This window comes from Saimiri boliviensis, chromosome 11, assembly GCF_048565385.1.
Source record: "Saimiri boliviensis isolate mSaiBol1 chromosome 11, mSaiBol1.pri, whole genome shotgun sequence".
In the NCBI taxonomy this organism is placed as follows: Eukaryota; Metazoa; Chordata; class Mammalia; order Primates; family Cebidae; genus Saimiri; species Saimiri boliviensis.
The window spans coordinates 86141334-86678245 of record NC_133459.1 but is presented as its reverse complement, the minus strand read 5'-3'; the positions used below and the strand labels follow the sequence as shown (position 1 = coordinate 86678245).

Below are 536912 nucleotides of genomic sequence, written 5' to 3'. Positions count from 1 at the left end.
TTATTCCACCTGTTGGGGGTGGGCGTGAAGGAATGAAAGCAAATTTATTAATATATCTCAAAAAGCCTTTAATAAGAACACCATCTCTGACCTTCATTCTCCACTCCCAGTTTCATTCTTTCAAGCAAAATACATATGGAAGGCTTCATCCTTAGTTTGGTGCTAGATACTCTCCAGTGTATGAGACATGTCCTTTACTTCACTTGCTGCATCTCTGAGTGACTAACCTGTTCCAATGCGAGTGTGTTAAATATTTGAGGAAGTTAGACTTTAAAACAATATGATGCCTCCTCAACCTTGGCTTTTCAAAATGCCACCCAAACCTGAAATAAGTGAGATGATATTTCACATGATATGATGGGCTTTTAAAAACAACAGGAAATGGTATCTAAGATTTCTTCCAAAAATAAAATTTGAAGATATTAATGCAACCACTAGCACAGCTCCCAGAAAATTCTTTACAGTTTTAATCCACTGCTTTGCACTCAGGACTTTGAGGTTCAGTGTGTCTAGTCTGTTACAGAGGTTGCTTTTTTTCTTTCTAATTATCTGTTCTCAGAAGGTAACTTGGAAAGCTCCAGGACATTGTAGGGGTGAAAAAAAAACCACAAAGATTAAGCAACTTCAGCAGAATCTCAGGATACAAAATCAATGTGCAAAAATCACAAGCATTCCTATACACCAAAAACAGACTTAAAGAGAGCCACATCGAGAACGAACTGCCATTCACAATTGCTACAAAGAGGATAAAATACCTGGGAATACAACTAAGAAAGGATATAAAGGATCTCTTCAAGGAGAACTACAAACCACTGCTCAACAAATAATTTACAAGTATAATAATAGAAGTAATAATAATAATGTTTTTGAAAGTGAGCAAAGGGTATAAACAGACATTTTTCAAAAGAAGACATTTATGCAGCCAACAAACATATGAAAAAAGAGCTCATCGTCACAGGTCATTACAAAATGCAAATTAAAACCACATTGAGATACCACCTTACATCAGTTAGAATGGCCATCATTAAAAAATCAGGAGATAACAGATGCTGGAGAGGATGTGGAGAAATAGGAAGGCTTTTACACTGTTGGTGGGAGTGTAAATTAATTTAACCACTTTGAAAGACAGTGTGGAGGTTCCTCAAGAATCTAGAACCAGAGATACCACTTGACCCAGCTGTATCCATTACTGGGTATATATCCAGTAATGGGTATATGCCCAAAGGATTATAAATCATTCTACAATAAAGACACATGCACACATATGTTTATGGCATCACTGTTTACAATAGCAAAGACTTGGAACCAACCCAAATGCCCAACAATGATAGACTGGATAAAGAAAATGTGGCACTTATACACCATGGAATGCTATACAGCCATAAAAAAGGATGACTTCATGTCCTTTGCAGTGATATGGATGAAACCGGAAACCATCATTCTCAGCTAACTGACACAGGAACAAAAAACCAAACACCGTGTGTTCTCACTCGTAAGTGGGTGTTAAACAATGAGAACACATGGACACAAAGAGGGGAACATTACACACAGTGCCTGGAGGCTGGAGGGCTGGGAACATCACACACCGGGGCCTGGGGGTTGGAGGGCTGGGAACATCACACACAGGGGTCTGGCGGTAGGGGAGGAATAGCAGAGGGTGGGGAGATTGGGGCTGGATAGCATTAGAAGAAATAACTAATGTAGATGACAGGGCGATGGATGCAGCAAACCACCACATGGCACACATATACCTATGTAACAAACCTGCATGATCTGCACATGGACCCAGAACTTAAAGTATAATAAATAAATTTTTTAAAAAAAGAAAGAAAAAGAAAAAAATCAGTTTACATGATAAAAATGTGTTTTCTTTCTTGCTGATTTGTCTAATATTGACAGTGGGTTGTTAAAGTCTCCCAATATTATTGTGTGGGAGTCTAAGTCTCTTGGTAGGTCTCTAAGAACTTCTTTTATGAATCTGGGTGCTCCTGTATTGGGTGCATATATATTCGGGATAGTTAGCTCTTCTCATTGCATTGATCCCTTTACTATTATATAATGCCCTTCTTTGTCTTTTCTGATCTTTGTTGGTTTTATGTCTGTTTTATCAGAGACTAGGATTGCAATCTCTGCTTCTTTGGCTTTCCATTTGCTTGGTAAATATTCCTGCATCCCTTTATTTTGAGCCTATGTGTGTCTTTGCATGTCAGATGGGTCTCCTGAATACAGCACACCAATGGGTCTTAACTCCTAACCAGTTTGCCAGTCTCTATCTTTTAATTGGGGCATTTACCCCTTTTACTTTTACGGTTAATATTGTTATGTGTGAATTTGATCCTGTCATTATGATGCTAGCTGGTTATTTTGCACATTTTATGCTTTGAATGCAAATCAGTTTTACCCACTAAAGTCAGTCCAGTTTAGGGCAGTGGCAGTGTCTGATTAATCTTCAGACACTTGTCAGCACCTAGTACAGTGCGGTGTGTACAGTACATTTGCTCTCTATACACACACGTGCATACGGTTGATTGTTTTTCTAACTTGCAGGTCTTGCTTCCATTTGGTATGAGACTCAGTGACCCCAACTGAACCACTGAATCCTTCTTGTTATGCAGACTCTACAGCAGGCCCCATAAAGCTCTTTATGTGAAAATAAATCAAAACATTCCACACCTGAAATTCAATCTGTTCATTGGATGCTAACATTAAGACAATCTTTGAAACCACTAGTTATATATACATTGATTACTGTATCATGTAATAATACTAAATTGTGAATTAATTTGATCTGTGACTACTGGAAGGATTCCACAGACTGCAAACCAAGTGAACTGAAAATGTGGAAATGATGCTTCCTCACCCCCCATCCAAATGAAAAATCTTCTAGAAAATTTTTCCAGCAGTCTGACATAAAAACAAAAGGCACAAAAACTGTTCCCAACACATTGCACTAAACAGAAAGCAACTGACTTTTTAGTATCTAGTCTATTTCCCAGAAATGAAGAGCTTGTCCTTGCTTTCACTTTCAATTTGATTGTGTCCAAAATAAAAATAGGTTCAAGTTGTCCTGAATTGACCTCGGAAATCCTACACTCAAAACAAAAAATGGAGGGCCTGGGACTTTTCATTTATGAGAGGACTGATTAGACTTCAAAGTTAGGGAAAGTAGCAGGAGAGACATACAGCACCAGAATGTTTCTATCTGCTTTGGCAGAATAAAGAGCCATAGACAAACTCAATCTGATATTCTTTCAACATGATGCTTCATCATTTGAGGAAACCTCAAATCAACCAACTGTCAGGATCCTGTGGCCTGATAAGCTGTTACTAAAAAGCAATTAAACATCTTTAAACTATATGTACTGCTCTGTGAAATGAATAAAATAATGCTTGCAGCATGATATATGCTGAAGAATAAATTCGATAACATCTGTAAGGAATCCAGCACTATGCCTGCCAGCCTGTCATATAGAAGACACCAAAAACATTTTACTTCTTTAAAGATGCTTTTCTTTTTCTAAGAGACAGCATCTCACTCTGGTGCCTAGCTGAAGTGCAGTGGCATGATCACAGCTCACTGCAGCCTTGAACTCCTGAGCTCAAGCAATCTGTTCACCTAGCCTCCCAAGTAAGTAGGACTTTTTATAGAGATGAAGTCTTGCTGTGGTGCCCAGGTTACATTTTACTTCTTATAACAACATTAACTCAGGCTTCATCACTTCAAAGAAGCCCATATAGTACGAGATGAAAATATGGTGAAAACAGTTATATAAATATATGTTCCTTTTAAATAGAAATAAAAAATTCATGTTTTATTTTGTTTTATTTTATTTTAGACAGAGTCTCACTCTGTATCCCAGGCTGGAGAGCAGTGGTGCGATCTCAGCTCACTGTGACCTCTGCCTCCCTGGTTCAAGTGATTCTCCTGCCTCAGCCCCATGAGTAGCTGGGACTACAGGCAGGTGCCACTACACCTGACTAATTTTTATATTTTTAGTAGAGACAGGGTTTCGCCATGTTAACCAGGCTGGTCTGAAACTCCTGACCTCAGGCAATCTGCCTGCCTCAACCTCCCAAGGTACTAGGTTACAGGCGTGAGCCTCTGCACCTCGTCAAAAATTGCCTATTTTAAAAAATGTCTTTTTCCACCTGTCAATTGACCAATGATTAAAACGTCTGATTCCACCTGTTGGGGATGATGTGAAAGGCAGAATAAGCACTTGAAGTATGGAAGGAACAGCAAATACTTCCAAGGACAAATTTTAAAACATGCCTCAAAGGTCTTGAAAAAGAGCATAACCTTTAACCAACATGTTTACTTCCAGTTTTATTCACTAACTCAACAAATACTTACTGAAAGCTTATTATGTGTCAGGTACTGATTTGAGGTTCTAGAGATTGGGCAATTAGGGAGAGACAAAAATATCTGTATTTAGGGGCATTACACTTTAGCAAGAAATAACAAAAATACAAAACACACAGAGTGTCCAATGACCACAACTTTTATGCAGAAAAGGGAATCAGGAATAAGGGAGGGAAAGAACAAGCTGGCAATTTCGAGTATAGTGATTTGCTGCATGGGATCAGTATTAGCATCAATGAAGTGATGTTTCAGGGAACACCTAAGGCGGTAAGGGGGAAGTCACCTGGATATCTGGGGAAACATAGCTGCAAAAGGCATGCAGCACTACATCTGACTAATTTTTGTATTTTTAGTAGACACTAAAACACAATTATATACATTTGAGTTATTACTCAAATCAGTCTCCCTGAAAATTTGGGTGTGAGGGTTTTTGAAGATAATTTGGTGGGAAGGGGTTTGGGAAGTGGGGAGCGCTGATTGAGTCAGTTCTTGCATGAGTCAGTTCCTGGTTAAGAGCCACAAGACCAGTTTTATATAACTGTCTTTTAAAAATTAGTTTAAAGATCTGCTTTAGTTCTTTGTAAATTCTGGATATCAGCCCCTTGTCAGATGGGTAGACTGCAAAAATTTTTTCCCATTCTGTTGGTTGCCGATTCACTCTACTGACTGTTTCTTTTGCCGTGCAGAAGCTGTGGAGTTTGATTAGGTCCCATTTGTCTATTTTGGCTTTTGTTGCCATTGCTTTTGGTGTTTTGGTCATGAAGTCCTTGCCTACACCTATGTCCTGAATGGTTTTGCCTAGATTTTCTTGTAAGGTTTTTATGGTATTAGGTCTGATGTTTAAGTCTTTAATCCATCTGGAGTTAATTTTGGTGTAAGGTGTCAGGAAGGGGTCCTGTTTCTGCTTTCTGCACATGGCTAGCCAGTTTTCCCAACACCATTTATTAAACAGGGAGTCCTTTCCCCATTGCTTGTTTTTGTCAGGTTTGTCGAAGATCAGATGGTTGTGGGTATGTTGTATTTCCTGTGAGGCCTCTGTTCTGTTCCATTGGTCTATATCTCTGTTTTGGTACCAGTACCATGCTGTTTTGATTACTGTAGCCTTGTAGTATAGTTTGAAGTCCGGTAGTGTGATGCCTCCCACTTTGTTCTTTTTGCTTAGAATTGACTTGGCTATGCGGGCTCTCTTTTGGTTCCATATGAAGTTTAAGGTGTTTTTTTCCAGTTCTGTGAAGAAGGTCATTGGTAGCTTGATGGGAATAGCGTTGAATCTGTAAATTACTTTGGGCAGTATGGCCATTTTCACAAAGAACTAAAGCAGATCTACAAGAAAAAAACAAACAAGCCCATTCAAAAATGGGCAAAGGATATGAACAGATACTTTACAAAAGAAGACATACAGGAGGCCAACAAACATATGAAAAAATGCTCATCATCACTGGTCATCAGAGAAATGCAAATCAAAACCACATTGAGATACCATCTCACACCAGTTAGAATGGCGATCATTAAAAAATCGGGAAACAACAGATGCTGGAGAGGATGTGGAGAAATAGGAACACTTTTACACTGTTGGTGGGAATGTAAATTAATTCAACCATTGTGGAAGACAGTGTGGCGATTTCTCAAGGACCTAAAAATAGAAATCCCATTTGACCCAGCAATCCCATTACTGGGTATATATCCAAAGGATTAGAAATCATTCTACTACAAGGACACGTGCACACGAATGTTCATTGCAGCACTGTTTACAATAGCAAAGACCTGGAACCAACCCAAATGCCCAACGATGATAGACTGGATAGGGAAAATGTGGTACATATACACCATGGAATATTATGCAGCCATCAAAAACGATGAGTTCACGTCCTTTATAGGGACATGGATGAACCTGGAAACCATCATTCTCAGCAAACTGACACAAGAGCAGAAAATCAAACACCGTATATTCTCGCTCATAGGCGGGTGTTGAACAATGAGAACACATGGACACAGGGAGGGGAGCACTACACACTGGGGTCCGTTGGGGGGAAATGGGGGAGGGGCGGGGGGTGGGGAGGTGGGAAGAGATAGCATGGGGAGAAATGACAGATACAGGTGAGGGGACGGAAGGCAGCAAAGCACACTGCCATGTGTGTACCTATGCAACAATCTTGCATGTTCATCACATGTACCCCAAAACCTAAAATGCAATAAAAAAAAAAAGAAAAAAAAAAATTGGCAAAGGACTTGAATAGACATATCTCAAAAGAAGAAATATAAATAGCCAACAGGTATATGAAAAAATGCTTGACAACTGTAATCATCAGGGAAATATAAATCAAAAGGAAAATGAGTTATCACCTCACACCTGTTAGAATGGCCATTATCAAAAAGATCAAAGATAACAGTGTTGGCCAGGATTTGGAGAAACAGGAATACTTGCACACTGTTGGTAGTAGTGTAAGTTGGTACAGCCATTATGGAAAATAAATAGAGCTACCATATGATCCTCCAATTGCCGTACTGGCTTTATATTCCCCCCAAATAAAATTATTATGTTAAAGAGAAAAAAATAATAATAATAAAATAAAATAAAAATTAGTTTAAAGATAAATAAGAAGAAATATGCATTTATATTGTCTTTTGCAACTATATAATTATCTTATGGTTCTCTTTGTCTATATGGATGTGTATTACTATCAGGAGCCACCTGCTTTCTGCTTGAAAGCCTTCTTTTATTTATTTATTTATTTATTTATTTATTATTTTTTTTATTTTTTGAGACGGAGTTTCACTCTTGTTACCCAAGCTGGAGTGCAATGGTGCGATCTAGGCTCACCGCAACCTCCGCCTCCTGGGTTCAGGCAATTCTCCTGCCTCAGCCTCCTGAGTAGCTGGGATTATAGGCACACGCCACCATGCCCAGCTAATTTTTTGTATTTTTTAGTTGAGACGGGGTTTCACCATGTTGACCAGGTTGGTCTCGATCTCTTGACCTCGTGATCCACCCGCCTCGGCCTCCCAAAGTGCTGGGATTACAGGCTTGAACCACCGCGCCCGGCCTGAAAGCCTTCTTTTATTAATAGTATTTCTGGTAAAGTCAAGCATCTAGCAGTAAATTTTGTTTAGGTTTTTAGGCTTTAAATTCCCCTCCCCTGGTCCCCCCACCCCCATCACCCACACTCTGTTTCAAATAAAGTCAGTTTCTGTGGGAAAAGCTTTGGAGCTCTGATTTTATGGACTGTCTCTCTCTGGAAAGTATCTCTGAGCCATGACTCCTTCAACTGAGCAGAGTTGATAGCTTCTGCTCCTTTCCATTTGCTCCTCCCAACATGGAAAAACTACACTACAAGTGAACCAGGGTGAGGGTGACAGGCCAGGTTTTCTCATTCTGCCATTCCTGAACTAGAGCTGAAATCTTGAAAAATTATAACTAAGAATAGTATTATGTGAAAGAGATCTGACCTAACTGACTCTTTCATACTTCTAACCTCCAAGCTGTCCTTGTTCATCCCTGAGCATAGGCCAAACTGACATTGGAAGGAATTTAGTCAGCCCTGTCCCAGAATAAACCCCTTCTTCCCTGAGGACTAGACTGCCTTTGCAAGACTAACAAATTAGCCATGAGATTAGAAATTATGGTCTGGGAGTCATGCAGCTAGAGGCCACAAGATTCCAGACCTCTCCAATTGCCACTCAGGTCAATAAACTAGTTCATCTGGTCTTGTGGCCCTTATCCAGGAACTGACTCACGCAAGAGGACAGCTTCCACGCCCTGTGATTTCATACAACCCAGCCAATCAGCGCTCCCCACTGCCAAACCCCCTTCCCACCAAATTATTCTCACAAATCACCATACCCAAATTTTCAGGGAGACAGATTTGAATAATAACAAAACTCCAGACTCCCATACAACCAGCTCTGCATGAATTAACCCCTTTCTCTACCGAAATTCCCCTGTCATGATAAATCAGCTCTCTCTAGGCAACAGGTGAGGAGAATCTGTTGGGCAATTACAGAGCCTCTGCTCTACGAGTGGAGCTGGGAGAGGTTGGGAACCCTTGACTTCCCATCACACTCACCAGAAATTTAGTCTTTACGATGCAGCATTGGGGTGGATGAAAAATTCTGGTGGACTGGCACTTCTGATGGGATATGTTATCCCTTCTTAGAATGTGAGAGAAGAGGCAGCCCCATCCTCTTTCCATAGCCCCCAGTAGGGGACCTTTGTCAACCTGAACTGAAAATGAGGATGAAGAGGGTGCCGGAGCTCTCCTTGAGTAGAAGTTTCATTGTGATGTATGCTTTCAGGACACTTTGCAGAGATTTTTAAATGGTTCTAATAATTTCGACAGATGTAAAGATGTTACGCTCGAAAAAGTAAAAGACTAGTTTTAGCAATAAAGGAGCTACAATGTTAAGGAAGGATAGAGTTTAGATTAAATTACTTTATAAAATATAAATGAGAAAATACACTATACATTTTTATATACAGCTAATATATAATTTTAATGTATAAGTAAGAAATGCTCACACAAGTTTGGGGCTGATGGCTCACACCTATAATCCCAGCAGTTTGGGAGGCCGAGGCAGTAGGATCATTTGAAGCAAGGAGTTCAAGACCAACCTGAGCAACAAGGTGACACCATGTCACTATAAATATATATATATATTTTTAAATGAAATGTTCACTCAGACTTTTTACTATTTGATTTGTTTTTGCTGTAAAATAGAAATACCACTTATTCTGTATGTTGGAAGTTGTTACAAAACACAACAGCTCTTAGAAAACAATCTATAAAAATAAAATCACACTATAATAAATTTAAAAATAAAAAACCTATAAATAAAATATTTCCACAATTTTGCACTTAGCAAAGAAGCTGCATAGTGAAGTGGTTCCGGAAGCGGGTATGGGATAGAGAATGCCTGGGTTCAGATTGGTTCGTGCCAAGATTTTAGACAACAGATAAAGTCTTTCTGTGCTCGGTTTCTATAAAACCATGAGGAAATATTTGTTAGGAATTTTCATTTGCGTGATTCATGTAAAGCTTTCAGTACTGAGCCTGGAACATGAGTACAACACATGGAGCCCCCTACTGACTGTGTGCTGGGCATTAAGTGCCAGGGGCTAAGTGTTTATGAGTGTGTAAAACATGCCCTGTCCTTATTTGCTTCACCTGTTAAAAAAATATAGGCAGCTCCCCTGTGAGCATGTCTATTATTTTAGGAAATTGTATCTGAAAATTAACATGATGCCTCTTCATTCTAGGATTCTCAAACTGACTCAATCCATGAGACACGTTCCATTGTATTCAAAACCTAATGGACATTTTGTTAAGCAACACATGGTCTCTAAGATTTCTAACCAAAAAAAATAAAAAAAATTTGAAGCTTCTGATTGAGCAATCATTAAACCCTCCCACTGGGACTTTCCGGTAATTTCATTATGGTCGTGGAGTGGTGACTTGAACAAAGTACTTTCAGTTTCATATTATTCAAAATCCATTATAAAGCTGCTTAACTTCTAAATCTTTCATCCCTGAAGAAATCCCCACCTTACAACACTGGAACAGTGAAATACTAGTCCAAGGATCCAGTGAGAGACACAGAAGTGCTAGAAACTACTCCTCGTGAACTAAGAAGAAAAAGAACAGGTAAAAACTTTTACTATTTTTCATCAAGCAGCTTCTCTCTAGCTCCAAAGGATCTCAGCTCAGGGATATGGAGACTATAAGGTTGTGGCAGGGATGAGAAGAAATTTGTAAATGTCAGTTTGTTTTCTTTTTTTTAATTGTATTTTTTTCCTTTTTATTTAATTTTTTTTATTATACTTTAAGTTCTGGGGTACATGTGCAGTTTGTTTTCTTCAACATCACCAGGACAAATCAGGCTGCAGATGAGCCTGATGTGGGACACAGCTCAGACGAAATCCTGGTGTTATCAGGAGCAGCATGGCTCTGAGTGCCACTACAGTGCTTGTGTTTAATTAGGCACCAGTAGACAGCGGCTAAACTGAGAGTTTGAAATGCACTAGAATAATCTTTCTCTTTGTTAACATTGTCTGTGTTGACTAGGGACAGGATTACATTTCCATTGTCAGTGATGGAGCTTGCTAAATCCTGCTCCTATGCAGCTAAGAAATGGAAAGAGCTACAAATGGGTTCTTTCCATGAGAAGGGAAGAACCGTAAGTGAGAAGCATGGTAAGCAGCCGCTGCCACTGTTAAAGACAAAGAAAAAACTGAAACCCAGCATGAAAGAGAAAGATTCATGAGAACAGTATACTTTTTATTACACTTTCGAACTTTGTTTCAGAATGGATTACTTTCTTTAGAAATATTCGAGACTCACTAATTTCCTAGTGCTCACTGATACCCTGTCCCTTAGAAGTGAAATTCAATCCCACTACTTCACTAAAGCGCTTCCAATTTTGTTTTCTTTTAGTGGAGAGTGGGGCCTAAAGTGTCTCCTCTTTCATTCTCCTGTAATGCATCTCCAGAGAAAATATCTTTGCTTACTATAACCTCTCCATGCACTCAGACTACTTTGGTCCTGCCTTATGGAAAGTCTTCCCCTGAATTCCTTATTAAGACGCTAGCCTCATTCATCACCTTCTGGTCTGACAGCTCTCTCTGTAACCTTCCTAGCCGGTAATCCTCCACTTCTCCACTCCTTCTATTCCTCCTTTTATTTTATTTTTTTTATTTTTATTTTTTATTGTACTTTAGATTCTGGGGTATATGTGCAGATCTTGCAGGGTTGTTGCACAGATACATATATGGCAAGGTGGCTTGCTGCCTCCATTCCTCCATTATCTATATTTGGCATTTCTCCCCACGTTATCCCTCCCCACACTCCCCACCCGCTGCTGTCCCTCCCCTAGCCCCCCCAACTGACCCCAGTGTGTGATGGCCCCCACTCTGTGTTCACATGTTCTCATTGTTCAACAGCCGACAATCCACGGCACCTCTGGGGTTATTATTCATTTCTGTGCACTCTGTGCTTGTACTTTCCAGTGCTTGACCTGCAAAGTCCCCCTGTTCTATGGACCGTTGAGGCTTCAGGGAAAGCATCATATCTGGACCGGGGTGCCAATGGAGAGTCCCCAGTTCTCCAGTCAGATGCATTTTCTGGGTGAAGCGGCACCCCTCCCCATCTTGGTCTGCTCTGCCTGGGCTTTGCTCACTATACAACCAGACCCATTGAAATAAACCTGGTACCTTGGTTGGAGCTAGGAGATCTCTCATTTTCTGTGTCTCTCTTGCTGGGTGTTACGCACCAGAGCTGTCTCTATTTGGCCATCTTGAATCCTTTCACCTATTCCTCACCTTTCTATTGCCCTTTCTCCTACTCTTTCTACCAAATGGAAAACAGAACAAAACAAATCCTAAAGCTGTATCACTGGAAATATATTCTATTTGAACAACTTTCTAGGTAGATCTCTTTATCTTCCTCTTGATCTTTTAATCCTTATTTCATAAATTGGGGGGAATCTTTCAGTGTTTGCGATTTTGCATTCATACCCTCACTGAGTTAGAGGCTACCTTATTGTGACTCCTGTAAGATTTATTGCCGAGGTACAATGAGGAAACTGAGACAAGTATAAGAAAATGAGAAGCTAATTTATTCAGCTCCTGGGCGAGGTTCTGTGGTCCAGAGAGGGGCTAAAGAAGTTGCGCCCGGCTGTTTAGGTCATGGGGTTTTATGGCGAGTGAAGGCGATTGATTGGCTATTGGGGAAATAAAGCAAAGGCAATTTTTTTGGCTGTCAGGAAGCAGGAAGTACCTGTAACTAGTTGCCATTGGTAGGCGGGCAGGACTTTGGTTAAGTGGGCCTTGATTGGCTGTTGGGGAAACAAAGTGAAGGCAATGTTATTGGCTATTAAGAAGCAGGAAATGCCTGGAGCTGGTGGTTATGGGTAGGCAGGTGGGACCTTGGGCCTTGATTGACTGTTGGGGAAACAAAGTGAAGACAATCTTATTGGCTATTAAGAAGCAGGAAATACCTGGAGCTAGTGGTTATGGGTAGGCGGGCCTTCCAGGGGCATACAGAGCAGACTGCTACCAGGCAGGGTCTGATGGGGCTTCTTAAAAAAAATTTTCCTGCAGGGTTTATCAACAGTGGGCTGGGGGTTGAATGTATAATTTAGTGCTGAATGTGGGCTTGGGTCTGGTATGTGGAGGTGGGTGTGGGGAAGCCATGCGGCAAGGCCAGATAATGAGCTTGGGTGATGACACAGTTATCAGGCGCTGAGAGAGATGGATGTGTCCATTTAACCCTCTGCAAGGCAGCCGGCCTTACAACTCCCTAGCCATATGGTTCACATGGTTTTACAGTTTTATAAAATTTGAAAAAGTATGTTACATTGTTTCCACTTTCAGAAGGGCACTGTGAGAAGTTTTGTGGATACTCATTGCAGTGAAATAAGTATAACCAGTTGAAGATGGAGGAAGACCATATTTTAAAAATCTTTGAAAATTGTTCTAAGGGTAAACATCAAACTATGAACACTGATTCACTGTGTTGGATATATATTCACTGTAAGAATTAATAAGTAAATCATATTGAATTTCTTACATATAGCCAGGATGAAAAATAAATCCTCTAAATCCTATTCTATCTTCCATTAACTAGTGTAAATATTTAATAAGGATCCAAAAAGAAAGTTTCCCACAATAAATTAAATAAAATATTTGGTTTGTGAGAGTAGTTGAGTGTTGATAAGTCAATGTCCTGCCAACATTTTTTATAATGAGCTACTTTGATAATACTTCCATAACTTCCTTAAATGATACAGATTTTGCCTCATCTCTCTTGCTGTCACACACAAAACTTTTGGCCATACTGGGGAATTTTATGTTTCTCCCTTATAATTGCAAAACACTAAAAATTCTCATTTATTTCACTTCTTTTCTTGCAGACAAGGGAATACCCCGGCCATGGAGTCAGAGATTCATATGACAGGCCCAATGTGCCTCATTGAGAACACTAATGGGCGACTGATGACGAATCCAGAAGCTCTGAAGATCCTGTCTGCAATTACGCAGCCTGTGGTGGTGGTGGCGATTGTGGGCCTCTACCGCACAGGCAAATCCTACCTGATGAACAAGCTGGCTGGGAAGAAAAAGGGTGAGTGACACCAGCAAAGCTCTGCCAAGTCCCTTCTGTCCCCTGCACAGTCAGCATCCATTAGAAGGATGTGAGGAAAGTTAGAGATGAGGATGAATACTGAAAGCTAACTTTCCATTCAGAGTCAGGCTCCTTATCTTCATGCTGTCCTAGGGGATAAGATTCAAGTCATTAATTATTCCCATGATACCTTAGTTTCCCTTTCAAAAGCACAAATTATGCCTTTCCTAAAAAGAGTAAGACAATAATAAAAATAATTTATGTACATAATAACTATAATAAACTATACAATGTTTATTATAATTTTTATGCAATAACAGCAAGTTTACACTGAACTTTATAAGGCTTAAAAAATGTTTCGGTCTGTATTGGATATTCTTTTTTAATTGTTGTAAAAAAAAAAAAACCATGAAATTTACCCTAATAACCATTTTAAGTATACAGCTCTGTGGCATTAATTAAATTCACATTAATTCACATTGTTATGCAACTGACCTCTCTCCATATCCAGAACTTTTTCATCTTGCCTAACAGAAACTCTGTACTAATTAAACAAAAGCTCCACATCAACTCGTCGCCTGCCATCATTCTACATTCTATCTCTATGAATTTGACTACTACAAAAGCCCCACATAAGTGGAATCATTCAGTATTTGTTCTTTATGAATGGATTATTTCAATTCATATGTCTTCAAGGTTCATCAGTGTGGTAGCATGTGTCAAAACTTCCTTTTTAAGGCTGAGTAATTTTATGTGTATAATAATTTGTTTATCTGCTCATCTGTCAATGGACACTTGGATTGCTTCCAACTTTTATCTATTATAAATAATACTAATAGGAACATGAGTGTCTGAATATCTGTTCAAGTCCCTGCTTTCCCTTCTTTTGGGAAGATACCCAGAAGGGGAATTGCTGACTCATGCAGTCATTCCATGATCACTTTTTTTGAGGTATCACTATACCATTTTCCACGGTGACTGCACCATTTTACATTCCCAACAGAAATGCACAAGAGTTCTAATTTCTCTACATCCTCATCAACATTTTTTTTATTTTCAGTTTTGGTTTTTTGATAGTAGACATACGAATGGATGTTAAATAGTATCTCATTGTGGTTTTGGTTTTCACTTCCCTAATGACTAGTGATACTGAGCATCTTTTCATGTGCTTATTGAGCACTTGTATATCTTCTTTGGGAAAATATCTATTCAAGTCCTTTTTCATTTATTAATCTGACTGTTTATTTGTGTTGCTTTGTAAATTTTTTCTATATTTTCTAGCTATCACTCCCTTATCATATACATGTTTAGCAAATATTTTCTTACATTCTATGTGTCGCCTTTTTTAACTCTGTTGCTGGTGTCTGTTAATACACAACAGTGTTTAATTTTTATGAAGCCCAACTAATCTATTTTTTCTTTTGTTGTCTATACTTTTGGATTCTTATTTTAAAAAAATCATTGCCAAATCCAATATTATTAAACTTTTACCCTTGTTTTTCTTCTACAACTTTTATAGTTTTCACTCTAATATTCGTTCTTTGATCCATTTTGAGTTCGTATTTGTAAGTTATAAGGTAACAGCCCAACTTTTTTTAAGGAGATAATGTCATTTGTTAAAGAGATTCTCCTTTCTTCATTAAATGATCTTGACACCTGTATTGGAAATCATTTGACCATATATGTCAGAGTTTATTTATGGGCTCTCTATTCTATTCCATTGGTTTATATGTCAGTCTTTATACCAGTACCACACATAGTATTGTAATAGGTTTCAGAACTCAGAAACTGTTAGACTCCAACTTTACTCTTCCTTTTTCACGTTGTTTCCATAATTAGGGGATCTCTGGAAATCTCATATGAAAGTTTGGTGGATTTTTCTATTTACACAAAGTAATTGGAAAATGGTAAGAATTACATCAAACTTGTACATCAATTTGGGTAGTAGTGACATCTTAAGAATATTAAGTTTTCCAAGCCATAAACATAGGATGTCTTTCTAATAATTTATGTCAGCTATAATTTCTTTAAAGGGTGTTTGAAGTTTTCACTCTACAAGTTTTTCACCTGCTTGGTTAAGTTTATTCTTAGGTAGTTTATTCTTTCAGTGCTGTTAAATGGGATTGTTTTTGAAATTTCCTTTTGTTTTGTTTCAGAAAGGAAATTAGAATTTCTGTTCTAATTCTATTTTTATACATTAGCAACTGATTTCTCAATATTGACTTTGCATGCTGCAACTTTAAGGAATTCTTTTAGTAGTTCTAATAGTTTTTTGTGGAATATTTAATATTTTCTACAAATTAGATTTAGATAGTATCATCAGCAGAGATAATTTTACTTTTTCGTTACCAATTAGTATGCCTCCTTTATGTTTTTCCTGTCTAATTACTCTGTATAGGACTTGTAGTATTCTCTGGAACACAATTGGCAAAAGTAGGTATCCTTTTCTTGTTCCTGATATCATAGGAAAAGCCATGATGTTTTCATCACTAATTGGAAATGAGCTGTGGGTTTTTTATATATGGCCTTTATTATGTCAAGGTACTGTCTTTCTATTTCTATTTTGCTGATTGTTTTTTATCATGAAAGCCTTCTGATTTTTTCCTTGCATTCGATATTCAAATTTCCTATTTCTTTGATTATAAGTAAGGTGAATACTGATTCTTCTTTCGGTTCTCTCTTGACCTTGAATACACTACTTTTTCCTTCAATTGCCAGTACTGCCTGTTACTAAATCTCTATCTCTGATCTCTCTCCTTTGCAGGCTTCTCTCTGGGCTCCACGGTACAGTCTCACACTAAAGGAATCTGGATGTGGTGTGTGTCCCATCCCAAGAAGCCTGACCACATCCTAGTTCTGCTGGACACTGAGGGCCTGGGAGATGTAGAGAAGGTAAGATGATTCACTTGTGGAGTGAGCTCCTCTTCTCTGATTATTTTATGCACTGTTTAATTGTTTATTAACTGTTAACTACAAGCTGTAATATGTGTGGGTTAACACAGATGCATTAGGGAGCACAAATAATCCCAGTGTCGTGAGTCTTATCTTGAGAGAACTTTAGTTAAGAATGTGGCGACTAAGCCGGGCACGGTGGCTCAAGCCTGTAATCCCAGCACTTTGGGAGGTCGAGGCAGGTGGATCACAAGGTCAAGAGATCGAGACCATCCTGGTCAACATGGTGAAACCCCGTCACTACTAAAAATACAAAACATTAGCTGTGCATGGTGGTGCGTGCCTGTAATCCCAGCTACTCAGGAGGTTGAGGCAGAAGAATTACCTAAACCCAGGAGACAGAGGTTGTGGTGAGCCGAGATCATGCCATTGCACTCCGGCCTGGGTAACAAGAGCGAAACTCCGTCTCAAAAAAAAAAAAAAAAAAAAGAATGTGGTGACTAAAGCCCCATATCTTTGTGTTTAAATTTAAATTCCGTCACTAGTTCAATAGCCTGAGAAAATTGACATACTTAGCATCAGCATTCTAATCTTTAAACTGTATGAAAAAACTATGTTAGCCACATAGTATTATTTTGAATATTTAATAAGATAAATTATATGGTTCAGGTATATATTAATTATTCAATAAAATAGCAACTAATAGTATCAATCTTATATGTGAATATTGTTATTGAAAAAAGAAGAGAAATTTTTACATTTAAATTGTATTTAAGGCCTTAAAATGCCCACCAAATGTTGAAGTTTATTTTTACAATTATCTGTTGATGATTATTAGAAGACCTAGTAAGAGTCATTGTAACCCAAAAGCACTCATAGAAAAACTACCCAAAAGCCACATCCTACTGAGAATAATTTTTGTAATTGGCTTCTTTTAATAGGTCATTAGTGTTAAAAAACAAACAAACAAACAAACAAACAAAAAAACCTCTAACATATGAACATAGTTTTGCTACTGCTAATCTGGAAAGTACTATGGCAATGAAACTTGCTCCTGACTCCAATGTGACTTGATTTCCAGGGTGACAACCAGAATGACTCCTGGATCTTTGCCCTGGCCATCCTCCTGAGCAGCACCTTCGTGTACAATAGCATGGGAACCATCAACCAGCAGGCCATGGACCAACTGTAGTATCCTTTTGTGAACCAGAACAGCACCAGGGTCAGAAGGGACACTTGTATTCACAAACCAGCTGCCTAGCTGTAAATCCCAATGAATCAAGCACAAAAGGAGAAAACATAAAAAATAATGCAAGTACGGGGAAGAGATCACATGTATCCACTTTAGACTTGACACTTCAGTTAAGAACAAGGGAAAATGGAAGGTCTGGGAATATGTTGAGCTAATAGGGAATGAGGTCCCTGTTCATTTTGCAACATTTCCTTAGTTAGCTACTCAGCTATGTGACAGAGCTCACAGATCGAATCCGATCAAAATCCTCACCTGATGAGAATGACTATGAGGTTGAGGATTCAGCTGACTTCGTGAGCTTCTTCCCAGACTTTGTGTGGACACTGAGAGATTTCTCCCTGGACTTGGAAGCAAATGGAGTACCTATCACAGCAGATGAGTACCTGGAGTACTCCCTGAAGCTGAAGCAAGGTAACAGAGAGCTTCAATTGATAAATGAGGATGAGCAAACACAAGAAATTCTCGTTTTTGAGTTTACTATTGCTAGTTTTCTCACATTTGCAGTTTTCTATGTCTCCACCTGGCTATTTCTAGAAAATAATGCTTGTTGAATATCTGAATTAATAGATTTTATTTTAAATTACATTTGTCCTTGTTCCAGACAAGTTTCTTGTTCTTTCTAATGACCATCAACAGATGATTGTAAAGTGATGACGCTATGATTAGGTTAATTTTATCTCCCTGCCTAGGGTTTCAGATCTTATATTTAGCCACAGAATATGGAGTAAAATTGATATTTATTTAAAGAACATAGACTAAAACATGAACCGTTTGCTAGTCCAAGCACTGGCAAACTACAGCCCAAGAAAAATCATGGCCAATCCTGCCTGCCAGCTGTCTTTGTAAACAAGGTTTTCTTGAAATGATGCTATGCCCATTCATTTACATATTGTCTAAAGCTGTTGTCATAGGTTGTAATAACAGAATTGAGTACTTGGAAGGGACCACCCAGCCTGAAGAGCCTAAAATATTCACCATTTGGCCCTTTACAGAATTACTTACACTAGACAATCCTATGATTTTTTTACGTTTTTCTAGGTACCAGTCAAAAAGATAAAAATTTTAATCTGCCCCGACTCTGTATCCGGAAGTTCTTCCCAAAGAAGAAATGCTTTGTCTTTGATCGGCCTGTTCACCGCAAAAAGCTTACACAGCTCGAGAAACTGCATGATGAACAGCTGGACCCCGAATTTGTGCTACAAGTAGCAGACTTCTGTTCCTACATCTTTACCAATTCCAAAACTAAAACTCTTTCAGGAGGCATCAAGGTCAACGGCCCTCGTAAGTCCCCTTCCTAGTACTTCCTCTCATTGTTTAAGACTGGAGGAGCACAGAATAACTTCCACCTAGGTTCAACTTTGAAAAATCCTAATCTACTGCTGTATTTGCATTAAATTCTAGACAGTGCCAACATTTCTAATATATATCATTAGTCAAATTTCCAGTCTAGAAAAAGGCCAAAGGAAAAAAAGTCCTACTGCTTAAAATTGCCCTAGTGAACTGGAACTGCACTATGCAATACAGAAGCCCCTAGACAAGTGTGTCTATGTAAACATAAATGTAAACAATTTAAATATGGAAATTTTAAAAGTCAATTCACGTGGCTGTATTTCAAGGACTCATATCTTCATGTACTTAGTGGCTAGGGTACTACACAGCACAAATAGAACATTTCCAGCATTACAGAAAGCTTTTTTGGACAATATTGTGATAAAATAAATGAAGGGGAGGACTCCTTTTTATTGGAATAGTATCATTTGTTTCATACATATTGATCAAAGGCTTACTATGAATAGACTAAAGATACCGACATAAATGAAATAGATATGGTTCCTGTCCTAATGGTGCTTGGGGTTAAAATGGATGCAAACATTCAATTAACACAAGCCTATGTAATCTAGTACAAGACCTCTCAAATGTTGATATTTATATATATATATATATATATATATATATATATATATATATATATATATATGTTTTGAGGAACTTACCAAAGAGAAAAGCCTAATTCAATAGATCTTGGTCAGGGTCTCAGAGTCATTTCTAGGAAGCTTCGAGGTAATGCTGAGGACATTGATGCTGTAAGGAAAATGGTGGTATTTGACATGCTCAGAATTACATGGAATACAGATTTTCCTTACTACAAGAAACATTATCATTTGTTCTCCATATGCAGGTCTAGAGAGCCTGGTGCTGACCTATGTCAGTGCCATCAGCAGCGGGGATCTGCCCTGCATGGAGAACGCAGTCCTGGCCTTGGCCCAGATAGAGAACTCAGCTGCAGTGCAAAAGGCCATTGCCCACTATGACCAGCAGATGGGCCAGAAGGTGCAGCTGCCCACAGAAACCCTCCAGGAGCTGCTGGACTTGCACAGGGACAGTGAGAGAGAGGCCATCGAAGTCTTCATCAGGAGTTCCTTCAAAGATGTGGACCATCTATTTCAAAAGGAATTAGCGGTAATTTTTGTGTCAAATTTATATGGTTTAGGGTCATGGAAGCCAAAGTACTGCAAGGAAAGAAAATGAGTATTTATTTGGATAGAAATAATTCTTCCTAGCTTTCATAATGTTAAAAACAACAGATTAGTAATCACTTCAATCAGAAGGACCAATTGTATTACTACAGACTCGAAGTTTAAAAACTTTTTTTTCCTGAATAATCTCCATTTAATTAAATTCATATAACTGACAACCAGAGTTTCTAATCAAATTACCTGCCCACTCTTCTCAGAATGATTTGATATTCTAGCCAAATGCAAAGAAAATTTTCATCCTAGTTATCTTGAGCAGGCTTCTGTTCAGCCACATTTATTCCATATAACATCATTACTCCAATATGAAAAAGAGTTTTCCTCTAACAGTTGACATAAAGCTATCAATCTCCGCCATGAAACCCACCCCTAAGGAGAAAGCAACTTCAGTAGAAAGTGGGGTCAGGAGGAAGAGTGTGGTCCTGCTGGGGAGCCTGTCAGTTTCTCCAGAGTCACTGACTTTTTATTTTCAGAAGCCTTTCCTGAAATTCTGAGGTCAAGCCAGCATCCTTTTCCTGCTCTTTTTACTTCCTGTTTTTACATTAAAGGCACAGCTAGACAAAAAGCGGGATGACTTTTGTGAACAGAATCGGAAAGCATCATCAGATCGTTGCTCAGCTTTACTTCAGGACATTTTCAGTCCTCTAGAAGAAGAAGTGAAAGTGGGAATTTATTCTAAACCAGGGGGCTATCGTCTCTTTATTCAGCAGCTACAAGACCTGAAGAAAAAGTTCTACAAGGAACCAAACAAGGGAGTACAGGTAACCAAGACTTACCAGTCAATTATGGAAGGCTGATGACCTGCCTCCTGCAAACACCAAGGTGACCAAGATGCATTGCACACAGATGCGCTTTTTTCTTTTTTCTTTTTTGAGATGAAGTTTCGTTCTTATTACCCAGGCTGGAGTGCAATGGCACAATCTCAGCTCACCGCAACCTCCGCCTCCTGGGTTCAGGCAATTCTCCTGCCTCAGCCTCCTGAGTAGCTGGGATTACAGGCACGCACCACCATGCCCAGCTAATGTTTTGTATTTTTAGTAGAGACGGTGTTTCACCATGTTGACCAGGATGGTCTCGATCTCTTGACCTCGTGATCCGGCCGCCTCAGCCTCCCAAAGTGCTGGGATTACAAGCTTGAGCCACCGCGCCCGACTGCTTTTTTCTTTGCATAGCATTCATGCTTTTATTCAATAACATATGCAAAGAGGCTATTATACAAGATATGTCCTAGGTGTCTGTCAAAGAGTTCAGTCAATTAACTATTGAGTTATAAATACAATTGTCAGATGAAGCACCAAGCTGTTATTATCATTACAGCTGGGCTTTTTCTGTTGCAAGAGACAGAAATCTAATGATGATTGCTTAAACAAAAATAGTAATTCATTGATTTAGGCTGCAAAGTGGCTTTACAGGACAGGTGGATCTAAGGTTTCAAATAACATCATGAACTGTCTCTTTCTCTAGTGTTCCCCCGTCTCCACAGTTTTCTCTCTCCTACCCTCCCTCATTCTGAGTCACTCCGATATTTGCTTTCTTAATGATGGCTTCATTCCTGAGCAGACTCAGCCCATATGAGACCACAGCATTAACAGTTCCAAACTTAGAGCCCTTAATCTAAACAGCACAGAGAATCTCTTTTTCCCAGTATCTATATTAGCCTACTAAAAATGACTGCTAAGTAGGATGCTCTGATCAGCTTGCCAGGAACATGTGCCTGTCACTGTGACAGGGAATTTGACCACCAAGCACACCAGGGCCAAGAGAAAGAATTCCCAGAGGAAAGATGGCAGGAAGACAAACAGGAACACTGCTTAAAGCCATTTCCCACTGCTCACTTTGTGTTCTCTGGGTCCTAAGGCTGAAGAGATGCTGCAGATGTACTTGAAATCCAAGGAGTCTATGACTGATGCGATTCTGCAGACAGACCAGACTCTCACAGCAAAGGAAAAGGAGATTGAAGGTGAGGAGGGAGTTAAGAGATTTGATGGCCTCCAAAGCTCTAAAAATTTAAATAACTTGACTGAATAAACATGGAACCCTTTAACTAGAGCAAGATCCACAAAGATGTGTCTTACTTGTGGAGGTCATCTCTAAGTAGGGCATATGCAGTCAACAACAATGACAGGTAAGTGTATAAGGAAGAATGAGGCAACGAAATAACCCCACACAAATTTTTCTTCTTCCTTTTCCTCCACAGTGGAACGTGTGAAAGCTGAGTCTGCACAGGCTTCAGCAAAAATGTTGGAGGAAATGCAAAGAAAGAATGAGCAAATGATGGAACAGAAGGAGAGGAGTTATCAGGAACACGTGACGCAACTGACTGAGAAGATGGAGAGGGACAGGGCCCAGTTGCTGCAAGAGCAAGAGAGGACCCTTGCCCTTAAACTTCAGGTATCTAATTGCATCACCTTGAGATTTCTGTCTTCTCTCCATTCTCCCTGATCCCAACCTTAGTGTGGCAGGGAGAACATGAAGCCCAGAGGAAGGACCCTGCTTGCTCACTTGCACTTTTCAATTCCTGTCTGTCCAGCCTGAATTGGCTATTGTCAACTCTGGTCACTAAAAGTTTTTATTTGCAGTTCTGTCACATTCAGTCCTTTATCAGTATATCCTTCATTTAAAGGCAGCTATTATCTGCTAGGCATTAATAAAATATCTTATCTATATCTCTTTCTTAATACCATGTGAAGCAAGAACTATATCCTTATTCCTTAGGAGAAGAAACAAAGGTTCCAAAAAGAGCAAATAAATAAATAAATAGGGTCACACAGCCGGTAAATATATCTGAGCTGTCTTCATCACTTAGTGGAATCCATAATGATTATTTTTTTCTGTGACACCTGGTATGAAATTAGATTCGAGAAAACTTTTATGAGCAGAAAGGCTCCTAACCCTCACACCTGTGTGATACTCCACAAATTCTGACCATTTTTTATGTCCTGCTCCCAGTGTGTTTTGAGTTGTGAGTTATGTGCAGAAACTCAGTATGGTCAGTCTGGCACGCGTATTTTTTCCTTATCTTCTACTACCCCTGATACCAAGGTGTGGCAGCTTAGATCAAATTTCCTAATCCATGATTCATATACCTTATGGGATTTTGAGGATACTTTATTTCTGTGTATGTTATATACATAATAGTGTAAGAAACATGGCTGTGTTTTGGTCAAAGATAGGCTGAGGTAGGATGTTTACATCTTAAGTGACTCAGCGAGTATAACTCCACTTGATATCAGAGCCATGCAGACATAACACAGAGAAGCTCAACACCATAACCATAACATAGGGAAGGCCATCATTTGGCCACTATTGTCTATAAAAGGTATAATTTCCCTGTTCATACTGTGCAAGTGCTGGCGCCCAAAGAGAAAGCCAAAACTGTCCGTCTTTGCAGACAGAGGAGAACCAGGACACGGCTCAGGTCACTTGTGCCTAGAGAGAGAGAAGAGTTAAGTTGCTGACCCTGAAGGCAAGGGAGAGCCAGCTGCACAGCTGTGTGGGTGTGGGGGGAAGGGTGGCAGCACTGCCGGGCTAAGCAGCTGAGACAGGGCAGACAGTGTAGACAGCCAGTGTGAGAAAGCCGTTGATAAGAGCTGCCGCTGAATAAAACCATATTCACCTGCCTACGTCCCTCCCAACCAAGTGTTCTTTCTGCTTATCCACCCTTTCCCTCCCGATCTCAACATGACCTATGGCATAGTCGTGAACCTGACAAATGGTACACGTGTAGGTAGGTATATAAAAAAATGTATAATGCATAGATAAGAGTTGAAACTAAACATATGATCAAGATTACCCTCCAAGGCTGTATACAATGATTGGGGTGGGAAATCAAGACTGGTAATTTAGGTTCATCACACAGAGCAAAATGTATAAGCTGAAACTCTTTCTTAACTAAAGGATTCCCAGGATAAGAAATTACTGAGCCTGGATGCCCAAGCAAAATATGATGATAATTAAAGCTAGAGAAAATTAAATAAATTATTAAATGTGGAAACCAGTTAGAATATTTCCATTTGCCTAATGCTACACTTTATGCAGCCTCTGTTTGTCCCTTTTTAGGAACAAGAGCGACTACTAAAAGAGGGATTTGAAAATGAAAGCAGAAGAATGCAGAATGAGATACGGAATCTCCAGAATGCAATGAGACCAAGAAAGAGATGTACCATAAGCTAAACACCAGAGCCTTCCTGACACCCCTACCCAAGGCATAATTGAAACAATTTTTGAATTCGGAACAAGTATCACTATATTTTACGATAATTAGATCTTGCACCATAACACCAAAAGTTTTCAAAAACAATATATAATTTGCAAATGATCAAAATCATGTTTTTTTCCCAAAAAAAGACTGTAAATTGTGCAATAAAGATGCATTTACCTCTGTACCAACTCAGGAAGTTTCATGAGCTGGTACCATTCAGGAGAATTTTATTCTTCCAGTTGACCAGCAGTAGACAAATGGATACTAAGCAGAGTCTTAGGTAAAAGTCTTGGGAAATATTTGGGCATTGGTCTGGCCAAGTCTACAATGTCTCAGTATCAAGGACAACCACCCTAGCTTCTTAGTAAAGACAATGTACAGTTATCCATTATATCAAGGCTACATGGTCTATGAGCAATAATGTGATTTCTGGATATTGCCCATGTATAGCCCTCACTGATGAGTTCAAGCTAAAGCAAACCACCTTATACAGAGATCTAGACTTTCTCTATGTTCTCCAGAGGAAGGTGGAAGAAACCATGAGCAGGAGTAGGAATTGAGTGATAAACAAATGGTCTAAAGAGGAAAACTTTCTTCCTGTTGAGTTCATCCAGATTATAACTTTAATGGGACACTTTAGACCATTAAACAATTGACACTGGATTAAACAAAGTCACATAATGCCAATTACACACTCTGTATTTATAGCAATGCATAATTTGCAAAGATGGACTTTAAAAGATGATATGTAACAAAACTGAACTAATACAATTAATTATTATTTAGAATGCTAAAGCTTATGCTACTCTTTTCTAGTTCTTTATAGTCATACTTGAAATTTTGCTGAGTTTCCCCACAAGAAAATATGGAATGCTTTTTGACATTTTTGAACCATTTGATAATGCTGTTGTGTTTACTTAGTATATGTAGACTTTATCTCATGTGTCCAAAGTCCTAAGAAAGTGGTTGATGTTTCTTATAGCAATTAAAAATTATTTTTGAACTGAAAATACAATGTATTTCACTAGGCTTCTTATTTCTGATTAAGTTTTCCTTTTTTGCAGTTCTTTTTTCAGAAAATAAGGTTTTAGTCTTTATAGCAATGGTTGGTAATCTTTGTGGTAAAATACCAGATAGTAACAATTTATGACTTTGCAGGTCATACAATCGCTATCTCAAGTACTCAGCTCTGCATGTAGTGCAAACAAAGACATAGAAAATACATAAACCAATAGGTATGGCTATATTCCAAACAATCTTTATTTTCAATAACAAGGTGGCACCCATAAGCCATAGTTTGCAGAACTCTGCTTTACAAAAACATTGGTCAAAGTTTTATGTACCTTTTGTGTTACTCACACTTAAAAAATCATATGGATTAGATTATATATATTAGAATCTTGAAAAAACTGTGGTTATTCAAAATAACACAATAAGGAAAAGGCAGGGAAGCAGCTAATGCCATGAAATCCACATTAATAACCCTGTCTTTCCTAATTGCTTAGAGGCCTCTTATTACCTTGAACTACCTCTGATCCAATCAGATGGCAAATGCCTCCTTTCACAATACAGCATGGTGCTGCTGAGCACTGCTGCTTCACTTGACCTGAAACTTCATAGAAGACCAGGTTAGACTACAGAATACTAGATGAAATGTTCATATAGATATGCTTTATATTTTTGTCCAAGATCTATTCCTACAAAGGTATAAATAAAATAAATTTTTATGAGTTGAAGTAACTTGACAGTAAAAAAGAATAACTCTGCCTTATTATTTTTGAACTGAAAATACAATGTGTTTTACTAGGCTTCTTATTTCCGATCAAGTTTTATTTTTTGCAGTTCTTTTCATCAGAAAATAAGGTTTTAGTCTTTATAGCAATGCTTGGCAATCTTTTCTGTAATATATCAGTTAGTAATGATGTATAACTTTGCAGGTTTTACAGTCTCTGTCTCAAGTACTCAGCTCTGTGTGTAGTGCAAACACAGACATAGAAAATACATAAACCAATAGGTGTGGCTATGTTCCCATCAATATTTATTTTCAATAACAGGGTAGCACCCATAAGCCATAGTTTGCAAAACTCTGCTTTATAGAAACATTACAGAAGCAAATAATGGTTTCTTTGATAACCAATAAAGTATAAGAAAATGAAAAATCAGCAAAATTAAGTTACTTCCTCCCCAGTTTGGTAGCATTAATATTTAGACCACATTCCAAACCATCTGACTTGGTTTAGTACTTTTCTCCAATATATGCCAGAGTATCATAAAGCTCTCTCTCTAGGGAGGCATGTTGTTTTCCTGTCCTTAGGCCCTCCAATGGTGTGCAAGGGTGCAGGCTATGGTGAGTAAGGCAGGGCAATCACCAGGACCCTGGATGACATGCTTGGGTGCCAGTGGGAGGTGACCTGGGCCTGTTGTCAGACTTCCTGAGGCTGTGTGCATACGGCTGCAGCAACAGTTGAGGCAGCATGATCCCCAGGGCCCGGGAGGCATGCTTGGGTGGTGAGTGGTGTGACAGCCAGTCCTCAGGACATAGAACAGTGTCCGGGCAGGCCAGCCCCAGGACCACTGGAGGGAGGCACATGTAGATGCTTGGTGGCCCTGCTTCGTGTGGAAGGTTGAGAAGGTTGCTGTCAGTGGCAGTGGCCCCAGGCGAGTGGCTTTCAGAAACTGAAGAATGTGCATTTTGGCTCCCTTTGTCCTGGGGGCAGCCTCCCTGGTGTGGTACACTGCCTGTTCCTTACTGCACCACTGAATTAGCACATAGGACAAAGTTGTAGCCCTCTGGGTGGAAATGAGGACATGTCAGCAGGCCTCCTGGGATGTGGAGATGCGAGGCCTTTGGGCCCCAGAACAGAATACGGTCTGGTGGGGGCTGGGCTCTGAAAACAGTGATGCGCTGTAGCTCTTTGAGTCTTGGGAGTGTTCGCTACCTAACCCAACAGAGGCCGTTTGCACGATTGCAGTGGAAAGTCAAACAAGGAAACACAGGGTTTTCTAGAGGGAAAGGTTTATTTTTAGTAAACCATCAAAGAAATGGGAAAAACGTTCAAATTTGTCTCTCAGTTCTGGGGTTTGGGGCAGGTTTTATAAACAGAGGGTAATGAGGTGTGATCTGACTGCTTCATGCCATGAGGTGATGTCAGGGCTGGATCTGATCAGATCACAGATTAAGCCCTAAAATGTCTGCTTCTTAATTCAGTCTTGCTCCTTGGTCCAAGCATTTAGGTTCCACCGTGGTTGCATGCTGAGTGAATCTGGGCATGCTCGGGCAATATAACTTGAAACCAGGAGTCCACGACAACAGTAAAATAATGCATTATTTTATTTCACAAACTTGAAACACGTTGGGCTGGTTCTGCAGTTTCAAATCCCATTTTTTTGGTGGTTGTTCATTTTCTCAATCTTGAGGGAGATTGGGCAATAAGCACTCTAGCACTTCCTGCTGATTAGGCCACAGACCTTGGTTAAAGGAATAAAATTGTTTAGCACTGTGCTTTAAGACTTCACTGATACCAGGGTTAGGTTTCAGAAGGAGTTTTTGGTTCAGTTTTAGGAAAATACACAAAGTGTTAGCAACTTAAACATTATCCGTTCCATAGAACAGAAAGAATGCTCAGGTTTTCTAGCCAAAGTTCCCACGTAGCTTCCCAGTCGGGTCTGTTCATTCAATTGAGAATTGAAACTTGAAACTCACTTAGCTATAATTGGTCAACTCAGCTGAATTCTACTTGGTCAATACAGCTAAGCCCTGACTGGGAGATGCAGGTGAGCTGAAAAAAACCCAAATAATAAGGTATGTGTTTTGGGTGAACTCAGAACATGTATGTGACCCCTCATTAGCAAATGGCCCTTTGGCTCAACTTTAAATGTAGGCCGGCTTAGCCACTCAGAAGGCATCTTGAAAGATTGGCTCAAACTTGTTGGCAGACAACATTGCATCCATCAAGGTATGGAAGTGGTTAGCTATGTGCTTCTGGCTCATCTGGTGTTGGGACAAGTCCTAACGTGTGTGATGGATTACATAGTTTACTGAGAATGACAGCAAGGAAAACTGAGCCGGCCCTCAAGAGGAAAACTGCTCAGGGCATTCTAAATAGTGAACAGTGTATGCATATCACACACTAGTTAAACCGATTCTTTAAACACGGGACATGTGATCCTGCCCCCATTGCTCCCTTGTGGAGAATACTTTCTAGTTTGTTTTTGATCAATGATAAGCAGGCACCAGCTGCCTGCCTAGTTTATCTTTGTTCTATGAGAAAACACAGAACACTTGTTCGTTAATAGTAATCACCTGTTCAGAGAGAATAAATATGTGGGTCAGCATCTGCTCAAGAATCTCAGCTCAGAAGGCTGTTAACCCACTGATTCCACTTTGCACTGTATCTTTGTGTTGTTTCTTAATTCCTTCAGCACTGCTAAGTTGGGGTTTCCACAACCAAGCCAGTCTCAGCACTCTGGTCTCTTCTAGGGACCAGATGATGGCTAGGCATGGTGGCTCAAGCCTGTAATCCCAGCACTTTGGGAGGCCACAGGAGATGGATTACTAGAGCCCAGAAGTGCAAGACCATCTTTGGCAACATGCAAAACCCCCATCTCTACAAAAGATACAAAAATTAGCCATGTGTCTATGGTCCCAGTAACCTGGGAGGCTGAGATAGGAGGATGATTGAGCCCAGGAGGCAGAGGTTGCAGTGAGCCAAAGTCATGCCATGCCACTGTACTCAACCTAGGCAACAGAGCAAGACCGTGTCTCCAAAAAAGAAAGAAAAAAACATACTTAGGCTGTTTTTAACGTTTCCATTTTTCTAAGACCATCCCTATTTCTTACCATCACCTCATCTCTAGCTCATCTTCCAGTGCTTATCTCAAAGCTAAACCAGGAGCGAGTCTCCAGGACATTCTGACTTCCACATGAGACATAATAACAAACTTAGAAGAGTACAAGAATCCTAGCATGTGTTTCCATTCCCTTCCTAAGAATTCACTTTTGGAGCTTTTTTTGCTAATGCATGATGGACTCATTTGCTCTGCTAAAATCAACTATTGGAACAAAAACAAAATGCTCAAATAGCTAAACTGCATGTCCTCTCAAAAGAAAAATAGGTTAAGCAGAGATTTCCACTACATTTCTATGACATTTGGGTAGTTTTCCAGGGAGAGCTGAGAACATGCTGTGTCACTGACTGATCCCTTCTGATACGCTTTTTCCAATCATGGTGAAGAAGGCCTCTCAGTTTGGGGTTGGCAGTTTAATCTGAAATAGAACTGGACATAGTGCCTCATTTAACCCTCACTCCCAAATGTAAGACAACTGAAAAAGCACATTTGAGCATAGGAGATTTTTTTAAAGATGTGGGTATAGAAAGTTTATTCCCTAAGATTTCTTTGATCTCGTAACTTGGAGGGGAACCGCAAGCCCTTCACTCCACAATAGTGCAGCCCAGCCCACTTCTACCTTGCTGGTTCCCATCTGTCCTCTCCCATGTTCTATCCTCTTCCCTCTACTCACTACCTGGTTTTTCAAAACAAACACAATCTCTTTAACAAAGATAGTTAACAATCATTTTTTCTTGCTTAGGTTTTTGCTGACACTTAAATTCTTGAAGTCACAGCTCTGTTTCAACAGGCATTTTAAATCTGTTTACAAACACACACATTTCCCCATCAGAAATTTTGGAATCAAATATTAATACATTTAACTTTTTTTTTCCTTTTTATAATATGCCACCCCAATAGCCATTCTGCTACAAGTAAAAAAGAAACTGGGTGGGGCACGGAGGCTCACACCGGTTCCCAGCAATTTAGATGGCTGAGGTGAGCAGATCACAAGGTCAGGAGATCAAGACTATCTGGCTAACATGGTGAAACCGGGTCTCTACTAAAAATACAAAAAAAAAAAAAAAAAAAAAAAGATAGCCAGGCGTGGTGGCATGCACTTGTAATCCCCGCTACTCAGGAGGCTGAGGCAGGAGAATCACTTGAACCCGGGTGGAAGTTGCAGTGAGCCAAGATTTCACCATTGCACTCCAGTCTGGGTGCCAGAGTGAGACTGTCTCAAAAAAAAAAAAGGAAACTGTATATAAAACCTGTGAGAGTTCCAAATAGTGCACAGACACTATTGGTTTGGAAACTCTGCAGCAAAATCACACACACACACACACACACACACACACACACACACATACACACATACAACAGAGGCATGCAGCTTAAATTATGTATTTTGAGGAATCTGAGATTTAGGTACTACGGGTTTATATTTTTTAAAATTAGGCTCTTCATTAGGAAAAATAGCTAATCCATGCTGGGCTTAATACCTAGGTGATGGGTGATAGGTGCAACAAACCACTGTGGCACACATTTACTTGTGTAACAAACCTGCATATCCTACACTTGTACCCTGGAAATTTAAATTTAAAAAATCAGGCTCAACTGGGCACAGTGGCCCATGCCTGTAATCCCAGCACTTTGGGAGGCTGAGGCGGGCAGATCACCTGAGGTCAGGAGTTCAAGACCAGCCTGAACAACATGGAGAAACCCTGTCTCTACTAAAAATACAAAATTAGCTAGGCATGGAAGCACATGCCTGTAATCCCAGCTACTCAGGAGGCTGAGGCAGGAGACTTGCTTGAACCCAGGAGGCAGAGGTTGTAGTGAGCCGAGATTGCACAATTGCACTCCAGCCAGGGCAACAAGAGCGAAACTCCGTCTCAAAAAAAAAAAAAAAAAAAAAGAAAGAAATCAGGCTCTAGCTCTCCTAGAACAAAAAAGAAGTAGATCTTAGAAACAAGTTTATGATGGGGCCAAGCATGGTGGCTCACATCTGCAATCCCAACACTTTGGGAGGCCAAGGCAGGAGAATCACTTAAGTATCAAAGTTCCATTTGTCTATTTTTGCTTTTGTTGGGTGCACTGTTGAAGTCTTACCCACAGAGTATTTGTCTAAACCAATGTCCTGTAGTGTTCCTCCATGTTTTTCTCTAATATTAATAGTTTTATAGTTGCCTGGCACAATTTATGAAGAGGATTTCCTTTCTTCAATGTATGTTATTGGTCTCCTTGCCAAAACTAATTTGGTTATAGTATTTGGATTTATTTCTGATTTCTCTGTTCCATTCTACTGTTCTATGTACCTGTTTTTATTGTTAGGTCATTTTTCAGAAAACTAAAATTTAATCCATTTCACATAAGTGACATCAGGGTAAATTCCTCATGGGTAAAAGTTTTAAATGTTCCAGTTTGTACATATTTTGGTGTTCAGTGCTCTTCTTTTCCTAGCTGTAATCCTCTGATTTTGTAATTTGGGTGCAAGTCACTCTTACCCACTGGAGTTAACTGAGGGCATTGGCTGTGTCTAGTAGCATCCAGCCCAGTGCTGTGCACACAGAACGTTGCTGTCTTTACACACACATGCATATGGTTGTTTTCCTAACTTGCAGGTCATGCCACCATTCAGTATGAGACTAAGTAACCCAAGCTGCATCAATGCATCTCTGCTGCTGTGTACCCTAGAGCATGCTGCTAGAGTTCTTTATATAAAAAGCAGCTTATCATAAAAACATACCACAACTGAAATTCAGCATCTGTCCATGGGACGCCAATATGTGGGACAATCTTTGAAACACTAAGCATACATAAATATATTATTGTATTGTATGATGATACTAAATTACAAACTAATTTGATCTGTGACCATCTATTAAAAGGTTGTAAGGATTCCATAGACTGCAAAGCAAGTAAACTGGAAAGTGAGGAAATGTTGCTTCCTCTTACCCACCGCTTAAAAGAAAAAGCCCCTAGGAAATTTTTCAAGCAGTCTCATGTAAAAGCAAAGTGCACAAAAACTGTTCCCTACTCATTGTCATAAACAGAAAAGAGCAGTTTTCTTCACATCTATGCTATTTCCCAAAAATGAAGAGCTTGTCTCTGCTTTTGCTTTCAATATGACATGTGTTCAAAATAAAAAGTTTCAAGTTGTTCTAAATTGGTATCAGAAATCTTTCACTCACTTCAAAAAGTGGAAGAGGGCCTGAGACTTTTCATTTATGAGTACTAATCAGACTTACAGTTAGAAAGAGTAAAGGGAAAGACCTATAGCACCAGAATGTTTCAGTCCACGTTGGCAGAATATAGAACCACCTACAAACCTAATTTGATCCTAACACACTGGTTCATCACTTGAAGAAACCTCAAATCAATCAACTGTCAGAGCTTTGTATCCTAATAAACTGGTATTAAAAATCCATTAAGCAGCCAGGCATGGTGGCTCATGCCTGTAATCCCCATCACTTTGGGAGGCCGAGGCAGGCAGATCACAAGGTCAGGAGTTCGAGACCAGCCTGGCCAATGTGGTAAAAAACAGTCTTTACTAAAAATACAAAAATTAGCCAGGCATGGTGGCATATGCCTGTAATCTCAGCTACTTGTAGGGAGGCTGAGGCAGGAGAATTGCTGGAATCTGGGAGGTGGAGGTTGCAGTGAACCAGGATCATGCCACTGCACTCCAGCCTGGGCGACAGAGCTAGACTCTGTATAAAAAAAAAAAAAAAGCCACTCAACATATTTAAACTGTATTTCCTGGTCTTTAAAATGAAAATAGTACTACCTACATCATAAGTATGTACTGAAAATTGGAGTTAACTGATAACAGCTGTAAAGACTGTAGCACAATGACTATCATATAGTAGACACCAAATCCATTTGACTTCTTGTTGTAACACTAATTCAGGCTTCATCAGCTCAAGGAAGCCTACATACTACAAGATAAAATGTGGTGAAAATAATTATCTAAATATATATTCTTTTTCAGTTGAAATGTTAAAACTGCTTATTTAGAAAAGATGTCATTTTATACCTGTAGTGGAGTTAAGATTAAAAATCCTGATTCCACCTGGTTGGAAGGAGGTGAAAGGCATGATAAACACTTGAAGGAGTGGGAGGAACTGCAAATACTTCCAGAAGAAAATTCTATAATGTATGTCAAAAATCTTGAAAATGAGCATAATGTTTAACCAACATGTTCACTTCCACAGTTTTGACTTATTCAATTGACGAATACTTGTTAAAGGCTCATTATGTGTCAGACACTGATTTGAGGTGCTAGAGAAGACAGAGCAGTTAGACAAAAATATCTGCTTTCAAGAGATATAACATTCTAGCAAGTAATAAGCAAAACTGTAAACCATATAGACCATCAAATAACCACAACTTTCATGCAGAAGTGAAGCAGAGATAAGGGAGCGACAGAGCTGGCAATTTAGAGTATAGCAATTTGACACAGCGGATCAGAAATAGCATTGATTAGGTGGCAATTCAGGAAAGACCTCAAGTAGTAAGGGGAGGTTGCCTGGGAATCTGGAGAAACAGCATAAGTAACAAAAGGAACAGCAGGTATATAGGCTTAAGACATGAACATGCCCAGCATGTTTGAGAGGCCCATGGGGACAGGTTACAGAGTGAGTATACCAGTCCCACAAACCCTGTACTCTCTTATGCAGATACCAGTTTTATATTACCCAATGTAACATACTGTAAGACTGAGATGAGTCCAGGCCTCTTTTGAACTGCCCAGCACTGCCACAACTGGGATGAGAAGAGAGTGTGAGAGGATGGGTCGGTGCATCAGATGCAGCTGATATAGTTCACCCCTTCACCACTCTGATCACCGTGCCCTACATTAAACTCAATCCATTGTCAATTCTTCATGTTAGTGAGCAGCTGCAATTCTCTAAAGGACTTAACACATAGGAGTTAACAGCCCCAGATTTCACTTCTGCGACTTGTCGCAAGGTCATAATTGATGTTTATCATCTCCCTCCTCTACCATCCATTCCAGATTTTCGTCTCCTGGTCATTGCCACAAGCAGTCATCCCATTTAGAGTATTTTTTTTTAAGTTGAGCTGTGTGGTTAAAGCATTCCTTCTATAAGATTAACACAAAAAGGAAACATAACTTGAAAGAAACTGAATTATCCAGCAACTTCAAGAAACTCAGCTTATTCTCCAGTGAAAAACTGAATGATTTCCATAATACAAGATACAATCTGAAATTTAAAAAAGAAAAATGAGAGAGCTAAATGGAATGAGTACCACACAACACAGTCTACTTCCTTATAAACGACATAAAAAATGCATGCAACCCTTTGTCTTTACTTTTCATGATAGCTGTATTGTCATATGATATAGTTATAGTGCTGTCCACAAATACTGGTCAATGGAATGTTGCAAACATCCAGAACATATATATTCCACTTTCTCATGGAAAGATTATTTTCAGATGGCAAAAAAATGAAAACATTCATGAAATTTCAGGGTTTTCTATAATACCTTCAACTCATAATAATCATTAATTGATTAGTATTGATCTGAGCTCACTAAAAACTTACAATACTAATCAGTATTTGAGGATCTGGCTTTTCTTATAAATATTTTTCTATTTTTTTGTTTTGATTGATTCATCTTACTCTATTTTGGATACAGATGACACATTGGTCTTTTTTTGATTTTGACATTTTTTCCAAGTAGTCATGTAAAAGTGAATCAAATTTAGTAAATAGCTTCATGATTCTTATGAAATATCCATTATTCCAGGAATCTCACTTTCAATCATGACCTCAGGTAGAGCAAGCCTCAATTAAAATACAATAATTGCCACTATTTATTCAAAATGATAATAAATGTTCTTCATGACTTTGGTGAGTGCTTTTATTTTATTTACGTTGACTTAAAAACAAACTCAAGACTTCATAAGCTCCGTGGAGTCTTTAACATATTTTACGAGTTCCTTCTATATTCATTCAGTTGGAAAACGATGGCTTGTAAAAAAATATCTGTCCTTGTTAGCATTATTTCCTAACTAAACACCATATGCAGACTTTTAGTTCTGGGATATACTAATCATGATCTCATAATGGTGTGAACATTTTAAAATTTGTGAATAATGTTTATTACCTCAGGGACAACGCACAAGTAAGTAGTCCCAACACAGAGTGCTCCAATTCCTCACCTTAAAGAGCTTCAAGAATGACATCAAAGCGTTCCATCAGTCCTGAATCAACCTTCTATCATTTCCCAATAAAGTAGATAGGCAGAGAAAATCAGATATTAACCATTAATATTTGCTTCTTAAAGACACATATCCATGTTACTCTTGCAAGGAAAGGTCTAAAGAGTGTTACATACTGTTTTCCCTCCAAGAAGGAGATACAGTATTCCAGCTGTTAACTATGCAGCCATAAAAAGGAAAGAGATCATGTCCTTTGCAGGGCTATAATTTGTTTTTACTGTAAAACAGAGCTAATATCACCTGTTCTGTATGTAAGTAGTCATGAATGAAATAGACACATAACATTTGAAGCTCTTAGAAAATAATTCATGAAAAATCAAGTTATAGTATACTAAATTAAAAAAGAGAGACATCTACAAATTAAATATTTTTACAATTATTCACTCACCAAACAAGCAGCATAGTAAGGTGGTTCAAGAAGAGGGTTTGTTATAGTGCTATGAGTTTAAGACAACTGATAAAGTCTTCCTATGCCTTCGTTTCTATAAAATCATAGGGAAATATTTGTTATGAGATTTAAGTAGTTATTTCATGTAAAGCACTCAGCACTGAGCCTGGAACATGAGTACAATGCATGGAGCCCCCTCCTGACTGTGTGCTGGCCATTAAGAGCCAGGGGCTAGGTATTCACAAGTGGGTAAAACAAGCCCTTTCCTCACTTGCTGCACCGCTAAAGGAATAGACAGCTCCATTGTGAATTATCTCTTGTTATAGAAACTTATACCTAAAAATAAATGTGATGCCTCCTCATTCTACAATTCTCAAACAGATCTCCAGTCTTGAGATACATTTCATTTTTTTTCAATATCTAAGGGACATGTTTTTAAAACAACAAATGGTCTCTAAGATCTCTCCCAATAAAAAACTTTGAAACTTCATATTTAAAAAAAAAAAAAAAAGACATTGATTCAGCATCACATTCAGACTATCACATTTAGCAATCAACAGCACGGGTACAAAAAAATTACATTAAAACCCTCTGTTGGAATGCTTTACACTTTTCACAGAACAGAAATTAAAACAATCTGTTATACAATTAGTCACAAATACAGTCCTCAAGTTTTTTGCCCATACACATGAGTATTTGCCTAAAACATCTTCTTTGTAGGAGCTAGGCCCTACCACCACTGTGCCTGGCTGAGTTCACAAATCTGTTATAACTTGTAGCTTCCCTATCACTTCTCTGGCTCTCCTCTCCTGCTAAGCTTTGTTTCCTAATTAAAATCTTCTGTCACTGCCATAACTACTGCTGCTACTGGAATTCCCATAGCCACCTCGGTTTCCTAGTTTGGCAAAGTATTGGCCTTCACCACCATAGGGGCCACAGCTTCAGCCTCCAAAGTTTCTTCCCTTCATGCGTCCAAAATTTGAAGACTGACGGTTATAATTGCCAAAATCGTTGTAACTTCCACCACCTCCAAAATTGCTTCCTTCATAACCAAATCTATTATATCCATCCCCACTGCCACCATATCCACCATCACTATGACTGCCACCAAAGCCACCACAACCACTGAAATTTCCTCCACAACAAGTTGTCATTCCCACCTAAACTACCTCCACAATCATCATCAAATTTTCCAGAACCACTTCAACCTCTTTGGCTGGATGAAGAACTAGCCATCTTCTGCTTTGACAGGGCTTTCCTAACTTCACAGTTGTGGCCATTCACAGTATGGTATTTCTGAATGACGATCTTATCCAAAGATTCATGATCATCAAAGGTTACAAAGGCAAAGCCCCTTTTCTAGCCACTGCCTCGGTAAATCATGATTTCAATCACTTCAGTTTTTCCATTGTGTTCAAAATAATCTCTTAGGTGATGTTCTTCAATGTCTTCTTTAATGCCGCCAATAAATATCTTTTTCACAGTTACATGGGCACCTGGTATTTGAGAATCTTCTCTTGAGACAGCTCTCTTTGGTTCCACAAATCTTCCGTCCACCTTGCGTGGCCTTGCATTCATGGCTGTATCCACCTCCTCCACAGTGGCATATGTGACAAACCCAAAGCCCCTGGAGTGCTTGGTGTTTGGATCTCTCATTGCCACACAGTCCGTGAGTGTTCCCCATTGCTCAAAATGGCTCCTCAGGCTTTCATCCATTGTTCCAAAGCTCAACCCTCCAATGAAGAGCTTTCTCCCCTGTTCGGGCCGTTAAGTAGACTCTGACTTAGATATGACCACAGGGAGAAGAGAGACTTCAATGATGCTTCTTTGGTGGTATCCACGGGCAGAAAAGAGCAAGCTGACTAACATATCTCCAAACTTCATAATTACCCCTCCTACTAGCAGAGACCAGAAATTGTATTTGTGGTTAATGAATCAGTGCCGTGAAAGAAGTACTTTCAGTTTCATTAGGCTCTGACGCCATTACAAAGGTGGCTTACCTTCTAATTATTTGATCACTGAGGAAAATCCAGAAAACTACACAACACTGGAGGAGTGAAATAAAAGTCCAGGCATCCAGTGACAGAAACAACTTTACCTGGACTGAAGAGAAAAGAACAGGTAAAAACTCCAATTGCTTCCTCTCCAGCCCTGAAGTACCTCAGCTCAGAGACATTGAGCCTGTAAGGTTGTGGCGGGGATGGGAAGGAATTTATAAAGGTCGGTTAGTTTCCTTAAAAATGACCAGGACCAAATTAGGCTCCAGTTGAGCCTGACATGGGACACAGGTCAGATGAAATTCTGGTGCTATCAGGAGCGGCATGGCTCTAAGTGCCACAGTGATTGTGTTGAATTAGGCACCAGCAGACAGGAACTAAGAGTTTGAAATGCACTAGGATGGTCTTTCTCTTTGTTGACATTGTTTGTGTTGACTAGGGACACGATTACAATTCTATTGTCAGTAATGGAGCTTGCTAAATCCTGCTCCTACAGCAGCCGGGAAATGGAAAGCTATTAATGGATTCTTTTCAAGAGAAAAAAAGAACAGTAAATGAGAAGCAGAGTAAGCGGCTGGCTGACACTGTTAAAGACAAAGAAAGAAACTGAAACCAAACATGAAAGAGGAAGATTCATGAAAACAGCATACTTTTTATTACACATTTGAACTTTGTTTCAGGTTATTTCTCTAGAAACAATCCAGACTAAAGAGCTTCCTCCTTTTTTTATTTTTTTTTTTTATTTTTTTTTTTTAAGAGAAGGCAGTAGACTAATTTTCCTATGTAATTCTCTTGTAGTGCACCACTATTAAAGCCAGTATCTTTGCTAACCTTAACCTCTTCCATGCACTCAGACTTAACTTGGATCCCGCCTTCTGGAAACTCCTCCCCTGAATTTCTTGACAAACCACTAGCCTCATTCATCACCTTGTCTGACAGTTCACTTGCTGGCGCTTACTGGAGTGCACTCACGCGTGCTCTCTCTCTCTCACCTTTCCAGTCCCTTCTCCTTCTTCTCCCCCTCCCCACTTCTATTTCTCCTCTTCCTATTTCTCTTTCTCCTACTCTACAAAATGGAAAAAAAAAACCAGAAAACCTAAAGCTGTATTGCTGGAAATATATTTTCTTTTAACAACTTCCCATGTAGTTCTCTTTATGGGCCTCCCGGTCTTTTAATTCTTATTTCATGAGATTTTTTTGTTTGTTTTTTGTTTTGCTCTGTGTGTGTGTGTGTGTGTGTGTGTGTGTGTGTGTGTGTGTGTGTTTCTTGACAACATTCAGTATTGGCAGTTTTGCATTCATACCCCCACTGAGTTAGAGGCTACCTTATCGTGACACTAATGAAGCTTAAGTTTCAGGGCCCTTCTCTTGCACATGCCCCTTCAAAGCCCTTGGAAAGGTCCCTAGCCATGTGTTTCACATGATTATGTAGTTCTATAAAATTTGCAGAAGCATATTACATTGGTTCCACTTCCAGAATGGCACTGTGAGAAGCTTTGTGGATCCTCATTGCAGTGAAATAAGCATAACCAGTTGGAGATGGAGAAAGGAACACATTTAAAAATCCCTGGAAATTGTCCTAAGAGTGTATGTCAATGAAACATTTATTCATGGGGGTCTTTATTCACCATAGAATTCATGAATAAACATCAATATTGAATTTCTTACATATAGCCAGGATATAAAAAAAATTATCTAAGTCCTATTTGATCTTTCATTTATTGTCTACTATAAAATTTTTAATAAGAATCCAAGGGAAGGTTTTCCGCAATGAATTAAATGAAAGTACTAGACCACAAGAATAGTTGACTGTTGATAAGTTACTGTCATACTAATATTTACTTTGATGACAATACTTCCATAATTTTTAAAAATGATACACATTTTTCCTCATCTCTCTTACTGACACAAAACTTTTGGCCATCCTGGGGAATTTTGTGACTCTATTCCTTAAATGCAAAAGACTGGAAATTCTAATTCATTCCATCTCTTCCTTTGCAGACAAGAGAACAACGCCCTGGACATGGCGTCAGAGATCCACCAGACAGGTCCAATATGCCTTATTGAGAACACTAACAGGCGACCGGTGACGAATCCAGAAGCTCTGAAGATCCTGTCTGCCATTACGCAGCCTGTGGTGGTGGTGGCGATCGTGGGCCTCTACCGCACAGGCAAATCCTACTTGATGAACAGGCTGGCTGGGAATAACAAGGGTGAGTGACACCAGCAAAGCTCTGCCAAGCCCTTCTGTCCCTTCACAAAGTCAGCATCCATTATGAGGATGTGAGGAAAGAAAGCTGGTGCTGGGAATGATAAGCTAATTTTCAATTCACAGTTGGGCTCCTTATCTTCACTCTTCTAGGGGTTAGGAGTCAGCTCATGGCTGCTCTGAAGGTAGTGAGTTATCGCAATTGATTGTTCACCATCAGTTACAGTTGAACTCCTTGTTCTACACTTTCCTCTCACCCTTCTCACTACTGACTGCACTTGACTAGTCTTTTCTTTTTTTTCTTGAGACAAGGTCTTGCTCTAAGCCCCAGACTGGCGTGCAATGGCAAGATATCAGCTCACCACAGCCTTGACTTCCTGGGCTCAAGCAATCCTCTCACCTCAGCCTCCTGAGTAGGCAGGACTGCAGGTGCAGGCCAGCACACCTGCCTAATTTTTGTATTTTTTGTAGAGACGCGGTTTCGCCATGTTGCCCATGCTGCTCTCAAACTCCTGGGCTCAAGAGATTGCCTGCCTATGTTCATATAGTAAAAACAAATGTACACTGATCTTTAAGATTAAAAAAACATTTCAGTATGTATTGGATATTCTCTTTTATTGTTTTAATATATATATAAAAATATAAATTTTACCCTTGTAACCATTATTAAGTATGTAGTTCTGTGGTATTAATTAAATTCAAATTGTTGTGCAACTATCACCACCATCTATTTCCAGAACTTCTTAATCTTCCCTAACAGAAACTCTGTGCCAATTAAACAAAAGCCCTACCTATACCCATCTCCTACCACAATTCTACATTCCATCTCTATTAATTTGACTACTCTAGGAATGTTATACAAGTGGAGTAATTCAATATTTGTCCTTTGGTGACTGGCTTATTTTAATTCATATAATGTCTCCAAGGTTCATCAGTGTGGTAGCATGTGTCCAAATTCTTCCTTTTTAAGACTGAGTCATTGTATGTGTATACTAATTTATCTGTTCGCCTGTCAATCGGCACTTGGCTCGCTTCCACCCCTTGGGTATTATAAATAATGCTGATAGGATCATGGGTGCCTGCATATCTGTTCAAGACCTTGCTTTCACTTCTTTTAGGTTTATACCCAGAAGTGGAATTGCTGGCTCATACAGTCATTCCATTAAATTTTTTAAGGAATTGCTATATCGTTTTCCACAGTGACTGTACCACTTTACATTCCCAACAGAAATGCACAAGGGTTCTAATTTCTCTTCAGACTCACCAACATTTGTTATTTTCAATTTTTTCTTTTTTTGAGAGAGAGTCTCACTCTTTCACCCAGGTTTGGCCAAGCACAGTGGTTCACATCTGTAATCTCAGTACTTTGGGAGGCTGAGGCAAGCAGATCACTTGAGCTCAAGAATTTGAGACAAAACTGGACAACATGAGGAAATCCCATCTCTACAAAAGATACAAAAATTAGCTGAGCCTGGTGGCAGATACCTTTAGTCTCAACTAATTGGGAGGCTGAAGTGGGAGGATTGCTCGAGCCTGGGAGGTTAAGGCTATAGTGAGCAGTGATTGCAGTCCAGCCTGGCTAACAGAGTAAGACTCTGTCTCAAAAAAAGAAAAAGTTTTGTAATTTTCATTATAAAAGCCATTCCCCTCTATGGTTAAGTTTATTCTTAAGTAGTTTGCCCTTTTGGTGCTATGTTAAGTGGGATTGTTTTCAAAATTTCCTTTTCAGATTGCTCATTGCTACTGTATAGAGATGCAACTGAGTTTTGCATGTTGATTTTGCATGCTGCAACTTTGCTGAATTCTTTTTATTAGTTCTAACAGTTCTGTGTAATATTTAAGGTTTTCTGGATAGAACATGTCATCCATGAATAGAGATTAACTTACATCTTCCTTTCCAATTTAGATGCTTTCTGTTTCCTTTTCTCACCTGATTACTCTGGATAGGACCTCTAGTACTTTGTGGAAAAGAAACAGCAAAAGTGGGCATCTTTTGCTTGTTCCTAGCATTAGAGGAAAATTTTCAGTCTTCACTATTGAGTGCGAAGTGGGCTGTGGATTTTTCATATGTGTCTTTTATTTTGTTGAGGTAGTTTTGTTTTGTTTTGTTTTGTTTCTATTTCCTTTTATTTTTTTTTTGAGATGGAGTCTCACTTTGTTGCCCAGGCTGGAGGGTGTGATCTTGGCTCACTGCAACCTCTACCTCCTAGGTTCAAGTGATTCTCCTGCCTCAGTTTTTTCTATTTCTAATTTGTTGGTTGTTTTTATTATGCAAGGTCCTGAATCCATTTACATATTGGATATTCAAATTTTCCTATTTTTCTGATTATAAGTAAGGTAAGTACTGATTGTGGTTTCGGTTATCTCTCTTAACATTAATTATGATGCTACATTTGCCTCAAATTTCAGAAGCACGTATTATTAAATCTCCAGCTCTTCTTACCCCATCTCTCCTTTGCAGGCTTCTCTCTGGGCTCCACAGTGAAATCTCACACCAAAGGAATCTGGATGTAGTGTGTGCCTCACCCCAAGAAGCCAGGACACACCCTAGTCCTGCTTGACACTGAGGGCCTGGGAGATATAAAGAAGGTAAGGGTCAAAGATTCAATTCTGGAATAATGCCTCATCACTGAATATTTTATGCACTGATATATTATCTCTTTATCTCTTTATTTCTTAAATATTTAGTATTTTATTAAATATTTTATCTCTGAATATTTTGTTTTTTCTTAAAGAGTTTGCTTTTGACTCTAATTTATCTTTTCATTTCTGTGTACATGTCATAAGGCCAAACTTAGCAACCAGAAGTGAGAAAATATTCATAAGACAGAATTCTAGCAGAGTATGGTGGTCAACAGACAGTATTCTACTAATTACAGGTTGTAAGCTACATGAGTTAACACAAATGTATAAGGGAGCACAAATAAATCCAATGTCATGAGTCTTATCCTGCAGAGAACTTATAATGCGGTAGCCTGAGCAAATTTAAATTGTATTTCAAGCCTTAGAATGCCTACCAATCTTGAATGTTTGTTTTGCAATTATCTGCCAATGATCGTAAGAGGACCTAGTGAGAATCAGTGTATACCAAAAAATGCTAATCAAAAAACCTTTACAGATTCCATATCCAAATAACAATCATTTCGCCTGGATTTGGGTTCTTTTCATAGGTCATTAGTCATCAAAGAAAATTCTAACTTATGATACACTTTTACTACTATTACTCTGAAAAGTGCTCTGACAATGAAGCTTGCTCCTGACCTAAATGTGTCTTGACTTCTAGGGTGACAACCAGAATGACTCCTGGATCTTCACCCTGGCCATCCTCCTGAGCAGCACCTTTGTGTACAATAGCATGGGAACCATCAACCAGCAGGCCATAGACCAACTGCAGTATCCTTTTGTGACTCAGAACAACACCAAGGTCAGAGGGACACCAGTATTCATAAACAAGCTGCCTGTGGATCCTCATCAATCAAGCTCAAAAGGAGAAAACATAAAAAATAATGCAAGTACAGGGAAGAGATTCCATGTATCCACTTTAGACTTGACAGGTTAAGAGCAAAGGAAAATGGAAGGTTTGGGAGTATGTTGAAATAATATGGGATAAGGTCCCTGCTCATTTTGCCACATTTCCTTAGTTAGCTGCTCAGCTATGTGACAGAGCTCACAGATCAAACCCAATCAAAATCCTCACCTGGTGAGAATAACTATGAGGTTGAGGATTCAGCTGATTTTGTGAGCTTCTTCCCAGATTTTGTGTGGACATTGAGAGATTTCTCCCTGGACTTGGAAGTACATGGACAATCCCTCACAGCAGATGAGTACCTGGAGTACTCCCTGAAACTGAAGCAAGGTAACAGGAATATACCATTGATAAATGAGGATGACAAAACACTGGAAATTATCATTTTTTAGTTTACTATTGATAGTTTTCTTACATTTACACTTTTCTATATCTCTAACTTGCTATTCTTAAGAATGAATGCTTGCTATTAGCAATAGCACAGACTTTTTTTAAAAAAAGGAAAAAAGGAATTAATGCTTGCTGCATATCTGAATTAATAGATTAGATTTTTAATTATATTCTCCCTTGTTCTAAAATAAATTTCTCTTTCTTTCATTTTTCCCTACTTTATAATTTAGGTAAATTTTATCTCTATATGTAGGGTTTGTCATTCTGTATTTAGCCTAAAATATGAAGGACAATAGATATTTATTTAAAGAACATGGATTAAATATGAACAGTGTACTAGTCCAACTGTTGGCAAACCGCAGCCTAAGACAAATAATGGCCAATTGTGCCGACCAGCTGTATTTGTAAATGAGATTTTTTGGGAGGAATGCTATGACTATTCATTTACGTATTGTCTAAAGTTGTTGTCATGCACTCCAATAACAGAGTTGAGTACTTGGAAAAGAGACCACTTAGCCTGCAGAGCCTAAAATATTTACTACTTGACCCTTTACAGAAAAATTTATATTAGGCAAATTTCTTTATTATGTTTCTCTAGGTACCAGTGAAAAAGATAAAAATTTTAATCTGCCCCGACTCTGTATCCAGAAGGTCTTCCCAAAGAAGAAATGCTTTGTCTTTGATCGACCTGTTAATCGCAAGAAGCTTGCCCAGCTCGAGAAACTACGTGATGAAGAGCTGGACTCCGAATTTGTGCGACAAGTAGCAGACTTCTGTTCCTACATCTTTACCAATTCCAAAACTAAAACTCTTTCAGGAGGCATCAAGGTCAACGGCCCATGTAAGTCCCCTCTCTAGTACTTCCACTCATTGTTAAAACTAAAGGATGGCCAGGCATGGTGGCTCACACCTCTAATCTCAGCACTTTGGGAGGCCAAGGCGGGAGGAACACTTGGGGCCAGGAGTTCAAGACCAGCCTCGCCAGCATGGCAAAACTGTGTCTCCACTAAAAATAAAAAAAATAAAAAAATTAAAAAATTAAAAAAATTAGCCAGACATGGTGGCACTTGCTTGTAATCCCAGCTACTTGGGGGGCTGAGGCAGGAGAATTGCTTGAACGCAGGAGGTAGAGGTTGCAGTGAAACGAGATGGTGCCACAGCACTCCAGCCTGGGTGACAGAGGGAAAAAAAAAAAAAAAAAAAAAAAGGAGCATGAAATAACTCCACCTAGTTTCAGTATTGAAAAATCCGAATCTATTGTTACCTCTATGTTAAATTCTAGATGGCACCAACATTTCTAATAGATTTTGTTAGTCAGTTTCTTGGTGGGAAAAGATAGAAAAAGCAAAGGAAAAGTGTTTAATTACTTAAATTTGCCACAGTAAACTGGGCCTGCACTGTACAATACAGTGGCCGCTAGACAAGTGGGGCTATCTAAATGTAAATGTAAATTAATTAAAATAAGGAAAATTTTAAAGTCAATTCACTTGGCTATATTTCAAAGGCTTATATCTACATGTACTTAGTGCCTAGCATACTGAACAGTACATACAGAAAACTTCCATGATTACAGAAAGTTTTCTTGGACGATGCTGTGATAAAATAAACCAAATGGAGGACTTCTTTTGATTAGGAGAGTATCACTTGTTCCATAAGTATTGATTAAATGCTACTATGAGGCTGAAGATACAGTCATAAATGAAATAGCTATAGTTTCCTTTCCTGATGGTGCTTGGGGTTAAAATGAATGCAAACATTCAACTACAACAGGCCTATGTCATCTAGAACAAGGATTCTCAAATGTTGATAGGCATACATATCATCTGAGGATCTTACCCAAATAAAAAACTCTAATTCAGTAGATCTGGGGCAGAGGCTGACAATCTGCATTTCCAGCAAGCTCCCAGGTGATGCTGAGGACATTGATGCTGTAAGAAAAAACAGGTGGCGATTGACACGTTCAGAATAACACAGAATAGGGAGTTTTCTTTAGTACAAGAAACATTTATCATTTGTTCTCCATATGTAGGTCTAGAGAGCCTGGTGCTGACCTATGTCAGTGCAATCAGCAGCGGGGATCTGCCCTGCATGGAGAACGCAGTCCTGGCCTTGGCCCAGATAGAGAACTCAGCTGCAGTGCAAAAAGCCGTTGCCCACTACGAACAGCAGATGGGCCAGAAGGTGCAGCTACCCACGGAAACCCTCCAGGAGCTGCTGGACTTGCACAGGGACAGTGAGAGAGAGGCCATTGAAGTCTTCATCAGGAGTTCCTTCAAAGATGTGGACCATCTATTTCAAAAGGAATTAGCGGTAATTTTTGTGTCAAATTTATATGGTTTAGGGTCATGGAAGCCAAAGTACTACTAAGAAATGAAATTGGCATTTATTTTGAGAGAAATAGTTAATCCAGATTTTAAAATGGTGACAGCCAGCTCTTGGTAATCATGATAATCAGAAAAAAAAACAAAAAACAAAAAACAAAAAAACAAAAAAACAAAAAAAAAAACCCACAATTTTATTACTTCAGATTCAAAGTTTAAAAACATTGCTTATCCATAAATGCTCTTTTCTTTATTAAATGCATGTAACTGACATTCAAAGCTTCTAATCAAACTACCTGCCCACTCTTCTCAGAATGATTTGATATTCTAGCCAAATGCAAAGAAAATTTTCATCCTAGTTATCTTGAGCAAGCTTCTGTTCAGCCACATTTATTCCATATAACATCATTACTCCAATATGAAAAAGAGTTTTCCTCTAACAGTTGACATAAAGCTATCAATCTCCGCCATGAAACCCACCTCCAAGGAGAAAGCAACTTCAGTAGAAAGTGGGGTCAGGAGGAAGAGTGTGGTCCTGCTGGGGAGCCTGTCAGTTTCTCCAGAGTCACTGACTTTTTATTTTCAGAAGTCTTTCCTGAAATTCTGAGGTCAAGCCAGCATCCTTTTCCTGTTACTCTTTTTACTTCCTGTTTTTACATTAAAGGCACAGCTAGACAAAAAGCGGGATGACTTTTGTGAACAGAATCGGAAAGCATCATCGGATCGTTGCTCAGCTTTACTTCAGGACATTTTCAGTCCTCTAGAAGAAGAAATGAAGGCGGGAATTTATTCTAAACCAGGGGGCTATCGTCTCTTTACTCAGAAGCTACAAGACCTGAAGAAAAAGTACCATGAGGAACCGAGGAAGGGGATACAGGTAACCAAAATTCATCTGCCATTTATGGAAAGCTGCTGACCTGCCTCCTGCAAACTCCAAGGTGACCAAGCTTCATTGCACACAGATGTGCTTTTCTGTCTGCATAATATTCACACTTTCATTCAATAACATATGCAAAGAGGCTGTTATACCAGATATGTCCCAAGTGCTCATCAAAAAGAATGCAGTCAGCAGGCATGGTGGCTCAAAGCCTGTAATCCTAACACTTTGGGAGGTGGAGGTGGGCTGATTACTTGAGCTCAGGAGTTTAAGACCAGTCTGGGCAACATGGTAAAACCTTTCTCTACTAAGAATATAAAATTTAGCCAGGCACTGTGGCACATGCCTGTAGTCCCAGCTACTCAGAAGGCAGAGAATTACTTGAGCCCAGTAGGTAGAGGTTCAGTGAGCAAAGACTGCACAGCACTCTAGCCTGGGCAACAGAGCCACACTCTGTCTTTTAAAAATTCATTAATTGCCGGGCACGGTGGCTCAAGCCTGTAATCCCAGCACTTTGGGAGGCCGAGGCGGGTGGATCACGAGGTCGAGAGATCGAGACCATCCCGGTCAACATGGTGAAACCCCGTCTCTACTAAAAATACAAAAAATTAGCTGGGCATGGTGGCACGTGCCTGTAATCCCAGCTGCTCAGGAGGCTGAGGCAGGAGAATTGCCTGAACCCAGGAGGCGGAGGTTGCGGTGAGCCGAGATCGTGCCATTGCACACCAGCCTGGGTAGCAAGAGCGAAACTCCGTCTCAAAAAAAAAAATTTTTAATTAATTAATTAATTAGAGAGTGCAGTTAATTAACTATTGAGTTATAAACTCAATTATCAGATTAACCGCCAAGTTGTTTTCATGATCGTTAAAGCTGGATTTTTTCTGTTCCAAGACACAGAAACCCAATGATGGTTACTTAAAAAAAAAAAAAAAAAAAAGATAATTTATCATTTTACACTTCAAACTGGATTTAAAGGACATCTGGATACAAGATTTCAAATAATGTGGTGATTTGTCTCTCTGCCTGATGTCCTCCCCGAATCCCCACAGTTCTCTCCCTCTTTTCCTCTCTCTATCTGAATCACTCTGATTTGCTCTGCTAAGGAGGACTTCATTCTCCAGCAAGCTCAGCCATATGGAACCACATTTAGAGCCCTCAATTTGAAAAGGACAGGGAGCCCTATTTCCCAGTATCTATACCATCCTCTTAAATAAGACTCTGCTAAGTAGGGTAATCTGATTGGCCAGCTTGGAGCATGTATCTGCACCTGCGATAGGGAATCTTGACCACTGTATACACCAGGGCAAAGAGGACGAATTCCAGAAGAAAAGATGGTGAGCAGACAAACAGTAACACCTGCTTACAGCCATTTCCCATTTCTCACTCTGTGTTCTCTGGGTCTAAGGCTGAAGAGATTCTGCAGACATACTTGAAATCCAAGGAGTCTATGACTGATGCAATTCTACAGACAGACCAGACTCTCACAGAAAAGGAAAAGGAGATTGAAGGTGAGGAGCAAGTCAAAGGATCAGATTATCCTAAAGCTCTTCAAATTTTAAATAATTTGACTGGATAAACCTAAGTTCCATAAACTAAAGCAAGATGTGTCTTACCTGCTGAGGTCATCTCTGAGAAGGGCATATGTGGTCAGCAGCAACAATGACAGATAAGTGTGTAAGGAAGAATGAGGCAACAAGATAGCCTCACACAAATTTTTCTTCTTTTTCCTTCACAGCAGAACGTGTGAAAGCTGAATCTGCACAGGTTTCAGCAAATATGGTAGAGGAAATGCAAATAAAGTATCAGCAGATGATGGAAGAGAAAGAGAAGGATTACCAAGAACATGTGAAGCAATTGACTGAAAAGATGGAGAGGGAGAGGGCCGAGTTGCTGGAAGAGCAAGAGAGGACTCTTACTAGTAAACTTCAGGTATCTAATTGTATCACCTTGTAGTTTCTGTTTTTCTGTTTTCTCTCGATTCTTCTTGATCACAAACTTACTATGGCAGAGAGAACATAAAGCCCAGGGGAAGGATTCTACTTGCTTACCTGTACTTTCTTATTTCTGTCTGTCTGAATGGAACTGGCCACTACCTACATGTGGTCACTAAAAATTTATTTGCAGGGTGTCACATTCAGTCCTTTTTTAGTACACCCTTCCACTTATCATGACTGTCATATGCTAGGCATCATAACAATACCTTATCTATATCTCTCGCTTAATACCATATGAAGAAAGAACTTTATCCCTATTACTTAGGAGAGGAAACAGAGATTCAGAAAATATTAAATAACTTTTATAGGGTCACACAGCTAGTAAATATCTGACCCAGCTTCATCACTTAGTGGAATCCACAGTAATATTTTTTTCTATCCCATCTAGTACGAGTTTGGCTCTAAAAGAACTTTTATGAGTAGAAGGACTCCCTAACCCTCACACTTGTAGGACAGTCTAACACTCTTGCATGTTTTCTGTGCCCTACTCACAGTTTGTGTTGAGTTGGGAGCTATATGCATAAATTCTATATGGTAAGTCTGGCACTGGGATTTCCTTATCTATCTTCTGCTACCCCTGCCACCAGAGAGTAGAGACTTAGATCAAATTTCCTGATCTAAGATTCATATACATCATATTTTGAGAATACCTTATTTCTGTATTATGTGTATATATAATAATATGTGTGTAGGCAGGTGTATTAAAAAGTCTATAATGCATAAGGAAGATCTGAAATCAAATATATTATTAAGATTGCCCACAAAGGTTTTGTATAATTAACAGAAGAAAAAAACCAAGACCTTCATCAATAGAGCAGAAGACATAAGCTGCAACTCCTTTGGCTATAGAAACCCCAGGAGAAATAATCACGGAGCTCAACTGCCCAAGGAATACTATAATGAAAATCAAGGGTAGAGAAAATTTCAAGAAAAAATTAAGTACTAAATAAATCAATGCATGTGGAAACTAGATAGCTCACAGAGATTTACTTAATGGTACACGTATTTAGCCTCCATTTGTTTCTTTTTAGGAACAGACTCAACTACTGAAAGAGAGATGCCAAGGTGAAAGCACCCGACTTCAAAATGAGATACAAAAGCTACAGAAGACCCTGAGGAAAAAAAATAAGAGATATGTGTTCCATAAGCTAAAGATCTAAACAATAGAGCTTTTCTGTCACCCTGACCCAAGGCATAACTGAAACCATTTTAGTTTCTGGAACAAGTATCACTACATTGATAATTAGATCTTGCATCGTAACACTAAAAGTTTACAAGAACATGCTGTTCAATGATCAAAATCATGTTTTTTCGTTAAAAAGATTGTAAATTGTTCCACAAAGATGCATTTACCTCTGTACTAACAGAGGAGAGGTCATAACTTGTTGTCTCTCAGGAGTTTATTCTTCTGGATGACCAGTGGATACTGAGGAAAGTCTTAGGTAAAAGTCTTAGGGCATATTTGAGCACAGGTGCACAATGGGTCCCAATATTCAGAAACCATCCCAGCTTCCTATGGAAGACAGTGTAAAGCTCTCCATTATATCAAGGCTACAAGGTTGATGAGAAATAATGTGATTTCTGGACATTGCCCATGGATAATTCTCACTGATGGATCTTAAGCTAAAGCAAATCATCTTATACAGAGATCTAGAATTTTTTTTTGTTTAGGTTTCATCCTGAGTATTATATTTTCATTATGATTGTAAATGGTATCTTTACGTTTTACTGCATTACAAGTACATTATAATACTGGTTTTTGTTAATTGAAATTATTTAGCAAACATGCTATACAATTTTACTAATTATGATAGGTTTTTACAGATTAATTTTCTATGTAGACAGTTGTATCATTTGGCAAATAATAAGAATTTTGTTCCTTTCTATTCAATTCTTCTCTCTCTCTGTCTCTCTCTGTCTCTCTCTCTCTCTCTCTCTCTCTCTCTCTCTCTCTCTTCCCCCGTCTCTTTCTCTCTCTCTCTTTGAACTTTTCTCATGTTAGGGCTCAGCTTTCCAAACAACCTTAAAGAGAAAGGGTGATAGTGGATATTCATGTTGTATTTCTGTTCTTTATTATTATTATTATACTTTAAGTTCTGTGGTACATGTGCAGAATGTGCAGGTTTGTTACATAGGTATACACGTGCCATGGTGGTTTGCTGGATCCATCACCCCATCAGCTACATTGGGTATTTCTCCTAATGTTATCCCACTCCAAGCCCCTCACCCCCCTGCTATCCCTCCCCTAGACCCCCAGCCCCTGAAAGGCCCCAGTGTGTGATGCTCCCCTCCCTGTGTCCATGTGTTCTCGTTGTTCAACACCCACTTTGAGTAAGAACATGAGGTGGTTGGTATTTTGTTCTTGTGTCAGTTTGCTGAGAATGATGGTTTCCAGCTTCATCCATGTCCCTGCAAATGACATGAACTCATCCTTTTTTATGGCTGCGTAGTATTCCATGGTGTATATGTGCCACATTTTTTTTTATCCAGTCTAACATTGATGGGCACTTGAATTGGTTCCAAGTCTTTGTTATTATAAACAGTGCTGCAATAAACATATGTATGCCTTCCTTGTAATAGAATGATTTATTATCCTGGGTATATACATAACCAGTAATGGGATTGCTGGGTCAAATGGTATTTAAACTTCTAGATCCTTGAGGAATTGCCACACTGTCTTCCACAATGGTTGAACTAATTTACACTCCTACCAACAGTGTAAAAGCGTTCCTATTACTCCACATCCTCTCCAGCATCTGTTGTCTCCTGATTTTTTTTTTTTTTTTTTTTTTTTTTTTTTTTTTTTTTTTTGAGATGTAGTCTTGTTCTGTTGCTCAGGCTGAAGTGCAGTGGCACAATCTCAGCTGACTGCAACCTTTGCCTCCTGGGTTCAAGTGATTCTCCTACCTCAACCCCCCCCCACCACCAACCACCCATCGAGTAGCTAGGATTAAAGGCACACATCACCATGCCTGGCTAATTTTTGTATTTTTAGTAGAGATGGGGTTTCACCATGCTGCCAGACTGGTCTCAAACTTCTCCTTGTGATCTGCCCGCCTTGGCCTCCCAAAGTGCTGGATTACAGGCGTGAGACACCATACCTGGCAATGTCTCCTGATTTTTTAATGATTGCCATTCTAACTGGCATGTGGTATCTCAATGTGGTTTTGATTTGCATTTCTCTAATGACCAGTGATGATGAGATTTTTTTCATATGTTTGTTGGCTGTGTAAATGTCTTCTTTTGAGAAGTGTCTGTTCATATCCTTTGCCCACTTTTTGATGGGGCTGTTTGGTTTTTTCTTGCAATTTTGTTTAAGTTGTTTGTGGATTCTAAATAATAGCCCTTTGTCAGATGGGTAGATTGCCAAAATTTTTTCCATTCTCTTGGTTGCTGGTTCACTTTAATGAGAGTTTCTTTTGCTGTGCAAAAGCTCTCTAGTTTAATTAGATGCCATCTGTCTATTTTGGCTTTTGTTGCCATTGCTTTTGGTATTTTAGTCATGCAATCCTTGCCTATGCCTATGTCCTGAATGCTATTGCCTAAGTATACTTCCAGCGTTTTTATGGTGTTAGGTCTTATGTTTAAATCTTTAATCCATCTGGAGTTAATGTTTGTATAAGGTATAAGGAAGGGATCCAGTTCCAGCTTTCTGCATATGGCTAGCCAGCTTTCCCAATACCATTTATTAAATAGGGGATCCTTTCCCCATTGCTTATTTTTGTCAGGTTTGTCAAAGATCAGATTGTTGTAGATGTGTGGTGTTATTTCTCAGGCCTCCGTCTTGTTCCATTGTTCTATATCTCTGTTTCAGAACCTGTACCATGCTGTTTTGATTACTGTAGACTTGCAGAATAGTTTGAAGTCAGGTAGTATGATGCCTCTAGCTTTGTTTTTTGTTTGTTTGTTTGTTTTTACTTAGAATTGTCGTGGCTGTGTGGGCTCTTTTTTTGGTTCCATATATAATTTAAGGTGTTTTTTGTTTTTTTTTTTTTCCATTTCTGTGAAGAAAGTAAATGGTAGCTTGATGGGGATATAATCAAATCTATAAATTACTTTGGACAGTATGGCCATTTTCACAATATTAAATCTTCCTAATTATGAGCATGGAATGTTTTTCCATCTGTTTGTGTCCTCTCTTATTTCCTTGAGCAGTGGTTTATAGTTCTCCTTTAAGAGGTCCTTCACGTCCCTTGTTAGTTGTATTCCCAGATATTTTATTCTCCTTGTAGCAATTATGAATGGGAGTTCACTCATGATTTGGCTCTCTGTTTGTCTGTTAGTGGTGTATAGGAATGCTTGTGATTTTTGCACATTGATTTTATATCCTGAGACTTTGCTGAAGTTGCTTATCATCTTAAGAAAATTTTGGGCTGTGACGATGGGGTCTTCTAAATACACAATCATGTCATCTCAAATACAGACAATTTGACTTCCTCTTTTCCTAATTCAATATCCTTTATTTCTTTTTCTTGCTTGATTGCCAGAACATCCAATACTATGCTGAATAGGAGTGATGAGAGAGGGTATCCTTGTCTTGTGCTGGTTTTCAAAGGGAATGCTTCCAGTTTTCACCCATACAGTGTGATATTAGCTGTGGGTTTGTCATAAATAAGACATTATTTTGAGATACTTTCCATCAATACTTAGTTTATTGAGAGTTTTTAGCATAAAGTGCTGCTAAATTTTGTCAAAGGCCTTCTCTGCATCTACTGAGATAATCATGTGGTTTTTGTCTTTGGTTCTGTTTATGTGATGGATTACATTTATAGATTTGCCTATATTGTACCAGCCTTGTATCCCAGGGATAAAGCCAACTTGATCATGATGGGTAAGATTTTGATGTGCTGTTGCATTCGGTTTGCCAGTATTTTATTGCAGATTTTCACATCAATGTTCATCATAGACATTGGCCTGAAATTTTCTTTTTTAGTTGTGTCTCTGCCAGGTTTTGGTATCAGGATGATGTTAGTCTCATAAAATGAGTTAGAGAGGATTTCCTCTTTTTGTATTGTTTGGAATAGTTTCAGAAGGAATGGTACCAGCTCCTCTTTGTACCTCTGGTAGAATTTGACTGTGAACCCATCTGGTCCTGTATTTTTTTTTTTTTTTTTTGGTTGGTAGGCTATTAATTGCTACCTCAATTTCAGACCTTGTTATTGCTCTATTCAGTGAATAAACTTCTTCCTTGTTTAGTCATGGGAGGGTGTAAGTGTCCAGGAATTTATCCATTCTTATAGATTTTTTGGTTTATTTGTATAGAGGTGTTTACAGTATTCTCTAATGGTAGCTTGTATTTCTGTGGGATCAGTGGTGATATCCTCTTTATCATTTTTTATTGCAACTATTTGATTCTTCTCTCTTTTCTTTTTTATTAGTCTGGCTAATATTTTGTTGATCTTTTCAAAAAACCAACTCCTGGATTCATTGATTTTTTTGAAGGGTTTTTCCTGTCTCTGCCTCCCTCAGTTCTGCTCTGAGCTTAGTTATTTCTTGACTTCTGCTAGCTTTTAAATTTGTTGATTCTTGCGCCTCTAGTTCTTTTACTCATGACATTAGGGTATTGATTTTGGATCTTTCCTTGCTTCTCATGTGGGCACTTACTGCTATAAATTTCCCTCTGCTCACTGCTTTAAATGTGTCCCAGAGATTCTGGTATATTGTGCCTTAATTCTCATTGGTTTTAAAGAACATCTTTATTTCTCCCTTTATTTCATTATTTATCCAGTAGTCATTCAGGAGCAGGTTGTTCAGTTCCCATGTGGTTGTGCAGTTTTGAGTGAGTTTCTTAATCCTGAATTCTCATTTGATTGCGCTGTGGACTGTTTGTTATGATTTCTGTTATTTTGCATTTGCTGAGGAGTGTTTTACTTCCAATTATGTGGTCAGTTTTAGAATAACTGTGATGTGATGCCAAGAAGAATGTATATTCTGTTGATTTGAGGTGGAGAGTTTTGTAGATGTCTATTAGGTTCACTTGCTCCAGATCTGAGTTCGAGTCTTGACTATCTTTTTTTAATTTTCTGTCTCATTGATCTGTCTAATATCGACAGTGGCATATTAAAGTCTCCCACTATTATTGTAAGGGAGTCTAAGTCTCTTTGTAAGTCTCTAAGAACTTGCTTTATGAATCTGGGTGCTTCTGTATTGGGTGCATATATATTCAGAATAGTTAGATCTTCTTGTTGCATTGATCCCTTTACCATTACGTAATGCCCTTCTTTGTCTCTTTTGATCTTTGTTGGCTTAAAGTTTGTCTTACGAGAGACTAGGAATGCAATGCTTGCTGTTTTTTGTTTGTTTGTTTGTTTGTTTGTTTTTCGCTTTCAATTTGTTGGTAAATCTTCCTCCGTTCCTTTTGAGCCTATGTGTGTCTTTGCATGTGAGATGGGTCTCCTGAATACAGCACACTGATGGGTCTTGACACTTCTTCGAATTTGCCAGTCTGTGTCTTTTAATTGGGACATTTAGCCCATTATTTAAGGTAAATATTATGTGTGATATTTAAAAAATAATAGAAGTGAATTTGGTCTTGCCATTATGATGCTAGCTGGTTGTTTTGCCCATTAGTTGATGCAATTTCTTCATAGTGTCAATGGTCTTTACAATTTGGTATGTTTTTGCAGTAGCTGGTACTGGTTGTTCCTTTCCATGTTTAGTCCTTCCTTCAGGAGCTCTTGTAAGGCAAGCCTGGTGGTGACAAACTCTCTCAGCAGTTGCTTGTCTGTAAAGGATTTTCTTTCTCCTTCCCTTATGAAGCTTAGTTTGACTGGATATGAAATTCTGGGTTGAAAATTCTTTCTTTAAGAATGTTGAATATTGGCCCCAACTCTCTTCTGGCTTGTAGGGTTTCTGCCAAGAGATCTGCTGTGAGTCTGATGGGCTTCTCTTTGTGGGTAGCCCGACCTTTCTCTCTGCCTGCCCTTAGCATTTTTTTCTTCATTTCAACACTTGTGAATCTGACAATTATATGTCTTGGGGTTGCTCCTCTCAAGGAGTATCTCTGTGATTTTCTCTGTATTTCATGAATTTCAGTGTTTGTCTGCCTATCTAGGTTGGGGAAGTTCTCCTGGATAATGTGCTGAAGAGTGTTTTCTAACTTGGTTTCATTCTTCCCATCACTTTCAGGTATACAGATCAAATGTAGATATAGTCTTTTCACATAATCCCATATTTCTTGGAGGCTTTGTTAATTTCTTTTCACTCTTTTTTTCTCTAATCTTGTCTTCTTCCTGTATTTCATTGAATTGATCGTCAATCTCTGATATCCTTTCTTTTGCTTGATCCAGCTATTGAAATTGTGTGTGGTTCACAAAGTTCTTGTTCTGTGTTTTTCAGCTCCATCAGGTCATTTATGTTCTTCTCTACACTGGTTATTCTAGTTATCATTTTGTCTAACCTTTTTTCAAAGTCCTTAGCTTCCTTGCATTGGGTTAGAACATGCTCCTTTAGCTCAGAGAAGTTCGTTATTACCCACCTTCTGAAGCCTGCTTCTGTCAATTCATCAAACTCACTCTCGGTTCAGTTTTGTTCTCTTGCTGGTGAGGAGTTGTGATCCCTTGGATCAGAAGAGGCATTCTGGTTTTTTGAATTTTCAGTCTTTTTGCTCTGGTTTCTTCTATGGATTTATCTACCTTTGGTCTTTGAAGTTGGTGACCTTTGGATGGGGTCGCTGAGTAGATGTCCTTTCTATTGATGTCAAAACTATTTCTTTCTGTTTGTTAGTTTTCCTTCTAATAGTTAGGCCCCTCTGCTGCAGGTCTGCTGGAGTTTGCTGGAGATCCACTTCAGACTCCACTTGCCTAGGAATCACCAGCTGGGGCTGCATAACAGCAAAGGTTTCTCCTATTCCTTCCTCTGGTAGCTTCATCCCAGAAGGGTACCAGCCAGATGCCAGCCAAAGCTCTCCTATAGAGGTGTCTGTCAGCCCTTGCCAGTCAGGATACACAGAGGTCAGGGAGCCACTTGAGGAGGCAGTCTGACCTTTATCAGAGCTCAAATGCTGTGCTGGGAAATCTGCTGCTCTCTTCAGAGCTACCGGGCAGGGACATTTTGGTCTGCTGAAGTTTAACCCACAACTGCCCCTTTTCCCAGGTGCTCTGTCCCAGGAAGGTGAGGGCCTTATTTATAAGTCCCTGATGGGCTGCTGCCTTTTTTCAGAGTTGCCCTGCCCAGTGAAAAGGGAGTCTAGTGACATAGTCTGCCTACAGAGGCCTTGCTGTGCTGTCGTTGGCTCCACTCTGTTCGAATTTCCTGGTGACTTTCTTTACACAGGCAAGGTTAAAACTGCCTACTCCAGCCTCAGCAATGGTGGATGCTACTCCCCACATTGAGCTCAAAACGTCCCAGGTTGAGCTCAGACTGCCATGGTGGCTGCAAGAATTTCAAGCAAGTGGAACTTAGCTGGCTGGTTTTCATGGGCATGGTACCTGCCAAGCCAGATCACTTGGCTCCCTGGCTTCAGCACCCTTTTTCAGAGGAGTGAACAGTTCTGTCTCTCTGGCATTCCAGGCACCACTGGGGTACCAAAAAAAAAAAAAAAAAAAACTGCTGCAGCTATCTCAATGTCTTCCCAAATGGCCACTCAGTTTTGTGCTGGAAACCCAGAGCCCTGGTGTTGTAGGCACAAGAGGGAATATCCTGGTCTGCACATTGTGAAGATCATGGGAAAAGTATAGTATCTGGGCCAGAGTGCCAGGAACAGTCCCTAATGGCCTCCCTTGGCTAGGAGAGGGAGTTCTCCCACCCCTTGTGCTTCCTGGGTAAAGCGATGCCCTACCCTGCTTTGGCTCGCCCTCCTTGGACTGCACCCACTGCCCAACCAGTCCCAGTGAGATGAACCAGGTACCTCAGTTGGAAATTTGGAGATCACCTGCCTTCTCTGTCACTCTTGCTGGGAGCTGCACCACCAGAGCTCTTCCTATTCGTCCATTTTGCCAGCAATCCCTAGAATCTCATGTTTTCCATAGGAAGGTAGAAGAAATCATTAGCATGAATAGGAATTAAATCATCAACAAATGGGCTAACAAAGAAATCTTTTCTTTCTTGTTCAATTCATCTAGATTATAACTTCAATGTAACACTTTGGACCTTTAAGCAATTGATGCCGAATTAAATAATCACATAACAATTATGCACTATGTAATTTTACTAATGTATAATTTGCAATGATTCACTTTAAATGATGATAGATAATATGCTAGAAAATGAAGCTGGTTTAATTATTTGATTGTTTTAATCCTAAAGCATAGGCTAGTCTTTTCCTAATTCTTAAAGGCCCTGTGAACTCACTGGGTCCTTGGCAGCACAGGGATCTATTGCGAGGTCAACCAGAGGAGAAATGGGTAAAACTCCATAGAAAGAAGAAATTCTCTTGAAATTCTTGAAATCCTGCCAAGGGAATATGGAATTTTTTTTTGACATTTTTGACCAATAAAATAATTCTCTCTTGAAATTACTTAGCATACGTAGACCTCATCCCAATTGTCAAAAGTCCTAGGTAAGTGGTTGACATTTCTTTTTGTTTTTTCTTTTTTTTTTTTTTATTAAATATTTTAAAAATTAATTCATTGCATTTCCTTATGCAAAAGCAATCTGTTCATTATAGGACATTCAAAAAATAAATATAAGCAATAGAAGAAAGTATTCAAAATCACTTATAATCCTTACATGGAGAGGTAAGCACTGTTAGTATATTACAAATGCATAGTTTTAGTTTTAAATACTGATATTTTACAAAATGAATTCATATTGTATATACTAATTTTTTTATCCTTTTAAAATTAATATTTTGTGATCATTTTATGGGTTGTTAAATATTTTTCCCAAACAATGTAATTTTGGACATTTATATTGTTTCTGTTTTTACCCATAATGAGCAACAGCATACTGAATGTCTGTGTATCTAATGCCCAATCATTTTAAATAATTACCTTGAGTTAAGTAAGAAAATGCACAGTACTAGAGGTATAATTAATATATCTTTTTTTTAATTGCATTTTAGGTTTTGGGGTACATTTGAAGAACACACAAGATAGTTGCATAGGTACACACATGGCAGTGAAATTTGCTGCCTTCCTCCCCTTCACCTGTATCTGGTATTTCTCCCCATGCTCTCTCTCCCCAACTCCCCACCCCTGAAAGTGGTTGACATTTCTTACAGCAATTAAAGATTGGTTTTGAACTAGAAAATAAAATGTTTCACTAGGCTTTTCATTTCTTTCTTTTTTTTTTTTTTTTAGTTTTTCACCAAAAAATAAGATTTGAGTCTTTATACAAATGGTTGGCTAACTTTTCTGTAAATACCAGACACTGATTATTTATGGCTTTGCAGGTCGTGGTCTCTGTCTCAACTACTAAACTGTGCATATAGTCCAAATGCAGCCATAGACAATACATAAGTAAATGGGTGGGGCTATATTCTAATAACACTTTATTTCCAAAAACAGGTGACCACACAAACTATAGTTGGCAGACCTTTGCTTTATAGAAACATTGGTCAAAGTTCTATTATATACCTGCTTTGTTTTACTTACATTTACAAGAATCATAAGGATTAGACTGTATATGTTAGAATCTTGAAATAATTATGTAGTATTTCAAAATATTACATGATTAATCCTGAGAGAATCCATAGACCCTCTGAAGGAAGTGGACTGCTCCTGCAGTACCCAGTAGACCCCCCAAATACTGTAAGTGCCCCAACTGCAAAAGTGGAAAAGGGAGACCCTCCTCTCCCAGACACATGCCCCTACTGGAGGTCTGTGTGCTGGGGAAGTTTCCAACTTTACCTGAAGCTGAGTCAAGTTAGAGAGCTGAGTAAAATACAGGGGTAGAGGAAGAGTAGGAAGGCCCTGTGAACTCATTGGGTCCTCGACAGCCCATTCCTGCCTGGCACCACAGGGATCTATTGGGAGGTCAGCCAGAGGAGAAATGGGTAAAACTCCACAGAAAGAAGACATTCTCTAGCCAAACTTTGCAACAATTTGAATAGGGCGAGAACCCTCCTGGCCAGAATTTGGGGAGGGCACATAACCAGCATGCAGACTTCACAGGTGGGTGAAGAACTAAAGCCCTTTTCTTTCTCAGCTGGGAGTCAGAAAGCCTCAGGCAAATTTTCAAGCCCCTCTTGCCCTCTGCCTGGAAATAGACTCAGGGTTGTTGGTGGGGGGAAGGGGAGGCACAGTTTGCGGGGGAGCTGGGTGAGGCCTGTGACTGTCAGCTTTCCCAACACCCCTAACAACCTGCATGACTCAGCAAAGAAAGCCATAATCTTCCTAGGTACACAACTCCAGTGACTTGGAAATCTCACCCCAATGGCCCACAGCAGCCACAAAAAGAACGATTCAAAGAGAGTCCGCTCAGACACGCTTAGCCTTGCCCCAACCTGATAGTCCTTCCCTATCCACGCTGGTAGCAGAAGACAAAGGACATTTAATCTTGCAAGTTCTAGGGCCCTGCACATCACCAGTTCCTCTCCACATTACTACAGCTGATATTACACGATTAATCCTGAGAGAACCCATAGACCCTCTGAAGGAGGCAGACTGGAAAGTGTCACCACCTGGCAGGAGGCCAACGAACACAAAAATCGAATATTGAACCACCAAGGCCAAGGACCCTCAAAGAGTCCATTGCACCCTCCACCACCTCCACTGGAACAGGTGCTAGTATCCACAGCTGAGATGGTCCACATCACAGGACTCTGTGCAGACAACCCCTAGTACCAGCCCGGAGCTGGGTAGCACTGGCTGGCTAGACTCAGAAGAGAGACAACAATCACTGCAGTTTGGCTCACAGGAAGCCACATCCATAGGAAAAAGGGGAGAGTACTACATCAAGAGAACACCTTGTGGGACAAAAGAATTCTGAACAACAGCCTTCAGCCCTAGACCTTCCCTCTCACAGAGTTTATCCAAATGAGAAGAAATCAGAAAAGCCACTCTGGTAATATGACAAAATAAGGACCTTCAATACCTCCAGAAAATCACCCTAGTTCACCAGCAATGGATCCAAACCAAGAAGAAATCCCTAATTTACCTGAAAAAGGATCCGGGAGGTTAGTTACTAAGCTAATTGGGGAGGGATCAGAGAAAGGCAAAGCCTAATGCAAGGAAATCCAAAAAATGATACAATAAGTGAAAGGACAAATATTCAATAAAATAGGTGGCTTAAAGAAAATCAAAAATTCAAGAAACTTTGGACACACTTTTAGAAATGCAAAATGCTTTGAAAAGTCTCAGCAATAAAACTGAACAAGCAGAAGAAAGAAATTCAGAGCTCAAAGACAAGGTGTTTGAATTAACCCAATCCAACAGAAACAAAGAATAAAGAAAAAGAAAATATGAACAAAGTCTCCAAGAAGTCTGGAATTATATTAAATGACTAAACCTAAGAATAATTGGTGTTCCACGGAAAGAAGAGAATTCTAAAAGCTAAGAAAGCATATTTGAGGGAATAATCAAGGAAAACATCTCCAACCTAGCTAGAGATCTAGACATGCAAATAAAAAACCACAAAGAACACCTGGGAAATTTATCACAAAAAGATCTTCATCTCAGCACATTGTCATCAGGTTATCCAAAGTTAAGATGAAGGAAAAAATCTTAAGAGCTATGACACAGAAGCACCAGGTAACCTATAAAGGAAAACCTATCAGATTAACAGCAGATTTCTCAGCAGAAACCCTACAAGCTAAAAGGGATTGGAGCCCTATCTTTGGCCTCCTCAAGTAAAATAATTATCAGCCAAAAATTTTGTAGCCAGCAAAACTAAGCATCATATGTGAAGGAAAGATAGTCATTTTCAGACAAAAAAATGCTGAGAGAATTTGCCATCACCAAGCCACTACTACAAGAACTGCTAAAAAGAAGCTCTAAATCTTTTTTTTTTTTTTTTTTTTTTTTTTGAGGTGGAGTTTCGCCCTTGTTACCCAGGCTGGAGTGCAGTGACACAATCTCGGCTCACCGCAACCTCTGCCTCCTGGGTTCAATCAATTCTCCCGCCTCAGTCTCCTGAGTAGCTGGGACTACAGGAGTGCGCCACCATGCCCAGCTAATTTAAAGCTTGAAATGAATCCTGGAAACATCAAAACAAAACCTCTTTAAAGCATAAATCACATAGAGTCTGCAAAACAAAAATACAAGCTAAATAAAAAAAAAAAGTACACAGGCAACAAAGAGCACTATGAACGCAACAATACCTCACATTTCAATACTAACATTGAATGTAAATCACCTAAATACTCCACTTAAAAGATACAGAACTGCAGAATGGATAAGAACTCACCAACCATCCACTGTCTTCAGGATACTTACCTAACACATAAGGACTCACATAAACTTAAAGTAAAGGGATGAAAAAAGGCATTTCATGCAAATGGACACCAAAAATGAGCAGAGGTAGCTATTCTTATATCAGATAAAACAAACTTTAAAGCAACAGTAGTTAAAAGAGACAAAGAGGGACATTATACAATGGTAAAAGGCCTTGACCAAGAGGAAAACATCACAATCCTAAACATATATGCACCTAATACCGGAGCTCCCAAATTTATAAAAGAATACTAGGTATAAGAATGATATAATGGACCTTGGGGATTTTGGGGGAAGAGTGTGAGGGGGACAAGAGATAAAAGACTGCAAATATGGCACAGTGTATACTGCTCTGGTGATGGGTGTACCAAAATCTCACAAATCACCACTAAAAAACTTACTCATGTAACCAAATACCACCTGTACCCCATTAACTTATGGAAAAATAAATAAATAAATATTACATGATGAGAAAAAACAGAAAAGCAGTTATGACATTCAATCCACATTAATAACTGTCTTTCCTGATTGCTTTGGGGACTTCTTTTAAGTCGTGAACACCCTCCTCTCCCATCAGATAGGAATGCCTCTTTTCATAGTTGCGCATGGTGCTGCCAAGCAGTATTTCTTCATCTGAACAGAAACTTCATAGGGGACCAGTAAAGACTACAACATATAGATGGTATGTTTTTGTGGATATGCTTTGATATGGTTTGGCTGTGTCCCTACCCAAATTTCATCTTTAATTATACTCCCATAATTCCCATGTGTTGTTGGAGGCACCCAGTGGGAGACCATTTGAATCATGAGGGCAATTTCCCCCATACTGTTCTCGTGATAGTGAATACATCTCACGAGATCTGACAATTGTATCAGGGGTTTTTGCTTTTGCATTGTCTTTATTTTTTCTTGCTGCCGCCATGTAAGAAGTGCCTTTTACTTCCTGCCATGATTCTGAGCCTTCCCCAGCCATGTGGAACTGTAAGTCCAATTAAACCTCTTTTTCTTTCCAGTCTCAGATATATCTTTATCAGCAGCATGAAAATGGACTAACACATACTTTATATTTTCTTTTTCAAGCTGCATTGCTACAAAGGATTAAATAAATACATTTTTTTTGTTGAAGAGACTTCACAGTAGAAAAACTTCACTCTGTCTTCAAAATCAAATAATGGTTTCTTTATTAAACATTTAAACATTTGTTTAAAAATTGAAACTCAGGAAAATTAAGTTACTTCCTCCTTAGTTTGGTCGCATCAACATCAAGGCCCAATTTTATATCATCAGACTTTTGATTTAGTGCTTTTTTAAAATATCTCCAGGAATCAAATAAAGTTCTCTCTCCAAGCAGGCATGTTGCTTTCACCACTGCTCGTCAATCCTGCTATGCATTAAAATCACCTTATTAAGTATAAAGATTCCTGGCCCCTACCCTTCCTCTGACTTTCTGCCATAGTAGGTCTGAGAGTGTCATTGGGTGCAACAATGAAAGAAAATGGCAATGCAATGTTATGCTTTTCTTGCATTGTGCCTGGATCTACAACCAAGAGTACTGGCCATTGGGAGCCTGATTAAGTTGGCTCTGGTATCCTTTTGGAATGACCCGGTAGCCTTCTCACAATCTATATGACAAAGTGCTTCGTTTTCCTTGTTCATTTCCTGCTTGTTTTCTGAAGCTACCACAGCTTAAGGCCTACAATTGCTGGTTTGTGTGGTATGTGTCTCTGCGCCAAAAATATTTTCAGTTTATAGAGGTATATATTCTCATGTTTAAGTAATAAGTTGCCTGTTTGCCTTCTCTGAGTTTAGTGAAAGGAAACATAAGCTCCTCTGATCTACAGGGAAGGAGCACGTCAAACACTGAGATCTAGACAAAAAACAAGAAATCCCTCAGTGAAACCTGTCCGATCAGTCTTACAAATGTCCAGGCTCAAGAATCAACTAAGCCAAAGAAAGCGATTTTACCAAAAAAAATTTTTTAAACATAAATTTAAGAAATCCTTTTAATCTTTGATGCATTAAATATAAAACTAAACATCAACATTTCAACATTCTGACAACTCTATGTACGTAACTTCTACAACTCAGACAAATGGACTAATTTCTGAAAAAAGCACAAACAACTAATACCCAAGATAAAATAGATAACCTGAACTGTCATACAATTTCTAAAGAAACTGAAATGCAGTAAAAAAGTTAAAAATCTGAAAAACAAATCACCACATCCAGATGGCCCCTCTTGACTGGCAAATCTTACTAAGCATTGTTTTTAAATAATATCAATTCTTCATAATTTCTTTCAGAAAATATAAAAGGGAATGTTTCCCAATTCATACTATGAGCACAGATTTATCCTGATACTAAAATTAAACAAAGACAGTACAAAAGAAAACTAAAGACCTTTATCACTCATAAATTTAGGTGCAAAAATCCTCAATAAAATACTAGCAAATCAAACCAGCAATATTAAAAAAAATGCACCCCAATCAAATGGGATTCATCCTGGGGATGTAAAGCAGTTCAAAAATCACCTAGTGTAATTCACCACACTAAAAGTCTAAAGAAGGGGGGGAAAAAAATCACATGATTATATAAACAAAGAGAAAGCTTGATAAAATATGACAGTCATTCATAAGAAAACTCAGCAAATATGAATGGAAATGAATTTCTTCAAACTAATAAAGGGCATCTGCAAAAACTCTATAGCTAACATCATACTTGATGAAAGACTGAATCTTCTGCCCCTCAGATCCAGGAACAATGCAACAATGTTCACTTTCACCACTCCTATTCAACATTACACTGGAAGCATTAGTACAATTTGGCAAGAAAAGGATACAAAAGGCATGTAGATCAGAAGGGGTAAAATAAAACTGTTGTGGCTGGGCACAGTGGCTCACACCTGTAATTTTGGGAGGCCAAGGTGGGCGGATCACCTGAGGTCAGCAGTTCAAGATCAGCCTGACCAATACGAGGAAACCCCATCTCTATTAATAATACAAAAATTAGTTGGGCATGGCGGCATGCATCTGAAATCCAAGCTACTTGGGAGGCTGAAACAGGAGAATTGCTTGAACCCAGGAGGCAGAGGTTGCAATGAGCTGAGATCGTACCATTGCACTCCAGCTTGGGCAACAAGAGCGAAAGTCCATCTCAAAAAAATAAAAAAATAAAAAATAAAACTGTCCTTATTTTGTAGGCAACATGGTTGCCTATGTAGAAAATCCCAAGTAATCTGCAATAAAACTCTTAGAACTAATAAATGAATTTAATACAGTCAAAGGATACAAGGTCAAAACAAAAAACAACCTTCAACAGTTTCTGTATATAAGCAAAGAACAACTTGAAACCAAATTTTTTTTAATGATACTATTTACAATAGATACCAAAAAAAGGAAATAAATAGATATAAGTCTTACGTGAACAGGATCTATATACTAAAAACTACTCTAAGACCAACAGACTGTCAGGATGGATCGCAATTCTGGTACCTCCTTAGATTCCATCATGTAGTTCTTATAATGTTCCTTCTTCCCACAGTAGAACAGAAGGCTCAAGACCCTCTTTCTAGAAATATCATTAACAAAGCCTAACTTTAACACTCTCCCAGGTCTTATTATGTAGATTTCTCCCCCAATCTAACTCTAAAACAGATCTCTTAGGAAGTTAGGTAAGACTACATAGAAAACAATTGCTTAGGCTAGAGGAATTACTTCATTCGAGATACTTGCTATCTACAAGGTACTCTGCCAAGGACTAGGAAACATGGTTGTGGTTTCTCTCTTAAGGAGCTAAAAGTCTATGCTGAACACATATATTAAACAAATGAAAGAAAATTAAATACCCAGGAAATTGAGGGGAGAGCATATCTATGATTTAGGAAGGAGGTAATCTAATCCCCCTATACCAAGATAGTTCACACAGCTCTTTAGTATGCCTTAGCCCTATTTAACCTTAACAGTCAATTAGAGAAAGGAAGGAAGGAAGGAAGGGGGAAGGAGGGAGGGAAGGAAGGAAAAGAAAGGGAAAGAGAAATCTAGTTGGACATGGTAATGTGTGCTTACAGTCCCAGCTACTCAAGAAGCTAAGGAGGAACGACTGCATGAGGCCAGGAAGTCTAAACCAGCCTGGGCAACATAGCAAGACCTGCCTCTTAAAAAAAAAAAAAAAAAAAAAATTGTCCTTGAAAATCTCTAAGGAAGCTGGCACGGTGTAATCTCGGCACTTTGGAAGGCTGAGGCAGGAGGACTGCTTGAACCCAGGAGTTTGAGGCTGCTGTGAGCTATGCTCCCACCACTGCACTCCAGCATGGGCGACACAGCAATTAGATCCTGTCTCTACAAAATAAAAAACAAATTTAAAAAAAAAATCAAAATTAGGATAAGGGAGCTAGGAAGAGAGAACCTATCGCTTTGACCCAAACATGACTCTAAAACATAATAATAATAATAATAATAATAATAATAATAATAATAGATACGAGCCCCGGCTATGTTGCCCAGGCTGATCTTGAACTCCTGGGCACAAGATCCTCCCACTTTGGCTTCCTGGAATGCTGGGATTACAGTCAAGAGCCACTGCACCAGACTCCAATTTAGTAGAGCATCATGCAGTCAGCATCCCTACCCAGTTGATTGGACTGAGTAAGTGAAAGAAATTAAGAAAGCAATGCGCACCATCTAGTGGCCAAAATTTTTATTTTCCCTCACAATATTTTATCATGACCTTATGTTACCAATGAGTTTGTTTAAACTTACTGCCTGTCTCCCCTCCTTAGTAGAATAATAAGGTCCAGAGGGCAGGGTCTTTGTCTTTTTTGTTCATTACAGCATCAGTAGAGTCTAGAAAGATTGCCAGGCACATATATATACAATAAATAATTTTTTAAATGAATGAACATCTTGTATACACTTCATTATCCCAACTCCATTCCGAACGCTTCTCCCTGAAAGTTTACCATTTAATTATTCACCATCATATTATTTCATGCGTTTTATAATTATTTATATTCTTGTACTATTTATAATAGAATCTTCTCCCTCTACTCCCCACAAAGGATTTCATTAGTATCCCTTCCTTAAAGACTTAGAGAAGCTGGTATTGATTTATATTCCTAGCATTGCTCTAGAGAACTAACTGGCATGAAGCATGTGGCATTAATTTTGGACCAGCATTCTGAACAGTGCTGAAATAAATACGGGGGTGAACACATCCCCTTGATATACTGATTTCCTTTCTTTTAGGTATATACGCACTAGAGGAATTCCTGGATGATATCGTGGTTGTTTTTAGGTTTTGGTTGTTGTTGTTTTTTTCAGGAACCTCCAAACTATTCTCCATAGCAGTTGTACTAATTTACATTCCTACCAACAATGTACGAGGCTTTTCTTTTCTCCACATTCTTGCCAGCATTTGTTATTGCCTGCCTTTTGGATGTAAGCCATTTTAACTGGGGTGAGATAATATCTCATTGTAATTTTGATGTGCAATTTGCATGTTTTGAACCCACCTTGCATCCCAGAAAGAAAGCCTGTTGATTATGTTGGGTTAGCTTTTTGTTGTGCTGCTGGATTTGATTTGTTAGAATTTTGCTGAGGATTTTTGTGTCTATATTCATCAGGGATGTTGACCTGATGTTTTCTTCTTTTGCTGTGTCTCTGCCAGGTTTTGATATCAGATTGATGCTGACCTCATGAGTTAGTAAGGAGTCCCTCCTCCTTGATTTTTCTGGAATAATTTCAGTAGGATTATTGATAGCTCTTCTTTATACAGCTGGTAGAATTCAGCTGTGAATCCATCTGGTCCACAGGTTTTTCTGGTTGGTAGGCTTTTTATTACTGATTCAATTTGGAGCCCATTATTGGTCTGTTCAGTATTTCAGCTTCTTCCTGGTTCATTCTGGAGAGGTTATGTTTCTGGGAATTTACCCATTTCTCCTAGGTTTTCTAGTTTGTGCGCATAGAGGAGTTCATACTAGTGTCCGCTTTTTTTTTCTGTAAGATTAATAGTAATGCCACATTTGACATTTCTGATTGTGTTTATTTGGATCTTCTTTTTCCTTATTAATCTAACTAATAGTCTTTCCATCTTATTTATTCTTCCAAAGAAACAAGTTTTGGTTTTATTGATCTTTTGTACAGATTTTGCATCTCAATTTTATTCAGTTCAGCTCAATTTTGGTCATTTATCTTTTGTTAGCTTTGGAGTTGGTTTGCTCATATTTTTCTGGTTCCTCTAAGTATGATGGTAGGTTGTTCATTTGAGATCTTTCTAACTTCTTGATGTATGTGTTTAGCACTGTAAACTTTCTTCTTACCCCTACCTTAACTGTGTTCCCAGACATTCTGATATGTTGTATCTTTGTTTTCATTAGTTTGAAAGACTTTTTTGATTTTCACCTTAATTTCATTGTTTACTGAAATGTCATCCAGGAGCAGATTGTTTAATTTCCATGTAATTATATGGTTTTTAGAGATCTTCTCAGTATTTCTATTTTTATTGTACTGTAGTCCTAGAGTGTGGCTGGTATTATTTCAGTTTTTTTTCTATTTGTTGAGAATTGCACTATGGTTGAGCATGTGGTTGACCTTAGAGTATGTGCTGTGTACAGACGACAGGAGTGTATATTCTGTTGCCAAACTTATTTGTAAAGTCAAAATTCATTTTCCCTTTTAAAAACTTCTTGGAAGACTGTAAAGACTATGTGATTCAAATCACAAATTCTAACAGTTAAGTTTGCTATCAATCCAGCCAAACATGTATGTGGATAGACAGACAACAGATAAATAGATATATATATTTACCCTGATAAGCCTTTCTATAGGTTAAATATACAACTTCTGTTATGGTTTTTGAAATATTTGAACTAATGTTTGTGTAGCTATTATCTGGCTAGGAAGCTTTAGTTTACTATAATACTCTAATACACACACATAAATACTGCATTTAAAATAGATACATGAGACTGAAAACTGAGCACAATTCTTTACAGCAGGATTATAAGGTGGAAAATGCTTTAGGAACTTACACACCCACAAGTTAGTTGTCCTAGAGCAGGTCCTTCTTAGTACCATTGTAGGGTGATAAGATAAGGAAAATGTAGTCTTGCCTCATTGTCTCTTAATACCTAGAAGTCACAGACACCTCTTCAGCAGCATTTTCAGATAATGAGGCATTGCTGATATTTTCCACCTTGTTTTCCTCCCTCACTCCTCTATTGTTACCTGAAGACCCTTGTAAAAGTAAAGTGGAATGCCTTTGGGAATCAAACTAGAATAGTCAGTAAACAATTACAGGCAAACTGTGACTACATTTCAGGAAACAAATGTAAAAGAGTTGAACAAAATTGAAGTTGATTTCTTTATCCACAAATATAGATGGTTGGTCCAAAGCTGGGGTGGTGGCTCCATGATGTCAGGGCTCAGGATCCTCCTCTCTCATTCTATTGCACTAGATCATCTTGAACTTGTAGATCCTATATGGTGGTCCAAGAGGGCTGCAGCCATCTTAGACATGCACCCTGCACCCAAACTGGCAGGGAAAATGCAAACCCAGGGAACAATAAGGGTCTATCATTCCTTTAAGACAGTTCATGGCAGCTGCATACACCTTCTGCTTATATGCCATTGGCCTCGATTTGGTCATACAGCCAACCCAGCCATAACAGAGGGTGGAAATGATGCAGTCTTTATACCATGCACCCATGTACTTTGCCGAAACTTGGGGACTCTATTACTACAGATTTTAAAAGAGATTTTGACTGAAAAAAAGTTAAAAAAATAAAAGAGAATATCAAATACTGAGGGATAAATAGCAACCCACCCTAAAGTTCCTCTTTTCCTTTTTTGTAAGGACCAGTGTTATAGTACTAAGGACTGAGCACTGTCCCAAGTATTGTTTGTTTTGGTTTGGTCGTTTGATTGATTCATTAAATAGTTTAATCATGACAATAACACTCTGAGTAAGGTTCTGTTATTCACATTTTACAACTGAGGAAACTGAAGCACAGAAAAATGAAATAACTTGCTCAAGGTAACACAGCTAGAAAATTGCAGAAATGGAATTTGAACCAGGCAATTTGGCTTATCCATTATACTATACCACCTTCTCTCTGCTATATTTCAATATATTTTTAGTTCTTTAGATGAGGCAAGGGAAAAGGCCTAATCTACATATATGTATTTTTTTTAATTCAGAAAACAAGCAGAAGATATAAGTGTAATATACCTATTAGCTAGTAATTTCAAGGACTCACTTACAGGGCCTTTTTCTACATTCTGGGCCTTTTCAACGCCGATTTCCCTTTCCAGAAACATTTTTGCAGGCTGCTTCCTCATCATTCAATTCTGAGTTCTAATGTCACCTCCAAAAAAAAAGCCTTCCTGACCCTCCTATTTAAATCTGCAGCTATCTCCACCTATTACTGCTTCTTTCATAGCATTTATCATTCTCTAAAATCATTTTTTATACTTACTTGTCTATTGCTTGTCTCTCCCTACCAGAATGTAAGGTTTAAGACACATGTTTTCTCTACCTCATTCTTTCCAGTTGCCTCAGCAATTAATATTTGGTAAATATGAGAAAAAGAAAAATAGCCCTTGGTGTCAGGAAAGGAACTGACACTTAACTTTAGCGTTGTTAGGAATTGACTGTGGCGTTGCCCTGTGAAAACATAATCTCACAACACACTAACATCATACCAGATCATTCTGTGATCATAATGAAGTGAGATTACAAACAAGATCACAGTATTTTTGCCTAACCACAGATAAAAACAAGGTCACTGTGCAAACTACAAAAATATTAAACTATCCTCCTCCCCTAGTATGATTGTTGCTTCTTTACCAATTACAGCTTTAGCCTAGCACTTTTCCTCCCTTTTTTTAGGTAAGATGTAGTATGATTCCCAATCGTGGTGGACTCACAGCCAGTGGGCGCCCTGAGTCACACTCCATAGCCAATCCGTGGCCACATCCAGGCTTGCCCCCACCTGTACACAGTAATTTCTCCCTGCACCCAATCGTCTTCTGAACTTCCCTGTACCTAGTTGAAGAGTATATGCTTTTAATCAAAGATTACTTTTGTTCCTTTTTTTAGAACCGAGTAACAATGCTAACGGCTCTCCCACTCCCTCTAGTCTCTCGTCCTCTTAAAATAGAAAAGGAAGACAATCCAAACATAAAACTCAATTTTTAACAAAAACTCTCCTTTCGCTGACACTGCTCTCCCCAAAGAAGTCACAGGTAGTTTCCTTCCTTGTTTTCCGAGAAATTTTCCTTTTCCGCTTTTTAAAGCGCCATTGTTCTTCCCCCTTCAGTCTCACATCTCCTTTTCATTCTCAGTCTGCTGATCAAACTCATATCCAGGAAAGTAAGTTCCTTTCCGCTTTCTAACCCCTCACCCCATCTCAAATGAGAAATACATCCAGGAACCCCTTTTCACACTCTCTCTAGCCTTGCCCTCTCTTAGGCGCCTTGCAAAGTTATTCTAACCTGACCCCTCCACTTGTACAAGCCCAGCGGCCCCAGAGCTTGCCCATTCCTGCACATCAGTCCACGTCCTATAACCCGCCCCAACCCAATCAGCCGCGTGCATCCGATTTGAGCCCTGGGCCTCAATTCCATACTCATTTGCAGGTCCCGCCCGCCTAACTGCAGTCCCGCACCGCCGCCGGCCAGAACCCGCGCGTGATCCCGGCGGGCTCCGCAGCCAATGCACACCCTGAGTCCGCACCCGCAGCCAATCCCCGGCCACGTCCGGGCCCGCCTCCATCCCGTCCCCTTCCCCCCGAAGGCCCCACCCGCGGCCCGCCCCTCTCCCTGCTCAATTTCCATCCCGTCCGCGATCGCGGCGGGCCCCACAGCCTAGGCGTGCCCTGAGTCACACTCCACAGCCAATCCCGTGCCACGTCAGGCTCGCCCCCTCCCCGCCCCCTTGTTCCCACCAGCCCAGGACCCCCGAAATCCCGCCCCTCCCCTCCCAAAGAAAAACACCCCTCATCCAGTCTCATCCAGTCCAGCGATCCCAGCCGACCCCTTCGCCGAAGCACGAGCTGAGCGCAAACCTGAGAGTCAATCCCTGCCCCGGCTCCGCCCCCCGCGTCCGAACCCCGCCCAGCCGGGCCCTCAAGCCCAGGCGGGACTCGAGCCTCGAGTGGCGAGTTTCTCGCGCCTGGTAGAGGTGAGTAGCACGGGCGCTTCCGCGCGGACTGACGAGGGCCGACCCGGCGTGCGGAGCTCGGGTACGGAGGCCGGACTGGTCTTCCGGAGCCCGGCCCGGGCCGCCAGCGGGGGCGACTGCGGAGAGTCGGCCCTGGATTAACAAGTTGAGGGAAAGGCGCCGAGGTGGCTGGCCTCCAAGAGGGAGCCCCGAGACCCCGGCCACCGGCTTGCCGCTTTTACTCTTGAGTTCGCTGTTTGGGCTTTTAGAAGGCAATCTGTGAGGGTGACTTCCAGACTCTTAATTTAAAAAATCCAAAAGGAAACCAAGGCTCACACATTGTCTCATAAATGAAGCTTAGCAGAATCCAGCATTTGTAGGTAAAAGAGAAAAGTAGTCAAGTCTGTTGCTTTTGGAGTCGAGTGGCGCAGAAATCCTCCGCTCCTCCCACGCGCGTGGCTCCTCGGCGACCACCTGGACTGGGGCTGCAGGTCAGCCCTTAGCGGGTCTGACCTCGGGTGCTAAAACCGAATTCCTACTGTGCACCCAGGCAGCTGCAATGCTTCCCTCTGGAGAAGTTTATAGTTACACAAATCCCATTTTCACAGAACAGCTTTCCAGCAGTTTCAGGCTTGTGTCTCCTTAAATCGTGTGCTGAACAACTTTGGCTAATTCTTTTTTTTTTTTTTTTTTAAGACGGGGTTTCACCATGTTGGTCAGGCTGGTCTTGAACTCCCGACCTCAGGTGATCCGCCCGCCTTGGCCTCCAAAGTGCTTGGATTACAGGCGTGAGCCACGACGCCCGGCCAGGCCAGCTTTGGCTAATTCTTTCCGCTCTTGTTCGAAAGCCGTGGCTTTGAAGCCCATTCACTGTACTCCCCCATCCAGTACTTTGTTCACCGCCTAGATGCCCTATGTTCTATCAGTGAAACTTAAAAACATTCAGGAAGCAACCTAACAAGGTAGAATTATGAAAGGAAAATCTCCTTTCCCATGGTTGGACTCATAACAGTGTGGGCGGTGCATTTTTAGCTGTAGCTCTTTCTGCCTCGTGTTAATCTTGCTTGAACTTGCAGTTAACCCAGATGTTCTGGGCTTTCTCAAATTAAACCTCTTCCTTTCCTCCCCATGTGTAAAGTAAAATTGGATAATTTGGATTTAAGTCTAGAGCTTTAAGCTTCTTAAGATTTGTTTTGACTGCTTTGTCTGCCTTTTAGCTTTGTATTCGGCCCCCAAAAATTCACCAGCTTTCTCAGCTTCAGGCCACCCCAAATCTGCCAAGCATACCTTCTGAATCTTCATTTAAACACTCATTGATAATAAATGGACAAAGTAATTTCTATTGATCGAATGTTTTTGAATATGGACTTTATGCATAATATGCCATGATTAGATTACATAGATCATCCTGATTCATAAGCTGCCTGGTTTTCTTCACAGAAATTGTTTTTAGGGAGAAACTAGAAAAATACAATGAAAATATTGTTTAGAATTAAGAGCCATATACCTTTTTATTTTCTCCAACTTTTCTATGACATGTAAATTTAATATATTTATCTCACTTATTTGGTGAAAATATATATGTATGTATATATATATATATATATATATATGCAGTGTTGATTGCATTAGAAAATGCTGCTCAAAATATGCTTACTTAAAATGCAGATAAAAAAATAGCTTGATTTAAAGGTTCTGAATCTGCACTTGTCAGCCTGCTTAAATTTCTTGGGAGCCATTTTTTCACCTATGTTTCACCTGTGTTCCCACAATAAGATTACCTAGTGAGAGAGTCATAGGTGAGATGGAAAGAGAGCCTAAGTCTAGGTCTTGGAATTCCATCATTCAGTGTGGATTGTGGGAGAGGTAGGAGGGAAATGAGGGAGATGTGGTGTTTCTCAGGGGAGAGAGGGCTTGCCCACCAGTATCTAAAGCAGCAGAGAGCTCTAGGAAAGTGAGAATTGCAAAATGTCCACTGGATTTAACAATATGAAGGTCAAAGCAAGAGTTTCCACTATGGAGTAATGGATGCAAAAGTCAGATTGCACTGGGTTGAGGAGCATAGATTTAGGAATAGGAGACAGCTAGTAAAATGAGCAACAGGGAGATGGTAGAGTCAAGAGTTTTATTTTTTGTGTTTTTTGTTTGCTTGTTTGTTTTTAATGTTTTTTTAACTGGGAGAGACCTAAACAAGGCAAGTTTAATATGCAGGAGAAAAGAGGTAATAATCAGTGGAGCAAGGTCTCTGTAGAGGGAATGAGATCTAAGTCGTGGAGAAGAGACTACGCTTTTGAAGGTGGGTAATTTCCTTTTATAATGGGAAAGAAGAAACAAGGATTTTTTAGCTTTGAGAAAGTCGAGAGTGCAATCTGTTTGGACTGAGGAGGAAAGTAGAGGGATTTAGTTTAAAGGAGTGTGGGAAAAATTTAAAGAATAATTTTGGATTATGGGAGACAAGTATTGCCACAAAATAAATTAAAAGTATGGCAGAGTTTTGGGGGTCGATTTGAGATTGATAACCACAAATCTGTGGTGAAACCAATATCCCATGGGACTTTCTCCAGGAGTCCACAACTGCAGGGGCCATAGGAAAAGCAGGCACCGTAGTCGGGCTCATCCAGGAATAGGGTTTTGCAGACAAGTGAAAAGACAGGCAAGAATGGGTAAGGCATCATCAAGAGCATTATTGAAGTGGTGGAACTGTCTACACTGGGAAATAAAGGAAGACAGGGGCTGATTGGAAAAAGTAGGGGCAGCCTCCTGTAGATGTTGTTGATAATTAAGAATACTGATAGTTGGAATAATTAAGCAAATTGAAAGGATAGCGCTGTTCGCAGTGGCTCACACCTATAATCCCAGCACTTTTGGAGGTGGAGGCGGGCAGATTACTTGAGGCCAGAAGTTTGAGACCAGCCTGGCCTACATGGTGAAACTTTGTCTCTACTAAAAATACACAAACTTTCAACTGTGTCTTTTGGGACAGCTCCGCCATAATCAGCAAATGCCATTGTATCTTTATGTCTTGAGAGGGTCCCCTCTACCTGCTTGCTTTAACTCAAACCGTGTTTATTCATCTATTATGAAAAAGAGAAACTAAGGTCCAGCAAAAGTTTGTAACTTGACCTCAGAGAGAAACTTTTTTTTAAGATTGAATTCTGCTTTAATCTCTAATGTAGTGAATCACATTAATAGGTTTCTTATATAAATCCAACATCCCTTGGTCATGATGTATTATCCTCCTTGTATACTACTGGTTTTGATTTGTTAGCATTTTATGTAGAAATTCTATTGAATTTCTTACTAACCACATGCTCTAATTTTTCTTTACTATTTTTCTTACAGGGTTGGGGTTTATTTTATTTTATTTTCATGCAGTCAAAGAAACCTGAATTTAAATCTGGGCCCCATTTATTAAATGTATGATACTAGATTTATTACTTTTCTGGGACTGCTATAACCACGTTCTACAAACTGAGTGGCTTAAAACAACAGAATTCTATTTTCTCACAGTTCTGGTGGCTTAAAGTTTACAATCAAGGTGTCAGCAAGGCCACACTCTTTCTGAAATCTATTGGGGAATCCTTCCTTGCCTCTTCTTAGCTTCTGGTGGTTTGCTGGCCATCTTAAGCTTGCAGCTGCATAACTCCAGTCTCTTCCTTCATCATCACACATTGTTCTTCCTTTGTGTCTCTGTCTGTATGTGGCTCCTTTTTTTTTTTTTTTTGGAGGCAGGGTCTCACTCTGTCGCCCAGGCTGGGCACCATCTCAGCTCATTGCAACCTTTACCTCCTGGGTTCAAGTGATTCTCCTGCCTCAGCCTCCCAAGCAGCGGGGACTACAGGTACATGCCACCATGCCTGGCTAATTTGTATATTTTCAGTAGAGATGGTGTTTCACCATATTGGCCAGGCTGGTCTTGAACTCCTGACCTCATGATCCACTGGCCTCAGCCTCCCAAGGTGCTGGGATTACAGGCGTGAGCCACTGCACCCTACCATGGCTCTCCTCTTATAAGGACCCCAATCATTGGATCAGCAGCCCACCCCACCCAAGTATAACAGTATGATCTCACCCTAATTTTATCTGCAACAACCCTACTTTGAAATAAAGTCACATTTTGAGATAGTGGGGGTTAGCACTTACTCTTTGGCCCTTTGGGGTGGGGAAAATACAATTTAACCCATAACACTAGTAAACTCATTTCTACACACCCTGCTGCCTCTGAGGTTTTGTCTGTTACAATGTTATCACAGTGTTGTCATCTATGACTGCACTCTCAGGGGAACTAGAAAGAGGGCAATTGATGGAATTAGGGATATCAGATGAAAAGGGAAAAAATTTATTGAAAGTAGAAAAAATGTAGAAGAAAAACATATTTTAAATTAAGTACCACCTAAGGCATCACCCCACTGCATGGCTCAGCATCACCTCAGGCATCATTCTGAACAGGTGTGCTCTAGTTTGCTTTCAACACATAACTTTGACATGGAGTTTCATGCTTTCTTCTCACCTCTTCTTTGACCTGTAAATAATCCTAAATTTCTAAAGTCCTCAATTCCAGTGTAACAAACAACTCTAGCTCTGTGCACATTTTTTAAAAATATCAAGACGAGGACTAGAATCCAGGTATCCTGATTTTTAGTAATTTCTCCTCCTCTCCATCCTGCCTCCCCTACTTGTGATAAACCCCCGTTTATCACAAGAAGTTAAAAGAGTTTTCTTCTCTCATCTGTCCATTTATAAGAAAGCATTTTGTTTACACTTTGCTCGAATACCTGAAGAATCACGCTGAACTTAAATAAATGGACATCTATTTGATGGGGAAAAAAATATGGTCCTAAGTCAAAAAACTTTGTGATAATGAAGATTCTTCAATATAGTTCCTGTTGTTTGGTAATACTTTTCCTGAAAATTAGCCCATCTGTCTAATTGAGTTAGTATTTTATTCCAGAACACAGGAATTAGTACCACAAGAGTAAGCATGTCTTGATGTAAGAAAACTTAAAATTGAAAGACATAAAATACAATGGGTAACTACTTACTTTCCTGAACACAGGAGTTAGTACCATGAGAGTTAGCCTGTCTTTCAGCAAGGACTTCATGACTAAAACACCAAAAGCAATGGCAACAAACACCAAAATAAACAGATGGGATCTAATTAAACTAAAGACCTTCCACACAGCAAAAGAAACTATCATTAGAGTGAACCAGCAATCAGCAGAATGGAAAAAAGTTTGGCAATCTACCAATCTGACAAAGGGCTAATATCCAGAATCTACAAAGACCTTAAACAAATTTGCAAGAAAAAAAAAAAAAAAAAAACCATAAAAAAGTGGGCAAAGGATATGAACAGACACTTCTTGAAAGAAAACATTTACACAGCCAACAAACATATGAAAAAAGTTCAACATGACTGGTCATTACAGAAATGCAAATCAAAACCACGTTGAGATACCATCTCATGCCAGCTATAATGGCAATCATTAAAAAATAAAGAGACAACAGATACTGGAGAGGATGTGGAGAAATAGGAACACTTTTACACTGTTGGAGGGAGTGTAAATTAGTTCAACCATTGTGGAAAACAGTGTGGCGATTCCTCAAGGATCTAGAACTAGAAATACCATTTGACCCAGCAATCCCATTACTGGGTATATACACAAAGAATTATAAATCATTCTGTTACAAAGGCACACATATGTTTATTGCAGGACTGTTCACAATAGCAAAGACTTGGAACCAACCCAAATGCCCGTCAATGATAGACTAAAGAAAATGTAGCACATATACACCATGGAATACTTCGGCCATAAAAAAGGATGAGTTCATTACCTTTGCAGGGGTATGGATAAAGCTGGAAACCATCTTTCTCAGCAAACTAGCACAAGAACAGAAAATCTTAACACTGCATGTTCTTATAAGTGGGTGTTGAACAATGAGAACACATGGACACAGGGAGGGGAACATCACACACCAGGGCCTGTGAGGGAGTTGGGGGTTAGAAGAGGGATAGCAGGGGATGGTAGGCTAGGGATGGAATAGCATTAGGAGAAATACCTAATGTAGATGATGGGGTGATGGATGCAGCAAACCACCATGGAACGTGTATACCTATGTAACAAACGTACCCCAGAACTTTAATAATTATTTTTAAAAGTTAGCATGTCTTGGTTTAAGAAAACTTGAAAGACAAAATACAAAGGGTAACTACTTACTTTACAAAAGGAATCAATATTTCATAAAAGGGTTCTTCTCATAAATAGCCCACTTAAATCATTAGTTTATAATGTGATTTTATGTTCTATCTTGTTACTCATCAGTTATTATCAAGTGCCTCCTGTAATGCCAGGGGATACAGTGGTGAACGTACCAGGTCCCTGCTCATGAGCTTTAATTTACTTTAATCAGTAAGTAAATGACCAGCCAAACAGACAAATCAGAAAACGCTTTGTAGAGAATTAATAATAAAGTAATAGGCTGGTGTGATGTAGAATGGCTAAGCGGCTGTTATAGATTACATGGCAAGGAAAGGTCTTTTTAGTTGCAGTCATCTAAACTGAGATTTTATACACAAGAACAGGATTTTCTTTTCTGAGAATAACTCTGCCACCCAGGCTGGAGTGCAGTGGTGCAATCTTGGCTAACTGTAACCTCTGCCTTCTGAGTTCAAGCGATTCTCTTGTCTCAGCCTCCTGAGTAGCTGGTATTTTAGGTGCCCACCACCATACCTGGCTAACTTTTTATGTTTTTGTAGAGACGGGGTTTGGCCATGTTGGCCAGGCTGGTCTCAAACTCCTAGGCTCAAGTGATCTGCCTGCCTTGGCCTCCCAAATTGCTGGAATTAATAGGCCTGAGCCACCGTGACTGGCCGGGATTCTGTGTTCTACATTTTTTCTTTCTTTTTTTTTTTTTTTTTTTTTTTTTGAGACAGTCTCTGTCACCCAAGATGGAGTACAGTGGCACCATCTTGGCTCACTGCAACCTCCACCCTCCAGTTCAAGCAATTCTGCCTTAGCCCCCAGAGTAGCTAGGTTCGCAGGTGTGCACCACAACATCCTGCTAATGTTTTTGGGTTTTTTCATGTTTTTTTTGTATTTTTAGTAGAGACAGGTTTTTGCCATGTTGGCCAAGCTGGTCTCAAACACCTGGCCTAAGTGACCCGCCCACCTTAGCCTCCCAAAATGCTGGGATTACAGATATAAGCCACCATGCCCAGCCTATATTCTACTTTTTAATAAACATCTACTATATGGTTTTTCACAGCTAAAGTGTCCTTTAACCTTAACATTTTGGTAACCTGAAGAGATTTATAGCTAGCTTCAGTGGCCCTTTTAAATCCACAGATTAAGTCTCTTTTTCTCTAAGATTTGATAACTTAGCTGAAATGCTATCCACTGATACAACAGCCTTATACTGTAGACTTGAGAGAAATTTCTATTTGCCTAAATGTTTTTAGAAAGCTGGGTTTTCTTTCCACTTCTAAGTGGCAATATCATAATAGAGTTTCATTGCCTTGATCTTTCATTTACCCATGACGGATATCAATTTCCTTACAGGTAGAGAAGCAATTCAGAATGCATGCCTATCATGCCTCTGGAATCTACTAAAATGGCTTGCTGGAATTTTTGGAGGAAGTAGCCCCTCAGCGTAACCTAAGAGTCACTCATAGGTTCCTTATATTTATCAAGGACCTACTATCATTCATCTTTTCAAACAACTTTTTAAATAACCTGTTTCTAACAACTTCAATTTACTGTTACAAACTGTGCTTTTACTAGTGACTGTTATCCAGAGGATTCTGAAATTTGAGTAGTTCCTAGATTAAAATACTCTGGATTTTATAGCTCTTAGAAATCGAACTTTCACTTACTGAAATTTAATGCTCTTGACTAAAAGCCTTATTCTTTGAATTAAGAATATTCTTACAGCTCTCCGTTTAAAATGATGTGAATATAAATTTATATAAGGAAAAATACATTTATTAGAATGCTTCCAGTAATGAGAGATTGTATTATAGGAAGAACAATTGAAAGAAAGCAAGCTCACTTATCAAAAATGTTTACTTGGATTTTACATAAGCTTATGATATATCAGCTAGCTATAAGCGTCTGATAGTGTTGTACCTATCATATGTTTATTCCTCTTCTCAATTTTTCTTATATTTTGTAGGATGTTTTTGGCCCAGAGGAGCCTCTGCTTTCTTAGCGGGAGAGCAGAATTCTTGAAGACAATTTCTTCTTCCAAAATCCTCGGATTCTCTACTTCTGCTGTAGGTATTGCTTACTTACAGATAAGTTATTGTACATATTCATAACTGTCTTGAATTCTCTTTCTCTCTATTTTAATGCCAACATGACCACCTTTCTTCGGGCCCTCTCCCAACATAGAAATCGGCTGAAGCCGAGGGAGTGGGTGTGCTTACCCAAGGTAACCATATGAAGCCATGGCACTAAATGGGTGTTTGTGTGCAGAATCATCCTTTGTGGAACTTTTATTAGACTATGTATGCCAGGGCCCATCATGAGCTGTTCTGATTCTGTATATCTGGAATGTATTTTCAAAAAATCTTTCCAGGTGATTCTGCTGTATGTACCAGACAAGAACCACTGGCAATGCATTATTCAAACTTGTGGACTATTTGGGATAGCACTAAATCCTCTCCTTACCTAGCAGTGGAATGGTTGGATTGCATAGCAGCTTTATGTTTAATTTTTCAGTAACTGCAAAAGTGTTTGTACCATTTTAACTACATTGGAAAAGTGTCTACACATCATCAGAGACTTTGCATTTAAAATAGTCACACAGGGATAAAGAGATAAATATTCTTCTTATTGATGGGCAAATGAAAAAGACTGGCCGGTGTTGCAAAAGTGATGTTTAAATCAAGAAAGACTTGTCAGAACCAGCCATATAATGTCCTGTAAACCTACTTAGAATGTTCATTTCATCTACATCATCCTTAATGTCATTGAAAACCTACTGGGAAGGTTACCTCCAAGGAAGGGAATAGAATGGAGGATGTACTGTACTTTCCTGTATTACTTGCTTTTTTACAAAAATATTTTACTTATTCTTCTCTAATTTTAAAGAATGTTTTGAATGCTAAAAGAAAAATGTAGGTGGGCATGGTGGCTCACACTTTGGGAGGCTGCTGCCAGTGGATTGCTTCAGAACAGGAGTTCAAGAGCAGCCTGGGCAACATAGCAAACCCCCTTCTCTATTAAATATACAAAAAATTAGCTGGGTACACACCTGTAGTCTCAGCTACTTGTGAGGCTGTGATGGGGGAATCACCTGAGCCCAGGAAGTCAAGGCTGTAGTGAGCCATGTTTGAACCACTGCTCTCCAGTCTCCTGGGAGGGAGAGAGGAAGGGAGGGAGGGAGCGGGGTGGGTGTGGGGAAGTGTACTGCTATATAATAAGAGGAAGGCAAGGGAGGGGGGGGAAGGGAAAGGAGGGGAAGGGAGGGAAGGGGAGGGGAGAGGAGGGGAAGTGAGAGGAAGGGAAGGGAGGGGAGGGGAAAGGAGGTAAGGAAAGAAGGAAGGAAGGGAAGGAGAAGAAGGAAAGGGGAAGGGGGAGGGGAGGAGATACGAATTGCAATCTCAGCCGGGTGTGGTAGCTCACGCCTATAATCCTGTAATCCCAGCAGTTTGCAAGGCCTTGCAAGGCCGAGGCAGGCAGCTCACCTGAGGTCAGGAGTTTAAGACAGCCCAGCCAGCATGGTGATACCCCATCTCCACTAAAAATACAAAAATTAGCCAGGTGTAGCGGGCACCTGTAATCCCAGCTACTAGGGAGGCTGTGGCAGGAGTATCACTTGAGCACAGGAAGCAGAAGTTGCAGTGAGTTGAGATCGCCCTACTGCACTCCAGCCTGAGTGACAGAGTGAGACTCTGTCTCAAAAAAAAAAAAAAAAAAAAAAAATTCAGTCTGAAGACTAAACCTGAAATGAAGATTAGTCTAACAAAGTGTGGCATGTGATAGAGGGGTTGTCAAGGGAGTATGTGGGAACTCCCTGTACTTTCTGTTCAACTTTGCCTTGAACCTAAAACTGCTGTAAAAAATAGTCTATTAATTTTTTTTTAAAGAGCTTATAAAATTTAAATGTCCACCAGAGAAGCACAAAAGCAACACTGGACAAAACCTTTTCTTTAGGTCTGTCCTTCCTTAAAGAAATCAACTTTCTCCCCCCGCTCCCGGCAGAGTCTCCCTCTTGCTGCCCAGGCTGGAGTGGCATGATCTCGGCTCACTACAGCCTCTGCCTCCCGGGTTCAAGCAATTCTCCTGCCTCAGCCTCCTGAATAGCTGGGACTGCAGATGCCCACCACCACTCCCAGCTAGTTTTTGTATTTTTGTAAAGATGAGGTTTCACCATGTTGGCCAGGCTAGTCTCAAACCCCTGGGCTCAAGCAATCTACCTTCATTAGCCTCCCAAAGTGCTGAGAGTACAGGCATGAGTCACCACATCTGGCCCAACCCTCTCTTTTGATGTGAAAGTATTACCTTTTGTACATTTAGTCCATACCCTACATCTTTGCCTCCTTTAGTGCAAAGTTGCTCATCCTACTTGTATCTGAGAGAATCTTTTCTATTTTCTGAGTGGGCACTAGTTTTGGAGTGTATATATATTATGTGCCATGAACTGTGTTTTTCCACTTATGGCTTTGCCTCATTTAATTGCCATAGCACTTACATGGGGCAGGTATTCATTTTCCTGCTTAACAAATGAGGAAACTGAATTTCAGAGTCGTTGGGTAACCTGCCTACTTCACACAGTAGGAATTTTGATGTTTAATTTTGAACTAAGACCTGGCTTGAAAACTCTTTGCATTAAACAACCTTGAACAATATCAATATACTTAGGATGTAGGTGTATTTTTGGCACAGAACATGGCATGTGTGTGAGGGACTGAGCACAGACATGTCCAGATTCAAACTTACCATTCTTCCTGGTGCAAGTGCCCAGCAAAAACCTGTTTCTCAGTCTCAAACCCAAACTTCCAGTTGTCCTGATTGGTTCAGCCTGATTCTGTCCAACTCTGATTTAATTATAACTGTGAGGCTAGGGGGCTGGGATTACACAGTGTAGGCAGGCAGAAGGGGCCCAGGCCTACTGATATGTGTGAGGACAATACTCACACCCGCCCTTCATTTACTCACTTTTCCAAGGTCTTGGCTTGAACTCAATTTTTTTTTAAGAGAGCAAATCAGGCTTTTTGTCCTTGGCTTGACCTGACTCCATTTCCTGGCATTCCAGCCATGTATTTACATATATTATCAGCTCTTGGGTTTAGAGAAATCCTTGTTTGCAGTAAGCTTGTTTCTTTAAAGTAACTGTTAAAAAAGATAATTTTCAGAAAAAGGTTAAATCATGACTCGTACAAATATAAAAAGAGCATGTGCTAAATAAAGATTTTTATTTTACTCATGTGATATGAGGGAAACAGACAGAAGTGATAACCAGTACAGAGGGAAAGTCAATAAGCACAAATTTATATGTAGTAAAGGAACTGGATTGCAAATGAAGGCAAAACTGATTTTTCCACAGGGTAGAGGGAAGATAATCAAAACTAGAACTGGAGTTTGCAAGCCTATCACTTAGCTTCAGTTTATAAAAGCACAGGATAACTGAGGGACATATTCTAGCCTTGTAATTATCAGCTGTAAGGCTGTGCTGTGACCAGTACATAGTTCTTTTTGGTTTTTTGGTTTTTTAAAATTTTTATTTATTATACTTTAAGTTCTGGGATACATGTGTAGAACGTGCAGGTTTGTTACATAGGTATGCATGTGCTATGATGGTTTGCTGCACCTATCAGTCCATCATCTACATTAGGCATTTTTCCTAATTCTGTCCCTCCCCTTGCCTCCCACTCCCTGACAGACTGGTGTGTGATGTTCCCCTCCCTGTGGCCATGTGTTCTCATTGTTCAACTCTCACCTATGACTGAGAACATGTGGTGTTTGCTTTTCTGTCCTTGAGTTAGTTTGCTGAGAATGATGGTTTTCAGCTTCATCCATGTCCCTGCAAAGGGCATGAACTCATCCTCTTTTATGGCTGCATAGTATTCCATGGCATATATGTGCCACATTTTCTTTATTCAGACTATCATTGATGGGCAATTGAGTTGGTTCCAAGTCTTTGCTATTGTGAACAATAGCAAACAAACATACAAGTGCATGAGTCTTTATAGTAGAGTGATTTATAATCCTTTGGGTATATACCCAGTAATGGAATTGCTGGATCAAATAGTATTTCTGGTTCTAGATCCTTGAGGAATTGCCATACTGTCTTCCACAATGGCTTTCACCAACAGTATAAATGTTCCTTTTTCTTCACATCCTCTCCAGCATTCCTGACTTTTTAATGATTGCCATTCTAACTGGCGTAAGAGGGTATCTCCATGTGGTTTTGATTTGCATTTCTCTAATGACCAGTCATGATGAGCTTTTTTTCATGTTTGTTGGCCACATAAATGTCTTCTCTTGAGGAGTTATCTGTTCATATCCTTCGCCCACTTTTTGATGGAGTTGTTTTTCTTTTGTAAATTTGTTTAAGTTCTTTGTAGATCCTGGATATTAGCCCTCTGTCAGATGGCTAGATTGCAAAAATTTACTCCCATTCTGTAAGTTGCCTATTCACTCTGTTGACAGTTTCTTTTGCTTTGCAGAAGCTCTTTAGTTTAATTAGACCCCATTTGTCAATTTTGGCTTTTGTTGGCATCGCTTTTGGTGCTTTAGTCATGAAGTCTTTGCCCATCCCTATGTCCTGAATGGTATTGCCTAGGTTTTCTTCTAGGGTTTTTATAGCTTTAGGTCTTACGTTTAAGTCTTTAATCTATCTTGGGTTAATTTTTGCATAAAGTGTAAGAAAGGGGTCCAGTTTCAGTTTTCTGCATATGGCTAACCACTTTTCCCAACATTATTTATTAAATAGGGAATCCTTTCTCCATTACTTGTTTTTGTCCAGTTTGTCAAAGATCTGATGATTATAGATGTGTGCTGTAATTTCTGAGGCATCTGTTCTGTTCCATTGGTCTATATATCTGTTTTGATACCAGTGCCATGCTGTTTTGGTTACTATAGCCTTGTAGTATAGTTTGAAATCAGGCAGCATGATGCCTCCAGCTTTATTCTTTTTGCTTAGGATTGCCTTGGCTATACGGACTCCTTTTTGGTTCCATATGAATTTAAAGTGGTTTTTTTCTAATTCTGTGAAGGATATCAATGGTAGCTTGATGGGGATAGTATTGAATCTATAAATTACCTTGGTCAGTATGGCCATTTTCACGATATTGATTCTTCCTATCCATGAGCATGGAATGTTTTTCCATTTGTGTTCTCTCTTATTTCCTTGAGCAGTGCTTTGTAGTTCTCCCTAAAGAGGTTCTTCACATCCCTTGTAAGTTGTATTCCTAGGTATTTTGTTCTCTTTGTAGCAATTGTGAATGGGAGTTCACTCATGATTTGGCTCCTTGTTTGTCTATTATTGGTATATAGGCATGCTTATGATTTTGGCACATTGATTTTATATCCTGAGATTTTGCTGAAGTTGCTTATCAGCTTAAGGAGATTTTGGGCTGAGATGATGAGGTTTTCTAAATATACATTCATGTCGTCTGCAAACAGAGACAATTTGACTTCTTCTTTTTCTATCTGAATACCCTTTCTTTCTTTCTCTTGCCTGATTGTCCTGGCCAGAACTTCCAATACTATGTTGAATAGGAGTTGTGAGAGAGGGCATTCTTGTCTTGCGCTGGTTTTCAAAGGGAGTACTTCCAGCTTTTGCCCATTCAGTATGATATTAGCTGTGGGTTTGTCACAAATAGCTCTTACTATTTTGGGATAGGTTCCATCAATACGTAATCGCCTGAGAGTTTTTAGCATGAAGCATTGATGAATTTTATTGAAGGCCTTTTCTGCATCTATTGAGATAAGCATGGTTTTTGTAATTGGTTCTGTTTATGTGACAGATTATGTTTATTGATTTGCATATGTTGAACCAGCTGTGCATCCCACAGATGAAGCCAACTTGATCGTGGTAGATAACCTTTTTGATGTGCTGCTAGATTCAATTTGCCAGTATTGTATTGAAGATTTTCACTTTGATGTTCATCAGGGATATTGACCTGAAATTTTCTTTTTTTGTTGTGTCTCTGCCACATTTTGGTATCAGGATGATTCTGGCCCCATGAAATGAGTTAGGAAGGTGTCTCTCTTTTTCTATTGTTTGCAATAGATTCAGAAGGAATGGTACCAGCTCCTTTGTACCTCTGGTAGAATTCAGCTGTGAATCTATCTGGTCCTGGGCTTTTTTTGGTTGGTAGGCTATTAATTACTGCCTTAATTTCAGAACTTGTTATTGGTCTATTCAGGGATTCAACTTCTTCCTGGTTTAGACTTGGGAGGGTGTATGTATGTAGGAATGTATCCATTTCTTCTAGATTTTGTATTTTATTTGCGTACAGGTATTTATAAAATTCCCTGATGATAGTTTGTATTTCTGTGGGATTGATGGTGATATCCCCTTTATCATTTTTTCTTTTTTTTTCTTTTGCAGACCGGCACTTTATATATACACATACACATGGCAGAAGGTACAAGGACTCAATAAGAAAATACACTCTGTGTTTAGGTGAACCCCCATCACCACCCACACAGAACACTCCGGGCTGAGGAGAAGCAAGGGCACAACCATAAATAAAGACTAGAAGGGAAGGTCACTGTTCGAAGGGCAAACACAGGCGGGGCACGCACTGCCGAGAGGAAACAGGACCTGTTCTTTCCGGGGAGGGAGCGATACAGTGGCACAGGAAAATAGTGGCGCTGTACTTCGATAGAAAACTATGCACTGGAGACCTTAGTCTCCAGTGCATAGTTTTCTATCGAAGTACAGACTTTTTTCCCAGCTATATTATCTCTCAGAAGGAGTCTAAATTGCTTCCCTTTCACTCAACAGATCTGTTCAGTCAATGGATGTTGAATAGATATAGCATATTCAGGCACAAATAATTCTTTATAAAATAAAGATCTAGGCCAGGCACGGTGGCTCATGCTTATAATTCCAGCACTTTGGGAGGCTGAGGCAGAGCGAGACTCCATCTCAAAATAAATAAATAAATAATAAAATAAAGAACAAAATATATGTTGCTTCACAGTTCCAGTTAAGGCCAGCCTTGGTGGCTCACCCTTATGATCCCAACTCTGGAAGGCCAAGGCAGGCAGATCATTTGAGGCTAAGAGTTTGAGACCAGCATAGCCAACATGCTAAAATCCCATCTCTACTAAAAATACAAAAATTAACCAGGTGTGATGGCGCATGCCTTAATCCAAGCTGTTCAGGTAGCTGAGGGACAAGAATTGCTTGAGCCTGGGAGGCAGAGGTTATAGTGAGCCAAGATTGCGCCACTGCACTCCAGCCTGGGTGACTATGGGACTCTGTCTACAAAAGAAAAGAAAAAGCTACAAAAAAGGGTTCCTGTTAAATATACACACTTTTAAGTCTAATATAATTGCATTTTTTCTTTATATATCTTTAAGTCACTTTCTCTGCTTTACATTTCCACTTTTGAGTTTTGCTTTCATTTCTTCCACCACTATAGGAACATTTTTGTTTTCCTCTGCCATCTGGTGGCAAAAGAAAGTAATTTTCCTGGTTTTTTGAATGGAGAGTCATACCTTAAAAGGCATCTAAAATCTATGAGATAATTTTGTTAAAGTCAGCTTGCTTAGGGGGTCCTTGGTCCAGAGGCAGAAAGAGGGCATGATTTCAGAATACTCTGGCAGCTTTTTAAATATGGCTTTACCAAGTTACAGCAAACTGTATCCATTTAGAATTACAACTCAATGATTATTTTGACAGATGTATATGCCGTGAAGCCACTGTCACCATCCACATGCAGAACACTTCCATCACCCCAAAAAGATTCCTCAAGTTCCTTTGCAGTCCATCCCTCATGCTGCTGATTTGTCTTTGTCGCCATATATTAGTTTTCTTTGTGTTGTTGTTTAGTATTTTATATAAATGGGATTGTGTAGCATGTACTTTTTTTTTTATGGTTTCTTTCACACACATAATGAATGTGAAATTCATCAGCTCATGGTGTATCAGTAGCTCATTACTCTTATTGCTGAGTAGTATCCCATTATGTGAATATGCCATTATTTGTTTTTCTGCTCACCTGTTGATGGACCTTGGGATTGTTTCCAGTTTGGGACGACTGTGAATAAAACTGTTAGGAACATTTGTATACAAGCCACTGTGTAGACATAGGTTTTCACTTATCTTGGGTAAATACCTAAGAGTAGAATGGTTGGCTTGCATGGCAGATTTATGTTTAATATTTAAGTAACTGCTAAACTGTTTTCCAAAGGGTTTATACCCTTTTCTGTTCCCACCAGGGCTATATAGAGTTCCAGCTGCCCAACATTCCTGCCAACACTCAGTTTTTGGCCATTCGGATGGGAATCTAGTGGTATCTCATTGTGATTTTATGCTCATTTCCCAGGTGACTAATGCTGGTAAGCATCTTTTAAGGTACCTTTTGGCCAGTTTCATATCTTCTGTGAAGTGGCTGTCAAATCTTTTCCCACTTTTAGTTGGATTGAGTTGTAAAAATTATTTATATATTCCTTATTAAAGTCCTTTGTAAGATACATGTTTATAAATACTTTTCTTTCATTCTATGGCTCAGAATCTGCAACTTTTTAAGAGATATTTGAGCCCACTGAATAATATATAGATTTTACAGTTGTTTTTTTTTTAAGTCAAGCAATAATAATCATTAACATTTTTGGAGTGTTTATCTCTCAGTCCCTCTGTGGTCATGCAGGTGGGAGATGTGACTCTGTTTAGTCTCAAGTAAAGAAATGGAAACTGAGCGAGTGGGTACAAATGGAGATGAAGCAAAGCCCTGTGATAGTCAAGGTTTCTGTTGCCATTCAGCCTGGCTACACCTCTGCCTTTCCCTTGGTAACATGAGCTTTCTAATGAATTATTCCTTTTCGCCTAAACCGTTTAAGATTTAGTTTGCCTCCTGCAACTAAGAGATCTGATTACTATTAGCTTTGGAGCCTCAAAGGCATCTTATGCACTGGTCCCTTCCCCACCATCCAACCTGAAGCATGTACTCTGCCCTTTAGCAAAAATCTCAACTCCACCAGATGTGGTGGCTGATGTCTATAATCCCAGCACTTTGAGAGGCCAAGCCAAGAAGATGGTGTGAAGCCAGGAGTTCAAATCCAGCCTGGGCAAAGCAAGACCCTCTCTACAAATGAATGTTTTAAAAAAAAAAAAAATTTAAGGTCAGGTCTGGAGGCTCACACTAGTAATCCCAACACTTTGAAAGGCCAAGGCAGGAGGATCACTTGAACCCAGGAGTTTGAGACCAGGCTAGGCAACACAGCAAGATTCTATCTCTGTCAAAAAATAAAAAATAATAATAAGAAGAAAATTATCCAGGTGTGGTGTCACACACCTGTAGTCTCAACTACTCAGGAGGCTGAGGTGGGAGGATAATTTGAACTTGGGCAGCGGAGGCTGCAGTGAGCCATGACTGCACTGCTGCACTCCAGCCTGAGCAACAGAGCAAGACTGTCTCCAAAAAAAAGGCATACTGGCACACGCCTGTCATCCCAGCTACTTGGGAGGCTGAGGTGGAGATCGCTTTAGCCAGGAGGTTGAGGCTGCAGTGAGCTATGGTGGTGGCACTGCACTTCAGCCTGGGTGACAGAGCAAGACTGTCTCAAAAAAAAAAAAAAAAAAAACGACAACTCCACCCAGAGAAGTAACAAAATCTCATGGCAGCATGAGCAGTCAACACAATTCTATAGCAGGTAAAAAAAAGGCAAAAAAGCTAGGAAGGAACATAATGAAGTTTCTTTTTAAGATAGATCTGTATTTAAACAAAGAAAATGCTTAGGAAGTAGGAAAAGTGCTAAGGAATGAGTGAATACTAAATGTCATCATTGTGATGGTTGGAACATCAAAATATATGTAATATATGATACATACATGTATATATTGTATACATAAGTATAAATATACATAATGTTTTTACCTTATAGACTTTTTAAATGTTTCATTTTTGACTCTTTTATAATAACACTTAGCTTAACACACAAACTATGCAAACTATTTTAAGATATTTAATGTCCTTATTCTATAAGCTTTTTTCTATTTTTTGAAATTTTATTTCATTTTTTCACTCTTTTTGTGTTAAAAACCAAGACACATACATTAGCCTAGGCCTACCCATGAACAGGATCATCAATAACACTGTGTTCTACACCCATATCTTGTCCCACTGGAAGGTCTTCAGGGGCAATAATATGCATGGAGCTGTCATCTGCTATGACAACAATGTCCTCTTCTATAATATCCTGAAGGACCTGCCTGAGGCTGTTTTATAGTCAACTTGTTTTTGGATAAGGGTACACTCTAAAATAACAATAAAAGGTATGGTATAGTAAATACATAAACCAGTAACATAGTTGCTTGTTATCAATATCAAGTACTGTGTACCGTACATAATTATATGTTCTAGACTTTTATATGACTGGCACTGCAGTAGGTTTGTTTATACCAGCATCACCACAGACACATGACTAATGCATTGTGCCACAATGCTACAATGGTTAGACACCACTAGGCAAGTAGGAATTTTTAGCTTCATATAGTCTTTTTTTTTTTTTTCTTTTTTTGAGACTTGAGTCTCTCTCTGTCACCCAGGCTGGAGTACAGTGGCATGGTCCTGGCTCACTGCAACCTCTGCCTCCTGGGTTCAAGTGATTGTCCTGCCTCAGCCTTCTGAGTATCTGAGACTATAGGCGCTTGCCACCATACCTGGCTAATTTTTGTATTTTTAGTAGAGATGGAGTTTCACCATGTTGGCCGGTCTGGTCTCGAACTCCTGACCTCAGGTGATCTGCCCTACTTGGCCTCCAAAAGTGCTGGGATTACAGGTGTGAGCCACCGTGCTTGGCCTGCTTCCTATGGTCTTATGAGACCACCAACATATATGCAGTCTGTCACTGGCCAAAACATGTTTATGCAGCAGATAACTCTGTGCTGTATAGATAATGTAAATCAAAAGTTCATACGTTTAGTTTGATAGAACCAGATAACTACAATATTGAGGATATTGTCTTTCTTGTGATAATTAGTTTTTTTACAATAGAGCATTCACCTACATCAAACTTTAAAATGAAGGGAAAAATAGCAGAGACCATATAATTAAAATACACAATAGAAACACCAAAATGCATTGCAAAACACTGGAAATAACAAATGCCCAGCAATAGGGGAATGAATGAGTAAAATGTGATACAAAAACAACCAAAAATACACATTATAATTAAGTAAAATTTTTATGACTCAGGAAATTCATAAAATACTTAAGATATAGTACTCTGTTAAGAGACAATGAAAATATTTTTTAAATGACACAGGATTGCAACTACAAAACCCTACTTCATACATCTAAAAGACAGTAACATTTTGGGCCCCCAGCATCCAGGACCCTCATGAAAGGGGTACTCACTTCTGCTCTTTTCCTGGTCCTTAAGTGTGGTGTCCATCTGCTTCCCAAGCTTGATTCTCTGTTTTCACCTCTCCAGCCATTAGCTTTGTGTTTTATATTTCTGGCCTTTTCTTGTACTTATTATTATTGTTACTAATATTAAACTTTTTGGCTGTGACCTTGGCATCTCTGGATGAAGACCTGATTCACAGCCCATACTACACAGATATCCACAGCCTTGATGCACCCACCTTCAGCCCATCATTTAGGAAAACGTTTTCTGTACCTGTTCCATCCAACCTGCCTCACATCTTATGAAAAGAATCCTAAAAATATATCCAATTGAAACTTTGTTGTACTAGGGTCTTAAGATCACGGGTTCAACTTATAGTGCTAGTTCTTTTCATCTGTTCAAACTTTTAAAGACTTAATCTTTTCCTTATTTTTGTCTAGATTGCCACCTGGTGGTGAATTTTTATAACTTCGTTGTTTTAGCCTCAAGTTAACAAAAGTTAGGTTAAAGATGCTACTTACGATTTTCCTAGTTGTTTTGCCTTAGTAACATAGAAGTACAGGCCTTTAATCACCGTGGTAGCCAAAGTCATGTCACAGGGTTAGCTGATCCAGGAATTATACAAGCCTTATAGACATTCCCTTACTTGCCTGGGACTCATGCCCTAATTCCCCATAGGATTCCAGATTTATTTTATTTATTTTATTTTTTATTTTTTATTTTTATTTTTTGAGTCAAAGTCTCTGTTGCCCAGGCTGGATTGCGATGGTGTGATCTTGGCTCACTGCAACCTCCGCCTCCCAGATTCAAGCAATTCTTCTGACTCAGCCTCCTGAGTAGCTGGTATTACAGGCGCCCACCATCACACTCGGCTAATTTTTGTCGTTTTGGTAGAGACAGGGTTTTGCCATGTTGGCCAGGCTGGTCTTGAACTCCTGACCTCAGGCGATCCGCCTGCCTCAGCCTCCTAAAGTGCTGGGATTACAGGCGTGAGGCACAGAGCCCGGCCCCAGGTTTCTTTTAATTACCTGATACTGGATCTTCTCTGGGAAGTAGTTCTTACTTAGAGACAGTGAGCACTTGGATCTACTGCTGAATTTTAGTGACTTTGAACATCGTATAGTGTCTTGTAAACTTTCACCAGCGTGTTAGTTCCTTCTGGTTGCCTTAACAAAGTACTACAAACTAGGCAGCTTAGATAACAACAGTTTATTCCCATGCCGTTTGGGAGGCTAAAAGTCTGAAATAAGTGTCAGGAGGGCCAGTTCCTTCTGGGGGTTGTGAAGAAGATTATTCTATACCTCCCCACTATCTTCTGGTGACTACCTGGAAATCTCTGCTTTCCTTGGCTGGTAGGAACGTCACCTTAGTCCAGGCGTCCCCAAACTACGGCTCGTGGGCCACATGTGGCCCCCTGAGGCCATTTATCCAGCCCCCCACTGCACTTCGGGAAGGGGCACCTCTTTCATTGGTGGTCAGTGAGAGGAGCACAGTATGTGGCAGCCCTCCAACGGTCTGAGGGACAGTGAACTGGCCCCCTGTGTAAAAAGTTTGGGGATGCCTGCCTTAGTCTGTGCCTTCATCTTCACACAGGGTTCTCCCTGTATCTGTGTCTATTTCCAGATCTCCCTTTTTATAAGAACACCAGCCATATTGGACTAGGGTTCACTCTAATGACCTCATCTTAACTAATTATATCTGCAGTAACCCTACATCCACATAAGGTTACATCCTGAGGAACTGGGAGTCAGGACTCCAACATATGAAACTAAGGGGGACACAGTGCAACCCGTAACAACCACGTATCTCATTATAACTCCAGACTTCATTTCCACCACATTTTCACAATTATTTGCTGCTTTTCCTTGCTAGACATTTACATTTCCTTGCCCCACTGACATGAGGCTTAGCCATGAAATTGCTCTGCCCAATAAAATATGAAAAGAAGTGATGTGTGCACATCCAAACAGAACCTTTTAAGAGCTTTTCCTTCTGCCTTCAAACAGGCAGTGCTCCAGATGGAGGCTGTTTCATCAGCCTATGTCTCAGAATGACAGTGACACAGACCAGGGCAGCAGCTGAACCTTAGTGGATATGCAGTATCAACAAGGAAACCTTTATGATTCTAGGTGACCAAGACTTTGGGGTCATTTATCACTGAAGTATAAATTAACTTTAGCTGACTGACACAGCTAACTGATACCATAACTTCACCCCTGTAAAGTGAGTGAGGTGTTTTATTTTTAATTGATTCATCAGATAGTTATTGAAAACTTGCTATGTGCTAGGCATAGAACTATACGTTGGACACTGTGATGGTGTCACCTTGGCTATGCCATTGTACCCAGATATTTGCCAAACACCAGTCCAGATATTTCTGTGAAGGTATATTTTAGATGAGATTAACATTTAAATCAGTAGACTTTCAGTAAAGCCAAGTACCGTCCGTAATATGGGTGGGCTTCATTCAGTCGAAGACCTTAAGAGGAAAAGACTGAGGTCCTCGAGGAAGAGGGAGTTACTTCTGACTCCTGCAGCATCAGTTCTTCCCTGAGTCTCCAGCCTGCTCTGCGGATTTCAGATTTGCCAACCCCCACAAACACATAAGCCAGTTCCTTAAAATAAATCTCTCACCCGTTCTATTGGTGCCATTTCTCTGGAGAACCCTGACTAACGTAGACAGACATCAGTGAACAAGCTATGCTTCAGTCTAAGGGAAGATACAGACAGTAGATTCTTGGATATGTTTCATTCCACATAATTTCATTATAATGTTGGTAAGGAAAAAAATTGATTTCAGGCCAGGACCACTGTCAATGTGGAGTTTGCACATTTCTTCCCATATCTGCATGGGTGTTCTCTGGGCACTCCAGTTTCCTCCCACATCCCAAAGCTGTGTCCATGAGGTGAATTGGCATGTCTAAATGGTCCCAGTCTGAGTGTGTGTGGATGGGTGCAAGTGCACCCCGCAATAGGATGGCATCCTGTCCAGGGTTGGTTCTCAGGGTAGGTTCCAGCCACTGCAATCCTGAACTGGTATAATTGGGCAAATAATTATCTTACTTTTTGTTAGTCTTTCTTAAATGTATATATAGCCCACATTTATTTCAAAGTTTCATATTAGAAGTGTTTCAGGCCGGGCACGGTGGCTCACGCCTGTAATCCCAGCACTTTGGGAGGCCGAGGCGGGTGGATCACTGAAGGTGAGGTCAAGAGATCAAGACCGGGCCGGGCGCGGTGGCTCAAGCCTGTAATCCCAGCACTTTGGGAGGCCGAGGCGGGTGGATCACGAGGTCGAGAGATCGAGACCATCCTGGTCAACATGGTGAAACCCCGTCTCTACTAAAAATACAAAAAAACTAGCTGGGCGTGGTGGCGCGTGCCTGTAATCCCAGCTACTTAGGAGGCTGAGGCAGGAGAATTGCCTGAGCCCAGGAGGCGGAGGTTGCGGTGAGCCGAGATCGCGCCATTGCACTCCAGCCTGGGTAACAAGAGCGAAACTCCGTCTCAAAAAAAAAAAAAAAAAAAAAAAAAGAGATCAAGACCATCCTGGCTAACATAGTGAAACCCCGTCTCTACTAAAATATAAAAAATTAGCTGGGTGTGGTGGCGCGCGTCTGTAGTCCCAGCTACTTGGAAGGCTGAGGCAGGAGAATTGCTTGAACCCGGAAGGCGGAGGTTGCAGCGAGTGGAGATCGTAGCACTGCACTCCAGCCTGGCGCCTGGTGACAAAACAAGACTCTGAAAAAAAAAGAAGTGTTTCAGTCTTTATTTAGAAGTGTAGTAATGTGTTTGTGGCCAGAAATATGCCGAAGGAACTGAACTCTTATTTATCTCAATTAGCCTATGGTAAAATTGGTCATGCTGTATATCATTTTGGTTAAGGCTACAGTTTCCAAGAACCTATATGACACTTTTAAGTGATGATTTGCTATACTGCATTTAATGGAAACACATAGGAGAAGCACCTGACCCTGACTAGTGGAACCAAAGAAGGCTTTCGGGAGGGAATGAAGTTGAATTTGAGAAGTGCACATGCCAGGTGGAGTAGGAATTAGCCAAGTGCAAGGATGGGGTGGTGGGGACCAGTGATTGGACTGAGTAGAGAACATACCTTCTCAACAAAGATATGAGCTCCCCCAGGAGAAGAAAATGGGTGCTTGGCAGACAAGATAAATCTTAACTATATCACACTTTTGTCACCAACGAAGCTCAATTCTATCTGACAGAATCGTATTCCCCTTTATATTTGATTGAGGGGAAGGGAGATGACTAGGAAAAATGCCTAAGAAGCCTTCTTAGGTGGACAATGATAAAAAAGACGTTGAGAAACATTGGTATAAAAAGAGTGTTTGGGCAGAGGAAAGATCACACATAAAACTACTGAAATGAGAGAGAACACGGACTATTTGAAACATTAGAATAGGTGTGGCATAGAATTGGTAGGGAAGAGGAAACAGGAAGAACAATGAGAGAAGAGGCCAGTCTAGAAACAAATTTTAAAGAAAGTTAAACCTGAAAGTACATTCCAACCTCAATTATCTAATTAATTTTAAGTAAAGTTGGACTTGGTGTCTAAATTGTCTACAACACATCATACTCTTTTATGTACGAATCATCTTTTGTGTTTGTGGTCACTACTGAATGAATTAAGCTTTAGACATTGTTTCAGAGATAGAAAAGAGCATTTGTTAAGATATATGTTTCCCCAGGCGCGGTGGCTCAAGCCTGTAATCCCAGCACTTTGGGAGGCCGAGGCGTGTGGATCACGAGGTCAAGAGATCGAGACCATCCTAGTCAACATGGTGAAACCCCGTCTCTACTAAAAATACAAAAAATTAGCTGGGCATGGTGGCGAATACCTGTAATCCCAGCTACTCAGGAGGCTGAGGCAGGAGAATTGCCTGAACCTAGCAGGCGGAGGTTGTAGTGAGCCAAGATCACACCATTGCACTCCAGCCTGGGTAACAAGAGTGAAACTCCGTCTCAAAAAAAAAAAAAGATATATGTTTCTGCCTATCATGCTGGAACTTGGTAGTTCTACAGTTCTTGTCTCTAGAATGGCATCATGTTGAGATGGGTAATTATAATGCTATTCCAGCAAGCGTTTTAACCTCTGGGGAATTTTCATGTGATTTACTTCATTGGAGTTTCAAAGATTAAAAATATGAGACTAAAAAGGGTATTTTTCTTGGTCCCATTATTTAGAATAGAATGAGAACAATGGTCTATTTAATAACCATTATCATTATCTTCTTCCCAGATTGAATTAAAATTACATTAATATCCTATTAGAAAATTCTTTGCAAAAATGCTGTCAGTCATTTTTTTATTTCTACCAGCAATGAACTCAAAGCTAATTCAATACTTTTGAGAGATAGTATAAAACTTAATTTTAGAATCTGAAGAACTAAAAAATTGTATGCTATGTGATAATTATTAACTCCTAGTTTTCTACCATAGCCTTAGCTTAGACGTTCTTATTACATAGAAGACGATGTAAAATTATATAATAGTTCTAAGTATGGATTCTGGAGTCAGACTGTCTGGGTTCAGATCCTGAGTTGAACCTGTTTGGGTTTAAATGTTAATAGCTTTTATAAACTTGAGCAGACGTAAAAGTTGTGGGATCTTAACCTCTCTGTTCCTCTGTACCTCATAGTTCTAACTATGTAACAGAATTGCTACATAGGGTTTTTGTAAATATATGTTAATAATGAGTTAATTATGTAAAGCACTTAGAACAGTACCTAGCACATACTCAGTACTCAATAATGCTAGCGGTAATTATGGAACTCCCTTACGGAGTAGCTTTAAAACCATTAGTTGAGTCTTTCCTATATGCCATACAAGGAACTTAATTGTGAAACTCAGTACATCTTACCTGAAATGATCTTCAGAGTGTGGCTTAAGATTTTTTTTAACTGACTTTTTTTTTTTGCATTATTATTGTTTTCTTTACTACCACAAGCCTTCAGACTGATTAGCTTTCTAGGCTGGGATGATACTTTTTGTCCTTAGGTGAGATGAACATCTAAAGTTCATTTTAAAAAGCACTTACAGCCAAGCATGGTAGCTTACACCTGTAATCCCAATGAGAGACCAAGGTAGGAAGATCACATGAAGCCAAGAGTTTGAGACCAGCCTGGGCAACACCACAAGACCCTGTCTCTATAAAAAATACTAACAAACAACAACCACAACAACAAAATAGCTGGGTACAGTGGAATATGCCTGTATCCCAGCTACTCAGGAGACTGAGGCAGGAGGATTGCTTATGCCTGGGCGGTTGAGGCTGCGGTAACCCAGGATTGCACCACTGCATTCCAGCCTGGGCAAGGCAGCCGTATCTCAAAAAAAAAAAAAAAAAAAAAAAGGGGCATTCCTTCAGTAGTGGGTAGGAGATGAATTTCTCTTCAGAATTTTGTGTTGGAGTCTAAGATTTATCTTTTAGGACTACCATTTACAATGTAACAGTAGGGAAAAGGAAGAGTGACCCATGATTTAGCAGCATTTTAAAATTTTGACTAAAGCAATTAAATTCCTTTCAATATTTATGTATTTCAGAAAATGTCACTGAAATTCACAAATGCAAAACGAATTGAAGGACTTGACAAAAATATGTGGTGAGTATCGTAGAACAAACAATAATAATTTAGTGAGGTTTTCCTACATATTTTTATATCTTTAGATGAGAGGTTTTTTTTTTTTTTGCCTCATCCACGATCTATAAATAAATGTGCTTATTTAATTCATCCATTAAATGAAAATGGAGGGAAGTTAGCAATCCGTACACTGAGCGTTCATTTAGCGCACATGGTGGACACTGGACATACGGCAGAGAAAAGGACAAATGTTGATGCCCTCATGGAACTTACCTTCCAGTCCAGGAACTTTTCTTATTAGTTCTGTTCTCTAATAGTTGATAAGAGAACTTAGCAGCAGCTGGAATTGTTGAGAAAAAATATATATATGGTTAAAATGTGGCTAGCAGGAAATTGAGTTTGTAAGGGTTCATAAATTCAGCTGTCATTCTGTTTGGTAAACTCATTTTTGTGGGTGGTAAATATTTGTTGGAAACTCACTTTTTTTAAACCTATAGGACTAAACTAGGTCTTATTTTTCAGTTTTGTGATAAGCCTATAAGATGTAAAAAGCAAACTTTATAATTGTAGTACTTACTAATTTTTTTTTCAATTTTAGGATTGAATTTACCAAATTGGCTGCAGACCCTTCTGTTGTGAATCTTGGCCAAGGCTTTCCAGATATATCCCCTCCTATATATGTAAAAGAAGGATTATCAAAGATTGCAGCAATTGATAGCCTGAATCAGTATACACGAGGCTTTGTAAGTATATCAGGACCATATAGGGCATGAGCTTTTATTTTGGGGTGTGTGTGTGTGTGTGCTTTTTTTACATTTACATGTAAGTGACTTTCTGGGACCAGCAGTCCCATCCCAGCAATGACAGGAACTCCTGCCCTTGCCCTATGTCCTGAGATGAGCCTTCCCCTACTTTCAGCTCCTCTACACTTTTCTTTTGGCCCCTAACTTTCTGTTGCTCCAAGATGGGATCCTGTGGCAACAACAAGGTAAGGAACAATATTCTCTTGAGACATATCTTTTCTATCTCATCCACATTCATGCAGCCTTAGCACTGACCTCTTATTTAATATACTCTATATCCAGCTAGTTACCTTTTTCCTCCCTGTCCCAGCTTACTCCCATCCTTCTGTAATGAAATGCCTATGACAGCCAAAGATTTTCCAGATCAGATGTACCTTTGAACTGTAGACTTGTATCTGTTGTGTCAAAAGCTATATGATTGTCATATGCCTGACCACTTGTCTTTTCCTTTTATGATATTGTGGGAAATAGAGAGGGGAATAGTATAGGAGGAAGCCTGTTTTTTGTCTTTTATAGTGATGTAACTACAAAAATCCATACAAGGGCTTGGCTTTGGGAATCCCACAGGGAAAAAGCAACCTGTGTCACAGGGTTTGACACTGGTGAGAATCCCTGCTCTTCTAGACTCTCACTTCCTGGCCCACCCTACAGACCCCTATTTCATACCTACTCAACATAACCCACTCCCTGGCCTATACAAATCCATAATGAAAGGCTAGAAATAAATCAACAATAGAGAAAATTAATGATACCAAAAGCTGGTTCTTTGAAAAGATCAGTAAGTAAAAGTTTTAGCTAGATTGATCAAAAAAAAAGAGAAAACTCAAAATGCCATATGAGAAATCAAAGAAGGAATATCATTACTGATCATACAGACATGAAAGCAATAATAAGATAAAGTTATGAATAATTTTATGTCAGTTAATTGACAACTTGGATAAAATGAATAGATTATTTAAAAGATACAAATTACCAAAACTGACACAAGGAGAAATGAGAAATGCAGCTAGCCCTATGTTAGTGAAAGAAAATGAATTTGTAGTTAAAGTCTTCTTATAAGCAAACCTCGATGAATTACTGGTGAGGTCTATCATGCATTTAAGGAAGAACTATTAGGTTGGTGCAAAAGTAATTGCAGTTCGCCACTACTTTTTTTTTTTTTTTCCTACAGAGTCTCTATGTGTTGCCCAGGCTGGAGTTCAGTGGCACGGTCTCCGCTCACTGTAACCTCCAACTCCCTGGTTCAAGCGATTCTCCTGCCTCAGACTCTCAAGTAGCTGGGACTACAGGCACCCACCACCACACCTGGCTAATTTTTGTATTTTCAGTAGAGACAGGGTTTCACTATGTTGGCCAGACTAGTCTTGAACTCCTGACTTCATGATCCACCTGCCTTGGCCTCCCCAAGTGCTGGGATTACAGGCTTGAGCCACCGCACCTGGCCTGCCATTACTTTTAATGAAAAAAAAAAAAAAAAAACACTATTACTTTTGCACCAGCCTAATAATACCAGTTCTGCACACACTCATCCAGAAAATGGAGCAAGATAAAAAACTTTTACTTATTGATCAACAATTTTTTTAACTTGAAATGTAAAGAAATGCCTAATGGTTTTGTCTGACCTTTTAATCAGGGGTTTTCTATCAGGGTAATGATGGTCTCATAAAATTAATTTCAGCACTATCACCAGACTATGACATTAGTCACCTCAGGGGGGATGGGAATGAAATAATATTGAGAAACAATTCTAACTTTTTTACACATCTTTGCCTAGTTTTACGTATTACATGAAGCATAAATTATTTTTGTATTTAAAATTTTTATTTTAAAAGCACAATCATTCTAAGAAATGTGTATAGCGTTTATAGTTGCTTTTCAGATCTCCTTTTGGTAGAATTTGTTAGACCTGCTATTAAAGTAAAATTCAAAGGGACTCAGTTTATTGCTCCAGAGCCCAAGATGCTTTCAAACAAAAGCACATGACCTGCACTTGCACTCTTACTCTCAAGGGATACAAAATCAGGGTAGTACCTCAAAAGCAAAAGGGGGAGGTAGATGCAGGACAGAAAAGAACAAAAAATGTTGACTTAAATACCAAATAAAACAAGGGGAAAAGGGAAAGGAAGAAAGAAAAGGAGGGAAGGGGAGAGAACCTGGAAGAACTGAGGGAGAGGTAATCCAGGAGCCGTCAGACCCCCTACTTGCCTCAGACTGTACCTTCATAAACCCTTCACTTCTCTTATGAAAGTAGTACCTTGGATAACCACCACTCTCTTGACCATTAATGTGAGTAGTGTCTCACTTCTGCCTAACATTTGCAATCACATCAACACTGGTGTTCATGTCTTTGGTGAATTTGTTTTTGTTCTCTCTCTTTAGTCCATTGGTTGGCATAACCTTCTTTCCAGCAATCGGGAAGAACCAAGGAGAGGGTATACAGTTAGTATGGGTTTTTTTTTACTTATTTTAACTGGGAAACAAATCCAACTGTTTTGAATACGATTTAATTGCTGTCAAAAAATACTAAGAGTTCATCTTTATTCAGAGCAAATACTTTGAAATTATATAGTCCCAAACCCTTTATTTAGTAAGAAGGTTTAATCATTAGCAAGCCTCCATGACCATTAGTGTGGGAATCCTCTAAATGTAGGAAATTTTTAAAAATGTATTGCCATTAAAAAATGTAAATTTTCCTTGGGTAATTATAAACATCAAATCCAAATTTTAAAAATTATTATATTTTAGAGTCATATTACCTCAAACAGTAGGTCCCATATTTAAATTCAAGGTTTTGTTCTTACTTTTAATCCAACAGGGCCATCCATCACTTGTGAAAGCCCTGTCCTACCTGTATGAAAAGCTTTATCAAAAGCAAATTGATTCAAATAAAGAAGTCCTTGTGACAGTAGGAGCATATGGATCTCTTTTTAACGCCATTCAAGCATTAATTGATGAGGGAGATGAAGTAAGTATATTAACATTAGCATAATACCTATATTAATCAACTATCATTTTTCCCACCTTTGAATCTTTTACTTATATTATGCTCTTTTCTTTTTTATTTTTAATTCTGTTTTAAGTATAATGCATGTACCATAAAGTTCACAAATCTTAAATGTACAGCTGGATAAATTTCTGTGTAACTACAACCAGATGAAGATATAATACATTTTCAGTACCCAGAAAGCTCCTTTGTTCTTCTTCCTAGTCTATATTCTCCCAGAGGTAACTACTCTTCTGTCTTCTATTACCATAGGTTTGTTTTGACTGTTCTTTTACTTGATATGAATAGAATTATGCAGTGTATACTCTTGGGTCTGGATCCATTTATTTTTGTGTCTGTGATATTCATCAATTTTGTTGCATATAATTTATTCTTATTTTTATAGCCTTTTTAAATAAGGGCAGATGGAAGGGACTACCACTGCTGGGGAAAAAGAATCTTTTGTTTTCATTGCTAAAATAACCTTTAATTGGAACTTGGTCTGCAAGTTTTTGATCAACGTGTTTTTGTGCCCAGAAATTGCATAAGCTCTCCCATGTGAGGATGGTGGGGTTTTTTGTTGTTGTTGTTTTGTTTTTTGTTTGTTTGTTTGTTTGTTTTGTTTTGTTTTTGAGATGAAGTCCCCCTCTGTTGCCCAGGCTGGAGTGCAGTGGGGTCATCTTGGCTCACTATAACCTCTGCCTCATGGGTTCAAGTGATTCTCCTGTCTCAGCCTACTACTGAGTAGCTGGGATTATAGGCACCCACCACCATTCACAGCTAATTTTTGTATTTTTAGTAGAGAAGGGATTTCGCGATGTTGGCCAGGCTGGTCTCGAACTCCTGACCTAAGGTGATCCACCTGCCTCAGCTTCCCAAAGTGCTGGGATCACAGGCATGAGTCACTGCGACAGGCTAAGGATGTGTTAATGTAACAGGAAGGTTAAATGATTTCTGCTATTTAGTACTGTGATTTATGACCAACTTTTGCAACTACCTCACTCATCTCTACCCCTATTTTCCATTATAATTCCAGTGCCCTTGCTTTAATACTTTTTGACTCTTTCATTTGTTCAGAAAATACTGAGGATCCAGTATAGGCTAAGCACTGTGAGACAGAAGATTTCTTAAAGATAGGTCTTATGCAGTAAGAGTTCCCTGTCTAGTAGAAAACAGAGTTGCAAATGGATTAAAAGGAACATCGTGTGTTAGCCAATAGCAGAGAATGTGTAATTTATGGTAATAACCAACGGAAGAGGCAGTCACCTCTGCTAAGTCTGGAAAACTCCAGAGAGACATTGCTTAAGCTGGGTCTGAAGAATGAATATTTATCCTGATCTATATTGTTAACTCTCTTTGAACTGTCATAGCCCTTTACCATACCACTTTTATGAAAGATGCTGCTATCTGCTTTGTATTATGTTATTCTTTTACACCTTTGATTTCCCTCCACTGTGCCAGGACAAGGTATTTAAGGAAACATATCAAGGAAGTTCACAGTTTCATATACATAATCTCCTTTAATCCTATAACATAGTTTTGCCTCATACTTTGATGTTGTTAATCCTTTGTTGCTTCTTTCTCTCCACTCTTTTTTTTTTTTTGAGACAGAGTTTCGCTCTTATTACCCAGGCTGGAGTGCAATGGCGCGATCTCGGCTCACCGCAACCTCTGCCTCCTGGGTTCAGGCAATTCTCCTGCCTCAGCCTCCTGAGTAGCTGGGATTACAGGCACGAGCCACCATGCCCAGCTGATTTTTTGTATTTTTAGTAGAGACGGGGTTTCACCATGTTGACCAGGATGGTCTCGATCTCTCGACCTCGTGATCCACCCGCCTCGGCCTCCCAAAGTGCTGGGATTACAGGCTTGAGCCACTGCGCCCGGCCTTTCTCTCCACTCTTTTGGAGTATCCCGAGGCTTAGCCCTTAGCCTTCTTTCCTCTATTCTTTATTCCTTAGTCAACTTATCTAATATTTTGAAATCACATACATGTCACTTGCTATCATACTGACCTATTTATTGTTTCTTTATAGCATTTATTACTGTCTGAAATTATCTAATATCCTTATTTGTTTCTCCATTCATTATAAGCCTTTCTCAGTAGAATGTAAGTTCCAGGAGAACTTTATAACTTTACTGCCAGCACCTAAAATAGTGAGGAATCAATAAGTACTCTCAAAAAAAGAGAGAGAGGAATTGTTCACATCATAAAAGTAGAAAAATCAAGATGAAGAGTAGGAGGTGTATTCCTCCCACCCTACTGCCCTGCCTCTCCAATTTATTTTCCTTTGTTGAGCTCTCACTTTGTATCGAGCATTATATTTCCCACTAGAGTTACAAAGATAGGTCATCTTAGTCCCTGAGAACTTCACAGATGAGGCTGGGTACAGTGGCTCAGGCCTGTAATCCCAGAACTTTGGGAGGCCAAGGCAGGCAGATCACTTGAGATCAGGAGTTGGAGACCAGCCTGGCCAACATGGCAAGACTGTCTCTACTGAAAATACAAAATCTAACAGAGCTTTTGAGAAGAGAGAAACATCTTTACTCTCAGGATAGTGCTTTTAAATTATCACTTTATACCAGGGAAGATTACAGTGTTCTCTTTCCACATAGGCTGCTGTCTGTCACTGCCTATATATCACTCATATTCTAGATGTTATTTTCTAATTTGAAATATGAAGAAATGCTTAATAGTTTTGGCTGGAATATCCCTTTGAGAATGTGATAGCCCCACACTCCCAGTAAATCTACCTGTGTGCTAAGAAATGTTATATGTAATTTCAAATGCTCCCACTGCATGCTTATTTATAGATCTCCCTAAGATACCAAGGACTGTAGTCAAGACTACCTGGAAAAGTTTATCTCCGAGGTCTCTTCCCCTCAGATGTTGGCTCCACAAGGGCAAAGCCTGGCTTTTTTACTGCTGGATCTCAACACATAATATAGTGCCTAGCCCACACACTATTAATAACATGAATAAATAATTGATAGGTTATGATCTTATCTGCTTTCATTGCAGGTCATAATAATAGTGCCTTTCTATGACTGCTATGAGCCCATGGTGAGAATGGCTGGAGCAACACCTGTTTTTATTCCTTTGAGATCTGTAAGTTTGCCAGTATGGGTCATATGGCAAAGTTTCAAGACTTAAGACGTCTGGAAAATACCAATTACTTTGTCACTGATAAAGTTACTATTTTGATTGCATTCAGAGATTTACTGAATATCTTTGTCTAGTTGTCTTTTTAAATATTTTCAAAATAAGTAATACACTAAGGAGAACCACAAAATCTTCAGCTAGCCTTACAGTATCAGACATGTTAACCATAGTTACAGCTGGCTCCTGTGAAGGAATAATTACAGCAGTTAATGTTGACAGGGCTTGTTTTTCCATTTAACAGGTGTGAGCATAAGACTTAGGTCTTTTTGGGCTCTTGAGGCAGAACCACAGCCTAGTTATTTCTGTTTATTTTCTTTGTTAGTTTTTTCTACTTTTTTTTTTTTGTTCCTACTCTAAGGAAGCATTTGTTGGTAATTTATCCAGTTACCTTTGCCATGACTTTCTTTGATTTTTTTTTCCTTATTAGTTTATTCATTTGTAAGACAGTAAACATGACAGTTAAATCATATCTTCATTCTTCATGCTTAGAAACCTGTTGATGGAAAAAAATGGTGTAGTTCTGACTGGACATTAGATCCTCAAGAATTGGAAAGTAAATTTAATTCCAAAACAAAAGCTATTATACTAAATACTCCACATAACCCACTGGGCAAGGTAAGCAAGTCTCTTATCTCCTTATACAGTCTTCTGACCTATCATTTTCTCACATGTTGAATAATTAGCTGTGTTCTTTCCTTTATTATGTGTAGGTATATAACAAAGAGGAACTCCAAGTAATTGCTGACCTTTGCATCAAATATGACACACTCTGCATCAGCGATGAGGTTTATGAATGGCTTGTATATTCTGGAAATAAGCACTTAAAAATAGGTACTGACTATAATATAGAGTCACAAATCTCAATGTGTTTGGGCACATATGGAAGAACTGATTGGAAAGGATCCCAGACCAACTCTAAAATGACACTTAAAAATAGTATTTGAATGAGCAGTACTTTTCGTGAATTGATGAATAACTCAAAGGACAAAGAGTCAGAGATTTTGGATCATACTCTAAAGCTATGATACCAAAGAAGTCATTCTTTTGCCCAAATCTCTGACTTCTTAGCAGAAATCCAACAATTACTTGTACATAAGACACAGGGAGTTTACTTGTACCTGAAGAGGTTCTAGATGGTCTGTGCTGAACAAGTTACCAAAATGCCAAGTCAACAGAAAGAAATACAGAGGTAGTAAGGTATGCTGCTTGGCCCTTGCTTGAGATTCGGCCGTTACTACTGGACTATCTCACAAATGCCATAGTGTCTGCTGAGGTAGTACAAACCATGTCAATTAGAGGATTACAAACTGTGCTGCAACCTTTGGGTCTTTGCACCTCCCTTTCCTTTGCCTGGAAACACTTTTCCAAATAATCCATCTGACTCAGTCCTTCGGCTCCTTCAGGCCTTTGTCCTAATGTCAGTTTCCATGACCATCACACTGAAGATAGTTACACCTCTCCCTCCAGCTTTTGCTTTGTCCTTTTTCTGTTTTGTTTTTTTTCCTCTATAGTAAATATCAGAATCTATATATTTTACTTCTACACTGCAGTAATGTAGGGATTTTGTTTGTTAGTCTCTTCTGTATCCCCAGTTTCCATAGAATCTTGTACGTGATAGAGAATTAGAAAGAAATTGTTGAATAAATGAAGAGGAAAGATGAAAAAATTAAGGGAAGAATGACTTAAAAATGTGGCAGGAATAGGTAAATTTTAAAATTTAGGCTAGGTGCAGTGGCTCATGCCTGTAATCCCAGCACTTTGAAAGGCTAAAGCAGGTGGATTGCTTGAGTCCAGAAGTTCTAAACCAGCCTGGGCAACAGAGAAACCCCATCTTTACAAAAAATTTTTTAAAATTTGCCAGATGCATGGTCACAGCTACTTGGGAGACTGAGGTGGGAGGATCACTTGAGCCCAGGCACCACTGGCTCACTACAGCCTCCATCTCCTGAACTCAAGTGATCCTTCCACCTCAGCCTCCCAAGTAGCTGGGACTACAGGCACAGACCACCAAACCTGGCTAAATTTTTTTAAGAAAAATTAAAATAAGAAATGTAGTATGCTTATAATATATTAAATTGTTGCATTGTTGCATGTGTCATAATTTTTCCTATAGTATATTACAAATTGCTATAGAGATGGGAAGAGAAAGCAGCTGTTTGAGGGAAATTTAAAAAGGAGTGGCTAAAAGATGGAGAATTAGCTAAACAGAGAAACAGAAATTAAATTCCTAAAAGCTAAACTAGCATGTACTTAGGCAAGGGGGTATGAAACATCAAGATACACTTAAAGAAGGTAAATGATTATTGAAATTTTTTTAAAAAAGAAGAAAGCTCAGTTATTTAAATTTTTTTTTAAGAGACAGAGTCTTGCTGTGTCACCCAGGTTGGAGTGCAATGGCACATAGCTCACTGTAACCTCAAACTTTTGGGCTCAAGCAATCCTTCTGCCTCAGCCTCCCAAGTAGCTATGACTGCAAGTGTGCACCACCTCATCTGGCTAACTTATTTATTTATTTATTTATTTTATTTTTTTAAATTTAGGTTCTGGGGTACATGTGCAGATCATGCAGGATTGTTGCATAGGTACATACATGGCAAGGTGGTTTGCTGCCTTCATCCCCCCATCACCTATATCTGGTATTTCTCCCCTCATTATCCCTCCTCACCCAGCTGTTTCTTACCAACACCCACCCCTACTAAACACAGTATATGATGCTCCCCTCCCTGTGTCCACATGTTTTAATGTTCAACACTCGCCTGTGAGTGATAACATACGGTGTTTGGTTTTCTGTTCTTTTCTCAGTTTGCTGACAATGATGGTTTCCAGATTCATCCATGTCCCTATGAAGAACACAAACTCATCATTTCTTATGGCTGTGTAGTATTCCATGGTGTATATGTGCCACATTTTCTTTATCCAGTCTATTGATGATGGACATTTGGGTTGGTTCCAGGTCTTTGCTATTGTAAACAGTGCCACAATGAGCATACGTGTGCATGTGTCTTTATAATAGAACAATTTATAGTTCTTTGGGTATATACTCAGTAATGGGATTGCTGGGTCAAATGGTATTTCTATTTTTAGGTCCTTGAGGAATCGCCACACTGTCTTCCACAATGGCTGAACTAATTTACATTCCCACCAACAGTGTAAAAGTGTTCCTATTTCTCCACATCCTCTCCAGCATCTGCTGTCTCCAAATTTCTTAATGATCACCATTCTAACTAGTGTGAGATGGTATCTCAATATGGTTTTGATTTGCATTTCTCTAATGAACAGTGATGATGAGCATTTTTTCATATGTTTGTTGGCCTCACAGATGTCTTATTTTGTAAAATGTCTGTTCATATCCTTCACCCACTTTTGAATGGGTTTATTTTTTTCTTGTAAATCTGTTCTAGTTCTTTGTAGATTCTGGATATTAGCCCTGTGTTGATTCTGGATATTAGCCCTTTGTCACATGGGTAGATTGCAAAAATGTTTTCCCACTCTGTTGGTTGCTGGTTCACTCTAATGATTGTTTCCTTTGCTGTACAGAAGTTCTGGAGTTTAATTAGATCCCATTTGTCCATTTTGGCTTTTGTTGCCATTGCTTTTGGTGTTGTAGCAATGAAGTCCTTTCCTATGCCCGTGTCCTGAATGGTTTTGCCTAGGTTTCCTTCTAGGGTTTTTATGGTGTTAGGTCTTAATGTTTAGATCTTTACTCCATCTGGAGTTAATTTTAGCGTAAGGTGTCAGGAAGGGGTCCAGTTTCTGCTTTTTGCAAATGGCTAGCCAGTTTTCCCAACATCATTTATTAAACAGAGAATCCTTTCCCCATTGCTTGTTTTTCTCAGCTTTGTCAAAGATCAGATGATTGTAGCTGTGTGGTGTTGCTTCTGAGGCCTCTGTTCTGTTCCATTGATCTATGTCTCTGTTTTGGTACCAGTACCATGCTGTTTTGATTACTGTAGCCTTGTAGCATAGTTTGAAGTGAGGCAGTGTGATGCCTCCAGCTTTGTTCTTTTTGCTTAGGATTATTTTGGCTATGTGCGCTCTCTTTTGGTTCTATATGAAGTTTGAAGTCGTTGTTTCCAGTTCTGTGAAGAAGGTCATTGGTAGCTTGATGGGGATAGCATTGAATCTATAAATTACTTTGGACATTTTCACAATGTCGATTCTTCCCAACCATGAGCATGGGATTTTTTTTCCCTCTGTTTGTGTCCTCTCTTATTTCATTGAGCAGTGGTTTATAATTCTTAATTTATTTTTAATTTTTGTAGAGATAGCATCTCACTATGTTGCTAGGACTGTCCTCAAACTCCTGGACTCAAGCAATCCTCCTACCCTGGCCTCCCAAAGGGCTCTGATTACAGGAATAAGCCATCACATCAAGCCTCAGTTTGATTTATGAGGGTGTATTGTAGTAACTGGCATAGATCAGAGTGTAAAAGTAGGGTGATTCTAAAGGACTTTGAATATGAGATAAAGAGTATAAACTTTGTTGAGGAGGTCAGTGGTTCTGAAACTTACTTTAGTGAGAGATCACCACGAGATCACAGCATTCCATATCATGAAATAGCGATATGGTGAATTCCATCCTGAACATAGTAGCAATTTTCCTAATAGAAATTCAACAATTAGAAGCCAATATAAAAAAATCACAGTTCTGTCCATACTTGTCCATAACAAAAAGCTGTTGAAATAAACACATTTGAGGTTTTCTGATTTTGCCATTAACATGCGTTTACTAAATGCTCATTTGTTTCACTGTCGGAGTGTCCACTATCAGATAAGTGGTAGCATTTGCTAAAGGCTTAAGAAAATTGTCTGGAAGAAAAACTTAAAATTGATTTTTAAAAATTCTGCATATTAATTTGATCACCAGAATGCCAGTGAACTTACTTTGAGAACTATTGCAAAAGCTGCAACAAAACAGGAGAATTGGTTCCATTACTAAATTTTTTTTTTTAACAAAGATAAGAGCCAGCCGCAGATGAGAGTCTTAAATCAGACGACCGAGCACTTGAGATGGAATGTGGGGGCTATTTAGAAACTATAGAGTATAGCATTTGAAGGTGGGAAGCAAGCAAGCAAACAAACATGATGCTAAGATCTCTAGCCTGAACTACTCAGCAGTGATGAGGACTTTAACCAAAGTAAATGTGGAGAGGAGGAGCAGATTTGCAGGGAAAGGCTGAGCAAAGGGACTTGCTGCTTCTCATGCTTTAAACTTCCTGCATTTGGGTATCTACGGGACATAGAGGAATAAAATATATCTGGGGACAAGTACAATTATAGGCCCAATGATCAGAATCAGATTATAATGGGATATATTTTTGGCAGTCATCAAAATGTTGGTGGTAGCTGAACACATGGAAAAGAATGAATTTTCTCAAGGAGAATATATATAAACAGAGAAAGCAGCCAGAGATTTGCAGAATGTGGCACCTTAATACAGCAAAATGTTTTCATGTGTTAAATTGCACCAGAGTCCACCACTGCCCATCTTGTTAGTGACCAGAGTCCACCGTTGCCCATTTTGTTAGTGACTTCTGTCTCAAGTCATTTGTACTATTTCCCACTGGAAAATCAGATTAACATGAACAATTACTTTCTTATTGTAATTATAACTCAGTGTAGCAGTATGTATCCCAAAAGATAACTTCAGATGATCTTGAAATTTATTGTTTTTTGTTTGTTTTTTTTTTATTTATTTTTTTGAAATTTATTGTTTAGATCTACTCACTGTAAGCCCTTCAGGGTAAAGTGTAACTGATAACATTATTTACTAAAGATATGCAAGAAGTATATTTTAAACTTAGATTTTTTTTTTTTTTAGTTGTAACAGCCCATAAAGTTTAAATAAGACCAAAAAAATGAAAGTGCAATTTGTTTGCATTAAAACTTGGATATTCTGTCAAATACAATGGTCTTTGTTACCTTAAAGATGCAAAATGGCTATTAAATCAATTTGCAAAGTTCAACAGTAGTCCTTTAATATACGAAGTATTCCTTTACTTTAAAGGAAGTGATAATCTGCATTATATATAGTTTAGATTTTCTCTGGTCAAATAGAAAAGTAGGGCATGTGTCATAGTGTTCTTTTGGAGTACTTTGGAAGACCAGAAATGTCTCAAAACTTGTAACTATTTATATCAAATATTAAAATATTCCTTCTTCAAGTGGACATTCTAAATATTTTCCTCATTTATCTTTTTGGGTTTTGTTATATTCCACAGTGAATAAAATTATAACTTTTCTGATTATATACTTTTCCTACTGTTATAAATTTAGTATTTCAGGGTAGACTGAAATTACTTATACATTGTTTTGGAAATTTCTGTAGCTGCCTTACATTTTAGTAGGTACTTTACTTGCTTATGAACAGATTACTTCAAGAAAGCACAAGCTTAGATTCCCAGAGATGAGCATTTATTTTCCCTTTGTGTGTACCAACACTCGTTAAGAACAGTACAAAAGCCCTCACTTGTACTTTTGAAAAACAAGTGGAAAAACTTGTGGGTTGCATGGAAAGAACTTCACAACTAAATTACCTGAGGAATCCAAAATGTGGGTGGCACTCTCAAAGGTTGATGAAATGGTAATTTACCAGTTATAACCAATGCCTAGCAAAATTTCCAAACTTGCATTTTAGGCCTCCAGGACTTTGTTACATGTCTTAGCCCAAAATATCTTCCTTACCCTTCTCTGCCTGGCTATGGCCCATATGGTCTTCTAAGTTTCAGCTCAAGAATTACTAGCTGCAGAAAGCCACCCTCAACACCCTCTTCTATTCTTGCATCCCCCTCCATGTCTCCTGCTATTACAGCATTTTTATCACACTGAATTATAATTGTCATTTTATGTGTCTCATGTCCCCCCTAGACATTAAATTTTTTCAAGAATTGCATCTTACTCATCTTTGTTTCCTCTAGACCTAGCTTAGTCCCTAGCACCTGGTGGTTGCTAATGAATATTTGATGTATGAATGAATGAATATCTTTATTAAAGATGTTAATCAACTTGAAAACCATTATATAGCTAATTCACATTATTCTTGAGTTCTGCATTTGCAAATTTGCCTGCTCCCTAAAATATATGTGTAACCCCAAATCAGTACTCACAGCACTTCATTTAAAGATTGGAGTCACCCTACACACATTCCCAGTTGAGATCAAACATTTTGCTTCTGTTTCAGTTCACACTGTAAGCAATTGTTCTATGTAAAGTGATTTTGCTGTTTAAAATGGCCCCCAAGCCTAGTGCTAAAGTACTGTCTAGTATTCCTAAGTGTAAGAAGGCTGTGATATTCCTTATGGAGAAAATATGTGTGTTTGATAAGCTTCATTCAGGCACAATGGCCATGCAGATATTAAAGAGTGATAGCTAAAAAGTACAGGGCTTCTTTTAGGGTGAAAAAATGTTCTGAAATTGGTTATGGTGATAGTTGCACAGGTCTATAGATATACTAAAAATCACTGAATGGTATACTTTAAATTGGCGAATTACGTGATGTGGGATTTATAACCCAATAAAGTTGTTAGCAAAACACACACACACACACACACACACACACACACACAGGTGCGCACACAATTACTGGGTTCTACCCCCAAAGTTTCTGCTGTGGGTCTGGGATAAGCCCCAATGATTTGCCTTTCTTACAGGTTGCCCAGTGATGCTGATATTGCTGGTGCGAGATCACATTTTAAGAGCCATTGCTCTAGGAAGCCTGGAGAAATACACTTAGAAAATAGGCAAGATAAAGAGGCCTAAACAGTAATCAGGATCACAACCTAAGCCCTGCCACAGGATTATTATGTTGAACATGCAGTCACTGCTAACATTGAACACTGAATGCTACAGCCCCTGTGACAGCTGCCGCTTGAAGCAGTCTGGAACACTGCCTGCTGGCACCCCTGACACTCCAGCACCAGAACTAATTTTAAAATTATTTAATCTATTTACATATTATTTTGGTACAGCATTACAGTGTTGTAAACTTTTCATCTGTGTTTTGCATTAAAGTTACATTGTCTAAAAATAAAAAACTAGAAATAACTAGACTGGCTAAACCATAAGACATTTATTTTCATTGAATTTATGTGTCTTTGTTATGTTTTTAGATTATACTAAATGTAGATTAATTGGAAAGCAATTAGTTAACCTTTTTTCTTCCACTGTTTAGCTACTCTTCCAGGTATGTGGGAGAGAACAGTAACGATAGGAAGTGCTGGAAAGACTTTCAGTGTAACTGGCTGGAAGGTAAGATGAGTAAGAATTTCATTGCTTAAAAATAGGCCTGTATGGCTGGGCACGGTGGCTCACGCCCATAATCCCAGCACTTTGGGAGACCAAGGTGGGCAGATCACAATGTTAGGAGTTCGAGCCCAGCCTAAACAATGTGATGAAACCCCGTCTCTACTAAAAATACAAAAAAAATTAGCCAAGCATGGTGGTGCATGCCTGTAATCCCAGCTACTCAGGAGGCTGAGGCAGGAAAATTGCTTGAACCTGAGAGGTGGAGGTTGCACTGAGCTGAGATGGCACCACTGCACTCTAGCTTCAGCAACAGAGCAAGACTCTTATCTCAAATATATGTGTGTGTGTATATATATATATATATATATATATATATATATATATATAGGCCTGTATATTATTTTTTGTAGTGTTTTGTGTTTTAAATGCATGCCTATAATCCCAGCGTTTTAGGATGCTAAGGCAGGAGGATCACCTAAGACTAGGAGTTCAAGACCAACCTTGGCTACATAATGAGATCCTGTCTCTACAAATACATTTTTAAAAAATTAGCCAGGGATGGTGGTGCATGCCTGCAGTCCCAGGTACTTGGGAGGCTGATGTGAAAGGATCACTTGAGCCCAGGAAGTTGAGGCTGCAGTGAGCTACACTCCAGCCACTGGGAAACGGAGCAAGATTGTCTTTAACAAAATAATGAAATAAATAAGTAAACATATAAATGAATAATTGTATACATATTCAGTTTATAGATTTTTGTACCTGGTGATCTTTGCTTATCTTTTGACTTATTTGGCTTTCATGTTGAGTTTTATCCTTTTTGAGACCTAATTGAAAAATTAGGTCTTTTTTTCTATTATAAGTAATCAACTAATGACACCTTTTTCTTTGCAAACAAGTGTTTAAATTGCATATTAATATAAAAGGAGAAAAAATAATAGTAGCTAATATTTTGGCACTTGCTATATACCAGGTTCTAAATGTTTTACATATACTAATTTCTTTCATTCTCATAACCATACTATAAGGTGGGTATGATTAGTGTTCTTATTTTACAGATGACAAAGCTAAAGCACAGAGAAGTTAAGTGACTTGCCTGAGACTACCCCACTAATAAATTCAAGCCAGAATAAAAAGTTTGGCTCTAGGATTCATGCACTTAACCTCTGTATTATTTGCTACAATATTTATCCAGTTAAAAAACCCAATTCTCTTCCAGCCTCACCTCTCCTGAACATGGGTAACCAGCCAGGCACAGTGGTGCATGCCTGTAATCCCAGTACTTTGGGAGGCCGAGGAAGGTGGATCACCTGAGGTCAGGAGTTCTCGACCAGCCTAACATGGTGAAACCCCGTCTCTACTAAATACAAAAAAATTAGCCAGGTGTGGTAGCACATGCTTGTAATCTGAGCTATTTGGGAGGCTGAGACAGGAGAATCATTTGTACCTGGGAGGCAGAGGTTGCAGTGAGCCGAGATCAGGCCATTGCACTCCACCTAGGCAACAAGGGCAAAATTCCATCTCCAAAAAAAAAAAAAGCAGGGCATCAAAAATTAGGCCTGCAGAAGTCTATATATATAGTTTTAATTATGCATCCCTTAGGCTCTCATTCAGTATTACTTTAATCTGTAATTCAAACAAGCTTTATTACCAGTTTTTAATCTTCCAGAATATCAGAATTAGCAAACTAGAAGAGTTGAAAAGGCTAACAATGATTGCAGGCTGCTTACCTTCTGAAAAGCAGAGCTTAGTGATGAAGGCAGAGCTTAGTGATGAAGGCAGAGCTTAGTGACTCCAGTTGGAAGCCATTTCATGAAGAGAACAGCATTGTAATGATTCTAAGTACTAATACTGTACTACTTTCATAGTGTAAACTTTTTTGGGGGTGGGGGATGGATCTTACTCTGTCGCCCAGGCTAGAGTGCAGTGGTACATCTTGGCTAACTACAACCTCCGCCTCCTGGGGTGAAGTGATTCTCCTGCCTCAGCTTCCCAAGTAGCTGGGATTATAGGCTCCCACCACCACTGGATTCAGTTAATTTTTTTTTGTATTTTTAATAGAGACAGTGTTTTACCATGTTGACCATGCTGGTCTTAAACTCCTAATCTCAAGTGATCCACCCACCTCAGCCTCCCAAAGTGCTGGGATTACAGGTGTGAGTCACCACACCCAGCCAACATTTTAGGATTGTATGTATTTAACAATTGCATTAATTTTAAACTGTTGTCTCAGATTTGGTATATACAATCCAATTTTTTGAAATCTTTTATCTTTTCCTTTCCCAGCTTGGCTGGTCCATTGGTCCGACTCATTTGATAAAACATTTACAGACAGTTCAACAAAACACGATTTATACTTGTGCAACTCCTTTACAAGTAAGTATTACAGTAAGACAGGGTAGAAGCATGGTCTTTTGGTGAAGATATTACTTTTATATTGCGTATTCGAATTGACTTTGTTCTTCTCTTTCTATCCTTCTGTTGAAGGGCCTTCTAATATAATGTGGAATTGGGGGAGCAGATACATATTCAGGATGGTTTGGGTTTTTTTTTTTTTTCTTAATACAAGTTTAGCTGTTTAAACATTGCTCACGGGAGTCTAAAGTGCTACAGATTCTGTGGAGGACAATGAGAAAACTAAGCAAAATTACAGATGTGCTTGCCCTATGAAAGCAATTCATCTTCTAAGAATTCACTCTAAAGCTTTTAGTCCATTCTTGCACTCAGGTAAAGAAATGCACGAGACTTAGTAATTTATAAAGAAAAGGGGTTTCCTTGGTTCATGGTTCTACAGGCTGTACAGAAAGCATAGTGGCTTCTGCTTCTGGAGAGGCCTCAGAAAACAAAATAATGGCAGAAGGCAAAGAGGAAGTAGGCATGTCTTACATGCTAAAGCAGGAGGCAGAGAAGTGGGGAAGTGCAACACACTTTTAAACAACCAGATCTCACAATAATTCACTATCACAAGAACAGCACCAAGGGGATGGTGCTAAACCATTCATGAGAAACCACCCCCATGATCCAATCACCTCCTACCAGGCCCCACCTCCAACATTGAAGATTACAATTGGACAAGAGATTTGGATGAAGACACAGATACAAACCATATCAAGCTATTATCTGCACCTGTAAGAAGTGATGTACTTAACCTGGCTATTCATTGCAGATGATTGAGGATAATCCGTTATCATCTACAGACAATTGGTTACATAAACCATGATCTATCCAGATATTGAAATGTTATATAACCATATTGGTTTCCTACTGGTGCTGTAACAAATTACCACAAACTTAGTGACTTAAAACAACACGAATTTATTAAGCCTACAGTTCTTCAGCTCAGAAATCTGAAATGGGTCTTAAAGGGCTAAAATGAAGGTGCTGGCATTGCTGTGTTCCTTCTGAAGGCTCTAGGAGAGACCCTGTTCCATTCCGTTTCCAGCTTCTAGAGGTTGCCTACATTCCTTGGCTCACAGTCACATTAATCCATCCTCTGCTTCCATCAACACATCTGCTCCTGTGACTTCAACCCTCCTACCTCCTTTTTTCCTTTATAAGCATCTTTGAGATAATATTAGGCCCACTGGATAATCTCCCCATCTGAAGATCCTAAATTCAAATCACATCTGCAAAGTTCCTTTCACCATGCAAGGTAACATATTTACAAGTTCTGGGTTTTAAGATCTAGATGTCATAGGGACCCATTATTCTGTCTACCAACTACTGAAGAGAAAAGAAACAATAAATAAAATGGAGAAATACTATAATTACTGTACTGAGATAAAAAAGATTTCCAAAATGTAAAGTAAAAAAAGAAAACAATGTAAATATTATTTAACATTTTATGTATTTATTATGGAAATAGGGATTTTTTTGCTATCATTCTGTGGATAATCAAAATGCTGAAAAAATGTTATTTTTCTAGAAGGCAGTTAAAGGGCAAAAAAGCCAGGCATGGTAACTCACGCCTGTAATCCAGCACTTTGGGAGGCTGAGGCGGGCCGATCACCTGAGGTCAGGAGTTTGAGACCAGTCTGCCCGACATGGTGAAACCCTGTCTCTACTAAAAATATAAAAATCAGCTGGGTGTGGTAGCAGGTGCCTGTAATCCCAGCTACTCAGGAGACTAAGGCAGGGGAATCGCTTGAACTCAGGAGGTGGAAGTTTCAGTGAGCCAAGATCATGCCACTGCACTCTAGCCTGGGCAACAGAATTAGACTCTGTCTCAAAGAAAAAGGGGACAAAAGAGCAAAATGTATTGGCTATAGTAAACATGATTTTTTGCTTTCTGTAAAAAATACCTTCTGAATCAGAAAAAAATCTTATTTAAAAGTTCTTTCTTTAGTGATTCTCTAACTCACAATAAAGCAAAGTTCTAACATTTGGTTTTATTATATGTTAAATTAATTTCATCCTCTCAAAATAAATCCATTCATTTTCAACAAATATTTACTGAGTACTGGAGATACAGCAGAAAAAAATTTCTGCCATCATGAAGCTTACAACCTAATTGGTGGGATACAAATAATAAATAAATATTTTAAAAATATATGAGCTATATGAAGAAGAAAGATAAAATAGGGAAGAGGAAGGATATAAAGCACCAGTGGGAGAATATACAGTGTTAAATAGGGTAATCTTTAAAAGCTTCCCTGGGAAGATAACATTTGAACAACTAACTGAAGGAGTTTAAGCAGCCACATGGTTACCTAGAGAGAACAGCAAGTGGAAAGGCCCAGTAGTAGATGGCCTTGCCAGCATGTTTATATCAGAGAACAGCACAGAGACTGTGTAGGGGTTCAGTCAGGGTGGTGGGAGAAATTATAAGAGAAAAATTTTAGAGAAATAGATGCAAATCTTCTTGGAAAGCCAGGAGGTTTTTTCAAAAGCCTTGGGAAGGAATGAGCCTAAGGCGGTGGTTCTTACCCAGAGGCAATTAGGCAGAAGTTGGTACAAAGAAATGTTAGGGAGTTCATCTAAAGAGCTTGTTTACTCATGTGGTCCTAAGACGAACCTTTGAACACCCATGGGTGCATGACTGCTCTCTTCTACTCAGGGGGTCAACAATGTTATTATCCACAAATGGTGTTTGCTTTAGGCCTCAGAACCTGGCCTTTAATCATTCCACAAATGTGTCGAACTCAAAGCCTCTGTCATTAAATCTATATGGAATAAATGCCTGCAGTGCCAGCTGGTAAGGGCCACAGCTGCTGACTCTTTACAGCACCCTCCTTGGTGTCTGAGTGGCCTGGACCCCCAAGCCCACACTTTTGCTGGATATCCATGTCTGACTGCATTTGTTCATCTGTTGCTGGGCCAGGGTCTGCAAGTCAGACCCGACAAGACAGGAATGGAATGATCAAGGGAGAAGAGTAGGAAAGCTAAGATCAGACAGGTAGCTGGGAGTCAAATGGAGCTGGGCCATGCACATCACTGTAAGGACAGAATGAGATAGGAAGTCACCAGAGAGTTTTGAGCTCAGGAGTGACTTGGTCTAGCTTGTTTTACAGACTCTTGACTGCTTCATTGAGGGAGAAAGCCGTTGCAGTGATCCAAGAGAGAAGGGCCACTGGATTGAACCAAGATGGGGATGGTGGAAGTGGTAAAAAGTGATTGGACTCTGAATATATAAGTAGAGCCAACATTATTTGTCAATAGGTTACATATGGGGTATTAGAAAAAGGAAGGATTCCAGGATGCTGTAGTTAGGATGGATGTTTCTGTCTCCTTTCACTTGGAATTTTCTAAGGCAGTCTCTCCTATAGTGAATGAACAAGTTGCCAAGAGAGAAAAAAAGATACAGCCAAGAATACATCTTTTTCTGAACCATCTTTCTCCCTTTCAACTAGGTGTTCTGTTTTGTTCTAGGATAACCATGTTTAGTTCCAGAAAACCACAGATTTCCAGACTAAGGCAATCCTTATTTTCCAAGATTTTTGTAGTACTGGAAAATTACTACTAATTCTGTTTTACTGCATTCTTTTGGCATAAAGTCTTCTCTGTGATCTTTCCCCTCTCTGTCTCCAGTCGTCTCTTGCCACACTGTCTCTCTTACCTGCCAGATCCTTAATGTCTTAGTTGGTCTGGGCTGCAGTAACAAATGGACTGGGTGGCTTATAAACAACAGAAATTTATTTCTCACCATTTGGCAGGTGGGCAAAGTCCAAGATCAAGGCACCAGTAGATTTGGTGTCTGGTGAGGACCTTCTTCTTCATGAATAGTACCTTTTGCTGTGTCCTCACATGGTAGAAGGAGCAAGCTAGCCCTCCTTTGTAAGGGCACTAATCCTGTTGCTGAGGGCTCTACCCATCTGCACTGATCACCTCCTAAAGGCCCCATTTCCTAATACCATCACCTTGGGGTTTAGGATTTTAATATACGAATATGGGAACAAACACGAACATTCAGTCCACTGCACTTAAAACATTGGCTTTTTCCTTGGCCCAGTTTGCTTTCCTGGCTCTTGAAGAAAGGTAGAGGAATTACTGTAGATGTTCCAGAAACTCACTTCTATCCCCTGTTACACTTTGACCACCTTCCTGGCAAATGAATGATTCCAGCAAAGATTTGCACACCTACGGGGAATAAGAAAGGCACATTTCTCCTTTACACAGTGGGTTAGCTTTCATTTCCACTCTGTCCCCAAAGGTAATGGTGAGAGGCTGACTACTCTGGTTGTTTTTCTGACTTAGATTTAGCAAGTCATTCTGCGACTCAACTTATTAAGAAAATGTTTTAACGTCTTTTTGTTTTCAAGCAAGCCATCTTTATGTAACAGCTCTTTTTCAATTTGAATTTTCATGACTCATTCTCAGTTCTTCACATGAGATTTAATCATTCAGGTATAACTGATTCCTCCATTAATTTATAGAGTTTAATATAGGTTCATAGGAATTCAACTATTATTTCCTGAGTGACTTCTTCTTTGCCAATAATTTTACTCAGGTCATCTTTATTTATTATACCAATAAACTAAGCAATAAATAACATTCCCATATTCCTTTTCATATTTTTTAATTCTAACAGGAAGCCTTGGCTCAAGCTTTCTGGATTGACATGAAGCGCATGGATGACCCAGAATGCTACTTCAATTCTTTGCCAAAAGAGTTAGAAGTAAAAAGAGATCGGATGGTACATTTACTTGAAAGTGTTGGCCTAAAACCCATAGTTCCTGATGGAGGATACTTCATCATCGCTGATGTGTCTTCACTAGGTTTGTAAAGGCTTTTATTATTTCAACTATGCAGAAATTTACAGACTATGTGAAATTATAGCAGAATTATGGAGCAAAGATTAGTATCAAAGCTACGGCAGCATCTTATCTGTGGAGAAGGATGGATTTTTGCAATGTCAGCATTTTCTATGATTATCTTTGCTTTTAGGTCTTTCACCTTAAATGTGACCATTGTTAAATGGTTATGGAGTCAGTGTTGTTCTAGTTAATCTATTAAACATAAGATTTGCTGTCACTCTGTTCTGGTGTGTAATTTAAAAACACAAGTGTGTGAAATAATATATACTCAGTGTTCATTTGAGTAAAATTGTAGTTTGCTTTTTACTTAACCAGAAAGTACTATTTCATTAGAAAAATAAGATACATAGAAATTTTGAAGCTATCAGGGAATATTTGCAATTTTAGAATGTATTGAAATAAAATAGAGGGAGAATAATATTTATTAAGGGTTCACTTTGTGCCATGTACTTAGAACACCCTTCAAAACATGTTTTTGAAGAAAACATTAGCTCCATTTTTGCAAGTAAGAAGATTTAGAAGTTTTAAATAACTTGCCTGAAGTCCCACAGCTAGATTCTAAATGGTTCTGTTTCCAAAAAGCAATGGTTTTTATATTACCTAAAGTTGTTACATGTAATTCCAACATGCCATACAAATTTAAAGTTAGAAGCATGATAATGTGTCATATATAACTTAACATTTCTTTGGAAAAAAAAAATTAATAAAAGTAAACTAAGTAATGGCAGTCTGCCATTACGGAGGCAGTCTGCCATAGCAGAGGCAGTCCACCATTACTGAGGCAGTTCTAACTATACCCCTATAAACAAAACCACAAGGAAGTTCACAGAACAGCTGGGCAGAGCCCACGGCAGCTAAGCAACGCTTCTGCTGGCAGACTGTGACTAGGCTACCTCTGTGCTGGTAAGGGCAGCTCTGAAAAAAGGCAGCAGCATGTCAGGAACTTATAAATAAAGCCTACCTTCCCAGGACAGAGCACCTGGGAAAAAAGAGAGTTATGAGTTCTGCTGCAGTAGACTTAAATGTACCTGCCCAGAAGCTCTTAACAGAACAAAACTCACAGCTCAGCACTTGAGCTCCTATAAGGGACAGACTGTCACCTGAAGCAGCTCCCTGGCCCCCATATATCCAAAGAGTCACCTCATAAAGGAGAGCTCAGGCTGACATATGGCGGGTATCCTTCTGGGACAAAGATAACAGAAGAAACTGGCGGCAACCCTTACTGTTCTTCAGCCACCACAGGTGATCCCTAGGCAAGCAGCATCTGTAGTGAACCTCCAGCAATCCTACAGAGAGGCCTGACTATTAGAAGGAAAACTAAAAAACAGAAAGAAAGAAATTCATTATCAACAAAAAAGACGTCCACTCAAAGTCACCAACTACAAAGACCATAGGTAGGTAAATCCACAAAAATAGGAAGAAACCAGTGCAAAAAGGATGAAAACACCCAAAACCAGAATGCCTCTCCTCCTCCAAGGGATCACAACTGATCACCAGCAAAGGAACAAAGCTGGATGGAGAATGAGTCTGATGAATTCACAGAATCAGGCTTCAGAAGGTGGGTAATAACAAATTTCTCTGAGCTAAAAGAATATGTTCTAACCCAATGCAGAGAAACTAAGAACCTTGAAAAAAGGTTTGACTAAATGCTAACAAGAATAAACAGTTTAGAGAAGAATATAAATGACTTAATGGAACTGAAAAACACAACACAAGAACTTCACAAAGCATACACAAGTTTCCATAGCTGAATCGACCAAGCAGAAGAAAGGATATCAGAGATTGAAGATGAACTTAATAAAGTAAAATGAGAAGGCAAGATTAGAAGAAAAAGAATGAAAAGAAATGAACAAAGCCTCCAAGAAATACGGGATTATGTGAAAAGACCTAATCTACATTTGATAAGTGTATCTGAATGTGATAGAGAGAATGAATCCAGGCTGCAAAACACTTCAGGATATTATCCAGGAGAACTTCCCCAACCTAGCAAGGCAGGCCAATATTCAAGTCCAGGAAATACAGAGAACACCACAAAGATATTCCTCAAGAAGAGCAACCCCAAGGCACATAATCATCAGATTCACCAGGGTTGAAATGAAGAAAAAATGCTAAAGACATCCAGAGAAAAAGGTCGGGTTACCCACAAAGGGAAGCCCATCAGACTCACAGCACATCTCTTAGCAGAAACCCTACAAGCTGGAAGAGAGTGGGGGCCAATATTCAACATCCTTAAAGAAAAGAACTTTCAACCTAGAATTCCATATCCAGCCAAACTAAGCTTTATATGTGAAGAAGAAATAAAAGACTTTATGAACAAGAAATTGCTGGGAGATTTCATCACCACCAGGCCTTCCTTACAAGAGCTCCTGAAAGGAACACTAAACACAGAAAGGAACAACCAGTACCAGCAACTCCAAAAACATACCAAATAATAAAAAGCATCAACAAATGAATAAACTGAGTCAACTAATGGGCAAAACAACCAGCTAGCATCAAAATGGCAGGATCAAATTCATATATAACAATATTAACCTTAAATGTAAATGGGCTAAATGCCCCAACAAAAAGACACAGACTGGCAAACTGGATAAAGAACCAAGACCCATCGATGTACTGTACCCAGGAAACTCATCTCACATGCACAAAGAACTAAAACAGATTTACAAGAAAAACAACAACAACCCATTCAAAAGTGGGCCAAGGACATGAACAGACACTTTTCAAAAGAAGACATATATGAGTCCAACAAACAGAGGAAAAAATGCTCGTCATCACTGGTCATTAGAGGAATGTAAATCAAAACCATATTGAGATACCATCTCATGCCAGTTAGAATGACGATACTTTAAATATCTGGAGACAACAGATGCTGGAGAGGATGTGGAGAAATAGGAACACTTTTACGCTGTTGGTGGGAGTGTAAATTAGTTCAGCCATTGTGGAAGACAGTGGTGATTCTTCTAGGACCTAGAAATAGAAATTCCATTTGACCTAGCAATCCCATTACTGGGTATATATCCAAAGGATTATAAATCATTCTATTATAAAGACACATGCACATGTAAGTTCATTGCAGCACTGTTTACAATAGTAAAGACCTAGGACCAACCCAAACACCCATCAATGATAGACTGGACAAGGAAAATGTGGCACATATACGCCATGAAATACTATGCAGCCATCAAAAATGATGAGTTTGTGGCCTTTGTAGGGACATGGATGAATCTGGAAACCATCATTCTCAGCAAACTGACACAGGAACAGAAAAACACACCACATGTTCTCACTCATAGGCGGGTGTTGAACGATGAGAACACATGGACACAGGGAGGGAAGCATCACACACTGGGGTCTGTTGGTGGGGAATAGGGGAGGAACAGCAGGGGTAGGGAGGTAGGGAAGGGATAATGGGGATAAATGTCAGATATAGGTGATGGGAGGATGGAGGTGGCAAGCCACCTTGCCATGTATGTACCTATGCATCAATCCTACATGTTTTGCACATGTATACCATAATCTGAATTATGATAAAATGCATATAAAAATAATAATTTAACTTCCTTATCTGTAAACAGAGGATTATAATTACCTCTCAGAATTGTGGTGACAACTAAATAAGATGATCATGTAACATGGTTAAACAATAGTAAGTGTTCAATAAGTTGCAGTATATTGTTAGCATTATTACTGGAAATTGTATGTTCTCCTTAAAACAGGAGGGAATGGAGGTTAAAATATCAGTTAAAAGGATATTAGGACTTTGTTTTAAAAATATAGGTGAAACTTTCTTCAGTGTCAAAGCTTTTACATGATTAATTTGAAAAGAACCACTAGTATTTAATGAATAAAAGAAAGAAGATATATGTCCCAATTTGTTTTGAACAATAAATTATAAAATTTCATTGATTACAGTAACCATCAACATTAGTTGCTTTAGGACATTCAAAAAGATTGAAGAGTACAAGTCAGTAGTTTTGAAACAATATGAAATGTAGATTGCAAAAACTGAATGCCAGAGATATATCTTGCCAAGACCTTAAAGCAAGATTGAGGCAAGAGAGAACAGGAGTATATATTTGACTTTTTCACAAATTTAAAAACAGTATAATATATGGAAGCAAAAATGAAAAATAAGGGTAGCATTTGGAAAATCTAAAGAGATATCCTGTATTTACAAATAAATAATAATATGATGAATTTATTCATTCAACAAATATGCATTTTGTTACTTATGTGCTAGACACTGACCTCGGGGTTGGGGATAAAATAGGTTACAAAACAGACACTTTACTTTTGTGGAACTTGTAGTCTAATGATTAGTTATGTGGAAATATAATCATTACTGATGAACATTCTATAAATTTAGTGGTTATTTCCTTAGTAATGATCATAGAATCTTATTTCTAAATGGAAAGACAGCACTCCTCTGCCCTTCACTTTTTCTACTCTTCCTGTGCTGAAAGCTGCATGTATAAGCACCCTGATGTATGTGTGAGCACTGCCTTATACCATCAGTAAAGCTCTGTGAATTCACTTCCCACCACACTGTATAGTGTGAGACTCCAGCGTATTCTGTGACTATGTTCTGAGAAAATTCTAAGCCAAGCTAATTTAAATAGGAGAAAATATTGAATCTTGATAGACTTAAGTGAAATACATGTTGCATCAGATGAAATTCATAGGCCACCTAATTGTGTGGTTTCAGATCCAGACCTCTCTGATATGAAGAATAATGAGCCTTATGACTATAAATTCGTGAAATGGATGACTAAACATAAGGTAATGCTTATTGTCCTTTGCAAGATTGTATTGTATTTTATAGTTAATTTATGAAGGAAACCTGCCTGTATGCTTTGAAATCAATCAAATGTAATGTTATATGATACTCTACCTGTGACTTTTAAAAGCATTTTTCTTTTTGGAAATTATTGTGACTATTTAAAAGTATCTAGTTGCCTCTAATATCTATAGTCCTAAAATTAATATTTGAAGTGTACATAGTTTTCTTATTATATTTTTCTATTTATTTTTCAGAAACTATCAGCCATCCCTGTTTCAGCATTCTGTAACTCAGAGACTAAATCACAGTTTGAGAAGTTTGTGCGATTTTGCTTCATTAAAGTAAGTCCCCTGCTCTATTGAAAACACATTTATAGTATCCTCATTTCAATTTTTAAAGCACTATTTTCTTCTGTTTCTAAAAATGATATGCTCATAACGCAGTTTTTAAATTCTGGCTTACAGCTGTAAAATTAACTGCTTACCAAAACAAATTCAACCCTTTTTGAAGGAAGACAACATAATACAGACCCCTTACCATGTCATATGACAATTTCCAGAATACAGTAAAAAATTACTAGACATAGAAAAACACAAGAAAATATGACCTGTAGTAAAGAAAAAAAGAAGTTAATAGAAATGGGCTTAAAGGTAACTCAGATCTAGAAATTAGCAGACAAGGACTTTAAAGCAAACATTTTAAGCATGTTTAAAAAATTAGAGGAAAACATGTTTATAATAAGTGAACAGAGAGATTTGAACTATTTTTTAAAAAAGGAACAAAATGGAAATTCAGAAACTTAAATGTATAATATCTGCTATAAGATACCTATGGGACTTAACAGAGTATTGAAGATGTCAGAAAAAAAAAAAAGAGGTTAACTTGAATACAGATCTATAGAAATTATTCAATCTGAAAAAAAGAGAAATATTTTTAAAAAGTGAGCAGAGCCTTAGCTTTATGAGACAATACCAAGTGATAATATATGTGTCATTGGAGAACCAAGAAAGAGACACTATGAGAGAAAACATATTTTAAGTAGTAACAGTCAAAATGTTCCCAAATTTGGTGAAAAGTAACTTATGTCTAAAAAGGTCAGTGAAATACAACAGGATAAATATTTTAAAAGCACAACTAGGCACATCATAAAATACTAAAAACAAAAGGTAAAGATAAGATATCAAAAGCAGCCAGAGGTCAGGTATAGTGGCTCATGTCTATAATCCAAACACATTGAGAAACTAAGGCAGAAGGACTGCTTGAGTCCAGGCGTTCAAGACCATCCTGTGAAACATAATGAGATCCTATCTCTATAAAAAAATTTTAATTAGCCAGGCTTGCTGGCACATGCCTGTGGTGCTCACTTCTCGGGAATTTATGGTACAAGTGAGACCAGGTTCCGGGGTGCAGGGGAGGCTCAGCTTGCTCCCCAATAGGATTGTGTTCTTCCAGGCTCTTTGTCCCTCATTCACCCAAGAATGGGAGAGAGGACTCCACCAAGCGCGGTGGCTCGTTTAAGGAAATATCAGACCCCAAAGAGTTTTGCAGAAAGTGACTTATTTAGGCAGAGAGCTGGAGAAAAAGGAGAAATAAAAGCAGCTTCCACAATGTCGTGGAAGGGGATCCAGATTTGGATCCAGATGAGGGAGAAGGGGACTTTTAATGTGGGAGAAATTCCTGCCTCATTCAAATTTTCTGTCCTATAAAAGGAATTCCTTTAAACTTCCGCTGGAGTGATTGACCTTTGATTTTTTTTACCACGTGTGTGAAAGTTAAAGACCTCTAAAATCCCGGGTGGAGATGTGGGTGTGGGTATGGCGCTGGGAAGTTCTTGCCTTTGAAACTGTGCCCCCTTGGGGAGCCGGAAAGAGTATAAATTCCCTCAGTCTCCCCTCTGAACAGGAAAGCCCAACTCCTATTGGGACACAGGGGGTTGATCACTCTTTAGCTACTTACTGCTGAAATGGGGCATAGAAGGGGCCCTGCAGTTGAGGTTTCCTCGAGAAGGGAGCCTTTCAGGGGTGCAGATTGATCCTGAGGTCCACAATAGAGCTCATAAGCCAAGGACATCCAGGGTTCCAGTTGCAGGATTATTTATGACCTGATGGTTCTAGAAGAAACGAATGTGGTAAGAAGGTTAAAGATTAAAAAAACCCAGAGGCCAACAAATATAGAATGGTTATAAACAGGACTAGGAAAGGATGGCCAAGACGGCCATCCACTATACTATTTCTTGAAGGTCTTTAGCCCTGTGTTCCATTGATTCCTGAGTTCTTTAACTTTGTTCAAAACAACACTGAATTGGTTTACAGAGTAGCAGCATTTCTTCCTAGAAAGAGAGGCTCCCTCTCTCTCTGCTGTTAGCAAATTTAGGGCCCTTTTACTTTGAAGAGCTATGGCAGCCAAAGAGTTAAGCTGTTTTGCACAGTGAGCTGCCTTTGCAGAGAGAATTAGCAACCGTTTTATGTTATTAATTAACTCTTGAGATACCTTATAGTAACTGAATAGAGGTAGTAACTTTTCTAATGCCAGCACCAAGTTTTCCACTATGGAAGGAACAATTGCAGTTTGAGAGAGAGCAAAGTTGAGAGTTATAGTCTTGTTAATGCCAGGATATAAATTAGACTCATGAGTCATTACTTTCCTGGGGATTTTTTGTAAGAGCAGATGTAGAGCCTCTAATGGTTCGCAGGTGTACCAAGGGTTGTCTCCTGGAACTTCAGGCTGTGGAGTGGAGGGCCTATGACTTTCTTCAGGAGGTGTCCAAGGCTTCAGCCCAGTGTAATGAATACATGAGTCAATTCCCACCACCTTAACTGCCGTTGGGGTAGACAGAATAACTGAAAATGGTCCTTCCCAAGATGGGCCTAGAGAGGAAGAGTCTGAGGGGAGAGATTTAACAAGCACCAAGTCTCCAGGGCAGAACAACTCTTTTCCTTTTTCCCTAGGGTGTCCTTCAGGTAAAGTTTTAAGAGCCTGATGGGACTTAGCCAAGAAGGTTATATCGTTTATTAGATCTGCTGTTTCCTTGTCTAATACAAGATTATTAGTAAGAAAGGGCTGTCTGTAAAACATCTCTTAGGGGCTGAGAGAAATGTTGGGAGACTGTTCGTCCTAGGACTTCCTAGACAGTTACAGATTTGGAGGAAAGCTGTTCAGGACAGAGGATTAATACTGAGAAGGCTATGCCAGTGTCCAAGAGGAGATTAACTTTCTGGCCTTCTATGGTCAGCTTTGCCTGGGGCTCTGTGAGGGTCATGGCTTGTGCTGGCACTTGCCCCAGGCACCCTCACTCCTGCAGTTGGGTCATCTGGTTAGACACCTCTGGCCCCAAGAACCTTCGTCCCCAGGGACAGTGTGCTCTCCAGTGATCCCCTTGGCACAGCAGACAAGGCCAAGGTGGTCCATTCCTCTGGGGACAATTTCTTATAAAATGTCCCTCCAGACCACACTGGTAGCAAGCTCTGCCAGACTGGTGGCTAACCTGAGCCTTTCCCTCATTTGAGCCCCTTGGGTCTGCCTGCCTGAAGGCCATGACTAAGGCTGCAGCTTTTCTCTGGTCTCTCCTGTTCCTTTCAGCCTGTTCCTCCTGGTCACTTGTAAAACACCGAGGTTCCCAGGTTTGGTTATGATTCTAGACTCTGTTCTGGCCCCAAGTTCAGCTTCTGGAGCTTCATCCTAATATCTGCTGCTGACTGCGTAATAAACTTGTCCTTTAATATTAACTGACCTTCATTGGAGTCTGGTGACAGGGGAGAATACTTTCTTTTTTTTTTTTTTTTTTTTTTCAGTCTTTTTTTTTTTTTTTTCTTTTTTTTTTTTTTTATTGCATTTTAGGTTTTGGGGTACATGTGATGAACATGCAAGATTGTTGCATAGGTACACACATGGCAGTGTGCTTTGCTGCCTTCCGTCCCCTCACCTGTATCTGTCATTTCTCCCCATGCTATCTCTTCCCACCTCCCCACCCCCCGCCCCTCCCCCATTTCCCCCCAACAGACCCCAGTGTGTAGTGCTCCCCTCCCTGTGTCCATGTGTTCTCATTGTTCAACACCCGCCTATGAGCGAGAATATACGGTGTTTGATTTTCTGCTCTTGTGTCAGTTTGCTGAGAATGATGGTTTCCAGGTTCATCCATGTCCCTATAAAGGACGTGAACTCATCGTTTTTGATGGCTGCATAATATTCCATGGTGTATATGTACCACATTTTCCCTATCCAGTCTATCATCATTGGGCATTTGGGTTGGTTCCAGGTCTTTGCTATTGTAAACAGTGCTGCAATGAACATTCGTGTGCACGTGTCCTTGTAGTAGAATGATTTATAATCCTTTGGATATATACCCAGTAATGGGATTGCTGGGTCAAATGGGATTTCTATTTTTAAGTCCTTGAGGAATCGCCACACTGTCTTCCACAATGGTTGAATTAATTTACATTCCCACCAACAGTGTAAAAGTGTTCCTATTTCTCCACATCCTCTCCAGCATCTGTTGTTTCCCGATTTTTTAATGATCGCCATTCTAACTGGTGTGAGATGGTATCTCAATGTGGTTTTGATTTGCATTTCTCTGATGACCAGTGATGATGAGCATTTTTTCATATGTTTGTTGGCCTCCTGTATGTCTTCTTTTGTAAAGTATCTGTTCATATCCTTTGCCCATTTTTGAATGGGCTTGTTTGTTTTTTTCTTGTAGATCTGCTTTAGTTCTTTGTAAATTCTGGATATCAGCCCCTTGTCAGATGGGTAGACTGCAAAAATTTTTTCCCATTCTGTTGGTTGCCGATTCACTCTACTGACTGTTTCTTTTGCCGTGCAGAAGCTGTGGAGTTTGATTAGGTCCCATTTGTCTATTTTGGCTTTTGTTGCCATTGCTTTTGGCGTTTTGGTCATGAAGTCCTTGCCTACACCTATGTCCTGAATGGTTTTGCCTAGATTTTCTTCTAAGGTTTTTATGGTATTAGGTCTGATGTTTAAGTCTTTAATCCATCTGGAGTTAATTTTGGTGTAAGGTGTCAGGAAGGGGTCCTGTTTCTGCTTTCTGCACATGGCTAGCCAGTTTTCCCAACACCATTTATTAAACAGGGAGTCCTTTCCCCATTGCTTGTTTTTGTCAGGTTTGTCGAAGATCAGATGGTTGTGGGTATGTTGTATTTCCTGTGAGGCCTCTGTTCTGTTCCATTGGTCTATATCTCTGTTTTGGTACCAGTACCATGCTGTTTTGATTACTGTAGCCTTGTAGTATAGTTTGAAGTCCGGTAGTGTGATGCCTCCCGCTTTGTTCTTTTTGCTTAGAATTGACTTGGCTATGCGGGCTCTCTTTTGGTTCCATATGAAGTTTAAGGTGTTTTTTTCCAGTTCTGTGAAGAAGGTCATTGGTAGCTTGATGGGAATAGCATTGAATCTGTAAATTACTTTGGGCAGTATGGCCATTTTCACGATGTTGATTCTTCCTAACCATGAACATGGAATGTTTCTCCATCTGTTTGTATCCTCTCTTATTTCGTTGAGCAATGGCTTGTAGTTCTCCTTGAAGAGGTCCTTTACGTTCCTTGTTAGTTGTATTCCTAGGTACTTTATTCTCTTTGTAGCAATTGTGAATGGCAGTTCGTTCTTGATTTGGCTCTCTTGAAGTCTATTACTGGTGTATAGGAATGCTTGTGATTTTTGCACGTTGATTTTGTATCCTGAGACTTTGCTGAAGTTGTTTATCAGTTTCAGGAGATTTTGGGCTGAGATGATGGGGTCTTCCAGATATACAATCATGTCATCTGCAAATAGAGACAATTTGATTTCCTCCTTTCCAATTTGGATACCCTTTATTTCTTTTTCTTGCCTGATTGCTCTGGCTAGAACTTCCAGTACTATATTGAATAGGAGTGGTGAGAGAGGGCATCCTTGTCTAGTGCCAGATTTCAAAGGGAATGCTTCCAGTTTTTGCCCATTCAGTATGATATTGGCTGTTGGTTTGTCGTAAATAGCTTTTATTGTTTTGAGATACGTTCCGTCAATACCTAGTTTATTGAGGGTTTTTAGCATAAAGGGTTGTTGAATTTTGTCAAAAGCCTTCTCTGCATCAATCGAGATAATCATGTGGTTTTTGTCTTTGGTTCTGTTTATGTGGTGAATTACGTTTATGGACTTGCGTATGTTGAACCAGCCTTGCATCCCCGGGATGAATCCTACTTGATCATGGTGGATGAGCTTTTTGATATGCTGTTGCAATTGGTTTGCCAGTATTTTATTGAAGATTTTTGCATCTATGTTCATCATGGATATTGGCCTGAAATTTTCTTTTCTTGTTGAGTCTCTGCCGGGTTTTGGTATCAGGATGATGTTTGTCTCGTAAAATGATTTGGGAAGGATTCCCTCTTTTTGGATTGTCTGGAATAGTTTCAGAAGGAATGGTATCAGCTCCTCCTTGTATGTCTGGTAGAATTCAGCTGTGAACCCATCTGGACCTGGGCTTTTTTTGGGTGGTAGGCTCTTTATTGCTGCCTCGACTTCAGACCATGTTATTGGTCTATTCAGGGTTTCGGCTTCTTCCAGGTTTAGGCTTGGGAGGTTGCAGGTGTCCAGGAATTTATCCATTTCTTCCAGGTTTACTAGTTTATGTGCATAGAGTTGTTTGTAATAATCTCTGATGATGGTTTGGATTTCTGTGGAATCTGTGGTGATATCCCCTTTATCGTTTTTTATTGCATCAATTTGGTTATTCTCTCTTTTCTTTTTTATTAATCTGGCTAGTGGTCTGTCTATTTTGTTGATCTTTTCAAAAAACCAGCTCCTGGATTTATTGAAGAGTTTTTTGTGTCTCTATTTCCTTCAGTTCTGCTCTGATCTTAGTTATTTCCTGTCTTCTGCTAGGTTTTGAGTTTTTTTGATCTTGCTCCTCTAGCTCTTTCAATTTTGATGATAGGGTGTCAATTTTCGATCTCTCCTTTCTTCTCATGTGGGCACTCATTGCTATATATTTTCCTCTAGAGACTGCTTTAAATGTGTCCCAGAGATTCTGGTATGTTGTGTCTTCGTTCTCATTGGTTTCGAAGAACATCTTTATTTCTGCCTTCATTTCATTGTTTATCCAGTCAACATTCAAGAGCAAGTTGTTCAGTTTCCATGAAGCTGTGCGGTTCTGAGTTAGTTTCTGCATTCTGAGTTCTAACTCGATTGCACTGTGGTCTGAGAGACTGTTTGTTATGATTTCTGTTCTTTTGCATTTGCTGAGGAGTGATTTATTGCCAATTATGTGGTCAATTTTAGAGTAGGTGTGATGTGGTGCTGAGAAGAATGTATATTCTGTGGATTTGGGGTGGAGAGTTCTGTAAATGTCTATTAGGTTTGCTCGTTCCAGGTCTGTGTTCAGGTCCTGGATATCCTTGTTGATTTTCTGTCTGGTTGATCTGTCTAATATTGACAATGGGGTGTTAAAGTCTCCCACTATTATTGTGTGGGAGTCTAAGTCTCTTTGTAAGTCATTAAGAACTTGCCTTATGTATCTGGGTGCTCCTGTATTGGGTGCATATATATTTAGGATCGTTAGCTCTTCTTGTTGCAGTGATCCTTTTACCATTATGTAATGTCCTTCTTTGTCTCTTTTGATCTTTGTTGCTTTAAAGTCTATTTTATCAGAGATGAGAATTGCAACTCCTGCCTTTTTTTGCTCTCCATTTGCTTGGTAGATCTTCCTCCATCCCTTTATTTTGAGCCTTTGTGTATCCTTGCATGTAAGATGGGTTTCCTGGATACAGCACACTGATGGGTTTTGGCTTTTTATCCAATTTGCCAGTCTGTGTCTTTTGATTGGGGCATTTAGTCCATTGACATTTAGGGATAGTATTGTTATGTGTGAATTTGATGCTGTCATTTTGATGCTACCTGGCTGTTTTGTTGGTTAGTTGATGCAGATTCTTGATTGTGTTGCTGCTTTTTTACCATTTGGTGTGTTTTTGGAGTGGCTGGTACTGGTTGTTCCTTTATATGTGTAGAGCCTCTTTCAGGAGTTCTTGTAGAGCAGGTTTGGTGGTGATGAAATCTCTGAGTGCTTGCTTGTTCACAAAGGATTTTATTTTTCCTTCACTTATGAAGCTGAGTTTGGCTGGATAGGAGATTCTGGGTTGAAAGTTCTTTTCTTTAAGGATGTTGAATATTGGCCCCCAGTCTCTTCTGGCTTGTAGGGTTTCTGCTGAGAGATCTGCTGTGAGTCTAATGGGCTTCCCTTTGTGGGTAACCCGACCTTTCTCTCTGGCTGCCCTTAGCATTTTCTCTTTCATTTCAACCCTGGTGAATCTGACGATTATGTGCCTTGGGGTTGCTCTTCTTGAGGAATATCTCTGTGGTGTTCTCTGTATTTCCTGGATTTGAATATTGGTCTGCCTTGCTAGGTTGGGGAAGTTTTCCTGGATAATATCCTGAAGAGTATTTTCCAGCTTGGATTCATTCTCTTCATCACATTCAGGTACACCTATCAGACGTAGATTAGGTCTTTTCACATAGTCCCACATTTCTTGAAGATTTTGTTCATTCCTTTTTGCGCTTTTTTCTCTGTTCTTGCCTTCTCTTTTTATTTCATTGAGTTGGTCTTCGACCTCTGATATCCTTTCTTCTGCTTGGTCAATTCGGCTGTTGAAGCTTGTGCATGCTTCACGAAGTTCTCGTGTTGCGTTTTTCAGCTCCATCAATTCACTTATTCTTCTCTCTATGCTGTCCATTCTCGTCAGCAGTTCGTCCAATCTTTTTTCAAGGTTCCTATTTTCTTTGCGATGGGTTAGAACATGTTCTTTTAGCTCATTGTAGTTTCTTACTACCCATCTTCTGAAGTCTGATTCTGTCATTTCATCACCCTCCTTCTCCATCCGGTCTGGTTCCCTTGCTGGTGAGGAGTTGTGATCACTTTTAGGAGGAGAGGTGTTCTGGTTTCGGGAGTTTTCATCCTTTTTACGCTGGTTTCTACCCATTTTTGTGGGTTTATCCACCTGTTGTCTGTCTCTGTCCCAGGGAGTTGGAGCTTTATGAGTTTCCGTTGCACTACTGCCTTTTTTGATTTTTTTTTTTTCAGGTCGGACCCGCCCAGCTAGCAGCACGCCTAGCCTCTGCCTGCCCGCAGGGGCTTTGCTGAGCTGCTGTGGGCTCCGCCCAGCTGCCCTGAGCTCTTCCCTGTAGTCCTTTTTATATGGGCGTAGTTAGAACTGTCTGGGCAATGGTGGCCCCGCCTCTGTTATGGTGGACTCTCTCTGTTGTGGCAGGTTGCCTCGGCAACGGCGGGTTGCCTCGGCAACGGGGGCCTGCCTCCGTAGCGGTGGAGAGTCTCAGTAATGTCGGAAGCCCCTCCCCCACGGAGCCAGACCGTCCCGGTTCAGCTGTGCTTGGTTTGAAGGGCTCAACCCAGAGGGTTTCCAATTACTGTTTTTGTTTTAGTTGTTGTTGGGGGTGGAGGGGTGGGACCAACCGAGCCTGATCACCTGGCTCCCTGACTCAGAGTCTTTTCTTTTAAGTTGAACGACCCCGCGTTCCGGTCGCTTGTTGAAAAGGCGCCGGGATCTCCCGTGCTGCGACTCACGGAGTCGGCTCGAACCGCGGCGCCGGCTCCTGGCGGATTTTTTGCCTAGGAATCTCCTGGCCTGGCTCGCTATTTCAGATGAATGGGCTATTCTGCCGTCTCAAGGCTCTGCTCGCCAGCTAAGAGGGCTCCCAGACCAGTGGCTTTTGTATGGAGAACCGCAGCAACAGGGAGTGGTCACAGCAGCCGTGCGGGCGGAATCAGCCCCACGGGGGCCAAAACAGCCGCACCGGCTGGGACTGCGACGCTGGCGACCCCTCTGCCTGGGTATCTCCTGGTCTGTGGGCAATAAGAGTTCGTCTGGAAATGCGGCGTCCACTCACCCTCTGCACTTTCACTGGGAGCTGAAGTCCTGAGCTGTTCTTAGGCGGCCATCTTGAAAGTCGGAAGAGAATACTTTCTTAAGGCCTCCCACAATCACTTACGGAAAGCTGTTGGGTTTTCTTCCTTTCCCTGAGTTACGGGGGATAACATTGCATAGTTCATGGGCTTCTTCCTAGTTTGCCTTAATCCCTCAAGTATGAAGGTTAAGAAATGCCTCCAGCTCCGGTCCCCCTGTTCTGAATCAGAATCCCAACAAGGGTCCGTGCTAGAGACTGCCTGTCTACCTATAGGAAATCTATCTGTTTCCTCTGGTATCATTAGGTCATGTACTTGACTGAGGTACCAGGTATCCCCAAACTCTTGAGCTGCTGCTAGAGCAGCCCCTCTCTCATTGCTGGTTAGAGCTTGATTAAGCAATAGCATATGTTTCCAGTCAAATTCGAAGGACTGACTCAGGCCCTGCAGAATATCTATGTATTTGTCCAGGTCATCTGAAAACTTTCCTAAGTCTACCTTAATTTGCTTTAAGTCAGAAGGGGGTGTCCACCTTGGTCAGGCCAAATTCTCTTCCTACTGCCTGTAGTGGGCAGAGTCTGGGCATCCTAGTAGCCTAAGATACCTTGGTCATCTTGGCCCTCCTTGGCTCCTGTTGGGGTACAGGGGCTGAAGAGCTCTGGTTGACATTGGTGGAGGCAGAAGCCACAGGGAGTCCCAGATGTGGAGGCAGTCCTGAGGAGGAATGAGTAGGGTATGGGAACAGGCCTGTCAGAGCTGAGGCTTATTCCTTACAGAAAAGAAAAGTTGCACAGAGGGGACCTCAAACCATTTACCCTTGCTCTTACAAAACAGGTCTAATTGTAGAATAGTGTCATAATCTATACTTCCCTTAGGAGGCCAGGTTTTTCCACTCTGCTGGGGGCATTTCAACCACACTGTTCAGCAGAGAAAAATGAGCCACTTCTTTAAAGATTGTATGTCAAATTGATCTTAATTCTCCAGGATACATTTTAATGGTGACTTTATTTTGGGAATAGTAGCTCCCATCTGAAATCGAACACAAGGGATGCCCGCATCCCCGATTAGATTATTAATTGCAGTTGCACAATCTGAGGCATCCCTCAGACAGGGCGCTGGATCTGGGGCGTCCCCCAGTCAGTACCTCATAATTTCCATATGCCCAAGATGTGTGATCTTCTTTGGGCCTCCTATGTGCTGGGCTTAATCATGATACCAGCACCATGGGTACTCACACTCACTGTCTGCATGCCGTAGTGACCACAATAAAGACATGTGGGCTGCTGGGATGGGTGGTTCATGCCAGCACGTCCCTGAACCAGGCCAGTGAGGCTAGGGAGATGGGTACTAATATTCCCTGGCAAAAGTCCAGTTTACATAGCCCACATGATAAAACTGCCCTAGGGGGGTAAACTTCTAGAGAGGGCCTCAAAGCACACAATTTAAAGAAGGTGGGACCATGTGGCTGAGGCTGGAGCAATGCCCTCAAGACCCCAACCTCCTCCCCCACCCCATTTTCCATTATGGGAAAATGCTAGGACCGGGTTTGACTATGATCTTCTAGATGGAGAAGTTCTGCCATACAGAGAGCCAGTCCTAAGCAAGACAAATTATACACAAAACACAAAGTCCCATAGCCCTCAGCTTCTCGATTCCCCAAAAGCTTCCCCCATTCAAGACTGTTTCCACCAGGGATTTGAATCAGCAACCCTGCAGCTGCCAGCCCTACACCTTAACCCACTGTGCTAACGGACCATTCCTTCCAAAAGCAGACCAGAGAGCTTCCTTAAGCCTCCTTCGAATGAAAATGTTGTACCCTGCACCGGTGCAGGGAGGGGAGGGGGAAGCCCGGCTGCACCTGGACGCCAGAGAGAAGTTTGCCTTCCTGAAATATGAATCCAGGTGTGGGCCTGAAAACCTGGGCAGGCCTACAGCCAGCGGCTGTTTTTCCTGTTTTTCGCTTCAGCCACTGGCTCCTTACAATGCTCTGAAAGAAAAAAAACTGCTTGCCTCTATGAGTTTGAAAGCCAGATGCATCCCTGTTTGGGCACCTCTTTGCACTGCTGCCTCTGAACTGTTGGACGCCAGAGAAGCTTGCCCACCTGTGCACCAGGTCACTGCGCTCCCTGGTCCCATGCTCCCTGGCCATACCTCTCCCCCTCCACGCTGATTTGCTCCCACCCGCAGTGCTGGTGACTGTGGCTTTTAACAGCCCAGGCCCACCCCCACGGCAAACTGCAGTTCCTGTGGTCCCAGTTTATGGCCAGGGCATGAGGCCAGTGAGCAAATGGCCCTGGGAGAGTGCTCATGTGCTCACCTGCTCCACCCCTGCCGGCTCAGTTTACAACCGGGACACACGGCTGGAAACTTTGCCCAGAGATGCAGCCTGGAAACTTTGCCCAGAGATGCAGCCAGGAGAGAAAGAGGGAGGGTGGAGGAGAAAGCCTGTTTAGAGAAAAAAAAAAGCTGTGCCTTTAAGTCTGGCTGGCCCGCACCACCTAAAGACAGGCTGGTTCCTGGATCACCCACCAGGCCCTGCTGGACCCTGCTCCCAAGGCCCAGCATGCGGCTCCTAGTGTCACTTTAAAGCGACAGGACAGATTGCAAGTGAGAGGGGTCCAACTCACTTACTACTCTGACATGCTTTCTTGCCTCCTGGCTGGCTCACCAGTGAGACCGGTTCTGGGGTTGCGGAGAGGCTCAGCTTGCTTCCCGATGGGATGGTGTTCTTCCAAGCTCTTGGTCCCTCACCCAAGAATGGGAGGGAGGACCCCACTGGGCGCAGTGGCTCATTTAAGTAAATATCAGACCCCAAAGAGTTTTGCAGAAAGTGATTTAGGCAGAGAGAGATAAAAAGGAGAACGAAAAGCAGCTTCCACAATATCATGGAAGGGGGTCCAGATATGGAGTTCCCCCAGATGAGGGAGAAGGGGACTTTTAACCTGGGAGAAATTCCCACCCCATTCAAATTTTCTGTCCTATGAAAGGAGTTCCTTTAAACTTCCGTTGGAGTGATTGACTTTTGATATTTTTTCCCATGCATGCGAAAGTTAAACAAAGACATCTAAGATCCCGGATGGAGATGTGGGTGGTGGTATGACACTGAAAAGTTCTTGCCTTTGAAACCACACCCCCTTGGGGACCCCAGAAGAGAATGCATTCCCTCACAAGGATCTCAAAAGAGTCCAGCACATCCAGGTAGAAATGTTAACTACTTATCAGAAGCAATGGAGACCAGAATACAGTGAAATAACATCTTCTGAGCACGGACATGAAAAAAAAATTCCAACCTAGAATGCTATATCTAGGAAAATATCCTTTAAAAATGAAAATGAATTAGACATCCCTGACAAATGAAAGCTGAGAGATTTATCACCATCAAACTTTTATTTTTTTAAAAAAGGTTCTGAGTGTGTTACTGGTGTTTTTTAAATTTTGTTGCTACTGAAAATAGTCTTACTAAGATCAAGACACTCTATCAACTCACTCATCTTTAAACCTAGTGAGAATAACATAAACAGTTTTTAGTTCTTAGAGACAACCAATAGACCATTCCAGAACTGTTCAGAATAGAATATAAATATTAATAACCTAACAATGTAAACACTCGACTGAAATTTTAAAGAAGGGTAATGCTGTTATTTTTAATCTTATACTGGATTGAGAAATAGTGGTATATTATTTTAAATTGTAAACAAAACAGAAGAAACAAACAACATAGGACTTCCAGTTTTAAAATGGTAAACACAGCCCCTTCCCTAATCTTTTTTTTTTTTTTTTGAGATGGAGTTTTGCTCTGTTGCCCAGGCTGGAGTGCAGTAGTAGTATGATCTCAGCTCACTACAGCCTCTGCCTCCCAGGTTCAAGCGATTCCCCTGCCTCAACCTCCCAAGTAGCTGGGACTACAGGCATTGCCACCACACTGGCTAATTTTTGTATTTTTAGTAGAGACAGAGTTTCACCATGTTGGCCAAGCTGGTCTGGAACTCCTGACCTCAGGTGATCCGCCTGCCTCGACCTCTCAAAATGCTGGGATTACAGGCATAAGCCATTGCGCCCAGCCCCCAACCTCTTTTTTAAAATTACTTAAAAACAACTAACAGAATAGAAAACAAATTCCCCAGTGTATGAGGAAAGATTGCCAAATAGGGAAGGTAATGGCAGAGGGAAGATACCTAAAAAGGATCCTACTTTTGCATCTTCAAATTACAGAAAAAGCCAGCAGGCAGCATACTCGTTATTGAGAACCCAGGAACAGTCGATGCACTGGCAGCAGGAACTTCTCTAGACCATTTGGCATCATGGAGGAAACAGGGCAAAGACATACAGTCACGTCATCCAGAAACTATGTGAGGCACAGTGGAAAGGAGACGCTGGTTGGGCTATAGAGTTCCTCATTGACTCCTGTCATTGTGCTAAAAGCTGTGTTGAAGCAGTGCGGAAGAGATGTATTAAATTGGGAATAGCCAATTTAATTATTTGATCAAAAGTGAAGTCTAAAAGAGCTCCCACTCACTGAACCTTACATGAACTGTATTAACTTTTACTATGAGACAAGCAGAATTTCTACTCTTTTCTGGTGCTGCCACAGCTTCTCCCTTATACAATAAATCAGCAAATCTATCTTCAATCAGACAAAGCCAGCTTATTACCCAGAACAATAGGAATAGTACATGCTTTGACAGTGGGAGCTTACAAAGAAAATTCAATCAAAAATGATAAATAATCAAAGAGAAGGGGCCAGGTACAGTGGCTCACACCTGTAATCCCAACAGTTTGGGAGGCTGAGGCGGGAGGATCACTTGAGTTCAGCAGTTCAAGACCAGCCTGGCCGACATGGTGAAACCCCATCTCTACTAAAAATAAAAAAAAATTGAGCTGGGTTTGGTGGCACATGCCTATAATCTCAGCTACTCAGGAGGCTGAGGCACGAGAATCACTTGAACCTGGGAGGCAGAGGTTGCAGTGAGCTGAGATCACTCCACTGCACTCCAACCTGGGTGATAGAGTGAGACTCTGTCTCAAAAAGTAGTAACAGTAATAGTAACAATAATCAAAGAAAAGCCAACTATGAATCTATACAAAGATACTATAAGGAAAAGAGAAATGTACAAGGAAAAACAAGTGTTAGAGAATATTCACCAAAAAAAAAAAAATGTAGCCATAGAGCACATAAAATTAGTGCTATTTCAAATTTAAAACCTTTAAAATAAGAAATTAAAGCAGAGATTTTAAGAGTTCAGGGAAGATAGGGTAAGATATCATAAGATCAAATGGGAGCTATCAGAGTTCAGGTAGGAAATTGAAAACAAAAAATAAGGCTATTGGAAATTATGGTGACAATATTAATAGAAACACCACAAAGAACACTGAATACTTCTGTAAGGACATCAAGGATGGAGGTAAGTGAGCAAAAGGAAGTGAAAAGGAACATATAATGTTTAAAATGTTAGAAAAATTATAGATGCAGAGGAAAAATATGTAGAGTTGCTGGAAAAAAATAAGAACAGAACAAATGGAACCTGGAAATAATTTTATAGCTTCATTTTGAGAATGCTTTCGTTAAGAGAGAGAGAGAGAAAGACATAGCTGGAGATGGAAAGGGAATGCCTTGTCTCAGGAAAAACTGTCACACAATTACTAACACCGAGATATACCTCATTTAATACACTGGGCTTCAATGATAATTCCTTTGGGCAGCTAGACAATAAGATCAAGGCCTCCAGTGTGGCAGGAGAAAAGGATCAGTGTGGTCCCAGACTCTCTTACGTCAACATTTAATATTGGCAGATAGTGTGGCAGTAGCTGGTAGTTACTAGGGCAAGTGGACACACCTAACTCCACCTCTTAGAAAGGCTAAAAATAAAAGAATGACAAAAACATAACAAGAAAATAGAAATCGAAACAAAGCAGATTGAATTCAGAATAAAATTCAAATAAAAATGATAATTCAAAATAAATTCAAATAAAAATAATTCAAAATAAATTCAAATAAAAATGATAATTCAAAATAAAAATGATAAAAGTAAATACATTTAATGTAAAAAATACTACTTTATCATATTATGGGTAAGATGATCAGTAAACTTATAAAAGTTGCCAAACTTACTATTTCATAATAAGAGAAATGAAAATTAGAACTGCAAAGAAATTTTATCACTTAGATTTGAAACAACCAAAACAACTAAAATGTTTCATAAAACACTCTTACAAATTGAGAGTGGAAGGATAATTTGTAAAATCTCTGTGGGTTAGTTGGAAAATTTCTATCCAGCTGTGAATTTCCATGCCTTTTGACCCAACAATTCTGCAAGTGTTGTCCTGTGGATTTACTTGCACATTTTGAATGACTTGTGTTCAAGGATTTTCATTGAGGCATCATTTCTAATAGCAAAATGCTATAAACAACAAAATTATTCACCAGTGGGGGCTGCTTGAATAAATGATGCTATATTCTCATCAATCTAAAAGACTATCAATGACAGATTAGATAAAGAAAATGTGGTATATATACACCATGTAATACCATGCAGCCGTAAAAAGAGAATGAAGTCATGTCTTTTGCAGGAACATGGCTGGAGTTGGAGCCTATTATCCTTAGCAAACTAACACAGGAACAGAAAACCAAATATCACATGTTCTGTCTTATAAGTGAGCCAAAAATAATGAGAACTCGTGGATACAAAGAAGGGAACAGCAGACAGGGGGGCTTCCCTGAGGGTGGAGGGTGGGAGGAGGGAAAGGACCAGAAAAGATAACTATTGGGTGCTGTGCTGAATACCTGGGTGGTGAAATAATCTGTACAACAAACCCCTGTGACATGAGTCTACCTATGTAACAAACCTTCACATGTATCCCTGAACCTAAAATAAAAGTTAAAAATAAATAATAATAATAATAAAATATATATATATATATAATTTAAAAAACAAAGATAGATAAATATCTTTGGAAAAATATATAATGAAATCCCAGCATTGCCTCTGGGGAGAAAAACTGGGTGGCTGAGGTAGATAGGTGAGAAGCTGACTTACTTTGAAACAAATAGTTTGAAATGCTCTCAATAAAAAGTTTCAAGAATTTCTTTTTTCTGAACTATTTCAGAGTAAGTCATCAATTTAATTACCAATGTTACTCCTATCACCCCCATAGACTTCTTGTGTGTTCTTCACAAACAAGACATTCTCCTACAAAACCACAATATTGCCCTCAAAATCGTGAAGTTAACCTTGATGTTCCTTCTAATCCTCAGATCCAGTTTAAATGTCATTGTCCCAGTAATGTCCTTTTTTATAACAATTCATTAATAAAATGATTCAGGCTAGATTCATGCATCACATTTAGTTGTCATGTCTCCTTCAAGCTAGAATGGTTTCTCAGTTGCCTTTGACTTTCATGATGATACTTTTGAAAATTATCGACCAATTATTTTTAAGAAAGTACCTCCATTTAAGTTTCTTGTTTCCTCGTGCTTAGATTCAGGTTATACACTCTGGCTGGAAACCACAGAAGTGACGATACTCTTCATTGTATCAGGTGGCACATGATTTCAGTTATGCCTATTACCGGTGATGTTAACTTTAACCACTTGATTAAGGTGGCGTTTGCCAGTCATTTCTACTATAAAGTTATACTTTTTCTTGTTAAATCATAAATATTTTGTAGTAAAGTACTATGAAAATATTCCATATCTCATTAAGCAATATATTTATTAACTTATTTATATGTATCAATGTGGACTTCTGGATTTTTATTTTATAGTACAGTAGGCTATGATTTATTATTATTATTACTTATTTTGATACTTAGGTTTTCCCCGATTTGGCCAATAGTCATGTCATTACTAATTTAATCAATACTTCTATGTGAGATCAATCTCCTGTCAAAGCCACTGTGCACACCTACCTTCTCAGCCCCTGAGAAGATACCCTTTTCCCCATTCAGGCTTTGACATTTTGTGCCAAGTGCTGCACTACATCTTCACCCCACCTGAGCTTCATCACCCATGCCAACCTGTCCTGTCATCCTCCTAGAGAGGTGTCCCCATCTGGGTCTCTAATACCCCATACCATGCCACCATTGTCGCCTACTATACAGAAGCCCTCCTTACCCCTTTTGGGCACTGACACCGTGCCACATGCCTACCTCAACTCATCCAGGCTCCAGGACCACCCGACCATACAGGTGCCTCACTTACCCCACTCATACCCTAACACCCTGTTCCAGCCATCATCACTACCTCATGACACCCATGCTGGCCACCCTGCTCACTCCACTTGGGCTGCAGCATCCTGCACTAGGGTTGCCAAGGCCCTCCCAACCCTATACATGGAGAGCCACTTTGCTCAGCCTCACCTATTGGCTTTCAGACTGAATAATTCTGGTAGGGACAGACAAGAAAGAAAAAGTAGAGAAACAGAAGACCAAGAACAAAAGGCTGCATTTTCTCTCTGCTTACCCTTCTGTTTAATTGTATGCTATGTGTGAATCATCTATTCAAGAAATAAAAACTATTTTTCAATAATTATAACTGTGAAACCTTAAAAACAAGGGACAGAGCAGTATGAATGAACTTTTTTTTGTTCCGAGCAAAGTACAGATGTAGGAGATAATATGTGCAGTTCACAAATAAGGAAATAGAAGCATAAGCATATTATTAGATTTTGGTGGTAGAAATTAGAACTAAAACCAGAAATTGCCATAAAAGGAGGGTTATCATGGAAGGTGGAGGGAATCATAGGAAGGGGTGGAGCAGACAGCTATTATTTTTCGGTGTAAACTCTTCTGAACTTTTTGACCTATTTCTGTAATTATAGTTCATTTGGTTAACTGTTTTCCTCTTTCTGGTTCTGCTTTTGCTTTTTCATTTTGAAGATTTTTCTTCACTTGAGATCAGATATTCACTTAAATCTTCATTATGTTGTTTATTTAAATCTTTGCTTCATCTTGAATTTATGTTGATATGTAATAATGATGATTATTGTATTAATTTACAGAAAGACAGCACACTGAATGCTGCTGAAGAAATCATCAAGGCATGGAGTGTCCAGAAGTCTTGATATGTGCAGAATGGATTGTTTCTATTAGAGGACCTGAGATGGAACTGTTACTTAGTGCTGCCACCTGCTGGATGTTATAAGGTATTTCAGTACAACTGGAATTGAACTATTTCCATTGTTTTTCCAAAGCAGTTAACCCAACTCCTAACAATATTCAGGAGATCTGACCTTTTTTTTTTTTCCAGTTGAAATGTATTAACACATCTTCCACTATCATTTTATAAGAGTCAGCATAACATAGTGGGTAAGAACTATGAGATGTTTAACCTCTCTGTATCTCAGTCCAATCAGTACAAAATAGGAATAAAAACAGCACCTGATTCATATGAAGGTCGTTTGTGAGGATTAAATGGACTAATGTATGCAAAGCCTGGCAAACAATAAACACTTATCTGACTTTAGCCAGTTTCATGCTTCCGCCACTGTGTAAGAACTCCTAACCAGTTCCGCGCCTCTACCACATGTATTTGTTTTGTGTACCCACCTTCCCCTTCATTCGCCAATGGCCTTGAACTCTGTTCACCGTTTTGCCTCATACCCCAAGTACTGCTGTTATTTGCAGTGGCTTCAAGGTCCACAAGGACTAGCCAGGCTTTCTATACTCTGACCTCCTCACCTCTGGTGATGTTCACCTCCACTAGACTTCATCCACCCACTGCCTTGGTCACTCCCTGATGCTTTTATCATTCAAGTCTGCTTCACCTTTTGAGATCACAAATTCATCATCTCTCTTCTTCTAGTTTATGCTTGCTGTCTTGTGCACATGTTCTCCCTTTTTCTCTCTCTCTCTCTGTCCCTCTGTCTCCTCCCTCTCCTCAGCTCTTTTCAAATATCACTTCTTGGCCAGGCGCAGTGCCTCATGCCTGTAATCTCAGCACTTCGGGAGGCCAAGGCTGGTGGATCACTTTGTGAAGTCAGGAGTTTGAGACCAGGCTGGCCAACATGGTGAAACCCCATATCTACTAAAAATTAAAAAAAAAATAGCTGGCCATGGTGGTACATGCGGGTAATCCCAGCTATTTGGGAGGCTAAGGCAGGAGAATCGCTCAAACCTGGGAGACAGAGGTTGCAGTGAGCCAACATTAGGCCACTGTACTCCAGCCTGGGCAACAGAGTAAAACTCTTAAAAAAAAAAAATCACTTCTTTAAACTTATTACCATTTCAATCTGCTATTTCACAAAAAAATTGGTCTGTGACCTTCTTACTTTAGAATCTACTAGGATCCTTGTCAAAGACAGATTCTGGTCATCACCCCAGACCTAATGAATAATTTCAGGATCTAGCCCTCCAGGTGATAGTTATACACATGAAAGTCTAATCATTACTGTTGTAGTTTGTAGAATCCTCCATCTTATTTTTATTGGTTCCCTTAAATCTTCACTCCCTCATCTAGTCTTGACTTCATTGTCTATCACTTCAGCCAAGATGCTTTTGTTGCCTTGAATTATTTCCACCATTGTTCTATCTCAGCTTGTCAAAAAAAAAAAGAACTCAACCCTGGGGTTGGAGCTCCATGCCTGCGCCTGGGCTGTACAGTTGGGCAGGCTCTAGCAACCAGAATTCACATCACTGACATAAACTAGACATAACTCGATGTTCCCCTACCTTTTACAACAGCAGCAAGTACTATCATTCTCCTATATATTTATTTTGTTTTGTTTTGAGATGGAGTCTCACTCTTGCCAAGGCTGGGGTACAGTGGTGCAATCTCAGCTCACTGCAAAATCCACTTCCCAGGTTCAAGCAACTCTCGTGCCTCAGCCATCCAAGTAGCTGGAATTACAAGTGTGTGCCACCACACCTGGCTGATTTTTGTATTTTTAGTAGAAACAGTTTTTACCATGTTGACCAGCCTGGTCTCAAACTCCTGACCTCAAGTGATCTGCCCGCCTTGGCCTCCCAAAGTGCTGGAATTACAGGCGTGAACCACCTCACCCAGCCAATTCTCCTATTTTTAATAACAAAAATACGTTACCTCTATTCTCACCTCAAAGCCCACCACCAGCAGCATGATTAAATCATACCAAATGCCTTCAACCCCACTTCTGTCAAAAATAAAATGAAAAAACAAGCTACCAAACCAGCACTTCCAACGAGGGTTGTACCACTAATGGTGTGACTTGTCTGCATCATCATCCTCCTTCTCTCCTGTTATAATGGTCATTCATCTTTGACCTGTCCAAGGCTGACAGGTGAGTGGTGGCAGTAGAATAAAGAGAACGGTTGGTTTAAAAATGACCAGGCCCAGCCATCTAGAAGGAAGCTCAGGGCCCAAAGAGCCAACAATAATGGTAGCAATAGAAACCCCATGGAACCTGTTTAGCCTGCCCACCCTTGCTAGGAACTTGACAAAATTACACCAGGGTTTAAAGCAGGTTTTTGCCTCCCTGAGCTTGTCTAAGGCTAATTCTACCACCTAGGCTCTGGATCTTGTTTCCTCGCACACTCAGAATTGGCTCAGTCTACGCTCTTGGACCTTCCGTCTCTGCTGGCTCCCTTCAGAAGTGGGACATGTTCAAATCTCTCCCATCTTAGAAATTATTTCACTGCTTGAGTCTATGTACTAACCTTCTATCTCTTCCCATTCAGGGCAAAATTCCTTCTATCTTGCCTTTCTCTCCTTCTCCTCCCTCCATTCCTTTTCTTCATTCCTATCTTTATTTCTTCCCTCTCTGCCTCCCTCCTTCCCCTGCTTTTTCCCTCCCTCCTCTCTTTTCCCCTCTTTTCCTCCTTCCTTTCACAAGTATCACTCAAACACCTACTATGTGCCAGGCACACTTGTAGGCACTTAGTATATGTCAGTGAACAAAAAATTAAAAATTCCTGTCCTCTAGGGCTTTTCATCTAGCCAGGGGAGGGAGATTAAGTCATAGTCATCATAAAATATATTGTATATAAATGTGTGCATAATTGTATGAAGAAAAGAAGTAGAGCAGGATAAAAGAGGATGACTGTTACAGAAGCAAATTGAAATTTAAAATAGTGTGGTCAGAAAAGGCCTCATGGAGGGGACATGGAAGCAGATTTAAAGAAGGGGAGGGAGACAGCCTTGTGCAGATCTTGGGGAGAACATCCCCGGCAGGAGGAATAGACAGTGCAGTGATTCTAAGACAGGAGGGTGCCTGGCATGTTTGATGAGTACTAAAAGTCTGGTATGACTGGATAGAATAACCCAACAGAGAAGTAGCATAGGACCTCAAGGACTATTATAAGGATGATGGCTTAATCCAAAGAATCAGGGCATTGTTCAATTTTTTTTTAATATGTAAAATGCCAGCTGGTGCCATGGCTCACACCTGTAATCCCAGCACTTTAGGATGCTGAGGCAGGAGGCCCATCTGAGGCCAGGAGTTCAGGACCAGCCTGGGCAACATAGTGAGACCTCATTTCCACACACACAAAAATTAAATTATCTAGTTACGTTGGTGTGCTCCTGTAGTCCCAAGTACTTGGGAGACTGAGGTGGTAGGATTGCTTGTACCCAGGAGGTGGTGGCTGCAGTGAGCTGTGATTACAGCACTGCACTCTAGCCTGGAAAACAAAGCAAGACCCTGTCTCAAAACAGTAATAGTAATAATGTCTGTTTCGGCTTGTATATAAATACTCAAAATGGGAAACAACAAAAATATCCATCAACAGTGTAATAATTAATTTAGGGAGTATATTCATACAGTGGAATATCATATAGCAATGAAAATTAAGGAAGCACAGCTACACACAATAACCTGAGTGAACTTCATCAACACTGTTGTCATAGAGTTTCTTCACAGCACCTTCAAATAATCAGCTAGAGCTCTCAGTAGACAGTATTCTGCAATACTAGAATTTAGTGCTGTGATCATTGAAGTTGTACATGTCAACCCCAACCTCAGGGCTTCTGGAATTTCTGTGTGCACCCTGGGGTAAGGGTTTCCACAGTTTGGTCCAACAGGCCTAAGACTAGCCCATGGGAAACTCCATGTCTGGGTGATTCAAGAGACAGAATCATTATCTTTTTCACTGAGCTGTGATGAGGAGACCTGAATTGGGGAGGAGGAAGGAATGGATTGTAAATATGAGGTCTGTGGGTTCATAGTGCAATACTGAATAAAGGAATTTTTTTCAGACATAAGAATTTTATTAAGGAAAGGCTCACAGACACACCCATAAATGAATGGGAGGTGGATGGGGAAAGCCATGAAGCTCAGCAAGGTTGTGATATCATGTGAAGTCCTGGCGTTGGCCTGACTGCCAGGGGAGGGACCTATGGAGCATAAATTATGCCTCAGAGTGTGTGCCTACTTGTGAAGGGAGCTGGGCTTTTGACTCCTAACCCTGTCAGTCAGTGGCCTCAGCCAAGGGGAGTGGGAGGTGGAGTGGCCACAGGCACATAAAACTCCCAGAGCCTGCTGGCTTTCTATATGGGCAGACTGGCTCCAACATCAGGTCACAGGTAACAGCTTTAACCACAAATCACTTAGTTAAGATTGAGCACAGAGTGATGGCAAGAGATCTAGGGGATCTGAATGGCTGCCAACAGTACTGCTCACAACCTGTACTTCCAGTACTGCCTGCTCACCACCAGGCACCAGCTGTGGGTCTTTCATTGCATGCTGCCATAAGAGAAAATTAATAATACCTTTTGAAAGTTCTGGGTTGGCTTTTCATCATCTACAGACATACTTCTTTCCTCCAGTGAGTAGAAGTGAGTGTCCCTCTGCAAGACTGAGCAGCCATCAAAGTTAAAGGTGACCTGGGACATTTGAAAACTATGGAGGGCAGGCCAGGCATGGTGGCTCACACCTGTAATCCCAGAACTTTGAGAGGCCAAGACAGGCAGATCACCTGAGGTCAGGAGTTCGAGACCAGCCTGGCCAACGTGGAGAAACCCCATCTCAACTAAAAACACACAAAAAATTAGCCCGGCATGTGGCATGCACCAGTAGTCCAGCTACTTGGGAGACTGAGGCAGGAGAGTCACTTGAACCTGGGAGGGGGAGGTTGCACTGAACCAAGATCACACCATTATGCTCCAGCCTGGACAAGAGCAAAACTTCGTCTCAAAAAAAAAAAAAAAAAAAAAATTGTCCAGGAGAGCCTTTTCTTTTCTTTTTTTTTTTTGTTTTTGTTTTTTTTTTTTTTGTTTGTTTGTTTTAGACAAAGTTTTGCTCTTGTTTTCCAGGCTGGAGCGTAATGGTGTGATCTTGGCTCAGTGCAACCTCCCCCTCCCGGGTTCAAGTGACTCTCCTGCCTCAGCCTCCCGGCACATGCCACCTTGCCCAGCTAATTTGTGTATTTTTAGTAGAGACGGGGTTTCACCATGTTGACCAGGATGATCTTGAACTCTTGACCTCAATGATCCACCCGCCTCAACCTCCCAAAATGCTGGGATTACAGGAGTGAGCCACGGGGCCTGGCCACTCCTGTATACTTCGTTGAGGGATTTTCTGAGACAGGCACTGGCAGACAGATGCAGAGAGTGGATTCCCAGAGGCTGGCTTTGGATGGCCAAACACTTCAAAGAATTTATCCAGAGATTTCTGAAGTCCATTACCCTCTTCTTTGGTCTCTGATTGGCCTTTCACAGAAAGGTGAAATCAGAAGTTCTCAGTGGTCCCAGAGTCAGTATTTTGTTCAGTATTTAGGCTACTGGTGTCTGGATTCACATCAGAAAAGCAAGGAAAAGAATGGAATTTCACAGAACTAAAAGCCTCACTGTTGGCCTCTTGGCTGGGTCTCTGTAGGACATAATCCCTTACATACAGGCTTTTGGCAGGTCCAAAATACTGTTCTGGGACAAGCTGCCTGGGGTGGCTTCCTGGCAGCCATAGTCCACCCTGCAGCAGCAAGAGCCCAGAACTTAGAAGTGGAGGTGTGCCATCTTTGTAAACCAAGGAAATTTTTTGTGTGACCTAATATTCCTGGGACTTGTCTCCCTGCCTCATGCCTTGTATTCTATTATCCCTATAGACCAAAATGAGCTTTCTAAAATGAAAATGTGATTATATTAAAATAATTAAATTAAAATAATATGACATATATGAATTAAGAATATTCATGTTGCAAGGCACAGAAAGCCTAAGTTATATGGGTTTAAATCTAGTAAAAGGTAATTTTCTGTCTCAACTGGAGATTTAGGAGTAGAAGAGTTTCAGTTACAGCTTGATACAGGACTCAGCTTAGACTCTGTCGCCAAGCTCCATCTCACAGTTCTGTCTTCTCCGTGTGTCAGTGTTAACCTTCAGATTACCCCTCCAGTGATAGCAGCATGGCTGCCGCAGTTTCTAAGCATCACATAGTCACTCTAGAAGCACAGCAAGAGTACACTTCCTCAGAAGCTCCAGCAAATGGCATACTGCGTCTTATCGGCCCCTCCCTGAACTATTCACTGTGGCCAATGAGATTAGGTTTGCTAAATATCTTAAGTCAATTTGAAGTCAATTCCATACAAACTATATTGGTTGGAAGAAGGGTCAGAATAAAGATGGGGGGAAATGGCTGAGCAAACATCTTAAGTCAGCAGTCCCCAGCCTTTGTGGCACCAGGGACTGGTTTTATGGAAAACAATTTTTCCGTGGATGGAGGGGATGGTTTTGGGATGAACCTGTTCTACCTCAGATCATCAGGCATTAGTTAGAGTCTCATAAGGAGCATGTAACCCAGATCCCTCCCATGCACAGTTCACAGTAGGGTTCATGAGAATCGAACACCACCCCTGCTCTGAAAGGAGGCAGAGCTCAGGTAGTAGTTAATGCTCACTCGCCTGTTGCTAACCTCCTTCTGTGCAGCCCAGTTCCTAACAGGTCACCAAGTGGTACCAGTCTGCCACCTGGAGGTTGGGGACCCCTGTCTGCAGTGATTTAAAACCCTTTATTAATCTCTATTGCTCTTCATATAAGAGCTGCTCTCTCCTCATCAGGACCTATCCTACCCTGCATGATATTGGTACCCCTCTGGGCTCATCTTTCCCAGACATTCTTTCCTGGTGTTCATGCATGCTTTTTTTTTTTTTTTTTTTTTTTTTTTTTTGAGAGAGGGCCTTATTCTGTCACTCGGGCTAAAGTACAGTGGTGCAATTATAGCTCACCGCAGTCTTGACCTCCTGAGCTCAAGTAATCTTCCCACTTCAGCCTCCCAAAGTGTCAGGATTATAGGCATTAGCCACCATGCCTGGTCTTTAAGCACGCTTAATTTAGGTGCTGTGATGGTTAATTTTTTGTGTCAACTTGGCTGGGCCACAGTGTGTAGCTGTATGATAAAACGTTATTCTGGATGTTTCTAGGGGGATGTTTTTAGATGAAATTAATATTTAAATCAGTAGATTTTGAGTAAGGCAGTTTGCCCTTCATAATTCAGATGGGCCTCACCCAGTGAGCTGAAGGTCTAAATAGAACAAAAGGCTGACTTCCCCTGAGGTAAAGAGAATCTATCAGCAGATGGCCTTCAGGCTTGAACTGCAATGCTGGCTCTTCAGTCTCCAGCTGCCCCACTCTGCAGATTTTAGACTTGCATGTCTCCATACAGGCCAGCCAGTTCCTTAAAATAAGCCTTTTTCTATACATCTACATATCCTATTGGTTCTATTTCTCTGGATAACCCTGACTAATATAGGTGCATTAGCAAAAATGAAATTAAGTTGTCCATAAATTCTTGAGGTTAGGTATGACGTCATTCTACAACAACATCATTCTACTCAATAATAAGAGATACGGTCTTCACACTGTAAGCAATGATGAACTTTTGAAGATTTTTTTTTTTTTGAGATGGAGTCTTGCTGCTCTGTCACCGGGCTGGATTGCAGTGGCACCGTCTCAGCTCACTGCAACCTCCACCTCCCGGGTTCAAGCAATTCTCCTGCCTCAGCCTCCCAAGTAGCTGGGATTACAGGCACCTGCTACCACGCCCAGCTAATTTTTATATTTTTAGCAGAGACAGGATTTTACCACGTTAGCCAGGATGGTCTCGATCTTCTGACCTCGTGATCCACCTGCCTCAGACTCCCAAAGTGCTTTTATAGATAGTTTATGGAAGAGAGGGTATATGATAAAAAAAACTATGGTTTGGCTATGGAAAAACCAATATTATGTACCTTCTTCTTTGACAACTTCTACTATTAAGGCTAAAAAAAAAACAAAGTACCTAATTTCTCCACTTCATTTGCAAACTATTCAAAAGTGCTCAAGGAAGGCTTCCCTTTATGGAAAAAGGCAAAGCCTTCTTGAGACTTTTTAATCCTTTTTGTCCTTTTCACCCTTTACGCTCTTCCTGCCTGAAATGTAGAAGTGAAGGCTGAAGGCAAAGCAGCCGTCTTGCATTAATGCCACAACTAGCATGATGGTGAAGGTCTATAGGGTAAGGATGGCAGAGCAGAAAGACGAAAAGAGGCTGGAACCCTGGGAGCAATTTGAAGCCACTGTACCTACCCCCACACTTGTAATGAATGAGACAAATAAACCCCTATTTGTTTAAGCCACTATAATACAGTTTTCTGTTATCTATAGATGAATGCATTACTCATATAGATTATACAGTTACAAAGATCACATTTCTCTTCTAGCAGGTAAGTTGACCTGAAGGAAAAGTCCTGCAACACAAAGATAAGGGCCAATCAGAAGGTTGCTGTAGGAGCCCAGGAAAAAGACAGCGAGGCCTTGAAGGATTTAGTATAAGAAAAAGATACATTATCACAACTTTTTGTCAAGTTTGTAAATTTTTTCCATAATTCTTATGATGAAAATAATTCCATAACCACACACTTATAAAATATATTAAATTAAAAATTATTCCCAGATTAACCAGTCTACTTGATCTCAGTTGGATAAACTCAAGAGTAAAACAATAAAACAAAAACCTCAACCATGTTACTCAGACATAAGAATTTTATTTTATTGCTGCTCTGAGAATACATCTAATTATTCAATCATGCCAATTAAATAGGAAGTTCCCCTGCTGACAAACAGCTCTCTTGGGATATATCAGAACAAACCATAGAAACTGGATTTTCTAATCAATATTAACTTAATCACATTACACACTTGCTACTTTCCTTTATATTTAGATACAAAATTTGTTTCTTACATTTAGTCTTTCATTTATGACAACATTCTCATGGTTAAGAAGATAAAGGCTGGGAGCAGTGGCTGATGCCTATAATCCCAGCATTTTGGGAGGCTGAGGCAGGTAGATCACCTGAGTCCATGAGTTCAAGTCCAGCCTAGGCCACAGGGCGAAACTCTGTCTCTACAAAAATACAAAATTTAGCCAGGCATGGTGTTGCACACCTATAGTCCCAGCTACTTAAGAGACTGAAGTGGTAGGATTACCTGAGCCCAGAGAGGTCGAGGCTGTAGTGAACCATGATCATGCCACTGCACTCCAGCCTGAGTGACAGAGTGACACCCTGTCTCAAAACCAAAAGAAGATAAAATATTTTTTTCCTTTTGACCATGAAAACACTCATCCCATCTGAAGCATTTTTTTTTTTTTTTACAAACTCTAATTATCTATTAATAGCATAAACATCCAGAGGGAGATCAAGATGGCTGACTACATGCTGGTAGTATCTACTTCCTCCACAGAGAGGAACAGCAAGTAGATGCATTACAAATGGATCATCTAGGAGAGAATGCTAGGGTTCACCAGAGAGGAGACTGGAAACACCAGAAGTAAGGAGAGGCTTTGAGGCAGCTTGCCTAGCTTGGGGACTGACTGAGAGTCGGAAGAGGCTTCTGGACATGGGAAAACAGTAAGAAAGAAACTCCCAGGGCCCTGAAATGGGTTTTTACAATCTTGGCTATGGGAGAAACCCTTGACCCACTAGGGCCTTGGGCCTGATATATGAAGCTGCTTAAAAATTGCACAGATACATTGTTCCAGAAAGGAAACCCACACGGAATCCCACAGGTGTCCAAGCCTAGAGCAGGCTCAGCTAGGTGCCCTTTTGAGAGCCTAGATACTGGGGATCTACAGACGCTGTTGCTGCCACTGCACTGCTCCAGGGAAAGAGAGCGGGGACTAGGCACTCCTACACACTGCTACGAGGGTCCTTACCTCCCTGATGCAGGCTGCTAATACTGAAACAAGAGTAAGCCACACTCCCCATAGCTTCTTGCCTATGCTGCTTGACTGAGAGGTGCCCCATCCTCTCTGGTCCCAGGCCCAAGGTGCCATTTTCAGAGTCTAAAACCAGGCTGTGCCCTCCACTTAGGCTGAGTTCAGGCCGACGGGACTGTAGCCAACATCCAGCCAAGAATAATCAGGGAAACCAGGCTCACCTACACATATCCAGGACAATACCCACTGCCCTGCAATGGGCTGCGTGAGGCAAGTAGACCTCAATCCCCATGTTTTTTTGCCCACATTGCCTGCCTGGAAGGGACCTCACCATTCCTGGTCACAAGCCCAATGCACCATTTTGAGAGTTTAATGCAAAGCCACACCTTGCTCTTAGACTGAGTTTGAGTTGACATGGTAGAAACCGTCATCCAGCCTGGGAAGGCCAGAGAAACCAGGCTCTCCTATGCACACCTAGGACAATACCTACCTCCCTGCTATGGGCTGCTGTGAGGCTGAGACTCAAGCAGACCACACTCCCCACAGCTTCTTGCCATGCTGCTCACCTGAGAGGGGCCCAGGTGACACAGCCCACAGCTGGTCACAGCCCACAGCTGGCACTATTTTGAGAGTTTAACACCAGGCTGTACTCTACCCGTGGGATGAATTCAAGGTGATGCAGCTGCAGCTGCCACTGAGCCATGGACGAGACAGGGGAGAGCAAGCTCTCCTAAGCACACTTAGGATAACACCCACAACCCTGCTACAGGCAGATGAGGGTTGGGGACTTGCCTGCCCAACCCATCACAGCTTTCTGCAACACCAGTGTGGACTGCTTGGCTCCCAGGGGATTGTTCCACCATTGCAACCATCATTACCCACATCAAACTAGCAGATCAGGCACCTAAGAGCCCATCTACACACCTGGCCCACTGCTCCCACTACTAGCTGCTAAGCAAGCCACCAGTCCAAGAATCAGGACCCACTAACACCAAAATCCAGTATAAGCTCCTCTGGGGACTAAAAATAGGCACACTTACCCCATAGCTGCCACCATTAAGGCCTAAAGCCTAGTTCAGTTGGTGTCCAAGTCCCTACTTAAACTTCACTATAACCTAAACTAATAACTGTACCCTATGTCACTGAGGAAATCACAGATACCACTGACCCTGTATACTGCCTAAAAAGTCACACAAATATCACATTACTGCAGGTACCCAAAATCAAAGCCAGAGCATTTTACTCAATCAACAATATATATATTCTTTCAGGAAATAATTATCTCCTGCAAAACAAATTCAAAAAAAAAAAAAATCACATAAGCAACTGCTACACTACATGCACAGATAGCAATGGAAGGACACAGGAAACATAAAAAAGCAAAGAACTATGACATCACCAAAGGATAACAACAATTGTCCAGCAACAGATCCTAATCAAAAAGAATTCCTTGAAATGCCAGATAAAGAATTCAAAATACTAATTTTAAAGAACTTCAATGAGATGCAAGAGAAACCTGAAAAACTACACAAATAAATGTGAAAAACGATTCAGAATATGAATGAGAAATTTACGAAGGAGATAGATATCCTCTAAATAAAAACAGCAGAGTACCAGGCACAGTGGCTCATGCCTGTAATCCTAGCACTTCAAAAGATAGAGATGGATGTACCATTTGAGCCCAGGAGTTCAAGACCAGCCTAGGCAACCTGATAAAACCCTGCCCATACAAAAAATACAAAAATTAGCTGGGAGTGGTAGTGTGTGCCTGTAGCCCAGCTACTCTGGACACTGAGGTGAGAGAATCACTTGAGTCTTGGGAATCAAGATCATACCAGTGCACTTCAGCCTGGGCATTTGAGTGAGACCCATCTCAAAGAAAAAAAAGCCGGGTGCAGTGGCTCAAACCTGTAATCCCAGCACTTTGGGAGGCTGAGGCAGGTGGATCATGAGGTCAAGAGATGGAGATCATCCTGGCGAACATGGTGAAACCCTGTCTCTACTAAAAGTCCAAAAATTAGCCAGGCGTTTGGTGCGTGCCTGTAGTCCCAACTACTGGGGAGGCTGAGACGGAAGAATCACTTGAACCCGGGAGGCGGAGGTTGCAGGGAGCTGAGACTCCACCACTGTGCTCCAGCCTGGCGACAGAGCAAGACTCAGGAAAAAAAAAAAAAAAAAAAGGCATAAATACTGGAACTAAAAAATTCATTGAAGGAAATAGAAAATACATTCAAAAGCTTCAATGATAGACTAGACTAGACCAAGCAAAAGGAAGGATTTCAGAACTTGGCTACAGTGAGCTAGGATCACACCATTGTACTCCAGCCTGGGCAACAAGGCAAGACCCTGTCTCAAAAAAAGAAAAGAAAGACAAAAGTAAGGGGAAAAATATATAAGAAATAATGAATAAAGTCTTCAAGACATATGGGACTACATAAGGAGACTGAACTTGTGAATTGTCAGTATTCTCAAAGAGAAGAGAGAACTAAAAGTTTAGAGAATCTATTTAAGGAAATAATTGATGAAAACTTCCCAAGTCTATTAAGAGAATTAGACATCCAGATATGCAAGGCCCAGTGAATGCCAGGTAAATACATTGTAATATGAACTTCAACACAGCATATTATGTTCAAAATGTCTAAAATCAAAGTGAAAGAAATAATTTTAAAATTAGCATGAGAAAAGTGCCTAGTCACCTGTAAATAGGAAATCCCATCAGCCTAACAGTGGACTTTTCAGCAGAAATTACAAGCCTGAAGAGGATAGAATAGCATTTTCAAAGTGCTGAAAGAAAAAGACTATCAGTGAAGAATTTTTTATCCTGAAAGAATATGCTTCATAAATGAAGGAGAAATAAAGTCTCAGAAGAAGAAGCAGGCCAAGAAAAGAAGAAATAAAGAAATAAAATATTTCTCAGATAAGCAAATTCTGGGGGATTTTGTTCCCACTACACCAACCCTACAGAAAATGCTCAAAGCAGTCTTAAACATGGAAACAAAAGGTTGATATTTACCAATTTGAAAATACATTAAAAGATCAGACTCACAGTTTTCATAAAACAATCACATAAAGGAGGAAGAAAAAGGAAATAAATGGCAATACAAAAAAATTTCATCAAACTACAAAGACAAAAAGAGAAAAAGAAAAAACCACAAAGCATTTATGAAAGAACTTGAAAACAGTTAACAATATGACAGGAACAAAGCTTCACATATCAATATTAACCTTGGATGTAAATGAATTAAATGTTACACTTAAAAGATATAGGTTGACAGAAAGGATTTTGAAAACATGATCCAACTATATGCTCCCTACAAGCAACTCACTTACCCATAAAGATACGCGTAGACTGAAAGTAAAGGAGTGGAAAAACATATTCTACATGAATGGAAACCAGAAGCAAATGGGAGTAGCTGTACTTATATCAGATAAAACAAGCATTTAATAAAACCCAGGAAAAAATGCAAAGAACATCATTATAAAATGCAAAGAACATCATTATATAACAATCCTTTGTATATTTGCAACCAATATCGGAGCACCCAAATTCACAAAACAAATATTACTAGACCTAAAGAAAGAGACAGACAGTAATGCAGTAACAGTGAAATACTCTTAATACCACACTCACAGCACCAAACAGATCATTGAGACAGAAAATTAGCAAAGAAACATTGGGTTAAATTGGACTGAAGACCCAATGGACTTAATAGACATTTGCAGAACATTCTACCCAACAACTATAGAATACACAATATTTTGTCAGCACACTAAACATTCTCAAAATAAATCTTAACAATTTTTTTAAAGTCCAAAGTATATCAAATATCTTCTCAGACCACAAGGAATAAAGCTAGAAATCAATATCAAGAAGAACTTCAGAAACAATACAAATACATGAAAATTAAATAGCATATTCCTGAAGGATCACTAGGTCAACAAAGAATTGAAGATAAAAATTAATTTTTTATGAGTAAAAATAAAAAACTTCCCAAAAGCTGTGTAATACAGCAAAAGCAGTGCTAAGAATGAAGTTTATAACATTAAATGCCTACACCAAAAAAGTAGAAAGACCATAAATTAACAACCTAATGTCACACTTCAAGGACTAAAAAAAACAAGAACAAACCAAACCCAAAGTTAGCAGAAGAAAAGAAATAACAAAGATCAGAGCAGAAGTAAATGAAAGAGAGACCAAAAAAAAAACAAAAGTTGTTTCTTTGAAAAGATAAACAATTTCATAAATTATTACTAGACTATCCAATAAAAGAATAGAGAAGATCAAAATAAACACAATCAGAAATTAGAAGGGAGACATTAAAACTTAAACCAAAGAAATAGGAAAGATCACCAGAGACTATTCTGGACAACCATATGCTCACAAACTAGAAAACCTACAGGATATGGATAAATTCCTGAAAACACATAACAACCTAAGACTGAACCAATAAGAAATATAACTCTTGAACCAGTCAGTAATGAGTAGTGAGACTGAGTAATTTAAAATCTTCCAATTTTTAAAAAAAAAGGTCCAGGTCCAGATGGATTTCCAGCCAAATTCCACTGAACATACAAGGAACTAACACCAATCCTCCTGAAACTATTCCCAAAAAATTTAAGGACAAGGGAATTCTCCCTAGTTCCTTCTACAAGGCCAGTATTACCCTGATACCAAAACCAGACAAGGACATAAAGAAAGAAAACAACAGATCAATATTCCTGATGACACAAAAAGCCTCAGCAAATCCTCAACAAAATACTAGAAAACCAAATCAAACAGCACATTAAAAAGATAGTATTCCATAATCAGGTGGGATTTTTCCCAGGGATGCAAGGATGGCTCAACATATGCAAATCAATAAACATATAACATAAACAGAATTAAGGACAAAAACCATATAATTATCTCAAAGATGCAGAAAAATCATTCAATGAAATTCAACACTCCTTCATAATAAACTAGGCATAGAAGGGACATAGTTTCACAAAATTAAGGCCATATACAACAAACCCACAGCCAACACCATACTTAATCTGGAAAAGTTGAAAGCATTCCCTCTCAGAACTGCAACAAGACAAGGATGCCCACTTTCAGCAATTTTATTCAACATAGTGCTGGAATTCCTTGCGACAGCAATCAGGCAAAAGGAAAAAGAAAAGTAAAAGGCATCCAAAATGGGACTGAGGAAATCAAATTATCCCTGTTTGCTGATATTACCCTACATTTAGAAAACCCTAAAGAATTCACCAAAAAACTCTTAACTTGATAAACAAATTCAGTAAAGTTTCAGGCTACAAAATCTACATGCAGAAGTCAGTAGCATTTCTATACACCAATAACAATCTAGCCGAGGACTAAATAAAGAAGGTAATCCTATTTATAATAGCTACAAAAATAAATAAATAAAATATCTAGAGATACAGTTTACCAAGGAGGGGAAGATCTCTATAGGGAGAACTATAAAACATGGATGAAAGAAATATAGATAGTACGGCTGGACACAGTGGCTCATGCCTATAATCCCAGCACTTTAGGAGGGATGACAGGGTGACAAGGAGAGACTCCATCTCTCTCTCTCTCTCTCTCTCTCTCTCTCTCACATACACACACACACACACACACACACACACACACACACACACACTACAAATAGAAAAGCATCCCATGCTCATAGAATGAAAGAACTAAGGGCCGGGTGTGGTGGTTCACGCCTGTAATCCAAGCACTTTGGAGGCCAAGCCGGGCGGATCACCTGAGGTCAGGAGTTCAAGACCAGCCTGACCAACATGGTGAAACTCTGTCTTAAAAAAAAAAAAGAATGAAAGAACTGAGATCAAAATGGCCATATTACCCAAAGCAATCTATAGATTAATAAAATCTGTATGAAATTACTAACATCATTTTTCACAAAACTAGAAAAAAAATTCTAAAATTCATATGGAACCAAAAAATATTTGCCAAAATAGCCATAGCAATTCTAAGCAATGAGAGCAAAGCTGCAGGCATCACATTATCTAACTTCAAATTATACTACAAGGCTATATTAACCAAAAAAGCATTTTGTTGGTATAAAAATAGACACAAAGATGAATGGAACAGATTAGAGAACCTGGAAATAAAGCTACAAACCTACAACCAACTGATCTTTACAAAGTCAAAAAATACATACACTGGGGAAATGACACTCTATTCAGTAAATGGTGCTGGGGAAAATTGGATAGCCATACACATAAGAATGAAACTGTACTCCTGCCTCTCAGCATACACAAAAATTCACTCAATTTGGATTAAAGACCTAAACATAAGACCTGAAAATAAAAATCCTATAAAAAAGAACTCAGGCTGGGCACGGTGGCTTACGCCTGTAATCCCAGCACTTTGGGAGGCCAAGGTGGGCAGATTACCTGAGGTCAGGAGTTTGAGACCAGCCTGACCAACATGGTGAAACCCCATCTCTATTAAAAATACAAAAATTAGTCAGGCATGGCAGCAGGTGCCTGTAATCCCAGCTACTTGGGAGGCTGAGGCAGGAAAGTCGCTTCAACTCAGGAGGCAGAGGTTGCAGTGAGCCGAGATTGCCTCACTGCACTCCAGCCTGGGTAACAAAACAAGGCACTATCTGGAAAAAAAAAAAAAAAGGAAAAACTCTTCTGAACATGACCTATGCAAAGAATGTATGACCAAGTCCTCAAAAGCAAACACAACAATAACAAAGATAGAGAAATGAAACTTAATTAAACTTAAGTGCTTCTGGGCCAGATGCAGTAGCTCACTCCAGTAATCCCAGCACTTTGGGAGGCTGTACTAACCAAAATATCTGAGGCAGGCAGATCACCTAAGGTCAGGAGTTCGAGACCAGCCTGGCCAATATGGTGAAACCCTGTCTCTACTAAAAATGCAAAATTAGCCAGGTGTGATGGCATGTGCCTGTAATCCCAGCTACTTAGGAGGCTGAGGCAGGAGTATCGCTTGAACCTAGGAGGCAGAGTTTACAGTGAGCCAAGATCATGCAGTTGCACTCCAGCCTAGGCAACAAGAGTAAAACTCCATCTCAAGGAAAAAAAAAGTGGGCAATGAATATGATCAGACATTTTTCAAAAGAAGATGTACAAATGGCCAACAGGCGTGTAAAAAAATGCTTAATGTCACTAATCATTAGAGAAACGTAAATTAAAACCGTAATGAGATACTACCTTACACCAGTGGGAAAGGCTATTATTTAAAATGTCTGAAAACAACAGATGTTGATGAGGATGCAGGAAAAGGGGAATGCTTATATCAAAGAGGAAAAAGAAAATTAATAAAAACAACATAATGTGAAATTAAAGCAGACAAAGAATTGTCTGTAAGAAGGCCCCCCGGGGGCCCAAGTTTAGGAGCAATATTAACCTCCTCTCCCTCCTTTCTGCTGAAGATTAACCTTATCTGTTCTCAACATTCCTGGTAAGTTAAGTTCCTGTTTTCCTGGCAGAGCAGCTGCAAGGACACCACACAGATAAGCTAAGCTACAAACATGTTTTTCAAGATGTAAGACATGTCAGGAGACGTGTCAAGAATGATTAACTGCCTTTGTGCCCACTTCTGTAAACCTACTTCCTGCTTCGAATTTTCACGCCCTTAAGAACATAAAAGAAGCTGGTTCTCCTTTGTCTGTCGCTCAGCCATTTCGAACGTGATCCGAGCTCGGGCAGTGTGCACCTTAAATAAATCTTTCTGCAAACTCACTGGTCTCTCCAGGCTCTGAATCCCACTACATTTCTGAGGGCTCATCTGAGATTGGAGACGACCGACTTGCAGTTTCATTTGCCTGTGGGGCCGGGACCCGGGACCAAGGGAAACTGGAGACCCTGGGTGCCCATGGGAGACTTCTCCCAAGAAGGAGATCGGCTCTTCCAAGTTCCGGGCCCTCCCCGGCAGCGCCATGGAACCCGGAAGGGGCTGCAGAACGACTTTGGAACAGCGCGCTTCAGGAACCACAGTAAGACATCTGGGGCTCAAGAGAAAAGGAAGGGAAAGAGAGAAAAGGAGGTCCAGAGCTTCAGCCACCTTCCGGGGAGGTGATCAGTAGTCCTACACAGTGGGACTGGGGGAAGCGAGAGAAGCTCTGGACCCAGATGAAACACACTTCCCCCGAACCTGTACAGCTCCTGGGGAGTGATGAATAGTCCAGCCCAGTAGGGCTGGGGGAAGCAAGAGTGGCTCCTGGAAACTCACATACCCACCAACATATGGAGGAAGAGGCAGAGGAAGTGAAAGTGTGTGAAAGAGAGGGGTCCGGGAGAAGCCAACACAGGGAGTGATGTGTGGGAGCTGCACGTTCGAGCAAAGTGTGGGGCCAGCCATAGCCAGGGGTGATCCTGCATATGGCTGACAGGAGGTGCCCTACCACTGCAGCAGTTGTAATGGATTAAGGTACTCTCCTAGCTAGAGCAGAGCCTCAAATACCCCCTCCTACTCGGATCTGAGAGACGGTTAGAGAAAGGCTGAGTGATTGTCCATTGCTAGGGAGGAGGTGGGAGGAAAGATGTCAAAACCAACTCCACTGGAGAGTATGCTGAATAACTTTAAGAAAGGTTTTGGAGCAGATTATGGTGTCAAACTAACTCCTCAAAAATTAAGAACTCTTTGCGATCTAGAGTGGCCTTCTTTCAATGTTGGGTGGCCGGCCAAAGGGACAATAGATCACAGGTGGTTGGCCATGTGTATAGTGTAGTAACCCGGGCCAGAGGACCACCTGGGCATCCTGATCAATACCCATACATTAATTCCTGATCAAATGTGGTTAAAACATGCCCAAAGTGGCTACAGCCCTGTCAGGCAACATACTATAAGACTAGTGGCTCGAGCAGAACCAAAGGCAAAGAAGGAGACCACAGTGCCTACTATGCAGAAAAGGAGAAAGGAGAGCAAGAAAGTCAGGAAAAAACTGGTCCTGCAAGCCCCTCCGAAATAGAGAATCTCCACCCGCTTATATACCAATATATCCATCTTTGGCTAACCTTAGGCAAGGTGAAGGGCAAGCAGCCGGATAATCAGGGTCAGAGAGAAGTGACACACCCTTGATGAGGAACAAAAGGGCATACCCATGCGGCCCAAGGAAAAGAAGAGGGACAATTACCCTAGCCAGCTCCAATATGGTTGTACCCAAGCCTTACAGATGCCCCTGCAAGAGACTAGGTCGCAAATGTACCAGGACACTGAGGGCCAAGTTGGAGACAGAGAAAGGCTCTTTACCCATCAGCCCTTCTCCACCACTGACCTAAATTGGAAGCAGCACACTCCCTTCTATACAGAGAAACCCCAAGCCATCATTGATTTGATGCAGTCTATTTTCCTAACTCACAACCCACCATGGGCAGACTGCCAGGAACTTCTATTGACACTGCTGAACACAGAGGAGCAGCAGAGAGTAACCCAGGCAAACCTCCAGTATCTAGAGAGAAATACCCCAGCAGGCACAGTTGATGCCTGATGATGCGCAGAGGACCATTACCCGGTGACAGATCCCCAACGGGACCCCAGTGAGGCAGAAGGGTTGCAGCATCTACTGGCATTTTGGGAGGCACTCCTAAACGGAATAAAGGCAGGAGGGAAAAAGGCCCTGAATATGGGGAAAATTCAGAGGTTCACCAAAAGGCAGATGAGAGTCCAAGTGAGTTCTGAGAGGCTCTGTGAGGCATACCAACTCTACACCCCATTTGACTCGAAGGCAGCAGGAAATCAATGCAAAGTAAATGCAGCATTTGTTAGTCAAGCACAGAATGATATTAGAAGGAAGCTTCAAAAATTAGAAGGGTTTGAAGGCATGACTGCCACTCAGCTCATACAAGTGGCCCACAAAGTATTCATTAACTGAGAGAAGGAGTCGAAAAGGGAAGCTAGGAGGGAAGCCGATTGGAAGCTTAAAATGAAGGTCAATCTGCTAGCAGCAGCCCTTACAGACAGGGGCAAATGCAACGAGAGGGCGCGAATGTGGTTGTGGGCGAGGGAGCAGTTCAACTTGGGAAGATTTTGACAATCGGCCTAAGCCAGAGAAAGATCAGTGTGTATGGTGCAAAAAGAGGAGACACTAGAAAAATGAGTGTCCAGAAAGGGAAGCAGGTGACAGTCATGAGAACCAGAAAAAGGCACAGAATCAAAAGGGAAGCCACCATGCCCCAGAGGATCAGGATGCCGACCTAATCAGTCTGGCGGAAGCCGACTGTTATGAAGACTGAGACAGACCAGGTTCTAACTCTTTAGACACCCAGAAGCCTATGGTCAGGATAGAGGTAGGGGGCCAAGAAATAGATTTCACAGTAGATACAGGTGCTGAGCACTCAGCAGTAACTTAACCAATTGGACCATTAACTAAAATACGTGCCACTATAATTGGAGCCACCAGAATGGTAGAAAAGAAGCCCTTTTGCCAGACAAGGAGGTGTGTTATTGGAGGACGGGAAGTCCAGCATGAATTCTTATACCTTCCTAATTGCCCAGTCCCCTTGCTCCAAAAACTGCAGGCACAAATCTCCTTTAGACCAGAAGGGAATGTGACTAGATTTTACCCAGCCCAAAGCGATGGTGTACCCTAACTGTACCACAGGCAGAAGAGTGGAGGCTGTACACGAAGATAAGGCAGGGGCCAGACCATCCCTTAACCCCGGAGGAAGAAGCCACATTAGTCAGACTAACAGATGAATTTCCGGAAGTCTGAGCTGAAAATAACCCACCTGGGCTGGCTGTAAACCATACCCTGGTTGTAGTAGAACTAAAACCAGTTGCCACCTGTCTGGCTTCACCAATACCCCTTGTTTCGATAAGCCATTAGAGGTATACAGGAACACAGAGAGTGACTCCAAAAGTACGGTATCCTAGTGGCGTGTCAATCACCCAGGAACACTCTGCTCCTACTGGTGCAGAAGCCGACACCTACTGGACAAGTATATGATTACAGACCAGTGCAAGATTTGTGAGCCATGAATGGGGCTACAGTTAGTATTCATCCAGTAGTGCCAAATCCCTATACACTAATAACCCTTATTCCAGCAAGCGCAGCCTGGTTCACTATCTTAGATTTAAAAGATGCCTTTTTCTACCTCCACCTGGCACCAATTAGCTAATCATTATTTTCCTTCCAGTGGGGAAATTTTCAACTAACTTGGACCAGACTTCCACAAGGGTTTAAGAACTCCCTCACAATCTTTGGAGAGGCATTAGCAACAGAACTTAAGGCTTACAACCCACCTCCCAACAAAGAATGTGTCCCATTACAGTATGTGGATGATCTTCTTTTAGAAGCCCCAACCCTAGAGGACTGTCACCAAAGGACACAGAGTATACTCCACCTACTATGGAAGGCAAGATATAAAGTATCAAGGAGAAAAGCTCAAGTCTGCCTAAGGAGAGTCAGCTACCTGGGATTTCACCTAAGTCAAGGGAAATGAAGATGAGGGTTGCCCCAGATAAAGGCTGTCTGCAGCCTTACAACCCCAACATGTAGGCGTCATGTAAGAGAGTTTTTAGGAGCAGCAGGGTTCTGACACAACTGGATTCCAAACTTCTCACTTAGAGCAAAATCCTTATATGAAGCCACAAAAGGTGAGGAATAGGAAACTTTCCTATGACGAACTAAACAGGGAAAAGCATTTAAACAAGTTAAGCAAGTCTCAACTGAGGTCCCAGCTCTAGGACTGCCAGATATGTCCAAACCTTTCTTCTTGTACATTCATGAGAGCAACGGAAAGGCCATCAGAGTCTTAACCCAATTCCTAGGATCCTGGCACCGCCCAATGTCCTATCTATCCAAACAGCTAGATGTAGTGGCAAGAGGATGGCCCCCCATCTTAAAGCATTGGTTGCCACCACCCTGCTGGTAAAGGAAGCAGATAAATTAACTTTCGGGCAACATGTAACTGTGTGAGTGCCGCACTCAGTCCTAACATTGGCTGCCAAACCCAAGAGTGACTCAATACCTAGGGCTCTTATTTGAGAACTCTCGCATAACTTTAGAAACTATAAAGACCCTCAACCCAGCCAACCTGCTTCCCATAGAACCAGGAGCCCCAATCCATGACTGCATAGAAACAATAGATGAAGTGTTCTTAAGTTGAAAGGATCTCACAAATCACCCCCTCCAGGACCCAGATGTAGAATACTTCACCAATGGGAGCAGTTTCATAGCGGGAGGGAACCGATGAGCTGGGTATGCAGTAGTAACCTTAAACTCAGTAGCAGAAGCCCAATGTTTGTCAACAGAAACATCAGCCCCGAGGGCAGAACTAAAAGCCTTAACTAGAGCATTATTACTGTCAAAAGACCATAAGAGCCAACATAAACACTGACTCCAAATATGCATTTGCAACCTTATATGTGCATGGGTATATCTATAAAGAAGGAGAGCTCCTAACAGCAGACAGCTGAGATTGTGAAGGGATAATAGTTACTGGTACGCCAGTATGATGATAGGAGTGAAAGGGCAAGGTAAGGTAAATCACAAGTTAAAAGAATTTGACCAGGTGCAGTAGCTCATATCTGTAATCCTAGCACTTTGGGAGGCTGAGGCGGGCAGATTACCTGAGTTCAGGAGTTCAAGACCAGCCTGGACAACATGGTGAAACCTCTCCCTACTAAAATACAAAACATTAGCTGGGCATGGCAGCAGGCGCCTGTAGGCCCAGCTACTCAGGATCCTGAGGCAGGAGAATTGCTTGAACCCAGGAGGCAGAGGTTGCAGTGAACCAAGATTGCGCCACTACACTCCGGCCTGGGCGACAGAGTGAGACTTAGTCTCCAAATAAATAAATAAATAAGTATAAACAAACGTCCTACTTTAGCTGAAGCCTCAGTACTATGCCTTCTAAACATCGTAAGTCCATTTCTGTAAATTCCAGAAATGACTTATTATGAAACTAGTTTTACAATTACTTTTTTTTTTTTTTTTTTTTTTTGAGACAGAGTCTCACTCTGTCGCCAGGTGCTAGGCTGGAGTGCAGTGGCACAATCTCGGCTAACTGCAACCTCCCTCTCCTGGGCTCAAGCAATTCTCCTGCCTCAGCCTCCCGAGTAGCTGGGACTACAGGCGCACGCCACCACACCCAGCTAATTTTTGTATTTTTAGTAGAGATGGGGTTTCACCGTGTTGGCCAGGATGGTCTCAATCTCTTGACCTCGTGATCCGCCCGCATCGGCCTCCCAAAGTGCTGGGATTACAGGCTTGAGACACCGCGCCTGGCCACAATTATTCTTAAGTATTCTGCACACCTGTACATACAAGAAAGAATACAAAACTCATGAAAACTGTTCAATTTTTAAAAATTCTTCACTCTGGAATGTCTTTATCCCATTAAAACAGTAGTGTCATGCTCCATGCTGGGAAGAGGTCATTTCAAAGGGTCATGTTTATTGGTCAATAACCAATCCCTGAATACCAGGCATGCTCCAGCTTGAGTCCTTTGCCCTTGCAGTTCCCTCTGCCTGGAATGCTTTCCCACCAGCATGCAGCTAACTCCCTCAGATCCTGACTCAATTATCACTTCAGGAGAATTCATCTGTAAATCCTGGCTCTCTCCATTTCCTTTTCCTGCTTTATTTTTCTTCTTAGCACTTATCACTGTCTAACACACAACATGCTTTTCTCATTTAATTTATTGTCCATGTCCCTTCCTAATATACATTCGATGAGGATAGGGATTTTTACGTTCTTTTCACTGCTGTATCTCCAGGACCCAGGGCAGAGTCTGACATGTAGTACACCACTCAATAAATGTTTCTTCAATGAATGAATTCCTGCCCATTGAGGCTGGCCCTTAAAATACCATCATTGCTATTGTTTCTTAGTTTTGTTTATAACCTTGGGTCTCTTTTTGGCCAATGTCTTTCACTTATTAATACTTTCCTGAAACGCCAAATATTGCTCCTAAAACTGCAAATACAATTAGCATATCTCAGAGTCACTTAAGCCAGGTTACTAACACATCTTTGCTTAGGGCTTCAGAAAATCTATAAAATGGGACTCTGTGTGACCTCTTGAAGCCCAGTGCTGTGATACAGGACTCAACACTGCATTTAGTTCATGGGGCTCCAAAACAACTAGATTCAATAGAGGCATATTTAAGCCATGTTGGGCCTACATACATATCCGTATGTGCACACACGTACACCAAAAAAAACTTGGAATTTGCTATCTTAAAAGTCGGGAATGGCCAAAGACAATCCTAAATGTATATTAATATGAGAAGGGGTAATTATATGAAGGTACATCTAAAATATGTCAGGCGAAGTAGAAGTTAAAATGAATGAGGAAGAACTTTCTGTACAGCCAAGAAACTACCTCAAAGAAAGATTAAGAGGAAGAAAAACTTATAAAATAACATCTTAAGCATATGACCTTAATAATGTAAAAATAAATGCAAAATATTATTCTATATTCCTGTATTCTATATTTCTATTAGCAAATAAGTTAAAGATACAGCAGTTACTAAGTGCAAAGGAGAAAAATCAAATAGAGAAGGAACCTATAAAATGACAGGAGAGGACTGAAATACACTTTAGCAATGTTCTCACAGTGTTTTATATAAATAAATGAAGTGTTCAGAATTTTTAATTGAATAAATAAAAAGTCAAAAAGGCAGGAATGGTACATCCCACTTCCTTTTGTTTGGTAAGCAGATATTTCTAATCAGGATTTGGTTCTAGGTCTAAAATGATATTGAGTGGATGTCTCAGTCAGCCCCTGCTGCCCAAATATGGGAAAATGGGCACTTTTTAAGGACTGATGTTGGCCACAGTATAAATTAGTGCATCTCTGGCAGGCAATTTCACAATACTGAACAAAATGTTATCTGCATATGCCCTTTGATTCCCTGGTATTTACCCTTTGAACATATAAATGTTCACAAGAATGTTCACAACAGCATTGTTTATAATACCAAAACACTGGGCCTGGCTCAGTGGCTCATGCCTGAAATCTCAGCACTTTAGGAGGCCGAGCTGGGTGGATCCCCCGAGGTCAGGAGTTTGAGAGCAGCCAGACCAACATGGTGAAACCCCGTCTCTACTAAAAATACAAAAATTAGCTGGGCATGGTGGCATGTGCCTGTAATCTCAGCTAGTCAGGAGGCTGAGACAGGAGAATCACTTGAACCCGGGACGTAGCAGTTGTAGTGAGCAGAGATCACGCCGCTGCACTCCAGCCTGGGCAACAAGAGTGAAACTCCATCTCAAAAATAAATAAATACCAAAACACTGGAAACAACCAATTCCTCCGTTATTGGGATGTAACAAAATAGATTACGGCATGTAGTCAAAGAATTTGGTCCAACTCTGCTCCCTGGGAAAAAAAAAATGACTGTTGTATGTGATGTTTTTATAAATAAGACAAAATGCATAAACAGATTAATATGCATGGGTACAATATGAATGCATTTAACATGAATTTGAATAATGCAAATTAGATATTAGGCCATATGAAAATATTAATGCAATTTTTTATGTGCTTGGAAGTTTCAATAATTTAAATATCCCCAAATAAAATATTTGTTTAAGAAATATTTGCTTTAAAAAATACTAGCAGTCCCTGCCAGGCACAGTGGCTCACACCTATAGTCCCAGCACTTTGGGAGGCTGAGGCAGATGGCTCACGAAGTCAAGAGATTGAGACCATCCTGGCCAACATGATGAAACTCCATCTCTACTAAAAATACAAAAATTAGCTGGGCATGATGGCACAGGTACTTAGGAGGCTGAGGCAGAAGAATTGCTTGAACCCAGGAGGCGGAGGTTGCAGTGAGCCAAGATGGCACCACTGTACCCCAACCTGGCAACAGAGCGATACTCCATCTCAAAAAAAAATACTGGTAGGCCCTGTGCTTGCTTATAGAATTGCAACAAGATAGTGTCACCTGAGCTGCAAACATCACTTTCTTCTGGCCAAGGCGTTGATGTGGGAAGGAGCATGGGAAGGTCGGGGAACTGAATGACTAGCTGTATGGGTACAGCACTGATGCCCAGTCCTGTTTTCTGGCATACTCTTTTGTTCAGGAAATGGGAATAGCTGTCTACAATGCTCAATGAAAGATATTAAGAAGATACATAATCAATCTCTTTCCTTATTTCATAATAAATTAAATGAACCAACATATTTCCATGTTATTAAGTCCAAGTACTTTTGAGTTGCAAATAAAAGTACTCAAAGTTATGAGCTATCATGACCTAATTTAGTTATTTGAAAAGAAGACAAAACTAAATTCTCATTAACCTGAAGTGTGGCTCATATCACATTACTCTGAAACAAATTTTATGAAAATTTGAAAGAACCAAATATATCTAGTTATTTTAGATATTTAGATGTGGAACCATTTACCTTCATGGGGAATTTTCAGGATGTCTATTTTAAAATCAAACTGCTATTGACCTTGGGTTTGAGGAAAATGTTTTTTTTTAGCATTAGTTTCTACATAACAGCAAAGAGAGCAGAAAAATATAACCCCTCATTTGCAAAACAGACAACAATGTAGAATACAACTACAATTTAACATAACTGAAAGTGTAAACATAGTAACCCATAGACATGTTTAAGTGAACAGTTGATTAGAGTGGTTTGAAAGTAGTTTGGTTAGTCAAAATGCAGCCAGGTGCAATGGGTCACACTTGTAATACCAGCACTTTGGGAGGCCAAGGCAGGTGGATCACCTAGAGGTCAGGTATTTTGAGACCAGCCTGACCAACGTGGTAAAACCCTGACTCTACTAAAAATACAAAAATTAAACAGGCATGGTGGCACACATGTGTAGTTCCATGTACTCAGGAGGCTGAGGAAGAAGCATCACTTGAACCCAGGAGACGGAGGCTGCAGTGAGCCAAAATCACACACCACTGTACTCCAGCCTGGGCAACAGAGTCAATAAGACTCCACCTCAAAAACAAAACAAAACAAAACAGATGTATGCAAAAAGTAGTGTGAACTTTCATGCAGCTTTTATACTGCATTTGATGCAAATACCATAGAATAAAGTCATTTAATTCAGTGGAAGATGGCTAACCATTGTGTTTTAGTAGCAAATGTACATTCAAGTCAGCCTTTTTTTAACTTGAAAAAAAATCACTAAAAGTCCCCTGTGTATTTTATGGTGAACCAAATACCACCTCTAAAACTCTGTGTGTGTGTGTGTGTCTGGGTGCAGTGGCTCATGCCCTGTAATCTCAGCACTTTAGGAGGCCTAGGTAGGCAGATCACAAGATCAGGAGACCAACTTGGCTAATATGGTGAAACCCCATCTCTACTAAAAATACAAAAATTAGCCAGGTGTGGTGGTGCATGCCTGTATTCCCAGCTACTCGGGAGGCCGAGGCAGGAGAATTGCTTGAACCTGAGAAGTGGAGGTTACAGTGAGTAGAGATTGTGCCACTGCACTCCAGCCTGAGTGACAGAGTAACACTCCATCTCAAAGAAAAAAAAAAGAAAAAAAAAATGTCCTTGGTACATGAATAGGTTTTAACATCTAAATTGAACTGAGATGTTAGGAACCCTCTGTATATCATTCCCCTATTTCAAATATAAAGGTTGCTTCCTATTTTATAACTAAAGTTTTAAGTTTTCTATTTTTAGCATTAACCTTCCTTTTTTTTTCTTGCTTCCAATTTTATATTATCATAAATAACATTGCAATGGACATTTTCATGAACATAGCATTCCATATTTTAGATTATTTCCTTATTTCAGTACTCAGAAGTGAAATTACTGGTTCATGAAGCTTTAACAACTGAATCATTTTTGGAGTATTGCCAACTTGCTTTCTTAAAAGGATTGTATCAATTTATAATGTTGTCAGCAATGCAAGACAGTAATAAGAGAAGCAATTTCTCATCACATGACCACACTTTATAATACTTTCAGAGTTTTAAAATTCAAATAATATGAGATAATCTGCAAAGAGGTACTCATTTTACACAATAAGGCTTTTAGTATGCAATTTCCATGGAAGCAAGAAAAACGTAATGCTAAAATTCAGTCTTTAAGAAAGTAACAAGTCTGCCTTCTCATTTTCCCCCAGTAGCTCATCAGGGCACTTGACTAATAGGACTTTAAAGGCAAACCTTAATCTATACTAAAATAAGTGTACTTGAGGCCAGGCGCGGTGGCTCACGCCTATAATCCCAGCACTTTGGGAGACCAAGGCAGCTAAATTACTTGAAGTCAGGAGTTCCAGACCAGCCTGGCCAACATTGTGAAACCCTGTCTCTACTACAAAAACAAAAATTAGCTGGGCTAATGGTGGGTGCCTGTAATTCCAGCTACTGGGGAGGATAAGGCAGGAGAATCGCTTGAACCTAATAGGTAGGGGTTGCAGTGGGCTGACCATTGCACTCCAGGCTGTGCAACAGCAAGACTGTCTAAAAAAAACAAAATAAAAATTAAAAAGTAAAAAATATGTGGAGAAATAGGAACACTCTTACACTGTTGGTGGGAGTGTAAATTGGTTCAACCATTGTGGAAGACAGTGTAGCGATTCCTTAAGGACCTAGAAATAGAAATCCCATTTGACCCAGCAATCCCATTACTGGGTATATGTCCAAAGGATTATAAATCGTTCTACTATAAGGACACATGCACATGAATGTTCATTGCAGCACTGTTTGCAATATCAAAGACCTGGAACCAGCCCAAATGCCCATCGATGATAGACCGGGCAGGGAAAATGTGGCATGGAATTTTATGCGGCCATCAAAAATGATGAGTTTGTGTCCTTTGTAGGGACACGGATGAACCTGGAAACCATCATTCTCAGCAAACTGACACAAGAGCAGAAAATCAAATACCGCATGTTCTCACTCATAGGCGGGTGTTGAACACTGAGAATACATGGACACAGGGATGGGAGCATCACACACTAGGGTCTGTTGGGGGGGAAATGGGGAGGGATAGTGGGGAGTGGGGAGTTGGGGAGAGATAGCATGGGGAGAAATGCCAGATATAGGTGAAGGGGAGGAAGGCAGCAAATCACACTGCCATGTGTGTACCTATGCAACAATCTTGCATGTTCTTCACATGTACCCCAAAACCTAAAATGCAATAATAATAAAAGTACAAAATAAGTGTACTTGAAAACATTTTCAGAAAATTATATTTTCATCTATCACTCAATTTTTTCATGTTTTATTATAAAATGAGAGCATTGTTATTTTGTGGAAAATATTAACTTCAGGACGTATGATAACACTAAACAATGTGGCAAAACTTTTGAAGTCACATATTTAATGCAAAATGATATCTTTTTGGGAAAAGATATTAATTTTAAAAGTCATAAGCTAGGCCAGGCGTGGTGGCTCACGCCTGTAATCCCAGCACTTTGGGAGGCCAAGCTGGGTGGATCACGAGGTCAAGAGATCGAGACCATCCTGGTCCACATGGTGAAACCCTGTCTCTACTAAATACACAAAAAATTAGCTGGGCATGGTGGTACGTGCCTGTAATCCCAGCTACTCAGGAGGCTGAGGCAGGAGAATTGCCTGAACCCAGGAGGCGGAGGTTGTGGTGAGCCAAGATCGCGCCATTGCACTCCAGCCTGGGTGACAAGAGCAAAACTCCGTCTAAAAAAAAAAAGTCACAAGCTATTAATGTGAACCCTTTAGGGTTTCTTTGGTTTTGTTTTTTCTTTGTTTTTTGTCATCCCCACCTTCTGGCCTCCCTCACTGCTTATGAGTTTTGCTGTTTTTATCAGAGTACTGTAGTTTAGGTCTAAAAGAAAACCACTGCTCGATGAAAATTGAATTAAGAGGTGAATTAATTTCTAGCAATGTATTTCCCCAAATCTGTAAAGAGACAACTAACAGTTAATATTTTCTATTTATGGGTTATTAATGTTTTAAGAGTATATTCTACCTCCCAGCACTTGAAGAAACTGCTGGATTTTCCCAATGAAAAGCTGGATTTATTCTCATCTGGAAGACAATGCACTAACATTGGGAAACCAGATGTATTAGTCAGGGTTCCCTGGAGGGACAGAACTAATAGGAGATATGAGAGGGAAATACACGCACGTGTGCACACACACACACACGAAGGGGAGCTTATTAAGTATTAACTTACACAATCACAAGGCCCCACAATAGGCTATCTGCAAGCTTGAGGAGCAAGGAGAGCCAGTCCAAGTCTCAAAACTGAAGAACTCTGAGTCCCATGTTTAGGGCAGTGTCGTGGACCGTCCGGGACGGGTAGGCATGTCTGCCCGGGGTTCTCTCGACCTGCAAGAGGGTCCCAATACCTGGAAGAGGGAGTGCACCTGGGAAAATAATAAAGACAGAGAGAGAGAAAGCGAGGAGTCTGGAGGGCTGATAGGCTGTGCCTAAACAGCCAATTTTATTTTTCAAATGCCAGGAATAAATACACTTTCTTGGCTTTGGTCTACGTCATATAAGAGGAATGTAAATGTATGCCTCACATGGCCCATACAATAGAGAAGTCAGATATGCGATCAATGGTTGTAAAAAGTAACAAAATTTTCTACAATCACAAAGTTTGTTTGCATCCAAACATCATTCACGAGACTTGTTTATATCCAAACATTATTCAGGAGACTTGTTTATATCCAAACATTGTTCAGGAATCTCTGAGTCAGGAATCCAAGCCATCCCTTATGGTGGCATTTTTCTTTGCAAATATCAACAGTTAGACCATTATCTAGGGTACAAGGCAGTTAGGTAAGTAAAGGTTAAAACTTATTCTTAAAGTCATAAAAAGGTCATAGCAGGAACCGGTTGCTGGTAGGGGGTTACTCGGTCTAGCAGCAACGCATAGTTTTAGGCCCAAACGATATTGTGGTTGATATTAGAAACTGATCATTCATCTTTCAGTTCCTATATTTCCGGATAGCTCGACTGCCTCCAGTAGGAAACTGTGTTTGGGATCAAACTCACCGTATAGTGAGACTCACGCCTTTTAGGGGTCTCACACGGGAGTGTTCCCCACAGGGCAGGAAGCATCCAGCACAGGAGAAAGATGTAGGCTGGGAGGCTAGGCCAGTCTCACCTTTTCAGGTTTTTCTGCCTGCTTTATATTCGAAGGCAGCTGATTAGATTGTGCCCACCAGATTAAGGGTGGGTCTACCTTCCCCTGCCCACTGACTCAAATGTTAATCTCCTTTGGCAACACTCTCACAGACACACCCAGGCCAGTACTTTGTATCTTTCAATCCAATCAAGTTGACGTTCAGTATTAACCATCACAAGTCCACCCCTTATCAACCTGAACCCATACCCATCTCCTGAGATCACACATAATCTTCAAATGCAGGCAATATTAAGGTCATAATTACCCCTAACATAATCCAGCTAACCTTTGTACAACCAGAAATGCACCAATCCCCAAACCAAATACTATTACATAAAGTTAACAATACTTAAATACTTATCTGAAGTCAACAAATTTTATGTCACATGATAAAGGAAAAGGAAATAAAATGAGGATATTTTGTTAGTACAAGAGTATACATGTACAAATTTGTTTAACAAAAGAAGGAGGAGATACTCAGGACAGTTATAGTCCTCATTGCTGCATGCGGTGGTAGCTGGTCTTGATGACTACCTTCTGCTACTACCCATTCAGTATTTCCTTTGCCTTCAGCAAGCACCTCAGCAGGTTATGGTTTCTTTCCTGGTGGAGTGAGACCCAAACCTTCATTCCTGAGGGTTCTATACCATTTGTAGTCCTGCCTAGACTGGGCTGTTTTAGTTTCCCATTGACCTTAATCACAGGGCATATTAATACTAAGAGACGCCCTAATGGATGTCCTATATTCCATGCATACTCTTCCTTATATTCATTTTGGAGTAGTAGATTGATTTAATCTTGATAGTCCAGGTCAATCACCACAGCCAACACTGTAACTTTCTTTTTAGCCTGTTGACTTAAAGGTAGGAGGAACCCAGAGTGTCCAGGTGGCAATCTTAACTTCCAGTTTAATGAAATTGTTGCGTCTCCTGGTGGCAGCATTCCTCCCTCTGGAACTAAGACCTCTAGGCAGGCAGAACGCAATGTTGGGGGAACAGGAAGCAAGAATTTTGCTAGTGGATCACTAGGGGTGATGGTGAGTGATGCCACTTCCACTTCCACCTCTTGATTCATGGATGCATGAATAGTGGCTGTGGGAGAAATAGTACCATATATTGGACACTGATTCAGAGTATACAAGGCCTTCTTGAGAACTTTGCTCCAGTCCTGTAAAGTTTTGTCAACTAGTTGGCACTGTAATTGTGACTTCAAAAGGCCATTCCACCATTCTATCAATCCAGCTGCTTCAGGATGATGGGGAAAAAGGTAAGGCCAGTGAATTCCATGAATATAAGCTCACTGCCACACTTCTTTAGCCATAAAGTGAGTGCCTTAGTCAGTGGCAATGCTGTCACGAATATCACAATGGTGGATATTCTGTGAGTCCAGGAATGGTAGTCTTGGCACAGCATTGCATGCAGGATAGGCAAACCCACATCAGGAGTATCTGTTCCAGTGAGGACAAACCTTGCCCTTTCCATGATGGAAGAGGTCTAATATAATCAACCTGCCACCAAGTAGCTGGCTGATCACCCCAAGGAATGGTGCCATATTAAGGGCTCAGTGTTGGTCTCTGCTGATGGCAAATTGGGCACTCAGCAGTGTCCACAGCCAGGTCAGCCTTGGTAAGTGGAAGTCCATGTTGCTGAGTCCATGAGTAATCTCCATCCCTGCCACCATGGCCACTTTGTTAATGGGCCCATTGGGCAATGACAGGAGTGGCTGGTGAAAGAGGCTGAGTGGTATCCACAGAATGGGTCATCCTATCCACTTGATTATTAAAATCCTTCTCTGCTGAGGTCACCCAATGGTGAGCACTCACATGGGATACAAATATTTTCATGGTTTTTGACCTCTTAGAGAAGTCCATCTGCATACCTCTTCCCCAAATTTATTTGTCACCAATTTTCCAATCATGCTTTTCCAAGTCCCTGACATCCAGCCAAACCATTGGCTGTAGCCCATGAATCAATATATAATCGCACAGCTGGCCATTTCTCCTTCCATGCAAAGTGCACAACCAGGTGCACTGCTCGAAGTTCTGCCCACTGGGAAGATTCCCCTTCACTGATGTCCTTCAGGGATGTCCTAGAAAGGGGCTGCAGTGCTACAGCTGTCCACTTTCAGGTGGTACCTGTATATCATGCAGAACCATCTGTGAACCAGGCCATAGTCTCCTCTTCCTCTGACAACTGATCATAGGGAACTGCCTATGAGACCATTGGTTAAGGCTGGGGAAGAGAAGGCCGGGTGGCAAGAGTGGAGACCATGGGCATTTGGGCCACTTCCTCATGTAACTTACTTTTGCTTTCAGGACGTGCTCAAGCCCAATAGCATATATATCACTTCCATTTGATGATGGAATGTTGCTATGCATGATCCACTTTATAACTGGATGGATCAGAAAGCACCCAATTCATGATGGGCAGTTCAGGACACATGTCACTTGATGACCCATAGTCAAACATTCAGTTTCCACTAACAGGCCAAGAGCTGTCTCTCAAAAGGAGAGTAGTCATCTGCAGAAGAGGGCAGGACCTTGCTCCAAAATCCTAGAGGTCTCCACTGTAATTCACCTATGGGGGCCTGCCAAAGGCTCCAAACAGCATCCCTATCTGCCACTGACACCTCAAGCACCACTGAATCTTCTGGGTCATATGGCCCAAGTGGCGGAGGAGCCTGCACAGCAGCCTGGACCTATTGCAGAGCCTTCTCCTGTTCTGGACCCCACTCAAAACTGGCAGCCTTCTGGGTCACTCAATAAATGGGCTGGAGTAACACACCCAAATAAGGAATGTGTTGCCTCCAAAATCCAAATAGGCTCCCTAAGCATTGTGCCTCTTTCTTGGTTGCAGGAGGGGCCAAATACAGCAACTTATCCCTCAACTTAGAAGAAATATTTCAACAGGTCCCACACCACTGGACTCCCAGAAATTTTACTGAGGTAAAAGACCCCTGAATTGTAGTCAGATTTATTTCCCATCTTGTGGCATGAAATCTCTCACCAATAAGTCCAGTGTGTTTGCTACTTCTTGTTCATTGGATCCAATCAGCATAATGTTACCAATGTAATAGACTAGTGTGATATATCACAGAGGCAAAAAGTGATAAAGTTCTCTCCGAATAAGATTATGACACAAAGCCTGAGAGCTGATATACCCCTGAGGTAGAACAGTAAAGGTATATTCCTGTCCTTGCCAGCTGAAGGCAAATTGCTTCTGGTGAACCTTCTGGACAGGAATGGAGAAAAAGGCATTTGCCAAGTCAATGGCTGCATACCAGATACCAGGAGAATGTTAATTTGCTCAAGCAATGAAACCACATTTGGTACAGCAGCTGCAATTGGAGTCATCACTTGGTTAAGCTTAAGATAATCCACTAACATTCTCCAAGATCCATCTGTCTTCTGCACAGGCCAAATGGAAGAGCTGAACGGGGATGTGGTGGGAATCACCACCCCTGCATCTTTTAAGTTCAGTTCTTGATGGTGACACTAATCTTCGCAATCCCTCCAGGGATGCAGTATTGTTCTTGATTTATTATTTTTCTATGTAGAGGCAACTCTAATGGCTTCCATTTGGCCTTTTCCACCATAATAACCCTCACCCTACCAGTCAGGGAGCCAACGCAAAGGTTCTGCAAGCTGCTAAGTATGACTATGACAGTTACGCATTCTGGCACTGGGGAAATGACCATGGGATGAGTCTGGCAACCCACTGTAAGTCGGACATGCACTAAAACTCCATAATTAACTGACCTCTTAAGCCCCTACTTTAACCAGAGGACCACATATGACATTTTGGGCCCTCTGGAATCAATGTTAGCTCAGAGCCAGTGTCCGGTAGTCCTTGAAATGTTTGATTATTTCCCTTTTTCCAGTACACAATTACACTGGTAAAAGGCTGGAGGTCTCCTTGTGGAAGGGTGAGAAAAAGATTCACTGTAGGAATTGTCAGTAATGTAGTGAAGTCCTTCCTCAAGAGGACCCGGACTCCCCTTCATTCAGGGGGTTCTGGGTTTGTAAACTGCTTCAAGTCCAGAAATTGATTGAGGGGCTATGATTCTCTGTTTTTACAATTCAAATTAGTCTTCAGTCCATTCGACCTGGAAGTTTTCTGCTTATATAAATTAAGTAGGAATGCAGTAGGCTTCCTAACAATTTCACTTCTAAGAACACTGTGATTAATTAGCCAATGCCAGAGCTCTACACAAGTCAGACTATTCTGATTGCTGCTTTGCCTCTGCTATCATTATGGTAACTACGCCCAACCTTGCCTTTGACAGTTGAGTGCCACCACTTGGTCCCTGCCACCATGGGATCCAATTATTCCATTGTATTTAAATTTTGTAGTTGTGTAACTGTGGTTCCCAAGGTTGGATCTGACATACAGAGAAGAGCAATTACAGGGCTCTTCAAAGATGCAGGTGCTGCCCTCACAAATCTATTTTGCAAAGCACTGGTCAAGGGTCTATCTTCTGGACCCTCCCAGTGGGATGAGTAGGTCTGAAGTGACTATTCCACTCCACCATCCCAATCTCCCTAAGCCTTGGGATCCCTTCCTCTACACTAAACCAAGGGAGATCAGGCATTTCCAGCTCACTCACAGTGAGCCATCTTTTAATTCATATTTCAGCTAACCAAGCAAATAAACTATTAGAATCTTTTTAAACTCCCTGAGCTGCAACATTAAATGTAGAGTCCCTACTTAGTGGGCCAAAATCAATAAATTCAGCCTGATCCAACTCTGTTCCTTCCACCATTATCTTATACACTTAATGTCCATTTCCATGCCTGTTCTTCAGATTTCTGTTTATATAAATTAGAAAACTCAAGCAGTCACACTCCTCGGGGGTCACACTCTGAACCTCACCTCTAGGTGCCTGCCAGGACTTTAGTCTAGTTATAGTTCTAGAAGCAAACAGGGGTGTTGGGGGCGGCTCTTGAGGAGGATCAACATAATTTTGCCTGGCAACTTCCTCAGGGGAGGCCATCACTGTGGCCTCAGGCAGCACAGGGTTTATCTCCTCAGACAAAGGTAGAAAGGCTGATGGCAGCATGGGTTGGGGAGGGGATGTTGTCACTACTGGGGATGGAAAAGCTGTTTCCTCTGGCTAACAAGGTTCATTAGTGTTTACAAACTCAGCGTCCCCAGCTTTATCAGGGTCCTCCCACATGTCCCCATTCCAACTTTCAGGGTCCCATTCTTTTCCAATCAATGCCCTCACTTTAACAGTAGACACCTGGCGAGGCTGACCTTTCATTGCAGGTCAGCCACTCACATGTTAAGAGCTTGTGTCTGCTTTTCCACAATTTCAGCTCTTTCTCTACGGAACAAAAGACTCTCACTCAGGACAATCTTAGCAGAGTTGAGGCTCAGTATCTGCTTCTGAAGCCAGGAGACAGAATTCCCAAATTCATCATTTTCTTTTCATGTTGTCCACTGAACTTAGAAACAACCAATCAGTTTCATAATATTCCTTGGTTCTCCACATATGGTCAAAGGTATTATGTATAGAGTCACTAAACTCCTTGCCTCTCACAAGCAGTGAATCAAGAGTGTCAAATGCATTTATTTTGTGTAACTCTCTAAACAGTTCACACCAAGGACTATCAGTGTTCTCCACACTATTAGAAGTAGAGTCCTTAGCATTTTTCAGTGTAATCATATTAAGCATCCAACTCCAGAAACCCCAAACCAACAAAAGAACTCCATCCTAAATATTCTGTCCCTCTAGAATCACTGCTGTACCAAAATCTGTATTAGTCAAGGTTGCCTAAAAACAGAACGAAATATATATACACACACACACATATACACATATATGTGATTATATATGTATACATATGTGTATGTATATATATATATATATATGTGTGTTTATTAAGTATTAACTTACATGATCAGAAGTTCCCACAATAGGCTGTCTGCAAGCTTAAGGAGCAAGGAGAAACAATCCAAGTCTCAAAACTCTACTTTAATACAAAAAATATCCTTATAAGTTTATAGCAGATAAGAGATCTTCAGGTGAGGCAGGAGTTACTTTACCTAGTAGCGCTGCCTCCCTTTTCTAAGGTTTCAGTCTCTCCCTTCAACAAACATCACTGAATACCCACCATGAATCCACTAGGTGCAGGTTCCATAGTTTGGGTCATCAAGAGATGCGCAGTTGTTTTATTCCTCCTCTTCTCTCAGGCTAAGATGCTTTAGCATGAAACCAATACTGGATTGAGGTGCAGCACTCCCAAGCCCTTTGCTGGTTGCAATTTGACACAGCTGAAAGGGGTTGGCATTTTTCAAACTTTCCCAAATATTGAGGGAGGGAAAAAAAACCCCAAAAGAATATAGTCAAGTTTTTAAATTACAGAATTACAAAATAGAAGACGGGGTTGGGGAAAGAAAAAAAGAAATCATACTCCCTGGTTCCCACCTACATTTCAGTTCCTAAAATCCTGCCTCTAGCACCCCTTTTTCTTTCTAAGGAAGCTAGTATCTCCTACCTTCTCAAGAAAACGATGAGTGCCCGATGACATTTAAATCTTATCCCCAAATGAAGGAAGCAGTCACTGTCTTCTAAGTGCTCATCCCCATGAAAACCACCAAGCACTCTCTACCAATCCTCACATTTTCAAGAATAGTTTTCAGCAAAGTGTTGAGGCAGAATAGGGTCTAGAGGCAGGGAGACTAAGGCTGATTCACACTGATTTCCTAGAACTAAATCAAAAGGAAAACCCTAACTTTCGACACCTGAGTAACAAAATAACCAGTGGCTACTTCCTTTACAACTCCCCCACCACACGCACACTTTTTCTGTGTGGCAGGTGGAAAATTGAAAGAGACTCTTCAGGTGGAACAGGAGTTAATTTAACCAGTAGTGCTGCCTCCGTTTTCCAGGGTTTCAATTTCTCCCTTCTGCAACCAATCAGAGATACTTCCTTCCTTCCTGCAACCAATCAGAGATACTTTCAATTTTCTGTCTGCTAAAACTCCTGGGCTCAAGCAGTTTGCATAGAAGTGTAACTTTTTAATTTCACTTTAGCCTCTCATTGGTTGCTTTCCACAACCAATCAGACTGATTGTGTCACCACTACTTTATTTAAACTATACCAGTAACTTAATGGGAAACCTCTAGAGGGTATTTAAACCCCAGAAACATTCTAAAGGGACTTTTGAGCTCGTATACTCTGTTCGCTCCCAACCTGTGGAGTGTATTTTCGTTTTCAATAAATTTCTGCCTTTATTGCTTCATTCTTTCCCTGCTTTGTGCATTTTGTCTAGTTCTTTGTTCAAAACGCCAAGAACCTGGACACCCTCCACCAGTAACAGTGTTGTTGTTAGTAGCAGTATTATTAGTTTTGACATTAGTTTGGCTAATTAATCTAGGGATATTTTACAGTATCTGGATGTTCTGCCAAGTTTACTATACGTAGCTATCAGCCAAATTTGCAAAGGCCATGAAAAAACAAAATGATCAGAGCATGGCCCATAGCTTCATGCCTCTCGTGCACACATTGCTCTCACATAATTTTGTTTCATCTTCCAATTCTAAAAGGGTATGCAAGGCAAGATACTATAACCTATATAAACCTAAGTAATCTATGTAAAGGACGCGCCTAAGAAGATAACATGCTAGCTGATGACAGAGCCTGAACAGACACCTGTTCTAGATGACCTAAGTGAATTTCTTTTTTTATTCGAAATTCCTTAGAAAGGATCACCCTTGGGATACTAAGAACTGACTCAAGAGCTCCAATCGCCAGCTAAAACGGCGCCCGGGAAAAAAACAAACAAACAAACAAACAAAAAACTGGCTCAAATAGGAGCGCTGGACGCGGGGTGGGTGGCTGAGGGGGTGGGTGGTAGCGGTGAGAAGGTGGGAGAGAAAGAGGTGGTTAGACTTTCAGGGATGCAGGCTTTGGCATCACTATGAAGCCAGGGTTTTCTTCCTATTTTAACTCTGTCAGAGTGAGAGTAGCTCTGTTGTAGCCCCTTTGCAGGGTTCCCATGAGACTTTTCTTACCTTGACTCTCTCAGCCACATAGCAAACTACGGAAACGGAATAAGAACGTAAGGCACCGTGAAGCACGTGATGCATAGGACTCTCACTGTTCTTGGCCCTTCTCCCGACCCGTAGCCCCGCCCTGTTACGACTGCGTGGGTTGTCTATAAAGATTCGTCGCTGCGCGTCTTTCCGCCACACTGGCTTCCTGTTTTCGGCGGTTCTGTTTTGGCTTGTTCCGGGCACCGCAGTGGCCGTGAAGATGGCGTCTACCAGCCGGTTAGTGTGTCTGTCCAAGCCCGGCGAACTAAGGGGCGGCGCCTTGGGCTTTTAGGTGGTTTCGTGGCAGCCTCATCGGGCTGAGAGCCCAAGGATATGGGAGAGAAGCGGCGGGACTGGCCGACCGGCCGGGACAAAGGCACTTCCAGACAGCAGGACTGTCGGGGTGTCGCAGGGGTTACCCAGCTATCGACGTTATTGCCCCGGCGTCCTGTGTCTTTTCCTGTAGGCACCACCCTTTTTGGGTTCTGATGGGCTTCGTGTCTTTTCCGAATATTTCGATCTCCTTTTCTCGTTTTCCCCCTCTACGCTTGTTTTTCCTCTACGACACAAACAATCCAAGGGTCCACAATTTCTCCTTTTCAAAGGGACGGTAAACAGTTCTAGTTCCCTATCGATCTGACAGCTAGGAGGTTGGGAACGTCAGCATTGGTAAGCCGGGTGGAACCAGGTTACCGTCGCAGCAGGCCTCGGAAGTGGAAGCTAGAGCCATCGAAAGAGTTGCTTAGTTCCTTGCTAAAGGGTTTGTTTACAAATATCGTTGCCTGTGTACTTCTGAAGAAAATCTTGTCCAAGAAAATTAGTCCTATGTGCAGGGAGGTCGCTCTGTAGTATGTATTTAAGAATGCAATGTACTCTTATCTACAGGAAATGCATGTAGTATCCTCAGAAACAGCCTTTAATCTTGTGACCTGAAAAATGCTTGCAGACCCTAATTATATCTCTTATTACCACTATGAGGTAGATATTAATATTTTTGCCTAAGTGTAAACTGAGTCATGCCAGTGTTGGCTTTTCCAAGGGTAGTGTTAGAGGGTAGAGTCTAAGATATCTGTTTCCTGTTATCCACACTTGGCCTCTGATTAATGCTGTATTGAAAGTATCAAATTAATTTTACAGCTTCCGGAACTCTGGCATTATTTTTCTGACCCTGCCGTCGTCTGTGGAATTGGTTAATTTCACAGTGAAAGCCATTTTTACAGAATAATTAAACCTTTTCTGGTAACTGCCAAGACTTTTTTTTGTGGTTAGAAAAAGAGTTTGGGGTGGGAGGCAGCTTAAGCTAATGTACTGTTCGGATAGAACCCTTAAAGCCAGTGGCACACTTGTTTGCTGATTTTGATTCTTTGATTGGATACTCATTCTATCTGGGTGGTGTTCTGTCAGGTAAGGCATCCTTGTAGGTAAATGGAAAACTAGCTTTCCCAAGTCACTCAAACACGAGTTAAATTCTATCATGGCTTTTTTTTTTTTTTTTTTTTTAAGTCTGAAATTTTTACTAGGTATCTGCAATGTATGTGTTATTGCATTTCCAGTTTTTCTACCAGTGACAACAAAGAAAGTTAAGTGTATTTTTCTTTTTTATTTTTTGGAGGAGTCTTTTGCTCTGTCGCCTGGACTGAAGTGCAAGTGGCACAATCATGGCTCACTGGAGCCGTGACCGCCCCAGTTCAAGTGATCTTCCCACCTCAACCTCCTGAGTAGCTGGGACTAGAGGCGCACACCACTGTGCCTGGCTCATTTTTTTATTTTAAAATTTTATTAATTTTTATTTTTGTAGAGACAAGGCCTCATTACGTTGCCCAGGCTGGTCTCAAACTCCTGGGCTCAAGCAGGAGCCCAACTTGGCCTACCAAAGTGCTGCAGTAACAGGCATGAGACACTGTGCCTAGCCTAAATGTAGTATTTCTGCCTTTCGCATGTTTTCTCTCGGGAAGATCTACTGACTAGGCTATGAAACTGGCTGGTGTCCTCACCAAAGGGTACAAATGTGCATTCAAATATAAGCTCCACCACTTATTATGACTTCGGCAAATCATTCTCTGAGCATAATCTTTAAAATGGAAAATAGTGCCTTTCTTGCAGGATTGTCATGGAGATTGACAATAATGTTTAACACCAGTCATATAGTGCATCCCCAATAAATGATAGCTACAAATGGGGTTGGGGATTAACTGGTACTTTAGTAGTCTCATTTTATTTTTATTTATTTATTTATTTATTTATTTATTTATTTTGAGACGGAGTTTTGCTCTTGTTACCCAGGCTGGAGTGCAATGGCGCGATCTCGGCTTACCGCAACCTCCGCCTCCTGGGTTCAGGCAATTCTCCTGTCTCAGCCTCCTGAGTAGCTGGGATTACAGGCATGCACCACCATGCCCAGCTAACTTTTTGTATATTTAGTAGAGACGGGGTTTCACCTTGTTGACCAGGATGGTCTTGATCTCTTGACCTCGTGATCCACCCGCCTCGGCCTCCCAAAGTGCTGGGATTACAGGCTTGAGCCACCGCGCCCGGCCAGTAGTCTCATTTTAATGTCAGTGGTGGTTTTTTTTCTATTCCTTCCCTATTGTTTTTCTCTGTTACTGTGTCCACCACCTGATTTGTATGGTTCCTCTTTTGTATTGTGGGTAATTGGATTAAAAGTTTACTAATTTAGCATACTTTTATTTTGATAGGTAACACATACAAATGGTCCAAAAGCAAAAGCACAAAAGACTAAAACCGTGAAAAGCAGTCTCATTTCTTGGCTCCCAGCCATCTAAGTTTCCCCTGATCATAGTTACTAGTTTCTTGGTGTTTTCCTAGTACTTATGCTCTTAAAAACATACACAAATAGTTCTAACTGCTCTTCTCCCCAAAAGTGTCCTAATTTAAACTCTCTTCACTACCTTGCTTTTACCTTTTTTCTTTTTTATGACATTAGCGCACAGATTTTGAAAGTGGACAGCTCAGTTACAAAGTGAGCACATATATATAGCTAGTACTCAGGTAAGTGAAATCAGATACTGCTAACACTAGCTAAGACACTAGCAAAGTCTCACTCCTCAGTCATTCGTCCTCCTTAAAGAAAACCACATCCTGATTTCTGACACCATAAATTTGTTTTGGCTGCTTTAAAGTTGGCATAAATGGCATTTTATTCTGCTTTCTAGTTTGTCAGCCTTTTGAAGTTCATCCATGTTATTGTGTATAGCTAATTCATACTTTTTCAGTTTTGTGTAAGTTTTCTACTTTATTCTTGTCTTGAGATGTTCCTATATCATTAACACAAACTACAGAGGTTTTAATCTACTTTTTAATAGTGCAGAGATATTATATCAGTTCTTAGGTCCATGGCTTCCTCTTTTACTAATTTGTAATTACTGTTGACTCTGCTAACATTTTCCTTATTTCAACATAGTTTTTCATAATTTATATCAACTTTAATTTTATTTGCCATAATTTATTAAAATACCTTCCTAACAGGAATTTATGGACTAAGCACAAACACAAAGTAATACTCATCTCATTTTCCCATGAGAAGATTCAAGACGTATTCTGGTTAAGCTGACTAGATAAGTTTGGGGGAAGAATATGGATCATTTTCAGTTTTCCCATAGATATCACTTTCTAAGTTGAGAGTTAACATTCTGAATTGTTTTTGCTAGCATGAGAAACCTTACCCGAAACCACAAATACTATTTACATACTGTAAGAACAGTTGATTTTGCCTTTTAATCTGATGTCCATAACTTAACCATTTATTGTATTATTTCAAATGATTTTTTTTTTCTTTTCTTTTTTTTTTTTTTTTTTTGAGGCAGAGTTTCGCTCTTGTTGCCCTGGCTGGAGTGCAATGGTGCGACCTTGGCTCGCCACAATCTCTGCCTCCTGGGTTTAAGCAGTTCTCCTGCCTCAGCCTCCTGAGTAGCTGGGACTACAGGCGCGCACCACCATGCCCAGCTAATTTTTGTATTTTTAGTAGAGACAGGGTTTCACCATGTTGACCAGGATGATCTGATCTCTTGACCTCGTGATCTGCCCACCTCAGCCTCCCAAAGTGCTGGGATTACAGGCGTGAGCCACCATGACCTTCAAATGATTTTTAAAGGACCCTATTTGCAGTGATACCAAGCATTTATAATTGTGAGGTCATACCCTCTGAAATAATGATTAAATGTTGCTTTTACAGCTGATTCTGTCAGATCATTTAATATGAATGTGTCTTCTGCAAACTGCTTTGTTCAAAATAAGATAAATTGAGCTAATTATTAATATCACAGATAACAAGTACCTTTTGAAACAGTTTATTGAATGATAAAATACTCAATTCTGGACTAAAGGAAATCATCAAGTCTTAAGTTCACCAGAGCAACATCTACCATCCTTCATTTATATACTTACTGGGTTCAGTGTACTATTTAAATCTGTTACTAAGGTAGTTAACAAGTAGAAAAATACAGAGAGAAATTGTTCTCTGACTAGAGAAATAAGTGGCAAAGAGCACGAACTGGATGGTAATATAAATTCTGCAGGTTATTATTGTAGCTAGTAATTACTACACTAATCAACATTTAAAAATCTTAGTGGCCTTTTTATTAAGAGACGAAACAGTTATTTTCTATTTATGTTTTGAAAGCCTCCCCCTGTAAAATAAAATGGAATCTACTTGCCAATTACTAGCTAGAATTTAAAGTAACCTAACTGGGATGTTTACTTTGAAAATATAGCTTACATGTGTTACAATCATATGTTTGGAAAAGTACTCAAAATTTTTGTCTCCCCCATACTCTGTCCCAGGAGATTAATTTTGGAAAGATGTGAAAATACAACTTTTTTCTTTCAGTTTGGATGCTCTTCCAAGAGTCACATGTCCAAACCATCCAGATGCAATTTTAGTGGAGGACTACAGAGCTGGTGATATGATCTGTCCTGAATGCGGCTTGGTTGTAGGTGAGTAGTTGTTTTGGTTTTAATTTAAATTACTGTTTAGGAGGCTGGGCGTGGTGGCTCACGCCTGTAATCCCAGCATTTTGGGAGGCCGAGCTGGGCAAATCACCTGAGGTCAGGAGTTCGAGACCAGCCTGACCAACATGGTGAAACCCCATCTCTACTAAAAATACAAAAATTAGCCGGGCATGGTGGTGGATGCCTGTAATCCCAATGACTCGGGAGGCTGAGGCAGGAGAATCACTTGAACCCGGGAGGTGGAGGTTGCAGTTAGCCAAGATCATGCCACTGCACTCCAGCGTGGGTGACAGAGCAAGACGCCACCTCAAAAAAAAAAAAAAAAAAACCAAAAACTGTTTAGGGTACTTTGATTTTGCATAGTTTCCAAACTCATCTGATGAACGCATTTTGACTTTCTTCTCTGACAAATAATTTGTTTATTAAAAAAAATTAGGAAACATAAACAAGTAAAATTATTTGGAGATGTATTTTATTGTATATCCAAATGTATAATGTGGGATGGGAGCTAATCCTGAAGAAATGAAAAGGCCCCAGTAATTTCCTAAGTCCTATCTGAAATATTTGGTGGAAGACTGGGGAGATGGGCTGACACTCATGCGTATTAAATAATGAATAAATGTAATCAAACTTTTGTGGCTTTTTTATACTTTGGGAAGTAGATAAACATGATTTTTGAGTCTCACACAGAGGCTTTTAGTCAACAACAAAACAGATTTATTATAACTTTTATATGAAATCATCTTGATGAATGTCTAATATAAAATTGTTTCCAAAAATACCACTTAAAATTTCACCTTTGTTTCCGCTTGCTCACTAATCTAGATATGGAGCAGAACTTTAGAAAAGAGATGATCTGTTCAAAAACTGTTCTTGTGGTGAGTTGCAGCATCTGAGAATAGGGGTAATATTTAGTGGTTTGAATTAAGAATGAAAATTCTAGAAGGATTGTGGGCAGTAGAACAGAATCATAAGTAGTGGCATACTGTCTTACTTGGAGGCTGTCTGTAATGTTCATCCAAGAAGGCTGCTTGCCTCAGACCTACAGTGTGATTTTTAAAGTATAGAGTTGCTAATAGGAGTGCAGAATCACTTGCAACTGTATCCGGCTGAGTAAGGAATATTAATAGCTAATACATTTACTGTGTACCTAGGCATTATTCTAAATGATTTACATATTCACTCAGTTTATCCTTGCAACAAACCTGTGAGTTGAGTACTAACATCATCTTCATTTACAGATCAGGAAACTGACGTTTAAGTAGTCTAGAAGTCTGGCTCCGTTGTCTGCATGGGAGGCAGATTTCTATCTTCTATTGCCTTTCGTAAAAATAAAATTTTAATCTGAGGTCATCAAAGTACAACCCACCATCTGTCTTTAGATGGCCTATGTGCTAATTATGACTTTCACACTTTTAAATGGTTGGAAAAAAAAAAGAATAATATTTTGGGAAACGTGAAAATACAAATTTCAGTATGTATAGAGTTGTTTTTGTTTTGTTTTGTTTTGTATTTTTTGATTCAGAGTTTCACTCTTGTTGCCTAGGCTGGAGTGCAGTGGCACAGTCTTGGCTCACTGCAACCTCTCTGCCTTCCAGGTTCAAGTGATTATCCTGCCTCAGCCTCCCAAGTAGCTGGGATTACAGGTGCCCACCATCACACCTGGCTAACTTTTTGTATCTTTAGTAGAAACAGGGTTTCAGCATGTTGGGCAGGCTGGTCTTGAACTCCTGACCTCAGGTGATCCACGGGCCTTGGCCTCCCAAAATGCTGGGATTACAGGTGTGAGCCACCACGCCTGGCCTGGTATCTATAAAGTTTTATTGGAATATAGCAACACTCACTTGTTTACATAGTGTATATGGCTCTTTTCACATTATAACAGAGTGTAGTAGTTGCAACAGAAACCACCGGTGTTGCTCTCATCATTTTGTTCTGCTGCTCAGCATATGAATTGCAGTGATGCAGTTGTAACTCAGCAGCATGTTAATCAGTTAATCACCACATGTTGCCATACTGCACTATTTATTTGTTTTTGTTACCATTACATATCCATCACATCAAAACAAGAAAAATTAACTTTGAATGTCAGCTTTTAAGGCATGGTGGAGTGTGGATTATTTTGTTATGAATTAAATGGCAAAACATTGTGTTTATTACACAATGATGCTATAGCTATGTTAAAAGAGTACACAGTAAGCATGGACATTACCGTACTGAGCACTCATCACAATATTTCTAACTCAGGAAAACAACGGTCAGAAAAAAATGTAAAACAATATCTTAACAGAATTTTTTCACAAAAATAATGAAAATTAGGCTGCAACTAAAGTTAAGTTTCTAAGTGGCTTATTTCTTGGTCAAGCAAGGAAAGCCATTTACCAAGATTAATTCATATTTGATTGCAACAGTTGAAGAAATGTGTCCAGAGAAAAATAATTTATTTAAGACTCTTAGCATCTCAGCAAGAAGAGTTGCTCGAAGAGTTGAGGACAGTGGAGCAACTTCAGTAGTCAGTTCAAAATGATCTTAGGTATTTTTCTTTGGCTCTTGATGATTAGACTGATGTTATTGGTATTTTTCAGTTGTTTATTCGAGAAGTCAGTGCTGAGTTTGACAGAAGAACTAGCTTCAATGAGTTGTCTACATGGAACAGCTATAGGAGAAAATAGTTTCAAAGCAGTTGCAAAAGTGCAAATTCAGTATAAACTAAAGTAGAATCTGCTAAGATATGTTATAACTGATAAGGATTAAAATGTATGTGGAGCAGAAGACTTAGTAGGACAGATTTGCCTAGATTGTGAAAATGGAAGGTGCTTAAAAATCCTATTTGTTACATTATTCATCAGGAGTACTTTGTTAGAGAAGACTTTAATTTTACATTGTGTTAAGGAACCAGTCATTGTGGACAATTAACTTCATTCAGTCTTGGAGCCGTAACTATCAATATCAGTTCTGTGACTTTTTTTTTTTTGAGACAGAGTCTCATTCTGTTTCTCATGCTGGAGTACAGTGGTGTCATCATGGCTCATTGCAGCTTCAACTCCTGTGCTCAAGCAGGACCCTGGCTGATGATTTTTTTTTTTTTTTTTTTTTTCTTTTTTGGTAGAGATAGGTTCTCACAGTGTTTCACAGGCTCGTCTGGCCTCAGGTGATCCTCTTGCCTTGGACTTCAAAAATGCTGGGATTATAGGTATGAGCTATCATGCTCGGCCAGTTTTGTGACATTTTTTCTTAGAAATAGAAGCTGAGGCCAGGTGCAGTGGCTTACATCTGTAATCTCAGCACTTTGAGGGGCCGAGGCATCACCTAAGGTCAGGAGTTCAAGACCAGACTGACCAACATGACAAAACCCTGTCTCTACAAAAAATACAAAAATTAACTGGGCATGGTGATGAGCACCTGTAATCCCAACTATGTGGGAGGCTGAAGCAGGAGAATTGCTTGAACCTGGGAGGCGGAGTGAGCTGAGATCACACCATTGCATTCCAGCCTGGGTGACAGAGCAAGACTCCATCTCAAAAATAATAAGAGATAGAAGCTGAATATATCTTTTTTTTTTTTTTTTTTTTTTTTGAGACGGAGTTTCGCTCTTGTTACCCAGGCTGGAGTGCAATGGCGCGATCTCGGCTCACCGCAACCTCCGCCTCCTGGGTTCAAGCAATTCTCCTGCCTCAGCCTCCTGAGTAGCTGGGATTACAGACACACGCCACCATGCCCAGCTAATTTTTTGTATTTTTAGTAGAGACGGGGTTTCACCATGTTGACCAGGATGGTCTCGATCTCTCGACCTCGTGATCCACCCGCCTCGGCCTCCCAAAGTGCTGGGATTACAGGCTTGAGCCACCGCGCCCGGCCAAACTTTTTTTTTTTTTTTTTTTTTTTTTTTTTTTTTTTTAGACAGAATTTCGCTCTCGTTACCCAGGCTGGAGTGCAATGGCGCGATCTCGGCTCACCGCAACCTCCACCTCTTGGGTTCAGGCAGTTCTGCTGCCTCAGCCTCCTGAGTAGCTGGGATTACAGGCACGCGCCACCATACCCAGCTAATTTTTGTATTTTTAGTAGAGACGGGGTTTCACCATGTTGACCAGGATGGTCTCGATCTCTTGACCTCGTGATCCACCCGCCTCGGCCTCCCAAAGTGCTGGGATTACAGGCTTGAGCCACCGCGCCCAGCCGAAGCTGAATATATCTAACAAAATATTGTTAGGGTGACTTGCCTTATGAAACACTAATTTGGTGACTTAGCAGGAGCAAAGTTTTGTTGTGATATTTTCTGAATTTAGGGGCCAAGAGTAAGATTTTTCTGAATCAGTACTGCCTTCAGCTACTACAGTTGAATACTGGATGGTTTTGAAAATTAGCTTTTGCTGCAAACTTGCTGATATTTCTTAATGAATTCATCTTAGAGTTACAAGGCAAAATACTGCTTTTCTGTGAAACATAAACTGCAGTAAAGTCAATTTAACAAGTTAATGTTTGAATCATAAGTAATGTCAAATTGCTTTTATATACTTCTAGTGCTGTCAGAAGTTAAGATAGGATATTCATTACCACATAGATTTGAAGCAGATGTATTTTTCATGCTCAAGCTATATTTTCAGCAGTGTTTTCAGACCTGATGCAAATGCAAAGAAAATTTTCATATTTCAAAATTTGTTTTCACCGTACAGTTAAGGGGCTTGCATCTAACCTTCAATTGGTAGTGAATAATCTGCAGTGTAACAATATTATGGTAAAAGGCAATTATCAGGAAAAGAATCTAATACAGTTCTGTAAATGCCTTCCAAGCAATAAATATGCTTAATTAAAATCATATGCTCATGGACTAATATCAGTATTTGGCAGTACTTATTTATGAGAAAAGAAAGTGGAATACATAAAATCTTGTTAACACATTGACATGTGAACATTTGTCATTCATTTTGATGATAGGGAACATTAACTTTGAACTCCAGTTAAGTGAAATGTTATCCCCAAAAAAGAGAATTTTATCCTTCTCATTAGAAGACATGTATTACAGTAAATAACCTAATTATTATATTTTACATTTCAACAATAAACAGTGGATTTTTTTCTTCTTTTATGTAAGTACCTATTTAATATCCTTAATTTTACTTCTTGACTCAACAAAGCCTAAAATATTTGCTATGTCACTCTTTACAGAAAATGTTTGCTAACCCTTTAGTTAAATGAGAGCCTTCTAATTCTTCCACAATGTTAAGATCAAACTGATAACTGATAATGTGTACGAGTGATACAGACATAAGATTGAAGATAATTTCAGCTTCTTAGCTCTCCTACCAGTAATAGCCACTGAACTGATTTCTGTTCTCAGATTATTTTGCCTCTTCTTTAGCCTCATATGAATGAAATCATGCAGTATGAACTTTTTTGTGACTGACATTTTTGGCTTGAAATAATTTCAAAAAAATTTCAAAAAGTTTTGAAATGTATTTATGTTATTGCATGTAGTTTTTTTACTGAAGAATATTCCATTGCACACATTTTTCTGTTGATGGGTTGTTTCTAATGCGTAAATATACACTCACTCCATCCCTCAGTGTCCATGGGGGACTGGTCCCCGGACCTCCCTTAAATACCAAAATTTGCTGATGCTCTCTAGTCTCTGATATAAAATTAAGTCATATTTGCCTATAACCTGTGGACATCCTCCCATATTCTTTAAATAATCTCTGGATTACTTACATAGTGTAAATGCTATGTAAATAGTTGTTACCTTTTGGTTAGGGAATAATAGCAAGAAAAAATGTCTGTACATGTTCAGTTCAGGGGCATTTTTCCTCTAAATGTTTTCAATCTGCAGTTGGTTGAATCCGTGTATGCAGAATACGCAGATACAGAAGGCCAACTCAGTTTAAGAATGGAATTGCCAGATTATAAGATAGGTGCCAAAGTGACTGAACCACTTTAAACTGGTGCATGATTTTTGACAATTACTCTCCATTTCTTCTTGAAAAATAAAGAGATAGAATTTGTATTCTCTTCAGAATATGGTAAAATGTTTTAGTTAATAATCTTTAGACATCACTCTAATATATGGATTGAGAGCTATACATGTGTGAAATACATAAATACACATATTGGGTGCATTTACTTTTTTGGATGGGTAACTTGATTAAAAATGTTAAAGATCACACTTTATAGATGGAGAAAGGAATAGTGCGTATATATGCACTATTATTAAGTTTTCTTTGATACTATAAATCTTCACATAGACTATCTGGTGTTATCTATACAAAAATCAGTGTGTGGTAAAGAAGGGAACTAGTGGAAGTTCATATGTTTCTCTGTTTCTAGAACATTAAAGTGTATGTTAAGTCTTGTGTGTTTGCTAATTGGCTGGCTTCTTTCTTTTCAAAGGTTGATTATACCCAGGCATGGCTATCTTGTACCACCTAGCTCTTGAAAAAATTTTGTCTCGCAGCTTTCTTCTAGAGCAACTTGTAAAAATACTACTCCATTTAGATTTTCCTCAGATGAAAATCCTTTATGTATTCTGTTTTTTTTTCTGAACGGCCTTGCCCTATTTCTTGTTACTCATGCACTTAATCTGCTGGACTAGTTGTAGTTTCATGGTATGCTAATTGAGTTATTTTGGAAACTTTATTCCTTATGAATGCTCTTTTGAGTAAATATAAAAAAAGGAAACAGTTCTTAGCACAAACCACAGATTCTTGAATGAGTCATTTAGATCATTCTTACGTATGTGGAATAGTTACATCACCACCCAGTGCTGCGTTTTCTATTTATACTATACTACCTTAAAAAAAATCCGTCTTGTCTTTTTAAAAATAATATAAAGCAGACAGTAAATGTAACTCATGGTAAGGTATTTCAGAAAATGCTATGAAATGAAGCATCTTCGCTAACTAATGGTTTATCTTTAGATTTCTAGATAGACTTAAAAGATCTGGGCATACCTTCCTGCCTTTTTATTTATGCCATTCTCATAATACATTCATCCATGTTAATAAAAATATTACAAGTTAATGATGACATTTGATGATTTTTTTTAGCTGGGTTTGAAGGCCACAGTGATTTTTGGTGGTGGTTGTCTCTGTGCATATTTGTGTTTTTATTTTGTCAAATAGGAAAGTTAGATTCTTTTTTCTCTCCTTGAAAACGTAAGTGCACGGGAACACCATTGTATCACTTTAATTGTTGGATGCTATTAAAGGGACTAAATTTTGTCTAAAAATACTATGTTGGTGTTTATGATGAATTTAGTGAAAAGAGCTTGTCATGAAACAGACATAATATCTAATTTAAATTTTAGGAAAACATACAAAATAGGTGTATACACATGAATGAAAAACACAGACCATATATGAAACTATAGTGGTGGTCACTGGGTATTGGGAATGCAGGTAATTTTTTTCTAATGTACGTTTTTTTAGTGAGCAAGTATTCTCTTCTAAAAAGGAAGAAAAATTGATCTCTTTAGTGTGATCTCTTTGAGACATGGGCTTGTTGTTGAATAATCTTCACTGCACAATGGTAAGGTTTCAGTGCACAATGACAATTTATACTAATCTTTTAAAATTTATTTTATTGCATTTTAGATTTTGGGGTACATGTGAAGAACATGCAAGATTGTTGCATAGGTACACACGTGGCAGTGTGATTTGCTGCCTTCCTCCCCATCACCTATACTTTTAAGTATCTTTTTAAAATCTGTATAATTAGAATTGCTTTCTAAGTTTAGTGATGTTTATTATGAGGAGGAGGAAACAGAAATCCATGTAATGTCGTCCACCTAACACTTTTCTCCTTATTTCAGGCTACCTGCTCAATGAGATACATTAAAATTGTCTTCTGACTTACCACCCTGCTTCTGCCTTCCTTGGCTGTTCTCACTGCATACAGGAATGGCAGATGGGAACTCTGTTTCTAATCTCTATCCCTTTGTAATGTGAACACATGGTAGTCCAAGTGATAATCTGCTTTTCCCCTGGTGATTCAGGTGCTTAAAGAAAAAACATTTTTCTGTTGGGTGTGGTGGCTCACTTCTGTAATCCCAGCACTTGGGGAGGCCAAGGTGAATGGATTGCTTGAGCCTAGGGGTTCAAGACTAGCCTGGGCAACATAGCAAAACCCCATCTCTACAAAAAGTACAAAAATTAGCCAAGTGGCAGTGGTGCACATCTGTAGCTGCTTGCTTGAGCCTAGGAGGCAGAGGCTGTAGTGAGCTGAAACTGCACCACTGTACTCAAGCCTGGGTGACAGCGCAAGACCCTGTCTCAAGAAAAGTAAATAAAAAAAAATTTGTCAGAGCCTTCAGGAATGAATCATTCTGTTGAGCCTTTGTTTACTTTAGAAAGGGTCTCACTCACCCATGCTAGAGTGCAGTGGTGCAGTCACGGCTCCTTGCAACCTCAACCTCCTGGGCTCAGGTAATCCTCCTACCTCAGCCTCCCTACAGGCACATGACACTACACCCAGCTAATTTGTTTTTGTATTTTTTGTAGAGACAGGGTTTCACCATGTTGCCCAGGCTGGTCTCGAACTCCTGGGCTCAAGTGATCTTCTCAGCCTCCAAAAGTGCTAGGATTACAGGTGTTAACCACCATGCCTGGCCTTTTCTTAAATCTTTCACTAAGATTAGATTATATGATCACTATACTCTAATTGTTGATGAGCATTTAAGTTAATTTCCATGTAGAAAATTAAAAGTTAGCGTGGTCTATGTGGAATTCCTTCCGTTTTCTCTGTTCTTTGCTGTCCTCCTGATCAAATACTTGCAAGAGAGCATTTAGAAACTTTTGAAGTCTTCTATGGAGAGTAATGTTTTAAACTGATGCCTCTCCCTTATCACTGCCACCAAAAATGGAGTAACTCAGAATATTTGCTATGTTTCTAATTTTCGTAGCCGTAAGTAGCAAATATTGAGCACTTAGTACTACCTTTGAAGCACTTTACATGTACTATATATGGGCATTATAATAACTTATTTAAACTTTGTAATCTTTAAAATATGAGGTTAGGAGAATTTTAAAGCTGAGGTAATAAAGACATAGAAATGAAGTAATATTCTAAGGCTAAGCAGCAAATGGCAGAGTTTATACTCTTGACTATTGTATTAATTGACTGTTAATCCTGTAACTTCTAATTGCTGCAGTAACTGGTTTCTGCAGTTTCTTTCTGCTTGCTGTGTATACACAAAGATGAAATGGTCTGGTTCTTATGTCCCGCTTCATCACACTTAACTAAAAAAGCTCATGTTTTACAATTGCAGTGTAGAGCAGACTATGATGTGCATTTCTGTTCTGTGTGATCTTAGACTAGGTAATCTTACTTGTAAAGTGGCAATAAAAGTGGTACCTACCTTTCTAAGGCTGTGAAGATTAAATGAGAACATTTACAGAAGGGCACAATGAATAGCATAAGTAAGTATTCAGTGTTAACTTTTGTCTACTCTGAAGGTATTGCCAGACATTGAGCTTTCCCACCAAAACAGTAATTAATAAGGTTTACTTGTTTGCTTTTTCTGACATGATATATTTAGATGCTGCCTCTTTGCTTAAAGAGAAGAGTTTGCCTACCAGGCTTTTTTTTCACTGATTCTAGGCTTGAAGTTTATTCTTTATATTTTTCATCGAATTGTTACTTTGGAACAGAAGCTTAGGCTTGTTTTCTGTGAAGCATTTCTCATGAAAATGTAGTGACTTTTTAATATTAAATTATGTGCATTAATACCATTCTGAAAAATGTTTTATCCCATGCCTGTTGCAAATTTTGTGCAAAATTTGGTTCTTAATCATTATTACTACCTTTACATCACATATGAACAGCTATACTTTACTACTTTTGACTAATTCTTTTTCTTCCAAGAATTAGAATATCATAGCATAATGTTTCAAGAGGATTGTTACTGGACTGGCACAATAGTTAAAGGAATTCTTTAGGACAAATGTCTGAAATGTGATACTTAAGCTGAGGCCTAGATGTCCATGTTGAGATTTCCTGGGAATAAAATGGCTTAGTTGGGCATTGGACAGTGTAGTTAAGTAAACCTTATCTTGACAAAATGATTCACATGTGTGCATATATTCTTAGGTGACCGGGTTATCGATGTGGGATCTGAATGGAGAACTTTCAGCAATGACAAAGCAACAAAAGATCCATCTCGAGTTGGAGATTCTCAGAATCCTCTTCTGAGTGATGGAGATTTGTCTACCATGATTGGCAAGGTAATAAGTCCATTTGGCAGGCATTACCAATTGCAGAGTGACCTGAGAGTTGCAGAGTGACCTGAGAGTTTGGAGACTTTGCAAAAGTATCAGTCATTGCACCAATGGAGAATCTGGACTTACCTAATAAGATTTGGTAGTAATATCATTGTGAATGATGGCTAACTTGTGTATTTCTTCGATTTTAAAGTGGGGAAGATCATTAAATCAAAATTAGAGAGCCTTTGTATCAGGCTCTTTTTTTCATTAATTGCATTCTGTATACACACAAAACATGAGTATAGTGTGATCTTCATGAGTTAATATTGATATATTCTTTATCAAGAATGTCTTCTCTTTTCCCTCTGTACCACATAAGATATATGGAAGGTCAGTGTAGCCTCTTTTCGAATATTAGGAAGTTTATGACTTATCTAAACTTTTACATTTCTCATCTGTAAAATGAGTGTAAGAGTACTTATAGAGATTTTGAGGGTTTCATGAGAATGTATGTAAAGCATTTCTATAATATGTACTGTGCACTCAGTAACTGGTAGCTGTTATTATTATGTAAGGCAGTAGCATAATTTCCTTGGCAGCCTGACTCTTGCTCTGTTATCCGAGTTGGAAGTAATAGTGACAGTATTACTAAGAACTAATCAAAGATGTATATACTATTTTATAACTTCATATGTATTATTGCATAGTCTCCTTTTTTTTTCTTTTTCAAACAAGTCTTGTTTAAAACTTGTCTGGCCAGGCACAGTGGCTCATTCCTGTAATCCCAGCATGTTGGGAGGCTGAGTCAGGTAGATCACGAGGTTGGGAGTTAAAGACCAGCCTGGCCAAGATGGTGAAACCCTGTCTTTACTAAAAATACAAAAATTAGCTGGATGTGGTCGTGGGTGCCAGTAATCCTGGCTATTCAGGAGGGTGAGGCAGAGAATTGTTTGAACCCCAGAGGTGGAGGTTGCAATGAGCTGCGATTGCACCACTGCACTCCAGCCTGGGTGACAGAGCGAGACTCCGTCTAAGAAAAAGAAAAAGAAAACTTGTCTGGGTAACAGGCTGGAGTAAGTACAATGGCATAATCAAGGCTCACTGCAGGCACAAACAACTGGGCTCCAGTGATCCTCCTGCCCTGGCCTCCCATGTAGCTTAGCACTACACGCACATACCACCACACTTGGTTAGTTTTGATTTTTTAAAATTTTTATGGCTGAGCGTGGTGGCTCATGATTGTAATCTCAGTGCTTTGGGAGGCCAAGGCTGGCAGATCACTTAGGTCAGGAGTTCAAGACCAGCCTGGCCAACATGGTGAAACCCCATCTCTACTAAAAATACAAAAAAAAAAAAAAAATAACCAGGCTTGGTAGTGGGTGCCTGTAATTCCAGCTACTCTGGTGGCTAAGACAGGAGAATTGCTTGAACCCTGGAGGCAGAGGTTGCAGTGAACCGAAATAATACCACTATACTCCAGCCTGGGTGACAAAGCAAGACTCCGTCTCAAAAATTTTTTTGTAAAGACAGAATCTTTCTCTGTCGTCCAGGTTGGTCTTAAACTCCTGGTCTTAAGCAATACTCCCGCCTCAGGCTCCCAAAGCACTGGGATTACAGGCATGAATTACCATGCCGAACCCTGCATATTTTGTTTTTGAGACAGGTTCTAATACTGTCGCCCAGGTGGGAGTGCAGCAGCATATTCTGAACTCACTGCAACCTCTACCTCCCGGGCTTAGGTAATCCTTCCACCTCAGCCTCCCGAGTAGCTGGGATCACAGGTGTGGGCCATGACATCTGGCTAAGTTCTTGTATTTTTTAGAGACAGAGTTTTGCCGTGTTGCCCAGACTGGTCCCAAATTCTTGGGCTCAAGTGATCTGCCCACCGTGGCCTCCCAAGGTAATGGGATTATAGGCATGAGCCATCGTGCCTGGCCAAGATAAAAATATTTTTAAGCTGCTGCATTTTTCATATAATAAATTTCCATGCGTACTTGGAAATATTTCTGGATTTCTGTCTTGTCTTGTCCTGGTCTAGTTAGTCGAATGCCATACCACACTGTTCTAATATTTATTAACTCTGGTTTTCCCTCATTGCTCTCCTTTTTAAGGATTTTCTTCACTAGTCTTTTCCATTTAAAAGTTAAGTTTGTTTTATTTTTTAAAACAAAAAGTTTAGGTTTGTTCAGTTGCATTATATTTATCTTTGGAGTTTATCTTGATTTTCCTTAGCTCTATTAATACGATGTTTTATGTTATGAGGTTCTCTAATAGTATATTTCTGAAATAGTTTCCACTTGGTTGATATATACTACCTTTCAGTGCATTGCTGGATTCTGTTTTCTGTGTGGGGTTTTCTGTTTGTTTGTTTTTTGAGATGTAGTCTTGCTCTGTCACCCAGACTGGAGTGCAGTGGCGTGATCTCAGTTCACTGCAGCATCCACCCCTGGGTTCAAGTGATTCTCCTGCCTCAGTCTCCTGAGTAGCTGGGATTACAGGAGCCTGCCCCCATGCCCAGCTAATTTTTGTATTTTTAGTAGAGATGAGATTTTGCCATGATGATAAGGCTGGTCTCGAACTCCCGACCACAGGTGATCTACTCAACTCAGCCTCCCAAAGTGTTGGGATTACAGGCGTGAGCCACTGTACCTGGCCCATTTGTTTTGTTCTTTTGAGACAGGGTTTCTTTCTGTCACCCCATCTAGAGTGCAGTGGTACAGCTAACTGCAGCCTCAAACTCCCAGGCTTAAGTGACCCTCCTGCCTCAGTCTCCAGAGTAGCTGAGACCACAGGTGTGCACCACCACACTCGGCCTGTTTTTTTAATATTTAATATTTTCACTGGGCTTTTGGTCAGATTAATTTGCAAATTGACATAGGGAAAATTGACTTCTTCGTGAGAAATCTTGTGTCCAAAAACTCGTATCGTAATGCCTTTTCATTTCCTTACTTATCTTATGTAGCCTTCAGGAGATGTTTGAAAGTTTTCTTGATGAACATCTCACGTGTTTCTCAAGTTTATTCCTAGATTTTGGTTGTTGTTGTAATTGAAATACTTGTCTTTTAACTGGTTGATTATACATATGAAGGGTATTGATTTCTATTTATCTTGATCTTGCTGTTTTAATGAATTATTTATAGCATCAGCTGTTTTTTAGTGATTTTCTTGCATATTCCAGATATATAAAGATAGTATCTGCAAATAGTTTATCACCTCCTTTCCAGTTTTGTACTTCTGATTTTTCTCTTGCTTAATAATATTGGCTAGTTTTTCCAATCAGTGTTACAAAATGGTAGGAGTAGGGGGTGCCTTTGTCTTGTGATTTTGGTGATGATGCTGGTAATGTTTCTCCATTAATTATATTACTGGCTTTGGGCAGAGGAGAGGGGTTTTCTAATCTAAATAATTACTCATTTGTAGTGTACTATGAGTTATCAAAGATGAACTTGAATTTTGTTCACTTACATTTTTAGCACCTTTGGAGACAATGATTTTTCTCCTTAGCTCTATTAATGTTTTACGTTGATTTTCTAATAATAGCTTGTGCAACAGTCTCCACTTGATCATGATATACTACCTTTTAATATACTATTGGATTCTGTTTTCTAATATTTAATATTTTTTATCATATTTTTAAATGAAATTGGACTGTTTTTCCATTGTTTTGCCAAGTTTTCATATCATATTTTTATTTATATGCTTTAAGCTTCTCATATGCTGTGTTCTTTAACAGTTGTTTAGAATTACATGTTCCTTAAGTATTTGATAGAAACCCTCTTTCAAACACCTTAACCTGATACATTTTTCGCTTGAGGGGTGGGCGGGATGCACAGTGCAGATTTCTAATCTATATAGAATCAGATCGTGTAAGTTTTATTTTCATAGAAATTGTCCATTATTCATGCTCTGCAAAATTTTTTTTCATAGTTATAAAACTGTTTTATAGGGTACAGGAGCTGCAAGTTTTGATGAATTTGGGAATTCTAAGTACCAGAATCGGAGAACAATGAGCAGTTCTGATCGGGCAATGATGAATGCATTCAAGGAAATCACTACCATGGCAGACAGAATCAATCTACCTCGAAATATAGTTGTAAGTTCTTGTCTACCTCCTTTAAGCCATTCTGGCATTTACTTAGCATAATTTAACAAACACGTGAAATTTTGATATTGCAACTAATTAAATAGCATAGAGTTAAACTTAGTTTCTCTGCTTTGAAGGATCGAACGAATAATTTATTCAAGCAAGTGTATGAACAGAAGAGCCTGAAGGGAAGAGCTAACGATGCTATAGCTTCCGCTTGTCTCTATATTGCCTGTAGACAGGAAGGGGTTCCTAGGACATTTAAAGGTAAGTTTTTAGCTTTTTTTCTTTTTTTTGAGATGGAATCTTGCTCTGTCACCCAGGCTGGAGTGCAGTAGCACAATCTTGGCTCACTGCAACCTCCGCCTTCCAGGTTCAGGCAATTGTCCTGCCTCAGCCTCCTGAGTAGGTGGGATTACAGGCACGTGCCATCACGCCCAGCTAATTTTTGTAGAGACAGGGTTTTGCCATGTTGGCCATACTGGTCTCAAACTCCTGACACTGGGTGACCTGCCCGCCTTGGCCTCCCAGAGTGCTGGTATTAACAGGCGTGGTGGTGTATACCTTTACTCTCAGCTACTTAGGAGGCTGAGGCAGAAGACTTGCTTGAACCTGGGAGGCGGAGGTTACAGTGAGCTGAGATCATGCCACTGCACTGCAGCCTGGGTGACAGAGCAACAGTTCGTCTCAGGAAAAAAAAAAAACAAATGTCAGTGAAGTTTTTTCTCTTGAGATATACTGTTTGCACTTTTACACTTCAGTTGGAGGCTTAGAAAGAACTGGTATTTTTCATCTAGTTTGCAGTTACACGTGAACGAACACGTGACCAGTTGTTCACGGTGTTGCACACTGACTTTCACTACCAAAGCTCAGTTTAGCTGAAGACTGTACTTACCTTTCATTCATCCAGTCAGTATTTATGTTTTCTTATGTAAAAGTGAAGAGGTGATGGCCTTGATTATCTTTTTTGTTGTTATAAGTACAATAGGGCTTTTGTTAAATTTCTTCAGAAAGTGTATGGTGGTTGCATCTGGGAATAACATGGTCAGATATTTTTTCTCATCGTGCCATAGCTCATAATCTCAGGGATTTCATGTACACATGGCATTGTGTTGCCTAAGAGACACTCTTTAGCTTCTTTCATCTTGATAACACACTGCTTACAACAGATTAATATGTAAATATCAAAGACTTTTTCCTTAAAGAAATTTACTTGCATGAATTAATCTTTAGAGAAGTTAATGTTTTGAAAGATTAAGACCTAAATTTAAAGAGTGAAGAACATTAGGCTGGGTGCAGTGGCTCACACCTGTAATCCCTGTACTTTGGGAGATCCTCAGGTGGATCACCTGAGGTCAGGAGTTCAAGGCAAGTCTAGCCAAAATGGTGAAACCTCATCTCTACTAAAAATATAAAAATCAGCCAGGTGTGGTGGTGCACGCCTGTAGTGCCAGCTACTCAGGAGGCTGAGGCAGAAGAATCACTTGAGCCCAGGAGGTGGAGGTTGTAGTGAGCCGAGATCATGCCATTGCCTTCCAGCCTCGGTGACAGACTGTCTCAAAAACAAAGTGTGATGAACATTAAAGTCAACTGAGAAATTTGCAATTGCCTCTGTGGGAAGTATCACTGAGAGAATTAGGGTTTCATCTTTAAGGCATGATTGAATGTTTTACAATTAGAATGTACATTATAATAAGAAATGGTAGATTTTAAAATGAACTACATGGCTTAAATAATTGACATATTTAAACTCTTTTTCTTTCAGAAATATGTGCTGTATCACGAATTTCTAAGAAGGAAATTGGTCGGTGTTTTAAACTTATTTTGAAAGCGCTAGAAACCAGTGTGGATTTGATTACAACTGGGGACTTTATGTCCAGGTTCTGTTCCAACCTTTGCCTTCCTAAACAAGTGCAGATGGCAGCTACACATATAGCCCGTAAAGCTGTGGAACTGGACTTGGTTCCCGGGAGGAGCCCCATCTCTGTGGCAGCAGCAGCTATTTACATGGCCTCACAGGCATCAGCTGAAAAGAGGACCCAAAAAGGTAGGGTTTGCCATCAGAAGTGTGGCAGTAAACTGTGAATTTTGCAGCATGTGATTGTTTTTCCATTTTAAGTGTGAAGCAGGTAAATATCAATAACGCATGTATGGCCGGGCGTGGTAGCTCATACCCATAATCCCAGCACTTTGTGAGGCCACAGTGGGTGGATCACTTGAGGTCAGTAGTTCGAGACCAGCCTGACCAACATGGTGAAACCCCATCTCTACTAAACTTACAAAATGAGCCTATAGGCTCAGCTACTCGGGAGGCTGAGGCAGGAGAATTGCTTGAACTTGGGAGGCAGAGGTTTCAGTGAGCCGAGATGGTGCTGTTGCACTCCAGCCTGGGTGACAGCAAGACTCTGTATCAAAAAACCGAACAAACAAAGCAAATAAAAACAAACCACATTTAAGACATCATTCCTCAGCCTCAAAACGTGAAGAAAATATGTTTTGCTTTTAAGTAGCTCATAAATAAAATGTTCAGAGAGAGAAACCTGTTAAAAAAAAACAAAAAACTTTAGTTTGTGTATCTTTTATTTTTAAAAGTTCTTTTTTGTCTCCTAAATGTATTACTCCAGATCATTTTGAATACTCATTTCCTCCCCAAACTTACCTTTTTAAATCTTAGGGGTCAGGGAGGCATGCTTTGTTTCTCACTGCTTGGCATGGGATCCTACAGACAGACACACTGGAAAATATATGTTGGCCATCAACCTTTAACATTCTGTGAAGCCTGGGGTTTTGTTTTTTTTTTCCCATCTTGTACAGTATTTTACAGTTTCCTAATAAAAATTCTTAAATAAGTAGATGTAAGTAGTTCAGCCTTCTAAAACCATGTTTGAATTTAGTGTTGTAGGAAAACTTTCACCAGAAGTATTAAGTGGATTTCTTTTCGTTTTCCTTTTTTTTTTTCTTTTTAAACAATCTTGCTCTGTTGCCCAGGCTGGAGTACAGTAGTAGAATCTCAGCTGACTGCAACCTTCACCTCTTGGGTTTAAGTACTATTCTCGTGCCTCAATTTTCCGGTTCTCGTGCCTCAACTTCCTGAGTAACTGGGACTGCAGGCACGTGTCACCATGCTCAGCTAATTTTTGGATTTTTAATAGAGATGGGGTTTCACCATGTTGGCCAGGCTGGTTTCAAACTCCTGGCCTCGTGATTTGCCTGCCCGCCTCCGCCTCCCAATGTGCTGGGATTTTAGACACAAGCCACCACGCCTGGCCCAATGACTCCCTTTTTTTTTTTTTTTTTTTTTTTTTTTTTTTTTTTTAGACAGAGTTTTACTCTTGTTACCCAGGCTGGAGTGCAATGGTGCGATCTTGGCTCACCGCAACCTCTGCCTCCTGGGTTCAGGCAATTCTCCTGCCTCAGCCTCCTGAGTAGCTGGGATTACAGGCACACACCACCATGCCCAGCTAATTTTTTGTAGTTTTAGTAGAGACAGGGTTTTACCACATTGACCAGGATGGTCTCGATCTGTTGACCTCGTGATCCACCCGCCTCGGCCTCCCAAAGTGCTGGGATTACAGGCGTGAGCCACCGTGCCCGGCCATGACTCCCTTTTAAATTTAGAAGTGACTACTCCTTTCTAAATCTTTGAGGATTATAGAAATTATTCATGAGCAAATGCATATAAAGAAATTCACAAGCTAGGTGCAGTGACCAGCCTGGCCAACATGGCAAAATCTCGTCTTCCTAAAAATACAAAAATCAACTAAGCATAGTGGTGCACACCTGTAGGAGGCTGAGACACAAGAATCTCTTGAACCTGGGAGGCAGAGGTTGCAGTGAGTCTAGATCCCACCACTGTACTTCAGCCTGGGAGACAGAGAGACTCTTGTCTCAAACAAAAAAGTGAGTTAGTGAATTGCTGGCCTCCATAACTTTGTAATACCCTCTTCACAGCAGCCTTCAGCTTAGGCTGTATGTTGAGAAAAGTCATATATGATACAGAGGAATAATTAGAGGAAGGAAGCCAGTCATTAGTTATTTAAATGAGCCATTATCCATTCCCTTTGGCCTTCACTCATGTTTAAAGGAAATTTTGAATCTTTAGTAAAATTGAGAAGTTGGAGCTAGGCAGCTTGTTCTTGAGGCACATTCCTAGTTGTAAAGTTTATTCTAATGAGTAACACAAAAACATTAATCTTGGTGCTTTCTGCTTTTTAGCTTTATATGAAATGTCTGCAAATTTAAGGTCCTTTTCTTCCCTGCACAGCAGGCAATTGACAGTTAAATTGTTGGCATTGGTATTTAGATCTAGAATAATGCGATCTAGAATTTAGATCTAGAATAGTGAGATAAATTTAAAATTAGCTAATTGCACAGTGATGGAAAGCATTCACAGTGTAAATCACTAGAATCTCACTGATTTGAGTCAACTGAAAAGGTGGTAAAATGAGTTTGTATTAAAATATGTTTAGGTTGGGCATGGTGGCTCACGCCTGTAATCCCAGCACTTTGGGAGGCCAAGGCGGGTGGATCACCTAAGGTCAGGGGTTTGAAACCAGCCTGGGCAACATGGTGAAACCTCATCTCTACTAAATATATAAAACTTTGCTGGGTGTAGTGGCAGGTGCCTATAATCCCAGCTACTCAGGAGGCTGAGGCAGGAGAATTTCTTGAACTTGGGAGGCAGAGGCTGTAGTGAGCCAAGATCTTGCCATCACACTCCAGCCTGGGTGACAGAGTGAGACTCCATCTCTAAATAAATAAATGATGTTTAAAAATCCATTTTAATAAAACATTCATAATACCTAACCAAACATTGTAGTGGTAGTCCTTTGTTATTTCTTTTAATGACTTTGAAAGGAAAAAAGGGATAGTGACTTTAAAGGGTAAAAGTGGATCTGTTAAGATTCTGTAACAGACTAGAAATGTTCACATGAGCTCAAAATACTTGCTTAAGTATGTGCCTGTATCAGTGAAAAAATCTAAAAATCTACATATGCTTTAATAAATAGCTGTTGATCTCTGATGTATTACATAGAAAAAAGATTGTAGAACAGTGTTTATAGTGTCACATTTTTTTTTTTTTTTGAGACGGAGTGTTTCACTCTTGTTACCCAGGCTGGAGTGCAATGGCGCGATCTCGGCTCACCGCAACCTCCGCCTCCTGGGTTCAGGCAGTTCTCCTGCCTCAGCCTCCTGAGTAGCTGGGATTACAGGCACGCGCCACCATGCCCAGCTAATTTTTTGTATTTTTAGTAGAGACGGGGTTTCACCACGTTGACCAGGATGGTCTCGATCTGTTGACCTCGTGATCCACCCGCCTCGGCCTCCCAAAGTGCTGGGATTACAGGCTTGAGCCACCGCGCCCGGCCCACATTTTGTTTTTAATAAGGACCTCTTAACAGAAGTTAGCTGGGGGAGATTTTACGTGGGAGCTTTCAAACACAGAAATATAAAGTGAATTTCTTTACAAGCATGTATTTGTGGAGTACTTTTGTAATCCTCAAAGATTTATAAAGAAAAAGGAGTTCTAAACATGATATATCCAATATAACACTCCTAGTGCTAAGATCTGAAGACTATTCATGTTTTATATTAGTTAAACCCTTTAAAACATTGACAGCCCTGTAAAGTAGTAACTACTAGTACCATTTTTATTGTTACTAACTTTAGCTCCCACTTTGTACCTTTAGTTTGTATTTCCATTATTAGTTTTTAGAAATTAGCACTTCTGGTTTTGTCTTTAAGTTTGGCACTTTATACTGTTATACCTCACAAATTACAATGCAGGTAGTAAAAAGGAGGTAGGATGGAAGTGACAGTTAATGTTTTGATTTTTGTCTTTTAGAAATTGGAGATATTGCTGGTGTTGCTGATGTTACAATCAGACAGTCCTACAGACTCATCTACCCTCGAGCCCCAGATCTGTTTCCTACAGACTTCAAATTTGACACCCCAGTGGACAAACTACCACAGCTATAAACTGAGGCAGCTAAGTCAAATTCATGAATACAGAACTTTGCCAGTTGTACATAGCCTATACAAAATGCTTCGTCGAGCCTTTCGTGAGGAAGAACAAGACATGGTACGCATTCCAGGGCTGACTACTATTGCTTGGCATTCTGTATGTATATAGTAGTGAAACATATTTAATGATTTAAATTTCTTATCAGATTTCTTTTGTAGCAATCTAGGAAACTGTATTTTGGAAGATATTTGAAATTATGTAATTCTTGAATAAAACATTTTTCAGACTAAAGTTTTTGTTATAATTACATGTTACATGTAACTTATACATAATTACAAATAATGCAAATCATTGCAGCTAATAAAGCTGATAGAGGTTCTCAATTTCCATTATTTTTCTTATATATACAGTTTTGTTGTTGTTGTTGTTGTTGTTGTTGTTTTTTGAGACGGAGTTTCGCTCTTGTTACCTAGGCTGGAGTGCAATGGCGCGATCTCGGCTCACCGCAACCTCCGCCTCCTGTGCTCAGGCAATTCTCCTGCCTCGGCCTCCTATTACAGGCATGGGCCACCACGCCCAGCTAGTTTTTTGTATTTTTAGTAGAGACGGGGTTTCACCATGTTGACCAGGATGGTCTCGATCTGTTGACCTCGTGATCCACCCGCCTCGGCCTCCCAAAGTGCTGGGATTACAGGCTTGAGCCACCGCGCCCGGCCATATATACAGTTTTTTAAATAAATCCATGGAAAGAGCAAAAGCTTTTCAGAGCCATTGTTAACATCAACATCATATTTAGTTTCCAGTTTGAAAGGATGTGTATGTGAGATTTATTAATATGTATGTTATTAAACAAAAAGTGATGAGCTTGGACCTTGAAAGGTACCAGATTGAGAGAGATTAAAATGTTCTAAATATGTGATTTTCTCAGCTTATTGAGCAGAGAAGATGATGCTGGTAAGTTAATAGTAGCAGCAGATCAACAAATTTTAATTTCTGGATGTTAAAATCTAATGTTTTAGAATCTGCGTATCTCTGGTTCTTTTTTATTCTTTGTTATGCTTACTGGTATTAGTTTTTGAGACATAGTCTTGCTCTTTTGCCCAGCCTGGAGTGCAGTAGCGCGATCTCAGCTCACTTCAACCTCTGCCTCCTGGGTTCAAGGGATTCTCCTGCCTCAGCCTCTTGAGTAGCTGGGATTACAGGCACGCGCCACCATGCCCAGCTAATTTTTTGTATTTTTAGTAGAGACAGGGTTTCACCACGTTGACCAGGATGGTCTCGATCTGTTGACCTCGTGATCCACCTGCCTCGGCCTCCCAAAGCGCTGGGATTACAGGCTTGCGCCACCGCGCCCGGCCTTTGTGTATCACTCTTTGAGGAAAAATGATTTAGGGTCATTTGACTTCTACTCATTGTAAGAGAATACCAACAACATTTTGCTCTTTGATCAGGTAGTTTTTACAAGGGACTTGAATCCATCTAGACATCGCCACTGTTCACTGCTCTGGAAACATGTCATGGTTCTGAAACATCTGAAAGGAGGTTAGAACCAGATTAGAAAAACAGTCTCCTGTTGTGGCCTGGTGAGCAAGGTCAGACTCTGGCTCATAGAGGGACTTTCCTTTAGAAGAGCAGACCTCCACTGCCATTCTGCTGACCATGGAACGGGAATGGGTGTTGGTACCATGAAGAAAAGTGGTATTTCTCCCTTGAAAAAAACAGAGCACTCACCCAGTATTGCTCAGAGCTAGGGGAGAACATAAGAAAAGATACCATCATCCAGTCAGGTAGAACCTGTCCCACCCAGCGTGAGACCTAGGAAGAAGGAAGTTTCAGTCTGTATGTCCCTCTGGACACCGTCTTTGAGCCCTAGCACCACACATCTCCACGTATGGACTAAGAGGAACAGTGGTGCCCTCTAGTGCTCCCCAGGTTCTAGTGACTAGCCAGAGAGGTCCCTGTTCAGTGACCACAGTGACCACTCTGCAGTTATCAAAGGTTATTTTTGTACTTATCAAAGGTCAGTACCTACACATTATAGATAATTAGGAAAATACATAATGAAGATACCCATAAGTTGCCCAGAAATAACCATTATTTTGGTGGGTTTTTTTGTTATGTTTTTGAGACTGGGTCTCACTCTGTTGTCCAGTCAGGAGTGCAGTGGCACCATCTCTGCTCACTGCAACCTCTGCCTCCTGGCTTTGAGTGATTCTCCTGCATCAGCGTCTCTCTTTTTTTTTTTTTTTCCCCAATTTCAGCTCCTTGCTGTGCTTACAAGAGAAAGTATCTCACTTTGTCACCCAGGCTGGAGTGCAGTGGCACGATCATAGTTCACTGGAACCTCAAACAGGCTGAACTTATTTTCCCTCCTCAGCTTCCCAAGTAGCTAAAACTACAGGGTCACAACACCACACCCAGCTACTTTTCTTTTTTGTTGAGACATGTCTCGCTGTGTTGCTCAGGCTGGTCTGAAACTCCTATCTCAAGTAATCCTCCCAACTTAAGCCATCTGAAGCACTAGGATTACAGGCATGAGCTACCATGCCTGGCCCACAGTTTTTTCAACATAAGTGATCAAGATGTAGTAATAATGACTTTTTTAGTCTGTTCTTTTTTCTGGTTTAAAAGATGTCTTTATTAAGTAGAAAATTCAGATAAAGGGAAAATAAAGGTTAATCTGGGGTCAGAGGGTATGTTTGGGGTTTTTTTTAGTAGAGATGGGGTTTCTCCATGTTTGTCAGGCTGGTCTCGAACTCCTGACCTCAAGTGATCTGCCGGCCTCCCAAAGTGCTGAGATACAGGCGTGAGCCACTGTGCCTGGCCATTTCTTTTTCTTTTTGATATGGAGTCTAGCTTTGTTGCTTAGGCTGGAGTGCAGTGGCGCAATCTTGGCTCACCACAACCTCCACCTCCCGGGTTCAAGTTATTCTCCTGCCTCAGCTTCCTGAGTAGCTGGAACTACAGGCGCCTGCCACCATGCTCAGCTAATTTTTGTATTTTTAGTAGAGATGGGGTTTCACCATACTGGCCAGGCTGGTCTCGAACTCTGACATTGTGATCCACCTGCCTTGGCCTCCCAAAGTGTTGGGATTACAGGTGTGAGACACCGTGCCTGGCAGATTTGTTATTTTTTGTTTGCCTTTTTTTGAGAATGAGGCTTACATTGTTATAGGTATTTCTTGAAACTAAATTAAAATGCTAGTTTTTCTAAATTCTCTGTAAGTCACCCATATGGTTAAATCAGCTTAATTCCAGATACTGAAATAAGGAAAAATGCCTATTCAAAAGGTAACTAGTAGCAAGGTGACCTGTTTTTTCCTTCTATCCCTGGCTTCACATGCTTGAGTGTTCTTGAGCACAATAGAGGTGGTTGGAATTGGATCTGTTTTTAATAACCCTTTTGGGGAGTCACTAAATCTGACTTACTGGAACCTTTTCACTTTCAGCAAAGCAGCCCAGGGCTCCACAGCAATTCTGTTTGAGGCTTGGGTCCCTTAAGCATTCTTCACCTGAGCAGGCCCTAGTCCTTATTTGTCCATTTCTTCGAAGACTGTTCCATCTTTTAAATCTAGAGGTTTATAGTTGGATGATTTTCTATTAAAATTCACTCAAGATACAGAGTATTCATTCACAACTGAATCTTATTTATTGTGGCAAAATCACTAATACTTAGATATTTTAAAAATTATGGCCAGGCCCTAAAGTGAAAAGAATTTGACATACTTTGAAAACAATACATTGTAAATTAGTGAGTCAACATGACTTGTCTCGAGTTGTGAAAAATTCTCTATGTAAGTAGACACCCACTTCATTGAGAGAGGAGCATACTTAGATCTTTTCTTTTTTTTTTGAGACGGAATTTCGCTCTTGTTACCCAGGCTGGAGTGCAATGGCGTAATCTCGGCTCACCGCAACCTCCGCCTCCTGGGTTCAGGCAATTCTCCTGCCTCAGCCTCCCGAGTAGCTTGGATTACAGGCATGTGCCACCATGCCCAGCTACTTTTTTGTATTTTTAGTAGAGACGGGGTTTCACCATGTTGACCAGGATGGTCTCGATCTCTTGACCTTGTGATCCACCAGCCTCGGCCTCCCAAAGTGCTGGGATTACAGGCTTGAGCCACCGCGCCCGGCCGCATACTTAGATCTTGAAGCCAGATCTTGGGACCTACATTTTAGCAAGTAAAGATTACTGAGCTATGCAAGATAGTTTCTATGAAGATAACGTGGATCCACTTTGTACGTTAGCATTTTTAAACAGCTGCAGTCTTCATGAATATGCCTCCTTCCATATGGGTATTTAAAACAAATTCACTGGAAGCCAATTTGGTTTTTTTTTTTTTTTTTTTTTGAGACGGTTTCTCACTCTGTCGCCCAAGCTGGAGTGCAGTGGCGCGATCTCCACTCGCGCAACTTCTGCTTCCCAGATTCAAGCGATTCTTGTGCCTCAGCCTCCCGGGTAGCTGGGATTATAGGCGCGCGCCACTGTCCGCTAATTTGTAACTTTTAACAGAAACAGGGTTTCAGCATATTGGGCAGGCTGGTCTTGAACTCCATCCATGTGCCTCGGCCTCCCAAAGTGCTGGGATTACAGGTGTGAGCCACCATGCCCGGCCGGAAGCCACTCTTTGATAATCGCTGCTATTACTCTGTGAGTTCAAGGATTTGATTATACGTTTCATGGAATCTGAGCTTCAGTGCTCTGGTCCAGTCTCCCCATTTTGTACATCAGAGCAGTGTAAAGAAATGAGAAGATCTGCACAAGTTCTCTCAGTAGCAGCAGAGATGGGATGGACTGAGGTCTCAGTCGCTCAATCCAGTGTTCTTTCCACAGAGCCATACCATTGAAGGTCACCTCACAGGAAGTTGCCTGAGGACCCACTTTAGTTGTACCCTTCAAGTAGAATTTCATTCAGTTACTAAAGCAAATACTTAAAGGGAAAACTTGCATCTAGCTTATTGAGGAAAACTTTTGAGAGTTTTTGAATTATTTTTAAATCAGCTCCGGTGACAAAGAGTTAATAGCCAGAAATTGTTTAGCCTTTCCTCCAAACTCAAATGCTGCTTAAACTAGATGCCTCTTGATAGTAAGCGTTTGTGTTCAAAGCAACAAATGTACTTTACCAATGGTTGTGTTTGGTTCCTGAACTAATTTTGTTTCACAGGTGCAAGGTTTACTTTAATTATCAAGATGAACAGCTGTGGGGGTCAGCCTATTACCCATATGGTCCTAATCCAGCCAAGAGGCCTCTGTGCCTTATGCCAATATTTCCAATTGTCAGTGGCCCTGACTTTTCCTGTTGCTGGAGTTTTAATCTCATCTGCCAATTGTGGAGCTACTGTTAAGATCTTCTGATCCCCTGAACACCTCCTCATTCTCCCCATTCCAGATACACACGCACCCTTCATAAGGACCTCAATATTGTAAAGCATTGCTACAAGAGCACCATTCAGCTGATCTCTAGGCCACAGAGGCCCCAGCGTGTTTCATAAGCATAAACTTCTATTCGTAATCCTCACTGGCATTTCTTGGGAAGTATTTAAACTGGCATTTCAGGAGACTCAAGCTTGCACTTGGTGAAAGAGGAGGGAAAAGGTGACTGAGAGGAAAAAACTTCTCTTTCCCTTTACCCACACACTACTAAACTTTTCTGACACTAATGTGGGGGTATTTCACCACACAAACTTAGTAATTCTTGCAGAGACACCAGCTTGGTGTCCTATAATTCAATTCTGGCACTGTTTACCTGGACATATATGCATCAGATCCCACAGGTTAAGGGTGCATTCCCACAAGAACTGCCCCCACTTCAGATACCAATCACAAATAGTAGGTTGTCACCAAATCTTCAGCAAAAAGTTGGGGCTTTCGTTGGCCTCCTTTAGGTTCCATTATTGTGCTAGAGCATCTCGCATGACTCAGAAACACATTTAACAGCTTATTATCAAGGATATTAGAAAAGATACAGTTGAACAGACAGATGAAGAGATGCATAGAGCAAATATGTGGGAAGGGCACTGATGGCCTCTCTGGGCACACATCCCTCCTGGAATCTTCACATGTTCAGCTGCCTGGAAGCTCTCTGAATCCTCTCCTTTTGGATTTTATGGCGGCTTCATTTTGTAGGCAGGATGGATTACATCACTGGTCATTGGTATCAACTTTCAGCACCTCTGGATCTTGGGGAGGGAGAGTGGGACTAACCCCTGTAATTACATGGTTGGTTCCCTAGGCAACCTGCCCTCATTTGAGGCTATTCAGCAGCCTGCCAAGAATCATCTCATTAGAACAAAAGATGCTCCCATCAGCCAGAAAATTCCAAGGGATTTAGGAGCTTTCAGACTCCCTGATCATTGAGGAAATTACAAAGGTCCTATCCAAGTGCCAGTCTAAATCCCCAGACCTCCAAGAAGTCTTCATTGAATTCATAAAATTCCAGGTTTATTTGCTTGGAACTGTATAAAGTGAGTTTGGCACATCTTGTAGTTTAAGAAAGCAAGGAGGTACTCAAAGACCAATGGGTCAGTTTGAGGCAATCTGAACATCCAAGAAAAAAGTAATGGTTTATAATACAGTAAACTTAAAAATCCAAGCAGCCACAGTAATACACAATATCAACAGCAAAAGCAAAGAAAAGCTGAGGGGAGAAAACGCAAAAACTTAAGAAAGAACAAGCTAAGAATGGCTACTAATCAATACAGAAGGAATACTAGAGATAGAAATTATTTTGCAACTACCAATGTAATAATTTATTCACATGAAGATAATAGGAAGGATAAAACCACTGAAAGGAAGGTTTTTGGAAAATAGAATATCAAATATTATTAGCTACAAAGGAAAAATACATCTTTATAAAGAGTTCTGGGGATCCACCTTAACCATGTGATTGAACTTGGCTCAGTAATACATATTTGACATTGCATATCGACTTATGAAGTATGCCATAGCACTGATGTCGTATTACTGGGAAAAAAAAATTGGAATTTTTATCTATTTTCATCTTATGTTTTTGAAAGTTGACTGTTGACTGGTCTAATTTAAAATCAGTCTTTCCTGCATTTTCATGCTTTTTTTTTTTTTTTTGAGACGGAGTTTCGCTGTTGTTACCCAGGCTGGAAGTGCAATGGCACAATCTCGGCTCACCGCAACCTCCGTCTCCTGGGTTCAAGCAATTCTCCTGCCTCAGCCTCCCGAGTAGCTGGGACTACAGGCATGCACCACCATGCCCGGCTAATTTTTGTATTTTTAGTAGAGACGGGGTTTCACCTTGCTGACCAAGATGGTCTCGATCTCTTGACCTCGTGATCCACCCGCCTTGGCCTCCCAAAGTGCTGGGATTATAGGCTTGAGCCACTGCGCCCGACCTCATGCTTTCTTATAACATATTCTCAATGATTATGTTCTGCTTTTGACACTTCCTGTTGAATCTATTTGAAATGTTTATGTATGATGTGACAGGAATTCAATTTTTTACATTTCCACATGGATTAATTTTTCCTAACTCTATTTATGTAACACTTACTTCTTCTTCCACTGAGTTGTCTCTTCGACGTTAAAATTCCAGATACGTGTGGGCCTGTTCCTTGACTCTCTACTGTCCTATTTCTAATATGCACCAACCCTACACCTTTTAAGTCTTACGTATGTTTTTAAGTACATAATTTATATCTAATTACTTAGCATATAGTTATATAATAGAATTACTACATAATTGCCATATCTTTATGTCTTGGTATCTAGTAGGGCAAATTCTCCTTTCTTTAAAAATTTCCTATTTTTAATCCTTTGCTCTTCTACATGAACTTTAGAGTAAGCTTGTAAAGTTCCACAAAAAAATCATTGGGATTCTGATTGGGGTTGTACAGAATCTACAGACTAATTTGAGGAAAACTGACATCCCATCATAAAGAAGACCTATATTTACTTAGGTCTTCTTTAATGTTTCCCAGGAAGGTTTTTCTTACAGGTCTTGTATGTCTTTTGTCCTATTTATTTTTAGGTAACTTAGTTGTTACCGTTGTAAAAGTTGTTTTTCGAATATCGTGCACTCTAATGGTTTGATGCGATAGAAACATAACCATCAACTTTTGTGTCTTCATCTTAAATCCAGTATCTTGGGTAAACTATTATTGCTAGCAAATTGCAGTCTTTTGAATTTTCTAGGTCGACAATCATAACATTTATCTGCAAATAGTAGCTGATCTATTTCCCCCTTTGAATCCTTATGCCACTTAGAGTAGCAAATCACAATGTTGAAAAGTAGTAGTAATGACAGGTATCCTAGTCCTATTCCCAATGTTAAAGGGAATGATTCCAATGTTTCCTCATATGAAATGTCATTAGTTTCAGTTTTTTGGTGGTTTTAAAAAATATAAAAAAAATTTATCAGGTTAAAGAAATTCCTTTTTAAGAAAAAAAAAATCAAGAATGAGATTAGCTTTTCCTTTATCACTTTTTCTCCTTCAATCTGTTAGTATGGCAACTACAGACTTTCTAATTTTAAGCCATCCTTGCATTCCTGGCATAAATCCAATTTGATGTGTCTTTTCCAAACATGACTGAACCTGGTAATACTTTATTATTTTGCATGAATACAAATGAAATTTGCTAGTAATGTACTTTCCTTGTCTATTTTATCTAGATTATACTGATTTCATAAAATGAGTTGGGAAATAAAATCAGTTATAAAATCAAAGAGAGTTCTAAGACAACCACTGTTAATGAGACAGATGCCTCTAGAAAAACCATTTGAAAAGCCATCCAGCAGAATGCTTCCTCATTCCTAGGGAACTCACTTCCTGGTCTCTACACTGCTTTTGATGTTTCTTTTCATCTAAAAAAAATATACAGTGTGCAGTAACCTTTTTTTTGAGACAGTCTTGCTTTGTCGCCCAGGACACAGTGCAGTGGCACAATCTTGGCTCTTTCCAACCTCTGCCTACCAAGCGCAAGCGATTCTCCTGCCTCAGCCTCCCCAGTAACTGGGATTACAGGCATATGCCACCGCAGCCAGCTAATTTTTGTATTTTTAGTAGAGATGAGGTTTCCGCATGTTGGTCAGGCTGGTCTTGAACTCCTGACCTCAAGCCACCCACCCACCTTGGCCTCCCAAAGTGTTGGGATTACAGGTGTGAGCCACCACACCCAGCTGCAGTACCTTTTAATGAAAATACGGGGCTCGGCATAGTGGCTCATACCTGCAATCTCAGCACTTTGGAAGGCTGAGACAGGAGGATCACTTGAGCCCAGGAGTTCGAGACCAGTTTGGGCAATGTGGCACATGTCTGTAGTCTCAGCTACTTAGGAGGCTGAGATGGGGGGATCGCTTGAGCCTGGGAAGTAAAGGCCGCAAAGAGCTGTAGTTGCACCACTGCCCTCCAGCCTGGGTGACCCTGTCTCAATAAAACACAACAGAACAAAACCAAAAAAACCACCATCGAAAAAAAGCCTGCCACTGTTTGTTGTGGCTATTGTTTAACAGATGATCCAGGTATTCTGGTGATGCTACCTTGTGGCATAGTTATCCTGAACACATTTTTTTTCAGTGTATTAATGGTATGTTTTTTACTGTTAAGTATTTATGTGTAAATAAACATAAAACAATGATTCCTTATCGGCAGCACATAAATTCAAAGTTAGAAATGACAATGATGGTAAACCACCACAGGCTGTCTACATGAGTGGCTGTGATAATGACACCTTTGCCTTCTTATGGGTCAGTGTACACAAACTTTGTTTCATACAGAAATTTAGAATATTTTATAGTTACCTTCAGGTTTATGAGTATATGTGGATATGAAATGGAAACCCTCTCTACTCTTGACATTTACTTTGTCGGTGTGTCTAAAATCTACTTAGATATTAGGTGACGCTCCCATAGCTTTAGCTGGAGTGGATTTTGCATTACATAGTTTTCCTCATACTTCTACTTTTGGCTTCTCCATATACTTCTATTTCAGATGTATCTTTTTGCAAATATTATACAGCCAGATTTCTCTTTTTAAAATCTAATCTTAAAAATCCTGCTTTTAACTAGTGAATTTGCTCCATTTACATTAACTGTGCTTTGGATTCATTTCTACTATCTTGTCTTTGGTTTAGAATTTATACTAACTATACAGTGAATAGCCTTGGCATTTTACAGTGAACCTAAAATCTAAAGTTAATCAATAACTTAACATTCCAACAATAAAAAGACTACAGAATACTGTAGCTCCAGTCTTCACTATCCTGATTTTCCTGGCACTGCTATCTAGAATGTGTGCTTAGGAAAAAAACAAGAAAACTCAAAATTCAGTAATCTCTTCTTTTCTCTTTGATTTAGATTTATTTACCCAGGTGTTTGCCATTTTGCTTGTTCAAAAACCTTTTTTGTATCTGTGTCACCCTTCTGGCATCATTTTCCTTCTTCTTGAAGCACATTCTTTAGAACACCCTTTAGAACAGCAAGCACTCCCCTTTTTAAAAATATCCTCTGCCCTAATTCTTATAAAAATAATTTTATTTTTATGTAATTCTAGGTTAACCTTTTTTTTCCCCAACACTCTTCAGATAACATTTTATCTTGTTGCCATTGAGAAGTCAGCTGTTAGTCTTGCCTTTATAGACATTTAGTCCCTTCTCTCTGGAGAGTTTCAATGTTTTCTTTGGTGATCTTCCATTTCACAATGGTTCTACACATACATTTATATTTATGCTGTTTGGGAAATATCGTACTGCTTGGTGATTTTTCATCTCTGAGAAACTCGCAGCCATTATGTCTTTATTGCATCTCATTCTTTCCTCGAGTCTCCATTCCATCTTCCATATCTCTTAATCTCCCTTTTATATTTTCCATCTTCCTTTATTTGGGAATCATTTTTCAGTTTCCAATCTCCAGTTTTCTTCAACTGTCTAACTGCTGTTTAATCTTTCCACTGAATTTCCTATTTGAACAATTTTCCACTTTTGGATTTTACAAATGTTTAATTTAGTTAACATTTTCATTTCACATATTTATACTGATAATTTTAGATATATAAATACTTTATATATAGCTAATCTGTATCTTTTTTTTTTTTTTTTCAAGATGGGGTCTTGCTCTGTCACCCAGACTAACTACAAGGCAGTAGTATGATAACAGCTCACTGTAGCCTTGACCTCTGGGCTCAAGCAATCTTCTGACTTCAGCCTCCAAAGTAGCTGAGACTACAGGTGCATGCCACCATGTCTGGCTAATTTTTGGCTTTTTTTTTTTTTTGGGTAGAGATGGGGTCTCACTGTGTTACCCAGGTTAGCCTCAAACTCCTAACCTCAAGCAATCCTCCTGCCTTGGCTTCCCAAAATGTTGGAATTATAGGTATGAGCCATTGTGCCTGGCTGATAATTCTAATGTATGAAATCTCTAACAGGGATATCTAAATTTAATATTTTTTGTTAGTGCTTATTCAAGGTAACTTGCTGTCTCTCTCATATGTTTAGGGATTTCTGACAGTGTATTACTTGATCTTAATCTGTGGAAATCTGATGGTCCCATCCTGGAGAAGCTTCCATCCAGAGAATATTTCCTTTTAGTGTCAGGAAAAGAGTGACATGCAAACTAAAATTTGAACTCTTCTAGAGGATTTAAGCACAGAACGTTAAGTCCTGATGTCAAGGTTTCTTATTCTCACAATTATGTTGCTAGAGAAATCTATCCTTGGTAACTCCACTTCTCCTGGATGCCTGCATTTTCAAACCAGCTCTTTGCCATGTGATGCCTATCTTCTCCAACTTCTGCTGCTCTGCCATACTCTGTAGACTCAGCTTCCGGTTCTCTCAGCATTCCTACTTTTGTGCTTGAGCACTCCCACTCTAACTCTTAGGTTCTGAAGCGCTAACTTGTCCAGATTTTGCTCAAGTTTGTTTGCTTGTTTTGGAGTAAAGGGTTGCCAGAGACCACCCTTACCTTTAATGAAATCAGCAATACATCAAATTACATACCTTATTGATGGTCTTCCACTAATTTTATGTGTGTATACATATTATTTTTAATAACTTTTACATCTCTACCCATCATACTAACATATAGAGCCAGTATCTCAGAGAAATCCTAGACCTCAAAAGACGGCTAGAAGGTAAATAAGAATTCTAAATTTAAATTAGGATTATGATCTGGGGATTAGTATTGCTTCTTTGGATTTTTTGTATTTACTCCTTTAGTTGCTTTGGGAATACTGGTAGTATCTGCAAAAATCTCGTTAGATTTGAATCTATATGGCAGATTTACCAAGTCAATAAATGATAGCAATTTCCATTATGTCCTCAATTTGTGTTACAGGGGAGCATGGATCATTTTACATTTCTAAAATATTCCATTTGTAATTTCTAAATAAGATTGCTATAAAATGACTAGTATTCTGTTTCATTCATTTACCTTTTGGAGAAGTCAGGTCCTAAATTAAAATAAGTTAACCTCAAACAAGATAAAAGTACATACAATACTGGTGCTTTCATCTTAATATTAAAGCAGGCTGTTCTCCATTCATCAACATTTTGTTGCTTAAAAAAAACTTCCTATTCTCAGTATCTATACACAGTAAGCAGTCCATAAATACGCTTCAAATAAAAGATGCTACTGACCTTATAGGAGCAGAATACAAACTTTTCCCATTATTCCCAGCGAAGTGGACAATTTGCTCTGAATGTTCATGGTTTTTGCCTTCCCTAGGGCAAAAAGTACTTACAAGAAGGCTTACTAAAGTTAATTATTAGTCTTTGAGATTTTGAACACAGAAAAGTTAAAGAATATTTTAGTCATTAGGAAATTTCTAAAAAGAAAGAATACTTGAAACCAAAGTTACAAATTTCAATCTATTTAGACTTTAATTTGTGCATTTGTGATAATTTATGACTGCAAAACACTTGTTTTCCTAGAATGACATAGTGAAAGGCACATTTCATTTGAATGCATAGTGTACCATTCTAAAATATCCTAATTTCTTTACAAAGTGCTTGAGCAGTCATACACATACAGTAATAGCAAAATATATTTACACTCTATAAAGCTTAAAATTTTAAATCTGACTAAAATATATATAAACTACAGAAAAAAATTAGTGCTTTCTTCAGCTTAATTGTGTAAATAGACCCTGCCCTCTAATTTTTTTAGTGATTGACTTCAATTAAAAAAAAATTCTGTACACTGTGTAGTTATAAAATGCTATGTCAGTTTTTAACGCTAAAAGCCTATTTTAGACATTACTTTCTTTGCATATTTGAGAACCAAAAAAGGTGAGCAGACTGTACCTCAAAAGTATTTAGTGTTTTATTTTAATGTTGTATTAACACTGTTTAAATTAAAGCCAGACAATTAAGCTAAGTTCCTCTATTGTCCTTTGCCAAGAAAGTTAACTGGCATTTTAAAATAACTTTAAACCACATATTCTTCCCTCTTTCTATAATATTTTCTCCCAAAGGATCTTGAGTAATAAACAACTTGGAAGGTAATGTAAATGATCTCTGGACAATTTTAATTGTTCTCAGAGTACAATGAAAAGATGCTAAAACATCCCAGCAAGGCTGAAATATTTATAAATGTTTTTAGCTCAACTCTCCATAAATCAGTGTGCTTTTTCATGTTCCTCATAAGATTTACACCTAAACAATTTTTAAGAGATGAGCTCACTGTGATTAAATAGTTAATTCAGTAAGGTTACTCAATAGTTTGCTATTCCTGAGGTATAATGACCCTAACATGCTAAGCACAGGATCAAAGATGCTATTACTAACCTAAGAAAAAACAATAAAGTCATAGTCTAGGAGGAAAAAATGTAAAATCAAACCAAACCCAAACAAAAAAGTACAGGCAAGTGGAAAGTCATGGTTTACAAAAAGACAACCCTATAAGAGTATAAAAAGCCACAGACGGATCCTCTGAAGAGTTGTATAAAATATTTGATCAAATTATTTTTGAGACTTTTGAGGTACAGCTTTAGTGTTATAATTTTTTTTTATAAAATATAGACTGTTTTATCAAAAATATTTATACATTCTGTTACAACATATTGCTTTTGCCCTCAGTAACTGCCAATATAAAATCTGGATCCAGTGGCCTAAAATATACAAATGCACTTAATGTAAATGCTGGAGTTTGAGGTGTCTGCTTGGCCACTGTACAAAAGTGATGAAGTGGTGAAATTAAATAGCAAGCCTACAACACAGAATACATTACAACTTGCACATATACATGTTCACAGCATGTATACAATGATAATCCCTATGGTTTAACCAACTTATAGTTCCCTTCTAGAGCAGACAGACATAAAAACAAGGTGAAATAGGTTGGTAGATTCGAGTGACTATCAAAAAAGGAGTAAGCAGTTCACTGATTCTGGAAGAAAATATGACTGAACATACTGAGTGTCTAGACCTTGGGAATGCATACAGGTAACAATATCTTGGTTCAGCTGATTAAAAGTTCTCATTCTTAACATCTTAAGTAAATGCTGATCTTGTTTGTTTCAGCACTCTTTAATAAACAAAATAAATTGTTTGGCAAGCAGCTCTGTTGGAAAGCTATAAGCCTCTGTTACATGGTTGATAAAATAAGGCAATATAAAGTTTTCTCCTAATAAATACAGAACATTTATAAAATAAGACATCAATTAAAAAAAAAATCAAACCCCAAATTGTGTACAAACTATGTTTTTTGATATTACAGTAATTTCTTTTTTTTTTTTTTTAAAAGAGCATTTGCCTTATTCAAACAATCACTTTGTGTGAACAGTAATAGCATTCCGAGCCCTTTTTTTCTTTTTGTAAAACATAGTTAAGTGATTAATTTTCCTCCCACTTAAGGCAGGCATATGGCAAAGGTAGGGATTATAAAAGAGTGGTTTTTTTTTTTCTTTCTTTTTTAAAATAGAGTATTGATCCAAAAGTATTTGTGATGGATTTTCATGGCCGATGTTTACTCAACTTAAACTCCATGAAACTGTTTCCAGTGCTCATATTTACGCTGAAGTACATTGAGAAGCCACTTTTCAAGAAGTATTAGAATGGTTCTTTTTAAACAAATCTTCACGTTTCAATTAAAAAAAAAAAAAAAAAAAAACAAACTCAGAAGCTATTGGTGGCACAGAGAGCAAATGAAGGGTTGCTATTTTTAAGAGGTCTTCTTGTGAGTCAGTCTGCTTGGTTTCGCAGTATCTAGTAACTTAACACCAATCAGCAATGTAGTCAAAATCTCTGAACATTTCCTGTTCCTCATCCGAAAGTATCCTTGGTTCTCGAGGTGGAGTGAGAATAGGTGCTTCTGAGGTAAATTCATCATCAAAATTACTAACATCTTCTCTTCCTCTTATGGTAGGTACAAATGGTGGCTTTACTTTTTTGTCCATCAGAGCACTCCAGTCAATTAGCTGGATCATAAAATAGAAAATCACTAGTTTAGTTTTCTACATCTAATCACATTAGTTTCATAAAAAATTTAAAATAGTCACACTTACCCGGAAAAATGGGTGCTTTTTTACATCTTCTGCATCTTTCTCACCAGCCCCAAGGCGCCGTTCAGGATTTCTTCTTAACAACTAGCACAATGTAAGATTAAAAAGTTAAAATAAAACCAATAGACTGAAATTGACTGATAAGAATTATTACTTTAAAATCTCAGATGTATTTTGTCTGTTTTTGTCTAAGCCATGCAACACTTATGAACTGAAAAACAACTTCTGAAGTTCTACTGGGAAATTTTCTTTAGTATAAAAAATTGAAGTAATCAAAAAAAAAAAACTTATCCTTATTTTAATTCTTACCCTTCTCATTATAGAAATGGCTTCTGTAGATAAGAACCTTGGATACCTTACTTCATCATTTACAATACTGTCAAAAACTTCCTCTTCATCATCACCAGGAAAGGGAGACTAGAAGAAATACCTTTGAGTAAGTTAAAGCAAGTTTTAAGACGGTAAAATCTTATTACCTATTCAAAGTACAACCAAGATCCAGGCAGTGAAAAAAAAAAAAAATCCATACCTACCAAAACAAGAATGACAACAAAAGAACTGTAAGAAGTGACAATAGATATGCATCTATTACAGAGGGAATATACCATATACTCTTTCTGAAATCTTTAAATTTTATAGAAATTTATAAGTTTGTCTATCTCATGTATGTCCATCATTATCATTAAAATTTTGTCTATCTTACATATGATATGACCTTTCAATTAATTTCATTCTATTCCATTTCATTCCACTCCATTCCATTTTATTTCATTCACTCAATCACCTACTTGGCCAGATAGTCAATTTTTAGAGTGTCTAACAGACAGTGGGGAATATTTAGTTAATAGATACAATCCTGAAGAACCTTAATCTTGTGGAAAGACAGAAGAAAATGGATAAGGTTAATATGGTAATAAGTGTTATGTAATAAAGGAAAGCAGTCTTTGGAAATACATCAGCTATGAATGTGCTTTGGATTTTAAAGTCAGTAGTAAATTAATGGTGGTAAAACACAATTAGAAATTAATAGGCATAATGACTATACTAAGCAGCAGCTACTAACAAAATTGGACTGAAAAGAACCCAAAAAGCACACACTGCCAGGCATTTTTTTAATGCTCTAAATACAAAAAGTCTTAGGGCATTTCAGTAAGCAGAGTATTAAAATCATTTTTCATAATGACCCTGAGTCATAAAAAAAGTAGTTACATTATATTCAGTATGACAATTTGATTCACAAAGAGATAACCTTTCACCCAGGCTGAAAATGTGTCTATCAAATGTGACTGCCTGTCACAGAATTTCAGATGGCTTAAAAATCACTTAATTATTTTTAAAATCAGAAAGCAAATGTGTAAGTATCATTTAATTCCTTAAAATCACTGAAAGGAATCAGTATCTTGAACCTTATTTTCTCATTGGCTATTGAAGAAATACAGGTTTACTTATTCTCATTAGATTTGATTTGGCTGCTTGCTTCCAATTAAGTTTTAAAGAATAATAAGCAGAAAGCAATATCCAGGGAATGGGAGCAATCTTTAAGGAATCTGTGAAAATAAATTCAGAATCCAACTTCTTAAGGCTGAGCCTTCTAATTTTCTAATCTGACTGCTCATAGCTAAAAAAATTTCAAAGCTTTCAATTACCAAAACCTTAGTTTGTTAATTTACTCATTCAAAATACATAAATCAAATATACTACCTGAGACATGTACTATACTCAAAATACTTAAATTGAATGTAGTACATGGGACAGTCTAATTTCTCTTGGGGACTGAAACAGCAAGTCAGGGGAAATTTTTGTTTTACTAGAATTATCAATGGGAATTTCAATGAATAATACAAAGAGAGCACTTGTATCTTCTGCTTGAACAATTTTGTGCCTGAAAACTGTCACTCTACAAGTATCTGAATAGCAAAGAAATATCTAAACATTTGTTAAAATGTGTAGTAAGCACATTTAAAATAAACCAATAGTCTGTTCAGATGTCAACACTGACAGCATCTAAAACCATGTCCGGCATTACGTTCAAGCTCTCTGGCATCTTCACTCTCGTCTGAGACAGGAAAAAAGGGACTTGGGATGTTTGTTTATTCCTGGAGTCTTTCCAGTCCTCAAAACTAGCAGAAGTATACAAATTTGAAGATGTATAACATATCCAGTGAGTTTATAATTATTTGTAATAATTGAGAAATCTGACATAAACTTAAGCCAAACCTTACTTTCATCATAGTTAAAAAGAAGTTATCACTAGCGTTTCACTAATGCTATAAAACTATGAAGTAGACTGATGAGTTTTAAGTTTAGTTCTTTTACCAGCTACCTGCTTGTGGAGATACTAAGAAGAAACTGCAAGTAATAACTGTGAAGAAATAGCCAGATTCATTGTCTTTTATCTTCTAGGTAATTAAGAGCTCAATCAGCCGGGCGCTGTGGCTCAAGCCTGTAATCCCAGCACTTTGGGAGGCCGAGGCGGGTGGATGACAAGGTCGAGAGATCGAGACCATTCTGGTCATCATGGTGAAACCCCGTCTCTACTAAAAATACAAAAAATTAGCTGGGCATGGTGGCGCGTGCCTGTAGTCCCAGCTACTCAGGAGGCTGAGGCAGGAGAATTGCTTGAACCCAGGAGGCGGAGGTTGCGGTGAGCCGAGATCGTGCCATTGCACTCCAGCCTGGGTAACAAGAGCAAAACTCCGTCTCAAAAAAAAAAAAAAAGAGCTCAATCAACTAGCTCTTTTAAAAAATATGAAGCTTCCTTGTTTTCTGCCAAATCCTCCAGTGGCTTTATAATAGGAGGGAGTAGAATCAACTGGCTATTAATTCTACAGTATTTTATAATAAACTCATATTATTTTACATGTCATCTATAACATGGAGAACAAGTTTTAAGCAAGCACATAATTGAATCTCATAATATCATACTTACTTGAATATTAAACAAAACAAAACAAAAAACCCCATAATGTTACTTTTAAAATAAAGAAAGGGGGTGGGGAGGAGTTCAAGTATGCCAGAGCTTACAGAGGATTATTTTGAGAACTTTTGGCATTCTCAGAAAGTAAAAGCCACTGTGGACAGGGACTAAAAGAAATCTTTCCAACCTAAACACTGCACAAGAGCTTTTTTTTTTTTTTTTTTTGAGACGGAGTTTTGCTCTTGTTACCCAGGCTGGAGTGCAATGGCGCGATCTCGGCTCACCGCAACCGCGGCCTCCTGGGTTCAGGCAATTCTCCTGTCTCAGCCTCCTGACTAGCTGGGATCATAGGCACGCACAACCACGCCCAGCTAATTTTTTGTATTTTTAGTAGAGACGGGGTTTCACCTTGTTGATCAGGACGGTCTCAATCTGCTGACCTTGTGATCCACCCGCCTCAGCCTCCCAAAGTGCTGGGATTACAGGCTTGAGCCACCGCGCCCGGCCACAACAGCTTTTCTAAATAGAGGTGAAAATTCAGATCTGGACTACTGGTCTTAAGAACAGAAACAAGGCTGGATGAACTGAATATCCTATCCTGGAGCAGCAAAGCCCAAATGCTTTAGAGATATATTCTGGAGCCAGAGTGACAAGGCTAAAATTCTAGCTCTACCACATGAGAGCTGTGTGACATTAAGCAAGTTATTAATCTCTTTGTGTCTCTATTTACACCTCGGAAAATGGGCATAAGATCACTATTGAGCATATTAAAGGCTGTTACAAAATTAAACAAATATTTAAAGCACATAGAACAGTGCTTAGCACATGACAAATTTTATTTTAATTAGCCATAATTCTCCTTTTCCAAAGAATCGACTTCAATTTGACATACCAAAAGGGGCTATCCATCTGGATAAACTAAAACGATTTATTTGTTTGGGGTAAGTGCCAATAAATGAAACACAGAACAAAACTTTAGAAATTTCTGATATTCAATTTGATGATTTGTTCATTCAGCTTCTAACTTCTTTAAAGTGTGCAACAAAGATTGTTGGCATGGGGAAACTGCAAAATAATGAACCAGTCCCTTAAAATAATTTTTCTTGCATCTCCAGTTCATGTCCATTCAAGTAGTCTTCAATTACTTATTAAAAGATTTACTCTTTCCAAATTTCACCACAATTCAACATTCCTAACAATTTATAAATAACACATTATTAGCCTCTTATTATTGCTTTATTTAACATAACTATTTCCTAATGGTAATAATTTCTATGTACAACTCAATTATCCTCAGAAATTTAAGTTAATCTACAGAAAACAGTAGGAAAAAAATGTTAATCTTTTTAACTCTACCGTTTTTGAAGGCAACATTTCTTTCTTTTTCTAAATTATAATTTATTTTATTTAACAATCTAGGAAGTTTGCAGCCATAAGCAGTTCTAGTACTATTTCAGGTGCAATTGGATATTCAGGAATCTTGGTGGAGTTGTTAGTGTAAAATACATGCATACTTTTGATAGCACATGTGAAGGTATCTCTCTAAAACTGACCTAATTGGTTTCATTCTCAGCAAACTGACCTAGGCCCCTCAACATGGCTTTCATTGTGCCTGATGTTAATGCACACTCTGTTTTTACAATAAATTCATGGCCATTGGACAATATCAATTTGACATATATGGCATCATCAGGGCCTTCACAGCCACCATAGGTTTTCTCCTCTCCATTCATTTTGTTCTTATGAAATTCTACTTTGCTTCCTCAGGAACTTTAGTAGTTTCCTGGTGAGGTAAGGACGCACAGTGTGTCACTCACTTCCATCTAGAGGAAGTCAAAGGTAACATTTATTTCTGACCAATCTATAGTGGGCTTTTCTTTACAGGTACAGAGTACACTCTTTTTATTAGTCTTCCTATTATTCTATTCCCTATAAAGACTATGTCTTACAATCAGAAAACATAACCAAAGCACAATACTGAAATGCAAGGAAAAATTTTCAAAGCACTGGCAATGCATTCCACAAACTACATAAAAACTTTATTAAAGAAAGATAGTTGACTACTAGTATATTATAAATATTTATAAAATGTAAATTCCATTCCACTCATACTGAAGACAGTATTAGGTGGTTTTATAAATCACATTGCTTTATTATTTCAATCATCCTTCCTCTGTTCTCTTACCTATTTCACACTGCTTACCTCGCCAACAAGCATTTCATATATAAGCACACCAAGGCCCCACCAATCTACAGCCCTTGTGTAAGAAGTTTCTGTTAATACTTCTGGGGCAAGAAATTCAGGAGTGCCACAAAATGTGCTTGTTCTGTCTCCATATCCCATTCCTGGAAAAGATACAATTTAAACATTTGTTAGCAAATGAAACAAGTCTAGCATAAAAATAATCAAAGATATCTTTGGGAGGTAAAATTAAAGTTGCACATTTGTGTATGGTGAACAAATTCAGACATATCAAATACATTTAAAGAAAACAGTAAAATCTAGTATAGCAAAAACTGCAATAGCAATGCTACTAATTAATGGGTAAAAATAAGCAAAATATCCATGTTTCTTTTCAGTTACTATTTTTTCTTGAAAAAAGGGAGCTAAGAAATCACAACAAAATGAACTGATTGTGAAGTTCTATCATCTTTCTAATTCAATCTTAAATACACTTATTTACTTCATTATAAAAACATTATAAAAAAATAACAGTTTCAAAAATACCAAAAAGCAAACCCTTGGATAATCAGAAGCTGACCAAATGTATCTTATAATATAGAGAGATAGGGCCGTGAACCGTGGCTCACACCTGTAATCCCAGCACTTTGGGAGACCAAGGCGGGTGGATCACCTGAGGTCAAGAATTCAAAACCACCCTGGCCAACATGGTGAAACCCGTGTCTACAAAAAAAAAAAAAAAAAAAGATACAAAAGTACAAAAAATTAGCTGAATGTGATGGTGCCTGCCATTACACCTGTAATCCCAGCCACTCAGGAGGCTGAGGCAGGAGAGTTGCAGTGAGCTGAGATCCTGCCATTGCACTCCAGCCTGGGTGACAAGAGCAAAATTCTGTCTCAAAAAAAATAAAGTAATTAAAAAAATAAAAAATACGTGTGTGTGTGTGTGTGTATAGAGAGGTGGGGGCCGGGGGGCAGAAAGGGGGAGAGGGAGAGGGAGAGAGGGGGTGAGGGAGAGAGGGAGAGGGAGAGAGGGAGAGAGGGAGAGAGGGAGGGAGGGAGGAAGGGAGAGAGAGAGAGAGAGAGAGAGAGAGAGAGAGAGAGAGAGAGAGCGCACACATGAGCGCAAAATAGTACGGGTTGAACATCCTTAACTCAAAAAATCCCAAATCTAAAATTTTAGCTCCAAAATCTGAAACATTTTGGGTACCAACATAATGCCATAGAGAATTTCCTAAGTATTTAACAGATGCTCAGTTTTATAACAAAGTTATTTAAAACATTATAAATACTTCTCATTCTAAGCATTTTGGATAAGTGATACTCAGCCTGTATTAATATTTAGCTAACTAGATTTTAGGTATATGTTCCTCATGTTTATTAATATGTTAATCGAATATAGTCTACATACTGAAGATACTGTCTCTATTCCAAAGTGTTAAAAACTTGTCATAAGTGTCATCTTATTAGGAATTTTTAAAAAAATCTCTCAATTCTAAATTAAGAACAATTAGGTATGCATATATAGTAACTGTAAAACAGAAATGAATTTGTATGTCTATGAACCAAGACTTGAAGGGCAAAATTAGATACAGTAGCATATAGGGGTGAAGAAATTTTTTTGGCAAAATTTTAACACTATCATAATGTTTTTTATTTTCTTCAATAAAATGTTATTTTAAAAAAACAGTGACATAGTATTAATATCTATATAAGTTCTGCACCAGCCTTTTAGTGACTTGGCCAAAATTAGGAAAAAGTTAATTAACAAAGAAATAGAAATTATGTTTCTTATAGACTGGTAAACATCCATGGAAGTGGTTAATATTAGGCTCTAGACTAATAACCTGGTTTAAGTTCCAGTTCTGTCACTTGTTAACTGTGAGAGCTTGGGAAAGTTGTCTAACAACAAAGCCTAGGTTTCCTCATCTGTATTATGAGGGCTAATAATATCATCTACCAGCATGGAATGATAAGACAAGGAAGACCCAGATGGGTGAGAAGGTGGGAGAGGGATGGATGGTGAGAAATTACTTAATGGGTACAATGTATGTTATCTGTATACAATGTATATCTTAAAAGCCCTAATTTCATCACTACACAATTTATGCATGTAAATTATCAACTAGCAACCAGACAATAAATGATTTTTGTTTGGGTAGTGTTTGAGGTGTCTATTGACTATTCAGGTAGAGCTGTCTAGTAGATAGTTGAATATATATCCATAGGAAAGGAAATAATAGATTTGGGAGTCATTAGGATATAGCTGCTAGTCAAAAAATGGCAGTGAAGAACAGCCAGCTAAGGAGAGATGCTGAGGAACAAAAGCATTTAGATCAACCGTGTCCAATAAAAAGAAGCCCAGTTAGAGAGAAGACTTACTTGACTCAGCAATTAGATCAGTGGGTATGTGATGGACATATTTCTACAGAGTTCATTTATTTATTCATCTAACTACTTATTAATCAAACACTTACTGAATACTTAAGATGTACCAAGGACTGTGTTATGTACTATGGAAACAAAGCTAAATAAGAAACAAGAAGCCATCAGTGTAGAGGGAGACGATGTTAGTACTAGTAAACAGAAAGAACTATGTCCTTTTTTAATAGTTGAGGAAATAGACTCAAAGAGGTTGAAACTAAGTTTTCCAACAAAAAACAGCAAATACTGGCAAAGCCACAATTCAAACCTAGGACTGTTTGGTGCCTAAGCCCATGATCTTTATCCTTTCTTATGTTACCTCTGATTCAAATTTCCCCCATTTATTTTTGAATATACAAAAAACATACTTGATATATCTATCTCTATTTATTTTCTATTTTTAAACACTTCTAGTTTTAAGAAGCTGAAGTATATTATCAGGCCTATGAAATTCACTGTGTATAGTCTCACCAGAATAAATGAATTTGGTGCTTAATCAATAATTTCTTAGAGTAGTGACAGAATTATTAATAGTGCAGAGAAGCTTATTATGATTTCTACACATCTAACCTTATTTGTACTCACAGAATAAATTCTTAATGTGATAAATAGGTTATATGAACAATTTCTTTATTATATCTGTAATGTCCAAATGAAGAATAAATTAAAAACGGTTTTCCATAGACAAACTTGAAAATTACTGATGTACAAAGAAACAGTATTTTATCAGAAAACAAACTTTAAAACATTCAATTACCTTCTTTGCAAAGACCAAAATCAGCAATTTTCACAAAGCCCTCTGTATCTAGCAATAAGTTATCCAATTTCAAATCTCTGTTCAGGATAAAAAGATACAGCATGGAAAAAAAAATTAAAGAAATCAGTAGGTTATAGAGTTAAAAAAATATTTTCAACTGGAACTGTATTTTTTCTTTACTAAAAATGGGTTTTCCAAGTTATGATTTGAGATTTAAATACTATTATCCCAAGCATTCAGTTTTCTTCCTTTTGGTAAGTTTACTTATCAAAAGTAAGTAAACTTACTTTTATATCAGACAGCTTATGAGAAATTATTCTCCTGTTACATAAAAAAGGAAAAATGTATTTAATTTGTTATTTGTGTTTATCTAATTTAATTCAATTTTTTTTTTTTAAGAGAGTCTTGTTCTGTCACTCAGGCTGGAATGCAGTGGTGTGATCTTGGCTCACTGCAACCTTCACTTTCCAGGTTAAAGCAATTCTCATGCCTCAGCCTCCCAAGTAGCTGAGACTACAAGTGCCCACCACCAAGTCCAGCTAATTTTTCTGTATTTGTAGTAGAGATGGGTTTCACCATGTTGGCAGGCTGGTCTCGAACTCTTGACCTCAAGTGATCCATCTGCCTTGACCTCAAAAGTGCTGGGACTACAGGCATGAGCCACTGTGGCTGGCCAACTTAATCCAATTTTAAAGTCTGCTTATATACCATCCATAAGAAAGAAATGTAAGGTTGACAGTATTAATAAAACATCAGAGGGCAGGTTTAATCATCTAAAAGAATGAGAGAAAGCTGTCCATCCATACTAATAGATTACAAATTAGGCAAATTGACAATATTTTATCCATTTCTTTTTTTTTTTTTTTTTTTGAGACGGAGTTTCGCTCTTGTTACCCAGGCTGGAGTGCAATGGCACGATCTCGGCTTACCACAACCTCCGCCTCCTGGGTTCAGGCAATTCTCCTGCCTCAGCCTCCTGAGTAGCTGGGATTACAGGCACGTGCCACCACGCCCAGCTAATTTTTTGTATTTTTAGGAGAGACGAGGTTTCACCATGTTGACCACGATGGTCTCGATCTCTTGACCTCGTGATCCACCTGCCTTGGCCTCCCAAAGTGCTGGAATTACAGGCGTGAGCCACCGCGCCTGGCTTATCCATTTTTATAAATTTATTTTTTATTTTTGTGAGACAAAATAAAAGACAAGGTCTCACTCTGTTGTCCAAGTGGAGTGCAGTGGTATCGTAACGCCTCCCTGCAGCCTCAACCTCCCAGGCTCAAGCAATTCTCCCACCTCAGCTGCCTGAATAGCCAAGAGTATAGGCAGATGCCGCCACTCCTGGATGATTTACAAATTTTTTGTAGAAACAGGATATCACTATGTTGCCCAGGCTAGTCTCAAACTCCTGGGCTGAAGCAATCCTCCCACCTTGGCCTCCCCAAATGCTGGGGTTACAGGCATGAGCCACTGTGCCCAGGAAATAGTTTATCCTTTGGGCTAAATAGGACCTTATCATGAAAACATCATTAGAAGCTTAAATAAACCAACTAGGCTTGGTGGCTCATACCTATAATCCCAGCACTTTGGGAGGCCGAGGTGGGTAGATCACCTGAGGTCAGGAGTTCAAGACCAGCCTGGCCAACATGCTGAAAACCCGTCTATACTAAAAATGCAAAATTAGCTGGGCATGGTGGCAGACACCTGTAATTCCAGGTACTCAGGAGGCTGAGGCAGGAGAATTGCTTGAACCCAGGAGGCGGAGATTACTGAGAGTCAAGATCGCACACTGTACTCCAGCCTGGGTGAACAAAAGCAAAACTCCACCTCAAAAATAAAAAGAACCTTAAATAATCCAATGTTTATAGTCTTCTACTTCTGACTAGCCTTCTCATAATCTGCCTGGTCTTGGGCAGTAAGCGCTAGTAAAGTGTGGTTCACAGACTAGCTGCTGGGTCACAAATTACTTGTTACTAGTCTGCAATTTGATAAGGAGCCAATACAGAGATCAGCTACATCACCAATATACTATTTTCTTTTTTTTTAAGATGGGGTTTCACCATGTTGGTCAGGCTGGTCTTGAACTCCCGACCTTAGGTGATCTGCCTGCCTTGGCCTCCAAAGTGCTTGGGTTACAGGCATGAGCCACCAGGCCCGGCCACCAACATACTATTTAGTTTAGTTGACAGCAAGGCTTCTTAATGACGGAAGCAGTGTAATGTTTTACACTCTCACAAGCTACTTGTCTTATCATGGACACATTTTTAGTAGTATTGGTCTATAGAATTTTTTTGCAATGGGTCGTTTGAATGCAAAATATTCATTAGGATGAATATTGTTGAGAAATGCACTATCATAGACCAACTCATAATTTGACGATTTTAATTAGAAAATGTGCTGTGGATTAGGAAACAAAGTTCATGATATAATCATTGTGCTGACCACATACATGTCTTTCAAAATTGGTGTTTGATGTATCAGATGAAGGAGAAAATTAAGAAGCTGGTTAAACGTAAAATGTCCTGTTTAAGAAAAAACAAAACACTATCTTGAATTCTAAATCACACCAAGCAAGGCATTAGAAAAAAATTAAAAATTTACTTACCTATAAACAATTTTGTGTTCATGTAAATACTGCAACCCAAGAACTACACAAGCAGCATAAAATCTGTTTGAAGAATTAAATCAACAGGAGTTTAATAAATTTCACTACTCTTGAATACCAGCTTACATGTTTGTACTTCAACGCAGACCTGTCATTAATGTATTTCACAAATATTTGTTTAGTCCCTACTATGAGTCACACATTGTACTAGACATTAGGGGTAAAATTTAAAAATTGGAAAAGTACAGTCTTGACAATGCAAGCCATCAACTTTGCCTAGTGGAGTCACTGAGAACCTCAGAGGGGACATTTGATCTGGTTTTGTAGGAGGAATTACAATGTACCATAAGGACAAAGGACAGTGTGACAGGCAGAAGTTTGTGGGTGAAATACAGGCTACTTACCTGGGAGAAAAAAGAAACAGAGGTGCAAAAAGCATAACATGTTTGGTAACAAGTAAGTTTGGTGTGGCTGAAGTTTGGGTGTAAATGGGGAAGAAGGTGGAGATTAGCCTGAAAAGATAGCCTGGGTGAAGGACCTTGAATGTCATATTAAGAATACTGAAATTTTTTCTCCCTGTGACAAGAGAATCAAACCATTTTTATCAGAGGAGAATAATGACATTTATGTTAGAGTTTTCTGGTAGCAATCTGAAGGCTGGAGAAGTAGGTAGAGATCCAGAGGAAAAAAGGACAGATAAGGCTTTTATCATAATATGGATGAAAAGATCCTGAGAACATCCACTGTAGTGGTAACAAAGAGTAAGATTCACAAGAACTTAAAAACTCACATGACAGAAGGTGGTATCCCATTACAGGATAAGGAAGTGGGAAGAGCTAACTTTCAAGATATCTAAGATAACTTTCAAGGTTTCCATCTTAGTAAAATGAACAGATGAAAGAAACAGAAGTAGCCAAGGCTCTGTGACAAAAGTAAGTTTGGCATTTCACATGTTGACTTTGTCTGTGGGACAGGTGATGGTATCTGAAAGTTGGGTTTATGGGTTTGGATCTCAGAAACCTTGGGCCAAGGAGAAAATAATTCTTGAGGCTCAGGACCATGTTTGTCTTTTCAGTTTTTATCCTAAATGCATAGTATAATGCTGATATACATGACAGGCTTATTGAACAAGGAGGAAATGAATGAATAGATTTAAAAATGCAAATGTCTTCAGTGTAGAATAGCCTATAAAGAGGTACTTAGGAGAATTAGCTTTTAATTATAAAAGTAATAACATGAATATTTTCTCTGTAAAACATAATACCCTTGTCCAAAGTACACCATTTCATCCATCTAGCTCTATCTCACCTCAATTACACTGCCTCTCACAGAGATAACAATTCTTGTCACTTTAACATTATTACAAACTTTCAGAATATATTTACATTCACATGTAGACAATATAGCTATGTTTTGTATTTACCTATTTTTATAAAAATGGATTAGTAATTTTTAAATGTGGGGCTTGGTGGGGTGGTCAGGGTCCACCAGGCAGTTTCATCAGGGCTTAGACTCCCCAACACAGAAATAAAAAACAAAAACAAAAATAAAATAAAATGTAACTACTTAAAAATACTTACTTGATTATACATTAAAAATTATATAACTTACCAGAAGTTTTAAGGATCTACTGAAGTTTATTAAAATAAACAGAAGCTTAACATTGCTCACTATGGTCAGGCATAGGCCGGGCGCGGTGGCTCAAGCCTGTAATCCCAGCACTTTGGGAGGCCGAGGTGGTGGATTACGAGGTCAAGAGATCGAGACCATCCTGGTCAACATGGTGAAACCCCGTCTCTACTAAAAACACAAAAAATTAGCTGGGCATGGTGGCACATGCCTGTAATCCCAGCTACTCGGGAAGCTGAGGCAGAAGAATTGCCTGAACCCAGGAGGCGGAGGTTGCAGTGAGCCGAGATCGTGCCATTGCACTCCATCCTGGGAAACAAGAGCGAAACTGTCTCAAAAAAAAAAAAAAGATGATCAGGCGTCACGCCTGTAATACCAGCACTTTGGGAGGCTGAGGCAGGTAGATCAAATGAGGTCAGGAGTTTGAGACCAGCCTGGCCCAACATAGGGAAACCCCATCTCTACTAAAAATACAAAAATTAGCTGGGCGTGGTGGCCTGTGCCTGTAGTCAGTCCCAGCTACCTGGGAGGCTGAGGCAGGACAATCTCTTAAACCTGGGAGGTAGAGGTTGCAGTGAGCCAAGATCTGGTCACTGCACTCCACCCTGGGTGACAGAGCGAGACTGTCTCAAAGAGAAAAAATTGCTTTAGATAGTTAAACATAATTTTCTTGCAAACTTACTTTAGTGGCAAAACACTACGGTAACAATTTAAAAATACCCCCTTTTTTTTTGAGTTGAGAGTCTTACTCTGTCACCCAGGCTGGAGTGCAGTGGCATGATCTCGGCTCACTGCAACCTCCACCCCTGGAGTTCAAGTGATTCTCCTGTCTCAGCTTCCCAAGTAGCTGGGATTACAGGCACCTACTACGTCGTCCAGCTAATTTTTATATTTTCAGTACAGATGGGGTTTCACCATGTTGGCCAGGCTGCTCTAGAACTCCTGAGCTTCAGTGTTCCACCTGCCTCTGCCTCTCAAAGTGCTGGGATTATAGGCATGAGCCACGGCTCATGGACGATTTCTTTGTTTGTAAACAGACTGCCTTAATTGGGTATTCTATCTAAAATACATTATTTTATTGAATGCTCCTGTGTGTCAGGTATTGTGTCAGTCATTTTCACTTATTAGCTAATTTAATCTTCAATCAAGCCTTAAGATAAACATTTTACAGAAGCAGGAAATGAAGCTCAGAAAAAGTAAGTAATACATCTAAAGTCAGACTACCTAACCAAGCTAGAAATCAAGGTATTTTGATTCTATGGGTTCAATCAATAAAAATTCACTGATTGCCTAATATGTGCCAGGTATTCATTTAGGTGTTGCACTAATAAACAGGACAGACATGGTCCCTGCTCCTTTCCTTTAGTGAAATAAGACAGATGATAAAAATTTACATCACATGATTTCATGTAGAACTAAAATGATCTAAAGGACAAAACAGAAAATAGAGTGAACGGAATTGGTTAGTGACGTGATATTTTAGCTAAGGTACTCAGAAAATTACCTTTAAAGAAATGACATTTGATCTGAGAACCGAATGATAAAGAGAGGTACTTCAGATTTGGAGTTCCTTAATATAGCACTGTATTCTTCCATTTTCACTGGATTTTATGATTTTATTTGTATATAATTTATATTCTCAGAAAAAATAACAGTTTCTTAATGTAAACTACATTTACATATTATTTTAAAAACAAAAACAAGCTTAAAAAAATAAAACCAAACAAATTCCCATGGCAGCATAAGGCTAGGCATAATTGTAATGCTCTGCTTTAAATATTGAGGAAATGATTTATTGGTAGCCTTCTACTACTTTTTGGCTTTTGCCTCCTTTAAAAATGTTTCAGTACCCATTAGAATTAACCCCTATTTCCTCACCTGAAACTTGAAGGTTATGACAGTATTACACCTATCTGCTCTAAATACCTCTAATGGTTATGACAAGAATCAAATAGAGGAATCAAACTGAAAGTACAACATGAAAGTCAGTTGCTATTTCATCAGATTATAGACGTGGAATGAAAACTAAACAGTAAATACAATAGAGATTACTACTGGGTTTATGCTTCCTATCATTCGGCATATATTCTACAGGTAGAGTTGGCTGGACTTGTTAACAGCCTGAGTGTTGAAGGTAAGGGAAAAAGAACATCAAGAATGACTTTCTGTGTTCTGGCTTGAACCTGATATTGCTGTTTAATAAAATAGGGAAGACTAGGAGAGTAGCAGGCCTGGGGGAGTAATGGATGAAGTGGGTAGAAAAATGGAAAAAATCAGTTCGGTTTAAGATGTTAAATAAGATATTTAGCCACACAAATGGAAAAGCTAGCTGACCACTGAATATTATTAGAGTTGGAAGTTTAGGTAAGAGGACAAGGCTGGAGACACGAATTTGGTAAACATCAGCATGCAGGATATAGGTATTAATAGCACTTTCCTAGGTTCAAATCCTAGCTACACCATTTAACAGCTGTAAAATTAGGATAATAACGGAAAATATATACACATGCATATGTAATTTCAAGTATTTACTATTATTTAATCTATTTGAATAAGCCAAACCTTGAATTTAAAAACTATAAAAAGGGTTTAGTCTGCTTTTTTTCTCTCTGTTTGGAGGCAACACACACACATTTCTTTTATAGTTGTTCAGAGATACTTTAAGCACAAGGAAGCAAATATTTGATAGATACTCTTTTAAATTATCCTTTAGAAAGGTAAGCACAACTATTTTACATAAATATACGATACAGACTCTTCTGTACTTTCTTTTCAAAAACTAACAGTGAATTTTGAGTATAATTTGTCTTTAAAGCTGTAATACTGGATGGTATTCTCCAGTGAGAAAATGTAAAAGCAAAAAAAAAAAAGAAGAAATTTTACTAAAATGAACCTAAACTGTTTATCTAAACTATCAATTGTGATTTAGGGTAATCCATGACATTTTCAACACAGACAACAGAATACATACAAAAAGTATTTGCCAAAAAGGTATATAAGGAGTTCTAATATTTCTCACAAAGATCTATTTCGTTAGGAAAAAAAATCTAAAATTCACAGAATCTCTTTTCTTCCCCAGAATGAAATCAGTCATGGGAGAACTCAGACAAATGTCCAAAGCATACTCACACAGCTCTTGGTTCAGAAAAGACATCAGTATGAATGTGCATCATTAGGTCCCCACCGGCAGCATATTCCATTACAAAGCAAACATGCTCTTTGGTTTGGAAACATGCAAAAAGGTTCACCAAAAAGGGATGCCTTACACTATTCACAGTTTCAAAAATTCTTTTTTCACACATCAGGCTGTAAAAGAAAAGATTTAAAAATAAGCAGATTAAAAATAATTCTAGTTAGAAATAATATTCTTTATAAATTACTAAACTTTAAAATAAGCACAATTTTAACTATAATTTAAAAATCATAACATGTGGTCTTAGTTTTGCAATATGTGCTATGAAAACTGATCTACCTAAAATATGTATCTTTAGTTGAAATATATTAATAGAAACTAAAACATAATTAGCATGACATAAAAGATTATAGAGTTCACATTGATAGTCTCAGAATAGCACATATATGGTTAGTGGTTATAGTTAATTTTTTAAAAGGCTTAATTAAGCATGAATTATAAAAATTCTTCAGGAATTGGTCAGAGATTTTAGCAATTTAAAGCATATTTTGAAAAATTTAAAGTTTGTGGTGAAGGTAATTTCAAGGACAGTATCTATAATTCACAAGCTATAGTATTCAATTTTTTTTATCATATAAAATTGATATAAAGTTGAGAGGTACAGACATGCTGCATAAAATTATAAAAGACTGGAAAATAAAGAGGCTACATGGCAAAGTTTCTAAATGTTACTACATATTAAGGCACTATTATAAATAAACTCATAGAAGATTAAAAAGAATTAATAGGGCCGGGCGCGGTGGCTCAAGCCTGTAATCCCAGCACTTTGGGAGGCCGAGGCGGGTGGATCACGAGGTCAAGAGATCAAGACCATCCTGGTCAACATGGTGAAACCCCGTCTCTACTAAAAATACTGAAAATTAGCTGGGCATGGTGGCGTGTGCCTGTAATCCCAGCTACTCGGGAGGCTGAGGCAGGAGAATTGCCTGAACCCAGGAGGCGGAGGTTGCGGTGAGCCAAGATCGTGCCATTGCACTCCAGCCTGGGCAACAAGAGCGAAACTCCGTCTCAAAAAAAAAAAAAAAAAAAAAAGAATTAATAGTTTTTATTTTTGTCACCATTTAAATTTACTAGAAAATAATGTACTAAAAACTTCTTTGGACAAGATTTGTAAGACATATTCTAAAACATCTGCTTTATTAAGCCAATCTGAATTTTGGGTAAATGTAGATAAAACAATCAGATGAAATAAGACAACACTAAGATATTTTAGGATTAAGTAGATGTTCTCTTCATTGTCTATAGTTTTGTGGTTTTTTTTGACACAGGGTCTTGCTCTGTCTTTCAGGAGCTGGAATGCAGTGACATGATCATGGCTCACTGTAACCTTGAACTCTGGGTTCAAGTGAACCTCCTGCCTCAGCTTCCTGAGTAGCTGGTACTACAGGCATGTACTACCATGCCTAGCTTTTATTTTTTGATAGGAACAGGGTCTCACTATGTTGCCCAGGCTTGTCTTGAACTTCTGGTCTCAAGCAATCCTCCTGCCTTGGCCTCCAAAAATACTGAGATTACAGGTATGAACCACCAGGACAGCCCCTGCCCATAGTTTTTATTTATGGGTGACTCACTAATTCATTACGGGTGAATTTATGAATGAATCAATTATTCTCGACTGGACACAACTGGGTGGAAACATGTAAGTGGTATAAAAGATTTGAGACTCACTGGCTGGACTACCCCTTGAAATGACTAACGCCATTCGCAAGAATTATTTGAATTACAATAATGATAATACATCTGCATAGATGTCTTAGGACAATGAGATGAAGAAGGAAGGCTCTTTATAGATCCAAATTGTCACTATAATTTTAATTTCATGCATTTTATAACACACAAAAAAGCTACTGCACAGGAATCTGTAACTTGTCCCACATTATCTAAATTGTGTATTGTCCATAAAAGTCCATGCAACAGTCTGAACTTATTTAAAACTTTAAAGCTTATTCATCCTGTCCAGAACATTTCCCTCTAAATTATCATCACTCTTCTCTCCTTATTCCCAAATAACTTCTGTCTACCAGAACTCAGCAAAAATCCAACATCTTTTATAAGACTCTACCTAAATCCTGCTCTGAATACTTCTAATGATGATGACAAGAATCAAACAAAGGGGTCAAAGTGAAAGGGCAACACAAATGTCAGTTGCTGCTTCATCAGATTACAGATGTGGAATGAAAATTTAAGAATAAATACAATAGAGATTTACCATTGGTTTTATGCTTTCCATGATTTGGGATATATTCTAGAGGTGAAGTTGGCTGGACTTGCTAATAGTTTGAGTGTTGTAGGTAAGGGAAAAAGGAGCACCAAGAATGACTGTGTTCTTGCATGAACAACTGTTCATGCTGTTTAATAAAACAGGGAAGACTAGAAGAGTAGCACACCTGGGGAGCAATACACCACATGCATTATGGTATAGTAATACACCAGTACACTGATTTCCTCCTAAGAACTGCTATTGACTGTATTGGTTATTTTTACCTCAACTCTATCTAGCCACCTTTATTACATAATGTATTTATGCCTTGTTTCCCTAAGTGCCTAGTTCTCTCCTAACATGTTTCGTGTACTTTCTTCAAAGTTCACTACATTACTAGATAAGTTAGAAACCTGAAAACTTATATAAATAGTTATTTTAGTCAGGGGAAAACATCACCATTAATAAAACCAAGGTCTTTGGATTGAATCCTACATAAACTGGTTAGCTGTGCTTTCTTCTACAAATACAAAAATATACTTCCAACCCTATTCTGTTGTGTTGAAATATAAATTGGAAAGAAAAGGAAGCTAAGTGAGGAGGCATTGCAATAACATAAACGTAATATCCTTACTCAGCAGTTGAAGGGCAGACAGGACTTATGTGCTTACTAATGGTGGGTACACAGAACATGATCATTGTTCATAAATTATTTAACATTTTACTTTAGAATCCATAATTTGTGTTAATTTAAAAAGAGGCTGATTTGAAATTTTCTATGATTTATTTAAAAAGGTAATTTCTAAGTAAAATAAAATAATACAAACTATAGAAAGAAAATTGAGACTAGGAGAACTGTCATTAATAATAATAAAGTTGGCCAGGCACAGTGGCTCATGCCTGTAATTCCAGCACTTTGGGAGGCTGAGACGGGTGGATCACCTGCGGTCAGGAATTTGAGATCAGCCTGGTCAACATGGTGAAACTCTGTCTGTACTACAAATACAAAAATAAACCAGGCGTGGTGGTGTGTACCTGTAATTCCAGCTACTTGGGAGACTAAGGAAGGAGAATCACTTGAACTGGGGAGGCGGAGGTTGCAGTGAGCTGAGATTGCACCACTGAACTCCAGCCTGGACAATACAGTGAGATTCTGTCTCAAAAACAAAAACAAACACACACACACACACACACACACACACACACACACACAATTCTAGAAACAGCTATTAAAAAATAAACAATAACACTGAATTCTATGGCTTAAAAAGATGACCTGGAAGTAGAAAGTAAATATTTAAAATTCTGCTCAGTTATAATAAGTTTAGTTTGAGTTATTAACTATTTACACTTGTAAATAATGAAATATATTACTTTTAAAACTATGCTAGTCTTTTAAAAAAAACTCATAATAATATAACAATAATAATAATAATAAAACTCATAAACTGATATTTTTTCTGGCCTTCCTCCAGATATGCTAGAAATTTCAAACTACTCCTTTTTCTTACTTTCCTTCCTCAAATTTCTCTAAGAGTGAGTTTTATTTCTCTCTCTTGAATTTTTCTTCTCTCTCTTCTTATACCAGTTCTACTTGAGATTTTTAAATTTTCAGGTTACTGAAAAGTACACAGATTTATGTAAGGACTGGGCGTGGTGGCTTACACCTGTAATTCCAACACTTCCAGGAAGCCAAGGAAGATTGCTTGAAGCCAGGAGTTTGAGACCAGCTTGGGCAACATAGCAAGACCCCGACTCTATGGGGGAAAGGAATGTAGATGGATCAGTTGTATGCACCTGTGGTCCCAGTGGGAAGCTGAAGCAAGAAGACAGCTTGCGCCCAAAAATTCAAGGCTGCAGTGAACTAGGATAACGCCACTGTACTCCAGTATGGGTGACACAGTGAGACCCTGTCTTTGCACAAGGCTGGATTAATTTTTGGTAGAGGTAATGGCCTAGATTCTGGCTACAGACCATCCTTTGATCTGAACTTTCTGTAGAATTAATTAGAAATTAATCATCTACAAAGATTCAGCACAAAGAAGTAACAACGTGGCAGAAAGTTATATAAATCAAGATTAATAGAAGTAGTAAACAGCCTATTATTTTAGAAAGTAAATGAATTTACCATTTAAGAATCTGGAGAAAAGCAAATATTCCTTTAGGAAAGAAAAACATTTGACCCTTCTATTATTCTAAGTATAAACAGACTTAGAATCAAAGACTTGCTTTCACGGGATCACAGACTTGCTTTAATCATCTGCTTGTATAACATAACAACAATTCTAAACCTGTAATATGGTATTCAAAATATTTTATGAATATCCAGCAAGATCTTTAGTATCAGGTAACAGGAAAGCATTTGTTTTGATGTGATTGAGAAGTATGAGAAACAGTGAAAAAGAAAGAGAGGTGAAAAATAAATCAAAAAGGAAAAGTTTATTTAACACTAAAAAAAAATCTCTATCTTTTGAGACCTGTCCTTATTCTAAGAACTACCCATATGGTGGGGAAAAACCATTAAAAGTTGCAATTTGGCATATCTATATAGCACTTAATGCAACTCAGTAAGGCAAGTATTACCAAAACAAATACATTTTAAAATATACGGGTTAACTGGGGCTCAAAGGTGTTCAGTGAAATGCCCTGGGGTCAAATCCTTGCTATGGAGGAGCAATAAAGACTAGAAAAGTCAGCCTTCTCAGTCATAGCCCAGTGCTCCCTTCATTATACAGGGCTGTCTACCATTGATATTAATATATGCTTCCTAGTGGTATAAGAAAAATGTCCAATGAAAGCCTCTTTCTGTGATAAATATGCCAATTTTATATAATAATGTCCATATTTAATTATTCTGTAATAAGACAGTCATTTCTTAAAGTATATTCTCTAAGTGAATTATAATCTTAACACCCCAAATCCTTGCATTTTGATACTGTATAAGATGTATCTACAACTTACTTTATTAGACACAGAAAGGTAAGATGTTATGGTCAAAAACCATGTTTTTAAGAAAAAGAGGAGAAAAAATAAGATAATATATGTTGCTTTGTAAAATAAACTATTCTGTTAACTGTAGATTATTTGTAAATGATGTTTTATCATTTCATTTAAGATCTATGCATCTTTTTTTGGTATCCAGTAACCGAAAATTGTCACAAGAAGGGTAAAAAGGAAATGGCTAAATAGAAAAACTATTTGATGTCTACCTGATGTCAAATATAGATACATTATATTTAATTTCTTCATATATTACTGTGAAACTGTAAAGTTTCGCTGTTGTAATATATACACCATTTCAATTCAGAAAAATAAACAATTTCATTTTAAAAAACTAACCTGTCTACTTCATCTCGAGCCACAATGTCTCCTTTCTTTAAAGCTTTTATAGCAAACATCTCATTTGTGTGTCTATATTCAGCTAAAAGCACCTGAAATAAAATTAAAATAATTATTTTCTACTTGAGTTATTAATGCTGTGGCTATTCGAAAAAAATTTCAAAAGATTACCTTTCCAAAATGGCCTCTTCCCAAGACAGCACAACACCTGAAATCTTGTAGATTAAACTGAAACTTTTGCTGAGATCTGAAAAGAGAAATTTCAGTTAAAAATAAGACAATAAAGTATGGTACCAAACATGTAGTAGCAAAACTTGGTATATATTCTTTACCTTCTATCCTCAAGTTCTTGAATACCACTATATTCTAGGCCTGACTGAGGAATATCAGGCTTGTATTCAGATTGAGATTTTGGAAGTATACTATTTCTGTCATTCTCAATGTCAAAAACAGTCTCTGAATCCTGTAAAATATTAAATACTCATTAAATCACAGAAATACCCGGAAAGCAACTTATTTGGTAATGATAAAATTGAGGAAAATATTTCAGAAATCAATATAAATGTTAGAGTGAAAAGTAAAATTCAGATATTCATTCTTTAAAATTGTTTTTTTCTTTTTTTAGAGGCAGGTCTCACTATGTTGCCCAGAGTGGTCTTTAACTCCTGACCTCAAGTTATCTTTCTCCTTCAGCCTCCCAAGTAGCTGAGGCCATTAATTTTATATTAAACTTATCCAAAAAACACAAAAAAACTGGGACGGGTGTGGTGGCTTATGCCTGTAATCCCAGCACTTGGGTAGGCCAAGGTGGACAGATCACCTGAGGTTGGGAGTTCGAGACTAGCATGACCAACATGGAGAAACCCCATCTCTACTAAAAATACAAAATTAACCAGGTGTGGTGGTGCATGCCTGTAATCCCAGCTACTCGGGAGGCTGAGGCAGGAGAATGACTTGAACCTGGGAGGCAGAGGTTGCAGTGAGCTGAGATTGAGCCATTGCACTCCAGCCTGGGCAACAACAGTGAAACTCTGTCTCAAAAACAAACAAGCAAGCAAGCAAACACACAAAAGGAAAAACTAACAATTATCATCTTCAATGCATACTGTCAATCAAGTTAGAAGAACAGTGTTTCTGGCACTATGTCATGTAGTATCAACCACACTCCTATGTTACCTATTCTATTTAAGTAGCCTATTCTATCTCTTCTGGCCCATTAGCATCCAGAGGCTAACGACAATGTCTTGCCAACATTGAGAAGTTGGTTATCTCCTATCAACTCAGTCTAATTTAGCTGAAACTAGACTATAAGAAACAAAAATAATACACAGTTCAGTCGCAACTTTAAATGGAAATGTACACCTTATTCACTATGATGCTTTTACTGCTAATTCATTTGGTGAAGAGGAATTATGCAAGGTTTAAAATGGCTTGCCTGTCCTGGTGTATCCAAAACTCTTAATTCAGAAGATTCATCTATTTCTCCAAGGGAAGAAGCTCGTGGTGGGGCTGGAGGAGGTTCGGGCTCAAGATCAAAGTCCAATTTGGTTACTGTAGAATCACTTATGGAAGATAAAGTAACTCACCAAAACAGTAATAGAAAGTCTGTATTTTAAGCAGCTTTAAAATTAAAGCAAACGATTTACTTTTTAAGTAAACAGAACATTACTTTCAAGATACTACTTGGGGAAAAAACAAGACTCTCAGTACACCTGCTGTAATCAACATGTAAGAATGTCCCATTAACTTTGTATAACAGGCGCTTAAAATCTCAGACACATACCTAGCTGGAGGTGCTAGTTCTGGGATGCGTACATCAACCACTGGCACTGTAGCAGGCCCAGGAGCTTGAGGACTGAAGGTGCCAGAATGATTTACTGTAGGAATAGCTCTTCTTACTAGCCTTCCCCAAGTGGCAATATTAATATTCATTTGAGGAGCTCTGAGAAATGTTTTGCCTGTAGATATTGAGAATAACAAAAATAAAACAAGTAATTTCTTTATATAACCAAAAGCCATAATTTAAAAATTCATATTCATCAGTTTATAATCTATGAGGAACAAACAAAATTTGTCACTTAAAAAAACTAGTTTTTAGCTATTTGCTAGTAAAAATAGTGTAAGTTTTAAAAATAAATAGGTTAAGAATTTTTCAAGTCTAGTAGTAATATGTGGTTATGGTTTTAAAAAGAAATCTTGTATTTTAGAGATATAAGCTATAATCTTTATGAATAAATCAGCATTATGTCTGTGTTTCCTTCAAATTTGAGAAAGTAGTGAGAGGAATGCATATGGATAAAATAAAATTGGCCATGAATTGATTATTGTTGAAGCTGGGTGACTGAACATTTCACTAGTCTCTCCACTTACAGATACATTTTAAATATTCCTTAATAAAAAGTTAGAAATGAATAAACAAAACAAACAAACAAACAAACAAACATACATGGCTATTACTTTGTAACTAGATTAAGAAAACAACAAAATGCTATGTATTTGACTGTTAGTAATTACCTTGTTGTTTTGAAAAAATTTTCTTTTGTCTTTGAAGTTTTGGTCTTCTTTCAATAACTGGATTAAAAAAGGTAACCTGCAGTGAAGAAAATTCAAGTTGACATGAAAATAGCATTGGATTTATGGTTCATGAAATCCACTAAACTTAAACAATTTGAAAGCTCAAGGGCATCTTAATTATAGTTTAGTCCAGCCCTTCATTTTCTAGATAAGAAAACAGACATAGGATGAATAATTGATTTGTCTCAAGGTCACATACCTATTCAGTGGCATAGCTCAGCCAAGAACTCAAGTCATCTGTCTTTCAGCCTAACATTCTTTCTACTTCTGTATCATGCTGCCTACATACGTAATTTCAACTGTAGTTAGGCACATTTAATAAAATACATTTATTACCTCTGCAAATAAAGTACCCTGTGGTTCCAAATAGAGACACATGCCATGCCGTTGGTTGTCTAAAAAATCTTCTAACCTCAGAAATTTTACAGCACACAGAGATCGCCAATCACGCCAATAAACTGAAATTTCCAGTTCACGTGACTAGGATAATTAAAAAAAAAATAAAACAGAAAAGACATCATTGGACACACACTTGAATAAAATATCACAAAAAATATGAAATACAAATACAATAAACAAAAATAACACAAAGTTCACACTGTTTTAAAGAGGTTTCTCTTTAAATGTTTCTCAACCGTATATTACTTTAACAAACTTACACATTTTAATTAAAAAAACAAAACAAAACATATTATGACATTTTCCAGCTGAGGTATTCTTAAAGTATACTTAAAGAATACACAACTGGGAACAACCAATACAGATGAATGACCACAAAAACTCTTTCTCTTACAGCTTCTATCTTTTGGATTTCCCTCCTCTATTCGCCATCATGTGCTACGTTACTGCTATGTTACTATCCCAATGCTTGCTTCAAAGAACTCATTTGAAACTTTATTTGTCTCATTGCTGAGCCAGAAAAAGTTCTGCAAATAGCATTTGTTCTGTACGAACAATGTGCCACATATTGAGCTAATAAGTACTTTAAGAATATTAGGTGGGCCGGACACGGTGGCTCATGCCTGTAATCCCAGCACTTTGGGAGGCTGAGGAGGGTGGATAACGAGGTCAAGAGATCGAGACCATCTTGGCCAACATGGTGAAACCCTGTCTCTACTAAAAATGCAAAAAATTAGCCGGACGTGGTGGCACATGCCTGTAATCCCAGCTACTTGGGAGGCTGAGATAGGAGAATTGCTTGAACCCAGGAGGCAGAGGTTGCGGTGAGCCAAGAATGCGCCATTGCACTCCAGCCTGGGCAAGAGCGAAACTCCGTCTCAAAAAAAAAAAAGAACATTAGGTTAATTTTCTTTTTTTTTGAATGGGGGGGTCTCTTTTTTAGGTTATTTAATTTTCAAAAGAATACCACTGGGTAGCAAGACCCATTCTGCAATAGGGGGGTGAAAAGGCGAAATTCAGATGAAGCTTTATACAGATATTCATTTATTATAATAATAAAAAATAACTTACAAAGCAAATTAGCAAGAATTTGAATGTTCGAAACCCAGGAACAAGTTAAGTATATTATACCACAGCCATATGAGAGAATGCACTGTTCAAGTTGAACAATGAAGAAAAAAAATAATATATATATATTTTTTTTGAGACGGGGTTTCGCTCTTGTTACCCAGGCTGGAGTGCAATGGCCCGATCTCGGCTCACCGCAACCTCCGCCTCCTGGGTTCAGGCAATTCTCCTGCCTCAGCCTCCTGAGTAGCTGGGATTACAGGCACGTGCCACCATGCCCAGCTAATTTTTTGTGTTTTTAGTAGAGACGGGGTTTCACCATGTTGACCAGGATGGTCTCGATCTCTCGACCTCGTGATCCACCCGCCTTGGCCTCCCCAATTTTTTTTTTTTTTAAAAAAGAGAATACACTGTAGACATTGAAATAATGCTATGTGGGGAAATATATTTAAGGTTTTAATAACCAGTGTTTAAATGCACCTGTAGAACATAGTGTCTAAGCTGGGGTCAATTCATACACTAACCTCTACCGTTGTAATGTGTATACATTTTAATTATAAAGTACTGGACTTTTCTATTATTTTATTGTTCAGGCTTCTGTACACCATCTACAAGAAGAGATAAATGTTTCCCTTTTTAGGGATCTACAAAGCAATAAATTACTTATTTGATATAACAAATTTCAATTTATAAACTTAAGCATCTTATTATCTAAGCTCTTGGTATAAATAGTAAAAAATCTATTGACTTTAAATTATAAATCTAGTTGATGCAAATGAACATGAAAAACACCTATAAAAATGCAACATAAAAAAAAAAAAAGAATCAAAATGCAATGTGCCAGAGGGCTTCATAGCCAAACAGGAAAAGAATTAGAAAAATACGTCTATGGTGATGAGGATGTGATTTCAAGGCTTCCCACCTCATTTCTTCTCTCTGAATCATAATTAATATGGGAAAGATTTATCATGAAAGAAGTATGAGGAGAATATAATTATTTTAAGACTAGCAAATGGCATATGGAAGATATTGGGCACTAAGACTATAATATTCAAGTTAAAAGCGTATTGTGGAAGCAGTTTTTTTGGGAAATAAACTGGAAGAAGAATCATGTCAGGATTGGTAATTTAGACTCTATTATTTTAGATGAGAGGAAGGAAGGTCTACTTTCACCTGCCTTTTTCCACTGTCACAGGAAGACTTGTTATGGATGAGGAAGATGCAAGGGACAAAGGCTTGTTATGAATCATGAAGATGTAAGATGCATACATGCTATAGATGGAATTAGTACTTGTTAAAAGTTCTTACATTTTTACAATGGCTAAAATGGTAACATTTTTGTCTTATTGTGAATAAGAGAACTGAATCTAGAATCAAAGAGAAAACTGCTTGGTAGACCTAAGGAATCTCTGTGTTATCTGGAAGTCTAAGATCTGAAAGGAAACGAAAAAGCATCAGCCTATGTGTGGTGGACAGCAACAAATTTAAAAATGTGTTGCAATTTAAAAAAGAACAGTACACATCTATCATAATAGAATTAGCACAAAGAATGCTGAGGTTTCCAAGGTGTTCGCTGAGGAGCCCTGGGCTTTTCATAGGAAACACAGCGACATCTATAGGACACTGTGAGAACTAGTTCATAGTTTCAACACTACAACATTCCATATTCCTTCTGGTGATGTCACATCTTTGATAAGGTGGGTCTTCAACAATATTTAAAAACAATTTCATATGAAGAATCATTGAGGAAAAGAGAGGGGAGTGTAGCGTCCTTATGATCCCGAGCTTTGGGAAGTTATATAGTATACAAGAGGCAGACATGTCCTATTAGTTAATTGTAACTATGCACTAATGGAATAAATGTATTTTTCTCTCAGTATTTGTATTTTTCAAAAACTCCTAATTTAAGTTGTAAATACTAACTAGTAAGCACTTCTTAATAAATGGAACTGTTGGGTATTTCTTTAGGTCGTTACATTGTAGTTTCGCTGCGTTCTCGGCCAGGTTCTAGGCACCATGGCTCCCAGCAGGAGGAAGCAGAACGCTGAGGCCGGGGTGGTCGCCAACTGCCAAGAAGCTGGTAAATGGCGGGGAGGGAGTGGAGGAGGCGACCGTTGTTACTGAGCATTACTCGAGGTGATGCGTCTATGGGCGCAATGCTGCGGCCCTGAGCCGGGCGCTGTGACTGGAGGTCCCACAGCTTCCAGTAAAGATGAACCTGGCCAAACCCCGGAGGGGAAACTTCAAGGTGACGCTGCTGCAGTGCAGAGCTCTGAACTGGGATTAAGAAGGGGGCCCCCACACAAACTCAAATTCCCTTAGGCTCAAGAGGTGGTGGAAGAATTGAAGTACCTGTCTCAGGGATATCTGGGTAGAAGTCCTCATGCTGAGCTTTGTGTCCCTGGTGACATTGAAACATTAATGATGGAACATGGCCAAACTTCAGTCATGTGCCTGAAGCCATGCTTTCTTCCCCACCAGAAAGGAAGGTTCAATTGTGAGGCAACCCTCTAGTAAGGCACTGCAAAAGTTACTGGATTTGGTTTGTTTAATAAAAGTTGAAATAAAGTATTTGAGTAACAGAAAAAAAGGAAACATTAGAAAGACACTGAACTGAGAAAGCTTGGGAACTTTGACAGAAGCAAAGGATAGCTGGGCTCCACTGCTGAAATAAAAAGGGCGAAAGAAGAAAATGAGAAAGGCTCCACTGCCAAAAAGAAAAGAAAGGTCAAAAAAAACTTTCTACTGCCACTAAAAAAAAGAATATTATTCAATGCCTGGAAAATTTAAGAGCTGGGGAAAGGTGAGATTTCTGCAAATGTGTACACAAGAGATGATATTCATGGTCTTCAATGTGCTTCTGAGAACAACACAGGCTTTGGAAATTTATCAGTTTATTTATCTAGCAGCCCGCAGATAGTACACTGAAAAAGTTTAAACAGAGTTTTTAAAATCAGCTACTTATGGAGATGTAATTAAAGTTAAACTAATAAGGAATGAAAAGAATCTGAGGACAAGCAACAGTAGAAATCCATTATCACTCTTAGCCTGAAAGGGCAAGAGTAACTATTAATCATTGCCAGAATCTGATTTAGGTTAAATCTTAAAAAAGGAACTATCCAACAGTTGTGGCCATTGCTTAAGGCTGCTGTGAAAAGCAAGGCAAGGCAAGCAAGGAGAAATGGAAACACACTGCAACTTTCCTTTCTTCTTGCCCTTGGGTCTCCAAACAGTGTCTCTTATTCTAAGTCAAAGCCAAGTAATTCAAGTAAACTTTGCAGTCATCAGCCCACAAACAAGGTAGGACAGGGAAGGAAGGAGACTGGAATCCACTGGGAAAAAACAGAAAACCACCACCTTAGGTAACAATATATGTTTTCAGTTCAGGAGTCCAATAAGAGTGATTCTCCTGCTGGAACAAATGTAACAAAAAGAAGGAAACTTCGGGATCATTTGGGAGGATGAGAAATACACAGAGTAGAGTAGGAGACAAAGATAATGGAAAATACAAGGCCATGATCTTGGCAGGAAAAGTCGGCCTGCTATAGATGTGGGTTATTGCCTCTGCTTCCTAGACAAACAACTATGATAGAAACTAATATGCTTTATCAACTACGCACGACTGCTTCCTATGTCAATCCACATCATACAAAAAGTTCCAAAGACTTGTAATTATTTCAAACATATTGTATACTTTTTCTGCCTCCATGTCTTTACATATATAGTTCTTTTTTTTTTTTTTTTTTTTTTTTTTTTGAGACGGAGTTTCGCTTGTTACCCAGGCTGGAGTGCAATGGTGTGGTCTCGGCTCACCTCAACCTCCGCCTCCTGGGTTCAGGCAATTCTCCTGCCTCAGCCTCCTGAGTAGCAGGGATTACAGGCACGCACCACCATGCCCAGCTGATTTTTTGTATTTTTAGTAGAGACAGGGTTTCACTATGTTGACCAGGATGGTCTCAATCTCTTGACCTTGTGATCCATCCGCCTCAGCATCCATCCACCTCGGCCTCCCAAAGTGCTGGGATTACAGGCTTGAGCCACCGCATCCAGCCCTATAGTTCCTATTTCTAATCTTGTATCTTATTATCCAACTCAAACCTGTATTGTTACACAAGATTAAATTTCCTAACTATTCTTTCCCCCATCCCAGTCCAAATTCTCTCTTCTCATCAAAGACAAATTAAACATCCATTTTCTCTACAAAGGCATTCTTTAAATCCAGCCCACATTTTTTCCTCAGGGTTTTTTAGATGTAGCTGTCTTTTTATGTATCCTTGTAGGAACCTATGTTTTCAAATCTGAGGACTCATGGTTGTCATCATTCTGGATATTACTGGATATTATTGCTTCTGGAACTCCACTCTGTGTGTTAGTCATTCTTAGTTTATCCTTCATGTCTCTTACTCTTTCTTTCATGTTTTTCATTTCTGTCTCGTTTTGTGTTGTATTCTGGGCAACTTCTTTAGCTCTTTCAGGGCACTAACTCCTCTTTTCTTTAACATATCTTCTTAGTTTTCCATTTCAGAAGTTATATTTCCTATTTTTTTTTAGTTCTACTTAGTTCTCTTTCTCACCAGCATCAACAATTTATCAATAATGGCCAATAATATTTCATCTCCACCTTCCCCCATAAGTATTTGAAGCAAATTTCAGACATCAGTAATTTCATTTATTTATTTTAAAACTCTGCTTAGTCTTTTTGGTTCATCACCCATCCTTTGCTCATGTTTTCAAATTCTTCTATTCTTTTAAATACTATGATCATTTAAATATTTAAACATAAACTTTAAAATATTTTTAAAATCCCATTATCTGCTTCTGCTTGCTCATGGTAGCCATACCCTCATGTATTTAAAAATTTTGGATGCAAGCTCATTTTGGTGAAATTATTATTCCCTAAGCGTCTGAAATACAATTTAATAGTTTTTTATTTTGTCTCAAATAATTATCTTTAACTTACCATACCTTAGAGTCCTTTACGGAAGGATACCTCTGGCACTTTTGCTTTCTTTTGCATTTCTTTTAAAAATGTTTCTTAAATTTCATTAATTTTTAAAATTTTCTTATTTGTATGTATGTATTTATTTATTGAATAGAATGACGTCTCTCTGTGTTGCCCAGGCTGTTCTCAAACTCCTGGTCTCAAACCATTCTCCCACCTCAGCCTCCCAAAGTGCTGGGATTAAGGGCATGAGCCACTGAGCCTGGCCTCTTTTACCAGGCACAGTGCCAAATGGAGGTCTTGAGTATTAATTTATAGATCAGAGAGTTAAGTAAAAGCTAAAATGCCTATATTATGCTGTAAAGCAGTGATTTCCTAATAACAAGTGAGGCACGGAGAATTAAATCAGATTCAGTTGTGTGAAGAGATGATGACAGTAGGTAAGGAAGAAGACATTTTTAAATTTATGCATGCCGTCCCTGCTCAGATTCCAACCTCTGTCTATTTGGGAATCACCATATTGACTAGAGTGTTTTGCATTCTTTGGGTATGTTGCAGAAAAAAAAAAAAAAAAGGTTAAGAAAAGCTCCTTTTCAGTTTTAATTCTTTTCATTCATCTCATTAATACTTAGTGAATAGGTATACTAAGTATCTTCTGTGATAGAGATACAAAGATAAGTAACATATGGTCCAGCTCTCAAAAGTTCATAGTTTTGTTGGAGAGAAAGAAATGTAAATCAATACTGGTAATACAGTAGCATATACAATATGCACAATAACACAAAACAGACAGCTGACCAACTTTTTTGTAAGGGCCAGATAAAGGACATCCATATTCTATAGTGACCAAAAAGAAAAGCACTGGGATAAAAATGTCTTGTGTATGCATGCACACTCAATAAATTTCTGTAGAATAGGTCACATCTTAATCCCACACCACTTAGTAGTTCTGTTACCCTGGGCAAATTATTTAACCTTTCTGGGTCTCGGACTGTTTGCCTGTAAAATATGCATTAATGGTATCAACCTTGTAGGGCTGTGTGAGAATTAAAGGAGGTTAATACAACTCCAGCACATAAGTCAATCTCAGTATGTTACCAGCCTGACCAACATGGAGAAACCCTGTCTCTGCTAAAAATACCAAAAATTAGTCAGGTGTGGTGGCGCATGCCTGTAATCCCAGCAACCTGGGAGGCTAAGGCACAAGAATCACTTGAACCTGGGAGGTGGAGGTTGCAGTGAGCCGAGATTGCGCCATTGCAATAACACTCCAGCCTGGGTGACAAGAGTGAAACTCTATCCCCGCCCCGTCCCCCTAAAAAAGAATAAGAGATCAGAAGAAAGAAGTAGTTAGAAATATAAGTGTTAACAGGGATAACTAATAAAACAAGGCTATAGGAGAATAGAAAGAATGGAAACTAGGGGGCAACTTGAATGATCATACAATCTATACAGGAAGGAGATAAACTTCATTCTCTGAAACCAAGGAGGAAGATACAAAACAATTAGCAGGTGATAGGAGAAATCTGATGCCTAATTGTCTTAAATCTAATCTATAAACAAAAGCAAAGGTAGAAGACTTTGAGGTGGGAGAGAAGACTTAAAGAGACAAGCAAAAGAAAAGCTACTGGTAGTGAAATAAAAATGTGAAATATGGAATAACTTTTACAAGCCTCGCTGAGATTGAAAACTCAAATTCCTAACTGTAAATGTGATCAATTTCAGCAGCATTCAGGATACAGAGCAGAGAAGATAGATGGTAGAACTGATTTGCTGTTGGGAGTTTCCACAGCAGGTAGGTATAAAGATAAGGCTAAAGTATGCTGTGGTGGTATCAGTAAAGAAATGCTTCACAGTGACATTTGTTTTAGGGTAAATAGAGAAGAAAATTAAGTTTGGAATGGGTTGATGGCATGAAAATATCCTGAAGAATCAAGGAAATGAAAATATTTGATCAAACACCTTGCTTTTTGATAAGAAAAGATCTGGAAGAAAAGCAATAACAAGAGCTATTGTTTACTGAATACCATTATGTAAAGGTACTATTCTAGGTGCATTAATTAATTAATGAAAGGGTCTCATTAGCTGAGCGTGGTGGCATGCACCTGCAATCCCAGCTATTTGGGAGGCTGAGGCAGAGAACTGCTTGAACCCACAAGGTGGAGGTTGTGGTGAGCTGAGACTGTACCACTGTACTCCAGCCTAGGCGACAGAATGAGACTCTGTCTCAACAACAACGAGAGAGAGAGAGAGAGAGAGAGAGAGAGAGAGAGAGAGAGAGAGAGAGAAGAATTGAATAGAAAGGAACAAAGAGAGAGAGACTGACTCACTCTGTTGCCCAGCTGGGTCTCACTCTGTTGCCCAGCCTGGAGTGCAGTGGCATGATCTCAGCTCACTGCCGCATTCAACTCCTGGGCTCAAGTAATCCTGCCTCAGCCTTCTCAGTAGTTGGGACTACAGGCTAATTATTCTAGGTGCTTTATGTAGTTACATCATTTAGGAGAACAAGAGACTTGGTGAAACGCTGGTATATCGAATTTAAGATTTCAATTTGTAGAGCACAATTCATTTAAAATGACAAAGGAGTAAAGGTATACTAGAGTTCAGGAGTTCAAAGATGTTTAAATGATGGTATATTCTATGTGTTACTTACACACAAAGTCCACCCTCTGTATCTGTGGCTTAGTTATCTGTGGATTAAACCAACCATGACTGAAAATGTTTGGGGAATAAAAGAACAGTTGCATTTGTACTAATATGTAGACTTTTTTTTTGGTCAATATTCCCTAAAAAAATATGGTGTAACAATTTATATAGCATTTACATTGCACTGGGTATTATAATTATTCTAGAGATGATTTACAGTATATAGGAGGATGTGGGTGGATTATATGCAAATATGCCATTTTATATAAAGAACTTGAGCATCCATGTATTTTGGTATGGGGAGAAGGAGTCCTGAAATCATTCCCCATGGATACGAAGGGACAATTATATACAGATATTTTATATCCCTCATAATGATGGCAAATGTTGGAGGGAAGAATAAAAGTCATCCTTAATGAGTATCAGAGAGTACCTGATGTTCAAGAATAATAGAAACAAGAAAGAAAATAAAGTAGGCAATTCTATACAGTTAAGCCATGAACAATACAAGTTTGAAATGCACAAGCCCACTTATATGTGGAATTTTTTTCAATAGATATATTGAAACCTTTTTTGGAGATTTGCAACAGTTTGAAAAAACTTGCAGATGAATCACAGTGTAGAAATATCAAAAACATTACAACAAAGATATGTCCTGAACACATAAAATATACACAGATACTAGTCTATTTTATCATTTGCTACCATAAAATAAACAAATCTATTACAAAATTAAAATTTATCAAACTTACATACACTTATATACCATACATGGTGCCATTTGTAGTCAAGAGAAATATAAGCAAACATGAAGATGCAATATTAAATCATAACTGCATAAAATTAACTATAATACTACACTACTGTAATAATTTTGCAGCCACCTCCTAATGCTCTTGTGGTGAGCTCAAGTGTTAACATATCCATTTAAAACATTATGTAAATCTGATTATTTCTGCCTGAGCAGTTCATCTCTCCAGTAAATTGTGCATGGCAGTAAAAAGTGCTCTGCCTCAGTTCTTGCATATTTTTCATGGTGTTTAGTGCAATACCATAAACCCTGAATAACACTATGGGGCTCTTACAAAGTACCACTAGTGATGCTGGAAGTGCTCCCAAGAAGCAGAGAAAAATCAGGACATTGTAAGAAGAAGCTGAACTGCTTCATATGTATCCTATAGATTGAGGTTTGCAGTTGTTGCTTCTGCCATTTCAATATAAATGAATCCAAAATAACAACCATTGTAAAAGAAGAAAAGGAAATTTCTGAACTGCTGCTACTAGGCCAGCAGGCACAAAAACCTTGTATTTTTGACAAAATAGACTGTGTTATCAATTAAGGCTTCTGGTCAACAGTAGACTATTAGCATTTAAGTCAAAAATGTTATGTGGATTTTAGAGTGCACAGGTTGGAAATGTGGGCTTGTGCCACCTAGCCCCTGCATTGCTCAAGAGTCAACTGTACAGTTCATAATCTTAAAGAAGTCATATAGCCCCAGAGGAATAGATGACATGTTATTTTTAACAGCAGTGGAATCTGGAAACAGCAAGGAGAGGTAAAAAGGGTAAGTGTTTTATAGCTTTGTTACAAGTTAAAAAACAGTATCTCAGATTAAACAATATTCCCAAATGTCAGACAGTTTATAATACACAAAGAAGTAAAAGTATCTTTGTATTCCTATTCTTGTTCTGCTATATTATAGTATCTTACTCCCCATTAAAAAATTTGCATGCATTTTTATCCTTTTCTAGGGAGAATGCATTTTTCTAACTGCCATGGTTGATATGAGAAATAATTTCCCCATTTTCCCTAAATATCTGGATAGGTCTTTACCTCAATACTGTTATTCAAAGCTCAGAACCCATTATCTGATAGACTTTGGAAGAGAAACTGGACATGACAAACACAGCCCATTTCTTCTTTTCTCTTGAGAGCCAGGCTGTTCAATGAAGTCGACAGCTTGCTCTTTTCCTCCATGCTTCAAATTTTACATAGATTAGGGCCCACAGTGATCCAAGGGACTGGACACAACCCACTCTTGCTGCATACCCAACCATACTCTCAAACATCAGCTTACTTTTTCAGTAATATAGATGATATTTTATTTTCCATTAGTCATTTCTTTGTTTCTCTCAACTAGTTCAGAACCTTAGCAACTCCATAAACACAAGGATTTTTTGTTTTTTTGTTTTTTTTTTGAGACAGTTTCACTCTGTTGCTCAGGCTGAAGTACAGTGGTGTGATCTCAGCTCACTGCAACCTCTGCCTTCTGGGTTCAAGCAATTCTCCTGCCTTAGACTCCTGGGTAGCTGGGATTACAGGAGCCCGTTACCACACCTGACTAACTTGCATTTTTAGTAGAGACGGGGTTTCATCATGTTGGTCAGGCTGGTCTTGAACTCCTGTCCAAGTGATCTGCCTTCCTTGGCCTCCCAAAATGCTGAATTTGCAGGTGTCAGCCACCACACCCGGCCCATACACAGCTTTAAATTAATTACTTTAGTGTCTCATTCTTAAGACAGCCATGGATGGCCAAACATTTGCCCAAATACACAATACGAAAAACAGATTTTTTTTTCTTTTTTTTTTGAGACAGAGTTTCACTCTTGTTGCCAAGGCTGGAGTGCAATGGTGCGATCTCGGCTCACTGCAACCTCCGCCTCCCAGGTTCAAGCGATTCTCCTGCCTCAGACACCTCAGTAGCTGGGATTACAGGTATGCGCCACCACACCTGGCTAATTTTTGTATTTTTCATAGATAAGGGGTTTCTCCATGTTGGTCAGCTTGGTCTCAAACTCCCATCCTCAGGTGATCCACCTGCCTTGGCCTTCCAAAGCGCTGTGATTACAGGTGTGAGCCACTGTACCTGGCCTGATAAAGAGACATCTGAGCTGGGTGCAGTGGCTCACGCCTGTAATCCTAGCACTTTGGGAGGCTGAGGTGGGTGAATCACCTGAGGTCAGGAGTTCAAAACCACCCTGGCCATCATGGTGAAACCCCATCTTTAAAAAAAAAAAAAAAAAAAGAGAGAGAGATCTGCAAAGAGATCTCAGAAGTAGTAGAGATAATTCAGGGAAAAGGAAATTTGATAGTCTCAGTTTTAAGAGATGGTATTATTGCCATGAGAGAAAAACAGGGTGTTATTTTTTAAAAACTAAGGAACAAAAATGAACTTCTAAAAATCAAAAATATGACATCAAATACAAATTTTTCAGTTGTAAAAATTTCCTAGGAAGTGGAACAAAAAAACAGAGAATCCACAAACAAAAGATAAGAAAATCACAGGATCAATCTAAGAGGTGTAACTAGCAAGAGAAAACACTAAAAACGAAGATGAGAAAATTATCAAATGAGTAAGTCAAGAAATTTACTGGATCTAAACAAATGAGCTTTCAAACTGAAAGTGCCACACAATAGCCAGCAAAAATAAAAGATACCCAAAGTAAGATACACTACTGTGAAATTTCAGAATCCCGGGGGTAAAAAAGATAAAATCTTAAAACTTTTTAGAGATCCAGCAGATCTAACAGATCATGATTAAATGTTGAAAATCAAGAGAGACATAGAATTATCGACTGTAATACTGAAGCTAATAATAATTACACAACTCAAAATTAATGTAAGTAATTTCCAACCTATTGGGTTGGTGCAAAAGTTATCACGGTTTTTGTGATTGAAAGTAATGGCAAAACTGCTATTACTTTCACACCAACCTAACAGAATTCTATACTCCAAGTATGATAGAATATACATATTTTCAGACATGTATCATCTCTAAAACCCTATTTCATTCACCCTTTTCCAGCACGAAAGTGGAGGATATGATTCACCAACATGAGGAAGTAAATCAAGAAGATGGGGTGATCCAAGACTGAAGTGATCCAATGTAGAAAAGAGTTCTCAAGATGATAGGAAAATAAAGTCTCAAGATGAAAGCTGTGCTGCAGCTATTTAAATTGTAGCAGATGTTTCTGCTACAATTTAAAGGCCCCAGAAAGGATGTTTCTAATGGGGAAGAAATGCAGACTAACAGATAACCAAGCATACCTGCTTACATACAGTTGTTTTAGAGTCCTTCTAGAGATTTTGGGGATAAATAATATGTATGCAGAAAACTATGCAAAACAAAACAAAGAGGTATTTAGTGGTGGTAAGGGGAGGAAAATGGACTAAAATGGACTAATTTCTGAAAATTAGAAACCAATAAATGAAAAATCCCTTGGGTTCTTATCATCTTATTTCGTTTTGTTTTGTTCTGTTTTTGAGGTAAGAGTCTTGCCCTATCACCCAGGCTGGAGTGCAGCGGTGTGATCTCAGCTCACAGCAACCTCTGCCTCAGGGGTTCAAGCAGAGCCTCAGCCTCAGCCTCTTGAGCAGCTGGGATTACAGGCGTGTGCCATGGCACCCAGCTAATTTTTATGTTTTTAATAGAGATAGGATTTCACTATGTTGGTCAGGCCGGTCGTGAACTTCCGAACTAAGGTGAAATGCCCGCCTCAGCCTCCCAAAGTGCTGGGATTATAGGCATGAGCTACTGCACCCGGCCAACTTCTTATACCTTGTGATTTACCTTACGTTACTTTGCCCTTTCACTCCTGTCATCCTATTCTCATAGCAGCTAACTATAATCCTTTCACAATCTCAACTGTCTGCATTCTTCTCTCTGAACATTATCTCCTAACATTCTAGTTCACTCTTGCTAATATCTCAACATCCTGATATGTCAATCCCACTGTTAGTCCCAATCCATGATTCCTACCATCATTTTACTTGTCCTAACTGTTCTAATACTCTCTTCTCTGCTTTCCCAGTGATCCGTCAACATTTTTTATAGCTGTGATTTTAACAACACTGAAATCTGTTAAAATTGTTCCAAGCTTTGGTTCTAAGGACAGGCCTCTTCTCTGTTTCTAATATTGATAAAGAATTTTTACTACATTAGTAAATTTTTTCTAAAGGAAACGTGCAAGGGAAAGAATTAACAGGGCTTAGTGTAACATTTTGTCTTTTATTTCAATTTCTTATGGAAACTTGATTAAACTTTTTTTTTTTGAAACGGAGTCTCGTTCTGTCGCCCAGGCTAGAGTGCAGTGGCACAATCTTGGCTCACTGCAACCTCTGCCTCCTGGGTTCAAGGGATTCTCCTGCCTCAGCCTTTCAAGTAGCTGGGATTACAGGTGTCTGCCACCACGCCTGGCTAGTTTTTGTATTTTTAGTAGAGATGAGATTTCACCATGTTGGCCAAGATGGTCTTGATCTCTTGACCTTGTGATCCGCCTGCCTCAGCCTCTCAAAGTGCTGGGATCACACCATGCCTGGCAATTAAACTTTTTATAACAGGAAGGCTCAGGGAATTCAGGGCAAATTAAAAATTGCATAACTACCAGAAAATATAGAAGAGTGTAACCTGACAGCATAGAAAGAATACAGGCTGGCAGTCAGTAGACTTCTTTAAGAATCCTGAATTAAGCTGGGTGTGGTGGCTCACCCCTGTAATCTCAGCACTTTGGGAGGCTGAGGCAGGTGGATCATGAGGTCAGGAGTTCAAGATCAGCCTGGCCAAGATAGTGAAACTCTGTCATACATGCATGCATGCATGCATACATACATACATAATAGAATCCTGAATTATACCCTAGGTTAGTTATTTAGCCTGAGGGCCATAATTTCCTTGGTTTGTAAAATGAAGGAGCTAAATTACACCAACAATTTAAAAACTTTTTTCTAAGTAGCAAAATCCAAATGATATTTTACATAAAATCCCATAACAACAAAAAAGACTCTGTGTTGTCTCCTGAGATTATTCTGCAGAACATCAATGCTCCACAGAACATAACTTGAATTTTTGTAGGTCACAGTAGATCTACTAGAACAATCCTACAAGTCTAAAAAAAATTATGAATTTTGTATCTTGAAATGAAAGAGTACAGACAACTTAGTTCTAGAATGCCATAGAAGACAAAAGTTGATATATGAGGCAAAATGCTGGAAAAAACATGTCAGTTTAAAGCAACATTTTCTATAAATTTTTTCTTTCTTTTTTTTTAAACTAAGACCACTTGAAATGTTTCCATCTATAAATGTTTTTATGAACATTTTCTATAAATAAAAGGGATAAAATGATAGAAAGCACATGAAAATATAAAATATATTTTGTGAGCAGAGGAGCTATTTTAATAGGGAATGTGGTCTCTGTGAAGGAAAAGTTTATAATCAAATTAGGGATCAGTAACAAGCCTATCAAGAATCTTGAGGATCTGCTTAACATGCATAGTGTCTTCAAAGTTTTAAAAGGAGGATTACTCCCAAGTGGGAAGAATGCCTGATGCCATTGAGAGGAAAAATATTTTCAGGTGAAGATTACAACGCCAAGTAAAGAACAAACAATCAACAGTTACCACAGTCTTTTTATTGTTCTAAGCTTGTAGAGTTTAGGTAATTTAAAACCGTATTTTCTATTCCAGGCACTCATCATCATCTGCTGTTTCCTCTTCTGTGCTACTGTTATCTTTTTATCTCATTCAAATCACCAGAGAGAAAAGAGTATACATTTAAAAGTTAAGACAATGAAGATGTAGTACCAGTCCTTAAATGTATTAGTATGTAACTAACCTGGATCTTAGTTTCCTCAACTACAAAATAATGGCAATATTCTGAATTACTTGTAATTTCTCTTTTAAATATAAAAACAGAAAATCTCTTAGTCATTTTCCCTCTAATAATAATTATTTAAGTTTCATTGTGAACATATTACTCTAATTATCTTTTTATTTTTTATTATTTTTAACACAAATAATTCAAGCACTGTGGTCTTTAGATAATTATCTTAAATAGGCTCTGAAATAAAAGAAAATGACATTCAACCAGTTCTCCATTCTCAAATCGCCTTTAATTATATTCAAATTTATAGCCATACTTAAAACCCCAGGCTAAAAGAAAGTATACCAATGGCTGAAATGTGCCAGGCAAGGTATTTTACATACACTACCCTCAGTTCTACATCCTAACAGTTCTGTATTACGTTCTTACCTACACTTTAGAGATGGTAAAACAAATGCCCAGTAGTAACTTGCCCACCACCAAAAAACCAATAAGCAGCAGATGAACTATGAACTCAGTCTATCTGGCTTCAAGGTCAATGTTATGGCAACCTATTACCCTTATTAAAAATGAGTGAAAGCTGAAACAAATACTTTATAGTCATAAAATATCTATTTATACAGTTCATTTTGTAAAACAGTTAATTTATAGCATGTGATAATGCTAGTTCTTCTTAAGAAGAAAATCTGAGTTAAAAAGAAATTTAGAAATGTAACAATTTTCTGATATAATTTCTTTAAATTGTATAATTTCTGATACAATTTCTGATATAATTTCTGATTTAATTTCTTAACTTCTTTAAGTGTCCCTCTTGTAAGTGACTTACTAAACTTCACTGAAAGAGAACTTACTACTTCCTATAGAAGATATTTTCAATTATTAAAGGTATTATTCCTCTTTGTACTGAAATGCAATCTGTCATTTGTTGACTTTTGCTTTGTCCTTTATAGTCATGAAGTCAACCTAAAAACAGAATGTGATGCTTCCCGAAGTGTCGGGACGTTGCTATTTGTTCAGAGTAATCTCTAACAATCACGATCCATTAAGGAAGTATCTGTGAGTTCCAGAAAGTCACAACCAATCAGTAAGAGTTGGCAGACATATTGAAACCTCATGCCTAGTCTAATTCTTTCTCCACGTGTTACTCCTTCCAACTTTAAGGATAGTTACCAAATTTTTGTTAAACCTTTTCTTCAATAAGCTTAAAATCCCATTTTCCCTTAATTTTTCCCTATGATACAGGATTTTCATCCCACCATTCTGGCAATTCTTCACTGGATAAGTGTATGTAGTGTTCTATGATCTGATGCAACTCAAAGCTTTCTAATTCTTGGCAAACCTTTTTTTCTCGTCAGACCTCTGGAATACTGCTTAAAATGTGTTTGTTGAACCTTTGTTTTCTTTCTTTATAAACTCTTTCCCTATGAGTTATTGATTTTTCTATTAGCTTCTATAGTATGTAGTACTTATTTCTATCAGAACAATTACAATAGGTAAATTAGAGGATGAAAATTCTATTAAAAACCCTTCAAGGATAGGTGCGGTGGCTCACACCTGTAGTCCCCACACTTTGGGAGGGCAAGGCAGGAGGGAGGCTTGTGCTTAGGAGTTCGAGACCATCCTGGGTAACACACCAACACCCCAGTCTGCCTGTAGTCTTAGCTACTAGGGAGGCTAAGGTGGGAGGATTACTTGAGCCCATGAGGTCAAAGAGGCAGTGTGTTGTAATTGCACTACTGCACTTCAGCCTGAGCAAGAGAGCCAGACCCTGTCTCAAAAAAATAAATAAATAAAAATAGAAAAACAAACAAAGAAAAGCTTTCAAATGTCTTGCAAATTCAAAGCCTACAAAGTCCATAGTAATCTGGCACCTACCTGCTTCTGATGTTTTTACTTCACACCACTCTTAAATCTCATCATTTTTCTTGTTGCAATACATCAAGACCTGTCCTACCTCAAATGGTTAGTATGTTTGTCTCCTCTGCAGGGAAACTTTTCCTGAATTTTTCCAACTCTGGTGACTTTTCACCCACGAGGTCTCAGGTCAAATGTGGCCTTCCCAGGAGACTTTCCCTAATGATCCCATCTAAAGTACCTCCCATCCCCCATTTCCCGTTACATCATTGTACTTCGTTTGGTGCACGTGTAGATTTTTTAAGCTTGTTTACTATTTATCTTCCCTCTTTAGAAGATAAAGTCCCACAATTATAGAGACTTTCATTATTTTGATCAATCATCACTAGCATCTAAAATGGCATATAGCGAAGAACATAAAATCAGTAATTATTAAGCCTAAAAGTTCCATTATACAATGAGGACATGTTATTTCTCTAAACCTAGAACTAGTAAAATGTTAGGCATATATAAAATGCTTAATGAATATTTGTAGAAATAAATGGATTTATCTTATCCACTTGAATGGTATTCATTATGACTTCCAATCAAATGACCTCTAAATGCACTTATCCAGCCTTAACCTCTGGGTTCCATATCTTCATTTAAGTGTGAAATAATTAGTTATTTAGAGACAAATTCTAGAACTTATAATATTTTTATTTATGATATATAATGTATACAATATTAGAAAAATATTAATTTTATAATATTTGCATTTCATAATATAACATTTATATTTCAAATATAAAATACTTACATTTATATTTCAGTAAATGAACTAGTTTTACTTAAAACTAGTTTCCAGTTATCTTTTCTAATTTCTAAATTTCTTTATCATTTTCTCTGCCACTAATGACAAATTCCTTCTTCTGAACTCATATCCAATTTGTTATTAAGTCATACTGATATTTCCTTAATTTCCCACATACATCCTTTTCTTTTTATTACTACTACCACATCTTAGTTCAGGCTCTTATTAAGTTATAGCTGTACCACTAGAGTAACTTCCTGTCAATTTACATGCTTTTAGTCTCTCCTCCCTCAGATTTTTTCTTCAAGCAAATCCTAGGAAAGTCCTAGAAGGTCCTCAATATCTTTTAAACTGAAATCATCAAAATAAAGGTATATCTAGGAAATGAGGTAGCAGACTCTTATAGTCAGTTTTGATGTAATGGTAAAATGTTTGCAAGTAATCAAATATATACTGAATAACCAATGAAGTGTACATTCCTTGAAGGAAACTGAGAAACACTGTTTATATTATTCACTGCTAATCTACCACCTTGAAGTGCCAGGATACACAGAAGGTTATCAACAAATATATACTTTAATGAATAAATGAATGAGTCTAAATCTAAGAATGAACACCAGAATAAAAGCAGCGTTCTTTGAAGATCAGTCTAGTAGTGAGATATATGGAAGATCAGTTAGATTACTTTGAAAACAAAACAAAAACAAACAAACAAAAAAAACCCAGCTGACATTATTCAAATTCTTACCATTATTTTAAGATCTTTACATAAATTTAATCCTCACACATTTCAGTGAGGTAGATAGTATTAAAGGTAAGAAAAGTGGAATACATAAAAGGGTGAGCATTTTGTTCAATTACATACAACGTAACGTCTGTAAGCATTTTGCTCAAGTACATTACAATATCTAAGTGGTAGACACAATATCTGAACCAAGGAAAGCAACGATAAGGGTCTGAACTAAGTTGCTGGCTGTGAAGACAGTAAAAGACAAATTGGAAAAGCATTAAAATTGAATGCTTTTAAAATGTTTTGGTGATTACTGTTCTAGCCTCTACTTTTAAAATTGGGAAACAGTTAAAATTGAATGTTTTCCCAATTTTAAAAGTAGAGGCTGGAAAAGTAATCACCAAAACATTTTCACAGCACACATCATTAAGCACTGTAAATCTGCTTTCATTAACGTAATTTTTAGAATAATATATATACTCTCAACCTAAATACCAAATAATAAAAAAGTTTAGTATCTTTCTTAGTTTTTAGATAAAAGTATGATTAAGTTTTAATATTTTCCTCTCACAATCCAATGAATGGATTTGAATCTAAAAGTTATCACTATGGATTTAAATCTACTGTGGAACAAGTTAACTTATGTTGGGTTCTATGACCAAAGACTGAATTCTAGCTATTCAAATTATTCTTGAAAGACATTGAAACACACAGAAGCCTGGGTGACAAAGCCTAAAAGCTCATTTCAAATATAGCACAAGTAAGGTAACCTACACATGGTAAGCCACAAGAATCACCTTAGTTGTCAGCATGTTATTCAGATAACAAATATACTTCAATATTATACCTAACTGATCTTTCAGGTTGTTATAAACGAAACATTTTCATATTACTACACAAATGAAAGCTCCTACAACAATTTGATGTCCACCTATATATTAAGGTAGATTTATCTATAATTCATTGAATAAGAAATGTAAAAAATATCCAAGATCTATTTTTATTCTTAAGAATAAGACTTGTTGAAGCCTTCTAAAAAATGTAACTTACATTTAAGATGAATTATAAATATAATTAAAATTCAAGTAAAATGTTAGTTATCTTACCCGGTCTAGTTCCAGTGTAAACTTCTGGTCCCATGACTGATTAGAAATAGGTTTCCAGCTAGTTTGGCCAACCACAGTATTATCAAGCTTCAAAACAGCACAGACATCATCTGTAATTAAAATTTACAAACTTGCTTAAAAACTTTAAACCTTTATAAAAAACAGAAGTATTGCTGTTTAACAGCAATAAAAGTCTTAAGATCCTTTGAAAATAAAGTTTTTCATAATCAATACTAAAACTTTTGAATCTTAAATGGCTAGTTTCATACATACATACACTGCTACTAGACACTCCCAAATAGACTGCTATTTATTTTGTTTACATTGGCATGTGACTGAAAGAACAGGTAAATAGTAGTTGTTTGCCACACTGTATGTTTGTGTGAATATCGATCAGTTTTTCTTTGATATTTATAGAACTTGTTGCCTTAAACAATTCTTTATTTTCATGTTTTTCCTAAAGCCTCTCTCTCTACACAGCAAAGCACAGCAAATTCACTTTTGTATTCTATGGTAGGTTGAACTGTCTGTCACATGCTTTCCCCACCGGTTATACATCATATATAGTTTATGCTTATACTTTAGAATTTCTCCCCAGTGCTTCCCAAACCTCTCACCTTTTGCTCTCCACAAACCACACCCTTACCAAACCCCATCTCAGTGGACTACAAGGCTACTATCTCAGTAAACATGTCTGGATCAGTGGTTAGATTACCAAAATTTCAATGTTAAATACTATTGAAGTGTCACTAAACCATTAAAAGGGTCAAGGCTAGACATGGTGGCTCACACCTATAATCCCAGAACTTTGGGAGGCTGAGGTGGAAGGATCGCTAGAGCCCTCGAGTTCACCAGCCTGAGCAACATACCGAGACCCTGTATTCACAAAAAAAAAAAAAAAAAAAAAAAAAAAAAAAAAAAAAAAAGATAAAATAAAAAAATTAGCCAGGTATGGTGGCATGTGCCTGTAGTCCCAGCTACTCAGGATGCTGAGGGAGGAGGATCACTTAAGTTAAGGAGGTTGAGGCTGCAGTGAGCCATGACTGTACCACTGCACCAAGCGTGGGCAACAGAGCAAAACGCTGTCTCAAAAAATAGAGGAATCAAGACATGATTCTGTAAGGACCAGTCTCATAGCTTTTGTATACCTTCAGTTTAGCATTAGAGTGATGCTCAATATTTCATTCTTCCAAAAGAACTAATGTTATTTGTCAGTCAGTTTTCTAATGTATCTTCAACAAAATAGAATTTGTTACCTTTTCGTTTCCTGTCATCACAGGTTTTAATATTTTAAAATTAAATTATAAAAACCATAATTTTAAGGCCAGGCACACTGGCTCATTCCTGTAATCCCAGCATTTTGGGAGGCTGAGGTGGGCGGATCATGAGGTAAGGAGTTCAAGACCAGCCTGACCAACATGGTGAAACCCTGTCTCTACTAAAAAGACAAAAATTAGCTGCGCGTGGTTGCACGCACCTGTAATCCTAGTTATTCATGCTGGGCGACAGAGACTTCATCTCAAAAAAAAAACCAAAAAACCATAACTTTAAAGTGTTTTGTACAACTTGAACACTTCACATTCTTCTCTGTCCCCATTCATGAATCCCTTGTGTAAGTACTTTAGTTTGTCACATGATTTTAAAAAATATGGTTACTGAACTGGACAAATCATCGGTTTTTAGAAGATTTCGACTACTTCCGCTTTTACTTTTACTCGTCCTGCTCATGAAAGATGATCTTGTTTCACTTGGACTCCAACCAGGCAGTGCAACTGATGTTGCTTTTGACCGTCCAGGGACATTCTCTAGGATATCTTGGCAGCCCATAAGACGAACTTCCAAAGTACCTGTTAGCATACATAAATATCAAATAAGAACATCAATACCTAATCTATGGAATCCTTAATCTAAATCTGTTACCTATTCAAGAAAAGAAAAAAAAATCTCAAAACAAAAACTCTTCTCCCAGAGCATCAGTGAAGTAGCCATCATCTTTCTTATTTTAATTAGAGAAACCATTAAAAATTCTTAAGACAACTTAAGAAATTTTATAGAAAAGAAAGCACCTCCTGGCTGGGCATGGTGGCTCTCTTGCCTGTAATCCTAGCACTTTGGGAGGCTAAAGTGCATAGACTGCCTGGGAGTTTAAGATCAGCCTGGGCAACATGGTGAGACATCCATAACCAGCTAATTTTTTTGTATTTTCAGTAGAGAAAATACAAAAAAATATTTTTCACTAGAGAAAATACAAAAAATTAGCTGGGCACGGAGGTGTGCACCTGTAGTCCCAGCTACTCGGGAGGCCAAGGCACAAGAATGGCTTGAACCTAGGAGGCAGAGGTAGAGCTGAGATTGTGCCACTGTACTCCAGTAAGACTCTATCTCCAAAAAAAAGAACATCTCCCACAGCTGTCTGTAGGACAAAAGCCAAAACAAGTTATATAAAAAATGTTGGTAGAGATATGGAAGGAGAAACATAAAGCTAAATAATATGCCATTAAAATAGCACACAAAAATTAGAAATAAGGAAGTCTCACTATGTGAATAACAACTACATTTAATAGTTATGTCGTTAACATAGAAAAGACCTTTACAGGGTTTTGGTGTAACTAAATGATTATGTTCTATTTGATGTAAAATGACATTATCTTTTCATTCTGTTAGTTCAAGTAGCAAAAAAAATTATGAGTTGTAATTATCTAAGCATAAAATAACTTCAATTTCTTTAGGCAAATGAATACTAAAGGCGTTCAAAATGAAAATGGAGAACTATGAGTTAGGTCATCTGGATATACGGCTTTGTCATTTTTTGGGCTACACATAGTATACTAGAATTTTAATAATGCTTTAGTATTAACATTTTAGATACTGTACACTGAATAACATTTTAGGAGAAGTATTTCTGGTAAAAGTTGTCCCATTAACTTAAACTACTACTTAATTTTATTTAAAATTTTAAATTGTTTTTAATAATACTGAAGGACTTATGTATTTCTATCCAAGTAGTAACAAATAAAGCTTCCCAATTCAAACTATCACCCTGCCCAAAAAGACAAAATACATGAAAAAAAAAAAAAGGGTTAAAGACAATGAAGAACATCGATCCCTGAGAGACAGGAAACAAACGAAATCATTCCAGTTCCAGTAAGTTCCAGCTTACTGTCTTAAGAGTTTCTAGGACACACACAGGGAGGGGGAAACTCAGGTGGAGCCAAGTTGAGGAAACAAGAATGAGAGTACAAGGAAACCAAAGCAGCTAGAGTTCACAAGGCAGAATAAAGCAGAGAGCTGTTCACAGAAGAACTCCTGAGATGGTCAGAGGGTGTTCATGTATTCATCAAAGTACTAGTCAGCACCTGTCTATGAAGAAAATATCTGAGGCAGAGGAAAGAACCACCTGAAAAAGTTAGAAAGAACAATACTCAGTGCACATAGGTAGGAATAGTGTTTGTTCCCACAAACCAGGCTTGAAAATCTCAAATTCATGAGGCATTGAAGAAAATATCCGCCGGGTGCAGTGTCTCACGCCTGTAATCCTAGCACTTTGGGAGGCTGAGGTCGGTGGATCACCTGAGGTCAAGAGTTCAAGACCAGCCTGGCCATCATGGTGAAACCCCATCTTTATTAATAAATAAATAAATAAATAAATGAGAAAATATCCAGAAGTCTTGCCCCAGTCGCAGAGAATAATTACCCCTAAACTAAATGATGCGTGTTTCACATTAAAAATCTTAAAAGCAGTACCCAAAAGGAACATATTGTTTCCAAGTAACTATGTCCTAGAACAAAAGCTCAAGAATATTTATAGAAATACAAAAATATTCAGCATCCAACAAGGTAAAATTCACAATGTCTGCCATCCACTCAGGTGTATTTTTTTTTTCTACGGTTGCACTGCAAATTATTACAAGCTTAGTGGCTTACTGACACAAATATTAGGTTAGCAGGCAAGGACATCAAAACAGTCCATCTACTGAAAACGTGGCACAGAAACATGGAAGAAATAAAAGATCTAAACCAAATTTCTAGTGATTAAAAAATGACAATATCTGAGATTTAAAAAGAATACACTGGATGGGACTAGAGGCAGATTAAATACTGCAAAAGAAAGCTTAGTGATCTTGAAGACATAACAAAGAAATGATCTAAAACAGAAGACACAAAGGAAAGACTTGGGAATAAAAAAAGAACAGTGCATATGTTAACTGTGAACTTAACTTCAAGTGACCATATATGGGTGATTGAAATTTCTCATTGAGAGCAGAAAGAATTGGAGACACAAAATATATTAGAAAAAAAATGGCTATGAATTCTCCACATTTGATGTAAACTATATATAAACCCAAGAAGTATCCAAGAAGTTCAATGAACACCAAACAAAAGAAACAGAAGCAAATCATACTAAAGCACACCATGATCCAACTTCTCACAATGAGTCATGAACAAAAAACACTAAAAGTAGCCAGAAAAAAACATATTGCATATAGAGGAACAAATATTAAGATGGCAGGAGATCTCTCATGCAAAACAATGAAAGCCAGACCATACACTTTATGTATGTATAGGTTTTGTGTGTCAATTATTCCTCTATAAAACTGCCCTAAAAACTGAATACTGATGATAGTGAAATAAGCATAAACATTTACTTAAAAAATCATACTTTGTATACTTAAAATGACTGAATTCTATAGTATGTAAACTATGCCTCAATGAGGCTATTAACATTGGGAGGTGGAGTGCCAATCATGTTTTGTTAGACTGTGGAAATCTTATCTTACATTACAGTGATAACGTATTAAGTATAATATGATTTTAATTTGAGTTCAAAAAATTTGTTGTGGCTGGGCATGGTGTCTCATGCCTGTAATCCCAGCACTTTGGGAGACTGAGGCAGGTAGATCACAAGGTCAGGGGTTGGAGACCAGCCTGGCCAAGACAGTGAAACCTATCTCTACTAAAAATACAAAAATTAGCTGGGCACAGTGGTGAGGACTTATAACCCCAGCTACTTGGGAGGCTGAAGCAGGAGAATCACTTGAACCCAGGAGGCGGAGGCTGCAGTGAGCCAAGATGGTCCCACTGTACTGTAGCCCAATGACAGAGCAAGACACTGTATCAAAAAATAAAAATAAAATTGTTTTGTTTGTTTCTTATTTGTTTTGTTGTTGTTAAATTGGCAAATTTAGCTAATTTCCACTGTAAATGCTCAGCTACAAAATGCACCCCGGGGAAACTGAAAATATCCGGCTACTACTTCAAACTATGATAGCTTGTTAAATATTTTAGTAATTTAAATATATGAGAACATGACAATGTTCAACACCTGCTTTCATTTAGGAAAAAAATCTAGAGGGAGTTAAGATCTTTATTATACATCTACACGTTTCTGTATGAGGTGACACAACTGTATATAACACATTAAAAATAGCTTAAAACTACATTCTTTATCTTCATAATCCACAATATGAAATATTTAACAAGCGAATCCAAGAAGTAAATGTTAGTATTTCTAAGTATTAACTACAAATTACATTAGAACAAGTAAATGCTTTAAAAATTTCTTTCAGCTGTCTGGAAAACTATTTTATACCTATTTCACTAATTCAGTATTTCATCGTGGTATGATTAGGCAACTTTAATTCTGAAGAAATGTCCTCTTATAAAAATTAGTAAATTTCTCAAAATGTGAAGCAAAAAATAAAAAAAAATAAAATAAAAAATAAATTATACTTCATTCAAAGTAGCAACAAATCTGCAAATTTCAGTAGTATAATCATACAGCCACAAAAGAAACCAGAGTCTGAGATGAACCACAAATAGCAGCATGCAGTGAAAATTTCAGAATAGCAAATGATGTCATTAATCATCCATGTTCATCTTTCATCATGTCTAATCTTCTATTAATGTCAACACTATTTCTCTCCCTAGTTACTTAAAATTTAGTTTATGGTCCAGTAGGAGCCTAAAGAATTTTTTAAAAATGTCTTAAGAGTTAAAATACTTCTAGACCAGGTGCAGTGGCTCACACTTGTAATCCCAGCACTCTGGGAGGCCAAGGTGGGCAGATCACAAGGTCAGGAGTTCGAGACCAGCCTGACCAACATGGTGAAATCTCATCTCTACTAAAAAAAAAAAAAAGAAAGAAAAAAAAAGAAAATTAGCCAGGTGTGGTGGCATGCACCTGTAATCCCAGCAACTCAGGAGGCTAAGTCAGGAGAATCACTTGAATTTGGGAGGCAGAGGTTGCAGTGAGCCGAGACTGCGCCACTGCACTCCAGCCTGGGCGAGAGTCAGAGTCTGTCTGAAAAAAAAAAAAAAAAAAAAAAAAAAAAAAAAAAAAATAATAATAATAATAATAATAAAGAATTGTAAGATACTTCTTTTTAGGTCCATGACTTATATAACTTTAAGTTCAGTAATGGAATGAGGAACAGTGGAAGAAAGAACCAAAAAGAGGAAACAGGAGACTAGAATAGAAAAGTAAAAAAATTCTAGTCATTGTCAGCTGAGTTTCTAAAATGTAACTTTATTACTTTTCTAGAAATATTGTTAATTTTCAAATATTTTCCAAGTATATTTTAATCAACAGATCATTCAGAAATGCTTGAGTATCAACAATGTGTTCAGCATTGAGCCAAAAGGTGCTGAAACTGAAACAATCAAGTACAGTCCTTGCCTGAGGTATAGTCCTTGCCTAATTGTCAGATACTATTTAGCAAGTACTTGTTGAATGTATCAAATAACCTGTGCTGGGGGCTAGGATTATATGTAGGTAGATGACAAGGTCTTTGTTCTTTACAGGGTCTATATTCTAGTTTTGATTTTAAAATAAATATAAGAAGAAGATGAATATTAAGGACAAGACATTAAAGCAGGGTAGGGGAGGCACTATACGCAAATCAGTTTGTGACAGAAGATTCATAATAGGAGTTATACAGATAGGACTGGAAAGACAAATAGGTATCACAGTATGAAAGAATTACATCAGAGGTTCCCAAGCTTTCTCAGTACATGGTGTCCTAATGTTTTAAACTATTTTTTAACTGTGCCCCTAGGCTAAAAGATATATTTAATAGTTCTGTTATTAAACACATAGGATCTGATTGATATCCTAACAAATTAATAGCTATTTGGGAAAAAAAATACATACAACTAAAAGAAAAAGTATTTTTATTTCATTCTTAAACAAGCAAGATTACTTCCTAATGGGATGTACGTGCCTTTAGGACACTGTGTAACTTCTAAAGCTTTGGAATAAGTTTGGAAACTACCACGCTGACTTTCTATTCCACATTGATTTCACAAAGCACTTTAAAAAAACAAAATCACAGCAACCGAGAAATCCCAGCTTCTTAAATACATGACATCACTGAAAGGAATGTAGCTCCACCTAACGCTAAAACTGCAACTACCTTGAGCTAGTAGTTTTGAATGGCGACTATAGGAAGTGCAGTTAATGCTGTGTTTCCCTCAAAAACTTAAAAGTATCCTGTTGTGGCCCTGTGAATTCACTCTGGTATCCCAGGTTGCCTCAGATTTAAGCAGTCAATTTATAAACTGCAAGTCTGGACTATGCTAATCAGTGGTAGCAGCAAAGTTTAACTGTAAATTTGTCCTTCAAGTTTTGATGTATAAGCTTGCCATGGAATAAAACTGTTTAATGATACTCACAACAACCAGAATGTGACAGTATGCTATGCAATACTGAAGAATACTTTCATAATCTCAAAATTTCTAAGGTAAAAACTTTTGTTGACATTAATATTCATAAGAAAATTAAAGGATTCTGAAAAGTCTGTGTAACAAAATATGCCATATTCACATGGCCCATAAAAAAGAAGACTTTGTAGGTGATGTCAGAGAAAATGATGGAGTAAGGAAGTCCTACTGTGGTACAGATCTGATGACATAGCATCTAGTACTTAAGATGGACATAACTGCAAAATAAAGTATATTCCTTTTGTTTCTTATTTATTTTGTCAAAATTTGGCCTTGTGAAATTGTTTTTTTAAAAAGATTTATGTAAAGAATTCTTAAAAAAAAAAAAAGTCCAAAGACAGTGTCTTCACAGAAACAGAAAAAGAAACTGACAAAAACTTTCAGAATTGAGTTTATCAGAACTCTGGAAAACATTCAAAGGTTTACTACAAATAAGCCAATGTTTAATGAAAATCAAAAAAGCAAGGGACACTTCTGAGAGCTCTGTGGAGTTTTCACCTACCTTTGCCTCATCCCTTCCCTAACTCCCAACAGCATCGGGGCAGTATTGAAGATGGCAGCCTACAGGGCTGCTGTAAGGAAGGTGCAGAGAAGATCTTTTTCTCAAATAATTGTGACTGTCTGCTTTGATCTGTCTGAGGGCTCCCTAAAATACTAACACCAACAGCTTGCCATTATTTTACCTAACTAGAAAATCTTGGAAGGCACAGAAACCGTAAAGTGGAGGGCATCTGTCAAAAACAATGGAAGGCAAATGAACCAGTCTATGCAACCTAAGGCAAAAGAGGATCAGTTGGGGCAAACGATAGAAAAGCCAAAAGAACCTGGGAGGAAAAGCTAGCAGAGGAAACCCTTTAGAGAATAAAAGATTTTGCAATATTTCTTCATATTATTGGGAAACTAGAAGTCTAGGTGCAAGCAAGAGGCATCCTTGGAAGAGATCTGAGAACACCCTAAGCTCTCACCTATGGCTGATTCTCAAGCTCTGCACAAAGCAAATGCAGAGATAAGTGTCTGGGTGAGTGCTCAATCACAAGGTCCTGCTGCAAAGACTAGGCAATCTTTTCTCCTTCAAGAGGTAAATGAAATGTCTGTTGAAACACCAGATGACCACTATATTGTAAAACACAAAGTATCTGAGACAGGTCTCGGTTTAGAAGTTCATTTTGCCAAGGTTAAGGACACGCCTGACACAGCCTCAGGAGGTCCTGACATGTGCCCAAGGTGGCTGGGTTACAGCTTGGTTTTAGACATTTTAGGGAGACATAGGACATTTGTCAATACATGTAAAATGTACATTAGCTGGGTCCAAAAAGGAGGGACAACTCAAAGTGGGGATTTTCAGGTCATAAGTAGATTCAAAGACTTTCTGATTGGCAACTGGTAGAGTTTATTTAAAGACCTGGAATCAACAGAAGGGAGTACTGTAAGAGTGCTGTTAAGACAAGGGAGGTTGTGCAGACCAAGGTTCTCATTTTGTAGATTAAACCTCCAGATGGCAGGCTTCAGAGAGAAGAGATTATAAATGTTTCTTATCTACTTTAAGAGTCTGTTCTGTCAGTCTTAAGGTCTCTGTTTTGATGTTAGTACTGCTCAGCTATGCCTGAATTCCAAAGGGAGGAAGGCATAATGAGGCATGTCCAATCACCCATTCCCATCATGACCTGAACTAGTGTTTCAGGTTTACTTCAGAATGCCATTGGTTAAGAGGAGGGGTCCATTCATTTGGTTGGGTGGCTTAGAATTTATTTTTGATTTACAATATATTAATGAAATAGATACCTCAGGGACAACATGTGAGAAAGAATACAATCTCTTCAAAATAGATTATAAAAGTTACTAAGCAACAACATATAGCAGAAAAAAGAAATCTTTAGAAAGAAGAGAATCTGATTTATAAGTATACTAGGGAAAGGAAGTACTTGAATTATGAAGCAAGCACAGTAACAGGATATGGTCAGTTCATAGAAAAAAGAAATTAATGTAAGGTCTTCTAGGCTGACTGATGGTGCCATGGATGCCATGTTAAACTCTGTGACCTGCACACTCCAGATGAGTTCCTGGAAAATCTAAAGTAACTGGAAGGCCATAAAAAGAAGAAATGATTAACCCCTGAGGCACCTACTTAACTTTGAGACCTTCTCTATTGTTTCTTATTCCCACCCTAATTGATAACAGCCATTGGGCTTTGTAACCGACCTTGGTCAACCTCGTGACTCCACACTCTATGACCCCCTTCCAGCTTGCAAAAAACTGCCCTAAACTGTACTTTCCACCCCCAACCCCAAACCTATAAAACCAACTCCTATGCCAACTGCCCTTTGCTGACGCCCTTTATAGCCTCAGCCTGCCTGCGTCCAAGTGAACAAAAAGCCATGTTGCTCACACGAAGCCTGTCTGGGGAGTCTATTCAGTGTGCACATTTTAACAATTAACAGAAACCATTCCCGGGTAAGTCAAGACATTGGACTTAGATTAAGATGTTCAAAGATCTAAAAGAAACTATGGACAAATATCTAGGGGAAACAAGAAAAGTGATGTCTCAACAAATATAGAACATCAATACAGAGAAAAAAAATTATTAAAAAGAACCAAAAAGAAATTCTGGAATTGAAAAGTACAGTAACAAAAATGAAAAAATTTACTAGAGAGGTTCGATACCAGATTTGAGCAGGTAGAAGAAAAACTGTGCCAACTTGAAGTTAGATCAATTGAACTTGTCTAGTCTTACGAGCAGAAAGAAAAAATAATGAAGAAAATCAGAGTCTAAGAGAAATACCCTAAGGCACACCAATGTGGGCAAAAATCAAAGTCTCAGGAGAAGAAAGAACATTTGATTGAAAACTTACCATATTTGATGAAAGACATGAACCTACATATCAAGCTCAAAGAATCTAAGTAGAATAAATTCAAAAAGATCCACTACACAACATATTATAATTAAACTGTGAAAAGACAAAATCTTGAAAGCAACAAGACAAAAATAACTCATCAATTACAAGGAATCCTCAGTAACATTAACAGTTGATTTCTCATCCCAAAGCATAAAGGCCTGGAGGGAGCAGGAGTTGTTTTTGTTTTTCCGAGACCCCAGTCTCACTCTGTCACCCAGGCTGGAGTGCAGTGGTGCCATCTTGGCTCACTGCATCCTCCACCTCCCGGGTTCAAACGATTCTCCTGCCTTAGCCTCCTAAGTTGCTGGGATTACAGGCACGCACCATCATGCCCAGATAATTTTTGTATTCTTAGTAGAGACAAAATTTCACCATGTTGGCCAGGCTGGTCTCAAACTCCTGATCTCAAGTGATCCACCCACCTTGACCTCCCAAAATGCTGGGATTACAGGTGTGAGCCACTGCTCCTGGCTGGACAATTTTTTAAGTGCTGGAAAAAAACACAAATTGCCAGCCAAGAATTCTATATATATAGCAAAACTATCATTCAGAAAAGAAAGAAAATAAATAAAAGAGATTCCCAGATAGCAAAAGCTAAGGGAATGGACACTAGGAGATCTGCTCAAAAGAAATGCTAAAGGAAGCTTTTTAGATTGAAATGAAGGAGGCAGGGAGGTGAAGGCAGGGGCCAGGGAGGGGAGGGAAAGAGAGAAAAAGAAAAGAAGACAAATGCATGTAAAATTAACTACGTAAGTAAATATAGAAGCCAATATTTCTGTATTTTAAGTAATGCTTCTTTTTGTTTCCTTTATGATTTAGAAGACAGGTTAAGCAATATTTATAACCTATGTTAATTTATGTTAATGAGCATATGGTACATAAAGGCAATTTGTGACAATGTAACAAGGGAACAGTGAAAGAGTTTTGTAGGCTACTGAAGATAAGATTATTATGAATTTAGGACATTAGTTATAATCACCGGGGTAATCCCTAAGACAATAAGAAACCCGCACATGGGTGTTTGTAACAGCTTTACACATAACTGCCAAAACCTGGAAGCAACCAAGAAGTCCTTGTAGATGAATGAATAAATTATGGTATATCCACACAATAGAGTATTATTCAGCACAAAACCAAAAATGAGCTATCAAACCATGCAAAGACATAAAGAAAACTTAAATACATATTGCTAAGTGAAAGAAACCAATGTGAAAAGGCTACATGGTGTAAGATTCCAACTATATGACCATTCTGGAAAAGGCAAAACTATAGAGGCAGTAAGATCAGTGGTTGAGAGGAATTCAAGATTTAGTGAAAGACCAGGCATAGCAGCTCATGCCTGCAATCCTAGCACTTTGGGAGGCCAATGTGGGCAGATCGCTTGAGCCTAGGAGTCTAAGACCAGCCTGGGCAACACAGAGAAGCCCCATCTCTACAAAAAAAATAAACAAAATAAAATAAACTGAACATGGTGGTATGCACCTGTAGTCCCAGCTACTGGGGAGGCTGAGGCGGGAGAATGTATATACATATCTATCTCAAAAAAGGGAGCTACGAGGGAATAAAAAAAAGTAGAGTAGAAGATGGGCATAGTGGCTCACCCCTGTAATCCCAGGGAGCAACAAGGGAATAAAAAAAAATAGAGTAGAGGCTGGGCATAGTGGCTCACCCCTATAATCCCAACACTTTGAGAGTCCAAGGTGGGAAGATCGCTTGAGGCCGGGAGCTGGAGACTAGCCTGAGCAGCACAGTGAGACCCTGCTGCTTGCAAAAAACTACAAATTAGCTAGGTATGGTGGCATATGCCTGTACTCCTAGCTACTCAGGAGGCTGAGGCAGGAGAATTGCTTAAGCCTAGATGTTTGAGGTTACACGGAGCTATGATCACACCACTGTACTCCAGCCTGGGCAACAGAGAGAGATCCTGTCTCAAAAACAAATAGAATAGAAATTTCAATCAAAACCTAAAGAAGGTAGTACTAGAACTCAGAGAAAAAAATATAAACACTTGTAAACAAGAAAGGAAAAACCAGCTAAATGACAGAAGTAAGCCCTTTTGTTGTATAATAATTTTTTGTCCCTGGTTTCTGGAAGGCTGCCTCTAGTCTAAACCTCTGGAATTTTCCCTACTGATAGAAGTGCCTTTGTTATTCACAGTGGATACCTCAGACCACACCTGATAAGGTGATTCATGGTGGGCCTCTGGACAGTTTCAGGATGGGAGCTGGCCATGCCAGAAAGAGTGATCATATCTTTAGGGGGTTTAGGCTTTGAGCCACATCTCGGCCTGGCCTCCTGACCTAGGGAGGGGCAGAAGGCTGGAGACTGAATTCAATCATGTGGCCAATTATTCACCTGAATCACACCTATGTAACAAAGCCCCAGTGAAAACTTTGCACACCCAAAGCTCAAGTGAACTTCCTGGTTGGTGACAGGCATTCATGAGTTAGGAGGGTAATGTTTGAGATCCTCTCAGATTTTGTCCTTTATGTTTATTTTATTTTTGCTGCAGTGAGCCATGAAGGTCCTAATTTGTATCCTTTATAATAAAAATGTAATCCTAAGTATAGAGCTTTCCTAGGTTCTATAATTTGTTCCAGCAAATTACTGAGCTGAGATGCTAGTAGAAATCCTGGAATCTGTAGACAGTTGGTCAGAAGTACATGTGGTCTTGGAAAGTCCGTTTGCTGCTTGCTTACAAAGTGAGGGCAGTTTTGTGGGGGACTCTGCTATAAAGCTATTAAGTTTAACCTATCTCTCAGTCATTACCATCAGGATTATTATATCATATCAGTAATTACCTTAAATGTTTCTCTTTCTTTCTTAGAGATGGAGTCTTGCTCTGTCACTCAGGCTGGAATGCAGCGGTTCAATCACAGCTCACTATAGCCTCAAATTCCTGGGCTCATGCAATTCTCCTGTCTCTGCCTCAGAGTAGCTGGGAATACAGCTGCATGCAACCTGGATAGCTGTCTTAAAACTATTAAATTAAAAAGCAGAGACTGGCCAGATATGGGGACTCACACCTGTAATCCCAGCTCTTTGGGAGGCCAAAGCAGGCAGATGACTTGAGTACAGGAGTTCGAGACCAGTGTGGTGATCATGGTGAAACCCTGTCTCTACTAAAAATACAAAAATTGGCCAGGTGCAGTGGCACATGCCTGTAATCCCAGCTACTCAGGAGGCTGAGGCACAAGAATTGCTTCAACCTCAGAGTGGGAAGCTTCAACGACAGAGTGAGACTCTGTCTCAAAAAAAAAAAAAAGAAAGAAAGAAAGAAAGAAAAAAGAAAAGAGACTGACGGAATGGATCTTCTAAAACAGGATACAGCTAAGAAACTCATTTGAACCCAAAGGCAAAACCAAAACAAAGTGGGGGCAGCTGTTCTAAGATCAGACAAAATAGACTTTAAATTAAAAATTGTTATAGGAGGCCGAGCATGGTGGCTCATGCCTGTAATCCCAGCACTTTGGGAGGCTGAGGCAGACAGATCACGAGGTCAAGAGACTGAGACCATTCTGGCCAACATGGTGAAATCCTGTCTCTACTAAAAAATAGAAAAATTAGTTGGGTGTGGTGGTATGTGCCTGTACTCCCAGCTACTCAGGAAGCTGAGGCAGGAGAATTGCTTGAACCCAGGAGGCGGAGACTGCAGTGAGCCGAGATTGCGTCACTGTACTCCAGCCTGATGCCTGGTGACAGAGCAAGACTCTGTCTCCAAAAAAAAAAAAAAATTGTTATAGGAGACAGAGAAGGACATTATAAAGGAGTTAAGGTAGAGATAAAGGAGTCAATTCATCTAGAAGATGTAAAAATTGTAAACATACATGAACCTAGCAACAGAGCCCACAAATAAATGAAAGAAAAATTTACATAAATGAAGGGAAAAATACAGACAGTTGTACAGAAACAGTTAGACATACTACCATACTTCCAATAATGAAACCAATAGAACATGATCAAAAAAGAATGAAAGAAAGAAAAATAATAAGTGTTGGTGAGGATCTGGAGATACTGAAACCCACTTTATACATTACTGTTGGAAGTATAAAATGGCATTAATGCTGTGAAGAATAGTTTGACAGTTCCTCAAAATCACAGACATAACTGCCATTATGACCTAGCAATTACACTCCTAAGAATATACCCCCAAATTGAAAACAGATGTTCAAGCAAAAATCTGCACATAAATGTTCATAGCAGCACTACTTACAATAGTCAAAAGGTAGAAAGAACTCATATGCTCGACAAATAAATCAACCAGATATGGTAAAGGTTGAGTATTCCTTATCTGAAATGCCTGGGCCCAGAAGTAGCTCAGATTTTGGAATATTTATATTATACATACTAGTTAAGGATCCCTAATCTGGAAATCTGAAATCCCAAATCCAAAATACTTCAAAATGAGAATTTCCTTTGAGCATCATGTTGGGTGCACAAAAGGTTTTTGAATTTTGGAATATTCCCACAAGTGGAATACTATTCAGACATTCAAAGTGACTGAAGCACTGATACACACTATAACATGAATGAAGCTTGAAAACAATATGCTTTTACTGATCGAAAACACTAAGTAAAAGAAGCCAGGCAAAAATGGGTCACAAATTATCTAATTTCTATCATATGAAATATCTAGAGTAAACATATCTGTAGCAACAGACAATTAGTAGCTGCTAGCAGCTGGGAGGAAGGGGGAATGGGGAATGACTGCTTAACAGTTATGGGTTTCCTTTTGGGGTGATGAAAATGCTTTGAAACTAGGTAGTGGTGATGGTCACACAACATTATGAATATACTAAATGCTTCTAAATTTAGTAAAATCAAAATGGTTAAAACAATAAATTTTATTCTATGTATATCTTATAATTTTAAAAAATCTATGCAAAGGTTTTTATTTCAATTACTAAACCAGAACCAGATATAGACAAAAATATACACAAAAAACAAAGGATAAACAATACATACCTGTTAATGCTGCTGGTTTGGATAGTGTACTATATTGATTTTGTGTAGATATCATACTTTGACGTGGACTTAGTGTTGGTGATGCAACAAGTGAAAGTTCTTCAATAATAACACTGCTTTTGGGATGATTCTTGGGGAGTTCATTTAATCTTTGCTCTAATGAATACTTTAAAAGGTCCAACTTCTGACTTGATTCATTAAATCTTGCTTGAGCCTTGCACAGGGAAAAGACAATTGTTGTCATTTAAATAATCACATACTTTGAATAATGCATTTATTAAACCAAATAAAAATTTTTATTTAAAATTACTTCTGAAAGTGCTTTTCTGTCTGTTACTTTTCCTGAGCCAAGTAATTTCATTACATTCTTTGCACCTTCTGCTACTGCAAACTCTATCCTAAAATGATGCCTTAATTCTTCCATCCGAAGTTCAAGTGGACTTATCACAGGTTTTGCTAGAACGGAAAAAAAAATTTAGTTGCACCATTTATTTGACTTTCTAATTTGTAGTGATTAAAATTGTGAAAAGAAATGAATTATTATAACATTACAGTGTTAGTCCTTACATCAATAAATGCTGAAATAATAATAGTTGATATATGTTAAAATTCAGAGCCTTTCATTTTTGTCATTACATATCTAAATTACAAATCTGAAAAAAAGGTTTTAGAACTGAAAGATATCCAAATATTGTAACATCGGGAGACTGAAAGTTTCTACTCCTACTCTTAGCAACTAGCTGTAAAGATTTCTTCTGGAATTAAACAAAACAAAAGAAAACAAAGCCATAGTCTTAAACAGGAAACAGAATTTTTTTAAAAAATAAAGACTGATTAGAAGTACTTGATAATTTATTTAAGTGAAGAGATACTTTCTAGATCAATATCTTCTTGAAACAAAAGGGCCAAATATCTAAAAGCATCTATCCAACTGAAGAGTGTAAAACTCAAGATGAAAAAAAAAGTAATAATAATGCTTCCTCCCCCTTAACTGTGAACCACTGCCCTGTTCCTACATAAGATTATTTAGCACCATATGCTCATAAGAAGAAGGACAAGTTATTCCATCACCATTATCAAAAGCCAATTCATTAGTCTGGACTGCCTGAAGAATCTGCATTCGTATGACTTCTATTTTTGTCTTGCTGTCCTGGAGCAGTTGCTGAGCTGTACCATGGAGTTTCCGATCCTATTTAAAAAATAAAGCAAATAAAGGGAAAAATGAAACATTTTCATATCTTCTAAACAGATCAAGTGATATATCTGCAAGTGAAAAACAGCGTTAAAAGAATTCTGTTAGCATTATAATATACAATCTTGAGATTTACGAAAAAAGAGCCATAAAACTTACAGGGTAAAGTTTGTGGAAAAACAATTCCATTAGTTAAGACAGTATGGGAGAAAAGTAAATATTACGGCTGTGTGTTTTTTAGATTTATTTTTAATTGTATATATTTGTGGTGTACATGATGTTTTGGTATACATACACATAGTGAAATGATTATTACAGTCAAACCAATTTACCAATCCATCACCCTCTACAGTTACAAGTTTTTTTGTGTATGGTTTTATGTGTACCTAAAAATCTATTCTCTTAGCATATTTTCAGTATATAATATTAACTACAGTCCATGCTATATATTAGATCTATGTACTTATTCATCCTACCTAACTCTAAATATGTACCTTTTGACCTACTTCTCCCCATTTCTTCTTCCTCCCTATTGCTGGTAACTGTATTTTACTCTCTTTTTCTATTTATTCAACTTTTTTTTTGGATTCCACAGATAAGTGAGATCATACAGCATTTTTCTTCCTGTGTCTGGCTTATTTCACTTTGTATAATGTCCTCTGGGTTCACCCATATTGTCAATGTGGCAGTACCCCACCCCTCTCCCCCATGCCCGCTTCTTTTTTGCGATGGAGTCTCACTCTGTCGCCAGGCTGGAGTGCAGTGGTGTGATCTTGACTCACTGCAATCTTTGCCTCCTGGGTTTAAGCAATTCCCCTGCCTCAGCCTCCCAAGTAGCTGGGACTACAGGCGCACACCACCACACCTGGCTAATTTTTTATTTATTTTAATAGAGACGGGGTTTCACCATATTGGCAGGATGGTCTCGATCTCCTGACCTCGGTGATCCACCTGCCTCAGTCTCCCAAAGTGCTGGGATTACAGGTGTGAGCCACCACGCCTGGCTAGTACCCCCTTTTTTTAAAGCTGAACAATATTTCATTGTGTATATACACATATATATGTATGCATGTGCACACACACACACACACACACACACACACACCCTGCACACAATTATCTTTATCTATTTATCTGCTAACAGATACCATAGGCTTGAATCTTATTTTTTTTATTTTTTTATTTTTTGAGAGAGAGTCTCGTTCTGTCACTCAGACTGGAATGCAGTGGCGCAGTCTCTGCTCAATGAACCTCTGCCTCCCGGGTTTATTCGAATCTGCCTCAGCCTCCCGAGTAGCTGGGATTATATGCACCTGCCATCATGCCCAGCTAACTTTTATATTTATGTAGAGATGGAGTTTCACCATGTTGGCCAGGTCTTGAACTCCTGACCTCAGTTGATCCACCTGCCTTGGCCTCCTAAAGTGCTGGGATTACAGGCAGGAGCCACTGTGCCCGGCCTTATTATTATTTTTAAAAAAATCAAAATCCAAATTCACATTTGTAATTTTCTCATCTTTGCTTTAAATAAAATAAAAATAATTTTCCTTTACTATGATCAATAACTCTCAGACTCAGAAACATAGTATGAAATGACTGCCTCCATGATTAAACCTAAAAACCTAATCACAGATAGTATTTGTGTTCCAATTAATTATGCTAAGAGAGGTAGAATACAGCATATGTCAACACTGGTGACAATGAGAAAGTTCCCTAGAAACACTTTAATGTCACAAAATGAGACCCTTCTTAATAAAGCTGGGGAGAAACTTATAGTATACAGACTTCTGTCATCTCTTAAGATTTCAAAAAAAAAAAAGCTCTGAATTAAGTGAAATAATATTAATGCCTGATGTGGTTTGGACATCTGTCCCTCCAAATCTCATTTTGAAATGTATTCCCTAGGGTCTGGAGCAAGGCCTAGTGGGAGGTATTTGGATCACAAGGACAGCTCTCTCATGAATTACTTGGTGCTAACCTCACGGTATGAGTACATTCTCATTCTATGAGTTCAAGATAGTTGTTGAGCTGGTTGTTTAAAAGAGCCTGGCACTTCCTCCTCTCTCTCTTGCTTGTTCTCTCTGACTAGGTGACACGCTGGCTGCCCTTCATCTACCATCATGACTGTAAGCTTCCTGAGGTCCTCAACAGAATCACATGCCAGCGCCATGCTTCCTGTACAGTCTGCAGAACTGTGAGCCAAAATAAGCCTCTTTTCTTTATAAATTATTCAGCCTCAGATATTCCTTTATAGGAACACAAATGAACCAATGCAATGCCATATCTTTGTTTAGTTCTAGTAACACTGAATGTGAGTGACAGAAGAACTGTATGCCAAACAATGACCTACTTAAAGATGTCAATGTCCTAAGCCTCAGAACCTTATTAATGTTACCTTACATAGCAAAGGAGATTTAAGGTAGCAAATGGAATTAACGTTGTAAATCACTTGACCTTAAAATACAGAGATTATCCTTGATTATCGAGACAGGCCCCATTGTAATCACAAGGGTCTTTAAATGTAAACGGAGGAAGAAGAGGTCAGAGTGATGTGATGTGAGAAAAACTAGATCTGCTATTGCTGGCTTAGAAGACAAAGGAAGAGAATCAGAAACCAAGAAGTGTGAGTAGCCTCCAGCAGTTGGAAAAAACAAGGAAATATTCTGCCCTACATCCTCCAAAAGGGAATGCAGTCCTACCAACACCTTGATTTAGCTTAGTAAGATCCACTTCAGACAAAATAACTACAAAATTATAAGATAATAAATTTGTTGTTTTATGCCACTATATTTGTGATAGTACAAATTAAGAAAATATACAAAGAAATATCAAAAGTTAATGGTACCTCCTGTTTTTAGAGTTGCATTAGTTGTCAAAGACTGGTATCCACACATACATACACACAAAAATTGATTAAGCATCACGTTAGAAAGCACTTATTCATAAGAAAGGACAATCTTTGCATATTATTTAAGCATCTCTATTTTTAATCACTAAGGCAATCAGTAATATTTTGGAAATAAAATAGCACACAATCAACCTGTATTTTCCTAGAGACTCACGTCTCTTAGAACCCAAGAGAGGCTTGATAATGGCAGTATTACTTCAATAAATCAAATACACACTATATGACCCTGAATAAAGAAGAAGATAGAGATTAGAGATAAGGGGAATAAAAGTGAGCTGAAATATACTCTGTTGAATACCAAACTCAGTAATATACCATGGAGGAAAAAATAACTCCGCATTTATGAAATGTATAACTTGTCCTTCTATTGCTTTCATATTCCCAAAGTCAGTCATTTAGAAAGTTACTTCTGGCCAGATTGCTGCATAATGACATTTAGGTCAACAATGGACTACATATACCTATGTTTAGACATATTTAGAAACGCAAGTACTTACTATTGTGTTACAATTGCCTACAGTATTCAGTATAGCTACATGCTGTTAACACAGCCTAACTGCAACAGGCTATGCTATATAGCCTAGCACTATCTAGGTTTGTGTAAGTACACTCTTATGTTATCTGTACAATGATGAAATCGCACAGTGATGCAGTTTTCAGAATGTATCCCTGTTGTAATGCAATACATGACTGTATTTCTTTGCAATTAGACTAGAGTAAAAGTATTCCCAAGCTCGTAATTTAATGGGATAAATGTATTTTACAATCAGACAGACTTAAGTCCAAATCTTATTATATATAAACTTGGACAAATTATCTATTTTCTGAAAGCCTTAGTTTCTTGCATAAACTATGTAAATGGGGGTACCACTATCTTAAATATAAAACTTTTGTAAGCATTAAACTAAAATTATATTGCCTAGCACATAATTGGCATTAAAATGTTCTCTTTTAGGACAATAAAAATAATGAGAGTCTTATTTCAATGAAGTTCTCATGTAAAAGTATAAATATTAAGTAAACCATATCATATTACTCTTCAATTAAGCTACTTCTTTTATTATTTCATTGTCATGGAAAATTACAGTAGTTCCATCATTTTACTTCTTTGGAAAATACTCCTTTCTTCACTATTTCAGTTCAACATTCAAGAAACAGCACTTGCACGTGTTTTATTTTAAAACTAAGTGAATTTTCCCACAGAAATTTCTGGAAGATCTGCAGATGTCAAAGTATGATGAAATTTTTAAAACAGACTTTGGATGTTATCACAGGCAATATACAGTTATTATATAACAGTTTTATGTTTTCAGGCATTCAATGGAATTTTTATTGAGCACATAATATGTACAAGGCAAGAAATAAGGTGGGTCTGGAGTATATGGACTGGTCTACATATTGGAGAAATACTGACTTTTATGTTGATAAAAACTTTGGGAAGGTTTTTACATATATTAGGTTGAACTACATGAAAATGCCAATGTCTGACTGATTTTGAACTAAAAAACAGCAATTTTTATATGGCTCAACCTAATAGACTAAAGTAATGAACTATTGGTAACTAGCACTCAACAATACTAGTAATTGTATTTGGAATAAATATTTTATAATTATAAGAATAACTAAAATTTATACTGTTTTCAAATTATATGTTTTTTATTTTACAAAAAAATAACATTTTGTTTCGCAAGCTATGGTGGGACATTATAACACATTACATCAAACAGACAACTTTCAAATAAGCCAATCATTGTTCTTATCAGCACCATCTAGGTAATAAATAAACCAGTCGTTCTTTTTTCATCATATATTTATGATATGGTAACGTATGGGAAGTAAGCCATAAATTACATGCCAGACTCAGTGAAAATACAAATATTAATTAGAATGCTACCCTATGAAGCTTATAATATAAGATACATAAATGATTATAACATGCACTAGGAAGTTAAAAGCAGCCAAAGAAAATTTCAAAGAAATGTGGAATAAGGCCAGGCACAGTGGCTCATGCCTGTAAACTCAGCACTTTGGGAGGGCAAGATGGGCAGATCACTTGAGGTCAGGAGTTCAAGACCAGCCTGGTTAACATGGTGAAACCCTGTCTCTATCAAAAATATAAAAAATTACCCAGGTATGGTGGCGCCTACCTGTATTCCCAGCTACTCAGGAGGCTGAGACATGAGAATCATTTGAACCTGGAAGGTGGAAGCTCCAGTGAGCCAAGATTGGCGTCACTGCACTCCAGCCAGGGCAACAGAGTGAGACCCTGTCTCAAAAAAAAAAAAAAAAAAAAGAAAGAAAGAAAGAAAAAGAAAAAGTGGAATCAATTTTTGTTGAGGGAATACAGAAAGGTTTCCTGGGTTATTATAATAAATAAGTTTGGCATATGTCAAGACCAGAGAATTTCTCACGCTAAGTGCTCTTTCAACAACAAGAAAAAAAATAATAAAAACAAACTCCCACTAAAGAACACAGGGGCACTTTTGGAAGTAACTTGATTGTTGTGATGGTATCACATGTCCATACATATGTATACAAATATCCAAATTAATTGAAATGTAAAACTAAATATGTACAACTTTTTTCTATTATCAATTAGGTCTCAAAGGTTAAACAAACAAGACTGGAGGACTGGAGTTTGGGGAGACCTGGATGGATAGTCTGGTATATCTATAGGTAGAAGCTTGGGGAACCCTTAAAACTGATGCAAGATGCTAGAAAGAACCTCAAATTTTGATAAATATCTCAATTTTTCACCTGCATGTATAAACAGGAGATATGTCTTTTTTTTTTTTTTTTGAGATGGAGTCTCAGTCTCTCACCCAAGCTGGAGGGCAGTGGTGCAATCGTGGCTCACCCCTGCCTCCTGGGTTCAAGTGATTCTATAAACAGGAGACATGGGCAGGCACAGTGGCTCACGCCTGTAATCCCAGCACTTTGGGAGGCCCAGGCAGGTATATCACTTGAGGTCAGGAGTTCGAGACCAGCCCGACCAACATGGCAAAACCCTGTCTCTACTAGCAATACAAAAAAAATTAGTCAGGCATAGTGGCATGCACCTGTAATCCCAGCTACACGGGAGGTAGGCTGAGGCAGGAGAGTCACTTGAACTTAGGTGGCAGAGGATGCAGTGAGCAGAGATTGTGCCACTGCACTTCAGGAAACTGGGTGACAGAGTGAGACTCCATCTCAAAAAAAAAACCAAAACAACAACAACAAAAACAAAAGGTATGTGTTCAATATGTCTTATCAAGTCCTCAGAGATCATTCAAAAGCGGGTGGGGGAAACCAATGATGCTGCTTAAAGCCACACTACCAAATAAGGAAACAGCAAGCTATACTATTTATGTAACAGGATAACATAAGTGCATCCCATGCCTCAGATCTTTGTACTGACAATAAAAACATGTTAATCATAAAAGAGATAATATGAAAATAATTATAGTATACACAGATATGAAATAAGAAAAAGAACAATGTGTAAATTATGGGTTAAAAGAAGATAAATGGCCATGAATGGGCAGCAAAGCAGAGTCCATTGTTTTAACAAATACTTAATTATTTGCAGCAAAATATTTCAATGTAGTGTGTTTTAGGTACTGAAGATATGGTGATAACCAAGATAATGTCTCTGCCTGCATGAAATTTATATTCTAATACTGAAAACTGATGCCCAAAAACAACTGATCACATAAATTGTAATTTAAGGTACTGGTAATATAATAAAGAGATAAGAGCCAGAGGTTGCTATTTATCTTAGGATAGCAGTGAAGAGCTTGCTGAGATGGTAGTATCCAACTAGATGACTTAATGAATGAGAAGGCCACAAAAGTACTTGGAAGAACAGATACCCAGGCAAGAATACAAGAAGTGCAAAAGCCCTGAGGTAAGAGTGTGCTTGCTATGTTTAAGGGGTAGCAAACAAGCCACTGTAGCTGGAGTGTAATGAGAGAGGAAGGTGTTTTAGAAGATGAGATCAGAAGCTCTGAGTTTTCAGTCAGGGTAAGAACTTTGGATTTTGTTGTAAATATGAGGGAAAGCCACTGGAGGGTTTTGAAGCAGGAGGGTGAAACTGTCTGACAAATTTTAAAAGGACAGTTCCAATTATAACATGCAGGAGGGTAATAATTTCATCATGTAGAATCCAATAACCAGAGTTCTGTTAACAATTTTTACAGCCAAACTGAATTAACCATCCCTGTCCATAAATCTGCTCCCCTCCATGAATTATCTATCATTGTGAAGGGCACCATAATTCATCAGACTGTCCACATAACCGATCTAAGAATAATCTTTGACTCTGCCTCCTTCCTCATATCCAAGATACCAAAAGTATGACTCTTATCTTCACTATTTTCACTGCTATTACAAAAGAAAGGAAACTATTTAGCCTGAACTACTACGAAAACCTATTAAACTTGCTGCTTGCATATATGGCCTTTTTTAATTAATTATTTAAGTCTGAGCAGGATGGATGTGAACTTTCTAAACTTGAAATCTGATTGTGTATTTTCCCTGCTACAAGTCTTTTGGCAGCTCCATCTATCTTGTAAGATAATCACAACTGCTTATTTCTGTGCAAACTACCATACAACCTGGGTTGTCTTTAAGTTATGTTATACCTCTCACCATGCCTCACCTACTTAAAACTTCACTGGTAAGGAAGGCAAAGAAGTCCTATTGGAATCACCTGGAGGACTTTTCCCTAACAAAATACCTATGTCTTTCTGGAGATTCAGATTTGTTTCCCTACGGCTTTTAATTGAAAATGACTGCTGGAGTTGACAACTCTGACTATCATAAGTACATTCTACCTACCCTCAGATATGTTAGGTAAGAAATATGCTAAGAACTTGTGCTATAGCCACAGCAAATCACTTTCATTCCTTAGAACAAGCCAGGCTATTCCACAGCTCCTTACTATGTATATACTGCATTCAACCATACTGCCATCCCTGAAAAGTAATTTCTTATTAAATGACAGATCATCTTTCAAATATCATACTAAAACTTTTAAAAGATTTATTCTGGCAGTCAAATGATTCTTCTTCATTGTGCCTCCAAAGTCAGTCAAACAAATCACTATTGGTTTTTTGTTTTTTTTTTTTTTTTTTTTGAGACGGAGTTTCGCTCTTGTTGCCCAGGCTGGAGTGCAATGGCTCGATCTCAGCTCACTGCAACCTCCGCCTCCTGGGTTCAAGCAATTCTCCTGCCTCAGCCTCCTAAGCAGCTGGGACTACAGGCATGTGCCACCATGCCCAGCTAATTTTTTGTTTGTTTGTTTGTTTGTTTTAGTAGAGACGGGGTTTCACCATGTTGACCAGGATGGTCTCGATCTCTTGACCTCGTGATCCACCTGCCTTGGCCTCCCAAAGTGCTGGGATTATAGGCGTGAGCCAACGTGCCTGGCCAAACAAATCACTATACACACTGTAACTATTTACACGTGATATATCTCCTTTTAAGATAGTGAATCTCTTAAAAGCAGGGTACTATCTATTGAGTATCTACTACGTAATAAGACAACATCTTTATTACACTTATACCCCAGAATCTGGCATAATGGCTCTCAAACTTTTAACTAAATCTTTAATGAATATATTAATATTCCACATAATTTCAATTTGTAATTTTCCCTAATCTAAAATGATATACTTTGACCCTTTGAAAAGTTTAAAGATGAAAAATGAAAACAGTTAAGGTGGACTCCAGACAGAAATAACTGGCAGGCCTATCTCAGAAGACTACAGTAGTTGCAAATAGGCTTTAGATCTCCATTTGAGTCCTCCTCAAATTAATAAATCTCCTAATTAAAAATAAAAAGTGATGGAAAATTGACAAACTTGTTTTAACAGGAGGCTCACAGCCTTGTTCACTTAGGACCTGTAGTTGTTTTAGGTAATCTATTGTTTTACTTTTGGTATGTCTGTAACTCTGTTCAACTTAGCGCAGTGGTTTGTAATCTTTTGTGGATTAAAGAACACTTTGAGAATGAAGTGTAACCTACATCCCTTTCATTCATACAACTATAAACATACATAATAATTGCTTTTCCCATAACTTCAAAGGGTTCATAAACCCCTCAAATTAATCCATCAACGCCAGATTTAAAAACTTTACTCCAAAGGGCAGTAGTTGGGTTAATTTAATTTAAAAATGCTCAGCATAATGTGCTAAATTAGAAGGTCCAGAATAAAGTATTTACTTTTTAAAAAAAGGTCAAAATAACATTTTATAAAAATAAAAAAATCCCAAAAACTAAATGTCAGTATTAAAAATAACAGCACAAAAAATAACTATCATCTGATAGGAATGTACAGTTAGTGAAATAATATCCTATCAAATATCACATAATAGAAACAAATACATTTCTCTAAAAGTAACAAAAAATTCTTTTACATCTAATTTTCGTAATTGGCCTTAAAACATCTTATTTAGAAAAAGTATACATTTCTCTCTTTTCAGTATCTTTCCTGATTTCTTTTTTCTTTTTCTTTAAATAAGTTTTTAGAGACAGGGTTTTGTTATACTGACAACACTGGTTTCAAACTACTGGCCTCAAGGAATCCTTCTGCCTCAGCCTCCCAGAGTCCTGTGTATACAGGTATGAGCCACCAGGCCCAGCCTCAAATTTCATTTGTGGTGAATAGCTACCATGCATGACTAAGAAAAAAAATTTCCCTCTAATTTCAAATTCTTTCTAAACAAAGAAATACGTAAGAACTTTTATTATGAAATTATTTAAAAAACATCTATTAAAATATAAAAAAATTGATGTGCAGACATAAGCATCTTTAAAATACAAGAGTTGAAAGTTAAAAGGTATATTTTATAATTTTATACCTTTCCAGAATTTTTGGAAATTATTAAAACTATAGAAACCTTAGGCTAAAGAGAAACTTGAGGATAATCTGGTTCAGTGGCTCACAACATTTTTTTTTTCTACATTATACCTAAAAACAAGGACATGTTCCTATTACTAAGAATTGCTCCTCCTAACACTGATTTTCAGGTAGGAGTTATATGCCCATACCAGATCCGCAAGAATGCCCAAGTCTAGGCCAAGCAATTATTGATGGTGACAAATTGTCCCATCTTTTCATTTGCCCTCTCCCAAAAACCTGTATGTGGAAAATTCATTAGGGACTAAATTCTTTTAAATAATTTCTTTCGAAATAACTTTAGCTTTATAGAAAAGTTGCAGACATGGAAAGCTTCTGTGTATCCTTTACCCATAAGGTCAAATTTTTTATTAACTGGGTTTTGGTAGGAATAAACAATTTTTAAAATGTTACTTAAAAAAAAAAAAGTTTCTAAACTTTTTTGTTCTTACTTTTAAATTCTGAGATCAAAATGATCTCAGAAGTCTTAATGTAGTGTTTAAACAATGAAATTACCTCTTAAAAACACAAAAATGTGAAAAAAACAAAACTAAATAGATCTCAAAAGGGGTATTTTTTAGTGTACAATAGCTTAAGAAAGCAAAATCACCGAGTTCCACCTCAGCTGGAAACAAGCCTGTCAGATAACTCAAATTTCCCCTGCTCCACATGTACACAAATGACTGCAAAAGTGTCATGTCACCAGTACTGATGTTGGAGTTACAAATAAATTTTAATGAATAGGTAAATTTGTAACTACAGAATCTGCAAACAGTGATTGACTATATAGTTACATTTATTTACTACACTTACCTTTGAAGATCCATTTGAATACATCTGTATCATATTCTCTGCACCTTGTTTTACTTTAAGTTCTATATCCAATTGTTTTTGTAGAGCCTTCAATCTACTGTTGCTAGTAGAACAACGAGGGTCACTATTTGGAGTATCTGGGGTCCTTGGGCAATCTGTAAATAAAATATTGTTAAAATTACTTATTAGAATGAACTGCTGCTTAAAATTGGAAGTTAATATTTTTTAAATAAACAGCATTTTTCAAACTCTGAGATGAGCTTAAATGGAGTCTCCTTATGCTTATAGATAATACATGAATTCAACCAATTCACCCCCCAAAAATAAAGTATTTGAGTTAGAAGACTAATTCCCAGGGTAGATTCCACTTAAAACATAAAAGTGATTATATTAACTCTGAAACTCAATTAGATGATTGTCTGTGGTTTCTCCAACATGATTATTTTAAAATCAACTTGACTAGTCTATTCAACAGTTAAACTAAATTTTCTACTACAACCTGATTAGCTAGAGAATAAATCATATTCAAATATGATACAAATTCAATTAGTAACTCTTTTTAAAGAGAACTAACAATATTTGAAATACTGTGCTAGCAATGCTTCAAAAATATTGATCCATTGATATCAAATTGACGCAGGGCAGAAGGAAATTACCGAGGTACAAAAATTCAAGTCCACAGCGTCTCATAAAGGATACTGTGTTGATTCTATTTAAAAAAACAAAAATGAAACTTTACAGAATAAGTTAGGGAGGAGTCCTTTCTCAATTTTTTGCGATAGTTTCCATAGAAATGGTACCAGCCTTTGGCTGGGTGCAGTGGCTCACGCCTATAATCCCAGCACTTTGGGAGGCCGAGATGGGTGGATCACGAGGTCAAGAGATCGAGACCATCCTGGTCAACATGGTGAAACCCCGTCTCTACTGAAAATACAAAAATTAGCTGGGCATGGTGGCGCACGCCTGTAGTCCCAGCTTCTTGGGAGGCTGAGGCAGGAGAATTGCCTGAACCCAGGAGGCGGAGGCTGCAGTGAGCCGAGATCGCGCCATTGCACTCCAGCCTGGGTAACAAGAGCGAAACTCCGTCTCAAAAAAAAAAAAAAAAAAAAAAAAAAAAGAGAAATGGTACCAGCCTTTGCACTACTGGTAGAATTTGGCTATGAATTCATCTGGTCCTGGGCTTTTTTGGTTCGTAGGCTACTTATTACTGATTCAATTTTGGAGTTTGCTTTTGGTCTGTTCGGGGATTCTATTTCTTCCTGGCTGAGTCTTGGAAGGGTGTATGTGTCCAGGAATTTATCCATTTCTTCTAGATTTTCTGATTTATATGCATAGAGGTGTTCATTATATTCTTTGAAACAACTGCAACAAAAGCAAAAACTGACAAACGGAATCTAATTAAATGAAAGAGCTTCTGCACAGCAAAAGAAACTATCAACAGAGTAAACAGACAACCTACAGAATGGGATAAAAATATATTTGCACAAACTACACATCTGACAAAGGTCTAGTGTCAGCATCCATGATGAACTTAAATTAACAAGAAAAAAATAACCCCACTGAAAAGTGGGCATAGGACATGAACATATGCTTTTGAAAAGACATACATGTGGCCAACATGCACATGAAAAAAAGCTCAAAATGACTGATCATTAGAGAAATGTAAATCAAATTCACAATGAGATACTGTCTCACACAAGTCAGAATGGCTATTATCAAAAAGTCAAAAAAAATAACAGATGCTAGCGAGGATGCAAAGAAAAAGCAATGCTGATACACTGTTGGTAGAAGTGTAAGTTAGTTCAGCCATTGTGGAAGACAGTGTGGAGATTTCTCAAAGACCAAAAGATAGAAATACCATTAGACCCAGCAATCCCATTTCTGGGTATATATCCAAAAGAATATAAATCATTATATCATAAAGACACATGTATGTGTATGTTCACGCAGGACTAGTCCAACAAAAAAGACAGGGAATCAACCTAAATGTCCAGCAATGACAGACTGGATAAAGAAAATGTCGTATATATATGCCATGGAATACTATGTAGCCATTAAAAAAAAAGAGAGAGAGAGACAGATCATGTCCTCTGCAGGAACATGGATGGAGCTAGAGGCCATTATCCTTTGCAAATTAATGCAGGAACACAAAACTAAATACCACATGTTCTTTCTTATAAGTGGGAGCTAAATGATGAGAACACATAGACATATAGAGGAGAACAACAGACACTGGGGCCTGTTGGAATATGGAGGGTGGGAGGAAAGAAAGGAACATGAAAAACAACTATGAGTACTAGGCTTAATACATGGGTGACAAAATAATCAGTACAATGAACCCCCATTACACAAGTTTACTTATATAACAAATCTTAATGTGTACCCCTAAACTTAAAAGTTAAATAAAAAAGCATAATATGTTGCTTATACTTATAAATTTCAATGATTTTAGCAATGGGAATATCTTCAAAATCTCTGTTAGTAAAGTAATTAAAAATTCAAAACATGCCATTTAAAGATGAATTTCATGGAAATAAATTTGTCCTAGAATAAAAATGGAAACTATTAATGCACAAATCATTTATAAATCAATACCTACAGATTCTGAAAATTATTATTTTCCAAGTAAATAATTTTCATTTTGCAAAAATAAATAAAACTTTAAAAAGGACCATCTATTATTCTGGATAATCCATTATTGTTAAAACACTTTTAATAATTCTACCATGAAACTAAAATTCTTCATAGTTAAGTTTAGTATTTTGACTTTATCCACACTAAGTCCTATTACTTCTAAAAAAGCTAGAAGACTAGGGTACTACCCTGGTTCAGGGAAAAGTAACTTGGTTATTACTAGAAAATGGCCTAAACTGCAAGTTACTTTACCTTTGCGCTTCAAGGTTTCCCTCACTCCTGCGATATAAGATGGTGTGACTAACCATTTTAATAAACGTATTTCATATTAAATTGTATATTCCCTTTTTAAAAATTCACTCATTCAAACACATGCAATTATAATTTGTTAATTAATATAAAAATACAGATACTAAGGCTGAGGCAGCAGAATCACTTAAGGCAGGCGTTTGAGACCAGCCTGAGTAACAAAGTCAGATGCTATTTCTAATATAAATAGATAAATAAATAGAGTAATAGAGATACTAGACTAGGATGTAAAATAACAGTGCTTTAGTTAATAATATCTGCACAAACATGTGTATGTGTGTATATATATCCTTAAAATAACATTTTGAGACAGATATTTTCCATACTTTATATATCAGGGAATAGGCAAAGCCACACAATTAACAGAATTCAGTACAGGAAAGGTTTCTATTCTAACTGAATTCTCCAAATTACAAATGGGCTGCTCCAAAAAACTGACATAAAATGTAGGTTACAAAAGAGCAACTTAGTATATCTAGTACAGTGGTTAAGGCTGCCCAGGTTTGAGTCTCAGTTTTGGTACTAAGATTCAGTACAAACCATGTAACACAGGGTAAGATACTTCACAGCTCTGTGGCTTACTTTCTTCATGTGTTAAATAGTGAAAATAACATGTACCTCACAGGATTATAGTGAGGATTAAATAAATTATGTGTAGAGACAGGTGTGGTGCATAGCAAATATACAATAGTTATTAATCAGCAGTGCTCACTGTAGAAAGTGTATCTCTGTTGAGTCCATAAATGAACTACGCATAATAACAATGACTGAACAGTTCGAATCTGGGAACACATTTTAAATTTCTTTTTTCTTATTTGTATAAATAAGAATCTTGTAAGAAATCTAAACTACACAGAATTTGGTATAGAGATTGTAATACGCACTTTTTTTTTAAAAAAGAACTGGAATGCATTGAGAATAGAAGACCCTTAGTTGAGAAAGGTATGAAAATGTGTTGTCTGTAAAACAGCTGATGGTGTGTTTAGCCTAGGATGAGGAAAAATGATTCCTATCTAAACATTTAAATATTTGTCTATGAAAGCTGTAAACTTACTATCTCCCTGTAAGACAGAGAATTAGAACCAATGAGTAAAAAAGTAGTAAAGGCAACAATTTTATCACAAGATATATTCCTTATGTTTTGGGTTATCTAACAATAAAATGGCTTGTCTTAAAATGTAATAAAGTCTCTTTTCTCTGGAAGCACTTATATGAAAGACAGATTACAATTTGTTAAAGATACTATATAATAAATTATTAAACATTACAATAGGTTGTACTAAGACACTGAAATATCCATTGATCTGATAATCTGAATTTGTAAAAGTATTATAATACTACATAATACTGTTCGGAAGGAAAAGTATGTCCTCAGTTTTAATAAAGATGATGGGAACCTAAGAAATAACACAATGGTTAAGAATCAGAGCTCTGAGATCAGAATGTCTGGGTTAAAATCCAGTGGTTGCTACTCACTGGTATGGACTTGATTATATACTTACTTAACATCTCTGTGCTATAGATTCCTTAGCCACAAATTGAGAGTTACTGTGAAAATAAAGCCTATACAGTGCTTAGGTCAATGCTTAAAATGTAATAATGTCTCAATAACATTAAAAGTCAGGGCTCTGCTAAGTAGCTGGTATTTCTGCTCATTTAATCTTCACAAGAACCTACAAAGGTTTGCAATATAACTTCATTTTACAAATAAAAAACCTTGCAACTTAGAGAATTTATTTGCAAAGGTCACAAAAGTGTATGCCAAGGCAGAAATTTAATCTTAAATATGTTTTACTTTATAAAGTTCACTTTTCTTTTTTCCCATTTAGAAATTAGAGAAACACTTGTCATCCTTGGATTTCATCTATTTTCCCCTTTAACCTGCCTTCCTACATGCTACTTTTCTTCTCTCCAGTTTTCTTCCTTGTACATGATGGTAAATTTGAGCATTATACAACATAAGTTGCCAGTATATTTTTTAAACTCTTTTCCTCATAGTAAAACATATTTTGAAAAAACAGGGACAATTAGAAATCCCCACTCCCCATTAATATTCTCACCATTCAAAAAAAAATTTTTTTAACTCTATAAAATGGTAATTACTTTTCTAACCTAAAAACTGCTTTTACATTATAAGAAGTGGTTTTACTCTTAAGTACATACTGGGCTGGCCAAAGGAACTAAACTCCATGATTACAACAAAAAACAAATTTCTATTTGCTGCATATATTGATAATATTACTGAAAAACATTTTTTCGGGGGTACTATAAGAAATTATGCATGCTTCTAACCTTCTAAACACTATTATATAATTCAAAATGTATATTATACAATCTCAATAAACTTGCTGTAATGTAGATCAAAGAGATTTTAGGCATGTCTAAGTTACAGTAAGCAAAGAACTACAGGTAAGATCATAAAGTTGAATCTTTACACACATTTAACCAATATAAATTGTTGTGCTTTATGATGGAAAGTAGACAAGACTAATTCTTCCACCTAAATATTTTTAATGGCCATGTGTACCAAATACAGTCCCAACTTTGCAGTTAGGCATTAAAGGTCTCATACTAACCAGCTCCAAGCTAACTCTCTACTATTTTTCCTTGTCAAATTCTGTGTTCAAATCCTTTCTAATAAAATGTGATTGCTTTATACTATTGTTAGCTTAGGCATTGCTTTCTCCAGAAAACCTTCCCCAACCATTCTCTAGTCTAATATATCTTCAAGTATACTTTTGTCCCTCTGTTGAAATATGGTACTACACAGTATTATAATGATCTGTTTCATGTCTGTTTTTCCTGACACTATAAGTATCTTGAGTGCTAAGATTTGTTCTTAACTATTTTAATGACTGAATTTAATAGCAAATCAGACACAGAAAAATAGCAGATTAATACTGAAAAATAGCTAAGTTTTTAAAAAAGAGAAAGAGATGAAAAATGAGATCTTAAGAGACATGGAAAAAAATAAGCTCCAATATATCCCATGGTGTTTCAGAAGAAAAACAGTGATTTGAAGACAATATATAAAGGAGTAATGACCATCAGCATTTAAGAACTAATAAAAATGCCAATCCATAGAGTCAAGATACCCAATAAACCCCAAGCACAAACATATAGGGAAAAAAGTCCACACTTGGACACATTATGGTAGTAAAACTTCAGAATATCAAAGACAAAGTCTTCACAGCAGCTAGAGAAAGGGTACCTTCAAAGGAGTTACAGCAGCTTTTAGCAACAACACTGAAAGCTGGAAGAAGGTGAAATTACATCTTCTTTATGTTAAAGGATAAAACTGCCTCCTTAGATTGTGATATGCTTTGGATCTGTGTCCCTGCCCCAATCGCATACTGAACTGGGATCCCCAATGTTGAACATGGGGCCTGGTGGGAGGTGACTGGATCATGGCAGTGAGTCTTTAATGAGTGGTTTAGCACCATCCCCTTGGTACTGTTCTCACATAGTGAGATCTGGTTGTTTAAAAGTGTGTAGTTCCCCCCCGCCACCCTTTCTTGTTCCTGATCCAACCAAGTAAGACGTGTTGGTTCTCTTTTGCCTTCCACCATGACTGAAAGTTTTCTGAGGCCTCCCCAGAAGCCAAGCAGATGCCCATATCATGCTTCCTGTACAGCCTATGGAACCATAAGCCAATTAAAGCTCTTTTCTTTATAAATTACCCAGTCTCAGTTATTTCTTTACGGCAGTATGAGAATGAACTAAGATTGTATATACCCAGTGAAAATATCTTTCAACAATGATATAAAAATATTATCAAAGATTAAAAAGAGTTTTTCACAAACTCATTAAAAATTAGTAAATGCTAAAGGATGTACTCTGGGAACAAGAAAAGTGATTCTAATTGTTAAGTCAAAAAAGAAATCATGAAGAACAGATAAATGACTTACAAGTGAGTGATTTTAAAGGACCACTATGTAAACCAATAAAAAAGTCATAAAGGGCTTTAAATATATATATAATTACAATGGCAAAACTGCAAGTACTTTTGCACCAACCTAGTAAGAACAGTAACATATAAGTTAAGGTGTAGGCAAATTAAGTATTCTAAAGACTTCAAATTGTCCGAGAGAAAAACAGCAATTAAGACTATTGCCTTTGATAACTATGCACGATGCACTATCTAAATGAATCAATTTCCAAAACAATCGAATCTTTAATAACTGATTCCTTTAAAATGGTCAAAAAATGGCAAGAAAAGAAAGAAAAAGCAGGCCAGGCACAGTGGCCCACACCTGTAATCCCAGCACTTTGGGAGGCTTTGGCGGGCAGATCATGAGGTCAGGAGACTGAGACTATTCTGGCTAACACAGTAAAACCCCATCTCTACTAAAAATACAAAAAATTAGCCAGGCATGGTGGTAAGTGCTTGCAGTTCCAGCCATTTGGGAGGCTGAGGCAGGAGAATCACTTGAACCCGGGAGGTGGAGGTTGCAGTGAGCCGAGACTGTACCACTGCACTTCAGCCTGGGCGACAGAGCAAGACTGTCTCAAAAAAAAAAAAAAAAAAAAAAAAAAAAAAAAAAAAAAAAAGAGAGAGAGAGAGAAAAGAAACATTAAAGACACAAAATAAGACAGTAACTATAAACCCAAATATAATAGTAATCATTTATTTAGACTACCTGATCCAGGTAAAACTCAGAGATTATGAGACTGGGTAAAAGCAAATGAATAAAATAAATCCAACTATATGCTATTTTAAGAAACATGATACAGAAAAGGTGAAAGTAAGGAAATGGAACAAAGGTATTCCACACAATCACTACCTCAATCCCCTAACAGAGATATGCATCAATCCTAAATGTGTAGGTGTTCAATTATGTCGCAACAAAATAAAAAACTGGCATTTTTTTTATTAAAAAGCAAATCTTCATTCCACTAAATTTTAACACAGACAAAATTTATAAAATTTACAATTACAAATCACAAAGTTCAACTGGAAAAAAATTCACCATGAATGACAAAACAAATTATAGGATTAGCCTGGCAAAGATTTCACTTATTGTATTTATCCTATACAGACTGTGAAATAAATATATTAAATATGTAAAGCTAAATGCAATGGCTATTGATTGGGACAAGAGACTATAAAAAATTACTAAGATTAAAGAACCTCTAGCGTTTAAAAGTATGTAATAACAGAAATTATAAACACAGTATGTGATAAAGAGTAAGTTTGATATAGGTGAAGCGAATAATAGAGAAATGGAGATAGATCTGAAGAAATTTATATGCATCTACAGTTCCCGAAAAAATACACAGAAGAAATGCAGGAATGCAGGAGGTACAACATTCAAAAGGACAGAGGCTAACAACTTCCTATAATTATTGAAATACAGAAATCTCAGATTTAGGAAACCCAACAAATTCCAAGCAGATCAAACGAAACGAAATGTAAACCATTATACTCCAAGTCTAGAATACTGAAGACAAAGAATATCTTCACAGAAACTAGATGATCTACGTGGCTTCAACCATGAGACTGGCGTCTATTTCCTCAACAACAGTAGAATCCAGACAACCATGAAATAATAGTTTCTAAGTGCTGAAAGAAAATAAATGTCAACTTAGAATTGTATACAAAGGGGAAATGTCTTTCTAAAGTATCTACTGTACATTAGAAGTACAAGAAAAGATCATTCTAGAAGGTAGGTCTCAGGAGCATGAAGAAACAGTGAACAAAGAAAATAATCAGCATGTGGGTAACTATAAACCAACAATGACTATATAGAACAATAATGTTTAGATCTAATTTGTGGAACTGAAGTTAAAATGGTATAAACAGAACATAGCCAACAATAACATATAAGTAGAATAGACCATTCTAAGTTTATTTTATAGTATAGAAAGGTGATTTGCCATTCAATAAGCTAGTAGACAAACAGAAGCTATTGCAAGATATTTTGGACACAGGGAATTTAATACAGGGAACTGGTTATATCATATATAGCCAAGTACTGTGTGAAGGACAACCCTGTGTATAGGTAGCAAAATTTCTCTTCTCAAAGAGATTAGAGTCAGATGGCTGTGTGTGTGTGTGTGTGTGTGTGTGTGTGTAAATATATATGTATATATAAAAGTATAACTTGTATGCACCTGTACGTATGTATATGTGTGTGTCTACACATACTAGCATGTACGTATGTATATAAGAACATTTTCAAACATACCGCAAACTTGAATTTTACAGTAGGCACCCATATACCCATCACCTACATTCAGCTAATCTACACATACACACACACACACACACACACAAGTACAGACAGGTAAAAAGAGAAGTAAAAAAGAGAAAACAGTACAGGAGAAAAAAATTAGAGCTGGCATTAGTAGAAGAAAAAGTTGAAATAATAGAGCCAGATGCCAGACCATTTGAAAGGCATCTCTACCAAATGCAAATTTGTATTGTATTCTGCAGCAAATGAAGAATGACTGAAAAGGTTATATCAAGAAAATAACAACTGAATCTGAATACTAGATTTTAAAAAGTGCTGGTAGCAATGTTCACATTGAATTAAAGAAATACTAAACTTGTAGGCTATGGCAATAAAGATGGAGAAGAGATACGGATTTGAGACCTGTTATCATAGGTATACTCTATAAGTCTTGGTGACTTACAAACTTACAGTGAAGGTTGAAAATGGGGAAAAAAGGTTTTAAAGTCAGGTTTTAGTTACAGATTACTGGAATCATGCCATTAACGGGGCAGAAAACAAGGAGAAAGACTCAGAGATAGTGTTCCAGGAAAAGAAGAGTTCAATTTTAGACATAAGAGCTAAAGCCAACGGGACATCCAGGTAATATCCACAAGAGTGGCTATAAACTATCAGATGAAGCCCAGAAAACACATCCTAGCTAGAGATGTAACTTTGGAAGTAACCAGAAAATCGGATGTGATTAAAATGTCCCTAGGGATAAGATTTCTCAAGGCCAGAATAAAGAGTAAAAACCGAATTCATTAGATACCCCCAAAATGTGTAGAGCAATGGATTGCTGTTTCTGGTGCTTTCAGTATTTTCTCTAAAACCACAACTGAGCAGCTGGCTTACAAGATGAGAGTTCTAGAAAACAGGAACAATCCAGATCCTTCTTAGAGGACTTCTGACTACTTAAGGTCTATCCTTACCCTGGTTTCTTGATTGTCTTAGAGATTAGGAATATGGTTGAACTCTTGAGTCTTTACTTCCCAGACCCAGGAAGGCCTCTTCAGATTTTATTTTACATCCAAATGGGGTCTCATGTTCAGATGCAGATGGCCTTGGATGCCTCATGCTTGACCTTTTCCTCAAGCTATCAAAATACTGTGTTCACAAAACACACTTGAGAAAGTACAAATTGTCCCTCTCATTCTGTTAATGAGAAAAACAAGGTCTAAACAGGTTCCAAGTGGTATATATTACACAACCATGTAATAGTGTGGGTGGATGACATCTCAGATAATATAAACTTTGGTCTTTATTTTATAGTAAGCTGACTCTCTCTGCCCAATATTCATAAAGTGGTACGTGTATAGCCAGGATGTCTGCTTATGAAACACTGTTTACTACATTAAACAATTAAAGAGAAAATCTATTAATAGTTGAAATAAACTTAGCCAAATTTAAATTAATAAGGTTAAGATTATACAAAATCACTAGCTTACTATTTACCATATTATTGACATACTTCTTCTAATAAGTCTCTAAGTTACTATTCACTGACAACATTTTGGTTTTCACTTGATACTTACAAATTGCTATTTTAAAAATAAACTGCTCCAGAATCTTGCCATGTGTTACAGTTATGTTAACTTTATACTTCCCTAAAGTCCAACTTTCTTGTTTAAATAAAGATGCTTACCTTGTATAGCTGCTCATATTATAATGAATGCTCAATTATTAAAGGATGCTTAATTGGTTATCTTATATACTTGGGATGCCCCTTGTCATGTATCACCAACTGAATTAATTTTGGTTATTTTATAACTAATACAATCTCTGGTTTAAGTATTCTTAACGTTACAAAAATAGGCAGGGGTAAGACTGTGAATTAGAATAATTAAGGTAAAACAAGCAACCTAGGTATTAAAAATTGCAGAACTGCCTCTATCTGTAATATCTTAATGTTTGAAAACTGCACCTATCATCTCCTAGTAGAGAAGACTTCTACATTCTGTACATAACTCTGTACCGAGGGCATGCACAGTTCTTCCACAAATTCTCCTTGAGATGGTGCTGCTCGCTCTATTTTTCTTCTTTCCTCTCTCTATGTCAATAATGTATACTAACTACTACTATGTACCTGTTAGACTGGTTAAAAAAATATATGAACAATACCAAGTTCTGGAGAGAATGTGGAACAACTAGAACTCTCATTCACTGCTGGTAGGAATGAAAAATATCACTACTCTAGAATATATTTAGTAGCTTCTTTCCTTTTTTTTTTTTTTTTGGTTTTTTATTAATGACAAGGTCTTACTCTGTTGCCCAGGCTGGAGTGCAGTGACATGATCACAGCTCAACGTAGCCTCAAACTCTCAGGCTCAAGTAATCCACCCACCTTAGCCTCCCAAGTAGCTGGGATTACCAGTGCACACCATCATACTTGGCTAATTTTTAAATTTTTCATGGAGATGAAAGCTATGTTGCACAGGTTGGTCTCAAATCACTGAGCTCAAACTACTGCCCCACCTTCACCTCCCAAAGTGCTGGGATTAAAGACATGAGCCACTGTGCCCAGTAATCTTCTTACAATGTTAAACGTACACTACCACAGGACTCAGCAATCCTACTCTTCAGTATTTACCAAAGTGAACTGAAAACTTTGTTCACACAAAAACCTGTATATGAATACTTAGAGCAGCTTTACTGATAACTGCCAAAAACTGGAAAACCAACCTAATGTTCTTGGTGAATGGATAAATTATAGTACATTTATACAATAAACTATTACTCAGGAATAAAAAAAATGAACTACTGATATACATAACTTGAAAGAGTCTCAAAGGTAATATGTGGAAAGAACTTACATACTTTATAATTCTATGTACATAACATTCTTCAAAAGAAAACTACAGAGAGCAGATCAGTGGTTGTCAGGGACTACAGAGGTAAGGGTGTGACTACAAAGACAGAACAAGAAGGAGATTTATAGGACAGTGGCACTATTCCTTTTTCTGAATATGGTGGCAGTTAGATGAATTTATCTTAAAATTCATGGAATAATACATTAAAAATATATATACAAATTTATTACATATTAACCTTTTTTAAAAAATTATAAAAAGAATTCAAGTATTAGGGAATCTGTGAATTTAATCTCATGATTTTAAAGACGAGGAAACAAAACCAGGAGTGCAAAAGAGTGACTTACTAACAATCACACTATTTAAGTGGGGAGGGCAACACTAAAAAAGAAAATTAAATCTTCCCTTCTATTCATCAAAGACCATAAACTGTTCTTTAGTTATGAGAAAAGTTCCCTCAGTACAGATATATTCTAGGAATTTAGAAGTATTTGCTAAGATTGGCCAGGCATGGTGGCTCATGCCTGTAATCCCAGCACTCTGGAAGGGCGAGGAGGGTGAATCACCTGAGGTCGGGAGTTTGAGACCAGCCTGATCAACATGGAGAAACCCTGTCTCTACTAAAAATACAAAATTAGCTGGGCATGGTGGCACATGCCTGTAATCCCAACTACTTGGGAAGCTGAGGCAGGAGAATCACTTGATTCTGAGAGGCGGAGGTTGCAGTGAGCCGACAATGTGCCACTGTACTCCAGCCTGGGCAACAAGAGCAAAACTCTGCCTCAAAAAAAAAAAAAAAAGAATTTGGCAAGATTAACCCCACAAAATTTCAGTACTGTTAGGTACACTATGTTACTAAATCAGTATTTCCCTTCTGAGTATTTCGGACATTAAAGAAAACATTCACCAAATTAATAAGTAAAAACCAATTTAAGTTTGGTGGAGTTTGAGAAGAATCGTACAAGAAAAGGAAATAAGATGAAAATAAAGACTATACACTACCCAAATTATTATGTATATTTAATAAAATATAAAAAATGTTCTGATACTCTACTTCAGTGATGATATATTTAAAATCAAGATTCAGGAAACTGGCTCTTTCCCAAAAGTGTGTTAGGTTCCAACTAAGGCTTAGATTATCACTCCATTTTACAGAGATCAGTAATCTTTTTCATAAAGTACATTCAGCCTCAGCTAACCATCACTGTAATTTCCACATAGGATGACAATAATATCCCATGGGACTATATTTATTTCGAATCAATCAATAATATATATATTTATGGGGTACAATATGATGTTTCATTACATTTATACATTGTAGAAAAATCAAATTAGGCTAAGGTATCTATTATCTCAAATATTTATCATTTCTTCACAGTGAGATTTAACACCCTCTCTTTTAGCTATTTTGAAATATACAACACATTGCTATTAACCATAGTCACCATGCTGTGTAGCAGATCACCAGAACTTATTCTTCCTAACTATAACTTTTTAACCTGTGACCAGCATCTTCCTCTTTCCCATTTTCCCATCCTCTACCTCCCCAGCTCAAGCCTTTGGTAATCAGCATTCTCTTCTACTTCTATGAATTTGACTTTTTAAGATTCCATACATAAGTGAAATAATTAGCTAATCGTCTTTCTGTGTCTGGTTTATTTCATTTAGCATAATGTACTCCATGTTGCAAATGACAGAACTGCCTACATCTTTAAGGCTGAATAGTATTGCACTGTGTTTATATATCATGTTTTAAAAATACATCTGTCTGTTGATGAGCACTTCAACTGTTTAGATACTGTGGCTATTTAATGCTGGAATGAACATAGGAGTACAGGTATCTCTTTGATATGCTGATTTCAATTTATTTGAATATATAACCAGAAGAGGAATTGCTGTATTGTATGGTAATTCTATTTTTAGAATAGGAACCTCAGAAACCTCCATACTGGTTTTCAAAGTGGCCATACTAATTTTACAATACCACCAACAGTGTACAAGGGTTCCCTCTTCTCCACACCCTTGACAACACTTATCTTCCATTTTTGATAACAGCCAATCTAATAGGCATGAGGTGGTATTTCATGGTGGTTTTAATTTGCATTTCTCTGATGGTTAGAGATACTGATAATTTTTTCATATTATCTGTTGGCCATTTGTATGCGTTATTTTGATAAATGTCTACTCAGGTCCTTTGTCCATTTTTAAATAAGATTATTTCTTTTCAACAAACCTGACAAAAACAAGCAATGGGGAAAGGATTCTCTGTTTTTTTTTTTTTTTTTTTTTGAGACAGAGTTTCGCTCTTGTTACCCAGGCTGGAGTGCAATGGCACGAACTCGGCTCACTGCAGCCTCCGCCTCCTGGGCTCAGGCAATTCTCCTGCCTCAGCCTCCCGAGTAGCTGGGATTACAGGCACGTGCCACCATGCCCAGCTAATTTTTTGTATTTTTAGTAGAGACGGGGTTTCACCATGTTGACCAGGATGGTCTCGATCTCTCGACCTCGTGATCCACCCGCCTCGGCCTCCCAAAGCTGGGATTACAGGCTTGAGCCACCGCGCCCGGCCGGATTCCCTGTTTTAATAAATGGTGTTGGGAAAATTGGCTAGCCATATGCAGAAAGCTGAAATTGAACCCCTTCCTGACACCTTGCACAAAAATTAACTCAAGATGGATTAAAAATTTAAACATAAGACTTAACGCCATAAAAACCCTAGAAGAAAACCTAGGCAGTACCATTCATGACATCAGGCATAGGCAAGGACTTCATCACTAAAACACCAAAAACCAATGGCAACAAAAGCCAAAATAGACAAATGGGATCTAATTAAACTTAAGAGCTTCTGCACAGCAAAAGAAACGATCATTAGAGTTAACTGGCAACCAAAAGAATGGGAAAAAATTTTTGCAATCTACCCATCTGACAAAGGGCTAATATCCAGAATCCACAAAGAACTAAAACAAATTTATAAGAAAAAAACGCCCATCGGGCCAGGCGCAATGGCTCAAGCCTGTAATCCCAGCACTTTGGTAGGCCAAGGCGGGTGGATCACGACGTCAAGAGATCGAGACCATCCTGGTCAACATGGTGAAACCCCGTCTCTACTGAAAATACGAAAAATCATCTGGGCATGGTGGCGCATGCCTGTAATCCCAGCACTGGGGAGGCTGAGGCAGGAGAATTGCCTGAACCCAGGAGGTGGAGGTTGTGGTGAGCCGAGATTGTGCCATTGCACTCCAGCCTGGGTAACAAGAGCGAAACTCGGTCTCAAAAAAAAAAGAAAAAAAACCCCATCAAAAAGTGGGCAAAGGATATGAACAGACACTTTTTAAAAGACATTTATGTAGCCAACAGGCATATGAAAAAATGTTTATCACTGGTCATTAGAGAAATACAAATCAAACTACATTGAGATACCATGTTACTCCAGTTAGAATGGCAATCATGAAAAAATCTGGAGACAACAGATGCTGGAGAGGATGTGGAGAAATAGGAACGCTTTTACACTGTTGGTGGAAGTGTAAATTAGTTCAACCATTGTGGAAGACAGTGTGGTGATTCCTCAGGGATCTAGAAATGGAAATACCATTTGACCCAGCAATCCCATTACTGGATATATATCCAAAGGATTATAAATTGTTCTATTATAAAGACACATGCACAAGTATGTTCATTGAAGTACTGTTTATGATAGTGAAGACTTAGAAGCAACACAAATGCCCATCAATGACAGACTGAATAAAGAAAATGTGGCACATATACACCATAGAATACTATGCAGCCATAAAAACATATGAGTTCATGTGCTTTGCAGGGACATGGATGAAGATAGAAACCATCATTCTCCGCAAACTGACACAGAACAGAAAAGCTAAACACCACATACTCTCACTCGTAAGTGGGTGTTGAACAATGAGAACACACGGACACAGGTAAGGGAACATCACACACTGGGGCCTGTTGGGGGGTAGGAGAGCTAGGGAAGGGATAGCAGGGAGTGAGGGGAATGGGGAGGGATAACATTAGGAGAACTATCTAATGTAGGTGATGGGGGAATGGATGCAGCAAACCACCATGGCATGTGTATACCTATGTAACAATCCTGCATGATCTGCAGTTAATTAAAGAATAATCTAAAAAAAGAAAAACAAATAAACAATGGGGGGGAAGATTATTTCTTTTCCTTGAATTCAGTAGTTTGAGTACCTTATTGACCCCTTATACAATACATGACTTATAAATATTTTCTCCCATTCTTTGGGTTGTCTCTTCACTCTTAATTGTTTCTTTTGCTGTGCAGAAGTTTCCAGTTTGATACAGACCCATTTATCTATTTTTACTTTGGTTGCTTCTGCTTTTATCTAAGAAATCACTGCCTAGACCAGTATCATACAGCTTTCCCTCTGTATTTTCTTCTAGCAGTTTTACAGTTTCAGGACTGACATTTAAGTCTTATAAATGGATAAAGGTATAAGGTATAAAGGTATTACATATAAGGATAAGAAAAAGGTCCGTCTTTATTCTTCTGCATGTGGACAACCAGTTTTCCCAATACCATTTATTGAAGACTGTCCACTCCCCATCGTGTATTCTTGGCTGCTTTATATAAAAAATAAAATCAAATGACTTGAATTGTGTGGGTTTATTTCTGGGCTCTCCATTCTATCTGTTGGTTAATGAGTCTATTTGTATGTCATTATCATGCTGTTCCGATTACTATAGCTTTGCAATATTTTGTAATCTGGTACTGTGATGCTTCTCGTTTTGTTCTTTTTGCTCAAGGTGGCAACAGGGTCTTTCATGATTCCATATAAATTTTAGGATTTTTTTCTATTTCTGTGAAGAATGACATTGGGATTTTGATATGAATTACCTTGAATCTGTAGATCACATTGGGAAGTATGGACATTTTAACAATATTAATTCTTCCAATTCATGAACACAAGAGATTTTTCCATTTATTTGTATCACCTTCAGTTTCTTTCATCAATGTTTTATAGTTTTCTACACAGAGATCTTTCACCTCTTGGTTAAATTTACTAAGTATGTTTTATGCTATTAATGAGATTATTTTCTTAATTTTGTTCAGATATTATATAGTTAGTATATAGAAATGATACTGACTTTTGTATGTTGAGTTTGTATCCTGCAACTTGACTGAATTCCTTTATCAGTTCTAACAGCTTTACGGTAGAAATCCTCAGGATTTTATATATATATAAGATTGTGTTGTTGGCAAACAGATACTTTTACTTCTTCCTTTCCTATCTGTATATCTTTTATTTCTTTTTCTCGCCTAAGTGCTCTAGCTAGAGCTTAGAGTACTATGCTGAACAGAAGTGGTGAGAGTGGACATCCTGATCTTGTTCGTGATCTTAAGAAAAGCTTTGAGCTTTTCACCATTAAATACAGTGTTAGTTTTGTGCTTGTCATATATAGACCTTCTTGTGTTGAGAAACATTTCTTCTACACCTAACTTGTTCAGAGAATTTTTATCATGAAACCCTGTTGAATTTTCTCAAATGCTTTTTCTGCTCCTATGAGGATAGTCTTATGAGCAAAAATCCTATGATCATCTTTAAAGTATACAGAAGATGAACAAGAAGCTGAGAGTATCATGGCATGATAAGAAAATAAAAAATTCATGCCGGGCGCGGTGGCTCAAGCCTGTAATCCCAGCACTTTGGGAGGCCGAGGCGGGTGGATCACGAGGTCAAGAGATCGAGACCATCCTGGTCAACATGGTGAAACCCCGTCTCTACTAAAAATACAAAAAATTAGCTGGGCATGGTGGTGCGTGCCTGTAATCCCAGCTACTCAGGAGGCTGAGGCAGGAGAATTGCCTGAACCCAGGAGGCGGAGGCTGCAGTGAGCCGAGATCGTGCCATTGCACTCCAGCCTGGATAACAAGAGCGAAACTCCGTCTCAAAAAAAAAAAATAAATAAATAAATAAATAAATAAATAAAAAGAAAATAAAAAATTCATTTCCTACTAATCTTAAGAATAAGTGAATTTATTTATTTATTTATTTATTTATTTATTTATTTATTTATTGAGATGGAGTTTCGCTCTTGTTACCCAGGCTGGAGTGCAATGGCATGATCTCGGCTCACCGCAACCTCTACCTCCTGGGTTCAGGCAATTCTCCTGCCTCAGCCTCCTGAGTAGCTGGGATTACAGGCACGTGCCACCATGCCCAGCTAATTTTTTGCATTTTTAGTAGAGACGGGGTTTCACCATGTTGACCAGGATGGTCTTGATCTCTTGACCTCGTGATCCACCCACCTCGGCCTCCCAAAGTGCTGGGATTACAAGCTTGAGCCACCGCGCCCGGCCTCATATTTATTTTATAAATAACATTCTCAAACAATGAGACCGTGGCATTACAAATAAGGAGAATTTCAGAGTTTTACAGTTCAAGAGTTCGGCAAAAAAAAAAACGCTTATTTACAAAAAAGAAACTGAAGATTCAAAGAGATCATTATTACATAGGTGAATTAAGAACAAGTCCTCTAACTACTTAGACAGTAATCATTTAAATAGTGCAAACTTAAATTGTGTCCCTCTTTTAGTCATTTGTTCTGCTTACTAAGCTTATGTACCCACAAAATAACAGGAATTAAACATCTCTGTTATAAGTACACTTACACCTTCTAGAACTGAAAGCAAAGCACAGTGTCCTTGAATCTTCTTGCCAGATCAAACCTAAAATAAATTCATGTGTTTACCTTAGTGTGCGAGGTAAAACATCTAAAATTTCATGGCAAACTGACCTAAAATTAATGACATTAATTTTAATCCTCTATGTTGTAGTTGTTGCTTTTTACATTGTCAAGTTAGTTAAATGGGAAAAAAAGAAAATAACATTACCAAGTTGTGTGAATATGCCATTTGCAAAGAGAATATTTTTTAAAATAAAACAAACATGTGACCAACTTACCAAGTTTATACTAAACAAACTGAAGTATTAAGAAGTTACAGTACAAAGTTATATTTCATATAATATCTGCCCTCCAATTATTTGAAATGTAAGTATTAAAAATGGTCAGTATAAAAAGTTTCCGGCTTTATCATAAAATTTTTATTTAAGTCTTTGTTTTCTAAGTTATTTAATGTTTCGAGTGTCATAATAATTAGGCTTTGATACTAATTATAAGGACTAATATAAGATGTGGATTTGCTGGGTGTTTTTCTATTTTGAGATACAAAATGCACAAGTAAACATCTACTATGTTTCAGTTTCTGTAATAAGCCTTGAAAACAGATGAATGAAAACATGACCCTCCCCTCAAGGAGGACAGTTTAGTAAGTGATATAAACATGTACAGAAACACAATGCAACAATGAATGGACAAAGAAGCACAGAAAAGATAAAGCAGAGAATGTCATGGAAGGTTTCATGGTAACACCTAAAAATTGGTTTTTAAGGGTGATGAGGAATTTGATAGGACTTAAAGGAGGTAATTTCTTTATATAAAACACTAGGAAAGATAAGCTCAATCTAAAGTGATAGAAGGTAGACCAGTGACTTCCTATGGCAAGAGTTGGTGATCATGGGTTAGCTGGGAAGGAATATAAGAAAACCACTGAAGTAATGAAAATGTTCTGGATCGATTGTAGAGATGGTTAGCTGGGTGCACACACACATTTGTTAAAAAACATCAAATCATGTACTTAAAATAGGTGCATTTTGTCATGTAATTTATACTTCAATAAACTTTTTTTTTTTTTTTTAAAGATAGAATCTCTCTTTGTTGCCCAAGCAGGAGTGCAGTGAAGCAATCTTGGCTCAACACAACTTCTGCTTCCTGGGCTCAAGTGATTTTCATGCTTTAGCCTCCCAAGTAGCTGAGACAACAGGCACACACAGCCATGCCCAACTAATTTTCGTATTTTTGGTAGAGACAGGGTTTCACCATGTTGGCCAGGCTAGTCTTGAACTCCTGGCCTCAAGTGATCCACTTAGCTTACTCAGCCTACCAAAGAATTACAGACGCGAGCCACTGTACCAGGCCACAATAAAGTTAACTTTTATAAGGGGAATGGGAAAGCCAAATGGGCTCCTTGTGTTGATAAAACTCTTCTATATCCCAGTGAATCACAAAGTAGTTATCAGCATTCTGTGAGGAGTGAAAATTCTCTAAATAAACAGAGTTTAAAGCTCCAGTGCCGTTTCTTATTTTAGACCACTCCTAAAGACGTTAAAAAAAAAAAACTGTAGAGTTTGGCAGAGTTCCCATGGAACAGGCTATTTCTAAGTTTATATAATATTACACAAACAGCATTTTAAAAATACATTATTTCCATTTATAATGTAATTATTGAGTGTGTAAGAATACTAGACGAAGAGCTGAAGGGTTTTTAACTAGATTGTTAGAAAATTAATTTATATCTTTCGGATTATTTCAGTCTAAAATTAGAAAGTGGGTTTCCTATTATTTCTTTCATTTATTCTTCCTATTATTTCTCTACACAGAGAGCCTCCAAATAAAACCGCTAACTCTCAGATGTTGAAAGGGATGTACACAAGTTTTAACAAGAACACTAAATACTGCAACTTTTGAGATGGTAAAACTTCAAGGTTCTTAGCCAAATTTATAAATTTTCTTAATCAAAATTTAAATAACCTGTATCTATTATTTATGAGCTAATCACACAGGTTCTTCTAAATTTTCTACCATGCTATAGGTGTATTACTCGATACACTCTCACGCTCCTTTTGTTTGCAAATGAAAAAAATCGATGGTTACAGAGATTGATAATGTCTTGAGACCTTGGCTCAAGACATTATTGCAAGGGTAAGACCAAATGTATCTTACATGACTTTTTGTATAAAAAGTTATAGAAAGACTATATATACTGATAGGTGAATATTGGCACAAATATAGAATTTTTTATCTGGAAGGATATACAACAAAAAATAATGTTACTTTCAAGGAGACAGTCCAAGAAAGAAAGAGGTGGTTCTTCAATTTTTACTTTCTGTACCATTAAAAAAATTCCAACATAATATTTATTAATTCTATTGTTTAAAAAGTATGCTTTTACATTGAAATCATGGGTTATATTTTCCTCTTATTTTCTAAACTTAAAGAAAATAAAAGTAATGTGCTTTTTTTCTATTATTTTTCTCTTTTTTCAACATTATGCCTAGTAGTTTGTTTATTCAGTTGCTTAGAGCACACACAAAAAGGTTACAGGTTTGACTGAATACATTTGCAAATAATAAAACTATCTCTTGTTCACAAAACACATTTTTAACTTTTAAAAAGTCAGCTGGCAAACTTGTGCTGTTGATTACAGGATGAATTAGGTAAGAGCATGTGATTGACTCAATACAAAGCATTAATACTAGAGAATCACTCTAAGTAGTGTCTTACTGACAGAGTAAGAATATATTAGGGTGATTAAATTCTAAGTAAATATTTCAATTTTCATACCTACCAACTTCTGCCCTTCTGAAGAGAATATAAATAAGACCTTAATTAAAAAAGTCTCTTTACCTTCAGAAAACTAGTAACTATACATGTCCCAAAACTATTTTCTAAAACGATACATTTATTAATTAATATATCACATAAACATCAAATAAAGCACTACTATACCTGTAACATCTTCTGGATCTGACACAACAATATGTGCATTTAATTCCTGTAGCTTGTGATGTAGTTCTTCTAATTTTTTATTTGATTTTTTCAAAATGGTGTCTACATAAGCCAAACTTTTTTTATCTGTTGTGACTTTCCTCAGATTTTCAGCTCCTTCTTTGATTTTCAGTTCTTTTCTTATTTCTCTCTTAATTCGATCCTTGATATCATCCAATTTCTGTTGCACCACTGTATCTGAAAAGTCTAATTTCTGAACAGCACTCACATTCTCAGAAAACGGAAGAGTTCGGGAATCCCCCTACAGAAAAAATAAACAAATGGAGTTTAGGAAATTTGGCTCCTCAGTAAATATGCAGTGTTTTCAGCCTAAGAGAGTCTTTCTTCATTACATTAGGTTTAACTATATTGAATTATCTCCTTAATAAGCAACAGAACAGTTAAGTCAATAACTATTTATTGACTTTTATTATAACCATACAAATTCAAGAACTCTAGCCACTCACTAAGCAGCATTACTTGACAAATACATTTACCTTAAAATAAAGTGAACACAACACATCTACACACAAAGGCTGTGTGAAAATACAGTGGATTTTGATATCTTAGGAACCCAGGTTAGATCCCAACCCCTACACTTTGAACCTTGGGCAAGTTACTTAACTTTTCAAATATTCAGTTTTAACAGTCCACAAAAATCTAAATAGTAGTAGCCACCTTTGAGAAATATTGTGATAATTCACAAATATTGTAAATGAAGTTCTAAATACAAGTACTGGCTCACTGGAGTCACTTAATAGATGAAAAGTATTATTAAATTCTATAGGTAAACACTGAAAGTCCAGATTTCATCACTACACAATATATTCATATAACAAAACTGTACTTGTATCCCTTAAATTTATACAAATAAAAAATTCTATAGGTGAGTAATTTTATCTTCTGTAAGAAACTTTATTTCCCCCCGTCACCTATGGACCCATGTCACAGAAAGAAACTTCTTAAAAATAAATGAATATTGGCAAAATAGATACCCTTATGACCACTTTTTAGTTAATGAATTAAATGTGCTAGGGTTTGGGAAAACTATATTCAGAACTCCATTTATATGGTTGTCCTTTGATATGTTTGGGAGACTGGTTCCAGGATCCCACATACATCACAATCTACAGATGCCCAAGTTGCTTATATAAACTGGTTTAGTATTTGCATATATCCTAAATACATACCCCATACTTTAAATAATCTCTAATACCCAATACACGTGGTATGTAAAGAGTTATCATGCTGAATTATTTGTGTTATTTTAAGTTTTTTCCCTAATATTTTCCATCTGTAGTTGACTGAATCTGCAGATATACAATCCACACATATGGATGGCCAACTGTATATTTCAAGGCTAAGTACTCCAACTGGTAATGTGGCTAACTCACTACAAAAGCATCATTATTTAAAAACACCTCTAAATTGTGACCTTAATGGAAGCTAAGACAATACACAATACAGTCATCTTAAAATGAAAATCCAATCAGTTAAGCACATCTAATCTACATTTACAACAGCCAAAGTTATGTTATAGCTATTTATATATCATTGACTCTTTCAAAGTACATTACTATTAATATCATTGGATTTACAATGTTTAAATTCTGAAACACAAAAAACCACAGGTAATGGTTACCTCTGGGAAGTATACTTGAGTTTAAAGGGCATGGAAAAGAAAAAGACATATTTCACTGTGTAGCTGTTTTGCACCTTTGAATCACAGACCTAATTAATTCAAAGATTTTCTTTAATATATTGAGAATTCCTCACACTCACATAAACAAGTTGGTACAAATACTTTTTATCTTAATTCTTAATTTCTAAAAATTATGTATTATGCAAAATAGTGAAAAGGGTGAGCTAAAGGGTGACATGGGATCTAGTTGCCCATTAGCTTACCTTAATTTACCCTGTGCCTGCAGGTATATTAAGCAAAACATGAAGTAGTTGATTTCTATGAATCTGTTTACCCCGCGTGCTCTCTCTCTCTCTCTCTCTCTCTCTCTCTCTCTCTCTCTTTTTTTGGTAGAGATGGGATTTTGCCACATTGCCCAGGCTGATCTCAAACTCCTGGCCTAAGTCATCCTCCCACCTTGACCTCCCAAAGTGCTGGGATTACAGGCATGATCCACGTACACAGCCTGTTTCTAGCTAAGAATTCCTTTGAAACTCCAACAAAAATATAGCAACAAGACAATTTCATGTTGTTGTGTATAATTTCCAGGTTCCACGGATCTTAAGAATTCCTAAAGTAGGTAATCTATACCTTTTAGTTTTATATTTCTGATCTGTCACTATAGAGATAAACTATGATCTTCTACCTGGGGAAAAATACTGTCTGAATTTTTCAGTATTTATAATGGAATGTAAATCCTACCATCCATTTGGTTTCCAAAGTTTATGTGTCTACCCTTGGCTAGTTGTCAAAAACACTAGCTCATATCTATTGTCAAAGAACAAAATCCCAAATTCCTATTACCTAGTTTCAGGTGAAGCAGACTGAAACAAAAAATGATTAGATAAAAAATAGTTTAAGCTAGTTCCACTCCTCCAAACATTACTGTTTTAATCCTTACACATTTATAAGAAAACAATTTATGAACTGATTTTACAAATTTGTTCTTTAATATTATGTTTAATATTTGTAAAGACAGAGGTCTCCAAAATTTCGTTGTTCATGGTACTCTTAATATCTCAGGAAATTATTCCTTATTTCTCACAGGCTAAAAGAAATACCTAACGGTTTCATTTATTAAGCAGTAAGGTCCAAATAACTTGACAAATATTTGTGTTTTAACAACTTAGTAGTCGTTCAAAATAAGAATATCTACAAATTAGGCTGGGCACGGTGGCTCTCACCTACAATCCAAGCACTCTGGGAGGCCAATGCAGGCAGATCACCTGAGGTCAGGAGTTTGAGACCAGCCTGACCAACATGGAGAAACCCTGTCTCTACTAAAAATACCAAATTAGCTGGGTGTGGTGGTGCATGACTGTAATCCCAGCTACTCGGGAAGCTGAGGCAAGAGAATAGCTTGAACCCAGGAGGCAGAGGTTGTGGGTGAGCCGACAAGGTGCCACTGCACTCCAGCCTGGGCAACAAGAACGAGACTCTGTCTGAGAAAAAGAAAAAGAAAGGAAAAGAAAAAAATAGTATTTTAATGTCATTTTTAAATAACCACCGTTACCATCTAAATGGAATGTGTCTCTCAGGTACTCCACAATTTCTCAAATACTGAAATCAGAATAGAAATTCTCATGCTCATTTCCTGTTCTACTCTGCAGATGGAATGTCAATAATCTAATACTCCAATGGCTGGGCGCGGTGGCTCACGCTTGTAATCCCAGCACTTTGGGAGGCTGAGGCGGGTGTATCATGAGGTCAAGAGATCGAGACCATTCTGGTCAACATGGTGAAACCCCGTCTCTACTAAAAATACAAAAAAATAGCTGGGCATGATGGAGCGTGCCTGTAATCCCAGCTACTAAGGAGGCTGAGGCAGGAGAACTGCCTGAACCTAGGAGGTGGAGGTTGTGGTGAGCCGAGATCACGCCACTGCACTCCAGCCTGGATAACAAGAGCGAAACTCTGTCTCAAAAAAAAAATCAAAAAAAAAAAAATAATAATAATAATCTAATACTCCAGTTAGTTCACAAGGTATCTGACAAATAAAGATGTCACGTGTTTTTCCCTCCAAAATGTAAAATATACTTCAGTACCCTGCTAGTTTGCTGAGGCACCACAGAGTCTTGTTTAGAAATCATGGTACTAAGCTTTAAAGAATATTGAGCTGTCACCTGAAAATGGCTTGTATATTTGATATGAATCCTTTGAAGGGCTTTTGCCTACTTCAACTCCCATTTCTTTCCAATTTGTTCCTTAAACCCTAATCATATCAAATTATAAAACTTTACTTCAAGAAATCATCATTCTTGGTCCAGCCACTAACCATGCTGCACCTTTGGTATGCACTCTATCCCCTTCCTTCATTAATAATCTATTTCCAGTCTCTTCTTGGCCCCGTTAACTTTTGTTACAAAGACCAAGGGCAACTCTTCCTGGGAAATAATTTCCTATCCAATGCCTTTATTCAGAATTTAGTTAAATGTCTCTTCTGTGTGCGCTGATATTGTGTATCTTATTGAAACAATTACCCCTTTATTTATTTATTTATTTTGAGACACAGTCTCTCACTGTTGCCCAGGCTGGAGTGCAATAGCATGGCCTTAGCTCACTGCAAACTCTGCCTTCTGAATTTACCCTCTTTTTTATCTGATCACTCTTCAAAGACTATGAGCTATTTGAGGGCAGGGCTTATGCTTGGCAGATTAGTTTTGGGTTTCTGTTTTTTTAATGACTTGTCCATTATGTTAATAGTCTCCCTTTAGAATTCAGGAAAACCTGTCACTGCTGAGGAACTTATGCTTCCCTCTATCTGATAAATAGAATCTGGAGGAAGAGATAATGGCAGAGTAAGAATCTCCAGAGATTGACTCCCCACATAAACATCAATTTGAACATGATCTATGCATGAAAATAAAAGCACTATGCACTTCATAAAAGCCAAGGAAACAGATCAGAGATCACAGCACCTGGTTTTAGCATTACTAAGAAAAGATCAATTGAAGAGGGAAGGAAAGACAGAGGTGCAATGCCTGAATCAACTCTCCCCCAACTATAAGCACGGCACAGAGAGAGAGAGAGACAGCCCTTGGGGTAAGGAGAGGGAAGTGAGTGCAGGACTCTGACTTGTAGCTCAGCACTGGGCCTGTCACGGTAAAACCCAACACCAGGCAGAACCCCATGTCCCTTAACCACAGACAGAACAAGGTATGCAGACAAAGCCTTTGGACCTATCCTGGGACTAGGTGAAAACCTGTGACCTTAGTGTGATAGACTTGTGTCCTCTCATCTATATTAGCCTCAGTCCATAAGCAAACTTCAGCAGCAGGAAAGCTATAGTGGTATGGGCCTGGTTGGTGCCCCAGGGATACAGTAGTCTTGGTGGCAGGACTGAGAATCCCACCATCCTTCTTCCAACCCTAGGCAACACAGCTTGCTTGGAGAGTGACTCCATCTACCGGGGAAAAAAAAGATATATAAAAGAAGGATTTTGATCTTTAATTAGTGACAAACCTGTCATGGTAAAACTCAACAATGGGCAAAATGTGATGGCCCACTGACCCCAAGCTGGTCCCCAAGGACAGTGCCTCTAAACTCACTTCAGTGTCAGGCAGAGAGACACAGCCTCAGTGGAATGGACTCTGGGCTGCATCACCACTATCTGTTTGCAGTGGCCTTGAACCACAAATAAACCTCAGCAGCAGACAGGCCACAGTTGCATGGGTCTTGACCATACCCCTGTGCTGAGCTTGTCGTGGCAGCTATGGTCTTCGGGTGTGAGCTAGCATTACAGTGACCATGCTGGACACAATACTGCCTACTCCATCCCTTCCCTTAAGCCCAGGCAGCACGTGTGGAGAAACTGATGCTTGAAAGAAGGAGAAGGGTAAATGTATACACTGTTGCTTTGAAGCATTCCATGGTGAGGCGGAAGCACTGAGCAGAGTGCCACAGTGCCTGCCATGTCCTGATCCCAGGTAGAAACTCACACACCCAAAGAGACAAACTACTTTCCAGGCTCTTGGGCCAGAACACATCCTAACTGTGAATTCACTGCAAACCTGGACTTACAGTGCCATCTAGTGTTGAAACAGTGATAGTGACCATGGGCTTAGAGAACTAATAAATGGCCTACTTAGAATTTCTGGGAGAACAGGAACAAACTACCATCAGAATGTGAACTGGGAAAAAATAGCTAATCCTTCAATGCTCAGATGTTATGGCAGGCCAAAGGTATCAAGTATATTCAAGGGCCAGGCACAGTGGTTAACGCCTGTTATCCCAAGAGTGGGAGGCTGCGGTGGGTGGATCACTTGAGGTCGGGAGTTTGAGACCAGTCTGTCCAATGTCATGAAACCCTGTCTCTACTAAAAATATAAAAATTAGTCAGATGTGGTAGTGCATGCCTGTAATCTCAACTACTCATTAGACAGAGGTTGGAGAACTGCTTGAACCTGGGAGGCGGAGGTTGCATGCAGTAAGCCGAGATTGTGTCACTGCACTCCAGCCTGGGCAACAGAGTGAGATTCTGTCTCAAAGAAAAATTTAAAAAAGGGAATTTATGAACCATAATCTCATAAAACAAACAAAATAAGGCACCAGGAAACAATCCTAAAGTGATGGAGACGTGTGACGTCTCAGAGAATTCAAAATAGCTGTTTTAAGGAAACTCAATGAACTTCAATAAAATACAGAGGAAGAATTCAATAATTTATCAGAGAAACTTAAAAGAGGTTAAAATAAGTTTTAAAAAAACCAAACAGAAATCCTGGAGCTGAAAATACAATGAACAAAATGAAGAATGCAAGAGAGAATATCAACAGCAGACTCTATCAAACAGAAAAATCTGAGCTTGAAGACAAGCTATTTGAAAACACACAGCTGGTGGAGAAATTTTAAAAAAAGGTAAAAAGGAATAAAGAAAGTTTACGGAACCATGGGACAGCATGAAAAGAGCAAATATGCCAGGTGCAGTGGCTCAACCTATAATCCCAGCACTTTAGGAGGTGGGTGACAAGGTGAGGAGTTCAAGACCAGCCTGGCCAACATGGTGAAACCCCGTCTCTACTGAAAGACACAAAAAATTAGCTGGGCATGGTGGCACGCGCCTATAATCCCAGCTACTCAGGAGGCTGAACCAAGAGAATCGCTTGAACCTGGGAGGTGGAGGTTGCAGTGAGCCAAGATCATGCCATTGCACTCCAGCCCGTGCAACAGGGTGAGACTTAGAAAGACAAAGAGAAAGAGAGAGAAAGCGACAGAGACAGAGAAAGAGACAGAGAGATCAGGTCAAAAGTTACCAGTCAGATACAACACAAATAAGTTAACCTCAAGAAATACTATAATCAAATTCTCAAAGATCAATGACAAAAATAAGATGTTCAAAGCAACAAAAGCAGCAAATAACATATAAGGAAGTTCCAATCTGTCTAGCAATAGACTTCTCAGCAGGAACCTTACAAGCCAGGATGTGTGAGATGATGTATTCAAATTGCTAAAGAAAAAAAAGATTGGGGGTAGGGTGGGCTGTCAACCAAGAATACTACACCTAGCCTAGCTTTCCTTTAGAAATAAAGTAGAGATAAAGACTGCCAGACAAATGAAAGCTAAGAGAATTTATCATCATCAGGTATGTCTTATAAGAAATGTTTAAAAAAATAGGCCAGGCACAGTGGTTTACATCTGTAATCTCAGTACTTTGGGTGGCCAAGGTGGAAGGACTGCTTGAGCTCAGGAGCTCAAGACCAACCTGGGTAGCATACCAAGATTTCGATTCTACTAAAAATGAATATTTAAAAACCAGTGGGTGTGATGGTGTGTGCCTGTAGTCCTAGATACTTGGGAGGCTGGGGTGGAAGGATCATTCAAGTCCAGGAGACCTGCAGTGAGCCATGATCACCACTGTCCTCTAGCTTGGAGGACAGAGTAAGACCCTGTCTCAAACAAACAAGCAAACAAAAAATGCTAAAAAAAAAAAACAGTTCTTCAAATGAAGAAAGGGACTCTAATGTGTAACAAGAAAGTCTTAAAGTTATAAAAGTCACTAGTAAGAGTAAGTATACTGGAAACAGAATACTATAATACTATAAATGTGGTACATAAACCACTTACATCTTTAGTATGAAGGCTAAAAGACAAAACTATTAAAATAATAGCTATTTTAATTTGCCAAGAGATGAGCAATATAAGACATAAAATGGGATTCAAAAATTACAAATGTGGGAAAAAATGGAGTTAAAATGTAGTTTGGTTTTTATTTTTCTATCTTCACAATCAAAGTTGGGTTGCTATCAGTTTAAAATAACCCATTTTAAGATATTTTTTGTAAGCTTCATGATAAATGCAAAGCAAAAACCTGTAAGAGATACACCAAAAATAACAGGCAAACCATCAAAAACACATTACTAGAGAAAGTCACCTAACCATAACGAAAGACAGCAAGAGACCACAAACAGCCAAAGCAATCTAGAACAAAAAGAACAAAACTGGAGGCATCACACTACTTGACTTCAAAACATTCTACATAGCTGTAGTAATCAAAACAGCATGTTACTGGTGTAAAAAAGACACACAGACCAATGGAACAGAAGACAGCCCAGAAATAAATCCCCCATCTATAGTTTACTAATTTTTAACAAAGGTGTCACATTCAATGGGGAAAGGAGAATAAGTGGTCAATGGGGAAAGCATAAAAGTGGTGTTGGGAAAACTGGATATCCACATGAGAAGAATGAAATTAGATTCTTATCTCTCACCATATACAAAACTCAGCTCAAAACGGATTAAAGACTTAAATGTAAGACCCAAAACTACAAAAGCACAAGAAGAAAATATGGGGGAAATATAGAGAGAAAGCTCTATGTCACTGGTGTAGGCAAGAGTATTTTGGACAAAACCTGAAAAGCATGGGCAACAAAAGCAAAAACAGTTTGAGCAGTCTAAATCCAAAACTCTAAAATGTTCCAAAATCCAAAATCCAAACCCTCTCCCTCCCTCCCTTCTCCCCACTCCCCTTTCCCTTCCCCCTCCCCCCCCTCCACCCCTCTATTATTTTTAAGATAGGGTCTCACTCTTGTCACCCAGGCTGGAGTGCAGTGGTACAATCATTGCTCACTGCAACCCTAAAACACTGGGCTCAACTGATCCTCTCACCTTAGCCTCCCAAGTAGTTCAGATGACAGGTAGCCTCCACCATGCCTAACTCATTTTTATTTTTTGTATAGACAGGGTCTTGCTATGTTGCCCAGGCTGGTCAACTGCTGGCCTCAAGTGATCCTCCTGTCTTAAACCCCCACGTTGGGATTATAGTCATGAGGCACCATTAAACCTTTTGACTGCCAACATGATGCTCAAAGTAAATGCTTATTGGAACATTCTGAATTTTCAATATTTGGATCTGGAATGCTCAATCAGTATAATGCAAATATTCCAGAACCTGAAAATATCCCCAAAACTCTTCTGGGTTTAAGTATTTCAGATATGGGATACTTAACGTTTATAGACAAATGGAATTACATCAAACTAAAAGTCATCTGCATAGTAAAGCAGACAATCAACAGAGCAAGGATGTCAGTTACAGATTAGGAGAATACATTTACAAACTACACATCCGATTTTGGGTTAATATCCAAAATATAAAGAACTCAAACACTCAATAACAAACAAATAATCTGATCAAAAAAATGGGCAAAAGGCCTGCATAGACATTTCTCCAAAAAAGGACATACGAACAGCCCACAGGTGTATGAAAAAATGTTCAACATCTCTAATCGTCGAAAAATGCAAATTAAAACTACAATGAGGTATCACCTCACTGTAGTTAGAATAGGTACCCTCCAAAAATCAAAAGATACCAGGTGTTGATGAGAATATAGGTAAAAGGGAATTTTTACACACTGCTGGTAGGAATGTACAGTCATGAAAAACAGCATGGAGGTTGCTCAAACAATTTTAAACAGAACTACCATATGCTGGGTGTGTGTATGTCTCTCCAAAGAAAATGAACTCAGTATGTTTTAGAAATATCTGCATTCCTATGTTTATTACAGCATTATTTACAATAACCAAGATATGGAATCAACCTAAATGTTTACCAAAGAGAGTAACTATTTTTATGTTTCTTGTTACATATTCCCAATTTTTGTTCCCATTAACCCATCTTTCCCTAACCGTTTTTCCCCATTCTCCTCCCACCCTCTCGTAACTACCATTCTACTCTCTACCTCTGTAGGTGAACAACCTTTTAGATTCCACCTATGAATGAGATCGTGTATTTGTCTTTCTGTGCCTGGCTTAGTGTCCTCTAAGTATATCCATTTGTCTGAAATGACCAGATTTCATCATTTATGACTGAATAATATTCTACTGTGTATATGTACATTTTCTTTAGCCACTTACCAGACTTCATTAAAAACACTGGGAATTTATAACAAGAAATTTAAAAACAGCGATTCTCTTTGACCTAGGATTCCAATTCTGGAAATCTACCTAAGATAATAATTAGAAATTTCTGTCATATAGAATGGTCAATTCAATAATTTTAAAATTAATCAATAATGTGTACAATGCACTGTATTGGGCACAGACTCCCTTATAAAGCTTACAAATATCAGGGCTTTAAAACGACTTTAGAAAAGAGAAAGTTTAGGATGCTATGTAAGTGTCTTAACAAAACAATTTCAAGTCAGCTAGGAAATAAAGAAAGGTTTCCCTTACTTATGCCCTTTATTAGTTAACAGCAGTATATGCAGCTGATATATTTCTATGTAAACATACTTTTTTTTCAGGTTATGTTAAAAAATAAGAACTTTAAAAATAGAGGGACAGATTAAAACAGTAATAATTATCTATGGGTAAAAAAAAATTATGAGGGATTTCCATTTCATTTTTCAAAGTTTTCCATGTTTTCTCTATTTGTTTGACAATAAAAAGAAATTTCTCCACTTTTTTTTTTTAACCTTGTCTAACAAGGGAAAACACATTATTTAAAAGCAACCAAAAGACCCAAAGTAGTATCAACTTTATTTCAACTGTGGAAAATGTAAAAGCTTATAATCATATCTTACACTAACATATATCTTGCCACTTTCATTCAACACAATTCTACTACAAGGGACAAACTATAGACTACGCAGTATACTCTAATTAAGCTACCTCATGTGACAGTCGAATATTTCAAATACACAAATGTGATAATATCTATTTGATAAATACAGTGACTTTTATGAAATAATGAAATTCTTATTTTTAAACCCAAACATACATCAACATTTTCAATTTAATACACTTCAACAAACTCACAGTAAAGTTAAGAAAAACACTGAAATAAGAACAAGACCAGATTAAAAGAACAAAACGAAAAAGGACTGTCACTTGTGACTAAGTACTTCATTTAGGGAGAGACGGGAAAGGATGTTTACTCCTCAGTGGCCCAGTTCCCAGAGAATTGAAAAAGCTGTTACTCTCTCTACATTTCAAAAATATAAAACAGTCTGACCTAATAGATGCCAAAAAATGTTAGAGTACCCATAAAAACTCACTGGATACAATGATTCATACACTGTTTTAGCTAGAAAGAATTTCAAAAACCATTTAGTCTAACTTTCTTGATTTTAGTTTTGGGAAAAGCATGTTTAAAGCAGCTAAATAACTAACTGTCAGAGACCTGGCTGGGTTCTGACTTCTGGCAAATTGCTTTTTTACTTACTCCATACCATCTTCTTAGAGGGCCCTTTGAAATACCCACTTATCTATATTTGAACTACATCCTGACCTGATTGATTTGCATTAATTAATATATATTACCTGCCTTAAGTCAGGGATATTGGCAGAATACATTTCCTCTTCCTCTCTAATTTCACTCTAATCCAACATTCTGTGACTCAAAAGGAGAGTAGTACTCTCAACTAGAAAGCAAGAGACCACAAGCCCAGTGTCACTGGCTACGCAACTTAAGTATACAATCCTATTTATCTATACCTGTTTGCTCGTCTATCCTTTTAGTTTTCCTATAAAACAGAGTAAAACAAAACAAAAACTACTTATTCAAAACATACATTGAGTTCTAGAAAATGGAAATAAAAAGATAAAAATGACCTGATCCTTCTTTCTTTCTTGTATTCAAGTTATTAAAGAAGACAGACATGAAAACCAAATATAATTTGAAAAAGCAGCAAAGCCTTCATACAAATGTATGCCATACTGTGTTTTTTGTTTGTTTTAAACAGAGGGCTCAGTTAGAATGTTGTGTTACAGAAATAAAGCATCTGGCGTCAGAATGACCATGTATAATTTCTGATACTGTAATCGTGCCAAAGCTTCGATTTCCTGATCTGTGAAATGGAATTATTCTAATTGCCTGACCATATTATTTTTAAGTCTCATAATGGCCATGCCTACTGAAAAATATGCTTTCATAGCAACAGTACCGTTTCTGGTACATAGTTCGTATTGAAGCATAGTGCTGGATGCCTACATGATACCATCCTCCTATTATTCTCACAAAAAACAAACAGAAAAAAACCTTCCCATTTTGCTAGATGCAACAATGTGTACAGCTAAAATTCTCACTTTGCCAGGTTCTCCTGCAGCTAGAAGCAACCATATTACCAATTTTCATCAAAGAGAATTAAGCCTAGGATTTTGAGGAAAGCTTTGACTTCTCCTTTTCTTCTTGCCTGGAATGCAGACCCAAGACCTGAAAGTACAGCAGCCATCTTGTAACAATGAGGAACAAATAGGACAAAAACCAACACACTAAGGATGGCAGAGCAGAGAGAAAGAGTTCCCTGATGGCCTTACTGAACTGCTTACACAAGCCCTAGACTGGCCACCTTTACACTTCTTGTTTTAGATGGAAAACAAATCCCTATTTGATTAAGGCAAGACCATATAGGGCTCTGCAGGCCAATATAATATAAATAAAGACTTTGGCTTTTACTCTGAATGCAATGGAAACTAGGGGCAGGGTTTCAGCAAAGAAATGATATAGTCTGACCTGTGCTAAGAAATAATAGATTCAAAGGAGGCAGGGAAACATGTTGTGAAGCTATGGCATATTGCTACAAAATGGCCTCAAATGATTTCTGCCTCTCTCATTCACACCCTTCCACATTGACTCTGGAGTAGTCTTCTGGGGAATTCTGACCAAAGGGATGTTCTACTGATGTTCAGAAGTTCCAAGTGCAGGCTTCAAGAGAGCTCATAGCTTGTTTTTGCTCTTAAAAACCAACTCCTATGTAAACAAGTGCAAACTATTCTGCTAGAGAGAGTGGCCATGGAAGACGAGAGAAACCATGTGGAAACAGGCCGCGTGTGCGAGAACAGAAGCTTTCCAGCTGTTCTAGCGCCTTTCCAGCTGAGGCACCAGACATGTGAGTGAAGCCATAGTAGATATGCCAGTCCAGCTCAGCCACCAGCTGAATGCAGCTGCGTAAATGAGTCCAATTGAGACCAGGAAAAGAAACACCTAGTATACACAAAGAATGTTGAGATAAGTGTGCTATGCTGCAACAGACACATGATAAAGAGGCTATTGTACTAATTGAGGCAAGAGATGATGATAGCTCTAAGCAGTCTTTTCAACTACAATTATTATCAATTACTTTCTGGGAACTCCTACTGAATAACAACTGTAACAATTTAATATGAAAGATGGAGATGTTAATAACATTACCACTGGACAATGGATATGGACTTGTGGGGGAAAAAAAGACATGATCTGTATTAAGCCAAATATGAGTTCATAATGATGTCTCCAATCTGAATCCATCAGAACACAGATTCTAGCCTCCTCCCTTTGCTTATGTGTAAATCCCCAGTCCAACAGTGAGAAACCTGGCTCCCGCCATCCACCATCCATTTATTTAATCATTCAGTTCCAGTAAAACATATAGCAGGATCAGAATTGTTAACCCATGACCCTGTGGGAAACAACTTTATCACTAAATTACAGTAGTTATATGGTTATCCACTTTGTTGTAAATCTAAACCTGTTCTCAAGAAAAAGTCCATTAAGAAAACAGAACAAAAACAAAATAACCCTTATACTCAGGAGTGTATGTCTAGTGAGAAGACAGACATTAAATATGCAAACCACAATTAAAAATTTGGTAACTGCAATGAAGAGGAAAGAATGAAAAGACTGCTTGTAATGTAGGTTAAAATATCAAGAAAAGTAATATTAGTTTCCTTCTTCAGGAAAGTAATATTTATTCTGAGACCTGAGAGATGATTGAGTTACCCAAAAGGAGAAAAAGAAAAGTGTGCCTGCTTGAAGAACCAAAACAAAAAATTAAAACAGTCAAATTTCTGGTTCTTAACAAGATTAAATAGGCTCATATCTCTTTACTACAGCCCACTAAACACTAAAACACCCTGGACTTAATATAGCAGAGAATCATAAAACTAGGAAAGGTGGGAAAAAACAGACCAGTTAGGAACTTCAAGTCTTAAGGAAGACAAGATATGAATTCTCTGGGTTTTCCTTTAACAGGCTTCCCTAGATTGTGCCAGAAGTCAAAGGAAATCAAAGGAGGGGGGAAAAAAGCCCTAAGAAAAACCTGCTCTCGTCAGCCAAATAACTGCAAAACAGGGCAGCCCAACAGGACAGAAATCTTTTTGACAATACCAACCCTACCCCCGCCAGGTACCTCAGATGCCTCCTACCTCGCTGTGTTAAAAGGTATTGTGTAGGGATCTGGACTTCCCATCTGGCAACAGTAGGTGGTCCAGGTTAATATTTTCCACTTGGGAGAAAAAAGTGTAGGGTGAAATAGAAGATTTCTACACTTCACTTGATGTGATAGAATGTCAGTAAATTACACATGCATATTATAAAATCCAAAGGAACCACAAAAAAAAGTTAGAGTGAAATAGAGAAACACTATAATAAATCAAAATGGAATTCTAAAAAGTACACATTGGCCAGGCACGGCAGTTCACACCTATAATCCCGGCACTTTGGGAGGCCAAGGCAGGTGGATCATGAGGTCAAGAGATCGAGACCATCCTGGCCAACATGGTGAAACCTGTCTCTACTAAAAATACAAAAATTAGCCAGATGGTGGTGGTGGTGGCAGCACGTGCCTGTAATCCCAGCTACTCAGGAGGCTGAGGCAGGAGAATCACTTGAACCTGGAAAGCGGAGGTTGCAGTGAGCAGAGATCACACTCCAGCCTGGTGACAGAGTGAAAGACTACATCTTAAAACAAACAAACAAAACAAACGTGTGTAGCCCATAGGTGGGCAAGAAAAGGGAAACAGGAGAAATAGAGGGAATAAACAGAAAACAAACAATAAAATAGCAAACTTAAGTCCTTACATACCAATAATCACTTTAATTACCAATGGTCTAAACACAGAAATTTAGAACACAAGTTAGTACAGTGGATTTAAAAAAATATGGCCTTGGGCCAGGCACAGTGGCTCCTGCCTGTAATCCCAGCATTATAGGAGGCTAAGATGGGAGGACTGCTTGAGCTCAGGAGTTCAAGATCAGCCTGGGCTGGGCAATATAGTGAGAACCCATCCCTTATTTAAAAAAAAAAAAAAAGTCCTGACCCATATATTACCTAAAGGAACATCACTCTAGTAAATCATGACATAGGTAGGCTAAAAAGGATGGGAAAGAATATAGCATATAAACATTAATTAAAAAACAAACATAGGAAACCATATTAATACCAGGAAAATGCAGACTTCAAAGCAAAGGAAAAAAAAAAAAAAGAGGGTGATTAAAAATTATAAAAAGGTCTATCCACCAAGATGACATAACAATACTGATTCTGGAAACAACACACCTTCAAAACACAGGAAGCAAAAACTGATAGAACTATAAGCAGAAATAGAAAAATATACACTCATAGTTGAGGACTTCAACATCCTTCTCTCAGAAAGATACAAGTAGTAATAGAAAACAAAGAAGAATGCAAAAAAACCTAACCACCACCATCAAAAAGGGAATTTAAGTAACATTTATGGGCCGGGCGCGGTGGCTCAAGCCTGTAATCCCAGCACTTTGGGAGGCCGAGGCGGGTGGATCACGAGGTCGAGAGTTCGAGACCATCCTGGTCAACATGGTGAAACCCCGTCTCTACTAAAAACACAAAAAACTAACTGGGCATGGTGGTGCGTGCCTGTAATCCCAGCTACTCAGGAGGCTGAGGCAGGAGAATTGCCTGAGCCCAGGAGGCGGAGGTTGCGGTGGCCACTGCACTCCAGCCTGGGTAACAAGAGTGAAAACTCCGTCTCAAAAAAAAAAAAAAAAAAAAAAAAAGTAACATTTATGGAATGTTCTACCTAACAAGAACAGAATACATATTCTTTGCAAGCACCCACAAAATGCTCACCATGATAGACCAGAGCCTGCGTCATAAAACAAACCTACAGAAATGAAAAGAAATGTAAGCATACAGAGTATCAATCAATAACTTAGATGAAATAAACCAATTCCTTAAAAAAAAAAAACCACCAAAACTCACTCAATATGAAATACATAATCTGCATAGTCCTACAATAGACAATATTTTCCAGAAAATAAGAGGGAATACATCCCAATTCCTCTTAAGAAGTTGATGTCACCCTGACAGAAGAAATAAATACAGAAACTAATTTCTCCCATGAATTTAGCTGTAATAATCCTCAACAAAATATATACAAATTGAATCTAGTACTGAAGAAAAAGAATTACAACACATCAGGGTTTACTCCAAGTATATAAGACTGGTTCAATATCCAAAAGTCCATCAATATAATTTACTATATATCAGGAAAATAAAGATTTCTTTTAAAAAAAATCACGATTATGCCAACTTACACAGAAAAATTATTTGACAAAATTCAACAGGTATACATAGCAAAAGCTCTAAAAACTAGAAATAGAACTTCAACTTGACAAAGAGCATCTACAAAAAAAAACTTATAGCTAACATCATACATAATGGTGAAAAACAAATGCTTTTCCCCAAGATCAGTATTAGGACAAGGATGTCTGCTCTCAGCACTCTTACTCAATGTAATATTGAACATTCTATCAACTATGGTAAGTTAATAAAAAGCATACCAACTGGAAATGAAGAAATAAAATTCCCCCTATTCGCAGATAACAGGGTCATATATATATATATATAATCCCAAGTAATATACTAGAAAACATCTACAATAGGTGAGTTTGCAGTATCACAGGACACAAGAGCTACACACAAAAATAATCATTCTTCTAGAAACAATAATCATGTGGATGACAAAATTAAAAACACAATACCAGTTACAATCTGTCTAAAAAGTTAAAACATAGATTAAAAACCTTACAAAATATGTATAGAATTGGTATGCTCAAATGATCATAGATCTAAAATGTAAAAACCATGAGAAAATCTGGGTTTACACCTTTATTTTTTAGAAAAAAATGTAGGAGAAAATCATAACCTACAGTAAAATGAAAAGTTCTTAGACATGACACCAAAAGCATGATTCATAAAACAAGCAAATAAAAAAGATCAACTGGGCTGGGTGCAGTGGCTAATGCCTGTAATCCCAGCACTTTGGGAGGTGAAGGCAGAAGTTTGAGACCAGCCTGGCCAAGATGGTGAAACCCTGTCTCTACTAAAAACAAAAAAATTAGCTGGGTGCGGTGGCGGGTGCCTGTAATCCAGATACTTGGGAGGGTGAGGCAGGAGAATAATTTGAACCCAGGAGGCAGAGGTTGCAGTGAGCCGAGATCACACCACTGTACTCTAGGCTGGGTGAAAGAGCAAGACTCCATCTCAAAAAAAAAAAAAAAAAGATTAATTGGACTCATCAAAATGTAAAACTTCTGCTCTTCAAAAGGTGCTGATAAGTGCATACCATAACAGAAGAAAATATTTGCATATTACATATGTAACAGAAGATTCATATCTAGAATATATAAATAACTGTACATAACAGTATTAAAACAACCAATTTAGAAAATACGCTTGAACAGATATTTCACCGAAGAGGATATATAATGACAAACAAGCACTATAAAAAGACTGCCAACATCATTAGCTATTAGGGAAATGCAAGTTAAAATCATAGTAATAGATGTCTAATAAACACCTATTAAAATGGCTAAAATAAAAACAAAATACTGACAATACAAAGACTCTTGTGAAGAGGCAGTGCCTGCTGGATCTCTCATACATTGCTGTATGGACTGTAGGATGGTATAGCCACTCTGAAAAGCCGTTTGGCATTTTCTTATAAATTTAAACATATATATTTAAACACTACATGTATCTAAACAATTACACTTAACATGACCTAGCAATTATACTCTTGGATATTTATCCTAGAGAAAGGAAAACACGTTTAAACAAAACTATACAAAAATGCTCAGAGTAACTTCATTTGTACCAACCCAAAAGCTAGAAATAATCCAATGTTCTTCAATGGGTACATGGGTAAAAGGATAAACATATTGTGGCATGTCCACAAAACAGAATGCTACTAAGCAATAAAAAGTAACTACTTATACACTCAATAGCTTGGATGGTTCTTAAGAACATATTCATGTTAGGTCTTAGTGTTTGGGGGAGGGTATGACTAAAAAGAGCATGACAAAATTTCTTTGTGGTAATGGGAGAGTCCTGTATTACAATTTTGGTGGTGGTTACATGAATTTACACACATGATCCCTGCCTCTTGATTACGTTCTTGTATCACGTCCTCCCTTTGTCTCAGGGCAAAACCTGATTTACTTCTAATAGAATATAGCAAAGATGGTGGGATCTCAATCTCAGATTGTTTCATTGTATATGACTCCGTCTACTAGCCCAATTGCATTACAATTCTTTCACACCTTTGCTGGCTTTCAGGAAGCAGTAGGCTGGCTTCCTATAGCCTCAAGGAAATGAATTCTGCCAACAACCTGAGTTTGGAAGCAGGAGTCTTTCCCCAGATCAGCCTCCAGATAAACACCTAGCCCTTACTAACACCTTGATTTTAGCCCAGCAAAGTACCCAGCAAAGCTGTGCCTAGACTCTTGACCCACAGAACTGTGAAATAAGTATGTGTTGTCTTAAGCAACCAAATTTTTTGAAATCTGTTATACAGCATAAAAAACTAATACAAATGAGATTAAATATCTTTATATCCCAAAAATGGGAGCATATAAATTTAGTGAGATCCAAATAAGATAATGTGATTCAGTTAATTGAATTATACCAATTTCAATTTCCTGATACTGATAATGTACTGTGGTTATATAAGATGTTATTATGAGTAAAAACTAGGTGAAGGGTATGTACAAACCCTTGAACTATTTTTGCAACAACTTAAGAATCTTAAATTATTTCCAAATATAAAGTTTTTATGTATATATTTAAAACATATGCATACACATATATATGTATGTATACACACGTGTGTGCGTGTGTGTGTGTGTGTAAGCTTCAGGAATTAAAATGAAAGTTCATTCACCAAAGACAATCCCTTGGAACACTGCTTAATGCCACTTTCTTCAATGTTATACATAAGCTTAGTGGAATCCATTATTAGTTTTCCCAGGAAAAAGTAAATCAGAAGGAACCAAAAAAATAGGTACCCTAACAAGATGATACTTGAAAAAAACAGCATGTAACAAGAGACATTTGCACTAAGAATTCAAAATATAGAAAAACCTGGAACTATTTTAAGAATAATCTGATACACAATATTCAAGACCTAGGAGACAAATTATACAGTGGAACTAATGGATATCAACTATCGAGAAACTATTTAATTATAAAATTCTAAAAAACAATGTATAAAACATTAGACTAGAAATCAAAAAACCTGGGTTCTGGCCTTGTCTTAACATTTAATAGTTACCTAACTTAAAGCAAGTGACTTGAGCTTTCCAAGTATCTCTTTATCTCTAAAATTGAAAAAATAATGCCTACTTCTCAATATTATGGAAATCAAAACAGAAAAAAACAGATGAGAAGGCATTATATAAGATAGGGGTGTATATGCTCAGAATCCTGGGTTTTTAAAAGGAACAGACAAATACATTTTAGATTTTAAAACTCTACCAATACTGCTTAAAATAGAATTTTGATAACTGAAAATATTATGCCAGCTTAAATGAGGCAAAAGTCATTGAAATGAAAAGATAAAAAGGATACCTGGATTCACACTTTGAGAGGTTGAGGCGGATAGATCAGTTGAGGCCAGGAGTTCAAGACCAGTCTAGCCAACATAGCAAAACCTCACCTCTACTAAAACAATACAAAAATTAGCTGGGTGTGGTGGCACATGCCTGTAATTGCAGCTACTTGGGAGGCTGAAGTACAAGAATTGCTTGAACCTGGGATGGGGAGGTTCCAGTGAGCTGAGATGGTGCCGCCACTGTACTCCAGCCTGGGTGACAGAGAAAGACTCTGTCTCAATAACCACCAAAAAAAAAGGGCCAGGTGTGGTGGCTCATGACTGTAATCCCAACACTTCGGGAGGCCGAGGCAGGTGGATCATCTGAGGTTAGGAGTTTAAGATCGGCCTGACCAACATGGTGAAACCCCATGTCTATTAAAAATACAAAATTAGCCAGGTGTGGTGGCAGGTGCCTGTAATCCCAGCTACTCAGGAGGCTGAGGCAGGAGAACTGCTCGAATCTGGGAAGTGTAGTTTGCAGTGAGCTGAGATTATGCCACTGCACTACAGTCTGGGTATACAGCCAGATTCTGTCTCAAAAACAAACAAACAAACAAACAAACAAACCTTGGATTCAAATATTCAAAGAACCATGTTTGAATGGAACAGTTTTCTCCTCTGGTTAACTCCTCCTTATCCTTCAGGTCAACGTGGAAAGTGATCCTTGACCTCACCATATTGGTTAGATGCTCCTGCCAGCTGACCCATAGTACATTCCACTTATGCTTCCTACCATATCCCTCACCACACCTTTATTTGTCTTCCCTGCGTGATGATAAGGCAGGATGAGATCATGCCATAGCACTCCAGCCTGGGTAACAAGAGCGAAACTCCGTCTAAAAAAAAAAAAGAAAAAAAAAAAAAAAAGACAGGCTTTCTAAGTCTAGAGGCAGAATCTTTCCTGCTCACTACTTTCACAGCACACCATAGTCAATCAATAATTTTATTATTTTTTAATTGTTTTGAGATGGGGTCTTGCACTGTCACCCAAGCTAGAGTGCAGTGGCACAATCATGTCTCACTGCAGTCTCAACTTCTCAAGATAAGTGATCCTCCCACCTCAGCTTCCTGAGTAACTAGAACTATATAGGCACATGCCACCATGCTTGCTATTTCTTTAAATTTTTTTTTGTAGAGATGGGGTCTCACTAAGCTATGTTGCCCAGGCTGGTCTTGAACTCCTGGCTCAAGCGATACTCTTGACTTAGCCTCTCAAAGTGATAAATACTTTAAAGGCAATTCTTTATATTTCATGGGAGAAACAGCAATTCCTCATATCTAAATCCAACCCTCCCTGCCTCCAAAGGTCTAGTTATAGAAAACGTTTTAGGCAAAAAGAAAACAAATGTATTGGAAAATATAAACAGGTAGAGTCAGAAATAAAGACAGCCTTCACATTTGTAATATGGAAAGGGCTTTCAGTCAACAAGTCATTGTTCTTTTCCACTCAGTCACATACGTATTCAAGCACAAAAGACTCCTATACAGTGGGTAAAATCTGAACTTTATTAGTAACTGTCTTCTTAATGATTAATTTACATTAACAGACTAATTTACCTTTGTTATTTTATCTGTACATTCCACATTCTTATAATCTTATATGTTTAAAACAGAAATAATTTTACTTCATGAGTATTCTAAACAAGAGGGCTCATTATCAAGAGACAACTACTAGAGCCTACCAATGACTCTAGGAGCATCTGATGACCATGGCACTGACCAATTCTATCAACTTTCCTCTAGTAGTATTTCTTAAGCTGTTCCATGTATATGGAGTTTGGGTGAGGAGTGGGGATGCAGAGTACAAATCTACTCTGGGATCCTGATGAAAGCCATGGACCTCAGAAAATTCCATGTATACAACACATACACACTCACTCACTCATTCGAAGTGGTAGGTTTCATGAGATTCATGCATTCCTAAGGTTTATCCAAGCAACCTAAATTCAAAGTCGATGCAGACATACCCTCTTGCCAACCAGTTACCTTCTAGCTATCAACTATTTCTTATGAGCCTAATATGCAAAAAAGGCTTTTTAGAAAAATACACTATATTCCCAAAAAGGTATCCAATAAGACCTTAATTAACTTTCCATAATACCTCCTTTATACAAAATCAACCATGTTAAAAATTTAAGTAACTTCGAAGATCATATTAAGCAGACCTCCCAATGATTAGAAAACCCTTTCTTAATGTCTAGATTCTATTTGTAGTCGCACTTTCTTCATTCTGAACCTTCCCCATCCCTGGAATTCCCAGTAGATAAAACAGGCAAGCCCCTCACTGTGCCCACAGTTCTAACAATATAAGAAATAATGATAATTAGTTCCATATGCCTATTACTAACCAATATAATTTAACTGAGACCTTTAAGAACAAAGGGTCAAAAACACAATGCGAAACTTACTACCTTACTCCTCCAAGAATGGCCATAATTTTGAAAATCAAAAAATAATAGATGTTAGTATGGATGTGGTGAAAAGGGAACACTTTTACACTGCTGGTGGGAATGTAAACTAGTACAACCTCTATAGAAAACAGTGTGGAGATTCCTTAAAGAACTAAAAGTAGGTCTACCATTTGATCCAGCAATCCCACTACTGGGTATCTACCCAGAGGAAAAAAGTCATTATATGAAAAGGACACTTGCACGCTTGTTTACAGCAGCATAATTTACAATTATAAAAATATGGAATCAGCCCAAATGCCTATCAATTAAGAAGTGGACAAAGAAAATATGGTGTATGTATGCATGTATATACACACATACACACACACACCATGGAATACTACTAAGCCATAAAAAGGAATGAAACAACGGCATTTGCAAGCAGCCTGCATGGAATTGGAGACCACTATTCTAAGCAAAATAACTCAGAAATGGAAAACCAAACATCATATGTTCTCACTCATAAGTGGGAGCTAAGCTATGAGGACAGCGTAAGAATGATACAATGGACTTCCGGGACTTGGGAGGGAAGGGTAGGAGTTGGGTGAGGGATGAAAGACTATACATTGGGTATAGTGTACACTGCTCAGGTGATGGGTGCACCAAATCTCAGAAATCAACACGAAATATCCATATAAACAAACACCACTTGTTGCCCCCAAAATCTATTGAAATAATAATATAAAAAGAATAATGGGTAACAAAACATTTTTTTAAAAGGGCTACTTATAAATTGTATTTTTCTTCCATCTCTACATGTGAATTAAAAGTCCTTACCCCTAGCCAGAACTTCTCAATGGGGCTGTATAACCTCCAAGGGGCATTTGGGAAATATGGGGAAATTCTGGTTCTGAAGACAACAACAAGATAGAAACAAACAGACATGGAAACAGACAGGTTGGGAAGTAACTCCAACAGAGGTGTAGACTCAGTGAAACAGAAATCTAAACAACTTTTAAGAAATCATGAAGCCTACGAGTTTATCAGAACAATTAAGAACAAGTTTTGGCCAGGAGCCTGTAATCCTAACACAGGCGTCCCCAAACTACGGCCCGCGGGCCGCATGTGGCCCCCTGAGGCCCCAGCCGCACATCAGGAAGGGGCACCTCTTTCATTGGTTGTCAGTGAGAGGAGCACAGTATGTGGCGGCCCTCCAACGGTCTGAGGGACAGTGAACTGGCCCCCTGTGTAAAAAGTTTGGGGACACCTGTCCTAACACTTTGGGAGGTGGAGGCAGAAGGAATGCTTGAGCCCAGCAGTTTGAGACCAGCTTGGGCAACATGGTGAAATCTCATCTCCACAAAAATTGCGAAAATTAGTGTGCACCTGTAGTCCCAGCTACTTGAGAGGCTGAGGTGAGAAGATCACCTGAACCCCAGGAGGTTGAGGTGACAGTAAGCCATGACTGTGCCACTGCACTCCACCCTGGGCAACAGAGTGAGACCTTATTTTAAAAACAAACAGGGCCGGGCGCGGTGGCTCAAGCCTGTAATCCCAGCACTTTGGGAGGCCGAGGCGGGTGGATCACGAGGTCGAGAGATCGAGAGATCGAGACCATCCTGGTCAACATGGTGAAACCCCGTCTCTACTAAAAACACAAAAAAGCAGCTGGGCATGGTGGCGCGTGCCTGTAATCCCAGCTACTCAGGAGGCTGAGGCAGGAGAATTGCTTGAACCCAGGAGGCGGAGGTTGCGGTGAGCCGAGATCGCGCCATTGCACTCCAGCCTGGGTAACAAGAGCAAAACTCCGTCTCAAACAAACAAACAAACAAACAAACAAACAAACAAACAAAACGTTTTGACTCCTAGTTCAAATCCCAGCTCTATCACTTACTACCTGTGTGTATAATGGCACACTACATAGTCAATAATCTCAGATTCTTCTTACCTCAAAGAATTATAATGATGATTAAGTAATTTATATTTATCTTAGTCACAGTATCTGGTACTTATTACTTATTCAATTATCAAAAGAGATAACATTATTATTACTAAATACAGCCAAAAAGTGGCCAGTGGATAGTAGGATATATGAATATTGAGCCTGGGCGCCCCAACAAAAAGTGGCCTGTAATCCCAGCAATTTGGGAGGCCACGGCCAGTGGATCACCTGAGGTCAGGAGTTCAAGACTAGCCTGGCCAATGTGGTAAAACTGTCTCTACTAAAAATACAAAAATTAGTCAGGCATGGTGGACACCTGTAATCCCAGCTACTCGGGAGGCTGAGGTAGAATTGCTTCAACATGGGAGGCGGAGGTTGCAGTGAGCTGATATGGCGCCACTGCACTCTAGCCCAGGTGACACAGCGAGACTCTATCTCCAAAAAAAAATAATAATAATAATAATATTGAAAAGATTAAACTAAGACTAATTTTTTAGGTATATGCTTAGAGTATACCTATCACAAAAACCCCCAATGTGCTAGAATGTTATTTTTTAAATAAGCACAGACAAAATAGAAGACACAGTAGCATATCTATTTCACACATCATGGTAATAAATATTTGGATTAAAGAAAGAAATATACAGGAAGAAGAAAAAAATTACAAAATAAAAGCCCAGAGATGTCTTTGTTGTTTTTAAATATACAATAAAACAACACCCAAACTAATATTATAAATAGATGGATGAATGGATGGACAGATAGGAAGACACAGAAGAGGGGAGGGAAATCAGATTAGGGCTTCTCATTAAATGTTTTATTTTAGGTTGAAGACATAAAAGCAGGTTGTTAAGTTACTCAGAGCTGAAAGTTAGAGAAAGGAACAGTGAAACTATGTGGACAATATAAACCCACATCCCTGAGGAAACGAAACTAATTAGTTAAGTACAAGATAAATAACAGATATTTACAAACAGAAACAATAAAAGATCTAAGTTACTTCGTTGAAACAAGTTAAAAATTAGTGAGCAATAAAATATTATACTGGCAATTTGACACAAATGTGATGTAGGAAAACAAGTGCAACTTTTCCATTTCCCTCATATTGGTCTTTGTATATGCTAATGACACAATAAAAAAATATTTTAAAATTACCATGAGGGTTTCTAAGCTAGAGATTTCATAAAGAAGTAGTTTCTGATGTGGAAATGATAAAAATCACATTTAGCATAGTAGCTGGGGGTTTAGGAATGGGAAGGGTTAAGAAAGAGAGGTATCCAGAAGGTTTCATTCAACTATACTGGTAATGTTTATTTATTTATCTATTTGATGGCTGGTCAACACAACAGTGTTTTTGTTTTAGTACTCTCTATGTACCTTCAGTATGTCTATAATTTTTATAACAAACAGGGAGGAAATGACACAAAAACTAAAGGGAGAAAGTTATCCAATAGCAGATACTGAATTTCATTACTGGGGAAGTAGTTGTGGAAGGCTGCAGAATTCCCTGAAGGTTATTAAATATAAGACAGTCCCCTGTCTGGAATGTAGATGCTACAGATGAAGGCAAAAGCCTCTCAACCTCTTAAAATTCTTCTATTCTGAGAGCACATTTCCTTGAAAACACGTTAAGAAATTTTCAGTTCAAATGCATGTTATTTGGTATATTTCAATATATGAGAAATACTAAGTATATATTTAAATTTATACTCAACCTAAAACATAAGCTGCTATCTCATTTTTCTCATATTGTAAAGTTGGTCTCCACTAATCTTAATATATCAGAATGAAACAATTAAGATAGCACAAATGTTATCATTTAAGTAATAGTCAAGTGGAATCTTCACAAGTTAAGTGTCTTAAATGGATTCTCATTTACAATATTAATTTAAAATACTTTATACTTTATGGTATATTATGTTAATGTTTTTAATAATTTATAACACATCCTGATTATTCTTCTTCTGAAAGAATCGCATGCATCATTACATTCTTGATAATTCAGAATATGGTATGCTTCATTGTCTTGAAGAAATTTTAGTAGTATGCAAAATCATGATTGAAAGCACATTTCTCCTACAGAAGTTATATTCCATGAGGCAGTATAAAAGTAAATCTGGTAAGGGTAGGAGTGGCCTAAAACAATCTGATCAGATATAAATTATAATTCAGTTTTTGGCATATAGGTACTCTGATAAAGCATCTATCCTATACTTTCCTATAGTTTGTTTTTCAGAAAACAAACTATATCCTGTTTTCTAAAAGATTAACTCATTTAGCAAAAATTAATTAAATATTTCTTATGTGTAACATCTTATTCTAGTCAGTGGTGATATAAAGACAAGCCACTCTTTCTGTAAGTTGGTGGCTTAGATCTAAGTTTACAGAAACATATTTAATATAACTTGCTTTAAAATGTATTCATATATTAGAAAACAGTTGAGACTTTTAGTCCATAATATATCCTAAAATATTATATGTAAAACAAAAATAATTTTTTAAACCAACAATGTATCACTAAAGTTTATTCACCATAGCACTAGATTATGAAGGCTTAGAGGGAAAATAGATTATGAAGGCTTAGGAGTCAAAAGTAGGTTGAAAATAATTTTCCCACATTAAAAGTAATGTTTCTATTTCCCTTAACAGTTCAACATAGAGATATACATATATACACACATACACATACTAATTCATGAATCAAATAATTTACGTTTATATTAGAACTGTAGAGGAAAATAAAAGAAAATTACAGCTGGGCACAGAGGCTCATACTTGTAATCCCAGCACTATGGGAGACCAAAGTGGGTGGATCATGAGGTCAGGAGTTCAAGACTAGCCTGGCCGTCTGGCCAACACAGTGAAACCCCATCTCTAGTTTAAAAAATAATTATTATTTTTTTTATACACACACACACACACACACACATATATATATAAATGAAATCAGCTGGGCGTGGCAGGCACCTGTAATCCCAGCTACTTGGGAGGATAAGGCAGGAAAATCGCTTGAACCTGGGAGGCAGAGGCTGTAGTGAGCCGAGATCATACTACTACTGCACTCCAGCCTGGGCAACAGAGCAAGACTCCATCTCAAAAAAAAAAAAAAAAGAAAGAAAGAAAGAAAGAAAGAAAAGAAAATCCTTCCTCCTGAAATTTTCACTGCCATTCCCCAAGCGTCATTTTATCCCTATAGCTTTGAGACTTGCAGAGATTTCACCTCTCTACTTCTTGAGCAATATAAATGATCACATTTCTACCTACAATTGTAAACTGTCTTTATAAGCACTCTACAAACATTCCATATACACATACATTGTTAAAATGCATTATATAACCAGGCGCGGTGGCTCAAGCCTGTAATCCCAGCACTTTGGGAGGCCGAGGCGGGTGGATCACGAGGTCAAGAGATCGAGACCATCCTGATCAACATGGTGAAACCCCGTCTCTACTAAAAATACAAAAAATTAGCTGGGCATGGTGGCACGTGCCTGTAATCCCAGCTACTCAGGAGGCTGAGGCAGGAGAATTGCCTGAACCCAGGAGGCGGAGGTAGCGGTGACCCGAGATCGCGCCATTGCACTCCAGCCTGGGTAACAAGAGCGAAACTTCGTCTCAAAAAAAAAAAAAAAAAAAGATGCATTATATATACAAAATGATATACATCTATGATTTAATGTCTACAATTTAAATACCTCATTAATAGGAAGTCAATTTTTTCAGCCCAATCTTATCTCACATTTAATCAGTAGACATATAAAAAAAAATAATTAAAAATCGTATCTACTCCAATTGACAGCATGTACCAAATCTGAGGTTCTCCCACTTCCAACACAGAAATATGTTTCACAACCAAAATTGTCCAGGCGGATTAAGCAATGGTGGACTATTAATGGCAGGGCGTAGAACGATAAATAAGAAAACCGTAAGCTTTTTTTTTTTCCATTTCTTTTTTCACTTTAAATTCAAGGGTACAAGTGTAGGTTTGTTACATAGGTCTTTATAATAGAATGATTTATATTCTTTTGGTTACATACAAAATAATGGGATTGCTGGTTGAATGGTATTTCTGTCTTTAGGTCTTTGAAGAATCGCCACACTGTCTTCCACAATGGTTGAACTAATTTACCCTTCCACCAACCTCCACAACCTCCACAGCATCTGTGATTTTTCTGACTTTTTAATAACAGCCATTCTGAGTAGTGTTAGATGGTATCTCATTGTGGTTTTAATTTGTATTTCTGTAATGATCAGTGATGTTGAGCTTTAGAAAACTGGTTACAAGATCCATAGCAAATCTTAAATTGTTTCAATTGTGTCTTTTCTAAAATAGTGGTAAGTTCAGCCACACTAATTTCAAATAATTATTATGATAGCTTTTAAAAGTAAAAATACCACAGAATGTTCTGCAGGAGGTTCTGGGGAAAAAAAGTACCACAGAATGTAAAGAAATAATAAAAGTAGGTCTTATGCAAAATTTCTCCTCAATATATTCAGTATAAAATTGGAGAAAAAATAGGCCTGGAAATTTTTTCTCCTTTCTAACAGATCTTAATCATAACCCACTTCCAGGAAGATTCCTTCAATTAATTTCTCCTTTAAACTTATCATTCCTATGTTCTATACTAATATGGCACTTACTACATTCTGTCTAGTTTATCTAATATCATGGTGCAAATATTACCCAATGGCTTCCCAAAGTGCATCTCTACTGTGAATCCCAGAACCAGTTTTACATTTGTAACTGCCTGCTACACATCACCACTTAAGATGGTCTATTGATTTCAAACTCAGCCTGCCTCAAAACAAATGATTCATCTATCTTCCTAAATAGCCTCCCTATTTCTTCTGATGATACCAAAATCCTCAGTCACCCACCTTGAATCCTAAGGATTTTTTACCCATCCTTTCCCTTGCCTTCCACATTCATTCAGATGGCAAATACCACATACCCACTTTCATTTTCTTTACAAGGCCTCTGATACATTTTCAAAGTCAAGGCTGTGTGTATGGAGAAAGAAAACGTGTAACTGAGAAGCGGCACTGTTCAACTGAAGTCCCAGAATAATTTTTTAAAGCTTCTTGTAATAAGAGGCAGTAATACACAATTTTAATAAATAATAACGTGTAGGCCATTCTTTTTTCAAGTGGTATGTTTACATCTAGCCAAGTACAACTAACTTTCTTAACCCTGTATATTTTTACTCAGTGACATTTTTAGAATAATCTATATGTTCCTAATATTGGTTCTAATTTTAACCTTAAGTTTCTATTATATCAATTTGGAATCCTGTAAACAACTTTTGCTTAATGGTGATTTGGGATTGTATGCTTCTTTCCCTTCATTATCCTGAGCAGTTCTTGACGTGTGATCCACAGGTCCCAAGATTCTCAATATCTTTGCTTAATTATTTAATGTCTATCTTCCCCTGCCATATTTCAAGGTCCCTGAGAGAAGAAAGTGTATTTGATTACTATGAAATATTTTGATGGGCCAGGCACAGTGGCTCACTGTAATTCCAGCACTTTGGGAGGCCGAGCTGGGTGGATTGCTAGAGATCAGGAGATCGAGAATGGCCTGGCCAACATTTTGTATTTTTAGTAGAGACGAGTAAAACCCCGTCTCTACTAAAAACACAAAAATTAGCCGGGTGTGATGGCATACGCCTGTAATCCCTGCTACTAGGGAGGCTAAGGCAGGAGAATCATTTGAACCCAGGAGGCAGAGGTTGCAGTAAGCTGAGATCATGCCACTGCACTCCATCCTGGGTGACAGAGCAAGACTCTGTTCTCAAAAAAAAAAAAAAAAAAAAATATTAGTATTATATAACCAAGTCCCAGAATAACGCTTTGAATATAGCAGGAGCTCAGTGAATATTTGCTGAATGAACAGAAAAACAGCTGCTCAAAGTTGAAATACAACTGTGAGAAAAGAAAAAAAAGTATATTAACCACAAAGGCCATGTGATACAAAAATAAACAGTCTTACATGCCTAAAGCAAATGTCAAATTATCTACCTATACTCTGTGAATCAAGCAACAAAATATGACATATTATTGCATAAATGTGACCTCCAAAAACAATGTTAAAAATTAATGTTTTATAAATTTAAAGGCCCAAGATTAATTTTTTTGCAAAATACACTTCATTTCTCATCAACGAGACACTACATTATGATTGTATATAATAAAACAAAACTATATTTTAATCACAATTTAGGATTAGTAATGCTGAAGTATGACTTATTTTATCATCAAGTCATATATTCCAAAATAAAGAACCATTTTTTTTCCCATGGATATAAGCAGTACCCCACAGAACAAACAGTCATAAGACTTTGTAATATCTTACACTTTACTACTAAATGGAATAAAGTTTATAAAATGACATATTTCATTATGAATGAGAGTTGGACAACAAAAGCCTATAGAGAACCAGTTAATACCCATAATTAGTTTCCTTATTTCTAGTCACATGAAACAAGAACTACAGGTTTAACAGGTTCAACCACAAAACCATATTAGAGTTTAACAGGTAGGTCACCACTGCAGATCTGCAGAATGTCACTAGGTATTTATATATTAAGGAAAGCCTTAGTAATGAATAATTTCAATATTTTTTCTCTAGATTAACAATCTGCATTAGTGTTAGTCATGCTACTGAATAAAACCAAACAGCAATCAGTCTTGTTTCCATATACTACTAATACTGCCCAATAAGCTGGGTTTCCTTCAAATATACAAAACATAAAAATGCATCAAAAGAAAAACACTAGAACAATAACAGACCCAAGAACCGTATCAATTTGAATAAAAGTTGCATATAGATTGCTTTCACCATTATCTGAGTGTGCTGAGATAAAGAAATGTAACATGTCATTGAAGGTGCTTTCTCTTAATATTCTGGTTAGAAAAATATGACCAGGTAATTCAGAGAAAAGGGATCCAGAATGAATAATAAGCAAATGAAAATATACCAATCCTCTGTTATAATTAGGAAGATACAATTAAAATAATGAGGTATCTTTTCTTACAAAATAATTGGAAAAATATTAAAATACAACATGTAAGAAAAAGGAACTATGATATGGAAAGCAACTTGACAATCAATATATGGCTAACTTGAAGATATTCATTTGCTCAAAACAAGATATTTCTTTTCTAGATGCATATAAACTATAAACATGTATATAAAATGCAAAAGAATGTTGGTCATAATATTGTTTGTGAAAGGAGAAAAATCATAACCAATTTATATAACCATCTATACAAAAAAGAACAGATTTATAATATATGCTATGCAATGAGACACTAAACTGTCGCTAAAACCAATCTATTAAACGTGTATCTCCTTGAATAAATTTTGGAAAAGAATTAAAAAAAAACTTGTTGTCAGGCGCGGTGGCCCACACCTGTAATCCCAGCACTTTGGGAGGCCGAGGTGGGTGGATCACAAGGTCAAGAGATTGAGACCATCCTGGTCAACATGGTGAAAACCCGTCTCTACTAAAAATACAAAAAATTAGCTGGGCATGGTGGTGCGTGCCTGTAATCCCAGCTTCTCGGGAGGCTGAGGCAGGAGAATTGCGTGAACCCAAGAGGCGGAGGTTGTGGTGAGCCGAGATCGCGCCATTGCACTCCAGCCTGGGTAACGAGTGAAACTCTGTCTCAAAAAAAAAAAAAAAAAACTTATTAAAGCATATACTGAACATAAGACTTCTCTACCACATTTTCCTCTGCAAAATGAGGAAAGGTAGTAGGCAGTAAGATGAAGAATGTCAAAGAAGTAGGGCTTACATCTATAAAACATTTATTTTCTAAAAATGCATCGTAAATTTTGCAGAACTAACATTTACTCAGTCAGGGAAAAAAGATATAAATTATTCTCAGCCTTTTGGTACATGTTTGAAATATTTCCAAATTAAAAAAAAAAAAAGTGTATTAGAGGAGACTTCTACTTCTGACCAAGGTTAAGGAGCCATGGGCAGATTTACCCTACCAGCTGAAACAAAACCAAAAACAGACAAGATATATGAAACAACAGTTCCCAAAACATCTGACAAAACATAAAGACAGTGAGACTAGAAATGAGGTGCTCTTTTACCAAAAGAGAACTAAATTAGAAAGCAATAAAAGAAATATATCTGAACAAATGTCCACGAATTGAAAACTGATGTACTGCTCACTAACGTATGGATCAAAGGGAAATCAGCCCATATTCTGAACTGAATGAAAATGACAACACAACATATCAAAAATTGCACAATGATGCTAAAAAAAAAGGGAAAATTATGATTGTCAACAGATATAAAAAATAATTACATAAAATCCAACATTCTTTCCTCATAAAAACATTAAGCAGGAAAAGAAGCAAACATCCCCAATGTAATTAAAGGACAAATACAAAACTCATACAACTAATCTTACATTAATAATGTAAGACTGCTCTCAGCAAACTGACACAAGAACAGAAAAACACTGCATGTTCTCACTCCTAGGCGGGTGTTGAACGATGAGAACACATGGACACGGGGAGGGGAGCATCACACACTGGGGTCTGTGATGGGGGAAACAGGGGAGGGACAGTAGAGGGTGGGGAGTTGGGGAGGGATAACATGGGGAGAAATGCCAGATATAGGTGATGGGGAGGAAAGCAGCAAACCACAATGCCACGTGTGTACCTATGCAACAATCTTACATGTTCTTCACATGTACCCCAAAACCTAAAATGCAATTTAAAAAAATTAAAATAAGACTGCATGCTTTTTCCCTACTACTAGGAACAAATAAGGATGGCCACTCTCATCACTTCTATTCCACATTGTACTGGAGGTCCTAGCCAGTGCAACCAAGTAAGAAAAAGAAATAAAAGGCGCTCCAGATTACAAAAAAGTAAAACTCTTTATGCAAAGACAACATTATTGTTACATAAAAACACTATGGAAACTACAAAAAAGCTATCAGAATAAATGAATTCAGCAAAGTTGCAAGACGCAAAATCTATATGCAGAAATCAATTGTACTTCTATATGCTAGGAATGATCAGAAAAATAAATTTTTAAAATACCATTTAAAATCGCATTAAAACCAGATAGTACTTACAGACATATCTAACAAAAGATGTAAAAGACCCATACACTGAATACTATAAAACACTGCTGAAAAAAAATCAGAGATCTAAAGAAATGGAAAGACATACTTTGTATATCATAGAACAGACAACTTAGTATCATTAAGAAGTCAATTCTCCTCAAGTTAATCTAAGATTCAATGCAATCCCATTCAAAAATCCCTATAAACTTTTTCTAGAAATTGGCAAGCCGGTTTTAAAAATCATATGGAAATAGAAATAACCTAGAGAGTCAAAACAAATTTGAAGGAGAGTAAAGTTGAAAGACTAATCCTCCTAGATTTCAATACTTACAAAAAAGCACCAATAATTTTTTTTTGCTAGCATGGGACTGGCAACAACTAATAATAATAAATACAGCAATGGAAAAGGAGAGAGCAGAAGGAGTCCCACACATACGTGAACAACTGATTTTTTTTTTTTTTTTTTTTTTTGAGATGGAGTCGTGCTCTGTCATCCAGGCTGCAGGGAGTGTAGTAGCACTATCTCAGCTCACGGCAACCTCTGCTTCCCAGGTTCAAGCGAGTCCCGTCTCAGCCTCCCGAGTAGCTGGGACTACAGGTACCTACCACCATACATGGCTAATTTTTGTATTTTTAGTAGAGACAGGGTTTCACCATATTGGTCAGGCTGGTCTCGAACTCGTGACCTCACGCGATCTGCCCACCTCGGTCTCCCGAAGTGCTGGGATTAAAGGTGTGAGCCACCCCACCCAGCCATAACTGATTTTTGACAAAGATGCAAAGGCAATTGAGTGGAGAAAGACTACATTTTAAAAATAAATGGTGCTGAAACAAATATATGCCCATATGAAAAATATGAACTTCGATCCACACCTAGCATCATAAGCAAAAATTACCCCACAATGGATTATAAAACTAAATGTAAAACCTAAAACTAACATTTCTAGAAGAAAACAGAATAGTTGTATCTTGGATACCAAACTGAAAACACAGTATGTAAAAGAAAAAAGTTTTGATAAACTGGATCCATCAGAATTAAGAACTTCTGCTCCTGGAAAGATACTGTTTTAAAAAAAAAAAAAGATAAGCTACAGAATTGAAAATATTTGCAACTCACAGATCTCATAAAGGTATTAAATTCAGAATATATAAAGACTTTCAACATTCAATAAGAACTCAATTTTTAAAAACAGACAAAAGATTTGAATAGATACTTCAAAGATATAGTTAGCAGATAAGATCATGAAAAGATGGTTCAACATCATTAAATGCAAATATGCAAATTAAAACCAGTGTGACATCACTATAATGCTATTAGAATAGCTAAAATTAAAAATATTATCTGTACCAAGTACTTGTGAGAATATAAAGCAACAGCAACTCTTCTTTTCCTTTTTTTTTTTGAGACAGGGTCTTGCTGTCGCCTGGGCTGGAGTGCGCAGTGGCTCCATCACATCTCACTGCAACCTTGACATCCCAGGCTTAAGTAATTCTCCTGCCTCAGCTTCCCAAGTAGCTGGGACCACATGTGCAAACCACCACACCCAGTTAACAACCAGAACTCTTAAACAGTGCTAGTGGAAAAAAGTAAAATGATAATGATATAGCTACTTTGGAAAATCATTTGGAGGCTTTTAAAATACTTAAACATGTACCTGCTATATGTTTTAGCCATTTTTCTCTTAGGCATTTACCCAAGAATAATAAAAGCATAAGTCCACTAAAACTTCTACACAAATGTTTAAAACATCTTTATTGGTAATATCTCAAAACTGGTAATAACCCAAATATCCATCAACAGGTAGAGATAAATTGTGGTATTACATATCCATTTAATGAAACAGTACTCAACAAAAATTACTGAACTACTGATAGATATTACAGCATATGAAATCTCAAAATCACTATTTGAGTCAAAGATGCCATGTCCCCCTCCCCAAAGTACACACTGAATAATTCTTTTTACATAAAAACTCCATAAAAGGGCCGGGCGCGGTGGCTCAAGCCTGTAATCCCAGCACTTTCGGAGGCCGAGGCGGGTGGATCACGAGGTCGAGAGATCGAGACCATTCTGGTCAACATGGTGAAACCCCGTCTCTACTAAAAATACAAAAAACTAGCTGGGCGTGGTGGCGCGTGCCTGTAATCCCAGCTACTTAGGAGGCTGAGGCAGGAGAATTGCCTGAGCCCAGGAGGCGGAGGTTGCAGTGAGCCGAGATCGCGCCATTGCACTCCAGCCTGGGCAACAAGAGCGAAACTCCGTCTCAAAAAAACAAAAAAAAACAAAAAAACTCCATAAAAGGAAAATTCATCTATGGCAACAGAAAGAGGGGACTGGGTAAAAGGAAATAATGACAGCAAGAGATTAGAAAGAGACAAATTTTTGGGGTGGTAAATATGTTCATTATATTGTTTTGCATGGACAGTTTCACAGCTGTTATCAGTATGTCAATTCTACCAAATTGCATATTTCAAACGTGTGACTTTTATTGTATGTCAATTGTATCTCTTTAAATAAAGATGCTGGGGAAAAAAAAAGCCCTTTTAAGTCTCTCATTCCTGTTCTGTACATAGGATTATTATTTTCTCTTTTCTAATATCAAGGATGTTCATCAAAAATTATCTTCTACTAGAGTTAAGATATCTTGGTTCTAGACTCAATTCCTCTATTTGATGATAGTAAGTCACTTAAACCTCTCTGGATCTCATTTTTCTAACCTGTAAAATGAGATTAAGCTAAATGGATACATGCCCATCTCAGTATTTCACAGAACTACAGACTAAGTAGCCTTTGCTTTTTACCACATTATGTTGTTCCCAGAACACTATAGTAAAATGTCATTCTATAAGCCAAGTCACATTCTGTAATGGGAGGAACACACTTGTTATAAAATGTATCAATAAACCCCCACAATTATTTAAAATATTAAAATACAAAATACACACAGAAAAGATCATTAACCTGGATTTAGACAGATCTAGTTTCAAATGCCAGTTGGGCTAACTTGCTACTTTTATTTTTTATTTTTTTGAGACAGAGTCTCCCTCTGTAGCCCAAGCTGGAGTGCAGTGACACAATCTCGGATCACTGCAACCTCCACCTCCCAGGTTCAAGTGCTTCTCCTGCCTCAGTCTCCCTAGTAGCTGGGATTAGAGATGCATGTCACCAAGCTCAGCTAATTTTTGCATTTCTAGTAGAGATGGGGTTTCACCATGTTGGCCAGGCTGGTCTCGAACTCCTCAACTCGTGATCCACCATGCCTGGCTGGACTAATTTGCCATGTATCTTTCTATGCTTTATTTTAAAAATATATAAATAACAAAAATAAACAATCACCATGACAGTGACCAGAAGAAACCATAAAAGGACAAAGAAGGGGGACAAAAACTCTGGTTCTGAGACGTTATCTCATTCCCAGAAAAGACATGAATATTCTTCCCCTTGCTTTTAATTCCCCAACCCCTTCATTAAAAATGCCCCATAAGCATGACTTCCTGGCTCTCATGGGGGATATCCCGTATCTGTGATTTCTTGGCTGTCATGGGAGATGCCCTGTCTCTCATGGACTGAGAAGCTGATTTATGAACCAGACTCCCAATTATCAATTCTATGGGCATCAAATAAAGCCTGGACTGGTAGACGTACAAAAACAAAAAACAAAAAACAAAAAACTCTTAGAATATAAAATAAAACCCGTACATGTCTGATATGTAAGTTATTTAATAAATAGTAGTTAATGTCTATTAGTAAGATTGTGCTTTACATCATACAACTATCGGCAGGCTTTAGACTTCATTGTAATTATTAAAATAATTACCAGAGAATTAACATAAAACACAACCATTACCACCAGTTTAAAAGGATTTCTCACTATGCATTAAAAAAAAATTTGGTTGCTCAGCATGTACGAAAGTTAGGCAAGGATATTTATTTAGTGCCCATGAAGTATCATTTACATAAATAACTGCTGCATTTTATTTGAACCTAAATAATAAACCAAAAAAGCAGAAAAGGGACAGGGAGTGCTGGAAGATAGGGTGAGAAGTACTGCTATTTTTATATAAGATCATCAGGGAAATGCTATCTCATGAGGAGACACTTTAACAGAGACTTTAGTACATTTTAATTCATTTTAAAAAAAAGTTTACACAAAATATCACTGCATCATTAGGCAAAGACTTCCCTGTCCACAACAATAAAGAAATTTACCTCTTTAAGCAAGGAACAGAACATAAAATATTTTGAACACAATGTTGCAACTTAAATCTAATTCTTTCAAAGATGAAACTATCACACAGGAAAAAATAGTTTTCAACTGAAACTAGAATATCTCGTGAAAACTGTACAGTTGAAAGTTTTCATTTACATTTTTCTATAGCTCCTTGACTTAAAATGATCTTTCATCATACTAGAAAGAAAACCCATAACTGACTAAAAAGCTTTTTAAGTGGTGAAATCTGCATTATTCCAAGTAAAAAAGTAAATATGGGATAAAATAAAGCAATTTTTTGTTTACATTCTTTACATCTTTTTTACTGTTGATCTCAAAGAATAAAAATAACACCATTTCTTCCTTCTCAAGCTGTTGACCAAAGTTTAGAACTAGCAAATATACTAAAGCCAACTTTAGTAACTAAATAATTTGCCTGCCAAAGTAGGAAAAAATAACAAGAACATAATTTGGAGCAGTCTTCTGAATGAAAAATAGAAAATTTTCTTTAATTTTTCTGCTTGCATGCATTGGTTCCTATTATCCTACCTTCCTTGAACATCTTTTCCTCTTAGAAATTCCAACGATCCAATTTTAAGCTTATCTTAAAATGACCACTGCCAAGCCAGGCGCAGTTGCTCATGCCTGTAATCCTAGCACTTTGGGAGGCCAAAGCAGGTGAATCGTCTGGGCTCAGGAGTTCGAGATCACCTTGGGCAACATGGTAAAACTCTGTATCTACTAAAATACAAAAAATTAGCTGGGCATGGTGGCGCACGTCTGCAGTTCCAGCTACTCAGAAGGCTGAGGCAGGAGAATCACTTTGGCCTGAGAGGTGGAGGTTGCAGTGAGCCAAGATCGTGCCACTGCATTCCAGCTTGGACTAAGGAGTGAGACTCCATTGCAAAAAACAAAATGAAACAAATGACCACTCCCTTCCCTAAAGTCCTACAATTGTACAATTCACTTAGAAACTGCGTGTGACTTTGAGCCATCTCTTCTATTGCTATCCTGAAATGTAATTTAAATTTTGACTTTTCACAACTGTCCCAGCAACTGAATTTAGATTCTAGAGCACCACTGTCCAGTTCAGATTAACCACATGTGGATGTACACATTTAAATTTAATTAAAATGTAAGTTCCTCAGGCATACTAAGCCATAATTTAGGTGTAGCCAGCCACTCGTTGCTAGTGGTTACCATACTGGACAGTTACCAAATGGATCTGTAACATTTCTAACACTGCAGGAAGTATTACTGAATAATTGTAAAACATAGTGGCCAGTTCCAAAGTTTGTGTATACCATATAGTTTTTTTTTTTTTTTTGAGACGGAGTTTCGCTCTTGTTACCCAGGCTGGAGTGCAATGGCGCGATCTCGGCTCACTGCAACCTCCGCCTCCTGGGCTCAGGCAATTCTCCTGCCTCAGCCTCCTGAGTAGCTGGGATTACAGGCACGCGCCACCACGCCCAGCTAGGTTTTTGTATTTTTAGCAGAGATGGGGTTTCACCATGTTGACCAGGATGGTCTCGATCTCTCGACCTTGTGATCCACCCGCCTTGGCCTCCCAAAGTGCTGGGATTACAGGCTTGAGCCACCGCGCCCAGCCACCATATAGTTCTTAACACAATACATGAATATGGTAGGCACCTACATATTTGATTTAATAAAGACAAATTACTGTAGTGGTAGAGATAGCCCTACAAACACATTCTGTTTAGTCAGAAGTCTTTTATAAAACTGAGCCAATATTTTAGCTTTGGGAAGACTATCTCCCAATAAAAGGCGATAACATGGCAACAAATTACCACAGCTAAGAAGTGGTTGGCACTTGCTTTTTTAAATGTACTTTCCAGTTTCCAAACTCACTGTCATTCCCACAATTAGGTATATCACTTGTATTTACCTGCTTCACTAATTGATGTTACTTACTTAGATTCCCTGAGGGCAAGTTAGTTGTGACCTCGGCTTAATACTACATAGACACTTAAATGTTCTGCTAAGTAACATAATGATTAATTCAGATAAGATTTATGAATCCACAAGTAGTATACTTAAAATAGCATGGCTCTGTTTTGATATATAATGCCTTTTACTAATGCAAGCCGTTAACTACTTTTTTTTTATACAAATGGCAGGTTCTGAATAAAAAACTACCATGTGGGCCAGACATGGTGGCACAAACCTATAATCTTAGCACTTGTCGGAAATCACTTGAGTTCCAGAGTTCAAGACCAGCCTTTGCTACATGGTGAAACCCCATTTCTACTAAAAAATACAAAAACTGGCTGGGCACAGTGGCTCACCCCTGTAATCCTAGCACTTTGGGAGGCCGAGGTGGGCGGATCACTTGAGGTCAGGAGTTGGAGACCAGCCTGGCAAATAATGGTGAAACTCCATCTCTACCAAAAATACCAAAATTAGCCAGGTTTGGTGGCACATGCCTGTAGTCCCAGCTATTTGGGAGGCTGAAACAGGAGAACCACTTGAACCCGGGAGGCAGAGGTTGCAGTAAGCTGAGATTGTGCCACTGCACTCCAACCCAGGTGACAGAGCAAGACTCATCTCAAAAGAACAAAAACAAAAACAAAAATTAGTTGGGTGTGGTGGTGAGCACCTGTAGTTCCCGCTACTTGGAAGGCTAAGGTGGGAGGATAGCTTAGCCCAGGTGATCGAGGCAAAAAAAAAAAATGCATTTAGTGTCTAGTAGTCTGGATAAGAATTTATGGCCTTTCAGGGTAACTCTCTCAAAAACGTCTTAATAACGTAACTTTTGAAATTAATAATAATAAGTTTCACTGGGGACTACTGAAACGAAGAGAATTAGTCTATTTTAACTTCATGACACTTGCAACAATTCACTTGGTCATATTTGATTATAATACCAGGTAGATAATAGGCATTCACATTGACTAAATTAATTAGTCATGAGTCCCTTAAGTAGAACATGAGATATATTTTGAGAAAATGCATCATTAGGCAATTTCATAGTTGTATAAACGTCATCAAGTGTACTTACACAAATCTAGATGCCATAGCCTACCATACACATCTAGGCTATATAGTACAGTCTAACTCTCCTAGGCTACAAACCAGTACAACATGTTACTGTAGGAAACTGTTATGTATATCTAAACATTTCTAAATACAGAAAAAGTATAGTAAAACTACAGTATTGTAATGTTATGGGACCAATGTCAAATGTGCTCTACTGTTGACTGAAGAGTTGTTATGTGAGGCATGACTGATTACATTCTTGCCTAGATATGGGGGAAAAAAATTGCTGCAAGTATCAGATAAAAACAAAATGTTAATATTCAAGTAGTGAACTATGAAAATCTGGTTTGGTAACTTTCATGAACTCAACCTTTGTTATTTATTTCTGCTATTTGTATAGTAAAAAGTCTATAACGAGGGAATAATTTTCCTTTGAGTATCTACATGCACTACATTTTGAAAATCAGTGAACTCAAAAATTATCAGCTTTAGCCATTTCTCATTAGTACACCAGCTGATCAATTGTAACTGTATTAGGCCAAGTTAGTAACAAAAAAACAAAAGTTTCTGTTTTGTAAAGAATATTAACTGGTATCTTTTCTTAACTCCTATAATTAAGCTGAAAAGGATACCTACTGCACAGGTGTTTATTATCAATATCACTTTCTCTTTCCAAAGGGTCAGCATACAGGAAAAACAACAGTCTAGCTTTTTATTCCTTAATATTTTTTATGACTGAAAATTGTTTTCAAGTTAGTAACAGTCAAAAGCATAGATACAGTGAAATTCATAGATAAAAATGAAATTAGATAAATTTCTTCCTACTTACTCTTAAAAAATACATAAATGATATTCTTTGAAATAAGAGATTTTATTCTTTTGGCTTAAATCTGTCAAGAAACATACTCAAGGAATTAATGTTTTTAAAACTGCTTTAAAATGCTAGATTTAAAGAAGTTCTCAAGCTTGAGTGATTATTCAGCAAATTATAATAATTGTTATAGCCAACAATTTAAAAAACTTGAAGCATTTAAAAAATATCTTACAATATCTTCTGAAAAGTAATTTTATTTTACTTACTTTTTTTCTTTGATGGAGTCTTGCTCTGTTGCCTGTTGCCCAGGTTGGAGTGTAGTAGCATAATCTTGGCTCACTGCAACCTCTGCCTCCTGGGTTCAAGCAATTCTCCTGCCTCAGCTTCCCAAGTAGCTGGGATCACAAGCACATGCCACCATGTCTGGCTAATTTTTGTATTTTTCGTAGAGACAGGGTTTTGCTATGTTGGCCCAGCTGGTCTTAAATTCCTGACCCCAGGTGATCTCCCCATATCTGCCCCACAAAGTGCTGGGATTACAGGTGAGAGCCATGAAAATCATTTTAATTGGTAAACTAGTATTAATTAAAACAGACAATCCTTAGTAATAAAGAAAACTAGACACACACACATGTACCATACACACACATATACCACACACACACCCTGCCCCTCTAATTCCGGAAAGATGGCATTGGAGGCTGTCAGCAAAACAATACTTCGTTTAATCTCAGTAACAGTAAAAAGCTCAAGAGTATAAAATTTCTAGGATAAGATGTATTAAGATTAACATAAAAAACCTAGACAAATTACTACTAATCATCATTTGCTATTTTTCTACACCTGAGATCAATTATGCTTCACCTCCTAAAAAAACTAATTTAATATATATACTCTTAACTAAGGGAATTATATAAAATATTACTCCAAACTCTTATGTTTTTCTGAATATGTGAATGACAGTTTATAACTTTTTAATATATTTAACTTCTAAGACTTTATCATTTACTTCACTTGAAAATGAGTTTTATTTAAAACTCATTCAGTATAAAGCATAAAGTATTTTAACACTTTCTATTCAGGGTATAAACAAAACCTCTGGACTCACAGCAAAAAAACGCATTCTTTAAACAGAATTAATTTCTAAGGGACTTTTCTGTCTTCTCTAAATTCAAGGTATTAAAATACACCTCTGTATTCCTTATCAACAGAACTTTCTAAGATGATCAAAATGTTCTTTATCAATGCTGTCTGATATGGCAACCACTGGCTGTATGTGGCTACTGAGCACTTAAAATGTGAACAGTGAACAAAGAACTGACTTTTCCACTTAATTTAATCAACGTAGAAATTAACAGCTATGCAAAGCAAGTGGCTATTATTATCAAATGATCATGACTAGGTTTGATAACCTCCAACAGTGCTGTATTTATTGAAAGAAACAACACAGGAGGCAACCCGAGTGTCCACTGACAGATGAATGGAAAACAAAATGTGTTATATATACACAATGGATTACTCAGCCTTAAAAAAAAAAGAAAAAAGAAAAAAAGAAAATTCTGACACAAGCTACAAAATATATAAACCTTGAGGATACTGAGCCATGTGAATTAAGCCAGTCACAAAGGGACAAGTACTGTATAATTCCACTTGTGAGGTATCTATTCAAATTCAAAGACATAAACTAGAATGGTAATTGGCAGGAGCTGTGGGAAGCAGAAGAGTTTTAGTTTTACAAGATGATTTCTGTAGACAGATAGTAATGAAAACTGTACAGCACTGTGAAGGTATTTAACACCACTGAAGTGTACACTTAACAATAGTTAAAATGGTAAATTTCATGTCTACCACAACTTAAAATTATATATATTTTAAAAGCATAAAAATTCACATAAGTATTTCTCACATAATAGCTAACTAGAAATCTAAAGTCATCAATAATGAAATAGATGCTTCTCAGAGATGGAAACTCAGATTTATTGAAAAAACAATAAAACAAAAACCAATTACAGTAATCCTGAAATGATTCAAATTATATTATTATACATTACTATACCATATCCAAGAGTTTGGCATTTTACTTTATGGGATCTAGTTGTACAGAGTAAAGTGGAGCTCTTTTAAGAAGTCACAAGGTTCAACAAAATAAAGTCAGAATACTTAATGCTTTGTTGTGTTGTGTTGTGTTGTGTTTTATAGGCACTGACAATAGAGCTGGCCTTGAGCAAGTCTCATGTTGAGCAACTGGAAAAACAAAACTCAAAAAAAGGAACTGTATACAATCATTTTAACTTCCTTCTAACTCTAGTAGAAGGGCTTAATAAAAGTATAGCTCTCAGGCTGTAGAGAAGGAAATACTGGGATAAGGCACAAGACTGCCACCATTATTAAGTAATTAATGCATGCACAAGAAAGCAGGATAAAAATCAACGTAAATAACAAAAGAGATCATCCTTTTTGTCAGAACTCTGTATGTATTTAGTTTCCAACTGCTATAATTGCTAGGAGTGTTATCATACTACAACAAAATATTTTGGGAAAGTTACTAATCAAGTGAAAAGGGATGATAAAACGAATTTACTCTCTTAGGCTTCAAAAAAAATCTTTTTTATTTAAAGTAGTTTATCACTATAAGATCTTAACCCTGACAAACAGCCATAAATTGGAAAAAAGTACAAATAAAGTTTAATATCAGAAGAATATTAAAGGTATATCATTCTTTTCAAAGTCATAAAAATAAGTATTTTTTTAGTGCACTGAACTACATCACACATCTACAACATTTACTTTGCAAGTCTCTATTGTGGGTAACATGTTTGGTCTCTTTTAACTTATATGTAGTTTAACTGGTTTTAATTGAAAACATCACTCAACTTCATTAGTAATAATTCTTTTTTTTTTTTTTCCTGGAGACAGTCTCACTCTGTCACCCAGGCTAGAATGCAGTGGTGCGATCTCAGCTCGCTGTAACCTCTGCCTCCTGGGTTCAAGCAATTCTCCCGCCTCAACCTCCAGAGCAGGTGGGCCTACAGACACACGCTACCACGCCCAGTAATTTTTGTATTTTTAGTAGAGATGGGTTTTCACCAGGTTGGCCAGGATGGTCTTGATCTCCTGGCCTCAAATGATCTACCTGCCTCGGCCTCCCAGAGTGTTGGGATTACAGGCGTGAGCCACTGTGCCCGGTCAACAGAACTTTTAAGATGATCAAAATGTCCAAAGTCAATGGTGTCAAATATGGCGGCCACTGCCCATATGTGGCTACTGAGTACTTAAAACGTAGATAGTGGTAAGAGCTGATGAGACCAGAACTGTGTAGAGAACTAAAATCAGGGATAGCAGACAGAAGGTAAGGGTTCAAGTTAAAGCAGATACCAGCTAAGGAAACATATCTGTATATTGGGTATAATAACACTTTCCATTCCTAACTCAAAGGGTCATTTTAAAAATAAAGTAAAATGGTGAGGCACAGTGGCTCACGCCTGTAATCCCAGCACTTTGGGAGGCCAAGGCGGGTGGATCATCTGAGGCCAGAAGTTAGAGACCAGTCTGGCCAACCTGCTGAAAACCCGTCTGTACTAAAAATACAAAAATTAGCCAGGCGTGGTGACATGCGCCTGTAGTCCCAGCAGCTACTCACGAGGCTGAGGCACTACAATCGCTTGAACCCGGAAGTGGAGGTTACAGTTAGCCAAGATCAAGTCACTGCATTCCAGCCTGGGAGACAGAGAGAGACTCTGTCTCAAAATACACATACACATACATGTATACATACATACATACATACATACAAAATTGAAATAATTATATGGGGAAGTGCTTTATAACTCAAAAATGCTCTACAAATAAACAGTGATATTATTATTAATACTATTCGCATTTTTAAACATAGTTCTCTTTACTTTGTATACAGTACCTTTATAATCAACATCAGTTCTTTCTCTGTAATTAGCACTCGACTATATAAAAATAATATTCCACCACTGCTGCCAATCTCAAAGAAAGCAAAAATAAAGGGCTACCATTTTTAGAGATTTGTTCAAGCAAGCACGTTGTTTTAGAGCTGGTATTTAAAGTTATCCACTGACTATAAAAAAATCCTTATTATAAGATTTATATTACAAGGTTTATTATAAGGATGAACCAAAATTCAGTGCAGAATTTTTGCAGGGTTTCTATGAGGTTCCAACACAATGAAAACATACACCAAAACAAAAATCTATAGTAAAATGAACATTCTCCTGATGCTGGAATGCAGATATAAGGTTTCCATAGCAATGAAATGGAAATTTAATTTTGGTAAGCTATACCAACAAACAATTGGACATTTACTATAATTTGCACAACAAAGCTCAAGCATATGCAATTACAGTGTTGATATTATTTACTTATATTCACAAGTATATTGCCAAAAATCTGTCTAAGAATTGAAATGTGCAGGACCATTCTGGACTCTACAGATATATAATATTAATTCAAATTTACAAAATGTCCAAAGCCTGAGAGAGGATAAAATAAGAATCTGAATTTAAGTTGCTCCATGAAGTTGCTGAATGGTGACATAATAGCTCAATATATATAATGCATAATGCACAAATAACACACCATAGATTCTTAAATAAAAACTCAATCCTAGAAATCTTAAGATTTAAATAAAATAATCATATACAATCTGTGATTTATTTTGTATATAATCTCAATATACTATTATTTTAAATTATGACAATCATGGAAATATTTACACCTAAGATGGTTATCCTCACTGTCCCCTCTATGAAGCAGAAAAGGATAAAAAGCGGGTAGGGGAAGTGAAACTAAGTATGATCGGCCAGGCATGGTGGCTCACGCCTGTAATCCCAACACTTTGGGAGGCCAAGGTGGGCAGATCACCTGAGGTTGGGAGTTTGAGATCAGCCTGACCAACATGGAGAAACCCCAGCTCTACTAAAAATACAAAATTAGCCGGGCATGGTGGCACACACCTGTAATCCCAGCTACTCAGGAGGCTGAGGCAGGAGAATCGCTTGAACCCTGGAGGTGGAAGTTACAGTGAGCCAGGATAGTGCCATTGCACTCCAGCCTATACAACAAGAGCAAAATTCTGTCTCAGAAAAAAAAAAAAAAAAAAAAAAAGTATGATCAGTTCTTGGCATAGTGGCTCACACCTGTAGTCCAGTACTTTGGGAGGCCGAGGTGGGGAGATCATGAGGTCAGAAGATTGAGACCCCTGGATAACATGGTGAAACACCGTCTCTACTAAAAATACAAAAACTTAGCTGGGCATGGTGATACGAACCTGTAGTCCCAGCTACTAAGGAGGCTGAGGCAGGAGATTTGCTTGAACCTGGGAGGCAGAGGCTGTAGTGAGCTGAGATTGTGCCACTGTACACCAGCCTGGGCCACAGAGAAAGACTCTATCTCAAAAAAACAAAAAACAGACAAAACAAAACAAAAAACAGAAACAAACTTGAATTATTTAGTACACTCGTGATTTCAACTAGGCTTTGGAATTACTAGTCAGATTTCCAAAAGGAAATTTGGAAAGTATATATAAGGTTACTGATTAAAAACAAACAAAAAAAATATGCCTGTTAGGATATTACTATCAATTCTTAGCATTTTAAAAAAGTATATATTTTAATATCGATGAAGAAAAGAAGTTAAGAGAGGGAGAAATGGGCTTGGTGCAGTAGTCCATTCCTGTAATCTCAACATTTTGGGAGGCCAAGGAGGGAGGATCACTTGAGCCCAGGATTTCAAGACCAGGCAGGGCAACATAGGGAGACTCTAATTTTTTTTTTAATTAGCTGGGTGTGGTGTCACACGCTGGAGGCTGAGGTGGGAAGACAGCTTGAGCCTGGGAGGTTGAGGCTGTAGTAAGCAGTGCCTGCACCACTGCACTCAGGCTTGGGAAACAGAGTGAGTTCTGTCTTAAAATACATATATAAAATATATTTTATATATATATATATATATATATATATATATATATATATATATATGAAGGGAGATGTTAATGCTTAGGCATTTTACAACCATTAGACCATGAATCAATGCTGTTCATGTTGGTATTTTCACACTAAGAATAATGTTGCATATTTTATATGTATTGGTACAAAAGTTCGGAAACTTTATATCAATATCTTAAAGTTTCCTTTTGTTTGCTGAACACGAATTTGGTTATGTAGTCTGAGAGGAGGAATTTGACTGGAACCATTCTTCCTTAGAGGGAGAGAAGAATTTGAAGATTCCAGGGCACAAAAGGAAGAAAGGGTTGAAGCACAAACATGAACATAAAGAAGAGGGAGCCACAGAATATGGAACTGGGGGTGTTCTATGGGGTGAAGCATTAAGTGTGGATATCCTTGTTGAAACCAGTTATGTGTTTATAAACATGTGTAGAAACAGACACCCAGGAAGCAGGCGGTGCCCTAAGAACTTAAAGCCCCCTGCCCAAGAAACACAGAATTCTTGGGGAGATTTGGAATTCCCATAGGGTACAAAATTGTGGGTTTGAGCCTATCATGTCTAAAGCTTGAAGCTAAGATTTCAGCATGAATTTGTCCTTCAGATCAACTGGCCAGTCATCAAGAATGGTTCTAGCAAAAAAGGAAATACTGGCACTGTTGAGGGAGAAGGCAAGATGTAAAATAAGGAATGCTACACAAAGTGAAAGGCCAGGGTAATAACCTGAGGAGACAAGAGATAGGATGTGGTTAACTGAAGTAGGCATGAGAGATGCAGAAAAGTGACAGAAAAAAATGCCCCCAAATGCCAAAAAGGTATAAGGGTTAAGAGGAATTTGCATTCCCAAGACAGAGAGATCTTGGATATGCATATTGGTTCAGGCCAGTTACATGACCACAGAGAAGTTAAAAAGGAAGTTTAACTTCTGGGCCAGGTGCCTGGCTCATGCCTGTAATCCTAGCACTTAGGGAGGCCAAGGCAGGTGAACTGCCTGAGCTTAGGAGTTCTAGATCAGCCTGGGGAAGATGGAGAAACCCCATCTCTACTAAAAACAGCAAAAATTTGCCAGGCATGCTGGTGAGCACCTGTATGGTGAGGCTGAGACACGAGAGTCACTTGAATCTGGAAGGCAGAGGTTGCATGGAGCTGAGATTGCAACACTGCACACCAGACTAGGCAACAGAGTGAGCCTCCACCTCAAAAAAAAAAAAAAATGAAAGAAAGAAAAGTTTAACTTCTTAGCTCTCTCCCCTGTAGAGAAATAAGAGTCTTACTTCAACCAATGTGTTTTTTGTTTGTTTGTTTGTTTTTTGAGACAGAGTTTTGCCCTTGTCACCCAGGCTGGAGTGCAGTGGCATGATGTCGGCTTGCTGCAACCCCCACCTCCTGAATTCCAGTGATTCTCTTGCCTTAGTCTCCTGAGCAGCTGAGATTACAGGCTTCCACCATCACGCCCAGTTAATTTTTTGTATTTTTAGTAGAGATGGGGTTTCACCATGTTGGGCAGGCTGGTCACGAACTCCTGATTTCAGTTGATCCGTCAGCCTTGGCGGCCTCCCAAAGTGCTGAGATTACAGGCATGAGCCACTGTGCCCAACCTCAACTGAGTTGTTTTAAGGATTAAGTAACATCACTATGTATTCATTATCATTTGTTTGTAATAATAAACATTATTATTATTACTTGCTTCTGTTGTACCTGGTGACAGCTCCTTCTGCTGGTAAAAATTTCCCAGTCTTGAGACTTGGGAATTTAATTATTATATGACTTAAGGTGATAAAAGTATGTCCCTGCCAAGGGAAAAATGATAATGTAGTTCTGCTCCCTCATAAATACCAAAACAAAAGCAGGAAAAGTTTAAGTAACAAATGTAAAATCGGAAGATTTTCAGACACAAGACTGTTAATTATTCAACAAACATTAATCAGCAGCCACTGTCGGAGAGAAGGGAATAATACTTCCTTTGCCCTCTGAAGGTTTGTTGAAGATCACTGAAAAGAGGCAGATAAACAGAAGAAAAGGCATACACATTTATTTGATCATCATTTTACACAACATGAAAGCCTTCAGAATGAAGACCCAAAAATACAGGAGAAACTGTCAATTTTTATGCTTAGTTTCAACAAAGTATGCACAGCTGTGTAGGAGTATGATTAGACAAGAAGGGTATAATCTAATGTTAACAGACTGAGATCTAATGTTAATAGACTGAGTGGAGAAACCATGCAAGACTGGTCTCATTTTTGTGTGTGTCTGTATGCCTCTCTTGAGTATGTACTCTTTCCTTTTGGGTATGGGGAAGGATTCTAAAATGGGGATCTTATGATCTATGATCAAAGTAGGTCAGGCAGTTTTTTTTTTTATGACCAGTGTTACACAAAAAAAGGAAGAAGGAAAAGTTAGAATAATATTCTTAGGTTTTATGACAGACTTTTTAAAAGGGGTTCTGCATTGTGGAATACAGAATGGCAATTCCTCAAAGACACAGAGGCAGAAATACCAATCAACCAGAAATCCCATTACTGGGTGGGTGGGTGGGCGGGTGTGTGTGTGTGTGTCCAAAGGAATATAAATCCTCCTATTATAAAGATACATACCTGTGTATGTTCACTGCAGCACTATTCACAATAGCAAAGACATGAAATCCACCTAAACGCCCATCAATGACAGACTAGATAATGCAGTACACATAAACCATGGAATACCATGCAGCCATAAAAAGGAACAAGACCAGCCAGGGTGGTGGCTCATGCCTGTAATCCCAGCACTTCGGGAGGCTGAGGCAGGCGGATCACCTGAGGTTGGGATTTCAAGACCAGCCTGGCCAACATAGTGAAACTCCGTCTGTACTAAAAATACAAAAATTAGCTGGATGTGGTGACGCACACCTCTACTTCCAGTTACTCAGGAGGCTGAGGCAGGAGAATCACTTGAACACAGGAGGTGGAGGTTGCAGTGAGCTGAGATCGTGCTCCTGCACTCCAGCCTGGGGAACAGAGCAAGACTCTTTCTCAAAAAAATTTTAAAAAAGGAACGAGATCATGTCCTTTGCAAGGACATGGATGGAGCTGGAAGCCATTATTCTTAGCAAACTAAAGCAAGAAGAAAAAACCAAAATACCGCTGTGTTCTCACTTATAAGTAGGAGCCAAATGATGAGAACACATGGACTCACGGGAGGGAACACCACACTGGAGCCTGCTAGAGGGTGAGGATGAGGGAAGAGAGAGCATTAGGAAGAATGGCTTATAGATGCTGGACTTAATACCCAGGTGATGGGATGATCTGTGCAGCAAACCACCATGACACATGTTTACCTGTGTAACAAACCTGTACATCTTGCACATGTACCCCAGAACTTAAAAGTTGGAAATTTTTTTAAAAAGAGAAAAAATTAAAATTAAATAATTCTAGCCTATGCGCAAAAAAGAAAACAAGGTATTTATGTAATTGAAATAATTTGCAAAAAGGCAGTGAATGGACTGCAAAATAAAATATATACATCTGAAGTTAGTGAGCAGAAAGAAAAATAAAGGCAATCTCCCAAAACAGAGAAAATTCAAAGAAATAGGAAATACAAAGTTAACTTTAAAGACAAAGAAAACTGCCCAGGTGATCCAACCTATGTTCATAAAATGTGTAAGAAAGATGTTGTAGGGATGCAGAAGAGGGGTCAGGGGAGAAAAAGAGAGAAACAGGAAAGAGAAAGGAAGGAAAGAATAGAAATATAAACCTTGTCAATGTAAAGACAATACAATAAACAAAATTAGTGCAAGGGAAGTGAGAAGTGGAAGTATACTTAAACTCTCATTTTTGTGCAGAGTTAATAGATGCTGTGGATCTACAAATCAGTCCTAAAGGAAACTACCAGAAAAAAACTAAAAATAATAATATAACTAACACATTTAGGAAATCGAGAAGGAAAAATAGAAGCTGGTTAAATGTCTTTAGTAAATTCATTTTTGTGCAGAGTTAATAGATGCTGTGGATCTACAAATCAGTCCTAAAGGAAACTACCAGAAAAAAATAAAAATAATAATATAACTAACACATTTAGGAAATCAAGAAGGAAAAACAGAAGCTGGTTAAATGTCTTTCGTAAATCACTTACAAATCACCACGTTAATGTATATGGCCTAAAGTTGATAAAGCAAAAATTTTAAATTATAATGTAAATTCCAGAAATAATAAAGGGCAATGTAACTACTTCTAGGGAGTAGGACTAAGTGAAGAGAAAGTAGTAAGGAAGAGGTCTTTACTTCTAATTTTATACATTTCAGCATCTTCTAATTTATCTTTGCATATGTACACAAGCATTATTTTCAAAATGTTTTTCAAAAGTCAAGTAATTTAAGAGTCCATGAATACTGTCTTTGATTCCAGAAATGCCTCTAAAAAATTATATAATGAAGCACTTGGTGAAGTCTAGGTCCTTCCAGAATTGACTAACATTAAGTGCTAACATTATTGTGCCAGCTTTTATCAAAGATTGCTTTGAAAAACAACCATAAAGAATATTTTCTTGTTTACTGTAAAACTGTTGTTGAGAGTATTGTTTATGCATGAGTCATCATTCACTATATAGTGGTCCTTGGGTGAATCTTTTTTAATGTCAGTGCTAAATAAAGCTTGCTTCTGCTGGGGAAGGGGAAAAAAAGGGGAGGGGGGCCCTGGTTTCTATGACCCACCTTAAAAAAGATAGATTCTAGTTTTTATGGCTAGCCTTGGAGGAAAAATAAAGCTGAGAGACCAGAGGACAAAAAAGGTTAAAATATAAAACAACTCTTTTGTTTCTGCGACTACTTCTTTAAGACCATCACTGTAGAGTACTGTTTTCTGAGTCTCATCACTGCTATGCACAAACTAATTTGTTCAGGATTAAAGGGGTAAAACATGAAGATATAGTCCTTTACTCCAAAGATTTTAAGCATTAAGCCTAGAAGAGAAAATAAGGTAGAATACAAACAACTACAGTACAATGCAATATATAATAAATATCATGAAAGAAAATATTCTATTGAAGGAGACGCTGCACATGAGTAGAGGAAAATTAGGAAAGAAATAAATAAGCAAAATTTAGATTGGGCCCTAAAGAAGCATTATAGCTGATAGAATATAGTAAAAATTCAGGTGAAGAAAAATCACTAATCATAGTATATCTGAAAAAATAAGCTGCTTACATGAGTAACAGTCAAGAATGAAAAGTATTTTGTGGCTACAACAATGACAGCTTAGACTGCCTAGCTAAGGAATTACAACTATATCCCACAGGCATTAAGTAGTCACTGAATGCTAGGGACAAATTCTGAATCTAGCAGTTAGACATAGTTCTAAATAAAAGCAGAACAAGACAAAAGAGGTAGAGGTGAAATACCAAGATATTATAATCATCTAAATAATGAAGGCCCACACTTAGACAATGGCAAAGTAATGAATGAATTTAAAAGTAGAAGAAACAACCGAAGAGACTGAAGCAATAGTCAAATAAAAGTGACCAACAGATTTCTAGCACAGGCAGCCAGGGGAAGGATAGCTTTTGGAAACTTAGAGAAGTCAGGTCTGGCATATTAGCCATACAATTTTAAAATCTGTTCGTTTATTTATTCAAGCATTTATTAACCATAAGCTATATGCCAGTTGCTAGGGACATAAAGATGAGCAAGACCTAGTTCCTGTCCTGAAAGTAGTAGGGATATATGTAACAATTAATTACCATATTAAGTGATATATTCAATAACAGGAGCTGCAAAATCAGAGACTAACTTGCAAATCTATCAAAATGGTGCATGACCAACTCACTAAATTTATTAATCAAAACTATATCAAGTAAAATTTTGCTTTATTAAATAGATATATATTCATATATTCAATGAATATGATTCTTATCTAAATTTTATAGATTGTCCAATTTATCAAATGCTGTTCTGACAGACAAGCAATATTATTATTCTTAAAACGAGAATCAGCATATGCAAAGATAGGGAGTGTGGTTCAAACAAATGTAAATAGTTTAATATTTCAGAGTGTAAGATAAATAGGGAGAAAACTTGGAAAGAACTGATTGGGGCTGGATGCTGAAAAGTATAAATATATTTTATTCTATAATCAATGGAAAGTTACTGAAACAGTTAAGCAGGAGAATCCCTAGAATTCTCAACTTAGAATCCCTTCTCACAGAATAGTCTAACCCAACCTCATAAGAGGGTTCTTGCAGCCATATCGATGCTAGAGAATCTCATCCCTCCATTGCCACAGTTGGCTGGATCAGGGATAAATGTTCCACTGACTGAGTGAGGCCTCTCAGATTTTCTCATCTAAGAATTTAGAATTGTGACACATAGCAACTCAGTCAGCTGTGGTCTATGTTCACTAACCTTGTAGAGTTAATGTAAATTTAGAAGTTAAGAGTGCCACTTGAAGAAAACAGGCAAGGAGAGGAAAGAGAACCAGTATACAGAGGAGATACAAAGCAATACACATACTTAAAGAAGAAAAGAGAACATGAAGCCCTACAAAGGAAGAAAACACCCAATTTCCTGTTTAATACTCATGGGATCTGGCTATACATCTTACCCTTAAGTTAAGTGATACAGTCCCATAGCTTATTTAAAAATCCAATTTCTGCTTAAGCTAATTTAAGTGGATTTCTGTTTTCTGCAACCATTACAAAACAAGGTTTTGGTGGTTAATCAGATTCTGGTGGTTAATCTGAAGAATAAATTAAAAGGAAAATAGGCTAGAAATAGGTGGAACATTTAAGGTAGAAAAGGAGTTACCAAATAAAAGCAATAGTAACAAATACAGATAGGTATGATGAAAGAAAAGTAACCAATATTGTGCAGGGTCCTCAAAGCTTAATTAACAATAGTTTCAGGAAGCTCCAGCAGTATCAATTGCTCTAAAGACTAGAAGCAACAGAACGTCGTATCTTTAAGAAAACTATTTCAACAGAATAATTGAGACATAAGTCATATATGAATAAGTTAAATAAATGGTAGACAAGGCAACAAAGAAATCTCTCATAAAAGAAAGAAATCTGAGCACATAACAGTATTAAAGAGTATAAAACATGAGAGACATGAACTTATTTTTAAGCAAAGAGCCAGTGTATAATGAAAGCCCCATTCTGCAAAAGAGTAAAACTTGATATTCTAGAGGAAGCAAAAGTCCAGGAAAGTATAACCGTAGCACGGAGAAGCAATTTTTCCTTAAAATTTAGTAGAAATAAAAAGGATGGCTAAAATACCAAGAAATCTGAAAGTAAAGGCAAGAAAACTTAAGGACACTCACATGGTTGAATAGCACATATCACTAGATAGAGATGAGTGATATGCTGAGAACAAAAGAGCGGTAGTAGGCTGGATGACAGAAAACAACATAAAACCTTTGAGTCACAACTGGGGAATGGGATGGGTGTCAACCAGAGTTAAGACAAGAATGACCTTTACTGACCGAAAGCTTCAGGGGATAAAATAAAAAAAACAAAAGAAACACAAATTGATAGAATAAGAAAAAAGTAAGGTATTAACTTGCAAAAATTTATCAAATTTGATTAACCAAATATGATTAATTTTAATTGATTAAATTTGATTAATTTTTATAATTTAGAGTTAAGCTAATAAAGATATTTGTAGATGTTTCTATTCTTAAAGCCAAAAAGTCCTCTATTTTAAATCTGCATTATAAAGAAGTCTGATAGACATTTCAAAATGTTTTTAAACATTAAAATAACTCAGATCTATCTACATATTCAAAAATCAACTCTATTAAACAAACAGCATCAAGATATACAATATACCTATCAGAATAACCGAAATCCAGAACACTGACAATGCCAAATACTGAAGAGGGTGTGAAGCAACAAAAACTCTTATTGTTGGCAGGAATACAAAATAGTTCAGTCACTTTGGAGGGCAGTTTGGGAGTTCCTTACAAAACTAAACATATTCTTATCACACAACTGGACACCCTGGTATTTAACCGAAGGAGTTGAAAAGTTGTATCCACACAAAAACTTGCACAGGATGTTTATAGCATTTTATCAATAGCCGCCAAAACTTGGAAGCAACCAAGTTGTCCTTCAGTAGATGAATGAATAAACTGGGGTACTTATAGACAATGGAATATTATTCAGCACTAAAAAGAAATAAGCTATCAAGCTATGAAAAGACACAGAGGAAAATTAAATCCTTATTCATAAGTGAAAGAACCCAATGTAAAATGGCTACACACTCTATGATTCCAACTGCATGAGATTTTTGCAAAGGCAAAACTATGTAAACTGTAAAAAGATTGGTGGTTGCCAGGGAATGGAAGAAAGGGAAGGATAGGTAGAGCATGAAGGATAAGCTTAGTGCAGTGATACCATTCTGCATGATACTATAATGCTGGATACGTGTCATTATACATTTGTACAAACCCACAGAATACACAACACCAAGAGTGAACCCTAATGTAAACTATGGGCTCTGGATGATGATGATGATGATGTGTCGATATAGGTTCATCAACTGTAACAAATGTACTCTTGTGAGGGGTGTTGATAATGCATATGTACATATGTGAGGAGGTGGATATTCGAAAAATCTCTAGACCTTCCTCTCAAGTTTGCTGTGGATCTAAAATTGCTTTAAAAAATGAAGTCTATTAAAAAAAACAACTCCAGATAAATTGACATACATCTAAAAAATAAAACTGCAAAATTCTTAGAAGCAAACTTAGACAACTATCTTTTAAACCCAGGAAAGGGAGTAATTTATTTAAAAGGGCATTAAAAGCAATTACATTAAGTCTTCACTTAACATTGTTGATGGGTTTAGAAACTGACTTTAAAAGAAACAATGTGCTGCAGGTCCTTTAATAATGCTGTTTTGCTCAGTATCATTTTTGTTTTTTTTGTTTGTTTGTTTTTTTTGAGACACAAGAGTCTCACTATGTTTCCCAGGTTAGAGTGCAATGCCATGATTCCAGCTCACTGCAGCCTTAACTTTTGAGCTCAGGTGATCCTCCCACCTCTGCCTCCCAAGTAGCTAGGTCTATAGGTGTGCATCACCACTTGTGGCTTATGTTTTATTATTTATAATATCATTTCCTTATAACATTGATGAGAAAAAAGAAATTGCTTTCTTTATATATTGTTTTGCTTAAAGTCAGTTTCCAAGAGCCCATCAATGATATTAAGTGAGGACTTACTGTATGATTAAAAAAAAAAGGACAAATTTGACTTCATTAAGAATTTTTTTTGACCGGGCGCGGTGGCTCAAGCCTGTAATCCCAGCACTTTGGGAGGCCGAGGCGGGTGGATCACAAGGTCAAGAGATCGAGACCATCCTGGTCAACATAGCGAAACCCCGTCTCTACTAAAAATACAAAAAATTAGCTGGGCATGGTTGTGCGTGCCTGTAACCCCAGCTACTCAGGAGGCTGAGACAGGAGAATTGCCTGAACCCAGGAGGCGGAGGTTGCGGTGAGCCGAGATCGCGCCATTGCACTCCAGCCTGGGTAACAAGAGCAAAACTCTGGCTCAAAAAAAAAAAAAAAAAAAAAAGAATTTTTTTTAATCAAAAGATCCACAGCAATAATAAAAACTGTATTTAGGATTCCAAATTATATTCAATATTAAATCTGATCAATCCAGCATTTTAATGGCAAGCTGTGAAAATACCTAAATAACTGACTCACATAATCTTAGGGAATACACTGCTCTTTAAACAAAAGAATAAAATATTATTAATGACTAATAAGTAGTTTGCAACAAAGAGATACGGAATTGGAAAATGAGCAACTGATGAACCGTATGTGTAATTTTTGCTATTTCTCTGCTTCTAAATTTACTTGTTAACTAAATCAGCCTAGCAATTGAGTGCCTAGTATGTGTGAAGCAATACAATATTTTACACAACTTCCTATGGTTATTCATTTGGATAGTTTACAAATCCCCAGGCCATAAACAATTAATATAACTTTACCCTTTCGAAACCAAATGTACAATAGATATTAAATGCAAACATGTTGATAATAATGTAAATTACTCTAAATACTTGCCAAAAAAGGCAAAACCATTTAAAACTGTCCCTCCCACACAACCCCTGTAAAAGAAAGTGAAAAAGTTAGGAACTGAAAGAAGACATTCACAACGTACACAGAGGATTAACATAAACATTTAAAGAACTCTTGTAAACCAGTAAGAAAAACAAAAATAGGCAAGAGACATAAATAGGAATTTCACTGAAAAAGAAACATAGCCGGGCACAGTGGCTCAAGCCTGTAATCCCAGCACTTTGGGAGGCTGAGGCGGGTGGATCACGAGGTCAGGAGATCGAGACCATCCTGGTCAACATGGTGGAACCCCGTCTCTACTAAAAATACAAAAAATTAGCTGGGCATGGTGGCACGTGCCTGTAATCCCAGCTATTCAGGAGGCTGAGGCAGGAGAATTGCTTGAATCCAGGAGGCGGAGGTTGCGGTGAGCCGAGATCGTGCCATTGCACTCTAGCCTGGGTAAGAAGAGCGAAACTCCGTCTCAAAAAAAAAAAAGAAAAAAAGAAACACAAAAGACTGGCAAACATAAAAAGAAATGTTCTACATCAGTGATAACCAGGAAAATGTACATCAAGACCACAATAAGACAACATTTTATACCCTTTTGATTTGTAAAACTTATACCAAGTGTTGGAGAGGATGGATAACCAAAGGCTCTTTTATTTCGTATATTGCTAATATGAATGTAAATTGGTATAACCATACTGAAAGTTCTGTATCATCTCTGAAGTTGAACATTCACTTACCCTATGAGGCAACAATGCTATCTCTAGGTATATAATAGGAACTATGGCACATACACAGTAGCAAACATGCACAGACTGTCCATAGGATCTTTCCTTGTAATTACAAACAAAACAAAACAAAACAGAAAATAACTGCCCAACAAAGGAGAGTAGATAAACATCCAAATATCCACCAAAGGAGAGTTAATGAATATTTTACTCAATGAAATATTATACAGCAATTTAAATGAATGACTCTAGCAACATGCAAAAATGTGGATAAATCTTACTTATAACAGGTGAAAAATCAAGTTCAAAAGATTACATTCACCACAATTCTATGCAAACAACTAAAATAGAAGACGTTTAGATTTATATGTCCAACTAAACTGTACACAGCAATCTCCTTTTATAAGGCAGTCCAAGAGACCTCTCCCCTACCCCAGCAGTAAATGCCTAAAACCATGAATAGTACTTAACTCTATATATACTTTTCCTGTAACACACATACATATTGCTAAAGTTTAATCTGTAAGTTATGTACAGTAAGCAATTAATAAAATAGAACAATTATAACAATATACTGTAATTACAGTTGTGTAATCTCTCTCTCAAAATATCTTATAGTACTATACTTATAAATATCTTACAGCACTATACTGTACTCACCTATTTTTGGACCACAGCTGACCACGGGTAACTGAAACTGTGGATGAGGAGGGACTACTGAATGAGGAAGAGAATGAACACAGGACTCAAAAATGATAAACTAAGATGACAAGAAGGTGGAAATATAGAAGAACACTATAGGTAGGTTAAAATTCCTAGCTTGTTATGAGAGAAGGGGAGTGGTGGTCCATGATTACTTATTAAAATGACAAAGGCGGGGGGATGCTTAATCCAATGCAGTGTGCCTGATGTTTAATAAATTTTTTTAAAAATCCAAAAGTTGAATAAAATTTGTTCAATGAAAATTCTGAAACAGGAGAACACCTCCTTAGAGAATTCCTAAGGTGGCAACTATAGGGAAGAGAAAATAATATGATGAATGTGTAAAATATATGAAACACAGGCCAAGCAAAGTGGCTTAAACCTGTAATCCCAGCACTTTGAGAGGCCAAGGCAGGCAGATGGCCTGAGTCCAGCAGTTTGAAACCAGCCTGGGCAACACGGCAAAACCCCATCTCTCCAAAAAAAAAATACAAAAATCAGCCATGTGTGGTGGCTCACACCTGTGGTCCCAGCTACTCAGGAGGCTGAGGTGGGAGAATCACTTGAGCCCAGGAGGCAGAGGTTGCAGTGAGTCAAGATTATGCCACTGCACTTCAAGCTGGGTGACAAAGAGAGATCCTGTCGCAAAAATAAAAATACACATACACTCAGCACATGTACTGTGTGGCAAATACGTCTTCTATAGTCAAAAATAAGTTCCAAATTTCACTGTAACTAAATTCCATTAAATTAAGGTACTTATGAGCCAGGGCAGTAAAGAAAACTTTCATCAATCTGGTAAGTCACTGTCAAATTTCTAAAAGAGATAAATCCTAATGATATTATATAATTCTTGTATATCTGCTCATCTTTATGAAGCACTTCAACACTACCTTCAAATCCAAGGTGTATACTGTCATCGAGCACACTGTCCCATGCTTTCCTGATCTTCATTCTTTACACACAATATTTATGCATATGTTACACAAATTTCATTTTTGTGATTGAAAAAAACAAATATGATAATAGGGCTAGTTTCAAAGAAGATTTCATTAGATAAAATTAAGAGAAGTTGGACATGCATCAAGATAAAGCTTCTCTATTTGTTTCATTAAGGAATTACTTTTTCACTAGTATATTTTCGCACTCTAAATTTTAAATCATTTTAAAGCTTTTAACTAGTTTTCAACTTTGCTGTCAAGTTTGAACTCTGCTGTATATCAAAAGTTAATCATATTAAATGTCATGTAATCTAAAATTGGTTTTTTAAATAATATAGACATTTGATAATTATCAGCACAGTATATTTTATAAGGAAATAATGCAGAATTAACTGTTTTATTCAAATACCACTTATAGTATGGAAGTAACATTATCTTAAGTGGTCTTTACAAACTACCACTCTATTTTATTTGTTTAAAAGTATAGGCCAGGCGCAGTGGCTCACGTCTGTAATCCCAGCACTTCTGGAGGCCGAGGTGGGCGGATCATGAGGTCAACAGATCGAGACCATCCTGGCCAACATGGTGAAACCCTGTCTCTACTAAAAATACAAAAAAAAAAAAAAAAAAAAAAAAAAAAAAATTAGCTGGGCGCGGTGGCGCGCACCTGTAGTCCCAGCTACTCGGGAGGCTGAGGCAGGAGAATTGCTTGAACCCAGGAGGCGCAGGTTGCAGTGAGCCAAGGTTGCGCCTGGTGGAGTGAGAGACTCTGTCTAAAAAAAAAAAAAAAGCATACATACTTCTGATGAATGGCATAGAAATTTACCCTTGCCAAATTTGGAAAGCAGAAATAAGAGCCCCCAAGGAATCAGATGCTAACCGCTGGGATAAAGAGATGACGTCTAGAAGGTGCCCCTACCTCTCCCTATTTCTTTTTTTTTTTTTATTTGAAACTTGGAAGTACTGTGGTTTGCATACCTCTCCCTATTTCAACACAATGAGACTAGACCTAATCTCTATTACACTAATGAAAGATGACAGAAAAACCATATTGAGTCATCATTTAGTAACATTAGTTTTAACACAGAGACTTTTATCTTGATAGTCAAGAAATATTTGGAAAGTTATTTAATATATTTAACTCAGCAAAGTATGCACTGCAAATGACAAACACTGCAGTAGTCTTAGGGAGCAGCAATAATCGAACCTCAACTGAAAAAACACACAGTGCTGATATACTGTTCAAAGAAATTGTTGCTATATTTCATTACTGTCTATTACTAAATCTGTACCACTGCACTTTTCTTTGAGACAAGGTCTTGCTCCATCACCAAGGCTGGAGTGCAGCAGTGTGATCTCGGCTAACCACAACCTGCGCCTCCCAAGTTCAAGTGATTCTCGTGCCTCAGCCTCCAAAGTCGCTGGGATTACAGGCGCACATGACCTCACTTGGCTAACTTTTGTATTTTTAATAGAGATGAGGTTTCACCATGTTGGCCAGGCTGGTCTCGAACTCCTGACCTCAGGTGATCTGCCTGTCTCAGCCCCCTAAAGTGCAGGGATTACAGGCATGACACCCAGCCTGCACTTTTCTTCCTAATAAAGCAATGACTCAAAATTGCAATATTTTGACATTAAAATAGTCACACATACCAAAAAAAAAAAAAGCTAATTAGATGCACTTATCTAGAACCAGTGGAAAGAAAAAAAAAATTTTAATCTACTGTGATTTCTATCTTAAAATTCTCTGAACTTCATTTTTCCTCAAAATTCAAGTAAAATGAGATAAAGAAAAAAAGAAGAAATGGACTGAGATAAAGAAAATGAGATAAAGAAAAAAAAGAAAAGTCCCTATGACTATGGGACTTTTAGGTGGGAAAAGTCTGTCGGTCTCTAAGTGACAGAATTATGAGCAAATTTTATTTTATTTTGTGCTTTCAACATTTTCTGGATTTTCTATAATACACATGCATTTTATTTCTAATTTGAAAACAATGTAAAATCTGTCTCAAATACCCTGCATACCTTCTCATACTACCATCCCCCAAACCAACCTAAAATTGTAGTCCTCCCAACTCAGACCTTCCACTTTTCAGTGTCACTACAAAATTAGATGCCACCTTCTAATTTTCCATTAAATGAGTAAACTACCAGTGTGCTATACGGAAGAATGACGTAACTACTATAGAAATAAATCCCTTTTGTACTTTTAAAGGGAATATTTTTGGGAGAAGGTATTAGAAATTTAAATTAACAAAAACTATATAATTTCATATGTCAAATATTATAAGCGACTTATCTTAAAATAATCTAGACATCCCTCATCCTAGGTAACAAATGGAGCTTTCTCATCAATGTATTGTGCACCAACTAAGTGTCAAACACAGAGCTAGGTTACGTATGAGTATAAAACTTCAAAGCAAAGCACAGACAGTCTACAGAGGAATGATAAATCTCTTGGAAAGTTTTGGGCAAGCATGTGACACTTTTAATTAGAAACGGTGATTCTTAATGAAGAAATCCTGTAAAAAGATTGTTTGTACTATTATTCTTTGTGGAATATTAGATTGTATTAACAATAATAAAACAGTCCTAAATTACAGACCACCAAGTGGAATGTAGAAATCAGTTTTCCTTGCTACAGATGGAGCTAACAAGGAGTGTAAAGTTAACTTAATGTTGGTTAATTACATTTTTGGCCAATTTGTAGAAAGTTTACACAACTATTAACATTAGGTACAAAAGATTCTAGTTCCATAGAATAGTGTAGTGGGACACATACAGACCTGAGTTCAAACTCAGATACACAACGCAACCATGAGCAATTTACTTAACATTCTTGAACTTAGTTTCCTGACCCCCAATATGGAAATAACACCTACTTTATTGATTGTTGTGAAGATCAAGTAAGGTGTATAGAATACTAAGCACAATGTCTGATATGTAGCAAATAATTTTAAAATGTTATTTGTACTCTCTTATAATTCTCTTCTAGTACGAATATTACCTATACTCTTCTAGAAAGCAAAAACTTTCCTGTCACCTTTATATCCCCCAATATACTTTTGGTAGATACTACATAACTGCAGAAATTAACCCCTATAATTTAAGGGTCACTATCTCAACTTCCCACTTACGCAAGTTACCTCTACCTAATAAAATCTGCTGAGAATGGAATTTAAGATTCCCAGACCAACACTTTATTGGACATTTTGGTGAAGAAAATGAATATCCAATAATCAACAAGGTAGCTTTATTAGTACACTGCTCAATATTTGGTTTGCAGTCTACGAAATTATCAATGTAGCCAATATTTTCATTTTGAGAGTCTTTACAGTTTTCATTAATCCAGGTTCCTTAGAAATAAACTTTATTTGGCATTGCAAAAATACCTAAGTTTTCTGCTATACTTCAAATAAAAAATAGAGTACACACAACAAATTAGTTATGAGATAAAAAATTAAAAACTGCCAATTTTAAACAGCCCATTTTTATTTTTACTACAGTAAATATTCTACCTTATACCTTGAAATCTCTAACCACCAAAGTTTACACAGTTTATTAATGCTTCTTTGTTGAATAAGCCTCCTAAATTACTAGCAATGCTTAAAAACATTACTCAATGCCATCACAGCATTAACAAGACAGATCCCTGTAGTTTCTGATTTTTTTATTTTTGCCTTTCCATGACCAAAAGCCTATTCCAGCTCAGGCAGTGGAGTATTTCAAATTCTACAATTTGAAAAAATAATGAAAAGCTGGATATATTTCTAAATAAATACCAATTTCATTAAAGCTAGGTTGTAATAAGTAACTTTCAGGGTAAAACGAGTATTCCTGAGATAAGCTATATAGCAAAGTAACAGTTTTATCTTTAAATACATCTTAAAACTAGATACAAAACTTCTTAAATACTTAAAATCTGTATGGCAGAGAAACATTAAGAACTTCATATTAAGCAGTATTTCAGTTTAAATTCAAACAATTTAGAACCTTTTTAAAAAAGTGATTCTTGAAACAAAAGTTTTAATAAATACTTGGTTACTGTACACGAAGTTTCAGGACCCAATGAAATATAACGTTTGAATAGACGGAAAGCAAACTTTAGACTATTTATCTTTAAATGCTGATATAAATAATATTCTCAAACATTTTAATAAACATGATAACTTTTAAATGCAATAACTTTTATCAGAACTGGGAGGCAAATAAACCAAGAAAATGCCCTGGATATATGACAACCTATAAGGTAATACTTAATAAAAACTATTCTTTCTATGGAAGGGATTATATTTCAGTTTACCTAAAAGTTTAACTTTAGGTGTTCCTCTATTTTGGCCACATTTGTAAGTCATCATATTTAAAATTTCTTCCTTCTTTCCTTGCCTCCTTGTTATTACCAAAATTGATCATACTAATTAAAAGATTCTAAACGTTGTATTTTAATACACATGAAAATACAGTTTCAGTTCCAGTGCCAAAATAGGTGTCTTTTATGCCAACTTTCTATAAAATACAAGTACCAATGCCAAATATAACTCGAACACTGCTCAACTTAAAAGAAAAATGACACTATTATCTTTCTCAATCAAAACCAAAGTATGTTTTTCAAGTTTCAAGACCCATCTACAATCTTCGAGTAGCTAAAAGATAACTATATTAAAACAAAGCAAAATAATTTTAAAGTCTAAAAACAAGCATGAAATTTTAACATCTTTGTTAAAATTCAGATGTAAACACCTCTGAACACTCCCAAGTAATGAAAACCCGTCAGGGTAGCTTAAGTCCCCACGTACACTATAGAGATCTAAAAAGAAAATTCGTGCCTCCATCATTAAATATTTAGCTGGAAATGGGAAAGGATAATATTGCTACTCGACATGGACTTAACCAAGCGATCTATTTTGTTCTCATCTTTTGCAGACATGTGGTGCCCAATGTTTTCCCTTAGTCGACTGCTTTCTCATTTGTAAACAACTTCTGTAGCTCTTTCTCCGGTGCTCAAATGAGAAGGAAAATTCAGCATCTGAGCTTCCGGATCTGGGTAGGGATAGCCGAGAAAGGGACCATGTATCTATCACTTGGTTAAAAAAAAAAAAAAAAGGAAAAGAAAAGAAAAAGATAGCCCTCAAAATAGAGAAGAAACACTGTCATCTGAAGACGGCTGGTGAAGTGAAGCAAGCATTTGGTGAGACATTTAAAAAAAAAAAAAAAAAAACTTGTCTAGGGGCTGGAAGTTTTGGGGGCGCTCTTTGTGCGGAGTCTGAGGAGAGGAGGAGGAACAAGAAAACAGCTTGGGAGTCATTCAAAGGAGTTCAAGGAGCGCTGTAAGGAGGAAAGGCGGGGCGGGGCCCGGCCGCGCGAAGGGAGGGGGCGGCAGGGGCGTTCGCCGGCAGCTCTGACACCGCGGGAGGGGGCGGCGGGCCGGCCTCTCCGGGGACCGGGCGAGAGCAGGCTCTCGCTACAGCACAGCTGCAAAAATGAGGCCCCCTCTGGTAAGCAGAATCCAACCAAAGCTGTGGCAGGCCAGGGCTTTGGCGGGGGAGAGGGTCCGGCTCCCGAGGGAAGCAGTTCCCGAGTGACAACCCGGAGTTTCCGCACTTAGCGGGCTAGGGACGCGGCGGCAGCGACTTCCCTCGGTCACCGACGCCGCGCGGAGCTCTCTCCCAGTCTCCCCCGCCGGCGCTTCTCGCCCGGGCCGCGGCCCTTACCTGCAGTTCCGTGAGCAGAATCTCCCCCCGTTCGGGGTTGGACGCCATTGCGCTCCGTTATGGACTCCGCACCTGGACGCGGCTGCCGCTGGCGAAGGGAGAAGGCGGGACGGGACGTGGGGGTGAGGAGCGGGGAGAGAAAGAAAAAAAAAAAACCCTAGAGATTCATGGAGGCGCAGCCCCTGCTGGAGGAGCGACTTACTCCGTCCGGTTCATCGAGAGCGGCGGGGAGCGAGGGCACTCGTAACGGGCTTCCCCTCGCCGGCCGCCCGCCCGCCGCCGCCCGCACCGGACTGTTCGCCTAGTCGCTCCCTCTGGGCGACGCCAAGAGTCGCCTCAAACCTCTCAGTGCGGGGCGCTGCGGCCGCTGCTGCAGCTCCTCCTGTCGCACCATTTGGCTGTCACCGCGTCGTAAAAGTGGCCTCGCTTGGCGGCTGCCAGCACACGTGACGACGGCAGCCACTGCCTCTCGTCGGGCAGGGAAGGTGGTGCAGAGAGGTCCCCTTGGCTAGAGCGGCGAGGGGGCGGGGCGGCTTCCGACCCGACTTCGCGGCGAGGGCAGCTATTGGGCCCAGCCGGGGTGAAAATGAGGGGAAAGGACTGGGCTTGCGTCTCTGGGGAGGCGGGAAGAGGAAGAAAACACACGCCTGCTTTCCTGCTGCGTTTAACGGCCTCGCTGTGAACGCCAGAACTCGGGAGCCTGCTCGCTGTTGCTTTTTCGGGATACTTTTTTTTTTTTTGCCCAGTTCCACCTTCTTGCCGAAGCTTGGGCCTAACTTGAACAGGCCCTTTTTAAACCTCCGCAACCAAAGAGCTTCGGTACTCACATACCGTCTGCCCTCCCCTTGCCCCCCCATCCACCCAAGCCAATAATCCTGCCTTTTGCTCGCCGTCGCCCCCAGCACGCCTCCTCCACCAGTAAGGTGCGCAGTTGGCTAAACGGGTCTGGTCTGTACTTTTTATGAAATGGAAGCGGCTGGATCCCTGGCAACTTTTAATGCACAGCGGTTGAGATGGCTTTTCCTTGAGGCTGAGCTACTGCTCCTTGTGCTGGAGAACTCTACAGAGCTAAGAATTAGCTGGTGTTTTGGATTGTTTTAACTTCATTTAAAAGGGGGTGGGACAGAATTACCCTTGGGAAAGGAAAAGAGCCAACTTTCCTTAGCGTGATAAGCATTAAAGCTAACCCGACTACTTAGTAACATATAGCTAAATAGAGTAGATCTAGTTGTTTTTAGTGACCCCATAGTATTCAGGAATTTCGAAGTCTCCTACAGGTAGCTTTTGTTTTTTGTTTTGTCTGAGCAGCGAATGGATAGGTAAACACGTAACTTGATTTTTTGAAGCTGTAGTACAATTCCTTTGTTAAAAGCTACCTGGAGAGTGGCAAGGGTAGGTTAGGTTAGTAGGTTGCTACTTAGGAATGGCATTTATTGACATACATCTTAGGAAGTATATTTCGTACTTCTACACTCCATGTAAGATCTGTTAGCCTGATGCTAGGACTTAAGTTTATCCTTTTGCCTTCTCAAGTCTCGTATATCAATTTAACAAACATTTATTCAAGATCTGGATTTTTGTGGCCACATTAACTCATCATATGTGTGATAAAGAATTTTTCTGATGTGTACTTCACAACTCTTACAGCTATTTATATATCTGATACATTGCCTCGGTTTGAAATAATAATTAAATACGTGAAATAACACTTGGAAAGCCCGGGATATAAATACCTTTCCTGATAACTAAAAGCCAGATGGTGTCCTAGGCTTTGGAGTTACAGCAAGGATTAAGAGTCCTTATCCGACTGGCCCCTGGTTCACTCCTGTAATCCCAGCACTTTGGGGCGGCCAATGCGGGCGGATCATCTGAGGTCGGGAGTTCGAGAACAGCCTGGCCAACATGGTGAAACTCTGTCTCTACCAAAAATACAAAAATCCCAGCTGGGTGTGGTGGTGTGCCTGTAATCCCAGCTACTTGGGAGGCTTGAGACAGGAGAATTGTTTGAATCCAGGAGGCAGAGGTTACAGTGAGTGTCAGACTCCACCTCAAAAAAAAAAAAAAAAAAAAAAAAAGTCGTTGTCTTTGGAGTGACTGGAGAATCCTTTGGGGAAGCCAGTTTATGTCCAAACAACAATAATGCAATTTTAAGTAACATGCAAAGAATTAGGGGAGCACTGCATGCATTTGTGTGTGTGTGTCTGTGTGTGTTATCTATAATATTTTATTGTGGTAAATTGCATAACAAAATTTACCATTTTAACCATTTTAAATGTACAATTCAGGAGCATTGAATCCATGCAGATATATTTTGTTTTTGTCATGGCTTACTGCAGCATGGATTTGAGATGGCTGACATACACATAGAAGGTGATTAATAATGGTGGGACTAAGAGTTAACTGTGCAAGGGCTTAGAAATACAGTCAATGAGCGGTCTTTGTAAAAATTAATGTAGATATAAATGTTCACATTTCAGCATCATGTAATTTTAGAACTAGAAGTGACTTGAAATATCTAGCTTACCTCCCATTATAGGTAGGAAAAAATGAATAGATTTCTTAGCTAATTAGAAGCAAGACAACACCATTACTTAGTGACAGAGGTGGGACTATTACCTCAGACTCCTGATTGCCTTCTGTGTTTGTTTTAACCTACACCATGCCACTATGATAACTTTAAAATTGAATTCTCACTTAAACTGAAAACATTAAACTCTCTTAAATTTTTACCATAGACTTCAAATTTTACATACTTCTAATGTTAAAACAATGTTAGTAATTTAAAAATAATTTTCGTTTTAGACAGTCTTACTCTTTTGCCCAGGCTTGACTGCAGTGGCACAGTCATAGCTCACTGCAATTGCAAACTCCTGGGCACAAGGGATCCTCCTGCCTCATCCTCTCAACTAGCTGCGACTACAGGTGCATACCACTGTTAATAAGGATTCTTAATTTTACATTTCACATGTACATTTAAGCAACAAATATACAAAGTTTTAAAAGTTATGAAATTATTTTCTGTGACATGGGTCCATGGGAAAAAAACCAAAAAAGCAAAGGACGGATTTCTGAGATTAGCTGTGCTAGCGAAAGTATTATAACACAAAAGGGAGGCCAACAATATTAAAACTACTTGATAATCTGAAATATGTGATGATTTAAACAGCCTATTATTTTTATTTAAGCTAAAATTTGCTACCCAGGTCACATTCTCTGTTCCAGGGAAAAAAACGTAATAGGACATGGGTCATACTTAGCCGACTGAAGCACACTTGAAAAACTTTTAATGGAAACACAGATTGATTCAGATGGGTTGTATTGGGTCGCTATTTACAAATGTGTTTAGGGAATCCTAAATATGGTTCTCCTCAAGTTGTGATCTAATTTACATTAGCAATAAAAAAGAAAAGAGTTAGAGATTAGAGTCCATTTAAGAGGTCAGAGTCCTTAAAAATAACTGAATTGAATCTTTAGTTGTGTGGGTAACTTTAGAAATTTTTCATAAAGTTTTTTTTTTTTTTTTGAGACGCAGTTTCGCTCTTGTTACCCAGGCTGGAGTGCAATGGCGTGATCTCGGCTCACGGCAACCTCCGCCTCCTGGGTTCAGGCAATTCTCCTGCCTCAGCCTCCTGAGTAGCTGGGATTACAGGCACGAGCCACCATGCCCAGCTAATTTTTTTGTATTTTTAGTAGAGACGGGGTTTCACCATGTTGACCAGGATGGTTTTGATCTCTCGACCTCGTGATCCACCCACCTCAGCCTCCCAAAGTGCTGGGATTACAGGCTTGAGCCACTGGGCCCGGCCAGAAATTTTTCATAAAGATTTTAAAGGTCTTTAAGAAGTAGAAATGACCAAAAATTTAGAAATAGTTTGTATTAACAATACATAGAAAGTGTTATCTTCTTTTTTTCTTAAGGGTAAGATGTTACAGGAAAAATTCTAGAAAAGCTAACAACTGTTTTTTTCATTTTCTGTGCTTTTGAAACAGATATTCAGATGATATGGGCCCTCTTTTTCCTTAAATTTCAAGTGAAATGAGACAGGAACTATATATCCAGGGAAAGGGCCAGAAACCTGTATTTTATGAGTCACATTTTTATTGCGTTCCATTGTGTATTTCCCTTTTGTCCTTCCTTAATATTTGTAAACTGTTTGCAAATTCAAACTTGTCCCTACAGTGTGATGGAAAATCAACATGCAAGAGTTTTGTTTTGTTTTCCATGTGTGTTAGAGGAAAAAGCCCACCCCTGCTTCCAAAAGATTAGAACAAAGTAGCAGTGGTAATCAAAGTAAGAATGTCTAAGGAAAGGCAGAACTCCAGAGGACAGAGTAAAAATTACTTGGTCACCCCTCTTTTCTTCCTTAAGAAACCCCCTTGTAGAAATCATTCTCTTGTATGCTCTATGAAGATAACTTTGAGAACAGGGTTCTTAAGATAAAGTTAAGAAGTAGAAGAGTTGTCAGCTATAATGATTACAGTAGCTGCTTTTTAGAATGTCAGCTCAGTCCACATCCACTTGACTGAGAATTCCTCCTATTCCCAGAGATATCTCTGAAACCATGTTGACTCTGCTTAACATAGCTCTTCCAGTAAACTATGATTAGATCACTGATAGACCATATCCAGGTTTAACCAATCAGATTTTTCCTCTAAGACCTTGGAAACAGATCATTGGAATTATGATCAGTTGGCAGCCCTAGAGTGGCAAGGTGTTGTGATTCTATGTATTGGATAGCCATTTTCTGCCATGTGCGCAAAGATGCAGAAAAACTCTTCGGAACGAGAAAAGAATTTATTTCTTCCTGTCACTGGGAACATAATGGTTAGCAAAGCATACCTGGTCGCTGTTGTCATGGAACTTGTAGTTTGGTGAAACCAGTACAGTGATAAGGTAAATTCGTAATACTTTAAATACTGGGCAGAGCAGACAATCTTTTCTTGAGTACTTCACACTTAAGCTGAGTTCTCACAACCGTGTAAATGTTAAGGGGGTGGGGGGAGGGAAGGTGTAAAGAGCCTTCCAGGGAGAGAGAATAACATAGATAAGTAAATGTTCTAATGTGGGAGGGGGAAACTTTATAATTACTGCATGGCTAAACAGTCTATAGCAAAGAGATGAGGGAATAAGCAAGAGTGTGTAGACCATATGTATCAGGATAGGCTAGGTTATGCTGAGTAACAAAATACTCCAAAAGCTTGTCAGTGGTCTGCAAGAAGGTTTATTTACCTCTCATCCTACATGTTCCACTTGGCTCTGCTCCACGTCATCTTCACTCTGGACTCAGGCTGACTGAGCAATCTGTCTGAAACATTGTCATTATCATGGCAGAAGAAAAAGTGTTAAAGCATGGCTCTTGAAGTATAGGCTCACATTTTTTTTTTCTCTTTTCATCAGCCAAACCTTTGCCATACCTGAGAGCAACAAGGGGACCCAGACAGCAGTATCACAATGAGGGGTACTGAATATGGGTGAATAGTAGTCCAGTTCCATGTTTAAGATTTTGAAAGCCAGGCAGGGTGGCTTATACCTGTAATCCCAGCAACTCAGGAGGCTACGGGAGGAGGATCGTTTGAGGTTTGGAACTAGAGACTAGTCTTGGCAACACAGCAAGACCCTCTCTCAAATAATAAAATTTTAAAAAGATTTTAATGTTTATCCTAGCAATAATGAAAATACCGTTGAATGAATTTGTCATTTTAAACAAGTCACTCTGGCTGTAATGAGGAAAACAGTTTTGAAATGATCAAGAGTCGATTTGGGGAGAAAAATTGGGGGGGCATTTTAGTTTTCTAGGCAAAAAGGGTGGGTAGTACTTTAAAGTGGAGTCATGGCAGTAGAAATGGAGAGAAGGGAATAGATTTGATAGATAGGAGAATCTAGTCATGTTCAAAGAGAAGCAGAGCTGAAAGAATATGTGGCCTCAGGATGGCAGAGGAAATACAGATTTGGTTCCTGATGTCTTAATAGTTGCTGGCTCCAGTCTTCCAGGAAGTCCAGCTACTCTATTCTTTGTTCTTGGGTTCCTTGTGTTCTCCTCATAAATTTCCCTTCCTGCTTAAGCTTATGTGTGCGTGGGTCTGTGTTTAAGCAAACAGTCATTACTAGGCTGTTAAGCCCGGGAGATAACCATCAGAGAAAGCATGACACCACAGTCCTGCCTACAGCTTACAAGTAGATAGGACCAGCAACACAGTTTAACTTCTTCCAATGACTCCGTCTCTACCCAGTCTGCTTATTGTTCCCAAAGGATTCTAACACCAGCAAATTAAATTATAAGCAATGAGTACATATTAGACCTCATATGAACATTCCTATAGTACTTTGTTTATACATCTATTTGGGCAGTTTCTTCACTGTGTAGTCATTGCCTACAGTCTTGCTCTCACACTAAACTTGAAGCCACTAGAAAAGGCCGGTGTGTCTTAAGTAGCCTAGTATAGTATCTCATACAGTAGATAATTGTGTGTATATGTATGTGCATTTCTGTATGTATTATAGAAATATAGGCTGTTAGCTAGGGACTCCATGGCCCTCAGAAAATTAGGTAAGCTTGCCTTGAAGACCCAGTTTCATAACCTCTAAAGTCAGGAGCCTCTTTTCTCCTAGTCCAATTTTTGGACCCTGAAAGGTTATTCTCAAATACTTTCCTGCTTCTCTCTCCCTCCTCATATATTCCCACAACACTCCTCTGTCACCTTTGTTCTTTGATTATGCCTATATTGATATGGACCAGAAGAAGCTAAGCCCATAACTTGTAACCACCAAAACCCTCTGTCCTCAAGCATTTCATGAATTCATACCAAACATTTAAGAGGGATCACCCTACAGGATCTGATGCCTTTCACCCCAATGTTGGGTCTATTGCTCTTTTTCCACCATTAGTACATTAACAAGCAAATCCTGCTCCTTTCCCTGCTATAGTTTGATCATACTCAGGTTTTTCTGATTCTCAGCTGTTATCCGAAATAAGATTATTTGGACATTTCTTCAAAATATATAAACTGTTTTTTTGAAAGGGGTATCAGAAAATACCATTTTTCTGACTTGGTACATAATGAATTGAATGAATGCCAAGGTTTTGAATTGTATGTATTTGAAGTAGTGGAAGTGTTTAAGGCTGGGCGTGGTGGTTCACATCTGGAATCCTAGCACTTTGGGAGGTTGAGGCAGGCGGATCACTAGGTCAGACCAGCCTGGCCAACATGGTGAAACCCCATCTTTACTAAAAATAGAAGAGGGATGGTGGCGGGAGCCTGTAGTTCTAGCTACCCGGGAGGCTGAGGCAGGAGAATCGCTTGAACCTGGGGTGGAGGTTGCAGTGAGCGCGCCTGATCTCAGAAAAGTAAAAAAAGTGTTTTAATTACTATTGAGAGGTTGAACTTTAAAACAATTTTTTTTAAATTTTACTTTAAGTTCTGGGGTACAGAACTTCTGCAGGATTGTTGCATAGATATACACATGCCATGGTGGTTTGCTGCCTCCATCCCCCCATCACCTACCTACATTAGGTATTTCTCCTAATGTTATCCCTCTCCAGTCTCCCCACCCCTTGCTATCCCTCCCCTCGCCTCCCATCCCCCAACAGACCCCGAGTGTGTATTGTCCCTCTCCCTGTGTCCATGTGTTCTTGTTGTTCACTTATGAGTGAGAGCATGCTGTGTTTGGTTTTCTGTTCTTGTGTCAGCTTGTTGAGAATGATAGTTTCCAGATTCATCCATGTCTCTGCAAAGCACATGAACTCATCCTTTTTTATGGCTGCATAGTATTCCATGGTGTATATGTGTCACATTTTCTTCATCCAGTCTATCATTGATAGGCATTTAGGTTGGTTCCAAGTTTTTGCTATTGTAAATAGTGCCACAATGAACATACATGTGCGTGTGTCTTTATAATAGATCAATTTATAATCCTTCGGGTATATACCCAGTAATGGGATTGCTGGGTCAAATGATATTTCTAGTTCTAGGTCCTTGAGGAATTGCCACACTGTCTTCCACAATGGTTGAACTAATTTACACTCCCACCAACAGTGTAAAAGCATTCCTATTTCTCCACATCCTCTCCAGCATCTGTTGTCTCCAGGTTTCTGGGCCTTTCAAGTGAAATGTTGGTGCTGTGTGTGTTGTGTGGGGGCAGAGGAAAGTTTGGCCATGTCAAAATGGAAAAGGAATATAAGTATGAAAAGATTTACATAATAAACGTGACCATTTTACTACTAGTGCTTCCTTTAGAAGAAACATCTTCTGCAACTTAAAATAGCAATAAAAGTCAATAGATAAAAAGAATATTGACCATACCAAACATTTTAAAGGGTTTGATTGGGAGAGATGGACAACAGGGAGCTTGCTTTCTATACCATCATTTCTTCAGCATCCAGCTGTCATTCAATAATGTGTATATACTATCTAATTAGAGTAAAGCTTAACTTTTCTATCAAAGAGGACCCAGAACACTATGGCTTAAAAAACACTGAAATTTGTGTCTTTCTCACATACAATGACTGCACCAGGAACCCGTTTTTTCTGTCTTAATGCTATGCATTTTCTACCTTATTACCACCCCCTATGGCATTATTCTCAGCTGCATGATTGAAGCTGGGTCAAGGAACTCCATGATCTACCTTATGTGAAGGAAAAAGGAGCATGGAGGATCATATGTCCAATGTCTTAAGGTCCAGCTCAAAATTACACATTTCTGTTCATACTCCATTGTGAGAATGTAGTCACTTGGCCATACCTAGCTTCAAATAAGGCTGAGAAATGTCATCTCTAACTGTGTAGTTACAGACCCCGCTACATCTCTTCCTGAAGGAGAGAAACATGGTGGATTTTGACAGACAATTCACAGTATCCACTTCATAGATATTTTAGTCAATGATTTTTGCCATTGATAAAGCATTCTATTTCTCAGCATTTAAAATGTGAGCTCCAGAGCAAAGGTATTATTTGTATCAGTTATTTTTTAAAAAGACCATAAATTCGCCGGCCGCAGTGGCTCACGCCTGTAATCCCAGTGCTTTGGGAGGCCGAGATGGGTGGATCACGAGGTCAAGAGATCAAGACCATCCTGGTCAACATGGTGAAACCCCGTCTCTACTAAAAATACAAAAATTAGCTGGGCACGGTGGTGCATGCCTGTAGGCCCAGCTACTCGGGAGGCTGAGGCAGGAGAATTGCTTGAACTCAGGAGACGGAGGTTGCGGTGAGCCGAGATTGTGCCATTGCACTCCAGCCTGGGTAACAAGAATGAAACTCCGTCTCAAAAATAAAATAAAATAAAATAAAAGACCATAAATTCTTAGAACACTCCTTCCTAACTTGAACCTTCTTAGAACCCAGCTACTGTTCTGTGAGAAATCAAAGCTTCATGGAGAAGCCATACATATAGGTGTTGTGGTCAGTAGTCCCAGCTGAGCCTAGCCTTCAAATCATCCCAGCCGAGTCACCAGACAGGAGAGTAAAGACCAGTTTCCCTCTTGGTAAGAGATCTTCCATTCTCAGCTCTTCCAGCCTCTATCAGATCAAGTTGCTTCCAGCTGTTGGAGGCATCCTATTTGAGGCCCTAGACGTCATGGAAAGAGACGAACAATCCCCACTATGCCCTGTACAAACTCCCAAAGCATAGAATTTGTAAGCATGGTAAAACGATTGGTTGGTTTGGTTGGGGATAGCGGGGACAGAATAATGGATATACATGGCAATAAATACATGGCAATATTTAACTAGAACATACATTTCAAGTCAGATATTTAAATAGCCTCTCTTCTCAAACTTCCCGTTGATAGAACTTTTTGAAATATTTAAATTATCTAAATTGAGTGAGTAAAGACAGTTTAGCTTGGCTGGGAGAGGTGGCTTATGGAGGGCAAAGCAGGCAGATAGCCTGAAGTCAGCCTGGCCAATATGGTGAAACCCTGTCTCTACTAAAAATACAAAAAAAAAAAAAGAAAAAAGAAAAAAGAAAAAAATGGCATGATGGCACACGTCTGTAGTCCTAGCTACTTGGGAGGCTGAGCCAGGAGAATCACTTGAACCTGGGAGGTAGAGGTAGCCATGAACTGAGATCACACCACTGCATTCCTGCCTGGAAGACATGAGAATCTGTCTCAAAAAAAAAAAAAAAAAAAAGTTTAGCTTTTATAATTCATTCACTTATTTGACAAAATTTATGGAGTATCTAAAATTTACTGGGGTTATATCTGTATACACATTAGGACCCAACTATATTCCCTTCTGTGTTTCCCATGAAAATTTTGAGTTTCTTGAGTGAAAACAATATATATTACTTCTGTAATCTCCACAGCATCCAGTAATATAGAAAGCTTAATATGAATAGAAAGTTCTTGATAAGAACTTGTTTGATGTTTTTAGCATTTATAATAGAGGTGTATACATGGACTCATTCTTTATGTGCATACATACCATTTATTCAGGTGTGGCTGAAAAGATGTGTATTTTCCAATTAAAAATAAGAACTGCTAGTTATAGGTACTTATAAAACATAAATATGATTTTAAAATATGTCACTTTATAAAGATTCTTATGAAGGTTTTCCTATTAAAGATGCTATTTTGGAAAAGAATATTACAGTCATTTGCATATTTATTTTTATATGCTGGTAATTCACATGATCTGTGTATTGCTTTTACAGTTTAACTGTAAGCCTCTTGCCAAATGAAATTTTATTTTTAAAGTATCTTATCACCACACACACATACACAAGCAGTTTGAATTGTATTAAATATAAGATCCACATTTCAATTGCTCTACTTTGTTGCCTATCACAACTAGAACTTCCTAAAATTCTCCTTTATTAGAGCAAAATGTGGCTGATTTCAAATATCATGCTTCAACTGCTTTCATCATTTGAATGAGATAAGCTCCCAGCAAGATGTATTCAAGAAACTATGGTTCAAACTGTGTTATCCTACTAAAGCAATCTGCTAAACATTTCTGAAGCAATTTAGACAGCTGTGACTTACTTGCAAACAATGTGGACACTTAATCTATTGACTTGAAATTGGGGCTGCAGAAAAGTATTCAAGACTTTTCTCAAGAATTTACTTGCTTCAGAGAAAGATACTTTCTATTTTCTTATGAGCTAACAATGGAAAGCTAAGAACTATTGGCTACATTAAAACAAAGAATGAAAATGATAAACTTGATAAGTTGAGTTTGTATTAAATATGAAGTATTGTAGATACAATGACATTGTATCACCTATTGTAGGTATAAATATATTTTAAGGGCTTTTACCCAAAAGAATAGGAGTTGCTTTTAGAGTTATATTTGTCTTACCATAAATTCTTCATATATATATCTTACTTATTAACATCATTTTTTCGTTGTTTTCTCATGCTGATAAACTGTATTTGGAGTAATTATTTGCCTAAAATATGCATGTCATCTAGACAAGGTCAACATACCAAAAATATTTTTTGTACTGAGTTAATAAAATATGTCACATTAGTCATCTGTACTATAATCTTTAATACTGATTAAATCATGTTTAAATGTGAAATTCACTATTTATAATATATTAATATGTGAATAAAGATAAATGAAAATGGACACAGGTTTATCAAAATAAGGGAAAGTAAATGCTCATTTTTATTTCTTTTTAAGTCAGTTATTTTTAAAGGTATTATTTAGGCTATGACTAATATGTCAAAACTCACCATGTAGACATCATGTGTGTATAACTGTACAATGTTAAAATTCACTTATGTTTGTTTAAAATAACTGTTGATTAGCCAGATGATTTTTTAATATTTCAGCCACTTGGTTTGGCATTATGTGAGTAGTATAGTAATAGAATAATAAAGCAAATAATTTTTTGTAGACTACTATTTAAGATATTTTTCATTAACTCAATTTTTCACTTTTGAACTATCTTTTTGAAACCATTAACCTTCAAATGCATTTTTCTCCTCTCACTGATTCATGATGTAGGCTAACATTTTAGTTATGGCAGCTCTGAATGAATCATTTTTCATTAGCACTTGTTTTACTTACCCTAGGTACCATGCTGAAAGTTGATCTCAATTTGGGCCTTCTATCACTTAAATACTGAAAGAACTTAAATTTCTTAGCTTTAATGATAATCTCAACTTATTTGTTTTTCTTTGAAAGGTAAATGAGGCCAGAAGCTATAAAGACTTTTATGAAAATACAAAGCTTACTTAAAGTGTTAGATTTGATTTGTTATCCGTATGCAGTGTATATAGGACATCCTTTGCCTAAGGCAGTATTAATGGATGAAAGGCAGGACATTACTGGCAGAGATTTGAAGTGTAATGATGGGATTTTCTATATATTCATTCCCTCTACACTTTCTGTGATATTGATGTGGTCTCTTTGATGTATATAGCTTGTAAACAAATTGTAGTTACATCTATAATTGACAAATTATGTTTTTCAGCATACCATCATTTTTTTCTCCTGCTCTCCTCTACTTAGCTCCTTCTCTATCCCATGTGGTTAGAAATTACTTTGAATAGAGTGGTGAAGATATGTAGAATAAAGGTCTGCATTGATAATGAAGGGAAAAAAAAGAATAAAGGTAATATTCCGCAAGCTACAGCATTCACTCTTTTTAGGGTTTGGATTTTTTTTTCTTTATCTCTATATGCTTCTTAAATTCTTGTGTGTTTTGAACCTAACTCATACCCTCAAAACAATTCTAACTTTAATATCTTGCCTCAATAATCCATATCTGCCTTATCAATTACAGTCTTAAAATTCTCCCTTTTGTCAAATCTATATACATTTGTTCATGGATGACTGTTTCCAGGACCACCCCCTTGTACCCAAATTGTGCTTAAATTCCTTGGGTAAAATGTCATAATATTTGCATATAGCCTATCCCGTATATTTTAAGTCATCTGTAGATTACTTAGAATACCTAATAAAATGTAAATGTGTAAATAGTTGTCTTACTATACCATTTAGGGAATACTGACAAGTAAAATGTCTGTATGCCTTCAGTACATATGCAACCATCCTTTTTTTTTTTTTTTTTTTTTTTTTTTGAGATGGAGTTTTGCTCTTGTTACCCAGGCTGGAGTGCAATGGCGCGATCTTGGCTCACCGCAACCTCCGCCTCCTGGGTTCAGGCAATTCTCCTGCCTCAGCCTCCTGAGTAGCTGGGATTACAGGCACGTGCCACTGTGCACAGCTAATGTTTTTTTGTATTTTTAATAGAGACAGGGTTTCACCATGTTGACCAGGGTGGTCTCGATCTCTCGACCTCGTGATCCACCTGCCTCGGCCTCCCAAAGTGCTGGGATTACAGGCTTGAGCCACCGCGCCCGGCCTCATCCATTTTTTTAAATATGTTTTCAATCTGATGTTGGCTGAATTCAAAGATAGGGAATTCATAGATAGAGAGAGCTGACTGTATTTCAAGCAGACAAATTTAAGTCAGCTCTCTACTATTGACTTTGGAAATAGAATAGCTCGGTTTTACATTTAGCAGTTGAAAATAAGGGAAATAATTTTCAGATGTAAGTATATATTAGATTAATTTGATGACTTCAAATCTCTGTCCAGCAATTGTCAATTTGTTTACATGTAATCCAAATCTAATTTTCTTTTTCTTTTTCTTTCTTTTTTTTTTTTTTTTGAGACAGTCTCGCTCTGTCATCAGGCACCAGGCTGGAGTGCAGTGGCTCAGTCTCGGCTCACTGCAACCTCTACCTCCAGGGTTCAAGCAGTGTTCCTGCCTCAGCCTCCCGAGTAGCTGGGACTACAGGCATGTGCCACCACGCCCAGCTAATTTTTGTATTTTTTAGTAGAGACGGGGTTTCACCATGTTGACCAGGATGGTCTCAATTTCTTGACCTTGTGATCTGACCACCTTGGCCTCCCAAAGTGCTGGGTTACAGGCATGAGCCACTGCGACCAGCCTCTAATTTTCTTAAATATCAAGCGATTGCATTAGAGTCTTATTTGTTTCTAAATTTGAATTGTCTTGTGGATCAGCTAAGGTACAGAAAATAAAATATGATAAGCCAAAGTACAGAAAATTTTTTATTTTAATTTCAGGCAGGGAGGCAGGCAAGAGTATTAAGATTTGAGCTCTAGTTTTAGGTCAAATCGCCCCTACAATTGTACTGTTATCAGTTTTACCTGACTATTGCACTATTTGGTATATCTCTGTTTCCCTGTATTGGCATCTGTTTAATGATACCACAAACAGTAAAACAGTAAAGAACAAAGAGATTAAAAACAACAACAACAACAACAGTAGAATTTAGAAGTTAAATAAAACACATTCAATTTTACCTGTTTCCAGAGGAGCCTATAACAGCTCTAAGTTCAGCTGCCTGAGACCAAAGTGATGATTCTGTCTACCTATTTGCCTTGGTCAGTATACTTATTGTGCCCAACCATTACGTAGGACAAAAGACAACTTGTATGTGGGGGGTGTGTGTGTGTGTGTGTGTGTGTGTGTGTGTGTGTGTTTGCATGGGTCAAATATATGTCTTATGAATAATAATAATATAGTAAATATTTATGCCAAATACTGTTCTAAATGTTTTATAGTTTATCCTCCCAATGACCCTATTAAGTAAGTAGTGTTAGTACTTATCTTTTATAGATGAGGACTGACACTTAGCAGGGTTAAGTGAACTGCCCATGGCTTCACAGATGCAGGAGGCAGAACCAGAACTCAAAATTGTCTGGCTCCAGAAGCTATGTTCTCTCAATGCCATCACTCACTTATGCATCTATGAACTCTGAAATCCATTGATTAATAGGTTGAGGCAGAACAAAATAAACAAAATAAAATTATATTTTATTTGATCCCTAGTCTATTCAAATCTGTATAATAGAATATATATTTTATATATAAACATTTTATGTTAAAAAATTTTCTAAAAACTCCTCCAAAGTGAATATAGTATTTTATATTACTCAATATACTCAAAGGAATTAGGAGATCATTATGACCCTTTTATCCCTACCTGTTCACTTCAAATCATGTGCTTAAATAGGAATACCACAGATAACGTTCTGCTGGCATGAAAAGGACATATAAAAGGCATATTTTCATATCCCTAGTGCCCTACTTTTGAAATACACCATTTATTACTGTGGTGTTTTCCTAATTACTCATTTCTAATTACATTCACAAGTCATTATTAATAATGACATCTTATTCCTTATTCAGTTAAACATTTGCATAATATTCTTTATACAATTAAGCATTTGCATAGGTATTTTGGATTACACAATGTTCTAGACCCTTTAACACTCTATGTGAAAAGACATATCTCATTTGTCTAACTTAAAACTAAAAGACAGAAAATTCAGAAATGATCTTGAAATTCTTCTTTAAAAAACATACTGTGAATAGATTTAAGGAAAAAAATGTTATGTGAAGACTATGCATTCATTCAGTACTGTTTGGCACTCTTAAGTTTTAATATACTTCACACTAGATTTAGTTTATAACACTATGAGAAAGTTAGGAGCAGCTTTCTGTTAATAAAATATTCTCACTCTGTATATTTAAATTTCTTAATTGAACTAATCTAATTCAAACCAAGTATCCCCGGGTGCGTTGTGTCTCAATTGTAGGCAATAAATGATCACCAGTTCAAGGCAATAATTGTGTATCTTCCATCTACATATGTAAGATTAATAGGTAGGAACAGAGGAAAAGACAGCCTCACACATCTTTGAATCTCAGCACCTCCCTCAGTGATCTCATCTACTCTTCCAGCTTCTACTAACCCCCAAATTTAGAATTCTATCCTTGACCTCTCTTGTTATCTTCAGCCTCACATTGAATAGTCTGCAATTTCTCCTTATATTCACTTTCACTTCAAACAGATTATTTAGAGCTGAACACATCTCCTTTAAACAAGTCTCCCCTTTCAAGTTTGCTTATTTCTACGAAAAATATCTTCATTCTTCTAGTTATCCAGACTCAAAATAATTTAAGTGATTTTTGACTCCTATCTCTACTTTTTTCTCACATCACCCATTGTCGATTGCAAGTCTTATCTGTTTATTACTTTATTAATGTTTCTTACATCCATCCCTTATTTTTTCCACTGCCACATCCCCAGTTAAGGCCCCAATATATTTCTTTCTTTTTTTTTTTTTTTTTTTTGAGACGGAGTTTCGCTCTTGTTACCCAGGCTGGAGTGCAATGGCGCGATCTCGGCTCACGGCAACCTCTGCCTCCTGGGTTCAGGCAATTCTCCTGCCTCAGCCTCCTGAGTTGCTGGGATTATAGGCACGCACCACCATGCCCAGCTGATTTTTTCTATTTTTAGTAGAGACGGGGTTTTACCATGTTGACCAGGATGGTCTCGGTCTCTTGACCTCGTGATCCACCCGCCTCGGCCTCCCAAAGTGGTGGGATTACAGGCATGAGCCACCGCGCCCAGCCCAAGCCCCCAATATATTTCATAGGCTCATAATGTACTAAGTATTCTCCCAAATCACTTAGCATATTTGGATGAGCTATTCCTACAAAATCAATTGCACTATTTTCTGCTGCTGGTACCTGCTTACTGTTGACAACATAAAATTCTTCAGCAAGTTCTCTACAGCATTTTTTTTTCATGTCTGGTTTTCTTTTTTTTCCAGTCATTTGGAGCTAGCAGTTACAACGATCTAGATTCCCTGTGTTTTTCCTCCTCACTACAAATCACATAGCAGAGATTACCTCTCTGGCAATACAACTGATCTGTAATTCTCTCTTAGCCTTAGATTTCCTTTGTTTGCAGGTCATGCCTTCTGAATTACCAGAGAAGTGAGCCATGATCTCAGACATAGAGCATTCTCTCTTCCCACCCACAATTCCTAATTCCCTAACCCTAACTTAGTCTTCTCTTCCTAATCATAAGATGGAACATCCTTTCCCGAAACTACTGACATATACTAAAGTTCACACAGGGCCCCAGTTAACCAACAAATTAATCTCATTTAGTACTTCACAAGAATAGTGAAATCATTTGCATGTTTAGTGTTGACAATATGTCTCTACTCCCTGTCCCATTCAAAGCTTTACCATAATGTCTATCTTCGTTGGGGTTATACTTTCAATATCTGTTATTGCTACACATAAAGATGAAATTCAAATGTGTGACACATTCATGTGTGTACTTAAATAGGCTTCACATTATGTGAATGAATCTGTAGTTCTAAGCCTTTTTTTCTCATTCTATAAAGCATTCATGAATGTGTGTGTATGGGTGTGTGTGTGTGTGTGTGTGAGAGAGAGAGAGAGAGAGAGAGAAAGAGGCAGAGAGAGACAGAGAGGGAGAAAGAGAGAGAATGAGAATGATGTCATCATTGGGATAACCCTAAATCTTCTCTTAAAAAGAAGAGTGCTATTAAAAAATGTTAGAAGCACATCTATTTCTAGGAAGAAATTACTTAGGATATACCTCATATTCTTCACAACAGGTAGATACACTATTGTCCTGTGACCATGGAGTTGAGAACATTGCCAAAAAAGATGAGTTTACCTTAATTTTTTTCAAAAGCTTTACAAGAAAGAAGAGGTTAGACTTCTAACTTGACCTTACAAGGGTACATTTAAATAGAAGTCCCCCTTCTTTTCATCAGAGACCATACTTGGAAAGTCTCCATAAGGTAGTTGGATTATGTATATGAGAGAAGTGCAGGCTATAAGAAAAACAACACTGTAAGCTTGAGGATACATGACAACTCAGACAGAACTCTAGGAAATATTAAGGGATGATAGAGACTCCAGAACATAGCAGAGCCCTGCTATAGCCTGAATGTTTGTTCCCCTCTCTGCCAAATTCAAATGTTGAAATTTGAACCCTCAAGGTGATGGTAGTAGAAGGTGGGGTGTTTGGGAGATGGTTAGGTCATGAAAGTAGTCCCCTCATGAATAGGATTAGTGCCGTAATAAGAAGCCCAAGAAAGACCCGTCATGTCATCCACCATGTGAGAACATATTTAGAGGGAGCCATTTATGAACTAGAAAATTTGCCTTCACCGGATACGGAACCTACTGCCACCTTGATCTTGAACTTCCCAGCCTCCAGAACGTTGAGAAATTAATTTATTTTGTTGGGAGTACCTAGTTTATGATATTTTGTGTTAGCAACCTGAGTAGACTGAGACAAGCTTTCTCTCAGAAATGCAGTTGCTACATGAGATGTAATTCAGTGCTATGGATGGTAGAGCAAAAAGACAGAAGGAACCTGGATCCCTGATGATTGTGGACCATACCAACCCAGGACTACCTACCTCCACACAAAACTGATAAGTTCAGGGAAGTGGTAGCTTCAGCATACTAGACCCAAGGATCAGCAAGGCCCTTTCTGTCTTTCAGGTCTTGCTTGCCTCTGCTTCTCCTGGCGTGTTAGCGTCTGCCTCTCCTGGCGTGTTAGCGTCTGCCTCTCCTGAATAAAACCTACCTGGTGGGAAAAGTGCCACCATCAACATCTCATTTGGCATTTCACATGAATAGTGGCAATATCTGCATGCTTCAGGCTTCGTACTTGGAGCTTGTGATCCTAAAGCAATACCAGTATTCTCCTCCCTTATACTTCTAGCTGAAAAGTTCCGAGTTTTTGGATTGGCCTGGGACGGGTACATGCTCATCCCTGAACTAATATGAGTGACCTTTTAGATCAGTTGAGTAGGGGAATTATTTCCTGAAGGAACTAGGGGGAGGCAGACAAAAACTATACTTTCCGTAATCCATCACATCTCCTGTATTGCAATTATCTTTTCAGTTCTCCATCTCCTCTACTGCTTTGTAGGGCCTTGAGGGCAAAGACTGTGTCTTATTAATTTTGTACTCACCCAGCTAAGACTAGGACCTGGCATATAGTAGACTTTCAGCAAATAGTTGCTGAAGAAAAAAATGAACAAACAAATCCAGGCAAATAATTGCAATAGGAGTGGGTTAGGAACCCATGACAAAACTATAAGCAATAGGTAAAAAGTACCAGCAATAAGTAATGACATTAGACCACTAAGCTAGCCTCGGTCTGGGAATTTTATACAGCTCTGGCAGAGACAGGAACTTACTGTAATGTAACCAGTTTAGGCTGAATAAATGTGTAATTGGCAAATAAACTTGCATGCGTAGTTAAGCAAGTATGTTTTTGCAAGAAGTTCCTGAAAGTCTCTTACAATTTGTTGTTTAATCTTGTTAAAAATTTTAAAATGTCATATTTGCAAATGGGGGTCAGGGTGATAGAAATGTAAACCACTATCAGAGAAATCAGTTTGACTGACACCAATGATAAGGGATACTTTTAGATTCAGAATGGTTGGGGCACTACAAAATCATTTCATTGTAGACAAGTCTCAGTTTTATTAACACCTTCCCAAAGCATTGACTCAGGTAGGACCATGTAATTTAATACGAGAATTGCGCCAACATAAGACAAGGTTAAAAAAAAAAAAAAAAAGGAACATGAATGAGGTTCGAAATTGGCTTCTTTGGAAAATCGAGATGAGATAGCATGGGAGGGAGACTTGTAAGAATTGCTGTATATGTTTGTATAGAAGGATGAGAAACATTCCATAGAGAATTAGCCACAGGATCGCTTTTGAGGAAAGAAGCCAGACAGGGGCCATCAGTGTTAATTTTAGGAAGAAATCATTTGTTGAGGAGGTGAGCAGAATAAAATACAGTCTTGTGAAAAGGATAGTGGTAAAGTGAGTGACAGATTTGCTTTAGAGATTCAATTTTATGCTCAAATTTTGAGTAATATCTCTATTCTATCATATATATAGACTACCCTGGCATTTGTTCAGTAAGTGGACCTTCTTAATTCTTAAGTATTTGGTTTATTTTAAGGTTTAAAAGACTTAAGATGCACTGAGCTTATTTTTTTTAAATTTTATTTAAAATTCAGGGGTACATGTGCAGGTTTGTTATTTATGTAAACTTGTGTCATGGGGATTTTTTGGTACAGATTATTACATCATCCAGGTATTAGGCCTAATACACATTCATTATTTTTCCCGATCTTCTTTCTCCTCCCACCCTCCAATGAGTCCCAGTGTGTGTTGTTCCCCTGTATCTGTCCATGTGTTGTCATCTTTCTCCTCCCACTTATAAGTGAGAATATGTGATATCTGACTTTCTGTTCCTGTGTTAGTTTGCTAAGGATAATAGCCTCTAGTTCCATGCATGTCCTGACAAAGAATATGATCTTGTTCTTTTTATGGCTGCACAGTATTTAATGGTGTATATGTACCACATTGTCTTTATCCAGTCTATTATTGATGGGCATTTAGGTTGATTCCATGTTTTTGCTATTATAAATAGTGCTGCAATGAACATATGTGTGCATATGTCTTTATAACAGAACCATTATAGCCCTTTGGGTACATACCCAGTAATGGGATTGCTGGGTTGAAAGGTATTTCTGTCTTTAGGTCGTTGAGGAATGGTCACACTGTCTTCCACAACAGTTGAACTAATTTACACTACCATTAATGGCCAACATAGACAACTAGAAGCAGCAAGTATGTGTGGCTCTAATGGAGAGGAACAGAAGGGGTGAGTAAATACGGCACCTTTAACTGAACCATCATTATTTTTTAGAACAGCCGCAAACTCCATCATATGCATATGTCATAACTTGTCTTCTATTGGTAGACATTTGTTTTGATTTTATTATTTTGATGTTATAAATAATATTTAAAAACATCATGCACAATTTTAAGTTTGATGTTCATAGAGTTTTAACAGTTTATATTCTCCATCAACTATGCATGAGTGTCTGCCTATGACTTCAACAGTAGAGTTTATCAAACTTTTAGATTGTTTCATTATTTGATAAATGAAAAGTGGTACACAGTAAATCCTCACTTAACCTCATCAATACATTCTTGGCAACTTTTATTTTAGGCAAAATGACACATAATGAACAAAATATATTGTTCATTATGATATAATGATATGTAATTGATATAAACAGTGTTAAGTTCTTTTTTAAATATATATTTTATTGAGTTTTAGGTTTGGGGTACATGTGAAGAACATGTAAGATTGTTGCATAATTACATACATGGCAATATGGTTTGTTGCCTTCCTCCACATCACCTATATCTGACATTTCTCTCCATGTTATCCCTCCCCACTCCCCACCCCCCGCTGCTCCTCCCCTAGCTCCCCCCATAGACCCCAGTGTGTGATGCTCCCCTCACTGTGTCCATGTGTTCTCATTGTTCAACACCTACCTATGAGTGAGAACATGCAGTGTTTTTTTTTCTGTTCTTGTGTCTTGCTAAGAATGATGGTTTCCAGGTTCATCCATGTCCCTACAAAGGACACGAACTCACTGTTTTTTTATGACTGCATAGTATTCCATGGTGTAGATGTGCCACATTTTCCCTGTCCAGTCTATCGTCGATGGGCATTTGGGTTGGTTCCAGGTCTTTGCTATTATAAACAGTGCTGCAATCAACATTCATGTGTGCGTGTCCTTATAATAGAATGATTTATTCATTTATTTTTTATTTTATTTTATTTTATTTTATTTTTTTTTATTGCATTTTAGGTTTTGGGGTACATGTGATGAACATGCAAGATTGTTGCATAGGTACACACATAGCAGTGTGGTTTGCTGCCTTCCGTCTCCTCACTTGTATCTGCCTTTTCTCTCCATGCTATCTCTTCCCACCTCCCCACCCCTGCCCCTCCCCCATTTCCCCCCAACGGACCCCAGTGTCTAGTGCTCCCCTCCCTGTGTCCATATGTTCTCATTGTTCAACACCCGCCTATGAGTGAGAATATACGGTGTTTGATTTTCTGCTCTTGTGTCAGTTTGCTGAGAATGATGGTTTCCAGGTTCATCCATGTCCCTACAAAGGACGTGAACTCATCGTTTTTGATGGCTGCGTAATATTCCATGGTGTATATGTACCACATTTTCCCTATCCAGTCTATCATCGTTGGGCATTTGGGTTGGTTCCAGGTCTTTGCTATTGTAAACAGTGCTGCAATGAACATTCGTGTGCACGTGTCCTTGTAGTAGAATGATTTATAATCCTTTGGATATATACCCAGTAATGGGATTGCTGGGTCAAATGGAATTTCTATTTCTAGGTCCTTGAGGAATCGCCACACTGTCTTCCACAATGGTTGAACTAATTTATACTCCCACCAACAGTGTAAAAATGTTCCTATTTCTCCACATCCTATCTAGCATCTGTTGTCTCCAGATTTTTTAATGATCGCCATTCTAACTGGTGTGAGATGGTATCTCAATGTAGTTTTGGTTTGCATTTCTCTAATGACCAGTGATGATGAGCATTTTTTAATATGTTTGTTGGCCTCATATATGTCTTCTTTTGTAAAGTGTCTGTTCATATCCTTTGCCTACTTTTAAATGGGGTTGTTTGTCTTTTTCTAGTAAATCTGTTCCAGTTCTTTGTAGATTCTGGATATAAGTCCTTTGTCGGATGGGTAGATTGCAAAAATTTTTCCCCTTCTGTTGGTTGCCAATTCAATCTAATGATTTTTCGTTTGTTTGTTTGTTTGTTTGTTTGTTTGTTTTGCTGTGCAGAAGCAAAAAATTAGGTCCAATTTGTCTATTTTGGCTTTTGTTGCCAGTGCTTTTGGTGTTTTAGTCATGAAGTCCTTGCCTATGCCTATGTCCTGGATAGTTTTGCCTAGATTTTCTTCTAGGGTTTATTATGGTGTTAGATCTTATGTTTAAGTCTTTAATCCATCTGGAGTTAATTTTAGTGTAAGGTATCAGGAAGGGGTCCAGTTTCTGCTCTCTGCACATGGCTAGCCAGTTTTCCCAACACCATTTATTAAACAGGGAATCCTTTCCCCATTGCTTGTTTTTGTGAGGTTTGTCAAAGATCAGATGGTTGTAGATGTGTGGCATTGCCTCCAAGGCCTCTGTTCTGTTCCATTGGTCTATATCTCTGTTTTGGTACCAGTACCATGCTGTTTTGATTACTGTAGCCTTGTAGCATAGTTTGAAGTCTGGTAGTGTGATGCCTCCATCTTTGTTCTTTTTGCTTAGAATTGACTGGACTATGCGGGCTCTCTTTTGGTGCCATATGAAGTTTAAGGTGGTTTTTTCAGTTCTGTGAAGAAGGTCATTGGTAGCTTGATGGGGATGGCATTGAATCTATAAATTACTTTGGGCAGTATGGCCATTTTCACAATATTGATTCTTTCTAACCGTGAGCATGGAATGAGACACAAAATATCTGTTTATGTCCTCTCTTATGTCCTTGAGCAGTGGTTTGTAGTTCTCCTTGAAGAGGTCCTTTACATTCTTTGTTAGTTGTATTCCTAGGTATTTTATTCTCTTTCAAATTCTCCTAGGTAGCCATTGTGAGTGGCAGTTTGTTCTTGATTTGGCTCTCTTTAAGTCTGCTATTGGTGTATAGGAATGCTTGTGATTTCTGCACATTGATTTTGTATCCTGAGACTTTGCTGAAGTTGCTTATCAGTTTCAGGAGATTTTGGGCTGAGACCATGAGGTCTTCTAAATATAAAATCATGTCGTCTGCAAATAGAGACAATTTGGCTTCATCCTTTCCTAATTGAATACCCTTTATTTCTTTTTCTTGCCTGATTGCTCTGGCTAGAACTTCCAATACTATATTGAATAGAAGTGGTGAGAGAGGGCATCCTTGTCTAGTGCCATATTTCAAAGGGAATGCTTCCAGTTTTTGCCCATTCAGTATGATATTGGCTGTGAGTTTGTCATAAATAGCTTTTATTATTTTGAGATACGTTCCATCAATACCTAGTTTATTGAGAGTTTTTAGCATGAAGGGCAGTTGAATTTTGTCAAAGGCCTTCTCTGCATCTATTGAGATAATCATATGCTTATTTTTATACTAGATGTTATGCAGATCCTTTATGATGTTACAGAGGGCAAAAATATCATATTGTATTCATCATTGTGTATTCATCTTTATATTTCCAGAAACTAATAAAGTTTACAACCCCCCGGTAGGCACTCAATAGATGCTTATTGAGTGAAAGATTCCTTAACTTCTGTAGTTCTTTACAAATTCCAAAGTAGTTTCATATGCATGATTTTATATAATACTGTAATAGCCCTATGAGGTATTTATAATACATTTTTCATATAAGAAAATATATTCAAAAGAAGAAAATGACTTTTCAAGTCACAAAGATTTTGAATTCAAATCTTCTTCCTTCTGGTTTAGTTTAGTCTAGTTACAATGTTTCCTTTCTATGAGGAAAGTATATTTTAAATCTCTATGCACCCGGAGACATACAGAGATGTAGAGACTATCTATAGGTTTGTCTGCACAGCACCACACCTTCTTTAGGGGACCAAATGCTACCGTTCATACTATTCTTCCCTCTGGTCACTGGGGTATGAGAGTGATCCATTTCTAGCCCATAGTGGTACTCCAGGCTATTCCAATCTTAGTCCTTCTGGAGGATTTTTCAATTTAGAGGTAAAAAGGGTGATTGTTCCTTTGAAGTTTCAGAGCTAGAAAGACAGAAAGTGAGTGTGGTCTGTTTATGGCCATGGAGGAAGACTATTGTAATTGGAGAAAAATAAGGCAAGCCAATTGTGAGGTAGAAAGACACAGAGCCCCAGACTGATCATGCTGAATAAATAGGTCATTTCCATCCTAGATATGTTGAACCATATGAAATTGCCATTTTTGTAGGTCAAAAATGGCTAAATACCATTTTAATTTGGCTCAGTCTAACATGCAATATTGTCCAGAATCTTAAGAAATTTTTGAAGCTCAAGACTTTCTTGAGATAAACGGCAAAATGAAAGCATAGACATGCCAAAATACTAGCTCAAGGTTAGTACTAATGCAGGTTTTCTGTAATTTCGTCTAAGACCCTGTCCATTAAGCATAATGACTCTAAAATTTTAAATTAGTCACTTTCAAATTTCGTAAACCAATTCCTCTTCACCACTTGTTTTGTTTTAACTTTAGATTATTTTCTTCTTTGTTAAGCCTCGGGAAAGGGAAATACGCTGTATGACTCAAGGCAGACAGATTTACTTGTTATAAACGTTTCCAGGAAAAATAATTGCTAGGTTTTGACTAAAAGCATGAACTTTAAAACCAAAGGAGATAATCTGACACAAGTTAAACACATGGTCATTTTAAAGGCAAAATCCACATATGCAAAATTCTGACTACTATATTTTTTCTTTTTAATTAGACCTTCCAAGGAACTTCACAAACCTCTGTGTTTATAAGAAATAACTGGAGTTGGTTTTTAAACATGCAGGCTCCTGAAGCCCACCCAGACCACTGAATTTGTCTTTGGGGATGGACATAAACATCTTCATTTTTTCTCCCCTTGTAGAGATGGAGATCTCACTATACTGCCCAGGCTGGTCTTGAACTTCTGGCCTCAAGAGATCCTCATGCCTCAGCCTTCTCAAGTGCTGGGATTACAGGCATGAGCTGCTGCACCCTGCCCATTTTAACAAGCTCACTAGGGGTTTTTATACATTCAAGTTTACCCAGTAGTGTCTTAAGTATTGCCATTTTCAGGGATTCTGTCACTTAATATGCTTCTTTACACTGGAAGGTGAGAATCTTAACATATCCCTTTAAAATGACTATATTGCCACACTTGCCAATAGACGATGATGTAGGACTCAGGTGTATTGAGTTGGGAAGTGATTAGGAATCAGTCTTCCACACATGAGGGAACTCATCAACTCCTATTAAGTAGGTTATCACCTACACATGTATGTCTGTCTTGCTCAACTCTTTGTCCTAACAACAAAATGTTTCTAAAGAACAATGAACTATTTCTAGCTCAGACCCTATGCATGTATCTTCAACTAAACTCATTATTACTGTTTTCCTGAAATGTACTTTTCCTTCTACATTATCTACTTGAGTTAATGGTACTATGAATCACCTGTCTAATCAAGCCAGAAAACTTAGAATGGTCTCATGTCTGTGTTTCTCATTTAATTAGTAACGTAGTTATGTTGAACCTACTTTTCAAACATCTCTTGCTCAGACTAGTTTTCTTCTCATAAGCCTGATTGCCATTGCCATAAGGCCTTCCCTTAGATGTATATCATCTCTTCTGGACTTTTAAAATAGCTTCTTAAAAGATTTCCCTGTCTCTAGTCTCAAGCCTTCTGTAGTCCATCTTTCATGTTGCCATTGAAAAGAAATTTCTAAAATGCAACTCAGATTTCGCCACTCCTAAGATAGTTCCTATTACCTACCAGATCAAGTTCAATTAATTTGCATGGCACACAAGACCCTTTGTGATTTGGTTTAACTGTTCGGTACTGACACTGGGCAGTTCAAAGGGCAACATCTCAATGCTGAATATACCATTAAAAAAATACATATACATATACATATGTATATATGTATATGTATATATATTTAAAAAATACATACACATATATGTATGTATATGTATTTTTTTTTAATGGAGCAAGGAATAATTCTTTAGGCTCTGTTATAGTCCTTGGCATTGCTGTTATCTTTCCTAACCCGTGCTTAATGTTTTCTGTAAGAGATTATACTAACCTTAAATGCAAGTCCTTTGATCCCAAATCTCTTTAAGTTAATTAAATTATACCAGCATCCATTTGAAAATCCTAAAGGTTTATTTCTCAGCTGCTGAAAGTCTCTTCCCTGCTTATTCTTTGGGCTAGTTAAGAGATAAGTTTGTATCTGATCCTATAAGATCCTACCTTACTTCCAAGTTGCTTCTTATCTATCCTTAATGAAGCACAGCAGGCACCAGAGACTAGGCCTGGAAGGTTGCTGGGTGTAAACATCCTGTGTTCCTCTTACACTAAGAACTGTAAAAAAAGATTATGATTTTTCCAAGCCACTATAAAGTCCTTTTGTTTGCATTCAGGAATAAGGTGATTTATTTACTTTCTTAACTGTGACTAGCTTAGCCACTTGCATCTTTAAAAACAGTCTGAGATCACTTAAATTGTCAGTATTCTTAGAATCCAGTAGCACATTAAAAAATTAATAACACTTCCAGAACAGAAAATTTGACAACTTCATGTGTCAGTTCGTTTCAATGATTAATAAACCTGCTGTCTGAAAACACTGACATTGACAGCATGACTTCATGTTATGGGTTAAGGCTGTTTCATCTTGTTTTGTCATCAGTGTATATGGACAATGTTGGGCATTACAGGACATTTCCTTTATCCTTCCTGTAATTCCATCTTCTAATTTTTTTTTAAACTCTTATACTCATTTTTACAGTGTTCATGTCACTTAGGTTCTAAGATCTCTTTGTATTTATATTCAAGTGGTGGTTGTCAGAGTTAGAGGGTGTTGTGGTAGAGATTTATTTTTACTTAAATGAAAAAAATTTCGTTTTTCAGAGTAAGAGGATGCCTGGCACTGAAAACAGAAGGAAGCTTGCTTAATGGTTCTTATACTCCAGATTTCAATTTTATAGGTCACAAAAAAATGCAGTGCCTCATGCTCACTCATGGTCGGCTAATTATTATTTTCTTTCTGATAATTAGATTTGTTATTGTTTTCTGTAACATCTGCCATCACTCAATATGATATCCTTTGTTTAGAACGTTTCTCTAATTGTCTGAAGTCATTTTGAATTCCAACGCTGCCTTAGGGTTAACGGTTACCTATGACTGGAGATGTTTGAGGGCATCTCTTCTGTCTTCTCATACAGGTCTCATAGGGAATATTAAACCCTAGGCCCATGAAAATTTACGTATATACCAATAAATGTCAGTAAGAAAATTCAAGGATAAGAATTTCACTCACATAGCAACAAACCACTTAAAATACCTAGAAACAAGAAGAAATGTGGGATTCATACAAAGAAAAAAATACAAAACCACCGAGATTTTTTAAAAAGTTGTAAAAATAGATTTTGTAGCTGAGAAAGACCTAGTATTCACCCAGAAGGCATTAAAGTGAGTAAGTTAAGGAAATGAATCCCAGAGTCTGAAGAGCCTGTGCTCCTACTGGAGGACCTGTTGCTGGGAAGCCACAGCCACTTCATGGCTTCGGCTTTCTGAATACACAAAATCAAGAAAGATTGGAGAGTATCTAGCATACCACCCGCAACCCAAGTTACAACAGGAACACTGCTTGCAATTAGCATTTGGTCAAGCTACAGTGTTTCTGGTAGGTAATATTTTCTGATTTCATTTTATGAGAAAATACGGCCATTTTCGTGTAGTATTTAAAAATCACTGCAAACTCTCATTGACAGATTTTAAATGTGATTATTTATTGAAGGTCAATAAACACTTGGCTTTAAAAGGTTAAACTTTATATAACAAATTGGACATTTGAGCTTCAATATGGTTAGTTTTTATAAAACCTTTACATGGCTTTGTTTTAGGAGAGAGAGTAGAACTGAAACTTCTGGCATATTGAACACCCAAGAAATAATTTTTAAGGTAGTTTCATTTTCTCCAAGTTTCAAAAAAATTTAAAAAACAACCTAAATGAAATTTTTCCTTGAGATGATTATATGTCTCCCTGTCTCTGAACAGAATATTCTAAGCACAGATTAAATTTCATTTGATATCACAGATTCAGAAGAATAGGAGGAGTAAGGAGCTTTCTATGCAAATTCTGGTTCAGATATTCAACAGCTGTGCACTTTGGGCAAGTCAATAAATCTCTCTGATCTTTGGATTACACACAAACTGAGCTGTTTGCTAGGTCATCATAAATATAGGAGGGAGAAAATCAGAGCATTGATTATACACAACTACATGTAGCAGTATTGTTTCAAGTTAAGTTTGGGATTCAAAAGAGAAAGATAACTAATATATTATTTTGAGTGATAGTTTTATGCCAGGCACTTCACATGTTTTATCTTCGTTAATATTCGTAACAACTTTCTAAGGTAGTTTTTATTATCATTTTACTGAGATATTAAAGCTTAAAAAAGTAACCTGGTATTTGCAAACAGTGATGAGAGAATTAGAACTAAGTGGGTCAGGCATTTTATTCACTTTCGAGGGGTAAATCCAGGTCCAGAAGGATTACTTGTATTTGCCATGGTCACATACTCATAGCATGGTCACATACTCATCAAAACTAAGATTTAAACAGTATTTTTCACTGTCAGTTTATTGGAGGGTTTTCTTTCTTCCAGTTTTTGCATCAATAGAAGAAAGTATATAACTGCACATTTCTTGATATTATAGAAATAGTATTAATTTCAAAAGTGTGATCATGATATTAGGGTTAATATTTTCTAGAGTCCTTTCTTTTCAAGTTACAGTCGGAATACTTATGATTGAGCAGTAAATGATGTCTAGAGTTTGTTTTAAAACTGCCTGGAGGTGAAGGGGATTGTGTGTGGTTTGAGGTTATAGATGAAACAAGATTAGCAAGAGTTAATAAATGTTGAAACAGGGTGAAGAAATCTAAGTCTACTTGATTTCAAAGCTGAAACATTGTTTTCAGGTAGAGCCCCTAAATACCATCAATTGCAACACTATATTTCTAAATGAAATAAAGTAGTGGTTTTTGAAAACCACCCATGATGATGCATCTGTTCCTGTCTTCTGCATTTGAGTGTATACTTTTCCTCTGGGCAGCACTCTGTAGCATCTCAGGCCACTCTCACTAGGGACTGACATGGTCCAAATTCATGCAAATCCTCTTTTACTTTGCAGATGCAGAGATTTCTACACCCAGCTAAAGCCTCTGAGTTGCTGTTGATAATGTGTGGCTTACTTTGTTGAGACGTAAAGTGATTCCCAAAGTAAAGGGATTCCCAAAGTCTCCGAATGGCCACCTGTGGGAGTCTTCCAGCAGGCAGCTAGCTTCTATTGCCCACACAGAAATAATCACTACTGAGCTTTCTACTGCTTCTCAAATCTACCTTGGAAGTTGTCTGCTCACAGAGAAGTGTGTTTTTCATTAAGTTAAGGAAGCTTAAGTTTTCAGGCTCACCACCTCTGTGCTGCTTCTAACACCCCAGCAATACAATTAGAGTGTTGTGAATTCAAAGAATTCTTTGCTGTAGTCCTTGCCAAGAAAACCTGAATTTTCCTGAAATCTTAAGCTGATTTATGATAAAACCTCAATATTTTCCAAATTTGATAACAGTCCTAAAATATAGAAAAAAGCATTATAGATTATGTTTTAAAATTAATTAATAAAATATTATGTCATTTTTCTGAATGTTTGTGGTATCTGTCAGTTTTTCAAGACTGGTAATTTGTTGTGATTTCTCATTGGATATGAGTTTTCATTTTTGAATCTAATTGTTTGTATTCATTGTTTTGTGTTCTTTTTCTTAAAAAATGTATTCCTAAATTATATTAGCTTTAGGGATCATAAAACCTGGACCCATGCATATACCCACTCCACTCTCATGGCATCATTTGTATACGGAATTATTTGTCTTTCTCTAGAGAGTTCATAGAGCTCCCAAAAGGCTCTCTAGTTCATTTTTTGTCTTAGGAGAAAGGGGGACTCACCCTGAAAAGCTGGCTCAGGATGTCGATCCCAGTGGAGCCAGACAGTAGTATACCAATATTCTCTTGCTTCTGCTTGTCTCATAGGAGTGGGGCTAGTTTTCACAGCTTTTCCCTTTCCTCATCTGACACATATGATCGGGTCTAAGCCATGTTATATCTGTGAGGACTGACTCCTTAGTATGCTGTGCATACCCACAAATCCAGTAACTCTAGTTCTCCTGGTCGGGTGGGGCACATGCCCTGCCATCTTAACAAGATTTGTGGTATCTCCTCTGTAAGCCTTCCCCTTAGTGGAGGCTATCTGTGAGTACGCGTTAGATTCCAGCCCCTCATTAGGAGAAAGCCTGACTATTCTATCAGGGTCCCTAGTTTGGGCAGGAGGGGGAACACAAATGGCTCTCAGAGAACTTAGGAGTCCATGATGTTTCCTACCAGGATACAGTTGGATTCGCACATAGACTCTGATAGTTTCTGGGCTGCATTGTAATCATTGCTAGACGGTCCTACATGCCGAGTAAGCTTTGGGTAGTAACTATATTTTCTGAGTTGAAAACTGAGAAAAACAGTGGGAAATTTTTGGGTTTCTTTGTAGGGGTTATAGAAATATGTAAAATCTGAATTGTCTTGGAAAATCTGGAAAACTATGTATTTCAAAAAATTAGCTGGGCATGGTGGCATGTGCCTGTAGTCCCAGCTACTCTGGAGGCTGAGGCAGGAGAATCGCTTGAACCTGGGAGGCAGAGATTGCAGTGAGTGGAGATCCCACCACTGCACTCCAGGCTGGGTGACCAAGTGAGATTCCGTCTCAAAAAAGAAAAAAACAAACAAACAAAACCAAAAATTATTTAAAGAGCAGTTTCCTGGTGTTTAAAAGGACCCTAGGTTGCTGTGCACTTTGAATTTCTTTAGCTGTTCTTCGTGTTTCATCTCTTCCCTTGCTGTCAAGTTAGTAATGGTCATTTCTTGCTGCTGTCTATGAGTCTGCCAGTAACAATCTTTCTTCATAATATAGCTAGTGGTTTTCATAGTGAGTCTGGATCCAGGTTGTTTGTGTGGAAATCTCAGATCTGCCATATAAAAGCCATGTAACTGTGGGGCAAGTTACTTAACCTTTCTGCTCTTCAGTTTTATCATGTATGAAGTTGCAGATAATAATTGTACCTACCTCATAAGGTTGTCATGAAGATTAAGTGAAATAAAATGCTTAAAACATTGCCCTGAAAATAACAGGTGCTCAATAAATATCTGTTATTGTCATCCTCTTTCTCATTTGTTATTTTGAATTTCCTAAGGACTTGGAAAACAGTCAACTTCTTTGAAGTCTAAATAAGATAAAAATTCAGCTGAGTGGTGGCATGCACCTGTAGTCACAGCTACTCCGGAGACTGAGGTAGAGGATCACTTGAGGCCAGGAGTTGGAGGCTGCAGTGAGCTAAGATCGTGCCACTGCACTCCAGCCTGGGCAACAGACAAACCCTGTCTCTTGAAATAAAAAAGTAATTATTAATTTAAAAAAATATGATAAAATTTCATAGTCATTGAGTGCATAACCAAAAAGCCTAATTGGAAATGTGTTTGAGCATTAATGTGGCTGTCCCATTCAAGCAGGAAAAAACTTTAATGAGGAATTTTTTTTTTTTTTTTTAAGTGCTGCTCACCTGACCTGGGCCTTCTGATTAACAGAATTTGACCCCAGTTGTCAGTCTAGACAAAGAATTTTAATGTTATACAAAGTATTATTTAGGTCTTTGTAATAGTGACAAAAAGATGAAAATGGCTTGGCCTGAAATATGAGCATAAAACTTGCAAATAGCTATATTAAATACAGTGATGCACAGAATAAATTTTAAATAATGTTCTGTGTGGTTCTGATGCTGATTTCTAATGTCCTATGTACAGCAACTGGTGACAACCTTAGTCAGTAGAGGATAAAGGAAACATCCTGTCCTCATTCAGTTTAGATTATCTTCTTTCATCACCTTGATTTTCACAAGCTTCAGCAGTTATTAATTCTAGCTATTTTTCCTCCTTGTTGGTCCACAGCAGACCTATGCTAGGCTGCAAATTTAAGGGGATGATCAGCTTTGAACTAATTCTGGGACAATATCTTTTGTCTCTGTGATGAAAGTGATCGGACATTATAAGGCTCAGCACATAGCCATCTCTCAATAAATACTTATTAAATGAATGAATGATTGCTTTGGTTTTTAGTGGAAAGAGAATAATACACATGGTCTGTAAAAACTCCCTGAATTGCACAGAAATTACTAAGCCTAAACTGTTGTGTTTCTCATGTCAAACTATCAAACATTATCCTGAGTCTTTCAGCTAGGACTTGTATTGTTTGATGCATTCATGAATCATGTATGCATGAAGCTATATATTCACAAACTGTGTGATACTTATTCTGGTAGGTAAGAGGTCTTTTTTGCTTGGTTTAACGGGATGAGTAACATTGTCAGATAGTAGATTGCAGATAGAACAGTGAATATCATTGTTAAACATATTAAAATTAATGTAAGTTAAAATTTTTTATTTTGCTTTAATTCCTAAACTTTTATTTGCCTATGGTCAATCTTTTTTAGTTTCCTTTTGTCTCAAAACTTTCTTTACAAGCATTCAGTGCACTAATTGTGGCATTGTTTTTATTAAATTTTCTCTACTAGAGATTGTAATATGCTTCTAAACATCTGATAAAGAAAAAGAAAAGGGAGCAGTTAAGAAATAGGCAACCTAAAATCAGGACTAAATTCAAAAGAAGCTTAAAGATTTGCCATGAATGAAAAAAAATTAAAATTTAGTTGCTCCATCTAGTGGTGAACCATTATATGATTTTAGTGAGGAGATTTTAGTTTTTCATGTTGAAGATTCTATTCAAATTTTGTTCTTGTAGGTAGAAAAAAATATTTAATGGATTTACTATCTAATTGTGCCACTTAAAATAACAAAATTTACTCTACATGAAAAGAAAACAACTACTTAATCAATCTAAATAAACATGAAGATATATCTGTTACCAACTCAAATTTCATATAATTTCTTTCTCAATCATTCTAGAAACTAGTGTCAACATTTATGTCTGTATCTATACCCAACCTAAAAATATGTATCAGCTTTAAAGTTTAGGCCTAGCCCAAGTTAATAGGAGAGAAATGTTAATAGGGAGATCAACCCCTCTGCAGTTAAGATCATGGGCTTTTTGATTCAGGCCTTAATAAGGCCTGAGAAATGTTCTATGTTGTATAAAAATATCAACCTAGTCAAAAGATATTTAAAAATCAAGATTACATGTTTACCTGAATGTAATAAATGGTTGTGATTAACAATGGGCTCTAAGCCAAGCTACTTGAGTTCAAATTCTGGAAAGTGCTTATTAGTTGTGTGACCTTTGTGCTTTGGTTTCTTCCTTTATGAAATGAAAATATTACTACCTCTCTCATAGAGTTATAAAGTTAAACGAGATACGGCCTGGGAAGCACTGGGAATTGTACCTGACACAGAGTAAGTGCTCCAATAAAAAAGTTTCTAGTATCATTACTGACCTCATTTTCTGTATTTGTGATTTTTTTTCTTTTTTTTTTTTTTTTTTTTTTTTGGTGTGTAATTGAACTGTGCCAAGTACTCAGACAGTTTGGCAAGACATTGAGAATCTCTTGCTACTCTGACTCAGTGAAGTGCTCCCACCCTGGGAGGGGCAGCAATCCACATCCCATTCTATCACATTTTAGTTTTTTACATATTATTATTATTATATTAGAGATGGGGTCTCCCTGTGTTGTCCAGGCTGGACTGAAACTTCTGGGCTCACACGATCCTCCCACCTCAGCCTCCCCAGTAGCAGGGACTACAGGCATGTGCCACCATGCCTGGCTTAAACATTATTTATATGGTCAGTCATTCAGTTTCCAAATTCAGCTCTCTTTTTCAGAATTTCAGCACTCACTGGAAAGCAGAAGTGGTGTGCCTGCTCCTGGGCATGCCCAAGGTCTGTTTATTTCCTCCTCAGAACTTCAAAACCCTGATTTGGTTTTAATCTTTTCTGACAGCAAAGCAAAAGTTTGATCAGAAAACATGGAAGGTCAGATTTCATTAGTCTACTTCTATATGTATTCTAGAAAGTAGCATGCTGGGTTGCACATGTTAGACTACATTTTTTGGAAGGGTGTCAGTCATGAAAATACATTTTTTTCCAGAATCTAATTGCAAGTTACCTTCTACATATCTGAAAGTGCTTAAAAACATTGATGTGGAGTCAGAATTCCTAGTTTTAAAGCTTATCTCTACCAATTTGTTAGTTGAATAACCTTGGGCAAATTATTGACTTCTGTGAGCCATTTTTTATGCACTTGTAAAAGCCAAATAAAATAACCTATCTAAAAGTTGTTCTGCAAATTATATGAACTAATATGTATAAAGTATTAACAGCTGGAATACTGCTTGATGTGTAGTAAGTGCTATGTAAGGGTTAGTTGTTAGAGTCATTTTTTGTGGATGCTCATTTTTCTGTGGAGGATGAAATGTTGTATCTAAATTCAACATAGGAAGAGACTTATTCTTTGCCTTTCATCTTTTTGTGACATCTTTCTGTATAATTTTTTTTTTTTCTCCTGAGACAGAGTCTCACTCTGTTGCCCAGGCTGGAGTGTAATGGCATGATCTCGGCTCACTGCAACCTCTGCCTCCCGTCTTCAAGTGATTCTCTCACCTCAGCCTCCCGAGTAGCTGGGATTACAGGCATCTGCCATCATGCCCGGCTAATTTTTGTGTTTTTGTAGAGATGGAGTTTTACCACATTGGCCAGGCTGGTTCTTGAACGCCTGACCTCAGGTGATGTGCCTAGCTAGGCCTCCCAAAGTGCTGGGATTACAGGTGTGAGCCACTGCAACTGGCCTATACTCTTTCCTTGACTGTGGTCTTGAATTTTCTTGGCCTCTTCTCAGTCTTTTACTTCCAATTTTTCTTCTTAGATGGTATGTCTGTTCTATATGTGTTTCCAATGCCTTGCATGAAGCTAGAATAGGTGCTTAGTAGACATACGTGAGTGAAGTATACAGAAAGCCAGCTTACATTTGCACCTGAAGCTTGTGATTGCCTCTGAAAAGAATACCTACAATTATAAGAATTATTTTAATTTACTTAGCAATCATAAATGCCAGGTGCTGCACTAAGGATTTCATGTTGCATGATCTCATTTAATGGCATCAGCAATTTTTTAGGGGGGAAAATCCTGTTAGTTTCTTTCATTTTTTTTTTTTTTTTTTTTGAGACGGAGTTTTGCTTTTGTTACCCAGGCTGGAGTGCAATGGCACGATCTCGGCTCACCACAACCTCCGCCTCCTGGGTTCAGGCAATTCTCCTGCCTCAGCCTCCTGAGTAGCTGGGATTACAGGCACGCACCACCATGCCCAGCTAATTTTTTGTATTTTTTAGTAGAGACGGGGTTTCACCATGTTGACCAGGATGGTCTCGATCTCTTGACCTCGTGATTCACCCGCCTCGGCCTCCCAAAGTGCTGGGATTACAGGCTTGAGCCACCGCGCCCGGCTAGTTTCTTTTTAAAATGTTTTAGTTGACAAATAAAAACTATGTATTTATCATGTACATCATTTAAAAATATGTACACATTGTGAAATGACTAAATCAAGTGAATTAACATGCATTACATCACATACTTTTTGTGCGTGTCTGGTAAGAACACTTAAAAGCTACCCTTCAAGTAATTTTCAAGGATACAATATCTTGTTATTAACTATAGCAATCATATTGTACAATAGATCTTTTGAACTTATTCCTGCTGTCTAACTGAAATTTTATATCCTTTGACCAACATCTTCCCCCCAACTCCACACCCCCAGCCCTTGGTAACCACCATTACACTGTCTACTTCTATGAGTTCAACATTTTTACATTCTACATTTGAGATCATATGTTCTTTGTCCCTTGATTGCCTGGCTTATTTCACTTAATCTTCTCCAGGTTTATCCGTGTTGTGGCAAATGATAGGATTTCCTTCTTTTAAAAGGCTGAATAGGATTACATTGTGTATATGTAACACATTTTTTTTTGTACATTCATCTGTTAATGGACACTTAGGCTGATTGTCTATCTTAGTTATTATAAATAATGCTTCAGTGAACATGAAAGTGCGGCTATCTCTTCAATACACTGATTTTATTTCCTTTGGATACATAACCAGTAGTGGGATTGTTGAATCCCTATTAGATTCAATTTACAAATCAGGAGGTTGAGTTTCAGAAAATATAAATTACATGCCCAAAGTGTCATTTGCTAATGACCAAAGCATCTTTCTCCTGAAAGAGCCCCCTATTTACTATTGGAGAGTGCCTTCAATTTTTCATTGCTCTTAGTATGTCGGATGCAGCTACAGTTTCTTGGTCTACTATCTCTTGCCAGCAAGCACGTTTGCTTAACTTCCCTAGAGAACTACACATTGGAGAGTTTGCAAGTTCAAATACTACAGGAGCCAGACAGATAACATCAGGAGTGAGGTAACCAAGTATTTGTTGTATGAGGGGTATGGACTGTGTCTATGTGGGAGCAGTTCTAACTTAACTCCACCCCAATATTGTCAGCAGAAAAGCAGACCCAATGTTGACAATACATTCTGATTTTTCAAGAGCAGCTGGAAATCTTGAGTTTTATGTGTAACCTCTGAATTCCAAACCTGAAGTTTAAGTATTGTCTCAAAGAAACAATCTTATATAGGCCACACAGAATAGGCCCATAGGCCATATCTAGCACTTGGGCACCTATACACTAAGAACAGTGGAGGTTCTAGTTCCTCTACTCTGAAACGAAGCTCCAGACCCAGTGACAGGCACAAGGGTGAGCTGCAAATAGTTGTCATCTGCCTAGGGGCTGCATGCCCATTTGAGGAGCAACTTGCTGATCTCCATCAACAAACAGGTTGTTGTGCAGTTGGTTTATTTCCTCTTTTTGGTGCTGGCTCTTGACTGGAAGCTTGATAATTCCTATTGTTAGCAAACCCAAGCTGGTATGCGAAATACCCTCCTGTCTCTAGGTTTCCTAAATAAGCATTTTTAACTTTAATTCTCTGTGAAGAAAAACAACTGTGCATAGTAATTCACTCAATGGGGTAAAAGACTGATTATAAATAGTTGAATCTTAGAAGGTTAAATATAAGAAGAGAGAAAGAGAGAGAGAGAGAGAAAAAAAAAATATATATATATATATATATACATACACACACACACACAGCACCATCCCGGTTCTAGCCATCTAGTCTAGCAGATTGGCTTTCTTCTAATCTACATAATCCTCTAGTTGCCACTCCAAGCTTCCGAGAGGAGGGGCCTTTTATTGTCACAGCAGTCTCCCCAGGCTCTAGTATGTTGTCTTAACACAATGTAGGGGTTCAATAAATATTTGCTGATCAATTCTCAGCCTTTCAACTTGGATTTATCCTGTCACCCTAAATTTAGTATATTCAAATCTGAATGTCTCCAAATCAGCTCCCTTTTTGGACATCCATGTTTCTATAAATGGCATTGTTATTTTCTTATTCATGCAAGCTTGGAAGCTTCGAGTCACCTTGGGAATTTCTTATTTTCCTCATCCTGTCAGTCGCCAGGTCCTATTAATCCTCAGTGGGTAATGTTGGTTATATCCTTGCTATCCTTCCCTTCCCCGTGCACATCACTCTAGCCTAAGCCCCTCTGTGACCTCATGACACAGGGACTAGTGCAATCGTTGCTTAACTGCTCTTCTCAGTTTTATGCCTTCCTCTCCCTAATGTTTATCACAGGAAAGCAAATTTTTGAGAACTTTAGCCTTTGCAGTTTCCCATTATTTGTTACTGAGTCTAGTCTTAGCTTTTCATTGCAGACAAGTCACAATATATTCACGCTTAACACTCCAGTCAATATCCATTTTGCCACCACACAGATCCTCTCTTTTAGTCACACAGGTTCCATGGGTAGTTCCTGAAAACATGGAGCAGAATTTCTTTTTCTTTTCTACCTTTCATATTTTCTTAGCTTCTTCTGTTTAACTAAATCTTCCCCCAAATTTCTGTTCTATATCAGTTTTTTGGTGAGACAAATGCTTGTCTTTTTTTCCCCCAATATAAATCTCCCTGACATTCTAGCATACTAATTACATCATGAATATGGAATGTATTCCATATACTGTTTTACAGAAAGGCAGTAGAGTATAGTAGTCAAACATAGCCCCTGGTGCCAGGCAGCTGACATCGAATGATTTCAGTCCTACCACCCACTATCCGGGTGACTTCGGGCAAGTAACTAAATCTCTCTGTGCCTCAATTATCTCATGATGCCTATTTTAAAAGATTGCTGAGAGAATTAAATGGATCACTGCATGTGTAACAATGCCTAGCACAGGGTAAGCACTATAAAAGTGTTAACTAACATCATCATCACCACCACCACCACCATCATCATCATGTTACTCTTTTATGTGTGTGACATCTCTCTGTAACTGATTTGTAAACCTTTTCAAATCAGAGGTTTCCATATATCCCTCTGCCTTGCACAGAGGAGACTCACAGGAAAGCAGTGTGATGCAAAGCTTTATGGAAGTCAGAACACCAGGCCTGTGAGACTAGGTAGGGATCTCCACTTCTTTGAGACCCCATTTGCTTATGCGTAAAACAGAAATATTTTTTCTTAATGTTTATATTGTGTATTCAGTTAAACTGTTTCATAGACAATAACTCATTGATTATCTGCTTATCTACCTCACATATGAGATAATTTATATAAGCACGCTGGAAACTGAGGCATGCAGATATAACCTGTATTACCAAGGAGCTCAGTAAGTGCTTTTTGATGAATGGGATCAAATGCTCCACTTTATTTATTTATTTTTTCCCAATAGAAACTCCATTTAAAGTGAATTAGAAGAATTTCTTTTTGATGTTTTTCATCAATAGTGTCCCAATTTTCTCATGAAGCCCCTTCCTCCCTTCATTTCAGGGTATCATTGTTTCTTTTGGGGTGGCAGCTAATGAATGTGAAGAGAGGCAGCTGGTTCTATTGTGTCCTGGTGTCTGGAGAAATCATAGAGATTGAAGACATCTCTTAAAATAATATGTTTTAACTCTTGTTCGAAAGAGCTTAGGATTTTTTTGCCTACTGTTTATCAGGATGATCACAATCCTTTTTCAGAGTAAAAAGAGATGCTATATTTAGGGAAGGGGGAATAGAATAATGAGATATAGAAAACCAAAGAATTATCATGGGATAAAATAAAATCAGAACTGGAAACCGACAAAAGAACAATAATGGCATTAGATTAAAAATAAATAAAAAGGTAGAGCCATATGATCCTCTTTAGTCAAGTCATTTTGTTTCGTTTTTGAGAAGCAAAATATTACCAAAACCATAGTAAAAATAATGAGTACAGAAGGGTATATGGTACAGCCAGCTGTGGGAATTTCTAGGCTGGCTTCTGTGCTAATTATTAAGTATCCCAGCTCTCATCCTATATTCAAACTAAGCATCCATAAACTCTTTCAGCAGAATGAAACATAGGAAGATATTCAAATACCAAAGTAACTATGGAAATGGGAGGAACAAAGAAGAATTCTTGAAAGTCTCTGAGTAAAGATAAAAGCAAAACAGAAAAAGAAGATCTCACAGCAGGGGCCTGTGACAGATCTTCAAATCAGGAAGTCAGAGAAGCTGAAGTGAAGCAGAGCCAAATCTCCACATCCAGGGAGATGGCCTGTAGATTACAACTACCCTGTTAACTTTCAGGTACTCAAACAGGAGAACAGAACTGGAAACATAAAAATGTTAAGTTTAATTCTCTCAGCAAATAACACACACACACACAAAACAACCAAAAAGCAAAAAACCAGCAAGAATTTTGAAAGTGATCTTAAATTTAGGAAAACTTTATACACTGCCTGAATGTCTTAACCTGGAGAATAGCACTTCTGGATTAGCCAAATTCGAAGTATATTTTTGTTTTCTAAAATGTTAGGAAACCAAACTGCTTTGCCTATAAACTTGGGGGTTTCATAGACAGATGAATAGATAGAAAGATAAAGATACACCAAACAAAAGTTTCTTCGTAAGAAGATAATAGATTTGTGCCAAATTAAATAAAGGGCAAAGGGCCGCTGCATTTGAGTGATGTTTAGGTTATCTACTTCAATGCAACGAATACCTTCAAATTTTGGTGTCTCCACATCATTTCTTATTTTTTTGTTTGCTTGTTTGTGAAGTCTCTCAAGGCGTAAGCTTGGAATTCACACCAAGTCATTTTCTCTCATTCAGTCAAACCGAGTCTCTATCAGCTCTGATTCAAGGGGTTGGGAAATTGACTTCTCTTTGTGGAAAGAGCCGCAAAGAATTTTTTGTGTGGCTATTTTAATGTGTCATAGGTGTCTAACTCAATTGCAAAATGAGACAAGAGATATGAAATAATTTGACTTAAACTGAAAACTTCTAAATTATTGCAAAGTATTGTTATTACATAACTGACCAATTGTTCCTCCTCTCCTTTTACAATGTCTTCTTCTCATGTGTACTCGTGAGGAACTTCAGAATAGGATGCTGCAGGCATGTGGAGCAACTTGGCAGGGTGTTAGGCCATGGCAACACCTCTACCTTTTTGCTCTTTGCGATTCAGTAGCTCCGATATGTGTCTGCTACTAATTCAATGACATATAAAAAGTACTGAATTTCTGAAAGATTTTTCTGTGTGCTGTAAATCTTTTGATAATATTTATCACTAGCTCAAGTACTGATCCCTAGTTCAAAGGAAATTTACATTTCAACTCAGTAAGATAGGTTTTTATCTTAAATTTTGGTACCAGAGGGCCTAAAGAAAAATAACCAAATGAAAAAAAAGTATAATTACCTTGTTTATTTAGGTCTGTGACATCCTCTCAATAACTCAGCTGTGACAATGGGCCCAAGGGCTCAGTGATTGTTTGCAGTAGTCATCGTTCCAGCTGTCTCTACAATGCAGGGTTCCTCTTTTCTGGGGAGCTGCCATCATGCACAGACATGTCCTCTGCTGGCCTTTGCCCTGATAGCTGTGTCTCCGTTAGCCATCTTTGTTCCCTGGACCATGACTAATTGGTTCAGGTCTGTTATCTAACCTAAGTGGGCCAATCAGTTTGTCTCTTTTGTGTACTGGAAGTGTTGCAAGAAGAGAAACAGTATAATTTAAAGTCGTTGGTAGCTGAGACACATTGCAATACTCTGGAAAGAAGGCCCACAACCTCCTGCAGAGAAAACCCCCTAGTTCTTACCTTTTCTGATCTTTCTTCCTTTGATCCTGTAAGCAATTCTAGTATTCTTCCATACATTCTCTGTTTTTGTCGAAACTAGTAATAGTTGTTACTTTTTATCAAGAGAAACTTACCTGACAGAGGATACCCACATCCTTAGCTAAATAGTTAGAAGAAAATGGTTTATCTAGGTGCCATTTCATTCATTCATTCATTCATTGGACAGTCATTTATTGAAGGCCAATTACATATCAGTTGCAGAGATAGGCATATGAATAAGATAGAAGGAGGTGTGGGGAGACAGTCACATCAACATATAATTACACTAAGTTGTGATAATGCTCTAGTAGAGATACTTGAAAAGGGATGTAGGAGTCTAGATAAGGGTACAAATGAACTCTATGTGTAGGCTGGGAAACGGGTTAATCAGCTTGGACAAGGATGTAAGTGAAGAACTAAATCAAAGCTACACAGAAAATACAATCTCATTACATTACAGTGGCAGAAAATGAAGAATTTCTACATAGAAACTGAAGACCAGCTGTTCTCAATATTGACTCAGCTCTGCAGAGTGAAAAGTGATTTGAACAGCAGCATGAGAGATTTAGATTATAGATGGAAGAATTTCCTGACAGTGAGAGTTGTTAATGTTGGGAGGTTGTAGAATCTTCTACTCCGGAGGTTTTAAAAATAATAGCTCTTCATCTGTCTAGGATGATGTTATTGTGATGCTGTCTAAAATAGGGAAATGGAAGATAATCACTCAAGGTCTTTTCTAGCTTAGAAATTTTTATAACACTGTCATTTTTTTTTTAAAAAAAGACTTTTCATTTTAAAAGAGCTGTTTTAGGCTCAAGCAAAACTAAGAGGAAGATACAGAAATTTCAGGTGTACCCTCTGCCCCCATGTGCAGTCTCCCCCATTATTCATATCTCTCAGCAGCATGGTACATTTGTTACAACTGACAGACCTGCCTTGACATATCATTACCACCCAAGTTCATAGTTTACATTAGGGTTCACTCTTGGTGTTGTACATTCTGTAAGTCTGAACAAATGTATGATAACATGTATCCACTATTATAGTATCATATAGAATATTTCACTGTCCTAAAAATCCTGTGTTCTGCTTATTCATTCCTGCCTCCCTTTAACCCTTGGCAACTACTGTTATTTTTACTGTCTCCGTAGTTTTGTCCTTTCCAGAATGCCACGTAGTTGTAATCAAACAGCATGTAACTTTTCAGATTTGTTTCCTTCACTTAGTAATATGTATTTAAATTTTCTCCTTGTCTTTTCATGGCTTGATGTCTCATTTCTTTTTAGCACTGAATATTATTTCATTGTCTGGAGGTAACATAGTTCATTCATCCATTTACCTATTGGAGAACTTCTTGGTTGCTTCCAAGTTTGGGCAATTATGAGTAAAGTTGTTATAAATGTTCCTGTGCAGCTTTTTGCATGGACATATGCTTTCAACTCCTTTGGGACACCGTCGATTTTTAGGAAAACTATGTAAAATTGATAAAAAAATAATAATAAAATTAGAGGCAGAAAAGTAATGCCGAAAGTGGAAAAATAATCAAATTAATTATTCCCTCTTGAATCAGGAATGAGAGAAGTGAAGAGATTTAAGTCTTCAAGATTTATTATTTTGGAAATTGTTCTGAAATCACATAGTCTGTTGGTTGTTCTAGAAATTCTTGGTTGAAACTCTGTTGATGGTCAGCTAATAGAGGATCTGTCATTTCCTCCCCAGCCCAGAGTCTTTTAGTTTCTCCTAATTCACTTTACAACTATCCCACCCATGATGGGATGACATTGCAACTCCCTCAACCTGTAACTGGCACTTCCTCATCCTGTCCTCCAAAGGTCCACCAGGTTTATCCCTCCGTCCCTCCCTTCCCTCCTCTCCCCTTCCCTCCCTTTCCCTCCCCTCCTCTCCCCTCCTCTCCCCTCCTCTCCCCTCCTCTCCCCTCCTCTCCCCTCCTCTCCCCTCCTCTCCGCTCCTCTCCCCTCCTCTCCGCTCCTCTCCCCTCCTCTCCCCTCCTCTCCCCTCCTCTCCTCCTCTCCTCCTTCCTTCCTTCCGTCCTTTTAAATAGCATAGCATGAGCTTACTCTCTAAACCATATGTTCAGAGAGTAATAAATCTAATGGACTAAAGATAAGGTATATGAATAGAAAATAAAAATAGAACATGAAGTTAGGTAAAAATGTATAGATTTGCCAGACCACAGAGTTTAGAGTTCATTGAGTAGGCATTGAGAAATTAGTGAACATAACATATGGAAGGTGAGCATGTAAATGGTGTGTAGTGGAAGGCTCTTGAGAATTGTAATCAGACAGTTTAAAAAGTCAAAGTGGAGAATCATTCAAAATATTACATTAACATTGTATTTTTGATTAACACCTGAAACTGTACGCGTATATAGCACTATTTTGAAGTTGGGTTAAGGCCTTGATTATTTTTTTAAAATGTGGATACACTTATTGAATTTCTAAGTTGTCTTTTTCCGTTCAACCATAATCAAAATGCATTGCCTACAATTTTTAGTTTTGGTTTCTTGAAAGCTGAACAAAACTTTAAAGATATTTGTAAAGCAGGCTGGGTGCAATGGCTCATGCCTGTAAATCCAGCACTTTGGGAGGCTGAAGCAGGTGGATCATTTGAGGCCAAGAGTTCAAGACCAGCCTGACCAACATAGTGAAACCCCTGTTTCTACTGAAAATGCAAAAAAATTAGCTGGGTGTGGTGGTGCCCATTTGTTACCCTAGCTACTCAGGAGGCTAAGCATGAGAATCACTTGAGCCAGGGAGGCAGAGGTTGCAGTAAGCCGAAAGCAGGCCACTGCATTCCAGCCTGTGCAGCAGTGAGACTCTGTCTTGCAATCTTAATATAATATCCACTGAGGTTTTTAATGCTTTTCCCCAATCTTTTGTACTTGTCTCACCTGCTCTTAAAAGCAACTGCTTTTATCTAGACTTTACCAAAGCATTTAGCTTAAATTTCATAAACACAACTTTCTTTTCTCACACATACTTCACCAGTTTACAACATTTTTAACTCAAAAAAGCAATTAGAATAATGAAAATGTGGTGGGCGCGGTGGCTCACGCCTGTAATCCCAACACTTTGGGAGGCCGGGGCGGGTGGATCACGAGGTCAAGAGACCGAGACCACCCTGGTCAACATGGTGAAACCCCGTTTCTACTAAAAATACAAAACATTAGCTGGGCATGGTGGTGCATGCCTGTAATCCCAGCAACTCAGGAGGCTGAGGCAGGAGAATTGCCTGAACCCAGGAGGCGGAGGTTGTGGTGAGCTGAGATTGCGCCATTGCACTCCAGCCTGGGTAACAAAAGCGAAACTCTTTCTCAAAAAAAAAGAAAAAAAAAAAGAATAATGAAAATGTACCCCAAAGTAATTCTTGATTAGCATACAACCTAGCCAATGGAAAGAGAAGTATGGGGATGTAGTGAAATATAGCCTACTAACCAGGATCAATATGATATATTCTATTCAGTGTACTTGGACTTAAGTCTTATATTTTAGAGAGGAAATGGAGAACATTGTTTAATTTGGCAAGCCAATTAGAAGAGATTAGAGAAAAGGAGAAAAAGGACTCTGGAATCTTGTTTTGAGAGTTTTTCATCAAAAAATAAAAGTTCATTTTTTGATGCCTCTATATAAGTCTAATACTACCTTTATTTTATTATACTTCTACCCTTCTTTTTGCATTCCATACACATTCAATTTCTAATCTTTTTTTTTTTTTCTTAAGATTCTGAAGCATAAAGGGGAGAAGAGGATGACCGTTTTTCAGTGCCCTAGGCAGTACTTTCTTCTGGAATGAAAACATTATTAACAAAGGGAGAAGGTCTTATTATACAGATTGCAGAGGATTAAAAGAGCGATTATCTTGTATTTTGTATTGGAACCTCCTCAAAAGACTATCTTGTAATCCTTTTTTATTTTCCTTCTAGGTTACACTTACTAGTGGGAATATGAGGGCTAGAAAGCAATTCAGAGTTTTTGACTTTTTTTTTTTTTTTTTTGAGACAGGGTCTCACTCTGTTCCCCAGGCTGAAGCAAAGAGGTGCAATCAAGGCTCACTGCAGCCTTACCTCCGGGGCTCAGGTGATCCTCCCACCTCAGACTCTTGAATAGCTGGGACTACAGGCACACCCCACTATACCCAGCTAATTTTAGTTGTTTTTTTTTTATTAAAGAGATGAGGTTTTGTCATGTTGCCTGGGCTGGTCTAGAACTCCTCAACTCAAGCAGTCTGCACATCTCAGCCTCCCAAAGGGTTGGGATTACAGGTTTGAGCCACTGCCTTTGACCAATCCAGTGGAATTTAAAAGGAAAAAAAAATCGGCCGGGTGCAGTGGTTTACGCCTATAATCCCAGCACTTTGGGAGGCCAAGGTGGGCGGATTACCCGAGGTCAGGAGTTCAAGACCAGCCTGGCCAACATGGTGAAACCCTGTTTCTACTAAAATACAAAAGTTAGCTGAGCATGATGATGCATGTCTGTAATCCCAGCTACTAGGGAGGCTGAGGTAGGAGAATCACTTGAGCCCAGGAGGTGGAGGCTGCAGTGAGCCAAGATTGTGCCACTAAACTCCAGCCTGGGCAACAGAGCGAGACTCTATCTCAAAAAAAAAAAAAAAAAAGGAAAAAACATCTTCCTTGGTCCTTTTTAAGATACACAAATAAAAAACATATCCTTTCCCTGACTCTCCATGAGTTAGGACCCTTGGAAACCTTCAGAAAGTAAGACTTTCCTGGTTCAATGCTGTACTTGGTACTGATTCATAAGGAACTTTCCATCTTGGGAACCAAAGCTTCAAGTACTCTGCTAGTTGATCTTGTGGAAATAGTATAAGTTTGTTTCTTGGAAAAGAAAGATTTAAAATGATGAATTATTTTGCTTTAAGAATAAAATCATGTTTAATTAAAGTTGAAAGGACTGCAATGTATCCCATGCTATAGCAGAAAATTATTCAACCAATTACAATCTTGAGGGACAATAAAAGTATCTTTCGTTGTGTTTTTTTTTTTTTTTTCTGATAAAGATAAGGAATATAGTATTGTCCAAAACCTCAAGACGTGCTATTCATTTCAAGTGGAATGGAGAGAATTGCTTTGATGGTTATACAAAATGAAGAACAGTTGAAATAGTCAAGTATCCATTCCCATGATCCACGTGTGTATGGCAGTCTTAGGCTCTGTGGTCACAGCAATGATTCTTAGGATGGACTATCACATAGATTGGGAATATTGGACAAAACTACTTTAGAAAAAAAAGTGTTATATCGTGGTGTTGGTGGTGCTTTTTTTTTGGCAGTGTATTTTGGTGATATGTGTTTATGTAAGTTCACTATCTAGGTCACTTACTAATGCTTTGAAACTGATGAATAAACAGGACTTCTCACTTGCATGGGCATTTCAGTATGCTCATATGGTCATATGTATATGTGATATTTGAAAAAAGTAAGGTAAGTTTACTGTAATTCGTAAAGAATACTAGGTCATTCTGGTTTGATTTCCATTGATGATTAATTTTATGTGCCAACTTGACTGGACAATGGGATACCCAGATATTTTGTCAAACATTATTCTGGATATGTGTTTGAGGGTGTTTTTTGACATTTTTAATTTTTAATTTATTTTTTTTTAGATGTAGGGTCTCACTGTGTTTCCCAGGTTGGTATCAAACTTCTAACCTCAAGCAGTCCTCCTGCCTTGGCCCCCCAAAGTATGGGGATTACAGGTGTGAGATACTGTGGCTGGCCTGCTTTTTGGATTATATTAACATTTGACTTGATAGCCTGAGTAAAGCAGATTGCTTTTCCTAATGTGAGTGGTCCTCATTTAATCAGTTGAAGTCCTGAATAGAAAAAAAAGTCTGACCTTTTCTCAATTGAGAGTAAACTTCAGTATGACTCCTTGGACTGGAACATCTGTCTTTTCCTGCCTTCAGAATCAAACTAAAGAACCAGCTCTTCATGGATCTCAAGCCTACTGGATTTTGGACTGGAACTACACAGTCAATTTTCCTGGGTCTCCATCTTGTCAACTGCAGATCCGGAGACTTCTCAGGCTCCAGAGTTGTGTGAACCAAATCAACTCCTTATAACTCCTTCCCAACTCTCTCTCTTTCTCTCTCTCTCTCTCTCTCCATATATATATATGAATACATACAACAATTACCCCAAATATTCATGTATGAATTTATATATATGTGTGTATATGTGTGTGTGTGTGTGTGTGTGTGTGTGTGTGTGTATGTCCTGTTGGTTCTGCTTTTTTGGAGATTCCTAACTAATACAGATTTTGGTATTGAGAGTGTTTTTAGAGGAACATAATTTAAAAAACGGATTTTGTAAGTTAGTTTGAGAGTTTCTTGAACTGGCTGTCTAATCTGATTATATTTAAAGGTGCTAATGACTTTATTTCCAGAAGTAAAGAGATAACTGATAGTTCATAACAAGGTCTAGCAATAAAGATACATGGATACTCCAAATCTACTACTTATAAAATGCAAGTGTTTGGGTGTTTGTATATATGCTACTTTTGAACATTTTTGGCAAACGAATGAGTCTAATAGAATTGGCTGATTGCTTTTAACATCACTAGACAAAGTAGGTAAAGAAAAGGATTAGGTCAAGCATTTGAATTACCAGCTCAAGCACTGCATAAATGACCTGAAAACTTACATGTGTGCCCCAAAGAAGAGCCTTATCTCTTGTATTGGCAGGGCTGAGATTATTGAAAATCAAAACCAGAACCTCTCATCCTGTGACAATTTGAACTCCCAGCCTTGAAGAGTGTCTGTTGTTAAAGTCAGAGCATTGATTGGGAAGGGATAGTGATATGATATGGATCTGTGTCCCCACCCAGAAATTCATGTGGAATTGTAATCCCCAGTGCTGAAGATAGTGCCTCATGGGAGGTGACTGGATCATGATGCTGGTTCCTTATGGTTTAACACCATCCCTATCTTGGTTCTGTCATCACAATAGTAAGTTCTTGTGCAACCTGGTTGTTTAAAAGTATGTGGCATGTCCCCCTTCTAGTGGGGCTCTTTGTATTTTGGAGGCAACATATTCCTCATTCAGGTGTTACTCTAGTCCATTTACTGGGTGAGCTAGAAAGCTGAAAGTTTTAAGTGGGGCCCAGAACAAGACAAGATTCTGCAATAGGTCCAGGCTATTTTGCAAGTTTCTCTGGCATTTGGGTCGTATGATCCAGCAGATCCAATGTGTTTGAAGTATTGGTGGAAGATAGGGATATTGTTTGAAGTCTTTGCCAGACCCTTACAGATAAATTGCAGCTCAACATTTTAGGATTTTGGAGCAAGGCCTTGTCATCATTCTCAGATATCTACTCTTCTTTTGAGAAATCACTTTTGATCTGCTCTCCAGCCTTAGTAGAAATTAAATGCTTAACTATGGGCCAAGTTACTAAACTACCATGTGATCTGAGCTGCCCATCAAAAACTGGGTGTTATCTCACCCACCAAGCCATAAAATAAGGCATGCACAGCAACATTTCATTATCAAATGGAGCTGGTGTATTTTGACTGGGCCTGAGCAGGCCCTAAAAACACAAGTGTTACCTGACAAAGTGGCCCAAATGCCCATGGTTCCTATTCCTATTACACTTCTTTCTCTCTTCCAGCCTGCACCTATGACCTTGCAGGGAGAGTACTGTTATTAACTGACAGAAGAGAGAGAGAGAAGAACTAAGCCTTGTTTACATATGATTCTACATAATATGCAGGCACTACCTGGAAGTAGACAGCTGCAGCGCTATAACCCTTCTCTGAGATATCTGTGATGGACAGTGAAGGGAAATTTTCCCAGTGGGAAGAACATCAAACAGTGCACCAAGTTGTTCACTTGGAAGAAGTGGCCTGATGTGTGATTATATGCTGATTTATAGTCTGTGGCCAATAGTTTGGCTGGATGATCAGGGAGCTGTGAGGAACATGATTGGAAATGGGTGGCAAGAAAATTTTGGGAAAGAGATTTGTAGATAGTCCTCTCTGATTGTGCAAACAACGTGAAGATATTTGTGTTCCATGTGAATACTCAACAAAGGGTGACCTTGGCAAAAGAGGATTTTAATATTCAAATGGACACAGTGACCCATTTTGTGGATGCCAGTCAGTCTCTTTCCCCAGCCACCCCTGCCATTGTCCAATGGACTCATGGATAAATTGACTGTGGTGGCAAGGACGGAAGGTATGCATGGGCTCAGCAACATGAATTTCAGCTCACAAAGGTTGACTTGGTTATGGCCACTGTTGAATGTCCAATCTGCTAGCAGCATAAATGAATACTGAGTACTTGATAGGGCAGCATTTCCTAGAGTAATCAGCCAGCTACTGGTGGCAGGTTAATGACATTGGACCACTTCCATCATAGAAGAGCAGCATTTTGTTCTTATTGGAATAGACTCTGACTGGATACAGATTTGCCTTCTCTGTATGCAATGCTTCTGTCAAATTACTCTCTGTGGACTCACAAAATGCCTTATCTTCTGTCATGGTATTTCACATTAGTGGTTTCTAATCAAGGAACTCACTTCACAACAAATGAAGTATTGCAATGGTTTTATGCTCATGGAATTCATCCATCTTACCAACTTTTCCACCATCCTAAAGCAACTACCTTGACAGAACAATGGAATGGTTTTTTGAACACCCAGTTGTAGCACCATCTAATGGCAATACCTTGTGAAGCTGAGACAAGTTTCTTTAGCAGGCTATATATGGAGAACGTATATTCTCTGAATCAATACCCAATATATAGTGCCCTTTTCCCCTCAGCCAAAATTTGTGGGTCCCAGAAGCAAAGGGTAGAAATGGGAATAACACCACATACTATTATTCCTAATGACACACTAGCAAAATTTTGCCTCCTGTGTCTATGACCTTAGGCTCTGTTGGCCTAGAGGCTCTAGTTCCAAAGAAAGGCATGCTCCCAGAAGAGGCACAACAATAATTCCATTGACCTGGAAGTTAAGAATGTCACCTGGCCAGATTAGCATTTCTCATGCCTCTGAATTAATAGGCAAAGAAGGCAGTTACTTGCTGGCTAGGGTGATTGATCCTAACTAACCAAGGGGAACTTTGATTACTACGCCACAAAGGAGGTAAGGAAGACTGTGTGGAATACAGAAGATCTCTTAGGGAATCTTCTAGTATTACCATGCCCTATGATTAAGATAAATGAAAAACTATAACAACCTAATTCAGGCTGAACTGCTAATGGCCCAGACACTTCAGGAATGAAAGTTTGGGTTCTTTACCACTAGCTAAACAGGATTCCAATGAACTAATGGATAGAACGACCCATCCTGTGGATACCAGTCACTCTCTTTCCCCAGATACCCCTTCCATTGTCCATTGGACCGTGGATAAATTGACCATGGGGCAGGAATGGAGGGTATGCATGGGCCCAGCAACATGCACTTCTACTCACCAACGCTGACCTAGTTATAGCAACTGCTGAATGTCCAGTCTGCTAGCAGCGTAAATAAGCACTGAGTTCTTTACCACCAGGTAAAGAACTATGACCAGCGAAGATTTTTTCTAAAGGCAAATGGTAGCAGAAGAAGGTAGTTAAAAATACCTATGACCATGTAACTAGTTACAGAAAGGAAGACTGTAATTGTCATGAGCATTTCCTGCTTATTTTGTTACATGACAAGGGATTAAGATAAAAAGTAAAAATATATGTTTAATACATATTTGTACATATACATATTTATAAGTAGGATATATTGGCTTTATTTCATAGTATCTAAATATTGTTAATTTTTCATCATAGTATTTAAGTTATGAAATGTCAAAGAGAAGAATAAGCATTACTCAAATTATTCAAGGGCTTTAACTCCACTCCTAGGGAAGGGTCAGTGAGATTTTGGTTACATACAGGATAGTTGTATCATGTTAGGTGGAGTTATGCCTTTTAAATTATGTTTATTTGGCAATTAAGTATGGTTTAAGGAAATGTGCATGGATGTCAAGTTGACAAGAAGTGGTGAACCTGTGAGGGTTAATTTTATGTATCAACTTGACTGGGCCATTGGATGGCCAGATATCTGTAGTATTAGTTCATTTTCACACTGCTGATATCCTGAGACTGGGAAATTTACAAAAGAAAGAGTTTTATTGGACTTACAGTTCTGTCTGTCTGGAGAGGCCTGACAATCATAGTGGAAGGTGAAAGGCAAGTCTCACATGGCGGCAGACAAGAGAAGAGAACTTGTGCAGGGAAACTCCCATTTTAAAAACCACCAGACCTTGTGAGACCCATTCACTATCACAAAAACAGCATGGGAAAGACCTGTCCCCATGATTCAACCATCTCCCACCAGGTCCTTCCTACAACATGTGGGAATCATGAGAGCCACAGATGAGATTTGGGTGGAGACACAGAGCCAAACCACATCATCTAGTTAAGCATTATTTCTAGGTGTTTTTGTGCATGTGTTTCCAGAGTATTTAGCATTTAAATTCGTGGAGTAAAGCAGCTGGCCCTCCTCAGCATAAGTGGGCATCATCCAGTCCACTGAGGGCTTATAAAATGTAGAGCAAGGGAGAATTATCTCTCTCTGACTGACTGCTTGAGCTGTGACATCAGAGTTTCCCTGCCCTCAAAGTGGAGCTTACCTTATAAGTGCTCATGGTTCTCAGGCTTCAGACTTGAATTGGAACTACATTATTGTCTTTTTTTTGAATCATCAGCTTGCAGAAAGCAGATGTTAGGACTCTATAGCCTCCATAATCACATGACACATAACCACATGACCTCCATAATTATATAAGCTCTTACAATCTCTTTCTCTCTCTCTAAACACACACACACACACACACACACACACACACACACACACAGAGTGGCTTCTCTGGAGACCCCTACCTCATATTTACCTTTGAGTTTGGTGACATTGGAGGTGTTTTGGGGATCTGGATAAGAGGAAGTTGAATTGGCAAATCATTTAGTTTGATATATTTATGTAGTTTGTGGTCACTACAGTGTATAGCAGCAAAGTATCTCAGTGTGTGAGTGGTTTCCAGCATTATTATCGTATTATTATTATTATTATTATTATTTTTGAGATGGATTCTCACTCTATCACCCAGGCTGGAGTCCAATGGCGTGATCTTGGCTCACTGCAATCTCTGCCTCCTAGGTTCAAGTGATTCTCCGGTCTCAGCCTCCTGTAGCTGGGATTACAGGCACATGCCACCATGCCTGGCTAATTTTTGTATTTTTAGTAGACACAGTTTCACCATGTTGGTCAGGCTGGTCTCAAACTTCTGACCTCGTGATCTGCCCACCTTGGCCTCCCAAACTTCTGGGATTACCAGCATGAGCCACTGCACCTGGCCTGGCTTCCAGCATTAGTAACATGCCTACAGTCTACCTGGCAATGCAATAGCTGATGCAAGGCTAGAGGTGTATAACTATGAAAAGGTCCTTTGGTACCTGGCACCGAAAGTATGGAGGTGGTGGAGGGAAAACAATGTCAAAGATTCACCCCGTGTGGTAACCCCCTGTCACATATAGGGAATGCATATATGGGTCACAAGTAGAGTATTGCAGCATTTGTTCCTTGAAATCAATACAGAAATGCTAGGATAACAGGTGAGAAGCATGCAGCATGGGCATGAAGAGAGACAGAATAAGATTGTGTTTGCACTAAGTCAATTGCTACAGCAGTACCCTGAACAGTAGATATGCCTTAGATAGGTAAAACTGAGAGATATACTAAAGAGGTATATAAGTGGTTCCTCCAAGGACATAGGACCAGTCCACCTGGTGCCCACTGCCACTAGTGACCTTGCCTTCCCAGTTGTGGAGTCATCATACACCATACATGCTCCCCAGTGACTGAAGACCAGCTGATCCATCACCTGCTGCCACTGGTGACCCTATCCCCACAAGTGCCTGAGCCCTCATGTACATGTGTACTCCCTGGTGACTGAGGATTGAGACACCCAGTGCCTGCTACAGCTGCCATCATTGCTCCTGTACCTGGCATGGCCACTGTGTCCAGCATGTGCAACCCTAGGGCCTGATAACTGGCCCTCTCAGCAGCCCTGCCCCAAGCAAAGTCACACCACTACCTCCACAAACACCCACAATCTAGGCCACTAGGCACTTGCAGACACTCCTGCTATTGATTTCTGCTAAAACAATCACTTGGAGACTATACTACCACATTCATCCAGAACAAAAGCCAAAACACCTGAGTGTATAAATGTACACAACTGACATTATGGGATACATCTACAGAAAAAAATCTTTTCCTATGAAAGCTGCTCCATAAAATTGGAAGAAGTGACTTTTCCTCCAGGTGTACATATTAACATTGGAACATATTACATATGAAAAAATAAGAAAACATGACACCTCCAAAGGAACACACTAATTCTCTAGTAATTTCATAAAAATGAAACCTATGAAATGCCTGTAAAGGAATTTAAAATAATTATTTTAAGAAAGCTGAAAGAGAATACAGGTAGACGATTCAAAAAAATCAGGAAGACAATTCATGATAAGAATGAGAAGTTCAACAAAGAAGTAGAGATCATAAAAAAGAATCAAACAGAAATCATGGAGCTAAAGAATACAGTGAATGAAATAACAAATACAACCATGACTAGACCAAACAGGAGAAAAAAAATCTCAGAATTTGAGGAAAGGTCTTTTGAAATAAACCAGTCAGACAAAAAGAAAAAAAAAAGAATTAAAAAGAATGAAGAAAGCCTTTGGTACTTTACTGGACCCCAATAAGCAAACAAGTGTTCACTTTATGGAAGTTCCAGAAGGGAAGAGATGGGAAGAAGCATAGAAAAGCATATTTAATGAACTAATAGCTAAAAACTTCCCAAGTATTGGCAGATATGTAGACATTCAGATTTATGAAGCTCAAAAGGTACCAAATAGATTCAATCCCATAAAGGTCTTTGCCAAGGCACAGAATATTCAAACTGTCAAAAGTCAACGACAAAGTGAAGATGTAAAACATAGCAAGAGAAAAGTGTCAAGTCACATTTAAGGAAATTTCCACTAGCCTAACAGCAGGTTTCTTAGAAGAAAACTAATAGGCTAGGTGGGAATGAGATAACATATTCAAAGTGCTGAAAGAAAAAAAAAAAAAACTTCCAGCAAAGTTATTCTTCAAAAATGAAGGAGTAATAGTGTTCTGAGTCAAGCAAAAACAGAAGAAATTTATTACCACTACAGCAGCCTTACAAGAAATGCTTAAGAGAGTCCTACATTTAGAAGCAAAAGGATAATAACTACCATCATAAAAACACACAAAAAAATGTAAACTCACTGGTAGAGCAGGTATACAACAAGAAAAAGAAAGGAACCAAACCGTATCACTACAGAAAGCCACCAAGCCACAAAGATAAACAATGAGAGTGGAAGAAAGGAATGAAAGATCTACAAAACAATCCCAAAACAACGAAATGACAAGAGTAAGTCCTTACTTATCAGTAATAACCTTGAATGTAAATAGATTAAATCCCTCAATTAAAAGATATAGAAAGGCTGAATGGATTTTAAAAAAATGACTGAACTACATGCTGCCTACAAGAAATTCTCTTCACCAGTACAGACATACATATAAAGTAAAAGGATGGGGCGGGCAGACTGTTTGGGCCCAGGAGTTTGAGACCAGCCTGGGCAACATGACAAAACCCTGTCTCTATAAAAAATACAAAAGTTAGACAGGCATGGTGGTGCATGCCTGTAGTCCCAGCTGCTTGGGAGTCTGAGGTGAAAGTATTGTCTGAGCTTGGGTAGGTAGAGGCTGCAGTGAGCTGTGATTGCACCACTGCACTCCAGCCTAGGCAAGAAGAAAGAAAGAAAGAGAAAGAAAAGGAAGAAAGAGAGAGAAAGAGAAAGAAAAAGAAAGGAAAGAAAGAAATAAAGGAGGGAGGGAGGAGGGGAGGAAGGAGGGAGGGAGGGGGGAAGGAAGGAAGGAGAAAGAAAAAGAGAGTGAAGGGATGGCAACAGATATTCTACACAAATGGAACCAAACCAAGCAGGAGCAGCTGTACTTATATCAGATAAAATAGACTTTAAGTTGAAACTATAAAAAGAGATGAAGATCATTCAATAATGATAAAAGTATCAATTTTGCAAGAGGAGACAACAATTGTAAATATATATGCAACCAACACCAGAGGACCTAGAATATAAATCAAATATTATTTCAGCTAAAGGAGGTGATAGACTCTAGTACCATAATAGCTGGAAACTTCAACACCCCATTCTCAGGTTTGGGTAGATCATCTAGACAGAAAATCAATGGAGAAACATTGGATTTAAACTGTACTGTAGATCAAATGGACCCAACAAGCAGTTACAGAACATTTTATCCAATAGATGCATATTCTTTTTCTTTCTTTCTTTCTTTTTTTTTTTTTTCAGACAGGTTCTCACTCTGTCACTCACCCAGGCTGGAGTGCAGTGGTGCAATAACAGCTCACTACAACCTTGACCTCCTGGGCTCAAGCCATCCTCCTGCCTCAGCCCCTTGAGTAGGTGGGGTTACAGGTGTGGACCACCATGCCTAGCTAATTCAAAAAATTTTGTAAAGATTAGAGATGGGGTCTCCTCATGTTACCCAGGCTGGTCTCAAACTTCTGGGCATAAGCAAGCCTCTCACTTCAGCTTCTCAAAGTGTTGGGATTACAGACATGAGCCACTGCAGCTGACCAGAATACACATTCTTCACAACAGCACACGGAATATTATTCAACATAAGTTATACAGTAGGCCATGAAACAAGTCCCGACAAATTTTAAAAAATTGAGATCATATCAAGTATCTTTTCTGGCCATAATACAATATAACTAGAAATCAGCAAGAATGTAGGAAGGAAACTGTACAAATATATGGAAATTAAACAACTTGCTCATGAACAATCAATGGGCAAATGAAAAAATTAAGATGGAAGTTAAAACATTTTTGGAAAAAATGAAAACAGAAGCACGACATACCAAATCTAGGGACATATGGAAAGCAGTACTAAGAGGAAACATTAAAACATGATTACATTAAAACATAGAATGATTTCACATAAACCACCTAATGCTTCACCTCAAGGAATTAGAAAAGCAAAAGAAACTATGAGATCAGCGTTGACCAATGAGATTCCAGAGTAGGAAAGAATAAGGTAAATTCTCAACCCATCTTCTCTCCACACGCTACTCTTGAGGTGAAATTTCTTCTGACAGCCCCTCAAAAAGGTCTGCAAATATACCTGAGGAGCAACCTGTTCTGTTTCTTCATGGCTCATTATGAAGTAGAAATCAGTGCTTCAACACAGCTTTGCATCTCATCTTGGCCAATTTTCCCCTTTCACCCTCACTGCCCTGGGCTTGAATCCCACAGAAAAAGAACAGCATCTTAATCCTACTTCAGGCTCTGTTTCCTAGAGATCCTGTGCTAAGATAATTATGAAAAACGTTCCCTCAATACTACATCTCTCCTTCTACTCTCCTTACATCTCACCTCCTTTGAAACGTTCCAAAGGAGATATCTTTATCCTTATCTCTGTATCTTTGTTTTCTTATCTGCCATTCATTCCTCAGTCTTGTTTCTTTCTACCATTTCTCTGAAACTGCTTTCACTAGATCAATAATGATTTTTTAGCTCTTAAATCCAGAGGATAATTTTTAGCCTTTATCTTATCTCGTTTGTCTGTAGCAGTTGACTCTCACCTCACCTCCTTCTTCAAATATTGTCTTGCTCTGACTTCCAGACAATGTACTCTTGGTTTTTATCTTGTCACTATAGCGGCTCCATTACAGTCACCTTTATATATCTTGTAAGTATTGATATTTACCAGAATTTTGTTCTCAGTCCCCTTCTCTTCGTCACCGTTCCTCACTTTCCTTCCCTGATATCTGTATAAACTATGCCTGGACAATCTTATTCATTCGCATACATAGCCTCAAGGGCTGATAACTTTCAAAACTATGTTTTAGAGCTAACTTTTCCTCTTGAGTATCAGATTCTTAAAGGAATTTGTCTACTGGATATTTATTCTTGGAGTCCTATTGGCTCCTGAAACTGAACATGTTCAAAAATAAAACTTAGCATCCTCTTCCTACCTGAATCTGTTCCTGTTCCTGCCTTTCCTGTCTCATGGACTGAAGCCTTTATTCCTAAGCCAGAAACTGGGTCCCAGTTTTCTCAGGACTTTTCTGGTTTTAGCATGTGGAATCCCTCAGTCCCATGCAAACTGGAAAGGTTTGTTCAGAGCTGTCTCCACTTTTAAACTGGAACTGCCGCATTCTAGAATCTCCTCGGTTCTGAAAATACCAGGAAGATTGGTCAGTCTGTTTTCCACATCCAATCAATTATTAAGATTCATTTGTTATAGCTTTTAAATATGTCTAAGTTTGTCTATTTCTCTCCATCTCTACTACTAGTCTACCAGCTCAGGCTATTAACATTTCTTACCTGGATTGCTACAAACTTTCCTTCTGCCTCTAACATTGCTTCCAACAACCCACTCTCTGAATTGCTGCCAGAATATTCTTTTATTTTTAAATTTTATTTTAGTTATTTATTTTTGAGATGAAGTTTCACTTTTGTCACCTAGGCTGGAGTGCAATGTTGTGATCTTGGCTTACTGCAACCTCTGCCTCACGGGCTCAAGCAGTTCTCCTGCCTCGGCCTCCCTAGTAGCTGGGATTGCAGGCGTGCACCACCACGCCCAGCTAATTTTTGTATTATTAGTAGAGACAGGGTTTCGCCATGTTGGCCAGGCTGGTCTTGAACTCCTGACCTCAGATGATCCACCCACCTTGGCCTCCCAAAGTGCTGGGATTATAGGTGTAAGCCACTGTGCCTGGCCAGAATATTATTTTAAAATTATAAACCTGATGATGTCATTCCTATCCTTAAATCTTTTTAACTGTTTCCTATTTGCCCCAGGATAAGGTGCACAATTTTAAAGACTGCTGTCATAGCCCCTCATAAAATTGTCCTGCTCATTCCTGCGGACTCATCCCTTCTCACTTTCCTCATACACTGTATGTAAGCTCAGATGCCAGCTGTTCCCTGATCACTATTTTCAAAAATATTATACCCTCATAGACACAGAATGCTTGCATATCATCACATTATCTTTCCCAAACCCACATTTATAAAAGTCATAGTGAGAAACAGGGAATTTATGGCGAGACGAGGGGGATATTTTATTATATTTGGTATAGAAATAACCATTTGACATTTTTTCCCCCAAAGTTCTTTCTCAGCTGTGGCACTCCAGGGACTGTTTTTGTGTTTTATCTTCCTTCAAAGGCATACGGCCTCTTTGGATCGAGCCCCTACCGTCACTGGAAGTTCTTTACATTTATCTCTTCATTGTACTGAGCAATTTGGCTTTACCCAACTCCATCAAAGGGCTCACCAAAACAAAGTGTTCTTCTATTTCCAGATTCTATTCTTGTTTATTTACATGAGTTTTAGCATGACTATGTCCCTTAAGGTCTTATCTCTCATCCCATGTAGTATATTAAAGTATTTCTTTAAAATATGGTGTTACATTCTTAGAGGAATTCTTGTACTAGCTGCCAAAATAGTAAAAGTTTCTCTGTTTTGTTACATGTGTTTCTGCCTTGTTGGTTTTCCTGCAGTTCCCATAGTATTCCTTGTTCTCTCCTACTACGTCTTTGTATAAGCTGCTGCTAAATTTGTTTGGGATACTTTAAAGTGAACCGGTTTTAGGTATAGTTTATAAGCTTGACTTGTACAAAAAATATCTAATTGTATCATGAGTCATTTCAGCATTTGTAATCATCATGGCATGATGAAATTCACGGCATTTGTCTCTAGGGAAATAGGACAAAAATTAATTTCAGTTTTTGAAAATGGTTTTCAGGACCTCCAATGAAAGTATATAAAGGACATTAAGGGGCCTAAGAATTATAAAGCTTTCAGTTTGATTCTACATTCAAGAACTAGTCCAATTAATCAAAATTGCAATTCATAATCCCTTTGAAAACAACAATATGCAAAACACATGGCCATTGTGCACAGTACACACAATCATATGAGTTTGCAGGTGAGTCATATTCAATTAACTTTATTTTTTTTTTATAACATAGATGTGTATATCTTTATTCTTACTAATGCAAATGATTGGAGATTTTAAGATGGCAGTGGATTAATTTCTTGCTTTGTATTAAAAGTCACACTGCAGCCGGGTGCAGTGGCTCAAGCCTGTAATCCCAGCACTTTGGGAGGCCGAGGTGGGTGGATCACGAGGTCAAGAGATCGAGACCATCCTGGTCAACATGGTGAAACCCCGTCTCTACTAAAAATACAAAAGATTAGCTTGGCATGGTGGTGCGTGCCTGTAATCCCAGCTACTCAGGAGGCTGAGGCAAGAGAATTGCCTGAATCCAGGAGGTGGAGGTTGCGGTGAGCCGCTATTGCGCCATTGCACTCCAGCCTGGGTAACAAGAGTAAAACTCGATGTCTCAAAAAAGAAAAGAAAAAAAAAAACAGCTTCTGGATTTATTGATTTTTTTGAAGGTTTTTTTTTGTGTGTGTGTCTATCTCCTTCAGTTCTGCTCTGATCTTAGTTATTTCTTGTCTTCTGCTAGCTTTTGAGTTTTTTTGAACTTACTTCTCTAGCTCTTTCAATTTTGATGATATGGTGTTGATTTAAGATCTTTCCTTGTTTCTCACATGGGCATTTATTGCTATAAATTTTCCTCTAGACACTCCTTTAAATGTGTCCCAGAGATTCTGATATGTTGTGTCTTTGTTCTCATTGGTTTTGAAGAACATCTTTATTTCTGCCTTAATTTCATTGTTTATCCAGTCAACATTCAAGAGCTAGTTGTTCAGTTCAGTTTCCATGAAGTTGTGCAGTTCTGAGTTAGTTTCTGAATTCTGAGTTCTAACTTGATTGCACTGTGGTCTGAGAGACTCTTTGTTATGATTTCTATTCTTTTGCATTTGCTGAGGAGCGATTTACTTCCAGTTATGTGGTCAATTTTAGGGTAGGTGTGATGTGGTGCTGTGAAGAATGTATATTCTGTGGATTTGGGGTGGAGAGTTCTGTAGATGTCTATTAGGTTTGCTTGGTCCATATTGGAGTTCAAGTCCTGGATATACTTGTTAATTTTCTGTCTCGTTGATCTATCTAATACTGACAGTGGAGTGTTAAAGTCTCCCACTATTATTGTGTGGGAGTGTAAGTTTCTTTGTAAGTCATTAAGAACTTGTTTTATGTATCTGGGTGCTCCTGTATTGGGTGCGTGTATATTTAGGATCATTAGCTCTTCTTGTTGCATTGATCTGTTGACCATTATTTAATGCCCTTCTTTGTCTCTTTTGATCTTTGTTGGTTTAAAGTCTATTTTATCAGAGACTAGGATTACAATTCCTTTTATTTATTTATTTATTTATTTGCTCTCCATTTGCTTGGTAAATCTCCTTCCATCCCTTTATTTTGAGCCTATGTGTATCCTTCATGTGAGATGGGTTTCCTGGAGACAGCACACTGATGGGTTTTGATATTTTGTCCAATTTGCCAGCCTGTTTCTTTTGATTGGGGCATTTAGCCCATTAACATTTAATGTTAATATTGTTATGTGTGAATTTGATCCTGCCATTTTGATGCTACCTGGTTGTTTTGCCTATTAGTTGACACAGTTTCTTCATTGTGTCGATGCTCTTTACCATTTGGTATGTTTTTGGAGTGTCTGGTACTGGTTGTTCCTTTCTATGTTTAATGCTTCTTTCAGGAGCTCTTGTAAGGCAGGCCTGGTGGTGACAAAATCTCTCAGCAATTGCTTCTTTATAAAACATTTTATTTCTACTTCGCTTATGAAGCTTAGTTTGACTCGATGTGAAATTCTAAGTTCAAAGTTCTTTTCTTTAAGGATGTTGAATACTGCCCCCCCACCCCCCCCACCACTGTCTTCTGACTTGTAGGGTTTCTGCAGAGAGATATGCTGTGAGTCCGATAGACTTCCCTTTGTGGCTAACCTGACCTTTCTCTCTGGCTGCCCTTGGCATTTTTTCCCTTCATTTCAACCCTGGTGAATCTGATGATTTCCTTCATTTCATCCCTGGTGAATCTGTGCCTCAGGTTGCTCTTCTCAAGGAATATCTTTGTGGTGTTCTCTGTATTTCCTGGACTTGAATATTGGCCTGCCTTGCTAAACTGGGGAAGTTCTCCAGGGTAATATCCTGAAAAGTGTTTTCTAGCTTGGATTGATTCTCTCTGTCACATTCAGGCACACCTACCAAACGTAGATTAGGTCTTTTCACATAATCCCATATTTCTTGGAGGCTTTGTTCATTTCTTTTTATTTTTTTATTTCATTGCCTTCTTGTTTTATTTTGTTGAGTTGGTCTTCAATCTCTGATATCCTTTCTTCTGCTTGGTTGATTCAGCTATTGAAACTTATATATGCTTCGCAAAGTTCTCATGCTGTGTTTTTTAGCTCCATCAATTCATTTGTATTTCTCTCTAAGCTGTTTATTCTCATTAGCATTTCGTGAAAACTTTTTTCAAGGTTCTTAGTTTCTTTGCCTTGGGTTAGAACATGTTCTTGTATCTCTGAGAAGTTTATTACCCCACCTTCTGAAGCCTGTTTCTGTCCATTCATCAGACTCATTCTCCATCCAGCCTTTTTCCCTTGTTGGTGATGAGTTGTGATCCCTTGGAGGAGGAGAGGCATTCTGGTTTTGGGTGTTTTCATCCCTTTTGCACTGGTTTCTTCCCATCTTTGTGGATTTATCTACCTGTGGTCTTTGTAGTTGGTGACTTTTAGATGGGGTCTCTGAGTGGATGTCCTTTTTGTTGATGATGAAGTTATTTCTTTCTGTTTTTTAGTTTTCCTTCTAACAGTCAGGCCCCTCTGCTGTAGGACTGCTGGAGGTCCACTCCAGACCCTGCTTGCCTGGGGATCACCTGCAGCAGCTGCAGAACAGGAAGGGTTGCTGCCAGTTTCTTCTTCTGTTATCTTTGTCCCAAAAGGATACCCACCAGATGTCAGCCTGAGCTCTCCTTTATGAGGTGTCTCTTTGGATATACAGGGGTCAGGGTGCTGCTTGAGGAGACAGTCTTTCCCTTATAGGAGCTCAAGTGCTGATCTGTGAGCTCTGTTGTTCTGTTTAGAGCTACTGGGCAGGTATGTTTAAGTCTGCTGCAGTGGAACTCATAATCACCTTTTTTCCTCAGGTACTCTGTCCTGGGAAGGTGGGGCTTTATTTATAAGTTCCTGACATGCTGCTGACTTTTTTCAGAGATGCCCTGCCCAGCGAGGAGGTAGCCTAGTCACAGTCTGCCAGCAGAATTGTTACTGAGCTGCCATGGGCTCTGCCCAGCTGCTGTGTGAACTTCCTTGCACATTGTTTATAGAGATATAGTTAGAACTGCCTCAGTAATGGTGGATTGTGTCTGTAATGGCAGACTGCCTTGGTAATGGTGGATTGCCTTAGTAATGGCTGACTGCCTTGGTAATGGTGGACTGCTTCAGTGATAGCAGACTGCCTCAATAGTGGTGGACTGCCTTGGTAATGGCGGATGCCCTCCCTGCCCCCAAGAGGTGGGCCATCTGGGGTCTAGCTGTGCTTGCTGTGAAACTCTCAATCCAGAGTGTTTCAGATTGCTGGTCTTTTTGGGGGTGGGACTGGCCGAACCAGATCACCTGGCTCACTGTTTCAGCCCCCCTTTTTTCAGTTGAATGGGTGACTCTGTCTCCCAGGCATTCCAGTTGCCAGTTGAAATGGTGCCCAGATTTGTGTGAGTTTTTGTGCAGAGACCCTCTGCGCTGGCTCTCAGCCGTGCTAGAGCCTCATGGCACTTTTCTGCCTGGAATCTCCTGGTCTGAGGGCAGTAAAAATTTGTTTGGAAATGCGGTGATCACTCACCCTCTGCGTTTTCGCTGGAAACTGCAATCCAGAGCTGTTCCTGTTTGGCCATCTTGGATCATCCCTGGCTGCAATCCAGTACTACCCACAGTTTCCATCTGAGTTCTAGGTGAAGTGTCCCACTGGGCTTGGGCCAATGCACTCATTCCTTCTCAGTGGCAGGGTGGGACCTAGAGCTGGGCTTCAGAGACCTACCCCTGTACGTGGTGTGTGTGCAGGGTGCTGTACTGTGCGGGTCAGTTTCTCCAGTGCTTGGCACCCCCTGACGGCAGTGGAGCTTCAATGCCATGGCCTGACTGGAGCGTCCACCACGGAGTTGCAGAAAGAGGCGAGAACACTCCAGGAGCCTGTGGAGTGGCCACCTGTGGCCTCAAGGTCTCAAACGCGGAAAGACAAGGAGCGGCGGGAGAGTGGCGCAGTGCCGGCGGTGGCTGCCCTGGGCGCAGAGGCAGATGAAGTCAGTGCGGACGGGCTGCGGGAGCTGCCAGTGGAGTTGGCTGAGCAGAGCCCCAAGTGCAGCCCCCTGCGGGTGACCCTATGTTTTCTTATGTTAGTTTAAACTCTCTGCATTTTCTTACCTTTTAACAGTCTTTATACTCTCTCTCTCTCTCTCTTTTTTTTTTTTTTTTTTTTTTTTTTGAGACAGTCTCACTCTGTTGCCCAGGCTGGAGAATGGCACAATCCTGGCTAACTGCAACCTCCATCTCCTGGATTCCAGCAATTCTTCCACCTCAGCCTCCTGAGTAGCTGGGATTACAGATGCATGTCACCACACCTAGGTATTTTGTTTGTTTGTTTGTTTGTTTGTTTGTTTGTATTTTTGTAGAGACAGGGTTTCACAATGTTGGCCAAGCTGGTCTTGAACCCCTGACCTCATGATCCGCCTGCCTCAACCTCCGAAAGTGCTGAGATTACAGTTGTGAGCCACCCTGCCTGGCCTATACTCATATTTTAAAAGAGAGATCTTCTCTTTTTATTAACTCAGAAAGGTATTATAAAATCATGTATGTGAAATACTTTGAAACACTAAAAATGCCTTGCAATCTTAAGTGGGCCTGTCAGCTTTCAGATTTTCAAAGGACAATCATGAAGAGACTATCTGTACTTACCTATTCATCCTTCCTGCTATCCAACTAGCCATCTAGGTTTCTTTCCCTCCCTTATTTCAGTAAGGTTTATTGAGCCCTTACTATCTGCATATAGCAGATACTACATTTTTGTGTAAATACATAGTAAGTAGAAAATTAAAATCCAGGTTGGTAATGGCTGTAACTGGGAAGAATAGGGAACTGCAGAATGGTTGGAATGGGTGGGGTGGGGGTTAGGGAAGATTTTCCACAAAAAGTGGTATCTAGACTGAGAGTCGATCCTTTCATTGCCATGGGAAATTGTAGGAAACATTTCAGGTCTTATGGGATGTATGGTTAATAGCAGGGCAACAAGAGGTGCTAGAATATTTCAAGTAAACAGAACATTGTGTCCAAAGGCCCTGAGGCAAGAGTCAGTGTATTTCAACAGATATTTCAAGGTAGATGCTCTGCTAGATCAGAAATTTTCACTTGAATTGTTTATGGAGAATGTAGTAGCTAGTTTCATAGAATATCTGATGTGTGAAATGTGTGAGGTTTATCTATTTGTAGCTCTGGCCTCAAGTCTTAGCACTGAATTGTATCAACATCCTCCCTCCCTCCCTCCCTCCCTCCCTCTCTTTCTCTCTCTCTCTCTCTCTCTCTCTCTCTCTCTCTCTCTCTCTTTCTTTCTGTTATTTGTGTAGTGGATTGCTAATACTTCAGAGTGACTGGTGTTTAAAGCATTACAGTTTGAATTGAAATATGGCAATTATAAGAATACGCAATACTTCAATTCACATTTCTTCTTATTTTAAAGAGGAGGAAGTTAAGGCACAGAGAGGTTATATATCTTTTCCTAGGTTACATACACAGCTATTAAATTGCATGTAGGCTAGATCTGGGGTGACATGGTCTTCACATATCAAAGTCAGGAACATCAGCTGGGCACAGTGGCTCACAGCTGTAGTCCCAGCACTTTGGAAGTCGGAGGTGGGTGGATCACAAGGTCTGGAGTTCAAGAGCAGCCTGGTCAATATGGTGAAACCTTGTCTCTACTAAAAATGCAAAAACTAGCCAGGCATGGTGATGCGTGCTTGTACTCAGCTACTCGGGAGGCTGAGGCAGGAGAATTGCCTGAACCCAGGTGGTGGAGGTCGCAGTGAGCTGAGATTGTGCCGCTGCACTCCGGCCTAGGTGACAGAGCAAGACTCTGTCTCAAAAATAATCTACTATAATATAAGATCAATAAAATACAAGATGAAGAACAACTACAGAGGCTGAATATTACTTATGAAATACAGGACAAAAAATAGCTAAAACTCATAATTATCATTGAGACAAATGTATTCATCATCTAATTTGGATGATGAAGAAGACTTCCAGCCTGAAAACATTGCCAGCATCATCTGCCATAGCTCCTTTCTGACATTCTATCAGAGTAACATTGCTTGAGTCTTGAAAGCATGTGCTATCCCTGAAAATTCCTTTGAAGCTGGTATCTAATTCAGTAGAAACTGGGGTCCTGGGCAATGTTTAGGAAGGATAGCAACATGGAACCCAGGGATAAGAAATAGGCAAATGAAATGGAAGTTTAAGAAATACTAATACATTAAATTTCTGTGTATCTAGAACTGATAGTTTATGATGAATTCTGAAGGAAACTGAGCAATTGAACATAATCATAATAATTACCAGACACCTCTGGCCTTCACTAACAACTAATTATGAGAATGACAACATGAAGGAAAATAGAATTCCCCTCTAGCTCGCTTATTTGAATACCAGATAAGTTAGGTATGGTAATGAGAAGCTGCTGTGTTGTGTGAGAGCAACAGTGCTACTTCTAAAGTCTAAGGGATATATATATAATACTAAGAAATATAAATGATTCAGATCTCTTCACATCTACTTCCCCTAGCACATATTTATTAGACAATGGCAGAACTTCTGTTCTCATTGTTTTCTTGCCACAGGAAACTTGCAGATAATGTCCTAATTCTTGAGTGAAATAAAAGGTCCCAAAAGTGAATCTTCCGTCAGATTTTTTTTTGTTAAACTGTAAAACTATCTGTACCTGTTAGGATTCTTTCAGTTGCAAGTGACAGACTACCTAACAAAAATTTGTGTAAGTAAAACATTTATTGGCTCACGTATTTGAAAGAGCCAGAGGTAGGGCTTATCATAGATGCAGTTTGATCTGGGGGATCAAATGATGGGTTTCTCATCATCTTTCAACTCTTTCTTCCTTTGTGATGCCAGCTTTATCATTGGGCTGCATCCCTAATGAGACAAGATGGCTGCAGCATTTCCAAGTCCCACATCTTCATCTGAAAGGTCCAGTGGAACAGTGAAAGTCTTCCTTAGAGTAAATTACCATAGCCAAGGAGTTGGGGTTTTGCTTAAGCCAATCAGGGTCCACTGTGGATGTGGGTATTGGAGTCATTCCCATCCAAACAACATGGCAGGGAAGAGGGCTGGGAGGATTTTTGAAAAGGAAATTCTGCTAGTTACATGGGGAAATGGAGGCTATATAGTAAAGAAGAGATATCTGTCCCCGTGATTTTTTTTTTTTTTTTTTTTTTTTTTTTTTTTTTTTTTTGAGATGGAATTTCACTCTTGTTACCCAGGCTGGAGCGCAATGGCGCGATCTCGGCTCACCGCAACCTCTGCCTCCTGGGTTCAGGCAATTCTCCTGCCTCAGCCTCCTGAGTAGCTGGGATTACAGGCACGTGCCACCATGCCCAGCTAATGTTTTGTATTTTTAGTAGAGACGGGGTTTCACCATGTTGACCAGGATGGTCTCGATCTCTTGACCTGGTGATCCACCCGCCTCGGCCTCCCAAAGTGCTGGGATTACAGGCTTGAGCCACCGCGCCCGGCTTGTCCCCATGATTTTTAAAGTCACTCTTTGATGGCAGTCCATCTGAAAGGACTCGCAGTTAAGTTTGGCTTCTCTGTTGGTTAGGATACAGCTTCGGGTGCATAAAATAGAGACTCAAAATACCAGTAGATTAGACACGACAGAAGTTTATTTCACTCTCACTTAAAGTCTGAGATGATAGGGTGACTCTGTACTGTGAAGTAATGAGGCACCAGCATTCTGTTTTGCTCTGTCGTCTCCAGGATGTTGCTTCTATCTCTGTGGTCCAACATGAACTGCTCCTATGTGCCAATTTCAACCTGAGAGAATGGAAAAAGAAAGGGAAGGCAGTGTCTTTCCCTTTTAAGTGAGGATTTCTGTCCATCGGACTACTGATACTTTGAACCAGATAATTCTTTGTTGTGAGGATATGTCCTGTGCATCATAGGATGTTTAGCACCATCCCTGGCTTCTACTCAATAGGTGCTAGGAATGTCACCTTCCTGCCCCCCAGTTGTGACAATGAAATATGACTCCAGACATTGCCTAGTGTCCCCTGGGAAGAATGTTTTACTTCTTCTTATATTCTTTGACTAGACCTGAGTCACATGGTCATACATAATTTTAAAGGAGACTAGGAAATGCAGTCCTTTTATTTTTATTTTTAAATGTTTAAACATTTATTTTAGGTTTAGGGGTACATTGTAGGTTTGTTATATAGGTAAACTCTTGTCATAGGAGTTTGTTTTATAGATTATTTCATTACTGAGGTACTAAGACTGGTACTCAATAGGAATTTTTTTCTGACCCTCTCCCTCCTCCCACCCTCGAGCCTCAAGTAGGCCCTAGTGTCTGTTGTTATCCTCTTTGTGTTCATGAGTTCTCATCATTTAGCTTCCACTTATAGGTGAGAACATGCAGTATTTGGCTTTCTGTTCCTGTATTAATTTGCTAAGGGTAATGGCTTCTAGCTCCATCGATGTCCCCACAAAAGACACCATTTTATTCTTTCTTATGGCTGCATAGTATTCCATGGTATACACGTACCACATCATCTTTTTCCAATCTGTCATTGATGGGTATTTAGATTGATTCTATGTCTTTGCTATCGCGAAGTTGCAATTAACATGTACATACATGTGTCTTTATGGTAGAATGATCTATATTCTTTGGGTATACACCCAGTAATGGGATTCCTGGGTCACGGGGTAATTCTGTTTTTAGCTCTTTGAGGAATTGCCACATTGCTTTCCACAATGGAAGAACTAATTTACACTCCCACCAATGGTGTATAAGTGTTCCCTTTTCTCTGCAACCTCTCTAGCATCTTTTTTATTTTTTTACTTTTTGAGAGCTATTCTCACTGGTATGAGATGGTATCTCATCAACTAAAACTGGTGGTTTTGATTTATATTTCTCTAATGATCAGCGATATTGAGCTTCTTTTCATGTTTCTTGGCCACATATATGTCTTCTTCTTCTTCTTCTCCTTCTCCTTCTTCTCCTTCTCCTTCTCCTTCTCCTTCTCCTTCTCCTTCTCCTTCTCCTTCTCCTTCTCCTCCTTCTCCTTCTCCTTCTTCTTTCTTCTTTCTTCTTTCTTCTTTCTTCTTTCTTCTTTCTTCTTTCTTCTTCTTCACAGAGTTTTGCTCTGTCACCCAGGCTGCAGTGCAGTGGTATGGTCTTGGCTCACTGCAACCTCCACCTCCCAGGCTTAGGTGATTCTCCTGCCTTCGCCTCCCAAGTGGTTGGGACTATAGGCATGTGCAACCACGCCCAGCTAATTTTTGTATTTTTAGTAGCGATGGGATTTTACCATGTTGGTCAGGCTGCTCTGGAATTCCTGACCTCAGATGATCCACCCGCCTGGGCGTCCCAAAGTGCTGGGATTACAGGAATGAGTCATCATGCCCTGACTGTATCTTCTTTCGAAAAATGTCTGTTCACATCCTTTGCCCACTTTTTAATGGGATTGTTTGTTTATTTTATTGTAATTTGCTTAAGTTCCTTATAGATGCTGGATATTAGGCCTTTGTCAGATGCATAATTTGCAAATATTTTCTTCCATTTTGTAGGTTGTCTGTTTACTCTGTTGATACTTCATTTGCTGCACAGAAGCTCTTAAGTTTAGAGTTTAGATTACATTTTTCAATTTTTGCTTTTATCCTGATTGCTTTTGGTGTCTTCATCATGAAATCTTGCTGTTTCCTATGTCCAGAATAGTATTGCCTAGGTTGTCTTCTGTGGTTTTTACAGTTTTGGGTTTTACATTTAAGTCTTTAATCTATCTTGAGTTGATTTTTTTATATGATTCAAGGGATCCAGTTTCAATCTTCCGGGTATGGGTAGCCAGTTAACCCAGCACCATTTATTGAATAAGGAGCCCTTTTCCCATTGCTTGTTTTTGTCAGCTTTGATGAAGATCTGATGGTTGTAGGTTTGTAGCATTATTTCTGAGCCCTCTATTCTGTTTCCCTGGTCTATGAGTCTGTTTTTGTACCAGAACCATGCTGTTTTGGTTACTGTAGCCCCATAGTATAGTTTGAAATTGGGTAACATGATGTCTTCACTTTTTGCTTAGGAGTACCTTGGCTATTTGTGCTCTTTCATTGTTACACATAAATTTTAAAATAGTTTACTTTTTATTATTTATTTATCTTTTAATTTTTTAGTTCCGTGAGGAATGTCATTGGTAGTTTGATGAGAATAGCACTCAATCTGTAAATTGCTTTGGTTAGTATGGCCATTTTAATGATATCAATTCTTCCTATTCATGAACGTGGAATGTTTTTCCATTTGTTTGTGTCATCTCTGACTTGTTTGAGCAGTGTTTTGTAATTCTCATTGTAGAAATTTTTTGACTTCTTGGTTTCTGGTTAGCTGTACTTGTAGGCATTTTATTCTCTTGTGGCAATTGTGAGTGGGTTGTGTTCCTGATTTGGTTCTCCACTTGGCTGTTCTTGGTGTATAGGAATGCTAGTGATTTTTATATATTGATTTTGTATCCTGAAACTTTGCTGTAGTTTATCAGCTGAAGAAGTTTTTGGGCTGAGACTATGGAGTTTTCTAGATATAGAATCATGTCATCTGCAAACAGGGATAGTTTGACTTCCTCTCTTCCTATATGGATTCCTTTTATTTCTTTCTCTTTCTTGATCACTGTGTCCAGGACTTCCAATACTATGTTGAATCAGAGTGGTGAGGGAGGGCATCCTTGTCTTGTGCCAGTTTTTAAGGGGAATGCTTCCAGCATTTCCCCATTTAGTATGATGTGGGCTATGGGTATGCCATATATGGCATTTACTTTTTGAGGTATATTCCTTCGATACCTAGTTTATTTTTTTTATTTATTTATTTTTGAGACAGAGTCTCACTCCATCTTCCAGGCTGGAGTGCAGTGGCATGATCTTGGCTCACTGCACCTCCCAGGTTCAAGTGATTCTTGTGCCTCGGTCTCCCGAGTAACTGGGATTACAGGCATGTGCTGCAATGCCCAGCTAATTTTTGTATTCTTGTAGAGATGGGGGTTCACCATGTTAGCTGGTCTGGTCTTCAACACCTGACCTCAAATGATCACCCTGCCTTGGCCTCCCAGAGTACTGGGATCACAGGCGTGAGCCACTGTGCCTGGCCTATTGAGAGTTTTTAACATGAAGGAATGTTGAGGCCGGGTGCAGTGGCTCATGCTTGTAATCCCAGCACTTTGGGAGGCCGAGGCGAGTGGATCACAAGGTCAGGAGTTCGAGACCAGCCTGGCCAAAATGTTGAAACGCTGTCTCTACTAAAAATACAAAAATTAGCTGGGTGCAGTGGCACACGCCTGTAATCCCAGCTACTCATGAGGCTGAGGCAGGAGAATGGCTTGAACCTGGGAGGCAGAGGTCTCAGTGAGCCGAGATCGTACCATTGCACTACAGCCTGGGTGACAGAGTGAGACTCTGTCTCAAAAAAAAAAAAAAAAGGAATTCTGAATTTTATTGAAAGCCTTTCTGCCTTTATTGAGATAATCATGTGATTTTTGTCTTTAGTTCTATTTATGTGATGAATTACATTTATTGATTTTCCTATGTTGAACCAAACTTACATAGGGATGAAGTCTACTTGATCATGGAATAGCTTTTTGATGTGCTGTTGAATTCAGTTTGCATGTATTTTGTTGAGAATTTTTGTATCAATGTTCATCAAGGATATTGGTCTGAAGTTTCCTTTTTTTATTTTGTCTCTGCCAGGTTTTGGCACCAGAATGATGCTGGCCTCATAGAACGAGTTGGGGAAGTTCACCTCCTTCTCAATTTTTTGGAATAGTTTCGGTAGAAATGGTACCAGCTCTTCTTTTACATCTGTTAGAATTTGGCTGTGAATCCATCTGGTCCTGGGCTTTCTTTGGTTGGTAGACTATTTATTAATGATTCAATTTTGGAGCTTATTACTGGTCTGTTCAGGGGATTAATATCTTCCTGTTTCAGTCTTGAGAGGGTGTATGTGTCCAGGAGTTTATGTCTTCTAAATTTTCTAGTTTGTGTGCCTAGAGGTGTTCATAGTAGTTTTGATGGTTATTTTTATTTCTGTGGGGTCAGTGGTAATATCCCCTTTGTTGTTTCTAGTTGTGTTTATTTGTATCTTTTCTCTTTTGTTCTTTATTAGTTTACCTAGCGGCCTATCTATTTTAGGTGTTTTCAAAAAAACCAACTCCCAGATTTATTGATATTTAATGGTTTTTCATGTCTTAATTTCCTTCAGGTCAGCTCTGATTTTGGTTATTTCTCGTCTTCTGCTAGTATGGGAGTTGGTTTGCTCTTGCTTCTCTAGTTCTTTTAGTTGTGATGTTAAGTTATTAATTTGAGATCTTCGTACAAAACTTTTCAATGAGGGTGTTTGGTGTTATAAATTTCCCTCTTAACACTAACTGCCTTAGCTGTGTCCCAGAGATTCTGGCACATTGTATCTTTCTTCTTATTATTATCTTTTTTTTTTAGATGGAGTTTCGCTCTTGTTGCCCAGGCTGGAGTGCAATGGTGCGATCTCTGCTCACTGCAACTTCCGGCTCCTGTGTTCAAGCAATTCTCCTGCCTCAGCCTCCTGAGTAGCTGAGACTACAGGCGTGTGCCACCATGCCCAGCTAATTTTTTTGTATTTTAGTAGAGACGGGGTTTCACCATGTTGACTAGGATGGTCTTGATCTCTTGACCTTGTGATCCACCCTCCTCGGCCTCCCAAAGTGCTGGGATTACAAGCTTGAGCCACTGCGCCCAGCCTCTCTTATTATTTTCAAAGATCTACTTGATTTCTATCTTAATTTCATTATTTATGCAAACATTATTTAAGACTGGTTGTTTAATTTTCCTGTAGTTGCATGATTTACAATGTTCTTTTTTGTTCTTGACTTCTACCTTTATTGTCCTGTGGTCCGAGAGTGTGTTTGGTATGATTTCAGTTCTTTTGCACTTTCTGAGGATAATTTTATGTTCTATTGTGTGGTCAGTTTTAGAGTATGTGCTATATGGCAATGATAAGAATGTATATTGTTGTTTTGGGGTAGAGAGTTCTGTAAATGTCTATCAGATCCACTTGGTCCAATGATGAGTTCAGGTTGTGAATATCTTTGTTAATTTTCTACGTCAATCATTTGTCTAATACTGTCAGTGGAGTGTTGAAAATCTCCCACTATTATTGTTTGGGAAGCTAAGTTTTTTTGAAGGTCTCTGAGAACTTGCTTAATGAATCTAGATGCTCCTGTGTTGGGTACATATATAATTAGGATAGTTAGGTACTCTTGTTGAATTGAACCCCTTACCATTTTGTAATACCCTTGTCTGTTTTGATTTTTGTTGGTTTTTGTCTGAAAATTGGATTGCAATCCTGCTTTTTTTCTTATTTCCATTTGCTTGGTAGATTTTTTGCTATCCTTTTATTTATGTTCGTAAGTATTTTTGGCCAATTTCTCCCATTTGGAATGGGAACATTCACCCAGTGCCTGTCCCCATTATATCTTGGAAGTAACTAACTTGTTTTTGATTTTACAGGCTCATCAGTGAAAGTAACTTGCCTTGTCTTAGATGAAACTTGGACTTTTGAGTTAATGCTGGAATAAGTTAAGACTTTGGGGAACTTTTGGGAGGCATGATTGGTTTTGAAATGTGAAAAGAACATGAGATTTGGGAAGGGCTGAGGGTGGAATAATATGGTTTGGGTTTGTGTCTCCACCCAAATCTCATCCTGAATTTTAATCCCCACATGTTGAGGGAGGGACCTGGTGGAAGATGAGTAAATCATGGGGGTGGTTTCTCCCATGTTTTTCTCATGATAGTGGGTTAGTTCTCAGGACACCTGACACTTTAAAAGTGTTTGGCTGTTCCCCTGCTTGCTTTCTCTCTCTCCTGGTGCCTTCTAAGAAGGTGCTTGCTTCTTCTTCTCCTTCTGCCGTGATTGTAAGTTTCCTGTGGTTTCCATAGCCATGCAGAACAGTTAGTCAATTAAACCCTTTTTCTTTATAGATGGCCCAGTGTCAGATAGTTATTTATAGCAATGTGAAAACAGACTCATGTAGAGCGCTTATTGGAGAACTAGTGAGGTCATTTGGAGGACATGAGATAATCTGCCCATTTGAGTTGTTGGAGTTCCTGCATTGGTTTTTTCTCATCTCTGTATGTGTGTGTCCCTTTAACTGAGGTATAGATTGAATACTATCAGTTGATTTCTTTTCTAGATGTTTCCACAAGCTGAGTCTTTGTGCAGGGTCTTTATTTGTAGCTGACTTCTTATCTTTAGTTTTACATAGGGGTATGTTAGCAAGGTATTTTTGGTGTTGAAGCTTTGAGGTATGATCCAGTAGGTGGTGCTTAGGCAGTATAGTGGGGGTCTACTATAGTCCCTAGTCACCTCGGATTTTCTAGTATAGCTTCACAGGGCCTACTTGAGGGTGGGAGAGTGGGTGGAAGGTGGGGATAGAAAAACTACCTATCAAGTGCTATGCTCATTGCCTGGGTGATGAAGCAATCTGTACACCAGACTCCTGCAACACACAATGTTATACAGGTATATAACAAATCTGCACATGTGCCTCTGAACCTAAATAAAATTTTAAACATAAATAAAAATAAAGTGATAATAAATTTTTAAAAATTCTGTAAACCAACTCCACTGATGAAGATAGTTCCAAGTAAAAATTACTCTGTCACATATTCTCAAATTAAGCAGGTAATGTCTGCGTTATTAGGGATCTTGGATTCTCTATAATTTGTTGAATCTGATCTATTCTTTTTCTTCAGGAGCTTTGGGAAGACTGAGGGTTGACTACAATGTCTGATTTACTGTGTAAGAGCTCATCTTATGAAATGCTTTTTTTTAGAATTACTGAATTTTTAAATTGTCAAATATACACAATGTGAATTTTACCATTTTAACAATTTCTAAGTGTACAGTTCTTTGGTATAAAGTATGTTCACATTGTTGTGCAATTGTCTGCATCTCCAGGACCTTTTCATCTTCCCCAGCTGAAGCTCTGTATCCATTAAATGTGACTTCCCATCTCCCCTATCCTCAGCCCCTGGTAATCACTATTCTACTTTATATCTCTATGAATTTGACTACTCTAGGCACCTCATATAAGGGGAATCATATGGCATTTGTCGTTCTGTGATTGGCTTATTTCACTTAGCAAATGTCATCCAGGTTTCAGCATGTATCAGAATTTCCTTCTTTTTTAAGGATGAATAATATTCTATTCTATGTATATACTAATGGATTCGTATATTCCTTCATCTGTCAATGGACTGAAATGCTTCTCTCTGCCTTTTAGGTGAAACCTTATCTTGAATACTAAACTCTGCATGTCCCCAAATTTTGCACTAGTAAATATAAACACCTTAAAGTGAGGCATTTAGCTCTGTGGCATTAGTGAGATAAGCCATAAAATATGCACTTGTTGTTTAAAAAGAAAATGTAATTTTGCAATAAATCAATCACCGCCACTTTTTATTAGCAGTAGAAGCCCTAAAATAGAATTATAAAATTATTGTTTTATGAAAAAGTCAGTTTAAGAATTTTAGCATGGTATATATCAAATTTTCTGAAAAAGTATATTTTAAATATTTTCATTGCAAAAAATAAGTATGTGAGGTGAGACTTGTTAATTAGCTTGATTTAATCATTCCACAATATAACCATATATCAAAATATCACATTGTATATTATGAATATATACAATTACTATTTGTCAATTAAAAATAAAATAAAATAAAAAAGAAAAAATAATGAAAAAGAATTGTAGTAGCTTTCATGCCATTAAGAATATTTTAAAATAATGAGAAATCTTTCTCTTGTGTGTCTATCATATAGTAGCTATCAGCAAAAGTGAGTTTTAAAATTCAAATTCATTAAGATTAAATGAAATTTAAAATTTACATTCTTGGTTATACTAGCCATATTTCCAATGTTCTATTGCCGTTGCTAGTGGCTACTATATTGGACAACACAGATATACGACATTTCTATCATCACTGAAAATTATATTCCACAGTGCTTATTGTGTTAGCTAGGATTTTATCCCCCAGAGTCAGTAGGGATCATTTAAACTTCATAAAATTCATTGCTGCCTAACAGAGTGTGATATTCTGAGTGCTCCTTGGGTTTGCCAGCCAGCACTCTGTAGGTGAAAAACAGGATACTGTAGAGCATATGAACAGTATCAATACAGTCTTGTTGCTTGTTAGCAGCTCACCCACATAGGTGCACAGAACTCAGTATGCATATGGGAAAGATGAAAGGTGAAACTTCAATAAGGTTGAAGGAGATAGTAAATGAAACATTAAGCTTGTCGTACGTTAATAGAACTGTAAGTTTTTATGGTTTATGAAATTTAGTTTACAGCCTCTCAAACCCCAGGTAGTAAAAATGCACATAGATGAAAGCCATCAAACAATAAAGAACATTTTGGACCTAATGACTTCTAATTCTTAATGATGGGATGCTTGAAAATCTGGTATAAAGAGACTTCTTTGGGATATAGCAAATGGGACTTGATTATGACACAGGCAGATTACTTTAGACTCTCCCTCTTCTTTAGAGAAGTGATTTTCAACTTATCTTTGCAATTGAGATACTCTGGTGGTAACAGTTTATTATAATTATTTTATTATTCTATTTATATCATTTCCCCCATTCTTGAAGTATAGCAAACAAATTCCACTTCCAGAGTTTTGATATACCTTTGACTCACTGTGACAGGGGACTTTCTTAGCTGTGTGCTCTATCCCCAGAACTTTGCACAGTCCTTGCCCATAATTGGTGCTTAATAAATGTTGAATGAATGAATGACTGTGAGCACTCCAGAATTTTAGAAGGATGGAACTGCAAATCGCTCTTTTAGGACAATTGATTTTTCCTCAACAGAGACTATTCCAAACTTGTTCATCAGTAGGTCTGCAGTGTCTTCTTCAGTTGACAAGAAAGCAGCATAGGATAGTGGCTAATCTGATGGACATAAATACGAGATGGCTCGGGTTGAAGTTTCAACTCAGCCAGATGAACTTGACCATATTCAACTTTTGAATCTGGTTTCCACATTTGGAGCACAATACTAACTATCTAGGATTTTTGTGAGGATCAAATAAGTTAAGATACTCAAATTGTTTAGTAAAGTGCTCGACACATATCTAGCTCTCAGTATATATTAACTTTAAAAAAGAGGGCACTTTAAGCATTTGTGGAGAGAGTCTATTCTTAGGCTAAGAAGAGAGTGAGAATGTTAGATTGCTGGTAGTATGAGAATACAGAAGAAAGAGAGAGCTTATGCTATAGTCCAGAGTTCAGACTGAAGAAGATGAAGGGGTGGTACAACTTTGCTGCAGAGTGGGCAGCTGGAAATATCACTGCTGCAAAGGAATTATCATGTGCTGGATACCTGCTGGGTATTTGAATGGTCAAATATGCTCCGGCCTCTGAGCCGTTGCCCTTTTTTCTCTTTGCTTAAATAGTCTTTCTCCAGATATCTATATTGCCTATCTGTCTGTTCATTCAGGACTCTGTTCAAATGGTACTCCTCCCCGGCAAGCCTATCACAAAAGGCACATTCTGCTCATAAAGTAAAACATCTCAGAGCAGCCTAAACTCATTATGCTAAAGGGAAAGTTAACCCTGGAGACTTCTTTACATGCTGTCTAATTCCCTATCTTTAATGGTAATGAAAATTACATACTTTATTTTTCTTCTTAGCACTTTCACTATTGATATTACATGTCTTTTATCACCTACTATATTAAAGCTACATGAGTGCAGAGTATCTTCTATTCACTGTGACTAGAAGAGTGCTTGTTCATGGTTTGCATTCAATGAATTGTTTTTTGTCAAATCACATACACTTTTATCATTTGAGCCTCACAAGCATTCTGCATAGTAAATGGGTATAGCCTCAGGTCGTGGGGGAAAATATGGTGTTTAGAGAGTTTAAATCACTTGCAAAGATCACATAGTCAATGAATCTTAGAACCAATATTTATGATTTGTTTTAATAATCTTTCCTCTATATCTCATAGTTTATGACATTTTATTTATTTTGAGACAGGGTCTTGCTCTGCTGCCCAGGCTGGAGTGCAGTGGTGTGATCATAGCTCACTGCTGCCTGAGACTCTTGGGTTCAAGTGATGCTCCCACCTCAATCTATAAATTAGTTTATACTCTCTTTTTAAAATTTTTCAAAAGGAATTGGGACTTCCAGATTTAATGGAAATACACATTATGTCAAATAAGGCAAATAGGAATAAAAAAGAACAGAGATCCTATATATAAAATGTAAAAAACAGATGCTCTGTGGCATTTCTGATAAATACAATGTTACCACAATTCTTTTTTTCTGGGCCCATGGTAGATGGTAGAAATGTGCAGGTGCCCATTGACCTGGGCCCTCAATCTCTTATTCCAAGTATCTGAGTCCCAACCTCAGGAGGTGGAATCATCAAGTGAGCCTGTTTTCTTTACTAGATTATAAACTCTTTCAAACCAAGGACTATGTCTTAATCTCTGAACCCCTTAAAACCTTTAGCATGATGTCTTATCAGATGGTCAGTATCTGTAGAATGTCAAATGTTCATGCTTGCATACATTGAAAGGGAAGTGGGGCTAAATGCCTTCTACTATTTTGTCTTCCTTTAAGCGTTAATGATATTTTTTTGAAACAGAGTGCGGCTCTGTCACCCAGGCTGAGTGCAGTGGCGTGATCTGGGCTCACTGCAGCCTTTGCCTCCCAGGTTCAAGCGATTCTTGTGCCTCAGCCTCCCGAGTAGCTGGGTTTATAGGTGCCCACCACCATGCCTGGCTAATTTTTTTTGTTTTTAGTGGAGATGGGGTTTTGCCATGTTGGCCTGGCTGGTCTCAAACCCCTGACCTCAAGTGATTCACCTTCCTCAGCCTCCCAAAGTTATAGAATTACAGGAGTGAGCCACTGCACCTGGTCTGAATCTTTTAAAAAGGACTTAAACTGTTAATATGTACTTACTGGGGCCGGGCGTGGTGGCTCAAGCCTGTAATCCCAGCACTTTGGGAGGCCGAGGTGGGTGGATCACAAGGTCAAGAAATCGAGACCATCCTGGTCAACATGGTGAAACCCCGTCTCTACTAAAAATACAAAAAATCAGCTGGGCATGGTGGCGTGTGCCTGTAATCCCAGCTACTCGGGAGGTTGAGGCAGGAGAATTGCCTAAACCCAGGAGGCAGAGGTTGCGGTGAGCCGAGATTGCGCCATTGCACTCCAGCTTGGGTAACAAGAGCGAAACTCTGTCTCAAGAAAAAAAAAAAAAAATATATATATATATATATATATATATGTACTTATTAGAGTCATGTACGTCTGACCCCAGCATGAGGGAAGTTGAAGCAGGTAAGAGTGCAAGTTTAATGGGGCATATATTCTTGAACTCCTGACCTCAAATGATCCACCTGCCTTGGATCACAAAGTGCTGGGATTACAGGTATCAGCCACCACACCTAGCCAAGGGGCATACTTTATTTTTCTTCTTAGCCCTTTCACCTATTGATATTATGTGTCTTTTATCACCTTCTCTATTATAGCTACCTGAATGCGGAGTGTCTTTTATTCACTGTGACTAGAAGAGTACTTGTTCATGGTAGGCATGCAATGAGTTGTTTTTTGTCAAATCATGTATACTTTTATCATTTGAACCTCACAAGAACTCTTCATGGTAAATGGGTATAGCCTCAGCTTGTGGGGGAACAGGTGCCTAACTCATTCAAGCATGAGCATGAGTAGTACCATCGATGGAGCTCGATTTGTCCCTTGGAAAAGGACTTTGACTGAATACCTGGGTTGGAGCTCTAAAGTTCCGTACTATATACCATGGAAGAGCTAACTGTAAGCAGATATAATTTTAGAGCAAATGTGCTATTTCTTTATCAGTAGAGATTAAATTTGGCTGTTTGTAATAGAAAACTCAAACAGCAGTGTCTTGAGTCAGGTAGAGGATTATTTTTCTTAAATAAAATGCCCAAGTCTGAAATAATGATATACAAGGAAGGTATAGAGGTTCAAGGAGAGCATATTTCTTACATCTTTGCAGTTTCTCTTGGCCTTGGCCCGGTGGCCAAATGCAAGTGGCTGCTGCAGCACTTGCCATTATTTGTGCAGTTCAGGATGCATGAAGAAGAAAGAACAAAGGACACCAAGGGCCACAAAGGCTGTCAGCTGAGTCTGCCCCCTCCCTCTTTGAGGAATGTTTCTTTTTCCTGCTTCCAAACACCTGCTTATGTCTCCTTGGGCAGAACAGTGAGACATGGATGCCTCTATCTGTAAAGGTGGCTGGGAAATTTAGCATTTATTAGCTGGGCAACTTTGGTCTCATGCCTCAATAAAATGAAAGTTGTATCACTGAGGAACAATGAGAGAATAATTGGATGTTGAACAAACATCTAGCAGCCTTGCAATAATTATCCATTAAAGAACTTCAGCATAGTCCCATGGAATCCTTTAAAGAACGTTACATTTTGGTGGATCTTCTGATGAATTAGTTGCAGAATGCTCTGAAGTAGCTGTATGAGTTTATCTTTTGATGGGGATATTAAAAAGTATTATCCCCTGAAATGCTGAGTGCTACATAGAAGGAGTCTTAGAGGCTGGCCATGGTGGCTTATGCCTGTAATCCCAGCACTTTGGGAGGCCAAGATGGCAGGATTGCTTGAAGCCAGGAGTTTGAGAATAGTTTGGGCAATAAAGTGAGACTCCAACTCTATAAAAAATAAAAATAAAAATAAAAAGCTGGGCACAGTGGTGTGTATCTGAAATCCCAGCTACTGAGGAGGCTGAGGCTGGAAGAATACTTGAGCTGAGGATGTTGAAGATACAGTGAACTATGATTGTACCACTGCACTTCAGCCTGTGTGACAAAGTGAGAATTTGTCTAAAAAACAAAACAAAACAAAGGAAAAGAAAAGAAAAAAGGAGTCTTGGACTTGGGAGTTAGAAGGCATGGGTTCAAACTTTGTCTTCATCATGGCTCATTATAAGCCACTTTGAAATTCCATTCAATTATATCTATAAAGGAGATATGATGAACTGATTTTAAAATTTATAGGCAAGTAAAAATGATTAAGAGTAAACAAGACACTTTAAAGAAGCAGTACAGAGTAGAATAACTTCCTTATCAAAATTAAGAATTTATTATTTAGCTCTATTTCTTTAGACAATCTGGATTAGGTACAAAGCTGTACAAGTTGATCAACAAAGGAGAAAAGAAAGCCCAGAAACAGACCAAAACAAAAATGGAAATTTTATTTATGACTGAGATGACACTGCAAATTGTTTAGGAAAAGATGACATTTTCAATAAGTGGCACTGGAACAACTGGTTGTGTGGTTGTGTAAATTTAAAAACTGAAATTGGAACTTTATCTCATACTATATATAAAAAAACAAATCCATGTGGATTAAGAAGTTATGAGACAAAACTATAATGTTGAGCAGAAAGAGTAAGTTTACAGCATGTTTCCATTTGAACAAAGTACAAAAACATGCAAAACCACATAATATATTGCTTAGCAAAACAAACGTGGTTAAATGTAAATAAAAATGAGGGAAGAATAAAAAGAAAATCCAGGAAAGTATTTTTTTTGGGGGAAATCAAAAAGGTCATGGAGGACTTAGATGTCCTTGTTCTTAAGTTGGGGACATCTACACAGGAGTATGTTATACTTTATACCTACATCTATTTCATAAGAATTCCTTTGTACCTACATATTACTTTAAAAAAATTTAAAAGTAGGCCAGGCATGGTGAGTCATATTTGTAATCTCAGCACTTTGGGAGGCACAGATAGGAGAATCAGTTGGGAGGCCCAGACAGGGCTCAGCACTTTGGGAGGCACAGACAGGAGAATCACTTGAGCCCAGGAATTCAAGATTAGCTTGGGCAATATGGAGAAACTCCATCTCTACAAAAAATAAAAACATTAGCTGCGTGTGGTGATGCACCCCTGTAGTCTCAGCTACTTGGGAGAGTGAGGTGGGAGGATTGTTTGAGCCTCAGAGGTCAAGTCTGCAGTGAGCTATGGTCACACCACTGCACTCCAGAGTGAAACCTTATCAGTCAATCAATAAAAAATGTAGACAGGAAATACATCAGTCTCACTGAATTATTGTATCAAGTATGATAGTACATGAGGAAACATCAAATACATGTAAATTATTTTTATTCACTATACTATACTTCTTGAAGACAAAAGTATTTCTATTTCATCTTTATATCCTTAGCACAGCATCTGAAATACAGTATGTACTTAATGGTTTTCTGAAAGAATAAATGAATGAGAAAGCAATTTTGATGTTAACATATATTAATACAGGGTTTTAAAATGTGATTTTAGTAGAACTAATAGAACTATCTTATTCTATTATTAGAACTAGATATTATAAGAACTAAATATGATATTATTAGAAAATATATTAATACAGGGTTTTAAAATGTGATATTATTAGAACATCTTTGAAATGTGATTTATTAGAACCAGTTTCTTTTAGAATTTATAACAAACATATTACTCTACTCATTTACTCATTTGTTAATTTATTTATTCTTTAAACATTTATTTATTAAAGCCTGCAGTGTTCCAGATACCATGCTGCTTACTGGGAGAGCTGAGATGAACTATATACATGGTTCTTCTTCTCAAGGGCAGGCATCCCCAAACTACGGTCCGCGGGCCGCATGCAGCCCCCTGAGGCCATTTATCCGGCCACCCCCCCGCCCCGCCACACTTCAGGAAGGGGTACCTCTTTCATTGGTGGTCAGTGAGAGGAGCACAGTATGTGGCGGCCCTCCAACGGTCTGAGGGACAGTGAACTGGCCCCCTGTGTAAAAAGTTTGGGGACGCCTGCTCAAGAGGCTCACAGTCTGTGGAAGAGACAAACAGGAACCCAAGTAATAGATAATAATAGTTTCTTCTTTAGACAATTTCTTAGTGTAATAAGACTATGTCTATGTATCTTGTTGACTTTTTATTTTCTTTAGACAATGAGGACATTTTCAAAGTTTGCCTTAATAAGTGGATAGTAACTCACTCAGCTTTATTTCATAAGCATTCCAGGGAAATGAGATTTTAATGTCTCACTTGAACTAGAGGCTGGAGAGTAGGCATGTTCTTGCCTTTGAATTGAGTTTAGTTCAGACTGGAATCGGTTGTGAATAGGAACGGGATCTGCTTAATCAACACCTGTGATGAAACTGGCCCTACTCAGGGAGATGTGCTTTAAGTGCAGAGAGTTTGCATTTGATAGATGTCAGCACCTGGCTAGCAACATAATAGCAAGTGTCAACATGGGACTTGATAGTCCTGGGGAATATGAATGCAGCAAAGTTGAAGTCCATAATGAAGAGTAAAGAAGACTGGAACTTCAGATGGGTTGACGCTAAGGTGATTATATTAAACGAGATGGAAAAGCATTAAGGACAAGGTTTTCCAAATCATATTCCCTGGAATGTCTTTCCTTCAAAGATGCTTTATAAGAAAAGGGACTTAAGTATGTTTGAGAAATGTTGATTCCATTTTTTTGTAGATTCATGATGCAGAGTATTGTATAAAAAAGGCACCCATGAAACCCATTTAACTTTGTTTAGAAAGTTGACAAAATAATTGAAGAAGCTGATCAATTTTTAGCCATTTCTATTTTTTTTATTTTTATTTTTGAGACAGGGTCTTGCTGTGTCACCCAGGCTGGAGTGCAGTGGTGCAGTCATGGCTCACTGCAGCCTTGACCTCCTGGCCACAAATCATCTTCCCACCTCAGCTTCCCGAGTAGCTGGGACTGTAGGTGTGTACCGCCACACTCGGCTGATTTTTAAATTTGTTTTGTAGAGACAGGATTTCACCACATTGCCCAGGCTGGTCTTGAACTCCTGAGATCAAGCGATCCACCTGCTTTGGTATCTCAAATTGCTGAGATTACAGGCGTGAGCCACTGCACCTGGCTTCTATTTTTAATTATGCCTTATTTGCCCAACAAACATTTCTTGAGTGCCTATAGTAAGGTAATGGAGCAATTGGCTATTAAGTTGTTAGTGATGTGGGGGAAGGTGAAGGAATTTTTACAGGAAAAAGCTATTGAACTAAGTTATTTTCTCTAGAGTCACAGCAGTAAGTACATACAGCTGACTTAAACGAAAAGGTCTTGAACATCTGCTAGAGAAATAGTGTACCACCTAGTGACAATTCCTGAAAGTGCAGTCATATGCATAGACGGTTTTTCAATTTTTGGTCAAATGGAGATAGTGACGTTAGCACAATCTGAGATCCCTGAGAAGTAAATAAAATTTGGGTGGGCATTAATTTAAAAAATTGTGTTGCAAAAGTAATACATATTAATTGTAGAAAATTAGAAGAGACAAATTGGAAAAAAGAAAATAAAAATAAACCAGGAAGAAAATATACACACATACATATACATATTTTCCCATATTTTCTAATGTATTGATAGGTACTATATTTTATGCTGTAATTTGTACTATAATAGTTATTTACCATAAATTTTCTTTCATAACTATATTATTATACATAATAATCACATATCTATGTCAATAAAGATAAATCTATATACTGTTTTGTATTAATTATTGTATAATATTTCATTATGTGGGCACATCATAATTAACCTTTTCCTACTGGTAAATATTTAGGTTGTTTTAAGAATTTTCATTATTATAAATACCATTGCAATGAATGTCCTTTGTATTCCTATTTATGTTTTCAAAATGAATTCTTAGAAGGAGAAAGGCTAGTCCCAAGGATATATACGTTTAAATTTAAAAAGATTTTCCCAAATAAGTTTATATCAATTTACACTCCCACCTGAGTGGTTTTGTGTGCCTTTCTCCCTATAAACTACACCCACTGAATAGTATTCATAAAACAAAATGAAGAAATGCAAATTCTTCGTTGAAGGAATGCAAATGCAAGTATCTCGTTGTTTATATTTGCATTTCTTTGGTTAATTATTGAGTTGGAACCTTCTTTCTATGTGCTTGCCACTGGCCATTTGTTTTTTTCTTTTATGACTTGCTTATTCCTGCTGGAAATAAGCTTTTTTCCTATTGGGATTTTGGTGTTATTACTGGTTTAAAACTGATTGCTTTGTAGGAGTTTTTGTTTGTTAGTTGTTTTACCTTTTTATTTTGAACTAATTTTAGACTTACAGAAAATTTATAAAAAATAGCGTATAGGCCGGGCGCGGTGGCTCACTCCTGTAATCCCAGCACTTTGGGAGGCTGAGGGAGATGGATCACGAGGTCAAGAGATTGAAACCATCCTGGTCAACGTGGTGAAACCCTGTCTCTACTAAAAATACAAAAAATCAGCTGGGCATGGTGGCGCGTGCCTGTAATCCCGGCTACTCAGGAGGCTGAGGCAGGAGAATTGCCTGAACCCAGGAGGTGGAGGTTGCGGTGAGCCCAACAAGAGCGAAACTCCATCACAAAAATAAAATAAAATAAAATAAAAATAGCATATAGAGTTCTTGTATGTCCCTTAGGCAGCTTCCTCCAATGTGTTAATCTTACGTAACCACAAAACAATTAACAAAAACAGGAAATTAACATTGGTACAATACTACTAAATAACAAACCTTATTCAAATGTCATGAGGTTTTCCACTAATTTCTTTTTTTCTGTTTCAAGATCCAATCCAGGATCCCCCAAAGCATTATTTAGTGGCTATTTCTTCTTTATCTTCATTTTGTCATTGCTGCTCAATTTTTGTTTTTCCTGATCTTGACACTTTAAAAAGAATTGGTCAGTTACCTTACAGAACGTCCCTCACTTTTGGCTTGTATAATGTTTTCTCATAATTGAAATGAGGCTACACGCTTTGGGCAAGAAAACTGCAGAAGTGGTATTCTGTCATTCATAGTATATCCTATCAAGGGGTTTATGGTATTGATATATCTTAGTACTGGTGGTGTTATTACTTGGTATCTGTTGGGTTTCTTTACTGTAAAATTTATGTTTATCTTTTTTGTTAATATGTTTTCTAAGGGGAGATACTTTGAGACTAGGCAGTTTCTCCTCAGTTAATTAAGTTTTAGCTTCAAATTGAGTAAATTGAAACTGGAAAATGTATATGATTAATTATAGATGGGGTTGTTGTAAGACAGACATTTAGAGTAAGTTACTGGGCCAATTCTCAAACACAAGTATTTGGCTCTACATTAAAAAAAACTTAGTGAGTAGGTCTGGTGCAGTGGCTCATGCCTGTAATCCTAGCACTTTGGGAGGCTGAGGTGGGAGGATTGCTTGAGGTCAGGAGTTAGAGACCAGCGTGGCCAACATAGTGAAACCCCATCTCTACTAAAAATACAAAAATTAGGTGGGTGTGGTGGTGCATGCTTGTAATCCCAGCTACTCAGGAGCCTGAGGCAAGAGAATCACTTAAACCCAGAAGTGGGGAGGCAGAGGCTGCAGTGAACAGAGATTGTGCCGCTGCATTCCAGCCTGGGTGACAGGGTGAGACTCTGTCTTAAATAGAAAAAAAAATGTGAATAAATGTACATTAATGTTTTCAAGTAAAATAAAATACAGTAATTATTATATTTTAAAGGTTTTATACTTTGACCTCTTCCATTAACAACCTAATAGTGGCCCTGATGGCATTTTATTAAAAGGTTCCTACTGTATTTGAAATTCTATTTAATATTGCTTGTTTAAAACATTAAATCTATGGAAGATCGTTTGAAGAAATATTAAATGCTGAAATAATTGTGACTTTCTGTTTATTTGTAAACAGATCAATGAAAATCTTATGAGTGTTGTCATTGCAATGTTATCTTTTTCACATCTCCTATCCCTGAAGAGAAGCAATAACTTCAGAGAAACAGTTCAGTTGTCCAGGAAAAGCCTACACTGTGCCTGAGTTCTAAGTTTGCCTCTTCTTAGTCATACGACCTTGGGCAAATAAGGTCACTTCTGTAAGTCTCAGATGCTCTTGTCTCACAGGACAAGTTCAATGGACAGAACCCTGGCAAAGGAAGTTTGTGAACAACAAAACAATGAACACATGCAGGGATTATTAATACTATATTATCTTTTATTAGCTCTTAAGACGATTCTCAGATGCGTAAGTGTTGGTTACTGTAATACCAATTTTGTTTTTGGGGGATAAAGGATTATTACAAAGTATATGTCATGTACTATAATATATTTTGTTTTTGTAATATACAGTACTGCATTTGATTCATTTCTGTATTATTTTTCTGGTACAACTTCCTACTACACTTTGACAAACAAGGAATGAGCTGCTTATCTAGTAAAGATTTATAGCATAGGAATCCTGTAGTCTTGGGAAGATGTCATTGGCAGTGCAAATAGCAAGGTTAACATGGTTGTTTACGAAATAAATACAAACTTCAGTTAGTATTTCATCTTGAAAACCAGTTTAAGTGCTCTTTAGATAACCTCTTATAATTGAAGTTCTTTTATAAGGTTGGCCTTTATGTTGAGTTTTGTCAAATTCAAGGTCAGGGAGAAATTCTAACTTTAATCGGTTCAAAATTGTGGCTATTTTCTTCTCATAAAATGTACTAGCTGTTGCTTGCCTTTCTATCATCTTCCCTTTTCTTCTTATATCTTATATATGTAGTTTTTTTTTTTTTAAATAATTCATTAAGTTGAATTAGTCACAGTGGAAAAGAAGTTCTTGCCTTTTGGTTTAGTGAATGCCTTCTGACTTATTACATCCACAGTCAAAAGCAGTTCATTCGGATTTGATAAATGCATTGAAAGCATCTGAAATTGTTTCATCCTTTTTCTTTCTTCCCTTTTCATCTTTTGGAGCAATCAAATGAAATATCCTCTAGCTTTCCTAATCGAGGCTGTCTGCTCTGCCCTGGTGTTAAAAATGCATGTTTCAATAAGAGTTCTTGTGTTGCAATAAGTTCTTCAGTCTTTTAAAAGTATTTTATACCAAAGTTTTAAAAGAGAACATCCTAAATCAATTTCCAGTGTATTTTCAAGTTGTGCATTTATTATTAAATTGATATGTATATTTTATATACATATATGTACTATATTGTATAGTGTACATAATAGAGTAAGATAAATAAATGTTATTTATTAGTAGTTCTGTTAAGTAGGGCATAGACCATGATAACTTCTGTTCTTGCTTTTTTCTGTCCATGATTTTAATGCTATTTCATATTCATGGAATTATGATCTAAAATATCATTTAACTTTTAAGAAGCCTCATGCCTGGACATTAACAGCATAAAAGCAATAACTTGATATTACTTAATAGATCATTTGTTAACAATTAATTTGAAGAACATGTATATTTAGGGTTAACTTTTTTTGTTTTAAGATAGGATCACACTCTGTCACTCAGACTGGAGTACAGTGGTGCAATCACAGCTACCCCAGCCTCTGGAATAGCTGGGACCACAGGCAAGTGCCACCACACACACTAATTTTTTTGTATTTTTAGTAGAGACAGTATTTCCCCATATTGCCAGGCTGTAGGTTAACCTTTGACATATAATTTTTATTTTAAATTTATTTTATTTAAATTGTTTATTTTTTAAGATGAAGTTTCACTCTGTTACCCAGCCTGGAGTGTAGTGGCATGATCTTGGCTCACTGCAACCTCCTCCTCCCCTTTTGAAACGATTCTTCTGCCTCAGCCTCCTGAGTAACTGGGACTACAGGTGCCTGCCACCAGGCCTAGCTGATATTTAATTTTTATCTTTTTATTTTTAGTAGAGACGGGGTTTTGCCTTGTTGGCCAGGCTTGTCTTGAACTCCTGACCTCAGCTGATCCACCTGCCTCGGCCTCCCAAAGTGCTGGGATTACAGGCATGAGCCACTGCACCCAGCCTGATGTAGGATTTTTAATTTGTGAAACTGTACTTCCAGTATAACTTCAATATAAAATGCCCTTATTGTCATAATTTTTGTTTTGTTCTGAACAAACTTTAAATTCACTTTTGCAGTGATTTTTCTCTTTTGACTCAAAAAACTTTTCTATCCTAATATCATAGTGATCTCTTCTGTGATACCTTTTAAAAATATGCAGTCACTAAAAGAGGAAAATCACATTGCTGAAATATATATATGATAATACAAAATACCACTTGGGCTCCCAGGTAACTTGCTGAGAATATGATGCCAATATAATAAATGTAGTAGTTTTGCAATTGTTTGCATGCTTAACAAAAATGAGAAAGAGCTGGTATAACGGCATGGCAGTACTGTGAGAAGACATGTACCAGTCATCTGATGGTGGCATGATGGACAGCTAGTAGGAGCTGAAATATCGTCCAGGCTACCTAGACCACCACTAACATAACTAAATACTGAAATTGCAGGGGTTCCTGAATCTTAGAGCTTTTTATTGAAATTTCTGTTAAGGAATCAGCAGGAAGGAATATCCTAGCTTGGATTCATTTCATGAGATTAATTTGAACAGAACACATTGAGGATTTTCTCTATCTATTCCTACTTGTACACAAAAAGAATACTTATCTATAAATAATTACTTTAATGTTTTTTAAAATTTAAAATTCAAGTTAGCTGGTGTTTTAAAGAGTCTTTAAGTTTTGAAGTTGATAAAATATTCTGCCATGCTCAACCACTTATTACTTGGATTTATGATTCAATACAAATTTATATTATTAAAGCTTTTTAACTGACTCATTAAATGTAGCATCTGCTATGTGTCAGGTGCTATGCTAGGTGCTGCTGATACAGAGATGGATAAGACCTCTGTATTGGTTAGGGTTCTCTAAAGGGACAGAACTATCTATCTGTCTATCTGTCTATCTATCTATCTGTCTATCTGTCTGTCTGTCTGTCTGTCTATCTGCCTATCTACCTGCCTATCTATCTATCTATCTATCTATCTATCTATCTATCTATCTATCTAATCATCTATCTTTCTGAAGAGAGTTCTGTCCCTTTAGAGAACCCTGACCAATACAGAGGTATGTATATAGGAGTTTATTAAGTAGTATTAACTGGCACTATCACAAGGTCCCACAGTCCCACAATATGCCATCTGCAAGCTGAGGAGCAATGAAGCCAGTCCGAGTCCCAAAGCTGAAGAACTTGGAGTCTGATGTTTAAGGGCAGGATGCATTTAGTACAAGAGAAAGATGTAGGCTGGGAGGCTAACCCAGTCTAAGCTTTTCATGTTTTTCTGCCTGCTTTATATTTGCTGGCAGCTGATTAGATGGTGCCCACCCAGATTAAGGGTGGGTGTGACCTTCCTGAGGTCACTGACTCAAATGTTAATCTCCTTTGGCAACACCCTCACAGACACACCAAGGATCAACACTTTGCATCTTTCAATCCAATCAAGTTGACAGTATTAACCATCACTACCTCGTTTGTGTGTTGGTTCTTGTCTTTAAGAAATATGTTGCTTATGGAGTGGGGTAGGATGAAATTCTCTTCTTATTCAGAAAAGCAAATGTAATGGAACATCTCCACATCTGTATAATGTAAATCCTTTGTTATATGGCTTTGAAACAACCAGAACATAGATAAGAGATTCTTCTATTAAGCAATAAAGCCTGTGGTTGCAAAAATGTAATATGGGCAAAGTAATCTGTTACAGTGATACCCTAAAATCCCACAAGATGGGGATATTTCCTGCATTTCAAAAGGAAATCGTGACATTCTATTGTATGAGGAACTGAAGAACAAAGAACTCTCTTTCACTGGTTTTATGAGGCCCCTTCACCCCTAGTTTAGTATGTGAAATATTTTGTGAAGGGCTAAGAAAAGAGCACCAAGAAAGATATCCATCTTTTCCATTGATCTTGATCTTCTATTATCTGTGTTTCTCTTGTTTGTGTTGTACATTGCAGTTCATTGCAACCTCTGTCTCCCAGGTTCAAGCAATTCTCCTGTGTCAGCTTCCCAAAGCTGGGACTACAGGAGCGCAGCCACACCCAGCTAATTTTTTTGTATTTTAGTAGAGACAGGGTTTCACCATGTTGCCCAGGCTGGTCTCAAACTCCTAGCAATCCACCTGCCTCGGCCTCTCAAAGTGCTGGGATTACAGGAGTAAGCCATTGCGCCCCGCTGGCAAGCATATATAATCTTGGTGTATTTGTCTATTTTCCCACGTTTCATTCTTGGTTTAGGCAGGGTGGCTGGGCTGGTTAGGGAGTGGGTTTTGGAGCCTAGTAAGGGCACGGGTTCTTATAGTGTGATCCTGGCCTTGGACTACAGCTTAATTCATAAGCAAATTGAGGTATTAATGCTTACTTTATTGTGTTTGAGAATTAAGTGAGATAAAGTATATGAAACATCTGTTGCATGAAAAATACTCAAACACCATTCCCCTTAGAAGAAGAAGAATTTAAACATTTGAGCTTTAAAAACTTCCTGCTAGATTTTAGAATAGTAGTTGTATACAAGTAAATAAGAGAGAGTTAAGTGGTTATAAATGACTTATCTATATGTATTCTGAATAATTGGGTCAATGGAACTTGAAAGAAAGTGAGATTTTTCCACATATAATACTAATTTGACTGGTGACAAATAAACTATGTATATTTAGATTAAGTTTTGTGTATTTAGGGATGGTAGCTGGAGATGATGTTTCTTACAATAAATGGTGACAACCAAGTTAAGTATAAGTGTGTATGTGAAATATTTAGTGAAGGGCTAAGACAAGAGTCCATGGACCCTGGAGTCTGGCAGACTTGAATTGTAATAATTTCTTTGTTTTTTATCAGCTTTGTGACCCTGGCAACTTACTTAACTCCTTTTTTTGTGACTTCATTATGTATTTATAAAATCAGGCTGATAATTAAATACCTTCCTGATAGGATGGCTGTGAAGAAGCGAAGAGGTAATACTAGTAAAGCATTTAACAATGTCTGGCTTATGGTATGTGCTCAGCAAAGAGTTGACATTACTATTACTAATATTATTTAAAAGTTGTTCCGTGCTCCTTTTTTAGTTGATAGACCATAGGCTGCCTAACTTTTAGTGTTCCCTCTATTGTTTGTATTATTTTTGTAAGTGCCAAAAGTATCTTAGAGGTTTCTGTTTCTTAATTATGAAAAAAATAGAATCCTCCTGAATATGGTCATTTGTGTAAAGAAGATGAACTGATTTTACACAGATATACTTTTCAGCTTTTGTCATCAAATTATGATACAATGGAGTGATGTGACACTGTATGTAAAGCATACATAATACAAGGATGTGGCTAAAATACTTAGATATATTTTATTGTGTTTTCATCAGCTTGAAGGAGCAGCTGGTTTTAAAATGAGAGAACTTGCAATTGCAGTTGGTGTTCAGATAATATATTTTAAGAATGCCTTTTAATGAGCTTATTTTATTTATTTATTTGGTCAAAATATGAATTATGCAATTACGGTTTTGCTTGGAGGGTGAAATTAAAAATCTCATTAACTACATGACACAGTTGACAATAATAAGGCCTTTTGTGGTAGAATACTTCATATTTTATAAAGTACATTTACATCTGTTATCTTTTTTAATTTTTATTTTTTTGTGGATACATAGTAAGTATATATATATATTTATTTATGGGGTACATGAGTTATTTTGATACAGACATGCAATGTGTTACAATCACATCAGAGTAAATGAGTTATCCATCACCTTAAGCATTTATCCTTTGTGTTAACAACAATCCAATTAGACTCTTTTAGTTACATTAAAATGTACAATTAAATTATTATTGACAATAGTTACCGTGTTGTGCTACTAAATACTAGTTCTTATTCATTCTTTCTATTTTTCTACCCATTTACCATCTCCACTTAAGTACTTATTTCACTTAAGATAATGATCTTCAGTTCCATCCATGTTGCTGCAAATGACAGGATCTCATTCTTTTTCTGGCTGAATAGTATTCCACTGTGTATATGTGCCACATTTTCTTTGTTCACTCATTTGTTGATGGACAATTACGGTGCTTCTAAATTTTGGCTCTTGTGAATAGTGCTTTAATAAATGTGGGAGTGCAGATATCTCTTTGATATACCGATTTTCTTTCTTTTGGGTCTATACCCACCAGTAGGATTGCTGGATTATATAGTAGCCTATTTTCAATTTTCTGAGGAACCTCCAAACTGTTATAGTGGTTGTATTAATTTACAATCCCAGTAACAGTGTACAAGGGTTCCCTTTTATCCATATCCTTGCCAGCATTCATTATTGCTACACTTTTGGATACACACAATTTTAACTGAGGTGAAATGATATCTCATTGTAGTTTTGATTTGCATTTCTCTGATGATCAATGACACTGATCACCTTTTCACAAACCTGTTTGCCATTTTTGTCTTCTTTTGAGAAATGCCTATTCAGATCCTGTGCCATTTTTTAAATTGAATGATTCGATTTTTTCCTATAGAATTATATGAGCTCCTTATATACTCTAGTTATTAATCCCTTGTCGAATGAGCAGTTTACAAATATTTTTTCCCATTCTGTGGGTTGTCTTTTCACTTTGCTGATTGTTTCTTTTGTTGTGCAGAAGCTTTCTAACTTGGTGTGATCCCATTTGTTTATTTTTGCTTTGGTGGCCTGTGCTTGTGGGATATTACTCAAGAAATCTTTGCCCACTGTACTGTCCTAGAGAGTTTCCCAATGTTTTCTTTCTTTTCTTTTTTACTTTTTTTTTTTTTTTTTTTTTTTGAGATGGAGTCTCACTCTGCCACCCAGGCTGTTGTGCAATGGCTCAATCTTGGCTTACTGCAGTCTCCACCTCTCTCTTGGGTTCAAGTGATTCTCCTGCCTCAGCCTCCTGAATAGCTGGGATTATAGGCACTCACCACCAGACCTGGCTAATTTTTTGTATTTTTAATAGAAATGGAGTTTCACCATGTTGGCCAGGTGTGTCTTGAACTCCTGACTGACTTAGGTGATTTACCCACCTTTGCCTTTCAAATTACTGGGATTACAGGTGTAAGCCACTGCACCTGGCCTCCCCAATGTTTTCTTGTAGTAGTTTCATAGTTTCAGGTCTCAGATTTATGTATTTAGTCCATTTAGATTTAATTTTTTATATAACAAGAGATAGGGGTCTAGTGTCATTCTTCTGCATATGGATATTCAGTTTCCCCAGCACTATTTATTGAAGAGAATGTCATTTCCCCAGTGTATGTTCCTGGAATCTTTTTCAAAAAATGAGTTCACTACACATGTGGATTTACTTTTGAGTTTTCTATTTTGTTCTGTTGGTCTGTGTGTCAGTTTTTATGCTGGTACCATGCTGTTTTGGTTACCGTAGCTCTGTAGTATATTTTGAAGTCAGTAACATGATTTTTCCAGTTTTGTTCTTTTTGCTTAGAATAGCTTTGGCTATTCTGGGTCTTCTGTGGTTCCATATAAATTTTAGGATTGCTTTTTCTATTTCTTTAAAGAATGTCATTGGTATTTTGATAGGGGTTGCTTTGAATCTGTAGATTGCTTTAGGTAGCCTGGATATTTTAACAACATGGGTATAGAAGCAACATACCTCAACATATTAAAAGCCATATTTGACACACCCACAAGTAGCACCATACCAAATGAGGAAAAACTAAAAGCCTTTTCTCTAAGATCTGGAACATGACAAGGATGACCACTGTCACCACTGTTTTTCAACATAGTACTAAAGTCCTAGATAGAGCAATGAGATGAGAAAAAGAAATTAAGGGCATCAAAATTGGAAAGAAATAAGTCAAATTATCCTTGTTTGCAGATTATATGATCTTATATTTGGAAAAACCTAAAGACTCCACAGAAAAACTATTAGAACTGACAAACAAATTAAGTAAAGTTGCAGGATACAAAATCAGTGGCACATCTATCTGCCAACAGTGAGCAATCTGAAAAAGAAATCACAAAGGTAATCTCATTTATAATAGCAACAAATACAAAATACCTAGGAATTAATGAAAGAAGTGAAATATCTCTATAATGAAACTATAAAATATTGATAAAAGAAATTAAAGAGGACATAAAAATGGGACAACATTCCATGTTCATGGATTAGAAGAATCAATATTGTTAAAATATCCAAATTGCTTTTTCAGCATCAATTGAGATGGTCACATGGTTTTTGTCCTCGATTCAGTTGATATGATTAATGAATCACATTAATTGATTTGCATACATTGGACCATCCTTGCATCCCTGGGATAAATCTCACTTGGTCATAATGAATGATCTTTTTAATGTGCTGTTGGATTACTTTGCTAGTATTTTGTTGAGGATTTTTGTATCAATATTCATTAGGGAAATTGTCCTGTAGTTTTCTTTTTTTTGATGTGTTTTTGTCTGGTTTTAATATCAGGGTAATACTGGCTTTGTAGAATGAATTTGGAAGTATACTGTCCTCTATTTTCTTGGAATAATTTGAGTGGGGTTGGTATTAGTTTTTCAAAGCCTCAGTAGAATTCAACAGTGAAGCCACTGGGTCCTGGACTTTTCTTTCTGGGAGACTTTTTATTATGACTTTCATGTTGTTTCTTGTTATGGATTTGTTCAGGTGTTGGATTTCTTCATTGTTCGATCTTTTTAAAAAAATGTGTTTCTGTTTTTTTTTTTTTTTGAGACAGGATCTCACTCTGTTTTCTAGGCTAGAGTACAATTGTGTAATTATAGCTCCCTGTAGCCTTGTCCTCCTGGACACAAGTGGTCCTCCCACCTCAGCCTCCTGAGTACCTGGGACTACAAACACACACCACCATACCTGTGTAATTTTTGTATTTTTTATAGTGATGGGGTTTGCCATGTTGCTCTGACTAGTCTCAAACTTCTGGGCTCAAGTAATCTGCCTGCTTTGGTCTCCCAAAGTGCTGCGATGAGAGGCATGAGCTGCCACACCCAGCCTATGGTTCAATCTTGATAGATTGTATATGCAAAGGAATTTGTTTATTCTGGATTTTTCAATTTATTGGAATATAGATGCTCATAGTAGCTACTAAAAATCCTTTGATTTTCTGTGGTAGTGGTTGCAATGTCTCCTTTTCTGTCTCTGATTTTATGTATATGGGTCTTCTCTGTTTTTTTCTTTTTCTGGCCAAAGGTTTGTCAATTTTCTTATCTTTCTGAAAAATCAACTTTATATTTTGTTGATTTTTTTGTATTGTTTTCTTTGTTCCAATTTCATTTATTTCTGCTTTGATGTTTATTATATCTTTTCTTCTACTAATTTTGAGTTTGGTTTACTCTTGCTTTTCTATTTCTTTAAAATGCATCATTAGGTTATTTATTGAAGTTTTTCTTCATTTTTATTTTTTATTTTTATTGAGACAGGTTCTCACTCTGTTGCCCAGGCTTGAGTGCAGTGGCATGATCTTGGCTTACTGCAGCCTTGACCTCCCAGGTTCAAGCAATCGTCCCACCTCAGTCTCCTGAGTAGCTGAGACTACAGGTGTGCACCTCTGTGCTTTGTTAATTGTTTGTGTTTGTAGGATGGGGGTTTCACTATATTGCTCAGGTGTTCTCAAACTCCTGAGCTCAAGCAATATGCCTGCCTTGGCCTCCCAATGTGCTGGGATTACAGGCATTTACCACTGCCCCACCCTTTTCTTTTTTGAGGTAGACACTATAAATTTCCTTCTTAGTACTGCTTTTGCTGTATCCCATAGATTTTGGTATGTTGTGTTCCATTATCATCTGTTTCAAGAAATTTGTCAATTTTCTTAATTTCTTTATTGACCCACTGGTCATTCAGAAGCATATTATTTAATTTCCATGTGTTTTCATAGTTTCCAAAATTTCTCTTGGTATTGATTCCTGATTTTATCCCATTATGGTTAGAGAAGAGAAGATACTTGATATTATTTCAATTTTTTGAATGTTTTAAGACTTGTACTGTGACCTAGCATATGGTTATCCTTTAGAATGATCTATCTATTGAGAAGAATATGCATTCTGTAGCCATGAGATGAAATGTTCTGTAAATATCTACTAGGTCCACTTGGTCTGTAATGCAGATTAACTTCCATATTTCTTTGTTTATTTTCTGTCTGGAGGATATGAAATTGAGGTGTTGACATCTCCAGCTATTATTATATTGGGGTCTATTTCTCTCTCTAGCTCTAATAACACTTGCTTTATACATCTGAGTATTCCTATGGTTGGTGGATATATATTTAAAATTGTTATATCCTCTTGCTGAATTGAACCCTTTATCATCATATAATGACCTTCATTGTCTCTTGTTATGGTTTTTGTCCTGAAATCTATTTTGTCTGATATAGGTATAGCAACTCTTATTCTCTTTTGGTTTCCATTGACATGGAATATCTTTTTACATCTCTTTACTTTCAGTCTATGTGTGTCTTTATAGATGAAGCATATTTCTTATAGGCAACAGATCATGGGGTCTTGTTTTTTTTTTTTTTTAAATTTTACTTTAAGTTCTGGTATACAAGAGCAGAATGTGTAGGTTTGTTATATAGGTATACATGTTCCATGGTGGTTTGCTGCACGTGTCAACTCGTCATCTAGGTTTTAAGCTCTGCATGTTTTAGCTATTTGTCCTAAAGCTTTCCCTCCCCTCACCCCAACCCCCTGACTGGCCTCAGTGTGTTTTGTTCCCCTCCCTGTGTCCACATGTTCTCATTGTTCAACTCATTTATGAGTGAGAACATGCCATGTTTGGTTTTCTGTTCCTGTGTTAGTTTGCTGAGGATGATGGCTTCCAGCTTTATCCATGTCCCAGGCAAAGGACATGGTCTCATTCCTTTTTATAGCTACATAGTATTCCATGGTGTATATATACCACATTTTCTTTATCTAGTCTATCATTGTTGAGTATTTGGGTTGGTTCCATGTCTTTGTTATTATAAATAGTGCTGCAATAAACATACATGTGCATATGTTTTTATAGCAGAATAATTTATATTCCTTTGTGTATATATACAGTAATAGGATTGCTGGGTCAAATGGTATTTCTGGTTCTAGATCCTTGAGGAATTGCCACACTGTCATCTACAATGGTTGAACTAATTTACATTCCCACTAACAGTGTAAAAGTGTTCCTTTTTCTCCACAGACTTGCCAGCATCTATTTTATTACTTTTTAATAATCGCCATTCTGACTGGCATGAGATGGTATCTCATTGCAGTTTTGACTTGCATTTCTCTAATGATCAGTGATGTTAGCTTTTTGTCATATGTTTCTTGGCCACATAAATTGTCTTCTCTTGAGAAGTGTCTGTTCATATCCTTTGCCCACTTTTTGATGAGGTTGTTTCTTTTTTTTTTTCTTGTAAATTTGTTTAAGTTCCTTGTGTACTCTAGATATTAGACTTTTGTCAGATGGGTAGATTGCAAAAATTTTCCCCCTTACTGTAGGTTGCTTATTCACTCTGATGATAGTTTCTTTTGCTGCACAGAAGCTCTTTAGTTTAATTAGATCCCATTTGTCAATTTTGGCTTTTGTTGCCATTGCTTTTGGTGTTTTAGCATGAAGTCTTTGCTTATGCCTATGTCCTGACTGGTATTGCCTCGGTTTCCTTTTAGGACTTTTATGGTTTTGGGTTCTACATTTAAGTCTTTAATCTATCTTGAGTTAATTTTTGTATAAGGTCTAAGGAAGAGGTCCAGTTTCTGTTTTCTGCATATGGCTAGCCAGTTTTTCCAGCACCATTTATTAAATAGGGAATCATTTACCCATTGCTTGTTTTTGTCAGGTTTGTCAAAGATCAGATGGTTGTAGATGTGTGGAGTTATTTCTAAGGCATCTGTTCTGTTCCATTGGTCTATACATCAGTTTTGGTAACAGAATCATGCTGTTTTGGCCTTGTAGTATACTTTGAAGTCAGGTAGCATGATGCTTCCAGCTTTGTTCTGTTTGCTTAGGACTGTCTTGGCTATACAGGCTCTTTTTTGGTTCCATGTGATTTTTTTTTTTTTTAGTTCTGTGAAGAATGTCAATGGTAGTTTGATGGGAATAGCATTTAATCTATAAATTACTTTGGGCAGTATGGTCATTTTCATGATATTTATTCTTTCTATCAATATTTTTCCATTTGTTTGTATTCTCTCTTATTTCCTTGAGCAGTGGTTTGTCAGTTCTACTTGAAGAGGTCCTTCACATCCCTTGTTACCTGTATTCCTAGGTATTTTATTCTCTTTGTAGCAAGCAATTGTGAATGAGAATTCATCCACGATTTGGCTCTCTGCTTGTCTATTGTTGGTGTAAAGGAATGCTTGTGATTTTTGCACATTAATTTTGTATCCTGAGATTTGGCTAAAGTTGGTTATCAGCTTAAGAAGTTTTTGGGCTGAGACAATGGTGTTTTCTAAATATAGAATCATGTCATCTGCAAACAGACAATTTGACTCCCTTTCTTCCTATTTGAATACCCTTTGTTTCTTTCTCTTGCCTGATTGCCCTGGTCAGAACTTCCAATACTATGCTGAATATCAGCGGTGACAGAGGCAGCCTTGTCTTGTGCCAGTTTTCAAATGGAATGTTTCCCGCTTTTGCCCATTCAGGATGATGTTGGTTATGGGTTTGTCATAAATAGTTCTTATTATTGAGATATGTTCCATCAACACCTAGTTTATTGAGAGTTTTTAGCATGAAAGGATGTTAAATTTTATCAAAGGCTTTTTCTGCATCTATTGCGATAATCATGTGGTTTTTGTCAGTGGTTCTGTTTATATGATGGATCATGTTCATTGATTTGTGTATGTTGAACCGGTCTTGCATCCCAGGAATGAAATCAACTTGATCATGGTGGATAAGCTTTTTGATGTGCTGCTGGATTCAGTTTGCTTATTTTATTGAGGATTTCTGCATTGATGTTCATTAGGGATATTGGTCTGAAGCTTTCTTTTTTTTGTTGTGTCTCTGCCAGGTTTTGGTATCAGGATGATGCTGGCCTCATAAAGTGAGTTAGGGATAAGTCCCTCCTTTTCAATTGTGTGGGATCGTTTTAGAAGGAATGGTACCAGCTCCTCTTTGTACCTTTGGTAGAACTTGGCTGTGAATCCATCTAGTCCTGGGTTTTGTTTGGTTGGTAGGGTATTAATTACTGCCTCAATATCAGAGCTTATTATTGGTCTATACAGGGATTCAACTTCTTCCTGGTTTCATCTTGGGAGGGTGTATGTGCCCAGGAATTTATCCATTTCTTCTAGATTTTCTAGTTTATTTGCATAGAGGTGTTTATAGTATTCTCTGATGGTAGTTTGTATTTTTGTGGGGTCAGTGGTGATGTCTCCCTTATCGTTTTTTATTGTGTCTATTTGATTCTTCTCTCTTTTCTTCTTTATTAGTTTAGCTAGCAGTCTATCTATTTTGTTATTTATCTTTTCAAAAAACCAGCTCCCAGATTCATCGATTTTTTTGAAGAGCTTTTAGTATCTCTATCTCTTTCAGTTCTGCTCTTATCTTAGTTATTTCTTGTCTTCTGCTAGCTTTCGGGTTTGTTTGCCCTTGTTTCTCTAGGTCTTATAATTGCAATGTTAGGGTGTTGATTTGAGATCTTTCTAACTTTCTGATGTGGGCAGTTAGTGCTATAAGTTTCCTTCTTAACACTGCTTTAGCTGGATCCCAGAGATTCTGGTACATTGTTTCTTTTTTCTCAGTAGTTTCAAAGGATTTTTAAATTTCCGCTTTAATTTCATTGTTTACCCAGGAGTCATTCAGGAGCAGATTATTCAATTTCCACATAGTTGTGGGGTTTTGAGTGAGTTTCTTAAATATTATTAGCAGAGATGGGGTTTCATGTTGACCAGGTGGGTCTTGAACTCCTGTTCTCACGGGATCTGCCTGCCTCAGCCTGGGATTACAGGTGTGAGCCACCATGCCCAGCCCAGTTATTGTTTCTTTGAATAAACATTCCACCCCTATCTCTCTCTTTACTTCCTCTTTAAGGCCAATAACTCTTAGATTTATCCCTTTGAGGCTATTCTCTAGGTCTTCAAGACATGGTTTATTCTTTTTTATTCTTTTTTTTTATTTTGTCTCTTTGAACTGTATATTTTCAAATAGCATGCGTTCAAGATCACTACTTTTTTTTCTTCTCCTTGACCAGTTCTGCTATAAAGAGAATCTGATTTGTTCTTCAGTATGACAATTGTATTTTTCAACTCCAAAATTTCTGTTTGATTCTTTGAAATTATTTCAATCTCTTTGTTAAATTTATCTGATAGAATCTGAATTCCTTCTGTGTTATGTTGAATTTCTTTGAATTTCCTCGACACAGATTTTGAATTCTTTTTCTAAACAGTCATGTATCTGTTTCTCCAGGGTTGATTTTGGTTCTTTATTTAGTTTGTTTGGTGAGGCCTTGTTTTCCTGGGTAGTCTTGATGCTTGTGGATGTTAACTGGTGTCCGGGCATTGAAGAATTATGCGTTTATTGTAGTCTTTAATGTCTGGGCTTGTTTGTGCCAGTCCTTCTTGGGAATGTTTTCCAGGTATTCAAAGAGACCTGGGTGTTATAATATAATGTCTGCATTAGGGGCACCCCAAGGCCAATAATACTGTAGTTCTTGCAGATTCATGGTTTGGGGTAAGGTCTGGAAGAATTCTCTCAATTACCAGGAAGAGACTCTTGTTATATTCCCTTACTTTTTCCCAGAGTTTCTCTCTCTCTGTGCTGAGCCACCTGGAGCTGGGATGGGTAGTCACAAACAACCATGTGGCCACTACCATTGGGACCATGCTGGGTCAGATCTTAAGCCAGCATAGTACTGGGTCTTGCCCAATGCCCACTGTGACCATTACATGGCTATTACCTATGCTTACTCAAGGTTTTAGGGCTCTACAGTCAGGAGGTGGCAAAGCCAAACAGGATTGTACTGTTCCCTTTGGAGCCACGAGTTCCCCCAGGCCCTGTGTGGGCCTAGAAATGCCTTCGGGGCATTAGGCTTCTCTGTAGCCCAAGACATAAAATGCCATTCAAGAGCGAACACCTGGTATTGGGGACCCTAAGAGTCGTCTTGGTGCTCTACCCCACTGTGCCTGAGTTGGTGCCTAAGGTGCAAGACAAGGTTCCCTTTACTTTTCTGTCTACTTTTATGAAACAGAAGGAGTCTTTCATTGCAGCCATCATAACTGTGAATGTCCTGGGTTTCACCAGAAGCCAGTACAGTTCAGAGTCTCACCAAAGGTCTATGACCTGGGTATTGCTAATCATTCTTCAGAGCCCAAGGGCTCTGTATTCAGCAGGTGACAAATTCTGTCAGGACTGTATCCTTACCTTCAAGGCAGTGGGTTCCCTCTGGCCCAAAGTGTGTCTAGATATATCATCTGAAAGCTAGGGTCTGGAATGAGGACCTCACAACTCTGTCTTATGCCCTATCCTACTGTAGCTGAGCTGATATCTGAAGTCCTCTTCACTGTTCCCTCTCCTCTATCAGCAGAAGTAAGAAGCTACTTTTATTACTGCAAGCTGCACTGCCTTGGGCTGTGGGAGGGCTGGTGCAGGCCCTCCCTTAGCTGGCCTAGTTGGTGTCTCACTAGTTTGCGTGACCCCAACATTCACTGGTTCTGAGCACAACACTAGGAGTTGCCTAGGAACTGCAGTCCTTGTGACCAAGACTGCCTTTCAAGTTTATTTGGAACCCCAGAGCAGTTTAGCCTGTGGTGGCGAGGCTTGCCAAAACTCAATTTCCAACAGCTAGGATGGGCAATTCTTCTCTTGCTAGGGTTAGTTTATGTGGTTCCTCCATTGGTGGGCATCAGCTGAGTTTAGCCTGGTTTTGCTTTCTGCCGTGCCATGGCAGCACTGAGTTCAATGCAGGGTCCCACAGTTACTGGGTTTTCCCTCTCCCAGATGTGTGGATTCTCTGTGCCACATGGCTGCTGCCAGGGGATGGGGAGGGGTGGCATCAGTGATTCAAGACTGTCTTTCCTACTTTCTTCAGTTCCTCTTTCAGCAATATGAAGTTAAAACCAGGAGCTGCGGTTGCTCATTTGACTTTTTGTTCTTACGAAGGTGCTTTTTTTGTGTGTAGATAGTTGTTAAATTTGCTGATCCCGAGTTGGGGATGACTGGTGAAGGCTTCTATTCAGCCTCCTGCTCTGTCCTCTCGTGATTTTTGTTTTTCATGTCCAATATTTTATTGATCTTTTTAGCAATTGATAAGGTAAGCAGGCAGACGGTATTATCACCATTATGCAGATAAGGAAATATATGTCTTTTTCCTGCCTAAAAGTCAGAAATGGCTTCTTACTGCACCGAGGATAAAGTTCAAAACTGTCCCACTGATGTGCAAGACCCTGTGTGATATGGCTTGCTCCCTAGTCTCCTGTGTCTCTACTCTTCTCTTGCTATGTAGCCTTCCTTTAGTTCTATGAACGTACTAAGCTTTTTCCCTTTTGGAGTTTTCTTTTCTTTTTTTTTCTTTGGGATGGAGTTTCACTCTTGTTCCCCAGACTGGAGTACAATAGCGCCATCTTGGCTCACTGCAACCTCCGCCTCCCAGGTTCAAGCAATTCTCCTGCCTCAGCCTCTCAGGTAGCTTGGATTACAGTTAATATGCCACCACACCTGGCTAATTTTGTATTTTTAGTAGAGATGGGGTTTATCCATATTGGTCAGGCTGGTATTGAACTCCTGACCTTCGGTGATCTGCCCGCCTTGGCCTCCCAAAGTGCTGAGATTACAGGTGTGAGCCACTAGGCCTGGCTCCTGGAGCTTTCAAGTATGAAGTTCCTTCTGTCTATAGATTTCTTCCCCACTTTTTCATCTTGCTAAGTTTCATCTGTTCTTCATAGCTCAACTTAGATGCCATTTCCTCAAGAAATTTCAGGCATTCCAGACTAGGTTAGGGCCTTCTGTTCTACATACTCATGACACTGTGGCTTTACTCTTCAGAACAGGTATCAAAATTGTTATACAAATAATTATTTATATAATGACTTGTTGAATGTCTGCTTTCATTATTAGGTTCTAATCTTCATGAGGATTGGGGCTGCTTGTCTTCCTTATTCTTTCTGCTCAGAGTCGAGTGCAATTTCTGAAACACCCCAAGCACTGCACCATATTGTTAAATGAATAAATAAAGTGAGTGATACAAAGTCACATAAAAAAAGCTAAACTAAGAAGTCTAGATTCTTAGTTCAGTAGTTCTTCTACTACACCAAGTATATAAGGCAGCAGATTGATAATATTGATGATGTGAAGTTTTAAGAATTTGTAATTATTTCTCAGTAGAAAAATATAAAGGCTGAATGAAATAGTAGGCAATGAACTTTTATCATTTTATGAAAGAAAGATATAAAATGTAACAATAATGTTGCTTTTATAGAATGGGAAATATGTTTACAAAATAATAAAACAGCTGTTTAAATAAATAGCTACCAAGATACAGAGTATAAGTATTTATTTATATGGTCTAGATGACTTTTTAGTGTTTTTTTTTTTTTGTGGTTGTTTGTTTGTTTTTTTTTTTTTTTGAGACAGAGTTTCGCTCTTGTTACCCAGGCTGGAGTGCAATGGCGCAATCTTGGCTCACCGCAACCTCTGCCTCCTGGGTTCAAGCAATTCTCCTGCCTCAGCCTCCTGAGTATCTGGGATTACAGGCACATGCCACCATGCCCAGCTAATGTTTTGTATTTTTAGTAGAGACGGGGTTTCACCATGTTGACCAGGATGGTCTCGATCTCTCGACCTCGTGATCCACCTGCCTCGGCCTCCCAAAGTGCTGGGATTACAGGCTTGAGCCACTGCTCTCGGCCAGACTTTTTAATTTTAACATGAGTTTTTGAAAGACAACTTGGAAATTGAAATTGTGAATTAAATATCAGGGCAGCCATGTGAGTTTTGTTTTTAAAACTTCTAAAATCTTAGTTTATGAAAAGCCTTTGCATCCAGGTGTGGTGACATGTGCCTGTAGTTCCAGCTACTTGAGGGGCTAAGGCAGGAGAATCAGTTGAGCCCAGGAGTTTAAGGCTATAGAGAGCTATGACTGCATCTGTGACTAGCCATTACACTTCAGCCTGGCCAACATAGTGAGACCCCAAATCTAAAAAGAGCCTTTGTGGTATCAAGGAAAGACATCCCATTCTAGGTACAGCTGTTACAGGTCAGATTCTGTGGGAAGAAAATTAAGAGACTAGCATGCAGAAAGTTTACTAGGGAATGTTCTTGGATCAACACCTGTAAGGGAATGAAGAATGCAGGATGATTGAGAGAGAAAATTTGAACTGTATTGTAGTCACAACAGTTATCTCAGCTGACTGTCAGCAACTATGGAACTAAAATGGCCCTGGGCCAAGGGCAGTGAGCCTTTGTAGCTCTGTATTGATCAGTCATTTGATGCCAGTTGCCCTGGGAAGGGAGCATGACATTGGAATAGGTGGCTCTCATTAGCTGAGGGCAGCATCTCGAGGAATGATCAGCTGTGAACTGTCCATCATTAATACTCACGGCAGCTGGGGGAATGAGTGATTCTGGCCTGAAGCAAAGGGGTGATCTTGATAGCACATTAAAATACCTATTAAAATTTACTGCTTGCGCTGCTCAGATCCATTTGCCTGGTAAAAGTTCTGGGAACTGCTCCTTCAGGGTTTTGGTGGGTTTCTTTTCTGGGCAAAAACGTCTAAGAAGATTACTGGGATGTATCTCACTGCTACAGCTGGTTTTGAGACTGGAAAGAATCCAGTTCATGGTGGACAGTCCTGGCAGCACGGTTATTTGCTGCTCTGTGGCCTGTGCCTCCATTTCCACCAGGATGCAGTAGCACGTCAAGAGCTGTGTTTTTTGGAAGGTACCTAATTTTCCATTGCTGGTGGTATGCCATTGCTCTAGAATGCTAGGATTCTTATTGTGGTTCCCGTATTGTGGCTTGCTATGAACTCCACAATTTTTTTTTCCCTCACAAATACCTGTAAGCCCATAGAGTCTGCTGTGTTCTATTGCCCAAGTGGCAGGACTGTTTATATCATGACCTGGACTTGCTGCAGAACCCTTTCCAGATCTGGGATGCCTTCAAAATTGTCAGCCTTTCATGCTTTCTGGTATATAGGTTACAGCAATATTCTCAAGGGTAGAATATGCTTCCTCCAGAACTCAGGCCTGCCAGACATTTTACTTCTTTCTTTGTGATGGGAGGCAGGAGATACAATTTATTCTTTATTTTGAGAGGAGGTCCCAGAATGATGGCAGATCAGATCATTGGACTCTCAGTATTTTACTGATGTTGCAGACCTTTTAATCTTTGTAGGGCTTACCTCTGCCCATCAGAGTGACACATTTGGTTTTTTAACATAATATCGAGATTGTATTTTCTTCATAATAAAACGAAAGATGATTCTTAGAACTGGATATCACTTGGCCTTTTGTCTTATTTCCTCCCAGTTCAAAATACTTGCATCTCTTCACAGCCAGCATTCTCTTAGATCTGAAGTTCGTCTCAACACACTGAAGCCTCAGCACAATCTTCTTTGTACTTTTAGCCTTTTTCTAGAAAACCAGCTTAGTCTGCCCACCATAGCCACTCTACTTCCTGTCATAATGCCACTTTTCCTGGGCATATGGAGAATCCTTGCCCTTCTTGTACTGTATCACCTTGTGGGATTGGCGCTTGGCAGACTTCTTACAGAATGTCGGGTGGGTTTTAAGAATGTTTGCCATGTTTTCTGGAGCACTATTGTCACAGAAATCCAGTGTTACGTGTTTTACTAAAGCTTCCAACATACTTGCTGCTTCTTGATATTCTGGCCCAATTTATCTATCATTGATATGGCAGGCCAATGTGATGCTCTGCAACACAGCAACATGATCCAGGTCTCTTTATACTACATTATTATATAGACTAAGAGGGTTAGCTTAGCTCTGGGCAAGGTTGTGAATGTACACTGTTGTGAGAATTATGTCTGATAGAGATGGAAAAGAAAGCATAAGCCAGATCAATGGCTGCACACCATGTACTAGAGGCTGTTAACCCCCCTTAGCACATGGCACAGTAGCTGCAATAAGGGCTAGGGCTTGGTTGAGTTTGTGGCAGTTTACAATTATCCTTCAGCATCTACCTGATTTCACAGGAGCCAAACTGGTAAACTGAATGGAAATTAGGTGGCAACACCACCCCACACCACCCCTAAGTTCTTTAAGTCTTCAAGGTGGCATAAACATCTTCCAGTTTCTTGAAGATGCAATAATTGTTTTTTATTTACTTTCTTGGCTGGCCAAGAAACTAATGCTAAAGTTGTACCAACTACCAAAAACGTCTTTTCCAATTAGAGGACCCACTGGGAGAGTCTATGGACTCAGTGTAACGTCAGGGGGCTGGACTCTTTTCTTTTCTTTCTTTTATTTTTAAACCTGGTCTCCAGTCTAACAGAGGGTGGTGATTGATGCTTTGAGTTCTTAGGTGTAAATGTTAGCATGGACTCTGGATCCAACAGTCTTCAAAATATTTGAAATTACCCTATCCCTAGTATATGGTTGCCTGAGTAAATGGCTGTAGATAACTTTTGGAAAAGGACTGGGGAATCATTACCATATGTACTTGCCATAGTGCTGCAGGGCCTTTCTCCTGGGGACCCTGCATCTCCTTCAGTCAGTCAGTTCTGGGCCTCAAAACTGGCTCAGGTGCAGAAATGGGCAAGAGATTGTGTCTTCTTATATGCCCGCAGCCTCCTGATACTCCATCTCTGATTTCTTGTGATTATGTGAATTGAGCTGTACCCTTGTTGCTGTCCCATCTATCTTTCCCTTAGGAATGCTGTTCTATTAATCATCTCCACAGCTCTCTGTGAGTCAGACCCTCCAGGCTGCCATTCCAATCTTGGGTGTTCACCTTACTTCTGATGGCTATGTTCCACCACCGGGTCTCCAGTATTTTAGGATTTTATCATCTAGTCTGCTATCAAGGGACCCAATTTTATAATGGAATTTATTACTGTCAGCCCTGGCCAACAGAAGACAGCCACTACTGAGCTTCTCAGTGATGCTGGTGTCCCCGTAGTCAGTGCATTTCATATTGTTTTGGTAAACAGTGTCCTCTGGGCCTTGCAGCAGGCCAAGGCCAGCTGGTGGTTTTTCTGGTCTTACTTAGTATATGTATGCTAGTATACCCATTTTTCTAAGCCGTTTGATCCCTCTGCTACCATCTGCTATGGCAATTGGAGCATTCTTTACTAAACTTTGTTTTCTCTAAACGTCAAAGGATCATCCTAGTAGTGTGCTAATATGAATTTCCATAGTCCTTGCTAGGATATATAATCCTAATGAGGGCTTCGAAATAGTAACCTTTGATTTATCCAACTTCGTGTTCTACCTCCCTTGATCCAGCACTTTCACCATCCAAGCCTATATGTACTTTCTTGCCTCCTATTGGTACAGATTCTGCAGCTCCTTGCAGATATTGTCTCTTTCTACTCAGCAGGCCCAGCTCAACATCGACTATGTTTTATTGTGACTTAATACTAGATAATGATTGTATAACCAGGAAGACAGGTGGGAGAAATGTTCTGACAGGATCCATGTTGTCTTGGAAGGCAGGGGCCTCTAGATCATCTTCAAGCACAGGGGAAATGCTAGAGTTTTACAGGGAGGAATGGGTTACTTTGGGAAGTCCAGAGAATTTCAGGAGAATTTGGTGATTCATGATTTTTGAAGTTATGCTATTCCATATCTCAGGGTCTCATTTCTTCCAAATCAGAATCTTGGCCTTGGCATAGCAGACTTGGAGCAGCTGAGAATTCAACTTTTCTGAGTTCTGCTGCTTGTAAAGTTCAGGTTCTGATCCTCAGCTTTTCATCCCTTGACTGAAGATGAGACTACATGCTGCATTGAGGTGATCTGACTTTGATAATTAGCTTTCAGTTGCTGATTAATCACCTGCAGACTTTCATTATCTTTCTCCAGAAGCACTAATTGCCAAAAGAAACAGCCTCCACTAGCCTTACACTTGCCATCCCTCTAATATTTCTCAAGTGCAGGAGACACTACACCTTCCAGTTATTTCCTTCCAGTGGATTACCATTTCAGTTCTCCAGTGGTGGAAATGTTAACAGTAGTACCACTGACACATTTCAGGGGCTATTTATGCTCCATCTACCTTAAGTGAAGAGATCATCATACCAACTGGTCAGCTGGCGATTTGGTTCCATAATCCCATTTAATAAGCTTTTTTCTTGTCCAGTGAGATTAATGTCTATGACAGCACTGTGAGGAAGCAAGATTGGGCAGTCAGTTTGGGATCAGGGGCTGGGATGGTGTGGGCATGATGGGAGCATAGTTGGCTCCACAATGAGGTTTGGACTTTGTACCCATGCATAGATTGGATGTAGGATGCTTTTGTGGAGGGAGCATAACCTTAGGTGAGGTGGTATTTGGGTGATGTACTACAGCATTTAGTATGATGGCCTTTTGTTTTCTATGCAGTGTCTTTCTTTCCTCTTCTTAACAATTAGGATGGGTACAAGAATGAAGCAGATGATTAATAAGTTGTTGTTGTGTTGACTCCCCTTGGGAAACTATCCTGGAAGGTTAAAAATATGCCAGTCTAAGTTGTTTCCTTGTAAGGTAAATACCCTAAGTGCTTACAGGCAATTGGATCTGCCAATCGATTTTATAGGGTTTGCAAATGTGAGGTGCTAAAAAACTATTTGTTGCATAATTAAATGAACAAATGACCAAGTGCCTACTGTATATCTGTGGTAAATCATTCCTTTAACCACAATGATTGGTAAAGAGCTGAAATTAGATTCAGAAATCATCCAAATGGAGTTATATGATCTTTAACTCTTCCTTGGGTAGAATGGAAACAAAAAGATAACTGAATTCAGACTCATTAGGCCTGGATACATGTTTTGACTATGTTACTTATTATTCACAGGCTGTGGGAACTTAGGCAAATTACTTAACTTCTATGACCTTTAGTTCCTTTATCTATATGTTTAATATAATACCTGTCTTGTTTTCCTTACGGTATTCTTATGAGAATTAATGTGAAATATTAGTAGCTAAAACATTAAAAGCTATAGAACATTATACATCTATGGGTGTTTATGATTATTATTACTACTACTAATATTGGTAATTCCCTTGCCTGTTGTAAGAAGCAGGAATGAGTCAGGAAACACAGAAATGGCCAAAATTTAAAGAAGGAGAATAGGAAGCTTGCACAAATAACTTCAAACTATGAATTACAAAATATTAGCATACAAATGGATGTTCCTAGCAGATGGTTTTGGGGCCATTTGTTATGTCTTAGGTTTTGTAGTGGGAATAACATAAAAGAATGACTAAATATTTGATTATTCAGTTAAACATAATATTTGTAATATTCATCTTTATATTAAATTGAATCTCTTGCAGCATTTGCTTTTATATCTTCTTTATCATTTACAACTTCTGTTTCTCACATGCATCATATAATGAGGCTCATTGTCAAAAGGGTGTTTATCTGGTGTTGCTTTTTATCAATTTTTGTTAATTGTTCAGAGATGAGTGCTCCATGGATGTATTATGTTACATTATTTCCTTAAACCATACCATTAAGATTATGGATTTGGGTATCAAGGAACATAAAATACTTTCACTGAAGAAATTATTTTATATTTTCACACAAAGACCTTATGTTATGCAAGTAATAATAAAATCATTGTTTCAAAAATACTTTTTTTTGACCCTGAAGCATGGATGGTTTTTAATCGGTATTTCACATGTTTTCTTGTGAATGTTCAAATCCAACTCATTTACATTGTTTCTTGTGTGATGGAACTATAAATAAAATTATATATATATATATTTTGTGTATGTATATATTGTATACATTATATATTTCATGCCAAACTATTGTTATGCAGTATATGTATATATAGTCATATATACATAAAGACATATATATATATATATATATATATATAAATAAATTATTCATTGCTGTGTGTCTGGATTACCGAAGGTGGAATTCTATAGTCACCTTTTTCATCCTTGCCCTTGTTTTTCCATCTTGTTTTGAGACATAGAAATCAATTAGGAGAACAGAGCAGTTCAGTTTGGGTTACAAGTTGACAAACTCGCTTCAGCCACCAGAACACATTAGCAACATGTCTATTTTCTTGATTTGATTTCCATCAAACTAAAAGATTACCTGAAAAAGAAATGTGTTCAGCACAACTCAGGTTCATCACCTACCATGGACCACAGGCTACTTAAAAACAGGAAATAAATGATCCTATCCCCAGGATCTCAAAGCCTTGTGAATGACTAATAAATAACTACAAAGGAAGGCAGGCAATGAGAGCTTCAGGAGGGGTTTCAACTAGTTGATGGAATCAAAGTAGAAGAAGATATTTATTTTTTTTCCAAGTCAATATTTTATTAAAAAACACACAAACACATGCACAATGGTAACAGAGGCAGAGATGGAGAGGAGAGGCGAGGTCTCCTTGGGCACAGGCTGACCACATTGTGTTTCTACAGGCACGCCTCGTTTCAGGAAAGTGGACCGACTGGCAAGCCAGATAAGTTAGGAGGGGGCTTTGTTTCTTCTTCTTTTCTTTCTTTCTTTCTTTCTTTTTTTTTTTTTTTTTTTTTTTTGAGACGGAGTTTCGCTCTTGTTACCCAGGCTGGAGTGCAATGGCGCGATCTCGGCTCACCGCAACCTCCACCTCCTGGGTTCAGGCAATTCTCCTGCCTCAGCCTCCTGAGTAGCTGGGATTACAGGCACGTGCCACCATGCCCAGCTGGGGCTTTGTTTCTTAAGGCTGCACTCCCCTGAGAGGCGAGAAGCAGAAGGGATTTAGGCAGGAGTATTCACAAACCCCTCCAGCTGTGCTAAGTGGGGGCGTTAGTACTTGAGGTAATTCCAGAAGCAGGAAGGCAGAAAACAGACTTCCCTGGAGGCTGCTTTCCGTTCCCAGAAGAGAGGAATGTTCCCCCCCACTCCCCTGCCTCCCTGCAACCCTCCCCCGCCTCCCCGCAACCCTCCCCCGAAGGCAGGAGAGTCTCCCCCCCTACCCCTCCCAAGGCGGGAGAAAGAGTTTCCGGCTGGCTCAGGAGCTGAGGGAGCTGACTGCCTGGGAAAGCAGGAAGAGGGTGCAGGCCTTTCCTGGTGCCCAGCAGCCTGGCAGGACTTTGGCACAGGAACAAAGGTCCAGAAGCCTCGCCTGGGGCACACGTCCTCCTCTCTGCAAAGCTCCTGAGGGGCCGAGGGGCTGTGGCCTCGTCAGACCGCTGCATTTACACACGAGACCCTACAGGACAGCCATATGCTTGCCATGCAGAGGAAGGTGGCCGCGAAAGCGAAGATCGGCAGAGGCCGGCTGATACAGGTGAGCAAACGGTAGAAGCGGAAGAGGTGGACCAGGTAAAAGGCGAGGATGATTATCAAGTCGCAAATGGTGACCACTTCGAAGTAGCTGTAGGCGCTGTAAGCACTGTAGTCGTCCACAGGGAGCCCCGCACGCAGATGAAGACAATCAGCAGGGTCTCGTGGGTGCGGGGGTAGCCGGGGTCCAGCAGCGCCTCCAGGGGGGCTTGTGCCGGGCTGGGCCGCGCAGGCCCCAGGTCCGAGTGCGCCGCCGCTGGTGCGTGGTGCGGAAGAGCCCGGCTCCGTGCGACATCCCTCGGTCCCAGCTCGCTGGCCACCTCCCGGGCGAAGATAATTAATTTATACTGTGTGGGGTAGGGGTGAAGTGTGGGAAAACTTCTTTTGGTAGCGTTTAGGATAAACCTAGACAGGCATCCTTAATCATTATTGTGTCTAATGACCTGTTACCAAAATAATGTTTGGAATGTATAAAAGATAACGGATTATAATTGAAAACGATTGTATCAAAATAGCTTCTGAAATATAAAAAATTGTGATATAATAAGTACACTTCTTTATTAAGGCATTAAATAGAAAACATTTCATTTGCAGGTGTAATAACTATTGTAATTGCAAAGTGGTAATGAGCATAAATAATTCAAGTTACCTGTAATGACTATAATGTGATATAGATATATCTGTGATTTCTATTTGTTGCAAAGTCTTATGTATGTCTAATATTTTTATTGTTTGTTGCCTAGATTCACAATGAAAGGAAATACTACATTTCAGTTAGAAGTTAGCAAAAACAGAAATGTAATTTTTCTCCTATCCAAATCACAAATCTCTTAATTTTACCTTGGACCCTTTGGGGTCTGTGGATTACAGGTTAAGAACCACTGGCCTAGAGGATGAACAGGACATTGACAGGGAAATTGAGAAGGAGAAGTGTGAGAGGGGAGGACCTTCCGGTATGGTAGAACAACCTGACTTGTTGGGGATGGGGCAGCAGAGGGCATGTTTGAGGAGTAGACAGATATGGCTAGAGTGTGTGAATGGAGTGTGCACTGCGTAGGGCAGTATGAAAAAATGATGGATGTATATGGGGCTCTCTCAGAGGCCTTGGCATGCCAGAAGGAGGAATTGCACCAATGAAGGGACATCAGTGATGTCTTTGAGCAGGAAACCGACATAAATATATTGTTGTTTTAGGAAAGTAATTTGCAGCATAACGGGTGTTGTGTTAAAAAGGCTTGAAGCAGAAGGCCTCTTAGCAGTTTATTACATTGGTCGGGAGAAATATATTGAGAGTTTGAACTAATTCTCTTGGAAAAGAGAAGAGATAAGCAAAAGACAGTGGGTAGGCAGACTGAAAGGACTTGGCAGTGGGAGAGTAGGGTGAGGGATGCAAAAGTGGGGAGAAAAGCTGATTCTAAGGGCTCAACTTGTCAAACAGGGATGATGGTGAAGCAATGAACCAATACAGAGAATGCAGCAAGAAGGGTAAATTTGTGACAGGAGTAATAAATTCTTCATGAGCTATTCATGTGGAAATGTTTAGCAGGCAGTGAAAGCGAATCAGAATCTGGACAAAAGTTCAAGAATGGAAGTGCAGATTTGGTAATCATAATGAAAACAGCTGAAATCAAGGGAGTGAAAGAAATTGCCAAAGAAGGGCGAAGGAGCTGAAGACAAAACATTGTTTGACTTCTTGGCTGTGCAAAATATGTTCAAGAAGAACTGCTTAGCAATTTTGCACATTTACTCCTTGTTTCTTTAGTTGCATAAAGTGTATAATGTGCCTATTATGTTTCTGTTACTCTGCTTTTTCAGAGATCAGTAAGATATTGGCCTGCTTTCAAGGAATTAATATTTTGAGTAGAGAAGATGATATATGAACAAATAAATATAATTAAGCACAATAATAGAACTATGTACACAGTAGAGAATGAAACAGAGAAGGGCAAGATTAACTTCAGCTGGGGTTGGAGTAAGGAAGGCCTCCTAGAGAAGGTGACAACTGATTTGGGTTTTGAGAGTTTACTAGTCGTTTGTCAAGTTAGAAAATGTTTTAAGTAGTGATGATGAACTGTGCAAAAGACTAGTGTATCCAATGAACTGCTTTCCTTCTGTTGTTTCTTGTGACAAATCCCAAACTTGTGTTATACACGATTTAAATGTTTGCAAGACCTGAAATCCTTTCTCCCCATTAGTAGACCCTCTCCTCATCTTAATCTTAAGCAAGACCCCTGAAATTTGGCCATGAAGCTATTTCATGCTTGATCTAATCTTTTAAGTTGAAGTCTAACTTCATTTTTTCTGGTTTTGTTCTTTCAAAAATGAAGATAATTCTGTAATCATTGTATTTTTTTTTAAAGGTTTACAAAGTGTCCAGTAAGTACAGCATTAAAAGTAATGCTGTGTTTAATGGAACATAATTTATCCAAAGTTCTCTGTGTGCCAGCCTTTTTTGCCTCTGGATTTTTTTCATAATAATTTTTATCCTTTCATGGAAATTAGGGCTGTGTTGGGGCTCATGTTTTCAACTCCTACATGTCAGCATTGTTCATGTTATGTCCCAGCTGGTTGAAGTTAGTTTCAGAGTAGAGCCATTAAGAAGTATTTGTTAGATATGTATGTAATGTTTAAATATGAAAAATCCCAACATCATGAAAATTAATTTTTGCTACTTTATGTCTTTATGGTATTGTCTCAAGATAGGATTTTCTCCTCCACCTATTTTTTTTCTGGGCCAGGGTTCTAACCATACTCTCTGGAGTTCTGGCACATACCTATCAAGGATGATAGAAGAGATGCTTAGGAAAAATAAATCAGAACAACTCTGTAAGCATATCAATAGAGTCTTCTTGAATATGCAGTCAGACAAAAGAAATATTTATCTTTTACATATTTAACTTTGAGTTGGACAAGGAATGATCATTTTCCTTTATCTTCTCAATTACCCTGGAGCTGTACAAGTCATATACAGCTCTATCGGAGAGAAAACTGGATGGAACCATTTGACTGGAAATTCATGTCTAAGGCCAACAAGAAAGAGCTGAGACACTGCAGAGAGAGAAGGAATAAATGAAAGGTAGACAGAGACCAGACAGGGAGGACTCAATTACAGAATGACAGGAGATACAAGGAAGAAAATGAAGGTTTGTAACTTCTAGACTTCTTGTGTAGGCTTGTCTATCTAAAAACATATATAAATCATATATATTAGCATATATAAGGCATTAAACTGTTTAGAGGAGACCAATTCACAAAAATGCCAATACTCTATGCTTAAAGGTTCTGAATAAATATCTATTTATGGACAAAAATTCTATTGCATTTTACGCTGTCTTATACATATTATAGAGCTTGGGGGAAGTGGAAACAGCCTTCTCTTAGAAACCTTTTTTTTTTTTTTCTTTTTCACAAATGCGAGGATGGGCTGTAAATGGACCTAAGGCCCTTATGGAGCCACATTGTCTAAAATGCTAAAGAAGTGGTTCTCACATTGGTCCACATAACTAGAACCAGCTGAAGTCTGGTTTAGCCTATTATGGCTTTCTGCCTTAAATTAATTGATTAAATAATTAAACATTTATTAAATTATGCAGCATCCTCTATGTCCCATGTCCTGTATAGGGGCTTGGGAAACAAGGATGAGGATAAACACCCTTTCCTTGAGGAACTGAAGAGCATTAAATATTAAAAAAAAAACCCACAAAAACAAAACCAAAAAACGTATCCTTCCACTCACTGCAAAAAAGTAAAGAAAGGCTATCGAGTTGTTGTTTTGTAGTTGATGGAGTTGCTGATTGAATTTTTATGAGCGTGTTGTTTGGCTACAAAAGGCCCAGATATGTAAAAACAAAATTCCAGTATAAATCTTCCTGAGGCCTAGACTTGGCTTATATCCCCTCTCTGGTTCCTAAATTTTATTAAACGACTTTTTCTTAGCCTTTTGAATTTCCCACACGAAGACCGTTCCAATCCACAGTTTGGGCTGTCAGGAGTCTAATCTTCCTGGAGGACAGTGACAGCCACAAATTCAGGTTGTATCTTTTATTTCCCCCTCCACAGACCAGTGCCACTGGAAAGAACTGTGTCTACCTTAACTCATTGACAGGGATAGTAGTGGATATATGTACCGTTTGGACCTTTATTTTCAGGCCCAGAATTGGACTCTCTATATCCAGTTACTCCTCTTTCTAATCTGCTCCATCCACTCCCATGGTCTTCTTAAAACATAGGTCTGATTGGGCAATTCATAGGGGAATGGTCTAGTTCTTAACATGGTCTCTGTGCTCTCTACCATTTATCTCCATCCTATCTTTACAGCTTCATCTTGTAGTTCAGTGGCTACTACAGGATGCTTGTGTTTTCTAGAAATACTGAACTGAGCACTTTCATGATCTTTACTTTGCTGTTTCCTCCTAGGCTATTAACTCTCTCAGGTTGTTAAAATCATCTTTCAAAACCTGATTTAAATATCACTAATACTTTAGAAGAGCCTTCAGGGTTTCCTTTCTTGATAATAATAATTTCTTTCTCTGGGCTTTCACAGAACTTTACTAATACTTCCTGTAGCCCTAAGGTTATAGGCATTAAACTAAATGGTATAAATCACAGTATTTGGCATAATGAAAGAGTTCAATAACTATTAGCTATTAGTTTTACTTATCACATTGTACCTAAGATAAAATTTCTATATATGTGTAAATAATGTATAAGTCCTCCACTAATATATAAGATCTTTAAGAATAAGAAAAGATAATAACTTACCCCTTTTAGTGCCTAAAATCCTAGATTTGTGCATTTTACCTTGAAGAAGCACAAAAAGCACTTGTTGAAACACTGGTTGAATGAATCTGTTACTAGAGTTTAGAGAAAGAAATATAGGACAGAACAGCTTTTCACCCTGATATGTGCCAAGGCATTCTGTTGGGCTTTATGTACTTTACCTTATTCAATACCCACAACCACTGCAAAACATATATTGATCTTGCTCTATGAGGAAATTGAGACTCAAGGAATTTAAATAATATACCACAAGTCAACAGCTGGAAAGGATCAAAGCCAGAATTCCAAGCTATTGCATTTCTGACTCCAACTCCTAGGCTCTTGCTCCCTTGCTATTTTGACCCTAAGTAACATCATAGTGTCCCCAGGGGGGCTAGTATGTGGACACCAAAATGGCTTTTAGCAAAGATTACTAATACAGTTCCCAGAGAGATTTCAATTTTAAAAAGTCATCTTTCTTTCTTGCTTTTTTTTTTTTTGAAATGGAGTCTCACTCTGTGGCCCAGGCTAGAATGCAGTGGTGCCATCTTCACTCACTGCAACCTCTGCCTCCCAGTTCAAGCGATTCTCCTGCCTTAGCCTCCCTACTAGCTGGGATTACAGGCATGTGTCACCACCCCCAGCTAACTTTGTGTGTGTGTGTGTGTGTGTGTGTGTGTGTGTGTGTGTGTGTGTGTGTTTAGTAAAGATGGCATGTTGGGTAGGCTGGTCTCGAACTGCTGACCTCGGGTAATCTGCCCACCTCGGCCTCCCAAAGTGCTGGGATTATAGGTATGAGCCACCATGCCTGGCAAAAAAGTCATCATTTCAATCCAAAGTTAGATTTCTAGGTTTTTTTTTTCCCCCCAAAGGTATCTCCACCCTCTTTAAGTTATGCCTTTGGAATGGACCATAAAACCGCATTTCATAAGTTGGCATGTGAGTAAATAAAACTTTTACATAGTAATATGAATGAGTGTGTTGTCAAGAGGATCCTAGTTGTGTATAAGTCCTTTAAGTACAATTTCTAGTGCTAATGTTTATCCTTTAATTAGAGGTGTATAGTAGGCTTCTTTGTGGGGACAGAAGAGTAAACTGGAACCATATGGATGCTGCCTCATTTTCATCTGAGCCCTTCCAGGGATTGTAAACCTTAAAGTGGCGTTGGAACCCACTACTTCAGAATCTGCTAAGAAAGGTGAGAACAGTAAGTCTTTGTGCTAAGGCTGAATATACATAGGGAAGTGTAGCCCTAAATCTCTTTGCTCCCACATGTCTTTGCCCCATTTTGCTTTGACTAATTATATAATCCGCAATGTAAGAGAGCCAAGTGATTTTACCTGTCTTGCTGATTACACAGTTTCAAGTAGCCTTTTGGTATGGGGCGGCTTTTAATTTGCTTTAGATTTGGAACTATAAACAATAGGGCTTCCCTGAGAGACAAAACTATTGAGAAGACCAGAAAGAGAGAGACAGAAAGGAGAGGATTTGATTTTGGTAAGGTAAAAAAAACTCAGCCTCTGGGTAGGAATTTTCGTTTGCTGCTTATTGGCTTTGTGCTTGGCAAGGTTCGAACCTCTCTGGAATTCAGTTTCCTCATCTACAAAATGGGGATAATAACCTTCCTTCCTTGCTATGCAGTAATGAGATTTAGCGATAGTGTGTATGAAGTGCCTGGCACCTTGGAAGCCCATGAAAAATGTCTGATATAGTTATTACAGGTTTTATTTTTTTAATTGAAAGGGCTCATTTTTCAGCACTGTAAGCAGTCCTCAAAAAAAACCAGGGTTCAGGGCAAATGTGATTACTGCTGATGATAACTTTTTTGGTGCCCTTTTCTTATTTTCTTGCCCTTTTCGTGTCCCTTGTTTTCCTCTGATTAATGTTCCAAACTCACCCTTATCAGCCTGTCTCCTTTTTTTTTCATACTTTCAGAAAATTCAAAATAAACTGCAGGGGTTGATCAGACCAAATAATTACAGGCAGGCTTTGTTTAGAAGTCAAAAATTGCCTCTTTCCTTTGCCCCGACAACTTTCCTCCTCTGGTCTTTTCTCTCCCTACATGTCAGTATTAAAATGTATTGTTAGACCAACAGATGCATCACCTTGACACTTTGGTGAGTGAAGACATAGATTTGGATAATAGACGTAGCTGAAACATTTTCCTAGGGGTGTCCAGTTCTCTTATTTACACAACCATTGCTATCCCACAAAACAACTGGTAGATACCTTCTCCAAACTAGTAAAGTTCTTATAGATGTGGACTAAGGAGCTGTTTTCCTGAGGGATTCATTAGATTTTGATTAGCCTCCAATACATTTGTTCTAAACCACATGGAGGATTTCCCCCAGGCCAGGCTGGGGTTGTCAGCTGTGACAGAGATGGACATTTAATTTGTTTGTGATTGGGTTGTCAAGGCCGGACATTTGTCATTTGAGATTTCTACTTTACTCCTTTCCCCCAAATCTACTTCTAACAAAAGAAATCTTTAAAATTAGCTAAATTAAAAATTGATGATGTAGAGTGTGTACTGGATTGGTTTCTATTTTATTTTACTTAAGGAAATCATAATTTTGGGGCCAGTAATTAAAATTCCTGACTATGTACAGGCAAAGCTCACACTGCTCACAAAACACCCCAGCAATCTTATCCCATTTCTTAGGGAAGATTTAATAGCAGGTCTGTTCAGTGAGGCACATACAAGTTCATTACCTTTATAAAGCACTCTATGGGAATTTTACTAGTGTCCAAGGCAGTGCTGTTAATGGTTTCCATCCACACATTTCTATAAAAGAGCAAAAGACAGCTTGTGTTAACCTTAATTTCTTGGTCTTGTTTGCTTTCTTGATAATTTTCTAAATTCAAACATTTACACAAAATCTTCTAATCATTGTAATAGTTAGCAACCTGCTACTATTGCAGTATTTCACTGTCCTTGTGGCAAGAGTTGTCGTAGGACTATATTGTCTAAACCAGAGTCGGCTGCCTTATACTTAGCTTTATGCCACATTTCAGCTGAGACACAGGCACAGTTTCTGACTTATGCTGCTGCATAGAAGGGTAAACTGAAGTTAATATTACTCAAATTAAATTCCTCAAAGCCAAACTGGGCAGCAGCAATGCTGGTGCTTGTTTTAGTGTTTTCTGTGGCCTTTAGTTTAGGTCTTTGGTAATCGTATGTCAGCTATCAGGTGAAGTACTGCAGTTGAAATTTTCATATTTTTTTTTTAGAAATTAGACTGTGTCTTAATCTTTTAAATTTGTGATTTTGAAACCCTTTTGGTGGACCCAATGTGTTCTAGAATTGGAAGCCTGAAATTGTTATTCTCTTTCAATTCCTGCTGTCCTGGCATCTGTCTGCTTTGGTTCTGAGCTCTGTGTTGAGACATTTTAAATTGTAATACTTCTTTTTAATTTCAATTTTCAGTTAGGTTGGTCTAGTTAGGATGAAGGTATTATATTAAATAAATACAATTTTGATCTTGTTGTTTGGATAAGTAGACTCTGTGTTAATACCTATGTGGAAAATAAATGACCAATATTTGACTCACCAACCAATTAAGTGCCCACAGGGTCTGTTTAATTTGTACTATGTGCTTTAGGGTCTAAAGAATCCAGTTTGGTTCCAGCTCCAGTCTTCAAGAAGAGGGGAGGTTGACTGAGTTAGCAGAAGTATGAGAAATCATGAGCATGCATCACAAAAAAATCCATTGACACACTGAAATGAGCACATGAGGTTATTACAATGAGATCTTGTTCATTTCTTCTTCATAAGCCGTTGCTGCTAATGATGTGGTAGAAGGAGCACTGCACATGGAGAAGGAAGATTCTGGCTGTGGCTTTTTCACTAACTTGCTGTGTGAGCTTATATAAGTCATTTAATTTTTTAAAAACTCAGGTTAGATACCTGTCAATGTGCAAGTTTTACTGGGTGATTTCAAAGGTTCTTTCTAGCTCTAAAAAATCATGTTATTCTCATAAAGAAATGTTTTATTTGATTGTGACATTTCATTTGGCACCTAATTCTGTACAGATGTCTTAACTCAGAGTATTTTGGTTCTTGTAGATGGAATTTATCATTCTGCTAATGTACCTTGGAGTTAAATGCATGTCTGTGTATACACCTGCTCTCACATTTATAATATATATTACATCTTTTTAATGTACATCATGAGAAATGCCAGTGGACCTAAATGAAATATTACTATTGTTGCATTCATTTTTATGAACTCTGTCAGGCTAAATGAACTAAACAAGGAACAACATGTGCTACAAAAGCTACATTTACTATATACTCAGATGTCTGTGTATTGCATAAACAGAGGTATGGAATATGCTTTGGGTTTTCCTTCCCAAGACCCAGAAAAGTTTCTAACTTAAGTTGAAAATCAAATGGACATTTTGACTTTTAAACATGAGGCTGAGCTATTGTTACAGCCCCTATTGTCTTTGGCAGACAGCATAGCTGGGGACTTTGTAGTTCCTTTTGTCCTATACCTGGTGATTGAGCAGGTGAGAGAGAGGTGAGTTGGATGTGAGAGGCATAGGTTATAAGAATATGAATAATGGTGGGGATGATGAACTGAGGATCAAGAAGCCTGTGGGGACTCCTGAGGATAGACATACTAGGGATCTTTGATCTCTAGCTCTGTATATATTTCAGAACACTTTACATCTTCCTTCTCTCTGTCCTTTTTTCCTGCCAGCTGTCTGGACAACTTCTCATCTTACTTCTTCTCTATAAAGGCATTACAGTCTTTCTTGGAAATCTCACTTTAGTATGAATGTTTCCAAATTTGAATAGTAAATTCGCACCAGGAAGAGTTCTGCCTTGACATTTTTGCACATGAAGAATATAAAAGGATTTGGGAGGCAAGGGCTGGATAATAGGAAATGGGCTTCCAATTTGGGAGATGATACTTAAAGTTCACATTAACAGTTCTTGTTCTAATCTGTCATTTGAAAAGTGACTTAGGGATATCAGGATGTTTTTGTTTTGTTTTTTAACTTTTAAAAAAATTGCAAAATGATCTACATAGATTAAAGTGCACAAATCTTAAGTGTACAGCTCTGTGATTATACACACACACCTATATACACCCATACACACGTTGATATGGTTAGGCTTTGTGTTTCCACCCAAATCTCACCTTGAATTGTAATTCCCATAATCCCCATGTGTCAAGGAAGAGACCAGGTAGAGGTAATTGAATCATGGGAGCTGTTTCCCCATGCTGTTCTCATGATAGTGAGTGAGTTCTCACATATTCTGATGGTTTTTTATAGGGGGATCTTCCCTCTTCACTCAGCACTGCTCCTTCTTGCCACCTGGTGAAGAAGGTGCCTTGTTTTTCCTTCACTTCTGCCTTGATTGCAAGTTTCCTGAGGCCTCCCCAGTCATGTTGAACTGTCAGTTAAACCTCTTTCCTTTATAAATTGCCTAGTCTCAGGTAGTTCTTTATAGCAGTATGAAAATGGGCTAATACACATATACTCCTTGGAATGACCATTAGATTAAGATTTAGAATATCCTTAGCACCCCAGAAGACTACTTTGTGACCTTTCCCAGTATATAAATTCACCAATTTATATTTCCTAATGTCTTGAAACATGTTTAGAAGGTTTATAGTTGTTTAATTCATGGATATCATTATGAAAAAAATATACCCTAATGGTGTTATTTTAAGAAACAAAACCCAAGGATCAGAAAACTTATTTGGATAGCATTGTAAGCATGGGGCACTAGTTCCAAGGGAAACTTACCATGATCTACAGGTATGTTTTTCTTGAGGGTCATTGCAAGACACAGTAGAATTCCAGCAGTCTCATTTACAATCACACTCATCCTCAATAGCCAACTTATGGCTTCCTATGTAATGAGGTGATTTATCATGGTATGTCAGCCATAGAGAGTTCAGTATAAATGAATTCGGTTTCTTAAAAAAAGGCATTTATATCTAAACACTTTTACAGTAATCTGACATTGCTCTTTAAAGGTAAGCACATATGATGTGATTTGCATATGAAGAAACCATGCATTACTCTTACTTGACTGACTGTCAGCTTCAGCAACTGCACCTGGTAGTGCCCAGGTCTGTCATTGTTTCCATGATAGAGCTCATTTTTCAAGGGTTAATAACGTAGACCTTAACATTCACTTTGGGTTGAAACTTGGCAACCACTATGAGTTTATAGCATTAGGAGCTGATTTTAAACAAAAATGGTTTAAATTGATTTACCCCTTTCAAATTACAGAATGTCAAAATAATAGTACTTTGTATCAATTCTAATGCTTTACATTTATTTAATGTTAAAATTTGTAAGCTATTATTCCTGGGAGATGATTTGGGGGATGTGAGCTATGGGGCAAGTTAAATGAACATTGGTTTCCATTGACTTCCAAAATAAATTTGCTAACTTTGATTATTTTTCTTTGGTAATATGATTGCTATTCTAAAAGGAGAAATGTTATTGCTCTCACCTTTATTAGAAGAGAGCAGTCGTGGCTGTGAATGCAATTTGAAAAGAATGATAGAAATAAAATGTTGGAAGTCATGTTTAGTTGTGTAACATCCTGATCTCACAAAGGATTTCTCTCAGCTCAGCACCTCTGAGTGGTATTTGAACTAAGTTAAGCTGGGATTTGTGTAGTTGCTTGTGGTCTTAAGCTTTTCAGTTTTGCAAACTCCACTTAGAAAGAAGAGGATATTTGTATTTCCACTGCAGCACAAACTTTTGTTATTTCATTGAAATGTACATTTTTATTTTCTATACATTTATTTAAAATATGAACACTTCAAGCCTCTTTACTGAGTCAACAAAAGTTAAAATGCCATATTCATTTCTCTCCCTTTAAAATTACTTAGGTGTCAGCATATTTGTATATTTAATGTACAGCCACATTCTAAAGAAAAAAATGCTGCTGGGCTGTATCTATACTGAAGCCATCTTCTCAATGAGAGAAGAGCCGGACTAATGAGAACATCATACTGTCAATTTTTAAACTTTGATCAATTTTTGACTAAGAATGATACAGACAGAAATTTGGAGGAAAAGTTCTCACATATATTAGACACAAGGAGCCTAGGACATCATGTGTCAAAAGCTACAACTTTGTTCTTGTATTGAACAAAGACATGGCTGAAGAATAAGAAAAGCTATAAAGTAGTTAGTATTATAGAGTGTTCTGTAATAAATTACAGACAAGAGGATGATGAAATATAGTCTATATGTAGCAAAGGTATACAGAAGAAATAGCGTTAGCCTTGGAACCAGGCAGTTTTGGATTAGAATTCTTTTATCACTTATTAGGTCACCTGGGCAACCTTGAACCCATTAATTTTCCTCGCTGATTTTCAGTAAGGTATGAATAGTGACTGACTTCCAATGTTTTTATAACAATTAAAATAATGTATGTAAAGTATTTGTCATATAGCTGTTGCTCAGTAAAAGGTGAGTGTTATGATGGTGTAATTGTAAGAATTTAAATAGTGAACTTACATCTAAGACCATACCATCTTGAATATGCCAGATCTTGTCTAAAAAGTGCTTACAAGTCATAAAAAGTTTCTGCCAGTTATATTAGCTTCTCTTGAGGGATCTCAGAGTGCACTTATATCCAAAGTCTTTTTGGTAGCAGGTTTTTCAGAAATCTTCATAATTTCTCCATATGAAACTCACACTCAGGACAAGGACACTTCACCAAAAGTGGCCTATGAAGTGGTTAAGGAGGATAATGCTTCTTGAAGAGGTGCCTAAAATAGCTATACAAATGATGTCTGACCAGCCAATCTTATTCTGTCTTAGGGAAAGTTTAAATTCTGGTCATACATAAAATGATAAGGCAGGTAGGAGGTAAAACAGAAAGACATACAGAGAGAAGACAATAAACATCCATGAGCTAGAAAAGAGAATAGAGAAAAGCCATAGTATGGTGATAGTAAATAAATCAGTTGTGTCCAAACCAGTAAAGCAGAACCACTATGAACAGCTGGACCACTATAATGGTAGAACAATTGAGCCATGAATAGATACTTCTGGAGGGGAAACTATGAGTGGCTGTAGAGTGCTTCCCACTGCTCCTGCCCTACTAGAGTTACTGTTGTATTTACAAGGATATTCCAGTGCTCCCTTAGGTCTGGCCCTATGTGGCTTTTCTGTGATTTCCTGTCTCTTATTTCCCCAGTTATATTGCAATAAAGCCCCTTTAACTGAGGCAATTTGAGTATGTAATCCAAAAAAGGCCAACACATTCCCACAGATTGATTTGTAGGTCAAGGTCAACTTAGAGAAAGGACCTCCCATATCTTCCCTTGAGTCCATGTGAAGTTATGGATGTGTGAAGCATAGTGGTATTTGTGAGAAATTTTGAAGTGTTTCTAGATCATACAACATGAGTCAGGAATAAGTAAGAGATGAAGCTGGAGAGATCAGTAGGGAAAGAGAGCTCTTTAAGGCAAAGTATGAAATGGGAAGGAGCTTGGAACATTGTGGAGAGAAGCAATTAAAGGGTTTCTGAGAAGGGGAATGATACGAATAGACTTTTGGGTATATCAGTCTGATGGTTTTGCAGAAGATTGAGGGCAGCAAGGCCAAATAAACGGAGACAGATACAGAGGCTGTTGAAGAGACTAGCTTCTGATTACCAGGGCTTTCACCAAGGGATAAGCAGTAGGGATGGAGAGGAGGGTATGATATTCAATAACATTTTAATTGACTAAGTCAAAAATGCTTGGTTAATGTAGAGAATGAAATAGGCAGTCAAGGGTGACTTCTAAGTTTCTGGTTTGGATGTCTCGGGATAGAGGTGACATTAATTTAGAAAGAATATAGCAAGAAGAAATGAGTTTGGGAGAAGATGATAAATGTCACTTTGGACATGCTAAGTTTATGATGTCTACAGGCCATTCGGGTAGAGTTGTTTAGAGTATACGTATGAATAGGAAAATCAGTGGAGAAATCAGTGCTGGAGGTAAAGGACACATCCACTTTTATGTGGTATTTAGAGTCACAAGGGTGAAAGAAGTTATATGAGGGTAAAGGAGGAATAGCATTTAGAAGGAGAAGAAACACCACTGAAGTGGTAGGTAGAGGAAGAGGAGCCCATGTCAAAAGGAGAGAAGAAATAGTGAGTAGATTGGAGAAAATCAGGAAAGGATGGTTAAATTGAAGTCAAGGTAGAATAGAGTTTCATTAAGGAGGAGATAATTATTAACAGAATTCAGTGTAGCTAGTGAAATACAGAAAGGTGATTACTGAGATAATGAGAGTTTCAGTAGGAAGGTATAGAGGACATTGCAATGGAGCTGTGAATGAAAATGATGGATGCTGATGTTTTGAAAAGTTTTGCTGGAGATATGGTGGGGTGGGGAGAGCAGCTGGACCATAATTTGGGGCAGACATGGGGCTAAGGGAGATATGGAATCGAGGGAGAATTTTTTTTTTTTCGAATGATGGGAGCAGCTTGGAGATGTTTATATGCTGAAAAGGAAACAGTAGGAGAGAGAGAGGCTGGCTTGAGGTGTATGTGGGAGAGGTTCACCTGATTAAATGATGTCTTAGAGGAATAAGATGAGTCTTAAACAAAGGAAAACTCACCTTTTTTTCTGAGACTGAAAGAAAAGTGTCAATGTATGTGGCCATAGATACAATTGTAGTTTGTAGTGAGTACAATGAGATAGAAAGCTGGATGACGAGATTGTACTAATGAATTCAATTTTCCCAGTGAAGAGGGAGGCAATATCAACTGATTTGAACGAGAGGGGCAGGGTTGAGCCTCTGTGGAGACTGGAGAAAGTCTGGAACTACCAGTTACTTTCAGGAGTAGAAGAGGAAGCTGATTATAAGCAGTTAAAATGCTGCTTAGAACCAGAAGGCAGAGAAATTCAGACATTATGAATGTATAGTGATGCCCTTCTACAAGGTTATATGCTTTTTCTTTTTCTAGGCAGTACTCAGCTGCCTATAATTAGGCTTATATTTTAAAACTGCACTCAAGTTTTTCATGTGTGGTCATTCAAATATGAATTTTCATCTTTGGTTTATTTTACATGCAATTTTGAAATGAAAATCAGGGGACCTTCACACCGAGATGGTAGCATTTGGGCTGGGCACTGTGGAGTGATTCATAATCCTATTTCATATTTAGTTAGATTTTTCACCTCATGCCACACTCTCTTATGGAGAGCATATATTTGGCTTTTAAATAAAGTGCATTCAAATTTGGGGAGGAGATTTTAAAGACTTTATTATTATAATCTATAAAGATTTTAAAGATTTTATTATTTCTTGGGGCACCTTGAGTATCCAAGAACCAAAATAATTGCTGCGGCTATTGCCGCATGCTTCCTGTCAGAAAACATATTCGAGCATTAGCTCAAGCAAAAGCACCTAAAATAGTGGATTTATGGTCTTTAACACTTGGATGAAACTGATTTGCTGGTCACATCATCTTCATTGTCCATGTTAACTCCCAAAGACAGAGAAGTAGTTTTATATACAATAAAGGCTTATATGAAGCTTTGCTCCCAGCTCCAAATGAATGCCAAATTTGAGTTTGAAAATGCTAGCAGAAATCTTTTCTTATAAGGATTTATTACTTTTATTTTCTCTTTTGCTCCTCCAACTTCTAGCTGGACCTGTGGACCTGTGAAGAACTGCTGAAACAGCTGTAGAGGAACTGTGTTGGAGGCAGTAACGGCTCCTTCAGCAGCAGAGAATAGAAGGCTCTCGAAAATGAAGTCTGTTGTCAGGAGACTTGCACCCATCCTGGCCTACTTCCAAGTGTGAGTGAAATAACATTTAATTTCTGAAGTGGAGATTTGAACCAAATCGTTCACCTCTCAAAGTTTAACCACCAAAGGGTGACAGTGATGTTTTAAAAAATTAAATTAAAATGTCTGGGTTTTGATAATAATTATAATATAACACTTACTCTTCTCAATTGTCTTTCACTCAATTTTGCCTTAAATTACCACTCAGATTTTTCATGTGTGACCCCTTGGAAGTAGAATTCTTTCTTTGGTGTTAGTATGTTATAAAGTTTTAGTTGCACACGTTGCTTTTAGATATTAAGTTTATTTCATTTGAAAACTTTACCAAATAATTTTCCTCTAGATTAAAATTAGCAGAAGATTTATCTACATTAGCTTTACAAATAGAGGGACCAAAGTGTATTGATTATCAGACTGTAAGGAATTATCTATTGCACAAAGGCCAAACCAAAACAGATAAGTGGCTTGTCATATAAACATTTATGAGCCAATGGAATGACAGTCCTCATTTGAAAGCAACTAGTATAAATTTGGCCTATACCATAGTGGGTGTGAAAATTGCAAGGTAAAATAAAACAGATGAGACCATATAAGTTTGAAATGGAAGAACAGATCACTGGCAACAGCTATTTACTTTCACAGTCACTAAAATAGGGTGTTTTGTTGTGAAAACTATCAATACACGGTGATGGATACCCTGCTTAAAGTGCCAATATGATGCCATTCTGAACTGCAAAACGATTTCATTACAAGTGTATGGGGAACCTTTAAACATGACATTACGATGCGACTATAATGTAAGATAACAATGGAAAAACAATTTCAGAGTAAGTGTAAGGAGACTATAACCATGCAGTTAGAAGGCCACTGGAATGTGAGATTATAATAGCTCAACATTAAAATGGTGAAAAGGATATGGCCAATTGCTTTTTTTTTTTTTAAACTGGAAATAACCTAGACAACATTTATACTCATGAATAGTAAAGTCATAGAATGTATTTTAGGGAGGAGGGAAGCTCCGCACCAGTATATCCGGCTCTTATCCTCATTCTGAAGTGTATTCCCATTTTTTTTTTTCCATTTCTTGAGGTTAAGTTGGAGATAGTTTTTGTTTGACCTTATCAATCTCTTTCAACCATACCACTTTGAAGATCTGTTGCAAGTTCAAAAACATTTTCTTTCTGACTCACATCTAGCCCTATGACTTGGCTGCTTTAGCCACCTATGGGATATAATTTGAATTCAACTAGGACAATTTTCTACTGCTCATTTTATCTCCCTGGCTTCCAGTTATCACTGGACCTCAGATGAAACCTTACCACTGGAATATATTTCTTTGAGACTAAAATGATTAAAAAAATTTTTTTGAGAGTATATAATAAATTAAAATTTAATAAACTTCAATTTATAAAATATTAGTAACGGTTAGAGTGGTAAACTTAAATGACCTAAGAGCATAGACTTTGTCATCAGACAGACCCGAGTTCATATTTCAGCCCTTCTACTTAGTTATGTATGAATATGTACAGGTCTTTACTTTTCTAAGTCTTGAGTTCCTCATCTGCAAAATGGGTCTAATACCAGTACTTAATTCTTAGAGTAATTGTAATGTGAAATAGATACCATGTGTAAATGCCTTGTACAGTGCCCAGCCAATATGAGGGATTTAATAAATATTATCTCCTTACAGATATAGAAAGGGATGAGGGAATGGGTCAAGACACTGGAGAGTAGTAAAGGAGAGAACACGGAGCATAGTGACAATGGCAATATGTTTAGGGAGAAGGTTTCTCCCTAATCTCGACCTACTTACAGTTTATTTTTGAGCTACTCCAATTCGATTCTAATTAAGCAGGCTCTTAGTCTCAATTATCTAAGGTATGCTTGTGTTTTGTTATCTCTTCCTGTTCTTCTGCATCTTTGGATTATTGTGTTTGTCCACAGTTATTGTCACACTTGATACTGTTCTATGTATGATAACAGGACATTCTGTCCTTAGGAGATGACTTGTGGCCACTGTCTGAGCTGGTCCTCACTGGGGCTCTTTACTCTAGGCTTCTATCTTGCATGGTGATGCCTTAAATAATCTCATCTTGGATTCCAATGTGGGGTGGTCATTTCCCAGCTCCTGAGATTACACAGAAGTGTGTAAGCAGGAATTTTATTACACCCCTGAACCAATTTTAAATCTGTTCATCCATATCAAACTTATAGGACCAATCCACTAATAAGGTCAAACACAGTTTTGTGAGCATAGAATAAAATATTTTCTCACCAGATATTTTCTTCTTGTAAGATTCTTTATTTTAGCTATGATATTAGTTTTTGTCTAAAGCCCTTATAGCATTACCAAGCGTTCTCATGAAGGAGTTACCTGGCTTTAAAAATACATTGTTACTCCAGTTTAGTGACCCCATTCACCATATGATTGGTTAGTTTCCTTAAAAGTCTTTTTATAGGGGTAGGAATAACTCACTCAGAGTGCAAGGCCCCTGTTGAACATACTTTATGGTCCTAGGCACTAGCAGAACCAGTCATTGAAGGTGATTCATAAATGATTTTTGGAGTAAACTTCATGTAGACTACAAACCAATCCAAATTATTCAAGGCAGTGTAATCTGGGTGACCTGGAATGCAATGCTGCAACGTAACTACTTTGCACTCAGCCCATAATGAGCACCAACTATGTGAAAGATGTGAAGATAATCATTTTCTCACATGGAGATAAGATTGAGGAAGAAACATACTTGCTGTGTGTCTCCTGTGTGCTAGACTTCTTATGCCTTACTTCACGCACTTAATCTTAAAAATAACCCCGAGTTGTTTTGTCATTTTATCATAAATATGCATTATCATTCATATTTTATAAACAATGAGACTAAGAGAGGTTGAGAGACTTGTCTGAGGCCACATACATGGAGTGTTGAAGCTAGCTTTGAACATGACTGTCCGGTTACAAATCCTCTGCTATTTACACTATCACATTGCTGCCCCTTGTGTGAATTCAGTTACAATCCAGTAGAGGAAAAAATAAAAGAACATAAAGGACTGGATGGCAAAGTAATCTGTGATAAGTACCATGTGAGTAGAATGAAAAGTACCAAAGGGTTTGAAAGAGGAAAAGTTTATTTTTGCCTGGGTTCTGTCATCACTGTGCCATTTATCTTTTTTTTTTATTTTCCTCTATCTTCTCCTTGGGGATGCTGTTTTCCCTCACTGGTGTGCGTCTCTGCTACCAAGCGGTGGTCCACATTGACTTCTTAAACTGCCTAAGCCAGTAATTATTGCCTAAAATAAAAACCTGAGTCCGTAGACTCCTTGTTATGTTCCAGAACTCTTCTATTCTCATTTTTTTTTTTTTCTCGAGAAGTATTTTTTCCCCTAGGTGACTCTTCTATCTCTACAATATGTTAAAAGTATACTTACTCTTTGAGGCCCAACCAAGTCAAATGCACCTTCTGGGAACTCTTCTCCCATCAGAATTAGTGACAATTTCTGTCTTGTCTCTCAGCACATTGTTTAGCATGGTGGAGTATCCTGGCATCAGGTTAAATTATATTTTCATTTAGGATTTGGACAGTTACTGGCACATCTGTCATACTAGTGAGGTGGACGTGGGACCTGATAGGAGTCCATTTAGCTGAGTTATGGAGAAGTGTCTTTTGGGGGCAGGAATGATATTAGGTAACAAGGGAATCCGAAACACATCCTTTGTCCAAAAACCATCATCTTTATGGTAAGAAGATGGGATTTCTTTGAAGAGTCCAACTTTTCTCCCACCAACATGTAGTTATGTCTGGGGAAAAAAGGTGGTGCAATGTGAAAGAGGATATAACTAAAACATCTGAAAACTATTTTCATATGAATTGTGAGATTTTGGGGACAAGAAGGTAGCATTGCTAGAAACCAACATTCAGAATAACATTGTATGAACATGGTATCATTGTTATGGCATAATACAGTAAGTGCATTGGGACTGTGGAGGTCACAGCCTGGTTTTAGGTTATCACAAGCTTCAGCACAGTATCTCTGTACCTGAAGTCTGCAGATTTCTGGGGGTAGGGGAGGTTAGGCTCCATGGTTAAAGGTTCACAATTCCATAAGCACATGATATATTGTCAATGGGCAAAACAGTGTTTCCTGAATGAATGCACTACTTCCTTTCAAATATGTGTAGAGATTCTTATGAATAAATATGTTTTTGAAATGATTATTAAACTTACAGTCACGTGTCATTAAGTATTTTTTCAATTAATAAACACTATAACATACCTATTTTTGGACAAATGTGAATATGAAACCTTTTAAGGTTAAAAAGGTGTTCCCATACTCACAGAGGATTATTGGTGAGTAGTAGAGTTAGTGACATCTGGTGGTGGCAGTTCCTACTAGACTGATTAGCTCCAAGAGTACTAGTTCTTCTTTGCTATTTAACACACAAACATTGGTGACTGGCATTTAGTAAGTCAATGTGGAATTAATGAATAAGAGAATGAATTAATAGTTTTTGGGTTGAGAAATGTCTATCCCTTCTACTATTGCATTCTGACTCATTGCATGGAAATCCATGTATAGGCCACTCTCTATGAAAGCAAGAAAAAAGTAAAAAAGAAAAAGAAAAAGATTACCGCTTTTCATCCAGTTAGTACACAAATACTGTGATAATTTATATTCTGATGGTACAGTCATGTGGACCAGGACCAGCCCATATACTGTGATGTGAACTCACTTCTACCCAGTGAGTCAGTTAAGAAGGGAATAATAATTTAATTTAGTGTACTTCACTTGTGACTGTCACAATAAACTCTGATGTATATTAGTTGCAAGAAAAAGATAACCCATGTAATTTGAACTTTCTTTTGCCAGCTTTAAAATGTGATTTGTATAAGTTTTGACTGAAAATGGAAAAACTCTGGTGAAGTTTTCAAAAGGAGTAAATCATGTTCTTGGGATAATTTCAATTAAACCATTTTCTATGCAGATGTGTCAGCTTTGGGTGTGTCATGAGCCAGATCTCCTAATATGCTTTCACACATAGGCCAAAAAATTGCTTCAAACTCTGTTAGATAAGCCTAGGCAGGTTTTTTCATTTCCCTTCTTCCTTACTTGTGGGACTGTCAACTCTCAGAAAATCTAGTGAAGCCCTAATTTATAAACATTCAATTTATCCTCATACTATTGAAGCATCATGGGAGGGGATATTAAGAGGAAGTAGAATTATGAAATTCAAAGAGAATTCCAAATGGTTTAAGATGAAAAGGAACTTAGAGATCATCATAGTCCAATCTGTCCATTTTACTGATGTAGCTGAAAATGTGAAGTGACTGGTACAACATTACGTTTCTAGTTGGTTGTAGAGTTAGGCCACCAAGACGTTTCCTGTTTCAAAACTTCTACTTGCTTTAGTCCCCATTAAAAACAAATCTATGTGTGTTTTGGCTTCAATGTCACCTCTTCCAACATTGGATGACTTCATAATTCTCTGTACTGCTATTCTCCATTTGTCCCTCTTTAGAGCCTCTTTCAGCTGACCTTTAAGGAAAGCAGCAGAAGGCTCCATTGCCTTCTGGCTTCTGGTTGGGTTTGACCAATGGGAGACTTGGCAGGGTACTGGCAGACAGGAGGAGAGAGAGATCAACACATTTATTACCCTCCAGGCCCAGACTGCAAGTCACTGGTGGCTATGTTTGATACTGAAACTCAGAGTTCCTGTTGGAAGATCCTTTCCTTTACCTATAGTTTTTTTCTTTGTGTTCTGATAACTGCTCCTTTCCTCTCTACTATGGCCTAAGGGTAGTAATGACTTTCCACTTTTACTAGTTCTAAGGTGTTTTGCTTTCCCTTATTGGTTTACCTTAATACTGTCTACACCTTTTAAAAAGTCCCTTTATTAAAGTCTCATCAATTACCTCGTTGAGTATAAAATCTGTTTCCTGCTCAAACACCAATGGATAATACTCCATCCTCTGTCACCTTATTTTTTTCCTTCATAGCACAAAATACAAGCTATTCTCAGCTTAAAAAATTTTGTTTACTTATTTATTCCCTGGATTTCCTGACCAGAATGTGCTTCCATGGCTTAGCACAGTGCCTGACACGTGGTAGGTAATCAGTACCTGTTTGTTTACTTAATGGTTCCAGACATACAAACTCGTAGTTCAAAATTCTTTCTACACATCACAGTGAGAACAACTCTGTAGAACTTTTAAGGGATGAATCTGCCTGAAGAGAAATTTTAACTCATTTCAATATAACTCATTTCCAATATAAATTGTATAGGCTTTTGTGGCTTAGTAGTTAGTTGCTATTTAATATTATTGTTTCCATGGTAAAAGGTACTCCAGATCAATCCATTTTTTTCCCCATTAGATTATAGTTTCATGAAGGCAGGAAACCAGTGTATCTTCTCCATGGTTGTATTCTGAAAGCTCACACTTCCTGCTACAGAGGTAAGTTCTTTGTGCTAAAGACCAAGCTAAATACTAGTGACTGGAGATGTATAAGGCAGGATCTCTCTCTTTGAGAGGCTCATAGTCTTACTGAAGATACTGACACACAAACAAGAGTCACACTGTAAGGCAATAGGTGATATAATAGAGGTTATGGGAAAGTGTTTTGGCTTTGCAGAGAAAGGAGAGAAGCTGGGAAACTCTTGACAGACATCTGGGTGAACGGAGTGTGGGATGGTCTTCTAGGACTTTCTGTTTCTGAAACAGTTTATTCAGGGGTGTAAGTTCAAAACTAACAGATTCTAAAATAAAATTTTTATTCCCCAATCCATTTAGAGCTGAGTATTTCATGTAAAACAGAACTTTTCTACTTCTTGATGTTGGCTTTATATTTTCCTTCTTTTATCCTTTTATTCAGGAAAAAAAGCAAAAGAAGTAAAAATGACTTTTGAATTTGGATTTTCTGAGTGTTGATTATGTCAAAAGATAGTAAAATCTGTTCAAAAGATGATAAACTGATTCTCCAAGTCTAGTCTTTTAAAGCATCATGAAACTTAGCTGAGATTGACTGCAGGAAAAAATGGAAAGAAAAACTTGTTATATTCCCCACCAGAGGGAGACAATTTTTTTCCTTTTGACTTTCAAAACTTAAATTCTGATTAATGCAGATTTGAAGACTACAATACAAGGTTTACTAGAGCTGATTAATACCCAGGGGGAAAAACAAACTTACAGTCTAATTTGTTTACTTTTGTCTTTTAATATCAAATTATTTTTCGAGATCTAAATTCTGTTCTGCCAGCACAGTAAATGCTACTTAACATGCATGGAACTTTAAGAGCTACTTGTTATTTCAATGTCGACTTTATCTCTAATTATATTAGTATGGATTCAGATAGGACACAGATAATATAAAAACATAGAATAATCTAGCATGAATTATTTTATAGTAAGACATTTACAAATCAACCCTAAATTAAGAGAGTCAGGGGGCATGGTGGTGGTGGAGGAGAAAGTGATAACAATGTCTCTTTCTATTGGCAAGACTAGATATTGGAATAAGATGAAACCAAGTCAGCCAATTTTCAATATGTTGAAACTCTACAAAATTTCAGAAAGAAATTAGCTTACAGTAGTTGCTAATTTAGGAAAAATGGTACATGCGCAATAGTTCCTTTCTATGAGATATCTGTGCTTAGTATAATTAAACATTTTATCAAAAATATAGAAAATTGTTAGAGATTTATAGTGTAAGACCTACTGTACTTTTAAAAAAAGTCCAATTTCATGCCCAATTTAATAGATACAGTGTTAGATCTACAAGTCCAGTGTAATTACTTGGACATTTCATTCTTCTCTATGGTTCTTTTTAGAAACAAGTTCAGATCTGACCTTGTGTAAATGCTTTTTAAATTGCTCTGAATCATTTTACAAATCCAATTAGTGCACAGTCAGATCGCCTCAGCTCACCTCATTTGACACAGGGTGCTGCTGAAGTAGTCTTACTGCTTATTATAATTCCTATTTACTTATTCTTTGTCATTTTCAGAATATGTACAACAAAAATATGTAATAATTCTCAGAAGCTCACATTTAAACGTGGGATAATGTGGAGGTACCGGGTAAAATATTTGTCTGGCTAGTAGTATGAGTTTCTCGTCATAATTCAGTGGAGGTAAATGGATGCTTTGGAAAAGCATAGAGTGTCACTTAAGTTTCACTTGCCTGAGGTATCATTTAATCAGCAAGCACAGTTAATAATTTTGCTTTTCTATTTGTCAAGATCTCAATATTTTTTCAATATGAAGTCTGCTCTAGTGTACTTTACATGACACTTTATAATTAGTGGTACTTGAGAATTTGGCAGTTTTAAAAATTCATACAACATTCTTAGTTACAATTTATAAATGATTTTAAAGTATAATTAACATTCATCTTTACAAGTTATATGCAAACAAATATGCAAATTCAGAAATAAATATGCAAACATATAAAATGTTTTTGAATTAAGTAGTCCTTAACATTTTTAATGAAATCAATATTTTATTCATATTTTGCACACAATTTTGAGTACTTGCCGATTTGGGGGGTCTACAGCATATATGCGTTTGCATATTGTAACCTCTAACTACTAGCAACGGGAAGGAAATGAGAATGAAGTGTTTTTTTTTTTCTTTTTTTTGGAGACGAAAACTGAAGGCTGATTTAGTAGAAAAATCCAGTAGATGCTGTTGAGTGGATTATTGATGCAATTAAAATGGCTCCTTATACTCTTAAACTTATAAGGAACTTCTGCTTCCTTAGATGACAAAACTCTTGTGGATCTCAAGAAGACAAAGTGGAGGGCATCAACAAATTGCCCCCTACTTTCTTGTGTGGCTACAAAGGCCAACAGATTTACAGCAGCTATGTATTTTTAACATATTAAAGCCTGAAAGCAGAAGAAGGCAGAATTCAGTATAAAATGAACAAACAATTATTGGGAAAATGCACCTTATATGGAGAAGTCGCTATGCAAGAGTATAGATTCAAAATTTATTCTGATTTTAAAAATGATCCCTTCTAAAAAGTTAACTGATTCAAGATCTTAGTTCACTCATTCAACAAATGCTCATCTTTTAGGCTGGGTTTCCATTCGTCCTCTGCAAGGAAGATTTTTCACTACCAGAGTCCTCTGTCTCTGAAATCTTGTTGGATTATAAGTTAACCAGGCAATGCTTTTTTTGTTTTTTTTGTTTTTTTTTTATGTGAACACCATGGGCAAGGAATATGTTCAATGCTAGTGGGGGTTCAAAGAAGTATCCAAAATAATTAACTAGCATCACACAGTTTAGCTTTAAAATGTTCTCCAATTTTTACAGGTATGCATGCTTTATTATCATTTTCAAATGAGAAAATTCTTGAGGGAAAAAATTCATTTATACAAGAGATAATGAGAAGAATTTGTTTTTTGAGTGGCATCTCTGATGAATTAGTAGTTGCTCACTGGTATGCTCTGTAAAGAATGATTCTGAGGCTGTGGCGTTAGCAGTACCAGCATTGCCATGTTTTTGTTATTCTTGCTCAATCTTTTTTCTAAGAAATAGCATTTCTTTTACTAGAGAATGAGGGCTTCGTGACCTATTTAATTTCCCCTTTGTAACTGCTAGAAATTCGGCAGAGAGTTTTGATATAAATTTCTTATTTTATTGCTCGACTTTTTTCTTTTATTTTGTATGTCATGTTACCGTACTGTAGTTCGTTTTTGAAAGCTGGTTGCTTTAAGTCTTTTTGAAAGAAACAAATCATTACATATACTTACTTCTTCCTATAAGTTTTATGGTGCCTAGCATAGGTCCAGGACCCTAAGGAGGCATAGAATAAATGCACTTTGAATGGAGAACACTGAAAGGTCCCATATGGTAGATGTACAGCGACACGATGCATGAGTAAGGAAGTGAATGAATGAATGAGTTCAGAGGGAATTTGAACCATGAGAAAAATCATGATGGTTTGTGATTTATCAAGGAAAGCAGCTGACGAATCTTGGCAGATGCCTTAAAAAGCACAGAATGATGACTGGAAGAAGAGGAAATGGCTTAGAGGAGAATAGAAGTTTAGCAAGAAGAATTTAGAAGGACAGGAGCCATCATGTAATAATATTTGATTCCTCTCCATGGGCATATTTGCTTGTGTGGAATATAAAATTTCAGGGAGCAAGAATTTTTAAACATTAATTTAGAACACATTAGTGTGGCCTTCTACAGAGTATACCTGGGTGTTTTTAGGTTGTTTGAAGATGATCCTCTTACCTATATTATTTCAAGTTCAAAAATTAAAAATTATAGGGTATGATAACTTGAACTTGTAGATTTAGGGTAAAATTATTTATTTAGATGCCTCACAAATTAATTTTCCCTCATAGAATCAGAATAAGCAATGGAAATTCTGTTTTGCAGCAAGCTGCTCCATAATGTCTGTGGGGACTGGTTTTGTTTATTTGCTGCTATATGGTAGTCTTAGGTAAACAACATACAGCTATATCTATGTGCATCTGGGTAGACCTAAACATTTTTACTATGCAACTTAAAAATGAAAAAGCCAAATCTGCTACACTTAGAGAAACAGCTAAATCCCATTCAGCGTAAAACAAACCCCTACCACCTTCTTGTCAAGCAACCTTGGCCTTTAAAGACCATCTCCACACAGTCACTTCCATATGCCTTTCATTCTTCCCATATTCTAGGATTTTTTTTTTCTCAACGTTTTGTTTCTCTGGGCTGAATTTCATCTCAGTTGATTGCCCAATTCACTTTTCATAATTGTTTTTTGAATTGTCTTAAATTCTCAAATGGATTATGATAATTTGAAAATTAACAATGGCGCCTTAATTGCATGGGGCTGTGTGATCTACAAAACTCTGTTGGCTGACGTTTTTACCCCCACCTATAATTTTTTTTAAAAACCAAATGCAAAAAGGTAGAAACACATGTAAGTATAAAACACACGTGGTTGTGATTTACAAAAATGTTTGACTTTCTAGTATTTGGAAATCAACCACAGACACTTGCAAAACCATTTTACTACAGAAGTTATTTTAAAAAATTCAATTGGATTTTCTTTCTCTCAAAGTTAGTTTCTTTTGTGGAAGCAACAACATATGCAAGCAGGGCAACATTTTCTGGATCTGTATGGAAATGAGGATTCAGGAAAAGTAATTATTATTCTTTAATTCTCTAACTTTGACTGGGCTCTCAATGCAGCTTGGCAATCCTTTCACATGTCCCGATGGACTTCCTCTAGAGTTCCTCTTGAGGCAGCTGTTTGAAACCTTTAAACTCATGCGATTATTCTCATGCCCCTCATTCTCAGCCTTTACCTTTACTTTATAATTTACAGAGACTATAGCAGCTCCAAGCTATCTCCTTGGACTTTCTTTGCTTCTGCCTACAGACTCATCTATAGAAGCACACATCTCTTTTCTTTTCTCTCTTTCCATTTCCCTTCCCTTCCATCAGTATGCATATTTTTACTGATTATCTACTACTCTGATTCTTGAAAAACAAAGGGAAGTGGAACATGGTCTCTGCCCCCACAGATAATTATAATGTAGGGTAGAAGAAAGATAAGTAAATAGGCAAATACAATTCATGATATAAAGTCTACATATAGAAAATACTCATTCCGATGTTTGTGGGGATCAAAGAGGACTTATTTCTAGATGGAGCGTGAGGGATGTTTAGGAACCATCTAGGTCGTGTGGGGCCAAGGGTGAGAGTTCCAGGAAGAAGGAGCAATTCTACCAAAATTCAAAGGAGAGATGACAGTAATGTTCATATAACTTCAAGGAGTTCAGTGTGATTGGAACACAGGGTTTGGGTGTGTATTGTAAGAAATAGGTCTGGACAGGAGGCAGGGACCAGGTCATGGAAGGCCACATGAGCCATTTTAAAGAGTTTGGAAATTGTATAAAGGCAATGAGAAACTACTGAAAAATGTTAATATTATACAGAGGAGTGACATCATCACAGTCATATTCTGGAAATATCACTCTCATTGCTGTGATAATGAATTAGGTGATGGTAAGGGTGGTGGCAGGAAGTTTGGTTAAAAGGCTGTGGCAGAAATCTAGGCAAAGTGGCCTTGATCTGATCTCGTAGAGTGGTAATATATAGAGGTAAATATAAGCAGTGGGTTTTATTGATATCAAAGAACAATGATGTAAGAGACTTGGTAATGGATTGAACTATCCCTTTCTATTATGTTCAGTTCCTTTCTATCCCATTTGGCATACTTACCCATAAAAATATAGCATTTCTCACATTTATGTTATCTTTCTGTTATATTATAGGGTCTGTAACTAGGACCCTGTTTGATTAATCTGTGTCTCCATTGCTCAGCTTGATGCTTTGTGGATAACAGATAAGCTATCAATGCTGGTTGACTGAGTGACTTAGTTTCCCTGGGTAATGTTAGATATTAATTTTTAGACCATAGCTCTGTCAGATTATCTTCTCCACCCCTCTCATTCTTCCATTCATTATAGAACCATAGAGAATGCTTCCCAGTTTGAATATTAAAAAACACCCTGCAAGTGACAATTTATTCTTTTTAAACTCTTTATAAATATTTATTTTTAAAAATGTGAAGCCAGATACTCTATCATTCCTTTATTAGCTTTCTATTACTACTGTAAAATTTACCACAAACTTAGAGGCTTAAAGCAACACAAATTTATTATTTCACAGTTTCTATAGATCAAAAGTCCAAGATGGCTTCACTGGGTTCTATGTTCAGCATATAGCAAAGCTGAAATCAAGATATTGGCTAAACTAGGCTTTTATATGGAAGCCCTGAAAAGATTCCTTTCCAAGGTTATTTGGCTGTTGGCCAAATTCAGTTCCTTGCAGTTATAGGATGGAAGTCCCTCTGTCCTTGCTGGTTGTCAGCTGAGGGCTGCTGTTAGCTGCTAAAGACCACCCACGTTTCTCTTCACCTGGCCTCCTTCCTCTTCAAACTAGCAATGGCAAGTCTTGTTTTGATTTTCTCAGATTTCCCCTTTTGACTGTGCTCTCAGATTTTTAGGACTCATATGATTACATTGGGGCCACTGGTATAATCCAGGGTAATCTCTTAATTTTAGGGTCAACTGATCAGTAACCTTAATTACATCTACAAGGCTCCTTTTGCCATGTGATGTAATATATTTATGGGCATGATATTTTGTCATATTCACAGTCTGGAGATTAGAATGGGACATTTTAGGAATTCTACTTATTACATTCCTATTTTAAATTGGGAAAAGTTATATAAGACATTAGACACCACTATAATGTCATATTGTAAGTTAATCAGTAGTGTTGGGCATAATTTTTTCGCGATAAGTGCCCTGTAATTTTATCTTATATCTATCATTGTTATGTACTGAAGTTTTAGATTTGTTTTTTTTAACCTTTCCACCCTTCTGCCTGAACCTACTGTGTTGAATGGGGAAAGGATCAGTCTTCCATAGCCAAGATGCCTGGATAAGAATGTCCGAATGGTGCAAAACATACATATATGATTTTGTGACCAGAAACAATTATAGAGAAAAGTTTTTAGCTTGAGGAAGGAGAGAGGAGGCAGTGTGAACCTACTGTAATCATGCCAAGCACTTATGATATCTGATCCTGAGGAATAGAGAAGCAGAACTTTTCATTTTGGATAATCAAAATTCCTTGATAGCCCCCATATTCAGATATGACTTTTTATTTAATACATATTTAATGAGCATCTGTCAGGTTCTCAGGCACTATTCTATGCACTAGGAATAGGATGTTGGATAAGGCATGCCAGGTTCCTGTCTTCTTGGAACTTCTTGTTGCTGTGTACTTTGGCAGACAAAGGAGTAAAATGGCAAAAAGAGGAGAGATGGGGGTGGTGATCTCTTCTCATATGAACCAAATGCTCTTCTCATATGCTCAGAGAGCTTCAGATACTGATTTTTCTCTTTTCCTGAAATGGAGCTGATACAGTTTGGATGTTTGCCCCTCCATGTCTCAAGTTGAGATGTAATCCCTAATGTTGGAGGTGGGGCAGATCATGGGGCAGAGGTTTGAATCATGGGGCAGATCCTTAATGAATGGCTCAAGGCTGTCCCTTTAGTATGAGTGAGTTCATGTGAAAGCCATTTGTTTAAAAGAGCCTGGCCCCCTCCTTTCTCTCTCTCTTGCTCCCTCTCTTGCCATGTGATGTGTCTGCTCCCCTTTCCCTTCTGCCATGATTGTAAGCTTCCCGAGGCCCTCACCAGAAGCTGAGCAGATGCTCATCCAACACTTGTACCCCCTACAGAACCATGAGCCAATTAAATGTCTTTTCTTTATAACTTTCTCAGCCTCTGGCATTTCTTTATAGCAATGCAAGAACGGTCTAACATAGCAGCCTTGGAGGGCTGAAGGAGAGATGGCCTTGACCAGTTTGACTCAGCAGGGATGTAGGTCATAGAGGCAGATAGAGTTGGAAAAATATTTCAATTAAACATTAGTGAGTTTTCTTTTTTCAAAATGTTTAGCATAAGGAAAAGAAATGTCTAAAGAGAAAGTTTCAAGGATGTCTTTAAAAATTCAACTGACAAAGTCCCAGTTTGTTGTATAGAATATTGGGAACATCTGGTGATACAAGAAATAGTTAATGGTTCTTTTGCTTTTGTATTATCACCTTGTTTGGTGTACTGAGGCCCTCATGAGTTCCCAAAGAATATCAGGATATGAATACAAATTGCCAATCTTGTAAAATCTGGACTTGTCTTCCTTTCATTCAATGCTCAGAACACCAATATCATTGAGCTTGTTTGAGAATAAAGATGAGGAAATTGTCAGTTATTCAATATAGCACTAGCAAATGAAAACAATATTTGAGAGGCCATTTATTACCAATTTCAATTCAGCTTCATTTGGGGATACAAATGTATCGTGAGTATTTATCCATTTCTTCTTCTTTTTTAGGGAAACAAAAACAGAAACCAAGATATCTATGACACCTAGTGTTATAAGGAGATGAAAGCACTTGTAATCATGAGGGCACTGAGACAAGGTAACAGACAAATTTGTGTTCATAAAACCAGGAATCTTACTGATGACTTTTAGAAAAGGTGGACATACAAATAAAAACCAACCTTCTTCTTGGTGAGGATTTGACCCTGGCTCCATAATAACCCCAGAGCTGATAAGCACAAAACTGGAGTCCAGTTTTTATGCAAGTGTAACAACTGTGCCACTTCTACCTTGAATTATTTGTATGTACTGGGGAAATTTTTTTACTTTTTCTGAACCCATAATTAAAAAAATCCATATGACTTGGATAATAAACCCACTTCCTAGAATTTATATGCCTATAAAATATTATATGAAATACATAGTACAATATTGAGCACATGGTTTGTATTTAATATGTGGAAGCTAGTATTGCTAGTATTGTTGTTTTTATAAACAATAGCACTTTTATCTACACAATTCTCAAACTTTCCCCCTGAAGCCCAAGATACTTTAGTACATTAATTATTAATCTCAATGCACAGACTGAGAAACTGACAAAAAAATATGCAAGCCCCAGAGTGGATAAAGAAAATTCCAGGTGTCCATATTCTTTGTCATGTAATTCGCCACTGTAATTCAGTCTTCTACCTGACGATGACCTTTACGAGACTGCCTCAGAGTGATGAAATTGTTCAACTCATTGGAGTGGCACCATCAAAATGACCTGATAATGTCAACACAATTGTCCTTGTAATAAGCAGAAGAGTCCTTTAATTCCTTTTCTGCCTGTAGTTCCAGGGCTACACAACCCCAGCAAAAAGCAGAAGCAGTGAAGGAACAATGATTTGGAATGATGCTAATGGCTGATGTCTCAGAGGAGGCAAACACTCTTCTGCAGACAACCTAATTTCTTGAACTCTCAGCCTTCTTTGGTTTGACTTTGGATTGTTAACCCTTTACTTCCTGAAACTGTGTCTGACTCCCGTGCCTTTGGAGTATAAAATTCCCAGTATATCATCTTCACTGATTTTAGTTCCTGTTTCACAAGCTGTGCATCACAGACCTTTGTCTTGCAGTTATCCATGCTCTGGATGACCAACTTCAGCCTAAAACCAGAAGCAGACTTTTCCAATCAACTTTTGCAAATTCAAGGGGAGAGAAAGAAGATAACCATGTAGGCCCTTGGATGTTACTTCTCTTAGGGGAAAAAGAAAGAATATATAACTTGATATTTTTACTGCAGTCTCCCCGAACCTCCCACCCATTGTGCTGCGAGCATCATTATTAATCCATAGCTCCTCTGGAATTTTATGATCATGTTGAATTCATTGTCATCTCCAGAAAAGAACAAAGTATAGTGTGGGCAATTTAAAACCATATTCAGTTGCTTTATTTTGGCCAAAAACTTAAACATTTTTGTTCTTTATTTTTTTTTTTTAGCTTGTTAAGCCATTTGGAGATCTACTGCTATAGATTAAACCAAACAGGTCTGAGCACATAGTATAATTTTGTGATGCACACATGTGTGTATTCCCTTCCCTTCCCTGCACACACACACACACACACATTCTATCAGCATGTCAGATTTATAGAATTTGAAATTCTCCTTTTTCTAAAGAATGGTATAACATTTGCATAAAATATCAGCTTACATTTTGTGAAATTTGACAGATTACTCATAAATCTTTCTTTCTCTCTTAATCTGTTCTTGACATGTCCCCAAAAGTTTTGAGATGGCCTTAGTCATGTCAAGTATTTTGTTGACATCAATAGGAATTTTACTCATGTAAAAAGCCCTGGATTGGGTTGCCAGGCACATGAGGCAGACAAGAAGCATTCAAAAGTTGCCAATGAATAAGAAGTGTCAAATAAGTGTCTACCATAAGAGCAAATATTCCTGGGTATCCATTAACTGCATAAACAAAACATATTTGGCAGTGTGCTGTTTGACGTGGACTTACAAAGCAGTTTGCCAAATCATTTTTTTCTTTCTCTCTGTGAAATATCAGTGAAAGAAAAAAGAGGGGGATGGTGGTTCCATTATAATTATACAATATTGTATAAGAAAGATAGGTTATTTGATAGTCAAGATATGTATAGTGCATAGAAGCAACAATTTGGCAGGGGAATTGATGCCCCTTTCACCAATCTTCTCAGCACAGGCTTATACAAAGCCAGTCCCATGACTTATGGTCCCATTCTTGAGTAAAGCACAATTCAATATCTCTTGATTGATATTTAAAAAATTGTTTAAAGCAAATGTTCTTCTATTTCTGTCTTAGCATTTATTTTTGTATGCATATGACTAAGGCTGTTTCTTTTTGGTAAATTTAATTTGCTACAGTTTGGCCCCCAGCACTGAAAGAATGGCATCCTCTGATATAGGGCTGCCAACTATGGCAAGTAGCATTGCAAAGTATATATTCCCTATACTTTTCAAACTTCTCAGATGCAGTCACTGACATTTGGCTTGATCAAGGAAACCCTAGGGATTAGAAAAATATAAAGCATACTACTGTACTGACATGCAAAATGTCTTATAATCTGTCTTTATCTTTCATGGCTGCAGTGATCTGGATAAATTAGACCAAATTGGGCTAAACACTGTCCTTGGCTACACTCACGTAACTGTTTTCAGCGACTAATAGGAGCTGTGTGTGCACATCCAAGGATAGGATTTGGCCCCTTTTGTCTTTGCACAAACAGTTGCTTTAGTTGATATGATTATTCCTGAATGACTGTTTTATAAGCAGTGTTTTTGCCCAGTTTAAATCTCTTTTCACTTTATTCTTCATAGTCAAGACATTTATGAATATGGAAACATGTAACCTAAAATCTTTGGCTTCTAGAAAAATAAAAATCTCCATGATAAAACCTGTGAAAATTGCAAATGAATTGGGAAAGAGGTAAAGCAAGTCATATAAACGTTGGCAAAAACAGAAGTAACACTGAGTAAATGTGTTAACACTCATTAATGGTAACAATCTGATTAAATTTTTTGTGTGAGATTGTAGATTATCATGATTTTAATTTGTATTTCACCAACTATTAATAGGATTGAACATCTTTTCATATGTTTATTGAGATTAGAATTGTCTTCTATTCCTATTTCCTAATCTTTTCCCAATTATATTGTTGGTCATTTTCTCTTGGATTTATAATAATTTTAATAGTGTGGCCAATTGTCCTTTCTCTTTTTTCTTTTTTTTGAAAGAAAAAAAAAGAGAAAGAAAGGAGAAAAAAAGAATGAAAGAGAGAAAGAAAGAGGAAGAGAAAGAGAGAGAGAGAAAACGGGAGTCTTGCTTTGTTGCCCAGGCTAGAATGCAGTCTAAAAATGGGTATGAAAAACCTCTTTTATGCCAATAATTGTGTTTAACAATGGAGACAGGAAGGAATAAGGGAGGAAAATAACAAACAAGCATCCAACCAATATTTCATTTAAACCTGTGAAATGCTATGCAGTTACTGAGGAGTGATTTACTTCCAATTGTGTAGTCACTTTTAGAGTAGGTGTGATGTGGTACTGAGAAGTATGTATGTTTTGTGGATTTGGGGTGGAGAGATCTGTAAATGTTTATTAAGTTTACTTGTTCCAGGTCTGAGTTCAAGTCCTGGATGTCCTTGTTAATTTTCTGTCTTGTTGATCTGTCTAATACTGACAACGTGATGTTAAAGTCTCCCACTATTATTGTGTGGGAGTCTAAGTCTCTTTATAAGTCATTAAGAACTTGCCTTATGTATCTGGGTGCTCCTGTATTGGGTGCATATATATTTAGGATCATTAGCTCTTCTTGTTGCATTGATCCTTTTACCATTATGTAATGTCTTTCTTTGCCTCTTTTGATCTTTGTTGCTTTAAAGTCTATTTTATCAGAGGTGAGAATTGTAACTCCTGCCTTTTATTTATTTATTTTTTGCTCTCCATTTGGTTGGTAAATCTTCCTCCATCCCTTTGTTTTGAGTCTTTGTGTATCCTTGCATGTGAGATGGGTCTGGATGCAGCATACTGATGGGTTTTGGCTTTTTATCCAATTTGCCTGTCTGTGTCTTTTGATTGGGGCATTTAGTCAATTTAAATTTAAGATTAATATTAACATATGTGAGTTTAATACTGCCATTTTAATGCTAGCTGGCTGTTTTGCCCGTTAGTTGATGTAGATTCTTTATTATGTTGATGCTCTTTACCTTTTGGTATATTTTTGGAATGGCTGATGCTGGTTGTTCCTTTCTATGTGTAAGTGCTTCTTTCAGAATCTCTTGTAAAGCAGGCCTGGTTGTGACGAAATCTCTGAGTACTTGCTTGTTCACAAACGATTTTATTTTTCCTTCACTTATGAAGCTTAATTTGGCTAGATATGTAATTCTGGGTTGAAAGTTCTTTTCTTTAAGGATGTTAAATATTGGCCCCCACTCTCTCCTGGTTTGTAAGGTTTCTGCCGAGAGATATGCTGTAAGTCTGATACGCTTCCCTTTGTGGGTAACTGGACCTTTCTCTCTGGCTGTCCTTAGCATTTTCTCTTTCATTTCAACCCTGGTGAATCTGACGATTATGTGCCTTGGGGTTGCTCTTCTTGAGGAATATCTTCGTGGTGTTCTCTGTATTGCCTGGAGTTGAATATTGTCCTGCCTTGCTAGGTTGGGAGTTTTCCGGAATAATATGCTGAAGAATATTTTCCAGCTTGGTTTCATTCTCTTCATCACATTCAGGTACACCTATCAAATGTAGATTAGGTCTTTTCACATAGACCCATATTTCTTGGAGACTTTGCTCATTCCTTTTTACCCTTTTTTCTCTAATCTTGTCTTCTTGTTTTATTTCATTGAGTTGGTCTTTGACCTCTGATATCCTTTCTTCTGCTTGGTCAATTTGACTGTTGAAACTTGTGCATACTTTGTGAAGTTCTCGTATTGTGTTTTTCAGCTCCATTAATTCACTTATATTCCTCTCTAAATTATCTATTCTTGTTAGCATTTCATCAAACTTTTTTCAAGGTTCTTAGTTTCTTTGCATTGGGTTAGAACATGTTCTTTTAGCTCACAGAAGTTTCTTATTATCCACCTTTTGAAGCCTGATTCTGACAATTCATCACACTCATTCTCCATCAGTTCTTGTTCCCTTGCTGATAAGGAGTGGCAATCCCCTGAAGGAGGAGAGGCATTCTGATTTTGGGTGTTTTTAGCCTTTTTGTGCTGGTCTCTTCCCATCTTTGTGGATTTATCCACCTGTCATCTTTGTAATTGCTGACTTTTCAGATCAAGTCTCTGAGTGGATGTCCAGCTTGTTGGTGATGATGTTATTTCTGTTTCTTTGTTTTCCTTAGGTGGACGCCCCTCCCCAATAGAGCTGGCCCTTCCCGGGTTTAGCTGTGCTTGCTGTGAAACTCTCAACTGTCAGCATTTCCAATTGCTGTGTTTTTTTGTGGGGATGGGACCAGCTGAGCCCGATCACCTGGCTCCCTGCCTCTGAGCCCCCTTTTTTTCTTTTCCTAATTGAATGGTCGATTCTCTCCCAGGTGCCCCAGTCACCCGCCAGAAGTGTGCTGGGTTCTATGCAATTTCCCGTGCAGCCACCAAGCTGGCTGAAATAGCCACGCTGAGATTCCTGGTGCTTTTCTGCCCAGGAATCTCCTGGTCTGGCTCCCCACTTCAGTCCCCTTTTCAATCAGCTGAATGGGTGACTCTGCCTTCCTGGAGTTCCAAATGCCAGCGCAAAGGGCACCCAGTCCTGCATACTCCGCACTGAGAACCACCACACCGGGACGCTGGCAAAATAGCCGCGTCGGCCAAAAGTGTCATGCTGGCGACCCGTGGGGCTCCTCCGCTGGTAATCTGCTGGTCCTTGGGCAACAAAAATTCGTCTGGAAGTCTGGCGTCCACTCACTCCCTGCGCCTTCACTGGGAGCTGCAATCCTGAGCTGCTGCTAATTGGCCATCTTGGATCTCTCTCCCCACAATCTGATTAAAATTTTTATAGCACATCGATCCTTAGCCTTTCAAAAGGGGAATCTGCCACTGAATAATATTTTTAAGGAAAATACATGTCAGCAAATACATTTATTTATTCAGATGCAAAAAAGCTAAAATAAACTCTCAATGTAACTCCACCCTCTCCCCTCAGAAAATTATTGCATAAATCTCACTATTTTCCAGAGGATAAACCTTTTGAAATAGAAGAGAACCAGTGTGACATAAAAGTTTTTATTACTGAAAATTGCAACTTTGGCTCATCTTTGAATTTTCTCCTAGAAAATAATAAATACAATCAGTGCCTTAAGGTTTTGGAAAGGACTTCTTACATAAATCAATACATGATATGAATAAAAAGGAAGACACTGTAATTTCTTGACTTTCTGAGGCAGTTGCAAGGATTAGCTCATTTCCTTTGTGCTTTGAGCAAATCTTATTTATAGTTCCTTATTTTCCATTTGTTGAAGATCATCAATTTAAGAATGTATTTAGTTATACATTGGAACATGGACTTTCAAAAGTTCATAAGTATACACACTATCCATGCCAATGTGTAAATAATTGCAAGTTAAATGTTTTACTTTTTTTAGGGGTCATAATCCTTTACATAAAATTTAAGCAAAATAATCCCACTGAGTTCTTTGGTCAGTAATTTGTCTAAGATAATGGACTTATTTTTTACTACCTGCCAATGTGAACAGGTTCCAGGTATTTGAGATCTGTCATATCTTTGCTTGAAACATTTTGAATACCAACTCCAAAAACTTGACATTAATAAAACATTAAAGTTCCAACTTATGCCCATAAAAGTCAAGAAATACAGAGTTAAGGTCGACCCAGGTCTCTTAACTCTGTTCTCCTGCATGCATACATGGGCGATGGGGCATCGGTGTGAACTGTTGCTTAAATCAGTCTTCCTGCATAATTTGAAAATGTAATTGAATTAGTGTGTGAAGTATTTACATACCCTGCAGTGGAGAACCCCACACACTATATTATCCACATCCCCTCTCAGGGCCCTCATTTTAACTCCTCACTGCAGTGTTCCTGCAAGGCTTCCTCAAACATTCAGAAATTGGACTTGCAAATACCATTTCCCTTCTTTTATGAGGCTTCAAGATGAGTGATGCATACTCAGCTTTCCTAGTTGCTTTCAGCTCCTGGCCAGACAGATAGAGTTTGGGTAACATTCTTCCTTTTGGTTAATATCCTCAGGGTTTGCTAGGTATTAGACAATGTCATTCTGTGGCTAAGGATTATTTTATGCTCTAATTCAACCAGATACAGGACTGGTTGCCATATAAATATGAAAATTAAAAACAGCATATTGAATTTAGAAACGTAGTTGTATAGCAGACTTTGGCTTCAGGTAGATCTATGTTTCCACTGAGTCCTTACTCTGCTACATATGTTAGTTAAGCTTTCCAAATTGCTGTTTTTTTCTTCTGTAAGATGGAGATAATAATTGTCCTAAAGATTTTTTTTTTGTTTAAATGAGATAGTGAGAATTTAAAAAGAAATGTGTACAAAGTGCTTGGTATATAGTAAGCACTTAGTAAATGTTGGCTGTTATTGTTAGCACTCATTTTGTTAGGAAATAATAATATTGCTTCAATTCCCTTTTTTTCTTTGATCTATCATAGAGAATGGGACAGGGGAGTTCAGTAGAGTTTGAATGTTCAGAAATGTTAAAAATGAAGTTGAACAATAACTATAAAAAGAATGCTCATCCTCATCCATAGTTCAAGAAATGTGCAGATATATCATTTTTCATCATACAGATTGGCAAAGATGGAAAAGAATGGTAATATCCAGTGCTGAGTATGAAGAAATAGGCTTTCTCATACACTACTATCGTAGTAGTGAACTAGTATACCATTTTAAAAGGCAGACTGGCAATGAGTATAAAAATTTAAAACATGCATCTTGTTTGACTCAGCAATTCTACTCTTAGAAATTTATCTTAAGAAAATAATCAAGTAAGTGTTCAAGAATAGTCATGAAAGTCCTACTGAAAATTGGAAAGAACTTAAATGTTAATATGGGACTGGTACAATCAGACAATGGAATACTATAAAACCATTAAAAATGAATGAGTTTTACATATGTGATAGGTTGAATTGAGTGGTAATAAATTGTAGGGAAGACATTTGAAATGGTTTCTGTTTTTTCTTTTTTTTTCTTAATGACTGTTGCCACTGCTCTCTGTAGAATGCCCTTTCTTTCTGAGCAGTGGGTTTCCTTAACCATATCTTCATCTTTTTGCAGAACTTTTCAGTCACCTTTGGTTATTTAAATAGTTTGATTTAGTTTATTGAGACCCAGGGCCGGATTCATGGGTGTGTTATCTGTGCAGAGTTGCAAAGAACCCTGTGCTCACCCCTGCTTGGCTTAATGGTTGGTTGTCACTATCTTAAGAATTTTATCTTTGAAGTCATGTTTTGTAAGTGTAGTCTAATGGGACAATGGACCATGTGCATGAGCAGAGAAGACACATGCAATATGCATGTCTGCCATTCTTTGCCACCCCATTTGCACATAGCATTTTAGATGTACGTGGGCACAGAATTCCCATGGACCCACAATGCGTGGGAGGTTAAAGTGAATAAAAGGTAAGGGAGTTCCATCTATTATTCAGCAAATGGGGTCCCTGACAGCTCCAAGAGGCCACTCTGTTCACTCGAGCCAGAACTTGCTTTGAATAAGAAAGAAGACAACGACATTCTAAGAAACAAGAATGTCCAAGAAACCCTATCATATTCTTTCACACTTGTTGTACATCTATGTATTTGGCAAGTACTTATGCTGAGAACGATGGCAAAGAAGTAAAGGGAAAGAAAGACAACATATAATTACTTTTTCTTTAAATCTTACTTTACTCATCAGTAAGCTGAAGGTAGGAAGTGTTGTAGAAGATGCACATACCAGAAAGTGAAATTAAAACAGTTGAGTTCTACTAAGAATGAAATACATGTGATGTATGAACTATAAAATATGAATGTAATTGTAGTGATTCCACATATGAATTAAAAGCTTTATATTTGAATTTAAAATGGATATTGAACAACGTAATGATGAATGGTAAAATTCATGCTAATAAGTCAAATTTAGATTTTTTCTTTATATTACATAGCAAAAAATACCATGAAAAGTTGAAGAAGAGACTGCAGAAAAATGAAAAGATTTATATTTTAATAGATTTAGCATCTTTTTTTTAAACTGCTTTTTGAACAAGAAGTCCCATATTTTCCTTTTGCACTGGGCCCCACAAATTATGTAGCTGGCCCTGCTGCCAAAGATGAAAGAAGAAAATATAATGGGGACATTTGTTGTTTTTGCTTATCAGCGTTCATTCACCCTTCTGTTAATAGTCCCTAATTTTCTGGCGACATCCCCTGTAAGTCAGTTTTTTAGGAAGGAGTTGACTTGATAGCTGGCTCTATGGGTGCTGTGAGACTCAAACCTGGTGAATCAGAGTATTTCATTTTCCTGGTCATATTGATTGATTTGAACCATGTTTGGTCTATACAAATCATACGACTTGTGTAAGAATTAGCAGGAAGAGATTTTCTGCCTTTGTGGCTGGAATTTAACTCAAAGGGCTGTGAGCCTGGAGCTGCTGGAGGCTACCAGGTGGAGTCCGAGAATGGCCAAGGTGAGAGATGGATAGAAACCAAGTACTGGTGATAACATTTGAGTCTGGATCAACCTATGCCTGAAGTTAGCTAGATGTATCCCTGGAGTTAGTTATGTGAGATCTTTTATGTTCAAACTCGTTTGAGTTAGATTTTGTCACTTGAAACAAAAGTATTCTGATGCTCTATGTTCTCATTAAGGTTTGTGTAGATCAGATAGCTCCAAAAGCATATACAAAACTGTTAAGAGTGAATATCCTGGTCAGGGAAGATTATGAAAAGGCCTCTTATTTATAGCTTTGTACTATTTTTTGGTGTTAGATTTCATAAAGCAGATATTTATTACTCTGAATCCAGCAAAAACAATAAACGTCTCTAATTTAGGGGAAAATCAGTGATGCTTAATCTTTAAAAATATTTTATGGTGGTAAAAATACATAATATGAAATGTATGATCTAAACTATTTTTAAGTATATAGTTCAGTGGTAATCTTAATGTAATAATTTCCCAGATGGACGCAAAAGCAGATGTCTTAAAGTAGATGATTACTAGAATTGTTTAGTAATGGGGACCAGTATTCTGATGCCATCATTTTTTGTGGAATGACATGGGCATGCAGAATAGCCCTAGAGTCATAATACAGGCCTTTCACCAGCAGTTTCACTGGCTGGTACCATGTAATTATACTGCAGAATACAGCAAATAGGAGAAGATTAATGAGTTTGGCCTTACTAACCACCTAAAGGTGAAAAATTTAATTCTCAAAGCAGGCAATCTTTTGTCTTACTGTGTTCTAATGCATGTATATGTGAATAGAAGAAGAAAATTTGGTTCCACAGCAGTATCAAAAATGGGGCATTGAGAAGGCAGAAAAGGATAAAATCAGTCTAAGCTTAGAGCAACCTCATGGAAAGCATTTGAAGAACCTTGCAGAGCACACTTTCACTAGTTCAGCATCCTGCTTGAAGAAATGGCTGTACCACTTCCTTGAAGATAATCCAGTTTCAGTGTTTTATGTTTATCATTGTGCTTAGAGTTCGAATAGACACCAGGAACATCAGAAGGGACTAGGGGCCAGTATATTGTTCTCTCAGCATTTCACCCAGAGATGTGTAGGATCAGGCCCGACTTTGCCAAGTGGGCCTGACCAGTGGGCTGGTCTCTAGCACAGGATCCCATAAACTTGCTAACCTTTGTGTCCATGATCTCAGCCCTCGTTTGCTTCCCTGCCTAGATACTCCTCTTCCCCTGAACAGAAAACACATATAGTGATCTTCTCCAACCGATTGTTGAATACAGGCAGATTTGTTTTCAGTGTCCTCACAATGAGGTTTTGAACAGACTGTTTCAATCTGACATTGTTTTCTGATGTGTATGTATAAAAGCAATACTGTTGTTATTCATTAATATTCAGTAGATCAGATGGTTTCTTGGAAACTTGCTTGGACAGGGTGAAATCTGAGGACACTGGCTGAGGTTGAGAGGAGAGGGGAGAAGAGGGATCCCCATGAAGCAGCAGGAGCAAAGAGTGAGAGTCTGGGACTCTGGAACACAACCTTTGCTACTGCACTATTTCACCAGGGCTGACCTTTGGGATGGATGTGAGTTGTCACA

General features: G+C 38.2%; 5 protein-coding genes, 2 long non-coding RNA genes and 3 pseudogenes across 19 annotated transcripts; 6 read left to right on the top strand and 4 right to left on the bottom strand.

Annotated features, from left to right (window-relative positions):
- The first annotated feature begins 9821 nt into the window (after positions 1–9821).
- GBP1 (guanylate binding protein 1) lies at positions 9822–25370 on the top strand. The gene is made up of 11 exons (XM_003943254.4): positions 9822–10002; positions 13268–13476; positions 16241–16368; positions 17450–17559; positions 17829–18031; positions 18659–18901; positions 19800–20080; positions 20703–20915; positions 22012–22114; positions 22352–22545; positions 24214–25370. Exons 2-11 carry the CDS (start codon positions 13287–13289, stop codon positions 24325–24327), a joined length of 1779 nt encoding a protein of 592 aa, XP_003943303.1. The 5' UTR covers positions 9822–10002; positions 13268–13286; the 3' UTR covers positions 24328–25370.
- Positions 20018–46955, bottom strand: LOC141580295 (uncharacterized). 4 transcript variants are annotated; one of them, XR_012512484.1, is made up of 5 exons: positions 46744–46955; positions 45779–45870; positions 43724–45111; positions 42470–42597; positions 20018–37923 (listed from the first exon to the last, which is right to left on the bottom strand). It is a non-coding gene; the product is annotated as an uncharacterized LOC141580295 (long non-coding RNA). The 4 variants fall into 4 exon arrangements; XR_012512481.1 differs by having other exon boundaries at positions 20018–42597; XR_012512483.1 differs by having other exon boundaries at positions 20018–42597; positions 43724–43872.
- On the top strand, positions 39799–51715 carry LOC101049043 (guanylate-binding protein 3). The gene is given in 10 exon segments (XM_074381149.1): positions 39799–40030; positions 42488–42615; positions 43310–43419; positions 43680–43882; positions 44541–44783; positions 45972–46252; positions 46928–47140; positions 48546–48648; positions 48876–49069; positions 50166–51715. Coding segments are annotated over 10 exon segments (1794 nt in total). The 5' UTR covers positions 39799–39840; the 3' UTR covers positions 50295–51715.
- A 20696-nt stretch (positions 51716–72411) lies between these two features.
- On the top strand, positions 72412–145320 carry KYAT3 (kynurenine aminotransferase 3). Of its 4 annotated transcripts, XM_074381147.1 has the most exons (15): positions 80786–80874; positions 89006–89125; positions 96850–96942; positions 98705–98763; positions 99341–99485; positions 102361–102510; positions 105548–105634; positions 106178–106303; positions 106399–106519; positions 113859–113935; positions 116216–116305; positions 120957–121143; positions 125888–125961; positions 126217–126303; positions 144857–145320. In XM_074381147.1, the coding sequence occupies exons 2-15, from the start codon at positions 89120–89122 to the stop codon at positions 144917–144919; spliced, it is 1365 nt and encodes a 454-aa protein (XP_074237248.1). In that variant the 5' UTR covers positions 80786–80874; positions 89006–89119; the 3' UTR covers positions 144920–145320. The 4 variants fall into 4 exon arrangements, with proteins under 4 accessions (XP_003943307.1, XP_074237248.1, XP_010329423.1 ...); XM_003943258.4 differs by lacking the exons at positions 89006–89125; positions 96850–96942 and adding an exon at positions 72412–72626 and having other exon boundaries at positions 80775–80874; XM_010331121.3 differs by lacking the exon at positions 96850–96942.
- Positions 145321–184147: 38827 nt separating this feature from the next.
- GTF2B (general transcription factor IIB) lies at positions 184148–209522 on the top strand. Its single transcript, XM_010331122.3, has 7 exons — positions 184148–184258; positions 188868–188974; positions 199070–199203; positions 203129–203275; positions 203404–203533; positions 205032–205313; positions 209112–209522. Exons 1-7 carry the CDS (start codon positions 184242–184244, stop codon positions 209243–209245), a joined length of 951 nt encoding a protein of 316 aa, XP_010329424.1. The 5' UTR covers positions 184148–184241; the 3' UTR covers positions 209246–209522.
- A 12527-nt stretch (positions 209523–222049) lies between these two features.
- PKN2 (protein kinase N2) lies at positions 222050–383357 on the bottom strand. 5 transcript variants are annotated; one of them, XM_003943260.4, is made up of 22 exons: positions 382966–383357; positions 317602–317902; positions 296025–296179; positions 285302–285419; positions 284541–284686; positions 284231–284444; positions 270314–270499; positions 268653–268762; positions 248850–248993; positions 248454–248529; positions 247723–247897; positions 247375–247501; positions 246272–246402; positions 246111–246186; positions 245940–246031; positions 240337–240513; positions 235579–235641; positions 232977–233053; positions 229817–229959; positions 225006–225113; positions 224700–224780; positions 222050–224612 (listed from the first exon to the last, which is right to left on the bottom strand). In XM_003943260.4, exons 1-22 carry the CDS (start codon positions 383011–383013, stop codon positions 224409–224411), a joined length of 2952 nt encoding a protein of 983 aa, XP_003943309.3. In that variant the 5' UTR covers positions 383014–383357; the 3' UTR covers positions 222050–224408. The 5 variants fall into 5 exon arrangements, with proteins under 5 accessions (XP_003943309.3, XP_003943310.3, XP_074237246.1 ...); XM_003943261.4 differs by having other exon boundaries at positions 270362–270499; XM_074381145.1 differs by lacking the exon at positions 382966–383357 and adding an exon at positions 359137–359264.
- LOC141580293 (elongin-C pseudogene) lies at positions 225120–229799 on the bottom strand (annotated as a pseudogene).
- Positions 251997–252494, top strand: LOC104650118 (selenoprotein H pseudogene; annotated as a pseudogene).
- On the top strand, positions 382634–529458 carry LOC141580294 (uncharacterized). Of its 3 annotated transcripts, XR_012512480.1 has the most exons (5): positions 382634–382749; positions 403363–403486; positions 447230–447362; positions 510614–517203; positions 525666–529458. It is a non-coding gene; the product is annotated as an uncharacterized LOC141580294 (long non-coding RNA). The 3 variants fall into 3 exon arrangements; XR_012512478.1 differs by lacking the exon at positions 525666–529458 and having other exon boundaries at positions 510614–517207; XR_012512479.1 differs by lacking the exons at positions 447230–447362; positions 525666–529458 and having other exon boundaries at positions 510614–517207.
- Positions 495123–495519, bottom strand: LOC101031657 (CKLF-like MARVEL transmembrane domain-containing protein 7 pseudogene; annotated as a pseudogene).
- Positions 529459–536912: the final 7454 nt, after the last annotated feature.

Bases quoted from the DNA above. Each gene is read 5' to 3' on its own strand.
- PKN2 (XM_003943260.4), bottom strand. From the start codon at position 383,013: ATGGCGTCCAACCCCGAACGGGGGGAGATTCTGCTCACGGAACTGCAG. The intron at 296,180-317,601 runs GTATAGTAGTGC...TTTTATTTACAG, and splicing joins AGATCCAGAAGATGTTACAG to ATTGCCCAAGGACCCCAGAT. The intron at 224,781-225,005 runs GTAAGAATTAAA...ACATTGTGCTAG, and splicing joins CCATTTCTATAATGAGAAGG to TTGTTAAGAAGAAATCCTGA.
- GTF2B (XM_010331122.3), top strand. The intron at 203,534-205,031 runs GTAAGTTTTTAG...TTTTTCTTTCAG, and splicing joins GGTTCCTAGGACATTTAAAG to AAATATGTGCTGTATCACGA. The intron at 205,314-209,111 runs GTAGGGTTTGCC...TTTGTCTTTTAG, and splicing joins TGAAAAGAGGACCCAAAAAG to AAATTGGAGATATTGCTGGT.
- GBP1 (XM_003943254.4), top strand. From the start codon at position 13,287: ATGGAGTCAGAGATTCATATGACAGGCCCAATGTGCCTCATTGAGAAC. The intron at 16,369-17,449 runs GTAAGATGATTC...CTTGATTTCCAG, and splicing joins GCCTGGGAGATGTAGAGAAG to GGTGACAACCAGAATGACTC. The intron at 22,115-22,351 runs GTGAGGAGGGAG...TTTCCTCCACAG, and splicing joins AAAGGAAAAGGAGATTGAAG to TGGAACGTGTGAAAGCTGAG.
- KYAT3 (XM_003943258.4), top strand. From the start codon at position 80,776: ATGTTTTTGGCCCAGAGGAGCCTCTGCTTTCTTAGCGGGAGAGCAGAA. The intron at 102,511-105,547 runs GTAAGTATATTA...CTTTCATTGCAG, and splicing joins TAATTGATGAGGGAGATGAA to GTCATAATAATAGTGCCTTT. The intron at 126,304-144,856 runs GTAAGTCCCCTG...ATTAATTTACAG, and splicing joins TGCGATTTTGCTTCATTAAA to AAAGACAGCACACTGAATGC.